The 487,587-nt window shown below is 46.1% G+C and overlaps 1 protein-coding gene across 1 annotated transcript; it reads left to right on the top strand.

The window, feature by feature from the left end:
- The first annotated feature begins 4,434 nt into the window (after positions 1 to 4,434).
- Positions 4,435 to 257,366, top strand: LOC146855197 (NADH-cytochrome b5 reductase 3-like). Its single transcript, XM_085652847.1, has 9 exons — positions 4,435 to 4,777; positions 68,791 to 68,922; positions 80,142 to 80,214; positions 142,743 to 142,849; positions 180,810 to 180,939; positions 185,838 to 185,921; positions 186,019 to 186,104; positions 244,593 to 244,692; positions 254,043 to 257,366. The coding sequence occupies exons 1-9, from the start codon at positions 4,757 to 4,759 to the stop codon at positions 254,213 to 254,215; spliced, it is 906 nt and encodes a 301-aa protein (XP_085508973.1). The 5' UTR covers positions 4,435 to 4,756; the 3' UTR covers positions 254,216 to 257,366.
- The last annotated feature ends 230,221 nt before the right edge of the window (positions 257,367 to 487,587 follow it).

Below are 487,587 nucleotides of genomic sequence, written 5' to 3'. Positions count from 1 at the left end.
CTGTTCGCATGGAGATGTCCCTGCCTCTCTTGGATGGGTAGGATAGCGGTGGTTAAAATGACCATTCTACCGCGTATACTTTATCTGTTCCAGATACTACCGCTGACCCTCCACATAAAGCCCTTCGTAACCTCCAATTGGACATCAACACGTTCCTGTGGGATGGCAAAAAGCCCTGCCTTCATCAATATGTGCTTTATTACTGGAAGCGCAGCGGTGGGCTGTCGGTTCCTCTCCTACTACCAAGCTTTACAACCCAGATTTCTGGTGGAATGGAACTGCTCGCTTTCTGAAAAACATTGGCCCTTTATGGATCAAACAGTCGCTGGTTCCAACATATGGAAAGGAGTCTGGTTACCACGTAAATATAGGGCTTGGGGCCTCTACTTCTCGCCAGTGACGAACTCCACACTCAAAGTGTGGGACTCTGTGCCGCTCAGAGCAGGTCTCACGATGTTCCCCTCCCTGATGACCCTGATTTTAGATAAGCCAGATTTCACCCCGGAGTTGGAGCGGGAAATGTTCCGGCGATGGCATGAAAGGGGTTGTAAACGAATGGGATGCCTCGTTGATCTGCAAGGGCTTATTCCCTTTGACCAGCTCAAAGCTGATTATTCTTTGGCAGATTCTGACCCTATACAATATTTACAATTGCAGCATTGGGTGTTGAGTCCATAGAACAGGCAGGGACAGTGCGACCCATGACTCCTTTTGTGAAATGGATACTCCTTAAAACTGATGACAAACGCCTCATATCTGAATCATATGCCATGCTGAGCAAGGACTCTTCTCCTGTTAAATCCAAAGGGCATTCAGAACTGGGAAGAGCCCTTATTTCCAAGGAGTAAGAGGATATTTTCTACAGAGTACATCCCACGGCACATAACATGGCAAGCACTAAGACTGCTTATAAAATTGTATCTTACTGGTATCTGACCTCAGAGTGACTCCACAAATGGAATGCAGGGCGCTCGAAAGAATGCTGGTGGGAGTGCGGGGACACTGGGAATCTGTTGCACCTCCTATAGCATTATCCGAAACTCACCTGTTACTGCGATCAAGTGCTGACTGATATCAACTCTGCCTTTAACACTTCCATCCCAAGCTGCCCAGCATACACTATTCTTGGACTACCAAACCCCCTAAATTATCCCCTACGCTCCAAACGAGGGAGGCAAATGGCCCTAACTCTAGGGGCGGCTCAGCATGTGATTCTATCACTCTGGGGTACTGATAAGACTCCCAACCACACCTCCTGGCTACATAAACTTTGGTTTATCCTGGGGATGGAGAAACTGTCCTTGTCAGTGGATCCAGGCTGCTTCTCTCATCCTGACAGGTAGGCCCCCTTTATTCAGATAATTTCCTCAGAGTTTTAAGAACTGACATGTTTGACCTATCTACGGCTGCTCCGCTTAATTCCCTATGAGACCCCACCCCCCTAGAGGGTTAGGTGCTATTTGGAATCCTGCTATCTCTCCTTCCTACACCACAACAAACTGTGAGACCAACATTATTGACCATATAATTGCTGTATTACAGAGAATTGGGGGCTGAAGGGCTTGTTTGATGGGTTTTTTTGTTTTCTTAAAATCGCTTGGCTCATGCCGCCTACCAAAGGGTTGTAGGCGGAAAAGGTGTGATACAAGCGCTATATGTTTTATTGACCGCTGCTAGCCTTCGGTTGTAGACGAACAGCTGTGTATTGTCCTGATTGGGCTTTAATAAACAAAATTGTTCCATAAAAACGGCGAGTCTACCACATGAATCAGGTCTGTTGGCATGTTATGGTATCTATGAGAGTTAAGACAAGCTAGGACTGATTCAGTCGTGCGCTGAGCAACAGAATATATGTATAAATGGTGCACCCTCAATTGCATATGGTTGGAGTTGTTCTGGTACAAAAATAGCCCCTCCGCTTGAAGTACTGTTACTCCATTAGTAAATCATTTATGAGGTCTATCCAGTTGGGGTAGAAGCCGAACCTTTGGCGGCACTGTTATACCAACAGTAAATTGCTATTAGGAGCCCGACCAGTGAAGGTGCTTTTACATCAGCACTAGATCACTTTCTGCCGCCACCTAGGAGCAGTAGAAGGCCCAACACCATGAAGGCACATTTAAATCAGGGTAGGATAATTACTACATATCGTGGTGAAATACAGCTTAGCTGCATGTATTTCACTATTGCATCAGACAGATCACACAACAATTAAAACAAGCCAACCTATTAGCTTTGCCAAAACTTATTAGCAGCATGAGATAAATGACTAGCAACAATGATAATGTGAATAAGTGAGATTGAAAAGGTTTCAATTCTGAGAATAAGATCCTGCAAAGTAAAGAATACTTTAGAATGGGTTGTCGCTTTTGGAATGTCTTAATCACTCCTGCTCTCCCCTTCACTCCACTTTCCTCTGTACTCTTACTCTGTTAGACACCTATGCCTTTTCTCCACACATCTTTCTAAAATCCTCTATCTGCATACCTCACACAACTCCTTTCTCTTTATCACCACCTTTTCACTGTGTCCTTCTGCATATACTTCCTTGTGTCACCACCCATTCGTTATGCAGTCTCTCTTGGTGTACTCACCTTTCAATACAGCATTTTCTTTTCCTAGGCACTGTCAGTATTTCAACAGCTATGCCTCTCCTTCACAAACTTTCACATAACATTTTCATTACAATTGGCACATATGCTATCATGCTGTCTTCACTTTGCAGAGAGGCAAAGGATTGGATGAGCATTTAGTCTGAACACCTTTAAGACCCACTGACAAGCACTGTTAAAAACTTGTACTGCCTTCAGCCTCAACCCCAGAGCTCTCAATCATGCTCAGTCATGAACATCCATGTACATCCTGATCTCGCCCAAACATCGACAGGTGACTTGGTTCCCTGTTTGCCATATGCATGACTCATATGTTGCATGAAAAAAACACTGTACAGAAACACAGCATCTGGAAATACCAGATACACTTATGCAAGGCTAGCATGTGAAATGTAAACAGTGACTCCATCGCTGAACTCAAATGCTGTAACGGTTTTCACAGTGATTATTTAAAAAAACTGATTCGTATTTTTGCTTGCAAAATTAGGGATATGAATATAGGATCCATTCCAAAGTATGTTTTTAGTCACTACTGGGTCTGAGGGCTTGCAGGATCAGTTCCACATAAAGGCCTAACTGTAGTTTGTAAGGTTTACAGCAGCTGCTGTTAACTGTTCACGCAGCAGAAAAGGCCTATTATTCGCGGGGGTCACAAAAGTGACACAATTTGGTGCTAAGTGGACGTCATTAGTTTTGTGCTGGGTAGTAGCTCTAAAGGAATGCATAGTAGCACTATGTCCTACTTTGTTTCAAGGGAGCATTCCATAGGTGGTACCTGGGTGTTCCCATGCAACCAGCCACAGGTTTTGATGCAAATCCCAATCTACTAACATTAGTAGACAGGAATTTGCATCAGAAAAATATTCCTCCTCTCGGTAGGCATAACTTTGGATAACATTTTTATATTCTCCAAACTTTTCCAACTTTGCATGGATGCTGTACTTTACAGCAGCTATTAAACCTTGAAAAAGTTGTATACTATGTAATAGTATAGTACTTTGTACTGGAAGGTTACCCTTACCAATACAAAACCTATATGTTACACAGCCATATGGGCCAACATTTTGCAACGGGAAAGTGGGAGATTTTGCACACAAAAAACAACCGACTTTTTATTAACAGCTGAAATAAAGTCATTTTTAGCGTTAAAAAAATCGGGTATTTTGACATGTATGTAGACATTACACACACAAACACCCTTAAACTCTGTGCAAAGAGTGCGTGGTCCAAGGCAGCCAAAAGTGCGCAGGAACCTGTGGAGAGTCTGAGAAACAGCGCCGTATCTTATTAGAAGTGGTGCTGTTCTGTTTTTACCCTTTGATACAATGTGGTGAAGTGACTTTGGTGCAGTGCTACATCATTGTTTATTTAGCACAGTTTGTCCCTCCCTACCTATATCCAGTCATTGCTAGTTTCCGTGCAATTGAGTGAGGCAGAAAGCCCGGCCTGCAGGCACACAGGAAATGATCTCAGCGTCGGCTCAACATCCTGTGATTCGGGGCAATTAACTTAATCTTCCCGTAGGAATTAACTTAATCTTCCCGTACCAAAAAAAACAATTGCGTCCTTGTGTAATGTAATTGCTGCTCATGTCAGAGTATGTAAGAAGCGGATACAAAGAAGTTTAGAGCAGGGGTGGTATTGGCGCTTCTACAGTGTCTATGCATTCTGGCATCTTCTTCGCTCATGATGTCCTCATACCCTTAGTAACACATTTCTAGACCCTGACGTGCATGGCAGAAAATGGGCTATGTATCATTCACAAAATATGTCTAATCCGTGTTCTTTGGCCATTTGCTGTATATATCATTAAACAAATACTGTTCCAAAATGGCCGCTAGGTTACGCTGGTTTTTGGGGATTAGACCTGTAGGCGAGCTGAGCACCTTCCTTGATTCTGCAGAGAAGTACGCCACCTGTAAACTACAATTAGTTCCAAGGTTTCAGTTCAAGACAAAGAGCTAGAAACAACCACTTATACAGACCAACGCGGACCTACCCGAGCTCTGGCTTCGGGATAGGGTCACAGCTTAGTCCTTCCTTTGTGTCACCAGCCTTGGGAGTGGCCGCTGAGCTCACCGCAGACTTTTCTGCAAGCCAGAGGATCTCCTTCAGAGACATTGTGACCCCTGCTTGTTACCGCGATGGGCGCTCAAATTAGCACGGTAGGTGTCTCGTAAGGGAGAAAGCATCATATCATTTGTATGCTGAGCTGTAGAAGGAGCAGCGGACGTCTAAATGTGGTTTACGCAGGCGTAGTTTCTAGAGTGCATCCTGGCACGGGCTTTCTTCACCCACTTTCCTACCACTAGTGCACAAGTCTGTGTACAAGAGGCAGAGGAAGTGCGGGCACGACTTGCAACTCCAGGAGTTAGACACGTAGTTTCAGCAGTTCTTTAATTGGCATAAAAAGGAGGTGGCAACCCGAAAGCGAGCCCTAAGAAGCATAAACTAGAAATCCTTCCCAAGAGGCGTGGGCAATATAATTAAGGGTGTGTCTTAAAACATAATAAGTAAAACCCTTCAATTGGTATAGCGTGTCATCTGACCAGTATTTTCGTGCCTGTTAGTTTTCTACTTTGACATCGCACAGAAATGGAGGTGCACAAAACACGCCAGACCTATTCTTTGTCAATAGGTCTAGCTTGTTTGTAGTACGAGCTGCCAGTTAAGAAATAATAGTGCTTTGGTTATGAATAATTAGAGTTGGAGATTTTCACATTTAAGCACTGCATTTTATTTTACTATCTCTCAGTCAATATTTCGACAGCAGTGTATTTTCTTCAAACACTTAAGTATAGAATCTCTGTAGGCATATTGCTCTGTATGATCTGCAAAAGGGCTATGGATTGGATGAACATATATTCTGAACAAACACCTGTATGATCCACTGAGAAACTGGCTTTTGCCATTTCAATGCCTACCACAACCTGAACTCACGAAGACACCTAAATGTTATTTCGTCCGTAGTACAATGATACAACAGTAACATGCTGCCTGAAAAGCCGTTTAGAAAAAGCAAACGCTCTTAAAGAATGCAAGATTAGGTAAAACATGTGAAATGTAAACGGAAACTACATCTCTGACAAAGATTACCTTAATGGTTTGTAATGTCATTGTTCAACAATTGATCACTGGTTTTGTCTGTCAAGTTAAAGTAATGAATACAGGGCCTAATGGGGATCTATTTCAATATCAGTTTTTAATTACTGGCAGTTTTGCAACCTAGAGGGACGTGGCCCACCTAAAGCCCTGCTTTTCAGAGAAAATAATTTCCACGAGACAGCACCCAGTTGTGTGTGCATGGGCTGGGTGGATCAGAAACCCCTCCTGCTGTGGTCACCGACTGTGAATGTGTCATTGACCGGAAGCTATTAAATGATGCTAAGTCTGCTTCTTATTTATCAAGCATAACTTCAGCTTCATGGCTCAATAAGCTGTCTAGGTAAACAACCTTTGCATGCTCAGGAACATAAACTTAATGCAAAATAACTGAATGGACAACCCCGTTCAGTAACCAGCTAAGTGGAGTATGAATATAAGAAATCCCATAAAGGGACTTGCAGATTTACTCAAAGCTGTCAGCTTCTAAACAAAAAGAACAAACTGTGTGCCTATCTCTTTCACCTCTTGATCTATCATACTGCTTAGCGCTGGGTCCAATATTACGATAACCACACCTTTGTGGTCATCATGTTCAACCTGGAAATGTTTTCCACATAAGATTAAAAAACACAAAGGCAACTCCCTTCCAACCAGTCACCCTACATGGTGTAACAAGCTCTCAATATATGTAAGCACCTCTTTGCCCCACATAGTGGTAGTTAAGTGCCATGTTTCAATATCATAACATCTCATCCAGTGGTGTGACTAGATCCAACTTTGGGTGTGGGGCGCCCAGGTGTTGCTAACAATTTGGACAGTAGGACATGTCCTATTTAGAATTCATACGAAATTACGTTGTCCTAGAACCAAACAACGTCCCAACTTTGCACTCCAATAATATCTGTCAAGATTATCTTCTTTTGAATGTAAAAAAAATCGGTAATCAATTTTTTTGATGTGAATCTTCTTCTTTTATTCGACTTTGAAATCATTCATTTTTATGTTAAATCATCACGCAATGATTGAAAAATTTCCAATGCATATATCAGGAATCCCAATGCATTTCGAGACTAGCCCTTCATCAGGGGAAATTGTCCGAAAACATAATGAATTAAGATCAACTATTCTAATATCCGTACATTTTCACAGTCACATAATAATTAGAGGTCAACGTGAAATAGCAAATCTGTGCGTTCGTTCAGCAAGTAAGAAATTCCTGTGTCCGTGACTATAGAAGAGAAATGAAGGGTGAAGAGAAAGTAAGCTCTTGTTGGTAAAGTTTGTTTATACAACTTTAAAAAAAATGACGATGTTGACAAGGTTCCAAGTTAATATAAATAAATCGGAATCATGCTGTAGAAAATGAAGCATTCCATGAATAAAAGTCAAACGAAAGAATTCAAACCCAGTAACCGATTCATCTGAGGTGCCAAAACTTACAACCGAGTTCGCAATGTGAAGGCGAGATTTTTAAATTCTTCAGCTCTTGTCTATAGGTCGATGAGCTCACTCGTGTTAATACAATACTGCTTTTAACTGTTTGTTAGATAACAGGATGTGGGAGCACACCGCTGACCTCTCAGGCAAGGTTCGCCCCTGGCATTCTGGTAAATGCAGTCTCTTGTAGCTCGCTCCGATATTTCAGAGTATTTCGCCATGGTTGGCGCAGATAGTGCTGATCTCTAGACATGTGTTTCTTGTTTATTAACCCTCATCAGTAGAGAATACAGTCTTGTATTTTGGGGTTTGCTGAGTAGGCTGCCAAACATTATATCAGGTCCAGTACCTCTCACTGGCGCGCAGGTGCTTCATCCACAAACTCGTCAGCTCTATGACTCACAGGAGTACTTTTGAATAGACAACAGGATGTGGGAGCACACCGCTGACCTGTCAGGCAAGGTTCGCCCCTGGCTTTCTGGTAAATGCAGTCTCTTGTAGCTCGCTCCGATATTTTAGAGTATTTCGCCAAGGTTGGCGCAGATAGTGCTGATCTCTAGACACATGTTTCTGGTTTATTAACCTCATCTGTAGAGAATACAGTCTTGTATTTTGGGGTTTGCTGAGTAGGCTGCCAAACATTATATCAGGTCCAGTACCTCTCACTGGCGCGCAGGTGCTTCATCCACGAGCTCGTCAGCTCTATGACTTACAGGAGTACTTTTGAATACTTTTGAATAGACAACAGGATGTGGGAGCACACCACTGACCTCTCAGGCAAGGTTGGCCCCTGGCATTCTGGAAAATGCAGTCTCTTGTAGCACACTCCGATATTTTAGAGTATTTCGCCAAGGTCATCGGAAGAAACTGCATTTCCCAGAATGCCAGGGGCGAATCTTGCCCGAGAGGTCAGCGTTGTGCTCCCACATCATAATGTCTATTTAAAGTACTCCCGAGAGTCATTGAGCTGACGAGCTCGTGGATGAAGCACCTGTGCGCCAGTGAGAGGTACTGGACCTGATAGAATGAGTGGCAGCCTACTCAGCAAACCCCAAATATTGGCTGTATTCTCTACTGATGACGGTTAAATGGGATTTCTGGTTGGCTAAGGCTTGCGCCAAAGCCAGGCAGAAACCACCACTCCAGTCAGGGCAAGGGAGTTACACGCCAAAGATAACCCCTGCTCACCCCCTTTGGTAGCTTGGCACGAGCAGTCCGGCTTATCCCGGTGGCAATGTGTAAAACATTTGCGCACGAACACAGCAACAACATCCCAGGCACACCACAAAAGGAACTCCACACAAGTTTCAATCAAAAATAGCCTTTGTGTTCTCATAACACATTAGAATAGTAAACACATAATATACATGGTGCCACCTGGCACTGGGTCATATCTACAAGGGATTATTTACACCTGACAGGGCCAACTGGACCACTCTCAGTACCATCACAAAGTGAACTTAGTAAATGTAGAATTTATCATAAACATAGATCAAAACCAGTAACTACTGGTAATCGCTGTACTTAGCATCGGCCTTTAACATAAATTACATTATGCACAGCTTCACATCAGGCGCGAATTAAATTCTGTGCCAACCTCACCAGCATAAACACATTATGCAATTCTCTCAGAAGTCTAAACGCATTAGACCCTAACCTCCTAAGTATAACTACATTAGGGGCATAAATCACACAGTGGAACATAATCTCACTAGCATAAACCATGATATGCAAAACAACCTCATAATCATAAAACACATTTAGAGGTATAACTCAGGGTGCGTAAATCATACTAAATGAATAACATTTCCTAGCACCACACTCGCATTAGGGCCTGGCACCCTATAATTCTAACAGCCCCCCTGGCCAACTGGCCATCTCAGAAAGGGGGGCTCAAATGCCCTATGTCCCAACAGTCAGGGTGCGCTGCCAGAGCAGCGAAAGTCAAGGTTGCGAACGCGGCGCAGACCTAAACGTTGCAGCTGCCCACTACTTGCTGGGCAGCTGGGAAAGTATGGGGCAAAGGAGTGCATCTCACTCCTTACTCAAAACATGCCCCCCAAGAACTGTGCGCCTAAACGGTGCAGCTGCCCACTACTTGCTGGGCAGCTGTGATTCAGATAAGGCCTGGCACCACTGTGCCTTTAGAACAAATATGCAAAGCGTTGGAGCCACACGGGGCTCTGTAAATAAATCATGTGCAAACCAGAACATGCCCCTAAGAACGGTACACCTGCTCACTGTCAGGTGGGGCAGCTTTGGAGGGGAAAACAAAGGTGCGCTGGTCAGCTGGGGCTCTCTCAACAACCATGCCCTCGTTGGAGCCACCAAGGCTCTGTAAGATGTGCCCCAGTTGGAGCCACACTGGGCTCTTGAAACAAACATGCGCCCGCCTCGTTGGAGCGCACTGGCTCTTTAACAAATGTGTCCACTGTTGGAGACACACAGGCTCAGGAAACAACATGGCCCCCAAAAGGAAATTAGCGCGGGCACTTCAGGCCCCAGGGGGGCCCCAAGTCGGCTCTTCTTGGGCCCCCTCCGACAGGTATACAAAATGCCAAGTCCCACTTTGGGACTTCGAACCCTTGCTGGCCCCAACACTAACACTGCTCACAGGGAGCACAAGATATCCGCTCCAACCCCAGCCTCCACTCACCGGGATGCGCTGGGCCTCCGCTGGACTCCCTGCTCTCTTCGCCGGCGGGGCTCTGGAGGCTCGTCTCTCTTCTGGGGCCGCCTCTCCGTTCGCGTTGTGGCTACCTGCGGGACTCCCATTTCACTACGGGAGTCCCGCCTGGGGTCGTGGCATCACAGCTTTTCACCCGGACCCCCTCCTGGGACCCGGGACTCGTCCTCAGTACTCGGGGAGGCGGGGTAGGCTCCCCTCCTTCCCCTTGGCACACCGGGACTCCCATAGACTCACGGGAGACCCGCCTCGACCCGGGCACGACTTCCAGACCTGTCGCCGGCCCCGCCCAGAAGCAGGCGAACTTTGCCTGGCTTCCGGGTCGGCAGCCATTACTCACTCGGGCTGCGGCGGTGAAACGCGGGGTGGGCTCCCGCCCTGTAACCAAAAAGTAGAAGCGGGGTGGGCAACCGCAGTTACCACAAAGACATAAGCGGGGTGGGCTCCCGCTCGATACATAAAGAACGCGGGGTGGGCTCCCGCCTCAGCCCCATCACGGGGCAATCCCTCATGCCGGGATTCCCTCTATCTCCATGTGCAGCACCGCGCTGCAACAGCCCATGCTCTCCTCCCTTCAAAATAAAGCGCTCACAAGGCGCTAGAAGCAGGCAAAGGTCCTGCAGCACAAAGAATCAGCCCTTGGAGATGAAAAGGGCAATGCAGGGCCCAGGGAGGCAAGCCCCCATGGTAGCCCCCCTGGGCCTCTGCAGCAGCCCGCCCTGGCAGGAGCAGAACTGCAGAACTGAACCATTTTATGGGGACACAGCCCCTATATTTATACAACATTTTCCCATTGTGACACAGCACAGGGCTGGGGGAAAAACCAGATGCAACTGGTTTGGGGGAGCTTTGGAGCACTTTGTTGTGCTCAGCTCCTCTCTCCTTTGTCAGGTGGGGGCTGGGTACTCATACGCACCACAGGGGGCGGACCCGGCATTTTGGAGGGAAGTTACAGCCCTATCCAGGTCCCATGTTCAAGTCCTCTTTCCCATCTACATGCAGCTCTCTCCATTCACCACCGGGCAGACTCACCCTGGCTCCTGGAATTCCCCAGCCTTCTCAGCTCCTGTCAATCACAAGCCAGACATGCACTCCACATCAGGCAGGCAGACACACAGTACACAGAAATGCCAACTTCTAGAAGTGGCACTTCTCCACCAGTCACCATAAATCTGCGCACACCATTGCGCAGCATTTATTCTCACGAGTTCGCACATACCAAACTCGACCCTGCACTCCTCTCACACCAGGAACTACCAGGGACACACACATCCCCCATGCATTCCTATGGGAAGGCAGGCCCATCTCACCACACACACACACAGAGCGCACACACTTTACACTGGACCCCAGTGCTAAAGTGCTCAGAGGCCTAAAATCACCAACACCAGGTTACAGAAAAAGGCTAGGAGAACGCAAAAAGTTTTGGGGTGAACCTGCCAAAAGGGCCAAGTCCAACAAGCACTATCTGCGGCAACCTTGGCGAAACACTCAAACATCAGAAGAAACTGCATTTCCCAGAATGCCAGGGGCGAACCTTGCCTGAGAGGTCAGCGGTGTGCTCCCACATCATATTGTCCGTTTACTTTGTTAGCCCACTTATTTTATTAACACGAGTGAGTTTGTCAAGCTCGAGTATTTAAAATCTCGCCTTCACATCGCAAACTCGGTTGTAAGTTTCGGCACCTCAGATGAGTGGGTCACTGGGTTTGAATTCTTTCATTTCACTTTTATTCATGGAATGTTTTATTTTCTACAGCACGATTCTGATTTATTAATATTAACTTGGAAGCTTGTCAACATTGTTATTTTGTTAAAGTTGTGTGTGTGTGTGTGTGTATATACAAACTTTGACTTCACCAACAAGAGCTTACCTTCTCTTCACCCTTCATTTCTCTTCTATAGTCACGGATTCAGGAATTTCTTACTTGCTGAATGAATGCACAGATTTGCTGTTTCACGTTGACCTCTTATTATGTGACTGTGGAAATTTATGGATATTAGAATAGTTGATCTTAATTCATTATGTTCTAGGACAATTTACCCTGATAAAGGGCTAGTCCCGAAATGCATTGGGATTCCTAATATATGCCTTGTAAATTTTTCAATTATTGTGTGATGATTTAACATTCTAAATCTGAATGATTTCAAAGTCGAATAAAAGAAGATTCACATCAAAAGAATTGATTACCGATTTTAATATTTTTTGACCTTCAGAATTAAAAAAGAGAATATTCTTTACAGATATTATTGGAGTGCAAAGTGGGGACGTTGTTTGGTTCTAGGACAATGCAACTTTGAGTGCATTCATAGTTTACGCCTTTGATTGGTGGTCGATACCCACCTGCACCCTACACAGTTTTCCTCACCTGGAAGATACAAAGTGGAATTTTGTTAACACCTAGAGGATTGCGACTATTTTTCTTGTTGTACTCCTATTTAGAATTCACATGGAGGAGTTCACTGTTTTTGTAGTCTGCATGATACAGGGAGTCATTTTTCTGTACAGTATGTGCTTTATTTCTAAAACATATTGCGGCAATGTAGGACTTGGCCTTTTGGCTAATGTTCCCTAAACGTTTTGCTTCCCTCCCTTGACCGTTTTCCTGACATAGAGTTGCCAATTTAGATGCTTTGGGTACTTTGCCACTGCTGATGAGTATCAAAGTACAAGGGTTACCTATGTAAAGTACAATGGTAATTGGTTGGCCATGACTGGTATGTTTGCCTTACTAGTAAAAGTCCCTAGTGATGTGCACTGTGTGTGCAGGGGCTAGTAATGCAAAAGCGCGCAGAGAAGGGAACTCAGGCCTTTAGTGTAGGGCCTGCGCGCAGAGTGCTAAGTTAGCATGTTGTCCTGACAAGTACAACCACTTGTCAGGCCTTACTTTCCCTTTTGCATACACAGTGGGCACCCCTGTGGTAGGTCCTGGGTAACCCCTGGGTAGGGCGCAGTGTAGGTAAAAGGCAGGACATATACTGAGGTGTGTGTCATGTCCTGACATTGAAAAACACTCCATTTCGTTTTTCACTGGTGAAAGGCCATTCTGCCCATAGGACAGAATGGGGAGGCTGGGTGTTGTGTTTGTTAGCCCAGTTTCCTATAGGTTTAAAATGGAGAGGTGACGTTTAGTATGTATGAACTCAGTGTCATAACACATCTTTCTATGAAAGTGGTTTTGTCACTGTGTTCAGAAACCACTCTTTTAGAAAGTGGCTGAGTTTTGTGCTTTAAGCATTTATGTGTGTCTCTGCTAAATGTGGATTGACTGTCTGGCTCTGAGAGGTGAGAGGAGCTGGGAGAGGTCTTGACCCAGGGAGGGGTTGAGATAGCACCAGGCTGCCCGGCATCTGGAGAGTAGGGGGAGGAGAAGCCCGGGAGGTGAAAAGGCCTGGGCTGGTGCTATAAACTAATTGACCCCTCTCCTGCTGAGTGATTAAGGATCCAGACCCCCAGTATCAAAGGGAAAAAGGTAACACTGGGAGGGAGACACCCAGAACTGATTTAGGTGGGGTCAGTGACCCCTGAGCGCAACGAACTTCAAAGACATGAAGGGGTATAACTAAGAGAACTGAAACCCCTAGAATTTGGTGTAGTTTTGAATGGCGAAATGGACAGGTAGAGTCTGCAATGGCTTTGACCTGTTTCATGGTCAAGAAGAAACTCTGCCAAGGAAGAAGTTGCTGAAGAGACTTCTGGATAGGACTGACCCTTGCTTCGTGATCTGGGGTTGGCCTGCAGTTTGTAGCTTTTAGTAAGGAAGAGACTGAAGGGACGTTGCAGTGGGTGGTGTCACCCCCCCCCCCTCTTCTTGAACAGGACTGTGCTTTGTGCTGTGTCCTGAACCCCAAGGTCCTGAGGTGAGCTTGCTCCTTGTTTGGAAACACAGGAACATAAAAGTTTCTGGAGAAGTCCTGAGCAACGCGGAGTGTGCATGCTTTTGCAGCTTGAGACCCTCGGAAGTTGTGCCTTGTGATCGTGGGCACACAGGAGTAAACTGAACCTCAGACGCGCTTGGTGCGTGTCATGGTGCAAGCCGAAGCGCCGGTGAGGAGCGCCTGGTCATTGTGTGTACCGGGAGAAGAAGTGAGTCTCGGACGTACAGGGTCCGTGTCGTGGTGCAAGCCGAGGTGTTGGTGAAGAGCGCCTGGTCGTTGTGTGCACCGGGAGAAGAGGTGAGACTCGGATGCGCAGGGTGCGTGTCGTGGTGCAAGCCGAGGCGTTGGTGAAGAGAGCCTGGTCATCGTGTGCACCGGGAGAAGAGGTGAGACTCGGATGCGCAGGGTGCGTGTCGAGGTGCAAGCCGAGGCGCTGGTGAGGAGTGCCTGGGTAGTGTGTGCACTGAAATTGACGTAAGTCTCCAAAGTGCTGAGTGCGGGTCTCAGTATCCACTGAGACCGCGGAGTGAAACAGTAGCGGCCCGGACCGGCAGCGCTGGAGGAGCGGAGCCTCCGGCCCGAGCTCACCGTGCCCATTAACAGAGTTCTGGATCAAGGCCCAAGTCACTGAAGGAGAAGAGTGGGGTCGTGCCACCCCCTTTCCCCCCCCCCCCCCCCCCCCCAAGGGGTAACGTGGATCACCACCTGGGGTGGGGTGCGGGCTCGGAGGAACACTCTCTCGGCCTTTCGCTTCTGTCAGCTGCGCAAGCCTGTTGCTTCGGCTCGGATCGAGGCCCGTGCTGGCCCAAGGAGAGGCAGTACTGGGGCCGAAGTGAGAAGCAGTACTTTTGTGTCATCATTGATCATGTTGGGGGCAATTGTTAATGGAGCACCTAAACTGTCATATTACACTTTGCATTATTGCTGTTAACAAACTGTCGTATGACGCCTGACCTTATTTCTGCCTGATGAACTACATGCTTGGTGCGCTACGCACTGCGTTAGTTTTCCCTTGCAGAGTACATGATTGTATTGTGGCGCATTGCATTATTTCTTCATCGCACAGTACATGATTATAACATGGCGCATTGCATTATTTCTTCCTTGCACAGTTCATGATTGTAGTGTGACGCAATGCTTTGTTTCTTCCTTGCACAGGGCATGCTGGTAGTGATACGCATTGCATTATTCCTTCTATTACACAGTACATGACTGTGGCGCTACGTATGGCATTGTTTCTCTATTGCCATGTACAGGAGTATATTGTTACGCATTGCAGAATTTCATTTCTTTTGCAATGTGTGTGATTCTAGCAATACGACTTGCCTGACCTTTTGGAAACGGTTAGAAGTAAGCTTAACTGTTGGTTAGAAGCGGTGGTTGAGATTAGAACCTACCAATCCAGAGGGAGGAATACTACCCATTATTTTATGTTGTTTTTTATCGTTTGGTCATATCGTATATCTTATATAAAGATTATACTGGTTTTATAAAAACTCGTGTGGAGTCTATTTGTGGTGAAATTATTGGGTTGCTGTGAGTGTGGTTGCACATGCTGTACACTCGTGCCTTGGAGATGAGCCGGCGGCTCGTGCCAAGCTACTAAGGGGGTGAGCAGGGCTATCTCAGACGGTGTCCTTACTTAGCCTAACGTTGAAACGAGGGGGCCGGTTCTCGCACCTGGCAACAGCGGTGTGGGACAGGGACTCCTGCCTCCAGCATTTGGTGGCGGCGGTGAGGGATAAGGACCCCCACTTCCAACAGGCAATAACATTGCATTTCCACGTAGTATTCTTTACAGAGATTCAGGGCTGTAGTCCAGGGAAATGTTACAGTTTCAGTGGCAAATGCTGCATTTTAATACACATTGACCACTCACCCAAGTAGCATTTAAAATCTTGAGTTTTGGTTTAGGAGATAATTAGTGGCAAGTAGTGCACCGAGGGTGGGGGCATTTGCATTGATCCTAATCTAACAGGGCTTACACAATTGTTACAAGACATTTAGACATGATTTTTAAAACGAAATTGAAAAATTCTAGCTCATTTAAGTTACTGCTCTATCCTTGCTGATGTCACTACTTATTTCCCCAACATTTTAGCGACTTCTCTTCCATGACAGTAAAGGATACTCAAACATTAAAAATAGCAATGGATGCTAGTGGCAGCAACAACTAAAGTCTATGGAATTTATATATATTTTACAGATGGCATAATGAGTACATTTGAGTGGAATTCTTGTATGGGGCAAAAAGATCATGAAATAAGACTTCAAGAAGGTGTGCTCAGTCACAGCTTCAGAAATTACTTCCAAAAAGAATACTAAATAGTTAGAACTAGCTTCCACCAAGAGTGAAGAGGCAAAAAAAGTATAAATAGAAAAAGGTTTTAGATAAACTGGAGTATAAGGATGAGAAAAGTTGAGTTGTCTGGCGTTTTGCAGCAGGCATGAAAGAGGGTACAAGAGATAGCTGTATAATCCTAGACACAACCTTATTTGATTTTTAAGAGGTAGAATACTGTTTCTTCCGAATAGAAAGCAGTGCTCTCAAAACAGTAAATTAACTGAATTTTAGAGTTTTTTTTACATTTGAAGAGCTAGCCTCTTTTAACCGGACCCCTTCTTCCCACTCCCTAAAACCACTGTTAAGACTGGACATCTCTTAATACTGATGCCCACTGGTGTTCTAGAAGCCCAGCTCACCTTACCTGTTCAGTAGAGGGCACGGAGCTAAAAGTAACTATTAGTGGGAAATTCATGAACGGTCTGCTTTGACGTTGCTAAGCAGGCTTTATCTTCTCTGGCCTATGATAGTATTTCTTGAATAATATACCTGGACGTCTACTTTGTCAACATATGATTATTCTCACTGTCTATATGTTGGTGCAATGATTAAACCTCTAAATTAACATATTCCTTACTTTAAAGATTAAATGGGGTTCTCCCTCTGTCGAGTCTCTTCTTTAAATTGCCCCATATTCACTTTGTGCACAGCAGCAGGCAATAAAACAAAGTCGTTCATAGATAAACCTCAGCAGAAATATGCTCTTTATTGACCTACTCCTCTTCATCATCTGTAAAATACAACCATTCATTATTCATGCTTTCCTTCATCCCTAACTCTACTGATTAAGTTTTATTTTCTTGCCCTACAGCATCCATCATTAACTCTCCCTCTTATCCTTAGTCATTCCACTGTATATCATAATATAACCTAATAGCACTTCCACTTGCTTCATCAACTCCTCTTAGCCCTTCACCTGTCCTTCTCCCTTTAGGTCTTTCTCCCTCAAGGGACCATCTAACATCCTTTCGGCCCCTTTTGTCATGCAGTCCCAGCCTTCTGCCTTCAGCAGTGTTCCATCCTCCACCACAATCCTTCAACTACATTACCTCCTCGTCCAGTCTTCCTCGCCACAGTAATACATATGAGCCTCCGGCTCCACACAGAACTCCAAGTAAAATAAAAGAGCAGCGCTCTAGTCTCCCCTCCCTCCTCCAATATGGCCCCCAGTGGCTTCAGCCAATCCCATAAAAGGATACAAACCAACCAGCTCGATCTGTTCTTTTTTTCTGCACTTCTCCGAGTGCTGTGTTACCTGATGGTCAGGTGAGTGGGGCTGGGGTCCTGCTTGAGCGGACCTGTTTTGCCCTAGGGTATCTAGTTTGGGGGAAGTAGTGTGTTTATGTTGTTTTTCATTTATATGTTTTTTTCCCCCTTCTTCTGCCTTCGCGCTTCTGGTCCTGCTTCAGCGGACTTTCATGGCGTTTGTCTATACTATGGTCAGCATGTCGTCTCAGTTTTTGGAGAGGCAGTCCTGCTATGTCTCTGGATTCCGCTTCCTGCCTGTTGACGGTGGTTTGTTTACTTTCCCGACCGCGCATCCTGCTAAGCAGACGTAGCGCGGCCGGGTGCGTTTGCTCTGGGGGTCGGAGGCTCCCGGTCGCATTCTTACCTGCTGACGGGGCCGCGTGAGCTTGCTGTGGGGGCGGGAGACTCCCGTGCGCTTTCCTTTTCGGACTGCGGTGGGGTGGTGTTCGGTCTGACTCCGACCTCACGCGCCGATCTCTGTAGTGCGGTGATTCCTGTTCCACTGTCTATGGGCATGCGCGCGGCTGTTTCTTCCGTCATTTATGTTGGTTTTTTTCAACGTGCATGGCCTGGCTTGTATGGTTACCTAGCAACCCCGGGGCCTTTTATGCCAGGCGTGTTGTCTTCTTCCTTGCCTGTGTTTATTCATTCGTCCACTTGTGTTTGGCTATGATGGAGAGTGGTTCTGTGGCTGATTCTGCTCCTGATCCCTTGGTTGTGGCTTCTGGTTCTGGTATACAGATACCATCTATGGAATTATTGCAGCAGATGATCAATTCTGCTGTGGCTGCTGCAATGCAGGGTCAGGTGCCTATTCCTCCTGCGAAGCGGGCTAAGGTTGATGGCGCTGCGGCTGCTGATTCTGAGAATGAGGAGGAGGTTGATGTCAGGGGTCGTTTTGTGCAGGGTGCCGACCTGAAGGAGGTGCTGGGTCACATTCGAGAGAACTTGGTATTTCCTGCTTCTGTTGTTCCTCTGGAGAACGATCTATTTGCGCAATATCAACGTCCTGAACCTGCTTCTTTGCCTCTACACTCTTCAGTATTGAGGTTCTTGGCGAATGAATGGAAGGATGTGGACAAGGGTTCCTTTTCACGATTTTTGAATAAAAGGTACCCGCTGCAGGATTTTGCTGTGAAATTCCCTTCCTCGGTAAAGGTTGATTCCTTGTTGGCCAGCATGTCGTCTCATGGGACTGTGGTTTCAGAAGATTCTTCTCCTGCTGACCCGGTTGACCGTAAAGTGGATGGTGCGGTGAAGCGCACTTTTGCGGCTGAAAATTTTTCTATCAGGGCTGCTGCCTATGCTTCTTACACTATACAATCCTTGTTTAAGGATTTTCAGTCTCTGTCAGAATTGTTGGACCAGGGGGAGGATGTTTCTTCTACCCTGGCTTTGATGGAACAACAGGTTCGGATGCTTTCGGATGTGTCCTTTGACTCTTTGGGAGCGGCGGCTTCTGCGGCTGGGTCTTCGGTGGCTGCGAGACGCCAGTTGTGGCTTCGTTCCTGGAAGGCTGATGCTGCGCAGAAAAATCTCCTGATGAAGATTCCTTTTTCTGGGGTTAGACTTTTTGGGTCACCTCTGGATGACATGGTAAAGAAAACGGCGGAGGACCGTAAGCTCCTGAGAGGGCGAGTCACTTCCGTTCATTTGGTTCTCAGCGGGCTTTTGGCCCTTCTAGGAGGGGTCGGGCTGGTCAGCCCTTTCGTGGAAGGGGGCGTGGCCGGGGTGCTCCTTCCTTTAGTAAAACCCGGTTCTCCGGCTCATCTTCCTCCTCCAATCCTGCACCAAAGTCATGACTGGATCGCTCCTGGTTTGGGTCTGGTTGGGGGTCGCCTCAGTTTCTTCCTGGATTCTTGGAGAATGATTGTGTCGGACCGATGGGTGCTACAGGTGGTTTCAGAGGGCTTGCGTCTTGGATTTATCCGGACTCCCCCAGACTGTTTCAGGGCCACTCCTTGTCCCAGAGACCCTGTAAGGAGATTGGCGCTTTTGAACGGCATCGAATCCCTGTTGGTCAAATGTGCGGTGATTCCTGTTCCCGTCGATCAATTGGGGTTGGGTGTGTATTCCATACTATTCCTGGTGTCGAAGCGCACTGGGGATCTTCGGCCAGTGATGGACCTAAAGTGGTTGAATGCTTACATCCCTCACCAGAAGTTCAAAATGGTTTCCCTTCAGTTGATCCTTCCTCTGATATCTCAGGGCGACTTCCTTGCATCTATAGACTTGAGAGATGCTTATCTGCATATCCCTGTTCATCCAGACTCTCAGCGATTTCTCCGGTTTTGCGTGCTGGGTCGTCATTACCAATTCCAGGTACTGCCCTTTGGACTCTGCTCTGCTCCCAGGGTCTTTACTAAGGTTCTGGCTCCTCTTATTGGACATTTGCATGGGGAGGGCATTAGTGTTTTTCCTTATCTGGACGACATTTTAATTTCTGCTTCTTCTCTTCCTAAGGCGGAGTTGCATGTCCAGTGAGTGTGCCATGTCCTGGAGCATCATGGGTTCCTAGTGAATGTACCGAAGTCCTCCCTGGTTCGTGCACAGGAATTGACTTTCATTGGGGCTCTGTTCAGGACTCAGTTGGGGATGGTGTTCCTACCCCCTCCCAGGATTCTGTCCCTGGTGTCTGCAGTTCGTGCCCTGTTGGGGCATTCTCATCCTGTGAGCCTATGGTTGAGGGTTCGGGGTCTGATGTCGGCGTCGTTGTTGACGGTGCCGTGGGCTCGCCTCCACATGTACCCGGTGGTGTCCCACGTTTTGTCGCATTGGGACCCCTGTTCCCTAGATATGAGTGTTTTGGTTCCTATGTCGGAAGACGTTCGGGTGGTCCTGAGTTGGTGGTTGGACGAAGGTCATCTCTCCAGGGGCCGCCCCTTTCTGATTGTTCCCACCCGCGTGGTCACTACCGATGCCAGCCTGCTGGGGTGGGGTGCTACTCTGGGGGATTCGACGACTCAGGGAGTTTGGCCTCAGTCGGTGTTGTCATGCTCCTCCAACTACAAGGAGATGAAGGCCGTCCTTCTGGGTCTGTTGGATTTCTCGGATCTTGTTCGGGGTCACCATGTACAGATCTGTACGGACAATCAGGTTGTGATGTCTTATGTAAACCATCAAGGGGGGTGCAAGGTTCGATCCCTCAGTTGCCTCAGCCGTCTGATATGTTGTTGGGCGGAGGTTCATCTGGAGTCCCTATCTGCCATTTACCTTCCTGGCGCGGAGAACACTGTGGCGGATTGTCTGAGCCGGGTGTTTCCTTCCATGGGGTCTTTGTCCCTGACGCATGTGATGTTCAGGAGGTTGCGGAGGATGTTTGGCTATCCGATTGTCGACCTATTTGCTTCCCAGGACAATTACAAGATCCGTTGCTTTTGCACGATTATGCCTTGCCGGGAGGCCTGGAGGGTGGATGCCCTGTCGTTCACTTGGCCGAAGGGTCTGTTGTATGCCTTTCCCCCTGTTCCCCTGATTCCGGCGGTCTTGCAGAAGATCAAGAGGGAGGGGTCGTTTGTGCTACTAATTGCTCCGGGTTGGATGCGTCGACCTTGGTATCCCCTGCTATTGGAATTGGCTGTGTCTCCGGGGTGGGCCTTGCCGTTCATTCCTTATCCTCTAATGGTTCCTCTTCTTCCTCTGCCTGTATTCCGTTCCTTGGGTCTGCGGGCCTGGCTCTTGAGAGGGATTCGTTGATGCGGAATGGTTGTTCGATGGCTGTGGCTGGGGTCATTCAGCAATCCAGGAGACCTTCTACTCTTAAATCCTATGCGAAGCACTGGGATAATTTTGTTTCTTGGTGTCTGAGTCACGATCTGTCGGTGGCTTCTTTGGACCCAGCTCGCATTTTGGATTTTTTGAATGATGGATTTGTGTTGGGCTTGGTTATTTCGACTCTTCGGGCTCAGTGGGCTGCGATTCGGGCATTCCATGTCCTCCCTTTGGTTTCTGTTTCGCCATTGGTTGCTAGACTTTTTAGGTCTCTCTCTTTCCAACGCCCCCGTCCTCTTTCCAACGCCCCCGTCCTATCATGTGTCCTCCACCTTGGGACCTGCCTTTGGTTTTGCGTTCCTTGCAGTTGGCTCCCTTCGAGCCTTTGGAGTCGGTGGGGTTGAAGTTTTTAACACTCAAGGTGGTGTTTCTTGTGGCGATTGCTTCTGCCAGACGTATGGGTGAGAGGGAACAACCTTTACAACGCAACTTTTACAACGCACTACACTTACAACGCATTTTTTACAACGCAACATCCATTACAACGCATTCCATTACATAGCATGACACTACAACGCATTTTTAAAAACTACCTTTACAACGCATTCCATTACATCGCATACTACCTTTACAACGCATAATATTACACTACACTATCCAACACTTACCCTACTGTTGCACCCCCTGGAGTTAGAATAGTAATTTTTACCCCTATACTATCCAACACTTACCCTACTGTTGCACCCCCTGGAGTTAGAATAGTAATTTTTACCCCTATACTATCCAACACTTACCCTACTGTTGCACCCCCGGGAGTTAGAATAGTAATTTTTACCCCTATACTATCCAACACTTACCCTACTGTTGCACCCCCTGGAGTTAGAATAGTAATTTTTACCCCTATACTATCCAACACTTACCCTACTGTTGCACCCCCTGGAGTTAGAATAGTAATTTTGACCCCTATACTATCCAACACTTACCCTACTGTTGCACCCCCTGGAGTTAGAATAGTAATTTTTACCCCTATACTATCCAACACTTACCCTACTGTTGCACCCCCTGGAGTTAGAATAGCAATTTTTACCCCTATACTATCCAACACTTACCCTACTGTTGCACCCCCTGGAGTTAGAATAGCAATTTTTACCACTATACTATCCAACACTTTCCCTACTGTTGCACCCCCTGGAGTTAGAATAGTAATTTTTACCCCTATACTATCCAATACTTACCTTAAATGCAATTTAATATTATGCGTTGTAATGGTATGCGTTGTAAAGGTAGTATGCATTGTAATGGAATGCGTTGTAAAGGTAGTTTTTAAAAATGCGTTGTAGTGTCATGCTATGTAATGGAATGCGTTGTAATGGATTTTGCGTTGTAAAAAATGCGTTGTAAGTGCATGCGTTGTAAAAGTGTGCGTTGTAACGACATACATCCATGGGTGAGTTGGGTGCCTTCCTTCGTTCTGCCCCATTTTTGTTGGTTTTGTCGGACCGTGTGGTATTGCGACCTCATCCTACGTTTATTCCAAAGGTGGATTCTTATTTTCATAGGTCTACTGAGGTGGTTCTTCCGAGTCTTTGTCCTGACCCTTCCTCGGATGAGGAATCCCTGTTGCACCTCTTGGATGTTCGTCGTGCCTTATTGATCTATTTGTCACGCACGTCTTCCTTTTGCAAAGTGGACAACTTATTTGTCAATTATGGTTTATCACGTCAGGGCCTGAAACCCTCCCTCTCGACGATCTGTCGCTGGATTAAGGAGGCCATTTTGTTGGCGTATGATTCGGTTTCTGAGATTCCCTCCCTTCCTGTTCAGGGGCGTTCCACCCGATCTGTTGCTGTGTCTTGGGCCTCCTTCAAAGGGGTGTCCATGCAGGATGTTTGCAGGGCTGCTACTTGGTTTCCCCTCATACATTCATGTCCCATTACCGCCTCCAGATTGGGGGTGGGGGTTCTGTTTCATTTGCATCTTCTGTTCAGACTGCGGGCGTGACTTGAGAGGTTCTCTTTTGATTGCTGTACCTCTGTGTATTAAATTGTTTTTCACCGCACTATTGGTGTGGTCTATTTCCTTACATGAAGCTGATTGCTTTGGTATCGGCTCATATGTATTACTGTGGCGAGGAAGACTGGACGAGGAGGTAATGCCCCGGTTACTTACCGGTAATCTTCATTACTCCGAGTCCTAGTCTTCCTCGCCACAGTATAGTTTCCCTTCCCTCCCGGCCCTGGTGGTGGCTTCATGTCTGCGGCTTTGATTATCAGATCGAGCTGGTTGGTTTGTATCCTTTTATGGGATTGGCTGAAGCCACTGGGGGCCATATTGGAGGAGGGAGGGGAGACTAGAGCGCTGCTCTTTTATTTTACTTGGAGTTCTGTGTGGAGCCGGAGGCTCATATGTATTACTGTGGCGAGGAAGACTAGAACTCGGACTAATGGAGATTACCGGTAAGTAACCGGGGCATTCTCCCTTCTGACTTTCCTGCCACCTCCTCCTCCACACCGCAGCCCTTTTTATTTGCTTCATTGTTCTCACACCAAGCCTTTTCCTCCCCCACACAGCACTTCTTGGCCTCTTAAAAGAAAAATCTGTGAACAATCACTTTTTTTTAATACGTTTTCTAAAAAGCTAGAGATTTGGTCAGGCTAACAGCAGTGGTAGCAAGTTGCCAGCTCGGCGGCATGCTCCCTACCACCAGTCTGCTCTGCGACACATGGACTCAAAGCGTGCGGTGACTGCCAGTGAGCTGACTGCCTCTATGGTAATACTGTTTCAAAAGCGTACAACCGTCTTTCTCGCCCTTGCTGTTTTCTCTATGTATTGTTGTCTTTCTTTTCTTCATCCTTTCCCTGGTTATCCTTGCCACATTCTCATTTTTACTTTCACCTCCTTTCCCTTGTTTCTCAATCTCATTTGTTTTCATCTCCACCGTTTTCTGGCAGCACTGAGGCTTTTCGATACTCTTAGCGCTTAGGACCTAGGGGACCTCCAAGCCATCTTCAACACACAAAGAAGTTAGTGGAAAGTGATAGAGATCAGGGTGTGTACAATATTCCCACTACCACGGATAGAGTAATCTCAAAGTTACACGCACATGCATACATCATACGCTGGGGCCCATTTCACTAACATACGCTCAAATACTCTACCACCAATAAACCTGTGGAAGGAAACACTCCTAAACACCCTGCATCTATACCGAGGTCGATAAGACCTGGTTTTTGTGACTGTCCCTAAGCATAATCTATACAAAATATACAACAATAATCAATAACGTAAACCCAATAATTGACAAAGAATATCCAACACCATGTTAAAATTATTTTGCTTTATCTAAAATTAGTCAAAGGAAATCAATCAGAGTAAATCATTTCTCATAGTTACCTATTCTAGCTAAATGTCAGAACGGGTCAGGACAAGTCTCTCGGTAAATGTCTCTCAAGACGAAGTCCCTTCAGCATCAATCCTCAGCAACGCAGATTCGATACGCGGCAAAGGCAAATTGGCAAGTGACCCTCTCTAGACTAACATCTTATAGTTTCTAAACAATAGAAAGATACATTGGGAACACAGAAAAAAAACTATAATGTCCGCCGGACTTGCTGAGCAGAGCGAGAAGGAAAGGATGTAACATTGCTACATTTGAGAATCTCCGCTCAGGAAAAGTACACATAACGAAAACTACGGAACAGGAACCAAGAAAATAAAACATGTATCACAATAATCCTGCTTCTCCTCGGCCATCGAGCCACAGTTCAGAGCTTCTCTCTAAGGCTCCTTTGTTTCCCAAGGCTGCCAAGGACACTTTCACTTCTCTTGGAGACTTCCCAAAAACTGCTGCTGTCCTCATGGAAAGTTTTTCAACAAGGACCATGGTCAGTTAGCTTCAGGACCATTTCCAGCAGGGGTCTCCCTCGTCACAGTTTTCATATTATAAATCACAGCCAGGCTCACTATTCGGCCATCTTTTCTTAGGCCAACATAGGCCTTAATAGACCATCTTAATTAAAAGAGACAAAAACAACATTACTACAGCATAGTGATTAAACCGTGTTAACCCCACTAATACCCTTATGTGTATGCATTTATCTAGCACTTGCAACATGGAAAAGCATTAATTCGGAAAGTGTTTTGTGCTCAAAAATAAACAGCACATAGCAACGTTTAAACATGAAAACAAGCACGTTATTTTTTAAAAACAGCACATTTATGCACACTCACGTGTAACTCTCTCTTGTTAGAACAAACGGATTGATTATTATAAACGCACTTGCACAAGACAAATAATTAATTATTAATCATTAATAAATTAATACAACGAATAGACATGCCAGAGCTTCAAAAGCCCCAGAATTTTCAAACTGAAAACTCTGCTCCAGCAATCCCCCCTTTGGTGATTTTATCACCAAATAAACCCAAAAAAAAAAAATTAGTGTAAATTTAGTCCCATTTTAGGAGAAATCGGAAATGTCTTTTCCCCTTTACACAACATTAAACACCAGTCACTCTTTCATCATCCCTTTTTGTCTCTAAGTAAACACTCTCCCTCAATTCTTCTAGTTCAATTTCTTGAGGTTCTCTCTTCAACCTCTTGTTTTTCTTTTCTTTATTCAATTTCTTCCTCCCTCCCCTGTTTTTACAACACACACACACCAATCTTATTATTAATAAAGCAACAATTATACAAGTTAAGGGAAACAGTATTCTACCTATAATAGTACTACCTATTTTTGCAATAAAATCCTTAACAGCTATCATTTTATTAGCTATTTTAGTCCATAAACTCTCAGCTTCAAGTGGTACTAATTCTTCATGCAAATCAGTAATATTTTTGATATAGACCTTTAGGTCTTTGCTTTCGTCTGGAATGTAAGTGCAACAATGTTGAACTTTCAGCACTCCACAGACTCCACCCTCCTTGGCCAATAGAATATCAAGGGCAAGTCGATTTTGCATAGACCTGGCACGTACGGCACTTAATTCCGTATTCACCAAAAGAAACCCTCCAGCGGTATTTGTCGATAAGCGGTCAACCACTGTGGACAGTTTCCGAATTCCATAAGCATTCAAAGAAATTCCCACTGCTGGAATCAAAACCCCAAAAATATCACCCACTATTTCAGACCAAGTTTCTCTCTTAAAACGCATTAGTAAGTTCATATGTTCTACATCTGTTATTTTATCTATATGAAAAATCTTTGGAAAAACTAGGCCCACATAACACGTGCCATACCAATGGTCAGGCAACTTGTAATAAGCCTTATTCCCACAAACATAATATACTCCTGGAAAAATTGTATCTTCTCCACCTCTGAAACCCCAACCTGTTGCAACGAAGTATGTATCATGGCACTCACTAGTCCCGACAAAATATGTATCATTTTGGGATTTCCTTCTTGTAATACAAAGTTTACCCTTCTGTGGTGCATCTAGAGCTAAAGTTGGACTAGCCCCATTCTTCAACTATTTTCCCATCTCAATGTCCCAAATTGTCTCACTCACTTTATATTTCCCTGCTTTTTCATGCATGTTCAATCTCCTTTCTTCTACCATATCCAGGAAAGCTTTCTCCTCTCCTTTCAAACTGCAAGTTAAATTATTCTTAAAAATGTAATCTAATGTTAATCCTTTTTCTTCAATAAAAATCTCACCAAAAGTGTTAGCTTCTTTAGCTGGATTCAGCTCTTTGTTCATTGGCAAATGCCCAAAAATACTATCTCTGTTAGACATCTTATAATCTACTTTCCCTAACAAATAAAAAACACTACTTAAGATACTACAGGAAATACCATATGTAGCTGGTAAATGATGATAAGTAACACCCTCTGAAACAGATGCAGGTAATTGCATACAGACGTAGCAATCGCTTACTTCCATTGTCTTCACATATTCATATAACAGTTTCGAAAAAACATTACTAGAAAAGTTATTAATTGACCTATCTTTGTGTATGTAAGTATTACTAATTCTAATTGGAACTACTTTTTGTGAATTCTTCTCTACATTCGTCACATTCTCTGTATGCATCTCAAATTCTACTTTAAAAGTTACTAATAAAACTAAAACACCCCATAGAAGCATTAATAATCCAGTACAGCAGCAGCACATCCTACACCACCTCTTAAAGAAGGCACATCTATTTCTATTATCCTCTATGTTAGCCATTTTAGTTTAGCCTCTACTACTCCACTACTGTTTGAACTTTTCAATCACAATTCTCCAGCAATTCTTCAGCTTTCAGTTTATCCAAATGATCTCTTTGTTCACTTAATCCAAGTGAATCCTTCTTTTACTCAGTTTGGATACTTGTCATTCTTCACTTCAATTTCTTCAACATCAAATTGTATTAGATCTCCAACATCAAAATCTTCAGTACTCGACTCTTCTCCAATGTCAGTCAAGAGTACTTTCAGAATTTCACCAGTATCTTCCTCAACCACTTCTCTCAAGATCTCTTCCGGATTATCTCGAGTCACTGCTTCTTCTTTTCCTCCTTCAGTCAGTGCCACATAAGACCATTCCGGCGATCTGTACTTTTGGTTGGGTCTTCTTACTCTTTTTATTTCTACTGGTTCGTTTGACTCCTTTGATTCTTCTCCTTCAGCTTTTGAACTTTGACTCGAAACTTCATTCACTTGTTCAGCTTTCGATGTATTTGCTCTTATTATTTTGTATCTCAGCCTCTTAACTCTGTTGTTAGGCCAACGATCTCCTCTTAACACCTTTTTCGGCTTTATTTCTTTATTATTTCTTTCTCCAATCCAAGTTCTCTTTCTCAGAACTCGACCCTCTGTTTGTTCATCCTCATCATCTGTTTCAAGTGCCTCTTGTTTCCGTTTTCCAGCAGCTCTCTTCTTTTCCACAGATTTTTTCACCACTGTTTGAGACTTCCCTACTCCTGTCCCTCCTCGGGTCTCCGACACGCAATCTTCTTGCTGTCTACTTGTCCCTTCACCTGGCTCATCAAGAATGTTCCCTACACCTCCTCGGGGGTCTTCCGCAATCTGTCCCTCTCTATCTTCTTCTGACCCTACTTCTTCAAGTATAATCTCAAGTGGTTCTTCAATCTCCTCCTCTTCTGATTCAGGAGTAGTCTCTGTATGATTTCTCTTTTCTTTTCTTTTTCCTTCGCTGCTGTTTGAAACTTCAGGCTCTTTTACAGAATTTGATCTCCTCTCTGATACTCGCAGTGGTTCATTCGAAGCTCTTCCTACTTCTTTCCCCACTGATTCTGTATCTTCATCATCACTGGAATCTGACTCTTCAAAATACTCTTTACCAGTCCCTTCTTTCGGGTTTGGAACTCTGAGTATGACTTGCATGTACCCAGTGCTTCACTCCAGCACACTTTACTGCAGTCGTCGTAGTCAGAATAACTTGTCTTGGCCTTCCCCACCTTGGAATCAAGCAATTTCTTCTTCTGTGAACTTTTATTCTCACCCAGTCTCCTGGACTCAGATCATGGGCTTGCTTCTTCTCAAGTGTGGTAGCTTCTTCTCCAACCTGGTGAAACACAGAATGAACTGCGTCAGCCAGGCCTTTACAGTAATCCAAAATCATGTCATCAGTTATTGTCACCAATTTATTGACAGGCACGAATGCATGGCGCATAGCACGTCCCATGATTATCTCGTGCGGACTCAAACCAGTAGTCCTATCTGGAGTAGATCTCATAGTCATCAGAACTAGAGGCAAAACATCTGGCCATTTCATGCCAGTGGCTAAGCACATTTTTCCAATTCTATTCTTGATTGTGCCATTAATCTGCTCAACCACACCAGAAGCCTCTGGTCGGTATGCACAATGTAGCTTCTGCTGTATTTTCAATGCTTCACAAATCAAAGCCATGAGCTCATTTTGAAAATGTCCACCTCTATCAGACTCAACTGTTACTGGAAACCCGTACCTAGGAATCAACTCCCTTAACAGTAACTTTGCCACTGTTAATCCATCATTTCTTCTAGTCGGGTAAGCTTCCACCCACCTTGAAAACAAACAGACTACCACTAGAACATACCTCAGTCTGTTTACTTGGGGCATTTCAATGAAATCAATCTGCATTCTTGTAAAAGGACCTCCTTCTCTGCCTATTGTTCCCAGACTCACCACTGTCTTTTTCCCAGTGTTAAATTGCTGACAAACTAAACACCTCTGACAGATGCTTTCTGCAATTGTCCTGAACTTTGCATTGTACCAGGTCTGCTTGAACGACCTAACCATCGCGTCCCTCCCCAAATGTCCCTGGCCATGATACATCCTTGCCATTGACGACAAGATGGAGTTGGGCATCACTGGTCTGCCATCTCTGTAGACCCAAACATGGTCTGTTTCTCTTGGAGCACATCCTGCCTTAATCCAATCTTTTTTCTCTTCCTCTCCTGCCTCATCTTTCAACTGTTTCACTTCATCCCAGGTCTCTAGGACATTAGTAAACACCACAGAGAGAAAAGACATTTCCCCTTCTCTGTCCCTGTTGATGGACTGATTTGTTTTGGCACAATATTGTGCAACATCGTTCGCATAACGGTTTCCGACCGTTATAAAATCCTCCCCTAGTCCATGGGCAGCACATTTTACGACTGCTAACTCCTTAGGCAGCTGTATCGCCTCAAGCAATTTACCAATCATTTCAGCATTCTTTATTGGAGTTCCACTCGATGTCAAGAAACCTCTTTGTAGCCAAAGTTGGCCAAAATCATGCACCACTCCAAATCCATACTGACTATCAGTCAACACAGTCGTCCTCAAATCTTTCCCAATTTCGCAAGCTTTTGTCAATGCTATCAATTCAGCAACTTGCGCAGATTTCACCCCTTTCAATGGTGATGCTTCCATGACCTCCGAAACTTTGCATACCGCATATGCTGCACATAGCACACCATCATTTCTCAGGCATGATCCATCCACAAACAACACATGATCACTCTCATTCAAGGGTAGATCTCTTATGTCTGGTCTTGGTTTTGTACAGTACTCAAGCACATCCAAACAGTCATGATCATCTTCCATTTTCACACCCACATTTTCAGTGTCTGGCAAAAGCGTCGCTGGATTCACATTCACACATCTCTCGAGAGTCACATTTGATGCTCCCAGTATCACTTTTTCATATTTAGTCAATCGACTATGTGACATGTACTGAGTTCTGCTTCTTGTTAAAAGGATTGCCACATTGTGAGGTACGAATACCCTTACAGGATATCCCATTATTATTCCCTCACTCTGTTCCAGGCTCCTGCATGTTGCAGACACAGATTTCAGACAACCTGGTAAACCCACAGCTACAGGGTCAAGTGTCGATGAGAAGTACGCAATAGGCCTTCTCAGTAATCCATGTTTCTGAATTAACACTGAAAGTGCACACCCATTTCTTTCACTGCAGTACAGTTCAAATTCTTTCTCATAGTCAGGCATACCCAAAGCTGGAGCTTCACACATTTTACTTTTGAGCTCTTCAAATGCTGCCATTTGTTCTGCATCTAGATCCAATGGATCTGTCATTTCACTTTTTGTCAGTTTAATCAGTGGCTTTGCTATCAAGGAAAAATTAATTATCCACTGACGACAATAACCCACCATACCCAGGAACATTCTCACTTCTCTCTGGGTCTTTGGAGCTTTCATTTCTCTGATTATTCTGATCCTGTCAGTAGTCACTTTTCTCAGACCCTTTTCAATATTGTGTCCAAGATAATGCACCTCTTTCTTGCAAAATTGTAATTTGGCTGGAGATACCTTTAACCCTCCATCTGCCAGATGATTCAGTAAAGCTATGGTATCTACTTCACAAGCTTCACGTGTCTTTGATGCCACCAGTAGGTCATCAATATACTGCACTAGCACTGAACTCTCAGGCATGATCAAACTTTCCAACGATTTCTTCAATAACTGATTGAATATCGAAGGACTCTCCGTATACCCCTGTGGGATTCGACACCATGCTAAGATACGCTGGCCAAACCTAAATGCAAAAATCGGCTGACTATCATGATGCAATGGAATTGAAAAGAACGCATGACACAAATCAATCACTGTATACCACTCAGCATCATGTGGAATTTGATACAGGATCACTGATGGATTTGGCACAATAGGACAACATGCCACCACAATTTGATTAACTTTTCTCAAATCCTGTACGATCCTAAATTTCCCATTGGGCTTTTTTAGTCCCATTATCGGTGAATTACACGGACTACTCAGTAGTTCTCTCAGGACGCCTTGCTGAATCATTTTCTCAATTATAGGAGTTATCCCTTCAATTATTTCTGGTGTCATTTTGTATTGAGGAATGTTTTACTGCAATTTTCACTGGATCTACATTATTCATCAATCCCACATCCTCTCCAGTAAAATCCCAAACTGTCCTTTTCACTGTGTCTCTCAGCTCTTGAGGCAAATCCTCCGGATTAAACACAGCAAATGCACCAATTAACTCACTTTCTCTATTTTCTAGAGTCACTCGGTACAAAGCATCTTCATCTGGTGTCTCAAAGGCTATTCCATCCGGTGTACAAAAAATTGTGCAGTTCATCTTGCACAACAAGTCCCTACCCAATAGGTTCACTGGACTCGTGTCACAGACAACGAATCTGTGCATGTCTGAAAATTTCCCTATCTGTACTCTTACAGGTTCAGTAAGACGTGTTTTGATTTGTGTATTGGCCACACCAACTACTTGGATTGCTTCATCCGAGAGAGGAAGATTTCTAACATCTGTTGACCTGACAGTTGATCTTGTCGCACCTGTGTCTACCAAAAAAGTAACACTCTCCTCATTTATTTTCCCATCCACAAATGGTCCTGCCTGGTCTATTTCTAGAGTTGCACCAAGTATGCACTCTTCTTCCTCTCCTCGGCACCGTCAATAATCACCCTCAGACTCACTCCCTTCACTCTTTAACAAGTACTGCTGTACTTTGTTAGAACGTCTTGGTTTGTTTACCTGCTCATCATTGTAGAATCCTGAATCCTGATTATACTTTTGTAACCCTCTATTCTGCGGCAAGGGCGGTTTTGGCTCTTGACTCTGCTGTCTCACAACTTTCTGTTGTTGCTGCTGTTGATTATTTTCTTCGTTCTGCACCTGTTGATTTAAATTTTTATTTTCATTACTCACTAATGGTGGATTAGGACACTCCGATCTCCAATGCCCCAATTGACCACAGTTGTGACAAGGGAACTTTTTCTTCGCTTCCTCAAGACTTCCTTTTCCTGCATATCTGGGTCTATTTCCTGCATTGTTTCCTGGATTATTTGCTTGTTCCACTAACTGTGCTTCCTGTCTCTCTGCAACTTTCACTTGTGCCCACATTGCTTTTTCTTTCAGCTTTCTTTGTTTTGCTTCAATTTCATCACTGAAGTATTTTGCATGTCTCAGGATCTCATCTACTTTCTTACTCTGCCAATCCACTGTGTGCTCACAAATTCTCTCACCAATTTCAGGTCTAAGGCCATATACAAATCTGTATACAAAATGACTCAAATCTTTGTCACCCAGGTGTTCATCTCCACTGAATTGTTTAAATGCCAGTATCAGCCTCTCATAAAAAGCATGAACTGATTCTTTCGCTTCCTGTTGTGTTCGATCTATCTTTACCCAGTCTGTCTCTTTTGCAGGTACTTTACTCTTCAGGTATACCATCACCTGATCATACTTCCTCATTACCTCTGGATCTGGTGCCCCTGTTCTTGGGTCTCTTGGATATTCCTCAGTAGGCCAACTCACAACTATTTTACACTCAGTCCACAAGTCTGCTGGAACAATTATATCAAACAGACTATTCAGGTCAACCCACAGCACTTTTGACAATTTCACAAACCTATCTACCTGCCTATACCACTCGACGGGCTTTTCTCTCAATCGAGGGAAATCATTCGTAAATGATAAAATATCCTGTCTGGTCCATGGAACATGTACATATCCTCCTCCAGGTATTTCTCTCATAGGATAATTATCCACTGGTTTCTCCTTTTCTCTCACTGGAAATGCTGAATAAGTTGTTCTATCTTCAGTCTCATCTCTTTTCTTGTACCACCTATCCTTCCACTTTTCAACATCACCCCATCTTCGCAATAATGCTATCATTTCCTTAATCTGTCCTGTTCTACCAGTAGCATTCAAATTTTCAATATCCTTCTCTGTAAAATCCATCCTATAAGTTCTTTGTAAAGCTTTCACTTTATCAATGTCGACTCCCTGTTCATTTGCTATTGCTCTTAGCCTGTCATGTGTATTCCTTGCTCTCCAGGTAACACTTTTGCACATAAACATTAGTTCACCATCATGATGACTCTTCAGAATCTCTGTTGGAACTGTTCCTGTGACAAGCTCTTCTAGTTCTACACGTAACCTAGCTACATCAATTACTTGTGAATCTTTATCCTTTTTCTGTAGAACCTTCATCCAATCATTCAAATCATCAACTGTTATTTCAGCAGTTTTTCTCACTGGAACCACTCTCTTTTGCGGTTCTAAAATTGGCATCCCTGAACAACTAGCTTCACTAGCATCCAATATTTCACTACATGTGTCATGTCTTGATTGTCTCAGGTCTCTTCTTTCTGCTCTTTTGCCTGAATCTCCTGAAGGACCAACTGAATTTGTCAGATTATTCCCAACATATGGAATCACCAGTCCATTCTCACCTGTCCTCTGTTTGTCAAACACAGGCATAACTGGACCTATTGTTACAGGCACCGTAACAGCTTCTAGATTCTTCGTTAACTCCCTAATCTTCTCTGTCAACTCTGTTGTAGTTCTGGCTAATTGTCTGGCATTCTCATCAAGGTAATGATCACTCCTTACCTCAGTCGTCTCATTTTCTGTCTCACTAACACACACTGTATCTCTTATCGGAGAAACAACTGGTGTACTTTTGTCCGGTTCTGGTCTATATGGAGGTGGTCTTTTGTAAATCATGTCATTTAAGACCTCATCCTCCTACTCATTAACTCCATATTTTCTTATTTCTGACTCAGGAACCCTTTCTGCTCCTCCTTCAACTGTTCTCATCGGATATAATCCCTCTGACATACTAACATCTCGCCACCTTTTCATTCTCATCATGATGAGTCTCACGATCATGTCTCCTCCCAAACATATACCTATAATACCCTCCAGATCTTTGTTTCTCTCTCTCATGTACTTCCTCTTCCCATTCCACTAAAGCCTCGAACTGTGTAGGTCTCGGTTTCGGGTCAAGACATAACATCTTTTCCCGTAAATTTCTCAACACGGCCAGATTAAATGAACCATGTTCTGGAAATGCTAGAACACCATCTTCTTTAGTATACCTAACCCAATTCTCCAACCATATACAGGTATGAAACCCATGTCTTGCAGCCATGAAGGATGCAGGTGTTTTCGGTGGAGGTAACAATTCGCCCTCTCTTGTTTTAACATCTTTATCCTTGCTAAACCACTTTTTAACTTTATCAAAAAATGTTTTCTTCTTTTTCTCTTCTTGGTAATACATTTTAGCGTTTACAAAGAACTCTCTACTCTTTCCGTATTATAAATATACAATACGAATTTTCAACCAATTGCAACGCGACTCACACTAACGCACCAATCCTGGAACGTCTACGTCACTAATTAGCTCTTCCAATCCTTGCGCGGCTCACACTAACGCACCAATCCTAGCGCGAGCACTATTCTGATCTACCATCTAATCAGAGCGCGGTCTTTCTGACGTCAACAGTCGCTGCAGTTTGTCTCTTGTCTTCTGTCACTCGTCTACCCCTCCTTTACAAAATCTTTTCAGTAGACTTCGTGTCAAAATTTCTACAAAATCTATTAGTTACAACATAAAAACATCTCCATTGTCTGCTTCGCTAACCACAGAATAGTAAAAGAGAGTCTATTTCATAAGAAACCTTTCATTGACACAGTAGCACTTCTTCTACTCTGCCCTACTAACATACATTCATTAACTGTTTCCTCTAGGACTTGTCCAAAGAGTCTTACAATCAACTAAATGTACAAACATTCAAACACATTCATACAAAGGAAATATAGTACATACGCACAGAATCCTGCTTCCCGAGAACAGACAATCTGCTCCACTACAGAATTATAACATACACCAACTAAGCAAGCTTTCTTTGCCCAGTTCTTCAAATAAGCTCAGAGAATACCTATTACTCCTCCCGCGATAAGCTTTAACGGAAATCCTTACGGATCCCTGGGACTTAAGACCAGAGTTTCACAGATAACTTTCACTATCATACACACTCCTTATATACCAGAAATATCTAATAGTAACATACGACGATGTCACTGATTCCGAACCCAGACAATGTGACGCGCAACTTCAATTGTCACACGTTATTCCTTACAATTCCGTCTTTCCCGAGAGCAGCATTTACTTCCCTCTGCCCTACTACGGAACTGCTACAGCTTCCAAGTTCCAGAAGCACTACATATAACTCAACATTACGACTCCAACATATAGTATTAGTACATATACCAACATGAACCAATAATCAATAAAAACAATCTTATCTAATCAAGACAATCATCAAAAACCATCAATCTCTGCTACCAGGAAATTGATAGAGATCAGGGTGTGTACAATATTCCCACTACCACGGATAGAGTAATCTCAAAGTTACACGCACATGCATACATCATACGCTAGGGCCCATTTCACTAACATACGCTCAAATACTCTACCACCAATAAACCTGTGGAAGGAAACACTCCTAAACACCCTGCATCTATACCGAGGTCGATAAGACCTGGTTTTTGTGACTGTCCCTAAGCATAATCTATACAAAATATACAACAATAATCAATAACGTAAACCCAATAATTGACAAGAAAGAATATCCAACACCATGTTAAAATTATATTGCTTTATCTAAAATTAGTCAAAGGAAATCAATCAGAGTAAATAATTTCTCATAGTTACCTATTCTAGCTAAATGTCAGAACGGGTCAGGACAAGTCTCTCGGTAAATGTCTCTCAAGACGAAGTCCCTTCAGCATCAATCCTCAGCAACGCAGATTCGATACGCGGCAAAGGCAAATTGGCAAGTGGCAAGTGACCCTCTCTAGACTAACATCTTATAGTTTCTAAACAATAGAAAGATACATTGGGAACACAGAAAAAAAACTATAATGTCCGCCGGACTTGCTGAGCAGAGCGAGAAGGAAAGGATGTAACATTGCTACATTTGAGAATCTCCGCTCAGGAAAAGTACACATAACGAAAACTACGGAACAGGAACCAAGAAAATAAAACATGTATCACAATAATCCTGCTTCTCCTCGGCCATCGAGCCACAGTTCAGAGCTTCTCTCTAAGGCTCCTTTGTTTCCCAAGGCTGCCAAGGACACTTTCACTTCTCTTGGAGACTTCCCAAAAACTGCTGCTGTCCTCATGGAAAGTTTTTCAACAAGGACCATGGTCAGTTAGCTTCAGGACCATTTCCAGCAGGGGTCTCCCTCGTCACAGTTTTCATATTATAAATCACAGCCAGGCTCACTATTCGGCCATCTTTTCTTAGGCCAACATAGGCCTTAATAGACCATCTTAATTAAAAGAGACAAAAACAACATTACTACAGCATAGTGATTAAACCGTGTTAACCCCACTAATACCCTTATGTGTATGCATTTATCTAGCACTTGCAACATGGAAAAGCATTAATTCGGAAAGCGTTTTGTGCTCAAAAATAAACAGCACATAGCAACATTTAAACATGAAAACACGCACGTTATTTTTTAAAAACAGCACATTTATGCACACTCACGTGTAACTCTCTCTTGTTAGAACAAACGGATTGATTATTATAAACGCACTTGCACAAGACAAATAATTAATTATTAATCATTAATAAATTAATACAACGAATAGACATGCCAGAGCTTCAAAAGCCCCAGAATTTTCAAACTGAAAACTCTGCTCCAGCAAAAGCACAGGCTACCAAATAAACACAGCAAATCGGGGGCATCAGGTTTTGTAAATTCTGGTGATCAACACTGCAATAATTATTGCAGGAGATGTCCAGCTGTTATTACGGTTAGAGGTGTTTCGTACAGAGCATTTCCCTAATGCCGGATGGGGCGTAAAACGTACCATAGCTAACCATAACAGGCCGAAATAATGGCTAGGTTTTAAAACTTAGTGACAATATCCTTTCAGCTCCTGGCTCTGCCACACAATTTTTACAAGCTTTACCTAAGGTATTGATAGGTCCGGTGCTGAACAGAGCTAATTTTGCACACCTGGGAGACTTGAATATTCGTTTGGAGGACTTTCATTGTAAAGCATACAAAAATGAATGTGTGAAATGCCTTAATTAATTTCACCCATTGGTAATTATCGGACTGCATCCCAATCCATCGTTATTTTGCACACCATCATGCACCTCAGTTTGGACCCAGCCATATGCAAATCAGTCTTGCCCTTGTCTTGCAGAGGTAGGAAAATGGATGGCTTCATGCTGTTTGAAACTTGATGGTGGAAACAGAAGTCCTCGTGGTTGATAATTATCTAAATTGTTGGTTCTTGGATTGTTGACCAGAGTCTCTTGGTATCCAGCCTCATCCTAAAGCGTTGGTAAAAAAAGAAATCTGGGCATGTGGGTGGATAACAAGCTCTCTTTTGAGATATAGGTACAGAAATTAGCAGCTGGCTGCTTTCGCATTTTGAAAATGCTTTAGAAAGATTTTAGAAATTCTGCCAAATTCCACTCTGAGGTGACCATTGTCCAAGCTTTTGTTACCTATTGTCTGGACTATGGGAATACACTTTATCTGCATTGTCCACAATTTGTATTAAATAAATTGCAGGTAGTACAAAATGCAGCTGTTCATCTTCTATTGAGGATGCCTAGACACCAATCTGTTTCAGAATTCCTGGTAACGCTTCACTGGTTACCCATAATACCGAGGATTCCATTTAAAGCTCTTTGCATTGCTTATAGAGCTTACTATAAAAAGGCCATATTATTTGGCAGCACCTGATATGAGCATTCTATGCAATAAGAACCTAGATCCCCCACGTCTTAACTAGCTGTAATTCCTGTAGTGTTGAAAACCAGGAGTGGAGGGCAATCTTATTTTTACTTTGTTTATAAGCTCCGAAACTCTGCCTATGAGTCTGTGGATGGCAGGAGAGGAGCTCACATTCTTTCAGGAAGCATCTGAAGACTTTGTTATTTGTATAACATGGTTGAGTTTACTGTGCCTGGACTATTACAGCGCTGGAAGGCCTGATCGGGGAGCCATGCACTTTACAAGTTCCACAGAATAGAATGTTCTTCCAGCAGTGATTGTCAAACATATATTTCAGTGGAATGCTATAATGACTTTAAAGATAGATATTTCCTTGTTTGGGGATCATTATTATCCTCATAATTTTACAGATTTAAACAGCGAAATTGTAGCATACTACTTCTACAACAGTAGAGCTTTCATATCGCATTTCATATGAAAAAAACATGGGAACAACAGAACAAGTCAAGATTGGTTTATTTCAGTATCTTTGCCCATCATGTGCTCATGGTTTGCCGTTGTCGCCCCTTTTATATAATGATACACAGGCTTTTGCTTAAGCTTATTAGATCAGAAAGTTTTTTAAATTCCTTCATGTAAGTTTATTTCACAAAAATGTCCCAGAGGTTGAACTTTAATAGTATCACATCCATGGTAGGTTGCTGATTGGGTAGGAAATAGTAAGCTAAAATGAAAGGGAACAAAGTGTAGCAGGGGTGTGGAATTCCTGTAGCCTGATGTATGGCACATAATATTTGGGGTGAAGGAAAATCAATTTTCATATTAAATTTGTCCCCTGTACAAGTAGGCACACATCCCTTGTCTTCTAGTTTATAGTACCGCTGAATGGAAGACATTACTGACTGTTTTCAGTATAAAAAATGGGTATATGTTTGCAGTACATAAATAACCTACTGGCAGTCGCCAGTACGTAGTTATAGTGAAGACCTAGTTACCATAGATGAAGCGTATTTTTTGTTTTGCTACTAACTTTGGCGCGGTTTGACGAATCTTAACTAAATTTTCAAAACTAGTTCACTTCAGTTGCTTTTTGGAAAGTTTCAAGATGATTTGTCAAGCGGGGGCTGGGAAAAAGGTGTGGCCCAGGGCTCGAAAAATCCACTCGACCACTCGCATATGCGAGCTAAATTTAACGAGGGCGGGTTGTTTTTAGGTCCTACTCCCCCTTTCTGGCAAGTAGGAAGACAAACTACCTTTTGTCCTCCATCTGTGAAAACGGAGCAAATGTGACAAGATAACAAGATTTAAAGGCATCATTATTGCTCACAAAGTTAATGAGCAATAAAGATGCCTTTAAATCTTATCTTTTTGGGAAAAAGGGGGTGGTGATGGACAGAGTTTCTGAATGATGCAGAATACTCTTACCAAGTCAAGAGATCATGGTTTTAATCCATCACCGTTTTTTAGCTCACTGCACCATCCCAGCTCAGAACCTGGCTACATGCAAATTAGTCTGTACCTGTCCCAGTGCATGATGGGAACAGGGCAAACCAAACTACCAAGCCAATTCTTATACTGGGAAGGAAACAAGCTTCCGGGGACCGGTTTCTGGCATCACAGCCTTCGTCGGCCCGGCTTGCCTGAATCCTGATGGTGCAATGAGCAAGGGACTCACGTCTGAGCATACCCTCCCACACTGAGTGTGGATAAAATCGATTTGGGAAAAAGGGGGTGGTGATGGACAGAGTTTCTGAATGATGCAGAATACTCTTACCAAGTCAAGAGATCATGGTTTTAATCCATCACCGTTTTTTAGCTCACTGCACCATCCCAGCTCAGAACCTGGCTACATGCAAATTAGTCTGTACCTGTCCCAGTGCATGATGGGAACAGGGCAAACCAAACTACCAAGCCAATTCTTATACTGGAAAGGAAACAAGCTTCCGGGGACCGGTTTCTGGCATCACAGCCTACGTCAGGATTCAGGCAAGCCGGGCCGACGAAGGCTGTGATGCCAGAAACCGGTCCCCGGAAGCTTGTTTCCTTCCCAGTATAAGAATTGGCTTGGTAGTTTGGTTTGCCTTGTTCCCATCATGCACTGGGACAGGTACAGACTAATTTGCATGTAGCCAGGTTCTGAGCTGGGATGGTGCAGTGAGCTAAAAAACGGTGATGGATTAAAACCATGATCTCTTGACTTGGTAAGAGTATTCTGCATCATTCAGAAACTCTGTCCATCACCACCCCCTTTTTTCCCAAATCGTTTTTATCCACACTCAGTGTGGGAGGGTATGCTCAGACGTGAGTCCCTTGCTCATTGCACCATCAGGATTCAGGCAAGCCGGGCCGACGAAGGCTGTGATGCCAGAAACCGGTCCCCGGAAGCTTGTTTCCTTCCCAGTATAAGAATTGGCTTGGTAGTTTGGTTTGCCTTGTTCCCATCATGCACTGGGACAGGTACAGACTAATTTGCATGTAGCCAGGTTCTGAGCTGGGATGGTGCAGTGAGCTAAAAAACGGTGATGGATTAAAACCATGATCTCTTGACTTGGTAAGAGTATTCTGCATCATTCAGAAACTCTGTCCATCACCACCCCCTTTTTTCCCAAATCGTTTTTATCCACACTCAGTGTGGGAGGGTATGCTCAGACGTGAGTCCCTTGCTCATTGCACCATCAGGATTCAGGCAAGCCGGGCCGACGAAGGCTGTGATGCCAGAAACCGGTCCCCGGAAGCTTGTTTCCTTCCCAGTATAAGAATTGGCTTGGTAGTTTGGTTTGCCTTGTTCCCATCATGCACTGGGACAGGTACAGACTCATTTGCATGTAGCCAGGTTCTGAGCTGGGATGGTGCAGTGAGCTAAAAAACGGTGATGGATTAAAACCATGATCTCTTGACTTGGTAAGAGTATTCTGCATCATTCAGAAACTCTGTCCATCACCACCCCCTTTTTTCCCAAATCGTTTAAATCTTATCTTGTCACATTTTCTCCGCTTTCAGAGACGGAGGTCAAGTAGGTTGCAGTTAGGTCGAGGAGATTTTTCAAGGTACTAGTCCTGCAGGACTAGTACAATTTTTCGGATTTTCCCAGACGCAATATCCCATGGGGATTATATACATGGCATCAGCACGAACCGCTGGACGGAATTAAACCAAATTTGGCAGCAAACTAGCTTTTTGTCCAGAAATAGCCCCTTTTGCAATTTGGTGTAAATCCGTTCATTAGTTTTGGGGTTAATATAGAAAAAAGATTTATGTATATCTGAGGGCGTGAATCCTCCACGTATCTGACAGATGTCATGGTGCAATCTGGCTGCCAACACTTCAACCAGGACACGTTAGCTGCCATCTTGGGACTCTAAATTGGCTGAGTCCCAATTAGAACCAGAAAAAATACATAAGAGCTGGGTAGGAATACCCTGACCCCATAGGCCTAGTGGAACCCCGCCTGGGGCCAATTTTTTTTTTTTTTTAAATGTTACCACTAATTTGCGGAGGATCCACAAATTCATGGTAAAATAAATTAAAACCTAAGCGGCCCTCCTCCTGGACTGATTTTGGCCTTGGAGACCCCATCCCCCCAGGGCCCGGTGTCATAAATATTTGAGAGGGGGCATGTGGCCCCCTCATAAATTTTGGTCCGGGGGACCCCCTTCCCCGGGAGCTGGCTGTAGGTTAGAAGGGGAAGGGGTCACGCAACCCCTCTCCCAGGGCTGATTTTGGCCCCGGGGGATCCATTCACTATCCCACTTTACAGTAATGGTGGAGGGGAGCTGCACGCCCCCTTCCTTGGGCTCATTTGGGTCCGAGGACCCCATCTCCTGGGGCCTGGCAACCATTAGAAAGGGGAGGGTGGGCAGCGCGGCCCACTGCCGGAGCCATTATTGGCCTTGGGGACCCCGTCCCCCAGTGCCGGTTCCAGCTATGTTCCGTGTTGCCCACCCCGGGGCATAGCGGATTCTCTGTCCGCACTGCCACAGGTAGGGAAACCTGTTTTTGCTCTTGCTTGGCAGAAGCAATTTTAAACCTTCCGCCAAGTGAGAGCAAACGCGAAGTCTGCACCTAGCTGGCTAGCGGTTCAAAAAAGCGGACTTCAGATCTGTTTCCCTGTCTGCAGTGATGTGGGCAGGGAAACAGATCTAAAAATTGCTTCCGCCTGCAGGGAGCAGCATTTTTAGTGGCTGGAGGCTGGTAGCTGTCAGGGGCCTTGGGGATGGGGTCTCCTTTGCCAATATCGGCCTGGGGATGAGGACTGCATTACCTCCTCGCCCTTGAATGATTGTCCAGGTCTCGGGGATGGAGTTCCCGGGGCCAAAAAACACCCTGGAGAGGAGGGCCATGTACACCCAACCCCTAAAAAAAAAAAAAAATGTGCTGTTCGGTTGGCTGCCCGTGGGAGATTGGTCACTGGGCCTGTCCACAGGCCAGGCCCTGTGGCCAACTCCCGCAGCTCATGGCCGTGCATGTGGCTGGCTGGATTAAAATATGGTAATTAAATATTACTTTACACAAAAAAAAACTACAAATTCACTGTAAAAAACTGATGTTACATGAACGTTATATTTAGGAAATGCCATTCAAAAAGGTAGAAATTCACTGAAGAAACCAACGGTTACCGGTATGTTATAGTTGGGAAATAGAATTTAAAAAACCTTAGAAATTCACTAAAAACCAAAAGTTAGAGGGACATTCTAGTTGGGTTCAAACTTTACACACACGCAACCATCGAAATGCAGCAGTTATAGTTTCTTGAGATAAGTATAACAATAACTTGTGTCCTCACATAACTATACCTTGTGCCCTCGCCATGCACTGCTAATTACCCCAGACGTTACACCAATCCTGACATCTTCTATGACATCATTGTTAATGTCACTGCAACATTTTCAATAAAATTATTGATGCGCACTGTGCATGACTGGGGCGCGAGTTACAGTTACCTTAGGGCATGAGTTTATAGTTTCTTGAGATAAGTAGAGCTATAACTAGTGAATTTGTGTTTTAGTAAAAAGTGTGTGTATATATATATTGTGCATATTTAAATACCATTTTTCTGAGGCTTCATGTACTAAAATGTGTTTGATGCATGTCAATAAAAGAATATATATAACTCCACACTCATTGTAATACCATTATGGGCAACATTGACAACGTGAAAATAAATTAGGGCCCTGGTTTTTAAAGAAAGTTTCAAAAGTGCACCTGCAGCTATATGTCCTTGCATTGGTGCAGATTTACGACTTTCAGGAATTCAAAAGAGTTTACAGAAGTATGCCTGGAAAGCATACTCCTTCTAGACATTTTGTGAATTCTGTTTTTATGTGAGCAACTATACATGCGTATATATACTCATGCAAAAATATGCTGATGGATTGCTATTTTTTACTTCTACACCACCTTTTTCCCACCTTCCTTTTTCAGGAGACAATTTCCAGTCTTTTCCAATGTGGGAACAGTATAGAGAATAGTTAGTGAATGCTAGTTTGTGGGCGTGCATATACATTTACAAGGTATTCTTTCTTTGTAACTACCGCTTCCCGCCCTCTTCTTGTAGATTTGCCGAAAAGGGCATAATGCGAGTTTTGCTTTAATCCTAACCTAGCAACAACATAATCCCTAACATTATCAGAAAGCCGCTCTGAGATAATGAGAACGACGCCTTAATTTGTCACCTCACAGCATGGCACCAAAAGGGACAAGTGGATTTCTGATGTCTTATCCATGGAACATGTAGATGTTTTCTAAAATTTCACAACCCCTACGGAGATTATCTTTAAGGTCTTAAATACATGGTTACAACTGCACCCTCTTCCACAGCTGCCACTATTTGAACCAACAAATTGCATTTAAACCGATCAGTGTCCCAATTGTGTTAATCCCAAAGCTACATCAGTTGTCAGTGTATATACTTACAAAAGAAATGTACATTTATGTAGTACCTGCACACACTTAAATTTACAGGAGGCAACTAAACATATGAAGTGAAGGAACCATAAAAGAAACCTTGAAGGTTTGTGTGTGATATAAAAATATTCCAGAGTGGGTTGCTATGATAAAGTACAGCAGCTGTTTAACGCTTTTGCGGTGCAAGAGTTAATACTGAGATCTCATAACTGGCGCACTTAAGAGAGCTCGACTCGACGATGGTGCCCTGTGTGTTCTGTATTACTGTTTAAGCCTAGTGTTTACCCGGGCAGCTGCCACTCACAAAGGACCCTGCAGTGCTGCTGAACGACGCTCGGCACCACACTGATGCCAAAGGTCTGTTAGCTGCTCAGCATTAATCCACATCGCGTAGACTATCGCGGGGTCACGGAGTCAGAGCAGAAAGAAATGGAGGATGCCGAAGAGGCGCGCTCACAGGTTGCTCGGCGACTCTCTGGATTCAGCTAGTGATATAGCAAGAGTGCCATATGGACAAGAGGGCTGCTGGCAGGGATCGAGGAAGCCTGCAGGGGGCAGCAACATCCCCCTCCACAGCCCAGACCAGGCTGGGAGGAGCAGACAGGAGCTGGCAAGGCTGTCTCATGATCTCCTCTGCCCCTGACAAACACTGAGCAGAGGAGGCTGGAAAAGTTGAGAAGACCAGAAAACAGCACTGTGCACCCCGGTTTTTACAAAGCAGCCCCAGTGGGGGCGGGATTTAGCAGAGAGGACCACCAGGGGTTCAAGGTGGAGTGAGGAGCCAGCTGGTGGGGTGTCAGACTGGAGGCACTGGGCAACCCTCTCATACAGCGTTGGTGGAGAGGAGGCGAGCCGTACTACTGCAGCTGAACAGGGCTGGCAACCTCTGGAGCTGCGGCGTGAGTGGACTGGCCTGCAACTGTCTGAACCCCTACCCCTGTGCACTGGACCCAACCACGACAGCCACTCTGGGACAGAGAAGGTAAAGGCACGGCTCGTGTACCTGCATGACTTGGCAAGCAGGAGAGCACGGTGTTGGCAAAACTCCGCAAACTCTGCTGGCAGATTGGAGTTCACCAGCTGCCCTTGAATTACATTTTCACCAAAAGTGCTTCATCTACACCAGACCAGTGCATCTGCAGCCAAGAACCTATTTTAGAAACCTCCAAAATGTAATGAAAGCAACACTGCAGCCGTCAGCAAAAATTCTGGAATGCGTTCCTTGACCAATTGATGCTTAGCTAAAAATAATTTGAACAACAAGGTGATGGATGGAATGCTTGAATTAATCTCCGCCATAAGCAAATGCTCAGAGGCGTTCCAGTCCATTGCTTTTCTCCCACCATGCCATTCTAGATCAAAATTATGAGAAACTTAATACATTACTGACTCCTCCACGCTCAAAATAGAATCCATCTGACCCAGAATTCCTTTTTTCTCTGAGCAACTCAACCAAGAATGGAGACCTCCAGGTGGACTGGCCCAGGTGCACAAGCAGATCCCTGCAGTACCTGAATGAATTATGCACTAAAATAGCATTATGTTATCCAAGTCATTCCTTCTCCGAAACTACATGTGAAATGTTACAGACTGCCCTAGGTAACTCCTTCGGATTATGCAAAATCACTGGAAACCATCAAGCACCTACCCTTTTCGCGTATTCTAAGTGAAATTCTTAATTTTGTTTAGTTTCTGCACCAACAGTCTTCATCTCAGAAAACCTAGAAGTACAGTACTAACCTTTAAGAAAATTCTTAAACTTTTTGGCACAATTCTCACCAGTCACATACCTGAATAAGCATTCTCGGAGACCAACAAACTCTTTGTTCTCCCAGACCGTTGATCTTGGTAATGATGGTAGGTCTACAGGAAATAGATGGTGGAGGTCATTAAGGTGAACAGACAGAGCTTTGAGTGTGTTCTCTAATTTCTTTCTTGATTGATTTGGTAAACTCTATTGATTCAATGAATGAGAGGCAAACTAGCGAGTACATATGTGTATGGTAAAACTTAGCAAGTCATCCAAAATTTTTAAGTGAGATGGCACAGAAAATGGTCAACTTATCCAAAAGTAATGTTATGACTTGCATTTTGTATTCCAATAAATCCCATGGGTGAATTGGAAGAAAAGATGTAAGGCACTGCTGAGGGTGTCAAAAACGTTTTGGAAAAAAGACAATATTCTTTCTTCATACCTAGCTTGCAATTGGCTTTGTGTTATGTGGTACCTTTTTTTAGTCAAAAGCACTTTGCATGTTTCAATATTTTGAGCTCATCCATATAGTGTTAATTGAGAAACTACATCACAAAATTTGATGTGCTGTTTGCTAAATTACGAGTGATTGAAGGTGTTTAACAAGAATTGGGTTTACTTGGCAGCTCTTAAAATATTTGCCAATTCAAATACAGAAATTGTTTTTGGTTATCCCATTTGAAACTTGTTTTTGGTGAACCAGCAAACCTAAAATGTTTCCACAGTGTGATCCTTTAATAGAAAGGAGGAGGTGAAATATTGTGTATTACTTGGAAACCACCCTTTGACACCTACTTTTAACCAGAGCATGACTGAGAAAAGGCATTACAGATGCCACTCTGTGTTCTTTCACTACAGTCACAGTGCTATCTTCCAGCATGATGTTCCTCTGTGTTCCACAAGGAACATAGTAAATGCTCCTCTCGATCAGAACCAGTGGCTCCTCACAATAGCACTTAGCATACCCCCGATGCCTTCACCACAAAAGTAAAGATTGTAGTCAGTCTACACGGAGTGTGTATCCAAGCAACTTAGGCACAAGTTCAGACTATGTATTAATATTCCCACAGATCGTAAAACCATTTGTATCAGTGTACTGTATTCTGATTCTAGCTTTATTTTGTATTGGTATCATTCCTTGTGAAACAGCGGTAATTACCTGGTAATTTCCCTATTCAAAACCTCATTACCTATGGTTTACCGCTGTAAAGGGTGAAAATGATGGACCTTTTGATGACCGTGTTTCACCAAACAGGAGACTTTACATAAATATGAAAATTAAATGCAAACAATATTAAAGGCAATAATGAGAGTTATTTTAAAGGGTTTTATTTTAAGTCCAAAGTTAAGGTTCTCTGACTCTTTATTCATTAGTCAAATATCAATCAGGTTTCAGAATTGAAAAATAGCATTAATACAGAACAAATTACAGTCTGCATATAAGCATCATATATAGAAAGGGAAATGTGGCGCAAATTGTCAGTCAAAACTCTTAGAGTTTCTAAGAAAAAGAGTAAGTCTTACAAGGTTAAGCAATAATTAATAATGGCAAAAGTCTCCCATAAAGAGAAATAAATGCAGTTTAGCACCTAAAATCGAAATCTGTTTTGATCCTTTCAGCTCTTTCTCTGCCTCTGCCTCGCTGTGTTAGTCAGTGTCTCTGTTTCAAACCGCACAATAGCCCCCCACAGAATGCAGCCCCTCCTCTCTCTTCCCCGTCTCCGTGTCAGCACAGAAACTGGGCCTGGCCCTCAGAAAAAATGAAAAAAGAGGCACTCCTCCCAGTTTTAAGCCATATTTCAAAAAAAGTTCACGTGCTCAGTCCTCGTAGCTGGTCCAATCAGAACTTCAAGACACATCATCTCCCCATGGGCTGACTGGATACATCATTAATCAGGCTTGTTCCTGTTTTAAATTGTAGTCTTGTGATTATAAAAAATAAAATGTGTTCTTCTCTCCACGTTTAAACAGGTTACAAAAATATGCAACATAGTGAAGGTCGATTGGAAACCGGAGGCAGGATTTATTAACAAAGCCCTTTCATTGAAAGTTGGTGGGGAAGAGGAGCACATTCCAATCTAATGTTCAAGGCCAAAACTACAGAAAGCTGAGTCCACTAAAGCAAAGTAAAATCACGTGGTTTTCTACACTGAAACACAATTCAGCACATTTCTACTCTTGCAAAAATACATGATGCCATTTTGAAAGTACAAATACATTTTCTAAATTAATGTGCATTCTATAGTGAGATTACATATGGATTAATCACATTTAAACATGGCTGTTCAACTAATTGAGCATGTTTTCACATGAAAGCACCTCCAAACTGAAGCATTCTAATCAGGCCTTATGTTTTCATTGTGCGTTTTTTTTTTTTTTTTTTTAATTCTCTTTGTTTTCAATCAAATAGTAACAGACAATCATCCCGAGTAACATTACACGCGGTAATCAGTACACCAATCATCCTTATGAGGCTACAAACATGACAGTAGCAGATCATTTGACATAACAGTGCGGAGCAGGACATTATATTAGCAATACAGTTGGATTGAGTAACAGCTTTGCCGACACCATTTGCCCGTCCCCCTCGCATGTCAGTTGTGCATTGTTTTATAACCATGTATGTGGGTAGCTGCCCATCTTAGTTGAACGAAGTCCGGATAGGGCCACTAGAGATCTTTCTGTTGTTGATGGCCTATACTCAATTTTAGATAGTATGGGTTTCCCCCTCTCCTCCCGGGTACAGCCGACACATCCCTACAACGCGTCCAGTATACCCTCACCACTCCAAGAAGAAATCTATGCCACCAACCACCCTTATGCACCAATAGATCTTCCGAGTGTGAAATAAGTATCTCTTAGGGGGTTTTCCTGGTCAGCTCCAATTCAGGAATAATCTTCATTGTGTAGCCACAGGGACGTCCGAGGAGGCAGGTCCATGTGGATGTGACAATAAATAGCATGTCAGGGGGGCCCAGATATCCTTGGGTCTAGAGGTGACAGGGTGCATTTCAGCATACGTGGTGAGTCTTTCTTGGCAAAGCACTAAATCCGCAATCCAGTCCTTAAACTTGAGCGGCCGCCCCCTACCCCAGCGACAATCCACCCGCCTCTTAGCCATAAGGAGGGCAAGAGCAACGTATTTACGATTTACCGCCGGGACTGGGTTAACATACCCCAGCAGCGCCATCAATGGTGTGGACTCGATCTGTGCATTTGTCATAAGTTGCTAAGGCTTCAAAGACTTGCCCCCAAAAATCGTGCGCCCTCGGGCAGTCCCAAGCCAGATGTAAAAAATCCGCCCTAGGAGCCCGACACCTATTACAACTGTCCGAGTCCCGCAAATTAAATCTGCGCATCTTGGCTGGAGTATAATATAATCTGTGTAAAAACTTATAATGGAGTATACGGAGCCTACTACTGGCTGAGACCCTCTCAGTTTGCACACTACAGTATTCCCATTGGTCATCCGTCATGACGAAGCCCAACTCTTCGCTCCAGCGCCCTCGGGAAGGCGTGACCAGTGACGAACTCTGTGTATGTACCGTCCGATATATTAGGGAGACCAGTCGTTTGCTTGTCGTGTTTTTAAGTATAATCTAAAGCAGAGCTAGAGCCTGCGGCTCCGCAGGAAAGTCTGGCGTTAAAGACCGAATTCCATGTCTAAGGCGGATATAAATAAAGACATCCATCGGAGTCTGTCATAGGCCCTGGAAGATATGTTCAATAGTGCGAAAGCTACCGTTATGGTATAAGTCCCCCCAAGTGCTGATGCGAGTGCCCTCTTTGAAGTGGTGAAATAGTTTCTCCTGGAGCAGGAGTATGCTCGGGTGATAACTAAGAGGCAGCAATGGGGAATAGAGCAGAGGGACATTCAACATGCGCCCAATACCCTGCCAGGCTGTTGCAGTGCATGTGAGCGTGGTCGGCTGACGGTCTCTGGGCGTGCTCAGGTCGTTTAGCGCCCCCTCTAACGGGGTGGGGTGCGCTAGCCAGTGCTCAGCCGCCACTTGCGGCATATACCTTGGCTGCTTCACCCAAAACCACGCGTGTAGAGTTCAAAGTTCGGTATTCCGAACCCTCCCTGTGCATACCCCAGTCTTCCCCATGCCAGGCAGTAGCGGCCCTGCGGATCAAAGATGGTTCCTGCAAGCTGAAATGGTATCTGTTTCTTAATAAGGATTACTGTACCTCTTGCGAGGAGTAGGAAGAGAAGATTCTATAGCCCGCCCATTTGTGTACAAAGGTAATCGGTCTGTGGGAGTGAGGTGCGTTTCCTGCAACATGGCTATATGTATTCTGTGTCTGTCCAGATATGCTAATATATGCCGTTTCTTCCGCGGGTCCCCCATGCCTCTGATATTCCAGGTAATAATATTCAACGTTCCAGCTTTGCTAACCGCTATCTATCGCAACATTAGCCATCAACTGACATGATACCCTCTCGAGTGGGCCCCCCCGCACCCCTTACTCAATACGAGATCAATTCCTGACTTTGCGTAATATATGCGCACATTGATGCACTTGATAACGCCTCCAAATCATCAAAGGAAATCGCTTGTGGGACGATTGTCATACAAAAAACACAACAGCCCCCCTCCTCCCTCCCCCACCCACTGAAGCAACCCCAACCTGCCAGAAATGTTCACCCTCCCGAAATTCCAACATAAACAACAACCCCATTACTGCCCCTGCAACAATTATGCAGAGAGCATTCCTGGGGGGATGACCATTGGGGGACATTGTTAGGTGGCAGCACAGATACCTCTCACCCGACGAGCCCACCACTGATGACTGCCCTAGGCTTGTGCGGGCAGAGAGTGCCTGATGTTCGTTCAGTATTGCTCATATTGGGTCCTCCGCTGAAACCATTATACTATTCGCGCCGTGAGTCTTATCTCTGAGCGATCGGCTCAGCACACACTATACTGTGCACAACGATGCAAAGGAGTTTAAAACACTACGAATCGCCCTCTGCTGCCAGCGATGCAGACCTCTGCTATGCCTCCATGTTGCCATCCGTGCGATTCGCACGCTTGATCCGCTTTAGGAATTCCTCCACCTGTTGCGGCTTTGTGAAAAACTGCTGTTTACCCTTTTGGGTCACCCTGAGCCTCGCAGGGTATAGTAACGCATAATCAATTTGAGCTTTTCGCAACTTGTTCTTAACATCAATGAATTTGCGCCGCTCTTCCTGGACCATCGGTGTAAAGTCCGGGTAGATGGAGAACGTGTTCCTGTCAAAAGTCAGAGTCTGTTTGCCTCTCGCCACCCGCAACGCTACATCGCGGTCTCGATAATTCAAAAGCCTCGCTATGATGGGTCTCGGGGCGCTGCCGGGTGGAGGGTGCGGTCTAAGAGATCGGTGGACCCGTTCTACAATAAACTGACTGGAGAAGGACTCTGCTCCAATCGCAGACAGCAGCATCTTCTCGACATACTCTTCCATTTTCCCTGTATTGATCGACTCAGGAATGCCAATTACGCGAATAATAAGTTTGAGTAGCTTTTCTATGCGGGCTATCTGCGTCATATGTCTGGAGGTCGCGTCTTCTGTATCCGATACGCGCATCTCTGCTTCCTTCAGCCTGTCATCATGCCCCTCCAGCTTATGGGCAATGGCGTCCATTCGCGTTGATATTCTGTCTACCTTATCCACAATGGTGGCGAAGCCTAGCCTGATCTCCTGCAGGATACTTTGCACATCAGTATCTTGTGACATTGCCCCTCCCGATGCTTCCGCTACACTGTCTTCCGCCGATCTGCTGGCAAGCTGCGGGGTCCTTTTTTCATGGATTCAAAATTCAGCTTTGGCTGCCTGGCTTCTGATTTGCCCATGGCTGCTTCTGACAGTGAATCTGGAGGGTACCTCCAAGTTGCTTATATCCTCTAATCCCCCTGCTAAGTGGTGTATCAGTGCTACTTCCGGTATCCCCTTCTCGAGCTGACCGATGCCGGGACGTGCGCCCAAGCACCGCGAGGGAGCCGCCCCCACCGCCAGCACTCAGCGACAGTCCCACCTGCGCAACAGTCCGCTCTTGTCACCTGCTCTGTTTGGTGCTGGAGCTACAACTGCTCTACCGGAGGCAAAGTCACGACGGGGACCGCAGACTTAGCCCACACTCTCCTTCCTGAAAGGATAGTCCCAGTTCCAGCGATGTTACGTGCCAGGCCGTCCTTCAGGAGCCTGCCGCCACCAGCCTGGTCTCTGCTGACAATAGTCAATGTGCTGCAGGGAGGGAAACGCCAGCTATGACCACCAATGAGGCTCTAACTCCCTAAGCCACACCGTGCAGCACCTCACGACCCCCCCCCCCCCCCCGAAGACGAGGTTTCCACCAGCCTCAGTATCCCGTTCTCCCGGGTGGCAAGCAAGTCCGAGTTCAAGTTCTAGCAAGTAGTCTAAAGGGTAGGTTATTTTACTCACAACTGCAATACTGAGCAGAGGCTGATCTACCAGTGTCTTTCCTGAAGGGACACCTTTGGTGAGGGAACCGAAGGCCGGTGGGACTGCTGGGATAAGGGCCTATGTCTTGTAGGGTAGTGGCATGTGGTAGACGGTGAAGTGCCTGGTGAGTTTGTTAGATTACAGGGAGTAGTTTGCGAGGACTCAGAGTGCAGGGTTCAGCGCGGAGAGTATCCCATCCGCAGTCAGTCGATGCAGGCAGCACTTCGCCCACGTTCACCAGGACAGGCAAAGCGCTCCCTCCACACGCTCCTGCTTTGCTCCCCACAAGTGCGCAATTCCACCTCCCTCAGTGTTCCGCCTGCGACGATCCGCTCTCTCCTCCCAGCGGGGCGGGGACGGTCGCAGGCTTATGCTGTATACCACGGAATGTCCGGCTGTTCAACCACTAGAGCCGCAGATACCTCCGTTGCTCCTCCAGGCCGCCTCGCTGCACGCCGTGTGGCCACAGGGATTACGCTCACCCCCTCCCTCCCGCACCGGATCAGCCGCTCTTCCGCCACTCCCTCACAGCGCGGGTCAAAGCCTCCCCTGCCGATGCTACGCCAAGCAGGGTCCGCCACCATCACATAAACAAATGTACTGGGCGTTGCTAGTATTCGTAGTGCCCCATGCGCCCCTGCTGCCACCCGACTCATACCTCCAGGCCTTGCCACCTCGTGGGCAGCCACGGGCTGTCGTAGCGGCCAATGCCGCTCTAGATCACCACTCTGCTCCGCAGGCCCTCTCGGCCGAAACTTCAGGAGGCCATAACAGACAGCAGGTCTGACCAATGCTGCCACGAAGCTCATTGAGTCTGCAGCCAGGGTTCATGCAGCAGGGACCACCATTTCCAGGTAGTGAGGAGGCCAAAAAGCAGGATAATTAAGAGGATAAATGCATCGGGCTGCCGGAGCCTCACTCTAGTGCGGCCATCTTGCGTGTGCGCCACCTAGCGCCCCATGTTTTCATCTTGCTTGCGCCACAATCTGCGTGCCATTTTAGAACTCATGTCTGCAGCTTTTTGTCATATAATAATGCATACATTTTATTGGTAAAATCTAAGCTCCATCAATTCACCCTTTTGATAAATATCAAATCATTGTACCTCAAATGATTTAGAAATTTATCACACTTATTTATTTTCGCATGTTAGATTTGTTTAAATAAAACACATCATTAGCTGAGTCAAATATGTTTTTCTCTACCTAAAATATTACTACTCATCTTTAGTACACAGGTGTCTAAAAGAAAACCCTACTAAATTAGTATGTTCTTTATCACTGGTTATTACAAAAGCTGAGCATATAACAATGCTATCTCTGTTTCTAAGGCCACACAAATTTGGTCTGTAAGCAGATCATATATGGCCAAGCTCAAAGGTTGTAGTGCAGATTTCTGTTAGTAGCTTCTTGGAACAGTTTGACAGTTCTCATTTATTGTTTCAGCAAATTTTGGCTCCTTCAGGGTGGCTCATACAGTGTGGCATCCTGTACTTTTTCCATGCCTTTTAACCACTCAGGTGCTGAAAAACTCTGACAGAGCACCATCAATATCTTGCACTTTTCCAATCCAAGCTTTTCACTTTGATCAGATTCAGATGTATCAGCTATGGGTGCAAATGATTTTTCAAGGGGTCACTGCAAACATTTTGGATTCCCTTTCAGCCAGCTTTTTCCTACCTCCACTCGTAGGCCCACAGTACTAATTTCTTCTTCAGAGGCTGCATCTGACTCTTTCACCCTTTGGACACCGCTTTCATCTGAGTCAGTTTCCACTTTTTGCTTTTCCAGTGCCAGCTCAGTTTTCTCTAGTGCTGCTTTAAACTCTGTGTGTTCCCTTACAGCTTGACTGACCCTCTTCTGTGGAATTTTGACCACTGCTGGCATCTTTTCTTGAAGAGGAGCTGTTTTATCAGGGGGACACAGTACCATACGTGTGTGAGAGGCATGCACCCAATTAGGAAGGCCACCACATTTCACAACAGTCTTTGCCAGGATCATTTGGAACAGGCCTTTCCATTTCACAGCGTCTCTCAGATCAAAGTTTTGGCACCATTCATTATGTAGATCTTGTGTAGCAGCTGCAATCTGGTGAGAAACTGCACACTCCACATCAGTCAGACCTTCACAGCAATGGCTAGTCTTTTCATCTGTGTTTTTCACAAGTGCATTTGCATGTAAATACTCAAGCAACTTTGGTGATGCTGAAACACAGTCTTTTGCAAAGTGTAACTCTGTGCTGCCTTTGTGTTGCTTTATCATGCTTGAAACTTCAGGCAGATAGCTACAATCCACTCCTTGTCCAGTATGTGGTTTTGCACTCATCATCTTTGAGACCTCATTATGATCTGATTTCAGAGAAATTGGCAATCTATGCCTGGGCATCAGCTTATGCAATAACACGTTTGAGACTAACAGGATACAATATTGTGCAACTGAATTAGCATTTCTCTTTCCCAGGACAACAGTGACTCCCAAATGAGAAATTATATTGCATGTTATGATAAGGGCCATAAATCTCGAATTTTGGGGGAGGGGTTAACTGCTGACAGACATGAAACTTTGACAACATAATGTATAGGAAGCACAGCATGTGCTGCTCTTAATGTGTCATTGTTACCTTTCAAATATGGGCCATCTACAAAATGGTTGGGCTGAATCAGACGTTCATCATTAAAGTCTAACTTTGGTTTCAGGCAGAAATTCATGACATTTAAACATTTAGGTTCAGTTTGATCATAAACAATTTCATTTGCTGGCAGTAAGCTAAATACATTCGAATTTAGACATTCCTTGCTCACAGTATTTTCCCAAAACAACTCCACAAAGGATAATAATAATTGGAAATGCCATTATTATAAACTCACTCTTTTCATGACTGACATCTACCACAGCTACTAAATTAAGGCAGCTGGTCATTTCTGTGATGTTGGGGCCAAGGGTCATTGGGAACTACGTCACAGACCTTTGAACTCATTCATGTTTTTGAACAGGCGCTGAGTGAGCGCAGCCCTCCCTCTCACTGCACATCGGTGTAATTTCTTTTAAATAAACTTGCATTCCTAGTGCCGGGGCGCGATGCCTTTTCACTTTCAACTCTAGGAATGTTTTTGTGCAATTGTTGTCCAATGGAAGCGGATCAGACACATCCTTGTGTGTCAGCCACAGTAAAGGCTTAAGCACTAGGGAAAGATTTAGCAACCATTCTCTACAGCAGCTAACCATTCCCAAAAACTTCCAGACTTCTTTCTGAATTTGAGGTGGATTCATCTGGTAAATTATTTCCATTCTCTCTGGTGACACCTTTCTACCTCCCTTTCCAATTATGTGTCCCAGACATTCATTTTCTTTCTGACAGTACTCCTCGCTAGCTTCAGGCAATGGCACAGTGACATGAACTTGGCAAAAATCAATAACAGTAAGCCATTCTTCAGCACATGGAATGTGAAAAAACATATTAGCTGGATTCGGTATCACAGGACAGCATGGAAAATGTTTGCTATTAATCTCCTGCTCTAATCTGTTCTTTTCATTTAGTTTCTGCGAACCTGTGATCAGAAAGTTACATAAACTTCCAATCAATTCCATAAAAAATCCTTTTATTGTTAAAATTCTTGCAACTGATGCTGTTCTTTAATACATGTCATCTAATTCTAATTTGAATAAGACATGCCCTGCACATTTTATTAATCTGACATCCTTCTCTGTGGACTCTCTTATTTCTGTTTTTATTATTGCTTTCAGATCAGAAGGTAATTTTTCAACTGTCTTTTCTGAAAACAATGCTACAGCTGTCTCTTGTTGGCCCATTTTAAAATATACATCCTCATCAGGAATCTGAAAATTAACATTCTCTGGTGTACAGTAATCTGTGCTGTTTAATTTGCAAAACAATTGTTTTCCTGTCAGGCCTATAATGGGCCTATTTGTGGTGTAAATTCTTCTAAAATTGGGTTTGTAATTTCTTTGTTTAAAACTCCAACTAAGTCTCGACCTTCCACTGCTTTCACAATGGACTTGGTAAATTCAGAATGGTTAGGGTTAAAAAACTCATTTTCAAATACAGTAACCTGTTGAACTGGGTTCTGATTTTGTTTCTGGAAATAATTCACATTTGCCCTGGACAACTTATTTAAATTAACTTTAGCATTTTCCATATTTTGTGGGACCATTTGGGCTTGAAATATTCCTGCCATTGGTACCTGTTTCTGAACTGACATTTGCTTAGCTGGCACCTCTTGCACCTGCATTTCTCTCTGTTTTTGCACATTTCCTACTGCTGCATCATGTTTACATTTCTTCTTCCAGTGCTCAAATCTGTCACAAAGATGGCAAAAGGACACTTTTTCCAGAAGTACACCATCCATACCTGAATTTGCACAAACCAAAACACCTTTATTTCCATCCTGTGGAACATCAAATCTTCCTTGAGCACTTTTTATCTCTGCTTGTGAAACATCACCCTGTACCACAATTTTATTTTCTGCAAACAGCTTATTATGAAAACGTTTCTGTGCAAACCTTCTCTGTACCATCATAGGTTTTTCTTCAAACTCTTTTGGCTTCATTCCCCATCCAGCACAATAGTAACCTTCATACTTCAGATGCCATTCTATCAGCTTTTGCTGTATGTGCACACTGATCTGATCCGAAAATATTAAACCAATAACCAACGGAGTCACAAAGAATCTTATGCTAGTGGCATCTGGACATTCTCTACCACTGTGTTGCTGAAACATTAAGCACACACTTTCACAAAACTCATGAACCAATTTTAGCTCCTGTTTTGTTCTTTTAATCTGTACCCAATTAACATATTTTCCTGGCACTCCGCCCTTCAGAAAAGTAATCACTGCTTCATCTTTCTCAACAACAAGAGAAAATTATGGTGCATTTATGCAAAAAAATTTCACTGTCTCCTCACCTGGCCTTTGCACCGCAACTTTAGATTCAAGCCATAATTCAATTTGCATGGCAGTGTCAAAAATCATTTCCAAATTAATACACAACTCCTTTAAAATTTCGATAAATCCATCAACTTGTGGGTACCACAGCATAAGTTTGTCTCTCAATTTCGGGAATGTGTTCAGAAATTCTGCAAGTTCACTTTTGTTCCGTGGCACATGAACATGCACTTCTCCCACCATTTCTCTCAATGAGCAAGCAAAAGCTTCTCCCTCCATTCTGCTTATTGTTTTCCTCAACTAAATCTGGTGGTTTCTTTTTCTTATCCAGTTTCCTTGCTAGGTCTGGTGGTTTCTTTTTCTTCTCATGTTTTCTTGTGCACTTGTCTCCTAATTGCTCAAACCCATTGCATTTAAAAATATATTTCGTTTCTGCAATGTGCAATTGCATTTCTGAAGAACACATTGTCTCATTTCTCTCTTCATTCATGTGTACCCTGAAGCTTTTCTGAAATGGAAAACTTCCTGAAACATTAATTTCTTATTTTTAAGCCAAATCGGTCAGTCTACCATGTGTAGTTACTAGTAAGCACATGTAGTTGTTTTCTTACTCTGGAAAATTAATTATTTTTCTTGACACTGGTTCACATTCTCCAGATTTAAATAGTAAGAACTGTTAATTTCTTCATGCTCAAATTTTGAATTTAAAACACTAAGCTGTTTCTCTTTTTCGGTGTCTGGGTTAATTTGTTCCCCCATGCTTTCTTTCTTTTTCATTACTGCTGCTTCTTCAAAGCATGTTTGAAAAATCCCATCTCCAAATATATTTATTTTATCCTGAGCTGTGGGTGCTGTAAACACCATTTTCCCCATCTTTCAATGCTTGGACTGTCTTTGGGGGGGAAGGGGGGGGTGTTCTGTACAATCTGTGAATTCTGAGTTTCTGAAATAAACCCTGACATATTTACTCCTTTTACAACTCTTTGAACCTTTTGAGTAGGGCCCATATTCATTTGGGCAGTCACAATTTGTCCAGGCACTGTCTGTGCATCTGCAGCTTGTAGTTTTTTTCACTGAATCAGTAACATTTAAAGCAGTAACACCTGGAGGTATCACTGTCGGTGCTGACTCACTGTCAGTGCTGAATCAACAGGTAGTGGGTCAATCTGAAATGTCTGCACGTTTCTCTCATTCTGTATTTCTCTCTGTTCAACAGAAGCAGTAGCCACTGTAGTACTTACTGGTACACTATTTTCAGTATTTTTAATGGGAACCACATAAAGTGGCGGACACTCAGTTAACAATGCTTCCATTATTTCATCCCCTGAATCATTATTTATTTAAAGCTTTTTATCATCATTAATTCCCTTATCCTGCATCTGGTGCTTTACCTTTTTATCCTCACTTGCTTTGTCTCTTGCTGCTTTTTCCCACATGCTTAAGGCCTCAAATTGTGCAGCTCTAGTTGGTGTATTTCTTTCACATAACACTTCCCTTAATTTGTCAATAACTTGCAATTCAAAAGTACCATCTTTTGGAAACCTCAAAGGACCCTCTTTTTCAGTAATCTTGCACCATTGGTGAACCCACATACATTAATTTTGTCCCGAATTGGTAGACATAAAATGCACAGGTGTTCCTTCAGGAGCATCACCAATAAACGAATTTTTCACTTTACCTCCAAACAGCTTCTTTAAACCTTTAAACAATTCCATTTCTGCAATATTTTAATGCAATTTATTTTCTCCAATCCTGCCACAATTGACAGTTTCAGTCCGTTTAACTCTTGCTACTGACCCCTTCTTTACAAACAGGGCTCACTACACACCACTGTCTCGTCCAGTGCCAGCACGGCCCTTTGGGACGTCAGTTTTCCTCCTGCTACTAGCCCTCCTCTTACAAAATCTTACGGCAATCTTTTTCTTACGTTCTCTTTTTACTCAAAATCTGTTAGTAACGACATAAAAACGCCACCATTGTCTGTTTCACTAACAAAAGAATAGTTATTGACCTTTTTCACAAGAATTCCGTCTTTCCCGAGAACAGCGCTTACCTCTGCCCTAGTACGGAATTATTACATTCGCCGATAAAGTAGCACTTCCCTCTACCTTACCCTTCTAGCAAGCATTAGCTAACCGTTTCTCTAGAAATAAAACACTTGTTGGAGACCCAATGCTCCTGAGAATTAAGACCAGCGTTTCACAATTAACCTGAATGCTATTTCATTTACACACATTCACACGGAAAATGTTGTTCATTCACACAGAATTCTGTCTTTCCCGAGAGCAGCGCTTACCTCTGCCCTACTACAGAATTATTTAATTCGTTAATAAAGTAGCATCTACCCTTCTATCAAGCTTAGGCAACACCTATTACCTTTCCAGTGATAAGTGTAATCCGAGTTCACGTGGACTCCTGTTACTTAAGCCCAAAATTTCACAGGTGGCCTTCGCTATCCATACACCACTTTCACGCAGAAATGTCCCTAACGATAACACACGGCGATGTTACCAATTCGAACCCAGACAATGAGTCGTGCAACTTCAATCGTTATACGTTTTTCCCGTGTACCTACAGGGCAACAAACAATTCACCATGTGACTTCACTTGCCTCAAGGCATCCGACTTCCTACATCCCAGAAGTCTTCAAAAACAACCTAAAACGCGACGCGACTCAACATAGAATGTTAGTACATTAATCAATAAATCTGTCCTATGAAATTACCAATTCAATCAATAAAAAAAAAAAAAAAAACATCAAGTCAAAATGAGCAAACTTTCATCCACAGTCAAAACCCTTACTATTTAACACCACAAAAACATACCTGCAAGCACATTAACAGCATTTCAGAACCCTATTAATACTCACACCACTCCAGCAATCTCCTTCTTGTATCACCATTCCAGTACTGCTTTGCCAGTCTTCAGGTTCTGAGCACAGGAATCAGGAATCGGGACTTTATCTAACTTGGGCAATTATTTTCTAGCTCTAGGCATTAAACTAACTATGCTCCTTTTGGTGATGGCACTAACCTTTACCCTGCTACCAAAAACGGATCTAGCGGTAATTACCTGCTAATTTCCCTATTCAAAACCTTATTTTTTTATTAAATCTGTTTTATTGAAATTTTAAAGGTTACAGGCACTTGTAAGGCATCATAAACAATTCACACTCCATGCATGGTGTCACCAAATCGCTATAGGTACCAGTTCCCATCGTACATATGTTTAGTCTCATACCTATCCCTGGCACAACCGCCGTACCGGGTTGGATACAGGAATAGCCTTCAGTTCTTGCTCTGCGTGGGATGCATCCCTACTCAACGACTGCATAGTTTCAAGAGCCCCATGTACAAGTCCTTCTGTTATTTTCTCATGAACTGGCTAACCGACGCAGCAGTGTAAAAACAGTTAACACCCAACAATCCCAACTCAGACCGGCGCTAGTGACCATGTCCCCATTCCACCCCCCATCCTGTCTTCTCCAGCAGCCTTGCCCAGCATTACAACTAAGCTATTATCCCCCCACAATGGCACTTATCATCTTCTCCCCTGATGATGCTGCGAATGACGTGTATATGGAGGATGAAACCTGAAACGTGGAACAACGCATTCACACCCAATGTTTGACTCTGGCGTCTACCCTGGACCTACGTCTCTCCCCTCAGGTTTTCCCCTCATATGTTCCTCTTCACCCCTCTGGAATGCCTGGAGTAACCCTTCCCATTGAGCCGCTATTGGCTCCTTCCTTAATCCTCCCTCCTGATGGCAGTCCCCTCTGCCCTAGCACATGCATAAAACGAGTGTCCCCATGCCTGCACGTGGGGCGGGTCCCGTGCCTTCCATCGTCTGGTAAGTAATCGTTTGGCAACCGCTATTCCCAGATGCAGAGACCCAGATGTCACCTTCATGGCTGGGGTTCTGCGAAACTGGTGCAGCAGATACACCTCCCATTCAAAGGGAAAGTTACGACCAGTACTAATATGTAGCAGTTCACTGATCGCGCTCCAGTAAGTGCGCATCCTGTGGCAGCTCCATAGCATGTGGACAAGACCCACCCCAGGCTCCATGCACCTGGGGCACACCGCATCCGCACGGTGGAAATACCTATTGATAGCCTTCGGCGTGAGGTACGCTCTATGTACTATGAACAGCTGAATCTGTCGGAGCCTCATATTCCTGGGGATGCAGACTTGCCCCTTCAATACCCAGCAGACCAGGTGTCTACCGCCCCTCATAACTTGGAGGTATTGTATGGTAAGGTGCTGTTTTGGTTCTGTGGGCATGTCCCCCCATTTAGCAGTCAGAGTTGCAACTAGGGAGCGGTGCATGAGGAATTACCCTGGCGGAAGTCCCTCTTCCTCCACTAACGAATCATACGTTGCCAACGAGCTATCTCGATACAGGTCCCCTAAAGTCTGAATATCGGCCATCCTCCAACGCGCCAGAGCTAGAGGGGTGACTGTCTGTATCCCGCTGGGAGAGCCCTCTAATGGTAACGCAGGCGCATAGGGGATCAGATTTCTTGTGAGGAATAGGCTTCTGCGATAACATTTATACGCCACCTTCAGGAGGATCGGTGTTGGCGTCGCGCATTTGACAGCTGGATGGAAAAGCGTAAGAAGCCGTTCCAGCGAGTACGGGGGCAGCACAGTCGCCGTGTCATCTCGACCCCTATCTGCAAACCTGCGAGCGATCCATTGCAACTGCGCTGCTAAGTAGTAGTGCTCTAAGCAGGGCGCCGCCAGCCTGCCCTGATCTGTGGGCAGATATAATTTCGCTAGTGAAAGCCTGTGTCGGCTACTCCCCCAGATGAAATCCCGGAGCAGCTTAGAGAACGTGGCAAAAAAGACCGCCGGTATGTATAATGGTGGGTTGGCAAAGTAATACAGTAGTCTGGGAAGGATCACCATTTTGGGCAATGCCACCCTGCCCGTGACTGTCAGCGGCAATGTGCCCCAGAAACGCATCTGCGACTTAATAGCCGTAACAGCTCTACCCACATTTCCATCAAAAAGGTCCAGCGGTTGACGGTATATTTGTATTCCCAAGTATCGGAAGGTGTCCTCCTTCCACGCCACTCTCGTTCCGTTAAGCGTGTACCCAGGATCCTGCCTACCCCCTCCGAACGCGTATATACAGGACTTGCTGGCGCTTACCTGAAGTCCCGAGACGGCTGCAAAATCCCGCAGAATGAGGGCCAGCTGAGCCAGGATATGCTGGATATCTCTCATGTAAACCAGCAGATCATCTGCATACAGAGACACCTGATGTGTTGCGTCTCCCAGCGGTATACCCCCCCCCATTACATGAAGGGCCGCCGCTAGAGGTTCAATCGCCAACGCAAACAGGAGTGGCGACAGTGGGCACCCCTGCCTAGTGCCCCTGCACACCGGCACTGCTTCATATATGTACGGACCTAACCTTACCCGCACTGTGGGGTTTCTATATAAGAGCCCTACCATTTGTAAAAATTCTGCCCCTAGATCATAGTGCTGCAATAGTGCTGACAAATACCTCCATTCCAGACAATCAAAGGCCTTCTCTAAGTCCAGCATTAGACAACCCGCTCTGGGCCATTCTTTGACGCTTTCAGCCGCAACTCTAAAGAATCTCCGCAGGTTCAGGGACGTACTCCGCTTAGGCACAAACCCGTTTTGGTCGCTATGGATTTGGTCTGAGACCACTGGCGCCAAACGCTCAGCCAGAACTTTGGCGAGTATTTTATAGTCTGCATTCAGAAGCGCTAGCGGTCTATAAGATCCCAAGGCCGTCGAGTCTCGGTCAGGCTTCAGCAGGGACACCAAGTACGCCTCGCACATCAAAGGGGGAAGCGCGCCTTCCTCCAGTGCCTTGGAATAGAGCACGTTTAGTTGCGACACCAAGGACTCTCGATAGGCTTTATAAAATTCGGCCGGTATGCCGTCCGGCCCTGGTGTTTTCCCAGATGCCAGGGATGCAACAGCCTCTCCTATCTCTTCCAGGGTTAAGGGCCAGTTAAGCATCTCCTGATGCACGGCCGAAGCTATAGGCATCTGGATCCTTTCCGGAATGCCCTTAGTTCGAGGTCCGAACAGTGAATGTGTGACCGGTACAGCTGTGCATAGTGGTCCACCATGACCTTGTGGATCTCCCTTTGGGTGTACACCAGGTCTCCAGCCCTTGTGCGTATCGCCACAATCGGAGCTCGCGTATTTTCCTGCTTCAACAGCCAAGCGAGTAAGCGGCCCGCTCTGTCCGCTGTAGCATGTGTGTGGGCTGTATGGGCTGCATAGTTATGGCACCGCAGCCGTTCTAGGAGCTCCGCTAGTTGCATCCGAAGGTCCTCCAGGCAGCATGACTGTCTACCTCCCCCTCGCACTCGTAGTGCAGTAATTGGGATTCAATACGAGCAATAGCCACCGACAGCTGTTTCCTTACGTTCCAGGTGGCACCTAAGCAGTGACCTCTGATTGTTGTTTTGAGGGCATCCCACTCCACCAGCGCGCTGCTGGCCGTGCCTTCATTCTGTTCAAAGTATGTCTGAATAGCCGTCCCCAATGACGAGCGGAACTCAGGGTCTTCCAACGCTCTAGGTTGGAGTCGCCATGTGGGGATAGGGGGTCGATCAGCCGCCCAACTGATGTGAATCCGCAAGGGGTTATGATCGGAGTGTGTCCGGCCGAGATATTCCGAGGCCTCGATTAACGGTAGTAGAGACTGGGACCCCACCACCCTATCCAGCCGTACATTCAGGTCGTGCGTCGCGGAATAGTAGGAGTAAATACATTCTGCTGGATGGAGGACCCGCCACACATCCAGTAATGCCCAGTGCGAAAGCCAGTCCGTGAGCGCCTGTGCGTTAGATCTCACAGTCGTGACCCGAAGAGGGGGGAAGGATCTGTTCATATGTATGTCGAGTACCGAGTTGAAATCGCCGCCCAGCAGCCAGGGGAGCCCAGTGTATGGTGTGAGCACCTGCGACAGCCGTGTCAGGAATGGCTCTTAATGAGCATTTGGAGCATATATCGATGCCAGCAATATGTGCTGACCATTAAGCATTCCATGCACCAGGGTGTATCTGCCTTCCGGGTCTACTACCGTGTCTGTGCTAACAAATGGGACACCTGCCCTGACTCAAAACGAGTGTGCCCCTAGCATGTGCGGAATACACGGTGCCGTATACTTGGCCCCTCCTGCGCCTACGCAGTCGATCGAGCTCCAGCTGTGTTAGGTGTGTCTCCTGTAATAGGGCGATGCCGACTGAGTGTCTGTGAAGATATGCAAATATGGAATATCTGCGTGAGGGTGTATGCATACCGCGTATGTTCCGTGTGATCATATTAACTCTTGCCATTGCTAGGGTGTGTTACCTGCTGGGGGACAAGAGGTTAGGTGCGGTATTGTAAGCTCCGAGCACTCCCAGATGCATGCGAACCAGTCTGCGATAACCATAACAACTTAGGAACTAGCAAGAACATAACATCTTGATGCTGTCCGTCCAAACTATGTGGTCATGCATGGGGAAAAAGGACTTCGGTCAGTGTGTGGCCCGATGGGGGGTGTGTGCGCGGTAAGCAACCTGCCATGACCGTCCCCCCTCATGTCCCACGCATGTGGTGCACCATATGGAAACCCATTATCCCAGCTCGCTTAGACAGCATCCCTCAAGTGTTGGCGCGAGGTAGCTATGTGTATGCAAGGGCCACCCCCTCAAGGACCCACCAGGTGGTTTGACGTAAATGAGGCAGAGCCCTAGTAGCAGCCCACCAGGAGGCGCACCCATTGTCCCGCCAGTCCCCCCCGACCCCTTCCACAGCACTTGCAAACCAGCACAGCCCTCAATACAGTACTTGCGTGTGCGGCCCCTATTCAAAACCTCATTACCTATGGTTTACCACTGTAAAGGGTGAAAATGATGGACCCTTTGATGACCGTGTTTCACCAAACAGTAGACTTTACATAAATATGAAAATTAAATGCAAACAATATTAGAGGCAATAATGAGTGGTGAGTTATTTTAAAGGGTTTTATTTTAAGTCAAAAGTTAAGGTTCTCTGACTCTTTATTCATTAGTCAAATATCAATCCGGTTACAGAATTGAAAAATAGCATTAATACAGAACATATTACAGTCTGCAAATAAGCATCACATATAGGAAGGGAAATGTGGCGCAAATTGTCAGTCAAAACTCTTAAAGAGTTTCTAAGAAAAAGCGTAAGTCTTACAAGGTTAATTAATAATGGCAAAAATCTCCCATAAAGAGAAATAAATGCAGTTTAGCACCTAAAATCTAAATCTGTTCTGATCATTTCAGCTCTTTCTCTGCCTCGCTGTGCTAGTCTGTGTCTCTGTCTGAAGCTGCACAATAGCCCCCCACAGAATGCAGCCCCTCCTCTCTCTTCCCCGTCTCTGTGTCCAGCACAGAAACTGGGCCTGGCCCTCAGAAAAAATGAAAAATGAGGCACTCCTCCCACTTGTAAGCCATATTTCAATCAAAAGTTCACGTGCTCGGTCCTCATAGCTGGTCCAATCAGAACTTCGACACATCATCTCCCCATGGGCTGACTGGATACGTCATTAATCAGGCTTGTTCCTGTTCAAATTGTAGTCTTGTGATTATAAAATAAAAATGTGTTCTCTCCACGTTTAAACAGGCTACAAAAATATGCAACATAATGAAGGTCGAACCGAAACCGGAGGCAGGATTTATTAACAAAGCCCTTTCATTGAAAGTTGGTGGGGAAGAGGAGCACATTCCAATCTAATGTTCAAGGGCAAAACTACAGAAAGCGGAGTCCACTAAAGCAAACTAAAATCACATGGTTTTCTACACTGTGAAACACAATTCAGCACATTTCTACTCTTGCAAAAATACATGATGCCATTTTGAAAGGATAAATACATTTTCTAAATTAATGTGCATTCTATAGTGAGATTACATATGGATTAATCACATATAAAACATTGCTGTTCAACTAATTGAGCAGGTTTTCACATGAAAGCACCTCCAAACTGAAGCATTCTGATCAGGCCTTATGTTTTCATCTTGCTTGCGCCACAATCTGCGTGCCATTTTAGAACTCCTGTCTGCAGCTTTTTGTCATATAATAATGCATACATTTTATAAGTGAAATCTAAGCTCCATCACTTGCAATATTACATGTATGTTTTCTTTCTTATTCATGACATGTCACAATGCAAGATATATTCTGTGTTGAACTGCAGTGAGTGCCTTTTCTTTCCTTGAAAATTAATAAAATACGTTTGAGGGGAAAAAAGAGCCCCAAAACTAAATCCAGGAATTAACAGGCCTCTGTTAGTTTGGTAAATGTTAGTGTTCCTGATTCTTCTACAGTGGCGGCCCCTCCGTGGTAATAAAATTCATTTGTTGCCATCTTATTTTTCACTGCTTCCACCCTGTGCCATGTTTGAGGGCGGGGTGGGACGATGCCACTGCTTCTGACTGGCATCACTCCAGTTTAGAATGATTCTGTCACCATGGCCCGCTGTCTTGTGACAGCCAGCCTGATGTTTACTTTAAACTTCGCCACTCAGCTGTCTTAAACAGCTGGGTTGAGAGCAGGCCCCCAGTGCCTGAGGGAGCATCGAGCCAGCCCGCTCCAACCAATCCTGGCGCTGCTTTCATGCTGCTTAACATTATCAGCAGTGTAAGAGCAGTGCCTGAATGTTTAGGGGAATTGGTTCAGACCAGCGCTGACAGACTGGAAGCAAGAGGACCAAGGTACGCGAGCCAGTGCCTTGCAGTGGATAAGTGCATATTTTATTTTCATTAAGACCCAATAACAACCACTATAAGAAACTCCATTGCCTTCAGCCTCCACGCCAGAGCTTTGTCGTGGTTGGTTATAAACACGGTTTATAATGAGACATGACTCCGAGCTTTGTCGTTGACCTTAAAGGCATTGCTGGTCAGTGGGTCAAATAACTGACGTGCTTACCTCACCATTTATTCATGGTACCAGCCGCCACTGTTCTTCTAGTAGGAAGAGACTGAAAAACAGCACCAATACGTTACGTCTGGAACAATGCCCTATGAACAGATTAAACCAAAGTGGAGTTGTGTATAATCCAAAACAAAGTTTGTTGAAAACCAAACGCTGTGTGTTACCACAAGAACCTCATACCAACCGTCAAGCATGGTGGTCAAGGAGTGATGATTTGGGTCTGCTCTGCAACTTCAGGACATAAACGACACACAATCTTTGAGTTCACTGTGAATTCCTTACTGTAGCCCATTTTAGAGGGAAATGTGTGGCCATCTGTAGAACAGCTAAAGCTTAACTAAAAATGAAGCATGTAACAGGACATTGATTCAAAACAAATCTACGGCTGAATAGCTGAAAAGAATCCGAAATTTCAAATGACCAAGTTCAGACTTCAAGTCGTTGATTGGGGACCTAAAAATATCTGTACATAAATAATTGCCTTCTACGTCTGGGACAATACCTGGTGGCGCCGGGCGCTAGGAGCCACCACAGAACCCAAGCGAGTTGCAAAAAACTTGAACATACTCCTCGATAATGCACTAACAATGCAAGACCAAGTTCGAGCGCTGTGTCGCAAAAGCTTTGCTATGCTGAAACTATTACGAAGACTCTGCTCATGGATCCCCTTAAACTGTAGAAAATCCATTACCCAGGCACTACTTTCTAGCAGACTGGATTATGGGAATGCTCTCTATGTGGGCATGCCCAAGTATCTTTTTTCCTGATTACAGGTGGTCCAGAATGCTGCTGCTAAACTGGTCTGCAATAAAAGCAAATACAGCTCTGCATCTGAAAGTCTGAGGGAACTGCATTGGCTGCCTGTATGCCACATGGCTAAATTCAAGCTCTTGTGTTATGCACACTGAGCGTTACATAAGAGTGGCCCCCGAATCTTGCAAGATAAAATCGAATTCTATACTCTCACACGAAATCTGAGATCTCGCTATAATGCCCTGGCCAAGATCGAATGTATCAAGAAAATTAGAGCAGGTGGCCGGTCCTTCTCTACTCTGGCGGCCGTTCACTGCAACAAACTACCCTTAGACCTTCGCTTAACGGACCAGTATTTGTCCTTTTGGAAGAAACTGAAAACTTGGCTATTCCCTAGTACATAGCCAAAGATACTTACTGGCATCCTGGCTGAGGCCCCACTCCTTTAAGCTGTCTGGACAATTGCCATTTCCTTATTTGGGTAAGCTGTCCTAGCGCTGTGATGTCCCTCTGGATGAATATTGCGCTAAATAAATACAAATAAGATCACCAATCCTAAACATTTTCTCAAGTTATGTGAGAAACCGAAATTCTTTTTGGAAATGCTTGCTTGAAGTTATTGCTGAAATACCCGATTCCACACTTTATCAAATTGCAGGGTGCACTTAACGTTTGACACAAGGCTAGTGAATAGTGACTGTTGGATCTCAAAGTTTCGCTCTGAAAACTAGTTTTCAGCTTGATTGTGTATGCTTTCTAGCTCTGTTTTACCGTGTTTCATAGCTAAATACCCTCAGTTGTTGGGATCATCATGTTTTATATTTTGCTCATCGGATTGCTAAACTACAGTTCTAACGTCTTTGTTGTTTGACCTCATCCACCAACCTTCATGCTCATATATGTTGCTTATCTGTCCATCTTGCTGGTCTGAGAGAAGATGGATTTTGATCAGAGGCCTTTCAAGAACACAATTGTTTTTCTTAATTACAAGCTTCCCTTTATACTTACTTTAGTGTTGTGATGATTTGAGAATGAAAATTATAGAAAAGGTGTGGTTGCTAAACTTTTCTCCTTTCATTTTTCAGCTGGCCAATGTGGCCATGTCCCCAGTGTGGTTCATTTTCAGTATCTTCATGAGACTGTTCCGGAAACCTGCTCCTGCCATCACGCTTGAGAACCCAGAAATAAAATATCCCTTGAAACTGATTGACAACGAGGTAAGTGGCCTCTGAACTTTTTAAGTGCCTGCCCTCTTCAGTGCTTCACCAAAGCTTTGGCTTAGTTAAAAAGTTATAAAGAATTATAGAATAATATTTCATAGAATTCAGACTTTTGAAATGAAAAGCTGAGTAATTATTGCTTGGATACTTAACTATTAGATTATTTATGTACACAGTGGCTTCAAAACCTTTTATAACCACAACCCAATTTTCAGAACAACAAACTCTCGCTACCCACCCAGCTTTAATATACATGCAGCAGACACATTTCTTTTAAGTAACTAAAGTATTGTGTGGCAGCGCACTATTTTACAGACTGCACGTTTTATACAGACTGCACGTTTTCCATTGACATGGCCACTAAATTTGCACAGACATACAGATTTACTGATAATACTATATTGTACACATAATAATTTGTGGAAACCAGGTTTCAGTGAATATCTATAATTTGTGAATTACCAAGTAAAGTGTCTTGAGCTGTTTTGGACCTATTAAAATCTTCGTTTCCATCACACTTCAAAATTTAAAAAAAGTGCTTAATTTCCGCGTTCCTAACTGCTGTAAATGTACAGTTAATTTACCGGTATTTACATTTTGTTGTGTTGCATCCTACAGCCTTTTCTTTCACACAAATAAAGTTAATTATGTGGCAGATTGTCAAATAATTCACTTTGTTTCTTGCTGCGAGTGCAAAGTGAGAGTTTGTAAAGACCTATCCCCTTGTTTAACAAATAACCAACAGTCAGTAGACCTAGCCTGACATTTAACTTCTTTCTTTGAAGTGCTGCAAATGTGACCAGATAAATACAGAATTTGAAGGCATCTTTATTTTCTGTCTTGACTTGCGCGACTCCCCAAAAATCACCTCATGACCCACAAGTGTGTCGCGACCCACAATTTGAGAAACACCAATGTAGACAGTTGCTATGCACTTTTTGCATAAGTTTCCCTTTTCCCTTTTCACATATAATGGAGCTTGCATATATTTTGTATTCTATTCTTACAGTGCCCTTGTTATTTGCAATAGATACCGCTGAAGCCCCTAAAAGTTTAGAGGAAGCGTGTTTTTTTTTTTTTCCCTTCCATTCCCCCTACATCCTAAATTACCACAGGAGACCATCGAAGGCTTGTATGCACCATTCTTTTCGGTCTACCTCTTTTGGTGCACAGTATGCCTTAAATGCCTTTGCCAAATACTGCAAATAATGTTGTTTAAAGTTCAACAAAGCGGAAAAAAAAGTAATGAGATTTAGAATGAAGGAAAAAAAGTAAATATTACTTGGAGTCTTGATAGTTTCCAGTTGGAAACCATGCAGAGATATTGCTATCTGGAAGTGACCTTTTCTAACAAAATGTCTTTTGCCTGCCATGCCAACAATATTACTGGGTGAGCAAGAATGCCATAACATAAGGCAAGTTGGGTATAAATATGGCCTAAATCAGTTGAAGTATTAAGAGAAATCTATGAATTAAAGGTAGTGAGTTTGTTATTTTACATGTGTGAAATACAGACCTAAGCAAAATCTAGTTATTGGAAATTCTAGTTTTGAAAGGATGCATGAGATTAGTCCAAGGCTCTCTGGGTTCGCCCTGAGGTTCGAGCTTAGATTGACAAGCATAGTGTATAAATATTATACAAGAGCCCTATCCTGCTAGTGTTGTATTAGAAAGGAAGGGACGGCACCATTTGTTTCAATGTCAAAAACATCTAGAAAGGCTGATTATGTCTCAATCAACAAAAGTGTGATGGGTACCTGTAAACTTTGAGTAAAAAAGTTGAGAGCATAATAAAAGATGTGGACAGTGAATTTGATTTTCATTGTAATTGCATTTATATTGCTTACTACCCATGAATAGGCATTAATTGTTTACGCTCGGCAGTACCCTACTCTGGAACCCAAAATTAGTGGTAAGTTCAGTATTATTGGTTATTGTTGGCGACTGGAATTAGTTTTCTGTACCCAAGCAAACCATTCCATGCATTCACTCCAGTTTCTTTTTAGTGGATTAAATTAATAGGAGTTGGTTGTGGTTATTAGTGGGGGTTTGCAGAAATACAATAATAGTGATTAAAGTGAACACACTTGTAACAGAGTAAGTTGTGCGAAGAGCGAGGAGGCATGCAGAGGATGAAAGGGAAGGCGCGGGCCATTTGAAAGGTCAGTTTTTCATGCTGTATTTTAGGGATTGAAAGGATATTTTTGAAATAGAATCTAGCTGCAGATGCAAGACTGTGAAAAGTAACATTTGCATGTGTACATTGTGTTATATTAGGAATTTTTGATATGCACTAGAATAATCCGCTACTACCGTTTGACCGTCGCTCCATTCAGGTCACTTGATCAGCTCAAGAGCTGGAAGCGAAAAGTAATGGCTTGACAAGTCTGTTGAGAAATGTCAAGACCTTTAGGCTGCACTCAAAGGAAGCAATAACCTCAAGATCATAGCAATGTGAGAAAATACATGGGCATGTAGTTTACACATTAAGTAGGAGATTCTGCAAATGCTGAAGCAGCTGCATTGTGATAGTCATCCTCAAGTTTGGCTCACAGTGTTGATTACAAAGCAGAGTGGGATCCATTCGAAGGCCTCTGGTTTGTATTGGCACAAAAGGGAGTTGAGGACTACTTCCCAGACAGTGGAAATGTATTGCCTTCATTTCAGTGGCTGGATGGTAGAGATGCAGACACTGGTGTGAAGAGGATGGCGACAGGGCTCCCTTTACCAGTTCAATGAAGACATTGTTAGCAAAGGGCTGCTAACTAGACTTCCAGAAGTATTGCTCTTTGGCAGATGGTAAGAGTGAGGGATGGAACTGCAGATTCTGTTGTGCAGGTTGAGAGGGGCCTTCGAGGTAAGGCCAAGTCGTTTGTCTTTCTTTGATCACATTTTCAGTGCAGAAACCTCACAACGGTTTGTGCCTCTGTTGTGTGTTCTCCAGACTGGAGACTACCCTGCTGTGAGGGGCATCTCAACTCAAAGGCTGTGTCTAGAGACCACCCAAACTGGTACAGAAGCATGGAGAAGTGGATGCATTTGAGTTAAGTATAAAGTAAAGCAAAAAAAATGACTACCAACAAAACGGAAAGCAATGATTTCTTTATCAACGAGCAGAGTTAAGAGCCCTAATAACAGGGTGGGCCATTACAGCACAACTCAACACTCCTAGTCCCCTTGTAGTCCTGGTTCATGACAATAATAATGCATTTATTCCAGAGAGGAACTTAGTTGAGAGGGTGGGGTTGGGCTTGTTTGCATGGCAGACACCATGTGCTTTGTGCTGCCAGCACAAGGTGTGTTAAGGGCAGAGACTGGGCAATGAGCTAGTTCCAGCTCCCAAGCCGATAAACCTGTGCATTCAGCAAGACCTATTCATAAATATATATTCGTTGTTCTCATGTATTTTATCACAGTAACGTGCAGCATTTTCAGAGACTGTAGTCAACAGATTTCAATTTTTAAAGCAAATTTTTTTAAAGTTCATTGACAAACAACACAGTTTTTCAGAGATACATGTGGTAGCTAAAGTCTTGTACCCTCTAGAATTTGGATCCCGCTGCTGTACGCTTAGGTACTCGCCCGTGCTCTATGATGGATACATACCAAATCAGAACCCGGCTGCTCCTGTATGCCAGCGAGGCAGACAGCCCCCCAACATCCTGGCAGCAATATACCATTATAACACACCAAGAACTTTGAAGGGGGGTCCGAGGGTATAAATATTTAAAGACCTGCAAGAAGTTGTACCCCTATGAGCACCATACACTATAAACACAATAAACTTCTCTGGTCTGAAACAACTTGAAGCAGTAAAACAAAGAAAGAGATGAAAAGTGAATCTGTGTCTCATTAACAAAAACCTAATGGGGGAAGCAATCCCTTTTTAGGATGAATGCCCTCACTCACCAGAGGTGACATGCTTCATCATTTGGGCTTTCTCCTCCCAGTGGGAAAACCTAGTCCCACTGAGGGCTACAACCACCTCACTGAGAGGTGGGAGCTCAGGGATGTTTTTAGTTGTACCTAAAGTGTGGATACTAGAATCCCAAAGACGAGCAGTATAGTCATGTAAGGGTGCAGCGCAATAAGTGAGTGAAAAAAGTGTGAAACTAAAACTGCCTAGTGCAGATGAAAAGAAACTTTATTAACTCATCTATACTGGCAGGATTAAAAAGTAGTGCAAAGCAGGATCTATTGAAAACTGCTTGATTGAGAAAAAGGTCGACATGTTTCAGCCATTAACCATCTAACAAGTATGTCTGGCTTTCTTCAGGACCGATAAACAAAGCTGCTGCTGTGAAGTGCAAAAAATAAATATATATAAAGATCCTTAATACAAAACCAGTAATCCAAGTGCGGATTCAGTATCACTGGAACTTGTCTAAAGAAACAAAGACACAGAAAAACACAATCATTCTGGTTTCTAGGATTTTGCCAAATAATTTCTGTACTGTATGAGGATGTTTCTCTATTCATTGCCTCAAACTAATTTTTGAGTCCATTCGGGTACTCCAAAGTGTATTTACTCACCCAATTTAAAGGACAAGTGAGCCCACCTCAACCTGGTTACAACTCAGGGAAGGAAACCCCGCTCTGAAAAAACAAGCAAACGTCCAACAATTAATGAGTCAGTTTTGCTGTGCTGTATATAAAGATGTGAAAGTGGTGTCAAGGACCACCAACAAACATGGACACAAAAATAAAAATGATGAAAAGTGGTACTGTAAATAAGCAGATACTCTGATCGATCTTGAGAAAAGTATGTACAGGCTATAGCCATATTGAAATAATGCAGGTCTCTAGAGTATGTAGGCCTTTGTCAAAGATGCCTCACCAGCAACAATGCAATAATACAAACAGGAAATGCACTGACATTCACATACGTCTTCATAGACAGATGGTCGGTTATGTCATTAAATCACACCCACCAAGCTCTAACAATAGTCGCCCCCAGTTGTGGTGGGGATACCAAAAGTTACTTAAAAGTAAGGTATATATTGTCCCAGGCACTGTTAATACATCTTGTGCCATGAACTGTTAATGTGCCGATTCAACGTCCAGATTATGTCAACCAATCTTTCTAAAGCAACGCGCACAAGCTGCTCAACATTTAAGTACAATGCTATAAAAATCGCGCTCATTACGGAACACCTATGGTAATAGATCTAATCTTAAACATACAAAGATATGTTACCACGGTGACAAGTGTTGAAACGAGGGCTAAGTGAATCATGCCCCTTCCCAGATGCTTATATACGACTGAAAACAAAACTCTCGTAAAGGTAACCTATGCTATAATGACACCATAGGTGTTTAAGAGAATTTAAATATAACGAAATAAAAGAGCGTTAACTCGCTCTACCTGCCCTCAAACATCAAGGCAAACGTATCAGTGCAACCTGATTGTAGTCATAGCAAGCAAGGCAAAGTATCTATTACCATAGGTGTTCCGTAATGAGCGCGATTTATATAGCATTGTACTCAAATGTTGAGCAGCTTGTGCGCGTTGCTTTACAAAGATTGGTTGACATAATCTTGACGTTGAATCAGCACATTAATAGTTCATGGCACAAGATGTATTAACAGTGCCTGGGACAATATATACCTTACTTTTAAGTAACTTTTGGTATCCCCATCACAACTAGGGGCGAATATTGTTAGAGCTTGGTGGTTGTGATTTAATGACCTATCCGACCATCTGTCTATGAAGACGTATGTGAATGTCAGTGCATTTCCTGTTTGTATTATTGCATTGCTGCTGGTGAGGCATCTTTGACAAAGGCCTACATACTCTAGAGACCTGCATTATTTCAATATGGCTATAGCCTGTACATACTTTTCTCAAGATCGATCAGAGTATATGCTAGTTTACAGTACCACTTTTCATCATTTTTATTTTTATTTTTGTGTCCATGTTTGTTGGAGGTCCTTGACACCACTTTCACATCTTTATATACAGCACAGCAAAACAGACTCATTAATTGTTGGACGTTTGCTTGTTTTTTCAGAGCGGGGCTTCCTTCCCTGAGTTGTAACCAGGTTGAGGTGGGCTCACTTGTCCTTTAAATTGGGTGAGTAAATACACTTTGGAGTACCCAAATGGACTCAAAAATTTGTTTGAGGCAATGAATAGAGAATCCTCCTGTTGGACCTGACATCCTTGGGGTAGCCTGCAGACAGCAAGGCCTTCTCTCCAGCATTACATGGCGTGCTTGCATCACACCCAACTCGCACTTCAGCGCTACACCACTTCCAAAAATGACGCTACACCGAAACAGTGTTCAGGTTTAGTAAAGAAGTTTTATCTTTCCTTTTTAGGTGCACTCCATTATTAACATTATCCATTACAACTCAGGATTAACATTACAAGGTATTCAGAACAACAGTGTAATTCCTTTCTTTGCCCCAGTATAGCACATTCCCAACCACTATCCTATATGTCGAACCAGCGCCTTGATTCTAGTATTTCAAATTGCATCCCCACATATACCACTTCATGTAATATTTTCTTAACACAATTCCCCAGATGGTCAGCAGGCCCACAGGTGGCCCTTCAGACAGTTGGGTACACTAGACACCTCACTTCTTGAACTCTGGTCTATCATATACGATCATTCTTATACAATAGGCGCTATACTGGTGACTTATCTGGTTGCTAGGAATCACGGTTACATTTGAGCTTACACCTGCAGTTTCTTAGTGACTGGTAGTCACACTAATTCGGTTGAACATCTACGCATAAACCATCCCAGTTACTGGGAACCAGATTAACACATTTGAACCCCACTTCTCCCTCTCCTCTGAGAGTCCCCAATATATAGATCACAGTCTCGCAAGTGTACCTCTCCTGGCACTGGTAGTTTCTTATCTCCCAGTATCTGGCTTTAAGTTCACCAACCCCCGTGCATTTCCTCCCCTCTGCTCATGCCCCGCTTACTGTCAACCTCTTGGTCCTCCTCCCATGACGATCGGCGAAGTATGAGCCAAGTTCTCACTTCTTCCGGGGTTGACGGCTCACTGTGCAGACACGGGGGGGGGACCTTTTCAACTCGGGGGGGGGGGGGGGGCCTTTTCAACTCGGGGGGGGGGGGGGGTGCGGTAATGGAGCACACCCGCCTATCACCTCCCCCGAGGACTTTCCTGCTCGCAAGTCTCGCTGTGGGGGGGCCACCTTGTTCTCTCACCCCCAATTCCGCTGGCTTAGGGTATTTCCTGGTCGGCTATTCGGTTCGATCTTGGTCCCCCCTCCGCAGCTACTGAGACGCGCCGCCTCAAGCAACACGGTGAAGAGGCGCGGCCTCCTCTGACTTCCAGCGGCAGGGGGCGGCGCTTTGACATCGGCCCCTGTCACAAGTTACTGGGGAGACGGCCTCAAGGCCTACTGGCGGCGTCTCTCCTCAGCTGTTCCGACGCGTCATCCACACGCCGGCTCTCACCAGGAAGTCCCGACTCTCTCTCCGGACCTCCCGGCTCACCTCAGGCCACACCCCCGCAGCACCCGGCGATCCCTCAACTCGGGTTAGCGGCAGTGATCTCCAGTCACAGCGCCTCTCAGGGACATCGTACAGGCCCACGGAGTCCCGGCCAGTGGCAGTGAGTCTCGCACACGTGGTGCTTCCTGAGTACAGGATACTTTCTGCCTCAGTGCCGAACGACACATTTAGTCCCTGGGCATCAGGGGATAGGGTTACGCCGCGCTCCGCTGGCACAGCGCTGGGGGGCAGTTGCAACTCGGGCACTAGAGCGCTCAGCTGTGCCTCACCGTTCCTCAGAGGGGAGCTGAAATTAAGGGTGCAAGGGATGCACCGCAACGGTCAGGTAGTCAGCCACTCATTTGCTACGGGGGCTCAGTCACTTGTTTCCAGAGTCTCAGGCAACAACAGGGATTCTGACTAACAGGAGCCCCTAAATCCGAGATGAGTCCCCAAATCTGTGGCTGGAGTCAGGGACAGGTCAAGAGGTCGAGGGTGGTATCAGCTGATGGGGGAAGTCATGCAGATCCTAAGACCTGTCAATTCCCTCTCCAGTGCAGCCACCTCCCCACTCAGGTGCCTTACTCCTGTCTACCTCACAGCCCACCAACCTCCTAAAATGGCCGACCGACTTCACCTCTATTTATAACCTGGGCCCTGACTGGCCAGAGTGGTCCAGAAGGTTCCGGAACCCCTCATGACAGTCTATGGCCCAGGTTCCAGGGTGACAGTTCAGTCCACCATTTTGTAAAAACTCACTCTTCCTCCATTATAGTGCAGCACCTTGCGCCTTTTTCTCAGATAGTGAGAACGGGGCGCCCAGAGCCTCTACATCAACACCCAAAAAGAGTTAGTGGACAGGGAAACAAAAAGATGAGAGGGTAAAGGGAAGAAAAAAAATATATATATATATATATATATATCATAACAGCCAAAGGTAACACCTCCTCATACAGTACAGAAAATATTTGGCAAAATCCTAGAAACCATAATGATTGTTTTTCTGTGTCTTTTTTTCTTTAGACAAGTTCCAGTGACACTGAATCCACACTTGGATTACTGGTTTTGTATTAAGGATCTTTATATATATTTATTTTTTGCACTTCACAGCAGCAGCTTTGTTTATCGGTCCTGAAGAAAGCCAGACATACTTGTTAGATGGTTAATGGCTGAAACATGTCGACCTTTTTCTCAATCAAGCAGTTTTCAATAGATCCTGCTTTGCACTACTTTTTAATCCTGCCAGTATAGATGAGTTAATAAAGTTTCTTTTCATCTGCACTAGGCAGTTTTAGTTTCACACTTTTTTCACTCACTTATTGTGCTGCACCCTTACATCACTATACTGCTCGTCTTTGGGATTCTAGTATCCACACTTTAGGTACAAGTAAAAACATCCCTGAGCTCCCACCTCTCAGTGAGGTGGTTGTAACCCTCAGTGGGACTAGGTTTTCCCACTGGGAGGAGAAAGCCCAAATGATGAAGCATGTCACCTCTGGTGAGTGAGGGCATTCGTCCTAAAAAGGGATTGCTTCCCCCATTACGTTTTTGTTAATGAGACACAGATTCACTTTTCATCTCTTTCTTTGTTTTACTGCTTCATGTTGTTTCAGACCCGAGAAGTTTATTGTGTTTATAGCAACATACCATTCACATACGATTAGGAGACCCAAATCTGTCGATTAGAACATGGAACCAAGACTCACACATACTGGCTCTACAACAGACACCCACCACCTCTGGACAGACACATATTTTGCACACAGCACCATAAACCCCCTGTCTCTGTAACTCACTCTATGCTCCGTCTTCACTCTGAAGACGTTAAGGGTGAGAGAAAGACGGCGACGAACCAACTGCAACATGCATGGCCAAGGACCACCGCCATCGCAGCGATACCGGGGCCTCTCCAGTTGAGAGCAAGATAACGTCGCCGAAGGGCCAGAAGGCAACAAGGACAGATGTTTCTGTCGTGGAGGTCGAGAAGAAGACTTCAAAGGAGGAAAGAGAGTCGTCGACCTCAAAAAAACTAGAGAGTCTCGAAAATCAGACTCTAGACTTTCAAAGGGAGCCTTGGTGTTGAAGCACTCAGCGACTGCAGCTGCATCGAAGTAAAAACACATCGTAGGATCCTTGGATAAGGACTTTGTAACGGCAAAGACCCTCGAAAAGACAGACGTCGAAAGACAGTCTGGAAAGGGAAGCCTCGGCATTTACCCACCCCTAAACCCTATAAATACCCTTCGCACCAAGTACCCTTTCCCACCCTAAAATACCCTTACCACTCAATACTCTTACTGACCAATACACGTACCCACCTCTAAACCCTAAAAAACACTTACAATGCAATATGCGTACCCACCTCTAAGCCCTAATCCCCTTACCCACCCATAAACCCTAATACCCTTACCCACCCATAAACCCTAAAAACACCCTTGCCACCCAATACACTTACCCACCCCTAAACACAAAAAATACCCTTACCACCCTATTCCCTTGAAACGCCCTTACCCTAATTCCAAATAAATAAATATATATAAAATTGGGGTTTCACTTACCTTATGTATACTTAATTTTTGTTGGAAAGGCATTAATGGTAAAGGCATATGCGCAGTAAAGGCAATGCGAGGTAAAGGCTACATGGTAATGGTAATACGTGGTAAACGTTGTTTCCCATAACAGACGCCTAGTGGGATTTTTGTTCTGTTTACAGGGATTCGTATCTGGTTCGTGGTTCCAATCCAAAGTCTGACGTATTTCGATCACTTTAATATAGGTCTGTCAGGAAAGCCGAGGCCTCCCTCTGCTGTAGGTTTGAGTTAGAAATGAGGTCTCTATTTGGCAGAGGTATGTACAGCCCCAGTCATGGTAAGTCAGTTACACACCATAGATTAACCTTTGCTCACCCTCGGGTAGCTTGGCACAGAGTAGGCAGGCTTAACTAATGAGGCAATGTGTAAAGTATTTGTGCAACATAACACACAGTACCACAATGAAAACACCACAGAACAACTCCCCACCAAGTTAGAAAAATAAATATGATTTTTTATAAATCAAACAAGACCAAAACCCAATGAATAGAAGTTGAGATATTCATTTTTAAAGATTGGAAGTTAAAATATTGCTTAGACGCTTATCTGATCGTCCTGGTTGTTTGATTCTAAAATATTTCTCCCAATGCAATACATTTCTGCTTTGTCTGTGATCTGTTTCATTATAACAAACCGCAGTGGTGCGAGTTGCATCGAAGATGTTTGTTCTTGATGCGCTCCATTGTGTTTCATCGTACTTTCATTTCATCAGTAGTGACAATGGTGATGTTGAATAGCCGTCAAATACTCTGCCCTTTGATTTTACATTAAACAGATAATTAACATGGGTTTCTGATTATATGTAGTACAACAGATTCTTAAATTCTGTGAAGTAGTGAAATAATAGATGTTGGTGCAGGTTTTATATTGCTTTTATGTAGAATACGTACTTCATGTCAGATATTTGTTCCTTTGCGTATAAAACACACATTTCCTGTAATACAAATGAAAGCCACGTCTTTAGCTGTTATATAATTTCTCAGTTAATTCTTTTAACGACTGCCTAAAAGCTTTAAGTACATGAAATGCGCTTTCCGTATGCTGTTTTAAAACAAGTTATGATTGTGTTTAAAATGTTTGTACCTTTTTTTTTTTTTTGTGGTTTTTTTTTTTGTGTTTCATATCACTAAAATCCTTTTGTCTATTGCAGCATGTGAGCCATGACACCAGAAAGTTTCGATTTGCCCTTCCTTCTAAAGAACATGTGTTGGGTCTCCCAGTTGGTATGTTTATACATAGGAATATTTACATTTTCAGCATTTTTATGTCTTGCTTGACAATATATTTTGCTCTAGATTTTAACTTTGTTATGCTTATTCAGCTAAATAACCTGTTAAGTAGTGAATGTCCACCAAATGTTAGTACCTGTATGTAAGCTTAACTCCTTTTTAGTGCAACCCATCAGGAGCTGTCTTGCTAGCAGCTCAGCCCTTTCTTATTATGGCCTCCATGTCGATCTCTGGTGGAATTCCTAGTACGAATATACACCACACTCATCACAAGAGAATGACACTGTTGTGTGACACAGACAAAAGACTAAGGAAGACAGAACACAACAGTAATTAAATAAACCAGTCTTGTATTTTGTAATCATTGTAGTGAACAGAGCATTTCTTGCCTTCCCTCACTTGGATTAATGCAGGGCACCAGCACACTTACAGAACATGTGTCCCCTCTGCCTGGTGGTTCCAGAGAGACCCTGATCTCATCACCTGTTTAATAGTTGTTTCAGTGACAAAACTTAGAAAGGAAGAATTGCGCCCATCATGATTATCCAGTGGGGTCTGTGCCAAAAAACTACTGTAGGAAGCTAGCTCTGTATATACTATACCAAAGTAAGGTATAGTGTGCACAGAGTCCAGGGAATCCCCACAGGTATAGCAGAGGCTAAAGTAGATAATACCTTACTCTTTTCTGGTAGTGTGGTTGAGCAGTCAGGGTATCAGAGGGTAGTGTTAAGCATTTGTTGTTCACACTCAGGCAAGAAATGATGGCACACACTCAGACTGACTCCACACCCGTTGTTTGTATGAAACAAAATTGTTATTTTGTTATTTTATTTCTAGAACAAAGAGGAAACTCAGTTGCAGGTAAGTAATAATGTCAAAAGCAGGGATACTTTTCAAATGCAGTACATTGGTTTTGCAATATTAGTTACCTACTTTACAGTAAGTTAAAAATACTTTACAGTCTTTGTTTTTAAAATACTTTATTAAATTCATTATATACTGCAAAACAACAATACAGTAAGATCAACAGAAATATTCAGAAATGCATAAGCAGTATTAAACTTTATCAAGAAAACCATAATTTTAAGTGGGAGGGGAAGGAAGGGGAGGGTGAAATTGAGATCTTAAAACAAATCATAAGTGTTTAATAGAAATGACAACAGCTTGCCTCTAGGTTAACCTCATAAACATTATAACAATAAACCTATCATAACATTACTTCAATATAAAAGGAGGCAGAGAGAAATTCATGGAGGGTGGAAATGTTCAGAAAATACAGAAACAATACTTGATACATCACTATTAACTTAGTTAAGATATGAACTAAGAGGTAACCGTAACAATTACGGATTATGCGAAGATGTACTTTGTATAGCATACATAGTATCTAACGTATGATGAGAACACACATAATCCCACCATACTTCATAAGATAACTTATCTGATGATTTCCAATTTAAAGTAATCTTGTGAAAAGTTATCGCTAACAGTGTTCCCAAAGAAAGATGATTAATATTGAAATGACTATCAAAATTAAAAATCCTCTTAATCTGAGTCCAATAATTTTGTGCCAAAAATTACAGGTATTGGGACCTTTGAATAAGCTATGCATTAAATCTGCATTGGAAAAATCACAAGACCAACATTTAGCAGGGATATCGGAGGCGAATTTGGAGCACTGCAAGGGAGTATAATATAGGCAATGGTATACAAAAATTGAGATTGTGTAATACCAGCAGACCGTGAGATTTTTTTTTTTTTGATAAACAAATTTATTGTGTTTTGCAGCATAAAGGACAATATCAAGAAAGATATACAACAGAGCATTGAACATGGCATCAGTACCTGCAATCAGGAAGGTATCGACAAACGAATGTAAACACCCCCCCTTCCCCCCCCCAGCCCCCGTCCCCACCCTCTGCGCCCCCACCCCTCAAAGCAGTCCCCCCAGCCATTTCCCCCATATTTTGCGGAATTTTTTGGGGCAGCCCCGGGCAGCGTACAACGACCGCTCTTGGGCCGCACACCAATCTACCCCTCTACTCCAGGTAGCCCTTCTGGGCGGGTCTGGCTGCGACCATGCGGCTGCTATGTCCCTCTTGGCCACCATTAGGGCAGTAGTGAGGAAGTACTTGTCGTTACGGGACCCATCCATCCCGTCCGTGATGCCCAGCAGGGCCATTCTAGGCTCATGGGGGACCTCCCATCCCAGAACCTCCGCCAGGTCGGCTTCAATCGCTGCCCAGTAGTCTGCCAGGCGGGGACAAGACCACACCATATGGAAAAAATCCGCCGGAGCCATCCCACAGCGGGCACAGGAGGCATCCACGCGGAGGCCCGCACGGTATAGGCGGTCCGGGGTCAGATAAGCGGTGTGGAGGTAGTAGAGTTGGCTGAGCCGCAACCTAGCGGAGGTGGTAAGCGACCGAGGGGACATAAGGGCGTCCCTCCAGTCCGCGTCATCTAGGGGTCCCACCCAGGCCTCCCATCGCTGTTTTAGTCCGCTCCAGTCTACCGGGGTATTGTTAATCAGGGATTTGTAAATGCGGGATATGCCCCCCTTCCCCAGACACCCTAACATCACCTGGGCTTCAGGCGGGCTATGGGAAGGCAATCTAGAGTCAAGAGGGACGTGGGTCCGGACCGCATGGCGCAATTGAAGGTAGCGATAAAATTGAGAAGGCTGCAGCGAGAAGCGGGCCTGAAGCTCCTGGAAGGAACACATGTGGCTCCCACGCCATATATCGCCCAGAGTGGAGATCCCGAGAAGATCCCACTGCCGAAAGCCCACCAGTCCCACCACCTCCCGCAACCATGTCCCGTGCCAAAGCGGTGTGAGTTGCGTGTTCGTCCCCGACCACCGGGTGTGCCTCAAAGCCGCGCGCCACGCGAGGAAAGGGGCCCGCACGACGCCGGGGAGCGACAGGGGAACCGCTGCTCCATAGAGCATGTTTTGGATAGAGGAGAACCCGAGGCAATGCACCTCGAGTCGATAAGCCGGATCGCCCCATCCACCCGAGAACCAGTCGTGGATCACCAGTAGCTGGGTGGCCAGATAGTAGAGATATAGGTTTGTCATGCTCAGGCCGCCGTCGTAGGAGGGGACTCTGCAGCGATCTAAGGCCAGCCGGGGCCTGCCGCCGCCCCAGAGAAATTTAGTCACCATCTTATCCAGTTCCCGGAACCACGGGCGCGGAAAGGAGCACGGAGTGTTTTGTAGCATGTATAGAAATTTGGGGAGGACCATCATTTTATAGAGGGCAACTCTCCCCAGCGGATTCAATGGGAGCGATTGCCACCGGAGCATGTCTGATCTGGTCTTGTTGACTACAGGAGCCACATTGAGGGCCCAACAGAGTTCCGGAAGGAGGGTGACCCAGATCCCCAAGTATTTAAAGGAGAGTCTCCGGAGGGGAATATCCGATTGCCAGTCGAAGCAGTCCCGGGACGGGTGCAGCGGGACTAGAACGGACTTTTTAGGGTTCAGATGGAGACCCGATGCTTGGCCAAACCGGCGGAGAATCCGGCGGACCTGGGGTCCCGAGGTCGCTGGATCAGAGAGATAGAGGAGGACGTCGTCCGCGTAGAGGGCGATCTTATCAGGGGCCAGGCCTGGCCAATCCCATCCGCGAAGAGCGGGATCCGAGCGAATCAGTACCGCCAGGGGTTCCATGGCCAGAGCGAACAGGAGGGGCGAGAGCGGACATCCCTGACGCGTACCTCGACCGATGGGAAACGGGCGAGACAGAGCCCCATTGACCAAAACACGGGCCCGCGGGCTCGCGTACAGGACCGCAACCATGGCACGGAACCGGGGGCCGAAACCCATGTGCTCAAGGACCTTACCCAAGTATGCCCACCCCACGGAGTCGAAGGCCTTTTCAAAGTCGACCAGCAGGAGGGCCAGATAGGGGGAAAGGCGGCCGCGGTGCGCCATCGCGAGGTGCAGGCGCCGCAGGCAGTGCCTGGTCCCCCGGTCCGGCATAAATCCGCATTGATCCGGGTGGACCAGAGAAGCAAGAGATGGGCGCAACCGCTGTGCGAGGACCGTGGCATAGATTTTGATTTCGGTGTTGATGAGGGATATTGGCCGATAGTCCGAGCAGGACCGCGAGGGGTCTGCGTCTTGGGGAGGACAACTATGGTCGCTGTGTCCGTTTCAGGCCGGAACGAGCCCGTCTCCACCACGTCCGCGAACAGGTCCCGAAGCCTCGGGGCCAGAGTCTCACGATAGTGAGCGTAGTACTCCTGAGGGAACCCGTCGGGTCCCGGGGTCTTCCCGGGCGCCAGGCAGCCGATCGCCTCCTCAATCTCCTGCAGCTCTATAGGTGAGTCGAGGCTCTCAGAGACCGCAGGTTGCAGCCGCTCGAGCATCGCCCCATTCGACCCTAGCAACTCCTCTAGGGAGAGCGTGGACTTCCGGAGTCGGTACAGCCGGGAATAGTAGTCGGCGAACGCCTGGGCCATCGCCACCGAGGCTGTGTGGAGGCCCCCCGTCGAGTCCGCGATGGCCGGAATGATCCTACCTGCCCGGGGGTAAGTAGCCAGCCGGTGGAGAAGCGTGCCATTTTTGTCTCCCAAGCCGTATACACGGGCCACCGAGGAGCGCCACAGAGTCTTTGCTGCCTCCAAGGAGTGTAAGCGAATCTCTTCCCGCAGGAAAGCCAGGCGACGAGACCGTGTGTTGTCGTCCAACCCCCCCAGGTTGCGCTCCAGGTCCAAGGCCTGAGCCTCGCAGTCCGCGAGCTTCTGAGATTGGGCCCGCCGTTGCCGTTGCAGATGCCCCTTAGCGGCGCCCCGAATAGTCGCCTTGCCAGCCTCCCACAGGACGGCAGGGGAGGGGACAGAGCCCTCGTTGTGAGAGTAGTAATCGGCTATCTCGCCCCCGACCACCTTCCGGAAAGCCTTGTCGTGGAGGAACCAGGCGTTCAAACGCCACATCGGACGGGCGGAGAGGGGGGGGGGGCCAAGAGCAAGGAGTACTGGTGAGTGGTCCGAGAGGCCCCTCGGGAGAATGCGCGCATCCTGCACCCCTGCGCAGTCGGCGGACGGTACAAAGATGAGGTCGATCCGGGCATGGGAGTGATGGGCCGCCGATGTGTGGGTGTATTGGCGAGCCTGCGGGTGCCAGATCCTCCATACATCGCAGAGGCCCTGAGATTCAGCCCAAGACGAGAGCTGCTTCGCGCGGGCGGCGCGGGCCGGGGATATCGGACCCGTCGAGTCCAGATGGGGCGTGTAGACAGCGTTAAAATCCCCGCCGAGAATGAGGGAACCCGCCGGAAGCGTCGGGAGGAGGCCCGCGGTATAGGAGAGGGCCGACGGCAGGAGGGACGGCGCCGCGTAAAGGGACGTCAGGGTGAGGGGTCGCCCCTCAAGAGTACCACACACCACCACCACCATGCCCTGGGGGTCCAAGTGCACCTGGGTCAGGACAAAGGGAAAGGACTTGCGGAGCAGAATAGCTACCCCCCGGGATCCCCTTGTAAAACCTGAGTGCCACACCCTGTCATAACCATAGCGGCCAAGAAAGGGACAGTTATTGCCCAAGAGGTGAGTCTCCTGGAGGAGGAGTACATCAATCCCCGCACGTTGCGCGTATTTGAGGACCGCCATGCGTTTGAAACGGTCCAGAAGACCATTGACGTTCCAGGATAATATGCGCATGGCGGCCCTAGGGACAGGAGGGTCAGCCATAGCCCAGGACAGAAAAGGGGGCCAGTGGAGGCGCGGCTAAGCAGGCCCCCAAAGAGGAGGGACAACGGGACATCGGGCCAGGGAGCAGGTCAAAGAGTACAAGATGCCGTGGTACAACAATTAAAGGGGAGTCACCCCCAACCAACAAAGCCTCCCCAACGAGGAAGAAACAACCCCAAACCAACCCCAATCCCCCACCCCCCCACCCTATACTTCGAAAACAGAAGCATCTGTCGCCCGAACCAAATGGAAGAACCACCAAGCTAAAACGCTCGGGCTTGAGTGCTAGTGGACCCCTGGTACAATTGAATTCACGCCTGAATCATCTGCCCTGGCCAAGAGCGACACTGACAGCGGGGCATTCCAACCCCCAGCCCGGGCGTCCCCCACCCCCCCCTCAAAGAAACATAGAGAGTCAAATGTTAGGGCTGCGAGAGAGGTCCGAAGTGTCCACCAATTCGGCCGGCTGGATTGCAGGGCCTGTGAGCCGGGGGGACATGGCCCGCCGCCCGTCAGCCGCGGGACTGGCGTGTGCGGCCGAGGAGGCCGAAGAAGCTCTCGATCCCCGGCGCGGCCGTCCCCCAGAGCGCGTGGTGACCGCCTCCTCTGCCGTGCACTCCCGGGGTAACGTGCGATGCCGCCGGCGGGTCCTCGATGTCCGGGGCCTCCCCCGTCCCCCCGTGCCCCCGTGGGCGAACCGCGCCCAGAGCGGCGCAGGGGGTGCTCCTCTGTCAACCAGGACCAGGCCGCACGTGGCGTATCGAAAAACAGTATCTTATGCTGGAAGATGACCCGGAGGCGGGCCGGGAACTGGAGCTGGTATTGGAGGCCCAGGGAACGTAGCTTTTGTTTCACTTCAGTGTAGGAGCGGCGTAGCTCCTGGACCTCGCGAGTGTAGTCCGGGAAAACCATGATTTTGTGGTTCTGGTAGTGGAGGGTTTCCGTGCGCCGGGCCTCGCGGAGAATAGCGTCCCTGTCTCTGAAATTCAAGAGCTTGAGGATGAACGGCCGGGGGGGCGCACCGGGGGGCCTGGGGGCCAGGGAGCGATGGGCTCTCTCCACCACGAACGAGGCAGATAAGCTGTCCGCCGGCATCCAGGATCGGAACCAGCGCTCCATAAAGTCGTCCGCCCGGCCCGATTCGACTCCCTCCGGGAATCCCACGAGGCGCAGGTTGCTGCGTCGAGCGCGGTTTTCTGCATCTTCGACCCGGCGGTGTAGCTCCTTAGAGTGGGTGGTCAGCTCCCGAACCTGGTCCTGTAACTGGCGGATGTCGTCCTCAGCAGTGGATATCCGGGATTCGGCTTCCGAGATGCGGGCGGTGGCATTCCGCAGATCCTGCCGGAGAAGCGCCACATCCACCTTGACCTCTCACACCATGCCCTCGAGGGAGGCGCGGGATGAGTTGATGGCCTGCAGGATGGCGGCAAGGTCCGTAGCGGGGGTCGGGGCCAGTTCGCCCGTGGGGCCGGACCCCTTCTCAGAGGTCGTGAATTTGTCCATCCTGGTTTGGGTGGCCCCGGACGCCGGCTTCGTGGCTCTGTCCTTACCCATGTCTGGAGTGGCAGTCAGCTAAGCAGGGCAACAGGGTGCGAGACACTCCTGCGGGATGTCAACGGGTGTTCGGGCTGACAGGGACTCCGCGGGAGGTATGGCCAGGGGGTCCCACGGCTGGAAATGGTCGGGCGCCACCAGCCCCCGCGGGCAAGCTCCGGCGGGCCACTCAGCAGGAACTCCAGTCCAGCCCTCGGCCACAGTCGCACCCACAGCCTCCCACCGACACTGCGAGGTCCAGCAGCGTGGAGCACGGTCCCAGGTCCCTGGAGAAACTTCCAAGAGTGCCTCAATCGATAGTCGCTAAGGCCGCAACTCCTGCGTGCAGCCCGCCTCTCCGAGGGTACTGTCGGCGCACTGCCCGATGCGGCAGCCGGTAATCTCAGGGGGCCGTCACCAACCCCCAGCCTCGGTCCTGCAGGGAGGTGCGTCCCCATCCGCCGCACACCGCAGCCAAGGCTAGGTCTCTCCGCTCCAGCCAAAATCACGGGGCACTCAGCCAAGCTTCAGGCCTCCTCCCGGTGGGACCGCCGCCACCACGGCTCGTATGCAGCCCGAGACCGCGGGCTCCTAGGGCAACTCAGGTCAATCCTCCCCTGGGGGTTCGGGCAGCCGCCCGCTCAGCACCCGGAGCGCCCTAGGCAAAAGGGGGAAGGAGGGGGGGGGGGAAGGGAGGCCGCACACCCCCCGACCGCCGGCCTGCGGCCCGATCCCCACAGGTGGCTCCGCACCCACCAAGGCGTCCCCGCAGGCCGAAGAGACCAGGCCCGGGGTCCGCGATGCGGGCGAGGGGGGGGGGGGGAGGGGGGGAGCCGGCCCCCGACCGTCGACACCCGGCCCGATGGGGGGGCGTCCCCACCACCTCCAGTCCCCCAACAAATCAAGGAGCCCTGCTGGTTCGCTTCCCCGCTGCCGCACTCACCGCTTGTCATGCGGCGCAAATCGGATCCTCTGGACCAGCCCCGCACCTCCACGGACTCCACAGGATGGCCTCAGCAAGGGGCCTCCGTTTCTCTCTCGGGGGGGGGGCCGCAACCGCAGCAAAGACGCCTCGTGTAGGTCGCCGGCAGATCAGGGCCCAGACACCTCGTGGGCGCCGCGGGCTGGAGTGGCAGCTCGCCCGCGCCCCAGGACCGGGACCACAGCCTCCTCCCAGCGGTCAGCCACCGAGACGCCGGGACGAGCGCCGAGGGGGCAGATTCGCTCCGGATCCACGCCAGGGAGAGCAGGAGGGTTCCGGGCTTCAGCGCGCCCGGGAAAGCATCGGCCAGGGCAGCTGAGGACGGAGCAGGAAGGATTGGCGGGGTCCGGCGCCCGGAGCTTCACCGCGGAGCGGCCATGCTGGTCAGGCGCCACCTAGCGCAGACCGTGAGATTTTATATATACGTGCCCATACCCTATTCCAAAATGGGATTTACCGAGAAACTCCCAATGTCTCTCCCATATAAGCTAAGATTTGGATTTGAATTTGGTTTTGGAAGAGTCAGGCAGTACCAAATATGTATAAATAGCCAAAGCCCTAGGGCCCGTTTTCAGAAATTCAGTAATGCCAGAAGAGAGGGGAACCATCTTCGAAGAGTTCTGTAAAGAGAAATAAACACCAAGAACCACGTTCATCAATGATAAAAAGTGAGTATAAAAAGACTTAGGGCAGTGATAAATACAACTAAATTGAGGAAGAGAGATGGGGGAATCATTATAAAAAAAAAAAGTTGAAATATCCACATTAAGCCTTTATCCTTACAGGTACGCAAAAAAAGGGCCTATTATTTAACTTGAGTAAGGAGTTGTACCATATCTGCATTTTCTAAAACAAGGCCGTATCTAGAGTAAGTGTAAGAAAAGTGGATTTGAGCAGCAATACAGTGATGCCTAATATAGGAAAATGAAGAAGCGACGTCCTAGCAGTAAGCGATTGGACCGCTTTAAAACTAAAGGGAAGAAGAGAAATACGCTCAATATCTAGCCATAAAGGAGAAAGACGAGGATAAACCATGAGTCCAAAGAGCCTCTTGGCGTAAAGCAAAAGCTCTATGGTAACCATAAAAGTGAGGGAAAATAACCCCCACCCCGCAGATTTTTATTTTTTGTAAAGTGACTACTGCTACCCTTGGCTTTTGATGTTTCCAAAGAAATGTAAGGAGCAGTGTTTTCTTTTTTAAAACTGGGAATGTGAACTGACAGATATAATAGTAAGAGAGAAATCATCATTTTAATAGAATCTAACCAACCCCTCTTTACTAAAAATAGAAGATTTCAAGAGGAGACAATTTTATCAATTTTGACCAAATTCCGTAAAATTAATTTTAACTGTCAGGAATGGTTTTTGCAGAAGTGGACCACTGATAGCCAGTAAGAGAATAAGAATTACTGAATGTGTATTTTGTAAGCGGAAGAATTTCTGTTTTATCGTTATTAATTTTATATCTAGAAACAGTAGAAAATGGAGACATTTTTGTGCAATAGAGAAGGCAGCGAATACTCAGGAGGAGAAATAAAGAAAGGAATATCGTCTGTGTACTCCGAAAATGTTAAATGTGAGTCTCCATAAGGAGAACCAAAGATAGAAGGGTTAAGATGTATCTGAGAAAGAAAGGGCTCAAACGTTAAAACAAATAATAAAGAAGAAAGTGGGCAACCTTGTCTAACCCCTCTATAAGAGGAAAATATGAGGAAATCATGCCATTAACCATTACTGATGCCCGAGGTGCATGATATCAGAGGGAGATGAGAACTATAATTTTAGACCCAAACCCATGCCATTTTAAAGAATGAAATAAAAAAAATCCCAGTTTACTCTATCAGATGCCTTCTTAGCATCAATTGGTATGGTTGCAAGAGAAGATTTAAAAGAATGAGCTTTACTGAGAACATTCTGAAGCAATATTGCATTATCCAATCTAAGCCTTCCCTTAATAAACCCTGATTGTTATTTACCTATAAGATGGGGAAGAAAGGATTCTAATGGAAGAGGTAAGAGCTTGGCAAAGATTTTATAATCCATGTTTATTAAGGAGTAGGCCTATCATTTTTACATTCACGAGGGCCTTTACCATCCTTATAAATCAGACATATTGCTTTTTGGAAAGTGCCAGAAGTAGAAGAAAATGCAGTAAATGACTAAATAAGCGATATATATATATAAGAAAGAAGGATGTTAGAGAAGTGAAGAATGAGAAGTGAGACCATCTAAACCAGGCGTTTTCCCTAATTGAAGTACTGGTAAGGCTGCAGCAATTTCTTCAGTAGAGAGGTAATTCTCTAAAAAAATCAAAGTCCACATCAGGAGCAACAGAATGAGAGGTATGCCCTAAATAATCCACAATTGCAGAGGAAGGAGAAGTAAATTCAGATGTATAAATATATTTGTAAAACATAACAAATTCATCTAACATAGCCTGATGACTAGGAGTAGACTTACTGGTCGATGTGGAAATAGAATCAATAATGTGCCACTCTTTCCTTCCCTTGAGATAATTTGGTAATAACTTGCCAGCTTTATTTCTCCCTCTGTAATAACGTGCATTTTTCCAAAGAAGCACAGAATAGGCTTCTTCAGTAGAAATAGAATTAAATTGCAATTTGGCTTTAAGCAGCGCATTAAGGTCAGAGGGCAGTTTAGAGGAGAAATACTTCCTTTCTAAAGATTTAATCAATGAGAGAAGACTAGTATGTTCTCTTAACCGCATCTTTTTCTGCCTAGAGACATCGTTTAAAATGAAATCTCTTGCCAAGGACTAGAATGTATGCCAGAGAAAGGAAGGTGAAATTTCTGTATTGTCATTGATAGAAAAAAAGCAGAAGCGATAAATGAACTAGAGATTTGAGCATCTTGTAATAAATAATTGTTGAATTTCCGTTGATGCAAAGGGGAATGGGTAGGAACTTAATCCAATTCTGAAATAACCATAGCATGGTCAGAAAGCACAATTGGAGAAATCTGTGACTGTATGATAAACTGTGCAAGAGACTTAGAAAGAAATATATGATCCAGTTGTGAAAGTGAGCCATGAGAAGCAAAGTAAAAAGTAAACTCTGGGGCAGTTGCGTCAGATAATCTCCAAGAGTCCATCAAGGCTCCCTTGTGAATAACAGAGTGAAATTGTTTATGCATTTTATGGGACGAAAAATTAACTAAGGATTGTCTATCTAAACATGGGTCCATTATTTGATTGCAGTCATGAAATTGTGTACACTTTTGTGCAATGGAGGGCCATAAGGCATTATCAGGTTGCGTTGGGGCATAATCATTCATAATAGTAAGGGGGACATTAGTTATAATAAGGCTTACTATAATCCACCTACCCATATCATCTATTTGTTGACAAACCAAATTAACATTAAGGGATTTTTTTACCCAGTATCACAACCCCATTCTCCTTATTTACCGATGGGGAAACAAACACATAACCAATCCAGGTTCGCTTAAGTTTCAGAGCTTCATATTGTGTAAGGTGAGTTTCCTGGAGAAGAACCAGATCCGGATTAGTTTTACTTAGATGGGATAACACTCTGTCGTTTGATCGGATTAAGCGATCCTTTAATATTCCATGAGATTACTCCGAATTATATAAAAATTCCATCATATAATACAGGGAAGAGAACGAGTAATACAGAAATGAGACAAGACGGAGAGGAGGAAGGGAAAGGATGAAAGGAAGTAAAGAACAGAAAAAGGAAAGGTAAAAAGGGAAAGAAAAAAAGCCAAAGAAGAGACCGTACATATCCACCAAGGACAACTGAAAGAACATACCTGTGAAAAACAAGAACGAAATAGAACAGGGTTGGTGACGACACATAAGACGATGACACGCCCAAGGGTAGGGGAAACCAATCCACAGCAGGACCAAAAACATTTAAGAAAGTGGCTAGAAGGTACTGAATTACAGTAAACTAATTTGCAAGGAGATAGAAAAGAACAACATAAGACATATCGTATACAATAAAACATATGAAGAATTACAGTCTGAGATATATTAAAACATTCGAACAATAACAAACCGTTATATTAAGGAGTCGTAAAAAAACCTATAATTCACTATCTTTGGAGAACCCAACCATGACAACAAAAACAAGCAAGATAAATAGATCAACCATTAGATGGGCCAGCAATGTCCCTATTACTTAAAGTATGGGAATGTATAAACTTTTTAAGTTCCGCTGGATCTTCAAACGTCACAGTGTTATTTTAGAAAGTTACTTTAAAAATGCAAGGATGAAAAAGACCATATCTAGCTCCAATAGTACGAAGAGGAGCTCAGAGATTTAATAATTCCTTTCTTCTAATTGCAGTGACATCAGAGACATCTTGAGAGAGGGACACACTCTGACCCAACCAAGAAACTTGACGCTTAGCCCTAGCTGCAGAAAAAACCGACAGCAAGTCAGTAAACTTCAAAAAGAGGATGATAACGCCTCTAAGTTTGACAGGAGGATTAGATAGCGAGGGACAAGGTCCAAGTCTGTGGGCTGTCTGAATATTGAGCGAAGTTGAGGAGGGCATGTCTAGCAATTTTAGCAAAAAGGAGATCAAAAAAGGTGACTGGGTCATCTTCTAAAGCTTCAGGCAGGCCATAAATAGTTAGGTTGTTCCTCCTATTCCGGTTTTCTGAATCCTCTGTCTGCTGTTGGAGCTTGCTTACCTCCTTTTCCAATGAGCTAATTCTATGAACCTCGCCCTGAACATCCAAAAGTTGCTGCTCCATCACAGATACTTGACTTTCCATTTATCGTCCAGAAGCTGCATTCTGCTATTAGTTTCCTCCACAAAAGGTTGTAAAGCTTGAATCTCCTCCAGCAACAGCTCTAAGGAGTTAGGGGACGGGAGGATCATGTTTCAACCACTTGAATGCAGTAGAGGGCGGTGAGGCCTTATTGACAACAGATTGTAGCGAGGAACTACCAGTAGGGGCAACGTTAGCCATTTCTCCAACAACAGGTGACTGGACTTCTGTTGATGAGTGAGACACAGGCCCCGCCGAAGAATGCCCTTTAGGGGTAAAGAGAAATTATGGTTTCTTTAATTTATCCATAAAAAGGAACCATACAACCATAGAGCTCCCAAACACACACTCCTCAACAGTGATGCGCCAAAAGATAGCACTGAGCTTAGCCCTGATAAAAACTGTTGCAGGGGCTATTATCTTGCAAAAACCTGGGTACGCCCACACACTTTGTTCTGAACATGCTGCATTCAAAAAAGAAAATTCTTACTTGTGAAATTGCGCAAAACTCAAAATGGCGGCCGCATAAAGAACCATAGAACAAGTTGGTGATAGCATAAGTGTTCCTCTGACATCACCTGCACCGATGAAGTACCGCCTCAGAGTGCCATAGAGCTTCAGATGCACACATTCCCCAGCCGTGAAGCGCAAAAAAACAGCCTTTAATTGATTCACGATAAAAATGTTGCAGTGGCTCTCATTATCCTTGTAAAGTCATAGATAAGGCACCAACTTAATTTTGAAAGCGCTGCATTCACAAACGTCTTACTTGTGTCGGAGCGCTGATATTCCATGGCGGCCGCTCAATGAAGCAGCCGCGACGTCTAGGAAATGAAGAGCAGCACACCGCCCTTAACTCCGGAAAGCCGTTCCTTTTCATGCCCATGTTTTCCTCTATAAATGCTGCTGTTGTGGTCCGTCGGGATGATGCCAACCAGCGCCGAAACACCGCAACTCGTCTGAAGTGCGACGGACCTCTCCTGTCAGCGGCCATCTTAAGTGGTGCTGAAGCCACGCCCCCAACAATTTACAGTCTTAAGAATGATTGGTAATACTTTGAATAATCAATACTTGGAGCAGTGTCAGAAAAGTTCCATACAGTCCTACGGAAGGAAGACAGGACAACCCTTCTAACAGGTATTCAATTCAGAAGGGCTTTGCAGGCTTTAGATAGGCGTGATAACACTTTTACAAGGCAATTCATTTTTTTAGATAGTTACCCAAGGGTGCGCAATGGCACACCATGCATTTCCTAAGGAGAAATTTGGCACAGTAAGTAGACATCCACTGCACAGCATTCGTGGGTTCACCTTCAAAGAGCATGCAAAGAGATGGAAAGGGACTCTCAAGGAAGGCGGGGGTCTCCCCAAAGGGGTAGAAGGTTGCAAGTGTCATGGGATCTCAGGGCCACAGCAGGTTTCTGGAGATTCTGGCCGGACTGGCAGGAAGCAGAAAAAACAGGACAGCTTGGCACTGTGCACAAAGGTGCGCCTTGCCGTCGGGGCTGGCACGATTCTTGTCGGGTTTCCGGATTTTCTGGGCCACTTAGGTAGTGGATCTCTGGCGGCTGGATGTCCTTGGAGGTGTGCTGGCAAGTGGGAGCCCGCTAGGACTCGTTTCACCCAGTTTTTGGGTTTGGTGGCCTGGTACCCCGGGTATTGGTGCCGGGTTGGCTAGGAAGGTCCTGGGACTACCAAATTTGGGGTGGTAGTTGATCTGACCCTCCCGAGGGTTGGAACCAAAGCTCTGCCCTCGGCGGTCTAGGATGGCCGGGGCAGGGCAGAGCAAAAACGCAGTAACGGGCACTTCTGGTGCCTGCAACTACAGGGGGGACAGTACCTCTGTCCCGAGGGAGATCTTGGGATATCTTCTAAGGCGGGGCTAACGGCACTCTGGGTTTTGCAGAGACAACACAGCTGCAAGAGTGGCTGAGGGAGGCGATTCTCAAGTTCCAGGCTGGTAGGCAGGGGTTTGGCCCCACCATTTCTCCCAGGATCTTCTGTTCTCACTCTAGCAGCAGTTCCTCCTCCTCTTCAGTGTCTTGTTCGTGGAATCTGGTTTCCTGGTTTGGAGAGGCCGCTAAATACTACCTTTTAGGTGTGTTTCAGGGGAATAGTGTACAAAGTCCAATGGGCACTTGACTTTGGGGTGGCTACACTCCCTAAATGCCAGCCTCCAGCGGGAGGAGGCATTTCCCTTAACCCTATTGGCTGTCTTTCCCCCATCTTCAAGATGGTGAAAAGTGAATTTTGTGCTTTACCTCGCTTCCCCCACCAGAGGGGTGTGGGTTGGCAGAGATGGGAGCACCTTCTGGCTATTGTGGGTTTCCCGCCTTTCTTCCCATCAAAGGGTCTGGGATAGAAAGGGGGACCCTCTCCTGCTAAAGGAGAGGCTGGAGGAGGTGACTAAAGGGCGCTGAGCCCTTTGAACCTCACTGCCTCGGATTACCCATCCTGTCTGTGAGGGGGTGTGAAGCCCTCCGCCCAGTACAGACTTTGTTCTGGGCACTGAGAGTGCAGGCTCTCCACCCCAGGCATCCAGGACAGTGTCTCAGGGCAGCAGGCTGGCTCAGACCAGTCAAGTAACAAATGAAAACTGTTGGTCTTTTAGGGGACCTCTCTAAGGGTACCCTGGAGAGCATTTTTTACTAAATCCAATCCTACCATCAGGGTGGGTTTATTATTAGGAGTAGTTTGATATGAAACACTCCTTGGTTCAGTGAAACCATCATGGTGCTGTGAAACTCGACTTTGGGGAGTTTACAGTCCATGACTGTATATGGCTTCACTGTCACTTGCAATATTTAAGAATGGACTTAATAGTGCAGAGCCATATCTTTTCATGCAGATATGTCCTCACTACAGATATACTGCACCCTGCCTTAGGACTGAGAAGCCTTCCAGAGGGGTGACATATATATCTGTCCAGTGCTGCTTTGGCTTGGCACATAGGGCTGTGTGCCATGCCGACTTGTTTTTCTCTGCATCTAGGCCCGCAGGCTGTAGTGGCAGTTTGAGAGGCCTAGGTGAGGGGTTCCTAGGGTGGTACAACTAGTGTTGCAGCCCTTCTGTACCCTCTTCAGTACCAATGCCCTAGGTTCCAGGGGTACCATTTACTAAGGTCTTACAGGGGTATCTGAAGTTGGTCCAATTGTGGGTTGATATTGGGGGAAAGAACTTAGGCACTGGGAACCCGATTGGCAGGGACGTAGTGCACATTCAGTCAAAGCGCATCGTAAATCTGGCAAAAAGTGTGGAGGGGGGTTTTGCACTAGAACCCAAGCTTCCTACAACTACCCATGGTTCTCACCTTCACTGGTTCCTGTACTGGTAAGTTCTAGAGTACGCTGCTCCAGTGGGAAAATCTTTTGATCTGAATAGCAGAGATGGAAGCATAATATGGCTAATTAAAAAACATAAATGGGCATTGGCAAAGCCTGTAGGTCTTGCTCATGAAACCTGTTGGCCTTGCCAGTGTTTTTCTCCCTCTTAGATGGCTTTTATGTGTGCGCACACAAAGGTATGGGCATCAAGGCATGGCAGAAGGGGGTCGACGGCGTTTCGATCTCAACTACTCGAGATCATCTTCAGGACATACAATAGGTGAGCAAGCTGAATTTAATCATCCGATCCCTGGACAATAAATGCAAGCCTGGATGTGAAGAGCAAAGCTTGTCCTGCTGGTTCAATGGGTCCACTGAGGGCGCCCATCGTATGTCCTATTCTATGTCCTAAAGATGATCTCAAGTAGTTGAGATCGAAACGCTGTCGACCCCCTACAACAGGAACTCCTTGCACTCTGCAAACTCTTGGGGAGTTGCCTTTATTGTTGTGAATGCAATGTTTTTGTTTTTATAATCACCATCACTTTTCACGTCACACTTGTTGTCACTTACCTGTGTGAGCACCTAAATACTATTGTTTTGAAAATAAACAACAGTCATAAATTGACCTACATGTCCCTCCATATATTACTTATCATTCCCTAAAATATTAACTATCGTTCTTAAATCCTAACGGTGTCCCTCGCGGGGTCACTTTGTATTGGACCTTTTGGCCACACCAGAACCATTGTTTTCCCTAAAACTTCACTAGGCATCCCATATAATCCTGCAGCCTTACTAGTGGGTAGAGACAGTATAGCCTCCTTAACATCCTCCTCATCAAAGGGTTGTGTCAAATATTCACGCTGCCAATTGGACAGCCACCCCAACACAGTGTCTTCCAAATACTCCTTAATTACCTCATTTGGAACTGACTGCTTATCCCCTTATAAGTTGGAGTAGAACTCAATAAAGACTTTACCAATCTCAGGAGTGGAGTACGGGGTAACTGCACTTTCATCTGAAAACTCTGAGATGTGCTCTTGCCCCTTCAGGAGTGATATCTTATGTGCCAGTGAGCGACTAGATCTGCCACCCTCCCCATAGTATCTTGCCCTGTATCTTCGGGATCTATGCAATATCTCTTGGTCTGCCATTTGGTTGGTTTCAGGAACTAACTCCCGAATGCTAGCCAAAGCATCCGAGGTGGGATTAATTTCATATTTGCGTTCTAATTTATAATTTTCCCCGCCAATAACTCTATACGGTTCTGAAGGTCTTTTAATACCCCGACTGGGCTCCCATACATTCCTCACTTATGGTAACCGCAAAAGCTTCCCAACGTGTGCATACACTATCCACTGAACACTTATTCTCTGAGCAGTAATTGCTAATCGCCGCTATGATTTTGGCACGAAATATGGGATCTAGTAAGGAGGAGGGCTGCAGACTCCATTGGAATGGGGGCCTGAGAACAAATGGTACCCTCCAGTCCAGGAGAACCAGGGAGTGATCCGAAAGTGTCTTAGCTAGATTTTTTTTTTTTTAAAGAATGTATTTATTGTTTATTAGCATCAATGTCCATTTATAACACAGTATACATGTACGGCAATTTCAAATTGTATTGCTACATGGATCTACTAACATATGATGAGATGCCTAACATCGACATTTCCCGCTTTTCTTTTTTCATTGTTGTTTCCTACCTTTTTTCTCACCCCCTGTTCTCTCATTAATTTTGAGTGATTTCCATTCTGAGTCAAAATACAGTGTTTAATGAACTTAAGAACTTCTATGAAATAAAATCCCCCACCCCCTGAACTAACCGGCGTCACTAAATGATAACCTATCTCCAACTCGGTTGCAATTGGTTATGTGGTTGTTACCTCCCTGTTCTGATTATGTTCAGCTGTTTCATCTTCAGCCCCCGGGGTAATTGGGGCCTGTGACATTACCTCTCCCACTTCATGTATCTCTTGAATCATTGCCCCTCATGCCAGCAGGGCCTCCAGAAGCCTATCGTCCCGTCTCGTTCAGTGTCTTACCTAGATATTTAATGGAAATGGCCCACCTGACCGCCGTCCTGGAAACCAGCCAGTAATCCAGTCTGGACCATGAGCCATGCACAGTAGCCACAAATGTGCCCTCTCTCCCCCCTGGATTGCGATACCTCCTTACATCTAGGAGCCCTTCAGCATCCATTAGCTCACCTAATACTGTCGCCGCTAGCTTGCCTCGCCCCTCCACATCAGCGGAGCGATCTATCCTGGAGTCCAAACAAACCTTCAGGTCACCACCCCATATAACCACTGCTGATGGATAATGAGATATGCGCCTCCAGACATCATTGAAGAAGGCCGGGTCGTCGACATTCGGTCCATATGTATTTACAAACACCAACAACTTGCCCCCCAATCTACCCAGTACAAGCAATCTCCTCCCCTGTTCATCTGCATCAGATTTAATGTGGGTGTACGGAGTGCCCCTTTTTACCAGTATCATCACCCCCCTAGAATGAGGAGATCGAGGATTCAGCCCTCACCACAGCACAGCGAGAGCCAACCTTTAAATCCATTTGTTTAGAGAGATTTGTTTCTTGAAGAAACGCAACCTAAACCTTTTGCCGATCTAAGTAGGCTAGTACACTGCGAATTTTTGGGGGATTGTTTAGCCCACGCATGTTCCATGTTAGTAACCTAATACTTTCACCCAGGCCTGCTACTTCACTTATTGTTGAACCATGCCCTCATACAATTCACCACTATGCAAGTAATATGTTGTAATCTACCATGATTCTCCCCCCTCAACCCCCCCCTACTTTAGCTTCCCCAAATTGCTAAAGACAACTCTGAAAAAGAGAACTAAGCTTCTCAACACAAAACTATCCCAAAGGGAAAGGTGGGGAACTCCCATTAGGGGACACAAGAGTGCAACAACCTCCCGATTGGGGTGGAAGGTAGCCACGCAGCTTAATAATTCGAAAATACAGCAATTTACTATCATTAGATGACCTTAAGCAGTACCAAATTACAATTTACCAATATATAATCAGAGTGCACCTTGATTTAAGCGCACTGCCGCGTGAATTGCATGAGACACATACATCGATCCTTGTTACAATCCTTTTAAGGAGAATACACCATTGTAGTAGGTGCCACTATTCGAACTACTCTCACCTCTGTACTGTACATCCCTCCTAGTTATCAAACACTTTAGGGATTCAAAGTTATGTTAATTGTTCCTCCTTATCTGGGTCAGTATTGGCTTCCCTCCATCGTTTCTTTAATTGTTTTGCATGTTCCATAGCAGCTTGGACTCGTAAATATCTTGGATGCACCCTCTGTGCCAATCCTCAAGCGGGCCGGGTACAACATAGCGTATGGGATATCCTCAGATTGCAATACCTTTTTTGTGGGAATGAACTCTCTCCGGGGGGCCTGAACCGCGGTTGTAAAGTCTGGGAAGAATGCCAGTGTGCTCCCTTGATATGTGATCCTCGCCTTTTCCTAGGCGAGGCAAAGGATCATAGCCTGGTCCTGGTAATTTAATAACCTTGCAATAATGCGATACTGTGGACACATCATCATCTTCCACCGGGGACACACTCTGTTCAACTTCGACCAGTCTAGTACCTTGTTTGTCGAGTTTTGCCGCCATGTGGTCCATACGCAAATTTAGAGCATCCATCTTCCCATCGATAGATTGCAGGCTTTGTTGCATTGAAAAAGCGTGGATTCCAATGTTGAAGCTGCGTCTGAAGAGGCCTTGGTTTTCGAATCTGATGCCTGCTTTTGCTGTGTTCTGCTTGTTTTGTGCATCTCAAACGTGAGACGTGGCTGAGTTTTATCTGGTTTGCCCATCGTTATTGGTCACCAGTCCTCAGCGCCAGTCGGTTCGTACAATCGGTGTTGGCTTTGCAGGCCACTATTCACACTCTTAGATATAGCGCCCAGAGAAGGTAGACTATTGCGGAGTCTATTGCCCTGTGCTGTAGTGGCGTTTAATGTGCAGTCATTCACGTCTCGCTGTGGTGGATGAAGGATACTGGGTTTAATACACCATGCTTATACCAAGCAACAGGGAGCTAGCTGCACGCACCCGCTCCTAATTGTCTTTGGCCGCGCCTCCTTCACAGTCCTTACAGCTTAATATCCCCACCGGGTACACACCTTGTATCCGGTTTACCACTGACCTTTCTTACGGGTCTCGCACTTGCATTCAGTTTCTCTTTGCCCCAATTATTACTCACAGTCTCATGTCGGCATTTCCTCCTGTTTCATAGAAGTAATATTAATCCTCCATTTGCAATAGTCACCTTTGTAGGCCTCAGACTTGCAGTCGCCCGTGGTACGCCACGTCCTTCCCAGCACACCATCAGTGCGCGGAATAGCTTATTCGGCCCCTCGATGCTGTAAACACCTTCCGCGGGGTGTGATCTTGGCTAATTTGTTCTCCCCACGACCGCCAAATCTGTTCAGTCCTGCGAGCACAGCAGCAGTGCTTTAGACCGCCTAGGCCCTCACGTCATCGCAGGCCCGCTCCACCCGCTGGAAAGCCGCTCACAGTTTGAGCCACGGAGCTCAGCGGCGCCTACCCTAGATTGTCCACCTCACCTTAGCGGGAGCTGTGTGATCGGCTGTCCACTCCAATTCCCGCTATGAGGTCTGTCGATCGCTTCTTTACTTTTTTCCCCTCTCACCACCTCAGGAGATTCCGGGGCCCCAGGCAGGCCACCCGACCGTTAGGGATGCAGGTACAGCGCGTCCCTCCACCAGATCCTCAGTGCTGATTTGTCCCCAAAGTTTCAACCGACCCTCCACACCTCGCCCTCAGAGCACGCACAATTAGGCAGATGAAGGGATCCCCAGCGCCTTAGGCCAGTCTTCACTCGTTCGCCACCGCTGCCATCTTGCGCACTTCCCCTTATGGACTTCTTACTGCTTTTTAGGTCTCGGCTAGCGAAGGCTGCGCTTGCGCAGTCTCGCTCGCGAGAGATAATGACTTGGAGTAGAGGGGCTTGAACCCGCCCCTCTTCTCCCCTGTTCTCCATTGGCTGGCCTCTTGAATGCTGGCCAGCCATTGGAGAAGAGGTCCGTCACTCCGAACAGGCCCCGTCCTTTTCGGATATGGGGGCGTGTTTTTTTCAACTTTTCTCATTATCTCCTCCAGCCAATGGCAAGAGGAGAGAAAAGCAAAACACGCCCCCGAATCCGGAAACGCCGCTGCCTTTCTCCGAGGCAGTTCTGGCTGACCTCAGAGAAAGGCGGTGGTGTCCAGCATCATGTTCGTGCAGCTCGCAGCTTGCAGCTTCCTCCTTGTTACAAGGAGCTTCACACGCCCGCTCTCCCCCGCTGGTGCTCACCGTGGAGAAAAGCGTGCCCCCGCAGTGCCGATCACTTCCGGGCAAGGTTCCCCTGCAGCGCGCTCGGCAGAAGTCCCGGGATCCTTCATCGGCGAAGTCATTGGCCTGCATGAAGCTCCTCAGCCGGGGCGCCGTGTGTCGGCAGAACCGTCCCAGCCTTCCAGCGGAGCAGTCTCCGCCCCTCGAGGCCTCGTCGGGGAGTACCGCTCCTAATGCCCGGGACCAGCAACCTCTCCGATCTGCTCTGTGTCTCCCTACTGCTCCTCTAGGCGTGAGGCAGCAGCAGGGCGCTTCAGTTAATGCTACAAAGGTAATTATTTTGGTACATAATAGTGTTAGGGCCAATATGATTCATGTACGGGGTGATGTTGCAAAAGATCGCTACTTACATTGACATGGGAGATCTTGGAGGAGAAAGTTTGATTCAAGCAGAGGCTTTCCAGGAAGGTCCTAAGTGCCAGGTGTGTGTGAAGGGGGAGTTAAATTGAATCCTATCGGCGTGAGCAATAACCTTAAGGATTGTGCCCCTAAGCCGTTTTCCTTGTACCTAAAGCACACTGGAACTATTGTGACTTACTTTAGTGGGTGAGATGAACTACCGTGTTAGCCAGAAAGGGACTTTTTCCGGGTGGATTTTCATGTAGACATGTCACAGGCATTTCAAGTTAATTTGCGAATTGTGAGCCAGTACAGTTGAAATTGTGCTGGACCAGTGCGATTCCATAATTTAATGCCGATATAAAGTGTATCTGCCATGTACAAACTGTAGAGCTTGGAATTGGCTCTTACTGATATTGTACAGAAGAGTGTGAGTGTGTCACTATCTGCCAGAGAAGACGTGGTGCAATGGTGACTTGAAGTGAAGTACATGTGGGCCAATTAGAATTTTGTATTTTATATTTGTTCATTCTCTTTGTTTAGTGTTAGACAAACTCTGTTTAGAAATGTAGATTTGTCTGGACAGAACTATAGAAGGCATGCATATGATGAGAGCTGCAGGAATCTATATAAGTATTATGAAATCATCGCAAATGTTCCCACAGTAATTGATTTTAATTGAGTTTTAAGTTGAATCTGTTACTTCACAAAAATCCTTACTAACAAACTACCAATCTTGGTTCATCTTTGAAGCAGTTAGAAAACATTGAGATGCATTAAAACTTAAGCCTAAACTAAATATGTGATGAAACGACAAGACGGTTGTAGGTATGTCCGTATCTTCTCAGCGCTCGCACATATTCTGTCCTCTTTGTATCTTCTTTCACCATGTATTTTTATCCTGGCACTATTTTTCTTGCTTTCCCCTTCTTCCTCTCCTTACCCTTGAGCTCACCAACTATTTTATCATTTATTTTCGTCTTTTTATCCTCTTCCTCCAGGTTCTTCCTTTCTCACAAATGGAATGTTTTTCACTCTCTCTCAGTCCTCGTGTTTTGAGTTTCTCTATAGCTCTGTTGGCCCTCTCAGTTTTGCTGTAGTTTTCTCTTTCTGCCAGTTACACGGCGGCGAAAGGACATTGTATTTGAGAATAACATTTTTAAGAATTCGAAAAGTACATGTTGTTTAACTTACCTGATTGTCAGGGCGTTGAGATTAAGTCTACCTCCTCAAGCATTCCTGCTCCCCTTCACCCCTCCCATCCCCACCACTACTGGCACTTCCATGCAGTCCGTGTATCCTTTCCTCATCTTGGCACCTTGGCTCTTCTTTTAACTAAATTTACTTCACTAACCACTGATACAAGTGCTGTCCTTGCCACTAGTGCTGCCAAAGGGTGGTAACAGACATTACCACTGTAAACGTAATGTCTTGTGCCCTTTACAGATTTTCAGAAGTATCCTTTTGATGCCTGCTTATTTTTTCTTTTGCTCGTATCCAGCCTAACCGTTTCAGGAAGACGTAGTTTACATCTAACGGGACTAAATTTAATGAAATACCACAAGCAACAACGAATAGTACGATATGTTGTATAATATACTGCTAATACTGAACATTGCTCGCAGACAGATTGAAGTATTGCTGACCAAAGCTTATATGTTCGGATCGAGACAGATACTACCTACAGGCCAGCTCATCAGGCAGGGTTTCACAAAGGGAGGGGAGCAAGAGGGTGCTGAAGGGGTGAGTGTTGTGGAGAAAGAGACAAGAGATCACACATGGTGTTTGACAACCATACAGCTCAAGATGAAACTCCTATGGTGTATTTGTCAAACAAAAAAGAACTACCCCATAGTAGTTGGAATTGGAAGTAGACTATGTTGGACGTGAAATTCACTTTTGTCACGAAAGTAATGTTCTTTATTGCAGCTTGTGCTTTTTAATACCATAAATTTGGAATGGGGCGTGCACCCATGCTAGGAAATTGTAAAAGTACATAGGTTTCATTTTGTTAGAAACAGCTTATGGACATCGACTATAAGATAAATAGATAATTTTTCATTGCACAATTAATTAAAACCATTGCAATGAAATCACAAATAAATATACAATATACATTTTTTTCCCTTATTGTCCAAGATAAAGACAGGTTGTTTCAATCAATTAAGCAAAAGTTAAGAAAATGGAAACATCGTTTTGGTTACTATAGACATAAAAAACCTTAAAAGGAGTACATAACGTGGCCCAGCTTTACAAGTTAAAGTTCTATACGATGGGGGAGTTCAGAGAAGCCCTTATTGCCATCAAATATTTCAGAAACCGGGCTGCCTGCTGCGCTGATTCACCTTTTATGCACTCAACTAAGGTGGCGTGACATGTTCGTATATTTAAAATACACCATGATGCCAGCTTTAATTGTAACAAGCATTTACAATGCAACGGTCTCGGCATTGTTAAAGTTAGAGCTATTGGCATTGCTCATGACAATGCCGTTTCTTTAAATGTTTTGCAAACAAAAACATAAACAAAAATAATGTCATGAGCAATGCCAATAGCTCTAACTTTACCAATGCCGAGACCATTGCATTGTAAATGCTTGTTCTTTATGTTTCTTGGTGCAGCAGAGCCTCAAGACCGCTCAATTTGGTACCGGAAAGCACACTAGCACTGTGCCTCCATTTACATGTCCAGCTGCCTCAAATGTCAGGATTCGTGTCGGATTGGAAGCACAGCCGGCAGCCATGTTGCCGAACGCCCCAGTGCAGCAACTATATTGTAAGGATTTTTCTTAAAGGAAAATGTAAATGATTCAAAGATGACTGCCACATATGGGTGCTCACAAACGATGACCATGTTTAAATGATTTTTCTTAGGCTTTAAGGACAATTGTTGCAAGATTGGCTTGATGAATGCATAGACAAGTGTGGTGGCCATCCTCGAATGCTTCCTCTCAAAGCAATATATGAGCCATTTAAGCATGACGACCGCTGCATAGTCATGAGCACAAGTGGTAATCTCTATACATTTTTTGTAACTATTCCAAGAATGCGAGCAGCAATTTTAGAACAGTAAATTAAAAAATTAAAGTCTGCTGGGGGTGACTTGCACAATGAGGCAGGCAAGCTGCCCAGTAGCAGTGTGCAGCTGCTGGGTGTAGAAAGCTGGCTCTGTATATACTATACCAAAGTGAGGTATAGTGTGCACAGAGTCCAGTGGAACCCCAAAGGTAGGCAGAGGTCAAGTTAGATAGCACCTCTCTCTCTATTTGTGGTAGTGTGGTCGAGCAGTAAGGCAGTATCAGAGGACAGTGTTAAGCATTTGTTGTAGACACTCAAGTCAGCAAATGAATTCACACACTCAAAGGCTGAAATCCAGACTAATTGTTTTGTATATAAATATTCTTTTAGTTATTTTATTGTCTAGAACCAAGCAAGCCTGGCACAGGTAAGCAATAAATACTTTACAGTAGTAATGCAGTTTGTAAACAGTTTGAATTGTAATTGCATATGCACTTTGTTTTGACACTACATAGACTTGAACGGGCTTTTCAGTAAAATACCAGGTAAGTACATTTTTGGATTACTTTTCTTACACAGAGTAGTATACCTAGATACTACTCAAGGACATTTCCTGTAAAGTAAAATCGTTTTTGTTAAACAGTCCAATTTTAAAGAATTTCTTTAGGTTTTCAAACTCCACACTGAAATTTTCCAAGACAAAAAGTCAGGGTTATCCTATAGAGGAAAATAGTGTTATCCGTTTTAAGGTAAGTATTGGGTAGTGGGAGTTGAGGTTCTGGGAATAGACTCAGGGGTCCCCCAGGGTCAAGGATGCACTCTTTTTGAAAACATTTTTTTATAATTTTTTTATTAGAATTAAGCAGATTCATCAATACAATATCACATTTAAGTGCAATTTACGTATACCATAGCGCCACATTATGCATAACTCACAATTATTCAAAGAGTTGGAGGTTTTACTGTCACAATGTCCATTCATTACCATATCCTTTGAGAAAGAGTGTAGATCTCTCAACAGGTGCTATTCCATAATCATGAATGACAAACAGTCAAAAATTCGGCAAATCCCTATTTTGAGTGTCCCTCCTCTTCATAAAGGATGCACTCTTATTACACCCTCAGCGGCACTCGGGCTGCTGGGTGCAGAGTGCTAAGACCCAATGTTATCTAATGGGGGATAAGGGGCCTGCGGTTGGTGGCTGCTGATGAGCAGGCCACTTGGTTGGTGGAGCAAAGCTCCTGGACTTTAGGTCAGGGCAGATAGGGAAACAAAGTAGACCAAAGGTTCACCCTCAGCGGCACTAGGGAGGCCGGGTGCAGGGTGCTGTTTCGACGTCGGATGCCCTGTTGTTTGCAATGGGGAACCTCCGGATTGCAGAGGCCCTGCAGGCTTGGGCACGAAGGTCTTCTGGGTGTGACCACCACTTCAAGAGTTACGTTGGGGGTTGGTTAGGCACCGTCAGTTTAGCCACCAAAGGCCGTGAGGCGTCGGGTGCAGTGGTGCCTTTTGGGGTTGGATCTTCTTACCAGCTCCTAGTCGCGGTTGGGGGAACCTTCCGTATTTAGGCTGCAGGAGTCGGCTGGAGGCTTGAGGCAGGTCAGGCGTTGCCGGATCTCGGGTCAGGATCGCCCGGGGGACCTCCTTGTGGTGTTTGCCCACTCGATCTCGGGCCGTGGATGGCGGGTGCAGAGTGGTGCGGATTCACGGTGTCTGGCCAGAGGTTGCAGATGAACAAATCCGGTGTTCACGGGAGACAAAGTCTTTGTGGTTGAAGGCAGGCAGGTCCTCCAGGGTTTTCGAGGTTGCTGGCTGCAGGTCACACCGGGATTTCGCAGGAGCAGATTCAAGGTGGACAGAGGCTGGTAGGGCTGGGGCCAAGTCAGTGGGCGTCTTCTTGTTAGCTTTGGCACGGCTGGTAGGTCCTTCTTCTTTTCTAGTTGCAGGTTCTCGTCTGAGGAAGCAAGGTTCAGGGCTGCCCTTAAATACTAGATTTAGGGGCGTTACAGGTAGGTAAAAGGTAGGGACCAATGGGTCCCTTCCCTGGGGTGGGTACACCCCTTATTATGTCACCCTCCAGTGGGAGAGGTGCAGGCGTCTGTCCCTGGTTGGCTGAGTCCCCCATCTGCAAGATGGCGGGGACTGAGAGTTGTGCTTCACCTTGCCTCCCCCACCTGAGGGGTGGAGTTGGCAGAGGTGGGCACACCTCTCTTCCTCACTTGCTTTTCCTGCCGGTTCTCCCGCCCAAAGTGGGGGTGGGAACCAGTTGCTGAAAGCAGCAAGTGGCCTGGAGAAGCTCACAAAGGCGGCAAGCCTTAGAAGCTTCTCCTTTGAGAAACCTGCCCATCCTGGGGGAGGCTTGGCACCTCGTCCCAGGATGTGCATTGTTTCAGGCCCCAGAGAGCAGCAGACTTTCGACCCAGGGGTCCAGAAACATGTCTGTTGGTGGCAGCTGAAAGCAGCCACTCAGACTGGACACTAGTGGTAGGTTTAGTTTTAAGGGGGCATCTCTAAGCTGCCCTCTGTGCGCTTGTTTCTTTTAAATCGCACACTGGCATCAGTGTGGGTTTAATGTGCTGAGAAGTTTGATGCCAAACTTCTCAGTTGTCAGTGTAGCCATTATGGTGCTGTGGAGTTCGTAATGACAAGCTCCCAGCACCATATACTCTTAATGGCAGCACTTCACTTACAATGTCTAAGAATGGACTTAGACACTATAGGGGTACAGGGCTCATTCACCTGTACCCTCACCACTGGTATAGGGCACCCAGCTAGAGGGGTGACTGATCTATGCCAGGGCAGTGGGTTGTAGGCATGGCACACAGAGCTGTGTGCCATGTCAACTCTTCACTTTGTTCTGCTCCAAAACATACATACATATATATATATATATATATATATATATATATATATATATATATATATAAAAAACAATGAAATTCCCCCGTTATAGTTAGTTCAGCTAACTATAACTCGCGCGCCCGCAATGCACTGCTGATGACGTCACATATTACATCACTCATGACATGGTCAGTGACATCACTCATGACATCACTGACATCTCAGATGACATCACTGATGACATCATCCAGTGAATGTGTGTTTTTCTGAAAATTAAATATGTTTTATATATGTATATCTAAAGGTCGATGGAAGAATAAATGGGTATATAAGTATCTAAATGGATGATTTGTTTTTGAAAAATTGATTGTGTAACTGACTAAGTGTATCATAGTGAATACATGGCTTAGTAAGTAATGTTAAATATGTAAATATCTGTATCAGTCTCTCACTTTGTGTATAAGTGGCTGCATGGGTTGGTGAGTAGCTACATGGGTGTCCATAAAGGTTATTAGTTGGTTTTTTGAGTATCAGTCTGAGTGTCTGCATGGTTCGGTGGGGGGTATTACGTAGTGCATAGTTGCATGAATGAGTGACTCACTGTTTGTATGTGTTGAAGACAGCATGTGTGCAGGACTGTATGGGTGGATGAGTGTGTGTATGGGTGTGTTAGTGAGTGAATGACTGTCTCAATAGTGTCTTTATGAGTAACTACATATGTTTTAAACTAGTATATGTGACTATTGGTGTATATAAGTGAGTATATGTGAGAGTGAAAGATTGAAAGAGTTCCTATATGAATAAATATGTGTTTCTATAAGTGATTGTTAAAAAGACTAAGTATGTGTACGTTTCCGTAGAAGTAAGTGTGGTGGTGTGTGTATAACTGTATATGCAAGTAAATGTATGTTTTGATTCTTTATTAGCATGAGTGACTATGTGTGTGAGTAACTCTATGGATGAGTGGCATTGTGTAACAGGATGTATAGGTGTATGAGTACATATGATGAGTGAGTACATGTATGAGGGACTGTATAGGACTGTTGGTGAATGAGTGGATGTGTATGTGGATCTTAGAATTACTGAAGAGGTTGTTGTAACTGGTATTGGTATGTCCATTGTTTTGAAAATTGTAGTCTCTATTTTTGAATGTGTGTATCAAAGGTTATATTAGGGTGAGAGGAGGTCTGCCACTCTATCACAAGGATGATGTCATCAGTGATGTCATGAGTGATGTCACTGACCATGTCATGAGTGATGTAATATGTGACGTCATCAGCAGTGCATTGCAGGCGCGCGAGTTATAGTTAGCTGAACTAACTATAACGGGGGAATTTCATTGGTTTTTTACGAGTGAAATGTCCAGCTAACTATAACGTGTGAAACCTTTGGTTTTTTCATTGAATTTCCTAACTATAACATGTGTGAAACCCATGGTTTTTTCAGTGAATTTGCAAGGTTTTTTACATGCTAATTCTTATGTTGACCTTTTTTTTTTTTTTTTTTTTTTTTTTTTTTTTTTGCAATGTTTTTTACATATTTTTATTTTAATTTTATATCCTTTTTTAAAGACTATGGTTAAATTTTAAAAATTCTAAAATATATTTTTTATTTTTACCTTTTTTTTAAACTAAACAGGTAAAATTTAGTAGTATAACATAGTGAATCTTTTTTTCCCTTTTCTTTTTTTTTTTTTTTAGTATTTTTTTAACGTGCGCGTACGGTAAGCGCACGTCATGCTTTTAGTACGTTAGATTTCTACGCTGTTTGCGTTCAGTTACGCAATTTGCGTAGACGTGCGTCACGCGGCGCGTAACGCGTACGCTGCACGCGCATGTTACGCGGAAGTGAAGGGGCATGCCTGTTTTGCGCATGTGCGCGTGTCTTTTTTACGCGCATGCGTACTTTTACCGTAAGCGCTCCGTAAGCGCACCGTAAGCGTAACGTACGCGCACGTTGGGTCATGTGATCAAGAAACAACACTTTTGATTGGTTTTTACTACTTTCAGTTCTAGAACTCTCCTACACCACACCCATTCCCCTCATTTCTGCTTGTGATCCCTTAGGAGAAGGAGCTGAGTTGTCTTTGTGATACGATGGCAGAACAGCAGACCTCTTCTGAGAGTGAGGCTAGCAGCACTACCATGAGGCAGAGAAGGAGGAAACAAAAGAGCTCTTTCATATGGGAGTATTTTTCTTTTCCAGAGGGCCAGAAAAAGGTAAATGCACCTTTAGTGACTTGTAAGCTTTGTGACCGTGTACTTTCAAGAGGGAATCCTAACAAGAAGTATTCCTTCGGGAATCACACTATGTTGAGACACCTTCATGATGTACACGGTAGGACATATGCTCGACATACTGGAGGAAACCCTTCAGTAAGTCAACCAAGCACATCCACAGCAGCTCAGCCTGGTCCATCATCTGCAGGGCCGAGTCCATCTTCGGCAGGTCAGCTGAGCCCTTCATCTGTGGGGGGAGCATCTCCTTTTTCTGGTCCTCTGGAAACTACGTTACGCGTAATTTTTTTAAATTTTTTTTTAAAAACACTAAAAATCAATTATCACATTACAAGGTCCTTGAGAGACTACAATGAAAAACTGAAAATGTCATTGTGGAGAAGTGGAAAAAAGGGACCATGACATTTCTGACTTACCATACCCACTCATAAAAAATTATTTATTAATTAAAATATAATTTTAATTGCTATAAAAATGGTTCAAGTTTTCGAAAATTTTCTTTCTCAATCTGAAAAAAAAGAAAAAAGTATTAATATTTAATAAAACATTTTATAATACAGTACACATATTTACATATTTTCCAAAAACAATTTTTTGCCTTTTTTTTTTGCTGTTTTCAGATTATATTGCATTTCACTATAAATCGTGAAAGCAATTGCATTCATCACTTAACAGCGGGCAAAAAAAAAAATAACAATCTCAAAGATTGTTTAAAAAAAGCCCAGAATCTCTTCTCAGTTAAACATAACATTATCGAAATGCAAAATATTATTCATTAAAAATATCATCTAATAACAAAAACTATTTCTAAAAAATACCGTCTTACAATTTTCTTACAGAAGCATAATCTCAAAAATAATTTATCTCAAATAAATCCACAATACATCTAGTTTCCTTTCTTTTAGGCCAAATGTTAATTTTTGAAATTATTTTTTGATTAAATTTCCAACGATAATCCAATAAAATTCCAAAATTTAAATTGTACAGATGTTACCGATTCTCTCTAAAATTTTGGTTTGCGAAAGATTAATTAGGATTTAATTAAGTCCACAATATAATTGGATACCTTTCCTTTAGGCCAAATGGTAATTTTAAAAATCTTTTTTGATTAAATTTCCAACGGTAATCCAATCAAATACAAAAATTTAAATTGTACAGATGTTACCGATTCTCTCTAAAATGTTGTTTTCCGAAACATTAATTAAGAATTATATAAGTCCACAATACAATTGGTTACCTTTCCTTTAGGCCAAATGATAATTTTAAAAATCTTTAAATTTGAAAATTCCAATGGTAATCCAATAAAATGGTAAAATTGTTTTGTACAGATGTTGCCAATTCTCTCTAAAATTTAGGTTTCAGGAAGATTAGATAGGAATTTGCTAAATCAAAAGGCAAACGTTGCTTAAAAACCAATTGACAATCATTACACATTGTCCAGCCTTTTTTACATTTTAGGTAAACTGTGTAATGACCAGAAGTTACAGTAGGTCCATCATGGAAAATTATTGCAACTGTTACAAAAGTTTTTCCTGAAATTGATAATTGCTGTCCTGTAAACTTCTTTATTAAAGTATCCAATTTTGAACCATCAGCTCTACATCGTTGCATCATTAAAATTACATACTGTCCGTATTCCTTTAAAATTAACGTTGAAAACATGCCAGATTTACACTCACCGCATTCCATGCTATGATTAGCATCTTTAACTAATTTAGCAAAAGTGACTGTTTTACTCTCTGGCAATGTTAAATAAATAAACCTTTCAGAATCAACATTAGAGCCACATGTATTGAAACAGTTTTCACAACTATGTTCCCATTTATAAGAGAGACCAAACAAATTTTCAATGTGTACACCTTCTTCTTCCAGTACCTGAAGAAAATACAACCAGAATTCCTGTGCGTCTTGCTGTACATTTTGAGAAAACTGTGTACATCCTGAACATACATCTAAAAGTTTTCTAATTTCAGTAGCACTTTCTATTTGAGTTTTATCATTACTCAGCTTTTGAAAAAGGAGACTCAACTCAGAACAGAATCTTTTTCTCTGATTTACTATTATCTGCTCTTGCAAACTTTCCAGATAAAATGCAACATTCAGCACTACATTAGCGTAGCAGTTGACACCAGAGCTATTTTCAAAATGACATCCTACAACCTCTTCTTCATTTTCCTTTTTCTTTTTGCTTGCAATTACATCACTCTTCTTTTTTTTCCTCCTCTCTACATCCTCATTACAGATATTCTCATTTCTCCTTTTACGAGAAACTACACGTTTCTCTAACACAGGATACTGACCTAAATGAGGAGCATAGGTTCTTCTTAATCTATTGTACTCCTTTACACAATTTGCATCAGCACTAACTTTTGAATCATCAAAGTCTATCATGAATAAACCAGATAATGTTTTCACTCGTGACAAAGCTACATAAGCCATACCTTCTTTGAACACAGTTGAACCAATGTTTACAAATGCACAATCTACAGTCAATCCTTGAGACTTGTGAATAGTTACAGCATATGCTAGAGAAAACGGAAACTGTTTCCTTTGTACATATAAGTCTTTTACAAGCATGAAACGAACTGAACAACGACAAATGTCTATAACTTCTTCTATCTGATCAAATTGTATTTTTAAACATTCAATTCCATCTTTTTTCTGATAATTAATAAAACCCACAACTCTTCCCATAGCTCCATTAACTAAACCTTTTTCAACATCCAAATTTCTCCTTAAAAATACTCTACAGTTCATGCAAACATATAGATTTTTTTCTAATCCAGCAGTTTTGGAAATGTTCTTCTCTAGTGAATCCAATTTATTTTTCAGTTTGCCTGTTAATGTGATAGTAATTCTTCCATCCTGAATTTTGTCCACTGCTTCCAATTTCCTGATATCTTCCTTTTCCAATTTCAAAAGCTCCTCATTGAATATTGAGCATTCACGTAGAGTTGGCATTAAGCAGATGACACTTTTCTTTTCTGCAATGTTCTTGTATATCTTCTCTGCAACTATTTCTTCCTTTGGAAATAAATTATGTAGCAACCGACTCTGTAATGCTTTTGTGCCAGCTTCAGTGAGTAGTCCAATTCTGATATCTTTCAGAATACTTCCATATTCTTCATCGTTTGCTTGTCTCATATTAGTAGTAAGTTCCTTGTACTCAAAGAAGGACCAAATATTTGCATTACCGATGCTTCCCAATGACTTCTTTGTGTCTTCATGTGTCACAGTATTAAACACTGGTTGTCCTTTAACTGGAGTAAGCTGTAGAAGATCCCCAAAAACTATGACATGTTTTCCACCAAATAACACGTCATAGTCTGTCCTTAGAGTTTGCTGCATTCTTAAATGCACAAAGGCAAGCATTAAGTTTGATACCATGCTCACCTCATCAATAATGAGAACTTGCATCTTCTTCAATACTCTTGAAACTTCCAAGCATGCTTCTCCAGTTAGCTTGTGGTATTGTATTGTGTTCTCATGCTCCACTGGTAACATTAGCAAACGATGTAAGGTGATTCCTTTTATGTTATATGCTGCTAACCCAGTTGGAGCAGTAACCACACAAGACAAAGTAGAATCCGTTTTTTGCTGTAGGTAGCTTCTGATGACTTTTATTAGGAAACTTTTTCCAGTTCCAGCTTGTCCGCTTACATACATCCTGATTGGATGAAATGATGTGCATGAGCACTCTTTTTTTTCATGTAGTAATCCGTGATCAATTTTGTTTCTGATTTCTTCATAAATTTGTTGCTGCTCTTCATTCAGTTGTCTTTCCAAATTTGGTAAGTCTATAAATTCTTCTTGAGCTTGATTCATAGCCGTTTCCACTTCATTCATGGCTATTGATGCTTCATTTTCAACGATTGGTTGTCCTAGGGGATCTTGACTGAGTGTTCCTGAACTTTGGCTGTCTTGAGAACTGTCTCTAGCTACTTCAGCTGCAATTGTAGATTCCTGTTCAATTTCTTCATTTAACATTTCCACATAAGTTGTGAATGTACTGCATTGTATGCTGTCTTTGCAAGCATTAAATGAATCTTCATAGCTTTGAAATTCTCCCAGTAGTTCGTCCTCTGTACGCCATGGTTTAAACAGCTGTAAAAGAGCCAAGTAGTAAAATTACTTTTTGTCAGTAGTGTTGCAACTCAGCTTCCTGTGATTTATCAAACTTCCTTTTGTTTGCTTCACCAAACACCCTTCCTCACCAATGACTTTATATTTTCCATTGTTGATGTCTTCTGCGGCTTTCCGTGAATAAATGTAGTTCTGCAACACTTCATAGAGACACATGTTCTCCAGATGATGACTTCTCTTGGGATACTATGTGTCCAACATGTTTGATTTCAAAATATCTGTACTTTCTGGGTCATTCTCGGCCAAATATTCAATTTCTCCAACAGATTTCAGTACCCGATTTCTCATTGCTGCAAGGCCTAAACTTGCCCAAATTATTCTTCTTGATTTCGAGTAGAGACTTGCAGAAGATAACCTATCTGAACATTCGTAGGATCCAATTTCTCGATGCGATAACATCTTTAAACTGAAACTGTACAGCTTCTTACTGACAGTCTTCTCGTGAGAAATCTCTTCCCACATTTCCTTCAATTCACTTTTTTCTGATTTAGTAATGTAAGACGTTACATATCGAGCAACAGCAATGGAATTGTCAGCTACATACTGTATATCCATGTTAGCATTCCACATGGATAAAATGACTGGGTTGTAGTCATTTATATTTTTTGATTCTTCTTTTCTTTTAAGGTTGTAGGTATTCTTAGGTGATTTTCTTGTAATAGTATGTCTCACAGATGACATAAAACTGTTTACTCTTCCATTTGAAAGAACAGGTCTAGGAAATCCAAATCGACATTTAGTGTAGTATTTATCTTTGCTCTTGTATTTCCGTCGACAGTATTTTCCACACCGATGACTTTGGAAACGTAAAACTTGCTCCTTTAACTTTTTCTCTTCTGTGCTTTTTGGTATAGCACATGTTGCATATTCTTCAATGAAAGATAACACTGCTTCATCAGTATCTGTTCCAAACTTTGGGGCATCCTTGATCCACAACAGCATATGAATATGAGGAGCAACTCTTGCATGGTACTCTTTTCTCCAAAAGAAATCTTCTACTTCTCCAAGAGGTGGATTTATTTTATTGCAGATGAAGGACATCATAGCCTCAAATCTATGATTGAAATATCTGCAAACATTAACCGGATCTAATGAGCACAGTTCTCCAGCTGTCTTGTATTCGATGTTTTTATTGTTTGAATTTGCCTCTCGTAGAAAATCCAGTAAATCATCCCAAGCGTACTCAGCACAGCTTAGAGTAAGGAACCATGTTGGTGTTCCTAAATTTCGTAACATGCATTTTAATTCACCATGGCGTCGGTACCAATATTCATTTGTCCCACGCTGACAAGCCATCAGATTGATCAGTTGTGTTTCCAAATGATCATCTCGGTGCTGCACTTTCTCCATAAAATCCTTAGACACATTTTGTAAATGTACTCCACTTTTTAAAATGTGATTTACTGCATATGATAATGCAGACAAGTCGCTTTCAAATAAAAGATGGAATAAATAAGGAATACTTTGTCGAAATCTTGGATCTTCTGCATATAGTCTTGTAGTCCGATACTCAGAAGCTGGAATCTGTTCTGGACGTTCATCGTATCGTCCTCCTTTTCCTGTAGGAAACAGCTGGGGAAAACATCGAGCTTCCAAGCTCTCCTCCCATACACTCACAGGAGTTCCTTTTGCTTTCTTCATCTGAAACAGATCAATATTGTCTCCCATAACTTCTTTTGAATGAAGAGGATGTATGCTAAAATGTTCATAAACTTCTTCCTTTGACTTGTCCACTTTTTCAATTTGTCCAGTTGGTGTTTCTGTGTCTTCTTGTAAATCTTCTTCTTCTTCTATATAAATTGATTCATACCATTTGTTATTCCTTTTCAAATACAAATTTGCTCTTTGTACTTTCCGTACGTCTACCAGCTCCTGCCAAATCTTCTTATTCTTTGTAGGTACACCATTAACCAGAATAACTAATGGTTCAGTTTCCAAAGTATCTGCATTAATAGTTTCCATATTTTTTTTTCAAATCCAAGGGCAAATACACCACTCTTCCTTTTAAACCTCTTACTAAATCTGAAGGAGGTAATTTACCAGTTTTTGGCTCCATACGCACTATGGTCTGGAACGGATTAACACATTGAATAAGTATAGACTCATATGTATTTAATTCAGAAAGTTCGGCAGGAATAGCATCTAATTCTAAATTATTATGTACAGCTCTGGTCGGCATTCTATTTTCTTCTAATTTGTTGTAACAGTATTTACAAATACGCTGATCTTCACCCAATTCAAAACAATTTTCAAGAAATATATATGTGGCAAAATCCTTCCACTTATAATTATCTTCATTTTCACTTTTTCTGTAGAGATCAACATACCTGGTTTGTTTTCTATAATGAGTTCTGCGGCAACAAATACAAGTAATATTTGGTCTTTCATTAGAGATTATTGCAAATTTTGTTATGTGATCATTAAATGTCTTACTTACAGAGGGTTCTACATTCTCTTCCACTTCTTCCTCATTTACTGTGTCCTTTTCTGCACTGTCTTGTTCAGGACCAAAGTAACAAAACTGAATTTCATCAATAACCTTCTCTACATCTGATACCGATCCACGGAACAGAGCCCTATTCAATTCATCTAACTTTATTGCTGGACTTTTAGCAAAATACAACCGTCTCACAAACTTTCTCATTTCAGTATGATGAACAGCCAGCATCCTAAAATGATGAACACTTTTACACACTTTTCTAGATAGACAAGCCAGAGAATGACCCTGCAAACCAGTATTCTCTCTCACTCTGCATGGATCTAGACTTTGAAGCACCTTAATCTTCTGTTTTACACTTTTTTTACTATATTCTCTTAGAAACTCACGAAATGTATCAATAGATTCCTGACGCACAGTGCAAATACTACTACAATTCCAAGTGTACACTGGGGCTTTAGGACGTCTCCCCATAGCCTCATCCGCCATCACTTGTACCTCATCTCTTGGAACCATTTTCTCCTTCACCATTATACAACCATTTTTCACTTCGTAAGCACGACCTCTGGTGTCAACTGCATGCAGCAAACTATTACTTTGAAAATAACTCTCTTCATTAAAAAAAGGTTCACTACTTGAACTATGCATCCATTCTCCTAAAAACACTTTACAAAAGTTTGTTCTTTTCACTTCTCTTTTCCTTTTGGTTTGTGATTTCAGTACATTAACCATTTTATCTAATGTACGCATCCTATTCAAAATTAAAATGAATAGTTTCCTTTTTAATTCTAATGCCTTAGCTGCAATGGCTTCAATTTCTTTTTTTCTCTTATAAAATTTAGCCTTTTGCTTATATTTCTTCACATCCTTTATCAAATTGGACATAACTCTTCTCTGAAACATTTTTCTACGTATCTCTTTAAACGCTGTTTTTCTGTTTAAATTAATCTTTATTGTTTCTGAAGGTATATTTGCATTAACTAAATGCTCAATTTTTTCCTGTTCTTTTCTATTTAAAACATTCTTTCCAGTACAGACATTTTGTACATTTTTCCTTTTTTTGAAGATGTTCTTTAAAAAATCTTTTGTCTGCTTACCAGAAGACTTTCTCTTTTTCCCAACATGAGCATCTCCAGCTAACTTAGGTCCTCCAGTTGTCTTCAAATATAGTTTTTTTTTGTAGTTTTTCCTTAGTACGGATTTTGTAGGCATCTTAAATTTTGTTCACTGCTCTTCAGCAATACCTGAAAAAAACTAAAAAAAATGTCTTTATTTTATTTAAATATATTACTACATTTCTTATGATCTTTTCAAATCTTAAAATACTAAGTACCCCTTTCCTACAAGTGAAAATCACAATAACACCTTCACAAATTAAATATCTAAAAACAATTCCTGTGTGCACACAGAGTCATGGTTTGAAATTAGGCAAAAAACGAAATTTCTTTGCCAATTGGAAAGCACACTTCCTACTGCTTTTTTGGCAAGTGATAAGTACTTTTACAATCTGACACATTTCTAATCCACTTTTCAGATTCTCAAAAAAGCACATGTCCAAACAGCTTTTTCAGACCAGAAACATCTATAACCTGGGTGACTGCCTACACTCCAGCAAGGGCAACCAGCCTTAGTGATGCTGAATGTATTTGCATTACTAACTGCAACCTCAAACCCCACTCGGTTGTGAATACTGTGCATGATTCCACAGGATAAGCAGCTGGCTGTGTGCTAAGAGTCTGCTTCTGCATAAAAAAAATAGTTCCCCCTTTCCTACTAATGCAACTGTAAAATTACCAGAGTAATACGCAATAAATCTCTGCCTGTAATTCCTCTTTGCACACAGTCATGTTTTCATATTAGTCAGAAAACGAAATTTCTTTGCCAATTTGAAAGCACACTTACTACTCTTTTTTTTTTTTGGCAAGTGATAAGTACTTTTACAGTCTGACACATTTCTAATCCACTTTTCAGATTCTCAAAAAAGCACATGTCCAAACAGCTTTTTGAGACCAGCAACATGTGTAACCTGGGTGACTGACTACACTCCAGCAAGGGCAACCAGCCTTAGTGATGCTGAATGTATTTGCATTACTGACTGCAACCTAAAACCCCACTCGGTTGTGAATACTGTGCATGATTCCACAGGATAAGCAGCTGGCTGTGTGCTAAGAGTCTGCTTCTGCATAAAAAAATAGCTCCCCCTTTCCATCTAATGCAAATGTAAAATCACCGGAGCAATACCAAACAGCTTTCTGAGACCAGCAACATGTGTAACCTGGGTGACTGACTACACTCCAGCAAGGGCAACCAGCCTTAGTGATGCTGAATGTATTTGCATTACTGACTGGAACCTCAAACCCTAAAAGTATTCCTTATTTATACCAGTACACCTTAATTTATGGTGAAAACATAGTCCATATTATTTTACATGTTCCTCACATTTAAATTTCTCCCAAAACACAAAACGATAAACACAACTTCAACAAAAGGAATTCCAATGCTATTATTCATTTCTTAATTTACCATATACATCCCCTCTCAAACTCTTAACTCACCTTTAAAATTAGTTAGTTGTGAAAGAAATGTGGCACTCAAACAGCAGATTATCAGAGCCAGGATCTCTGTTCTGTACACCGCTCTCCTCTCAGCAGAACCAGATAATGGCAAAGTTTTCCTCTCTTTTTCCACACATATACATGTTAGGTTCAAATCTCAGTGCTTCCCCCTTTTTTTCAAATGTAATCACACATTTCTATTGGTTGAAAACCAACCCTTTTCAAAAAGTACCCTTCCCCCAACTTGACTTCAGCCTAGTACCCTTCCCCCAACTTGACTTCTGCCTGCTACCATAGCAACAGCTCATGGAACACTGCTGTCTACAGTCAGGTCAGAAGTTCACCACACAATGTTTCATTTTCAATGAGCAAGAGTGCTTGACTTTTCTAACCGAACAGCAAATCCATACTAATGTTCTTTGGTAACACATTTTTCTGTACCAATACAAATCATGCTTCTATAAATTGACACACACAGCCTAGTTTTTAGTGTAGAATGGTATGAAACAGCCAATGAGTTCACTTTATTTTAAAAAAATATGTATGCCTCCATTTCCAAACTGTCTTTCATTTCATTTTCCCATTCTACTGAAATACACCTCCTGAGTGCATCCAGATCTCCTTGGAAGATGTTCACAGTGTGGATTGTAGGGCACAGCTATGTCTTCTGGAGTGAAAAGTTTGCAGAAAAAAGAGGTATGGTGAGAGACCTTGCTTTGCCAAATGTAGATATTAAATGGATTGGTCAGAGAGGGTTAAAGTGGCACCAATTAATGCCATTGGTGAAATCCTTCATGCAAATCCAACACCCTGACCTCATAATAGTGCACTGTGGTGGCAATGACCTAGGCACTTTGACTGGGGTAGGTCTGGAAATGCTTATGAAGGAGACCTTTGCACAACTGTTTTCACTTTTCCCTAAAACTGCCTTTGTGTTTTCTAACATATGCCAAAGGCAAAAATGGAACTGGTCCAATCATTTTTGTCCACAGATTGACAAAGCAAGAAAGCACGTCAACAAATCTGTTTCTGCTTTCCTCCGTGACTATGGTATGGGTTCCATTTACCACAACAACTTGCGTTACGACATGCAAGACATTTATAGAGGAGATGGTGTACACTTCACTGATGAAGGGAACAGAGTCTTCCTCTTGAACCTTAGACTCTGCATCGGTACTTACTTGTAGGTACCACTAAAAAATCACTTAATAAACACAACGGCTCTTTTTAGAGCCCCCTAATATCTAAACACTTAAATCTGCATTTCATTTCATTTTTTTTTTTTTTTTTACCGTACGCGTACGGTGAGCTTACCGTACGCGTACCCCGCGATTTTTTTTAAAATTAATAAATGTTTTTTTGGTACTTTTCTGTCCTTCTTTGACCCCCTTTCAAATGTTAGGGGGGTCTGTAACTCTCTTCCTTGCCCCCTTTTCAAGTTATCACCCTTTTTTTTCTGAGTGAAACACACAAAATGGCGGCCGCCGCTTCCTGGTTTCGACCGATTCGAATGTTTACTAAGATCTAACAGCCAATCAGAATTGCGCACGTCACCGTACGCGTACGGTAAGCGCACCGTAAGCGCACCGTAAGCTGGCTCAGATATATATATTGATTTAAAGGCTATTTTCTCAGAATCTACTGAACAGATTTACACCAAACCTACAAAAGACACTTCCTTGACCTGTAGACTACCTCTCTGCCAAATTTCAAGGAACTCTGTTCAGCCGTTCGGGCTGTAGCTGTGTCTAAAGGTCCTATGGAAAAATGCATGGGAAAAACGCGTTTTGGGACCCCCCTTTTATCTCAGCCCCCGCTTGACGAAATCCTCGAGACTTTCAGGGTAGGAGCGGAGCGTAGCGCCCCATTAGTTTTGAAAATTTCGCGAGGATTCGTCGACCGGCGCCAAAGTTATTCCAAATAGAATGTTGCGGTTTTCCTATGGAAACAGGGTCCTAACTATAACTACCTACTGGCGACCGCCAGTAGGTAATATATATATATATATATATATATATATAGCCTATAAGGGTGGCACAGTAAGTATTGCAGCCCTTGGAGGTCTTCCCTGGTCACAGTGCCCTTGATACCTGTGGTACCATTTACCAGGGGATGACCTGTGGCTAGAGATGCCAATTGGGTTAGCTTAGGTAAAGAACACAGGCCCTGGGAACCTGATTGGCAGGGACCCAGGGCACATCAAGTCAAAGTGCATCAGTAATCTGGCAAAAAGTGGGGGGTTACTGCAACAGAAACCCACTTTCCTACACCGGGCCCTTGAAAAAAGAAAAAAAATGGAGGAATCCATATATAATCAAACATGGGGGATGGAGGAAGAGTTCTAGGAAAGTGATTCACTCCCATGTAGTGCTGAATGTAAAATAAAAATATAGAGCCAGTTATACTAAATCTAAAAACTCGATTTCCAAATTGAGATTTTTCCAAAATAACAGTTTGGAAATTGCAGTCCCTAATGTACTCATTAATTATACTTAAAATAGTGATTCCTAGAGTGTTAATGAGAGGTCGCAATTTATTGCCCACTAGGAATCGCAACATTCACAGGGATGGTGGCCTGCTGACCACCAAGTGTCGTCAGAGCAGCATGTTTGGGATTGCTTTTTAATAAAGAAAACGTAAAGAAAAACTGATTGCGTTTAAAAAAAAAAAAGTAATGAAACTTTGAAGTTTCATGTTTGTGGAACATATGCCTGCACCTAAAAATATTTTTTTACATTCTCAAAGGGGAAGGGGTCCTTTGGGATCCCCTTGCCATTTGCGCATTGGTGGTAATAATTAATGTTCTGCAACCGGAATTTGGTTACATTACATTAATACATGCCAAAGCGAATCGGTATTTGGAAGGAACTCCCTAAACACGCCCCTTCCAAATACTGAATCACAAACCCAAATTGCGGTTGTGTAACTTGTTACTGATTGACTATTTGACTTTTGTACATCAAAAAAAGCATTTTTGCACTCACATGCCCAGATTCTGTGAATCAGGATGTTTGCGACCTCAGGAAGTCTTCGTATATGTACATGAGCAACCAAAGAATACAACTAATGAAGTCAAAACATTTGTGAAACCAAAATGCTCCAGGGGTTGGTTAAGCACAAGAACAGGAGGGCCAGACATTAAATCAGGAGCAGGGAGTGGACCCAAAGCTTGCTCTCTTTGTATTGGAAACGTTAGGTCTCTTTGCCAATTCCTTAGGCGAGACCTGCAATTAATAACAAACTGTCTTCATCTCCATATCTCTTTTTCAGGGCTTTTTTATCCTGGCTTTACTGTCATTCCCAGTTCTCCTACAAGAATGTGGATTTATTGTTCACTGAGAACACCCCTGCAATGCTGTATTGGAAGAAGTACAGGGACTCTTTGATTATGCTTGTAGACAGCATGCATTTCCCTTGGGTTTCTTGTGAACTGAGAAAGCTATGTACTAAGCCAGAACATCTTAGCTTTCTCTCTCTGACCCAGTCATGCATATGGAAGCTTATGGGGTCTTGAAACTTAGTCACACCCACATGTGTTGGAACTGAACCAAAGCGTGTAAGAGGGGATCTCTATTAAATATGATTTCACCTAAAACTGTTTAGAGTCGCCTATAGAGGACAGCAGTATGCAAGTTATCATTTTCTGGAACATTTTGAGGATAAAAAAACATTGCTTTAAATGTTGATAGAAAATTACCCCCTTTGTTTTGCGTGGGGTGCAATTGAACCATGGTAACCCAGGTGTACAGTTTGTGGGAGATTGAAGCTTAAGATACTTTAGCTGGAAAAGCAAATACATTGGGCTATCTGTGCCGTGTAGTCATATAGACAATCTGTCTCAGGCAGTGCTCAAACCTAAAACTTATATTGATTAGAGTTAAGTCAGTACCAATGACAAAGCTGTCTGACCAGATGGTTGTTTCGAGTGAAAATACTCTGAAAGTAATTGTCTGTATCGACAGTAAAGAAAGCCATCCCTAAGCATAGTAGCACTTTGACGTCTCCAAGAATGTGCTACCTTCATAGAACTCACTGAAGTGATAACTGAAATCCTTAAAGGAACAGTGATTTGACTCAGGAACATGTGAGATAGAAGACTAGTCTACAACTTTGGAACATTTCATATACAACATTCTGAAATTTGTGCAAGGAATGAGTAGGTAATAGCACAGATTTTGACCATGAATCAATCTTGCATTATATATGTTAAAATTTGTATAGGTTTCAAAAAGACAGTAGCATTCAACTCTGAAATGAAAGGAATAGAGTCAGTCATTTTCTCAATTGTGGTTAAACTTTACTTCAGATAAATGAGTGTTGGACACATGAATCGGGGCTGCTACATGCAGTGAGTCAGCAACACAACAAAAGCACTATTGAAGGTTTTAACTCTGCTCAGTCTTTCAAGCTCATGTCTAAGCTGCTCTCTATTCTAAACAAAAGTGAGAGAGGGGAAGGAACCGCATGACTCGACCGTCTCCCCTAAGCACTTATAACAAACAAAAAAAAAACAACTCAATACAATCTCAAAAGACCAGCATCCAGTTGAGGAAAACCCATTAGTTTTTTAAAAAAATGCTTACTCATCAACCTAGCTGGTGTCATGCTTCACCATCGGGTTCGCATTGCCGGGATCTCGCTCAGGGCCAAAGTAGGTAACCGATCAGGTGGAAGGCCTTGACAAAAGTGTGACTACAGGCACCGCTTCCCGCCGAGATCCATGTTATGCTAAATAATTGTAACTCAAATAGTCTCATTGTAGATGTAAATCATAAGTTACAAAGTCACCCTCACTCACTCGCATCTTAGGGTGTGTGTGTACACAACACCTGCTTAGGGTCGTGTACGCACGCCTCGGAGTGTGTGTTTACACAAGAGTGTGTGTGTACACAACACCTGCATAGGGTCGCATTCAGCCTTGGCAGCACTGGTCCCGAAGAAAACCTCCTGATACAGAATTGATTGGCCTAAACATGTAGACCATTTCACCTTCTTGGGATGTGTGAGATCATTTTTTCTCTTTCACATCCACCCTTGATTTTAATCGTGCCCCATGAACTCTATTAAAATTATCGTGATTTGACTCAATATCCTGGAGGTAGTTGTAAGGTTCAAACTCTTCTAAATTCACCTGTTCACCTCCCAGAAAATCCTGCTCCGCTGTAATCAGGCATCTGAGCACACCTAGGAGACCCTCTGCCCCCTAGGTGGGAACCCGATGATCAAGCATGCCACCTACTAGGTTGGTGGTTGAGGGTTCTTTAAAAAACTTAATGGGCTTCCTCAAGGGAGACATCTCTATAGTCCAACAGGATGCTGGTCTTTTGAGATTGCATTGAGCTCGTTCTATTTGTTTGTTGCTGCTCTCTACATGTTTTGGCATCACCATATATCTTCAGATTGGAGAGCCCACAACAAGATGTTGCGTGAGAGAGGTAGTTTCCCACTGTTTGCGCAAGTGGATATAGCCATTGCATTTTTGTTACAAACGAGTAATGTTTTCAAAGGTATTGAACTTAAGAGCCAGTCTGGGAGCTGATTGAGGCACTGGCCACAGGAAAGCCATGGTGGATTTAGATAATTACTCAGAAACTGAGTATGCATAACTGATATGGTGAATAGCCCATTCGTGTGCGTCTATTGAAAGGAATTGATGTTAATGAGCTGAATGAAGAGTACACTTTAGAGGCATAACAAGTATCTGAACATAGTGTGCATTACCCGTTGGAAATTGACTCCAGATATTTTATAGCCACTGCAATGTGAGCTTTAATATCGTTGATAGCCAGTTCGCACATGAGCCAATTGAAATTGAGTAATAATTGAAAGGCAAACTAAGCATTATTAGTGCATCTGAGTCCCTTCTGTGTACTGATGTACATGAATGCCAAAATCCATCCATTTGTTCTCGGATTGACTCCACATGAAGGTTAAAAAGCAACTGAGTGTGGATAATGCCTTAGCGCACTGATGTTCCACACAGAAGCGCATAAAAACCTGGACAGACTCTGACATTGCCACCCTGCATATATTAAGTTAGAAAGGAAGAGCACCAAAGCAACATCATTGAATAAATGAGTTTTCAAGTGACTGCCAGATTTTCAAAGAATTATGTTGGACTTTCCTGGGAATGGAAGGCCACATAAGACGCCAGAGAAATAGAATTGGCAAGAGGTATTGCCACATTTTAAATGTTTCCTTATCATGGGAAGCTGGTTGGTTAAAGATGAAAATGAGCTAATTAATTAGCAGAATCCTCATGCAAAGCCTTACATGAAGCATTTCCCAGTTTAATTCAAATAGTCTAAAAATTATTCCACAGACATATAAATAATTGTTTGCAACAAAACTACATTACTGATCTATAATACTTTTGCGCTGAGGGAATAAAGTGGGCAGCAGCTGTGGTCCGTGCAGGTAATAGCGGTGGGACCAGGTAAGGGGGGATTTCAAGGGACGATACAGAGAGAAAATTATTTAATTTTCCCTCCGCATCGTCCCTCGAAAGCTCTCCTTTCCTGGTGGGCAGCTAATAAAATGTATTTTGTTAGAGATAGTGGGTGATTGAGGTTTTAAGGCTTTCCAGGCGACTTTCTGCCTCATATCTAGATGAAATATAAGTCATGCATAGCAGGGGAGAAGTCGTTTCTATAGAGTACAGCCCTTTCCACTCTCCATCTCTGCCTACCATTGACAGTACATGTGGACATTTTCCCTTCATACAAGTGTCAGTCCAAATCAAGTTAAGGCTTACCCATGTCCAGTCCCACACTCCTCTTGTTACGTTCATATGGTTTCAGGAAGGTCTTGTTAGGTCGAGCCTAAGGGAAGCGCGCATGCGCTGCTCGCTCTGCGAGACATGCTGTACTGGAGTATGCTATTGAAGGTCCTCCTACTCTCCGCCCATATTTGTCATTGGTTTATGTCATTGCCCTTCGTAAAATATGGCTTCTGATTTGTAGGTAGGCTTGTTAGTCCCTCCTTAGTATTGCCTTGTCTTATTTTGTAAACTCCCATGAGGAATGTGTCATGCCCCGGGACACGAACTCTGATCCACAGACAAACCAGTATTTAAGGAGGCTAGGCGCGCACAATTGCGCTTAGCGTTCTAGCTTAGTTGCCTGATTTGGTCCGAGTGTTGAATGCCTGGCTTCCGGAAAGATTGCTTCCTGTTTCCGGAGTAGCGTGAATCCTTGCGGGTTCTTTTCGAGCGGTTTTGGCGTGCTTGCAAGACGCCAAAGTATTACCGTTGCGAGCTCTCCTGTTCCACCTTAGAGCTCGCTTGTGTGTGCCATTGTTTGTCGTCCATTCGTACGCCCTTTTTTCCGTTTCCCATTGCTGCTTCTCAGACGCAGTGCGAGCACCTTGGTGGCGGTAAGATAGTGTGTATAGTGTGCTTGTCGTTTCTTTATCGGTGTCCTTCCCCACTCCGTTCCTCCACCCTGTTTTGTTATTATTTGAGGGTTCAGCTATCCCTTGCATCGTTCAGTCCCACTCAACCATCTAGTTCCTTGTCTTCCCTTTTAATGGGAATTCACTAATTCCTCCGACATCCGGAAGATCCACAACGTCCCACAACAGTCACCCTCATATCTTACAACCCTGGTTCATTTCTCCTCCTTAAGACTGGTGGGATAGTTCTCCTCTGAGAAATCAGTTTCACTAATACGAGGGGGGGCTGCTAGCGTGAACCACGAAGTAAGAGCCGATGCACGACTGAAACACGGTAACAGCGCAACGCGCTCCATTTTTCCTATGTGTTTACAAGTATCTTAAGTATGAGTGAATCTAATCGTCATTGCCTGCTGCTTACCTGTTAGGTCGTAGCCCACATCCACAGAAGTTCCATTGTACATGCCATTTGTAAATACCAGGAAGAAGAGTTGGAGTGGTTTCCATGAGTGAGTGAAAGACCTATAGTAGCTCGGATGTGATGTATGTTACCATTACATAAGTTCCTCTGACTTGTTGCCTATGTGATTTAGGAAAAACTGGTCATTCTATGCCTATCCTCTCCTGTGTACCTGGTATTCCCCATATTGGTGATTCCCAATCCTGCCAAGAGATTCAGACCCCAGTGGTAGGTGAGCGTGCTGACATTCATTGTTTACTATTTATGTGACAGAGGGAAGAGTGATTAGTTTTCTATTACAGGGTGCATACAGAGAAGACCCACCTTCTTGGACCCTCCGCAACACTACCTCTGAAGTCATACCCTCCTTCCCTTGTTTTGTCACCCTGTTTTCCCTTGGCGTGCCATCCGGTTCTCTAGGGTCTGATAGAGACGGAGGGCCGCAGGGGAAGACAGGGACATATCTTCAGGTTCCTGACGCTCCTGCAGAAGATTCTGAGCACCCTTACAGAATGGCCCTTTTACTTCAGTTGTTACACAGTACACTTTATAAGTTGGTGAGCACTATTTTCTTGAATGCTTTTCCCCTATTCCACCCGTTGCATCGGAGCACCCGCCTGATTTGTTTTAAATTATAATTTATTCTATACAATTTCCATCGCGCTACAAAGTTTTTGAATATACTTTTATTTTTTTATAAACTTTAGGTGATGGCACCATACGTACTTTCACTATAATTGTGGCCACGCCCCTTTGTTTAGATGCTGCAACACGGTAACCTGAACATGCGAGCAGCGTCTAAAAAAGGGGCGTTGATGGATTTCTAATGAATGACATAAGCTCTGTAATGTCTGATGTAGAGTGGGTTAGGTAACCTTCCTGAGCCCTATGTCCGTTCAATGTGTGTCAGTTGACTAAATTAATTTCTACTTTTTTTGCTCTACTTCATTTTCACTGGTCACACCCAGATGTTCCTCCTGGTTATTTTCTTCATTCCGTTTACTGTAATAACCCTGCTAATGGGCTCGTGAATAGATTTTTTGGGTCTATCAAGTTAAAAGGTAGGAAGACAAGCAAATAGAGTAAAAGGTCCTTTTGGACCACCGATATCGAGCCAGAGGTGCTAAGAACTTGTTGCTTACCTCGGCCACAGTAATAACAAGCATTGGCATAGCCAATAGGTCTCGCCTTTGGGACCTTATAAGTGTTGAGCCATGCAACACTTGATGTTGTTGCACCAAGGATATTGTGCTGGATAACTAAACACTTGTAAGGTCCCTAAGGCGAGACCTATTGGCTATGCCAATGCTTGTGTTAACATACGCCGGCGCGCGGGTAGAATTTCTTTCTGCAAGAGAAGTGCATGATGCGCTCTCAGTACAAAGCAAAAGGGCAACATATGAATGCTTACGTCTGATGACATAAGCCAGAGCAAAAACTCTACTTTATTACATAAGCCTCGAAACTTCCAACTCTGTCCATGGACAGCAGGTCGTACAATGACTTAGCAGTGGCACTAAAGGAAATTAAATGCACATTTTGTACACAAGCTCATCCTTGTCAACTAAATTGTTTTGTTCTACAAACTGCTAACTAATTATTCATTGGAACACACGGAAACGTGTATTCCTGTCAGCTCAGGCGACCCTCTCTGAAAGTCAGGACATAAGGTAAATGTAATTAAATTTGCCTGGACAGGTGAAAGAACTGCTGTGCCCCAGCAGATCCTAGACGCCTGCTCACCCTGTCCTCACCTGTAACCCTTGAAGCAGCTGGGGTAGTTGAACCTTTCCAGCAGGTCTTCTCTGACGCGGTAGCAGTCGCTTGTTTTCTGCAGGTCTGGCTTGGCCCTGGGGGTTGTGCACTTGCCCAGCTCCTTGGCGTCACACATTGTGCCCGGTATGGAGAGAGAGGAACGTGCAAAATGTTAAACTACTTTTAAGAGGGTCAGGGAGTGCCCATGTGCAGCTAGCAGGAGCCCTGTGTGTTGGGCCCGCGGAAGCCTGGCAACGGTTACTAAGCAACCACATCCTGCAGGCTGCAACAAAGTCACTTCCGCCTAGGGAATCTTCACCGCAGAGCATTCTTTGTTTTTCACAGTCACATGCTGAGATCCATCTATTAGACTCCCAACAGCGTGGTGACACCAGCAGCCACAGAAAAAAACTTGCATCATTGACATCTTCGGGCTTCTAAGACCACGACTGGTTTTAAATGAGATATATGGATATATTTCGACAGACAGCTCAAGTTTGGAAATGCTACTTAGTTCAAGAAGGGCATGTCAGGCACTCAAACTAGAATGAATTACTTCTGGTATTAAATATTTTAGTCGGTACTGGGAAAATATCTACCCTGGGAACTCGAAGTTTTAGGATGCTGGGTGGCGGCAAACAAAGGTGAAAGGTGAGTTATGATGAGTTTTTCAATGAAATATGCATTATTTGTATTACCTTAACACCGAAAAACACGGGCAGCACGAAAAAGTGGTAACAGAGCTGCGTTCTTTTTTTATCAAATTGACCACAAATAGACTACATTTTAGCTCAGATCCTGGATCTATGTTGCACGTTACAACAAACATCTAATTTTGTCTATTGGGCACCTGTGAAGTCGCACCTCAGCGTACCTTTGTTTTTTGTTGAATCTGGAGAAATGTTTCAGCTGTGCTGGATCTAAATCCCAACTCCAGTAGGAAACATAACGGATACAAAAAGAGTCAGTGATTGTCCACAAAGAGGGGCACTTACTGCCGGGTTGGTGCTGTACTGGATGGTAAGGACAACCAATTGAGCGAGACCTCAAAAAATGTGTCCTCATTCCTGAAGTCTCCACACTGTCGGGAACATTTACAAGGGCCAGCCAGTATCCTGGTTCCGGCTCAAGAATAGCTGCCAGAATCTGAATCCAACTGGTTCTCACTTTATTCGAGCAACTTTTAACTGAATAATATGAAATGTTGAAAGTTGTTTTGTATTTACTTTAAAAAGTACTGTTTCAAAAGCATGTGTAGGTACCGTTGTAATTGGCGCTGCCATTTTTCTTCCCCTGAGTAATTTTCCGCAGGTTACATCTGCCAAACTGTATATGGGAAAAAGCCCCAGAAAGGAGAACAAATCCATGGGAATCTGTGAGGGTTCACTGTTTCCCACTTTAGCAGGATTACTTGTTATGTGAAGCGCGGGTGCCGCGATTATAGCAAAAGTAAAGAAATAGAAAAAAAAATCTATTTATTTACTTTTGCTATAATCGCGGCACCCGCGCTTTACTTTTAATGTTAAAAGTAAAGCACTGGTGCCGCGATAATAGCAAAAGCAAAGAAATAGAAAAAAAATCTATTTCTTTGCTTTTGCTTTTGCTACAATCGCGGCACCTGCGCTTTACTTAAAGACGTGGGACCCGTGCTCACTACGCCACTGGAGTCAAGCTATCCTGGCTGATGACGGCTGATAGACAGAAACCGGTCCTAGGATGCTTGATTCCGGTCCAGGGAAGACATGGCTTGGCAGTTCGGGCTGGACTGTTCCCATGAGGCACAGGGTCAAGACTGATTTGCATATGGCCATGTCTAAACTGGGGTGGTGTAGTGGGCAAAAGAACGATGGATTTAACCCAGATCTCTTGACTGGGGGAGAATGTATGCATTGTCAGCATTCCGTCCATCATTTGTTTGTTGTAACGCTTTTCGCCCTAAGTGGGATGGGTATTCCCAGACGTGGGACCCGTGCTCACTACGCCACTGGAGTCAAGCTATCCTGGCTGATGACGGCTGATAGCCAGAAACCGGTCCTAGGATGCTTGATTCCGGTCCAGGGAAGACATGGCTTGGCAGTTCGGGCTGGACTGTTCCCATGAGGCACAGGGTCAAGACTGATTTGCATATGGCCATGTCTAAACTGGGGTGGTGTAGTGGGCAAAAGAACGATGGATTTAACCCAGATCTCTTGACTGGGGGAGAATGTATGCATTGTCAGCATTCCGTCCATCATTTGTTTGTTGTAACGCTTTTCGCCCTAAGTGGGATGGGTATTCCCAGACGTGGGACCCGTGCTCACTACGCCACTGGAGTCAAGCTATCCTGGCTGATGACGGCTGATAGCCAGAAACCGGTCCTAGGATGCTTGATTCCGGTCCAGGGAAGACATGGCTTGGCAGTTCGGGCTGGACTGTTCCCATGAGGCACAGGGTCAAGACTGATTTGCATATGGCCATGTCTAAACTGGGGTGGTGTAGTGGGCAAAAGAACGATGGATTTAACCCAGATCTCTTGACTGGGGGAGAATGTATGCATTGTCAGCATTCCGTCCATCATTTGTTTGTTGTATTACTTAAAGATAAAGCGCCGGTGCCGCGATTTAGCAAGGCGGCCTTGATTAACCGGGTTTACGGCAGGGGAAGAAAGCTTAAAATTAAAACGCAAAAGAGAGAGAGGTGAAAACGAAGGGACAAGAGTAGGTGGAAAACTTGGGGATAGAGGCACAAAACAGTTAAGGTGACAGTAACAAAGACAGTATGAAGAACAGAGATGGAAAAGTGGGAGAAAGGATGTGAAGCGAGAGTTGGGAAGGAGAAGCGCGGCAGAGACAGGACTGAGGATGATGATACTGGCTCACTGAGATCAAAGCTGCCGCGAAAGTGAAAGTGATCGTGATAGCAATCAAAATGCTCCCATGGCCGGCCTACAGCTTACATGCATGTGCGTGGCACTTAATGAGCATGGCGAGGAAAGCCATATGGCACGATTCTGCTCGTAAGCACGCGCCCGTGCACATGCACGCAAGCTGTAGGCCGGCCATGGTAGCATTTTTTTAAGCCCTTACTAAAAGTCTCGCCAGACCAGCGCATGCGCTGGGTCAGGCGAGATCTAAAAATGGGTGCCCTACATGAAGATAACTTGAATATTCCTTCCCAAATGGATGCAATCTCTAAAGCACACCGTTTCAAACTTTGCATACAGCTAGGGCATTTCTCTCTTCTGAATTCTTTTTTAGGGGTCATTGCTTTGCCCAGGTTAGCCTATTGTAATGGTTTCTCTCTTGGTTTGCTTTTGTGTATTAGAAAACGTGGAGTGAAATGTCGCCTCGCCGGATGCTCAGCTATTTGCAATGTATATACAAATACCACATAGTTCAGGTTTCATCAATCCACAATTTCACCGCCCACCCACAAAGTATAAACATATTGAGTGCGATATTTTTGTTAAAACTTTGATATTACATTTCATGTTTGGAATATCACTGTACTATCAATGTGATGACATTTGTGGGTGGGCGGTGAAATTGTGGATACTCGGGAGGATGTTGCTGGCGTAGGGATGGGATAGATTCTGGGAACGGAGTATTTCATTACATTTGGGCTGTGATTCGCAGTGCACTATGGTTTCTGTAGGTGGAGGGTAAATTGAAGGAGCGTAGGATGGGAAAAGAACCTTGATTAAGAACAGGTGGAGTAAAGGGGAGGAGACAGAGAATGTTGAAAATCACGCGCGAATATAGATGGGGAAAGTTAGTTTGGTGGCAAATAAGCTGGGAGGACGCTGATGGTTACGGCTTTACAGGTACGAAACAACGGTTATGATGAGTACCAAAGTAAAATAAGTCTGAATTATGACAAGGTTAATGGTTGGTTGACGGGAGTGTATATCTCACTAGCAGCATGGGTATTCCATGAGGGATAGTCTTTTGACTATGTTTGTAGCGGGAATACGTTGATTTGTTAAGGAAACATGAATTGTTATGACCGCATGTATAAGAACATTTGAAGATTTATTGTGGGGCATATTCTAAGTCTTTTTTATGCATTTTAAATTTTCAGAAATTCCCCTGACGAAGGGCCAAGATATAGGCCCGAAATGCATTGGGTTAAAGAAACCACGATTGTGGATAAAGTTTACATGCATTGGCATGTTGCAGGATAAGGCCTGGATTGGCATTCTTGCAACATTAAGCATACAGTAATAATGTAAGCGTCTCCTTTGTGACGTGAGGAATAAGATGATGACTTGATAAAATTTGGATTACCGTGAAGAAGAAAAACAAGAAAAAGAATTAAAAAGATTGATGAAACCTGAACTATGTGGTATTTGTATATACATTGCAAATAGCTGTGCATCCGGCGGGGCGACATTTCACTCCACGTTTTCTAGTATCATTATATCAGCGTGGCTGGGCTTACCACGCTTCCGGGTAGCACGCGATCAACGAGCTGGAAGATAGAAATAAGTAAAATATGGACAAACGCAATGATAATAGGTGTGCACTTTGCCGTTTTTCAAAGATATTGCTTTTGTGTATGCCAACTGTGCAATGCCTGCAGAGTCCAACAGCCAAATGGCCCATAATACAGACTGCAGGCAGCACACTACACTGGTACTAGCCCAGTGTGCTGTGATGTACACCACTGTATCAAATGCAAAGCCCTGTATGTGATTATTTGTGCACAGGTAGTATTGTGACATCCATAGTAAACACAGTGTGTATGATGTCCCGAATCCCCCCATAAATGGCAGAACTGAATTTTACAGCCAAAGGTTTCAGGTAAAAATGAGATCAAGCTATTCAACTACTTCAGGTTACAAACACTTGGTGCAGAACTGTTATATCATGACATGGCTCTTTTGGAGAGGATGTTTAATGGAGCAAACAATTGGCGATATAAGGGCATAGAAAGCTGGCATGGCTTTCATCACAAAGCATTTAAATGATACATGGGTATAGTGATTACATGGAATCCTTCCTTTGAAGAATCTGCAATATGAAACCAAAAATTACTCCACTGGAACACATAAACTTTACCCTATGACTGCTGTCTTAATGCTTTAAAGGAAGCAGGTGGAATGTTGCTCCCACACCATTGCAGTTCTTGTTCTCATTTTTCGAAATTTACATTTCCTTTAAGAACTGAAACGTGCTAAACATAGGCGATTGGAGAGTGATGTGCTAGCACAGCTCCTAACTTTCTTGAGTAAGAATAATGTGGGGCTGCTATGAGGGCAACAATATCTCTTTGACCTATGCTAGACAAACTCCTTCCTTTCAGGGACTGGGACGTCATCCACGGGTCGGCTTACCGAGCGGGTCCACTCAGAGTGGAGAACAAGCTGATAATGCTCTTCCCGGATTATAGTAGAGTGGTCCAACAACAAGGATAATCCTTCCTTGGGGTCAGGTGCTGTTTGCGCCTACAAGGGATCCAGTACACTATCCTTTTTCCAGCCCACCGAAAGGTCATTGCAAATGATACTACCCTTTTTTTTTTTTTCACCAATCCGAAGGAGGCTTGGGACTGGGCAGACCAACAATATGGTCCCACAGCGCCAGTCCACAATGGACCTCCCCTATCCTTGCCCAAACCGAGATGAAAGAGGCGTAATCGGTCCCGCACTCGAGGTACCCAGTGATCATCCGCAGCGGCACCCACAAATCTTGAACAGATCATCGACGGATTGGTGGCAGGCCCTCCAGGCAGTTGCGGACATTGGGACAACATGACGATGAAAAACCCCCCACCTCCTTGCAACTGATGACGACCTGCTCCTCTCCGATGAATCGAAATGGAGTTTAGCACAGCGATCTGAAGGGCCGCCGCAGTCATTGAATACTTTTATATGAATCGGTTGCGTAGTTGTATGCTGCTATGTCTTGTTATGTTGTTGCGACGCAGCACTTTCCCTGAGCTCCCCTTCCCCTCCAGTGGCTGGTGCGGGTCCCACAGCCACATACTTTTTCCACTAGGGCACTCCCATCTTGGCCACCATACTTCCGTATTTGCTTACCCCCCCCGCTTGTTCCGATTTGTTTTTTTTTTTGGGGTGGGGGGATGACTCTGTTTGGTACCGTAGTTACAATAAACCCTACCTGTTTCACTCACCCAGTTTCTTGTGATCCCATATCCTGCACTATTCCTGCACCCCACACACAACACAGCAGATTCTCAGCACCCACCCCATTCGCACAAAGTAGGCAGGGTTTCGATATTAACGAACGGAGCGACGACCACCCCTTCCCCGCCGTGACCCCTATATCTCCCCATTATGCAGACTTCGCATGTCACGCTTTGTCTTCCAACACGGAATGTGCAGGGCATGCACACTGCCTGCCAGAGATATAGGGTATGTTCTTATATTAAGAGGCAGCATGCACACATAGTCATATTACAAGAGACTCGCACCACAAAGGACGAGATCAAACCTTTGCGAAAACGCTGGAGGGGACACATGTATGCAACTACCTATTCAGCACATGCCCATGGCGCTCTGATCTGGGTCAGACCCGGTGTTCACCACCAGGACCTATGCACTACCATTGATGCTGAAGGCCGCTATGTTCTCTTTGAAGGTCTCCTCAATGGCCGCCCGGCTCGTTGGTAGCATTTATGCTTCCTGATCTGGGCATGGAGACTCCTCGCCCATTAAAGGGCATTTCCCTGGTTACTTGGTGGAGATTTCAACTGCTTTTTAGATCTCCACCTTGACAGATCTCTCTCCCCTTCCTAGGATCCCCGCCCCCCCCCCCCCCCCCCCCCCCCCGCTCAAACAGCGCATCTACGCAGTTGGACACAGCAGTGGTTCTTGGTGGACGTTTGACAGGTACATAACCTCACTCACAAACTTTACTCATTTTATTCCGTACCCCATGGTCTTCATGTACTCCTTGATTGCTTTCTAAGCTTGACTTTACTATATCCCCTTCTGCACTGCTCAGGCTATTTAGGTTGTGTGAACTCGAATCACGATGCTCACTATATAGATCTTGGTTGGGCGTCCCTTAGACTACCGATACCTACCTGGCGACTCCAACATGACTGCCTTGATGATCCAGTCGTCCGAGAGGAACAAGGCTCCCATATCCACCATTACTTTGCAGAGCACCATGACGCCGCCTCCTCGAGGGTGTTAGAATGGAATGCTTTTAAAGTAGTGATGCAGGCACCTGTATACGACAGGTGGTGGGTGTGCGTAGGACACTAGACGGTGAAATTAGGGATGCCGAGAACCGCCTTGCACAATTGAGTAAGGCAGCAGACCAGTATCCTGGGAAGACCCTGCAACTGGGTGTGCGTATGACCCTAGACTGTGAAATTAGGGACGCAGAGAACTGCCTTTCACAATTGAGTAAGGCAGCAGACCAGGATCCTGGGAAGACCGTGCAACTGGCTGCCGCGACAACCTCATATACACAACCCTTAGAATGCCTTCGCCACTTTAATGTCACAGCTCATGCAGCTAAAGTTCACCGAGAAGGGGACAAATCTGGCCTGCATTTAGCCTGGCTAGCGTGATAAGACCTCAACCCAGCCCCCATAACTGAATTGATCACACCCACTGGCACTCCCATCAATGCCCAAGAAGACCTACTGCAACTCTTTTACACCTTTTACTCTTCACTGTATCAGGCACTGTCTGATCAATCTGAGGACCATTAATGTGAATTCTAGCAGACATCACCTTGTCCCGCATTCCTACTATGCCTAAACTCGCTCTTGATGCCAAAATAACCATAGAAGACATAGTGCAGGCGATCAGGGACTTGGCCCGCAACAAAACCCCGGGACTTGATGGCCTACCACTTGAATATTACACAACTTTCTCTTCGCAACTTGCATCTAAACGGACTTGTATGAAGTGGCGCTGACTGCAGGTGAACTGCCTCCATCCCTTTGGGAATCACTCCTGGTTTGCATCCTGATGCCTGGAAGAAACCCAACCCAACCATTATCATATTGATCTATTGCCATTCTGGGGGCCGATTATAAAATATTGGGCAAAATATTGGCAGATCACTATGCCCGGGTGCTCCCTGATCTCATTCATGTAGAACAGAATGGGTTCAACCCAGGACGGAGCATCTTTCAGAATATTCGCCGGTTGTTTCATATACAGGATCGAGTTTAGGGGTGTTATCCACGGTCTGCTTGCTCGATGTTGGACCTGGAGAAGGCATTCGATTCACTGACGTGACACAATTTGGAGTCCGGCCATGACTCCTTGCATACACTCCACTGCTTTACTCTAATCCGACCTCCCGAGTCGGTGGGGCCACCTTATTTCCGCCCTGTTCCAAGTGAGCAGAGGCTCCAGGCAGGGGTGTCCCCTTTCACCATTGGTCTTTGCCCTTGCGATGGATCCCTTTGTTATACGCCTGTGGTGCGAAGGCAGTAGCTGAGGAATACCCCTGGAAGGCAGGATATACACGGAGTCCCTGTATGCCGACAATCTCCTCATTTATTTGAAGGACATCACTTCTGATCTTTCCCCGCTTCAATATACACTATGCGAGTTCGCTACAGCTGCTGGTCTCAGGGTAAATGGGGACAAATCAACAATACATCCACTACACCCTGATCAACCACCATGATGCATACATTTAGGCACCACACCCCTTCGCTGGCGAGGGGCAGCTACTCGCTACTTGGGTATCCGTCTCTACCACACACCGCTGGATATCTTTGATGGGATATCGAGCAGATGCACGCTGCCCGCGCTGACAGACTCCAGGTGCAGACTTTGCAACACATGATATGGTCCTGCCCAGCTCTGCACCATTTCTGGGAGAGGGTACATGAAACATTACGCCAGGTCACGGGGCTCACCTATATTCACATGTGGGAGGCGTACTCGCTTGGCATGTTAAGACCGTGCAAACCCCACAAAGTGCGCTCCCGCTTCGCCTCCCTGGCGCACCTCCTTGTCAATAGTACCCTCACCTTGCACTGGCACTCCCCGCCGACACCTTCTCTGGCTGCCTGATATGAACCGATCTGTAAATGGGGTGCGATGGAGGAGGATGCCTCCGATAAGAGGTGGTCTGGGGTCTTCAAGCAACCCATCTCCCCTCAATGAGCCACCCTTCTTTCGCAGTTTCTGCAACACACTGGAAATGACGATCTCCCTCTGTAACGGCCACTGCACTTATTCCATATCTGCCACTATCTGCTTTAGCCCGCTTCATCTTCATTTATTTATAACATGCTGCATCATTCCTTCCTCACTGACAGAACCTGCCCGCACAACCACTGTATTTGTCTTAGATTGCTTCACCGATACAGACCCCGCCATACCCTTTCATCACCCCTCTACCCCAGTTTGTATACCTCACCTTTTGTTACACAGATTCGACAAACACCCATGCATATGCTCAAGTGCATGTTGTATATAACATGTTGTATTGCCCCTAATGTACTCGCTTGCTGGACTTGCATACTATGTTTCTATTTGCATATATTACTTTGATCCGGTATGGCAAACTATGCTTCCATCATATTATACTGTCAACTGTACCTTTCTTCTCCATGTTTTAAAACCCAATTAAAAAAAAAATGACTGCAACGATATTGGATTTAGAGGTATGGGCCCGGGATTGTCCAATGCAAAACTAGTTGGCCTTTGTTCCAGTGGCCTTAACACCAGTTTGTAGCCCCACTTTCCTATTTTTCCAGTGCATCCTAACAAGGGGAGGTGAGCACTTTACTGAGTATGGATAGTGCAAACAAATTTAGTATGCAACGATGAAACACAATTTAAAAAAGCTTACAAAAGAAAAAGGGCAGTAGGAGTTGGTAGAGCCAGAGTTAAACCAGAGTCAAATAAGTCTGCAGTTTGTACAGTTGGCAAGGAAATGGGCAGATGTAATGTATATGGAGGTCTATTCCTGCTGGTTCTCTCTATGCATATACATTTTTGGAGCTATTTTTTTCCCTTCAGACTACGAGAGTGAACAACTCTCATGTCGTTTTTGTTTTTTTAAATGATTTTATTGTTTTGCAAGATGACATAAGAAAGAAACCTACACAGAATAATCCGTCCGCCCACCCACAGTTGTTTCAGTGTATATTTAGTGGACCAGTCACAGCTCGCTTGGCACATAGGATCATAACCAACATTCTAGGCCAATGTCCGGGCGCCGATCACCCAGTCCCTCCCTGCTACCATCGCTCGGTACGATGAGGGCCCCATCCCCCAGGGCACCCTCAAAGCCATCTGTCAGGACATGGTATGCCCTCCACTGTCCCCATACCGTCTCAAATTTCTTCGGGCATCCCCGACTTTCATACACCACTCTCTCCGCTTACATACATTTGTTCATCCCCTCCCGCCATCTGGTCCTAGTGGGTGTGGCAGTCTCCCCCCACCGCCACCCCAAACACCTGGCTACAACAAAAGCCAACCTGCAAAACAGTAATTGCTTTCTAGGGTGGTCCACGTCATTGGGTATGCCTATAATAATCCGTTGTGGTGATCTAGGAATGGGAGTCCCCTTAACCTATTCCAGCTCGCCAAATACCTCTGCCCAGTATTCCGATATCTTACGGCACTCCCAGAGGATGTGAAGGAATGTCCACTCAACCGTACAGCAGCTAAGGCACATTGGAGTGTTTCCTCTGCCCATTTTATAAAGCTGCATCTGTTCTAGTATACCCTGTGGAGGATTTTGAACTTCGTTAAACAGGTTTTGTCAGAGTGGGGATCAACCCCAAAATTCTTGCCTACTATGGAAATCTGTGAGATTCCGTGTAATAAAGTACTTATCTATAGGATAATACTACTCTTCTCTTAAATGCCCTTTTCCTTTAACATATTCTCTTCACAATACAGTTGTCAGGCCTATTGCATTTATCATTACCTTTCATCCACACCAAATCTCATCTGGGGCCTGAAGAAATATGATCACCTCAACCCCACCCTAATGTAATTCCATTAGATCCCTTTGCCAGCCCGCACTATCATCAAAACCAGCCTCATCATTTACAAAGCAATTTTAAGTACCCCTGCTTATCTTACAGACAAGCTAACTATCTCTGGTGGTGCTCGGCACACCCACAGCCAGGACCCCATCAGACAGCGGATTAAGAAGTGCAAAAATGAAAAAACAAAACACCTTTCCATTAGTGCACAAAGGATCTCGAACAACATTCTTGTATTCATCAGGACCACCCCAACACTGCTCCAATTTAGGAAAGAGCTGAGGACTCCCCTCTTTAAAGAACATGACATCACAGTGCACTGTCTATAATCCCATTCCTCTCCTGTTATTTGCTGACGTAAACTTGCCTTTGATCATGTACAGTGCTCGGCTGCCTTTTGGCTAGGTTTGCACTAGAGAGATACCATATGCATCCATATGAAATCATTCTGGCATGTAGCTTTGGTCATTGGTTTGCCACCATAAACTACACAGGCTGCTGTATTGAGTATTTGTTTTCCCACAAGGCAAAAAGTGCAGTACTCACACACTTATTCAGTGGAAGCACATAACCTTTTCCCAATTAAGAGTTGCACCCAAGAGAATCAACACATGGGCGGAGCCTAACCCCTCTCCATAGTACATCTAAAACCTATTTTTTTTGCTAATCACATATAGTTAGAAGACCGCTGTGCAGTCAAGCAAAACCTAAAAACGGCTACCCTCCCCAGGCTCCTCTTATATGGATTTTCAGTTAAACTCCGACATTATAAAAACCAACAAAAAAACCCAGACTGGATTTGAAAAGGTTGTGAGGAAGTGGAGTGAGGATGTAACACCAGGTAACTCCAATAAAGGGAGATAATTGCTATGAAAGGGATAATTTCTCAAGTGGAAAAGCCCATCTTAGGTTAAATTCAAGGGATCGCTAAAAGGGCACCCTAAGCAATCGTACACAAAACACCCCCCAGCATCCATAGAGTACTTAAACAAAAACGAGGCAGCCCAGTTCGGTGTGATTGGATGGATTTACCACATGGCGCTGGTAAGTTTCTTGCACCAGTGCTACAGGAAGGCCCGCTATACTGTAATCGACTGCCACTGCCGCCATCTTCCGGTCTCCTCATCTCGCAGTACCCTGATGCGTCACCTGGGTTGAAAGAAAGGCCAGCTAGGTCAGAATGCTGTAGGCGGGCCCAGTTCTCGAGGCATGGGTGTGGGATAGTTGAAGAATTTTCTACATGGGAAAGATATTTGATTGCCTACAAGTATACTTGTTGTAAGATTTGTATTGGAGATACGTTTTAGAATAATAGTGCTGTATGTATTCATGCTGTGCTAAAGCTGTTGTTTTAGACCGTTGGAAGCTTTAAGAAAGGTAGGTCTATTGATTGTTGTGATCTATCAGTTTAGAGAACGAAAGTTATCCCATGGCTGAAAAGAAAATGATTGATTTTGTGGTCATATAAAGGGGGACACAACAATCCCCTGCACACGCCTGCAGTTTGAAGACAAATTGATGACAGTATAGTGATAACAACAATCCACTGCTTGGTTTTATGTTTTAGTTTAATGTTCTTCTTGTATACGGTTTTCGTAGCCTTGGCCAACACGTGTTTTGTCGCGTCTCATTGCAGTGAACCGTGACTTCTTCAGGATTAAACTCCGGTATATCGGGTCCTCTGCTTCGGGTGTAATTCAGTCCCGAAAGATGTTAAAGTACTACTGTCTCTAAGTGCAGAGATCAGTTTATCGTTCGTACCGCCTTGTAAGCGACAGTCCCTGCCCAGGTGTGAAATAATCCTAAATCGTTGCCATGTAATGGTTCTCGTGTTAGGCATCTGGTGTGATCGAACTTTACAGTTATAGTAGTCCGTTTATATTGAATCCGCATGTGTGCTGTCCAGAGCACACGCGTGTTCAATAGCAGAGTGGTTGCCGGAGCTGTCAACCGGCCGCAACAATACAGGTGCTGATTTCTGGAATTGTACGCAAAACAAGAAAGGAAACATTTGATAAACGGACTACTACAACTGTAACTTTCAATCACATCAGACGCCTATAACGAGAACCATTACATGATAACGATTTAGGATTATTTCTCACCTGGACAGGGACTGTTGCTTACAAGGCGGTACGAACGATTAACTGCACTTAGAGACAGTAGTACTTCGTCCTACGGGACGGAATTACAACCGAAGCAGAGGACCCGATATACAGTTTAGCCCTGAAGAAGTAATGGTTTACTGCAATGAGACGCGATGTAACGTGTTGGCTAAGGCTATGAAAAACCGTATAGAAGAAGAACATTAAACTGAAACATAAAACCAAGCAGTGTATTGTTATCACTATACTGCAGGCGTGTGCAGATTGTTTTGTTTTCTGTCTGTGGCTTCACCACTATTTAAGGAGAGGGGTGGTTCTCTCTACCCCTTCGCACCGCACTCATACTACATTGCACCCAATAGTACCTGCGTGCTGCCTAGGAGCGCCATTACCCTATTAGACCAACCATCAACAGTGCATTCATATAAAGGGGGCACTGGGAGAATTTTAAATATTTTGAAGACTGATTGAAATATCTATTTTGACAGTTGCCTGATTGTTCTGGAGATCTCAAAAATATGGACAGATAATCATGGTTGGCTCACAACCACCCCTTTATGCTCCATCTAAATGACAAAAAAGTATGATTGATCCACCTTCTTTTACTTGTTTTTCAGGTCAGCACATATACCTTTCGGCAAGGATTGATGGCAATCTGGTGGTCAGACCTTACACTCCAGTTTCCAGTGATGATGATAAAGGTTATGTGGATCTTGTAGTCAAGGTAATTTAATTCAACCATTTCAGTTAAAATGGTGTGCAATTAAGTGAATGAATGTAGACATTTTCAAGGCACTGTACCTCAGAAAGGTCTTTTTGTTCTGGTCATCCGTGCTTCTAGATCAGGTATGATTTTAAGGCTATCTCAAAGCTAAAAATAATGGCTAACAACCTGTGCTGCAATAGTAATGAGGTCACCAAATAGGACATACTATAGAAAGCTCTGTCATTTCTGGATTTGAGTCTGCAGCATGATACGGATAACTGTGCCTGGTTGGGCTGCTAAGAGTACTTCCGAGTTTGTAATATGAAACTCTTCAGTTAAGAAAGTGTGGTCATAACCAGTGGCAGCATCTGAACATTCTATAACCCATCTTGTACTGGAGGTTATCTTGCCCGGAAGCTAGTGCAGTGCTTTTTTTTTTATCCGGAGAGATGTGGTCTCTCTAACACAAACTCAGTTTTAGTGTTTTGTACTGTTTGTTGCTATGAGATATTATTAGTTGATGGCACCGAATGAAGGCCAGTGGAACAGTCTAATCTAATAGACTAATAATTTAGCCTAATACTCTAATTGGGTCATTACTTCAACCACCAATGCGTCGTGTTGAGCAGATAGCATCGGGAAGAATAGGTCTCCGCTTAGAAAGTTTAAAAAGCTGTTACTAATCACCTTTCCAGTCTGAGCCTTCAAGGAAATGTTGTGATCAAAGGTTACACCCAGGTTTCTTTAACGTAGCAGCCAGTGTTGGATTTGTTTTCCAACAGTGGTGGTAAACGCACAGATCTCACATTAGTAAGGGTATTCCCTACGAAAATGATAAGCTCAGTTTAAGAGCTGTTCAGTTTAAGTTGGCTCTGATGCATCTAGCTTTTTATTTTAGAAATTCTTCTAGAATGTGTATTGTTCTAAAGCCAATAGATATCCTAATGTGCCCTTGGGTGGTGTTCTCATAAGATTGGAGCCCAAATTCATAAAGAGGTAGTAGAACAAGTAGGCCATATAGACATTAAACATGACCGGTGACAGTGGGGAGCACTGGGGAACCCCACACTAGGAGTAACCGGCACAGATGTAGAAGGACCCACTCAAATTCTTTGAGACCTTTGAACAAGGAAGGAACTGAACCAGCGAATGGCCAAAGGGCAATTGTGGGCCACAGCTTGATCTCTTCTGAAGTAGTATTTGATGTTTCACTGTATCAAACATGGCAGATATGTCCAGCATGACCAAGATGGTGCCCTGTCCCTCACCTGCCCATCTTAGTGTGTTATCCCAAAAGCGCAAGCAGACACTTTCCATCTCAGCCTGTCTAAACACTAAATGGAAGATGGACAGGCAGTTATTGAAATGTAGGTGTTTCTGGAGCTGCCTGACCACCAGTTTTACCATAATATTGGACAGTACAGGTGAGTCTATGATAAGCCTAAAGGTAGACTAATCCCATAACTCCACAGTAGAGGCCACTGTTGTATTCTTCGGGTTTTAGTATTATAAAATCCATATTGAACCAAGGTACTTAAAGAGATTAGAATTTAAATTTATGGACTTGTAGTTTGGTGGATAATAGATTAGTACATGCAGCAATAAAGGTCTCAAAGAGCTCGTTATAGGAGCCTTTTAGTCTGGCAAGCTGTACCCCTTACTTGAATAGTTCTGTCTTTAAAATCAAAAGGTCAATGGAGTGGGGCCTCTTGAAAAGTTGTACTCTTGGTGTAGATTAATGCAAAATGTGCAAAATGATGTAGCTTAAGATTTATTAGTAAATTTCCTGGTCCTTTTAGTAATAATTAAAAGGGAAGCAGAATCATTTCTTACCAATACTGCATCTGGCCTCTGCCATCTACAACGATTTGGGTTATTTTAAAAGATCCAAGAAGGAGCAGGATTGGATGACTAATTATTAATTGTCTGTTCTGGTCACTTATCCGAAATCCGGACCCTTATCTTCTGCTGTCCAAGGTAAGGGAGACAGTTTCTTGAAGCCAAGATGTTACCACACACTGAAATATGTGGTAGGCAGATGTCCTCCAGAAACTGCCACCTTCTTAGGAGAAAAAAGCCAAACGTCTTGCAGGATGAAGACTTCTAAGAAACTAAGTAAACCAGTAATAAGTAGTCTAACAATAGAATTCTGCAGAGAAGAATCAGGATCAACAAGTGGAGGGACATAGAAAATAATTAAAGGACCAAAACTTTGCTGCAATCGAGCCTCCAACCAGACTGAAGCCATCCTCATTTCTGTTGAGGACTGGCCCGTCGTGCCTCTCTGGTGCCCCTGGTGTGGCGGATTAACGCGTTTGTGACTTGGTGGCCTGTGGCACTCCTCCCGGAATTTCTCGCCAGTGGCCACGCTGTTGGTTAGGATGGGGAAAGACAAACCTGCTGCCGCAAGTCAGAAGCAGACTGCCTTGGACCAGTATGCCACATCTGCGAATGGCGGCTCCCCGCCTGGCCCTATGCCGGACAATGCAGCCCTGCTGGCGGCCATAACAGATGCGAAAGACTCGCTGGAGGCCAAAATTGGCGCCTTGGGCTCGGAAGTTTCCTTTCTCCGTCAGGGCTTAAAGAAAGCGGTGGAGCGTATCACTGAAGCTGAGACACGCGTGTCCATGGTTGAAGATAATGTCACGACTCTCCAGCAGCGCGTCAATAAACTGACGGCCATCTCCCGGGAACTAGCCACCCGGGTGGAGGATACGGAAGGCCACGCACGGCGCAACATTTTTTTACGCTTCATTGGTTTTCCAGAGGTGTGCGAGGGTAACTCCATGAACCGCTTTCTCACCTCGTGGCTTAAGGATCTGCTGCCAAGATGCTCTTCACGTGCTTTGTAGCCGAGAGGGCCCATCGGGCGCTCATGAGGCGGCCCCGCCCAGAGAGGCCCCACGGCCTGTCACTGCTAAGCTTCTTAATTATGCCGATAGAGACGCTGTGCTGCAGTACGCACAGTCGCACAGGGACACACTTCTCTATGACTCTAAGCCTATTATGATTTTTCTGGGCTATACTTGCCTTGTACAGTAGCAGCGACAATCCTTCATGGCAGCGAAGAAACGCTTACGGGACCTCAATATCTCTTACATGCTGTTGTACCCGGCCAGACTCCGGGTGGTGTATTACTCCAAGACACATTTCTTCGACTCTCCCGAAGCTGTCTTTGCTTGGGCTGACGAACAAGTGCATTTGAAACCTCGCTCCCTGCCGCCGCCGCCGGAATTTGATTCATCCATAAGCTCTCAATCTACTAGGCCGCGCAGGGCGAAATCCAAGCAACGACGCCGATCCGGTTCCTCTCGTCAAACACCTAGCCCAGGACAAGTGTCTTGACTTTCCTTTGCCTACGTAGCTTCTACATGTTTGTAGTGGATCTGGCACAGTTCTGAACTAATCCGTCTATCCAGTACCGAGCTGAGGTGGACGTGCTCCACTATGGTTGAACTGATCAAATCACGAGTACCCCACTGTTAAAGGGTTTTGGGCTGTAGAGATCCATTGGAGGGAGGGTGCTGGGATCTACGTTTAGGGTCTTTCGCTTTTCTCTACCGTGACAGATGCTCTGAGTTCTTGGGGGGTATAGGGGGCCAAAGGGGGGGGGGGGAAGGGTGTTCTCACATGTTCTGGTGTTGTTGTTCCTTTTTCTGTTATGCACACACACATGTCCCACGTTCCACTAGGCAAACTATTATATTTGGTCCCACCATTTTATCTATGGCCACATCAGTAACCTCCCGCATGACCGAGCTAACTGTAGTCACATGGAACGTCCGTGGGATGCTCAATAGAGTAAAGCAACGGGCTATCCTGAGACAGGCCAAGCGTTACGGAGCCGACATTCTCCTACTGCAGGAGACCCACTTACTGGGTAATAGGGCGCCATGCCATGAGGACTCTGCAGGATGGCAGCTGGGTCACTCGAGTCTCCTTTCCCCAGACAAAACAACATCGACATTGCTGCGACGCAGTTGCCCTGTACCGGCGAGCTTGCTCCCCCCTTTTTTTGCTCCGAGTTGGTGCGCCCACCTGACCCCGCAACTGCCCTCCTCCTCCGGGGCTGCTGAATGGACTAGGCTGCACAGACTTCCCATGACTACGACGACCCGTCAGAAGTTTCGGCGCCCTCTAGCCTTCCTCCCGCCTGATCTGATGGCTGCCTTCTACTTTTCAGTCCTGCTCCGGAGGTATGTTTCCGCGGTGACTTTTTGGTCTCGCATTTCTGTTCTCCCACAATCCCGCCATTTTGTTTTGCGAATTCATTTGGGGTCCACGACTTGGATCCTCCATCTTGCGGCTACTGCAGAGGCCCCTGATCGATTCTTGCTACTGGTCTCCGCCTGTGCCACCAGTTGGACGGCGGCCCTTGTTGTCCACTTTTGGAGACTCTTGCACCCTTTACTTCTTGTTCTGGTCATGGTGAGGCACCCCTGTGACCCGTTCGGACCCATGCCATTTATTGTTTCGACCCGACGCAGTGTTGATGTCCGGCACTAGTTGTTGCTTTGTCACTGGTCCCCTGCCGGTTTATAGGCTCGCTTACTCTGACTTCTTTTGGTATCCCCTGTACTAATGATCTTCGTTGTAACACCTTTACTGTAGTACTGATCTTCATTGTTACACCTTTACTGTTCCCCCACTCCCCTCCAGGATCCTTGGGACTTGCTCTCTATTGTTGTTTGTAATCCTAGCAATGGATGTAATTCTGTGGCGCGGTGTTCCCATGCGCTATGTTTTTATTCTCTGGCAACTTATGTGGCTTTTTGGCACTGCTGATCGGCAGAATTTCTTTTGCTTGAACTCCTAGGCGCAATGTGAATTGCAAAATGAAAGACAGAATGAGGGCCTGATCGTGGCAAAATAATCTATAAATTTGATTGTACAGACACTTTTCCATGTGTGTTTTGGACAGAGTAACATGGCCGATGCCCGGTGGAGCTGCCCAGTCGGCTATAGAGGAGATAGGCTCTGGTTCCCCCCCTCGGTCCTCACCCACCCAGACATTGGACACTGTTTCTTCTCATCTTCCCACTGTTATCTCAGTCCCCCCCCCCACCCCGTCTTCCGATGAATTACCGATGGTCTGCCAAACTACGGAGTATATGTTGATGTTATTCCACGCTCTTGTAACACTCGTTTTACTGTGTAACACTGTTTCTCCTTTTCCTATATTTAGGTCGCGCCTGACCCAGCGCATGCGCTGGTCTGGCGAGACTTATTGAGAGGGCTCCAAAAAGTGCTAACAGGCCAGCCTAGAGCTACAGTGCATGTGCACGGGCGCGTGCCGCGCTTTAATGTGATTACTTTCACTTTTGCGGCCGCACTGCCGCTTTGATGTGATTGCGATCACTTTCACGTTCGCGGCCGCACGGCCGCTTTGCATAGCCAATAGGTCTCGCTTTTGGGACCTTATAAGTATTTAGTTATGCAACTGTTGCATGGCTAAACACTTATAAGGTCCCAAAGGCGAGACCTATTGGCTATGCCAATGCTTGTTTTAATATGCTTCTGTAACTGATGTAACTCAGTGATCCTCATGTAAAGTGCTCTGATACCACCGGGTCTAGCCAGCGCTATATAAAACTCAAATAAATAAAAAATAAAAAAATATAGCCAAAGAAGAGGAAAAGGAAGTGACATCAAACGTCACATGGCAGAAACCATACTGTATTGAGAAAATAAGGAAGAGTAAATTCAGCACGCAGGTTAAAGTTCCACTGTGGAACAAACAAGGCCACGGATGGAAAGAAATACAATAGACCTTTTAAGAGAGGCACCGTTAAAAGAATTCTTAATAAGGCAGGCTGGCCAGAAGTACATAAAAATGCAAATAGGATGGCCAAATCTCCTTCACTGTAGAGTATCGGGTTCAACCAACCTTGTACGCCGTATACAAGGGAAACGATGTTTTTTTTTCTTGCGTTCATCACCCGCGACCACATATATGAAAATATGAGAGTCAGTATACAAAGAGCAATGGGATAAGCGAGAAAAGGGAAACAAAGGATTCCACAATGCCTATTCAACGAGGTCTGCGGAATGCAGTAATCCTACAGTGCAAAGAGTTATTGTAAGTGCCTTGGTACATTTCCTCTCATTCTCTATTCCTAAACAACTTAGTTAAGTACTACGGTACAGGTGAAGTCACAGATGGGTAACTTAACTGCCTCATTACAAAAGGAATGCCGCCCTGAAGCTCCGCTAATGGATATATGGTTGTTGGCAAACTTGAGTTTGGTACAGTATAAATATTTATATTGTCTCTATCACATCTCAAAAAGCTGACAAATGGCAGGTCTATGAAAAAATGCGATGTGTGAAAGATGTCATACACCCGGGGCAGATTTTATCAATTTAGCACGGGAAGTGTCTGAATGTGAGTGCATTCTGTCCTCCAATCCTTAAAATATTGTCAAAACTGATGTGAGATTGTGCCTTATGCAGTGCTGTTAGTGAAAAGATGACTAGTACTATGTTGGGGCAGAGGTTCTGCTCAGAGAGACAAAGATTGGATTAAAGACCTTTCCTATTATATTAAAATGTCGGATTTATATAATACAAACCGCTCATAGCATACAAGTGAAAATTTAGAAGAATTTGTAATTGGATGCATCATTTTCTGTGGTTTGGAAGTATGCGAGATAGCACTAAATTGTGTCAATATGAACAAGAGGATCACTGCTCCACTGAATTATATATGCAATATACATGACCTTCTTGACATTATGACTCTTTTACATAATGGGCTGCAAGTTTTTTCTGTTTGTTTAATGTTTAAGCACTAATAAAATCAATAATTGGAATTGAAAAAAAGAAAATCTACATGTGATCTTGCAGGCTAATCACAGCCAGCTATTCCATTTCCCTTAAGGTATTGATGTACTGTCCGTGGATGCATGTGCTGTTCCCAGTGCGTAGGGCCATCTGCCTGAGTCAAAAACTTGTTGGCCTATGCACTCAAGCCTTTTAAGCTCACTGTTGAGTGGTGCAGTGAAGAAAGCATTGGAGTCAAGCTTTGCAGCTTTGCTTTGCAGTTTGCTTGAACCAGCAAACTCTCTGAAGAAGGATGCATCGATAAGAACAGTTTTCCTGTGAGCTTCTGTGCTGAAAAGGGTTTCTCTCGGGCATTAAGCACTTTTCAACTTTAATGCCTTGTTAAACAGCAAAAGAAATTCTGGGGTCTCAAACACGCCTGCAGTATTTCTGTAAGGATGTTGAATTTAGGCTCTTCAGATGGCATTGTTAATACCAGCATGTACCCTGCTTTTTGCAAACAGAAGCACATGAACAGACAGCTTGAGAAGGAGAGTCCAAAGATTATGGAGTATCACTGTAGGGAAGTGCCCTTTTTTTGTGGCCAACCCCTCCACTTCTTGCTCCAAATGCTGATGGTTTTGACTCTGATAGCGCAATGGAGTCTGCTGCCCAGACCAAGGTGCCTGTGCTCTCTCCCACAACTGTTTTGTTTGAGTTATGTTCGACTTGGTAATCTCAAATTGGCGAAGACTGTACACCCTTATAAGTCCCTAGTATATGGTACCAAGGGTACCCAGGGCATAGGTGGTAAACGGGTCCCTAAGGCTGCAGCACCGTTTTGTGCCCCCTTGAGTGACCCAAGCAAACTACTGGCAGCAGACCTGCCATTACAGACTGCAGGAGTAGTGTAAACTGGTTAAACCATGTGAGGCACAGTCAAATGCACTAACTTTTAATGTATGTCAGGCACCACCAAGGTAGGCCTCCTCATCCCAGGAGGCTGGGCGCAGTACATTAAAGGCGAGGACATACAAGTGCAAGCATGTATGTCCCTATAGTGGCGTTCCTCTTTGGAAAGTACTGTGTTAGTAGTCCATAGGATAACGTGGGCTGCCACTCAGGCATTCTTGAGGTTGGCAGTTCCATTATGGTACAGCCGAAATATGTCATGTTTGGTATCAAACAACACACCTTCTCACCCCTAACACAAACCTTGTGCCCTGGGTGACGTGGCATGCACCCAGGTGGCGACCTTACAGATAGCCCACCTACTATGCAGTGTGAGCCCTCGCAGAAGTCAGGAACAAAAGCTTGGGCACGAAGGTCACACCTCCCTCTTCCCAAGCAGGCTAGTGAAGTGGTGCATAAAGACTGTGAGCTTCAAAGGCTGCATCACCTCTGATATGCATCGGGGCTGACTCCCAGGGGAGGAAATAGCCCTTGCCCTGCCCCAGACACCTTTGCACCCTGGCAGGCGGGAAACTAGCTATGTAAGGGAGGTGTACATCCCCAGAAAGCTAGCCATACCTCCAGGGTGAGCAGCCTGGCCTGTACCCAACAATTTGATTTCTGCTATCTTTAGGAACGGCAGAATAGAGGGTTCTGGGTGGAAACGGTGACCTCAGGGGCAGACTAGCTGCAGGGACCAGCTGCCTATTGGCTACTAGCTCCCACATCCTTAACTCCCCTAAATCTACAATTTAAGGGACCACCCCTGACACCAGAACCTCAGATCTGTGACCTGTGTCACCAACAACAGGACTTTATCTACATCACCAAAGCAAAAGAGGGATACTTGGTTCCAAATCTGTTGCCACAGGGACAGAGAGAACAAGCCTTGCCCTTGGCTAAAACTCAGCAATCCCTGAGAGAGGACCCCTGTGGATGCCAGAAACACCCTCAGACTCTCCTGGGCTAGTGGCACTAGATGTAGGAAAGTGAGTTTCTGTTGCAGTAACCCCCCACTTTTTGCCAGATTTCGGATGTACTTTAACTTGATGTGCCCCGCGTCCCTGCCAATCCGGTTCCCAGTGTCTGTGTATTTTCCCCAAACTGTACCTTTGTACCCCCAGTTTGCAGCTCTCTGGCCATATGCAAGTCCATTGTTAAAGGTACCATGGATACCAAGGGGACTGTGACCAGGCAAGGCCTCTAAGGGTTGAGGAACCTATTTTGCCACCCTTAGAGGTCCTGTACTTTAACACACACACTGCCATTGCACGGTGCATTTTTTGGTGCAGAGAAAAGTGAAGAGTCGACATGGCACACATACCTGTGTGCAATGCCTCCAACCCACTGCCTATGGTATAGGTAAGTCACCCCTCTAGCTGGGTGCACTATACCACTAATGGGGGTGCAGTTGCAATGAGTACTGTACCCCTACAGTGTATTAAGTCCATTCTTAGACATTGTAAGGGCAGTATAGCAATAAAGAGTATATGGTCTAGGAGTTTGTCATTACAAACTCAACAGCACCATAATGGCTTTACTGAGTTCTGGAAAGTTTGGTAGCAAACTTCTCAGCATAATAAACCCACACTGATGCAATTGTAGGATTTATTATACAATGCACTAAGAGGGCATCTTAGAGATGTCTCCTGAAAAACAAACAGCATCTGGTGGGTTCCCCGACTGGTAAACACCAACCTGTCACCACAAGACAAGTTTCTGGACCCCTGGGGTGGGAGTCTTCGATTCCTGAGCCCATAAACGAAGCCTTTCCTGGGTGGAGGTGTTCACACCTCCCCCAGGTCAGGTAGACCCATCTGTGGCAGGGGAGCTTCAAAGGCTTTGCCGCCTGTGCAACGCAACTCCCAGCATCTCCTTCTATCAGGAGCAGGCCCCTTCCTGTCTCGCCCCCTATTCGGTGGGAAGACGGGCGGGAAAAATTAGAACAGCCCAGAAGGTGTGCCCACCTCTGCCAATCCCACCCTTCAGGTGGGGAAGGCGAGGTGAATCCCACTCATCAGGGCCCGCTATCTTGCAGATGGCAGGCACTCTCCAATCTGGATTAGGGATTGTGCCCATTCCCCCACGTGGGGTGAGCACACCAAGGGTGTAGTCAACCTAAGGTCAGAAGCCCATTGGCTACTAACCCGAGTTCCCTAAAACGCCCCCTAAATACAGTATATTTAGGGGACAGCCCTGAACCCAGAAGGCATATTACCGCAGCCTATGTTGAAGGACGAAAGAAGAGACGTAGCAGAGGAGACTGCAGAGAAGAACTAACTTGGCCCCAGCACTACCAGCCCATCTGCAGTTTCCAGAGATCCTGTACCAAGAGTCGCCCTGTCCTGCAGCCATCGACCTCCAGAACCCCCGAGAGGACTGACTGCCTTCAACAAAAACTGGATCTCCTGTGACCAGCAGCTCTGTTCAAAAGAATCTTCCAAGAAACTCGACACCTGGAACCACCACGGCACCCGTCACCTGCAGCCTGAGTCAGAGTGGCTCACCGGTCCCAGCGATGTCCCCCAGAGACCGCATCCACCATGGGTTGATCCATCCAGGACTCCCTGACATCGCCTGCTGCCTCTACATGGAGACCCCCCAATGACGTGCGACCCTGTAAAGTGAAATGTGACCTCAAAAGGTACCCCTGCATCCAGCTGCTCTGCACCCTGGAGAAGAGGACCTGAGGTGCACCTACGTCCCGAGCCCTCCAACTTTCCTGCCCAGCTGTTGGTTCCTCCTGGAAAACTTCCTGGACCGCGCCTGCAGCAAAAATCCAAAACCAGCAACTCCCATTGAAAACAACAGGGCACCCGACACGGATCCAGCACCCTGCATCCATCCGCCACTGTGCCGCTGTGGGTGCACGTTGGGTGCTAATTTTGATCCCCTTTGCCCTGAGCTCAACCCTAGGAGCTTTGCTCCCTCAATCCCGTGGCTTGCCCTTGTGCAGCCACTAACTGACAGCCACCTAGCCCCATTGGCTAACATTGGGCCTCAGCACTCGGCACCTGCCTGCCCTAGTGCTGCTGAGCGTGCTTTTTGAGTGCATCCTTGACTCTGGGGGAATGTAGGAAGCTGGCTCTGTATATACTATACCAAAGTGAGGTATAGTGTTCACAGAGTCCAGTGGAACCTCAAAGGTAGGCAGAGGTAAAGTTAGATAGAATCTTACTCTCTATTTGTGGTAATGTGGTCTAGCAGTAAGGCAGTATCAGAGGACAGTGTTGCGCACTTAGCCAGCAAATGAATTCAAACACTCAAGAACTTCAGACCAATTGTTTTTGTATAAAAATATTCCCTTTAGTTATTTTATGTTCGAGGCATATGAGCTGCAGATTGTACACTTAGCATAGATCGCCATCTGGTGTTGGGCCCGGATGTTTGCAGTTTGTTTTTGTTCTTTGGACAGTCTTTGGAAGTCACGAGTTCGGTGACTCCTCCTTCGGTCCGTACTGCGCATGGGCTTCGGCTCCATCCTCAGATTGTTTTTTTCCGCCATCGGGCTCAGATGTGATACTTCGTGCTCCGGCTTCGAACTTCTACGGTTCCAGCCTCGACGGAAAATCCTCGTTCTTCGAGTTTCTTCATCAATCTTCATCTCTCGAAGCGGCACTTTTCTCCATTCCGTACATCGGCACCGGCCTTCGGGCCCTCCTCGACTCCGGTCCCGGCCGATGGAAAGGACTCCGTTCAAAAAGTGCCCAAAATGTGGGTCTAAATTTCCCCACACCGACCTCCATCAGGTGTGTAACCTTTGCCTCTCTCCAGAACACGAGGCCAGAGACTGCCCCGCCTGTAAGTCTTTTCGATCAAAAAAGACCATCCGGGATCGAAGAGCTCGACGCACCATGGCGCACTCATCGACCGCAGCTCCACCGGACATCTTCGGAGACGACGCCGAAGCTTCGGGGCAACTACACACCGAGCAGGAGGACGACGTCGTCAGCGCTTCCGAGGCCGACGACTCCGACGTGGAGGACATCACACCGGCGCAGCTGGTCGTGAGTACTGTACCCCCTCCCACCCCCGCGCCCAAAACCAAAGAGACTCAGGTTACACCCTCGCCTGCAGGCCTGGGTAAAACCAAGCACACAGCTTCTATCACCCCACCTTCGGGCCCGGTGTCGAAGCCTCAAAAGTCTCACGGCAGCTCGGGCTCGAGCCAGCCGACGCCTGGTGCCGAAAAACACCATCCGGCACTGAAGAAAGTGATACCCAGCTCGACTCCGAAGCCACCGGTGCCGAAGCCTGGACTCTCGGTGCCGACCAAACACAAACACAAATCTGTCGGCACCGACGCTCCGGCGCCGAAAACTCCTTCGACGCCGAAAAAACCGGAGGCTCCAAAAAAGCATGGCGCACAGAAACCATCGAAGCCCTCGGCTCCGAAACCATCGGCGCCAGCGGACGATTCGGCGCCACTGGATCTGTTTACACCAGACCCTTTGCAAAAGACTCTATTTAAAGATCCAAAGACTGGGCTATTGACTTTAATTATCAAGAAAAGACGCCTTGACACTCCGGCTCCTCCTCCACCACCCAAGCGGAAGGACTCCGCTACTTCTCCCCTCAGAGTGCCCTCCCCACTACCGCCTCCTCTGCCTCCTCCGCCTCCTCCACCTCCTCCACCCCCTCCCCCTCCCAGGTCTCCGCCACCCTTACCTCATCGCTCCCCGACCCCGTCCCCAGATCCGGATTACGGGGATCCAGATTATGACACAGCGGACGCCCCAATGGACCCCACTCCACCGGGGACCCCTGACCCATGGGAAGACTACCAAAACCCTGACATACCAGATATGCCTCAGGACGACCTATACCCATCCAGGCCGTCTCCCCCTGAGGACTCCTTAGGGTTTCATCACTTAGTGCAGAGAGCAGCACACTACCATGGGGTGGAAATGCATAGTGAACCAGCGGAAGACGACTTCCTACTGGACACATTTGACATTCAAGACAAGTCCACGTCTATCTTGCCCATGCTTAAAGGTGTCACCAAGCATGCTGCAGAGGTGTTCAAAGATCCTGTCAGGGCCAGGGTGTTGAACCCTAGAATAGAAAAGAAGTACAAGGCGGCACCCACAGACCCTGCATACATTAAGGGCCCTGCTCCCTTAGATTCCCTAGTTGTGTCCACAGCTAGAAAGCGGGCTAACTCCCAGTCCTCAGGAGAAGCCCCACCGCCAGATAAGGAATCCAAACTTTTAGACGCGTCTGGCAAACGCACCGCCTCCCAAGCTGCAAACATGTGGCGCATTGCAAATAAACACCTCCCCGAAAAACACAAACGCAAGGCTCATGACCTGATACAGGAGGGTAAACTAATTACGAACACCTCCATTAAGTGTGCCCTCGATGCAGCCGACACTGCTTCTAGAGCCATAAATACCAGTGTCCTGCTTCGTCGCCATGCCTGGCTCAGGATCTCAGGGTTCAAGCCTGAAGTCCAGGCGTCCATACTAAATCACCCCTTTGACCAACAAACTCTCTTTGGGCCAAAGGTGGACGAAGCATTAGAAAAGATGAAAAAGGACACAGACACAGCAAAGTCTATGGGGGCACTCCAATCACAGGCCCCTAAACGCTCCTTTCGACGCTCATCCTTTCGTAGCACAGGCAGAGGCTACTCCACCGATAGCGCCTCTACCTCCTACAAGTCCCCTCCTCAAAATACCTTTTCAAAGGGCTACCAAAGGGGTGGTTACAGAGGCAACAACAATAAGGGCAGGGGCAAAACTAACACCACCCGTTCTGCCACCCCGCCCGCACAATGACTTCCCTTCACTACCCCCAGACCATCCCACTCCGGTCGGGGGCAGGCTACAAAACTTTATCCACGCATGGGAATCCATAACATCGGACAAATGGGTAAACCAAATTATTCGGGCAGGGTACTGTCTCGAGCTAACATCTACCCCACCCAATATCCCACCAAGACACCGTCCAATGTCTCAAGAACATTCTACACTGCTCAAACAGGAGGTGCTCTCCCTCCTCCAAAAACACGCTATAGAGCAGGTCCCCCTCAATCAGCAAAATCTAGGAGTCTACTCCCTGTATTTCCTTATACCAAAGAAAGACGGGACCCTGAGGCCCATTCTGGACCTCCGGCCTCTAAATGCGTACATACATTCAGACCATTTCCACATGGTCACCCTACAACAAGTCCTCCCACTCCTCTGTCTGGGAGACTTTCTCACTACCTTGGATCTGAAGGACGCATACTTTCATATTCCAATACACCCTTCTCACAGGAAGTACCTCAGGTTCGTGGTGGACGGTCAGCATTACCAATTCACGGTTCTCCCCTTCGGGGTCACCACCGCACCACGGGTGTTTACCAAATGCCTAGCAGTTGTAGCAGCACACCTCAGGCTTCAACATATCCACGTCTTCCCCTACCTAGACGACTGGCTCATAAAAGCCACGTCCTACAACCAATGTGTGCGACACACCAACAGCACCATTCAACTACTCCACCGGCTAGGCTTCACGGTGAACTACCAAAAGTCCCACCTCCTACCATCCCACACAAAGCAATATCTCGGGGCAACTATAGACACCTCCAAAGGTATTGCCTATCCAAACTCAGCCAGGATCGCAAGCATACAAGCCTTGCGCAAAACATTCCTTCCTCGACACTCTCTTCCAGCAAGAGTGTTTATTCATAGGAATGATGGCGTCTTGCATTTTCATAGTGCCCCATGCAAGACTCCACATGCGTCCACTTCAAGAGTGCCTAGCACGACAGTGGAACCAGGCCCAGGGTCAGCTGACGGATCTGGTGTTGGTGGACGGCCGCACCCATCACTCTCTGCAGTGGTGGAACACCACAAACCTTTCCAAAGGGCGGCCGTTCCTGGACCCGGTTCCTCAGGTGATTCTAACAGCGGACGCATCGCTCTCCGGCTGGGGAGCGCACCTCTTACACCTCACAATGCAAGGTCTATGGACGCCACAGCAAAAATCGCTCCACATCAACCATCTGGAGCTCTTGGCGATCTTTCTAGCCCTAAAATCTTTCCAAAAACCGATTTCGGGCAAAGCAGTCCTCATTCGCACAGACAACATGACTGCAATGTATTATATCCAAAAACAGGGGGGGACACACTCTCCCCAGCTCTCCCGCTTAGCCCAGAGCATATGGAGATGGGCAATTCCCCAAAACATCTTTCTCCTGGCACAGCACGTTCCAGGCGTACAAAACACCATGGCAGATCTGCTCAGCAGACAAACGCAACAACTACACGAATGGGAACTGCATCCACAAGTTCTTCACCCATTCTTCCAACAGTGGGGGCATCCTCAGATAGACCTCTTCGCCACCCACGAAAACAAAAAATGTCCAAGCTTCGCCGCCAGATACCCACACCCATTGTCCAAGGGCAATGCGATATGGATGAACTGGTCAAGCAGATTTGCATACGCCTTTCCACCTCTCCCACTAATTCCATTAGTGGTAAGGAAGCTACAACAGCACTCCCTCACACTCATTCTAGTAGCTCCAACATGGGCCAGGCAGCCGTGGTACACCACACTACTACAACTATCAGTGGTACCACATCAAAAACTGCACCTGTCCCCATGCCTCCTAACCCAGAACCATGGAGAAATCAGGCACCCGGACCCAGCTCAGCTCAACCTTGCGATCTGGCTCCTGAAATCTTAGAATTTGGATACCTTAACCTTCCCCCTGATTGCATGAACATCATCATGGAAGCCAGACGTCCTACCACTAGAGCATGCTATGCCGCAAAGTGGAAAAGATTTGTAATTTACTGCTGTAACAATACAATCAACCCTTTAGATGCATCCATACAGCACATCATATGCTATCTGCTCCATCTTCACAGGTGTAACCTGGCATATTCATCCATACGCCTACACCTAGCAGCGATTGCTGCTTATCTACAAAACAGACAGCATTTATCACTGTTCAGAGTGCCCGCTATTAAAGCCTTTATGGAAGGCCTTAAACGAGTAATTCCTCCCAGGGCACCACCTTCCCCTGTGTGGAATCTAAATGTAGTTCTTACACGGCTAATGGGTCCACCCTTCGAACCAATGCATAAATGTGAGCTACAGTTCCTAACCTGGAAAACAGCTTTCCTCGTAGCTATCACTTCCCTTAGAAGGGTTGGTGAAATACAAGCGTTCACTATACAGGAACCCTTCCTACAAATACATCACAGCAAGGTCATACTTCGTACAAATCCGAAGTTTCTGCCCAAGGTCATTTTCCCCCTTCCATCTCAATCAATCGGTGGAATTACCTGTCTTTTTCTCGCAACCTCAATCTGTTGCAGAAAGGGCCTTACACACACTTGATGTTAAGAGGGCTTTGCTGTACTACATACAAAGAACGCAACCTTTCAGGAAGACTAAACAATTGTTCGTCTCCTTCTCTCCACCACATAAAGGCAACCCCATCTCTAAATCAGGGATAGCTAGGTGGATTGTAAAGTGCATACAAATTTGCTATCAAAAGGCAAAAAGAACATTATCTGTTCCACCTAAAGCCCACTCTACTAGAAAGTTAGGGGCTTCTATGGCTTTTCTAGGGAACATACCCTTAGATGACATCTGCAAAGCAGCCACATGGTCACATGCTAAGTGTACAATCTGCAGCTCATATGCCTCGAACGGAATATGCTACTTACCAGTATGCATCTGTTCTTGGCATGTAGAGCTGCAGAGTTGTACACGCCCACCCGCCTCCCCGGCTACCTGTATCCGTTCCAGTCCATCTTATTTAGATACAACACACATGGGTTTCTCACTGTTATTACTACGCTCCATCATTTCCCTGTTGGCGAAAAACAATCTGAGGATGGAGCCGAAGCCCATGCGCAGTACGGACCGAAGGAGGAGTCACCGAACTCGTGACTTCCAAAGACTGTCCAAAGAACAAAAACAAACTGCAAACATCCGGGCCCAACACCAGATGGCGATCTATGCTAAGTGTACAACTCTGCAGCTCTACATGCCAAGAACAGATGCATACTGGTAAGTAGCATATTCCTTTCTAGAACCAAGCAAGCCTGGCACAGGTAAGCAATAAGTACTGTACAGTAGTAATGCAGTTGAAATACAGTTTGAATGATAATTGTATATGCCTCTTTGTTTTGATTTACAGTATGGATGCAGAGAAATGCAATACTTAGTAAATGCAATGCATAGACTTGAATAGGCTTTTCAATAAAAAAGCAGGTAAGTAACTTTTAAGATTACTAGGCTTACACAGAGCAGTATACCTAGATACTACTCTGGGACATTTCCTGAAAACAGGTAAGTAAAATCGTTTTTGTTAGATTATGCAATTTTAAAGAATTTTAGTTTTTCAAACCCCACACTTAAAAACTTTTTTTTTAAACAATTTGTATTGCGTCAATCGACAAATATCATGCAGGGCTCTGTAACCCACAAGCCAACTGCGACATTGTAAAATACAAAAATTGTGTTGACTTTTAATAGATATAATTTGCAAAAGAACATAACAATATGCAACAAGGACCCCCCCCCTGCACTGTTATTGCACCATTTTTTATGCATCACCTTCACTCCCACCACATCAGTAACACTTTTAAACTTTTCACAGAAAAACAGTCAATGTTATCCTATGGAGGAAAATCGTGTTATCGGTTTTGAGGTAAGTATTTGGTAGTGAGAGTTGAAGTTATGGGGAAAGACTCAGGGGTCCCCCAGGGTCAAGGATGCACTCTAGTTACACCCTCAGCGGCACTAGGGCGACCGGGTGCAGAGTGCTGAGGCCCTATGTTATCCAATGGGGGATATGGGGCCTCCGGTTGGTAGCTGCTGGCAAGCAGACCACTGGGTTATGGGAGCAAAGCTCCTGGACTTTAGCTCAGGGTAAATGGGGAAACAAATTAGCACCAAAGGTGAACCCTCAGCGGCACTAGGACGGCTGGGTGCAGGATGCTGTTTCAACGTCGGATATCCTGTTGTTTTCAATGGAGAATTTCCGGTTGATAAAGACACTGCAGGCTTGGGGACGAAGGTCCTCTGGGTGCGACCACCACTTAGAGAGCAAAGTTGGGAAGCTAGGGCTTGGTTAGGCACCGTCAGTTTGGGCACACAAGGCTGTGGGGCGTCGGGTGCAGGGGTGCCTTTTGGGGTCAGATCTTCTTACAAGCGCCTGGTCGCGGTTGGGGGCCCTTCTGGATTTAGACTGCAGGCGTCGTCTGGAGGCTTGAGGCAGGGGTCGCCTGATCTCAAATTAGGATCGCCAGGGTGACTTCCTCATGGTGTCTGACCACTCGAGCTCGGGCTGTGGACGGGGGGTGCCGAGTTGTGCGGATTCGCGGTTTCCGGCCAAGGCCAGAGGTTGCTGATGAACGAATCCGGTGTTCACGGGAGACTGAAGGCAGGCAGGTCCTCCGGGGTTTACGAAGTTGCTGGCTGCAGGATACACTGGGATTTCGCAGAAGAAGCTTCGAGGTGGAGGCAGGTGGGTAGGGCTGGGGCCAAGTCAGTGGGCGTCTATCCTCTTGTTAGCTGCTGCACGGATGTTCGTTCCTTCTTATTCTTCTTGTAGTTTCTTTTTGTTTGAGGAAGCAAGGTTCAGGGGTGCCCCTAAATACTAGATTTAGGGGCATTACAGGTAGGTAAAAGGCTGGGACCAATGGGTCCCTTCCCTGGGATGGGTACACCCCCTATTATGCCACCCTCCAGTGGGAGGGGGGCATGAGCCTGTCCCTGGTTGGCTGAGTCCCCCCATCTTCAAGATGGAGTGGACGGAGAGTTGTGCTTCACCTCGCCTCCCCCACCTGAGGGGTGGAGTTGGCAGAGGTGGGCACACCTCTCATCCTCACTTGTTTTTCCCGTGGGTTCTCCCGCCCAAAGTAGGGGTCAGAACCAATGGGGACCAGTTCCTGAGAGCAGCAAGTGGCCTGCGGAAGCTCACAAAGACGGCAAGCCTTTGAAGCTTCTCCTTTGTGGACCCTGCCCATCCTGGGGGAGGAGGCTTGGCATCTCGTCCCAGGATGTGCATTGTTTCAGGCCCCAGAGAGCAGCAGGCTCTCGACCCAGGGGTCCAGGAACATGCTTGGTGGTGGCAGCTGAAAGCAGGCACTCAGCCTGGACACTATTGGTATGTTAGTTTTCAGGGGGCATCTCTGAGATGCCCTCTGTGTGCATTTTTCATTAAATCCCACACTGGCATCAGTGTGGGTTTAATGTGCTGAGAAGTTTGATACCAAACTTCTCAGTTTTCAGTGTAGCCATTATGGTGCTGTGGAGTTCGTAATCACAGACTTCCAGCACCATATACTCCTAATGGCAGCACTGCACTTACAAAATCTAAGAATGGACTTAGACACTATAGGGGTACAGGGCCCATGCACCCTCACCATTGGTATAGTGCACCCAGATAGAGGGGTGACTGATCTATGCCAGGGCAGTGGGTTGTAGGCATGGCACTCAGGGATGTGTGACATGTCGACTCTTCACTTTGTTCTGCACCAAGACCCGCAGCCTGCAAAGTCAGTATGTGAGTGTCAAGGTACAGGACCTCTAAGGGTGGCACAATAGGAGCTGCAGCCCTTAGAGGCCTTCTCTGGTCACAGTGCCCTGGGTACCGGTGGTACCATTTACCAGGGGCTGACCTGTGGCCAGAGAGGCCAATTGGGTTTAGGCTTCAATGCAGTTTAGGGAAAGAACATAGGCCCTGGTCACCTGATTAGCAGGAGCCCAGGGCACACTCAGTCAAAGTACATCAGCAATACAGCAAAAAGTGGGTGCAACCATGCAGAAAGAGGGCACTTTCTCTCACTCTTGTTCTAACCCCAGAAGCTCAACCCTCAAGACTGTTTACTTACCTGCAAACCGATAACCTGCTGTTCGAGGCATATGAGCTGCAGATTGCACACTTTTGCATAGATCGCCATCTGGTGTTGGGCCCGGATGTTTGCAGCTTGTTTTTCCTCTTGGAAAGTCTTTGGAAGTCACGAGATCGGTGACTCCTCCCTTGGTCCGTATTGCGCATGGGCTTCGGCTCCATCCTCAGATAGTTTTTTTCCGCCATCGGGCTCGGATGTAATACTTCGCGCTCCGGTTCCGAACATTTCCAGTTCGACGATCGAAGCGGAATCCTCGCTCATCGCGGTATTGTTCAGATCCTGATCTCCTCAATGCCCTTCTCTTCGGCACACCTTCGATTCCAGTCGTCGACGGCGGCCTTCGGGCCTATCCAAGCACCAATCCCGTCTGATGGAAAGAACTCCATTCAAGAAGTGCCCTCGATGTGGGTCCAAATTCCCCCACACCGATCTTCATGAGGTGTGCAACCTCTGCCTCTCCCCTGAACACGAGGCTCGAGACTGTCCCGCCTGCAAGTCTTTCAGATCCAAAAAGACTATTCGAGATTAAAGGGCCAGACGAAACATGGCGCACTCCTCGACCTCCGTTCCAGTCGACATCTTCGGGGACGACGTCAAAGCTCCGGGACAGTAGCACCGATGAGGACCTCGTCAGTGCTTCCGAAGCTGACGACTCGGATGTGGAGGACATCACCCCGGCGCAGAGGGTCGTGAGTAAAATACCCCCTCCCACACCCGTGCCGACACCCAAAAAGGCTTCGGTCACGCCTTCGCCTCCGGGCCTAGGCAAGACCAAAGACACTGCTTCTAACACCCCACCTTCGGGCCCGGTGAAGAAGCCTAATAAGCCTTCCGGCGGCTCGGTCTCGAGCCAGCCTGCCAGCGGTGCCGATAAACACACTTCGGCACCGAAAAAGAGACCGGCCTCTACCTCGACACCAAGCTCCGCACCAAAGCCCTCGGTGTCGAAACCCAGCCTCTCGGTACCGACCAAACATCATAAGGCCCTCGGCACCGACACTCCCGCGCCGAAGCCTGCCTTGGCGCCGACCAAAAAACCGGAGGTTCTAAAAAAGCACGGCACGGACAAGCCTAAAAAGCCATCGGCCCCGAAACCTTCGGCGCCGACCGAACAACCATTGTCTCAAGAACTGTTTACACCGGATCCTTTGCAAAAGACACTTACCAAGGATCCAAAAACTGGCATTTGGCACTTTCTTCTAAAAAGAGACATTTGGACAAACCAGCTCCGCCTCCACCTCCAAAGAGGAAAGACTGTGCTACCTCCCCTTTCAGAGTGCCTTCCCCACCTCCTCCACCCTCTCCCCTTCCGCCTTCTCCACCCCTGCCTCATCGCTCTCCGACCCCGTCTCCAGACCATGATGATCAGGGGGACCCATATTACGATCCAGGGGATGTGCCACAAGACCCCACCCCTACAGGATCCCCAGACCCATGGGACAATTATAATAATCCAGACATTCCAGATGTCCCACAAGATGACCTTTATCCATCCAGGCCATCTCCACCAGAAGACTCATTAGGTTTTCACCACCTACTTCAGAGGGCGGCACATTATCACGGGGTAGAGCTACACACTGACCCGGAAGAGGAAGGTTTCCTCCTCAACACCTTTGATACACATAGGTCTACTTCTATACTACCTATGCTCAAAGGGGTAATAAAACATGCGCCAGAGGTTTTTAAAGACCCAGTCAGGGCTAGGGTCATTAACGCACTCATACAGAAAAAATATAAAGCTGCCCCTACAGATCCTGCCTACATCAAAGGGCCAGCGCCACTGGATTCCCTAGTGGTATCCACTGCACGAAAGAGGTCAAACTCCCAGGCGTCAGGCGAAGCACCACCACCTGACAAAGAGTCAAAGCTACTGGACGCGTCAGGAAAGCGTACTGCGTCACAGGCAGCCAATATATAGCGTATCGCCAACACTCAAGCGCTATTGGCCAGATACGACAGAGCGCATTATGATGAACTAGAAACCATCATGCACCATCTCCCAGAAAAATACAGAAATAGGGCCAATGAATTAATTCAAGAGGGTAAGACCATAACTAACACCTCTATACGCTGTGCCTTAGACGCAGCAGACACAGCCTCCAGGGCCATTAACACTAGCGTCCTCCTCCGTCGCCATGCTTGGCTGAGAGTTTTAGGCTTTAAACCTGAGGTACAAGCCTCCATATTAAATCATCCCTTTGATAAAGAACATCTATTCGGTCCAAAGGTAGATGAGGCCCTCGAGAAGATGAAGAAGGACACAGATACGGCGAAATCTATGGGAGCCCTGCAGTCACACCCTCCTAGGCGCTCCTTTTGCTGCTCTTCCTTTCGGGGCACGGGTAGAGGCTACTCCTCAGATAGCGCTCCCACTTCCTACAAATCCCCTGCTCAATCCACCTTCACAAGGGGTTATCAAAGAGGCGGCTATAGAGGCAATAACAATAAAGGCAGAGGCAAAACAAATACCGCCCGCTCTGCCACACCGCCTACCCAATGACTTCCCCCTGCTCCCTCCAGACCATCCCACTCCGGTCGGGGGCAGACTACAAAATTTCCTTCACGTCTGGGAGTCCATCACATCAGACAGATGGGTGACCCAAATTATTCGTTCAGGGTACTGCCTAGAATTGACATCTACCCCCCCCCCCCAACCCCCCCCCAACATTCCACCCAGGCAACGCTCAATGTCACAAGAACATTCCACGTTACTAAAACAGGAGGTAATCTCCCTCCTACAAAAGAGGCGATAGAACAAGTCCCCGTCAATCAGCAAAATTTAGGGGTATACTCCCTATATTTTCTGATGCCAAAAAGAGACGAGACTCTACGACCTATCCTAGATCTCCGGCCTCTAAACACATACATACATTCGGACCATTTTCACATGGTAACACTTCAGCAGGTACTTCCGCTCCTCTCTCAGAACGACTTTCTCACCACACTGGACTTGAAAGATGCATACTTTCACATTCCGGTACACCATGCTCACAGAAAGTACCTCAGATTTGTAGTGGACGGGCAACACTACCAGTTCAAGGTGCTCCCATTCGGGGTCACAACAGCACCAAGGGTATTCACCAAGTGCCTAGCGGTAGTGACGGCACACCTAAGAAGACCGCACATTCACGTCTTCCCATATTTGGACGACTGGCTAATAAAAGCCACGTCCTACAACCAATGTGTACATCACACCGCCACTACAATCCAACTACTTCACCAGCTAGGTTTCACGGTGAACCACCAAAAGTCCCAGCTAATACCATCCCACACAAAGCAATACCTCGGTGCCACCATAGACACCTCAAAACCCATAGCCTACCCCAATCCTGCCAGGATTGCAAGCATTCAGGCTTTGCGTCAAAGATTCATACCTCAACACTCTCTCCCAGCAAGAGTGTTTATGCAACTGATAGGGATGATGGCCTCTTGCATTTTCATAGTGCCTCATGCAAGACTCCAGATGCGTCCACTCCAAGAGTGCTTAGCGCGCCAATGGAACCAGGCCCAGGGGCAACTGACAGATCTGGTGTTGGTAGACGGTCGCACCCATCGCTCTCTGCAGTGGTGGAACACCACGAATCTTTCCAGAGGTCGACCATTCCTGGACCCGGTTCCACAAATAATCCTAACAGACGCATCGCTCTCCGGCTGGGGAGCTCATCTATTACACCTCACAGTGCAGGGCACATGGACGCCGCAACAAAAGTTACTCCACATCAACCATCTGGAGTTACTGGCAATCTTTCTTGCCCTAAAATCCTTTCACACTCACATTTTAGGCAAGGCAGTCCTTATTCGCACAGACAACATGACGGTCATGTACTACATTAAAAAACAAGGCGGCACACACTCTCCACAGCTCTCTCAACTAGCACAGAGCATATGGAGATGGGCAATTCACACAAAATCTTTCTCCTAGCCCAACATGTCCCAGGAGTCCAAAACACCATGGCAGATCTGCTAAGCAGACAAACGCAGCAGATCCACGAGTGGGAACTTCACCCGCAGGTTCTTCACCCGTTCTTTCAGATGTGGGGGCATCCACACATAGACCTCCTCGCCACCCACGAAAATAAAAAATACCCAAGCTTCGCCGCCAGATACCCACACCCATTGTCCAAAGGCAATGCGATATGGATGAACTGGTCAGGCAAATTTGCGTACGCCTTTCCACCTCTCCCACTAATTCCATTAGTGGTGCGAAAGCTACAACAGCACTCCCTCACACTGATTCTAGTAGCTCCAACATGGGCCAGACAACCGTGGTACACCACGCTGCTGGATCTCTCGGTTGTGCCACACCAAAAGTTACACCTCTCACCATGCCTCCTAACCCAGAACCATGGAGAGATCAGACACCCGGACCCAGCTCAGCTCAACCTTGCGATCTGGCTCCTGAGATCCTAGAATTCGGATACCTTAACCTTCCCCCTGACTGTATGAACGTCATCAGAGAAGCTAGACGCCCTACTACTAGAGCCTGCTACGCGGCAAAGTGGAAAAGATTTGTTGTTTATTGCCATAACAACACAATCCACCCTCTAGACGTATCTATACAGCACATCATATGCTACTTACTCCATCTACAAAGGTGTAACCTAGCATATACATCCATCCGGCTACACCTCGCAGCGATTGCCGCCTACCTACAAAACAGACAGCACCTATCACTTTTCAGAGTACCTGCCATTAAAGGCCTCAAACGAATAATTCCCCCCAGAGTACCACCCTCACCTGTGTGGAACTTAAATATAGTTCTCACAAGGCTAATGGGACCGCCTTTCGAACCTTTGCATAAATGTGAACTGCAATTTCTCACATGGAAAACAGCTTTCCTTGTAGCCGTCACTTCCCTTAGAAGGGTCAGTGAGATACACGCACTTACTATACAAGAACCTTTTCTCCAAATGCACCCAAACAAGGTTGTCCTCCGTACCAACCCAAAATTCCTACCCAAAGTCATTTCCCCCTTTCATCTAAACCAATCGGTAGAATTACCGTTTTTTTTCTCGCAACCTCAGACTGTTGCGGAAAGGGCTCTACACACACTGGATGTTAAAAGGGCCTTACTTTACTATATCCAGAGAACACAACCTTTCAGAAAGACAAAACAACTGTTTGTCTCTTTCTCTCCAGCCCCATCTCTAAATCAGGGATAGCTAGGTGGATTGTAAAATGCATACAGATTTGCTACCACAAGGCAAAACGCATGCTATCTGTTCCCCCTAAAGCCCACTCTACACGAAAGATAGGGTCTTCTATGGCTTTTCTAGGGAACATCCCTTTAGATGATATCTGCAAAGCAGCTACATGGTCAACACCGCACACTTTCACTAAACATTACTGTGTAGATGTGCAAACCAAGCAACAAGCTAGTGTGGGCCAGGCTGTACTAAAAACAATTTTTCAAACCACTGCAACAGATACCGGTGGTCGCCGCAAGGGTTGGGAACTGCTATATAGTCTATGCAAAAGTGTGTAATCTGCAGCTCATATGCCTCGAACCAGTATGCATCTGTTCTTGGCATGTAGAGCTGCAGATCTACACACGCCCACCCGCCTCCCCGGCTACCTGTATCTGTTCCAGTCTATCTTATTTAGATACAACACACATGGGTTTCTTCACTGTTGTTACTACGCTCCATCTTTCCCTGCTGGCGAAAAACAATCTGAGGATGGAGCCAAAGCCCATGCGCAATACGACCCAAAGGAGGAGTCACCGACCTCGTGACTTCCAAAGACTTTCCAAGAGGAAAAACAAACTGCAAACATCAGGGCCCATCACCAGATGGCGATCTATGCAAAAGTGTGTAGATCTGCAGCTCTACATGCCAAGAACAGATGCATACTGGTAAGTAGCATATTCCTTTTCTCCATTGCATTGACTGTTTTCCTCTAAAATGTTTTACTTACCTTTTATCTAGGAAATGTCCCAGTGTGGACATCTAGGTATATCACAATGAGTAGAAAACGTTATCCAAAAATTACTCTAAAAAGTAATCAAAAATAATTTGAACTGAATTTGAATATTTTACGAAGCTGTAACAAAAGTAATTATTCATCCAGCTTGCTTGTTGTTCAATCTGTCTTCGAAAAGTACAATTCTACTTACCTGTACCAGGTCCCGCTTAGTTCTAAAAACAAAATACAACAAAGAAATATTTTTGATACAAACAATTGATCTGAGTTCAGTCTTTGAGTGTGTGACATCATTTCTTGCCTTAGTGTGTACAATAAATGCTTAACACTCCCCTCTGATAAAGCCTTACTGCTCACCCACACTACCACAAATAGAAAGTAAAAAGATATCTACTTTTACCTCTCTATAACTTTGGGGATCCACTGGACTCTATGCACACAAGGCCTTACTTTGGTATAGTATATACAGAGCCAGCTTCCTCCACGAGTCCCCTGCAAACTGCAGGTAAAAACACTCACCGGATCTGAAGAATCGTTGGGTTATTAGGCCCTCTGGGATCACCTAAATCCAGGTGGTCCAGTTCATTGTGGGAGTTGTAGTCTCGCCTGCCACAACGTTTCAGGCCACTACCTCACTCCCCAGGATCCAGTGAAGTTACAGTACCTTTTTGATGTGCTTAGCGCTGCCAAGGGTTGTTGTTCGCCAATTCACTTCACACTCAACGCTGCATCTACAGGGAACACCGTGCAACCTTCATCCTTAGTCAGCAGCTGTGCATCTGTCGTGTTTTTGTATTCTGTCCTTGCAGCACCGTGTAAATGGTAAAACTAGCATCCCCTCGGCCTCTGTTCAGCACCACGGACAGCCAGGACAGCTCTGCACTTAGTCAGATCAATTTTACCTAGCCCATGGAGTCTGTCGTGGCCTCGTGCAGGGGCCCGCGTGACCATAACCTGTTAAGGGTTCCACAGAACTCGACCTGTAAGTGACCGATTGTCCCTAGTGGTTTTTCCCACTGACCCCAATGTTATATTTTTCATGTATTATTTTGCATTGATTTAATATTGCTTCAGAAATCTATAACTACGGTTATAAGTATGCTATTCCGTTCATTTTGGTGTTTAAATTAAAAATACACTCTATATTTATAAATTGGTGTCTCATTTCTCTAGAGTCGTGTCAATTACTTTTTGTCCATGTTTGTACTCTGAAATGCTTAACACATGTTCTTCTAGTAAAGCCTGACTGCTCCTTGCCACACTACCAGGACTGAGCAAAGGATTTATCAGTGTGAATCCAAGGGCCATCTTTTGGGTATTGTGATAGTGTTACATTTTGAGGTCTATCCCCCACACCACATAATACTCCTCTTTCCTACAATCGCCCTCCCAAGATATAGCAAGACCACTGCTATTTTAGAGGTTTAAGTAGAGCCCAACATCTGAGTGATAAGGAGAGAGAATGTTGCCAGCCTCCTAATCCTCAACCACCATGCACATAAAATCAGAGTTCGGTATCAGAAACTGAACTTTTGGGTTCTGGGGAGGGTTGAGCCTTGAAGGAAGCTTTGACCTTGCTCCAGCCTCCTGAATTATTTCTGCAGTCTTCAAGGCTGAGGGAGCATGGAAAACAGTTCAGCGAGCAGAGCCAAGGATTCCAATAGACTGCTTAGATGTCAGTTGCACCAGGCATCTTTGTAGAAAGTGGTTTCCTTGCAGAGTTTTGTGGTGTCTGCATGAGCCACTACTGTAGGATACAGCTTACCCTTGGGAACTATCCCAGAAGGTGTTGGGGAGCTATGAGAATCTCCAGCACGACCTGTTGAAAGGTTTCAACCAGCTGTGAGTCAGAAGATAGCACTGGGAACTTTTGCCTGAGTTTCTTAAGAAGTGGGATCACCACTGAAGAGGACTGGGAAGAGACCTGCATAGGAGAACTGTGCTGTTGGGTATCAGAAATGTGTCAGGAACATTTCCTCCAGGAAGAAGACAACTTCTTCGCCCTGTGGCATTTATGTTTTTGATGGCGGACCCTTTATTGAGAGAATTGAATGAGTGGAGAGGACCATTTTTGGGTGTCCATCTAGGCTGTAGCCCAAAACAGTTTGGTTTCCAACTCCCTGATGACCATCAGATGCATAGAGGTGAAGGAGTCAATTGGTGAAGGGGTCGGGGTCCAGCTCATACATCATTGACACAGTCAGCCAGCCATCTGTTTTTTGAGATAGTGAAAAAGGAGACACCAGGAACTTATTTTGACATGCGGGAGCTGCCCCTTGAGCAAGAGTCCGTGCTCTCCGCAGGGATGTGGAATTCTTATAGCCCGACGCCCTGGACATATTGTTTGGGGTCAAGGGCAACAAGTTTTCATGTGTATTTTGTCCTTGGGACAAGTAGGCCCAACCCCCTACAGCACAACCATTTGGCTGCCAGTTTACTGTACCACATTATGGATCAGGGAAAGGTATTGCCTATAGTTAAGGTTATATTTGTACATGTATGCTAAGGCTGTTCAAACTTGTATTTATAGTTCACTAATGCAAAGCCTTTAGGGTGAGCACTCTAAGTAAATGTTGTAAGCTCAGACTTCACTACTGACAGTGGTTCCAGTATAAAAATGTGTACATACGTTTTTCAATGTTTAGCAATATGAGGCTATGTATAATGCTCCCAGAATGCTCTCTGATTAGATGCAAATATTTGCAGACACTTGAAAGTAAGATTGAGGATTCTTTGCTTTCAAAATTAAATGTTCACAAAAAAATGCAAAATCATTTCGCTAAACTAATGTAAAATTTTAGGTATTGTTACTTTGCAGCAACATTTAGTAAAATGTGTTGATGTATGACAGAATTTCCCAAATATATTCAAAATGAAAAATCAATGTAACCAGTTTTTATGAGATTATGGGAAACCTAAAAAATAAACAAGCATTGGTAAAGACAGTAGGTCTGAAATTGTTGCTTAGCCTTTTGGTTTTGTCAATGCGTGACTTGTTTTGGCATGGATTTTGTAAAACCTTATTGGTGTGGGAGCTGTTGGGCCCTCTTCATTATAACAAACATTGGCAAAAGCAAAAATTGTTTTTGTTCTCAAAAAGCACACATTGCCACAGTAGATCCTCGCACTGATTAAAACAACTGTCTGTCGATATACTCCTTGTGAAAGAGCAGAATGTTGTCACTCACAGTAAAACTAGCCGATAGACAGAATTTTAATAAATACAAAATGTCATAATTAACGCCAGGACTAATTAGGAGCCCAATTATTAAATAAAGTCTCAAGAGTCCACACATGTTCTTGCATTAAGTGCAGATACACGGCTTTCGTGAATTCACAAGACTTTACAGAAGTAGGCCAAGAAATAGTACTTCTAGAAAATATTTGGGAAATGCATTTAGCATGAACAAATAACCAGGTGTACATTTGCTCATGTGAAAATCTCAGAAGTTCATTTTCCCTCCAACCATTTTTTCCCCAACCCTGGAAGAAGTTATATGTCTGCCATTGTCGGGAGTAAATTTCCAACCTTTCTCAGTATGGGAAAAGAGTGAAGAGTTAGTGAAAATCCTTAAAACATGCAAGTTAGTAAGTTTGCACAGACTCAAAAGGGCATTCCAACCCTGGAACTATTGCTTACCATTACCATCAGCCCCAGTATGTAGATCTGTGGAAATGTGGCAACATAAGGTAATTGCTAGTATTCAAACCCTACTATGGAAGGAGCCCTGGCAAAATCAGAGAGGCTATTTCAGAGCTCTTATATAATGAGATTGCTGCCATAATTTCTCTCTGCATTACATGGCACAAAAGGGACAAGTGTATTTTGTTGCAGGATAAATAGATTTATAAACGGCCTGCCCCATGGACAAGTAGATTTTTTTTTTCTTTTTTTTTTTTTCTTCTCTAAAGACCTTTATTGAACCAAAAAAACACAGTTTGACACAGCTGTCTTCCGCCTACAACCCCGTCGGGCCGGCAGCAGCATAGGAACATCATGAAGTTACACATTGTGCAAATTTAACACAGCATGCCGCCTACAACCCATCAGGGCCGGCCGCGTACAATAAAAATATAATTCAGTTAACTCCAGGCAACCCGAGAGGCAGTCCAAAACAATTATGGCATCTCAGTATTAAAGGACAAAATAAATAGTAGGGAAGCAATAAGAAGGTGGTAGGCTAGCATATGTTTCACACCGCACAACCCTCACCAGCACGCATTCAAAGAGGACCCCCCCGATAGGCCAGGCGTCACGACTCCAAACGCAGCATACCCACAGGGACGCCCCACGGCCTCCCCACATCCCCGCCCGCCACCCTCTGCATAATACGGCAATAAGAGGCCCCCGGGACCAGACAGCCCACGCCCATAGGAGAGATCTGGCACCAGAGTCTCCGAACTCACCCAGCGCACCCCATCCACCCCCAGTGTGCGGCCAGCTCAGGAAGTGATAGCATCCGTACCAACATGTGCCTGAGGGTACTGAAGCAGGTACCCCCTCAAGGGGTCCCATATGTCCCTGGGCTTGGAAGCAGTCGGCAGGAGGTCCACATACAGAATCAATTGATCCTGCCATCTAATCAGGTCCTCCAGCCAGTTCTTGAACTTGGGGGCCCGTCCTCTCCCCATCTGCAGGCCACCTTACGCTTGGCAAGGAGAAGGCAAAATGAGCCGAACTTCCTGTGAGGAGCCGGTATGCCCTCCGTATAACCTAAAACACCCATTAGTGGGGTCGGTGGCAAGGGGGCCGCAATCATCTTCCCCACCGCATCCAACACAAGCAGCCAGAACGCATGCACTGAGGGGCAGGCCCACGCCAGGTGGAGCATGTCCGCCCCCGCACCGATCACACCTGGTATCCTCCCTCAGCCCAAACATATGCAACTTCATGGGGGTGTAATAGTATCGCTGAACGAATTTGTAGTGCGTGACCCGAAGCCTGCTATTAGCCGCAATCTGCTCTGTCTGCCTGCAACTAAATAGCCAGTCCCGGTCAGTCAATGGCTGTCCTAACTCTTCCTCCCCCTTGCCCCGTGCGGCACATTGCGCATATTCCGACCCAGAGTATATGGATCGGTAAAGTATCGATACCAGATGAGAGGCAGTAGTAGCCCGTAGCAACACATGTAGCTGGGGCGAAGTCTCCGGTTCTGCCGGATAGTCCGATGTGACAGCCTGAACCCCGGCTCGGAGCCGAATGTACAGGAAGGTTTCCATGACGGTGGGGGCAGGGTCAGCACACAGCGGCTGTAAAGTAATGAACCTGCCGTCCCTGTATAAATCACCCCAGCTCCGGAGCCCCCTGTGCTGCCTCAGTTTAGTGAAAATTCCCTTCTGCAACAGTGGTATGCGAGGATGGTACACGAGCGGGAGCAGCGGGGAATACAACAAAGGCAGCCCCGTCTGCTGCATGATCCACTCCCAAGCGCGATTCGTACACTCCACAGTATCGGGACTGCGTTCTCGGCGGGAGGTGGGCCTCCACAATGCCCCACCCAACGGCACGGGATCAGCAAGCCAATGCTCCGTGGCAACATGCGCCGTGTACCACGGGCCGCTCGTCCAGTAGTGCGCATAATGGGCCTGGGCGCAATGATAATACAGTTCAAAATTTGGCAGATCCAAGCCCCCCGCCGCGTACGGTCGAGCAAGCACATCCCACCGAATGCGGGCCTGTTTCCCTCCCCACACCAGCCGCAAGAGCTCAGTGCGCAGGGCGGCGAAGAACACTCTGCCCGGATTATAGGGAATATTCATGAAATAGTAAAGCATTTTCGGGAGAACAACCATTTTTATCAGAGACGCTCTGTCTGCAAGAGACAGCGGCAGGGCTATCCATCGTGTGATAGTCTTTCATTGCATCAAGCGCTCGCCCATAGTTGTCTCTCATTAGTTCCTCACGGTCCGCCGATACATGCACCCCCAGATTTCGCACCGTAGTGGCGCACCACTCCAATGGAAAGTCAGCCTGAAAACGCGACACTGCCGCAGTAAGGGGGAATATCTGGGATTTAGCCCAGTTAATGTGGATACCCGAGAGACCCCCGAAACGCACAAACTCCCTCAATAATGGATTCAAATTCGTCTCCGGATCCTTGACATAAAGGGTGATGTCGTCCGCGTAAAGCGAAATAAGGATGGGGCGTAGAGGGCAGATAAGCGCCTTGTCCCGGTGATATTGCCGCACCCGAGCCGCCAAGGGTTCCACTGCCAACACGAACAATAGAGGCGTTAACGGGCACCCCTGTCTGGTAACCCGGGAGAGCGCCACGGCAGCAGAGGTGTGGCCATTTACCATCACCCTAGCCACTGGTGCAGTGTATAGCAGCCGTATCATAGCCGAGAAACCTACCGGGAACCCCATGTTGCACAAGACCGCATGAAGATATTCCCACTCGATAGAATCAAACGCCTTAGTGGCGTCCAAGAAGACAGCGGCCAACGGGAGGTGCGGGGCCACCTGATGCATGATGGAGAAGCGAGTGCGCAAATTATGAGACGTCGCTCTCCCAGGGATAAATCCCGCCTGGTCCGGTAACACCAGCTTATCCATGAGGAGATTTAGTCTGTTAGCTATCATTTTAGTAAAAATTTTAATATCCACGTTGATTAGCGAGAGAGGCCTATAGGAATCACACTTATCGGAGGGTTTCCCAGGTTTCAACAGGGAGATAATAAGGGCTTCCTTCATCGTGGCAGGCAATACCTGCGCTTCCAGCGCCTCTGAGTAGACCTCCAGCAGCACTGGTGTGAGGTGTTCAGCATATAACTTATAGAAGTCAGCCGGCAGGCCGTCGGATCCGGGCGCCTTCCCCGCTGGCAGCTGGGCAATAGCGTCCCGAATCTCCTCAAGCGTAAACGGGGTAGCAAGGAACTCCCTTTGCCGCCCACTTAGATATCCCAATGTGATGTCGCCAAAGAAGGCAGCAAAGTCATTAGAGTGTACCCCTTTGGAGGACTATAGTGACTCGTAGAAGTCGGTGAAGTTATTCAGAATCTCTAAGCCATCCCTGTGCCTATCCCCATTGGCATCCTCGATTTCAAGCACGTAGTTCGTATACCGTGGTTTACTAATGTCGCGAGCCAAAGCGCGCCCCGGCCTGCCTCCCTCGCCATAGCGTCGGGCAGTAATATATTTCCCCCAAAACCGGGCTTCCCGCTCTGCCGTGACCTTCAAGGCCTCCCATACCGTACCCACCTGCGCCACAGACCCCCTATTGCGGGCAAGGAAATCAACAATCTCTTCCTTTAGTTCCTTTTTAAACACTTCATCCAGAAGTGCCCCCGGGACTAGCCTCCAGCTGCGAGGAGTGGCAATAAGGTTCGGTATCTCAAGCGTGAGGCACACAGGCGAATGGTCAGAGAAAGTGCGGGCAAGGTGCTCCACCGCGCAGGCCCAGTGGCACAACCCCCGAGACCCCAGCCAATAATCCAGCCGCGGCCAGGTCGCCTGTCCCGTCGAATAGTATGTACCCTCTCTGTCATCTGGGTGCGTATATCGCCAAAGGTCAGTAAGCCCCTCATGCGCGAGGAGCCCGGCCATCGCCGCCTGACTACGGGTGTAATGATGCGGGAGTGCCTCAGATCTATCCACACGGGGGTCACTGACTGTGTTAAAGTCCCCAGCCCATAAGACGTGTGTGGCTCCTACCCCCGCTATCTGTCCCCAGAGGGAGTGCAGGAAATCTGGGTCATCAACATTCGGCCCGTAGCAATTTACAAGCACAACAGCCTGCGTGCCCCACAGCATACAACTCCTCCCATCCCTACTCCTCTTCTGTCCAGCACATACAAACGGAGTACCCCGCTTCACAAGGATAACGGTGCCTCTGGCATACGTAAAATAGGACGAAAACACTCGCACAGAAGCCCACTTACACCCAAACGTCGGGTCCTCACCCGGGGCCATGTGTGTTTCCTGGAGGAGCGCTACACTGATATGATGCCTATCAAGGTATGTGAGGATCTGCCGCCGCTTACGGGGGTCCCCTAGCCCTCGAACATTCCAGGACAGGAGTTTCAATTTGGTTAGAGCAGGTTGCGCATGCGTGCCGAACAAGCCATACCTAGCGAATGACCATGTGTTATCCACCCTTCCAGTGCCTCCCTCCCTCTGCGTGAAAATGTGCCCGTAGGGTAATGCCCTCCCACGTTCGTAGCTGCCAAATCGATTGCCGATGCCTCCCGTCCCCTCCACCCACCCCCGAAAAACCCCAACCAACCCACTGCTGCACCCAGTCCCTCCCACAACAGCACCCCAAACGTGCCGGTATCCCTACAACCCTTCCCCACCCATCCCCCTAGCGACCTCAACAGGTGGGTCAACAGAAAGAATAACATTTCTACCCCGTGAGGGCCTTCCCATGATGGGGGCGCCTGTGGACCCAGAGAACCCTCCCATGCCCCTCTCTCCCTTGGTGGTCGACTACCTCCCAGTAGGCAGGAGCCTAGAGAGGGAGCATTGGGAGGGAGCCTGGCTATACATCAAAATTCGCATGTAACCCCTTGCTCAGCAAATGCACAAGCAGGTGTGCGCTACGGGTTCAACCATTGCCAGGATCAAGTGTAATCATGCCTTATACATCCCCACAGGCCGCTTATCCGCAAGAGACATTTCCATGCAGCACACGTTTAATAGTTCACATCGCCACCCCAGAATACATCTCTCACCTCCAGCCGCCATGGTACAGTCAGTCCAACTGCAGAGTCCATGCCAATGTCCGGGTCCGGAGACGCTCATTCCCCCCCCCCCCCCTGCTCCGCAAGGGCAGGCGAGGAGGAACGCAGCCCCCCGTCTCCAATCGACAGGTCGGGCGAGCGACGTCGCAGCGTCTTAAGAAACTCTTCCGCTTGCTGTGGGGTCACACACAGGATCGTGCGACCCTGATGCCGGAGGCGTAATTTCGCCGGATACAGAAGGGCGTATTCCACGCCGGCCGCGCGCAGTTTTTGCTTAACAGCCACAAATTTGCGTCTCGCCTCCTGCACAGTCACCGTGAAATCCGGGAATATGGAGAACGCTGCGCCTTCAAACTGTAAATTTTGCTGTTCTCTTGCCCGCCGCAAGGCCACATCACAGTCTCTATAGTTAAGGAGTCGTGCCACGATAGGTCGAGGCGGACCCCCCGGCGGCAGCCGAGGCCTCAGCGATCTGTGGGCCCGCTCCACTATCAGATGAGACGAGAATGCTTCAGCCCCAAAGGTCGTCAGGAGAAGTCTCTCAACGTAGTCCACCATCCGTCCGATATTGGTGCTCTCCGGAATCCCCGTGAGGCGGATGTTATTCCTGCGGCTGCGGGCCTCCAAATCTTCGTTCTTCGCCGCTATTACCGTCAGGAGGTGATCCATCTGCGTCAGCTGCTTATCCATAGAGCCCGTGCGATCCTCATTGTCTGAAATACGCTGCTCCATCTCCTTCAGCTGTTCCTCATGCTTATCCACCTTCAGAACGAGAAAGTCGAGCCTGGTGTCCATGGTGTCCATCTTCCCCGACAGCCCGTTGACACTCTGCTGGAGCAGCTGCAACATTTCCTTGACCTCATTTTGTGGGCTCGCCACCGGAACGGGTGGCGATTCCCGCTCCTGCCCGAGGGGCTCCTCCGTCCCCGAGCGAGTGCCCGTCTTCTTGGACTCAAAGTGGAGCTTCTGCTGGCGCCCATCCGATTTCCCCATCTCGGCAGGCCCAGCGTTATCCGCAGTGGCACTTTATGCAGCGGGGACGTCCACGCACTACCACTGGGTCCGTTCGCCCCTAGACTACAGCCGGCAGCTGCGATCCCAGTGCCCCCGCCCGCACGGCCTTGAGGGAACCAGCACGGCAATATCCAAGCGGGGGGGGAAACGGGGCAGCTCTCCGCCACCAGTTGGCAAGCCCCGGGCAAGCTCCTCACACACCGCCGATCCAGCCCCACGGGCCTCCTCCCGTACGGCGAAGGGACAGCTGTCCCCACTTCGTACCGCAATCTCCCCCACAAGTTCACACAGGGCTAGGGGGCAGCCGAGGAGCTCAAGCAGTCCGTAGGATAGTCTCCGATAGGCCTGCAGCGTAGCCAGCAGCGCCCCAATGGACCCCCACGGCCAGATCCATGCAGCGGCCGTACAGGTGAGGGGTCCCACAGCGCGCCCCCGGTCCAACTTCGGCCTTAGCACGGGCAGCAGCGACCGCGGGCAGGGAGGCGCCCTATCCAGCCAGCCAGGGTCACAGGATGGGTGGTCCGTCCTCCGCAGCTCCGAGATGCGCAAGGTGAGCCCCACAGAGGCAAGCAGCCCCCACAGCCTGAAGTGAGGACGCCAGCACCCGCCGCCGCTCCGGCGATCGGCCCGTCAGCGCAGGAGGTACGGTCAGATCCGGGCGCCCGCCAAAGTAGGGTAGCAGAGGTCAGTGGCGCTCTCCGCGGCTCAAACGGCGCCCCACAGCAATGGTGCAGCTTGTTCAGGCGCGACTCGGCCGCAGAATCAAGCCGAGCTCCAAGCGGCCCCGCGCTCCACTCTCAGCAGCTCCGCTAGCGGTCCGCGGCCTCCTTCCTCGTGGCCGCGCCGAGCTCGCTTACCAGCAGTGTCCGCCCCAGAGCTCCAGCGCCGTCCGCAGGTAACCTCCCGGACAGCTTGTCGAGGTCGCTGCGCCTCCGTCTCGCCTTGTAGCGGGCTGTAAATTTCACCGATGTCAGTCACCGCTCTCCGCCCAACAATCCAGGCAGCATGCCACATGGGGAACGCGCGAAAGTGCAGATTAATGTAGGATTACTGGGCCAGGCAGCCAGAGCCTCACAGCGGTGCGGCCATCTTGGTCTGGCGCCACCTAGCGCCCCGGACAAGTAGATATTTCATTAAATTCCCCATCCCTGTCTCTGCAATCCATGAAGAAGACCGACATTCTGCTATTATTCCCCTCCCCACCACCCCCTGATGGCAGATTGGGGAAGATTGCCCCGAATATGCTACCCTCTGGGGGTAGGAACCCCATAGACACCAGGGATTTCTTTCTTTCTTGGGTAATCAGTGTCCTCCCAAATCAGAGGCTAGACAGTCTTTCTGCCTAGATAGGGCCACCAATCCACCACACAGAGGGAGAATGGGGGGTAGAAGACCCACTAGATGCCAGGGAAATAATTTTTTCTAGAAACAAAAAAAGGGGGTGCGGGTGGCCAATCCTGGTATAGGGCCATGCCCCCATTCCATAGAGGTCAGTACGTTTGCAAAGGGTAGAGAGCCCACTAGGGGATGTGCGGCCTATTCTGGGATAGGGCCATGACACCACCCCATAAGGGTCAATTCTGTCTTTCTGCCCTCCCAGGGAGATAGATTGAGGGGTGTATTAAACCTATTGGGCACCAGGGAGATTCTATTTTGGCACAGAAAGGTGCGGATGTGGCCCATCCAGGAATAAGGTCATGACCACACCCAAAGGGGAGTAATACAGGTTTCCTTCCCTTGGAGGCAGGTTGATAGGTGTAGAAAGCCCATTAGAGACCAGAAAAGGGGTGGGGTGGGGTGGCCCCAAAGGGGATTTCAGTCTTTCTGCCACCCCACCCCACAGGTGGCAGATTAGGAGATATGCCCCCAATCCACCCCCTCAAGGGGATAAAAAGCAGACACCAGTAATTTTTAGGCCAATAGTTTTTGGAAGAAGTGGGGAAGATCCACCCTGGCATAGCGCCATGCACCCACTCCAATAGGTGCAACACAGACTACCAAGTTTTTCTGCCCGACTGAGGAGTGGTGCATCTCCATAGCAAGCTAAATGTAATGTGGATTATTTTGGGTGTAGTTTTGACAAATGAACCAGCAAAATCGGTGTAAGTCCAAATTTTCTCATACTTGCCTTGCTTAGCGCACTCAGTGAGGAAGAATGGGCGCCTCAAAGTTGAAGGATTAAACGTGGAAGCAGCACATGAAGGTTAGCGAGTTACTAGATAATTGTTCTGGAAACCGTTTCAAGGATTGAGACCACAGTTGGCTGTTGCTTAATAGTAAGCAAAGTTTCATAGCTTTCAGCATATACGTGAAGCACTTGCAACAGAAGGAAATGCTATTTAGGAAGAGACATGGAGTCTGTTTCAACATTATGAAGAGAAATGCATACATTGGTTAACCTGGCAGATCTAACTTTCTTAGTTTGCGTTTCTGCATAACGGCCCCATGTATGTGAAGAGAGAGATCTTGTATTTGCTGCTTGGTTACATTATGAAATGTCATTTTAATCTGCCTATATGAAGAAATATCATAGTAGACTTTCTATGGTAATGCATTCACAGTTCAGTTGCTATTTTGTGGTTTTATGGAATTCAAAAAAGTAGGCAGAGTTTAGTATATTGTGGCTTGTAAAGGACGAATTTCATACTTTACAAGCTCACTACTTTTTGATTTTAGTTCAGTATTTTTACATTTAATGTATTGTAAATTAACACAAAACAGTAAACGTTTTCTTGCATGTTACGTTACACATGTTTTTAACATATAGTTGTATGATTTTTCAGATTTATTTCAAAGGCACTCATCCAAAATTCCCAGAAGGTGGCAAGATGTCTCAGTATCTGGAGAGTTTGAAAGTTGGGGACACTATTGATTTCAGAGGGCCTAGTGGTTTACTTGTCTATCAGAAGAAAGGTAAGTGGACGGTTGGAAAGCTAGGTATGTGAATCAGACAGTGTCGTGGATGTTTGAGGGCATGAACCGTTAGTCCTGCAAACTATATGAGGCACACAAGAACTGTTTATCTTTACTTGTTTCAGGTTTAAGCGGTGCAATTTGCCAAATAAAATAAAATGCATGCTTTTCCCTGTATATTGCAGATGCATGTTTTAATATAGAGAGAATGTTTGCCACTCAGAAGGTAAAGCAGCCGCGTCTTTCAGTGACCACTTCATGGACCCTTGACTGACTGTTATGCCTACTGTATTATTGGGGTTCGAGAGTCCCTGGTACTTTCCAGAATGTAAGGTTACAATGTTTGTTGTATTGGTTACCCACCTGAATAGGAAGCTGGTGTGTCCGGTATTAATTGGCGACTGTTTCTTGACTACAAAGTAGCGAGTGCCAGCCTTTATTAGAAAACTCAATTTCCCCTCTTGCCAGGTCACAGGGAGGGCGCATGGACGAATCCAGGAGTCTATATGAGACTCCAGCTGTGTGGTGTGATGCAATATCTGAATGTGGAGTGGGAAGAGTATTTTTGTTTTTCTACTACACCAGGAGGCAATATAACAAAGAGCAGAAAGCTGCATGGGTAGTTTATCTGCTAGATGGGATTTATGTACATTTTCAGGCTGGGAGTGATGGTCGCAGTGGGATAAACAGAACAGTCTTGGGTGATTTGGATTCTTGAGCTATAACCACATTCTGCACAGGAACAAGCTTAGTTTTGTAGAACGTATTTCCTAATGCAGCTCCCTAGGTATTTGGAACTAAACAATAATGCGTTATATGTATGCTCCTTTGTGTATATGTATATTTTTTTAATTATACATACTTTGCTCTGTTTGATATCCTTAATTGCGAAGGCATCACCTCTTTCTTGTACACAAATGCCATGCTACTTATGCTCCTCGGTTAGCAGACTCTGGGCGGGCCTGAAATAGAGTTTGGTTACTCCATCACAAACGTGACGTATATCCTGTCCGCTATGTTACAACTACATTATATTCGTTGGCACTTGTAATACGGCAGATGGGAAATATGTCCACTTCCTGATGGAGTAACCCATCTGCCGAATTCTAATTCAGACCCTCTGTTTCCTCTCACTAGTATGTGCTTATAAGCGGCATTAATGCACGTTTGTTTGTGACTTATTGTCCCAAGAGGAGGATTGTCTGAGCAGCAAATTTCCTTCCACCTGACCTACCTAGATCTTGGAATTCTCCCCCAATTCACAAAAACAAATAAAAAGATTTGGTCCGCTGGGTTACGTCTACATTTGGAGTACATTTTTTCAGAATTCACTAAGGTTTTCAGGAGTACTTTTGGGATACGAGTGACGGCTGCTGTTTTCCTTAGAGTACAAGTGTAGTTCTTTTGTGCAATCCATTTTGCATTAGTGAATTTACATGTGTAAGGTTGACCAATGCGAAAATCCCGACCAAGGCCACTGCACTTTGTAAGATTTTTATTTTTTGATTCTCCAGGGAATCATTTTTCTCAATTCCCCATTGCCCTTGTCAATGTGGGGGTGTCCTCAGCTCATAACACTGTATTCATAGTCACCTCTGTCACTGCCAGGCGCAAATATGCAACAGTATCCAGGGTGCAAATGTGCAATGTGAATGGTTGCGGGTGTCCACCAGCTTTGCAGGTGAACCTTGCTCTGGAAGTGCCACTCCATGCCTTTGGGCGTTTCACATCAGTGGTGTAATATTAAGTGTTAGTGAATAAATTTGAGAGTAAATTTGTGTTTTGTGAATTGCAAGCATGAGTTTGTGCTTGTAAATCATGTAGCGCGCAGCAGTTTAAAATACAGATGCAGTTAACCTTGTGAAGCAAATTTGGATGATGCTAAATATAGGGTGCGATATGAATCTGAGAGAGCACACCATAGAAATAAACACTTTTAGGTAACTATGAAGAAATATAGTGAACAGTAATATAAATAAAAAAGAAAAGGAGAATGTATGACTATCTTTACATGTTTCATTGGCATGATGAAAGCTACAAAGCTCTATGCTGTATACAAATGTAATCAATATGCAAACAGAAAGGGAGCGAATCGTGACTAAAAGGCTGTTTCTGCAACTTTAAGAGACAGTTCATGTAAACTTTCGTTTTTTCCTACCATGTTGGAAGTAAACATCCACTTCAATCCTCTCCTCTTGAGCTAACTAGTAAGTGTTGCAGCAAGGCATAATATTACAATTACAACCCACCCAAACTTTAGACAGAGTTTGGGTTTGAGAAATCTTTGTCATACAGAATAATATATTATGTAAAGAAGCAGTTGTAGGGGTTGGGATTTAAAGGGGCCTGCGTCAGGCAGATAGAATTTAGATATCCAGGACAATGGATGGATCACAGCGAATTGTCACAGCAGAGATGCCATATTCCCAAACAGTCTCACACACCACTACAACGACATTCACAACAATCATTTTGTAGGAGTAGAGTGGCCTACAGTGAAGTAGAATGGAGTAGGACCGCGTTGAAAATAGTGGCGAAGAGTGGAGGGGCGTGGAGTATGCATGGTGTGGGAGTGCACTGCATTGCAGGCGGCACATTTTCAATTGAAATGACCATAACATTTGCACAGACATACACTGTTACTGATAAAACTATACAGCTCTCAAACAATGTGTAGAAATTGCTTTACCTACTGTATTGATTGCATTAAAATATTTGTTTCCACCAGAATTACAAAAAAAAGTGCTTGATTTGTGATTCTTATATCGTCTGAAATATTTGCACAGTTCCTTTACAGACATTTAAATGTTATTGTGTGCTAGAAAAAAGCCTTTCCTTTTACACCCACAGATAATACCTCTCACTTTGAAGTTAGAGAAAGAAAAGTAAACACCAAGCTCCCTTGGAAGACAGCCTGACATTTGACCTCTGTCTTTGAATGTACAGCAAATATGACGAGATAAGATCAGAATTTACAGGCCTATTTACAGCAAGTGAGCACTCATGGAAGCATACAGTAAAAAGGCAGCCCTCCACAAGAGGGATAAAGACATGCTGAACAGCCTAAAACAAATAAAGCCAGCAAATAGAAAGCAAGCAAATGTGAGTTACAAAGTCAATGGCAAGCATTCTTAGGTCAGCTTTCAGAATGTCCGCAAGAAGTCTTTAGCAACCAGAAAGCTGAACCGTCTGGTAGGCTTCGCCTAAAACTAAAATCTTGGCAAATGCCTGGAAAAAGGTAAATCTCATTTAATTGATGGCCAAAAACGAATCTTCCCAATCAGCCATTGCGTCTACAAAGAACTGAAGAGAGGACTTGGAACATTCAGGAGGGTATATTCAGGCCCTTGTAGGTCCGGCTGGGATTCTGTATCCCACTATAGCCTTAGAGCCTGCCATAGCGGGTTCTACCGGCCACTATAGGCCCACTGTTTAACAAGGGAGTGGGCCTTTAATAGCCAGTAGAGCCCGCTACAGAGGGTTCTAAGGATACGAGAACATTCTGCCTCTAGGGGGCAGAATGTTCTAATTTGTAAAAACCAAGGCCTCCCGAAGCCCGAGGGGGGGTTGAAATCCTCTCGGGCTCCGTGAGGCCTTTGTTCACAGCTGTTGCTATCAATAAACATTGGAATATTGATGCTTCTGGCTTCTAATGGCCATTAGAAGCCCAGAGCACTCTATTGTTTTAAATGGAGTGCTCAACATTCCTATGTTCTAATGAACAGGAAGCGATCGATGAGAAAACAATGTCTTTTGGGACATTAAATCCGCCTTTAGTGTTTTGCAAAAATGGTCGGAAGCCCATCATGGACATGCTTAGTAATAGGCGATGGGCTTGGTATCTGGCCATTAAGAGGGGTGATTGAAAGGAGAGGGGTGACACATAAGAAGAGTAAGGCAGATTTTTTTTGTATTTTCTTGGCATGATTAATTATTGTTTGGCGGATGTATTTAATATAGTTACAAGCGGATCTTGTGGGTTCATCTGTAATAGCGTGATAGAAGGCTTATTGTGAGCTGTCTGATGATAGACTGTATAGGTTCGGACAAAAACAAAATGGAGAACACCATCCTGACTACCCTTATGCTGGTAAGACACAATTTTGGTGAATTTCGAAAACAATTAAGAACCTATTCTTCTCTGTAAAATGTGATAATTAAAATAAAAAAATACTAGAAGAAGGGGACATGTTAGAGGGACAAAAACCGCACAAGATGAGAATAGAAAAATCAGGTTAATGGGGAAGGAGTGCTACGTTGTAGGTAGTGCTGGAGTCACTTGGTTAGTCTTTGGAGCCGAGGTGTGTAGGCAAAGATGGGTGTGCTAGAGAGTGGATGTGCAACAGTATATCCTGGGGAAGAAATGTTAGGGTGTAGACGGGAAATGAAAAAATCTTACTGAGCGAAGGAGGGAAGAACTGGTCACGGTATAAAATATAGTTTAGATAGTAGGGAGGATGAACCAAATATGGTATAGCAAGTGGGATGATGCACCAGTGACTTAATTGGCTTCCTTGTTTGCGTGGTGGGAGTTTTGAGTAAGGTATTTTTTTTAAACATTTTATTTTGGTGCAGTCCTAAAGACCAACATTGGCAGTAGCACCAGTGTTCATGAAAATCTAATGCCTCACACGTAACACGACAAAATTTACTTTCGTGTCAAGACCCAAGAAGTGCTAGTAGCATCTGATTAGCACCTGATTTTAACAGCTTTTTGTAACTACCTATGCTTTACACCACTTTGCAGTCAAAACTTTGAGATTTCCTTCCTTCACAATGGACTAAACTACCCATGAACTGGCATCTGCTGTGGGCTTTGTTCCAAGGACTGGGTAATTCGAATGGGGTTTCTTCATATGGCACAGAAAATCAGCAATCCTATTTCGTTCTCTTTTTAGGTAATTTTGCTATTCGGCCTGACAAGAAGTCTGATGCAGTTATTAAAAGAGCAAAGCATCTTGGAATGATAGCCGGTGGAACTGGTATGGCTGTAAAATATTTTCTATCCTTTTTTTTTTTTTTTTTTTTTTTTTTTTGCTACTTGTTGCTGCTTCTTTTTAACAATTCCTTTATTTCCAGGGATAACTCCGATGCTGCAACTTATCCGGGCCATCTTAAAGGACAGAGAGGATCCTACAATCTGTTATTTGCTATTTGCTAACCAGGTATGTTATGTTGTTCCCTGTAGTTGTATACAGAATTGAGTAAAGCACTGTTTTCAAATTTAGGTGATTATTTAAGGAGATCATATTCAGACAGTTGATTTCAGGATGTGTTCCCTGAGTGGGCCCAGTGACTTGTTACTTCTTCTCTCTGCTTCAGACTGTAGATCATGATGGAGGGCATTGAAGAAAACACAACAATCTGAAAGACGCGTTGGTGATAGATTCCTTACCTTAGAATATCCCCAGGTGTCAGACTAGATCCGGAAAGTTTTGCTAGCAGTACCCCTGCGTGTCAGTTTGTGGTGTCGTGCAGCTCCGCGTCCGTCGCTGGCATCATAAGTGCCGAGATGATGTCACGAAGACTACTTGGGCACCACCCATGCGCGCTGACGTCAGTTCTTTCTTTTTCCGCGCCAGAAAGCGCAGATCCGGTTGGAGCACGTACCTTAGTCTCTTTTTGACTACCCTTTTTGAGACTTTTCTCTCCTGTACTCCTTGGTGCACGTAGGGATGCCTGGATTTAAGTCTTGTGGGGCATGCTGTTGCAATATGTCGGTGGCGGACCCCCACGTTGTCTGTCTCTACTGCCTGAAGACCAACCACGACTCCTGGGACTGTCGGGCCATGGCCCGAAGGCCTTGAGGGAGCTGCGCCGGAAGCTGCTGGAGGTCCGGCACTCGTCCCAGCGCCATTCCAGGTCCAGGGACCTTTTGCGGGAACGCTTTCGGGGCTGCACTCGTCGCTCCTCAGGCTCCAAGTCTTCACCCTTGGATTCGGGTAAGAGACGACACAAAAAGAAGTCGAGGAAGTGAGTTCGCTCTCGGACGTGCCCCCGTCGGTCCTCGGATGCGGACGAGGGGGACAGGGGTTCTGCCCCTGCGGCTCCTTTGGAGCCCGGGAGTCCCGCGGCCTACCCACCTTACCCGGGGTCTGTCGGCGACTCCCGAACAGGTGCAAGAATTTCTTGTTACCATGGACCGCCTCTTTGGGCCTCGGGCTCCTGCTGGCGTGCCTTCGGGCCCCGCGATCCCGTGTCCGGATCCTGTTGGGCCGCCGGCACCTCCAGCTACGGCGCCACAGGATCCTGCGCCGTTGGCTCCGGCCCCAGCGCCACAAGGTCCAGCGCTGCCGGCTCCGGCGCCACCCTCTCCTCCGGCGCCGCAGTGGGTGCCATTTGTCCCGCCCTTGCCCAGCTTCCAGGACCATTTTGTTCCTACCTGGGATCCGCATTGGGACCGGCGCCAGCTCGGCCAGGGCCATTCCCGGTGCCGTTTCCGACGCTGTTTGTTCCTTCTCTGGCTCTGGCTCTGCCGCCGCGGTCTGGTCCCCATGCGGCAGAGGTGGAGGACGACTGGGAGGGGTCCGAGGACCCTCTTGCCCGTCAGTGTGACTCCGAGCAGGACTGGGTGGACGACTTGGAGGATGCTGGCAACCTCGACATCTCCTCTGACCCGGGGATTGCCTCTCCCCCGCCTACCATGGAGGGGGGCGCCTCCTACACGATGGTGCTCCGTCGGGCAGCTGAGGTCCTCAACCTTGAGCTCCCTACGGTGGCCCTCAAAACTAATCTCCTCACTAAGGTGCTCCAGACGGCGTCCACTTTGTCAGAGCCCCTGCTCCCATTTAACAACGCCCTCACTGACGTCTTGCTGGGCACTTGGTCGCGGCCAGCCACAGGGGCCCCTGTGGATAAGAATGTCACCAGGCGCCTGGTGACCCTGCTTTTCTGACCACTCAGCCTACGCCTGAGAGCCTGGTTATCCAATCCTCGACGAGTCGAGTGCTTTTCCCACGGTTCCGCCGGATAAGGATTCTAAGAAGCTGGAACAATTCGATAAGTAGTTGTTCTCTTAGCCAGCTTGTGGCTCCGGTCGGTGAACACCGCCTGCCTATTGGGCCACTATTCCCATGCAGCGTGGGATACAGTTGCACAGGTGTTGCCTCAGTGTCCTGAAGAGACCCGCGGTGTGCTGTCCCAAGCTTTTGCCGAGGGTAAGGATGTGGCTAAGTTCGTCATTCGGTGTGGTTTGGACACAGCGGACTCACTGGATAGGGCGATTTCTACGACACTGGCTTTTTGTCGCCACGCCTGGTTGCGATCTACCAGGTTCTTGCCAGATGTCCAAAGCTCACTCATGGACATGCCCTTTGATGGCACTCGCCTGTTTGGCAATAAGGCCGACAGTGCACTGGAGCGTTTTAAGGACTCGCAGGCCACGGCCAAGTCCTTGGGTCTTTCCGCAAAAAGCCCGGCCACTCCTGGTTTTCGTTCCTTTCGTGGCCACGGCAGAGGCGCCCGGGCATGTTCTTTCAGCAAGCCTGTGCAGAACCAGCCTCAGCGCGGCCGCGGCTTCCGCAGGGGCGGGTCTGGGAATCAGCGTGGGGGTCAGTACACCTCCGCCCACGCTGCTTCTACCTCCAATTCTTCCGAATTCCAGCTTTGTGGAGCACCCCAGGCTGGTGGGTGGCAGGATCCGCCACCACCTTCCCCACTGGCACGATATCACATCGGACAAGTGGATGTTGCAGATCATCTGCAAGGGTTACTCCCTTCCCTGTCAGTCCTCCCCTCCAGCCATACCACCTCGGTGCCACCGCATGTCGGGGGAACACTTGGTACTTCTCCAGCAGGAAGTCACGTCCCTCTTGGCCAAGGGGGCCATCGAGTGCGTTCCTGGGCCGGAAGTAGGGAGTGGTTGCTATTCCCACTACTTTCTGGTCCCCAAGAAGGACAAAGGGGGCCTGCACCCCATCTTGGTCCTCCGGAACATCAATCGCTTCCTCCGGAAGGAGAAGTTCAAAATGCTGACTCTGGCTCAGGTATTGGCTGCCCTCGACCCTGGAGACTGGATGGTAGCGTTGGACTTGCAGGACGCATATTTTCACATCCCCGCCCTGCAGGCCCACCGGCGTTACCTGTGGTTCATGGTAGGCCTGGGGCATTTTCAGTTTGCCGTGCTCCCCTTCGGCCTTACCATCACCCTTCGGGTGTTCACAAAAGTGATGGCGGTGGTCGCAGCTCATCTGTGCAGGTCAGGGGTGTCAGTCTTCCCCCTACCTCGACGAATGGTTGTTGAAGGCGGCTTGCCCCAGGCAATCGTCTCCCACCTTCAGACTACTGCTAACCTCCTACATTTGCTGGGGTTCTCCATCAAAGTGCCGAAGTCGCACCTGAGTCCCTCTCAGAAGCTCCCCTTCATCGGAGCGGTTCTGAATTCAACGCGGTTTCGGGTTTATCCTCCCGAGCAGCGAGTCCGGGATATTCAGGCTATGATTCCGATCTTTCAGCCTCTATCCTGGGTTTCAGTCAGGATGACGCTCCGGCTCCTGGGCCTGATGGCCTCCTGCTCGTGCAACATACCAGATGGCATATGCGGGCTCTGCAGTGGGACCTGAAGTTTCAGTGGGCACAGCATCAGGGCAACCTGTCAGATCATGTCCAGATCTCGGAGGACACTGCACGACAATTGCAGTGGTGGCTCACAAATCGTGATTGGGTCAATTGCAGAGCCCTCTCCCTTCCCCAACCGGAGCACACAGTGGTGACTGATGCGTCCCTCCTGGGATGGGGTGGCCAGATGGGAGAGGCGGAGATCAGATGTCTCTGTTCTCTGGCGGAATCCCGGCTCCATATCAATCTTTTGGAGCTTCGGGCGATCCGACTTGCACTGATGGCATTCCTTCCCTCTGTCCGGGGAAGTGTGGTGCAGGTGTTCACGCACAACACCACTGCCATGTGGTATTGCAACAAGCAGGGCGGGGTGGGGTCTTGGACCCTATGTCAGGAGGTTCTGCGCCTCTGGATGTGGCTGGAACATCAAGGCATCACCTTGGTGGTTCAACACCTGGCTGTTATCTGAACGCCAGGGCGGACAAACTCAGCCACCGGTGCTTGATGGATCACGAATGGCATCTGCACTCGGACGTGGCGCAAGGTCTCTTTCTGCAGTGGGGAGAGCCGTGGTTAGATCTATTCGCCACCGAAGAGAACGCGCAATGTCATCAGTTCTGCGCTTTGGAATTTCCAAGGCGGCACTCGCTCGGCGACTGTGAGAAAGTGGCTCGGTATATACTGTTCCCAAATAGGTACAGTGGGTACAGAGTCCACAGTCCCCAGAGGTTTGGCAGAGGTTAAAGTTAGATATAACCTTACTCTCTAAAGTGGTAGCTTGGTCAAGTAGTAAGGCAGTATCGGAGGACAGTGTAAAGCATTTGTTGTACACATTCAGTCAGCAAATGGTCTCACACACTCAAGAACTGAACTCTATATAAAAAAAATATAAAAAAGATATGATTGTTTTATTTTAGAACCAACAATAGGTATTAAAATATACTTTCTCAGAATGAGATGCTTTAGTTAAATACTTTTGCAATATGCAATTGACTTTTGTAGGTAATAGTTAGTTTGTTGCAATAGGCAACACAATTTCAAACACAATAATACATTGAGCTCAATGTGAATTTTAAGTTCTATGCAATTGATTACTTTCAAGATTACTTTTCTAACTCCAGGACTGGATCCTAGATTCAGTCCTGGGACAGTTCTTGGAAATAAATGAGTAAATTCGTTTTAGTTACTGTTGTGATTTTTAAACAATATTCTGCTATTTTATAAGTTGACACTTAGAAACTTTATCTGATCAAATTGCCAATGTTATCCTATGGAAGGAAATTCACTTAGCAGGTAAGTGGGGTTATGGTTACTTTTTCTAGGTCAGTGTTGTATCCTAGATCCAGCACTAGTGTACCACCTGTAAGCAGTTGAGAAACTGCGTTTAAGTTATACAGGCGATTTTTAAGGAATATTTATAAGTTTGCAAAATCGACACTTAGAAATTTCATAGAAAAACAGACACTGGTTCCCTATGGAAGAAAATTCAAGTTACAGGTAAAGAAAGTATGTTCTTTTGTAAACCAGTGCTGGGCTCCTAGGCTCAGTACTGGAACATCTATCTAAAACAGGTAAGTAATTACGTTTTCACAGTTGGTACTTTTTTAAAAGAAATATTTGTAGTTTGCAAAAATCGACACTTAGAAGAAATTTCACAGAAAAACAGTCAATGATTTCCTTTGGGAGAAAATTGAGTTAGAGGTAAGTATGGTTGTGAGTACTTTTCAGGGTCAGTGCTGGGCACCAAGATCACTGGTACAGCAGGTGAGTATTTCCGTTTTCGTTACTCGGTTGATTTTAGGTGAATATTTTAAAGTTTAGAAACTCCACACTTAAAAGAAATTTCAGAGAAAACCTGTCAATGTTACCCTATGGAAGAAAAGTGAGTTATCGGCCTTTGGGTAAGTACTCTACTGGCAGAGTTAAGGTTCTGGGCACAGACTCAGGGGTTTCCCAGGGTCAGGTAAGTACAGTTGGTACACCCTCAGCGGCACAGGGGCAGCTGGGTGCAGAGGTAGTTGGTCCCAATGTTATCCAATGAGAGGCAGGGGGCCTTCGGTTGGTGGCTGCTGGCATGCAAGCCATGCAGCTGTGGGAGCTGGGCTCCTGGTCACTTGCTCAGGGCAAATGGGGAAGTTGGTAGGCGCAGAAGTTACACTGCCAGGGCCACTCGGGCGGCTGGGTGCAGGGTGTAGGGTGCTTTTGAGCCTCCGGGCGCTCAATGGATTTCAGTGGGAAAGCTCCAGGACGAACAAAGGCTGCAAGCTTGGAGACGAAGATTCTTCAGGTGCCACCACCACTTCGAGAGGTAAGTTGGGTAGTAGGAGGATAGGTGGGTACCCAGGAGTCGGGCACAGGGGGCCGCAGGGCGCCGGGTGCAGGGGTGCCTTTTGGTGTCGGGAAATCTTAGCCTCTGTTGATCACGGTTGGGGGGGGGGGGGGTCCCTGGTTCTGAGGCTGCAGGCGTTGTCAGGAGCGTCGAGGTGAGTCCTTGGGTGCCGGATTCGAGGTCACAGTCGCCGGGGGGACGTCCTCGGGGTCTTTGTCCACTCTGGCACAGGCCAGGCTTGGCGGGTGCAGAGTGTGCAGGGTTCACGGTTCCGGGCTGATGCCAGGGGTTAGAAACTTGCTTTGAGCAGAGCCACTGCTCATGGGAGTCCCAGATGCTCAGAGTCACAAGGTAGCCAGGTCCTCCGGGGTTTGTGAGGTTGCTGGCCACAAGAGGTGCAGGGATTTAGCAGGAGCAGGTTCGAGGGTCGACAGGCCGGTAGGGCTGGGGCCAAAGCACTTGGTGTCTTCCTCTTTTTAGCAGCTGCGTGGCAGGTCTTCCTTCATTCTTGCTCTACTTTGCTTTTTCGGAATTTGGAATCTGAGGAAGGAAGGTTCAGGGCGCCCCTTAATACTAAATTTAGGGGCATTACAGGTAGGTAAAGGGCAGGGACCACTGGGTCCCTGCCCTGGGGTGGGTACACCCCCTATCCTGCCACTCTCCTGTGGGAGGGGCGGCAGTGGCCTAGTCCTGATTGGGCAGGGCTCCCCATCTTCAAGATGGCGAGAGCCCGGGGACGTGCTTCACCTCGCCTCCCCCACCTGAGGGATGGGGTTGGCAGAGGCTGGCACACCCCCTGTCCTTCCTTGGGGATTCCAGACAGTCTTCCCGCCAGAGAGGGGGTTGAGAGCCGGTAGGGGCCAGTTGCTGGGTACAGCAAGTGGCCTGGAGAAGCTCACAAAGGCGGAATGCCTTTGAAGCTTCCCCTGCCGATCCTGGGGAGGAGACTTCGCACCTCACCCAGGATGTGCATTGTTGCAGGCCCAGGAGAGCAGATGACTCTCTACCCAGGGGTCCAGCAACCTGTCTGCTGTGTGGCAGCCTAGGCAGCACCTCAGACAAGACGTGGATTGTAGGTTAGGTTCAGGGGGCATTTTTAAGATGCCCTCTGTCGTGCATCTTACAGTAAATCCCACAATGACATCAGTGTGGGTTTACTGTGCTGAGAAGTTTGATACCAAACTTCTCAGTCTTCAGTGTAGCCATCATGGTGCTGTGGAGTTCGTGTTGACGACCTCCCAGCACCATATACTCTTAATGGCAGCACTGCACTTACAGTTCCCAGGAATGGACCTGGGTACTGTAGGGGCACAGGGCTCATGCACCTGTGCCCACATCTCTGGCATAGGGTACCCAGCTAGAGGGGTGACTGAGGTATGCCAGGGCAGTGTGTTGTGGGCATGGCACACAGAGATGTGTGCCATGTCGACTGTTTTGTTCTGCACCCAGACACTCAGCCTGCAAAGTCAGTGTGTGTGTGTGTGTGTGTGTCAGGGTACAGGGCCTCTAAGGGTGGCGCAATAAGTGCTGCTGTCCTTAGGGGCCTTCTCTGGTCACAAGGCCCTGGGCACCTAGGGTACCATTTACCAGGGGCTGACAGGTGGCCAGAGATGCCAATTGGGTTTTGGCTGTTAGGCAGTTTTTAGGGAATGAACACAGGCCCTGGGCACCTGATTGGCAGGAGCCCAGGGCACAACAAGGAAAAGGGAATCCGTTATCAGGCAAAAAAGGGGGGGGGTTCCTCCAACAGAAACCCACTTTCTTACAGCAACGCTTTTCGTCGAGAGTGGAATTGCGATCTGTTGTATGCCTTTCCGCCTATTCCAGAAGATACTGGTAACCCGAGCTACTCAGCATGGCGCTCGATCCCCCGATCTGACTGCCTCTTTGGGAGGATCTTCTGTCGCAGCAGCAGGGGACGGTTCTCCACCCAAACCTGTCCAGCCTCCACCTCCATGTGTGGAGATTGAGCGGCGACAGTTGACAGCTTTCGATCTTCCTCCCGACGTCTGTGATGTCAGCCAGGCGTCCCTCCACTAAAACGGTATACTCCTGCAGGTGGAACAAGTTTGTGGCATGGTGCACAGCTAAGGCTGTGGATCCCCTTTCTGCCCCTCTTTCCGAAGTCCTTCTGTTCCTGGTTTCGTTGACCCAGCAGGGCTCTGCTCTGGGCACTATCAAAGGTTATCTTTAGGCCATCTCCGCCTTTCTAAGGATTCCAGATCAGCCTTCTCTGTTTAAGTCCCCGGTTGTTAACCGTTTCCTGAAAGGCATTACGCACACGGTTTCCTCCCGTGCCGTTCATAATGCTTCAATGGGACTTGAATCTTGTCTTGACCTATCTGGTGTGCGCTCCTTTTGAGCCCCTTCATAACTGTCCTTTACGTCTTCTCACTCTAAAGACGGCTTTCCTGGTAGCTATCACCTCTGCCAGAAGAGTGAGTGAGCTCCAGGCTCCTTCTTCCAAACCTCCTTTCCTTTCTGTTCATCCGGACAAAGTGGTTTTAAGGACCCGTCCTTATTTCTTGCCATAGGTTGTCACGCCCTCCCACATTGAGCAGACCATCACTTTGCCCACCTTCTTTCTGCCTCCCCATCCTTCGAAAGAGGAGGAGAGGCTCCACCGTCTGGATCCAAAATTTGCACTGTCATTCTACCTGCAGCACACACGACAGTTACGGGTGGATGACCAGCTCTTTGTTGGCTACGTGGTCTTTCTGTGCATCAAAGCATGTTATTCGCTGGCTAAGAAGGAGCCTCCTGTGGGGCTGCGTGCCCATTCTACCAGGGCGACAGCAGCCACTACTGCCTTGGGGCGCGGCGTCCCCTTGCAGGACATTTGTCAGGCAGCTACGTGGGCCTCGCTGCACACGTTTACCAAGCATTACTGCCTTGACAGTCCGGTCCGGAGAGAGAGCTTCTTTGGCCGTTCTGTTCTCCGTGACTTTCTGGTGTAATCTATTCACAGACCCACCACCGGGGTTGGTATTGCTGGGGTATCTATTCTAAGGTAAGGAATCTATCATTAACGTGTCTCTTTCAAATGCACAAGTTACTACTTGTGTAACGATCTATCTGTAAGAGACATTAGCTAGTGATAGATTCCTTACCGCCCCACCCATCCTCCCCGTTCTGCAAAATGATTTCTAGGGTTAAGGTCATCCCTTTCAGGGCCCTAGTTTCTTGGCTCCAGTGGTCAGTTTCTTGCATGGCTCTGCGTTCCTGGCGTGGAAAGTCATCTACAGAACTGACGTCCGCGCGCATGGGTGGCGCCTAAGTAGTCTCTGTGACGTCATCTTGGTGCTTACGACGCCAGCGACTGACGCGGAGCCGCACAACGCCACCTACTGACGTGCAGGGGTACTGCTAGCAAAACTTTCCGGATCCAGTCTGACGCAGGGGCGGCTGGTGACATTTGAAATTGGTGAGGCGTAAAAGTTGAGGATAAGTGTTATGTCGATAGCGAGCGAGCCGACTATCATAGGGGGGACTCGAGGGGAGAGGGACTTGAGAAGTGTGTGCAAATGGAGCATTTTACAGCAAATTTGAGAGGGCAAGAATGTTTATAAAGCAATTCTGAAGGTGTAGACTTGAAATATGCAAATACATTACAAAATACCCCATATCTTACAGCACTAAACGAGCCTCCTCTGCTCTACGTGCCTCTTCTACCCTCTGTGCCTCCTCTGCCTTACGTGTCTCCCCTGCGCTTTCTGTGCCCTCCGCGCCTCCTCTGCCTTACGTGCCTCTTCTACCCTCTGTGCCTCCTCTGCCTTATGTGTCTCCTCTGCCCTCCGCGCCTCCTCTGCTTTCTGTGCCTCTTCTACCCTCCATGCCTCCTCTGCCTTACGTACCTCCTCAGCTTTATGTACCTCCTCAGCCCTCTGATCCTCCGCGCCTTATGCTCCTCTTCTACACTCTGATGCACCCCATCTACGCTCTGCCCCCCTTCTGCCCTGTGATCTTCTGCCCTGTGATCTTCTTCTGCCCTCTTCACCTCTTCTACCCCTTTCCCATCCTCCTCTCCCTGCACCTCTCCCTCTGTCTTCTTCTCCTCTTAAATCCCTCACACGTGAGGCCCTGCCGGACGGTGCGGGGAGATGGCTATCAGTCAGCGCGCAACTGCGGGCCTGGAGCTTGTTGAGATAACCACCGGCACCTGGAAACGATTAACATTCAGCAAGTTGTGGATCTTGCTGCTGGTGGAAAGTTTTTCAGCATTTACCTGTCAATCATCATTTGTTTAGCAATAAATTCAGAGTCCCTAAGCTGAGCAATTAATATGTGAATGAGAGGCCCGGGTGCAGCCGCATAACGAGTGAACACATTCATTGAGAATTTTACACCTGGGATTGGGAAGAAAGAAGCAGAATTAAATACTCCAGATTATCTGACCCGGAAGCGCAGTAAACTCTGCTGTTTTCTTTTACAACATAAATTTAGTTCCTGTCGAGAGAAGTCATGTTACCGTCCGGAATTGCACACGGCGCCAAATAGAAAGCACAAAATGCCTACGTCTACTATCTGTTGGTTTCATAAAATGGCATAACATCGGGCATCACAGGGTGGACACTGACTGCAGCTGAGCCTCGCCGCCTCCACTTTTATTACTTGGGCCCTGGCTGGTGTCCAAGAACGCCAGCCGCCCCCAGGGGGCACAGCTGCACTCAGGCACACAGTCACCCCGCCTGTGGACGACGCCCAGGGCTCGAGTGGGGATCAGCGCCCGGTCTCGGGGTGTCGGACCCCACTCCAAAAATACAAGCGTGCGTGAACTCGGTACACCAGTGGGTTGTTATACCACTGCATTCCGTGCAATAAAACGACACTAGCCTGTAATATGCACATCCTCGCCTTATTACGAAAGAATACCGTCACATCACACTCTGCAGCAGTATCGGTTTATTATATTATTTTTATTATTACCACCAAGGAAATCAGTGAAAATGAAAAGGCACCGCTTCATTCGATAGAGCGGCTTCGGGAGCCCCCGGGCCCTCGCTCGCAGCCTTGATTTTCCTAAACGCATATTATTATTTTAAGTATTCTGCCAGGCTCCTGTTAATTTAATGATTTCCCCACGTTAGCCTCCATGACAAATGAAGGACAAAAGGCAGCATTTTCGCTCCAATACTCCTAACCCCACTGGAAGCGTGACGAAAACACCCCCAGTACTCACTGTTTTCAGCTTGACCAAGGGGTTTCTCTCGGACCGGGTTGAAGCTGGTTCAAGAAAGGAGGGAAATGGGAAGTTCGAACTCAGCGCAGGAAGCAGTACTTGAAATCCCGCCTCTGAGTCTTGTCATAGGGTGACTGTATCAATGTCATCCAGTCAGAGGAGGAGGCGGGATCCAGGCTAGAAGAATGTTCTGAGCTACGTCAGAGATCCGGGTGAGCCGAAAATTCGACCGAAGTCCTGGAAAACCAGCTGCTTCAGGTAATGCCTGCTTGCCCTCACCACTGCCTCACAGACACACTCTGCACATGCGTGACTTGGGCGTTATTGAAGTCGAACGTCCACCACACATCATGTGCAGGGTGTGTGCACTGCTACCAGAGTGACGCAGCCTCAGACCACCAGTCTCCTTTCAAGGTGTCTCTCTTGTCTTCCTCCGACCCGATCCCCGGAGGCTGGTGGGGCAACGCCCCATTCGCCCCTATGCACCAGCCACCCCTGGTCTGACGCCTGGGGATATTCTAAGGTAAGGAATCTATCACTAACTAATGTCTCTTACAGATATATAGTTACACAAGTAGTAACTTGTGCGCTGTGCCAATGTGAAACTGCCTAGGGCAGTGATTAAAAGGACTGCATGGTAATATGAGTTTGCTGTGAAAACTGCTTGCAAAAGTACCCTCAATAGAGAGGCTGGTGGTATTGGACTTTAGTCTTTTTAGGCTGGCAAAAATATTTCTTCAACCTTGAATGAATCCAAACTTCTTTGCAGCTGGTTGTGTGATTCCGGCAAGATTCATATTCTACAGGAATTACACTGGTGTGCGTGCACTAACTTGTTGGAATGCTTAATACATCAACCTAGACTTTCTGTTCACATCGCTTCCAATAATGCCAAAATTTAATCCAGCATTTGAGTAAGCTGTTTCAGACGTTAGAGTATCTGACGGCACACTACCCTAGTTTACCCTTGTTTTACCCTGATGACCAACACTCATCAATACTACAAAAAACAAAAAATTCTGTCATCACCAGTCTAAGCTCCATTCTGCATTCCGAAGCAGACCCTCTCTTTAAACTTTGTATCGCCATTAACTGAGCATATTGCCCTGATGATGAAATGAGATATTCGCACTGTCTAGATGGGATATTAATTTGGCCCTTAATCACCAGAGGTACTATGGGTTGTTACCAGAAAATATATGACCATTGTGCCCTTTTGCGTAGAAATCTTATTTTCTACTGGAGAGGCATTCCTACTTCGTATTTAGAAGTAAGCACAGAAAAATTAATTGAAAATACAACTACTTATTAAGAGCTTTCCACGTTCTTTATAGTCTTTGTGCTGGATGCACTGCCCTTTTGAAGAGTAAGTGCCCTGGTCTGAGTATGTGAGGCAGAGGCGCAACTAGAGCCACATTTCCTGGGGCTGATTCTTCCAGCAATATGCAGAGTGGAGATGCAGGGGCTCTAAGAAGGGGTGAAAACACAGCAAAGCCTCGTTAGTAAGTAAATGGTCTTTTAAAGACCTGTGAAGTACTCGGGTGCGGCTGTGTGGGTGCCCGGGAAGCTGTCTCAGCCCGGATTGACACACACGGCTGGCGGAGTGGGAGGGGGGGGGGGGTGCTGCAGCCCTTTGAGCCCAATGGGCGTTGAGCGCCTGATATGAGGTACTTCCTTCCTGAGCGTCCTGTGTCACCCAGGAGACTAGGGATCTTTCCATTTGAAACTTTATTGGTGTAGTAACAGCTGATATGCTCTGAGGTATGAGATGCTGTCACTTCCAAGGTGAAGTAAAGCACTACAGCCCCATCAAAAGTGATTTATTTTGTTCAGCCAAGAGCTCGGGAGGGGGGCTTTGATTGCTGTTTACTCCTGTCCCAGTGCCTGACTGCTATCCCATAATTGCGTCAAATCTTAGAATTCATAATATAAAAGGATGCTTAATACACATGCTTTTCATTCTCCTGCCATCTAGTGTTGGATCTGGATGTTTGCAAGTTGTTTTTCTTCGATGAAGTATTTCGAGTCATGAGATCGAGTGACTCCCCATCTTGGTGATAATGTGCATAGGCATCACCTCCATTGTTGCATTGTTTTCTTTCTGCCATCTGGTTCGAACGTGTGCGTTTGCGCTCAGAGTCAAGACCATATGGATCTCTTTTCGTTTCCCAACCCATGTAAGGAGATCTGTCGTTTTGCAATGAGCAGAGCTATTGCTGTGAACCTTCTAATGTTCTTTTTTTAAAGGTTAGACATATCCAAGCAAAGCTGTCAGTGAGGCAGGTTGTATAGTTTGTTCCACCATAAGAGGCAAATGGTGAAAAATCTCTCTCCAAACTTTTATTTTGTACTGCTGCAAATAAAATAAAAATCTTTCCAAAAAAAGAAAAATCTCTCTCCAGTATGTCTGCAATAGTGCGCAGTGCCATGCTAGATGTGAAAAATCAGGATCTGGAACAGAGCATCGAGCACACGTATGAGAGGTGCTAGGATCGATTTTGGCCAGTAATTTCGGGGTTATATAAGCACAGTGTAAATATTTAAAATGCAGTGATTTGTGGCAATGATTATTTGAAATATAACATGTTTGCGCACAGCAGTAATGCCATATATCGTCTGTTATAGACCTTTCTAGTTCTCGCTCCCAGGCAGTCCGTGCCTTGGCGCCAACTACAGGGCGGAGAGATAATGAAAGATGGTACAGGTGGGAAACCAAGTGGGTTCCATCTGGAGATGCTATAACGAGAGTGAGGTGGGGGGGAATCTGCTGGTTCCGATGCAGCATCCGGGATTGCCCCAATCAGAGATCCACGCACCCTATGCAGAAGAAATCTATCCATATATGGAGCATCTCCAGTTGTAATTGTTCTGCAGTAGTGCATGGACGAGACTCTTTGAACAGATCCCGACCGTCTGAAGTCCATGCTTAAGTAACTTACGTTTTGTAAGGGCTTCCATAGTAGGGGGTAAACATGGGTTATCTGCCAGCGCAATCTTTGCCGAATACAAAAATCTGCTTGAAAATTTTGTGATAGTTTTGTCCATGTCCAGCACGTCTTGGGTACAGTCTGGATCTCCGAAGGGCAGCGAGGCAAGCCCTGTGGTACTACTGCTGATAGCAGATTAGGATGTATCTGGGAACGATGAGGCTTAAGATACTGAAGTCGGGCATCTGGGTGATACCAAAAATATGTAAAATGGATCTGAGCCACGAGATAATCCAAATAAAAATCCGGGACACCAAATCCCCCCACGTTCGTACAGCATAATCATAGTATACCAGCCTATCCGCGGTTGTTTACCAGCCCAAACAAGTCGAATAAGTGAGGACCGGAGAGTATAAAAAAACTTTGTGGTAAGGGCAATGGGGATATTCAAAAACAGATATAAAAAACGAGGGAGGACCATCATTTTCAATATAGCGATCCTGCCAGCCATGGATAGGGGAAGGTTGATTCATCTTTCATCTTGAGACGAGAGATGTTCTATTGCCGGGCCATAGTTAAGACGGATCACATCAGATTCATTGCAATGCAGGAAAATACTGAGATATTTTGGGGGCTCAATACACCATTTCAGGGGGTATTCGAAATCTTCTGGAGTAGTAGCTGGCGTCAAAGGGAAGATTTTCGATTTTGTCCAGTTAATGACCAACCCAGAATATACTCCAAATCGAACAACCTCTCGTAATAAAGTAGGGAAGTTGGTAGTGGGTTCACGTACAAACATCATGACGTCTGCATAAAATGGGGAGGCAAAAGGGCCTGAATTAAACTGCACCCCCCGCTGGTGATTTCTCTCTTGTATTTGACGTGCCAAGGGATCCATAGCCACTATAAATAATAATGGTGATAGGGGACAACCCTGCTGGGTACCCTGCGTTAAAGAAAATTTGGTTATCACCCCGTTTAATTTTAGACAAGCAACCGACCCAGAATATAAAAGGCGTATCAGATTTAAAAAACCGATTGGAATACTGAGCTTCTGTAACAATGCATTAAAAAATGGCCACTCAAGTGAATCGAAGGCCTTTTCAGCGTCGTTAAGAACAGCTGCTGCTGGTAGTGTAGGCTCTATTTGATTTATTACTGAAAGAATAGCCAGCAAATTGTGTAGTGGATCTGCCAGAGATAAAACCCGCTTTGAAAGGGCATAATGTGGTGTTTACCAGCAATGATAAACGGGTAGCCAGAATTTTGGCCAATATTATAGTCCTGTTTAAGTAATGCTAACGGCCAGTAGGATGTACAATGGCAAGGTGATTTGCCGGGTTTGAGCAGAAGTGTGATTATAGCCTCCCGCACAGTGCAGGAGAGAAATCCATTTGTAAGGTCCTCCTCATATACTTCCAACAGTCGGGGAGCTAGCTCGTGCTGGTAAGCTTTGTAAAACTCTCCCGTTAGGTCATCGCAGCCCATAGCGCAGATACTGGCCAGGTCTTTTATCGCTTGTTTGATTTCAACCATGTCTATCGGAGAGGCCAGAAAATCGCGCTGGCCCTCTTCCAACCAGACCGTGTCTATTTCTTGTAAATAATCTGTCAGAGCTTGTCCTGAAGGGGTATTACGCGTTGTGTATAAATGCGTATAATAATCCAAAAAAGCGGCAGTGATATTGGACTCCCTTTTCAATGTAGTGCCCGTGTCAGTGTATACCTGGTCCATCGCGTATTTACCTAGATATTTTACCTTCCGGGCGGCCAATTCAGTGAATTCGGACAGCAGTATTGCATGGTCATGCAGCGACACTGGTGAAGAAGAGGCCTGTGCAGCTGTGTCTATATCCTTGAGTCTCCCTTCTATTCCCTCCAAGTCTCTACGAAGCACGCCGGCATGTTTTGAGAGACAAACCCCATATATATATGCCTTGAAGGCATCCCATAATATGTCTTGTGAGGATACGGATCCTTCACTTAGCTGGAAGTATTCCCTGATGGCGTCCCCCACCTCTATATGGAAAACTGAGTTGAGCAGAGCTGATGCGGTAAACCTCCATAACGGCCCATGTTTGGGGATCGTAGCGAAATCGAGCACGAGAAGCGCAGGAGCATGATCAGACAATGTGCGGGGCATATAATCGATCGTCTGGACCTAAAAACATTTTTTTTTTTTAAACGCGGCGAAAGTTACCATGATCGATCCAGGACCAAGAGCCGTGGTGGGCTGAATAAAATTAATAGTTATGGGCTGTTGGGTGCTGTGTGCGCCAAGGGTCTACCAACAGGTTAGTTTGCAAAAGCGTATTGAGGCCCAATGTCGCATGCGGTTTCGTGTTACGGCCTGAACCGGTGGTGTCTGTGGTGGGGTCTAATGTAAGATAGAAGTCGCCCCCCCAGAAGAATGTTACCAACATCAAAGTGATCAATCTGTGTCGCAAGTTTGGGGGAAAAAGTCTGTGCGGTCTACATTCGGTGAATACACATTGATTAGTAGAAGGGGTTCTCCTCCTAGTGTACCTAATACTAATATGTATCTACCCTCATCATCAGTCACAACCTCCGCGACCTGGAAGTGGAGAGATCGGTGGATCAGTATGAGCTATAACTGGAGAAGAAGTGGTGATTGCCCCAGGATGTCGCAAACCCATGTGACGGGAGTGGAGTATGTGTCTCCTGAAGGAAAGCAATTTGAATTTGAATAGTATGTCTGGTCATGTAAGCTAGGACCTGACAACTTTTCTTAGGATTCAACAGTCCTCTAACATTCCAAGATATGCAACGAAGACGCTGACAGAAGCTGCGTTCCCCTTGAGGAATCATCTAATCAGCACATAACATAGCACTACATCATGCAAATAAGTACGAGTTACATCAAAAGTATTGTGAAAGATTATCGTTCCGTACCTACAAATTAAAAAAAACAATCAACAATGAACAACCCTACCCTTATCCCCCACCCACATCCGATACGAAAAAGGAAGCACCCGGTGAATCCCAAAGGAAGTGAGACAGAAAGAGGGAGAGAAAAAAAAGAAAAGGAAGGATTTGAAAAGAACCAAAAAACATCCTGTGGGGGATAGGCAACACTCCATTGGTGCCGTTACATGCATAATAACCATAGTCTATTAATTAATTACTGCACTTTTTGTAGTTATGCTGCAATTAACAGTGATCAACGTGTGGAAGTACTGCGAAGAGTTCCCACGGTTCACAGACCATGCATGATGTTCCTTATCAGCCACGAATTAGGATTGACAGTCAATTGTACGTGGATTCGGGCACCAAAAAGCAATGAACGCGTCTCAGGTGGCAAGACTTCATCCTGTCGCTCAGGAGCCAGGATTTTGGTTACCATCACGTCCATGAAGTCTGTCAGTATTTTGGTGTCGTTTTCAGAACTTTGCTGCGTCCTCCGGGGTATCAAAGACGTGCCTTTTCATCAATCTGGATGCGAAGTCAGGCTGGATATAACATGGCGTATTTAACATTCGCTTTTTGAAGGGCACGCTTGACGTCCATATATTTGCGGCGTACTTCCTGCACAACCAGTGTGAAATCTGGAAACAGCGCAGTACCGGACCCCTGATAAGCGATTGAGCCACGCTTCCGGGACAATCTGAGTGCATCATCCCGGTCTTGGTGGTTGAGAATTCTGGCAATAATCAGTCGCGGAGTTGCACCCAGTGCTAGACGAGGCCCCAATGTACGATGTGCTTGCTCAACTGCAAATGTGTCGGAAAAGGCATCTTTCCCAAAAATCTGAGGACAGACTCAATATATTTGGCCATAGGACAATGGGCTTTCAAGGGCCACGTCAGGCCTGGGAGCGCAACTGTCGAGATTCAATGTTGCGGGCATCGTTTGGGTCTGCAATCAGGTCTTTCAGATGCCCGATCCACACAGCATGCGAATCGGGTACACCATGCGGAACTCCAGCTGCTACTTGCGGGATGGCGGCGCAAACGTTTGGAGGCGGCTCCGGAGCTGCGAAGTCAAGTGGTCATCTTGGTTGCTGGCTCAGCCACGCCCACCTTCCTGAACAATTTAAGTGCACATGTGGGATGCTGTTCCCACTAAACCCTGGAAGACTGATTAAACATGTGGAATCCCTTCACTCCCACCCTAGAGAATTGCTCAGCCCTAAAATGTCCTCCGCTCACAGGGAAAAGCCAGAGCGACCTACCTGAAATGTCCGCCACGTTACGTATACGAACTGTGATGTCCACCAGCAGCTAGATTGTATAATAATGCATCCATAATGTAGTGGGAAGGCTAGCCATAGATAACATTAATGGGCACTGAGCAAACTTTACGCTCCAAGATGGTAGTGGGGAGAGGCGTGTCAGCCATTACTAGCCCTACGAGAGCCTGTTATTCTTTTTTTTTTTTTTTTTTTTTTTTTTTTTTTTTTTAAAACCTTTATTGACATTTCAAGCAATTACACATATGGGCCGGCCGCTAAACAATCAGAATAACAGAAAGCAGGTCTATCACAGTCAGTACCTCGGGGAGCAAAATCTCGACACTAGCATACTCCCAGTCTCTGAACAGCCCAGATAGGAGACCAGGATAATAAAGGTTTACATTTTATAATAGAAAAGGATGGAAGGATCAGGTGCCAAACAGTTTCCCAGCAGCGAAAAATGGCAGGCAGAACGATGAACGTAAACAATACACAGCAGTCTATCTAAGCAATGGCGCTGAAGCAGTAAGTTCAGGATGTGGAGGAATGACACAGCCATTTGCGCCTGCAACCCCCTGCCCCAAGACCCAGGAAACTCCACGGAAATTATGGCACTCCGGAAACAGCAGTGATTAACAACAAAGGAGTACTACCATACTGATCCCAGAAAAAGACAAAGAAGAGTAAGAGAAGAAAAGGAGGCCATAGAAAAAGGAGGTGAAAGACTAAAGGATCCCCCCCCCCCAACCCCCCACCCTGCACCTCTGCAGATGAGTACGGCCCCCCCCCCCCCCAGCAGTGTGCCTGTCGCCCCGGAACCAGACCCGAAATATAGAAGAACAGAGAAAAGAAGTGGGAAAGAAGCCCCCACCAGACGGGGGGGTAGAGAGAGTATTAATAAACTGGAGGAGGGCCTGCAAAACACGCCCCCGGCTTCTCCCTCCCGCACCACACGGTTTCCCATAAAGCATACAATAAAGAACACAAAATCGACCCTGTCAAAAGAGGAGTAAGGAGCATTACGCACTTGGTACACTAACAATTATGCCATGGGGGCACACAACTCCCGAGCCCGCCCGCCTAGTAGGTGACCACCTCGGAAGGGTCAGCATCATCCTTGGCCACTCTTTGCAAACCCACCCATGCATTCCCCTCGTCCCAGTGCCATGTCCAATGTTACCAGGAAGAGAAGTGTCCAATAAAACTCAGGAAGCGACACACACAGGTAGGGTAAAGGGATCTGAAGATCGACACAGTCAGCTCTAGGGAGGATCATCTTTCCCGATGCCGAGCCAGGATTTACACTGCACACCAGGCCCAGGAAGGCGGAATCAGCCAGGGCGGGCGACCGTTGCTTGGACGCTGCCTGGGTCGTCGGAGACCGCGCACGGGACAAGGCCACCCCCCCCCCGCTCAGGTCCGAAACCTCCGGAACAGACCAAATCCACAGCCAGCTGATCGCACGTTAATATACTGTCCGGAGAGTCCAGGTGTGCACTATTCACAGGGGCGGCCACGACACGGTCCCCCCGTGTGCGGCGTGAGAAGTCCCAGTGTACCTGGGGATAGGCAGGCGGCAACTGTTCCGACGCTGATGTCACTCCATCGAGCTTGCTCCCCAACACCCAGGCTCCGTGAATCAGGGTGGAGTGAAGGGCACCGAGAGCCTCGAGAAGGTCACCGTACCCCAGTACAGCTCCCGGCGCTCGCTCCGCTACGCTCCTCAGAGTCACACCCTCCCAATCCTGCTGCAACCCAGTGTACAGGATGGTGGACTCTGGCATACCAAAATGGCCGCTGGGTAGGTCCATCCCAGATCGGGACCGGGGCTCAGACACAAGCGCCTCGGGTTCCATGGCACTGGTAACCGGGTTCCGAGGGCAGGCAAGCAATGTGTCCGGTGTGTGGTCACGGGCCACAGTCGTCCCCACCACGGACCAGCGCCCACGAAAATCCGGGAGCAGCCCGCAAGAATCGGGACAAGTTACGGGCGGCGTCCGGGCAGCTCACCGGCGAAGGCTGAAGCAATCACCGGAGAGTCCTGTAGTTGCCACCTCAGGCACGCACTCGTTCAGCTACGCTTAGTGGTAGGAGCGACCACGGCGAAGCGCAGTCCGACATTCGCACCACTCCGGCAGTCCGACCCCACCCAGTCACCAAAAGCCGTTGTTGTTGCACTGCCGCCCGGCCACGGCGTTCACTCGAGATCCTGGCTCCGGGGCTGCACAGGCCGCAAACTTCAGACGGACATTTCTCCGGCGGTACCGCTGCCAGAAATTTCGGGGTCACACGGCCGGTTGCCGCTCGCGTTCACCAACACGGGTAGGTAGCGCAGGCTAAGGATCTCGTGCAGGATATCTGTGCGGGGTGCGGAGGTTCACGGAGCCGGGAGCCTACGCTGCCGTCCCGGTCGCCATCTTGGCTCCTCCCGGAGCCTGTTATTCTTAATACATACAATCACCCTGGCCTCCACTCCAGCAGGGCAGAAGGAACAAAAACTATCACCTCATTTGTCTACGGGTCACCATTTTCATTCATCGTTTAAAAAATCGAAATAATTTAGCCAGCACAATACCTAGTGACCACACCGTCATCCGCTTCAGTCAACACGCATACACAGACATCACCCAAAGATTACACTGACACTTTATTTGTGGGTGAAGAACTGCTGCAGGTTTATTTCATACAACACAGTATGATAATAAAATTGGGTTATCTTACGGGCGATCCAGGGCAGGCAGCCCCTTGCTGCCCGCCCGCCTGGTGAGCCAGCACACACGGTGGGTCGATGCCCGGCAGTGTGGCACATAAATATTTGCAGATCATCCACTGGGTCACGTGATCTGCCTCCTACTCCCGCCCCTTCCGACAGGGGCGGAGCGTGTTGTGGCCACCCCCGGTTGGTCAGGCCCCCCAACCGCCCGAAGGACTAACGGGGCACCGTCGCGGTCTTCCCAGAACCCCCTTCGGCTCCTGGACCTTGGCTCGGGCACCCTTACTGTGCCGGACAGGGGTACCCTTACTGTACCGCCTGTCGCAGAGGTACCCTTACTGTACCAGTCTGCATCCAGATCGCCCTGTAACTCCGCCTGCAACGCAAAAGAAAAAATTAAACATTCCAATAACGCGCTGTGCCTGACACGTGGGGTAAGAGGAAAGGGTGGGTGAACGCGTGTCCAGGCTGGTGCGGCGCGCAGGAGACAGAGGAGGAACTGGGCGAGAGAGCCAACTAAGTAGGGGGGTAAGCCGCGCCCCCCCGGCCCGCCTCCAGCTCCACACGATAGGGGGGGGTCTTACCCAAGTGGGCGTAGGCCTCGCGCGCGAGGCAGCAAGGGGGGGGGGGGGGGGGGGGGGAAAGGCTCCGACGGGCGGCCACTAGAATGCTGCCCTGCTGATGTCCCACTGCTTGGGACGCGGGCAGCGGCATAGTGACCACACCGTCATCCGCTTCAGTCAACACGCATACACAGACATCACCCAAAGATTACACTGACACTTTATTTGTGGGTGAAGAACTGCTGCAGGTTTATTTCATACAACACAGTATGATAATAAAATTGGGTTATCTTACGGGCGATCCAGGGCAGGCAGCCCCTTGCTGCCCGCCCGCCTGGTGAGCCAGCACACACGGTGGGTCGATGCCCGGCAGTGTGGCACATAAATATTTGCAGATCATCCACTGGGTCACGTGATCTGCCTCCTACTCCCGCCCCTTCCGACAGGGGCGGAGCGTGTTGTGGCCACCCCCGGTTGGTCAGGCCCCCCAACCGCCCGAAGGACTAACGGGGCGCCGTCGCGGTCTTCCCAGAACCCCCTTCGGCTCCTGGACCTTGGCTCGGGCACCCTTACTGTGCCGGACAGGGGTACCCTTACTGTACCGCCTGTCGCAGAGGTACCCTTACTGTACCAGTCTGCATCCAGATCGCCCTGTAACTCCGCCACAGCTCTGGGGAGGCTACCGTCGCTGCCAGAGCCCCCCTTCTCCTAACAAGTGCTACTGATGTCCCTTGCCAGCCAATGCCTCTTGTACATCCAGCAGGAACATGTCCATGCCTACCCTGGACAGGTGCACCCCGTCAGCCTCATAATACCCTTCAACCTTCTCCTGGATCAAAGCATGTCTGATGAAGCCCATGCCCCTGCGCTCCAAGAATTTCTGCATGGACCTATTAAGCCTCCTACGGGACCGCTCTACCGCCGCCGGGGACCTAGCCCCTCTCCAAACCCTGCGGGGGACGATTTCAGACCACCAAACCTCGCATGACCCCACGGCTTGGCTGATGGCCTGTAAGTCAGATTGCATTGACAGTAGCAGAGCCCTCCTCCCCCTGGCAACCAGGTCATTACCCCCCAAGTGCAAGATGATAACAGTGGGCTGGACCCCTGCAACTGCCAGGCGCTGCTCAATCATGCCGCGAGCTTCACTCCATTTCATGCCCGGGGAACCCAACCACACAAGCTGTGTAGTGGCAAAGTTCTGCGACCAGTTCCTGTGGGCTGCCCAGCGTTCCATCCTCGAGATGTAGGAATGGCCTACCAACCATACCCGGGGACCTGCCAATAAAGCGATGAAACGGCTTTTAGGTAAGCGTATCTTTATTGCACACACAAAACGATGCGTTCATGACAATGGACAAAAACAAAACTTGGAGCGGGAACAACGCTCCGGGTTGTGCCACAGCATTACAGACGGACATACTTCTTGAAACAGTCCGATTCCCAGCGGCCTACCCCTTTTACTCCCTCTGGGCCCAAGCCGGCCTTGGCCGCGGAAGTAGCAGCACCAATCCTAAAGGAGTGCGAGGAAAACCTGCGCCCGCACCCCGCTAGACCGGCTCTTGCCAGTGAAGCTCCTAGTAGACCCTCAAACTGAAATTTAGTGAGGGGGGACCCGTCCGCGTGAATCAGAAAGGGACCAGGAGATTCTGGACGCAAAGCAAGGTATTCCCTGACCCAGTGAACCGGGCAGTACCTGTTATCCCCCAGGGTCTGTAACACCACTGTCTTCCCCTTCCCCAACTGGTCTGTTTTGGATCTGCGGATACGTAGCTCCAGTGCTGTGTTGAGGGTCACATCCGCAATCCCCAGCGCGCAATTAGACAGGTCTTCCTTAGATTTGGCCACCAGCTCGCTGACCCTGAAAGCGCCAAAGAATGCCAAGCAGAAGGCTGTGGAAAACAAGCTGGCCTCAAACGGTGAGAAAGTCACCAGGGGCAACACATCTAAGAGGAGTTGGAGGTCTCTGTATTCAATGGGTGCCCTAGTGTCCGGTTGTCTGACCTCCTCCCTGGCCCAGCCCTTCAGGGCCGCCCTGATCTTGGATGATCCCGCGGGGTCGCCCCTACCATCTAGCTTAGCATCGTGGCGCACCGCTGCCAAGTGACCGCTGACCCAAGAGTGCGATCTGCCGGTCTCCTTGGCCCATACCACAAAGGCCTCCACTTGATCTTCCGCCCCTAAGGCTGAGGCACCCAGCGCCTCTCTCACAGCTCTGAAAGTCGCTAGCTGCGAGTCGTATTTCCGCCGTGTCGCCGGCGCCAGGGACCTCTCCCCCATCTTCCTCAGTCTTTCTCCCACTGAAGCAAGCGCCAGAGGTGGGCCGGGAATGGTGTCATCTCCGCCCTCGCCCGCGGCCAGGCCTCCCGGAACCGGAGCCACTGAAAGCGAGAAAGAGCATCAGCTGCCACATTCCGCACCCCCGCGATGTGCCGTGCCCTACACTCGACATTGCTGCGCAGGCCCTCCCTGACTAATTCCCTCAGTAGGCTCAGGACCAGCGGGCAAGAGGCAGTCAGGCCGTTGATGGCGTGGACAACCGCCATGTTGTCCGACCAGAAGACAACCTTCCTATTGCTCAGAGCCGCCCGCCAGAGGTGCAGTGCTACCACAATTGGGAAGAGCTCCAACACTGCCACATTCTGCGTCACCTTCTTCTTCCGCCAAGCATTGGGCCATCGCATCGCGCACCATTCGTCCCCCAGAATCACACCAAAACCTTCCCTTCCAGACGCATCCGAAAACAAGCAGAGCTCCTGACTGGCTATCCAAGGGGCCCTCCAGATCACCGTCCCGTTAAAGTCCCTAAGAAATTCCGCCCACATGGCGAGATCAGCCTTCAAACCTGCGGTCAATCTTACAAAGTGGTGCTTCAGGGTCACCTTGGCCGTGGCCCCTGCCAGTCTCCTTGAAAACACTCTGCCAGCTGGAATCACTCTCGCTGCAAAATTCAACTTGCCAATCAAGCTCTGAACAGCCCCGAGGGTCGCTTTGTCCTTGCCCAGCAGCGCCTGGATGTCCTGTAACAAGCCCAGTACCTTCTCGGCGGGGAGCCTCGATTCGCCCTTTACCGTGTCCAGCTCCACTCCGAGGAAGGTCAGTACCTGCGCAGGGCCCTCGGTCTTACCTGGGGCAAGGGGAACACCCAGGAACTCTGCCAGCTCTTCAAACCGACTCAGACCCACTGCACACTCATCCGACCCACTCGCGCCAAAAAATAGGAAGTCATCCAGATAGTGGGTCACCTGCGTGATCCCGTGTAGTTCCCCCAAGGCCCACTGAAGGAACGAACTGAAGGCTTCGAAGTAGGCGCAGGATACGGCACAGCCCATCGGCATGCAGCGATCGTAAAAGAACTGCCCTGCCCACTTGAAGCCTAGCAGATGTTGACTAGCTGGATGAACCGGCAGCAGGCGGAATGCGGATTCAATGTCCGCCTTCGCAAGCCACGCCCCCTGCCCCACTCTCCTGACCATGTCAATGGCCATGTCCAGGGAGCAGTACACTACAGAACAAAGACCCTCGTCCAGCCAGTGGTTCACCGAATTTCCTTCAGGGTAGGACAAGTGGTGGATCAAACGGTAGGTGCCCGGTTGTTTTTTCGGCACCACCCCCAGAGGAGACACTAAAAAGTTGTCCAGGGGCGGGCCGCTGAAAGGACCCGCTATCCTACCCGCTAACAACTCTTTCCCCACCTTTTGGTCCACCACTCCGGGCAAATCCCTAGCCGATTTAAGGTTCCTAGCATCTCTAGACTCCATCGGCCCATTGTAGGGAATCCTGAACCCATCGATAAACCCCCCCGCCAGGAGCGGTCTGTCCCTGAGCAGTGGATACCTCCTAATGAGTGGAAGGATATTTCCCAGGATGATGGGTGAAGGACCTTTGACAGGGGCCATGGCGCTCTGTGGTGAGCCTTGGAAAGCGGGGTGCATGACTGGTGTGGGAGGGAGGGGTGCTGACAGGGAGGGAGGGGGCCCGGGTGTGGTCTCAGATACGGGCGTCATTCCTGGTTGCTGCTGTGGGCTGAGGGGCGCTCTGGCTGGAGGAGCAGGAAGAAACGGGGTGCTGCGCGCCGCACTTGCTGCAGCTGTGTGTGAACTTACATGACCTGCCCCAGGTGCAATTGCCCCCATTGTAAAGGCTTGTCCAGGCTGGTGCGGCGCGCAGGAGACAGAGGAGGAACTGGGCGAGAGAGCCAACTAAGTAGGGGGGTAAGCCGCGCCCCCCGCCCGCCTCCAGCTCCACACGATAGGGGGTCTTACCCAAGTGGGCGTAGGCCTCGCGCGCGCGAGGCAGCAAGGGGGGGAAGGCTCCGACGGGCGGCCACTAGAATGCTGCCCTGCTGATGTCCCATTGCTTGGGACGCGGGCAGCGGCATTCTCCATTAAGCTGTGTGCTTGCTAGTGTTGTTGGACGATTTTTTTTCCCCATTAGCCACAGGCAGAGGGAACATCAATGGGATGTCCATGGAGGTCTCTTGAGTCCGCAATCCAGCGAATTAATGGAGCTTCACTCGTCAGGTGGCTGTTGGCTTGCCGAGAGTGCACAAACGCGACCAGTGGCTTCTGTTCCTCTCAGCTCCTCGGTCTGCCGGATTCTCTGCTCCCACCCTCCCGTACAGCCTCCACTTGCCGGAGGAGGCCAAGGGGGCTGGCACCTCACCACACATGCTCCCGTGTAACTTTCTACCCTGGCTCCAACATCGCAAAGTACAGCCTGGTTGCTCTGCGGTCTTCGGCATAAAGAACTGCGGCGCGGTGTAAGATGGTCTAGCCGAGGCCTGCAGTGTGAAACCTGCAGAGCGACCCACCAGAGATCACAGCCATGCTCCCGTGGCTGCCTCACACAGTGTGTGATGGCTCCATTCCCATCCCTCGAGTCCTCCTCGCGCAGCACTGTAGGCTGTGGCACGTGATAGACGGGGACTGAGCCCCCCCAACTATCTTCTCTCCTGGTGTGCAGCGTTTAATGCGCTGTTGCCAAATCTGGATTCACAGAGCTATTTTTACATATCAACACCTTTCACGAAACACCAGTGTGAAAGTATGCTATCAAACCTTACAAAGCACCCAGAGTGTTTTATTATTTAATTATTAAGGAGTTTTACACAGCGCTGGACTACATTTAATCTGCAAATGACTTTCATACGCCCACCACAGAAGTATTTGTTGTTAGGTTTAGCATGTGTTTACTTGCCCAAGTGTACACACATTCTAAATGTAGGTGAAACAATTGTAGGAAGAAAAAGTGCAAACATTCCAGATGCCACTTGCTCAGATTAAGAGTCCGTGATGTGCAACAGTGCAGTCACAGAAACAAATGTCAACTTAATATGAGATAAGCACTTAAGTACGGTGTTGTTATGGAAAATGCTCAACTGCCTCTCCAGGGCATTTTTTCAGTATACCCTCGTGCTGTCATTTTTATTTGTGAAGGTTGTCCAATTAAAACTATCCACCAAAAATAACATTGTAATCAAGAATTAATTTGTGTGCGTTTACAAAACTGTCTGCTTCCATGTTGCAATACTCCAGACCATGCAGGCTTCCACGCAATTTTTAAAAAAAATATCAGCTATTTCTCCATCTCTGATGCACTTTTGTCCATGCTGCCACCTGTGTGCAGGTGCTTCCCTGAGTATGTATGCATTTTCCCCCTAGAGAGCAGAGGCATATTTAAAACTGCAGACGCCAATACCAGGGTGTCCCTTGGAGATATTCCTGGAGCACCATCGGGGAGAAGGCGAGTGCCAGCCCCATAATGACATTGGCCTTGAGGAGATCTACTGCTAATGACAACAGCCTGTATCTGGAATGCTACAATGTAAAACACCTGATCACGGATGGGGCAAGTCAATTAGAAGTATTAGGGGAGAATATAGTGCAAAATATGTGTTCGATGGCATGTGTGACTGTAGATACACATTGTTAGAAATGGAGGTCTCTAGTTGGTAGTGGTTTGCACCTTTGTCCAAGTAGAGGCCCTATTTTCTAGTCGGGGTGAGGGAGTTACGCCCTTAGACAACCCCTGCTCACCCCCTTGGTAGCTTGGCATGAGCATTCAGAGTTATCCCAGAGGCAGTGTGTAAAGCACCAGTTTAGAAAAATAGGAAATCTTCATCTTAATCAAACAAGACCAAAATGACAAAAATTCACAGTACATAAGTCAAGATATCATCATAAATAGGTTATTCACAGAAATTAAGTTTGTAGCAACAAATGGCTCCACCTCGGGCTACTACGACGTCGGTACTGATGAAAATCCAAAAGTACGACGCCGACCGCAAGCCGGCCATGGAGTTGCACGGACCCCGAAGAACAGTACCTTGGCAAACGATGAAAACAAAGACGGTGCACAGCGTCGGGGAGGTGATGCGTTGTTGGTGCTGGGCGTCGTCGGTTCCTTACGACCACAGGGTAGGTGAGGCGTTGGTTCATTACGACCACAGGGGAGGCAAGGTGTCGGTTCATTGCTGTTGTTGGGGAGGTGAGGCGTCGATTCCTTACTGTTGCTGGGGAGGTGATGTCATGGTGACGGCGTGATGTCTGTTCCTTACGACTGTGCCATGTTGATGTATTCAGGAGGTAACCTTCTGAGGGGTCAGGGGTCCATTTTCACACCCGAGGCCTTCAAACTGCAGGGAGCCAAAGAAAACACATGAAACTCCAAAGTTCACATTTTAGCTTACCGGGCGATGATGAAGCACCGGCGCCGGTGAGGTCGGGGCTACGGTGTGAGTCGGGGTGGTGCGTTGTGAGCATTATACGCAGTGCCCTCGGCTCCAGTGCATGCGTCAGAGTCGATACGGTGCAGTGTCGAGGCTGCGTTGCAAGTCGGGTGGTGCGTTGTGCACTTCACAAGCGGTACCCCCAGCTTCGTTGCAGGTCGCCGCGTCGCTCACCGGTGTCAGGGTTGCTTTTTCCCTCTGTAGCAGCAGAAACAGCAATTCCAGGTGCAGGAGTGCAGTGGGAGGGAGTGAAGTCCTTGTTTCCCTGAGACTTCAGAACAGGCGGCAGGCTCTTCACCAAGCCCTTGGAGATTTTCTTCAAGCAGGATACACAGCACAGTTCAGTGTTTCCTCTCCTTGGCAGAAGCAGCCACTCCAGGCCAACCCAGCAAGGCATCCACACAGTAATTGGGCAGTACTCCTCCTTGTAGCTTCTCCAGCTCTTTTCCTTGGCAGAGGTTCCTCTTGAGTCCAGAAGTTTTCTAAACTCTTTCTTATGCTGCATTTTCCTTTGTTCTCTGATGGCAAAAAGTCTCTCAGCTCAGTCCAAACCAGTTCTGTCTTCTCTGGTCCAGCTTCTTGGCAGGAGGAAGAGACAGTATTGTGCACATTAGACAGGGCCTACTCCGGTGCAAGGAAAACTCCTCCCACTACTTTAAATACAGCCCAAGACTGTTCAGCCCAGCTCTGAGTCACCCAGGAAAGGCAGGACCCCCCCGCGTGGCTGTCAATCTATCAATCAAGACGTTTGTAAAGCGCGCTACTCACCCGTGAGGGTCTCAAGGCGCTGGGGGGATTCGGGGGGGGGGGGTTGCTGCTACTGCTCAAACAGCCAGGTCTTGAGTAGCCTCCTGAAGGTTAGTAGTTCTTCGGTCTGCTGTAGGAGGATGGGGGAGGGTGTTCCAGGACTTGGCAGTGAGGTAGGAGAACGATCTGCCGCGGTGGTCATTCTCCTGATGCGGGGGACGGTGGCGAGGTCAGCCGAGCGGTTCGCGGTGTAGAAGGTGAGCCGTTTGTTGAGGTATGCTGGTCCGGTGTTGTGGAGGGCTTTGTGTGCGATGGTGAGGAGCTTGAAGGTGATCCTCTTGTTGACGGGAAGCCAGTGCAGGTCTCTCAGGTGGGGTGTGATGTGGCTGTGGCGAGGGATGTTGAGGATCAGGCGGGCAGATGCGTTCTGTATGCGTTGCAGTCGTTTCAGCAGTTTGGCCGGGGCTCCCGCGTAGAGGGCGTTTCCATAGTCCAGTCTGCTGCTGACGAGGGCCTGGGTGACCGTTCTTCTAGTGTTGGTGGGTATCCACTTGTAGATCTTTCGAAGCATGCGGAGGGTGTTGAAACCGGAGGATGAGATGGCGTTGACTTGCTTGGTCATGGAGAGTGTAGAGTCGAGGATGAATCCCAGGTTGCATGCGTGGTCGGTGGGTGTTGGAGCTGCTCCCAGGACGGTCGGCCACCAGGAGTAGTCCCAGGCCGAAGGCGTGGGGCCAAGGATGAGGACCTTAGTCTTGTCCGAATACAGCTTCAGACAGCTGTTCTTCATCCATTCGGTGATGGCTTTCATACCTTCATGGAGGTTGGTTTTGGTGGTGGTAGGGTCCTTGGTGAGTGAGAGGATCATTTGTGTGTCGTCCGCTTAGGAGATGATGTTGAGGTCGTGCAGTTCGGCGACGTGGGCGAGTGGGGCCATGTATATGTTGAACAGTGTCGGACTGAGGAAGGATCCTTGGGATACTCCGCAGATGATCTTGGTGGCTTCGGATCGGAAGGGAGGGATGCAGACGCTCTGTGTTCTGCCAGAGAGGAAGGAGGTGGTCCAGTCCAGGGCTTTGCCTCGGATTCCTGCGTCGTGGAGGTGGGTGCGTAGGGTGCAGTGGCAGACGGTGTCGAAGGCGGCTGACAGGTCCAGGAGGATGAGGGCCGCGGTCTCGCTGTTGTCCAGCAGGGCCCTGATGTCATCGGTGCCGGCGATGAGGGCAGATTCGGTGCTGTAGTTGCTGCGGAACCCCGGCTGGGACGGGTCTAGGATGTTGTTCTACTCTCCGCGAGGTAGCGGGTCAGCTGTTTGTTGACTGTTTTCTCGATGACCTTCGTCGAGAACGGGAGCAGGGAGATGGGCCTGGAAGTTCTTGAGGTCCTTGGGGTCTGCTTTGGGCTTCTTGAGCAGGGCGTTGATCTCGGCATGCTTCCTGCTCTCCAGGAAGGTTCGCGGTCTCGAAGGAGATGTTGATGGCTTTGCGGAGGTGGGGTGCGATGGTGGTGCAGGCATTGTTGAAGATGTGGTGGGGGCATGGGTCTGACGAGGACCCGGAGAGGATGAAGCTCATGATTTTGATGGTGTCGTCGTCATTGATGTTGGTCCAGGTGAGGAGGGGGTCGCAGTGGGCGGTGGCCGTGGGGTCTGAGGTGTCGCAGGCTGTTGTGGCGGCCTGGTTGTCAAACTGTCTGCGATTTTGCTGTGGAAGGAGGACTGGGAGTCCCACAGGTCTCGCGAAGGTGGGATATCGTTGGTGCTGGGGTTGGGGAGTTCCTTCACAATGTTGAAGAGCTCTTTGCTGTTGTGTGTGTTGTTGTCAAGGCGGTCCTTGAAGGAGGTCTTTTTAGCGGATCTGATGAGGTGATGATGTTGGCGTATGGCGTTCTTGTGGGCGGCTTGGTTCTCTGGTGTTTGTTCGTGGCACCATTTTTTTCTCCAGCTTTCGGCAGTTTTGCTTAGAGGTCTGGAGGTCTGCAGTGAACCAGCCGGCAGTCTTGTTGGTGCGACTGTTGGAGGGATTCTTGATCGGGGCGAGGGTGTTGGCGCAGTGTTCGATCCAGCGTCTGAGGTTGCTGGCGACGTTGTCAGGGCCGGTGGGTGGGCTGCGGGTGAGGGCGGTGTGTAGCTGGTCTTCGGTGATTTTGCTCCAGCAGCGGTGGAGGGGATCTGTTGGGTGCGGTGGTGCGTGGTGGGCTTCTCGAAGGTGAAGTGGACGCATCGATGATCGGTCCAGTAGAGTTCGGTGGTGTGGCTGAAGGAGACGTGAGGGCTTGCGGAGAAGATGGGATCAAGTATGTGTCCGGCGGAGTGGGTGGGAGTCGTGACGAGCTGTTTGAGTCCTAGGTTAGCGAGGTTGTCGAGCAGGGTGGTGGAGTTGGTGGTGGTGTTTTTCTCGAGGTGGAAGTTCCAAGTCCCCGAGGAGGATGTAGTCCGTGGATGCAAGAGCGTTCGTGCTGATGAAGTCGGCGATGGAGTAGCTGAACTGTGACCAGGGGGCCTGTAGATCAGAGTTCCTCTGAGGGTGGTGTTGGGATCAGTGTGGATCTGGAAGTGCAGGTGTTCGGCGGTGTTGAGGGTGTCGTCTGAGTTAGTTGAGACCTTGAGGACATGTGGATGATGGCGATTCCACCTACTACTCCGTTGGTGCGGTCTCTGTGGGTGATCTTGTAGCCGTCCGGGATGGCTATGGTGATGTCTGGTGCCGAGGAGTTGTTCATCCAGGTCTCAGTCAAGAAAGCGATGTCGGGGGAGGATGTGTCTAGCAGGTCCCAGAGTTCGATGGCGTGTTTGCGTGCGGAGCGGATGTTCAGGAGTATGCATCTGAGGTGGTTGCGTCCTGTCCTGGTGGGTGGATTGGCGGGTCTGTTGCTGGTGAAGCTGCAGTTCCGGCAGGAGAAGGGTCTTTGGGTGCGCTTCAGGGCGGCCTGGAAGCAGGAGTGTGTACGACGTGTTGAGCGCGTGGAGGGTGCTGGCATCGTAGCGGAGCCGGGCGACGTGGTGTTCGTAGGGGCTAGGGGTTGTGGCGCAGGGCGCGGTCCAGGCGCAGACAGGCTTGTCTTAGGGGGATGGGGACGCAGCGGCAGGAAAGCGGGACCGGCGAGGAACAGAAGGCAAAAACGGGCACAACAATCAGTGGAAGTGCAAGGAGGAGGAAAAACAGACACTAAAATAATCAGTACAGAGTAGGCAACAACCGTAAAAACAACAGTGAAAACAGTCAGAAAGCAAACCTAAGGCCTACCACTGGCCACCAGGGATGAGGCGCTGGTGGTAGCCTGTGGGTGCAGGTGGGTCTCGAACTTGCAGCTGGGCTCAAGGCACGGGCGCAGTCAGGTGGAGCTGCGCGGCATGGGGAGCGACCTGCCTGGAAGCAGGGTTAAGGTTCGCACTGCTGTCTGCAGTGAATGCACATCCGCAGCCCCTTTCACTCCAAAACCAGACCGTCGGTACACAACTCAGAAGAGGGACATAGGATGGCTAAGCCAGGATATGCCTACTTTCTAAAAGCAGCATTTTCAAACCCACAATTTAAAAATCATCTTTACTAAAAGATGTGTTATTAAATTCTGAGTTCAGAGAACCTAAACTCCATCTTTGCATCTTGTACCCATGGGAAGTTATACTTCTAAGGTGTTACAAACTATCTCCCATGCTATTCTATGCGACAGATAGCCTTTCAATAGTGAAAAACTAAATAAAGAGTATTTCACTATCAGGACATGTCACAAACCCAGTGCATTTCCTACCTCTCACATACACTACACCCTGCCCACCGGGGTACCTTGGGCCTACCTCAGGGGTGACTCGTATGTCAGCAAAGGAAAGATTAGGGCCTGGCAAGTGGTTGCACTTGCCAGGTCGACATGGCAGTTTAAACTGTGCACGACACTGCAGTGGCAGGTCTGAGAACCCTTTGAAAGGCTGCTGGTGTGGGTGGCACAATCAGTGCTGCAGGCCCACTAGCAGCATTTAATTTACAGACCCTGGGCACACAGTGCACTGTACTAGGGTCTTAGCAGTAAATTAAATAAGCCAATCATGGAAACACTAATCCATATCATAATTTATACAGGGAGCACTTGCACTTTGGCACTGATCAGCAGTGGCAAAGTGCCCAAAGAATCTAGGCCAGCAAAAACAAAATTCAGCGCACAGCAAAAACACAGGAGGTAGAGGCAAAAAAACAGGGGAAACCACGCCAAGGATGCCAGGTCTAACACACATGCTCTGCATACTTCTACCATCTAGTGTTGGGCCCGGAGTTGTGCAACTTGTTTTTCTTCGAAGAAGTCTTCAGAGTCACGAAGTAGAGTGACTCCTCCTCTCGGTGATACTGCGCATGTACATCGACTCCTTTGTTAGATTGTATTCTCTCCTTTGTCAGGTTCGGAAGTGTGTGCCTCTGCTCCGTGTTCAACTCAGTTCGGTACGAGTCTTTAGTCCTCTCCTGTCTTCGATGGTATAGTGTACCTCGATCGCGCTTTTCCAAGCCTCTGCCGCTCGATAATCTTCGTAAGGTCAGACCGATTGATCACTCCTTGGGGCGCCGCCCGTTTGGGGCCTACCTTTCCACATGCACCGTCAGTACGGAAGATGTGTTCCTGATGGAGCGAACACCTTTTTGAATTTGCCCGCAGTATCCACACACTGACCTCCACCAGGTGTGTAATCTCTGGCTTTCGCTAGACCACCATGAAGCCGACTGCAGTCTTTCCGATCCAAAAAGACACTTTATGATCAAAAAGTGCGTGAACGAGAAATGTCTTGCTGCAGCAAGGATGATACTCCTGACATCTTCGGTGAGGAGCACACTCTGTAGGAGCCAGAAAGTGAGGAGGTGATGCTGCATTCTCCATCAAGGAGCTCTGCAGTGGAGGAAGAACTCAAATACACCCTACCTCTTGGACAGCGCATGAGTACTGTTGCCCAAAACCCTGCTCCACTGAAAAAAATGTCCAATATTCGCCCCTTCCACTGCTAGAGATCGCCCGATGGCCACTGCCTTCGGGCCATGGTCAGATCCGAAAAGACACGGATGCCCCGCCTTTCGGGCATGGCACTGAAAACTGCTGTTAAAGCTAAGCCTTCTGCTTCGGCACTGACCTTTTCGGGTCGAGCACATTCTTCGGTCCCCCCCAAGCCTTCATAACCGACGCAGCAGCTGGCTCCATCTCTTTTGGTCCTGGAAAAAAAATTGTTTAAAGCCTCGATTCCGAAATCGGCACAGACCTCTTCGGATCGAGCACATTCTTGGGTCCTCCGCCAAGCCTTCATACCCGACGTAGCAGCCGGCTCCATCTCGTTCGGTCCTAGAAAGTAAATGATTTAAAGCCTCGATTCCAATAAGGAGTATTTATTTTTCCCTCAAGTGGACTCCACTTCAGATCAAATGAAAAAAAGACACAGACACTCTGAAAGCAATGGGAGCCCTACAAACTCCTACACTTCCCTTGTTCCTTTTGCCGCTCAGACTACAAGGGGGTATACTAATCATTTGCCACAGATGCCTCCACTTCCCAGCAAAAGCAGGCCCAATCTACGTACACTAAAGGATTTTACCAAGGCTCCTTTAGAGGCAATAATAATGGAGGGAAAGGTAAGGGGTGTTTCAACACGTGGTGCAGCCTCCACCCCCAAACAGTGATTGCCCTATCCTTCCCCTGATCACATAACACTTATCTGGGAAAGACTAATGTCCTTTCACCCGGTCTGGGATACCATCACAACAGACCAAAGGGTACTGGCCATTATCCAACATGGCTACTGTCTGAAGCTCATTACCGCACCACCCAATATCCCACCTTGCAATCACAGACTATCCCAAGATACCCAACGCTTCTGGAACAAGTGGCCCAAGCCCTTCTTCTCAAAGCGGCTATAGAACCAGTTCCCCTTCATCAGCAAGGCACAGGGAGTATTCCCTGTACTTGCTAATTTTAAAGAAGGACAGACCACTGGGACCAATCCTAGATCTCAGACCTCTCAGCTACTACATTCTATCAGAACACTTTCACATGGTCATTCAAGTTGTTAATCCACTTCTACAGATGGAGGACTTTATGGCCACTTTGGACCTAAAGGACGCCAAACCCTTCTGTCTGCAACACACACAGTTGACAATAGACCTTCTCCACAAATTGGGCTTGACCAACAATGTCCACAAGTCTCCCCTTGAACCTCTTCAACTTCAGCCATACTTGGGAGCAATCCTCAACACACAGTTAGGACCAGCTTACCCCAATCCTGCTTGGATACTAAACTTTCAGACACTTATACCTCAATTTCAGCCAAACAGAACGCTCACTGTTCGGACTGTCATGCGTCTACCAGGTATGATGGCATCTTGCATTGCCGTAGTTCCCAACGCAAGACTAAACATGTGCCCATTACAACATTATCTCTCTTGTCAGTGGTCTCAGTCACAGGGTCACCTCAACGATCTAGTGTTGATAGCCCGCCAAACTCCCCGTTCTCTGCAAAGGTGGATCCCCAACAATCTGTTAAAGGGGCAGCCTTTTCTGGACCCTGTGCCTCAAATCACTCAAACCATAGACACTTCAGAACAAGGTTGAGGTGCACATCTCAAAAACCACACAAGACAAGGTCTCTAGGATGCCAGTCATCAATCTCTACACATCAACTACTTGGCACTTCAGGCAGTATTCCTTGCACTGAAAGCGTTCCTTCCTCATCTATGTCACAAGTGTCGTCCTAGTTCGCACGGACAATATAACAGCCATGTACTATCTTCAAAAACACTGGTGCACGGTCTTCCCAGCTGTCACACCTCTCTCAGACCATATGGAACTGGACTCTTCACAATTACATTCATTTGTTGGCTGAAATCTGCTGGGGACGAACAACAATTTTGTGGACCTGCTAAGAAGGGCACACCTACAGACACACAAATGGTAAATCAATGCATAAGTCCTCCATTCCTACTTTCAAAAGTAAGGGGCTTCTCACATAGACCTGTTCGCCACAAACGAAAAAGCAAAATGCCCAGACTTTGCATCCAGGTTTCTACACCCATTATCCAAGGGCGACGCACTATGGATGAGTTGGTCAGGGAGGTTTGCCTATGCTTTTTCACCTCTCCCTCTCATTTTCTTTCAGGTCCAGAGGCTCAGGCAAACACCTCTCACCGTGATCCTTGTAGCTCCCACCTGGGCACGTCAGCTCTGGTTCACAACACTCCTGGATCTCTCCATAGTCCCACACGAGAAGTTCCCCAACAGGCCGGACCATCTCACTCAGGATAAAGGACAAATCAGACACACAGACCCCGAGATGCTCAACCTAATGATTTGACTCCTGAGGTCTTAGAGCTTGGTTATTTAAACTTACCATCAGAATGTAAGGATATTATTAAACAGGCACATAGACCCACAACTAGAGACTGTTATGCTGCAAAAGGGAAGCGTTTCACTTGTTATTGGCAACCTAAACACATTAACCCTATCAAAGCCACTGTGCAGGACATAATTTGCTACTTGCTTTAATTGCAAAAGTCTAATTTGGCATACTTCCATTTGATTCCATCTTGCTGCAATAGCTGCCTGTCTCCAAAATAGACAGCATCTATCACTCTTTTAAATTTCTGTTATTAAAGCATTCATGGAAGGACTCAAACAAGTCCTTCCACCTCGTGTGCCTCCAGCACCCTCCTGAAACCTAATCATTTTGCTTACGAGGCTCATGGATCCTCCTTTCGAGCCTGTACAGCCAGTGTTTTGTTTGATCTGTTTATTGAAAGTTTTGAATAGAAAAACAATATACATACATAAGAATTATCGTGTGAGGCCAGTAGTCAGATTACTAAGTCCAACATATAAATCAGTATTTCAATGACTCAATTACATCCTCATTATTATTTACGACTAATAAGTTATTAGTATAGTCCGCTGAGCCTCCTCCCACCTACTTCGAGCGTTTACAGTCATGCCTACTTTAATTTCTATCATGGAAAGTGGCATTTCTAGTTGCCATTACCTCACTCAGGCATGTTAGTGAGCTCCAGGCACTGACCTTAGAGGAACTATTTTTTAAATACATAAAGAAAAACTAGTATCTTGCACTAATCCAAATCCATTCCAAAGGTAGTGTTTCAATTTCATCTCACTCAATCTATTGAGCTACCTGTTTGTTTCCCCTAACCCTGATTCTGTGGCAGAAAGAGCTCTTCATACCTTAAATGTAAAAAGAGCACTCATGTTCTACATAGATAGGACTAAAACTTTCAGAAAAACAAAGCAATTATTAGTAGCTTTTTTGCCACTGCATTAAGATAACCCTATACACAAATCGGGCATTACCAGATGGATAGAAAAATGTATTTAAACTTGCTACATTAAAGTCAAAAGATCTTTACCTGTAACCCCCAGAGCACACTCTTCCCGTAAAAAGGGAGCAGCTATGTCTTTTTTTAGGTAGTATCAACATAGCTGACATTTGTAAACAAGCTACATGGTCTAGACCACATACATTTACTTAACACTACTGTGTAGACATGTTAGTACGCCAACAAGCCAATGTAGGTCAGGCAGTGCTATGTGCCCTGTTTCAAACTACTGCAACTCCTACACGTTAGCCGCCGCTTCTTAAGAGGGACTGCTTTACAGTCTATGCAGAGCATGTGTATCTATAGCCACACATCCAATCGATCAGGTTATATTATTTACCTTGTAAGCATCTGTTCGTGGCATGTAGTGCTGTAGATTCACATGGGCCCTCCCCGTATGCTTGTGGCCATTGCAGTTACCTTTTACACACACCTCTTAGCATGGGCATCTTTATTCTGAGACTTTACTCACACTCAGTTCTCACCCTCCTGCGAGAAAAAGAATCTAACGAAGGAGTTGATGCCATGCGCACTATCACCAAGAGGAGCAGTCACTCTACTTCTTGGCTCGAAAGACTGCTTCAGTGAGAAATAAGTTGCACAACTGCGAACCCAATACTAGATCGCATAAGTATGCAGAGCATGTGAATCTGCAGCACTACTTGCCACAAACAGATGCTTACAGGGTAAGAAACAATCCTTTTAATACTTTTTTTCGATGAAACTCGATAAAATTCAGCTTGCAAGCACACCTGGATGAATAATGTTGCTTGCTGAGGGTCCTGTCGGGAAACTGATACGAACCCTGAACGACTGTCTTCCTGCTCTGTTACTTAACTAATGACCCCAAACGCTGATACTATGTAACCTCTACATGTCGTTCCCCAGTGTGTCAGGTATATTTATATTGCATCATGTAACCATACAAATGCCTCAAATACATAGGTAAACACACCTCATTTGATATATTTCCGTGAGCTTTGTGCAGCGCTCGGTTGCCGTCACTGCTACACAAATGCACTAGATAAAACACGCTGAGCCAAAGCCAATATCTCTGGCCAGCTTACAATTTTTTCACCTATTTTTCTTTTCTAAACATAAGCAATAAGCGAATAAACATCAAAGCATATAAAAGGTATGAAAATAAAGAAGTGCCGCAGCATCTCAATCACAACAGCCTGGACACTGAAGAGCACTTCTTTTCAGGTGGCTGTGCACATGTGAGCACAGAAAATGTCCTCCAAGACATACAGTGGATGGATTGGCCTGCCTGTTGTCGTCATGCTGTATGATGTAGTGGGCAGAATCAACAGTCTAATGGATGAAGAGGGCTGACCCAAAACATTCTGGATGTATATATTTTTATGTAAACAAGATTTGCTAAAGCGGTCTCAAGGCTAGACCTATAATGAAATATGTACATTATGCTGCTAAGTGGCACATCATGATTTTGGAAGTTGTAACATAAGAAGAAAAGCCAATTGGTGTTTACTTAAAAGGAAGTCTAAGGCAGACGTCCTCCGCTCTAGATAATGCTGGAGACCCTGTAATGCAATAGGGGATGATCCCCTTAGATTTTAATTTAGGCAGACAAGAGCGCTTTCAAGATAGGAGCAAAGACCACTCCCCAGAAAACGATGACAAGCTGAGCTTCCGCTCACGTCCAAGAAGCCACCCTCTGCAGATTTATCGACACGGGAAATGCCAGGTGCTGTAAAATGACTCCATGACCGCTAAAACAACTACAGATAGATATGTTTGGGTGGCATCGCGGTAAATGTTGTTTTTAGGGTCTGCAGTATTAGTATGGTATGCAAATGCAGCAAGTGTAGCCTCTTAGCACTTGTGGGCAGCAGGCTACTGGATACAAATACATCTACGCGCGTGCCTACCAATATTAGAAAAAGACTGATAAGAACTACCGAAGAAACGGGGAAAGGGATCCATTTTATTTAACGTACACATCTGCTGACTTTTGAAGTGGGTTTGAGTCCCTGCATTTGCTCTCCCCATGAGTCTGTGTTGCATAGCTTCAGTGTTGGGGTGAGGCGTAAAGCCCTTTGTCTGCAGCTCCATCTTTGGTGACTCGTGGCAATGCGCCATCTCCCTGACAGGCCATGCACAGAAAAGATAATGGATAGCCACCAAGAAACCAAACTCAAGTACGGGCATTCACTAGCTACCGCCAATGCAGGGCTTCCTCCAGGGCAAACTGCACCGCCAGTGCATGGAAACACACACAGGAACGTGCTTTGCTTCAACCTCCATGCTGAAGCGAAAGCCATCAAAATAATTCACGAAATGTTTAATTCATTACTAAAAAATTTCAAATTAAATAACATTCTTTCTCCACCCTTGTTTTACCGCTGTTTAGATGCTGAAACCAGAAATGCGGCAGCGGCGAAGCGGGCGCCGTGCTGACGGCCATCCCGCTGATCCAAGGCACCCGGCACATTGATTTTCTTTAAGTGGGAAGGGGGAAACAGTTTTACTGTTGCCTCAAAAACGATAGTATTTTCAACAATATTATATGGATTCTGCCTCCCTCGAATCCCTGGTAATTCAGTCGTGAGCATGTTTCCTGGGGATCGGGCGCTGCCAGGGATGGTTCAAGCTATGGGGGCGAGGAGGGGAAGCAGTTTGGTGAGACCAGATTGGAGTTGCCTCACATGGGAAACATTATCTAAGAGGTCATGTTAGGGGTGGTAATGGATTAGTTCACCCTGTGACTTCCCACGCCTTCCCCCTGACTACATAACACCTGTTGTGGAGTGTCTACAACAGTTGCTACCCACATGGCAGTCAATGACATCAGACCAGTCGATGTTGGATATTATGCAACAATGCTATTGTCTGGAGTTCATTACCACACCTCCGAACATACCACCTCTCACCCACAGGTAATCACTGGAACATCAAACACTGCTCAAACAGGAAGTTCATGCTCTTCTTCTTATAGGAACTATAGAACTCATCCCTCTACACCTTCAAGGAGCAGGAGTATTCTCCTATACTTCCTAATCCCCAAAAAGGATGAATCTCTACGGCCTATTCTAGATCCAAGGCACCTAAACCCCTACATCCACTACATATGGTCACACTACAAGATGTGCTCCCACTCCATCAACAAAGTGACTTTTTAGCACTCCTCAATCTAAATGACTCCTATTTCCAAATTCAAATACACCCAGCTCATCACAAATACCTCAGGTTTCTGATAGCAGGAAAATACTGCCAAATCCTACCCTTCAGGGACACTACTGCACCACGGGTATTCACAAAGTGTTTAGCAGTAGTAGTAGCAGCACATCTATGCAGACAAAACATCCATGTTTTCCTTTATCTCGACATCTGGCTCCTCAAAGATGGTACTCCTCATCTATGCCAGCAGCAAATACAACCTACCATAGATCTCCTTCACCAACTGGGATTCACTGTCAATCCCACAAAATCTCACCTTCAACCTCAGCAACCATATCTGGGGCAATCCTAAACACAAACCTAAGATTAGCATATCCCAATACAACAAGAATTCAAAATATCCAAACATTGACATCCCGATTTTAAATCAATCAGCAACTCACAGTATCAACTGTCATGAGGCTCATAGGCATGATGGCATCCTGTATTGCCATAGTACCCAATGCTCGACTTCACATGCATCCTTTACAGGAATGCCTAGTACAAAAGTTGTCTCAGTAACAGGGTAACTTAGAAGACCTAGTGTTGATAAACAGCCGCACACATCACTCTCTGCAACGACCTCTGAAAAGGGCGGCCTTTTCTAGACTCTGTTCCTCACATCACCCTGACAATGGATGCTTTTCTCATAGGATGGGTGGGTGTACACTTACAAGACCTCACAGTCCAGGGCCACTGGGATTCCAACCACCAGACCCCCCACAACAATTACCTACAGCTTCAAGCTTTTCACCTAGCATTGAAAGCTTTCCTGCCTCACCTCATCAGCAAGGTTGTTCTAGTCTGGACGGACAATACAACTATGTATAAAAAAGAGGGGGGACACTCTCTACAGCTCTCACACCTAGCTCAGACCATTTGGCATTAAGCTCTACATCACAACATTCATCTGTTAGTAGAACACCCCCCAGGGAGGGACAGACAAAATCTTTGCAGACCTCCACAGCAGGAAGCAGCAACAAGTCCACAAGTGGGAACTCCACCCGCCCTCCCCCGCATCGTCCTCCCTTACTTCCACAAATGGCAATTTTTCAAATAGATCTCTATCAGGCCTCCCAAAACTCTAAACCTAGTGATATAGTTCGTGAGGTCATAGAATTCGGATAGCTCAGTCTTCCACCGAATGTATGACCATTCTCAAAGAAGCACGTAGACCCATCTCAAGGGCCTGCTATACAGCCAAATGAAAATATTTGTCTGTTACTGCCACAATAAACAAATACATCCATTCCATGCCACTTTATAAAACATCTGCTACTTGCTGAATTTAAAGCTCTGTGGCCTCGCTTTAACATCCATAGGATTACACCTTGCAGTATTAGCTCCCTATCTCCATAAGATAACATCTCTCATTATTCAGAGTACCTGTTATTAATGCCTTCATGATGGGGCTTAAAAGGGTGATTCCACCTCGTGTTCCACCTGCTCCCTCATGGATCTTAACATTGTTCTCTCAAGACTCCTGGAGTCCTCCATTAGAACCCTTACATAACTGCCCTCTCCAATTTCTATCATGCAAGATAGTGTTTCTTATTGCCATCACATCACTTAGACATATTAGTGAGCTCCAGGCGTTAACCTTAGAAGAACCATTCTTCCAACTCAACAGAGCCCGGGTGCAGGGGTGTAACACAGGCCCCCGCGGTGCTGGGGGGCCCCCAAGACCCAGGGAGCCCCTTCGGGAGAACAGACACCACACCGCCACACATGGTGTTTGTGATGATATTATGTAGTTCTCAATTTCCTATTAAGTGAGAAAATCATCCCGCAGTAGACCTGCACTTAATGAATCAGAAGGCGGGGCTGTGCCTTGTGTTGGTTATAAACTCCGCCACTGGCGCCACCTGGCACTATCATCAGTTTGTGCTGGTATCATTATAGCCAATAAATGAGTGGAGGCAAATTCAACTTCGCTTTCTTATTCCGCCGCAGATTGAGAGCGCGTGCGAGGCTCAGGTTCACGTGACAGGAAATTGTCAAAGCACTCTGTGTGCACTTGAGCCTTTAGAGGGTCGTTGGCGTACCTGACTAGCGCCCCCTAATTTGCTATCCTTCTGCTTCAATGCTGCTTGGCCCGCCGGAAAATAACATTCGAGTGGTCCCCTAATCCCTGAAAACTACTGCCAACCAGAGTGAGATACTGTTGAGAGCTGCCTCTGTGTGAGACCGCTTTAAACTGCACCCGACTGTGGAATTGCAGCACTCAGTGAGTCATGCATTTCTGTTTAGTGTTTACATCTTTCCGAGAAAAAATTACCAACCATCAGTTGTATTTTCAAGTCTGCAAAGGCCTGGATATCCACCCTGTGGTTATTTGATCTATGCAGCAGGTACTTAACTGTATTATTATGACGCAATGAAGTGCAATGACATTGGGGGGGGGAGGGGGGGGGTGATGTGAGATATTTTATGATGATTGGTTTACTTTTATATTTTCTTAGTATACAAAGCTTTGTATCAGTATTTTGCCCTTCCATTTTAGGGGTTTTGCTGCAGTTGAAATATAGTTTAGGGCTTCTCATTGATCAAAAAAATGTAATTTGTAATATTTATCTCTTACCAACCACTTTATTGCTTGGTTTTGCTCGCAGGAAAACGTTACACTTAGTGACACACATTTGGCAGTTGAGTGTCACTCATGCACTGAAACCATGGAAATGTCATACAGTCTGAAAACTTGGCAGCAATGTGTATGAAGCTTTCTCGCACCCCTCTGCTTCCCTCAAAACCCCTGAAACTGGGGCCTTGCTGCTGCAGCAAAAACAGTCTCCAGGCAGCACCCCCATGTATGGAGCCTTCTCCCACTTCTTCCTTACCTCAGACCCCTGAAACTGGGGACTGACTGCAGCGACACACAATCTCCAGGCAGCAAACCCATGTATCCTTCTCACACCTCTTCCTTCCCTCGAAACACCTAAATCTGGAGCCTGGCTGCAGCGATGAATACCCTCCATGCAGCACACTTATGTAAGGGCACTAGGTTAGTGCCCTTCTATTTCTGGTGCTATGTAGCAGTTTTAAGCTCTTCTTAGAGTTTCTCATTGCTTCAATGTGTTTAATTTCTGACATTTATTTGTTTCTCTCGTCTTCCTTGTTGTCACTTATAGTCACTGAATGTCACTCATAATTACACTGAAATTATGAAAATGTCACACATAAGCAGTCCGAAACCTTGGCAGCTATGATTTAAACCTTAGTCACCAGAGTCGTAGTTCTCGATAGTGCAGCAGGTGCACTGGTGCCAGAGCCCAAGAGTGTAACGGGGCAGTTGCACCCCAGTACCTTTTGTCTTTTATTACCCAATAGGGTTTTAAAGGCACACATCCTTCGCTGGCATTGTGGCCTGTTGTGCCCTGGGCACGCCACAGTTTGTAGCCATTGAGTTTGTGCAGGCGGCGCAGTGACGTCGTGTTTGCTTGAAGCAAAACTGGCACGTGGCGTTTGCCCTGTGTGCATCCCCCACCTGCTTCCACACACAAACTGCCTCAACAACAAAAGAGGCAGGTACATTGGAAAGCCAGCACCCCCTGCAGCGCATTAGCAACACACGTTGTCTGTTTTACATTAATTCAGGGAAGTGCGTCTGTTTTTGTTGTCCGTTTGAGTTTTATCGGCTGCCTCCTGTTGCACTGTGCTTCCTCCCCCCTCTAACGTCCTAAGGGCACCATTAGGGGCCTGGCGACAGCCGAATGTGTCTCCTGTGCAGAGAGCCGGCAGTCCGTTGCTCGAGAGGCCCCTCTGCGGACCCCTCACTCCTCTTATTCAGTTCTCTATGTGCCCAGGTCCCAGGACGCACTCTTGAAATGGAGGTGGAGGCAACCTCAAGCAAAGAGGGCACTGAGCTGAGAGTGGGGTGGAGGTGAGCATATGAAGAAGGGGTGCGGAGATGAAACTTCATTGAGGTTTGCAATAAGGGTATACAGTATGTCTGGGGCATGATGCCTAGCCAACCTCATAATAAACAAGAGGCCATGTGCCCGTGGGTTCGCGCGCATTGCCTTTAAACAAATGTGCTTTCGTGCAAAATGTGTTTAATGGAGGACTCTGAAATGTGCTGTTGACGTTAACCTCTTCTCTGCCCAGGCTAATGAATATTGAGCCTGGCCACCTTTCAGTGAGCATGTTACTAAGGGCTGAAAAACAAGCCAGCATGAGCTATGGATCGAAAAAACAAATACTATTTAAAGGAGCAGTGTTATGCTTCCACATTCAACAAAATGTTGGGTTTTGGCTTACTATGTATTTTCTGGCCAGTGTAGCTTTCCAGGGCTTCAAGATAATTAAAATCATACTATTGACATAGATGGATGTACATACATATATGCAGTGCTTTAAATGGAAAAAAATAAGTGCAGGTACTCACCATATTAAGATGTGATTAAGGGGTGGGGCTTGGACGGAGCGGGGCTTTGGGGCGAGGCTACGCGGAGTGCTAAGGGACCCAGCCAGGGGCAAACACCTGATTTGATTGAGATTTAATTGGTGTGCAAAACTACTAACCTACATGCCTATGTACATAAAATACAAATCTGGGATCAGCATGTTGTTTTGCAGCAAGCACATGAACCCTCTGTGCTAACTTATGATAAGTCAAAACTTTTATCAGATAAAGCACAGATCTTTTTGGAAAGTACTTTTGTTGGCGTTTGAAAAACGGAACATGTGCAGGTAACCTAATTATTGAAATTGGGGTCGAGCTTAAAATGTTCCAATGGCGCCAACACCACACCTGGCCTCCCAGCGAGGCCTCAGAACCTTTGCACCAGTGCTTTAAATGGGCCGGTACTCGCCGTTACATTTTCTGCTCTTGAGTACCGGAACTTCTCCATGTACAAAGAGAGTACCGGTACTCATGGGGTAGCATGCCAAGCTCAGTGCAATGTGGCATGTACGAAAAGAAGCGTGACAGACCTGACTAGTCAGTCCGTTTTTGTGAAGCACTCTGACAATTGAGTGCTAATCTGCCCTCAGTGTGCTAACTGCGGGGTGGCCCGTATGCATTTATTTAGAGCTGGCAGGTAGTTTGGGAAGGGCCCGCGTCACATGTGATATTTGACACTCAGGCTTTGTGGCGTCAATAGCACTGTAGGTGTGCGAGCAGGCCCTGCTAAGAGGCATATTTTCACTGTGGGAAATCTAAGAAAGGATTCCTGCTGGCATAGCAGAGTACAGATGCACTTGTTTGAAGTCAGATTGAGGAGGAAGGTGTTCTTAGAAGAGAACTAAATCAAATAAACTTAAACTTCAGGAGGAAGGTGCTGATAGTGAAATTGCAGCACAGCCGATGGGAATCAAGGTTAGTAACGTGGCAGCAGCCAGGGATGGATTGGCAAAGCGCATGGGTCCTGCCTTAGTGTCACCTATGGGCTGGTTTCATGGAGGACAACCAACCACAATATCCTACTGGCCACCCAGCCCCCACTATGGCCACCTGACTAGGCCACTATGCAGGGCCGGCTTTAGCGCTGGTGGCGCCCTGTGCGAAAATGTCTGTTGCCCCCCGCAATGACCACCTCTGCCACGGATTCCCTCACTAGCACCCTTTAACAGTGCCATTTAGTTTTATAGCACCATTCATACCATTGTAAGGTGTCAGAGCACTTTACACCACACACACAATGCACAGAGACAATCATATGTATGTAAATCAGTGTATAGGAAATGTTACATCCGATAGGACTACAAGGTGTAGTGTAGGAGTGACATATCATCGATATTGGTATGCAGTATAGTTTGAGTCCTTATTCTGGAAAAGCACACATTCAGAATTTAAAACGCAACATCATTGTTGGGGGTTCTCTTTCATAATAAGAAACCCAATTGAACCCTTTTCGCAAGATTAGGATGATGAAAGACTGGGCAAAAAACCTATAGCTCTAACATATAACTTGCAGTTTGCATGCGGCTCTAGGATGACAGTTAAAAGCTCAATGTTCTATATTAGGATTTTGCCTTAGAAACGACAAGTAACACAAGGAGCTCTCTTACAGAAGCAGCAACCCACTGACCTATTTATATTATATGCACTTCATTATCTGCATGGTACACGTTCTTAGCAGCAGGCATCTTAACCCTCTGCACTACCTTAGGATGAGTCAAAACTTCCACTGGACTAACCTCCCGTCTCTTTCCAGGAAGATGATAAATCACCGGAGTTATATTGACGTTTAAATTGATGTCTGAAAATTGCTGGAGGCCAGGTACACGGCAACAGGTGCTTTTAAAACGATAGTATAAATTTTTTTTTAAATGACGCCCCCACCCCAAGTCAACATCGGGTGCAGTCGCATCAATCGCACCGCGCTAGAGCCAGCCCTGCCACTATGGAATGTGTAGGCGGGTCGCAGCACAAAAGGCTGTGCTTAGAGGTGGGGAGCCGAGACGAGTGAGAGGCCAGTTTTGTGGCTGTAGTTTTGGGCCGTCTTCATCCTTAGCCCAGACCCCACAAGCAGTGCTATTCCACATTCCTTCCTGCCATTCCGTCACACTGTGCCTTAATAGATGTGGTTGGACGGGGCAGGTGTTCCTCTGGTCATTAGGCCATTCACAACTCGGCCACTGCGGGACAAGGGGCTCGGTAGGTGGAGCAGCTAAACACAAAAGCAATGTCTTTGCAGTACTCCTCTGCCAAGCACTCCTTGCACTGAGGCAATGGCAGGCGGGGGAGAAGAGTGTGAGGAGGCTGAGAAGCCACACAGGGAGGCCAGGCCAGGCCAGGTGTTGCGGCTCTAGGGTCATTCGGCAGCCTGAAGGTTGTGTTTTTCCCATGCTCCCTCCGAGGCAGGCACTTCACACTCATCCCGTGCCAGGCAGGGAGTGCAGGTACTATTCAGAGCCTTCCTGAAAGGCAAGGTTTAACGCTACCTTTTGGGCCGTTCCCACGTCAGCCCTAAGGGGCTAGCCTAGTGCAGAAGTAATTTGTTTCAGCTGACCTCTCTGCCAGGCCATCGCATTCAGGCAATGGTGGGTGTGGGAGTGTGCAAAGCAGTGCTTTAAATGGAAAATGAGAAGTGCCGGTACTCACTAATTAGACTGGGTGAGCCGTTAGTGGCGTGGCTATGAGCCAGGAATTTAACAATAGCCACATAAGTAAGGTTTAATGCAAATGTTCTGATTGTCATGTTAAGCACTTGAACACCCATGGGCCAAATTTGCACAATATCAAACTGCCTCCTTACATAGGAGACATGGCAAGCAACAGCTCCAATGTCATAGGTGCAGGGCCTAATTTTTGGCAGTTTGATGTTGCGCAAATTTGGGCCATGGACATTTAAGCGCTTTACATGACAGTCAGAACATTTGCATTAAAGCTTACTTTTTTTTAAGCACCAGTGGTTAAGGGAGTTGTCCAAATCACAGGATGATGAGCCAAAGTCGGGATTCGAACCTGGTTCTCCAGTTCCACTGTTGGCAGCTCTGGCCACATCCTCATTCTTGTTGCGATGCCAATTAGAACCTAACACTGCAGGAGCACCCCAGCGCAGGAATACACTACCTGTTGCCTGCCAGAGCGGCACATAAACACGCTCCATCTGAAAGGGTTATTTTCAGTAGTTTTTGCTTTGCACGTACCCGTACTTCAGGGCATGAGCCCTGCTGCTTCTGGGAGTACCGGTACATTCCTTTCCCAAAAACAAGTTTCGGTACTCATGGGGAGAAAACTGAGAAGTGCCGGTACTCCGTACTGGTGAGTACCGGCCCATTTAAAGCAATGGACCCTAATGCTGATTTTTTTTTTTTCCTCATAGGTGAGCAAATATCATACGGGTGCGCCATGACACAGGTCTGTCTCACGGTATGCGGTCTTGTTGGCCCAGGAGGGGCACCCAAAGTGCTATCCTTCTAGTGGTAGAAGGCTACAGCCTTGGTAGGTGTTAAGCTGCACAAGGGCTGTGGTGGCAGCGTAGCGTAGTGATCAGTAGTAGTGAACAGGTCCTTTTTACCCTCTCACTGGAGTGAGGCCTATAGGCTCATTCACTTTTTTTTAAAGTTTAGCTGCTGTGTGCTTGACTAACCCTTGGCCTACTTCAGATAGATGTGAAGTGCTGTGCAGGAGCAGTGACTCTGCGCTAGATGTGTGTGTGCGTGGGAAAGGTACAGTACAGGGATTTTTAAATGCTGCTGCCTGCTGTACTTATTATTGTTTTAACAGTGACTTTGAAATATCTGCACATTCATGCACAAACCAAAGGGGCATTGGTTGACTAAACTGGTTTGATTTTTGTATGCTGCCGCCTGCTGTACTTGTTAATGTTTAAAAAGTAATTGTGAAATATTTGCGCCTTTATTCACAAACCAAAGGGCCATAGTCTGATTAAACTGGTTCGATTTGATTTTGTATGCTGTTGTGCATGTTATTGTTTGACAAGTGACTTGTTTTTATCACACACTTTGAAAGTGTTTTCACCTTGATGCAAGAAGAAAGGGGGATTGCTTTACACAACACGCTTGAATTTTGTATATTGCTGGATTGCTGATTCTTCTATTATGCACTTCGAAAGTATTTGCACTTTTTCCTTTGCTTCACCGGCCACAGTTAGTATAGATTCTGTCATTAGGTACTTGCTAATATGGTCTGTTTTTATCCTTCATGATGCGGTATCGATTGTGGTGTTTGCACTTGTCTATAATAGGTGCACCTGAAATTGTGTAACTAGCTTTGTTTACAATACAGAAATAATAACTATAGACACACATCTGCATCAATGTTATGAAGCATCCAAGCAGTTTTCATCCTCAACCTTGTGTGCCTGCCTGTTTATGCCCTGCTTACTAATAAAGCCCAGATGGTAGATATTGAAATTGCATCCTCAGTTCATTTTAAATACTATAGAGTGGTTAATATCGTACAAAATCCGTGACAGACGCAAGTGTGTGGCATGCATTGCTCCGATTCCTGTCTCAGTTAAATAATCTGCTCTTGACAAAAATGTTACAAATGGTGTAGCTTATATGGTAAAAGTGTTTCTTACTTTCTTATTCGAATTTTAAGTATGCAAATATAGAGGGATTTCATTAAATGTTGGAGGCAAAGTGGTGGGCCCTCTCCATGTACTTTGCAGGGGGCCCCTCAGGTTTCGTTATGCCACTGCCCGGGTGTTCCTTCTCATCAACCCGAAATTCCTCCCAAAGGTCTTCTTACACTTTCAGCTCAACCGATCATTTGATTTGCTTGTTTTTTTCCCCCACAACCAGAATTGGTTGCAGAAAGGGCTCTATATGCATTAGATGACAAGAGTTCGCATGTACTATATTGACAGAACAAAAACTTTCAGGAAAGCAAAACAACTTTTTTGACCTTCTCAATACCACAACAAGGAAAGCCTAAATCCAAATCAGGACTAGCTAAATGGATAGTTAAATGCATTCAAACTTAATACATGAAAAGCAAAAGAACGTTACCAACATCCCCCTAGAGCACTCTGAACTTCTTAAACTAGAAGCTTCTATTGCCTTCCTGGGAAATTTTCCATTAGCTGACAACTGCAAAGCAGTTACATGGTCCATACCACACACCTTCACAAAGCATTATTGTGTGGAGGTTCTTGCACGCCAACAAGATAATGTATGACAGGCAGTGATACGTGCACTCTTTCAAACAACTCCAAAACCCACTGATTAGCCACCGCTTTGGGGAGCATTGCCTTACACTCTCTGCAAAGCATGTGTATCTACAGCTGCCTCAAACAGTTTGTTACTTACCCTGAAAGCATCTATTCGTGTCATGTAGTGCTGTAGATTCACATGCACCCACCCTCCTCCCCATACACCTGTAGCCATTGCAGTTTCCTTTACCTCTATTGCTACGCATGGACATTTCTTTACTACACATTTAAAAAAATGTTTTATTGAGATTTTTTGCAAGCAATTTATGATGTTGAACAATGCATTAAAAAACTAAAATACATAGGAGTGGAAACACATTCAGCCAGATAATCAGTAGCTCAATAAATTGTTACTACAATCAGGAACTGTAGGAATCTGGCTCTGTATATACTACTCAAAAGTAAGGTAGAGTGTGCACACAGTCCGAAGAGTCCCCAGAGGTATAGTAGAGGCTAAATTAGGTAAGTGCTAACAGCTCTCTTTGTGATAGTGTGGGTGAGCAGTTAGGCTTATCCAGAGGGTGTGCTTAGCATTTATTGTATTCACTCACTCAAGGACTGATTACACACACTCAGACAGAATCCAGACCAGTTGGGTATGTATAGAAAATGTATACTTATATTTTATTTCTAGAACCAAGCAGGTAGGTAAAATGTACTTTCACTTGTAAACCTTTACACAGAAATGTATTTGGGAATGGATTTGCAATTGTTACAGGTTGGTATTGTTTCAAAAAGCAGTTTACATTACTCAGTAATTACTTTTGGAATACTTCTTGATTACTTTCAGATAACATCAACTACTCTGGGTGGTATACCTAGATACCACACTGGGGAATCTCACAATACAAGGTTTGTAAGACTTTTTAGGGCTTAAGGTATAGTTACTGTTCTTCCATATAAAACAGCATTTCAACACTTTAAACATTCTTGGACCAAAAACTTATAACATTGGTTTCTATGGGAGAATTTATTTTTCTCGGTTTCACTCTTACGAGTGGTGGATTTGGGGCTTCGCACCAAGCGCTAGGTAGGCACCTGAGTTGCACCACCAGCAGTACAGGGGCGGCTGGGTACATTGTGCCAAGAAGATGTCGGGGACCCAGTGGTTTCCAATGAGGACCTTCTGTTCAGCAGAGTTGCTGCAGGCTCGGACATGGAGACCTCCTGAAGGCAGCCACCAGTTGGAGAGGTAAGTTGGGTTCTTGAGGGATGCCTGGACACCGTCGGTTTGGCCACCCAAGGCTGTGGGGCGTCAGGTGCAGGGGTGTCTTTTGGCGTCCGCTCATCTTACCAGCCCTGGTGGCGGAGACCCTTCAGATTGAGGCTGCAGGCGTCGGCTTGAGGGACCTCGGGGATCACCAGATCCCAGGTCAGGATCGCTGGGGAGACCACCTCTTGGTGTTGGACCGCTCTGACGCGGGCCTTGAGCATTGGGTGCAGAGTGGTGCAAAATCGCAGAGCCGCCTGGATCCGGATCCTGTGGGTGAGTCTTGGCTTGAGCAAATACGGTGCTCACAGGAGACAGTCTGGTAGTGCAGGGCAGGGCCTCCGGGCGCTGGGGGTTGCTGGCCCGGGCTTCTCGCTGTAGGCAGGTTAAAGGTGGGACAGACCGGTAGGGCTGGGATCCAAAGCACTAGGCTTTCTCTTCTACCTGGGTCAGCACGGCTCTTCGGATCTTCTTCTTTCTTCCTCTAATCTGAGGAGGCAAGGTTCAGGGTTGCCCCAAAGTACTAAATTTAAGGGCACTAAAGGGGTGTGCAGGTCGGGACAAATGGGTCCCTTCCTTGGCATACCCCTTATAATGCCACCCTCCAGTGGGGGGGCATGACCCTCTCCCTAATTGCCTGGGTCCCCTCTTCTGTAATTTAGAGGGGACTGAGATGTGGGCTTCACCTTGCCTCCCTCACCTGAGGGGTGAAGGACCCCTCTCCTCCTAGCTTGGTTTTCCCGTTGTTCTCCTGCCCAAAGTGGGGGGCAGAACCAGTGGGGGTTAGTGGCTGGGGGCAGAAAAAGGCAGGGACAGCTTTCAAAGGCAGCAGGCCTTTGAAGCTCCCCATTCGTGGACCCAACCTATCTTGGGGGCGGAGGCATGACCCCTCTTGCCAGGATGTGCTTTGTTTCTGGTCCCAGAGAATGAAGGCTGTCTACCCAGGGGTCCAGAAACCTGTCTAGTGGTGGCAAATGGTGGGCAGCCATTCAGGAACCACACCAGGGCTGATCGTCGTTCAGGGGGCATTTCTAAGATGTGCATTTTACATTTGTTCCCACTCTGGCATCAGTGTGGGTTTAATGTGCTGAGAAGTGTGCTACCAAACTTCCCCGATTTTAGTAAAGCTATTATATAGCTGTGGAGTTCGTAATGACCAACTTCCAGACCATATAATCTTTATGGCTTTACTATACTTAGAATGTCTAAGAATGGACTTTGGCACTGTAGGGGTACAGTGTGCCTGCCATTGTACCCTCATCTGAGGGCTACTGCAACCTGCTAGAAGGGTAACTTACCTAGGCCTCAGGCAGTGGGTTGCAGGCATGGCACACAGGGATGTGTGCCATGTCCACTCTTCACTTTTCTCCACACCAAAACACGCAGCCTGCAATGGCAGGGTGTGAGTGCTAAGGTACAGTCTTGGGAAAGAACACAGGCCCTGGGAACCTAATTGACAGGGACTCGGGGCACATCAAGTCAGGTTGCATCAGATGTCAGGCAAACAGTGGAGGGGTAACCATGCAAAAAGGGGCACTTTCCTACAGGGACGTCACATAATAATGATGACCATATATTTCACCAATCTCTCTCAATCTACACAAGGGTAGTGGTTCTAGTGGCTATTCAACCACTTCTGTGACTATACCCATATAAAGATCCATCCTAGTTTTCCGTTCCTTTAGAGTAGGTTCTTCTGGAGCGCCCTAGTACTTCGCTACATCCCTCTTAGTGACTGTGTGGCCCTGGTTGCACAAAAGGAGTTTAGCTCGGGTGATATCCACGTCTGTGGGTATTCCTAACAGACCAAACTTGGGGTTCATGACCAGTATCTTGTTAGGTTCTTTTAATATGGTGGACTAATAGGGGTGTATATTATAGCATTCCCGTAGTGTGCATATGTACAAACCCCTGTCCATTCTACAACGCAGGCAATTAGGTGACTGCCCTGCCAAATTTGTGTAAGCAGGCCCTATCATAGTGTATCCTATGTAGGATCTTGAGTTGGATCAGTCATAGTCTCGATTTAATGGCTACCTCTCTTAGGTGCATTAGAGCCGCCTCCCAGTCAGTGTCATCCTTGTCACCCACAGAGTCTGGCATGTTGTTAATTAGTGTCTTGTATGTCCATGAGAAGGCTTTCTCTGTATCCCCCCTTGGAGCAGCCTTCCGTCTAGGGGCACATACTCAGGAATGTCTACTGTATCGAGATTCTTTACCGTCAATGCATGTTTAAGTTTTATGTATTTGAACTGTTGAGTGGTACTCAGTTGGAGGGAGCTGAAGGGGATCAGGTCTCCAACTTAGTAAATCCCTATCGTATCTCATGTCTAAAATCCCTTTAGCATCCCAATCTCGAGCAGGCGTGTTCCGTCCCATAGTGGAGTTTATCGGGTGATCCGTTTATCCCACTATATTTGTCTTTCCGTCCCTTTCCATACTTCTATAGTCCTCTGGTTCACCGGCACCAATTGTGTTATCCCCTTGCCAAAAATGTGAAAGTGTTGTCCCCCACGTGACACTATGGATTCTTGGAAAAAGCACAAGGAGATGATGGACGGAGCGCTGAAACTTTTCAGACACTCACCCCCAGTCACAGATCTGGGTTGAATCCATCATCGTTCTTTAGCTCACTTTGCCACCCAGTTCAGACACAGCTAAATGCAAATCAGTCTTGACCCTGTGCCTCATGGAAACAGTCCAGCCCGAACTGCGAAGCCATGTCTTCCCTGGACCAGAAACAAGCATCCTAGGACCAGTTTCGGGCTAACAGCCCTCATCAGCCAGGCTAGCTTAAATCCAGTGGCAAAGTGAGCCAGGGACCCACGTCAGGGCATACCCTGCCAACTTAGGGTGATCAAAAAAAGCACAAGGAGATGATGGACGGGGCGCTGGAACTCAGACACTCACCCCCAGTCACAGATCTGGGTTGAATCGATCATCGTTCTTTAGCTCACTTTGCCACCCCAGTTCAGACACAGCTATATGCAAATCAGTCTTGACCCTGCGCCTCATGGGAACAGTTCAGCCCGAACTGCCAAGCCATGTCTTCCCTGGACTGGAATCAAGCAGGGGACCGGGTCCCGGGCTCTCTAAAGTTTGGGCGTCTTTCTCTTATTTAGCTAAATAGGAGAAAGATGCACGATCGTAGAGACGGGACTTGGGTTCAAGTAAAAGAATCCTTTTACGCCAACTCCAAAAGGGTAACTGAAGAGAGCCCGGTGAGAAGATTGTATTAGTAGCTAAAAAGTAGGATATACCTCCATAGAAAGAAAAAGTTACAGTTGGAGTGTACGAGTGAAACTGAGTGTCTAATCAGAATTATGGAAGTGGCAGTTTGACGTCTGGAACTATGGAAATCTCAGACCTCAGAACATACTTAGCCTATTTTCCCCTCTAATACATCTCTAGGAAATTGTTTGGCGCCGTGTTGTCATGGTTGATGTCTCTGCCTCCGGTTCGGCCTGGGAGCCCATGACTAACCCTGGGCGTAGTTCGCGAAGTAGCACTGCGCGAAGCTACGCAAAGTGCACTTCGCACTACGCGAGCTAAGCGTAGCACTTCGCGAACTGCGTAGTACCTTGTTCGCACTGTGCCAGATGTCGTTTTCAATGATTGCACAGTGCGGACAAGCAACTGGCACTGTGCAATCATTGAAAATGGCATCTTGCACAGTGCGAGCTGTAGTTTTCTGCTGCTCGAGTAGATTTTTACTCGAGCGGCAGCTTTCTCAACGCGAACTGATAGTTTCTCATCGCGAGCGGTCGCGAGCATACGCAACCACTCGCAATGAGAAACCTGACCTCCTCGCGTTGGGAATCTCTCCGGGAGGTTTATTTTCCATGCTCGCGATCGCCAACTTGATGTTGCTGATTGCGAACAAGGAAAAAGTCTCGTCGGGATGTCATTTTGCTTGCTCTTGCCAACTTGACGTTGAGGACCGCGAGCAAGCAAAAAAATTACTGCAGCACTATGCAACACTACGCTACGCATGTTTGCACTGTGCTACGTGCAATTCGCGTAGTGCGAAGTAGCGCGAACTTCGCAAACTACGCGAGCGTAGCGTAGTGCTTTGCCCAGGCTTATCCATGACCCTCTTATACATGTCAATTTTCTCTTGTTTTGGTGGCCGCAAGTCTTTGTCCATGGCCATTGTGATTCCGTGAGGGATGACGTCTGAACGTTGGTTCACATAGGAACTTCGCCACGTGGGGCCCTCCACTGTCTATGCCCTTCGGGCCTCCTTTAGTGCAAGGATGTCCGGGGGTCCCAAGCATCACCTCGGATCATGTGTCCAGGTCCCCAAGCTGCCACCGTCCCGCTGCAGTTCCGGAGGCGTCACCACCCCCCAATGAGTGTGCTGATGCACCTCTCCGACAGCCCATACATAGCAGTCAGGGTTTGTGACATGCTGGTCCCAGGCGGCCTAACGTCTATGCCGAGGGTCATTTGCCTTCTTTGTATGGCCTGTAGCCGGCAGGGGGGTGAGACTGCTCCTAACCCCAATTATTGTACTGGGGGGCAGAGGGGAGAAGGGTGGCGGTCAGCATCTATTCCCTGAGACTGCTGCAGGATTGCCTACAGCACTTCGTAGGGAGTGAGGACTGCCCACCGTGGATGGTGGGGGCTCGTAGCCTCTCTTCCCCACCAGGCAATTTTCCAAATACAACCAGTAAGTAGTTATGCTGGGGGGTGGGGGGTCAAGGTAGACTCACCCTCGTCTCGATTGGCCCCAGTGCCCTTCTGCTGTGCCTCTTGTAGCACTACTGCGGGAGACCGGACAGCGGTTGTCTCCTCCCACGTCGTCAGCGCCACGGCAATCAGGACCACAGCCTGGTCTCGGGCCATCGGGAGAAGGAGTACGGCTCACCCCACGCTTTCACCTCCGCCTCTCGTTGCCACCATGTTGGGGGGGTGAATTCGTTTTACAGTGGGAGATTGCAGCTTTGGAGAGGCCCCGCTTTCGCTGCAGTCAGCAGCATTCATCTCCCGGGCAATCTGGCTATCTTTTAAGGGTCGGGTGACTCTGTAACATCAAGCTAAGAGGTAGATAAGAGAACGAGCCGGCGGAGAGAGCTGCTAGTTGAACTTCTTGTCGGCCACGTAACCTGCTCTCTCTCTACTACACTTACGTTACTATCCATTCTCACCCGCGTGCGGGTAAACAATCTAACAACTTAGTCGATGCTCATGCTCATTATCGCCAAGAAGAGGAGCTGCTCAATTCGTGACTCGAATGACTTATTAGAAAAAAAACAACTTGCACACATCCGGATCCAACACTGGATGGCAGCAGTATGCAAAGCATGTGAATCTACTGCACTGCATTCCATGAACAGATTCTTAGAGGGTAAGTAACATAATTCTTTTGCATCATATGGTGCCCCATTATACCTATGGTTCTGTATGGAATAAACCATGTCTGAGTTGGCCTGCAAGTTCATAGGAAGGATTTGGTCAGTCGAAGGATATGACAATCCCTTATTCTATTTTTGCAAGAGATATGATGTCTCTAGAATATAAAAAATAAAATGGCAACTCTTACACAAAGCTTCGATGGAATACGGGGCAAATTCCGCAGCAGAAAGAAAAGGCGTATAGTGCAAAGCATTATTGTAAAGATGGTACATCGTGGGAGAAGAGTGAAAACAACATTGTTACAACAGAACATAGGATTTATTCAGGCACTTTTATAGGTTTAAAAAATACCTTTGGTTTTGTGAGTACCTTTCACCAGAAAATCATCAAGACTCTATTTTTGAAAAACCATAGTCTTCTCTTTATTTGAAAGATTACAAATACCTTCATAAAGCCAGTCATACAAAATTCAGCCATGCTCATCAAACGAATTATTTTACTTTACTGTACAGTTCAGGATGTAAATAATTGCTAAGTGCATTTTACATTTAAACGTGTATCGTTTGATTTCATGCCTCAGATTGTTTTCTCAACTTTGACTAGATTTATTTTTGTGCAGAAAAGCCCTTTTTCAGAGTTGTTATATTTTTGTATTGTCACGTCAAGTAAAGAGTGCAGCATCAGATGTAAAAATACTCATGAGCACTGTTTATGTCCTCGCATAGCTTTTCTTTTCTCTGTATAGTAAGTATTTTATTGTGAATTATTTTGGGAACTAAAGGAAAATCAAAAAATGAGAAATCACTTTGGAGGAAACCAAATCATGGAAAGACAATATTAGGCAAAGGCAATTTTAAGGAAATACGAATTAATCAAAAATTAGAGGAAACATTTTAAAGGAAAGATAGTTTTAAGGAAAAATCCAAAATTACATTAAACTTAGTTGGAGTTTAGGGGTAGTGAGGGTTTTTTGGGTTCACGGATGGGTGATGTTTAGAGGAGATGAGGGGTGATTAGATGTCGGGATGGGTGAAGTTCAGGCATAGAAAGGTATTTTTATGGTTTAGGAATGGGTTTAGTTTAGGGGAGGTGAGGCTTTATTAGGTTTCAGGGATGGGTGGAGTCTGCAGGTGTTGAGGAGCTTTAAAGGTTCACAGATGAGAGGCTGTTAAGGTTTTTGAGGTTCAGTGAGAGGTTGAGTTTAGGGGTTTTGAGGATTAAGGGTCTGGTATGGGTGCAGTTTATAGCCAGGAGTTTTAGGGTTAAGGAATAGGAGGAGTTTAGGGGCGAGGGATGTATGTATTTCAGGTGTAGTGAAGGTCTTTAGGGTTCAGCATTGAGTGGAGTTTAGGGGTAGAAAGGGCTTTTAGGGCTCAGAGATAGATTGAGTTTGTATGGTGAGGGTTTTTTAGGGGTGGCTGGTGTTTATGGGTTGTGTGGGGTTCAGGGATGGATGGTGTTTTAAGGATGGTGGGGGATCAGTGAATTAAAAGCTTTCGAAGTAATTGTTTGACAGTGTAAAACATATAAATCTGAAATAATGCCCCCTGAAATACAGCAATAAAAAATATACCTGAGGCAATAATGTTTCTGAAAATAAGACCAGCAGTCATTTCAGTTGCACCTTAAAAAATAAGCATGCAAAAGCCAATTTCGAATAAAAGACTTTATATGAAATGGCTTCTGAACTGATAAATGCCATTCATCCTGCAATTTTCCATCAAACCGTTTTGGTGGATTGGTTTCTCATGAATGGTAGTCCATGAAATTGTTTTTCTTTGAGATCACATACAACCATATTTTCAAGTGGTTTTATACTTGGAATGCACTTGAAAATTTGAGAAGCATGGAGAGTCTGTTCACTGATAATTAAAAAATAAAGATACACATGAATAACCTAGTAGACACATGCTGGCACACCAGCAGGAATAAAAATGTCAGCAGTTAGTCTCTGTCTGCATTGCTACAGTCAATCTTTTTTCCTTAAATTCTACAGACTGAAAAAGATATTCTCCTGCGGGATGAGCTGGAGGAAATTCAGGCCCAGCACTCCCAGCGCTTCAAACTCTGGTACACTTTGGATAAAGCTCCAGAGAGTAAGTTGAATGGTGAATTTGTTCCTGTGGTTTGTTTTTGAAGTTCTGTTACTAGTAAGCTAAAAGTTGAACTGCATTAGAATTTCTCTGCCCTTTTCTTGTTGGAAATTGATATGAGCAGTGTAACAATGTAAAAGGCTATTATAGATGTAAAGTATGTTTCAAGAATGTCCTAGATTCTTTAGATCCCTGATGTTAGAGAGATTCCCTTCCTTACTTGTACAAAAGTGATATTAGTACAAATCATTGTCTCTCTGGCACGGCTCAGGGGCATGCCCTTTCCTGCATGGCCTTCGACGCCCATGTCACTGGGCGTCGAAGGCCATGCAGGAAAGGGCATGCCCCTGAGCCGTGCCAGAGAGACAATACTGGGTAAAGTATAATAACAAAACAACAATGTCTCAACCAGTGATCATTAGGAGGACTATTATAATAAGTGCATAAGTCACTGAAGGAGGGAAACAGGAGACCAAGATTGGGGATAAAGGTTGTTATTTTGCAAGTAGTTATAACAGCACTACATTACAATTGGATTAGAGTAACCAAAAACAACCAATTGTGCACTGACCGTGCTAGGTGTGAGTGATAAGTGCAGTGACAGAAGTGGGGCCGGTGTTGGAGTTAAATCCAACACCTTCTACCCACTGCTGCACACCTTTTGCGTTGCAACAACATGCGATGTAATGGCATGCGTTGTAATAGTTTTGTTGTAAAGGCTGTCTCCCATTCATAGTCTCATGCAGTGAACCCCGACTGCCAACAATCCAGACAGGACCGGCTTCTGCATTCCAGTTCCCGGCGACATCAATTGATGCTGTCATGTTTCAGGTGCCGGTGGATTGAGGGGTCTCCTCCACTATGTCCCCGGTGTGAGCCTCTGCATCCAACGCAGTGACTACCTCCACCAGCGCTCGAGCCTCTTTGCGTTCCGCCAATAGTAGCTCCTGACTGTCGTGGATCAACTGATGTCCCTCGCCGTCCCAACTGGTGCACTCCAGGTCTAAAGACCCGTCCTGCTGCACAAGCACCCTTGGGGTCGACCGGGTGAGTTGTTTGTTCCGCTGACCACGTCTCTGTGTCCTGCACCGCGACCAGAGTTCCGCAGAAACTCTGCCAGTGCCCCCCGGAGCTGGTATACGGTCATCCGCTATAACCTCCAACCAATCCCAGGCTGCGTTAGGAATGGAGAAGTAGTGAGCTTTGTCCTGTTGTATTACTCTGAGCTTAGCCGGGTATAATAACATGTATTTCAGGTTTATGGCCCGGGTCTTCTGTTTCATCCTGCCAAAAGACATTCACAGCTGCTGGACAGTTCGTGTGTATTCGGGGAAGATGCGAAAGACGTTGTTGTCGTATGCTGGATCGTCACTGCAGCAGGCCTCCCGGAGTATGCAGTCCCGATCCCTGTAATTGAGGATCGTGGCTATGATGGTGCGGGGGGCAGCCCCCACCGGCGGAGGGGGCACCAGCGCACTGTGCGCCCGCTCGATCACAAAACAGGAGGAGAGGTTGATCGCAGGGAAAGCCGTCTTGATCCAGTTTTCCAGAAATAGCTTGGGGTCACGTCCCTCTGCTCTTTCCGGGAAGCCCACAAAGCGGAGGTTGCATCTACAGGAGCACCCTTCCACATCCTCCGCTCATTGCTCCAATATGGCTGTCTTCTCAGCCAGTTCCGTTAAGGCGGCCTTCAGGGAGGAGATCTGCGTCTCCATCGTCGACACCTTTTGGGCCATCGCCAGGGACGTCTCCGCCACTGTTCGTAGGTCAACCAGTAGCAGGCCCACATCCAGCGAGACTGCATCAAACTTGGCTTGCACCATCTGGATTGCGGCTTCTATGGCTGCGAGGATCTGTGCAAGTGTGGGCTCAGGGCCCACCGGGGCCTGTGCAACGGTCCCCGGCGGCTCCGACCATGTTGCCATGTCCCGGGCCGAGAATTGGTCCACCCTGGTTTGTTGGGCCCCCCTTTGGGGCCTGTCCTTGCCCATGTTTGCAGTCCCTTGTCAGAGATGTATTTGCTCTCGGCTCGCGAGTCTGGTTCAGTTCCACGTACTCTGCTCCGGGCTTCCAGGGTCTCGCAAGGGGTCCTACTGGAGGGGGATCAACTCGTAAAAATGAGGCCTAGTGCAGTCAGCCACGCCAGGCAGAACCTGTAGCCCAGGTGCCCCCAGACCCCAATATCATTTGTGCCCCGCTGGGTGGCGGCGTAATCACTCTGGCGCCGCGATGCGCAGGTCTCCCAATGGGCTGCACACTATAATCCAGCGAGGAGCCTCAGTCTGTCGAGCCCAGCTGCACCTCTCCTCCGAGCCTTCGTGTTTAGGCCCCTATCGACCTCCGCTGAGTTTAATGCCCAGCCGTATGATCCAACGCAGGGGAGGGGGTCGGGTCGGGCGAGTCACTCTACTCCACTGTATGTTCCCCCTTAGCGTGCCCGTCGTTAGGGTGTGTGCGGGGGCCCCGCCGTCCACCACAAGCCGCTGTACAGGCTGTTCTAGGGGGGGGGGGTCGAGCCACTGCTCCCAAACCCCCCACCGGCTCCCGTCTTAGGCTTACAGGCCTGCTGCCACTGCCGCTCTCACTCCAGAGCCTGCCGCGACCAGGCTCTCTGTCTGGTGCAGGCTTTACTCGAGGGCCCCATGCCTACTACTAACAGTTATTTAGGTGTTCTCGGGGGGGGCCGGGGGGGGGGGGGTGGTCAAGCCACGCCACCGCCTCCAGAACCCCACTAGCTTCTGTCCTGGGTCTTCAGGCCCGCTGGCCCTGCCTCTCCCAAGCCACCTCCAGCAGTGCTCAGGCCCACTCCGTCACGTGGCGAGGACTCCTCCTGGGAGCGGAGGGGGCAAGCCACAGCCCGCAGCGCTCGCCAGGGCCTGGCTCCAAACCCCCCGGCTCCCAGGCTCCCCACCAGTTTACGCCGCTCCGGCGCCGAGTGCTCCACCGGTCTCGCAGTCTGCACGGCTCCGCACCCGGGGGCTCGTCTCCGACCTTCTACACGTGGGATGTCCACCATAGGCCGCAACACCGGGTCGGGTCCCCTCCGGTCTTTCGGCAAACCTCCGGACTCAGGGCTCCACACACAGCTGTTAGGCCCAGCTCCTGGCACTCCGGCACGCCCCTTGGTCACCAGCTCGCCGTAATCCTCCGCTTTGTCCGCTCCAGTAGGCACAGGGCCTCCACCGCTCTGCCAGCGTGTCCCCGGCAATCTCCCACGCAGTAGCCGTTCCCGCAAAAGTATCTTCAGTCGAGCCCGCCCTGGCAATTATCAAGCCTGGGGTGGGTTTGGGACGTCCGCTGCACAATATGAGGCCGTATGTAGCCCGATGGCAAGGATATTTCAGGATCGTTGGCGGGCCCGCCTCGGAGCTCCCTTAAATGCGGTCGCTGCGGCCACCATCTTGGACACGCCCCCTTGGTGTTAATTTATTAACATTTATTCTATTATTCTAAATTGGTGTGGGATTTTTCTTGCGTTGTGTTTTCACCTTATTAGTGATTGTGTGCTGTATAAATAATTTAAAAATTGCCTCGAAGTTAAGCCTGACTGCTTTTTGTGCCAAGCTACCCGGGGTTAAGCACAGGTTAATTTAGTGACTTTTTGTAGTTCACCCAGCAGGGATTGTGGCTGTTTCTTGGCCAGAGCTTACACCAAAAACCCAGTTTCTCACATTTCCCTTCCTAGTTATAGTGCTGTAAATGTATGCTCTCCATCACTAACCCTAATCCTTGTATGGAAACAGTTTCTTCTGCAAATGGAATATATTCCAATTTAAGTGTTAAACTGTACAAAAAACTCACTGAAGACATTTAAAAAAAAAAAAAATTTGGTTTATTTATAGCAAATTGCTGTCCATTTAAAGATTTAAAAGCGAGACTGAATGAGTACATTCTTGCTTATATTAGTTATCTATAACCACTAGTTGACCTCTTGCCCATCCTCTATCCCCTTGCCTACCTCTTCCAACACTAGAGTATTTGAGTGCACAACAGTAGTTCTTGAATTTAAGTAACTATATGGAGCTCTGCATTTTGATTTTCTCCTTGTGCCGGTGAAATAACAGGTTCTGATTAAAGTAAGGCACACTTCTTTTTACTAACTGGGTTGCAGTAGCAAACAATTTTCCTAGACTCCATGCTGTGAGAACCGTCCTAAAAATGATGATATATTAACCAGCAGATTATTCATCTAATGTAAGCAAAAAGTGAAATCTGGCATTTGGGGTATTTCTGTACTCCTTGGTTGATTCATTCTGTTTTTCCAAATTGCTAAATTGAACCATAATTTTACTCCGCTCAACCTCTAGACTGTCTGACTGATCATAGTGTATTATGAACCATTGGGTGGATGATAGATCAGTTTGCCAATGTAGAACCTAGGGTAATGTGTTGTCTCCTCGACTTCCAATCCCAATAGAAAGATACATAGATTGTCCATTGGCGTAATTCCTATGTTCTAAGCCATATGTGGCTTAGATACACATGCTTTGCTTACTCCTGCCATCTAGTGTTGGGGCCGGATGTGTGCAAGTTATTCTTTGAAGAAGTTTTTCGAGTCACGAGGTAAGGGGACTCCTCCTCTTGGTAATAGTGTGCATGGGCATCGACTCCATTGTTAGATTGTTTTCTTTCCGCCATCAGGTTCGGACATGTATCACAGTGCAGATCTCTAGGCCTCTGCTGCTGAAGAAGGGGCCTTTTCGGCGGAGATTCCGACTCCGACTTGGAGTTGCACAATCTGCTTGGTCAAGGTGCCATGAGTACTCCAACCCCTCACCTGCCCACACTGAAACTTTGTTTCCACAAAACAAAAGTTTTCCGGGCCGCACTGCTATTTGGCCATGGTCTGCACCTAGATTCAGCTTCAGCTGCCCTGCCCTTGGCATCAAAAGCAGTTGCTGAGCCTTCCGGTTCCGTACCAAGCCGAGACTCTTCTGCTCCGTCCCCTCCGGCTCCAAAAATTAAAACTGGTTCTATTCTGAAAACTTCAGCACTGAAACCGAAATCGGCTCCCGCTATACCCTTAGAGCCTATTTTGGATATAATTCAGGAGAGACTCGATCCGAAACAAAAACTGATCCATATCCATACAGAGACTGGCCGCATTATTACCAAGACTATGTCAGTGCCTTCTACCAAGCAACAATCCACTGTCCAAGAAGTAATTTATTTGCCAATACCTATGAAGAAGAAGAAACAAGCATTGGCATAGCCAATAGGTCTCGCCTTTGGGACCTTATAAGTGTTTAGCTATGCAACTGTTGCATAGCTAAATACTTATAAGGTCCCAAAAGCGAGACCTATTGGCTATGCAAAGCGGCCGCGAAAGTGAAAATGATCGCAATCGCGATCAAACATCAAAGCGGCCGTGAAAGTAAAAGTAATCGCGGTAAAGCGCGGCGCGCGCGTCCGCGCACATGCACTGTAGCTCTAGGCTGGCCTGGTAGCACTTTTTGGAGCCCTCTCCAAAAGTCTTGCCAGACCAGCGCATGCGCTGGGTCAGGCGAGACCTAAAAAGGACACAGCTACCAGTCCTTTGCACCCTGTTCCTCCTTCTCCATCTCACGTACCACCACCCTTACCTTCTGTTCCTCACTTTCCACAGATTCCCTTAAATATTACACCTCCATGATCTGCACGTACAGACCCAGATGGGGGAAATGATGACACTTATGATGCACCACCACCACCCCAAGCCCCTGGCAGGATTATGACATTGATCCCTCCCACCCCCAGAGGAGCCTGATCCAGACCTATAGCCTGCCAAACCCTCACCTCTCGAGGATACTACAGCATATCAGGAGCTCATTGCTAGGGCAGCAGCATACCATGGGGTTACACTACATAAGGAATCCATGGAAGATTTTATATTTTAGAGCTTGTGCACATAGGGCATCTCAATCAACTTCAAAGGTCGGCGCAAAGGTACACCATCCAGTAATGCCCCATGCGGTAACAACCAGTGGCTCATTTATACTTCCTCCCACCATTCTACACCTGTCTGGGGTCGATTACAGCAGTTTCTTCTCACCTTGCAGTCTATAACATCGGTCCAGTGGGTGTTGGACATTATCCAACATGGTTATTGCCTGGAGCTCATCAACACAACCCCCCCCCCCCCAATATTCCACCTCACACCCACAGACTCTCTGGACCATCAACACCTGCTCAAACAGGAAGTGCAAGCTCTCTTAATCAAAGGAGCTACAGAGCCAGTTCCTCTAGAACATCAAGGGTCAGGGGTTTATTCCCTATACTTCCTTATTTCCAAAAAAGACAGCTCTATACAGCCCATTTTAGTTCTCTGAATCACTACATACTATCAGCACTTCATATGGTCACACTTCAACAGGTGCTTCCACTTCTACAGCAAGGTGACATTGCGCTAGCACTAGACTTAAAGGACGCATACTTTCACCTTCCCATGTACCCAGCACATCGCAAGTCACCACTGCACTCAGAGTGTTCACCAAATGCTTAGCAGTGGTAATAGCTCATTTACGCAGACAAAACATTCATGTCTTCTCGTATCTAGATGATTGGCTTATCAAAGCCTGTACACACCTTCTGTGCGGTCAACACACTTAGATTACCATAAACCTCTTTCATCAACTGGGGTGCGCCATCATTGTTCAAAAGTCCCATCTTTAACCTTCACAGCTACAACCTTATCTAGGGGCCATGCTCAACACTAAATTAGGTTTAGCCTATCCAAATGCAGCCAGAATTCAAAATGTTCAAACACTGCCACCGCAATTTCAAGCCTATCAATTCCTGACAGTCAAAACTTTCATGCGTCTTTTGGAAATGATGGCCTCATGCATCACTATAGCGCCTCATATAAGACTAAACTTGCATCCTCTACAAGAATGTTTGGCGCGACAGTTAACTCAGTCACAAGGTCGACAGGAAGATCTAGGGTTGGTAGTCAGCGGCACTCATCACTGTCTACAGTTGTGGAACATACAAAACTTGATAAAAGGGCAGCCGTTTATCGACCCGGTTCCTCAAATCGTGCTAACAAAAGACTCATCCCTCACAGGTTGAGGTGCTCGCCTACAAGATCTAAGAGTTCAGGTTCTCTGGGACACCAAACACCAGAATCTCCACATCAACTACCTAGAGCTTCAAGCTGTTCACCTAGCGTTCAAAGCATCTCTACCTCACCTCATAGGCAAAGTTGTCTTTGTTTGGACAGCATCTTCCGGGCAATGACAACGATTTTGCCGACCTCCTGAGCAGGACGCTGCAAAAAGTCCATGAGTGGACACTCTGCTCCAAGTCCTCCTTCCCTACTTCCACAAGTGGGGGTTTCCACATATAAACCTCTTTGCGACAGCACAGAACACAAAATGCTCAAACTTCACCTCCAGGTTTCCACACCCCCTATCCAAAGACAATACACTATGGATGAGCTGGTCAGGGTTATTTGCCTATGCTTTTCCGCCTCTTCTTCCATTTATAGTTTGGAAGCCCAGACAACTGTCTCTGACCCTAGCTCTGATAGCTCCCACATGGGCTCGTCAATCGTGGTTCACCACACTACTCAGACTATCAGTAGTTCCACACGAGAAGCTTCGCCTAAACCTAGACCTTCTCACTCACAGCCATGGGGAAATCTGACATCCAAACCCAAGTGAGCGAAATCTTGCGATTTGGCTCCTCAAATCATAGAATTCAGGTACCTACATTTGCCACCAGAATGTATGACCATTCTTAAGGAAGCACATAAGCCTACCACTAGAACTTGAAATGCAGCCAAGTGGAAAAGGTTTGTTTTTTACTGTTCTAACCAAAAGATTGATCCACTCAATGCATCTGTACAAAACATTTGTTACCTTTTGCATTTACAGCGCTCTGGCCGTGCTTCTACTTCCATACGTCTACATCATGCGGCAGTGACTGCCTATCTACAAAACAGGCAGCACTTCTCCTTATTCAAAGTGGCAGTTACTAAAGCTTTCATGGAAGACCTTAAAAGAGTAATACCACGCAGATTCTCACCTGCGTGGAATCTCAATATTGTTCTCACAAGGCTTATGGGTCCACCCTTTGAACCCTTGCACAATGCCCCCTCAAATTTCTATCTGGGAAGGTTGCTTTCATAATTGCCATCACTTCACTAAGGTGTGTCAGTGAACTCTAGGCACTAACTTTAGAAGAACCGTTTTTCCAACTACATAGATTGGGTGGTTCTGCATACTAACCCAAAATTTCTTCAGAAGGTTGTGCCCCTTTCCACATTAACCAATCGTTTTTCCCCTTAACCAGATTCTGTTGCAGAAAGAGCTCTGTATACACTCGATGTCAAAAGAGCATTAATGTATTATATTGACCGGACAAGAGACTTTTGCAAAACAAAACAGATCTTTGTTGTGTTTGCACCCCCTCATAAAGGAAAGCCCATTTCAACATCCGGTATTCCCAGATGGATCGTTAAATTTATTCAAACATGCTATATCAAAGCCAAACAAACTTTGTATATAGCCCCTAAAGCCTACTCCATTAGTAAAATAGGGGCATCCGTGGCTTTCTTGGGCAACATCCCTATAGCTGACATTTGTAAAGCAGCTACATGGTTTACACCATACACTTTCACTAAGCACTATTGTGTTCTAGCATCCCAACAAGCTAATGTAGGACAGGTGAAGCTGTGTACACTTTTTCAAACAACTACAGTGTTCACTGGTTAGCTACCGCTTTTGGAGGACATTGCTGTACAGTCTATGCAAAGCATGTGTGTCTACAGCCACACATGCTTAGAACGGATTATGTTACTTACCCTGTAAGAATCTGTTCATGGCATGCACCCACCCTTCTCCCCAGACACCTGTGGTTGTTGCAGTTCTGATCTATACTTTCATATACGTAGACATCTCTTTACTGATACTTTCTTATATTCCATTCTCGCCCTCTTGCGGGAAAGCAATCTAACAATGGAGTTGATGCCCATGCGCACTATTACCAAGAAGGGGGGGGGGGGGGGAGTCAATTTACCTGGTGACTCGACAGACTTTCACACATCCGGACCCAACACTAGAAGCAGGAGTATGCAAAGCATGTGAATTTACAGCACTATATGTAAAGAACAGATTCTTACAGGGTAAGTAACGCAATCCTTCCTTATTCATGGGAAGTATTGTATTCTAAAAATTAAAATATTTCTGACATTACCAAAGATTATGTATCCGTTTCTCTCTAGCCACATTATTTTTGAAAACACATCAAGTTTATGGGAACAGTGCCCTTTTATCACTGCTTTAGTTGGGTACCACCTACAAAAAATATATTAAATAAAACACACAAAAAAAGAATGAGAAACGACATCTAATAATGGATCATGTGTTTTTCAGACTGGGATTACAGCCAGGGATTTGTGAATGAAGAAATGATCAAGGACCACATGCCGCCACCAAGTGAGGACACCCTAATCCTAATGTGTGGCCCTCCACCAATGGTCCAGTACGCCATTAACCCCAGCCTGGATAAACTGGGATATCCGCAGGACCGGAGATTCGCATATTAAATACAGCTTTGTTTCCAGTTTCTTGTGGCTATGCTTGAGTGGAGTGGGTTTACAATGTACATGATTACAGTAGATACAAGGGTGGCTAACTGGGACCCAGGAACATGCGATAATTTTGCACAATGCCCTGAAGGTGATCATTGAAACGTAATCGAAACCATGAAATAAGTTTGCAATCAAATACATATAATTTGGGGTTTTCTGTAAAGTACTGCAAATCACCTTGTGGTGGCTTTGGAACGACATATTGAATTTGTGGTGGGTTTGTTTTTACTTTACACCTCTCCAACCAAATTCTTTCTGTTTGTAATAGTCCCTCACAGAGACACATTCATTCACCTTTCCTCTTAACTTCCCGTTTGACTACTCTTTATTTTTCAATATTCTGTTTGCTGCAGAAAAGCAATTTATTTTTTTCCATTTGCCTTTAATGTCACCCCTTGAACCTTGCTAAGTACCTGCAAAGAATAACCGCCAGTTTTTAGCAATTGACGTTACCCACTCCCCTAAATCATTTATCGCAGTACACTACTGACACGTTCTGTAATTCCTATAAATGAAGTGCACTATTTGAAATATCTCGTCCCACCGAATGTTTTAGACGAGACCCCCCCCCCCGACACTCCCCCCACCCCAATCTTGATCATGTTTGAATTTGTTTTCATGTGTTCGAGCTATAAGGTGAGCACTTTAGCCACTTTCCTGGACTTGGGTCTGTTCATTGTAGCTGTTGTTCGTTGTGCTTAGCCATAGCCCTTCTAAGCCCTTTGTATTGACTGCTGGGGTTCCTCTGCAGGGTATGCGCTCTAGTGATGCATTTCGGCTGTATTTTGGAAGGCCCACTGGCCGTTGTTAATAAGGAGAGTGGCTTTGCTTGTGCAATACCTAATCTAGCCCTCGTATTTTATATAAAACACAACTTTCTTTTCTTTGGTAAATATGGTGTATGTGCCACTGTCTTTATAAGCATACGTGGCCTTCAGACGCAGTGGACAATTGTCCGTGGGGGCTTTAGAGCGTTTTTTTGAGAACCAAACTATGCCCTTACTAACTCCACGGCTTTAGCTCGAGCGTAAGAGAATAAACCTCTTAGGTGGGTCTAAATCCTACGTCCCACTCATTGACTCCTTCTGGCCCATCATGTCCCCGCCAGCCTGGGTTGATTTGATGCTGACCTCTAGATTCCCTAAAGTAAATCACTGTAACTTTTTTAAACTTTTGAGGTGAGTGATGAAGGCTGATCAAATGGATTCTCGTTTCTGTGCTGCAGCTCCAGCTGCATCAGTGAAAGACATGCTTTCTTAGACCCACCGTGTCTTCAGTTTAGGAAGCATGCAGACTTATTCGACAGCCATATCATCTAATAAAAGACATTTTCGGTACCAAAGAAGAATCCTTAAAAGGGAGTCCTTCCCATTTCTTTCGGTTGAGGTTTTATTCCACAGCGCTTTGTATGGATGCTGGGCTGTGGCGCTAGATTTCATGCAGCGTGTGCTCGCCCCTGCTTAACCGTCTGCGGCAACAGCCAGCAGCACATGGTGACGTGCAGGCACGCATGGGGCTGCAGTGATTTTGCCAAACAAGGGCAGTTTTCAGGAATGGAATATGTGAGCGAGACACAGAGGGGTCTGAACGGAAGCTTGTGGCGTTCTATAGAATTAGTAGAAATTGAAAAGGAGATGTTGGCCACAAAAACACATTAGCAATACGAATATTCGTTTTTAGCTGCAGTGATTTATTTTTTTCTTCTTTCCCCAACATAAAGCCTTGCTTGTGCTGTGTTAAAGTGATGACTGCTGGCAAGTGCTCTTATTTGTGGCCTAAACATTTTTGTGGAAATGCTATCACATGTATCTTCTGAACGTTGCTGCCTCAGTATTTATAAGAGCCTTGCATGGCTTGCCCTTTACTTGTCAAAGAGCATCGTTTCCAGCAGTATTGGGTAACCACGTTTATTTAGCTGCATTTTTATGTTTGCGTTTAATGTGTAAACATGGTGATTGTAGTGGCTGGAGGACCAACACCTAGCTCCGTGAGGCATCAGACTGTATGTGCTTAGCGCTACTCTCTCTGGTGACTTGACCCATTCGGATCTTATGTCCTTTATTTGTTCTACTAAGCAATTAGGCATCCTGTCCGGTGATGTAGTTGATCCTTTAGGCCTGATTATTGGCTATTGTACAAGCCATACAGTTCATTGCCTCTTCTTCGCTTGGAGTTGTGAGCGAGGGGAATGCAGATTCCACCCACAGACTGCATTCCTATTTTTAACTGGGCACTTTACATTACAGTATGGTAAATAATCTTGTATTTGTGCAATTTCTCTCCTTGTTAAACTGTTGTAGCAGTGGACTATTACTGCTGACAAGTATGGTTGGGTCTAGTCTCGACATGCCCACATTCTCAGTTCCGCTGTCTGGTATAGGTTGAACTTCTGATAATATCAAAGCACAAATAATTCTCATTAAAAATCATAGCATATTAAGGGGAATCTTTTGAGGTGACAATTGGGAAGGGACAAAGCATGTGTTATACGGTCATAAACTGTGTTCTCTGTATGAACCTGGAAAAGTGTGGTAATATGTATCAGTGTGGAGATTGTGAACGATAAATGAAGGCAGCGTATAAAGAAGTATTCCAATAAAAATGTAATCAGTGCTTTAGTTTACTCAAATAGATTGTTATCAATTCCGCCAGAATTACTTGTATTCAGTGATCAAGAGTATTGATGATGTCTGTTTCTAGTTTTTGCAGAAACTTAATTTATCCTGTGGAAGCTATAAGATGTGGCCTTTCTATTGTTACTTTACCATGTTTATTTTGTTATTTCTTACACGTGCTCTAGCCACTGAGCATACAATGTGCTTTTGCTTTATTTGTATTGGCTTCTGTTTTTTTATAGTTGAAATTTCGATACTTCAGTTTGGCAGTATGTCAAATAGCAAAGATGTAATCGCTGTCTTTTCCTGTCACTCCTACTCTTCCCGTTGCTATCTTGCTGGGAGAAAAGACTGGGTTTCACCATTGAATTGAAGTGTCATGTGACTTTTATATTACTTACTCCTGCATTGCTAAATATTTGCTTTGTTTTGCCAAAGTATAAATGCCCTTTTTTGATATGTCTAACCAAATAAAATATTTTCGAAAGTGATGTTCAAATAATTTTTTAATAAGTCATAAACATCCAAATAGAAGATTTCTCCACTAATGTTTGGGGTCTTAGACAAAATTAATAGAAGCGTCTTGATATATTTTTTTGATTTATGAAAATAATCTTGATGCATAAAACAAAGCGATGGGAGGTAACAGCATTGTTTTTGTTTTTTCTTTTTATAAACAGGCTTCGCTTGACAACTTACACACAGGCTAATTGACTCACTCTTGTTTTCTCAAATTGTTTTTCTAGATTTCTACCAAAGGGAGTCTCCCTACTGATGCATCATAGTAGAATAATATACAGATAATGACAGTCCATATGACTAAGCTAACTGTAAGTCTCACCTTCTGAAACACAAGTTTGTAATTGGATAAAAATTTAACAGTTAACCATATTCATTATGTCTCCCTTACATTTATTTTTTGAAGAATTATAGAGATATAATAAATATGGTTGAATGCTATATTTTTATCCACTTACCAACTTATGTTTCAGAAGGTGAGACTTACAGTTGGATTAGTCATATGGACTGTCATCTGTATATTATTCTACTATGATGCATCAGTAGGGAAGCACTCAAAGAAGGCACTGACAAACAGACTATGGCGATTACTAGACAGTCATTGGAGGGGTACAACAAGTAGTGATGCAACAAGAAAATCAATGAGAAAGAGTTCCTAACAAAGAGCATATAGCTCCTCGATGGGTGTAGCTTATAAAGATTGAATTGGATAAAACCGACATGGATTTGAAAGGTCTTTAATTTTTGTTAAATAACCAATAACCACTGCCAAAAGTAGATGGATTGATTCCCTCATAAACAAGTCAGGAAGATATTTATACACTAACACACTAATACGTATTAGTAATATTAATTAGAGAGCCATGCAGATCTTCTCTTTTCTTGAAGACGTTTTCTCCATTCTTATAAATAGTCCTTATAAAAATTCAATCTTTAAAACCTATCAAAAACAAAAATTCTTCAAAGAAACAGTCTTTCCAAGATTCAGGACAACCTGTCATTTGTTCATGAGGGAACATATTCAACACTAATCATTTCTCAATCCATCTACTTTTGGCAGTGGTTCTTGGGAATCTTAACAAAAATCGAATCAATGTCTGTTTTGTCCAATTCAATCTTTATTAGCTACACCCATCTCCTCGATATTTGCTCTTTGTTAGGATCTCTTTCTCATTCTTTTTCTTGTTTCATCACTACCTGTTGTACTCCTACAATTATTGTCTAGTATTCACCACAGTCTGTTTGTCAGTGCCTCCTTTGAGTGCTTCAGCTGCTTTCACACCACTTTATTTAGGATTTTCTTGTACTGCTCTTTTTTTCTGTCTCACATTTTCAGATGGATCAGCTTGAGGCATGAGCTTGATTCAAGCTTTCATCGTCTTAGTTTGCTTCTTCCCTATATTTTGCTTTTGTGATTCAACGGCTTGTTTCACAGTCTCCATCAGTAGCATGCACTCTCCTTCTGTGAGATGCTTGGATCCAGTACATCAAACACAGCCGTGTTCGTCATCCAGATCAATTAGCAGAGGGACATCCGTTACAATTCAAGACAGTTTCTCCTTACATGTTTCTTTATCAGTACCCAATGTCCCGGTTCCAGGTTACTCTGTAAGCGTAGAAGGTGTAGCAAGTTGCATCTGGTGAGTGATAAAGTTTACTGTATCAGCTAGTCACCTGCAGTAAACCAACATCAGATCATCTCTAAAATTAATCAGAGCGGCAGATTAAAGTTCTGACTGTCTGTCTCAAAGGCATTCCCATGTGCACGTCATGGGAACTCAATCCTGTTTTCTTATTAAGAGTGTATATCATGCTTAACAACTCCAAAGGAAATGCATCTGGCCATTTCAGAGAAGTTGAAGCACACACTTTCGCAAGTTTGTAATGACTCTGTTAGATCTTTCTAATACTCATGCTTCTGGATGATGGCTACAATGGAATGTCTGATTAATACCCATCCTGCACACACAACTCTCATGATTTCATTTTGAAGTATGTCCCCTTGTCTGACTCAATTTAAGTTGGTAATCCAAATCTAGGGATCAACCCAGAAATAATAGTTTTACAACTATTAGTGCATCACACCTCCTTGCTTCAACCCACTTTGAAAACAGGCAAATGATAACCAATTTGTACCTCAAACCATTATATGGTGGCATTTTTACTTAATCTATTTGTAGCCTTGTGTAAGGACCAGCTGTTTTCCCTACAGTACTGAGAGAAGGTGGTTCTGACCATCTGAGTCACCCGGATTTGTTGCTTTTTGATCATCTAATTCTTGACCTTTCACTGTGGAAGGGCCTCATAGCCTAGGACTCACCCAGGGTAAACTCATGGTAAAGTGGACTGCACGTGTTTTCCGCCAGTGTCCGCCTCGTGAGGTAAGACCGCTACAACGCAGCCAAGGAAAGGGACACTGGGCTGGTTACATGCGGACACGTGGACACGTGTGTGCACCTGTGTGAGGGAGATTCCTGTTGTGTGCAGTCCAGGAGCTGTGCACAGATGGACTGGTGCAGAAGGGACTATGCAGAGTTGGGTGGTGACCTAAAGTAGACCTTATAATGTGTGCGCACAAATGTAAGGGATAGTCAGTGTGCTTTACAGTTTCACTGTAGGAACACTCCATTATACTCCTGTGGGAAAGGAGGCTTCATGGCATAGCTTCAGTTCCATTTGAGCCTACAAACGGCAGCCACGCACAAAAGTACACTGTAAATTGTAAGGAAAGAACCATTCTGTTATGTCCAGAAGCATCTCTGTACCGCTTATGGGTCATCCAGAAATGTCATATTTCTCTGACTGTGCTCCGAAACAGAGTCCATGCCTTGTGTGACCCTGCCGGGCTGGATTAATTACTTTACTCCCCACGCTGTAGCATCAGAGGCCTAGCCCTTTACGGCAAGCCTTCCGCAGGGCTGGGGTCTTCTCTCCAGGAGAGAGACATGGGGTGAAGCTGCTCAGCATCAATCAGCCAGCTGTCACCCAGTGCCAGGCACCAGTCCTGTTCAAGGCCCAGGCCATGATGTCAGCGAGTGGGGGAAGTGGGCATTTCAGAGACCATGTGGCATGGTACCCCTGGACGACTCCATATTTAATTATCCCAGAGGCCTGTGCAGGAAGGTTGAAACGGAGGCGGAGGGGTGATGTGGCACTGTAGGATAAGCCAGAGGTGAATTCCTGCCAGCATCCTCTTCCCTTAAAAGTTCTTGCGCAGGAAGGAAAGCTCTCTCTGGGATATGTTTTCTGAGGAACACTGGGACTGGAGGCGGACACCATGGGGAGTTGGAAGGAGGAGCACTCTGAATGTCCCCAGTACTCTGGACTGTGCCTCTGAGGAAGTCCAGGAACAGTGAGGGGCATCCTGAGTTTCTGAGCAAGGAAAGAAGCCCAGAAGAGGAAACCCGGTGAAAGACTGGCGCAGGGAGCCAGTGAAACAGGCTTCCTGCTGAGTACATCCCCTTGGGGGCCAGAAGGCAGAAGGAGAATGCTTGAGGTGGCTAGGGCTGGCCACCAGGAGTTAGAAGTCCAAGATCGACTAAATCGCCCCGCGGACCTGAGATATTCCCCGCCGGAAGGTAGGCGACCTCTGGTGTGACCAACAAAGTGTGTGAAGCTCCTCCACCGGTCTCCAATGTCCCATCTCCCCCGAGTGGGTCAGGGCCCGGGTGCTGCGATCAGTTGAAGCAAAGTCTGCAAGCGCTGTTGTGCTCCCTGTGAAGTGGCCCTGAAGCAAAGGCTGGTAACACCGTCCCGCTCCCCATGAAGTGGACAGGGGACCCAGGATACCATCCCATGGCCCCCAAGAAGCAGAGGAAGTCGAGGAGTGCCGTCCCGCTCCCCATGAAGCTGCCCAGGATGGGAGGGGGGAGCACCACCATGCTCTCCCCGGCAGCCGCTGGCCCGGTTGCCCAGTGCGTGTCTGTCTGCAGGAGCGCGGGTTACCAGAAGAGAAGGGTCTGGCTCCTGCTGCAACACGCGAGTGTGCTGACCGCATGTGGAGCCTGGGAGAGCAGCCAGGGGCGGACTCTCCTAGCTGCTCTCCGACGTCCTACCTGCATGCCAACCACCCATGTAGAACCGGGCACCCCTGAGAAAAAGTGAAACTTGGTGCAAGGCCACCCAGAAATACACCGCGGCTCTCCCCAGAGCAGCAGGGAAGCCACTGCTCAACTATGCACACTCCCGAAGGGGCGCCCCATAATGCCCTGCAGGGCCTGCCCCATTCTTGGGAGAAAAAACTGCTTGTTAGCAGCGTGTGGGGACCCCAGGAGGATGGTTTACCGCCAAAGTGAAGCAACGGTGCGGGGGGAGCTGCAGTAGCAGCGCTGACCCCCCCAAAAGAGTTGGAAAGTCCCCACCTAAGTCTCTGGTGGCTTTGAGACGAGAACCCCTCAATGGGTTTTGGAACATTTTCAAGCCTTCCTCATGCTGTAACTTTTGTTTTACTGCTGGGAGTAGGTTAGGGCTACACCCAGGTGTGAGATGATTAATATGAGTTGTCATATTGGAGATATTCTCTAGGCGTGTAAGATGGTAATTGAACAGGTTTGCATTTACATAAATGTTGTCCCTTGGGGATTAGGATTCACATGCAGTATGTTTTGCAAAATGTGATTTTGAGTATGTTGCTAGCATTCTTTATGGGTGCCTGATGTCATGTCATTATAAAGGTGAGGCCCTTAAAGTTCTGTTATTGAATTGCGCTATTCATGCCAATAATCATGATAAGTACACCACTCTCAGTCATTCTTAGACATTTCGGGGCATATGCATCAACATTAGCATTTGCGATTCCTTATTAGCGAAAAATAAGGAATCGCTAATAAGGAATAGCAAAAGGCTATGCATGTAGGAATCGCTATTCAAATAGCGATTCCTTAACATTCCTTATTACCGAATCGGTAATACCGAATCGGTAATAAGGAATACCTACCCATTCATTCCTATGGGCTTGGAGGCCCATAGGAATGAATGTAAAGCCATTCTGTATTAGCGATTCGGTATTACCGAATCGCTAATAGCTGGAGCACTTTCAAGGGTGTCAAAAGGACACCCTGTTGCACCCCTGAAAATGATATGTGCACATATGTTGCACACACACATGCTCTAAGGGCATGTGTGTGCGCAACATGACACTTTGAAAAATGCACAAAAGTGCATTTTTCAAAGTTTTTGCAAATTACCATGCAGTTCATCTTCATGGTAATTTGCTCCCCTTATTAGCGAAATCGCTAATTTTTTAACTTTGATGCATTGCATTTAAGGAATCTCACTTTGGGATTCCTTAAATGCAATCGCTATTTAAGGAATCGGTATTTAAGGAATCCCTATTTAAAGAATCGCTATTTAAGGATTCCTTAAATACCGATCTCTGCTTTTGGGTTGATGCATTGGGATTGGGTATTTTTTACTTAATACCGGGAGCTAATAAGGAATCGGTATTTTACCGACTGGATTTTGGCTTGATGCATAAGGGTGTTTTTTAGTTGAATAAAGAGACTGTCAGCCACTGTGATTAAAGTTTGTATACTTTATTGTCAGTATTAGGTGCTCTCGGTCAGGGTTATATGTAACTTTCATGCATTCCCATAATTAAATGCTTGTTGAAATAATCGGGCAGGCAACCACTCGCTCGGTGTCAGTGATAAGGGCCCTCACTCCAAGTTATGGCATTAGGGACAGTATAATGTTGATACATGTGAGTGGTGGTACTAAACCCCCTTCCTGTGGAAGGGGTGGGAATGTTTAAGCAATATCATCAAGAAGTATTTCCATCAGCTTATGTATATTTGTAAATAGTTGCATAGTATTGAGGAGTGCTAGTGTATATGTATATATATATATATATATATATATATATATTTTCTCTACCTACTGCGACGCCTCATTCGACCAGGAACACAGCCATACTATAACCGCAGACTCTTTTCAGACACCCACCACTGTTTCCTTCAGTTTGGAGGAAGTCAATGATGCAATATTGGCATGTAAAGATGGCAACGCCCCAGGTCCAGACGCAAACCCTGTAGATTTCAACTTCGCTTTATGGGGGCCCCTACTAACCTGAGTACTTTGGGCATGCCACGCAGCTGGTATCTGAACAACATGGGCCAAATCAATTTTCGTTCCTATCTATAAAAAAGGGAGATCGTTACAATCCAGCTTGTTTTAGGCCAATTTCTCTGCTCGATTTCCTGGTGAAGTTTGCAGGTCGTATAATTCTGAACAGACTGCAAGATTGGGTGGACACGAGTCAAATTCCACGCACCCCAAAGGACCCTACGATCAGCCCTGCTCTCCTACGCCGTGGTCCCCCGCACCAGAAAGACCAGATCGGGAGGCTGCTCCTTCTCCTTCCACCCGGCCAGAGCATGGAACGACCTTCCGCTCCACCTCAGGCAGACAACATCACTCCCCATCTTCACAAGAAACCTCAAAACCTGGCTTCAACAGACCCCCTCCTTGATGGACTGGAACCTGCGACCCCCCCCCCCCCCCCCACCACCCGAGCACCTTGAGACCCTTACAGGTGAGAAGTTGCGCTTAACAAACACACGATTGATTGATTGATTTGACACACATAACATCCTGTCAGACCTACAATACGGTTTTCGTCCAGATCAAAGCCTTAACTTAAGCTTGCTCTTTGGGAAATACGTTAAAATCATTTGGAGGTGATGTCAGACGTACCACGCACAGCGGAGCAGTGCCGGAGCAGAGCCTGGGGGAACCCGGTAGATTGGAGGAGCTAAGCCAAAAATCGAAGCCAAAGGTGTCGCTATTCGGTCCCCCGGAGCCACGGATTACGGAATATTGAGTAGCGGGAGCTAAGTTGGCGGAGTCAGCTGAGGGCATGCTGTGTGGTGGCGTACAAACGTGGCCCCCTCGCCCCCGCTACTCTTCTGCATGGCAAAAAAAAAAAACCTTCGCAAGTCTAGCAGCCGCAGCGAGCTGCTGTGAAAGAGCAGGCCCGGGAGTCCACGGAGACGGCTTGGTTAGACCGAGTGCGGTTTGCGGTCCCCCTTTAAGCCCCCAGTTGCCTTCTCAGCACCACCGGTTCCTCCGTCGTCCCAGTTGCGCAGAGGCCGGATTGGCGGAAAATGGTGGTCGCCGGCATTTTTCTGCAGTCTACAGCGCCGCAGCTCAGTCGAGCCATAGGGACCCTCAGGGCACTTCGAGGCACCTTAAGGCATCCGGTGATTGTGTGCGAGGAGCGGCTTGGGAGCGTGGTGTGGAGGAGGGGCACTCCGTCAGTGAATACCACAGAGGCACTATAGGTGCATTGCCACCTCTCATTGTAGAGACCCGCTCCCCACGCCCTCCCATCCCACAATCGCCTCCTAGTCCCCTTGTAGTGGGGGGAAGGGTTGGGAAGCTGCTGGGGTGGACAGCACCTAATCTCCAGGCACGCAAAAAGCGAAGCAGCCCTGAGTCACAGTCCAGCCCACAACGTGCAAGGACCAACAGCGAGCTTAGGGGGCAAACAAACCAACAGGTCAACAGACCCATAGAGTCTGGGCCATTGGAATGATAGGGAGCGCTGGAGGAAATTTGCGATCCCAGTCGCCAGGGAATTTCATGAACACTGTCCCAAGTGCCGAATTGTAAACCAAGCAGCAAAGGAAGTGTAAAGGGAGAGTGAGAGTGAAGGAAGCAGGAGCCCTCACAGCAGTTTCGATATGAGATCGGGGAGAACCAGAACTGAGGTAAAGCCAAAGAGAAAAGCTCGCCAGAACAGCGGGAAGATCAGTAAAGGAGTCCTTCCACTCATAGAAGCGACAAAATTGGAAATAAACCCGGAATTTCCAGCAATCGCATCGCCAACAGTTTTATCAACTCCAATAAAAACAAGCATTGGCATAGCCAATAGGTCTCGCCTTTGGGACCTTATAAGTGTTTAGCCAAGCAACAGTTGCATAACTAAATACTTAGAAGGTCCCAAAAGCGAGACCTACTGGCTATACCTCACGGCGAAAGTGATCGCGATCAAACATCAAAGCGGCGCTGGGTCAGGCGAGACCTAAAAACCAGCAGTCAGGAACTCAAAAATGACTGACTTCCTAATTTCACCAGTTTTCCAAGCCTAGGATCCAACAGCTGGTCTTCAGGATCCAATAATAAGAATGTCCTCCTCAGTCGGATCCACACCCAGCATGGTGCACGTACAGATTGGCATCCCATTGGAGGATAGCTGTAGCACCCCAAAGATCTTGAAAACAACTGGTAACAGAGTAATTGTGAAATGTAAGTGGAGTATTACAAATATCACAAACAAACGCAACAAAAGTGGCGTTTGAGGTAACAACAAAGCGACGATCTGCAAGTCTTGGGTAGTCTTCTCGCACCCTCGGGCCCAAACCTGGTGAAGGTCAAGCATTTGTTTCTTCTAGGGCTAGAATGGCCAGAACAGACATCGAAACAAAAGATGAAAACATCTTGGGGGTGGGGGAGTTTCAGTCAGCGGCCTCGCCCAAAATTGTTTAATACGTTCTTTCGGGCCAATACAGGAAACCCACAAGGCCGAAACTCCTCTTTTTACCTTAAATGAACAACCACTAACAGGGCTCCTTTACGACCACAACACCATACTCTCTCCAATAAAAACTCTATCATGGACCGGGCTCATCTTTCATTCAAAAAGTGACCAATCAATAAAATCTCAACCAGGATCTGGTCCTATTATCCAACCAAGCACATGTCCGGAAGGAGAATTCGTGGACAATATCACGAGCAAACCAGGAGAGCATACTCTTTCAAGCCAGCGAATGGATGCCAATCAGAAAGACCATTTTTCACTCCTACAGGCCCCACTATGGTCCCCATTCATCAATATTATGGAAACTATTTCCTCAGCATTATTTCAACATTCAGAAAAACTAGAGTTGCAAGTCGACCTTTTGCAAGTCCTGGCATCACATGTCTCTGGCATATAAAGAAAAATTCTAGAACTAAATTCCATAATTTAGCGTATGCAGAAAGACCCTCCCACAACGTCCCACGAATGCCAATGTTCCAGCACAATGAATCAACTGCAGTCCATCTGGCTATCCTAACAGACATCCTGGTAGAAGTTGAAAAAACAACGGATATTGTCAAAACTGCTGTTTGTGCTTACACCAAAAAAGCTCTAAATCAACAGAACCTCACTATTCCTCCGGGCAATTCAGAAAGTACAGAGGAAATGGAGGGCTCCCTAAGATATTTAAACTTAGACATGCAGATAGAAATATCAAATACGTCAATGCAAAACAACCATCAAAGCATACACAAACGTGACGACCAGTTGCTTGATGTAGTCGCTTTGAAACAACAGCAACATAAACGTTGTAATCCACTAACAAAACGGGAACGTAAGAGACTGAAAAAAGTCAAGGCTAAACAAGCAAAAGAGAAGCCAAGATTCAGCACATACGTCCCAAAAACATGCCCAAGAGTCATCTTTCGCAAGCGGCCACCATGTAAATCTGCATTAAACAGTTCCTGGAATTGGGCTCGAGGGAAATGAGGCAAACGCGTGCCATTCCGAAAAGCAAACAGAACCTAGACATCAACCCGATAATTGTGGAACGAATATTCCCTCAATAGATTCAACAATACTGCAGATAAGCAGTCATAAGGACTTTCGGCAATCATCTCCCTCTACTAAAGATCAAAATAAAGATGGTCCATTATCGCACATTCCCTGGTTGGAACAACGAAGTATATCTCAATACTTCCCCAAACTATCAAAGGTTCAAAATAGAAAAACCTTGCCTGAACAGCAGCAATCGCCAAAAACTAGGCATCGGTTGGTAATTCAGACATCATCTTTCATTATCAGGAGATCAAGTAAAATTTCAGAAAATAGAAGCAGATCTGACTTAACCAGTCATAATAAAAACAACTTTCTCTCAAAACACAAACGAAGGGAAAAAGTCCACAGGAGAAGCCAACTTTAGCGGAACTTCTAACTTACAAAGCAATGATGGACAAAATTTCCCAGAAGGTTTATTAACGTTAGAACTGATCCCACATTATAACTGAAGAGGACACCATGATATTCTTAACCGTAGTGCACTATTAAAGCTCGCAAATTTCATTAAAACATTTAAATACAAACCACATTGAACGTATTCAATTCAAAATACTCCCAAGTGTTAAAGGGAGAGAAATGACGGTTGTAACTTGGAGTAATCCAAAAATCGCAATGGAATTTAGGCACCATAGAGATTGTTTTACCAAATGGGGAATTGAAATAAGAACAACTGATAGAACGATATCCCGGTCTGCTATGTCCAATAGCAGAGATAAGATCGGCAACGGACAGTGGACTACTTCGGGGGCAGTAGGACCCACCGCAGATGCCCAGGAGGGTTGGTCTAATTTACACATTATCCATCGAGTAGTACCAGAAGCAGCCAGTTAAGTTCGAAAAGTTCTTCTTTCGACCACTCGAGGTATGGAGATTAAGAAAAATGAGGCATGAAAAAGTAATTTAAAATTGTGCTTTTGGAACATCAACGGCTTTGGCAGGAAGACAGAGGAGGCGGATTTCCTAATCTTCCCCCAAAAAATTAGACATTCTACTATTTCAAGAAACCTGCTCTATGGCATCTACGCCGGTTAACGGTTTTAAAGAATTCCATCAACACGCGACTAAAGGCAAAGCATCTGGTGGTCTATCAATGTACCTTAGCACAAGCATACCATGGTCCTGCAAATTGATTGGGCTAGGACAAACTTGGATAAAATATATACAAATCTTATCAAAAGATGTTATCAACGGCCAGCCACGCAACTATGAGGAAAAGTTACTACTAATATGTAACGTTTGCATTCATCCAGCATCGAAGGCAAAACAGGAGAAAATTGTGACCCTTAAAGCCCTGCTCAAATCAGTGCAATCCACCTTTCCACAAGCGGGTATTGTATTGTCAGGTGATTTCAATATGTTCTTACTCCAAGTAGACCAAGCACAAAATAAACAACAAAATAAATTCAATGGGAAAATAATGCCCCCTGTATTTACAAATTACCGCAAAAAATATTGCCATGGCCAAGTATGTGCTTTAACATTAGCTGAAATGGGGATAATAACTCTAAATGGACGCCTTCCACAAGATCAACCAGCGGCATCAACCAGAATAGCCAAGCAGGCATACTCTGTTCTAGACTACTCAAGAGTGGACATCGAGCTACTACAAATGATCTCTAGTTATCAAATAATTCACAGACTAGAGAGCTATCACAGCCCGCAGTCAATTGACTTTTGTATCCAAATCTCAAGCGCGTCTGTAAGCAATGATTTGTTGCAAGTCCCTTGTCCGTACAACCTAAAAAGACTTGCGTGGAATGGCAAAAATGCTAGTGAACTAATGAATTACCTAAAAAAAAAAAAAAAAATCTACTGGCAATTAGAGAAGAACAAAATTTGAAACAGCCCTGGGCAAATTGGGAAAATTTGATCATTATGCTTATTTCAAAATTTCCATCACAGAACAAGCACAGCGGAAGCAAACCCAGGACAACAAGAGAGTTCCCCAGCTCATTAGTGGGTAAGAAAAGGGCATTAAATTGGGAAATAAGAAAACTGCGTGCCAATGCCCTGAGAATGAGCGAAGGCGCAAAGCAGCAAATCCATCAATTGAGGCAAACATACAAAAAAGAGGTGTGGATGGCAAAGATTACACAATAAACCGAAATTTGGCTAAAATTACTGGAAATAAGTAAATCAAATAACAATAAGAAATTCTGGGTGGAAATAAACAAAATTGCAAACGGATCCTTCCGCCAACATAACGCAAACATTCTAGAGGCAGACTGGATAGTCCATCTAGCTCAAAACAAAATGGATGAAAATACTAAACATCAAGTTATGAATACAGACCACATCGCTCTGCATCAACCAAAAAATGATCATTCAGAAAACGTGCTTGAGGTAAACTGGATTCGAATCAACCAGGTCCAAACGGTCATAAAAAAACTTGGATCTAGTGGAGCCCCAGGCCCAAATGTATTGCCAAATTGGCTTTTCAAACAAGACAAATCGTTTGGGGCCTAATTTCTTACTCCACTGTTCAACCATGCTTTTCAATCACACAGCATACCAGCATCATGGAGAGGCAGCGTTCTACATCCGATATTTAAAGCTGGCACTAGATCGGATCCGGCGAATTACAGCTTAATTGCTTTAATCGATGTAGAAGCCAAAATATACACGTCAACTCTCCTGATAGCTCTGGAAGAATGGGTCACTTCTGGCATGATTCTCCCAGTTACACAGACAGGCTTTAGACCAGGCACAAGTATGATGTGTAACCTTCTGGCCTTGAACCTTCTTGTCGAAAAAGCGAAAATCCACCAAATTGTACACCTGCTTTGTCGACCTAAAAGCAGCGTTCGACATGGTACCCAGAGAACTCTTGTGGCAAAATATGGCAAATTGAGGCATTCCACCACTGCTACTGCGAGCCATCGTCCATTTGTATACATCCACCTGGGTCCAGATAAAACTAGGGAACGGGGAAAGAACCACAGCAAGGATTCCAACACACATCGGTTTAAAGCAGGGATGTATGCTGGCTCCTAGTCTTTTTACATCTTCACAGCAGACCTAGACAAGAGGCTATCAGAAATCCAAAGTGACCCTCCAAAGATAGCACACTGCAAAGTAAGGAGTATGCAGTATGCAGATGATATTATTCTATGCAGCCAGACTCCAGTGGGATTATAGCGCTTGATCACAAAGCTGCTGGAATACATTAAGGAGCTCGTTTTGTCTCTCAACTACAATAAAATTAAGGTCATATTTTTTTCAGCAAACACCAGGCCAAGCAGAAAAAAATATAAGTGGTATGCAGCAGGAAACCGCATAGTGTAGAGTGCCTCCTATAAATATCTGGGAGTAGTGGTTGATTCAAGGTTCATACTCAAAGATCACTTAATAAATAGAAAAAGCTCAAGCAAATAAATTATGTTTGCTTTAAACATGTTAAAATTCAAGTCTCCATCAAATTACCATCTACTAAAAGTTATTGGTGCTAATTTCTCCCAACACTCACCTATGGCTTCGAATTATTTAAAGGTCAAGATGCAAACTTCCTGAATCTCCAACAATCAGGCCAATTGCCCCACACCTTGCCAAATAGTTCGGGACATCCCCGGGCCTCAAAGAGGGGCTCCTCCTGGGCCCCACACCAGTCCAATCCCCGCCTACATTTCTTCACAGTAGGTGACTTGACCTAGGACCAAAGCGCCGCTATATCCCGCTTCGCCAACGCTGTCCCCAAGAATCGCTTTTCGGCCCCGGAACCAACGAGGCCATCAAACACCCCCAAGAGCAGACGTAATGGGTCGTGGGACACCTTCCACCAAAGGGCCCGTGTGAGCTCAAGGTCCACCCCTCTCCAGAACGGCACCAGAGCAGGACACTGACAAACCATGTGGTAAAAATCTGAGGGGGCGTGAGTGCAATGCGCGCAGGCCGGGGAGGGTAACATGTGGGAGCTGTGCAGGTGCGCAGGAATAAGGTATGCCATATGAAGGTAGTAGAGTTGGACGAGGCGCAGCTTGGAGGAGGTTGTCAAGGTCTTGGGGGGCCCATAAGGTCGTCTCTCCAATCCGCCTCCTCCAATGGGCCCAGCCACACCTCCCAGCGGGCTCGAAGCCGATCAAGTGACGCGGGGCCATTGTTCACCAGGGATCGGTAGATCCGTGACACCCCCGTCTACCTAGGTTCCCCATCATCACCTGGGCCTCCAAGGGGCTAAATTCCGGGAGAGGGGTGGGGGACGGAATGTGTATGCGGAGTGCATGCCTGAGCTGTAAGTACTTGTAAAATTGGGAGGGAAGGAGGGAATGGCGTTGCTGCAGGTCCGCGAAGATCTGATATGGCCACCCGTCCAGACGTCTCCGAGTAACGAGATCCCGATGAGATCCCAATGGTGGAAGTCCTGGTGGGATGAAACCTCCCGCAGACAGGTTCCACTCCACAGGGGCGTCTGTTTAGTGAGTTTCCGGTCTCATCGTACATGTCGGAGGGCTGTATGCCAGGCCATAAGCACCGTCCTAGTGATTGGGGGCAGAGCCTGTGGCACGGGGCTTCCGTATAGGTATGCTTGGATCTGCACCAAGTCCATTGCCCTGAGTTTCACCCGGTACGCCGGGTCAGACCAGCCGCCTGCGAACCAGCCGTGTACTACGATGAGCCTCGTGGCCAGGTAGTAGAGGTGGAGATTAGTCACCCCCATGCCCCTGTCAAAGGTGGGAATGCGGCAATGTGCTAGAGATATTCGCAGCCTCCCGTTACCCTATAAAAACTGGCTGAAGACTCCGTCCAATTCCCGAAACCAGTGGCCTGGAAGGTGGATGGCGATATTTTGTAATATATAAAGGAAGCGGGGGAGGACCATCATTTTGAAGAGGGCGCTTCTGCCCAAAGGGTTGAGAGGGAGGAAGTGCCATTCACATTAGTGCTTTTTAAGTATACAAGACCAACACATCATATCTGCACACTTAGCACTTTTGGTATTCTGGTGGTGTCTACAGAAGGCTCAGCAGAGACCCACAGTGTTCACTTGATTTTAACAACTATGAAACATATTACACCACACGTTCTAAGGATTGAAGACAACACCACAGATATAGTGATTGTACATTGTTTAGGCATCAAATCATGTTATACATCATGCTACATGTTTGAATGCCATTAGTGCTAAGTCCATTTTAGATACCATCATTGTTATAGTGATATGCATACTTGTATCTTTGCACATGATTTTCGTTATGAAATTGAGGATCATTAACATCAATCAATCAACTTGGTTATAGTTCATATTGCATTTTTGCACGTAGTTCCGAACACATGTTCCGTTACATCAAGTTTACCTTTGCATTTTGCATGCGATTTCAGCTTATAGTTCATATTGCAGTTTTGTACATGGTTTTGGACAGGAAATCGTGGATCCTCAACATCCAGTTTACATTAGCATTTTGCACGCAATTTCAGCAACGCAGTGAGGATGTATGCATATTTGCATATTGCAGAGTAATGAAATCTGATGCTATCTAAAAACTAGTGTTATTTTGTATAGTTCACGTTGCATTTTGCTCTTGATCTTAGCCATAAAGCAGAGGATCAGTAATACTTAGTAGACATTTGTATTTTGCACATGATTTTAGTTACGAGATTAAGGATGGCTTAGATTGAGGATCAATTTATTTATAGCTGATTTATACATAATTGGTAGTTGGTTAATGCTGAACTTGTAAATATGAAGGCTTCCTTTTGGTATTTGTTTTTCTCTTTTCTTTTTTCTCTGATAATTTGATTAATTTAATACAAAATTGTAATGGTTTTAATTAACTATATGCAATAAAATATTTACTTGCGTTAAAATCAAAGAGAGGAATATCTATCTAGCCTTTGTCGACCTTTCTTCGGCTTTCGACTGTTCTTGCCAAATTATGGTTAATTTTGAAAGACATGAGGGTAGAGATGCCGATTATTAACTCTCTGAGGGACTTTTACTCGGGATACAAAGCCAGGGTCAGATGCGGTCCAACGGGGAATGTACTGAAGCCTTCAGGGTGGAGAGGGGGGTGAGACAGGGCTGTGTCCTGGCCCCTGTTCTGTTCTCCCTATATATAAACGGTGTGGGTGCAGTACTTGCTGTATCTTCTATGGACCCTCCGCAAGTAGGAACTCTCCCTGTACCGGCCCGCATCTATGCTAGCGATGCTGTCCTCATGGCACGTACTTCACTAGCCCTTCAGACCCTGCTCACAAATGTTGTTGAATATATGCAGGACTTTGGTCTCTTAGTGAATCAATCAAAAACTTTCGTTATGAAATGTGGGAGGAACACTGCCAACTGTTGAGATTTAAAAATAAACAGTACAACTGTTGGTTTTTTAATACTTTCTCCTACTTGGGGATTTCATTTGACAAAGAGGGCTTATAGAACAAAGCTATTTCCAATAGGAAACTACAATTTAGTAAAGCCTAGACGGCCCTTAGAGGGTTTGCCAGTCGTTTAGTTCTAACCCACCAGAGTTGATGATGTCCATTTACGAAGCTAAATGTCTCAGTGTAGCACTTTACGGGGGCGGATGAGTGGAGACACAAGAAATGTTGTGACATGCAACTGGTACATGTAGAGAATGAGTTTTTTTAGGTATCTATTTGCCACTCCTAAAAGTGCTGTAGTATATGTGCGTCATGCCGAACTTGGAGCCCCATTCCTCATAGACCTAATAAAATGATGTAGCCCATCCTACTCTGGTATCAAGTATGGACCTCTGAATATACTGATTTAAATCGTGCTATAATCTGTGGCTGTCTCAATTCAAGTTTATACCAGCACATGCCGTGGCTTGTTTATATCCAACATTTTTGCAATGACCTGGGTCACCCTGAGTATTTTGAGAAGCTTGAAACATTAGATTTCATTAGTAGGAAATCTTCAAAAAACAAAGCCATGACACACTTGGGAAATCTTAGACTGATAATCGAAATATCTAAGCCCAGTGTCCTGAAAAATCAAATGATCTTAACCACTTTTGATATGCAACCCTATCTTAATGCAGTTTTAAATGCAAGGCATGGCTTTGTTTTGACTTGTTTAAGACTGGACACTTTCCATCATTTGATTAGTTTCCCAAATATGAATGACTGGTCCACAATTCTAAACAATAGTCCCTGTGATGATGCGAAGGTCACAGAATACTATGCATGTGGTGTTCTTTTGTAAGTTTTATAATTATCAGAGGAAGCGCTACATTATACTGATTATAAGACCTTTACACTTTACTCAATATCTTTCTACATAATTATACCTACAATCTTTGCCTTCCTTGGAGATCTGCTGCAGTATGGCATCCTTTTTATAGGCTGTCTTCTACGTCAAAGAATATTTCCCTAGCTCTCCTACAGTAATGGGACATAGCGTGCAAACCTTTATGGTCCTAGGATACGCGACCAATGTGTTTTTAAATGAATTGAGTGCTGTACATACAATTTACTGTATCTCTACACCCCTATAATTGAAAAAGATGTACATACGTCTGATGGGCTTGGTGGAGAGTGCATGGCGGACCCAGTATGAGGTTTTAGTCCTCCCTCTACTTTGGTTTAGTCTAATCTTAGCTAGTTATGTTATAGGAATTTGGTGTGGATTCTTTTTTCCAACTGGATGTATGGTGAATTTGGTGAAATAATTCACCCAGATGTGAACGTGCTCTCTTTCTACTTTTAACTCCTAATTGTTGCACACCTGACCTTTAATCACTGATATATTATGGCATTGTTTCTGATTTTTTTTTTTTAATTCCTTTTATCTGAAAGACAATTAGTTGTAGATTCCTTACCTTAGAATTTCCCCAGGCGTCAGTCTTGATCTGGAGATTTTTCTCAGCAGTATCCCTGCGTGTCGGTAGGTGTCACAAGATGCTGTCTGACGGATCTGCACCTTGTGTACTTGTGGTGTCTGGAGCGCGACCACGACTCGAAGTCGTGATCCGACTGCCGGGCCATGAACCTGAAGACGTTGTGGGAGCGGTCCCGAAAGTTGCTGTAGGCCCGGCGGCGGCTCTGCTTTATTCCCGGTCTCCTTCGTGAGGAAGGTCTCGAGGCCGTTCCCAGAGCCCTCACTCCTCATCGTACTCAAGTCGTCCAGGTCATCGGGTACGTCCAAACACAAGAAGAAGGTGAAGAAGCACAAGCGCTCTTCACCTTCTCCCCATCGGTCGGCTGACGCGACGTGGGATTCAGAGCATCGTTACTCAAAGGTTCCGTCTCCGGTGCCTGATTCAGGGACGACTCCACACCTCTCCCCATTTCCGGGAGCCGGAGCATCCCCTGCCAAATTTAGACAGTTTTACGAGGCCTTACACCTTGTTTTTGAGCAGCCCAACTCCCCCGGCGTGCCTATGGGTCCCACAGGGTGGGGCGAGGCACCTGGGCCTTCGATGCCAGTGGCTCCGGCGCCGGCACTGGAGGGCCCCTCAGATCCAGTCCTGGATCTGTATCGATGCCGGTCAATCTTAATCTACCTTCCCCCAGCTGCGATCCCAACAACGACGCTCCCGGCATTGGCTGTGCCCCCAACCAACACTGTCCCCATCCTCATCCCCGAGTTGGAGCTGGGCTGACGCCGAAGGGTACTTTTGTTCCCCTGTTCATCCCTGGTGTTCCTTATCGACCAGAGGGTGGTGATGAAGGCTTGGAGCGGTCGCTGGACCCTTTTACTGACCAGCTAGAAGAACCAGACTGGCGAGAACATCTGGGTGATGCCAGTCGTCTGAACACTTCTCCAGACACTGGTCTGCTTTCTCCCACTACTGTGGCTATGGACGAGGGAGCGTCCTATGCTGTGGTGGTGAGAAGTGCGGCTGAGGTTTTGGGCCTTGAGCTCCCTTCAGTGGCAGTCAGGACTAACCTCCTGACAGGTGCTTCAGCCTGCGGCTTCCTCTTCTGAACCCCTATTGCCATTCAATGAGGCCCTCACTGACGTCCTCTGGGGCACCTAGTCTAAGCCCAGCACAGGGGCTTCTGTGGAGACGACAATTGCCTGCCGCCACTGGCCGGTCCCGGGTGACCCTGTGTTCCTGACCCAGTACCCTTCCCTGAAGCTTGGTGATCCAAGCCTCTTCTTCAAAAGGTGCGTTCCCTGCTGCCCCTCCAGATAGGGAATCCAAGAAACTGGACCATCTTGGGAAGGGTATGTTCTCTTCCTCCAGCTTGGCACTGCAGTCGGTGAATACCGCGTGCCTCTTGGGTCGCTACTCCCTTACCATCTGGGATACGGTAGCGCAGATGCTGCCTCAGGGCCCCGAGGAGACCCGGGCTGTTCTCTTCCAGGCAGTGGCGGGTGGGAGAGATGCAGCCAAATTTGCCATTAGATGTGGACTGGATACCACCGATTCGCAGGGCAGAATGATTGCCAGGTCGGTAGCCCTTAGGCGCTACGCCTGGTTTAGGACATCTGGCTTTTTTGGAGGATGTCCAGTCAACGTTGATGGACATGCCCTTTGATAGCTGTCATCTTTTTGGCGACAAAGACTCTGCGCTGGAGTGCTTTAAAGATTCTATGGCTACGGCCAGATCTTTGGGCCTCACTGTGCCTTCTCGCCCACTCCAGTCTGCTTTTTGTCCCTGTCGTGGCTACGGAAGGGGCACCCAACCACGTCCGGCCCAGTCTAGCCACTGGTTCACGCAAGCTACCCAGCTTCTGCGTGCCCGTGGGCGTGGGAAGTGGGAACCAGCGTCCTCGCGGGTCTGGGACCCAGCGGGCTGGCCAGTCCACCCGCAGCCTCCAAACCTTCCTAGTCCAACATTTCAGGGCCATCAACGGCTAGTTGGAGGCAGTATTCGCCATCACCTCCTCCACGAGCAATCCATCATGTCGGACACGTGGGTTTTGCAAATTGTCAAAGGGGCTACTCCCTCACCTTCGAGACTACCCCTCCCTCCATGCCACCATCTTTCGATCGAATGTCGGAGGATCATTTGGCATTTCTCCGCCAGGAAGTCTCTGGTCTCTTGGCCAAGGGAGGTATAGAGAGGGTCACTGTTCAGGAAGTAGGTCGTGGTTGCTATTCCCGCTACTTTCTGGTGCCCAAAAAGGACAAAGACCTGCGTCCTACTCTAGACCTCCGACCCTCAACCGCTTCCTCTGGAAGGAGAAGATCAAAATGCTCACGTCGGCTCAGGTCCTGTCTGCCCTCAACCCCGGAGACTCGATGGTGGCGTTGTACTTGCAGAACACCTATTTCCATATTACCGTCTTGCCAGCTCAAAGACGCTATCTACAGTTCACGATGGTCCACGAGCACTTTCAGTTCACCCTGCTTCCCTTTGGCCTTACCAGTGCCCCTCGGGTGTTCACAAAGGTGATGGCGGTGGTCACAGCTCATCTGCGCAGATCAGGGGTTTTCAGTCTTCCCCGATTTTGATGACTGGCTGTTGAAGACGAGCTCGCCCCTGGCTGTTGTCTCCCACCTCCAGACTACAGCGGACCTCCTGCACTAGCTGGGGTTCACTATAAACATGCCGAAGTCACACCTGACTCCCTCTATGACGCTCCCTTTTATCTGAGCTGTTCAGGACACATTGAAGTTTCGGGCCTATCCTTTCGAGTAGCGAGTCTGGGATATTCAGGCTGTGATACAGATTTTTCAGCCTCTATCCTGGATTTTGGTGAGAATGACTCTGAGGCTGCTGGGCCTCATGGCCTTCTGCATCCTGCTGGTGGATAATGCCAGATGGCATATGCGGGCTGTGCAGTGGGACCTGAAATTCCAGTGGGCGCAGCATCAGGAGAATCTTTCTGACTAAGTTCAGATCTCAGAGGGAACTGCACAACAACTGCAGTGGTGGCTAACAAACCAAGCTTGGTCATAAGCAGATCCCTCTCCATTCCCCAACTAGATCCAACAGTGGTGAGAAATGCATCACTCCTGGGATGGGATGCCATCTGGGAGTGGCAGAGATCAGACCACACCACTGCCATGTGGTACTGCAAGAAACAGGGCGGGGTCGTGGACCCTCTGTCAGGAGGCTCTTCGCCTCTGGACATGGCTGGAACGTCAGGGCATAACCCTGATGGTTCAACACCTGGCGGGTTCTCTGACTGCCATGGCAGACGAACTCAGCCGCCGATGCTTGATCGATCACGAATGGCATCTTCATTCGGAGGTGGTGCTAGGTCTCTTTCAGTGGTGAGGAGAGCCTTGGTAAGATGGGTTCATCACCGAAGAGAACACGCAATGTCAGCAGTATTGCGCTTTGGAGTTTCTAAGGTGACACTCGCTAGGCAACGCTTTTCATCGTGAGTGTAACTGCGGCCTCCTGTACGCCTTTCTGCCTGTACCACTTCTGCCAAGAGTGCTCAAGAAGATCGATCTCGACCGGGCCCCAGTTACTCTTGTGGCTCTGGACTGGGCACAAAGGGTCTGGTGCCCCGAGCTCCTGAGTATGGCCATGGATCCTCCGATCAGACTGCTCCGCGGGACGATCTTCTGTTCCAACAGCAGGGGGTGGTTCTTCACCCAAACCTGTCCAGTCTCCACCTCATTGCGTGTAGATTGAGCAGCGACAGTTGACAGCTTTCGACCTTCCGCCCGAAGTCTGTAATGTCATCTTGGCAGCCAGGCGTCCCTCTACGAAATTTGGTATACGCCTGTAGATGGAAAAAGTTTGTGGCATGTGCACAGTAAAGGCTGCGGATTTCCTTTCTGCCTCTCTTTCAGAGGTCCTTTTGTATATACTTTTTTTGGCCCAGCAGGGCTCTACTCTGGGCACTCTCAAAGGTTATCTTGCTGCTATCTCTGCTTTTCTTTGGCTGCCAGATCAGCAATCCTTGTTCAAGTCTCCATTTCATGTAGGATAATCTATCACTCTACCCACTTTTTCCCCACCTTCGCACCCTTCCAAGGAAGATGAGACTCTACTGTCTGGACCCTAAACGTGTGCTGTCCTTCGACCTTGACCGCACCAAAGATTTTCGCGTGGATGATCAACTCTTTATTGGATATATGGGTGCCAAGAAAGGTAGGGCTGTTAAAAAATATTCCATATCTGCATGGGTTGTCCTTTACATAAAGATCTGCTATGCTTTAGCGAAGAAGGACCCTCCAGTGGGGTTGCGTGCTCATTCTACAAGGGCTACGGCAGCAACCACTGCATTGGCACGTGGAGTCCCACTCCTTGATATCTGTCGGTCGGCAACGTGGGCATCTCTGCACACGTTTACCAGACATTACTGCTTTGACAGCCAAGTCCAGAGGGACGCCTCTTTTGCCCGTTTGGTCCTCCGGGACTTTCTAAACTGAACTTGGTTTGCAGACCTTCCTACGTGGATGTTATTGCTGGGGTAGCTATTCTAAGGTAAGGAATCCACAACTAACTGTCTCTTTCAGATGAACAAGTTACTTACCTTCTGTAACCATGTTTCTTTAAGAGACGTATGTTGTAGATTCCTCACCGCCTCACCCATCCTCCCTGCTCTGCGAATTGATATCTAGGGATGGGGACTCCTTTGCAGGGCCCTAGTTGTGGCACACGAGGGGTCAGGGTCTTTCATGACTCTGCGCTTCTGGCGTGGAAAGTTGTGTCAGAACTGACATCAGCGTGCAGGGGCGGTGTCAAAGTAGGCACCGCGATGTCATCCCAGCGACCACGACGCCGTTGGCAGACGCTGAGTCGACTGACACCACCTACCGACGCGCAGGAGTACTACTAAGAAAAATCTCTGGATCCAGACTGACGCTTGAGGGAAATTCTAAGGTAAGGAATCTACAACTAACATATGTCTCTTACAGATATATCGCTACCAAAGGAAAGTAACTTGTTCATTTATTATTATTATTGTTTTTTATTGTATATCTATTCACATACTTTGATCTGATGCTATGAATTGTAGTTTGTTAATGCTTTTTTATGTCTGTTTTGTATCATAAACTGCTTTTATGGATGGCTAATTGCCTCTGAATACAGTTTATTGATTGATTGAGTAGTGTGTGTGGGTAATGAACTTTTCCTTTTTCTAAAGAAAAGCACAGACTGGACAGTCATTTGTTGAGTGTTATTCTTTTGCATCTCTGAATGGTGATTACTAGGCCACACCACCTTCCTTGAGTAGGCCGTGGACTGCTTTGCCACGCTACCCTGTGAAAGTCCTTTGTTACAATGGGGTGTTTGGTTCCCAGTGGAGGACAAATATAAACCCATCACTTGCGCAGGCCACACAACTAATGCCTTATTTCCAAGATTGTTTGGCTGACACACTATACATGTCTGACAAAAAACCTACCGCAGCTGTTCTGCAATGAGGATTAAACCAATAAGTATTAAACAGCCTCGCCATTCCATCACGTCACGCTTAGATCAGCAAAACAGTCGTACCGTCTGTGGTAGCAGTGAATCCGGCAAGACAAGCCTCTCATCACTGTTTTTCCATAAGTCTTCCAATTTCTGTTTACATCCTATTTTTTCTTCTCTTGATCCGACATCTCATTTTGCATATCTTTCGATTCATTAATATTTTTGTACTGATACTGAAGCAAAAGTATTCTCAACTTGTTCTGATTTTTCATCTGTCTTCATGTACAATGATGTATTCATTGTGGCATAATAGTTTGCAACTATATCCTCATAACTATTTCCTTTAGTGATCGTTACACTTCTATAACTTTGAGATGCACATATCACAACTGCTGTCTTTGATGGTAATTTCAAACCATACAACAAATTGGTGGTCTATTGCGAATTGGTGTCGTAGCGAAACTCATCAAACCACAATTGCCAAAATCATGGACTACCCCAAAACAGTATTGACTATCAGTGTAGATTGTAACACTCAATGTACTGGCTATGCAGCAAGCTCTAGTAATGGCAACCCATTCAGCCACTCTTGCAGAAGTTACATTACACAAATGCGATGCCTCAATAATGCATGTCAATGTGCATGCTGCATATACTGTTCCATAATTCCATTCGATATCTCTCAAACATAAGATGTCTGCAAATTAAATCAGCCAAATTGAGTGGTACAACAGTTCTGTTAAAACAAGGCAATCATATTTAATTTCAGACACATCCTCGTCTGTAATTTTTGGAAGTGATAAGAGTTTCATGATTTAAAATATCACATCTTTTTATTGGCACCTTTTGGTGCTGCTACAAATGTCAATTCCTATTTGTAGGAGTCTGGCTTAGTATATAGTGCTCACTTATGTAAGTGTGCACCTTGCACTAATCCAGACAACCCTTATGGTGACTTTAGTGGTCTTAGACAACCTTAGAAAGCTCTCTAAGTGATAGCTGTGGAGAGCAGCCTTCAAGCTTAGTCCAGAAGGAGTGTAAAGCAGCTTGTTTTATCAGAACGTAATCTTATTGGTCTAGATTAAGTGTAAAAGAACCACACAGTATATTTATAAAAATATGTATTTATTATATAACACAGCCACATACAAAGCTCTCCTACCCGGAGATATACACAATACTTTGCAATAAAAACAGGTAAGTAGCACAAATATACAGTTGTCGCCAGGGGGAGACCATTTCATATACTAAATTGGAGGGATGCAAATTGTGACCCAAGACTGTACCCAGAGGAGGTAGAAGTGCGGGGGGCCCAAGAAACCACCCAAGGTAAGTAACCAGGAACCCTACGGAGGCTGTGTGCAGAGTGGGAACACAACCGTGTGCTCATTTCAAGTCAATGGTTAAGTCGCGGTTGCAGTTTTAAAGAAGGACCCTTCCCAGTGGACCCTGAGGAAACCCTGTGGAAGACAAAAGGTTCGAGAGCCACTCCACCTGTAGATACCCTAGGAACCAGGATACATACACCAGGGAAGCCAGGTACATAGGTGTGAAGTGGCCTTGGAAACCGCGGTCGAACCCAATAGTGGACTTCAGGTAGGCGCCGCTGTTAGTGTCCGGTGGAACCCAAAGGTGGATTCAAGATGAGAAGTTCCTGCAAGCAGAGGGGACAGAGTCTATGCTACTCAGGAGTGGCCAGGAGGCACGGAAGACAAATGCCTACCGATGTTGGGTGTTACAGTAGAGTTGATGGTGACCTAAGAGCTGCAGCTGCTCACAGGCGATGCTGTGGAAGACCAGGAGCCGTTCACAAGCTGTCCCACGTCTGATGTGCAGACCTCGATGAACAGCCGCCTGTGTTACCGACCCAGTTGGAGACCACGATAAGCAATCGGTCAGCTTGTGTTACGGTGTCTGCAGATGCAGGGGAATGACTCCTTCACTCCAAGGGATATTCCTGAGGATGTCTTTGGATGTCCACAGGACCTAGAAGGGACCTGTATGACGCACGGACACTGACTGGGCAGTGGGCCTGGAGAACAAAGAAATCCGGAGCAGACAAAGTCTTCCCGGTTACAGTCTTGGTTCCACAGGTGAAGTCCTATGTGGTCAGTCTGATGCGGTCTGCATGACTCGGTCAGAATATCCAGATGGTTGAAGAGGATGCAGAGTTTGATCTGAATCGAATCCCATGACGAATATAAGTACCATAAGGAAAGGGTTGGGATGACTTAGGGGTCCCTCCCAGGGAAGAGGTCGGACAATGGGGAGGATACACCAGAGTGGGAGCCAACGGCTCCCTGAACTGGTTTGAGCTGGAGTATGCAAGGTGGGCACCAAATGTGCCCCTCAAGCAGTCTGAGTGGCACTGGCAAGAGCCACCACCCTGTCCCAATAGACTAAACCCTGTCTGGGAGGTGGTCACATCTCCCTGTGACAGGATACCAATTGTTCTTCCTTCCCTTATTCAAGCTTGGCTCAGAAGCAGGAGGGCAGAATCATGTCTCAGGTCGGCAGCAGCCCTAGCTTGATGTCTGGTTCTGGAAGACTGGTACCGGGAGCACTAAGGGCCTCCCAAAGGAGATTTACAGTGCATGGAATCTTACTCCGGTGTGGGGGTATGATTCCAACATGTTTGATATCAAACATGACAGGGTTCGTTCCAGCCAGTTTAGTGTTGGTCATCGCGTAGTGACGCATGGCCACTCAATATATCGTAATGGCTGATGCACTTACAACCCAGGAGAATGGACTCCGAAGGTTGTAGCTGTGTCCTGCTTATGCAGGGACACCCTCACACTTGGAACCGAGCACCCTGCCTTCAGGATTGAAAGGCCTGTCTTAGGGATGACTTATAGGTTTTAAGTGCAGTGACCGCCGATATAAGCAAGCATATCTGTAATGAGGTGCTAGCACCAGCTTACACAGGCTGCAATGGCAGGCCTGTAGTCACAGTTTGAGTGTTCTCCCAGGGGTGGTATAATACATGCTTCAGCCCATGGGGACCCCTGGTGTACCTATGCCCTGGGTACCTCAGTAACATATACTAGGAACTTACAATGGTAAACCAGTAGTCAAACTGTGATGTACCAAAGTACTCACCATGTCCAATTTAGGGGAGAAAGCACAGTGACTGGTGTCCTGATTAGCAGGTTCCCCAGTCAGATTATTCAGAAACGGCTTAACACCAGGCAATAAGTGGGGATAACCATGAAAGAAGATCCTACTTTCCCACACAACCCCCTTCCCCCAAACGAAAGGAGATGAGACCAACTTTGCCCAGTAAAGTCTTCATTTTCTAAGTGGAAATATCTGACGAGTCCATCTGCATTGGCATGGTTACTCCCAGGTCTATGTTCCACTGTAAAGTCCTTCCCCTGTAGGGAAATGGACCACCTCAAAAGTTTGGTGTTTTCACCCTTCATCTGTTTAAGCCATACGCGGGGCTTGTGGTCTGTCTGAACAATGAAGTGAGTGCCAAACAGGTATGGCCTCAGCTTCTTCAAAGCCCAGACCACAACAAAGGCCTCCCTATCAATGGCCGTCCAATGTTTCTCCCTGGGGGTCAACCTTCTGCTGATAAAAGCTACTGGTTGATCCTGGCCCTCTGCATTAAGTTGTAACAACACATCTCCTACCCCTATCTCGGATGCATCTGTCTGGACAGTGAAAGTTTTAGTGGACTCAGGACTTTGCAGAATAGGAGCAGTGCACATGGCCTGCTTCAGGTCATCAAATGCCTTTTGACAGCTACTGGCCACTGACCTTACTTTGGCATTTTCTTGGATATGAGATCATTCAGGGGAGTCACAATGGATCCATAACCCTTGACACTCTTCTGTAGTACCCTGTCAGGCCCAAGAAAGTGCTGACCTCAATCTGGGTAATGGGAGCAATCCATTCTATATTGGTTTGGATGTTGCTCTCCAATGGTTGAACCTGGCCTCTACCTACCAGGTGGCCCAAGTAGTCAACCTTGCTCGGCCCTATATGCACTCGGTGGCCTTGATGCAGGGCCTCCAGAACATTCCTGAGGTGGACCTGATAATCCTCCCAGGTGGAGCTAAAGACAGCAATATCATCTAGATATGCTGCACTGTAAGCTTCCAGACCTGTTTGGAATTTGTTCACCAACATTTGAAATATGGCAGGTGCATTTTTCATACCAAAAGGCATAACCATAAATTGATAGTGTCCACTAAGGGTTGAAAATGCTGTCTTAGGCTTGCCCTCCTCAGCTAGTCTGATTTGCCAGTAGCCTGCTTTCAGGTCAAATGTGCTCAGATAATAGGCTGAGGCCAAAGTATCTATAAGCTCATCACCCCTTGGAATAGCATGGGCATCAGTCCTAGTGACTGCATTGAGACCTATGTAGTACACACAAAATCTCATCTTTTTCCACCCTTGGTGTGAGGTTTTGCGACAAGAACTACTGGACTAGCCCAGGGGCTATCTGAAGGCTCAATGACCCTCAATTCCAGCATCTTTTGGACCTCTGTTCTGATGCAATCTCTGACACAGTAAGGCTGCCTGTAGATTTTACTCTTCACAGGCAGGCTGTCACCTGTGTCCACTTCATGGGTACACCAGGTGGTCTGACTGGGTGTCGGGGAAAATATATGCTTGTACTGATTGAGGACTTTCCTGCAATCGGCTTGCTGTTGGTCAGTGAGGCTGCCTGGCAAGGCTACTCCTTCTACTGACCCATCAACATGGTTCTGAGAGAGGAGATCAGGGATAGGGTCACGTTCTTCCTCCTGTCCCTCATCAGTGGCCATGAGCAAACTCATATCAGCCCTGTCCACAAAAGATTTTATGCGGTTCACATGAAGCACCTTGTGGGGACTTCTGGGAGTGCCTGGATCCACCAGGTAGGTGACCTCACCTTTTTGTTAAAGGATGGTGTGGAGCCCCTCCTTGTGTTTTGGAGGGCTGCTGGGGCCACAGGCTCCAATACCCACCCTTTCTGGCCTGGCTGGTAAACAGTCAGGACAGCCTTTTGGCAGTGCCAGGCTTTCTGAAGCTCTTGGCTGGCCCCAGGTTTTTTGTTGCCTTCTTCATGTATTCAGTCATACATGAACGCAGGCCAAGAATATAGTCCACTATATCATGTTTAGGAGGTTTGAGAGGTTGCTCCCATCCCTCCTTAACTAGACACAAGGGACTCCTAACTGGATGTCCAAACAGAATTTCAAATGGCTGTAGTCAACCCCCTCTGAGGAACGTCTCTGTGGGCAAAGAGAAGGAATGGCAGTAAGAAATCCCGTTTTCGCCTAAGCTTTTCTGGGAGTCCCATGATTATACCCTTCAGGGTCTTGTTGAACCTTTCAACTAGCCCATTGCACAGTGGATGGTAGGGTGTGGTAAACTTGTAGTTTTCTCCACACTCTTTCCACGTGTCAGTGATATACCTAGACATGAAGTTTGTACCTCTGTCTGTTAGGACCTCCTCGGGGAGACCACCCTGGAAAAGATTCACAGGAGAGCCCTGGCCACAACAGGAGCTGTAGTGGCTATAAGGGGAATGGCTTCTGGGTACCTAGTGGCATGGTCCACCATCACTAGAAAGTAACTGGGCCCAGATGCAGTTGAAGAGTTCAAGGGGCCAACAATGTCAATCCCTACCCTTTCAAAGGGGACCCCAACCACTGGAAGTAGAATTAAGGAGGCCTTTGTAGTGCCACCTAACTTACCACTGGCTTGGCAAGTGACACAGGAGCGACAAAACTAATTGGTGTCTTCAGACATATGGGGCCAGTGAAAATGAGGGACAAGTCTGTCCCAAGTCTTGATTTGCCTTAAGTGTCCTGCCAGAGGAATATCATATTCTAGAGAGAGAAGGAAACCTCTGAACTTCTAGGGTATAACCAACCTCCTGGTGTCACCAGGCTTGGGGTCTCTACCTTCAAAATACAGCAGCCCATCTTCCCGATAGATCCTGTTGGATCCACTGATATTCCCTGCTTCCTCAGCAGCAGCTTGCTGTCTGAGGGGTTCAAGAGAGGGGCAAGTTTGCTGCTCCAAAATCATGTCTGGCCTGGAAGGACCCCTGCCCCCAAGAACTCTGCCTGGTCAGGCCCAAGTTCCTCTGGGACAGTTCCTTCACAGGGGCTAAGATCATCTCCCTCAGGAGGCTGATCTTCACTGCGTTTGAGAGAAGAGTAAGTCTGTACCCTTCCTGCGCCTTCTCTTTGGAGGCATTTTTCCAGGATCCAGTGCTCCTTCAGTGCTGAGTTGTTTGGCCTGAGTGCCGGTAACAGCAAATACACTGGCAGAGATGCCCATCATATCTGCATAAGTCATGAACTCTAACTAAGCCCAGGCTGAATTTCTAGGTCATTGCCCATCAGACATTCTACAGGTAGGTCTGGAGATACCACAACTCTTTAAGGTATAGTTACCCCTCCCCAGCTGAGATTCACAACTGCCAAGGAATGATCAGTCCTGACATTGCTAGCATTGGCGTCTTGGTACACTTGTCCAAGTATGACCTGTTCAGGGGACACAAGTTTCCCTGTCACCATAGTGACACCGGCCCCTGTGTCCCTGTAAGCCATTGCTACCTTACCATTGATCAAAATGCTGTTGTCTGTACTTGCCCAAGTTAGGTGGCAAGGTCTATGCCACCATCACAGACTACAACAGCCTGAGCTGGAGTTCTGATTAAGTCAGAACCCATCTCAGAACCCAAGGTTAACCCCACTAATCCATAGTTCCTGTACTACCACTTGCCCCTAAGGCACTTACAGGTGCCTTAAGGGCAGTGGTACTAGACGTTTCCTTGGCCTTTGGACAATCAGCATCACTTTTCCAATGGGTCTTTAATTTAAGTAAATAACACCAAGGTTTCTTTTTGCCTTTCTTGGAATTTTGTGAGTCCTCCCCACCACACTCCAGATGAAGATTTTTGTGGTCTTTGAGAAGATTTGTTTGTCTTTTCCCTCCCCCCCCCCCCCCCACCCCCTTTTTATCCTGGGTTTTAGAAGAATCTTGCTGCTTCTGGTCATCTCCTTTACCTTGGTTTTTCTGCTTAACCCATTTGTTTGCCTTCTTTCTCAATTCTTGGGGAGAGGTTAGATCAGAGTCCACAAGGTACGGATTCTGACAGTTAAGGATGTGCTTCCTCATTATCAAATTGTACAATCCTTCATAGTCCTGTACATTGTCTTCATAAAGCCAGCCTTCCAGAGCCTTAATAGCACCATCAATAAAATCCACCCAGTCCTGGGTGTGTGCCTTCTGGGTGTCTCTGAACTTAATCCCATACTGTTCCGTGGTTAAACCAAACCCATCTATGAGTGCACTCTTCCGAATTGAATAATAGAGAAGAGGATGCTGACAAACAGTGAGGAGCTTATCTCTACCTTTGTTAACAAAGGAGAGCCACAGGATAGCCGCCCACTGCCCCTGGGGGTCCTTCTGAACATTACAGGCTCTCTCTAAAGCAGTGGTCTGTTTCTGGATGACATCCCCCTCCTGGTAAGGAGGAACTATCCTGCTCAGGTTCCTAGTATCAAAAGAGTTTTCCCTGACTCTAGGGCTGCCACCATGAGACTCTAGCCCCAGCTTTTTCATAGCTCTTTGGACTTCCAGGGCTTCCCTGTCAAAGGCCAACTGGTCTCGCCTGAGTTAGTCTATCCTTATCAAGTTTGATTAGGTGGTAATCCCTCTCCAAGGAGTCCTATCTCTGGCTAGAGATTGGGGTCCCGATGCAATGTCCTCAAGTATTGGACTCAGCAGAGGGAGACCTAGATCTCCTCTATCTGCTTTGAACCCTCCCAGGAGGAATAAAGGGGGACCTTCTTCTAGGGACACCCTCTGTGCCATCTGCACTATTCCCTGGATCAGAGTTAATCAAGGTGGAGTCTTCAGACTCCTCTTGATCATGCTCAGAATTAGGAGCACTGGGGGTTACCCCTCCTGTCCCAACTTCTGGAGCATCCCCACCCACTTTGCCCTGATCCCCGAACCTGTCAGGGTCCTGGAGATTATCTAGGATAATCCACTCTAAGAGATGCTTAGTGGTTGGATTGCTACCTGCCTTTAACTTCCTAGCAGTACACAGGGTCCTTGGTTCCTGGAACGTAAGAACACTGTATCTAGAAGACTGGGGTGCACTAGCAAACTAAAGACCAGGTTACTAGGTGTAGTGTGGTGTTGCACCTACCGAACCAAGTGTAAACTAAACTCTCTAAGGTTGGAGAAAGGGTTGTGCTAGACCCTTAACTACCCAACCCCAAGTTCAGTAGAACTTACTTATTTAAACTGTATTATATGTGCCTAATGTTAGTGATGGTTTTTCAATTAATTGATATCAAGATTAGCTGGTAAAAACACACAGGCTTGAATCCCAACTGCTGCACACCGATGTAGGATGCTGGTTTAGTATATGGTGCTCACTTACCTAAGTGTGCACCTTGCACTAATCCAGACAATCCTTATGGTGATTTTAGTGGTCTTAGACAACCTTAGAAAGCTCTCTAAGTGATCGCTGTGGAGAGCAGCCTTCAGGCTTGGTCCAGAAGGAGTGTGCTCCAGCGCAAGACTGGGAAATGGGGAACAACATATACCGATATCCTCCCTGCATCGCAGACCCGTCGTCTCGCACACTCATTCATACACGCAGTCATTGGTGGGGCCCATAACACCAACTCACACTCATCACCATTCACGAGTCTACACACCCAGGAGGGATGAGTAATTCAAGCACTGGACATGTGGGGGAATACCTTTTAATCTATAGGGAGAGAAGAGTTATTTCTACAAAATATACATTAGCATTCGCTGCCTATAGAGCCCTAATTCTAAACATCAAGACACTCCACCCACTTGGTCGACGGACCAATTAGTTGGATTGGTTGATGGTGATTTTGAACCAGCTAAAACACTTTTTAAGAATCAGAATCCTTATTTCTCTTGATAGAAAAACTACAAACTCATAATTTCTTGTTAATCAATATTTGTTTATCTAAATTTCATAATGAATTGTATTCCCATTTGTCTCGTCAAAATTTTTAATTTTAGATCAATTCACATAAATCGCAGAACATCATATATACCTAATCTGGCTATCTGGGGTCCTCTAATTTATTGGCTCTGCATAACCAAGTTTTGTCGTAAATTGTCCGAATAAAGCAGGCCAAGGCTCAAAGTCCAAAGTTCTCTGCTCAGCACGTTACAGTCCCAAATTGTATCAAAGGACCAGAAATCGTGCAAGCATCTCTCATAGCCTGTGGAGTTGAACAAAGTTTTCAGTCATCAAGCAGTCAGGCAGTATCTGGACCATCAAGAAAAGGCGTCTCGCCCCTCTCCCTATTCCACTATCCTTTTATAATAAAAACCCAGGTTAACCTGATACATTTTTAGGCCAAGAACAGTGGTGATTGGATGGTTGGGATCGTCCGATTTTTATTCCGATTCTCAATACAGTCCGAGGGGTGAGGTCATTAGTCCGCTCTAATATCGGCTTGTTCTGGTCTACTGTAAACTTGATTGTTCCCTTATCTTGGCAGACCACCAAATTCTTATCCTTGACTGGGAACATGATGAGTAAAGGTCGCAAAGAAGTTCACGATACTGTCCAAACATGCGCAGTTGACTCCGCGCTTCACGAGACGGTGGCCACTTCTGTATGCGGTGTCAGCCACCATTTTGACTGAGGCCCAGATGTCAACTCAAGGGAAACAAACACAAAAGAATAATGAATACATAGAAATTATGATTCTAATGTTAACCCCTTACTAATCCCTTTATGTGTTAGTATTTATCTAGCATATAGCGACATTTAAAGCCATTATACTCACCTTTTCGATCCTCCACGAAGATACAAACGTCACAAAAGCAACATATCATGTGATATACTATTACCACATATACTATTATTAATATGCGTACAGATTTTAGTTATATGAGTTATTTGGCCATGCAACTAGCAGCATCCCACGTGTAGTTTGTGTTTTTAGAATGTTGATTAAAATACATGCGGCACTCGTTTAAAAATATTATAATTAATAGATTATATAATTAGTATTTTCATGCAAGAATAGAGGAGGTATACAAAATTTTGCACTACCTGCTCCATCAATCCCCCTTTGGTGATTTTATCACCACATTACCTAAAATTTTGTAACATTTTTATAAAAAGAAATGAATTCAATAATTTTTAAGTTTTGTTAGTTCACATTCTGTTTCACCTATCTCTTCTTCTTTTGCTTTTCTATACATGCTATCTTTCATTTCTTCTAATTCTTCTTCTTCAAATTCTCTTTCTTGTCTTTTATTCTCTCTTCTTCAAAGTTTCTCTTTTTATGTTTTTCCGTATTTTCTTTCTTTTGCAACATAAACATCCTAGTCTTAAAATTAATACTAGAAATATCACACATGTTAATGGAAATAGGATCTTACCTATAAATGTACTACCCAATTTTAATAGGAAATCTTTAATATAGGAAAATTTATTTCCAATCTTTTCCCAAACACCTTCAACCTCCAGTGTTGCAATTTCTTCATGCAAGTCAGTTATATTTTTAATGTATGTCTTTAGATCTTGACTTTCGTCAGGTATGTAAGTACAGCAATGTTGAACTTTCAGCATTCCACAGACTCCACCCTCTTTTGCCAAAATTATATCAAGGTCAAGTCGATTTTGCATTACCATAGCACGCATGGCAACCATTTCGGTATTTACTAATAAGAATCCTCCAGCCGTGCTTGTTGACAAGCGATCTACTACTGTTGATAATTTTCTAATTTTGTGTGCGTTCAGAGATATTCCCACTGCTGGTATCAATGCTCCAAAAATGTCTCCTACAATTTCTGACCAAGATTCTCTTTTGCTACGTGTTAGTTGACTACCTAACTCATGTACACCATCTCTTCCTCTTCCCACATGGAATATCTTTGGGAAAACCAGGCCTATATAACGTGCCATACCAATGGTCTGGTAACCGATAATATGCTTTGTTCCCGCAGATAAAGTATAATCCAGGAAAGACTGGTCATTACCTCCTTTAAATCCCCATCCACCCATGATTCGATATGTATCATGGCAATCACGTGTACCTACAAAATAATTATCATATGCAGTTTGATTCCTTCTAATACACAACTTTCCTTTCTGAGGCCAATCTAAAGCCATTGTTGGACTAGCTTCTCCTTTCAGATGCTTTTCTCTTTCAACATCCCAAATTGTCTTTTCTTCTTTTCCTTCAGGTATTTTCCTTTGTATCTTTAATCTCCTTTCTTCAACCATATCTAAGAAAATCCTTTCCTCCTTCTTTAAGCTGCAAATTAGATTATTTTTAAATATGTTAGTTCCTTAGTTTCTAAGAAAAATTCACCTAACACCTTTGCGGGTTCACTTTATTCAATTTGTTAACTACAGGTACTTGTGAAAATAGGTTATCTACATCTGAAAAATAATATTCTAATTTCCCTATTTTGTAAAACAAACTTGCTATTACACTACATGTTATTCCATATGTTACTGGGAGGTGATGATAGGTCACTCCCTCAGACACAGATGCAGGTAACTGCATGCAGACATAGCAGTCCCTCACATCCATCGTCTTTACATATTCGTATAGTAATTTTGAAAATACATTGTTGGAGAAATCATTTATAGACCTGTCTTTATGTAAATAATTTCTATCTATTTTAGTCGGATATACTTTCTGGATCTTTTCTACATTCGTTTTATTCTCACTATGTCCTTCTATTGTTTCTAGTGTAACCTTAAATGAAATCATCAAAGCCAACGCACTCAATAGAAGCATTAGTAATGCTGTACAACAACAATTCGTTTTAAACCATCTTCTAAGAAATACACATTTAGTTTTTCTACTTTCTGTGTTTGCCATTTCGAAAAATGATCAGTGTCTTTTGACTTAGCCTCTTCTACTTCACAACTAGTTTGTCTAACCCAAGGCTCTCAGCACCTACTTGGTTCTATCGGTCATGTCTTTTCCAGTAAATTATTGTCTTTCCATTTGGATCACTTTGGTCTTTTCAGTTGGGCATTTGATCGTCTTTCACTTTCATTTCATAATCTTGATACAGAACTTCCTGAACATCCGTTTCTTCTCCAATGTCGGACAAGATAACTCTCAGGATTTCAACCACTTCTGGTACAGTCATCTCTGGATCCCCTTGGTTATCCGCCTCTTCTTTTATTTCAGGCAGTGCCACATATGACCATTCCGGCAACTTATACTTCTGGTTAGGTTTTCTCGTTCTCTTATTTTCTTCTGCTGTTGATTTTTCCCCGTCTTTCAATTTTTCTTGACTAGATACTTAATTCACTTGTTCAGCTCTAGATGAATTCACTCGTGTTACTCTGTATCCCAATCTCTTTATTTTGTTTGGCCAAATTTCATCTCTTGCTGATCTTTTCAATTTATTTCCCTTTTCGTTTTTCTCAGCTCTCCATGCTCTCTTTCTCAGGACTCGACCTTCATCACTGTCCTCTACTGTTTCAATTTGACCTTTACTTTCAGCTGTTCCTTTTTCCACCACTTCTTTTATTTTCCCTACTTCTGTCCCTCCTCGTGGTTCTTCCACACAATCTTCCTGCTGACTAACCGTCCCTTCCTCTATCTGGATGTGTGAATTCCCTACAACTCCTCTGGGTCTTCCGCAAAAATCTTTCCCTCACTCTCTGTATCTAGCACCTGACCATCTACTCTGGTTACTTCAGGTGGAATTTCTCTCAACTTTCCATCAGGAACTTCCTTATCGAAAATTTCTTTAATTGTCTCTTCACTGCTTTTCTCTTCTCCGGTATGTACTTGTGCTTGTTCAGTCTCTGATTCTGAGCTGGTGTCAGAAATCTGCAACTTCCTCCTCAAGGGAATGTTCTCTGGAGCAAAGGTCAAATTTGGTTCTGACTCCCCCCTTTCAGTATTTTGTCTTGTTCTTGTGTCCTCAGTATCAGATTCAGAACTAGTTTCTGATTCTTCAAAGTACTCTCCTTCCTTGTTATCCACTGGGTTTGGAATTCGCAGGGTATGACTAGCGTGAATCCAGTTCTATACTCCTGCACACTTCACAGCTGTTGTCGTAGTTAAAAACTTGTCGTGGTTTTCCCCAACGTGGGACCAAACCGTTCCTTCTTCTGTGCACTTTGATTCTCACCCAGTCACCTGGGCTCAGATCATGAGCTGGCTTCATTTCAAGGGTGGTGGCATCCGATCCAACCTGATGAAACACAGAATGAACGGAGTCAGCCGACCCCTTACAGTAACCCAACACCAAGTCATCAGATATAGGCAACATCTTGTTGACTGGTATGACTACATGCCTCATTGCTCTCCCCAGCACAATTTCGTGGGGACTCAAACCTGTGTTCCTATCTGGAATTGATCTAATAGTCATGAGTACCAGAGGCAAGACATCAGGCCATTTCAAACCTGTGGCTAAACACATCTTTCCTAATCTGTTTTTAATGGTGCCATTTACTTGTTCCACCACACCAGAAGCCTCTGGGCGATAGGCACAATGTAGTTTTTGTTGTACATTCAAAGCCTCACAAATTAGCTTCATGATTTCATTATGGAAATGTTTTCCTCTATCTGACTGGAAACCCAAATCTAGGGATGAATTCTCTCAATAGCAGTTTGGCTACTGTGATTCCATCACTTCTTCTTGTAGGATATGCTTCTACCCATCTAGAAAACAGACAGACATTCACTAAAACATACCTCAACCTGTTACAGGGGGGCATTTCAATGAAGTCAATCTGCATTCTTGTGAAAGGCCCTCCTTCTCGACCTATTGTTCCTAGACTTACCACTGTTTTTCTTCCAGGATTGAACTGTTGACATATAAGGCATCTTTGACAAAGGCTATCAGCTACAAGTCTGAATTTTGCATTATACCATGTTTGCTTAAATAATCTAATCATGGCGTCTCTCCCTACATGTGCTTGTCCATGATACATCGGTGCCATGGCGAACACCATGCTGTCAGGCATAACTGGTCTTCCATCCAGATAAACCCACACATGATCTGTTTCCCTTGGTGCACATCCTGCTTTTACCCACTGTCTCATTTCCTCATCTCCTGCTTCTTCCTGTAACTGCCTCACTTCTTCCCATGTATTCACAATGTTAGTATACAACAAGGGACATGAATTAACTTCCTTTTCTTTTGCCCGATTTACAGAATTCTGATTGCGTGCGCAATATTGAGCCATATCGTTTACAAACTGGTTGCCAGCTGAGATATAATCTCCAGTTTTTGAATGTGCAGCACATTTCACAACAGCTAATTGCTTTGGCAGCTGTATCACCTCAAGCAATTTTCCAACCACTTCAGCATTCTTTATAGGGGTTCCACTTGAAGTCAAAAACCCTCTTTGGGACCAAATTTGCCCAAAGTCATGCACTACACTGAAGCCGTATTGACTATCGGTTACTACAGTCACTCTCACATTCTTTCCCAACTTACATGCTCTTGTTAAGGCAAACAATTCGGCAACTTGGGCTGATTTTACTCCTTTTAGGCATGACGCTTCCAATACCGTTGCTACTGTGCATACTGCATATGCTGCACTCAGAATTCCTTCATCTGTTCTCAAGCATGACCCGTCCACAAACATCACATAGTCACTTTCTGTCAAAGGTACATCTTTTATATCAGGTTGGGGTTTGGTACAGAAGTCAAGCACTTCCAAACCGTCATGACCCACATAATCTCTGGCTTTCTCAGCATCAGGTAGCAATGTTGACGGATTTACGTTCAAACATCTCACAAGACTCACATTTGTTGTACCTAATATGACCTTCTCATATTTAGTCAGACGACTATGCGTTATGAACTGTGTACGGCTCCTTGTTAAAAGGATTGCCACATCATGGGGTACAAACACTCGCACAGGATATCCCATCACAATTCCTTCACTTTGTTCCAGGCTCTTACATGTAGCCGCGACTGCTTTTAGACAACCTGGTAATGCTACAGCTACAGGATCCAATATAGCCGAAAAATATGCAATTGGCCTTCGTAGTTTTCCATGTTTGTGTATTAGCACAGAAAGTGCACACCCATTTCTTTCACTGCAATATAGCTCAAACTTTCTCATAATCAGGCATGCCAAGTGCTGGTGCTTCACACAAACTGTCTCTCAATTGTTTAAAAGCCATCAATTCTTCTTTATTCAAATCAATAGGATCTCTTACATCACTTTTTGTCAAACGTACTAATGGTTTTGCAATCAGGGAAAAGTTACTTATCCACTGATGGCAATATCTCACCATTCCGAGGAACATTCTTACTTCTCTTTGCGTCATTGGGGCTCTCATTCCCTTAATTATCTTGATCCTATCTGCAGTCACTTTTCTCAATCCCTATTCAATTTTGTGACCTAGATATTGTACTGCTTTTTGACAGAATTGTAATTTTGACGGAGATACTTTAAGTCCTCCATCTGCCAAATGATTTAGCAATGCTATGGTATCCACCACACAAGCTTCTCGAGTTTTTGACGCCACAAGTAGGTTGTCAATATACTGCACCAGTACTGAGCTCTCGGGCATCTCTAGATCTTCTAAGGACTTTTTCAATATCGGATTAAATATTGAAGGGCTCTCTGTATACCCCTGTGGGATTCAGCACCATGCCAAAATAAGTTCGCCAAACCGGAACGCGAAAATCTGTTGACTGTCATGATGCAATGGGATGGAAAAGAAAGCATGATACAGGTCAATTACTGTGAACCATGCTGCATCATGAGGAATCTGATACAAAATCACAGATGGATTTGGTACGATAGGACAACATGACGCAACAATTTTGTTTATCTTTCTCAGGTCTTGCACTATTCTAAACGTTCCATTAGGCTTTTTCAGGCCCATAATAGGTGAATTACATGGACTACTCATTATTTCTCTCAAAATACCTTGTTTAATCATTTTCTCTATTATGGGAGTAACTCCTTCAATTATTTCGGGTGTCAATTTATATTGAGGAATATTTGGGTAACTTATACCTTCCTTTACAGTCACTTTTACAGGATCTACATTTTTCATTAATCCCACATCTTCTCCTGTGAAATCCCAGACTTCCGCTTTTACTGTCTTTTTCAGCTCGTTGGGTAGTTCTTCAGGGTTAAATACAGCAAATGCCTCAGTAATCTCGGGTTCCATATTGGCCATAGTCATTTTATACAGTACATCTTCGTCAGGGGTCTCGAATACTATACCATCGGAAGTGCAAAATATAGTGCAATTAATTCTGCACAGTAAATTTCTTCCTAACAAATTTACAGGGCTTGAATCGCACACAACAAAGCGGTGCATTTCAGAAAATTTCCCTATGTTAACCTTTACTGGTTCAGTGAGAAACGTTTTAATCTGTCTATTGGATACTCCAACTACTTGGATTGTTTCATCTGAGAGAGGAAGATTTTTAACATCAGCTGACATAACAGTTGAAAGAGTAGCACCAGTATCTACTAGGAAAGTAATATTTTCATCATTTACCTTTCCATCCAAAAAAGGACCTGTCTGGTCTACTTCTAGATTTGCGTCAAGTACGCACTCTTCTTCCTCCCCTCGCCACAGTCAATAGCTTTCTTCCGACTCACTCATCGCATTGTAGCCAATACTGCGAAACAGCACTAGCGTGCGGCAGCTTAGTTACCTGTTCTTCGTTGTAGAATCCTGTCTCATTACTGTATTTCTGATGATTTACACTCTGTGGAAAAGGCGGTTTTGGCGCCGGATTCTGTTGGGCAACAACCTGCTGCTGTCCCTGTGGTTGACAACTCACCTCTTTCTGCACCTGTGAATTCAATGATGCATTATCACCATTCGCACTCGGGGGAAATTTACACTCGGTTTTCCAATGCCCTATTCTTCCGCAATTATGACATGGCCATTTCATTTTTGGCTTCTCCTATATTAAATTGTCTTTTTCCTTTTCCAACATAAAATTTTGGTTTCATACCTGCACTATTTGCCTGTTCAATCAGTTGAGCTTCCTGTCTTTCTGCCACTTTTACCTGTGCCCACATAGCCTTTTCTTTTAATTTACGCTGTTTTGCTTCAATTTCATCACTAAAATATTTTGCATGTCTCAGTACTTCATCTATTTTTTTAGTTTTTCACTCCACTGTATGCTGTTTAATCATTTCACTTATTTCTGGACGCAGCCCATATACAAATCGATATACAAAGCGACTCAAATCCTTTTCACTCAAATTTTCATCACCACTAAACTGCTTAAAAGCGAGAATCAACCTTTCATAATAAGCATGTACCGATTCTTGGGCTTCCTGATGAGTCCGGTCAATTTTTACCCAATCCGTCTCTTTGGGAGGTACCTTGTTTTTTAGGAAGGCAATTACCTGTTCATATTTTTTCATTACTTCGGGATCAGGGGCACCTGTTTTTGGGTCTCTAGGGTACTCTTGTGTAGGCCAGCTAATCATTATTTTACATTCTGTCCATAAGTCTTCTAGTACTATTATGTCAAAAAGACTATTTAAATCAATCCATAGAACGTTTGATAACTTCACAAATCTATCTATCTGCCTGTACCACTCGACTGGCTTTTCGCGGAATCGAGGAAAATCATTCGTAATTGACAGAATATCTTGTCTAGTCCAGGGGACATGTACATATCCTCCACCTGGAATTTCTCTCAATGTGACATTCTGTTACTACCTTTTCCTTTTCTCTCACTGGGAAAGCTGCAAACGGTTTGTCTGAGACATCATCTTGTTTCCGAAACCACCTACTTTTCCATTTATCTACATCTCCCCATTTTCTTAACAAAATGATTAAATCTTTAATCTGAGTTGTTCGACCTGTAGTGTTCAGATTTTCAATGTCTTTTTCAGAGAAATCTACTCGGTATGGTTTTTGTAAAGACTTTACTCTTTCAAAATCTATACCCATTTCATTTGCCACTTCTTCTAGTCTTTCGTGTAGATTCCTTGCTCTACATGTTATACTTTTGCATAGGAATAATAATTCTTCATTCTGATAAGCTTTTAACTTCTCCGTGGGGATAGTCCCTACTATTAATTCTTCCAAAACTATCTTCAGCTTGGCCACGTCTATAGGTTGGGGTTCTGTATCTTTCCGCTCTAAGCTCCTCAACCATTCGCTTAATTCTTCTGAAGTAGGCCCTACTGGTTTTTTCTCGCTACTAGGTTGGTCTGAACCCTTTGGTGATCTGGGACTGATTCTGTTGTCATTATTATTCGGTCTACCAAACATATACTTATATCTTCCGCCACTCCTCTGTCGTTCTCTGTCATGCATCTCGTCTTCCCATTCTGTCAATGCTTCAAACTGAGTTGGTCTAGGTCTCGGCTCTAAATTCATAATTTTTTCTCTCAAATTTCTCAAAACCACTAAATTAAATGAACCATGTTCCGGGAATGCCAAAACTCCATCATCTTTTATATACTTTGCCCAATTGTCCAACCAAATACATGTATGATATCCGTATTTCGCAACCATAAAGGATGCGTGCGATTTTGGTGGAGGAAGCAACTGTCCCTAGTCACAATCGGTTTGTCCTTTTTAAATAAACTCTTGATCTTTCCAAACCAGGACTTTTTCTCTTATTCTGGTGGATCGTAATACATCATTTTGTCTTTTCAGTATCGCTAGATTTCCCTACGACTATTCTGTTGTTTTAGCCAATCGTAGCGCAACTCACACTAACGCACTAATCAGGAGTGTCTACGTCACTTCTATAATTCTCCAATCCCAGCGCGACTCACACTAACGCACCAATCAGGAGCGTCTACGTTTCTGGCTGTCTGGCCAATCCCAGCGCAGTCTTTCTGACGTCATCTTTTCTCGCTACTTCTGCTTCTGCTGACCCCTCTGTTGGACCCGGCCTCGTAGAATGGCCCTCCGTGCCCCCGCACCACCGAAACCTGGTACCTACAGCCCAAGCACACGGCCCAGCCGAACCTCCCCACCAAGACACACGCACCGACCCGGACATTCCCGTCCCTGGCCTCTCTCCTTTCGGCCACCCCGGGCCCGCGTGCCCACTGCATGCACCAAGATGGCCGCCCGGCCCCAGCGCGACCCGGGCCTAGAGGCGCCACTCCGGCTGGAGGACATCACGCTTCCAGGGGATGAGAGAGGGAGGAGCAGTTTCTATCGCACCTCTGAACTCCCCCGGGACGATGGGTTTCGATCGGCCCTCCGGCCTCCCTGAGGGCTGGCTCCATGCCTGCTGGGTGTCTGGGACTCCTCCCGACCCGGCCCTGAAAGGATCAAAAGACAATAGCAGGAAATCCCGACAAGCGACCCCCAGGTGACAAGACCCCTGCCTGCACAGACTCCGGACATCAAAGAGGGGTCGACCTATAACAAGGGGTGCTCGGGGTCTGTCCGGCAGATTCGACGCTGGAACAACGAGAGCCTGCCGACGTGGTCGCGGCTCCTGGAACTTGAACCCACCTGAGCCCTGCTGAGTGACTCGCGGCTCCCTGAAGATCGTAAGACCTCCGAACTTGTACCTGAGCCCTGCTGAGTGACTCGCGGCTCCCTGAAGATCGTAAGACCTCCGAACTTGTACCTGAGCCCTGCTGAGTGACTCGCGGCTCCCTGAAGATCGTAAGACCTCCGAACTTGTACCTGAGCCCTGCTGAGTGACTCGCGGCTCCCTGAAGATCATAAGACCTCCGAACTTGTACCTGAGCTCTGCTGAGTGACTCGCGGCTCCCTGAAGATCGTAAGACCTCCGAACTTGTACCTGAGCCCGCTGAGTGACTCGCGGCTCCAACCGACTCTCACGGTCCCGCCGGACCCCGACTACAACATCGTATCCCCCAGCTCGAGGATTGTGAGCTGTGCGCCGGATGCATCCCTGCTTGAACCTTTACCAGAGACTGTCCCGCTACCCCCTACCCCTTCCGAGACTCTTGAGCCCGTGCTCACCTTGTACATATTTGCAGTGATAACCTACTTGATAAAGATTGTTTCTCAGAATACCCGGTGTGGTCACTCTGTGTCGTGTGGTGCCAGAAGTACGATCCTAGATACGAGATTCCTCCCCCTGGGGAGTCTCCCGCCAGTGCCCGGCTACGATACCTTGAGGGTGGGACTCAGGGTAGTCAGGACCCCTTCCGGCTCCTCTGAGGTCGCCGTCTAACACCCTCCTTTACAAATTTTATCGGCAAAACTTTCTTACGTTCTTTCTGACTTACAAATCTGTTAGTAACGACATAATAACGCCCCCATTATCTGTTTCGCTAACAAAGAATAGTTATTGACCTTTCTTACAAGAATTCCGTCTTTCCCAAGAGCAGTGAACAATCTGCCGTACTACGGAATCGTTACATCTGTTGATAAAGTAGCACTTCCCTCTACCTTGCCCTTCTAACAAGCATTAACAAACCGTTTTTCTAGAAATAAAACACCTGTTGGTGACCCAATGCTCCTGAGAATTAAGACCAGAGTTTGACAATTAGCCTGAATGCTATCTCATTTACACACATTCATATGGAAAATGCAGTTCATTCACACAGAATCCTGTCTTTCCCGAGAGCCGCGAACAATCTGCCCTACTACAGAATTATGACACTCGTTAATAAAGTAGCTCTTCCCTCTACTTTATCCTTCTAAAAAGCTTAGGAACACCTATTACCTTTCCAGTGATAAGCGTAATCGGAGTGCCTTTTGGACTCCTGGTACTTAAGACCAAATTTTCATAGCTGACCTTCGCTACCATACATTTCTCTCATACAAAAAATGTCCCTAGCGGCAACACACGACGATGTTACCAAATCGAACCCAGACAATGCGCGTGCAACTTCAATCGTTACACGTTTTCCCCGTGTATCTACAGGGCAACAATAATTCAGTCGTTCCCGAGAGCAGCCCTTACCTCTGCCCTACTACGGAATCATTACAGAACATCCAGCTTCCTACATCCCAGAAGCCTTCAAAAACAACATAGAACTCAACACGACTCAACATATAGTGTTAACACATAAACCAATATTCATCCAAACATCCGCAACCTATAACCAATAAGCAAAATGCGAAAATCAATAAGCAATAATCAAATCAATAAGCAATAATCACCAAACCAATACAATAAAACCATCATACTGCTACCAGAAAAAACTGTTCCAGCGCAAGACTGGGAAATGGGGAACAACATATATCGATATCCTCCCTGCGTCGCAGACCCGTCTTCATGCACACTCATTCATACACGCAGTCATTGGTGGGGCCCATAACACCAACTCACACACATCACCATTCACGAGTATACACACCCAGGAGGGATGAGTAATTCAAGCGCTGGACATGTGGGGGAATACCTTTTAATCTATAGGGAGAGAAGAGTTATTCCTAAAAAATATACATTAGCATTCGCTGCCTATAGATCCCGAATTCGAAACATCAAGACACTCCACCCACTTGGTCGACGGACCAATTAGTTGGATTGGTTGATGGTAATTTAGAACCAGCTAAAACACTTTTTAAGAATCAGAATCCTTATTTCTCTTGATGGAAAAACCACAAACTCATAATTTCTTGTTAATCAATATTTGTTTATCTAAATTTCATAATGAATTGTATTTGCATTTGTCTCGTCAAAATTTTGAATTTTAGATCAATTCACATAAATCGCAGAACATCATATTTACCTAATCTGGCTATCTGGGGTCCTCTAATTCATTGGCTCTGCATAACCAAGTTTTGTCGTAAATTGTCCGAATAAAGCAGGCCAAGGCTCAAAGTCCAAAGTTCTCTGTTCAGCACGTTACAGTCCCAAATTTTATCAAAGGACCAGAAATCGTGCAAGCATCTCTCATAGCCTGTGGAGTTGGACAAAGTTTACAGTCATCAAGCAGTCAGGCAGCATCTGGACCATCAAGAAAAGGCGTTGCGCCCCCCTCCCTATTCCACTATCCTTTTATAATATAAACCCAGGTTAACATGATAAATTTTTAGGCCAAGAACAGTGGTGATTGGATGGTTGGGATCGTCCCAGATTCTCAGTACAGTCCAAGGGGTGAGGTCACTAGTCCGCTCTAATATCGTCTACTGTATGCTTGATTGTTCCCTTATCTTGGCAGACCACCAAATTCTTATCCTTGACTGGGAACATGATGAGTGAAGGTCGCAAAGAAGTTCACGATACCGTCCGAACATGTGCAGTTGACTCCACGCTTCACAAGTCGGTGGCCACTTCTGTATGCGGTGTCAGCCACCATTTTGACTTGGGCCCAGATGTCAACTTAAGGGAAACAAACACAAAAGAATAATTAATACATAGAAATGATGATTCTAATGTTAACCCCTTACTAATCCCTTTATGTGTTAGTATTTATCTAGCATATAGCGACATTTAAAGCCATTATACACACCTTTTCGATCCTCCACGAAGATACAAACGTCACAAAAGCAACATATCATGCGATACACTATTACCACATATACTATTATTAATAGGCGTACAGGTTTTAATTATATGAGTTATTTGGCCATGCAAATAGCAACATCCCACGTGTAGTTTGTGTTTTTATAATGTTGATCAATATACATGTGGCACTCGTTTAATAATATTATAATTAATAGATTATATAATTAGTATTTTCATGCAAGAATAGAGGAGGTATACAAAATTTTGCACTACCTTCTCCATCAAGTGTAAAGCAGCTTGTTTTACCGGAACGTAATCTTATTGTTCTAGATTAAGTGTAAAAGAACCACACAGTGTATTTATAAAAATATGTATTTATTATAAGACACTCACAACCACATACAAATATGTCCTACCCGGAGATATTCACAATACTTTGCAATAAAAACAGGTAAGTAGCACAAATATACAGTGGTCGCCAGGGGGAGACCATTCCATATACTAAATTGGAGGGATGTGAATCGCGACTTGAGTCAAGACTGTACCCAGAGGACGTAGAAGTGCGGAGGACCCAAGGAACCACCCAAGGTAAGTAACAAGGAACAATGAAGGAAGACTGGTATGGTATTACTAAGTGAAAAAAGAGGGAGGGGGGGGGGAATCTATTTGATGAAACCAGGCGTTCGTAAGGAGAAGAAAGGGTGAAAGTGGAATAGCGCTAATCAGGAGCAAGGGCCCTCACACACCTTGGAGGGTCTCATGCTTCATCATTGGGCAGCTCCTCATGGACCAGAGCTGCAATGCCCAAGAGACAACGCAGGGGGGCTCGATGCCGGAGGTCTTCTCTGGGTGCTGACGTGAAACTTAAAGATAATAGTGGGGCGTATATGTAGTGAGTAGAGATGTGAGAATGTGAGTGTGGTTTAAAAATAGCTTCTGGAATCTCCAAAAATATTTTATTCCCTGGGTTCCTGTGCTATGAGTTAAAAGCGACTAAAGAGTCATGGCTGAAGAGGGAAATTATACCCGCTTGAGCTCAGGGTGATGTATAAGGTGTGCAGGAGGTCGACATGTTTCATGCCCTATTTCGTTCCAGGTGGAGCAGCTAGAAGAATACACACACAAGGAGCTAAAGCAATTTTGCAAAGAACTTAAAATCGCTACCACTGGTCTCAACACTAAAGAGGATTTGCAGAAAGCACTGAAAACTTGGGTGGAGACCGGGGCCTCCCGCCCGGAAGGCACGGGGGAGCGCCCCGACGAAGCCGAACCCCCCCAAAGTGAAAGCAGTAGCAATCAGGTGCGAGGCATCGTACCAGACGGGGGCCTATCCCCGGAAGAGCTCGCGGACAGAGAGAGAAGCCGCAATCATGAACTCGAGTTGGCCAAACTCAAAATCGAGGGTGAATTGAAGTTAGCGGAAAAAAAAGCTAGCAGTGGAGCAAATGCGTGTACAAGGCGAACTAGAAGAAAAGAAGCTCCAACGGGAGCACGAAGGAAGGAAGCTCCAACTAGAGCACGAGCGCAGCTTGAAAGAAATCGAGCTCAAGGCCAGAAGCGAGGAAGGAAGGCCCCCGGGAAACCGAGAGACGGCCTCCCCAGCGGAACAGAAGGTCCACATCCCCAAGGATGTGGTCAAGGAATATTATAAAAACGATGACATTCAGCAATGGCTCAGGGCCTACGAGGTCGCCATGACCTCCCATCGGATCCCGGAGAAGGATTGGGGGGCGGGGTTGTGGGGGCGGTTTCTGAGCGAAGGAAGGGACACCCTGCTCGACCTACCCCTCTCCCTGCAGACCTCCTACAGCCACATGAAAGAGGCTCTACTCACAAGGTACGGCCTCACCCCAGAAATGTACCGTCAGCGATTCCGGGACTGCAGGAAGATCCCGGGCACCACCTGGGTGGAGTATGTAAACTTTTTCAGTCGGGCCTTCGATGGGTGGATCAAGGGCAGCAAAGTCACCACCCTTGCCGAACTCACTGACCTCATGTTGTGGGAACATCTGGCTGCGTACTGCTTCATAGAACTACGTCAGCATCTGCTTGACAGCAAGCTCACAGATCCCCGGAAGCTGGCTGTGGAGGCCGACTGTTGGACCAACACCCGGGTCTCCCGGGGCATGGTAGGAGAATACCCCCGAGCCGGTCAGGGACCACCCCGCCAGAGAGGGGGAGGGAACCAGGGAGGGCCGAGAGAGTCCCAGCCTAGCCCCCCGAAGACACAACCTCCACCTTTCCCGGCGCCCCACCCACCGGTGACAGGGCCCCCTGGGAGACGGGGACACCGGGTGACCGTCACATGTTTCCGTTGCCAGAAACCCGGGCACTACGCCAATGACCCAGAGTGCCCCATGGCCACCCAAGTCTCCCCTACCACCCCTGCAAGGCAGATAGCCAACGTAGCTCTAGGGGAGGAGGTTGAGGAAGCCGAGGAGTGGGAACCAGCAGCAATGGCCCTAGTATCCCTGGGAGATAGAGAGATGATCCCTGGTAGCCTCCTACCCTCCAACACACAGAAATACGGGCAGCTCGTCAAGATCAATGGCCACCAGGTAGAGGCCCTGCGGGACACCGGGGCCAGTATCACCGGTGTCCTCAGGCACCTAGTCCCCGAGGAGCAGATCCTCCCCAACGTCGTTTGCCCCGTAATATCCGCAGACAATAGAGAAAGTATGTGTCAGGTAGCCCTGGTGCCGTTTGAGTGGGGAGGGGTGACAGGTAAACTCAAGGTGGCCGTAAGAACCTCCCAGCCGGTCGACTGCCTCTTAGGGAACGACCTAGAGAGTTCTCCCTGGAAGCATGTCGAGCGCAAGGCCCACCTAGGAATGATGGGACTCCCCGAGTGGGTGTGCGCCACCACCCGATCTATGTCAGCCCGGCTCACTCCCCGGGGAGAAGTCGAGAACACCCCGATCGAAGAGACCAGTACAGTCCCCGCCAAGGGTCCTCCCGTCCCCCCATCAGAAGGGTCCGTCGCCCGCGACGAACCCACACCATCCGACCCCGACCCCGCCCCGGTCTCCGAGTTGGGAGATCTACCCGAGTTGGCCCATTGGCACCACGAGGGCGGGCCCACTCGGGAAGAGTTTTGCCGGGAGCAAGCCACTTGTCCTTCCCTGGTCGGACTGCGGCGCCAGGCCGAGGGCCAAGCCGCAGGTGACCAGACCGGGACACACCGCATCTATTGGGAAAATAGCATCTTGTACAGTGAGCAGAAGTCGGTGGAGCTGGGATCCGGACGGGTACTGGTGGTACCCCTCCGCTTCCGAGATTTCCTCCTGGGCTTAGCCCACGACGTCCCCCTCGCCGGCCACCTGGGTCAGGACAAGACCTACAGCCGACTCGTGACCCATTTTTACTGGCCTAGAATGAGAGCAGCGGTAGAAGCCCACTGCAAGTCCTGCCCCACGTGCCAGGCTAGTGGGAAGAGTGGGGGGGAAGTGCAAGGCTCCCCTCCAACCCTTCCCGGTCGTCAGTACCCCGTTTGAACGAGTCGGAATCGACATCGTGGGACCACTGGACCCCCCCACCTCCCAAGGCCACCGTTTCATCTTGGTCCTCGTGGACCATGCCACCCGCTATCCTGAGGCTATTCCCCTACGCACCATTACGGCCCCCGTGGTGGGCCGGGCCCTGATGGGGATCTTTTCCAGGGTGGGTTTTCCCCGCGAGGTCGTGAGCGATCGCGGCACTAATTTTATCTCAAAGTATATGACGTCCCTGTGGCAACAATGTGGGGTGTCCTATAAGTTCACCACCCCGTACCATCCCCAAGGGAACGGCCTAGTAGAAAGGTTTAATAGGACTTTGAAAGGGATGATCGCTGGCCTAGAAGAGCCCCTCCGGCGTAAGTGGGACGTCCTGCTCCCCTGCCTCTTGTTCGCTTACCGGGAGGTCCCCCAGAAGTCCCTAGGGTTCAGCCCGTTTGAATTACTCTATGGACACCCCGTCCGAGGTCCCCTCAGTTTGGTTAAGGAAGGGTGGGAGGCAGCGCCCCAGACCACCCCCCGAGATGTGTTCCAATATGTCCTGGCCCTCCGAAACCAGACCAGGAAGTTCCGAGAACTGGCCGAGGCCAACCTGGAGGCAAGTCAAGAGGAGATGAAGCACTGGTACGACCAGAATGCCACTCTGGTCGAGTTCCAGCCGGGTCAGCAGGTGTGGGTCATGGCCCCCGTGAAGCCTGGCGCCCTCCAGGACCGATGGACTGGGCCCTACAAAGTGGTTGAGCGGAAGAGTGAAGTCACATACTTGGTGGACGTCCAGTCACCTCGGGATCCCCTCCGGGTCCTTCACGTGAACCGCCTCAAGCCCCACTTCCAGCGGACAGAACTGAGCCTCCTGCTGGCCACCGATGACGGGGCCGAAGATGAGTCGGATCCCCTCCCGGACCTCCTGTGTGTCAAGGAACAGGATGGCTCCGTGGAAGGAGTGAACCTCTCCCCAGCCCTCACTGCCCAGCAACAAACGGACTGCCGCCAGCTCCTAAGACAATTTTCCGACCTCTTCTCCCTGACCCCCCGGGTCACCAACTGGTGTGTTCATGACGTGGACACCGGGGACAGCCCGCCGGTGAGACACCGAGCCTACCGGGTTCCTGACCGGGTCCGGTCCTGCATTCAAGCGGAAGTCTCGAAGATGTTGACCCTGGGGGTGATCGAGCCCTCTGACAGTCCCTGGGCCAGCCCCGTGGTCCTGGTCCCGAAGGCAGCGGCTCCCGGTGTCGCCCCCGAGCTCCGATTCTGCGTGGACTACCGGGGGCTCAATGACGTTACCCGAGCCGATGCCCACCCCATTCCACGAGCCGACGAACTCATTGACCGGCTAGGGGCAGCCCGGTTCCTCAGCACATTCGACCTCACCTGCGGATACTGGCAGATTGCGCTCACCGAAGGGGCCAAGGAGCGATCCGCTTTCTCCACCCCCGATGGGCACTACCGCTTCCGCGTAATGCCCTTCGGGATGAAAAATGCCCCGGCCACTTTCCAGCGACTGGTAAATAGGGTCCTGGCCGGGCTAGAACAGTTCAGCGCGGCATATCTGGACGACATCGCTGTCTTCAGTTCAGAGTGGAGTGAGCACCTCCAGCACCTCCGGAGGGTGCTAACCGCCCTGCGCCAGGCAGGCCTCACAGTAAAAGCCAGCAAGTGCCAGATCGGGCAAGGATCCGTGGTCTACTTGGGGCACCAGGTCGGGAGTGGCCAGGTCGCCCCTCTACAGCCCAAGATCGACGCCATTCTGGCCTGGGAACCACCAATCACCCAGACGGAGGTCCGAGCCTTTCTGGGACTCATGGGCTACTACCGAAGATTCATTCGGGGGTATGGCAGCCTTGTCGGCCCTCTCACAGAACTCACGTCTAAAAAACAGCCAAAGAAAGTGCAGTGGACGGCGGCCTGCCAGGAAGCTTTCAATGCCCTAAAAAAGGCCATGTGTACTGCCCCCGTCCTCCAGGCTCCCGACTACGCCAAGGAGTTCATCGTCCAGACCGATGCCTCCGAGCATGGCATTGGGGCCGTCCTGTCCCAAGTAAATGACCAAGGCCTAGACCAGCCCGTCGCCTTCCTCAGTCGGCGGCTGTTGCCCCGAGAACAGAGATGGAGCACCATAGAGCGCGAAGCCTTTGCCGTGGTCTGGGCACTCAAAAAGCTACGACCCTACCTGTTCGGCACCCATTTCAGGGTCCAAACGGACCATCGGCCCTTGCGATGGCTCATGCAGATGCGAGGAGAAAACCCCAAGCTACTGCGGTGGTCAATCTCCCTCCAGGGGATGGATTTCACCGTGGAACACCGCCCTGGTACGGACCACGCCAATGCTGACGGCCTCTCCCGGTTCTTCCGCCTCAGCGAAGAGAACCCCCCAAGCTGATGGGCAGTTCTCTCCGGCTTTCAGCTGGGGGGGACGCGTGTTGGACCCGGCCTCGTAGAATGGCCCTCCGTGCCCCCGCACCACCGAAACCTGGTACCTACAGCCCAAGCACACGGCCCAGCCGAACCTCCCCACCAAGACACACGCACCGACCCGGACATTCCCGTCCCTGGCCTCTCTCCTTTCGGCCACCCCGGGCCCGCGTGCCCACTGCATGCACCAAGATGGCCGCCCGGCCCCAGCGCGACCCGGGCCTAGAGGCGCCACTCCGGCTGGAGGACATCACGCTTCCAGGGGATGAGAGAGGGAGGAGCAGTTTCTATCGCACCTCTGAACTCCCCCGGGACGATGGGTTTCGATCGGCCCTCCGGCCTCCCTGAGGGCTGGCTCCATGCCTGCTGGGTGTCTGGGACTCCTCCCGACCCGGCCCTGAAAGGATCAAAAGACAATAGCAGGAAATCCCGACAAGCGACCCCCAGGTGACAAGACCCCTGCCTGCACAGACTCCGGACATCAAAGAGGGGTCGACCTATAACAAGGGGTGCTCGGGGTCTGTCCGGCAGATTCGACGCTGGAACAACGAGAGCCTGCCGACGTGGTCGCGGCTCCTGGAACTTGAACCCACCTGAGCCCTGCTGAGTGACTCGCGGCTCCCTGAAGATCGTAAGACCTCCGAACTTGTACCTGAGCCCTGCTGAGTGACTCGCGGCTCCCTGAAGATCGTAAGACCTCCGAACTTGTACCTGAGCCCTGCTGAGTGACTCGCGGCTCCCTGAAGATCGTAAGACCTCCGAACTTGTACCTGAGCCCTGCTGAGTGACTCGCGGCTCCCTGAAGATCGTAAGACCTCCGAACTTGTACCTGAGCTCTGCTGAGTGACTCGCGGCTCCCTGAAGATCGTAAGACCTCCGAACTTGTACCTGAGCCCGCTGAGTGACTCGCGGCTCCAACCGACTCTCACGGTCCCGCCGGACCCCGACTACAACATCGTATCCCCCAGCTCGAGGATTGTGAGCTGTGCGCCGGATACATCCCTGCTTGAACCTTTACCAGAGACTGTCCCGCTACCCCCTACCCCTTCCGAGACTCTTGAGCCCGTGCTCACCTTGTACATATTTGCAGTGATAACCTACTTGATAAAGATTGTTTCTCAGAATACCCGGTGTGGTCACTCTGTGTCGTGTGGTGCCAGAAGTACGATCCTAGATACGAGATTCCTCCCCCTGGGGAGTCTCCCGCCAGTGCCCGGCTACGATACCTTGAGGGTGGGACTCAGGGTAGTCAGGACCCCTTCCGGCTCCTCTGAGGTCGCCGTCTAACACCCTACTTTACAAATTTTATCGGCAAAACTTTCTTACGTTCTTTCTGACTTACAAATCTGTTAGTAACGACATAATAACGCCCCCATTATCTGTTTCGCTAACAAAGAATAGTTATTGACCTTTCTTAAAAGAATTCCGTCTTTCCCAAGAGCAGTGAACAATCTGCCGTACTACGGAATCGTTACATCTGTTGATAAAGTAGCACTTCCCTCTACCTTGCCCTTCTAACAAGCATTAACAAACCGTTTTTCTAGAAATAAAACACCTGTTGGTGACCCAATGCTCCTGAGAATTAAGACCAGAGTTTCACAATTAGCCTGAATGCTATCTCATTTACACACATTCATATGGAAAATGCAGTTCATTCACACAGAATCCTGTCTTTCCCGAGAGCCACGAACAATCTGCCCTACTACAGAATTATGACACTCGTTAATAAAGTAGCTCTTCCCTCTACTTTATCCTTCTAAAAAGCTTAGGAACACCTATTACCTTTCCAGTGATAAGCGTAATCAGAGTGCCTTTTGGACTCCTGGTACTTAAGACCAAATTTTCATAGCTGACCTTCGCTACCATACATTTCTCTCATACAAAAAATGTCCCTAGCGGCAACACACGACGATGTTACCAAATCGAACCCAGACAATGCGCGTGCAACTTCAATCGTTACACGTTTTCCCCGTGTATCTACAGGGCAACAATAATTCAGTCGTTCCCGAGAGCAGCCCTTACCTCTGCCCTACTACGGAATCATTACAGAACATCCAGCTTCCTACATCCCAGAAGCCTTCAAAAACAACATAGAACTCAACACGACTCAACATATAGTGTTAACACATAAACCAATATTCATCCAAACATCCGCAACCTATAACCAATAAGCAAAATGTGAAAATCAATAAGCAATAATCAAATCAATAAGCAATAATCACCAAACCAATACAATAAAACCATCACACTGCTACCAGAAAAAACTGTTCCAGCGCAAGACTGGGAAATGGGGAACAACATATATCGATATCCTCCCTGCGTCGCAGACCCGTCTTCATGCACACTCATTCATACACGCAGTCATTGGTGGGGCCCATAACACCAACTCACACACATCACCATTCACGAGTATACACACCCAGGAGGGATGAGTAATTCAAGCGCTGGACATGTGGGGGAATACCTTTTAATCTATAGGGAGAGAAGAGTTATTCCTAAAAAATATACATTAGCATTCGCTGCCTATAGATCCCTAATTCGAAACATCAAGACACTCCACCCACTTGGTCGACGGACCAATTAGTTGGATTGGTTGATGGTAATTTAGAACCAGCTAAAACACTTTTTAAGAATCAGAATCCTTATTTCTCTTGATGGAAAAACCACAAACTCATAATTTCTTGTTAATCAATATTTGTTTATCTAAATTTCATAATGAATTGTATTTGCATTTGTCTCGTCAAAATTTTGAATTTTAGATCAATTCACATAAATCGCAGAACATCATATTTACCTAATCTGGCTATCTGGGGTCCACTAATTCATTGGCTCTGCATAACCAAGTTTTGTCGTAAATTGTCCGAATAAAGCAGGCCAAGGCTCAAAGTCCAAAGTTCTCTGTTCAGCACGTTACAGTCCCAAATTTTATCAAAGGACCAGAAATCGTGCAAGCATCTCTCATAGCCTGTGGAGTTGGACAAAGTTTACAGTCATCAAGCAGTCAGGCAGCATCTGGACCATCAAGAAAAGGCGTTGCGCCCCCCTCCCTATTCCACTATCCTTTTATAATATAAACCCAGGTTAACATGATAAATTTTTAGGCCATAACAGTGGTGATTGGATGGTTGGGATCGTCCCAGATTCTCAGTACAGTCCAAGGGGTGAGGTCACTAGTCCGCTCTAATATCGTCTACTGTATGCTTGATTGTTCCCTTATCTTGGCAGACCACCAAATTCTTATCCTTGACTGGGAACATGATGAGTGAAGGTCGCAAAGAAGTTCACGATACCGTCCGAACATGTGCAGTTGACTCCACGCTTCACAAGTCGGTGGCCACTTCTGTATGCGGTGTCAGCCACCATTTTGACTTGGGCCCAGATGTCAACTTAAGGGAAACAAACACAAAAGAATAATTAATACATAGAAATGATGATTCTAATGTTAACCCCTTACTAATCCCTTTATGTGTTAGTATTTATCTAGCATATAGCGACATTTAAAGCCATTATACACACCTTTTCGATCCTCCACGAAGATACAAACGTCACAAAAGCAACATATCATGCGATACACTATTACCACATATACTATTATTAATAGGCGTACAGATTTTAATTATATGAGTTATTTGGCCATGCAAATAGCAACATCCCACGTGTAGTTTGTGTTTTTATAATGTTGATCAATATACATGTGGCACTCGTTTAATAATATTATAATTAATAGATTATATAATTAGTATTTTCATGCAAGAATAGAGGAGGTATACAAAATTTTGCACTACCTGCTCCATCAAGTGTAAAGCAGCTTGTTTTACCGGAACGTAATCTTATTGTTCTAGATTAAGTGTAAAAGAACCACACAGTGTATTTATAAAAATATGTATTTATTATAAGACACTCACAACCACATACAAATATGTCCTACCCGGAGATATTCACAATACTTTGCAATAAAAACAGGTAAGTAGCACAAATATACAGTGGTCGCCAGGGGGAGACCATTCCATATACTAAATTGGAGGGATGTGAATCGCGACTTGAGTCAAGACTGTACCCAGAGGACGTAGAAGTGCGGAGGACCCAAGGAACCACCCAAGGTAAGTAACAAGGAACAATGAAGGAAGACTGGTATGGTATTACTAAGTGAAAAAAGAGGGAGGGGGGGGAATCTATTTGATGAAACCAGGCGTTCGTAAGGAGAAGAAAGGGTGAAAGCGGAATAGCGCTAATCAGGAGCAAGGGCCCTCACACACCTTGGAGGGTCTCATGCTTCATCATTGGGCAGCTCCTCATGGACCAGAGCTGCAATGCCCAAGAGACAACGCAGGGGGGCTCGATGCCGGAGGTCTTCTCTGGGTGCTGACGTGAAACTTAAAGATAATAGTGGGGCGTATATGTAGTGAGTAGAGATGTGAGAATGTGAGTGTGGTTTAAAAATAGCTTCTGGAATCTCCAAAAATATTTTATTCCCTGGGTTCCTGTGCTATGAGTTAAAAGCGACTAAAGAGTCATGGCTGAAGAGGGAAATTATACCCGCTTGAGCTCAGGGTGATGTATAAGGTGTGCAGGAGGTCGACATGTTTCATGCCCTATTTCGTCCAGAAGGATCTTGGCATTTCATTAGGACCGGGGGATCCTCATCTACTCCAATGGCATGGAATGGGTATGTATGAGAGAGGTCACGTCCCCTACAGTCTGGACTCGTTTAGTAGTCCTGTAGTGAAAGTGAAAAGGAAAAGATTAAGTAAAACGAGGTAAAGTGATGTATACCTTCTGGAAAAACACCTACAAGGGGGGGGTCTATTAGCCCCAACCGTGACATCCAGAGTACTCACTGAATGGCGAGGGGAGAGGTACTCTATTCGAGGTTCTCCGAGGCATGGGACCTACTCGCGTCTGGCCATCACCGAGGGGTAATGGCCACAAGCGGGTAGGTCCTGTGTCTTGGAGAACATCGAATCGAGTCGGGTCCGGGAGACTCACCACAACAAGGGGAGGCTGGGCAGGCCTGGAGAAACCAGGGGAGCCCAAGAAAAGCAAAGCTGATCCTCAAGTGGACCCACAGGCCGGAGGCACAGGAGTCGCGAGAGGACATCAACCGATTTTTACCAAACAGCAGCCCACGGAGCACTCGGTGCGAGGAGACCCGAGTCCTTGGTAGGAAATGGTGCCAGAGGTTGGGGCTACTTGGAGCCCAATGCACATGTTCAGGAACCGCCAATAAGCATATGCACTTGCAAATGTATGCGGTGAACAGGGGTTCCGGTATTGCAGCCCCCACAAGGGATTCTGACCTCAAACTTGGTGAGAAGGCAGCTCAGACCTGGAGGGACATTGAAACCCACCTCCTGTGTAGCTAAAGCTGACCATGAGTACATAGAAGCTCAGGGTCAGCAGACCGGACAGTAGTGTTTCTGTGCCTGCAAATGCGGAGGAGTGACTCCTTCATTCCAAGGGATATATCTTCAGTTGTCCTTGATGCTCAACAGGTCCTGCACGGATCCTGTATGGTGCACGGGCACAGACGATGCTTCAGAGAGGGAGACAAAGTCGGGCCCAAACGAAGTACAGCAAAGTCCAGAGTGTCCAGACGGTCGAAGTAAAGTGGTTTCTGGTTTAGAATCTTGTCCATGTCGAATCTAGGGTCCTACAGCCAGGTATACCCTTAAATACCCGCAGGAGAGGGTTGGACAGATTTAGGGGACGCTCCCAGGGGAGGGTCTGGACAATGGGAAGGTTACTCCCCTGTCCTTTGTCCAATTTCGTGCCAGAGCAGGAGCCAATGGCTCCCGGGACTGGTTTGAACTGGACTATGCACAGGGACACCAAATGTGCCCCTCATGCAGATTTTTGGTTGCTGGCAAGCGCACCCACCCAGCCCTAATACACTAAATCCTGTCTGGGAGGTGGTCTCACCTCCCTGTGACAGGATGCCTATTGTTCTCTCTTCCCCTGCTCAAGGTTGGCTCAGCAGCAGTGGTGCCCGGGACTAGAAGGCTGGTACTGGGAACACAAGGACCCAACAAAGCTCACTTCTGAGGGGTGGAATCATACCTCTCACACTGGTATCCAGTGTGGGGGTATGAACCCAGCTGTTTTAGGGTTGGTCATCACGTGAACGCATAATGCCACTCTATATGTTGTAAATGGCTGCCTCACTGACAACCCGGGAGAATGGACTCCGTAGGCTGCATGGGTGTTCTGCTCATGCAGTGGCACCCTCTCACTTAGAACCAAGCACCCTGCCTTCAGGATTGTTAAGACCTGCTATAGGGGTGACTTATAGGTTTTAAGTGCAGTGACCATTAGCTATAGTAAACCTATATCTTAAGGAAGTGGTGCATGCACCAACTTACACAGGCTGCAATGGCAGGCCTTTAGTTTCCATTTTGCATGGCCTCTCATGGGTGGCATAATACATGCTTCAGCCCATTGGAGGTCTCTGGGGTACCTATGCCCTGGGTACATGGGTACCATATACTAGGGACTGACAAGGGTACCCCAGTATCCAATCTGGAGTGTACCAAAGTACATAACATAATAGTTTAGGAAGAAAGCAGATAGACTGGGGTCCTGATTAGCAGGATCCCAGTCAGACTAGTCAAAAACAGTATCACATATAGCACAAAGTGGGGGTAACCATAAGAAGGAGATCCTACTTTCCTACACTTAGGAATGGCATACCCTCCTTCCTTCTGGGGCCCGTATGCTGGACCTACCAAGCCCCCATCCCTCCTTGTGAGATTAAGTAACCAGGAACCCCATGGAGGCCGTGTGCAGAGTGGGAACACGACCATGTGCTTAATTCAAGTCAATGGGTAAGTCATGGTTGCAATTTTAAAGAAGGACCCTTCCCAGCGGACCCTGAAGAAACCCAGTGGAAGACAGAAGCTTGGAGAGCCACCTCACCTGTGGATACCCTAGGAACCAGGATACCTACACCAGGGAAGCCGGGTACATAAGTGTGAAGTGGTGTTGGAAACCGCCGTCAAACCCAATGGAGGACTTCAAGAAGATGCTCCTGTTGAAGGTGAAAGTGTCCTGTGGAACCCAAAGGTGGATTCAAGATGAGAAGTACCTGCAAGCAGAGGGGACATAGTCTATGCCACTCAGGAGTGACCAGGAGGCACAGAAGACAAATGCCCACTGATGTCGGGTATTTCAGGAGAGTTGACAGTGACTTTAGAGCTGCAGCTGTATGGACCAGGAGACGCTGTGGACGACCAGGAGCCGTTCACAAGCTGTTGGATGTTGAGAATTTAGGGATCGGTGTCAGACGGGAGCACCAACCAGCCTTGGCAACTGCAAACAACGTGACAAGCGAAAAAGGTGCAGCAAGGTCCACGGGACTCACCACGTTCTAGTGAGTCAGAGTAGGCCCGAGCAATCAGGGGAGCCCAATGGAATTGAAGGAGACCCTTGACAGGGCCCAAAGATCTTTGGAGACTAGAGTCACCCAGCCTCAGCAATGGCCAGCCGACGCGGTGCACAGGGACTCTGTTCCGGTGGTGGCCTCAGACTCGGTCTGAAGACAGTGCAGGCCTCATATAAGTTGTAGAACCGTCACCTGTGTTACCGACTCTGTTGGTGACCAGGATCAGCAATCGGTCCGCTTGTGTTGGAGTGCCTGCGTATGCAGGGGAGTGAGTTCTTCACTCCAAGGGAGATTCCTTTGGGTGTCTTTAGATGTCCACAGGACCTGCAATGTAGCACAGACACGGACAGTGCAGCAGGATTGCAAATTGAAGAGATCAGGACCAGACCGAGTCTTCCCGGTTACAGTCTCGGTTCCAAAGGCGAAGTCCGATGCGATCAGTCCGACGTGGTGTGCACGACTCGGTCAGAATGTCCAGATGATTGAAGAGGACGCTCAGTTTGATCTGAATCGAATCCCATGATGAATCTAGTGACCTACCCACAGGTAAGCCCTTAAGTACCCAAAGGAAAGGGTTGGGACGATTCAGGGGTCCCTCCCAGGGGAGGGGTCGGACATTGGGGAGGATACTCCCATGTCATTTGTTCAGTTTTACGCCAGAGCAGGAGCTAATGGCTCCCTGAACTGGTTTGAGCTGGAGTATGCAAGGGGGGCACCAAATGTGCCCCTCAAGTAGTCTGAGTGGTCCTGGCAAGTGCCCCCACCCTGGCCCAATATACTAAACCCTGTCTGGGAGGTGGTCACACCTCCCTGTGACAGGATACCTATTGTTCTTCCTTCCCTTGCTAGAGCTCGGCTCAGCAGCAGTAGGGCAGAATCACGTCTCAGGTCAGCAGCAGCCCTAACTTGCTGTCTGGTTCTGGAAGACTGGTAGCGAGAGCAATGAGGGCCTCCCAAAGGAGATTTACAATGCATGGAATCTTACTTCCCACACCATTTGATAAGTCTGTGTTTCTTTTTCAGTCCAAAAAATAGTTTTGATCAATTTTTAAATTAATAAGAAACAGGAATGGTCTAATAAAAATTCCATTCGGAAAGATAAGAGTTGTGACTGTTTGTTACTCCATGAGTAGTAGGAGTGTACGGTAGTTCATTGTTTTGTGTTCTTAAATTTTATTAGCCCTACCTGGCCCCGGTCCGTTGGGCTTAACCCCTATAGGTTTTTGCACTTTCTAAAAGTGGTATTTCTTAAAATAGTAATGTTAAATCCAAATTTACTAGCAAAGAGGATTTATCATTGCCATTCCAATGATATAAAACATGACACGCTATTCCTTTCTAATCAGGAATAACAGCTTAAGAGTGCATTAAGAATTCCCAATGTTCTCTTATGAGAGGAGCAGGCCTCACAGTAGTGAAAAATGAATTTGGGTGTTTGTCACAACCAGGACATGCAAAACTTAAAAGTACATGTCCTACCTTTTACTTACACAGCATCCTGCCCTATGGGCTACCTAGGGCCTAGTAACAAGGAAAGGAGTATGCAGTTCCTAACTAAGAAGGTTAAGATTGGCTGTGAAGTAAGTTGGCTACCAAGAGGGAGGATGGGGAATCCTTCCTTTCGTAATTAGGGCCCTCACACACCCAGCCCGCTGGGTGTCAGGCTTCATCATTGGGCATGCTCCTCGTCGGGTCGGCGCTGCAATACCCGACGGGCACCCTCAGTGGGGGCTCTTTGGTGGAGATCTTCTATTCCTTCCTGTATAGGGGTGTGTGTGTGAGGGGCCTTAAAAGTGTAGAAATGTAGTGTTGTGGTTTCTAAAAACGCCACGTGAGTTAAAACGGGGAACGGGAGGACCAGGGCACCCAATTTAATATTCCTGTCTCCCACCCTGATTAAACATATAAAGGCGACTGTCTAAAGTAATGCTATAGGCAGTTGCCCCCTGTGTCATGCGGTCAACATGTATCTTGCCCTAGTTGTCCCAGAAAGGATCAGGCGGCAATTCTTCAGGACCTAATGTGAAAGTTAAAATCTACACTAGAAGACTGATAATGGGGTATAGTAACCTAGATATTACCAGTTGCTTTGCATCAGTGGGGGGGTGTTGTCCTTTGGTGCGGTAGCCAATCTATAACAAAAGGAACATAAATAAGGGAATCACTTACAACATGATTAAACCTGTGCAGATTCTCACATAACCCAAGCAGGTCAGCCATATTTATAATGTACCACGTAGTGTGTACTATGAGCATCAGGTTGCATTACTGGCATTCCATGTGCTAAAGAAGCAAGTGTGTGCAATGTGCGTGGTGCACTCACTAAAGTTAAAAGTAATAAAAGGCAGCTATGCAACAAGGCAAATTCAGGTAAGTGCTAATCATAGTTGGTACTTGAGTGCCACCACTCACCTATGAATTATTCAAAGTTGGCCCCATCGGTTAGCGGCATCTCGTGGACACGTTCACTCAACGAGTGTCCTATATGGGGTGGGGAGACAAGGTAGAAGGGGAGGAAAAGGTGAGGGAAAGGAACGGGGGGTTTTGGGATCAGGTACAAGGTTAATAAAGGATCCTTGTGGGTTGAAGGTCGAACCAGCGTTAGGTAGTAGCAGGTGCGGAGCGTCACGCTTGAGAGCAGCGAAAATAGCATGGCACCGCCCATGGGAAAACGTACCCAGGTCCCAGTGCTCGAAGGACCGGTCTGGGACGTTGTACGGGCGGTGCACGGTCATCAAGGAACCGGGCACCCTCCTCGGACCCCAAGTCCCAATCGTGAGTCCATTAGAGAACCGTAAGCCTAGGGCACATTACCATGAGCCGGTGTGCTGCCGGGTTCCTAGAACGTAGGAAACTCGGCCGTCGTCGGTGAGATGTATGCAGCTAACCAACCATCAACGTTGGTGGGTCTTACCTTAATAGAAGCATCAAGGGTATTCCTAGGGTCAATACTCACAACAACTCGCGCCCACTCAGAGGTGGACCTAACCTTCGGTGCCGGTTCCGGGAAGGTGATTGCAAGCCCGGTTCCGGCTGCTTATGTCCCCGTAGCACTGGCGCGCAATTAGGAACGTCCGCGTCCGAGCTTGAGAGCTAGAGTGCTACCCCGTGCATATCCTATGCGGTTAGCGTGGCAGCCATGTTAGGGAGGGGGGGGATTTGGATCAAAGAGAGCAAAAGGGTTTGCAGTCGTAGGCGTCATCTAAGCGTGTTTAAGGTTGCATGACTAGGTTAGAGCGGGAACTGAAATGATGACCTGCCGTATGCTGGCAGTAACGTATCTTTCCCTCAATTGATGTGTGATCAGCTCCCAGTGACTGGAAACTAATGATGCGGGTAGGTGGCGCATGTAGATGTCAGCGCCATCTGTGAATGTCAGTCAATATGGCTGTGTCAGAACACGTAATGTCCACCCGACCTGCATTGTGAAGGCGATGACATATCTTGCCCTAGGGTGATGTGTGGTGGGCTTGTAGTGACAGGAGTCACGCGCTGGCGGTGTATAGCACATGTGGATATCAGCGCCCTCTTTGACTATGACAGAGTGAGTATTACAGATACGACCTACAGTCAGACGGAGGTAGCATATCTATGCCCTTAAGCCATGTGCAGTTGGTTCGTGGTATTTAACGCAAATGGATATCAGCGCCATCCTTGACTGTTAGTTGAACAAGAAAATGTCTGAGCGGGAGCTGTAAAAACGGCCTGTAATGTGAAGGTGGTGCCCTCAAGTGGTGTGCAATAAGCTCATAGTGACGGGCGTCTGGTATTGGGGTGTGTAGTGCCTGCAGACATTGTGTAGTTGAGGTTAGTTACAGTCTAGGTTTGGAGCTACCATTTTACCTTGTTGCGGGAGACCCTAGTCGTGTGACTGGATAGAATACTGGATGAAGGGTATCTATCCTCAGCGGTTGCTCAGGGTGCTCCAGGGTATATCCTCGTTCAGGCCATTCCTGTCTATGCCCAGACGATGTACCCATCACTGTTCGATTCTGAATAATGCCTCAGGGGAGATGGAAGTGCGTGCTTCCAAGATGACCCACCTAAGTGTTTCGCAGGTGTGTCGGTTTGCTAGGAAATGGGTATATAGTCGTGTAGTGGTCTTGTGACACCTGATGTTGCTTTTATGTTCTGTTATTCGGGTCTTGACTGGTCTGGTGGTCATCCCCACATACAGGAGGTCATATGGCAGTGTTGCAGTTAGTGTGTTTCTTTATCTTCCACGTGAACTTGTTGGCAAATGACATTTCCTTAGTGGGTTTCGTTTGGGTGCATGCTGCGCAGGAACCGTGTGGGTAGTGGCCAGCCACTGGAGGTAGGTCCCAGAGGCATCTTTGGCTAGATGCAGTCTTGGATCTGGGTCTGGTGTGTATCAGTAGATCCTTCAGATTGTTTGTTCTTTTGAATGCAAATCTGGGGGCTGGCAGTGTCAAGTCACCTGTGTTCAGAATGTTCCAGTGTTTACGTATAATGTTCCTAATCTGGCTAGAGGCAGGAGTGTAAGAAGTTACACATGTAATCGCCTCAGTGCGATTTTTGTCAATTTCTCCAACAGTGCCTCCCTATTGTTGTTTCTGGCTCTCTTCATAGCCATTGAGACTGTCTGCTGTGGGTATTCTCGCTTATGCAAATCTGATGCTAGTTTGGTAGCTTCCATCTTGTAGTCTTCCACAGAGGTACAATTCCTCCTGATGCGGAGAAATTGTCCGAACGGTAAATTGGTCTTAAGGGCACTGAGGTGATGACTGCTGAAAAGCAAAAGACTATTGCAGTCGGTAGGTTTCTTGTATAATGTTTTATTCAAGGTGCCTGAGGACCGATTGATGTTAAGGTCTGTTAGACTTGGGGGTCTCTAGTTAGCACAGGTATGCACTTGTGAAAAATAGGGACCCTCGCCTCTAGTCAGGGTAAGGGGGTGCACTCCTAAAATAACCCCTGCTCACCCCCTTGGTAGCTTGGCACGAGCAGACCGGCTTATCTCAGAGGCAGTGTTTAAAGCATTTGTGAACACATACAGTAATCAAGTGACAACACTACAGATGGACACCACACAGGTTTTATATCAAAAATAAGTATTCTTTATATAGATTTACCACAAGACCATTAAACGACAAAAATACACAATACTGTTACTTTAGATGGTAGAATTTTGCTTAGTTCTCTTTAGTTCTTAAATGCGACACTTTAAGTCAATGTACCTTTTAGATGCGACACGCAGGGCAACGAAAATGTTGCAACGATGTTGATGCGTTGAAGATTTTGGTGCAAAGAAATATAGATGTGAAGATCTTCCCGATGCGGCACGCTTCTCCGAAGTTGCGAGAAGACTCGACTCGATGCGTCAGCTGCAGCGGCGACACCCTTTACGCAATGCGACAACAGCGGCCTTGGCAGCGGCACTCTTCTCCGACGTTGCGAGACACCTCCGCTCGATGCGGTGCAGCAGCGGCGACACCCCTTTACGCAATGCGACAACAACAGCTCCGACGGCGGCACACTTCTCCGTGGATGCGAGGCGCTTTTTTTGATGCGGTGCAATGCGACAACTGCGATGGCGACACGCTTCTTCCTCGATGCAAGACTCTTCTCTTGATGCGGTGCAATGCATCAGCTATGATGGCTGCGATGGTGACATGCTTCTTCGGCGTTGTGAGACACTCCCTGGATGATGCGAGACGCTTCCGCCCGATGTGACAGCTGCAGCAGCGACACCCTTTACGTGATGCTCCAACGGCAGCACACTTCTCCTTCTTGAGTCGCGCTTCCAGGTCCTTGCGACACGCAGTCCCTCAGAAGGCCCAACAACAGCAGCAGGCACTTCCAAAGACTCTGGGGAGCTGGGGGTGAAGTCTGTTGTTCCTGAGACTTCAGCAGGAGGCAAGCTCTATTCGAAGCCCTTTGTGATCCTTCAAAAGTTGAGCAAAAGTACACACAAAGTTCCTTTCTCCTCTCTTTGGCAGTAGGCAACCCCTGCAGGCCAATCCCCCAGTTTCAGGGATAGTCTCTCCTCAGCTTCTTCTGGGTTCCTCTCCTCAGCAGAGTTTCTTCTTGTTTTCCAAAGTGATGTAAAATCTTGGGATCAGGGTCCCAATATTTATGCTCAAAAATCCTTTGTCCTCTGAGGGCAGAGGGGCCTTTGCCTTGTTCAAACCGGTTCTGGTCAGTCCTGGAGCACTTTGTTTACCTGACTCCTTTGTTCCTTTCAGAGTGCAGGGCAGAGTCATCAGACGCACCACAGGAGGTGGAGCCAGCATTGTGGAGGGAAGGCACAGCCCTATTCAGGTCCCAGCTGCAACTCCTCCCACCCATCTAGATGCAGATCTCTATATTCACCACTGGGACACCTCACCCTGTCTCCTGGAATTCCCCAGCCCTGTCACTCAAACTCCAGACAGGGAATACACAGCCTAGCAGAGGCAGGTTTGAATGGTTAGACAAGAAAATACCTACTTTCTAAAAGTGGTATTTTCAAACACAGAATGTTAAAACCAACTTAACTAAAAGATGTATTTTATCATTCTGAGTTCAGGCATACTAAATTCGAATTTCTACCATGTTCCCTGAGTCAGTTAAGATTATAAAATGTAATAACCAAACTGCCCATTCTGGCCTATGGAGAACAGGTAGCCTTGCAGTAGTGAAAAACGAAAATGGCTGTAATTCACTATTAGAACATGCCACACACACCAGGGCATGTCCTACCTTATCCTTGCAATGCACCCTGCCCGTGGCCTACCATAGGGGTGTCTGATATGAAGAAAAGGGAAGGTTTAGGGACTGGCAAGTGGGTGCACTTGCCCAGTCAGCATGACAGTACCAGACTGCACGCAGGCTCTGCAATGGCAGGCCTTAGACACATTTTTACAGGCTGCTTCTGTGGGTGACACAACCAGTGCTGCAAACCCACCAGCAGTATTTGGATTTACAAGCCCTTGGCACTCCTGGTGCACTGGACTAGGGTCTGACAAGTAAACCAAACCAACCAATCTTGGAATCACAAATTCATACAGCAATTTACAATAGGGAGCACTTGCACTGTGGATAGCAGTGGCACAGTGCCCTGAGCAGCTAACACCAGCAAAAACATATGAGGCCACAGCAAAAAAATGGAAGGGAGACCCACGCCAAGGTGCCAGGTCTGACAAGGTCCAAAAAGGGTAAGGTGGAATTGGAAATGGTATGAGTAAACTTGAGATAGGGATTCAGAGTGTTAATCCACAGACAAAAGTCTTCACACCTACTTCTGTCTCCCTTCCAGAAGATAAAAATGTTGTCAATGTACCTCTTCCACATAATCAGGTTGTCTCAGTAGGGATTAGATGGATTCAAGATGGATCTGGAGCGAATGTGCTTCCCATGGAAGTGCCCTGTGTCTGGTGGAAGAGTTTTTTGTCAAATTCGAAAAAGTTCTCATTTAGGGCCAGGGAAGCACACTCCATCACAAACAGTATTGGTGTCAGTGATGTCCAGTTGGAAGTGCTCAAGGCACCTTCAATTACCTCCAAGGTGGCACGCTGGGGTATATTAGTATAAAGTGCTTCCACGTCTAAGGTGACTAGCAGATCAATCTCACTCTGATGTGGGAAGTCATTGATAAGCTGTAGTACTGACGTGTTGTCGAGGAGGAAGGCCGGTGTTTGTTTCACTAGTGACTGGAGGAAGTGGTCACAGAATTTCGAGAGCGGTTCCAATAATGAACCTGTCCCGGAGACAATAGGTCTACCTGGGACTGGAGTTGTGTACTTTAGGGAGAATATAAAAGTATGGTGTTTTCGGGTCTTTTGTCACCAGGAACTCAGATTCTTTTTTGGTGATCCACCCCTCTGTTTCTGCTGTAAATGCCATGGTTGATATTATAGTGGAGAGCCTTTTGGTAGGGTTCTCGCTGATGGGGGTGTAATACCTGTCATTGTTCAGTTGGTGGAGACATTCAGTGTCATTGTCACAAGTTGGCATGATGACAGTAGCTCCCCCTTTGTCTGCTTGCTTAATGGTTATTGAGGGGTCATCAGCCGGTGATTTTACGGCTGCCCATTCTGCATTCGAGAGGTTATTGTAGGGGGACTTTGGTGTGATGTCTTACAGGTCTTTGAGCATGGCTTGCTCAAAGGTAAGGACCTCGTTAGGTACCATGCTACTGTTGGGTGTAAAGTTAGATGGGTTGCGTAGCCCCGTATCGTTGATGTCGGGTAAGGGTCTGTCTTTGAAGAATGCATTGAGTCTAGCTTTACTGGAAAAAGTTGTGGATCTCACATTGGTCTCTGAACCCATCCAATTTTGGTGTGGGAACGTAGCCGAGGCCTTTCTGGAGAACGCACTGTTCTGTCTCAGTCAGGTTTCTGTGGGAAAGATTAATTACTAGTTTCTTTTCCCCCTCGTCATGCTCCGTGTTTCTACGGCATTCTGAGATTGTTCCTGCCAGTGCATTTGCTTGGCGTTGCCTCTTCGACGCCCTCTTCCTCTGCCCCAGCCTCTTCCTAAAAAAGGTTGGTTGTTATCATGGAAGGTCCTGGTGGTAGTCCTGGATATTGCCACATGGGTGGACCCTGGTAAGGTGGCATGGGATAATTCTGGTAGGTAGAGCGTGCTTCACGTCTGGAGAAGTTACTGCCCCAGCTTCCTGTGCTTGAGTCACTATTGGAAGATGAGCCTCTCCTAGTGTCAGTCGCGCTTTCATCGGAGGATTAACTGGTTTTGTTAGAGGTAAAGTCAGCCTTGAGGTATGGGCAGACTTTCTCTTTGTTAAACCTGTTGATGTCCTTCTGGAGTTTACTAAAAAAAAATTTCATCAGAAACTCCCTACTCTCGCTGATTTCGTGGTTGATCTCGGTTAGTTTACACTTAAATATAGTGTTTTGAATGGCGGCTTACAAGTTGCCTTCAGCTAGTTGTAGCCGTGCAAGGAGAGCATCCGCTATCCTTTTTGCAGTATTGATGATAAGGATCAACAGGTCCCTAGTGCACGTCCATGACACCAGGGACCATTCTTTTTTTAAGACAGGGGGGTCGTCTAAAAAGAGCCGGAGAAAGTTGTTCACAATCAAGCCGTTAGGGGCGATGTTAGCCCGTAAATATTCAGTCATTAGGGCTCCATGTAGGGTGGTTTTGAGCCATTCTTTTTTAAGTGAGCTGAGGAGTACCCAATCTTAAGTTTGGCTCCCTGTTGCTGAACTACCCTCAGTACCTAAGATCGATGGTGTCCTTAAAATTTCTGCTGCCATATCCTCACCCAAACTCAGGCCCTGAGTTTCATCCATCTCGATGGATTATCAGGGAGGATGTAATGTGTGAATAAGAGTAGTGTAATGTGTGAATAAAAGAGTAGTGAATGGTCCATGTGGTGGAGTGTTCGCTCCTGGTAACCTCAGTCGAAGTGGCAGTAATGTGCTCACACCGGCCCTATAGTGGCAGACCTGAGATGGGGTTGAAAGGCTACTTGTGTGGGCGAACAGCAAAACACACAAGATGATGGACGGAATGTTGCACATTGGCAAAACATTCACCCCCAGTCACAGATCTGGGTTTAATCCATCGTTATTTTGCTCACCACACCACCCCAGTTCAGACATGGCCATATGCAAATCAGTCTTGACCCTGTGCCTCATGGGAACAGTCCAGCCCGAAGTGCCAAGCCATGTCCTCCCTGGACCGGAATCAAGCATCCTAGGACCGGTTTCGGGGTTTCACCCCTCTTCAGCCAGGATATCTTGACTCCAGTGGCGTAGTGAGCACGGGACCCACGTCTGGGCATACCCTTCCCACATAGGGTGAAAAACAAAACACACAAGATGATGGACGGAATGTTGCACATTGGCAAAACATTCACCCCCAGTCACAGATCTCGGTTTAATACATCGTAATTTTGCTCACCACGCCACCCCAGTTCAGACATGGCCATATACAAATCAGTCTTGACCCTGTTCCTCATGGGAACAGTCCAGCCCGAACTGCCAAGCCATGTCTTCCCTGGACCGGAATCAAGCATCCTAGGTCCGGTTTCGGGGTTTCACCCCTCTTCAGCCAGGATAGCTTGACTCCAGTGGCGTAGTGAGCATGGGACCCACATACGGGCATACCCTTCCCACTTAGGGCGAACAGCAAAACACACAAGATGATGGACGGAATGTTGCACATTGGCAAAACATTCACCCCCAGTCACAGATCTGGGTTTAATCCATCGTCATTTTGCTCACCACGCCACCTCAGTTCAGACATGGCCATATGCAAATCAGTCTTGAACCTGTGCCTCATGGGAACAGTCCAGCCCAAACTGCCAAGCCATGTCTTCCCTGGACCGGAATCAAGCATTCTAGGACCGGTTTCGGGGTTTCACCCCTCTTCAGCCAGGATAGCTTGGCTCTAGTGGCGTAGTGAGCACGGGACCCACTTCTGGGCATACCCTTCCCACATAGGGCGAACAGCAAAACACACAAGATGATGGACGGAATGTTGCACATTGGCAAATCATTAACCCCCAGTCACAGATCTGGGTTTAATCCATCGTTATTTTGCTCACCACGCCACCCCAGTTCAGACATGGCCATATGCAAATCAGTCTTGACCCTGTGCCTCATGGGAACAGTCCAGTCCGAACTGCCAAGCCATGTCTTCTCTGGACCGGAATCAAGCATCCTAGGACCGGTTTCGGGGTTTCACCCCTCTTGAGCCAGGATAGCTTGACTCCAGTGGTGTAGTGAGCACAGGACCCACGTCTGGGCATACCCTTCCCACATAGGGCGAACAGCAAAACACACAAGATGATGGACGGAATGTTGCACATTGGCAAAACATTCACCCCCAGTCACAGATCTGGGTTTAATCCATCGTTATTTTGCTCACCATGCCACCCCAGTTCAGACATGGCCATATGCAAATCAGTCTTGACCCTGTTCCTCATGGGAACAGTCCAGCCCGAACTGCCAAGCCATGTCTTCCCTGGTCCGGAATCAAGCATCCTAGGACCGGTTTCGGGGTTTCACCCCTCTTCAGCTAGGATAGCTTGACTTCAGTGGCGTAGTGAGCACGGAACCCACGTCTGGGCATACCCTTCCCACATAGGGCGAACAGCAAAACACACAAGATGATGGACGGAATGTTGCACATTGGCAAAAACATTCACCCCCAGTCACAGATCTGGGTTTAATCCATCGTTATTTTGCTCACCAAGCCACCCCAGTGTGTGGGTGGAACAATCATTGCTGCAGGCCCTCTAGCAGCATTTAATTTACAGGCCCTGTGTATATGGTATACCAGTTTACAAGGGTCTTACAAGTAAATTAAATATGTCAGTTGTGTATACACCAATGTTGCCATGTTTAGGGAAGAAGCACATGCACTTTAGCAGTGGTTAGCAGTGGTAACGTGCTCAGAGTCCTAAGGCCTGTAAAAAGAGGAGGTAAGCAGGGAAAGGGTTTGGAGGAAGACCGCCCGAAGGATGACCAGTCTAACAGTTTTGCAGTTAGGAAACAGTTGGGAATCCACTGATGACAGCATCTAACCAGTCCAAGAGATACTCTCACTTCTGTCTATGTAGTGGGTGAATTAATTCTCAGAATTGCATAAGTGCGATCTTCTGACACTTTTTTAGCTCCTTTTTTAATTTGATGTCTTAAATAAGTAAACAAAGTCTTATCCTGAGCAAATGTCCAATTCAAGAGTAAATCCACCAATTTATTGTTGTAGAGACTTCTTCAATTTAATTCCATTGTTGAGTTTCAAGATCAGCAATATTACAGCCATGCTGAACCACAAATGTAACGAATGCGTGTTTCATCTTGCGGACAGTATCCCTCCTACTTCATCAGGGCTACAAAAGGACAAATAACACCCATAACGATCTTGGTTGCTTTCCCTCACTAGAGTTAGTATAGTGTAAGTTAATCAAAGTATACTTAATGAAAGGAAGTTCAAAGAAAATTGTGATGTATTAATAATGTGCATAAAGAAAAATCCCCTTCTACAAAAGGAGTCAAAAGATTTATAATTGTGTAGAGAGGGTCTAAGGCAAATTGAGATTATATCCCTTGTGCACAACGTAAATAGTGGCTAGAGTACAAACTGCCAAGATAATCATGCAAGTGATAGTGGGAACTACAATAATTCCAAGTTACCACTAAACCCTAGTTTAGGTAGAAATACCAAATCACCAAATACCAACTCATCTAATGAGTCAAGGTAATGATAATCTCTAGTATCACTTTTTATGAGTGTAAGTTCTCATGGCACATGGTATTGACATATATCATTAGAATCATTTTCTAAAAAGATTTTTTAACCACAAGTCAAGTACTAATATACATTATTAACTGATACCTATATTTCCATAGACATATGATATAGTCAGTACTGTCAGCCAAGTCACTGCTTGATTTTCTGTAAAGAGCAATCAACACGGTATATTAAAAGAAGTCAAAATAAAGACCAATCCAGACCATGACACATATTATAATATTATACATTAAATAAAATATATCTATGGCACCGAGCCATCAATGATCGTTAACATTTCCAAGTAAAGGCAACAAACTCTCACCTGTTGATAAGATTCACAGACCTATAAGTAGTATTCAGTCATAATTCATATTCAAGTCATCAGGGAGTTAAATGAGGATAACGAAAGGACACAACCACACACGACATAATAATTCTGCCATTTGACCACGTGTATAACTCATAACAGCCAGTAATCCAATTCACAAGTCAGTTTCCTACCTTCTGCTGCTCAGGAGAGTGCTGCTCGTTGCACAGTGACATTTTGCATAGGCACCCTTTTGAGCTGCCCGTATTTGCAGGAGTTACGTAGTTACCAGTATTCGTAAACAGACTACGAGCATTGAAGTCTGAAGTATACATTCATGTGTGCCATTTTGAAATGGAGACTTAGATCAAGAAATTCTTTCATCAAAATCCATATAAAAACAGATTAAATGTACAAAAATAATTATAATCAGTCATGATTCACACTATTTGAATAGTTCGATAGGTTGCCTATAATGCACCAATGGCATACCGTGTACGTTCCTTGTATAGATCACCTTATTCCCATATGGTTATCTAATAGGTTACGAGTGTTAAATTGGAGATCAAACATAACCATCTTATTTAAAATATAAGTAGTGTATATCAAGATATAGTCGAGTATCATTTATCCACCACAGTTGTGAATAGTATAAGTGCGTCAAGAATACATCTATTTTGACTTGACTAGCCAACTCCATTGGAGGATCCGCCCAATTTTAGGCTAACTTGAAGTAAAGTCATGTCAAGGCTACATTAGCATCTCAGCCAGGAAAAATACCCAAACTCACAGTACCACGGTCAAAACGCACCTCTACATAGTTTTAAATATGAACGTTCGGCTGTGCACAATCAGACTGCCATTCAGTTCCCAGAAAGAGAAAAGGAGGTAAAGAGATGTGAAATTCAAGAAATTAAGTTAGTAGTATAGTGCACACAGCATCTTCCTCATGTGCCCGAATGGATTGTAGCTCATTATCAATGTTAAGGCCCCTATCCACAGCATGTAATTTCATGATCCAACGGGCCTCATTTTGTCTTAACCTAAGTCCCCGATTTCCACCCCTCACATCAGGCATCACATATTCAATACCACGAAACTTGAAGCATAATTGCATACTTTGCGCTGCACATTACTTTGCATGAGCCCCAATAGGGTATCTATCATCCAATTCTTGACAGCTTTGAACTGTTCTGCGATACGATCCTTCAATGATCGCATGGTGCTCCCCACATAGATCTTTTCACATTTACAGATAATTACATAAACAACATATTTTGTCATACAATCAATATATGTGTTAATCCAATACCTGCTCGAGTCATATTTAAATTCCTTAATTCCGTTAACAGACATTCTGCACATACTGCAATTTCCACAAGGAGAGGAACCTTGATTCAATTTGTGTAGCCATTTGATTCCTAGACACATGTCCCCTAGGATATCTGGCACTAATTATGTTCTGTATAGTCTTACCCTTACGATAAGTTATACTCGGATGTTCCATTACATAAGGTTGTAATACTCTGTCCCATGTCTGCAAATGCCAGTGTCGTCTTAGTATGTTATATGTTTTGTGTGACTCTGGGTGGTAGCCTGTCACAAGTCTAATACGTCTTTTGGTATCTCTGTCTTTTCTTTTCTTATCCACAAGGGTATCAGTCCATTTAAATTTCAGTGATCTCTTCCTAGCCCTTAGGATAATATTCCTGTTGTAACCTCTGGTTAGAAATCTTTGTCCCATGTCTTCAATATTAAGTAAAGATGTCATTACTACAGTTTCTTCGTGCTCTGAACATTTCCCCAAAGGGAATGAAATTAATCTGGCTCCTAGGGTGCAAGCTATTCACATGCAACAAGGAATTGCAGGAGGTAGCTTTTCTATACATCCTGCTATTGATCTTCCCTTGGTCAACAATCCGGTTTGGAAAATCGGTATTATCTTTAGGGAGTCAACCCACTCTTCCAGGCCCTTCAGTAAATATGTCGCAGAGATTTCCCCCTCCACATCAATTATAGAAATGAGGCGATAAGTAGCAGGATTGTCTGGGGGACCACTCTTTTTTTATAAACCCATTTTATTTCCTTTTCAGGTTAAGTATGCATTTTCATGGGTGGGGGTTGGATAATGGGGTATCTAGATTCCCTATTTTGGTTATCGTTGTTACTTTATTGTTTCTTCAGGATGCAGATCCTATTTTAACAAAAAATGTACTGCTGCTCAAAACGAAGGTAACTCGACTCACAGGTATTGAGTTTGAACGAAAAAGTTGGATGTCATGTTAAAAGCTTTGGATGTGAAACGATTATAGATGTTGAAGATGTGCATGAATGTCCTTGTTATTGATAAGCTGGAAGCAGTGATTAATAAAAACAAGTTAAAAAAAAGTATGCATTTTCATGTACAACATTTCTTTTGGCTGATGTCAAATGGTTAACATTTACATACTCAAATTGACGTTCATCACATCGGTGTATTATTTATCTGTTTCATTAATAAATCCCCCTCCCCCCAATCTGGGGGACCACTCTTGTAGATGGGTTGGATAATACTCCCCTGTCTGGAGTCCGGAATTACTTTGAGCATGCCAGTTTCTTGAAACAGTGGTCTAAGAATTCTTGCCCACAGATCTGATTTGTTCGTAAACACAACGTTGGGAATTCCATTAGGGTCAGGATCACCGTTTGATTTTATCCTAGATATCGTCTTTATGGGCTCCTCCTCTTGTATGGACTCCAATAGAAGTTGGTATTCATCATGGGGTTTTTCCTGGGGTTTTTCATTCTAAGTATACCTTCGTGAGACTGTCATTTTTTGTTGAACAATATTTTCTGTATTCATTGCCGATGGGTCCCCATACACTTTGGAGAGGTAAGGATCCCAACTTTATTCTATGATATTCCCGCTATTTGCTCAACTACTACCATGGTCTAGCTCATTAATTATTCCCCAAAAAGCTTTTGAGCTGTTAGGTTTACCGGCATAGTGCAACTTTATCCATATTTCTTCATGGTAGGCCCCTTTTGCCTTCCAGATCTTGTCCTTATATGATCTTGTCAAGTTTGCCAATAGTTGTATTTTGAGATCTTTATGAACACAATTCGGTTGTTTATATATTGCCCTTGTTATGGGCCTTTTTGTGAAGGTACAATTTGTGCAAGTACCACCTGTTGTTTTTTGACCTAATTCGGTGACACCCGGCAGTTGGTTTGCGGGGGAAGGTCTGTTAGTGAAGAACATAGACAGGGCCAGATTCCCACCATCGGTTTTCCTGATTGAAAATCTCTGAGTGCCAGTTCTATTTTAGTTTCCGCAATGGCCAAGATCTCAGATTGGTTATCTTCATACCTTGTCATTCTTCTTAGGTTAAAGGCGGTTCTAAATTGGTTGAGATTTCTTATTTTTGGTTGGTATTCAGCTGTTAAGGCTAATGATATGATTTGAGGATTATGGCCGCTCTCTACTCCAGTGGCAACATGATACCCATCAATTATAGATGTTAATCGCCTAGAGACAATAGTGTAGTCAATTATAGAATTTTGCCTGGAATTTAGAGGTTGGCACACCTACTTTATTAAGTTGATAATTTTGTTGTAACAGCATAAGCTCATATTTTTGAAGATGATTACAGCAACTCTGAGATACATCTTTATTTAGTTTATTCGAGGAGGACCTATTGACCATGTGCATGTTGAAATTGCCTGAAATGATCAGGCCTGTAGTAGAGTATTGGTGAGTCAAAGTATCAACTACTTCCCAGACGGTACTGAGCTGAGTTATTTTGATCAACTTTTTAGTACGTAGGTACACATTTAAAATGATTATTGGTAATTGAAGGTGTATTTTAATACATTGTAACCACGTAATTTGAAAGTAAATTTCCTCGTGCTTAGTGCCTAGTTCCAATAAAATATAGGTAGAAAAAACGTCTTTCGCTAGGCCAAAAATGGATGTACGGGTTGCGATAGAGGAATATTTTTGGTAACCAATAATCACTTGATCATCCATTTTCCATGTTTCTTGGAACGCAAGAATTTAAAAATTCTGGAGGAAGGTTGTTTCTTGGTCTTGTAGTAGTCTTGAGAGGCCATGTACTTTCCAAGAACAAAAGATGATGGACTTTTGCGCTTTATCTGGGCTTTTTAACCTTCACTTACTCTCTATGGATGTTCTGATAGTCATAATAGTCGGTAGCCAAGCCCAATACCCATCTGTACCTGGCTTCTTCTGTATGGATTTGCAGGTACGAGACCCTGAAACTCCGCTTGTAATAATAATACATGATGTTGATGCTAGATTGAATAATATTCCAATAGCCCCTTTTAGGATATTTACTTGCCCTCCATAATTTCCGGGTGGTATATCATTTATCTGAGCGTTCTTTTTTGTCTCTGGCATTGGGATCAATAGGGTCGAATAGTTGCTATCTGTGCATTTCCTAATCTCAATCCCTCGTTCTTCGAAAAGGAACATATTGTCCATGATTTTATTAACTGTCTCCTTGTTATGCCAAATGGTACATGTTATTTCTCGAGTGGAGATAGTGAGATCATTTTTAAATTGAACAGAGTCTAAGGCATCAGTTGTTATTTTTTTTATTTCTTTTTATTAAATTGAAGACATAAAGACAATCAGTAAAATACTTTGCTTGCATTCTATGATACAAGATAATGGCAGTGAGCATATCAAACAGTAATCATCAGTCTCATACATTGTGATTTGACGAATGTCTAACTATTAATTGACCTCTGCTCAATCTGCTGTAGCATCTCGTAACCTGTGAGTTGCAAGGCGGCTTCAGGCTTAATAGAAAAGAGAAGGAAAGATAACGGATATTGAAACAGGAGGGGGAATTCAGGGGGGGAAAGGAGGCGAGGAGCGCTCTCTGAACCTCCCTACGTTATTTATGCCATTTATAACAGCTAGTGTAGCGCTTTCGCAGAAGGGTTCCCGCAGTCCTTTTAGAATGAATGCCTATGTTCCTACCAAGGTGGTCTCTCTGCTCTCGATAGGGTGGTAGTCAATGTGCGCCGCATTCCGGCGTACAAATGATTGATACGTTTCCAAGGCGAGGGATTCACCAGGAAATCCTCCAGCACCTGGAATGTTGAAGGCGACACTAGAAAGGACTCAAAAAGTGCCTGCATGGCTGCCCTCAGCTGATAATTGCGATTCTCATATTACCATGACTAGAGAATCTGGATTTCATTAAAGACACGGAGGCAGCCGCTTACATCACAATATTAAAAGGTTCCAAAATAGAACAATAGCAACACATGAAAGGCATGAGCCATCAACAATCTGCCTCTTTTAAATGTGGAGGTAAATAAGTTCATGAAACTTGAAACATCAAAACGATCTTCTGATGAGCAGGATGAAGGAGAAGGAAGAACGAAGGTAAAACCAAAAGCCAGACGACACACAGTTAAGGAGCGTTACCTGAAAAGAGAAAGCAGTAAATATCTCTTGAATGTAAAAAATCGTGTCAAGCTTATCAAGCTAAAAGGAACAAGAGATGAAACAAGTACTGTTAATAAAAAGTACAGTTATAAACTGTACCAAAAACAGCATTAAATCATTGTAAGACCACCAAGGGGTGGGATGGGAGGGATAATGTCAGCCTCCGTGTCTTTATTGAAATCTAGATTCTCTAGTCATGGTAATATGAGAATCGCAATTTCATTACAAGAACGGAGGCCACATTATGCATGTTGGTAGCTTTGTAAAACAACATCAGACATATGTTCAATAGGCTTGCAATAATGGTGTGCAAATGTGCTAGCATTTGACCAGTCAGCAGCTTTGAGAATGTCATCCAACTTACCTCCAGACCACAGAAATTTACTGGCCATAGCACCTCTAAGGGAGTGAGCTTGAAATTTCTTTAAGTCAATACCTGCTAAACTCATAACAGTCTTAACCCATCTAGCAATAGAGGTTGAGGATATGCCTTTTTGAGGTTTAACAAAGGATACAAGTAATTGTTTAAAATCCTGAGGGCGAAGAGCAAACATTCTGCGATCATACTCTCTCATGCAGTCCACAATGCAAAGTTTTGGACATAAATCAAAACGTGGGTAAAAGATTGAATCAGACATAGTCTTTGTTCTTCTATAAATCTCAAATTTAACTCCGAACATGTTATGAGATCTATACGTAATCTGAATTAACAACAAGAGAGGGAGGGAGTTTTTTGGAGCCACTCTTAGTCCCCCAGGGCTGGTATAAATCAACAATGGAAGAGTGTGTCCATCAGATATGAACAAGTGCTGAAAGATGTAAAAAACGTGAATCACTATGTTTTAAAAGAACCCTCACTCGCCAACCTAGTTGGTGACATGCTTCATCATTGGGTTCCCACCGGAGAGACCGAATGTCTCCCCGGTGTGCTGCGACGCCTGAAGTACAGCGGAGCTGGTTTTTTGTGTGTGGATGCAGTGCAAATGGTGATAGTGTAGGTTAAAATATGTCACAGTTTGAACCAATAAGTAATTTTAATAGTGGTAAACCGGACACAATTAAAAACAATGTGGTGGACGTTAGAAAACTGGTGATAATTGGGCCAGCTACGTCCTAAATCTGGTGCAAAGTGATCAAAATGGTCGACATGTTTCTGCTTCTGGCGTTATTACATGAAGCATTCTTCAGAACCTAGTGTGAGGCCACCACGGTGGTATACGCGCGCTAAGGCGTACCCTAACCTGTGGGGTCTAGAACCGCTTGAGACTTACGGTCAAAATAAGGTAACCCCCTAGGAATTTCTGAGAGCTTTAGTTCTGTTGAGGCAAAAGTGAAAAACAAAACAGAACAAACAAACAGTGATTCACACAATACATATATAATTTCACAGAGAACAGGCTTAGGCTAATCACACCAATTTTGTGAATGGATTTCATGCACACGTCCTAAATCTGGTGCAAAGTGATCAAAATGGTCGACATGTTTCTGCTTCTGGCGTTATTACATGAAGCATTCTTCAGAACCTAGTGTGAGGCCACCACGGCGGTATACGCGCGCTAAGGCGTACCCTAACCTGTGGGGTCTAGAACCGCTTGAGACTTACGGTCAAAATAAGGTAACCCCCTAGGAATTTCTGAGAGCTTTAGTTCTGTTGAGGCAAAAGTGAAAAACAAAACAGAACAAACAAACAGTGATTCACACAATACATATATAATTTCACAGAGAACAGGCTTAGGCTAATCACACCAATTTTGTGAATGGATTTCATGCACACACATGGTGAAACTTTCCAATTTATCTGAACCTTCGGGAAACTCACTCGTATCAGCCCGTGTCGATAAAGGAAATATCATGTGGTGCTCATTAGCGCTATAACTAATAGTACCGGAAAGTGCTACACCCTGGTAGGAGGTGATTACGGCAAAACAGCCTGAATAAATCGCCATCACACTCATGGTCAGCACTGCAATCTGGCTGACTTCTGGGAGGCGGAAAACAATCAAGTAATGTTTGGTTTAAAATGGAGATGCGAGGAATTATCGTATTGGTCGGTGAACATCAAGAAAACCATAAACGGTGTTCGAATCAATTTCACTACATGAGTCCGGGTGGGAGGAGGGACCTATAGTCACACTCTGGACAAGGAGTGAAATGAGTAAAAAGAGATCAAAAACTTACATAGTTGAAGTAAAGGTATGGAACTCAGCACAACAGAACCTTTACTTACTACTCCAAGGTCACCAGCCCTCTGTAAACCTACTCGGCCCTCCTACGGACTCGGATGTTAACGTCCGGATCGAGGGAGATGTAAAAGTAGTATGCGTCTCCCAATTGGGAGGCGTAACGTCATCACGCCTGTCACGTGAGACGGTGAAACGGAAGGGGATGACTAGACTGCTGACTTTCAGAAGACTGCGAAATTCCTTCCACGGCTTCCGGGGGAATCGCCCAGCTCCAAGAGGTTTAGATCGGCAAAGTACCAATGGATTATCAATGTTACGGTGGGGTAAAAAGCCGATCATGATTCAGGAGAAAAGGCTTTACACATAATAATAGTTATGCGCATTGGAATCAAGCATAAAATTATATGCCAGGGGCGCGAGATTGTTTTAGCGGTAAATGCCCCTTCCTAATGGGTTTTCAGAACGGACCAGAGGGAAAAGTACCTATTCCTAAAGTGAAAAGGCATCTGCTACATACTCATTCGTATAGCAACGTGGTCATGTCTTGAATAGTAGGTGGTATTTAACAATGCGACTAATTTAGTGTAAAAAGAGTCTCAAAGAGATTGGACTGACACATAATCATAATTATGCGCATTTTTCAAGACAGATTGTTAGAATCAGGTGTAGATGTTTATGCCCGAGGCGTGTAATTGATTAAAAGTGAATGCCACTGCCTAATGGGTGTTCAGGACAGATCAAAGGGAGAAGAAAAACCTGTTGTTGAAATGGAAAGGCATCTGCAACATACTCATTTTAAACAACAACGTGGTCATGTCTTGAAAAGTAGGTAGTATATAGCAGAGTGACTAATTAAATGTTTATCTTTTTAACATTTATCTTTTTAACACTGTGCCCCATGGGATATTATCGTTGAAACCCGTAGTGTGACTAGACAGGCGATAGATCCAACGCTGCTCTTTTTCTAACAGAATGTTAGTTGCCCTAATCCCTGGTCTGATTTGTTCAATTATAGTCCAGGTCAAATCGTCAGGGGTGTGTTTAAGAGCTACATAGTGTTCTGTCATTTTTGTGATACTTCTCCCACAGCGGATTGTGCTTCTATGTTCAACAATACGTTGTTTGATTTTGCCTGTGGTCATACCAACGTATCTGATCCCACACGGGCATGTCAGTAGATAGATGACGTTGGATGAGTTACAGTTCGTGTGTGCACGTTGACTCCACACTTTATCTTGTTCGAGATTCAGAGTCTTGCTTGCTTTCGTGAGGTGACACACACTGCACTGCCCACATGGGAAATTCCCTGTCACTTTGGGGAGTCCCCAGGATTGTAAAACAGACGGAATATTGTCTGATGGTTCTGCTCGTGGTCTCGTGTGTACAAGGGCATCTTTTATGCTTCTAGCCTTCCTGAAAGAAAACAGGGGTTTCTCCCATTTTAAGTTGTTACTTACAAGTATGCCCCAATGTTTCCGAATAGATTTAGTAACAGCATTAGAAGCCGTGCTGTAAGTCGTCACACATGTCAAAGGGATTTCTTCCACTGCTTTAACTGAATCCTCCAGTAAGGCTTCTCTGTGTTGATTTTTAGCCCTCTTATAGCTGCGGTTTCGAATTTTCTCTGGATAACCCCTTCTTTTCTGTTTAGTGGATAGATTATCGGATTGAATGCGATAGTCTTCCATGCGACTACAGTTGCGTCTGATGCGCAAAAATTGACCAAACGGGAGGTTTTCTCTTAGGGGTCGTGGATTGAAGCTAGAGAAGGCTAAGAGATTGTTTTTCGAGGTCGGTTTATAGTAGGTTTTGGTAAATAGCTTGCCTTCCCGTTTGGTGATAGTCAGATCCAGAAATATTATTTCGTTCTGATCATACGTGTTGGTAAATTTCAGGCTGGGGTCGCAAGTATTAATCCATTCAAAAAACTTTACAAGTTGGATTTCAGGTCCTTTCCAGATCACCAAGATGTCGTCTATATATCTTTTCCAAAAAGATATATAGGGCGAGAACGGATTATTGGTGGTCAGTATATGCTTCCGCTCAAAATCATGCACGTAAAGGCCTGCCACACTGGGAGCAAAGGTACTCCCCATGGAAGTACCGGTGGATTGGAGAAACAGGGTCTCTTTGTATTCGAAGAAATTCTTTTCTAGGGCTAGGGTGGCGCAATCAACGACGAACTGTTTCGATGTCTGGAAATCCCAGGGGTTTTCCTCCAAAGTCTCACTGATGACCCTGATGATATCTTCCTGAGGTATGCTGGTATATAGACTTTCTATGTCTAGAGATACCAGGAAAGTCGGATCATCTGTCAAGGTTACATCTTGTAAAAGAACCAGCAGGCTCTTGGTATCTTTCAAGTAGGTCGATGTGCTCTGAATCAAAGGTTTTAAGAAAAAATCGCAGTATATGGAAAGAGGCTCCAGGAGAGAACCAATGCCTGAGACAATTGGACGGCCAGGCGGTGGAAACTTATTCTTATGAGTTTTAGGTAACGTATAAAAGTAGGGAATAGTCCCCTCACTTTTAGTTAAGAAATCAGCCTCATGTCTGCTTATATGTCCATTGGACTCTGCCTCTTCCACTAGGTTGACAATCATTGTTTTTAGCTCAAGGGAAGGGTCATTGGTTAGTGGGGTGTAACTGACCCTATCCGCGAGAAGGCGTCTGCATTCTGTGTCATAGGCTGTGGAGTCTTGGATTACAAGACCCCCACCTTTGTCAGCTGGTTTTATGACAATGGAAGAATTTGACTGGAGGGTTTTCAGTGCTAGGAATTCGGCGGCATTCATGTTCTTGAAGGTGCCGGTGTCTTCATATGCCTCAATGTCATTGAATACTGCCTGCTCAAAAGCAATAAGTTCTGCCGGGACAGTATGAGGCGGTGGTGTAAAGGTGGATTTTAAACCAAACATTACTTGATTGTTTTCCGCCTCCCAGAAGTCAGCCAGATTGCAGTGCTGACCATGAGTGTGATGGCGATTTATTCAGGCTGTTTTGCCGTAATCACCTCCTACCAGGGTGTAGCACTTTCCGGCACTATTAGTTATAGCGCTAATGAGCACCACATGATATTTCCTTTATCGACACGGGCTGATACGAGTGAGTTTCCCGAAGGTTCAGATAAATTGGAAAGTTTCACCATGTGTGTGCATGAAATCCATTCACAAAATTGGTGTGATTAGCCTAAGCCTGTTCTCTGTGAAATTATATATGTATTGTGTGAATCACTGTTTGTTTGTTCTGTTTTGTTTTTCACTTTTGCCTCAACAGAACTAAAGCTCTCAGAAATTCCTGAAGGGTTACCTTATTTTGACCGTAAGTCTCAAGCGGTTCTAGACCCCACAGGTTAGGGTACGCCTTAGCGCGCGTATACCGCCGTGGTGGCCTCACACTAGGTCCTGAAGAATGCTTCATGTAATAACGCCAGAAGCAGAAACATGTCGACCATTTTGATCACTTTGCACCAGATTTAGGACGTAGCTGGCCCAATTATCACCAGTTTTCTAACGTCCACCACATTGTTTACCACTATTAAAATTACTTATTGGTTCAAACTGTGACATATTTTAACCTACACTATCACCATTTGCACTGCATCCACACACAAAAAACCAGCTCCACTGTACTTCAGGCGTCGCAGCACACCGGGGAGACATTCGGTCTCTCCGGTGGGAACCCAATGATGAAGCATGTCACCAACTAGGTTGGTGAGTGAGGGTTCTTTTAAAACATAGTGATTCACGTTTTTTACATCTTTCAGCACTTGTTCATATCTGATGGACACACTCTTCCATTGTTGATTTATATCTATACGTAATCGCCAGGGCTTTGACACTAGAGACCCTTCTGCATGAGATTTGGCATAGTAGAGTAGCCAGTTTAATGGAAAGGTTTTTTTCCTATTGCGGAGAGTATTAACAGGCCAGTTATTGAAAAGATCAAGGATTAGTTCAACATCCCACAGACTTTCATATTTAGGTTTAGGAGATCTTAAACTAATGCTTTTCATCACTCTACAAACAATGACATTTTTACCTACCGTTTTACCATTGACAAGGACATGACAAGCAGAAATAGCCGATCTATAGCAATTGATAGTTCTATAGCTGAGGTCTTTATCAAAACAAGGAAGTTAACTATGTCAACAATAGGTGCTTCCAAGAAATCCAGGTTCCTTTCCAGGCACCAACGTGCCCAGATTCTCCACATGTTGTTATATCTGTAGTGAGTGCCTGGGGCCCAAGACTCTCTGAGGAGAGTTGCAGTCGTCGCTGAAAGTCCTGAGATTTCATTGGATCTCCTGACACTCTGCAGGCAAGAAGGGGTGAACTCCTCCGCCTATGTCTGCAAGAAGATTCTCTAGGGTGGGAATTTAGAAGGGCGGGTTGCAAGCTAGTTCTAGAGTGGTGGGAAACCATGCTTGGGATGGCCAAAAGGGAGTTATTAGGACAAGGAAGCACTGATCCTGTCTCACTATATGAAGAACTCTCTGAATCATGGCAAAGGGAGGGAATGCGTACACCTTGGCTCCTTTCCAAGATTGTAGTAAAGTGTTGACTGCTAGAGCACCCGGGTCGGGCATCCACCTGAAGTTGTTCTCCAGTTGAAAGGTTAGTCTGCTCACAAATAAGTCTATCTTTAGAGGGCCCCAGATCTTGTTTAGGGTCCTCAACACGGAAACATTCAGTTTCCAATTGCTGTGATCTAACAGGAATCTTGCTTTCCAGTCTGCAGAGATGTTCGATTTCCCCGGAAGGTATTCCGCTTTGAGAGCGATCTTGTGTTCCAGACAGAACATCCAAAGTTTCTTTGCTAGTTCGAGAGGTCCGCAGATTTGGTGCCTCCCACAGAATTTATATAGGCTACCGCTGAGATGTTGTCCATCTTTAGAATGACTGACCTCCCCTGGAGAGAGTGTTTGAAGCTCATGAGGGCGTAAAGCCCAGCTGTTAGTTCTAAATAATTTATGTGGTGAGATGATTTATCTTGTGATCAGATACCACCAGTGTTCTGATTGAGAAGGCAAGCTCCCCAGCCATGAAGGTTTGCATCTGATTCTAAAACAAACTCTGCTTTTGAACCAAAGTTTGCTTTTCTGTTCCACGCGTCTAGGTTCTCGAGCCACCAGGCTAGTTCCGATTTGGCTTCTTGATCCAGACAGATCCGCAGGCCAGATCTTAGGGCTCTAGTCTTTACCCTTTGAAGGGCCTGATAGTTGAGGGGACTGGGAAAGATGGCTTGGATGGAGGAGAGGAGATCCAGAAGTCTGGCTAGCTCTCTCGGAGATAAGTCTTACTGTTTCAGGACGTGTCTTATTTCCTTTCTGATTTTGGTAATCTTTTTGAAAGGTAGTAAAAGGAGACATTTCAATGTGTCTACTGTGAAACCTAGGATCTCCAGAGATCTGGAAGGGGACAGAATTGATTTTTCTTTGTTTATGATGAATCCTAAACTTTCTAGGAGATCCATCACAGTCTTCAGGTCTTTGGCTAGTTGTGAAGGATCTTGAGACATTATAAGAATGTCGTCTAAGTAAATGATTAAACAAATGCCCCTTATTCTTAGAGATGAGGCAACAGCTCTCATGACCTTGGTGAAGCACCAAGGGGCAGAGGAGAGTCCGAAGGGGAGAGCATGAAATTGGTAAAGGTGATTTTTCCAGACAAATTGAAGCAAGGGTTGGTGGGATTCGGCCATAGGAATGGTGAAGTAAGCATCCTTTAGATCCAGTTTGACTAGCCAGTCTCCCTCTAGAAGTAAATCCCTCAAGAAATGGATGCCCTCCATCTTGAAGTGTCTGTAAATCAAATATTTCTTTAGTTCTCTTAAGTTTATGACAGGTCTCTAACCTTTGTCTTTCTTTTTACAATAAAGAGTGTGCTTATAAATCTTAAAGTTTCTAATGGGACCTCTATTATGGCTCCTTTCTGAAGCATAGAGGAGATCTCCTCCTCTATTATTTTTTGTTGCTCTGGAGAGAGAGGCATGTCTCTCGGGAAAGAAGTTTGCAAAGGTATGTGTGTCAAATCTATCATAAACCCATTGACAGTGTTTAAGAACCATGGATCTTGAGTGATCAATCTCCAATTGTGAAGGAGGAATTTGAGTCTGCCACCCACTTTTTGGGGGAAAGAGGGAAAGGGGAGAGAGTTCTCACTTGCAGGGTTGTTTGAGATGAAGGTTCCACGGGATCTAAATCCTCTGATGCGTTGGCCTCGAATTCTCATGGGGTAGAATTGAGACACGTTGTACTGCTGATACCCTCTTCCGAAACCACAGAATCTTGGAAATGGCCTTTGATTGAAGCGGTCGGAAGAGAGGCCCTGTCTTCTGACCCACCCAAAAAGGTTAGGCTTGAAAACTCTGCGCATATTTTGCTGTGCCTTGTCCAGGGCGGTGAAAGTGGAGACGTATTTCCCTAAGGATTTTATGAGGTCTTCTCCAAAGAGTAAACCTTTTGGGTTTTGCAAGGGTTCTTTATTCGCAATGTCAGTTAGTTTTGGATTTATTTTAGTCAAAACGACTCTTTGTCTTTCTGCATTAATGCTAGCCTTGGCATTACCCAGTAGAATTAATGCTCTCTGGCTCCATCCCCTGATGAGATTGGTGTTGAGAGGGGTGCCATTGATGTGGTTGTCTTCTGCGGAATCTAGAATTCTGGCTAATGGTCCCAGTACGTTGAGAAGACGGTCTTGGCACCCTTTCAGGGATTTTTCCATCCCTTTTCTTGGATCACGTCCAAGTTTGAATAGGAATTTAATGAGTTCAGGGTCCAAATTGGGGGTATAGCAGCTTTTATCCTCAATAGAAGGTCTAGAGCATTCAGCTCTAAGGATGTTACGAGTGTCCCTTTCTAAGAGGTTTCTTATCCATTTTTTAATGAATTTTGTGACGTGGTCCTGAGGGAACCACTCGGAACTTCTTCGGTGTTTCAGATTTTTTTTTTTTTTTAACAATTTGTTTATTGGCTTTAATTACAGCCATACATACATGATTGGACGACATATTCAAGACGTTCGACACAGTGAGGAACAGCCATTAATTCTCGATGCATATTATTCCCTCCCCTCACATTCTACTTGCTTATTCATCTCCATTTCGACAGTAGGCGATACACAGAAATTCCCTCGATATGCATTCCAATGCGACCACTTTTTATCCCATTTCTTGGGGCACGAGCCTTAAAAACTGTGGTCTCTGCTAGCATGCATCTATCCATTTCGTTAGCCCACAAGGTGGCGCGTGGTGGGTTTACTCCCCCCCCAGCTTCTGGCCAGTTCTCGCTTCACCAACGTAAATCCCAGTGTTGTGAAGTGCTGTACAGTTTCCGTGAGGCCAGTTGCCTCCCATATGTTCAACAGTCCCAGTTGTGGTTTCAGTACTATGTCTTTCCCCAGGGAGGTTTGCATGTGCTCTGAGGCCCCTTCCCAAAGTGCACGTATCCTTGGGCAACTCCACAACATATGATAAAATGTGGCCTGTTGTCCACACCCCTTCATACATAAGTCGTCAGGTCTAGCTCCTATTCTCGCCAGAACTTTCCCTGTGATGTATGATCGTGCAATATGCGAAGCTGAATCAGCCTGAATCTTTGTGTGATGGCCGCTTCTCGAGGGGACATGAGAGCCGTTTGCAGTCTTCATCATCTATAGGGCCTAAGTCGTCCTGCCACCGCTCTCTGAGCTTTGGAAATGCGTTTGGTAAGTTATTACTCAGCATTTTTTTTATAAGTTAGGGATATTGCCTTTGAATTATGGGGCCCATCTAATAGACGGTCTTCTAGTGGCGACGTTTCTGGTATATCTTTAAAAGACGGGAACGCCGCCGTCAGCGCATGTCTTATCTGCAAATATCTATACACTTCTCCTTGCGCCATATGGTAGCGCCTCCGGAGGTCCTCAAAAGTAAGTAGTGCTCCCTTCTGTACCATGTCTTTCACTGCGGAAATCCCAATAAGGTCCCATTTGTCGAACCCGGGCTGATAGCACAACATGCCGAGCTTCTGGGAGAACCACAGCGGTGTGGCCGGTGAGAGGACTCCAGCCCACCCCAGCTGTGAATTGACTAGGTGCCAAATCTCTAGTGTATGTTGTGTAGGTCCGAAGAACCTCCCCCTCTTTTTCTTATCGGCAGTGTATAGAGCCCCCAGATATCCGGACCGGTCAGTTTGGTATCGGTCAAGCACGTAAGCTGGATCGTCAGGGGGATGATACATCCAGTGGTTGACAGCTACCAGTTGCGCAGCCCAGTAGTAACGCTGTAGGTCAGGGAGTGCAATGCCTCCATCGTACCAACCTTTCGTCAGTTTTTTCAGTGCAATCCTGGTGGCCTTTCCATCCCACAGCAGCGTACGAATCTCACCTTCAACTGCTCTAAAGTACGAATCCGGGACTCTATGCGGGCAGGTATGTAGTATATAGAGGAAACGAGGAAGGGCCAGCATCTTGAAGAGTGCAGCCCTCCCCAACAGTGTTAAAGGCAACGACCTCCAGTGCTTTACGTTGGCTCGCAGTCTAGCCAGAGGGGGAGCCAGGTTGGAGCTATAGAAACAATCTGGGTCTGGTGTAACAAAGATTCCCAGATAGCGAAACCCCTCCGTCGCCACTGCTATATTGCAATTCGACGGGAGTCGGGGGGCTGGGCCTCTCAACATATATAATGTGGATTTGTGCCAGTTAATGGCATATCCTAAATATTTACCGAAACTCGTGAATATGTCCAATACCGCTATGATCGATTTGTGCGGGGATGCTAGGTATAACAGTATATCATCCGCGTATAAGGATATGCGGTCTTCCACGTCTGCCGCCCACCGCGACCCTCGCACCATCACGTTCCTTCGAACCCAGGCCGCAAGAGGCTCCAGGATAAGAGAGAATATCAGCGGAGAGAGCGGGCATCCCTGCCTAGTACCCCTTCGCAGCTCGAACTTCCGGGAGGCATAGTTGTTGACCCTCACCTGTCCCAACACACCGGTATAAAGGAGCCTTACCCAGGCTACGAATTTAGGGCCCAGTCCCACCTTGTTAAGTACCGTGAACATATACGGCCATTCGATAGAATCAAATGCCATTGAGGCATCAAGAGATAGCACTGCCACATCCTCCTCAACATATTTCCGACGTGCCATCACATTGTGTAGGCGCCGAATATTAAGGGCTGTGTTCCTTCCTGGCATAAAGCCAGATTGGTCCGGGTGGACCAGCGATGTGATAACTGTCACCAATCTATTCACCAAGACTTTAGCTAATACCTTTGTCTCCACGTTAATCAGCGAGATTGGCCTGTAGGAACCACATTGGTCTGCCGGTTTACCTTGCTTGTGGATGACCACTATGGTGGCTAGTCGCTGATCCTCTGGTAGACTACCTACTTCCAGGCTCTCTTCATACATGGCTTTCAGGTGTGGTACAGTCAGGGAGGCAGTGGCTTTCAGAAACTCTACTGGAATGCTGTTTGGACCCATAGCCTTTCCAGACTTGATCTGTCCCAGGGCTTTACGTATTTCTTCGTTCGAGAGGTCCGCCTCTAGGGTCTCCCTTTCCTTGTCCAAGAGACTTGGCACATCACTGTTCCGAAGGAGCAGATGAGAATCTTCAGCAGTACAGTGCGTAGAGGGGGTGTATACCCTTTCAAAATGATCAGCAAATCGCTCCGCTATTTCTCGTGGATGCAGCACCGTGTCACCTCCCGGTGTCGTCAGTTTATGTACCCATCTAGATCCCTGCTCTCTTCTTTCCAACCATGCCAATGTCTTGCCAGCCCTCTCACCAAGTTCATAAAGTCTGTGTTGGGTGGCACGGTGTTTAGTCACCATATGTTCCCTGGCTTTTATCCTATATTCCTCTTGTTTCAGTAAAAGTCTGTGGCTCGCATCTGGGGAGGGCTTTTGTAAGTGTTACCGCTCCAGTACTAGGAGGTCGGACTCCGCCTGACCCAGGAGTTCACGCTTTTTTGCGACATACCCAGTCTTCAGGGACAAAGCTTGCCCCTTGAGTACTGGCTTGTATGCTTCCCAGAGCATTTGCGCGGAGTCTACCGAACCCACGTTTTCAGTAAAGTAGTTCTCGGATTGTCTGCGGAGTTCATCCCTTATATCCGGTACGTGTAGAAGCCATGGGTTAAGAGCAATGGTAGTGCGTGGTTGTCATTCCCAGTGTGTGTATTCCAGCCAGACTGGAGAGTGGTCTGATATGCCTCTTGGTGAAACTTTATACTGGGCGAAATCACCTATTGAGGACATACGTGTGAGAAAATAGTCTATACGTGATAAGCTACTGTGGACATTAGAGAAGTATGTAAATAATTTGCCAAGTGGGTGAAGCACACGACCCACATCCGTCAGCCCCATTGCCATCGCAAAGTCAGCCATTAGGGCGTTAGCTTTCTCTTTAGACTTAGGTGGTTGGCGATCGATCGTATCGTCTAATGTAATGTTATAGTCTCCCCCCATGATTCGTGCCGGGAAACCCACTGTGGGTAGCTGTTGCGCGTTATAAGTTCAAATAAATAAATAAATGATTAGTGTGCCCTCTTGGAGTCCTATTAGCTTACCTCCTAGGTCCTCTAGCGCTGCCTTGCCCAGAGCGGGCGGTAAATACACTGAGAGGATGTTTTTTTTATTTTTTAAAACTCTGTTTATTTAACATATGAGAACCGTGGTCATGATCTACAATTCTTTACATCATATGTGTCACTTGCATCATTTTCACACGTAGTAGTACATATATTCCAATGCAGCGGGTATGGTTACAGTACATACAGTCAAATTCACACTGTTCTGGGGATGAGACAATCGGTGGTTCACACAGCCCCCCCTGTACACATTCCATTTCGACCAAATTGCTAACCATTTTTTGGGGCATCCCCGTGCAACGTAGACAGTTTTCTCGCGAACCATACACCAGTCCATATCTTCTTTCCATTTTTTCAACTTAGGTGACGCAGCTGCACCCCACAGCTGCGCTACGTTGCGCTTGGCAATCGTCTGCCCGAGTGTGACCCATAACCTCCCTTTCACACTTAATTCTGTTGGCTCCCAAACGTTCAAAAGGCATCTCTTGGCCTCAGGCGGCAAGGGTACCTCCCACACTGTACTCTTAACTTTAAGGATATTCCTCCAGAAGACTTGAATTACTGGGCATTCCCAGAGCACGTGTAGGAATCCGCCCTGCATTCCACATCCCCTCCTGCATACCCCATCCACGCTACTCCCCATGTGGATAAGCTGGGACCCTGAGAGGTAGACTCTATGAAAAATCTTCAGCTGTATTAATTTCAATTAGGCGGATATAGCCACCTCCTTGGGTGAGGAGAGCGCCTCCTGCCATTCCTCATCATCTAATTCCAGTCCGTCTCTTACCCATTTCTCCCTAAGTGTGGCGAGGGGATCAGGGGTGTGGTGGATGAGTTTTTTGTATGTGAGGGAAATACATTTGTCTGGAAGATGTCCATCTAGCAGTCTGTCCTCTAGCGGGGATGCTTCAGGTAGCTCCGTGTCAGGTCGGATGTTAGCCTGCAGCGCATGCCGAATCTGTGTATAGCGGAAGTGTTCCGAAGTTGCCAGTTCGTATGTCTGTTGCAGTGTGTCAAACGTCACCACTCCAGCCCGCCCCCATAGGTCCCTAATATGCGAGATACCGATAAGGTCCCATTTGTCAAACCCTTTGGTTCGTCCCAGAGTGCCCAGCCGTTCCGAGTCCCAGAGGGGCGTGGCTAACGTGAGTTTCTCAGCCCAACCCAGCGCTTTGGTGGTCATATGCCATATCTGGACAGAATGTTTAGTGGGCCCTGAGAGCCTATACCTGGTAGGCCTGGAATACAGTGCTCTCGTGTAGTCCCCACCTGGCAGCAACCACCTATCCATGCCGTATGCTGGGTCATCTCCACTGCCGTACTAGCATTGGTTAATTGCAGCCAGTTGCGCCACCCAATAGTACTTCCTGATGTCCGGCAGGGCTATACCTCCATCGTACCACCCCAGTGTGAGCTTACCTAACGCTATTCGAGGTCTGCCATCCCACAGCAAATCCCTCTGCAAGGACTCCACCTCCTTAAAGAAGGCTTGCGGTACCATGTCTGGGTAGTTTTGGAGGGCGTATAAGAATCTCGGCAGTGCCATCATTTTGAACAGCACCGCCCTCCCTAGCATGGACAGGGGCAGCTTCCTCCAGACATCAACATCCCTTCGGAGCCTTTGCAGTGGCGGCACCAAGTTGCGTTCGTATCGCTTCCTGGCATCAGTGGTTATGAATATACCCAGATAGCGGAAGCCGTCCTCCGCCACCTGGATTGTGCACTCTCTAGGGAGATGGGGAGCAGATCCATGAAGCATGTAGAGCATTGACTTGCCCCAATTGATACGAAACCCTGAGTTTTTCCAGAAACTAGCAAAAATATCTAATACCACTCGTAAGGAACGAGCAGGGGATGAAAGATATAGTAGGATGTCATCCGTGTACAACGATATCCTGTCCTCCCAGCCCGCGGTCCAACGGAGTCCGCGGATGTCCACATCCCTGCGTACCCAGGCCGCTAGCGGTTCGAGGGAAAGAGTGAATAATAGTGGTGATAGAGGGCAGCCCTGCCTGGTTCCTCTACCGAGCGTGAACACTTCCGACATCTTGTTGTTGACTGACACTTTAGCGAGCAGTTCGGTGTATACGGTGTACCCATCCTATAAATTTGGGCCCAAAACCCAGTTTCTTGAGTACTGCAAAAAGGTACGCCCACTCCAGAGTATCAAATGCCATGGTTGCGTCCAAAGACACCACCATGGCGTCTTCCTGGATTCCAGTGCAACGCCCCAGAACTCCGTGCAGGCGTCTCAGGTTAAGGGCCGTATTGCGATGGGGCATGAAGCCCGATTGGTCAGGGTGCACTAGTTTAGTGATGACGGTACGGAGTCTGTTGGCTAAGGCCTTGGCCAGTATTTTGGGTTCCGCATTAAGGAGCGATATTGGTCTATACGATGTGCACTCCGCTTTCGGTTTCCCTGGTTTGGGAATTAGCACAAGTGTGGCTATGCGTTGATCTCTAGGCAATATACCTCTCTTCTGACTATCGTAGTACATGGCTTTCAGATATGTCGCTATCTTATCTGGCTTTAGCTTGTATAGTTCGATAGGGAGACCGTTGGGGCCCAGTGCCTTACCCACCTTGAGATCACCCATTGCTTTAATTAGTTCCTCAGATGTGAGATCTTCTTCCATCTGGTCGTGTTCCCGGTCTGTAAGGGTTTGCAGCCTGATGTCGGTTAAGAGGTCAGCAGAGTCAGCCTCCGAGAGGTCGGACTGTCTCTGGTATACCCTCTCAAAATGTGATGCCAGTTCTCTCGCTATGTCATGTGGTTCAGTGAGGATGCTCCCCGAGGCACTTCTCAGTTCAGGCACCACTCTTTGCTCACTTTCTTTCCTATCCAGCCATGCGATAAGTTTGCCCGCCTTGTCTCCCTGGTCATATATACGCCCGTCCCTGTCGCGGGCAAGGGTTTTAGCTGCATCTGTGGCAATGGCTTTGTACTCCGCTGCTCTAAGTTGCAATTGGTGGGAGCACTCATCATCAGGGCCTCGCCCGAGTCTATCCTCTAGGCGCGTGATTGTGCACTCGATGGTGGCAAGCTGCTTTTCTTTTTCCTTGCGCCTACCCGCTATGATTGAGAGCGCTTGTCCCCTTAGAACTGTCTTGAATGCCTCCCACAGTATGGACGGTGAATCCACTGAACCCTCATTATCAACAAAGTACTGGTTGATCACTTTTCCCAGTGACGCTCTGGTCTCCGGGTCTTTCAGGTGCCACGGATTTATTGGCTTTACGCCTCCGACTCTCTTGTTCCCTATCGTCAAATGAACCCATATTGGCGAGTGATCCGAGATGCCTCTAGGCAGGTGTTTAATTTCCGTCGTGGTCAAGTCAGTCTGCACCGGGGAGAGAACGTAGTCGAGTCTAGACAAGGTATGGTGTGCCCCCGATAGGAAGGTACATTCTCTACTATTTGGGTGATGTTTCCGCCAGAGGTCAACAAGGCCAAGGGCGTCAAGAAACTGGGGGATCTCCCTAGACGGCCCCCCTCCCTCGGCCGCGGGCGCGCGGTCCCCCAGTCCCTGGCCTACTCCCATTCCCCTCCTCAGAGTTCTGCTGCTGGTTTGGATCCCCCACTTATGGAGCACGTGCTGTCACTTTGGATCTCGGGTTGCCTTGCGGGTGTGGTTTTTTGGTGTTGTTTTGTTTCAAGAAAAGGGAACCGTACTGTGGGCTTGGAGCTATGTGGCCTGCACCATTGATTACTCCTGTTTCACTGCTCTGCACTGCCGAGAGACTTTTACTGTATGTATGCAATATGCTTTTGTCATTCTAGCGGCCGGCCGGGTGGTTGTAGGCCCATACCTGTAACTTTTACAACCTGCAATAAACGGTTTCCAAAAAAAAAAAAAAAAAAAAAAAAAAAGAAACTGGGGGAGTCACTGTTGGCCCACTCCTATAATACGTGAAGGGTATCTATCCCATTCCCCGGATACCACAGAGTTAAATTCTCCGCCAAGCACAAGGTGCCCGCAGGCAGGCCTAATAAAAGGGCACCCAGGTCTTTGTAGGACTGCGCTTGCAATCCTGGCGGAATGTACACAGTCCCGCGACTGCAACGTAGCACCCCAACTGGTCAGTCCATGTGTGTTGAACAGCAAAGGGGAAAGAGTGGCGCGCCAGGATCCCGACCCCCCTAGACCCCGCCGTGAACCCCGAATGTGTCACCATTTTGTAACCCCACCTGTTAAGCGCTTTACGTGTGTTTCCCATTAAGTGTGTTTCCTGTAGCAATATGACGTCGGGGGAGTGTCGTTTGAGGTACTGCAGCACAATACTTCTTTTTATTTTATCTCCCAACCCGTTGACATTCCAGCTGATAATTTTAAGACTTTTATCCCACTTCATGTGTGGCCTGGAAACTGAACATATGGTGCTTTGCAAGCCTTAAGTAGCCCGACCGTGTGACTGATGCTGTGTATTTATTTGACCAACAATAATCCCCATCACCTCCCACCCCTGCCACCATCAACAATCCCACAAACATGAACCCCAACAGTATCAATTCCAGTGTCCCCGCCCCCCTCCCTGCTACCCTGCCACGTAGGTTCCAAACTACCCACATCCCCCAACCAGCAGAGTGCCTATCGCCCCAACTTGTGATCAACTGTGCCTTGGGGACTTGGACAGTAGCCGATCCCGGCCGCTCGAGCCCCTCCCCCGTGGTGAATTAATTGGTTGCCATATAGGGGATCAAGAGCTGCCGCTATATACCCCTATAGTGTCCGCTCCCTCGAGGCCAGGGTGCATCCGACGTCTGTTTGTGGGCTCCGATCCCGTAAGGCCGGGTTTATAAACGGATTGTACGGGTTTTGGGCCCCAGCTCCGGCGGAGCTCTGCGATTAGGTGGCCATGTTCTTCGGCGCCAAGCCACGCCCCCACTGAGAGGATGTTGATGTGTCTTCCATCCCATTGGGCCTCTGCCCCTGCGAACCGGCCTCCCGCATCTGCCCATGTCTTGTGAACAATAAGGGGCGTATTTTTTTTAACCAATATGGCCGTCCCCCTTGAGCCCGTGGTGTAGTCCGAATGTACTAGAAGTTTGTATCCCCACCTAGTGAGGGCCTTGGACTTGTGGCCCACCAGATGCGTTTCTTGCAGCAGGACTACGTCCGGTGAGTGTCTTTTTAAGTACTGTTGCACAATCCCCCTCTTAATCTTATCGCCAACCCCATTAACATTCCAGGTCATTATGGAAAGCGTTCGGGCCCTATCCCCCCCACCCATAGCTGTGCATCACACAATTTCCCAAACCCCGGATTAACACAAACAAAGAGAAAAAGCTTGAGACCGCCTACCAAGCAGTTGTCGCTCCGTGTGCAGCATGGCTACTTTACGCTTCCGAATCACAGCGTGGCAGTGTTTACCAATAAAACCAACAAATAAGAAACATACCCAGTGTCCAGACCTACTGGTGTCCTCCCCCATCCCCATTACTTCGCCCGCAAAACAATGTAACTTCAAACATCCCTCTTCCCCCCATCCCTCCCCCTCCTCCCCCCTCCCTGCCCCCCTGCCCGTGGATTTAGAACTACCCACCCCCAAACATGGCAGAGTGCCTCTCCCCCTCCCCAAAATGCTAGATGTGCACGGGGTGATCAGCTCACCTCCCCGCCTGTTCATATCACAATTAACTAATATTTTGCCATCCACAGTTCGTTTTATATGGTCCCAGTCAGCTCACAACACTTAAAACCCATCGGCCTGTCATCGCTCACTAGGTCCTTATTGGTGAGTCCCGCTTTACTGGGTTTAGCAAATCCTCCCCCCATCCCCCCCTGCTTGCGCTTTCCAGTCGGACACCGGCTCCCCACCAGTGAGGCCAAGGGTCAGCACTCTAAGGAAGTCTCGTGGTGGTGAAATTCCCCCCCCATCTCCTCTACTTGCGCTTGCAGTTGGGCTTACGTACACTCTCCTAACCGCCCAGGTCCATCAGTCCCGTTCCTTCATTTGACTTCCTTCCTCCGCCGAGCCTTTATCACCCGTCTCTTTACTGAGATCCCTCTGCCGACCGGGTCTACCCGGTCTGTCTCTTCTTTGGCTTCCCTCCGTGCTCCAGCCTTCCATCCATTCCCATACCGCCTCTGGAGAGTAAAAAAACCACGACTTGCCCTCTGATTCTACTCTCAACCGTGCAGGAAAGAGCATTGCATACTTTACTTCTCGATCTCGTAGTTCCCTCTTTACTGCCTGGAAGCTTCGACGTTGGGCTTGAACCTTCGCCGTGAAGTCCGGTAAGAAAGCCACTTCGTAATTGTCTATATGCAGGGGGGGATAAGAACGTGCGGTCTGCAGGATAGTGACCCTATCTCGATAGTTGAACACTCGAGCAATAAGGGGCCTTGGGGGGGCTCCCGGGTTTGGCCTTCCTCCTGGTACCCTATGGGCTCGTTCAATAGAAAAATAGCTGGACAACTTCTTAGGCTTCAGGTGCTTCGTGAAAAGATCTTCCACATATAGGTCTGCTGCCGGTCCCTCCGTTTTCTCCGGAACCCCTAAGATTCGGATGTTATTGCGTCGTACCCGCCCTTCATTGTCATCAAGCTGTTGAGACATCCTCTCTTGCCTCTGCTGCATCTCGAGCATTTGCGTTTGGAGTTCTGACGTATCTGACTGCAAGGTACTAGTGACCAACTTTAGCTCTTTGACCTTCTCGTCCATCTTCCGGAGATCGGCTCGCACTAGAGAGACTTCCACTGTAACAGAGTCCACCGAGGCGCGCACCCCACTGATAGCCGCCATGACATCATGTAGAGTTGGCTCCGGGCCTTGTCCAGGCGCAGCTGCTCCCGCCGCTGCCCCTCCACCAGTCTCCAATTGCGGTGAGTCCCCCGTGCCCACCGTTTTAGACCAAGCAAATTTTGCCCGCTGCTTTTGGGCACTGTTCTTGGAGCCCTTCCCTCCCGTCGCCATGATTACGCAGCAGCAGGCGGACCACTAGGTGAGGACCGTCAACGGCAGGAGTGAGTGAGTTTGTTTCCTACTTCCAGGGCCGCAGCCCCGTTGTCCCTACCTTCAAGTGCTGGGTATAACCGGTTGGGTAGCTCAGCTCGCCGCGATGTTCGTCGAGGTGGCGTGGTTAGCCTCCCCAACTTCCTGTGCGGAGTGTCTCTGTCCTCTATTTGCGCCGTTAAACAGCAGTAATCTCAGGGGTACCAGATCACCTGCCTCACTCCTCGACAATAGGGTCCCGGCCTCGAAATCTCCTATGACTCAGACTCCAGCTGTCACCGACTTATCCTGTCTGCACTTGCTTACAAAGGATCAGGAGTCAAGGCCTCGCCCCTCCAGTCCAGGCCATCCGCCATACCCCTGAGCGCAGTCAGATTGCGGTCCTCAGGGCTTCTCTCTGCAAACCCATCCAGCCCGTCCCACCTGCAGGTCTCTTCTCCACGGCCTCCTCTATGCACCTCAGGCGTTGGTCACTGCTGCACAGACTATCCCAGGCGCCTCCACCATCCACTCACTCTTCCTACCTCCTGTGCATGTAGTCCATTGAGCTCCACTTTACGAAGGCCTGCAGTCCAGCCCTCTCCGCCAGGCAGCAGCCCTTTAGTTTAAGCTCCGGGCACCTCTTGCCGATTAATGCAGAAGCGGTCGCAGGCAGCCCCCCACGGCAGCCCCCGCTCCGCGTCACTGTCCCGTATCCCCTTCAGCCGCTCGGCCGTCAGTCCCGGCCCTGAAGCCGGGGCCCCCAGTAGACTCGTCGCTCACCGGGTGCACTTCAGATAAGTTCAAGCATCTTCTCCTGGTCACAGCCCTTTACAGTGGGCTCTTAGCATCTCTCCTCCAGTAGCATAAAAGCGGCAGCAGGCAGCATCCCCTTAGCCGCATCCGCTCCTTGTCACCCTCCCGTACAGGCCACACGCCGGGGCCTCAATTTACCCTCCACGGCTAGGTCTCCTAGTCCTGCCTCGGGGGAAGGGATCGCGCAGGTTACCTCGACCGGGCACCCACCACAGTCCGACTCTTCTGACCCCTTCGTTGGGTCTCCACGCCACTGTACGCACTGCTCAAGGCCTGCAGCAGCGCGTCTCGCCACCCAGGCCTCGAAGCCGGGGCCTCCAGTAGTTCCGGTGCTCCCCAGGTGCTCCTTGCCGCTGAACGTAGTGCCGGGCTGTGTTCCCGCCTCCTCGGGCGCCCCACTTTCGGATGTCGTTTTGAAGGCCGCCCGCACCCTGTTTCCGCCGCTGTGCTGAGGAATAGCTTACAGGCAGCTACCAATCCGGGTCCGATCTCCGTCACGCCTCGGGACCATCTCTCACGTCGGGTGTCTCCTGGGCGCCGCCATTGGTGTTTGGAGCCCCGTCGCAGGAAACAGACGACACAGGGCAGCCTTTCCTCTGTCCACCGATCCAAAGTCCCCAGGGGGGTTGCAGAGTTTTCACACTTGCATCAGGGCATGTGTTTCGTCATGGATGGCACAGAATATATCAGGATAGGCATCGGGAAGGTAGGAGCTCGATTAGGCAGCGGCCATTCTCGACGGCTGCTAGCCACGCCCCTCCCGGTGTTTCAGATTTAATGGGGAAAATGTTTCTTCCCCTAAGGGGTCAAGGATAATGTCCTTAGAGGATGATGGGAGTTCATCTTATGGAATGTAAAATTCTTGATCATCTTCATCAAGGACATACTCATCAGGTGTGTCTGAGGATTCTATATCATTAGATTCGTTATCTCCCATATTGTAAAGAGCATTATGATATTTTGTGCCGCTAGGGACACCCAGATGTTTTGTGCCGCTAAGGACACCCACATAAGTCGTGCCGCTAGGGAGTTCAAGGTGCGAGGACCTCCATTAGAAGTTGAGGTGCTAAGACCTCCCTAAATTGATGAGGTGCTTGGACCTCCTATATTGCTCTTATCAATGTTTTTACTTTTCTTAAGTCTTTTACCCCTTAATTTAGTGATCTTGTCAGAGTAGGTGTTTGAAATTTCTGAGAATTCGTCCTCATCAGGGAGTGAACTTTTAGAAGACATGATCTGACTTAAGGTCTCAAACATGCAGGACCTCAATTCCTTATGAAGGATATTTTGCAGGGCTTCGTTGTCTATATTAGGAGTAGGGGCAGAAGTCTTGTCTGAGTCAGAGTCAGACATGGTATAAAGAAAATGTAAAAAGTGGTAAAGCCCTTTAATGAAAGATAATTAGGGAGGATTTCCCTTAATAGTGACAATGTTTATAGATGAAGGAATGTCAAGAGAATAATTCCTCTCTTATTATAATTAATTTTGTTTTAGAATTTTGAAAAGGCCAGTTAAATGACAATTTCCTGCTAAAACCCCTTCTTTTTTTAATGAATAAGTGTAAAATAATAACTACTTGCGGATGAAATCCGAAATAATAAAAGGTAGCGATGCAGAGCCGCGTTGGAGTGCGCGGCCTGCATCGGTGCAAAGAGGCGAAAAACAGGAGTTAAACAAAGACATTAGGTAAGCTAATTATGGCATGAGGAAGTAGAACAAGGATGAAATTGAAGAATAATAGTTTACACAAAAACCAAAATATTAAGGTTCGATTAAACATTTAAAAATCTTTAAATATATTCAAACATTAGAAATAGTACATAGGCTGAAAGAAAAGGCAGGTTAATCTGGTCAGTCACGCAAGGATGGAACTAGGGTAGGGGGTGTAGAAAGATCTCCGTAAATTGGAGATCGGTATAGAGGCAGTGGGGGGGGGGGGGGAAGGGGGCGTAGGGTTAAGCCACACACAAGGGAACTTCAAAATAGAGATAAAAATGAATAATGGTAATGAAGGAAAATGAACTTATCTTCTTGGAGCCGTATTTAAAAGAGGCAGTTTGTTGATGGCTCATGCCTTTCATGTGTTGTTATTGTTCTATTTTGGAACCTTTTAATATTGTGATGTAAGAGGCTGCTTGGACTGCATTAAAGGAATAATGCATAATGTAGCCTCCGTTCTTGTAATGAAATATGTCAGTCTGTCCAGCATTCCGGTACTCTCATCCCCGAGCGCGTCATCTAGGGTGATGAATACCCCATCAGGGAACGCTCGCCCCATAGTGTGGAGATGCAACTTCCTCAGCCTTTGGAACATCCCCGTCTCCGCGGTAAAAGGTAGCTCAGGGTTCTTGGTAAGTGGTATTGAGGGGGCAAAAAGTGCCTCCAAACGAGCCCTACGTTTAAGTCCCTGTCACGCCCACACTGTACATCCCACTGTGTCAATCTCAGCTCTGGTGTGTGTTGGGGTCCAAACATCACCTTGTGCAGTGGAGTTGCGCCGCCCGATCGCTCTCCGGGGCAGCATGCGCCATGAATAATGTCAGATAGACCCAGTGGTACCCAAACTGCGCCTGGGTAATACAACTCCATGTCTGGGGCTCCCATTCCTCCCTGCTCAAACGGTAATGTAAGAGTCCCCCATGCAATACGAGGCTGCTTTCCCACCCATGCTAAGGCAATGAGATTCGAGCATAACCGCTGTTTGAATTCAGCAGTTAGTGGGAGTGGCATGTTAACAAATACATATAAAAACTTGGGGAGAACTACTATCTTTGCGATGGCCAAACGCCCTGCCAATGAGAGTGGGAGAGTCTTCCTCCTTTTTAACCTTCTCTCCAACCAATCCATAAGCCTGCCGTAATTGTAGCTCCATAAAACCGCAATGTTCTGACTGAGCCAGATCCCCAGGTATTTAACCGTAGAGTCTGCCTACTGTAGCGGAAATTCCGACTGGAACAGTGGCAGGGGTAAGCGGAAATGTGATTGATTTCCCCCAATTTATGTTGACCCCCGGTACACCCCCAAATTGGATCACCTCCCGAATGAGGGGGTCCATATTCTCTGCTGGATTTTGAATTTATAGTGTCACGTCGTCCGCGTACATGGATGCCAGTATCACTTGTGGAGTGAAGTCTAAGCCACGCCGGGCATGATGCTGACTGAGTCTGGCTGCAAGCGGCTCAGTTGCCACAGAAAATAGCAGGGGGGAAAGCAAGCATCCCTGCCGTGTGCCCCGAGCCACCTGGATGGGCGGGAAGGAAACCCATTAATCCTCAACCTGGCCATTGGGCCGAGTACAGCAGTGCAATTTTCTTGAGAAAGGGGGAGCTGATGCCGATTTGAGAAAGAAGAGAAAATAGGTAGGGCCACTCTAGAGTGTCAAAAGCCTTTGCTGCATCTAAAAAGACAGCTGCCACGGGTTGGGAGTGGTCCACCATCTGCTTGGACGCAAAAAAGCTTCGAAGATTGTGGGGGGTGCTCCGCCCAGGTACAAAGCCACACTGGTCCAGCCTCAACACCTCAGGCAGTAGTGGAAACAATCGGGTTGCCAGCAGTTTTGCCAGTATCTTGTTGTCGAGGTTAATTATTGACATACATTTTGAGGAGATGGGGCGCTAATAATGCAGAATATTCTTTATGAAACAAAGCCATCTAGCCCAGGGGCCTTGTCTCCAGGCATGGCCCGAATCACTCCGACTACCTCCTCTTTGGAAAAGGGTTCATAGAGGAACCTGCGCTTCCCATCACTAAGCGAAGCTAGTTCAATCGATTCGAGCAGGGGGAATAGATCCTGGTGCACCTCCGACTGTCTAGCCGAGTATTGCGAGGTATAAAATGCTAGCATTTCCGCTTGTACCGTTTCTTGTCCGATGATTACCTTGTTGTCACTATTGCGTAATTTGCTTATGTATCCACTAGCCTATGACTTTTTCAGGAGGCCCGCTAGCTACTTCACCGCCCTGTCTCCCCGTATTGCCGAGCGCGCGTCTCCTTGCTAAGATAGTGCGTCTCTCTGTGTGCGACCTCTTCAAATTTCATTATATTCTCTTTTATTTGCCCCAGCGTTTCCGGACAGTTGGTCTAAAAAAAACTCCACTTTGAGCACCCGTATCTTACCCTCTAATCTCTTAAAATCTCCCCATAGCGAGCGCAGTACCCCTGCATGCTTGGCAATGCACTTACCACGGATCATGGCTTTGAATGCCTCCCATAGTACTGATGGAGATTCAACCGACCTACTTTTGAGCTCAAAATACTCAATTATGTCAGTAGGGATTTTCTCCTGAAAAAGACCTGATCTCAGAGAGCACCGGATGGGAGCCTCCAGCTGAAGGGTCTATGCACCGCATCAGGCAATGAGAATTCCAAGAACACCAGAGCATGGTCCGAGAGAGAGCGGGCCATATGTTCTACCCTGATCACCCATTTGTCTACATCACGCAACGTAATCCAGTAACGGATCCTGGACCATGTGGGGTCAGCTGCAGAGACACAAATACCCTCACGGTTATTCGTATCTCGATGCCGGCAGGCATCCACCAACTCATGGTCTTCCATTATGGTAAGCAGTTGTTCCGCTGCCTGTGGGAGGGGTCTATGTGAGTCACCCGACCTATCCATATCCGGTTCCTAAATAACATTGAAGTCCCCTTCACATAGGACAGCCCCAGGGCCAGTTGACTCCGTGAGCCTCCACACCTCGCTAAAGAAATGCGGATCATCCGTATTCGGTCCATAAACCGATATCAGTCTGACCCTTTGTTTCCCAAGCTCTTCCGCTACAATGACATACCTCCCCTGTGGGTCGCATTTTGCAGCATGAGTGCGCCATGGAAGTCCCTTACGTATAATGATAGCCACGCCTCTGGCATAATTGGAGTAGCTTGCAACAAACTTCTCCCCCATCCAACCCCCCCTTAATCGCGTGCAGTTGGTACCTGTTAATTGTAGTTCTTGTAAAAAAAACAAAGATCCGCTGCATGCCTATTAAGAAACGCCGCCACCAGTTGCACCTTCCGTCAATCGTTCAGCCCACGTACATTCCACTGTATTGTTTTGGAGGCCAAGCGCTTTGTCAGTTTCACCCATATCCAAAGTTGCACATTGCCAGGCATTTCTCGCGCCTTATCTCATCTCGCAGTTGTTGAATGGAGGTCAGAGAGACAGGGGGAAGAGAAAGAGAAGGAAGAAAGGAGCCACCTTGCAGCTGGTTAATTCTGTCCCACAAGCAACAAGCCCACCCTCCACCCACTACAGCCTCCCAACATGGCTGATAGACAGTAACCCTATCCCGAACAGGCCAATGTGGCCCATCAAATGAAGCACAATTGGGACTCATCCCTGGCGGTGGCACCAGGAGCTCAGCATATCCCAGCAGCTGTGTGCTGGGTGGCTGGACGCAATCTCTCCAATGAAGATTCATTCAGCCAGCAATGCAATATAATGTAGGGAGGAATACTCAGCCTCAAGAAAAAAAATGATCGGGGAATCATCTCCACCCCCACGCCCCCCGGGCAGGCAACGGCACCGCTCTATAACCTACTGCTGGTCATCCAAAGTCTGTCATTTTCATCGAGAGCATCACCTATCACCGGGCTTCCGCTCGCATGTGCGGCCGGTGCAGTGCGCTTAAGGGAGCAGACTAATTTGGTAAAAAGTTTGGGGTCAGTGAAGAACATAGTCTTTCCCGAGTGGAAGATACGAAGCTTAGCTGGGTAGAGGAGAGAATACTTAATGTCCTGTTGTTGCAGCATTCTCTTAACTGGTACAAATTAGCTCCTTGCGGGCTTGCACTGTAAGAGTAAAATAAGGGAAGAAGGAGATTGTGTTACCCTGATATCTTGTTTCTTGCAGATCTCGGGCTCTAAGCAAGCAACACAGTATCACGATCTCTGTAATTCAGCAGGCGCGCCATGATGGGCCTGGTCAGGGGCCCCGGTGGTGGCCGCGGGCCCAGTGATCTATGGGCGCGCTCCACAATGCAGACAGGCAAAAGGGAGTCTCCAAATAGTGTCTTCAGCATTTCCTCCACATAATCCTCCACTCGGGTCATGGCCGTGGTTTCTGGGACTCCCACGATGCGCAGGTTGTTGCGGTGCGACCTCGCTTTGAGGTCCTTGTTCCTATTTCTAATCACCTCCAGCACTTTTTCCATACAGGGGGGTTTCTCCAGGGTAGCAGGGCCCTCGTCCTCCAGAGCAGAGGTGCGCTGTTCAACCTCTGTAATGGGTTCGTCGTGGCCCGAGACCTTATCCCTGAGCCAGTCCAGTCGATTTGACATTGAATCTATTTTCAGATCTAAGGCGGAGAGGGACTGCTTCAGGTCTGCGAGCATCTTGTGGATATTTGGCTTCCGATGATGCTGAGGGATTCATGGCGGTCGCCGACAGCTCTTCTTCTGGGGCGGTTGCCCCCGTGGGGTATTGCGTTGTTCAATGGTGAGCTTAGGCTGTATGGAATCCGGCTTACTCATGGTGTCTAGCCCCTGCTTCCCAACCGGTGGTACGTTTACACCGCTTCTTCTCTCCCACGTGGTCCTTAGAGTCCTGTGGTCACTGAGCACTTAAAATGCCCGTTACACCAAGCGGGGCCCCCTCCACCCCAGTCGTTTCTCGAGTGAAAGCGGTGTGCCTGGGTCTCTTGTCGTTCTCCTCTTGAGATGGACGCCCACCACCACTGTGCGCGTAGCTATTATCCGCCATGTAGACCCACCACGACACTCTGTTTCCGTCTGTGCCCCTTAGCCAAGTGGGGACCTTGGCATTCTCTTGTCGCCGCTGACTGGGTGTGGGGTCCCACAGGTTTTCCCACCGATTTGGATCCAAGACGCTTCTCTGTCGCCCGGGGTGGAGGGGAGAGTGTCTATGCCAGCCTCAAGTTTATGGTGTTGGTATGGTAGTGCAAAGCTGCAGAGCTGCCAAAACTTGACTTATTATGGCAGTGTGGAGTTGCTATCAGCTGTCCTGAGGGTTTTCTTGCAATGCTGTTAACTGAAAACCATAAGTACGCTTTTCCTATAGTTCCCTAGTCAAGACACAATGCCTGCCAGCCGCCCTCACCGTATGGGTGCTATGGCCAGTGTCCAGCAGTTCCCAGTTTCGCAGTCTCCTCAGCGGCAGGCGGCAATCGGGCAGAACAAGGTAGGGGGGTCAGCTCCTCCGCTGTGGTCCGCCCCGATCCCCGGTGCAGGCCACCTTGCAAATGAACTCTCCGCAGGGATGGTCTTAGAGGGGGAGGCAGTCACCACCTCCACCTCAGTCCCGGCCGGTTTGGCTCTCCGTTCTCCACCTCTGGGGTTCCAGCGGTCACGCAACCAGGGCCTCAGGCTTCCACCGCACTACAGGCCAACCTAGGCCTCGTCCCAGTTCCACAATCGCGGAAGGCGGCGCCGATCCAGCAGCGTGTCTGCTTCTAAGCTCCCCACGATCGCAAAACCAGAGGGGGCTGCCAGGCTCCTTCTTTCAACTGGGGCCGCCCTATTCAAATCCTGGGCGGTGGAGCCGCCATCTTGTCTTTTCTTGCGGCTCCCGCAGCTGGGCCACATCCAGGCTGTTTCTGTATGTAGACAGGGCCTTGTCTCACCGAAATGCTGCCGCTCACCGCCGAGGGCTCACAGAGACTGCTCCCTCAACCTGTAGCGCCAAAATCCGCTCACATCACAGAGTAACTGACGGATCTTGCGTTCAGCCTGCAGAGCCTCACTAAGTGGCAGCCATTTCGCAGCTGGCACTCTAGCACCCCCCCCAGTTGATAGATAGTTAAGAGCTAGGGAAGCTGTTAGTAGTTTTAATGTTACTGCGGTTTATAATATCATTTGTACCCCTTGTATCGTGGGATAAACCAGAGTTTTGTGGAAGTGCATGGGCACTTATCCTGAGTTTTGGTTGAAATTTTCGTATTGAGAGTATTATGATTTGTTATTGAGCATTGTGTTTCAGATGGTCTGGGACAGCCTCCTTCTTGCTATGGTATGACCTGGCAGTTCCTGGTTTGCTCTGTGATAAACTTGCAGTTGTTGGAGTCTTTTTGCTGATGAAGTGGAAGGAGACAGCATTGGGCATAGTGATTTATGGTGCTGAATATTCAAAGTTTGCCAAGCCTCATCCCATCCAATCCCGGAGACTTGCATGTCTCTACTGTCTTGGCATTGCCTTGTGTGTTCTTTACTTCTTGGGGATAACAATTTGCATTCATTTCGCAGTGATTATTTCTTTTGATTGTCTGTTCCAGATTGTCCTCCAAGATAATAGACGAGTCTTGGTCGATTCGTTCCCCAGTCGACTCTTTATCTACTGCTTTTTTCCAGTCAGAAGATTTTATGGTAGGTTTAAAAATTGAGTAACTTTCTTTTAGTCTATCAATCAAACTTGACCTGACCAAGCTTTTTATTTTGTTTATTGTAGTATGTGCTTTCGATTACCTCTTCCTCGCTTTTTTCGTTAGAGATGTTGTTTTTGAGGCAGAAAATATGTTTGACGGATTTATTGCTTGGTTGACTCCACCGTCTTGGACTGGTAATATTTGAGTAACTTCAAACTCCAGCAAAGAGAAAGCTCTATGTTTTCCTGTAGGAATTTTGTCATTTCCAGCATGCAAAGTGGTGTATGATGTTATTTCCTCCTCGCCCTTTTTATCTTGAGTCATATTAAGATGTGCGGTTTCTTTACATGTGATAGAGCAGGTAATGCAAAATTTTGTATACCTCCTCTATTTTGCATGAAAATACTAAGTATATAACTTACTTATAATAATCTACTAATGGTTTGATGTGTTGTATTAATCAACCTTTGCATACACAAATTACACGTGGGACTTATTGCTATTTGCATGGCAAAATAACCCTAATAACTGTGACGTTTGCGTTCCTGATTGGATGCAAAAGGTGAGAATTATCGCTTTAAATGTCGCTAAAATGCTAGGAAAATACTAATATGATAAGGGATTAGCGAGGGTTTAACATTAGAATTTCCATTTCCTTGCATTAATTATTCTTTTGTGTTTGTTTTGCTTAAGTTGTCATTTGGACCTACCTAAATTTGGCTTTAAAATGGAGTTCTGAAGTGTCCACCGTCTCGTGAGCGCGATGCCTACTGCGCAGACTCGGATGGCTCCGTGAACTTCCTGATGAACTCTGTGTGCACCATGTTCCGGATCAAGGATAGGAACTTGGTGGACAGCCAAGTGCCCTCCAGAGAAAGTCAGTCTAAAAGAACAGTTGGGATATACAAGCAAACTTTATACAATGTTTCATATGGATAAGAATACTTGCGGAAATGGACTGGCAAAATCCATGAGAACATCTTGAGTTAAGAATCGGACGTTCCTAACCAGCCAATCATCTTCGTTCTTGGCCTAAAATTGTATCAAGTTAACCTGAAATTTTATTATAAAAGAGTAGTAGAATAGACAGGAAGAGTAAGTCCATGGTCGACGCTTTTCATATGGTCCAGATGCTGCCTGATTGCCCGATGACTGCAAACTCTTACCAACTTCACAGGCAATGATAGATGCTTGCACGGTTTCTGGTCCTTTGGAGATCTTTGGGACTGTAACGTGCTGAGCAAAGAACTTTCGAACTTTGAGCTTTGTCCTGCTTTATTTGGACAATTAACAGCTAAAGTTTGATTATGCAGAGCCAAATGCAAGATAGCAAGAATAGGTAAATTTAAATGTCATGTGATTTATGCTGATTTAATTGAAAATTCGAAATTCTAATTAATCAAATGTCGATATTAATTTTCAAACAAAATTTAGATAAACAAATATAATTAACAGAAATTAAGAGTTTGTGATTATTCAATGAAAGAAGTAAAGGATTCTGAGTCTTAAATGTGTTTTAGCTGGTTCTAAATCACCATCAACCAATCCAACTAATTGGTCCATCAACCAAGTGGTGGAGTGCCTCGATGTTTAGGATTAGGAATCTATAGGTGAAGAGCGTTGAATGTATATTCTGTAAATAACCTTTCTTCCCTATAGATAATAAGGTAACCCCACCCCACATGTCCAGCGGATACATTGTCCTCCTGTGTGCAGACTCGTGAGAGAAACGTATGAGTGTTGGTGTTATGGGCCCCACCAATAAATGAATGGGTGAATTAAGTTAGCATGACGATGGGTCTGCGACGCTAGGAGGTTATGTAAATGTGCCCCCCCACCCCTTCCCCCCACGTTTCCGCTGGATCAGTTTTTCTGGTAGCAGAATGATGGTTTTATTGTTTTGGTTTGGTGATTATTGCTTATAGAGTATTGATTATTGCTTATTGATTATTGATTGCGGATGTTTGGATGAGTATTGATTTATGTATTAACACTATGCGTTGAGTTCTATGTTGTTTTGAAGACTTCTGGAATGTGGGAAGTCGGATGTTTTGAATGATTCCGTAGTAGGGTAGAGGTAAGCACTGCTCTCGGGAAAGACGGAATTATTGTTGCCCTATAGGTACATGGGGAAAACGTGTGATGATTGAACTTACACGAAGCATTGTCTGGGTTCGATTTGGTAACATCGTCGTATGTTGCAGTAAGGGACATTTTTGTATGAAAGGGGTGTATGAATAGTGAATGCCACCTGTGAAATTTTGGTCTTAGGTACCAGGAGTCCACGTGAACTCTGATTACGCTTATCACTGGAAAGGTAATAGGTGTTCCCTAAGCTTGAAAGAAGGATAAAGTAGATGCTACTTTGTTAACCAATGTAATAATTCTGTAGTAGGGCAGATTGTGCTCTGCTCTCGGGAAAGACAGGATTCTGTGTGCATGAACTACATTTTTCCGTATGCATGTGCGTAAATGAAATAGCATTCAGGTTAATTGTGAAACTCTGGTCTTAATTCTCATGAGCATCGGGTCTCCAACAGGTGTTTTATTTCTAGAGAAATGGAAGTGCTACTTTATCAACGGAAGTAACGATTCCGTAGTAGGGCAGATTGTGCTCTGCTCTTGGGAAAGACGGAATTCTTGTGAGAAAGGTCAATAACTATTCTTTTGTTAGCGAAACAGATAATGGTGGCGTTTTTATGTTGTTACTAACAGAATTTAAGTAAAAGAAGTGTAAAAGAAAGTTTGCCGATAAATTTTGTAAAGGAGTGGTCAGCAGAAGCAGGAGTAGCGAGAGAAGATGACGTCAGAGAGACCGCGCTAGGATTGGTCAGCTGCAGAGTGACGTAGACGCACAGGATTGGTGCGTTAGTGTACGCCGCGCTAGGAGTGGAGAAGTAACAGGGTGACAAAGACGCTCTGGTTTGGTGCGTTAGTGAGAGTCGCGCTGGGATTGGAGAATTGAAAAAGTGACATAGACGCTCCGGATTGGTGCGTTAGTGTGAGTCGCGCTACGATTGGATAAGACAACAGAATAGTCGTAGAGGGAAATCTAGCGATACACGGAATAGAAAAATGATGTATTACGATCAACAAGAAAAGGAGAAAAAGTCCTGGTTCGGAAAAATTAAGAGCTTGTTTAAAAAGTACAAATCGATTGTGAGGGACAATTGCTTCCTCCACCGAAATCGCCTGCATCTTTTATGATTTGGAAATATGGATATCACGCATGTATTTGGATAGACAATTGGGCGAAATATACAAAAGATGATGGAGTTTCAGCATTTCCTGAACATGGTTCATTCAATTTAGCGGTATTGAGGAATTTGAGAGAAAGAATGATGAAACTAGAACCGAGACCTAGACCTACTCAATTTGAAGCATTGACAGAATGGGAAGATGAGATGTATGACAGAGAACGACAGCAGAGTGGCGGAAGGTACAAATATATGTTTGGTAGATCGTACGGACAGGAAAATCATGATGACAGAATGAGGAGATGGCGAAGTGCAAATATGACAGATGGTATGTTTCCTATGAGAAGTGCTGATGAGACTGGTAATAGAAAATGTACTGAGAAGAGAAATAATACAGGATCAGCAAGTTATAAGTATGGTGTGCATGAGACGGAGGATGATGTTCTTGAGGACACGCTTTATAAAAATCTACCCCCGTACCAACAGAATTACACACTGTTGACACCAAGTGCCCCAGTAAAAGAATCGCCACAGAATATAAAATTCGAAACAATACCTCATGAGGTAGGAATAAATAATCCTTTCAGAGAGACAGAAAATATACGACCTGGTAAAATGGCTAATGAAAATTCAGCTGAATTAGCTAGGACTACTTTAGAATTAACTGAAAAGATTAGGGAATTGATTAAAAACATGGAAGCTGTAACTGTTCCTGTAACGATAGGACCTGTAATGCCTATTTTTGATAAGCAAAAGGATAGTGAGCATTGTCTGACGATTCCTTACAACAGTAATAAGGAAAATGAAATAAAAGGAAGAGGTTCAAGACAAAATTCATGGGGACAAACGGTAGGTATTTCTGGACAAAGTACTCCTAAAAATTTGACAGTAAATCAGAGTTTAGTGAATAGAGCAAGAATCACGACAAAATTAGGATCACCAAAAAGTTTAGAACAAACACGAAATGAAATGATTCCTGTAGGTCCTACTTCTGATGAATTGAGTGAATGGTTAAGGAGTTTACAGCAAAAAGATGCTGCACCTCGACCATTAGATGTGTCCAAATTAAAAATAGCTCTAGAAGAATTAATAGTAGGAACAATTCCCACAGAAAAGCTAAAAGCTTATCAGGATGAAGAATTAATGTTTCTATGTAAAAGTATAACATGGAGAGCGAAAAATTAAAATGAAAGACTAGAAGAAGTAGCGAATGAAATGGGTATCGATTTTGAAAATGTAAAGTCATTACAAAAACCGTACAGAGTAGATTTTTCTGAAAAGGACATTGAAAATTTGAATAGTACAGGACGAACGTCTCAGATTAAGGATTTAATCATTTTACTGAGAAAATGGGACGATGTAGACAAATGGAAAAGTAGATGGTTTCGAAAACGAGACGATGCAACGGATAAAACGTTTGCAGCTTTCCAGTAAGAGAAAAATAAAAAGTAGTGGCTGAGTATCCATTGAGGGAGATTCCAGGTGGAGGCTATGTGCATGTCCCCTGGACTAGACAAGAAATGTTATCATTCACCAATGACTTTCCTCGACTGCGCGAAAAGCCAGTCGAGTGGTGTAGGCAGGTAGACAGGTTTGTAAAATTGTCAAAAGTACTATGGATTGATTTAAATAGTTTGTTTGACATAATTGTACCAGCAGATTTATGGACAGAATGTAAGATCACTATAGCTTGGCCTACTCAAGAATACCCTAGAGATCCAAAAACAGGTGCCCCTGATCCAGAAGTAATGAGGAAATATGAGCAAGTAGTTACTCTTCTGAAAAATAAAGTGCCTCCTAAAGAAATTGATTGGGTGAAAATTGATAGAACTCATCAAGAAGTGAAAGAGTCTGAAAGAGTGGAAATTGCTTGGTCGCCCTTTTGTCACTTTTATCTCTGGATTTTTTCTGTGTACTGCCTTCGCTTTCTGCTTGTAGATTTATCGATGAGGCTACAGTATTTGTAGTATCTGAATTTTTAATAGCACTGTGGTCTGACAAGACTAGCTGTGGCCTATCAACTGCTGAGCTCTCTTCCTCTATTTCTCCCTCCGAGGTCTCAGCCGTAGAGTCTGTAAAATGAGAAGGTGGAGAGGGCGAGGCACCTTCTACCCCGATTAAGCGGGCTGCCTTTTTAGCCTCTCTTGCTTCTCTAGCAAGAAGTCGATTAGTCTTAGCTTTCGCCAGGCGGGTATTCAATAACTTCCCCATCTCTGAAAGCTCAGGCCCACAGATTTTATGATGACTTTATGATGACCTTAAAGTCCGTCTTAAAGAGCAGGGCTTCTTTTCTGACTGGATTTCTCTATTCCCAGCACATTCTTTTTCACTCTTTTTCACTGAGAGGTCTGCACCGGTATCGAATCTTGAACCCAGAAGCGCCCATAGTAAGTGAACAGTTTTTCTCTCGGAAGCAGAGGCAGATAAAAAACTCCTGCAGATGACTCAGTTTTTAGATATTGAAAAATCCAGAGTTTTTATAGTCGAGATAAAGCCGTCGCCTACCAGGCCAAATCCTCTTAGTCCTCTTAGTCCCCCTCAACTACAGCCCCCTCACCTCACCTCTACTCTTCGAATCATTCTGTAGAAGATCTGCTTATCGTCCAGTAGACTATCCGTTGCTCACAGATTTTCCAGGGAGAAAAAAGTTCAGTTCCCAGTCGACTCAGCGCCGTAGGACTCAGCTTTATTCAGCTTATTTAGCCTGTCATCGCCACCAAACGATCCCCCTTTTTCCAAAAAGCAACTGTGTCATACAGCAGCAGCCTCTTTGACGTGCTTTAACCCTCTCCAGACCTTTATTTCCCTTCTGGTGAAACCTCATAGGGAAGATTACTGGGTCAAAACAGGGGGAGTTCAGAGGAGAGCAGCCCCTCCCCCTACCCGGCGCTGCTGGGTCACTCAGCTCTCTCAGCATAAATGCCGGCGGCCAGGTAAGTAAAGCAATACAGAAGCGGCAGCCAAAATACAAACGGGTTCCAAGCAGCGCACTCGCCTCCTCCTTGCAACCCTCGGTTATACTAGTAAAAGCGAGTCCGTTGCATTCACTCCATCGCCGAGTTTTCACTGACCGACACGCTTTTCCTTCAAGCTGCTATCAGCAGCTGAGTCTGCTTTCTCCTTTCGCCTTTCGGCTCGCTTTCCGTCTTTCCATCTTCCGGTCAGCCACAGCCACCAGAAAAAGAAGCAGCTCAACGGGGACCGGTAAAGTAGAAGTTAGCAGCAACCACCGATAACTCTGCCTCTCCGTTTCTCTCAAGCGCCGCAGAACCGAGAACTTCGCATCTCGGACAGCGGTCGGAGTTTCCAGGTACGGGGCGGGGCCGAGCAGTAATCGCCTGAGGCTACGTGCAGGCGGGGTCTGCCATAGCCCTCCAATCGCCTCATGAGCACATGACTTCTCTAGATCCTGCTCTCGCTATATTATCAACCGAGCTAACTAACTCTGCTCTATCTAGCGTTCTAGACGGGGGTCCGGACTTTACAGCTATTACTCTGAGTCAAGATCTTAGCGGTGATCCCCAGGAGTTAAGGAAGGGATTAAGCTTGGAGCAGGGACCCGATAAGCAGCTTGGCGCTACCAAGGAAGCAGGGTCAGCTATATCAACTGTGGCCCAACTACATCAGGAGGAAGGAGTTCAGGAAGAGGGGTCAAGATCTCCCCCACCACCCCCAGGCGCCACAACTGTAATACCATCCACTCCCAACATTAATAATGGTCCGGACCCTAATCGATCCATAGATTTGACTGGAGATTTTCAGATCAATGTTAAGGACATGCTAAATTTGATTCTAGAAGAAATCCGAGATATAAAAAAAACTCAGAAGGCGGAACTGGACTCCTTGAATCAACGTCTGGAGAAAATGGAAAATATTATGGGTAGCCTCCCTGTTAAGCTTCAGGAGGCAGAGGAGAGAATCTCCGTATTGGAGGACCAGCTATTTAAAATGACAAAAGAGGTTAAAGTAGGAGTCAAAAGTAAACAGGCGCTGGAATCCAAACTGGAGGAGTTGGAAAACCATTCACGTAAATCTAACCTTCGCCTAGTTGGTGTACCTGAAGGAATAGAAGGGTCGCAGACTTTAAGCTGGGTTAACACCTTTATTAAAGAAAAAGTTATTCCGGACTTCCAGGGTGACCTTACAATTATGAGAGCCCATCGCGTCCCAGCTCATCCTTTCTGTAACTCAACCCTTCCACGCACGATCCTGATCAACTTTGCAGATTTCCGAATAAAGGAAGCAGTCCTTACAAAAGCTATTCAGTAGAGACAGTTCCCAATTAACGAGACTATTAAATGTAGAATTTTTTCAGACATGTCCGCCGCTGCTGCCCGCCGCAGGAAGGAATTTGTAAAAATGTTGCAGTTATTTAAGGCAAAGCTGGCAAAAGCATCAATTGCACAACAATGCAAATTGCGAGTATTAGTGAAGGGAAAGTTTTTTTTGTTTACGGATGTTGATGAGGCACAGGGTTTTCTGGAGAAGATAACGAGGGATTAGAATAGTGTTAGGTAGGTATAGCTAATGTTTTATATTCGCCCCTTTTTCCAGAACTCATGGAAACAGGAGTAAATACGATATAAAGCTCTCCATGTTGGGAGAAAATTAAAAACTTCTTTTTTCCCCTCTTTTCTTTTTTTCCCCTCCCTGTTTCTCTCTTTATTCTTTACTCTCTTGGTTTAGGGAGATTAGCTTAGAGAGCTTCATGATAATTGTAAAGCTCGTTAGAAAAATTGAATTCTGGAGGGCAAAAAAAAAAAAAGGAAAAGCAACACGTATTATAGAATTGAGGGGTGGGTAAGGGGTAGAGCCACCGTGTGTAATAACATAACACCCAAATTGAGTAGGGGCTGGGGAAAGTGGAAGGAGCGGTGGAGGGGGGATAGTCTACTTTTCTGGGGGTGGGATAGGGTACTTAAAAATAGGAAAAATGCAACCGGTAGTATCAATAATTGGTTGGTTATTTTGTACGCTTCATTTGTTTTTTTCTTGGAATGTTACATTGATTGGTTCTTTAGATCTCTCCTTTTTTTTTTTAAATGGCTAATAGGCTAAACATAATTTCGTTTAATGTTAATGGCCTAAATAATCCAAAAAAAATGCGGGCTATTAAAGCATGGCTAAAAACAGAAAATCCTGAAATTATTCTGTTACAAGAAACTCATATCTCGACTATAAATATTTTGGGATTTTTAATGTTTAAAACCTGGGCCAGCTACAGGGGTTTTTCATCTGCCTCTGCATACCATAGAGGGACTGCTATATTTATAAAAAAAGGCTTACAAGTAGTGTGTATTAATTCAGGTAAGGATCCATTTGGGAGGTGGTGTTGGGTGACATGCTCTTTTAGATCCAAACCATGCCCTCTGACTTTTGTAAGCTACTATGCACCTGTTGAAGATGACGCTAAAGCATATGACGATCTTTTTCTCTCTCTAAATCATGTTGTAGGAGATTTGATCGTGGGTGGGGATTTTAATATTTTGATGAGTCCACATCTGGATTCCACGGTCCAAGGGAAAAAGCAGACAATGCCTAGATCTCTTAAAACATTGAAAGATCATTCGGATATGCTAAATCTACAAGACCCTTGGCGAACAGCATATCCGACTTTAAAGAAATTTACATGTGGATCAGGACGGTTTGGATCTTCCTCACGCACTGATTTTTTTTTAATCTCTCAGAATTTAGATTTTTTTCAACAAAATTTCTTTTTCAATGGATTTTCGGATCATGCAATGCTATCTTTGGAAATTCATGTGGGCTCTGGTTTAAAAACACCTAAACGCTGGTTATTTAATAAATTGCATCTGAATGATGCTGACTGGGTAAAGTTTATGGATATTGAGATTAGACAATTTTTAATCCAGAACATTCATTCCGCAGAACCCAATATAGTTTGGGACACACTTAAAGCCTTCATTCGGGGGTTAGTAGTAAGTAAAGAGGCAGTTGCCGTCAGAAATGCTAAGGTGAAGAAATAAAAAATTGAAGAAAAGATCCATATTTGTAATGCGGCCTTTTTAGAGAATCCCTCTTCCACCACCAAAGTTCAGCTTGAACAAGCCAAGCATGAGCTTTGTACTGTATATAGCACTCAAAGCGAGATCTTTTTCCAACAGTCTCAGCAGAAAATCTATGAGGAAAGTAACTTTACAGGTAGGCTCTTGGCGTGGCAGGCCAAGGAACAAGCAGCCACGAATCAAATCAAAGCTTTGATTCCCCATGTCTAGCAGGCTTTACGGAGGATCCAGGTGAGATTAATCGTATTATGCTTGCTCATTATCAGACCATCTATGGCCAACTTCAGTCAGTCGATGATTTGTTGTTGAAAAAGTTCCTGCTTGAAAATCCACCGCCCATGTTGATGGAAACAGATAAAAATCTTATGGCCCGCTCGTTTTCATTAATAGAATTGGAAGAGGTGATAAAGAGCTTACCTAATGCTAAAGCATGTGGCCCAGATGGCTTACCCGCCGAATTTTATAAAAAAAAATGTAAGGCGTTTGGTGAATTCTTTCTCTCCTTGATAAATTCTATGCTAGATGGGGGGGGGGGGGTATTCCAGAATCTTTAAACAGGGAAATATTGTTAGCTTTCCGAAGAAGGGCAAAAATAAAAGGGATCCCAACTCTTATCGCCCAATTACATTGTTGAACTCGGACTATAAGATTGTTACAAAACTTTTATCTCTCCGGTTCAATAAATATGCGGCAAAATTGATACATGTCGACCAAAATGGATTTTTACCGGGCAGACAGTTAGCTACCAACACTCATTTTCTTGCAGAAGCCTTGGATTATTTTGAAATTCAGAACATCCCCGCATTAGTTTTATTGCTCGATGCGGAAAAAGCTTTTGATTTGGTTGTTTGGAAGATGTTGTTTTGTATTTTGAATTCTTTTAATATTCCAACGTTTTTTATACTCTTAGTTCAGAATTTGTATAAGAATGCAGTGGCAAATGTAATTATTAATTCGACCGTGGCAGGGTCCATTAATATTAAACGTGGCACAAGGCAAGGATGCCCTTTATCGCCAGTACTATTCGCCTTTTTCATCGAACCCTTGGCAATCGCAATACGAAACTCCCCAGAGATTCTTCCTCCAATCCCGACTATGCCGTCGTTAAAACTTTATGCAGACGATATTATGTTGTTAATTAAACCTACAATAGAAGTACAAATCAAAGTCTTCAAACTATTTGAGGACTTTGAAGCATTAGGAGGGTATTGAATAAATAGAGCCAAAACGGAAGTTATACAATGTGGGAGAGCTACTTTTGATTTACCTCTAGACATCCAAGGCTCAGTAAATCTCAATCCAAAACGATATCTGGGGATTTTCTATTCTGCGTCGTTTGAAGATTTATCTAAAATTAATTATACGCCACTTTTAAGAAAAGTTCAAGGGTTATTGATCCGTTGGAATATGCTTCCTTTATCCATCTTAGGTCGTGTGGCTCTTATCAAAATGTCTATTTTACCATTGTTTAATTTTCTGTTTTCTTCAATACCATGCACTTTATCAAGCTCGTTTTTCTCTCAGGTTGAGTCCATGTTTACAACTTTTGTATGGACAAAAAAAAAAACCCTCGTTTAGCACTTGGCACTTTATATGAAGATTTAGATCAGAGAGGGCTCGCACTTCCGAATCTGAAATATTACTATGATGCTTATTTTGCACAGTATTTATCTAGGTTCAAGCCTTTACCACAAAAACATTTTTATTGCAATTTCTTTGTTAATTTAATTTGTACTGAAACTCAGATTAATTCTCCCATGTTATTGTTCAGGTACCCAAAGTTGGTACGATATAAATGTCTCCAATGTATTTTTAAAAGACGTCAGGCCTTTTTAAAAAAATATTCTATTCCTCCAATTATTTCAGCCACCTTAATAGAAGAAATCCTTCCCTTAATAGGAATTAAACAACCCACCCACTTGACATCAAAATGGGCGGAAGTCGGGTACCTTAAAATATCAGACTTCTTAAGGGATGGTAACTGGATGACGGTAGCAGAAATATCTCCAGGGATTGCTATAGATTTTATTTTGGTTAACTCTTATGGCTCTCTATATAAATATCTAGTAGAAGTAAACCCCACCTCTTTTATGATCCAAAATCAACTTGTAGAGGATTTGTTAGTTAAAGCAGTCAATAAGAATCCAGGTGCTTGAAAAACTTTCCTGGCTTCTTTTAAACAATTGGATCTTGAGTCAAAAGCAATTAAGAAATGGGCTGATCGGGGGAGGAGCCAAGATGGCGACCGGGACGGCAGCGTAGGCTCCCGGCTCCGTGAACCTCCACATCCCGCACAGATATCCTGCATGTGATCCTCAGCCTGCGCTACATGCCCGTGTTGGTGATCGAGAGCGGCAACCGATCGTGTGATCCTGAAGCTTCCAGCGGCGGTACCGCCCGAGAAATGCTCATTTGAAGTTTGCGGCCTGTGCAGCCCTGGAGCCGGGACCTCGGGTGGACAACATGGCCGGGCCGGCAGTTCAACAACAGCGGCCATTGGTGACCGGGTGGAGTCGGACTGCCGAAGCGGCGCGAATATTGGCCTGAATCTCGCAGTGGTCGCTCCTATCACCGAGAGTAGCGTGACGGGTGCATACCCGGGGTGACGATTCCAGGGGTTTATCGGCGATCGCCTGGACCCTCGCCAGTGAACTGATCGGACGCGGCCTGTGGCTCGTCCCGATTTGCGCGGGCTGCTCCCGGTTTTCGCGGACACTGGCCCAGGGGGAGAACGACTGTTGCCTGTGGCCGCACACTGTATACACATTTTGCCTGCCTCCGGACCTTTGTTTGCAGGGATATGGAACTTGCTGCGCCCGTGCCTGAGACCCGGTCCCCATCTGGGATGGCCCTGCCCTGCGGCCATCTTGATGGGATTGACTCTGTCATCCTGTACACTGGGTCACAGCAAGATTGGGAGTGTGTGGCGCAAAGGAGCGTGGCGGAGCGAGCGCGGGGGACCGTGCTGGGGTACGGTGACCTTCTAGATGCTCTCGGAGCCCCTCATTCCACCCTGGTCCACGGCGCCCTGGTATTGGGGAGGAAGCTGGATGGTATTGCGTCAGCGTCGGAAAAGTTGCGGTCTGCCTGTCCCCAGGTACATAAGGCTCTGTCTCACCTTCCACAGGAGGAAAGTACCGTGACCGCCTCTGTGGATAAGGGACGGATGGAAACTTTGGACACTGTGGCAGCGTGTGGTCGGCTGGCTGTGGGGTCGGTCTGTTCCGGAGGTTTTGGACTTGAGCAGACGGTGGTGACTTTGTCCCATGCGCGGCCTCCGGCGACCCAGGCAATCTTCACGCAACGATCGCCTGCTCTGGCCGATTTCTCCTTCCTGGACCTTGTGTGCGGCGCGGGCCCTGGGGCAGTACTGGGAAAGGTGATCTTCCATGACGATGACTGTGCTGATGGTTCGAAACGTCCTCCCCACATGTGTGTGTCCCTTCCTAGTCTTCTCTGGACGCTCCTCTTCCTTGTAACTTTGGACATGATGGTGGGTCGATGGGTATGCACTGGTGGATTCGCAAAGAGTGGCCAAGGATAAGGTTGATCCTTCCGAGGTGGTCAATTAATAGGCGGGCGGGCTGGGGGGTTGGGTGCTTTCACGACGTAACTAATAGTGTAGCCAGTGCATAATGCTCCCCATTTCTCTTAGATGTGGCCGAATTTTTGCTGTTTACTGTTTGCGCTGGGGAGGAATATATTGTGCGGGAGGGAGAAGCCGGGGGCATGGTTGAAGGCCCTCCTCCAGTTTATTATTTCTCTCTCCCCTTTTCTGTTGGGGGGGGTTTCCTCTCTTTCCCCTTTTTCTCTGTTTCTTCTATATTTCGGGTCTGGTTCTGGGGCGACAGGCACGCTGCGGGGGGGGGGGCCGTAGTCATCTGCAGAGGTGCAGGGTGGGGGGGTGGGGGAGGGGCTTCTTTAGTCCTTTACTTTGTTTCTATGGCCTCCTTTTTCTTTTCTTATTCTTCTTTGTCTTTTTCTGGGGTCAGTGCGGTAGGTGTCCTTCATGGCCAATCATTGTTTTTTCATTTGTGCCTCATTTCAGTGGGGTTTTTTGGGTCCTAGGGCAGGAGACTGCAGGCGCAAACGGCTCGTGATATTCCTCCACATCCTGAACCTTCTGTTTCTGCGCCATTGACTTGATAGCTTGCCATTTATTGTTGACGTTCATTATTCTGCCTGCCTTTTTCGCTGCTGAGAACTTGATTGGCACCTGATCCTTCTATCCCTTATTGTAAAATGAAAACCTTTTATATCCTGGTTCCCCTCTTGGGCTATTCGGTGGACAAGAGAATACTAGCATGGAAAATCTGCTTCCCGAGGTGCTACATGTGATTAAAATCTGTTTGCTGTTATTTTCACTGCTTAGCGGCCGGCCCCGAGGGTTGTAGGCCCATACTTGTCTTTATTTGCAATGTCAATAAAGGTTTTCCAAAAAAAAATTAAAAAAAAAAAAAAGAAATGGGCTGATCATGAGAATTGTGTAGTATCTCCTCAGATTTGGTCTACAATTAATAAGTTAAATGTTTGCACTCTCAGAGAGGCTAATTGGCGTAGGATGCTGTTTTTTAGTAAATGGTTATTATATCGAACCCCCGCTGTTTTAGCTAGGATGTTCACTAACCAGTCCTCTCAATGTTTTCGCTGCATGAATTATGCATACGCTAATTGGTCACATATTATGTTGAGTTGCCCAAATATCAATATTTATTGGACTGAGATATTCTTTTCATTAGAACAAGAGTGCAATATAAAGCTTGAGGTCAACAGTAGGCTAATATTACTTGGTTATGACCCAGATCTTCTCTTCTCGGAATCCATGATTAGATTGCTCTACATAGCAATTGCGATCGCAAGGTCGCTTCTGCTACAAAATTGGTGTTTGGATTCTATACCCTCAGCTATAAAATGGGTTCAGAAGATGAGGAGGGTCAAGAAGAGCGAATATACCTATGCCGCACGCATTGGAGGCCTTAAGAAGTTTGAGAAAATATGGGGTAATAAGTTTGATTTTTGATTATTAGTCTTGGGAGATATTTGAAATTGCTATTAAAGACGTGATTGAGTCAGGGGAGGCTTGAGCTTTTTATGAATTTTACTAAAGTTGCCTTTAAGATAATTCTTTGTCTTAGATTGTTAAACAGGCTGAGAATTTGTAATATTCTGTGATCTATTAATTAATCAATTTTTTGTGTTGTAATATAATATCATGTTTTTAATCTGGTTGCAATAATTAAAAAAATAAAAGTTAAAAAAAAAAGAAGTGAAAGAGTCTGTACATGCATACTACGAGAGGTTGATTTTGGCTTTTAAACAATACAGTGGTGATGAAAATTTAAGTGAAAAGGATTTGAGTCATTTTGTATATCGATTTCTGTATGGGTTGCGTCCTGAAATAAGTGAAATGATTAAACAGCATATGGTAGATTGGCAAAATAAAAAGATAGATGAAGTACTGAGACATGCAAAATATTTTAGTGATGAAATTGAAGCAAAACAGCGTAAATTAAAAGAAAAAGCCATGTGGGCTCAAGTAAAAGTGGCAGAGAGACAGGAAGCTCAATTGATTGAACAAGCAAATGGTACGAATATGAAACAAAAACCCAACATGGGGAAAGGGAAAGGACAGGTTAATATAGAAGAAGCAAAGAAGAAATTGCCATGTCATAATTGCGGTAGGATAGGGCATTGGAGAAAAGAGTGTAAATTTCCCCCAAGTGCTAATGGTGATAATGCATCATTGAATCCACAGGTGAAGAATGAGGTGAGTTGTAAACTGCAGCGACAGCAGCAGGTTGTTGCCCAACAGTGTCAGGTGCCAAAACCGCTTTTTCCACAGAGCGTAAATCCTCAGAAATACAGTAATGAGACCGGATTCTACAACAAAGAACAGGTAACAAAATTACCGCGCCCTAGTGCTGTTTCGCAGTATTGGCTACAACGCGATGAGAGTGAGTCAGAGCAAAGCTATTGACGGTGCCGAAGGGAGGAAGAGGAGTGCATACTTGGCGCAACTGGAAAGGTAAATGATGAAAACATTTCTTTCGTGGTAGATACTGGTGCTAGTCGTTCAACTGTTAGGACAGCTGATGTTAAAAATCTTCCTCTCTCGGATGAAACGATCCAAGTAGTTGGAGTATCCAACAGACAGATAAAGACGTATCTTACCGAACCAGTCAAAGTTAACATAGGGAAGTTTTCTGAAATGCATCGCTTTGTCGTGTGTGATTCAAGCCCTGTAAATTTGTTAGGGGGAGATTTGTTGTGCAAGATGAACTGCACAATATTCTGTACTCCTGATGGTATAACTTTTGAGACTCCTGATGAAGATGTACTGTATAAAATGACTATAGCTAATATGGAACCTGAAATCACCGAGGCATTTGCTGTATTTGACCCCGAGGAACTGCCTCAAGAATTGAAGAAAACAGTAAAGGCAGAAGTATGGGATTTCACAGGAGAAGATGTGGGATTAATGAAAAATGTAGATCCCGTAAACATTACTGTAAAGGAAGGGGTAAATTACCCAAATATTCCACAGTACAAATTGACACCCGAAATAATTGCAGGAGTCACACCTATAATAGACAGAATGATTAAGCAAGGCATTTTGAGAGAAATAATGAGCAGTCCATGTAATTCACCAATTATGGGTCTGAAAAAGCCTAAATTCCTCTTGATATGTAAGCCATAGGATACAGGCTTGTGTCCCACCATTGCTTTGCTTACATCTTGTTACATCACTGTAAAACATTTTGCTTATTAAAGCTGCCTTGTCCGGCTGGACATAGGCTATAATATAGTACCTATTGTGGCTATATTGATTACTGCTTGTTACATTTCCTTGTTTTCAGGGACCACTGTCTCTAATAATACGTAACTTCCCAAGGTCCCTGACCAATTGCTTTGGGTGCCCTTGTCCCTTTGTTACCACTTATTTTGTTTGAGAGCACACATTATAAAATATTGCCTCTGTTTCGGATGTGAAAACAAGTGGTGTCATTTTCGTGTCTTTTATCTTTCAGTTCCTATTTGAAAGAGTAAGTTACGAGAAAGACTCCAGACTTACAGGTGGAGTATAACCCATGAGAGTGGGTAGTAAGAGGGGTTTGGAAAAAGGGCATAGGGATCTAACTTGTCCTGAGGAATGCCGGAGATTTGATTTTGAACCGGCAGAAACATGTCGACTGCTATGCAGAATGGAGGGGTGGTGGGCACTTAATTAACTCATTCCACCACTATCCATTTGGTATATATTTTTCTACATATATATACCTTTTTAATCTGACTGGGGAATCCAGGAATAAAACTATTATAGAGATATCCCTGGGTCAGTTTTAAAACTCATTATTTCTGCACCAAAGGATCCAGCCTTTTTGTTTGTTTGTATCACTGTTGTATTGTTTACCCCTCCCTATTGCTCCGCCTCTAGCGTTGGTCTGCGCAGAGGCGTTAGTAGCAGCCCGATGATGAAGCATGCCACAACTTGTTGTGGGTGAGGGCAGTTTTTACAGAGTGTGTGTGCTCTCTTGAAATATTTTGCAATTGCTATTGGATGTAGGCCGCTTTTCACTCTACCTCTTTTTGTGTGGTTTACTTAATTCTTGAGGAGGATGAGGTAGGGTTTGTACCTTCTCCCCCTTTTCTTTATTGTGAGTATTATTGCTTGAAGGCTGTAGCAGCTACTTGTAAGAGTTTAGAACAGAGTGAAGGAATTGTGATGGGATACCCTGTGAGAGTGTATGTACCCCATGACGTGGCAATCCTTTTAACAAGGAGCCGTACACAGTTCATGACACACAGCCGTCTGACTAAATATGAGAAAGTCATCTTAGGTGCAACGAATGTGAGCCTTATGAGATGTCTGAATGTCAAAACCCTTCATCATTGTTACCTGACGCAGAGAATGTGGAAGTCAGAGATGATGTGGATCATGATAGTTTGGAAGTACTTGATTTTTGTACCTAACCAAGTCCTGATATAAAAGATGTACCTTTGATTGAAAGTGACTATGTGATGTTTGTGAATGGATCATGCTTGAGAACAGATGAGGGAATTCTAAGTGCAGCATTTGCAGTATGTACAGTAGCAGCTGTACTGGAAGCATCTTGTCTGAAGGGAGTAAAATCAGCCCAGGTTGCTGAACTTTTTGCATTAACAAGAGCATGCAAGTTGGGAAGAAATATGAGAGTGACTTTGATAACCGATAGTCAGTATGGCTTCGGTGTAGTGCATGACGTTGGGCAAATTTGGTCCCAAAGAGGGTTTTTGACATCAAGTGGAACTCCTATAAAGAATGCAGAAGTGGTTGGAAAATTGCTTGAGGTGATACAGCTGCCTAAGCAGTTAGCTGTGGTGAAATGTGCTGCACATTCAAAGTCTAATGACTATGTGTCAGCAGGCAACAAGTTTGCCAACGATATGGCTCAGTATTGTGCACGTAATCAGAATTCAATCAATCGAGGGAGAGAAAAAGAAATCAATTCATGTCCCTTGTTGTTTACTAACACTGTGAATACATGGGAAGAAGTGAGGCAGTTGCAGGAAGAAGCAGGAGATGAGGAAATGAGACAGTGGGTCAAAGCAGGATGTCCACCAAGGGAAACAGATTATGTATGGGTTTATCGGAATGGAAGACAAGTCGTGCCTGATAGATTTGGTTTCTACCATGGCACGGATGTATCATGGACAAGCACATGTAGGAAGAGATGCTATGATTAGACTCTTTAAACAGACATGGTATAATGCAAAATTTGGACTTGTAGCTGAAAGCCTTTGTCAGAGATGTCTTGTATGTCAGCAATTCAATCCTGGCAGAAAAACAGTGGTGAGTCTGGAAACAATAGGGCGAGAAGGAGGGCCTTTCACAAGAATGCAGAGTAGCTTTATTGAAATGCCCCCCTGCAACAGGTTGAGGTATGTTCTAGTGATGGTTTGTCTGTTTTCACAATGGGTGGAAGCATACCCAACTAGAAGAAGTGATGGAATCACAGTAGCCAAGCTCTTATTGAGATAATTCATTCCTAGATTTGGGTTCCCAGTCACGATTGATTTAGACAGAGGAAAATATTTCCATAATGAAATTGTAAGATTAATTTGTAAAGCATTGAATGTACAACAAAAACTACATTGTGCATATCGCCCAGAGGCTTCTGGTGTGGTGGAACAAGTAAATGGCACCATTAAAAACAGAATAGGGAAAATGTGTTTAGCCACAGGATTGAAATGGCCTGATGTCTTGCCTCCGGTACTCATGACTATAAGATCCATTCCAGATAGGACTACAGGCTTGAGTCCCCATGAAATTATAATGGGGAGAGCAATGATTGATTTGATTTGATTTGATTTGATTTGATTTATCCATTTGTAGAGCGCGCAAATGCCCAAAGGCGTCTTGGCGCTGAGATATACCATTGGCTCTTGGAGATGTTGATTAGAGCTGAGCGGAGAAAAGCCATGTTTTAACTTCCTTTCTAAAGGATTTCAAGGATGGGCTGATTTTTATGGCCAGTGGTAGTTGATTCCAGGTTCTTGCTGTGTGTACCAGGAAACTTCTTCCGCCCCAGTTGGCTCTTTTGAATCTCGGGACCCTGATGAGTTTCTTTTGGCCGGATCTGAGAAGTCTATTTGGCTCATAATGTTTTAGGTGTGACTTCAGAAATTGGGATCCAGTTCCGTTGATTGCCTTATAAGCCAGGCATAATGATTTGAATTCTATCCTTTTTGCAATTGGTAGCCAGTGTAGGTGTTTTAATTTGTGGCTGATTGGTTCAAATTTAGGTATGCCAAGTACCAGCCTGGCTGCTGCATTCTGCAGGCGTTGAAGTTTGGCTAGGATTTTCTTCCTGGCTCCGGCATAGAGGCCATTCCCGTAGTCCAGTCTTGACAAGACTAATGCTGTCACCACAGTCTTGCGCGAATCATGCGGTAGATAAGGTAGTATTTTCTTAATCATTTTTAGGATGTACCAAAGTGTTGATGCCAACTTGCTGGCTTGGGCGTCGAATGAGAGGTTGGTGTCTAAGGTGACTCCCAGGTTTTTCACCTTTTCTGATGATTCGGGGCATCTTCCCAAATTTCTTGGCCACCATGAGGGGGACCATATATTTGTGTCACCTCCTAGTATCATGACCTCACTCTTGTCCCCGTTAAGTTTTAGGCAGTTCCTTCTCATCCATTGACTGATCTGTACCATGCAATGTTGAAATTTTTCTGCAGTGTCCTCCACATCCCTACTGATTGACACCACGATTTGAGTATCGTCGGCGTAGGATATTGGAGTGAATCCACTGTTCCTTATTATTTCAGCAAGGGGAGCCACATATAGATTAAAAAGAGTGGGGCTCATCGAGGAGCCCTGCGGGACCCCGCATGGCAGGTTGAATAAATTGGATTTCTCTTCTCCTGATTCTACTGAGAAAGTTCTGTTCTCCAAGTAGGAGGCAATGAGGGTACAAGCTGAGTCATGTATTTGTGCTGCTTTCAGTCGTGTTATGAGGATCTCATGGCTGACTGTATCGAAGGCCGCCGATAGGTCGAGTAGCACCAAGGCGGCCTTCGATCCATTGTCCAGTACTTGCCTAAGTTCCTCCACTGCTGTAATTAAAGCAGTCTCCGTTCCATGTCCCTCGCGAAAACCAAACTGAGAATGGTCTAGCCAGTCGCCATCCATCAGATATCGGGATAACTGTTTGTTTAACAGTTTCTCGAGAATGTTCGCGGCAAAAGGGATCCTGGCTATTGGTCTGTAATTGTTTGGAGTTTCGCAATCTAGGTTTGGTTTTTTTAGTAGCGGCCTGATTGATATAATTTTCCAATCATCTGGAAAGATGTTGGTTTTGATGATTTGGGAGAATAGTTTTTCTAACACCAGGCTCAGCTGTTCTGAGCAGATTTGCATAATTTTGGGTGGACAGCGGTCTATTGGGCTACCTGAGTTGGTGGTAAGAACCTCTTTCTGTATCTGTTCTGCTGTAGGAGGAGTGAAGTGGAACGATGTGGTTTGAACTGATTGTTCCACTGGGTTTATTAGGTGTGAGGTATCCTTTTCTGCCGTCTCCGTGCTGTGATTTTTGAAGGAGTCGTAGACTGATGATACTTTGCCAACAAAGAATTCGCCTAATACATTACAGAAGTCTGAAGACAGTTCTTCTGAGTTATTATTTTCAAATTTTGATAATTTTTTGACAGTATCAAAGAGGGTTTTACTAGAGTTTTTTGACTCATTAATTTTCTGGACGAAGTATTTACTTTTTTCTGTTATTATTAATTTTTTGTAATTGGCTAAGGTAGCTTTATATTCTTGTCTGAAGTTGGTATCATAGTTGGTTCTCCACTTTTTCTCTGCTCTTCTGCACTTCTGTTTTTGTGCTTTCAGTGCTTCCGAGAACCATGGTTGTGAGGGGGTTTTTCTTTTCAGAGTAACTTTTTTTTGTGGGACTGTCAGTTTAACTGCGGTATCCAACCACTCGTTGAATTGTTTGCAGGCTATATTGCAGTTTTCATCAAATGTAGGATGGAATGGTCGGAGTGTTTCAACAAATGCCTGATGGTCAATTTTAGACCAGTCGGGATAAGTTGCTTGTTTAATAAGTTCCACAGGTCTCCCCGTATCCTCTTTAATTTCTAATGTAAATCGGACTAACTTGTGGTCCGACCATGGGATCTGGAAAGTATCAATTTTATTTAGGCTCAGACATGAGGTGAAAATACCGTCCAGTGTGTGGCCAGCATTATGGGTGTCTAGGTGTACCTTTTGTTCCAGATCGAAGTTTGACATTGCATCCATAAATGAAGCTATCTTTGGATGAGGTTTTTTCAAGATGTAGATTAAAATCTCCTAAAATTGTATAATCTGGGCTTGTCACGCTAGATTCCAAAAATGGACTTAGCAGCTCAATTAAGGATGTTTTTGCGCTAGGTGGTCTGTAAATTAGCAGTCCATTAAACGTATGTTTATCTATGATTTTTATTTGGAAGATCAAGGTTTCGCAGTCTGAGTTGCTTCCTCTGTCTGAACTCTTAATCCTGAGTTCTTCTTTTGCTATTATTGCTAGTCCTCCCCCACGTTTCATTTTTCTGTCAGCTCTAAAAATAGGGTAACCCTCCGGAATGGCCAGGGTCAGGTTGGCATCTGACGCTTCGTCTGCCCATGTTTCGGTGACGAACAGTATATCGATATTTTGGCTTTCGATTAATTCAGCTGTATGTATGTTATGCTTGACTAAAGACCTGACATTAATTAGGCCAGCCTTCAGGCTGCTGTTTCTACATTTTGGTATCATGGGTTTGTCCAGGATCTTAATAAGGGAGAAATCAAAAGTGCATGTGCAGGACGGACATTTTTTACCTTCCTTGAGTAGCTCTATCCGGGCGCATGTGACGCTGGGTCTTAGAGTTCGGAGCTCCTGATTGGAGTACTTCCGTTGTCCTTTATCGGGATCGCTTTGGACAGGGGGTATTGCCCTGGGCCCGGTCTCGGCGCGGACGGGCGAAGACGGGCTTGCCTTTGGCGCGCCCTCGGCGCGCAGGCGGTGCGCCCGCTGCGCGCGTCTGCTGCGCGCGTCCGCTGCGCGTTTGAGGGGGACACATTTTTGAGTGAAATGGGAGGGGGCGTGGCCTTTGCTCGTGAGAATGATGGTGGCAAGAACTCCGACCCGCGGCAGCCCTGAAATTGGCAGCGCGGGGAGTTCTAATCAGGTGAGGTGGGGGGAGTATTCAGGGTAAAGTGCAACAATTTAAAGTACAATTCTGTTTCTAAAAAGCAGTTTTAAAATCAAGTATTTTAAAAATAGCGAAAGAGCTCCCGGCTAACTCGCCTCAGGAGGGGTGAATCTCTGTCTGCGGCTTGTATTCAGCTCGCTTTTAAATGGGTCTGTGGAGGGGGCGTGGCCTACGCCCGTGGGCGTGGCCTGTGCTCGTGAGAAAAATGGCGGCAAGAACTCCGACCCGCGGCAGCCCTGAAATCGGCAGCGCGGGGAGTTCTAATCAGGTGAGGTGGGGGGAGTATTCAGGGTAAAGTGCAACAATTTAAAGTTCAATTCTGTTTCTAAAAAGCAGTTTTAAAATCCAGTATTTTAAAAATAGCGAAAGAGCTCCCGGCTAACTCGCCTCAGGAGTGGTGAATCTCTGTCTGCGGCTTGTATTCAGCTCGCTTTTAAATGGGTCTGCGGAGGGGGCGTGGCCTACGTCCGTGGGCGTGGCCTGTGCTCGTGAGAATAATGGCAGCAAGAACTCCGACCCGCGGCAGCCCTGAAATCGGCAGCGCGGGGAGTTCTAATCAGGTGAGGTGGGGGAGTATTCAGGGTAAAGTGCAACAATTTAAAGTACAATTCTGTTTCTAAAAAGCAGTTTTAAAATCAAGTATTTTAAAAATAGTGAAAGAGCTCCCGGCTAACTCGCCTCAGGAGTGGTGAATCTCTGTCTGCGGCTTGTATTCAGCTCGCTTTTAAATGGGTCTGCGGAGGGGGCATGGCCTACGTCCATGGGCATGGCCTGTGCTCGTGAGAATAATGGCGGCAAGAACTCCGACCCGCGGCAGCCCTGAAATCGGCAGCGCGGGGAGTTCTAATCAGGTGAGGTGGGGGGAGTATTCAGGGTAAAGTGCAACAATTTAAAGTACAATTCTGTTTCTAAAAAGCAGTTTTAAAATCAAGTATTTTAAAAATAGCGAAAGAGCTCCCGGCTAACTCGCCTCAGGAGTGGTGAATCTTTGTCTGCGGCTTGTATTCAGCTCGCTTTTAAATGGGTCTGCGGAGGGGGCGTGGCCTACGTCCGTGGGCATGGCCTGTGCTCGTGAGAATAATGGCGGCAAGAACTCCGACCCGTGGCAGCCCTGAAATCGGCAGCGCGGGGAGTTCTAATCAGGTGAGGTGGGGGGAGTATTCAGGGTATAGTGCAACAATTTAAAGTACAATTCTGTTTCTAAAAAGCAGTTTTAAAATCAAGTATTTTAAAAATAGCGAAAGAGCTCCCGGCTAACTCGCCTCAGGAGTGGTGAATCTCTGTCTGCGGGTTGTATTCAGCTCGCTTTTAAATGGGTCTGTGGAGGGGGCGTGGCCTATGTCCGTGGGCGTGGCCTGTGCTCGTGAGAATAATGGCGGCAAGAACTCCGACCCGCGGCAGCCCTGAAATCGGCAGCGCGGGGAGTTCTAATCAGGTGAGGTGGGGGGAGTATTCAGGGTAAAGTGCAACAATTTAAAGTACAATTCTGTTTCTAAAAAGCAGTTTTAAAATCAAGTATTTTAAAAATAGCGAAAGAGCTCCCGGCTAACTCGCCTCAGGAGTGGTGAATCTTTGCGACATGTTTTCATACCAGTCAACAAGTTATTGCCTATATATGATGACTTGTTGTTGGATTATTGCAAAAGGTTGGCTGACTCCGTTCATTCTGTGTTTCATCAGGTTGGATCGGATGCCACCACCCTTGAAAAGAAGCACGCTCATGATCTGAGCCCAGGTGACTGGGTGAGAATCAAAGTGCATAGAAGAAGAAATTGTTTGGTCCCAAGGTGGGGTAAAACACGTCAGGTGATTCTGACTACGACAATGAATGTGCAGGAGTGAAGAACTGGATTCATGCAAGTCACACCTTGCGAATTCCAAATCCAGTGGATAACAAAGAAGGAGAGTACTTTGGAGAATCTGATACAAGTTCTGAATCAGATACCGAAGGAATAAGAACAAGACAAACTCCTAAAGGGGGTGAATTAGAACCAAGTCCAGCAATAGTACCAGAAAATCTTTCATTAAAAAGAAAACTGCAGATTTCTGACACCAGCTCAGAATCAGACACTGAACCAGTACAAGCACAGCAGCGTAAAAATAAAAACAGAGAAGAGACTGTCAAAGAGATCTTGGATAAAGAAGTCCCGTGTGAAAAATCAAGAGAAATTAATTCCACCTGAAATAACAAAAGTAGATGGTGAGGTGCAAGATACAGAGAGTGAGGGAAAGATTGTTGAGGAAGACCCCCGAGGAGGAGTAGGGAAACCACACATCCAGTTAGAAGAAGGGTCAGTTAGTCAGCAGGAAGATTGTGTGGAAGAACCACGAGGAGGGACAGAAGTAGATAAGAAAAAGAAAGTGGTGGAAAGAAAGACTACTGAGAGTAAGAATCAAGTTGAAACAGAAACTGAGGACAGTGACGAAGAAGTACCAGAAGGACGAGTCCTGAGAAAAAAAGCATGGAGAACTGAAAGAAATGAAAAAGGAAATAAGCAGAAAAGGCCAGCAAAGGATGAGATTTGGCATAACAAGATTAAGAGATTAAGATACAGATTGATACAAGTAAATTCATCTAGAGCTGAACAAGTGAACGAGGTGTCAAGTCATGGAAAACCAAAAGACATTGAACAAACACTATCAGAAGAAGACAAGCGAACAAGAAGGCCCAACCAGAAGTACAAGTTATCAGAATGGACATATGTGGCACTTCCTGAAGTACAAGAAGAAGCCGATAGCCAAGGAGGTCTAAGGGTGACTGTACCAGAAGTGGTTGAGGACAAGGACGAATCGGAAATCCTGAGAGTTATCTTGTCCGACATCGGGGAAGAGATGGATGTTCAGGAAATTCTGAATCAAGATTGCGAAAGAAAAGTGAAAGACGATCAAATGCCGAATTGAAGAGAACAAAAGTACTCTAGAAGGGAAAAATTTGGAAGATTACTAAGTAGAAAAATAGCAGAAAAGAACCAAGTAGGTGCTTAGAGCCTTGGGTTAGACAAAACTAGTTATGAAGTAGAAGAGGCTAAGTCAAAAGACACTGATCATTTTCGAAATGGCAAACACAGAAAGTAGAAAAACAACATGTGTGTTCCTTAGAAGATGGTGCAAAATGTGTTGTTGTTGGACCTTGCTTATTTTTACCCCGAAAGACATTCTAAACTCCCACCCGGCCCCCCACCTAAGAGATTACTAGACAGGAGGCGTCCAATTGTTAGATCACCTTACCGTCCCCAATACCCTCTACTTTTCAATCGTTACGGCCCCCTTTCCGACCTTGAGGCTGTCGATTGACTACACCTACCAAGTAAGGTGAACAGCACTGTTGAGTGTTGTAGGGATGTAGTAACCAGGCCCGAAAGGGTGGAATCTTCTATGGGGTTCGTCGAAGAGGGGGGCCCAATGCCAAATCTTATGGGGGGGACGGTCGAAGCGACTGCTGAGGATATTTTAGAGGAAATTGTGGGGGTGGATAGTGTATGTATGACTTCCAGTTTCGAGATACGGGCAGAACCTGTGAAGGCAGTGGAGAACCAAGCCTCCACTGTGCCAATGGCTCAATTATCTAAAAGTAATGTAACAACTCCACACGATATATTAAAGGTAGCTTCCTGGAATGTGGCTGGGATTAAGGGTCGGCTACTCTCAGAGGAGTGGTTGGAATTTATAGATACTTTTGATATCATATTACTTCAGGAAACTTGGGCAACGGTCCCAATCCACAGGGTTGGGTTTATTAATTTCTCCAAACCCGCAATCAGTGGTAGCAAAGGGCGCGCTTCAGGGGGCCTATTGATTTGGGTGAAGCAGGCTTTGGGAGTCCACCTGTCTGAAATATTTGTAGAACATCAGGACCTCCTGGGTATTAAAATGAGTAAAGCTGTCCATCGGGATTTGATTATTATTAACATCTATGCACGAGGCCTACCTGGAGGCCGCTGCCCTGGTATTGTTGATGTAGTGGACAGGTATCTCGATGGGCTAGGAAGTGACAATTTTTCTGTCCTAGCGGGTGATTTGAACTGCACCTTTGAGCCGCTTCAGGCAGCTGGGGACAGTTGGGGGTCCACTGAGGATGCAGTCTGGAATATTCCGGACTTATCTATTGATAAAATTGCCAAAGGGACTGAGGCTGCTTTGAACTGGATGGCTTTATGCTTGAATAGGGGCTTAAGGGCAGCTAATGGCCGCTCCTTATCAGACCAATGTGCCTGTGATACCTATGATAATGGCTTAAGGAAAAGCCGTATAGATTATATTTTGCTAAAGTTGGAATTCTGGCAATATATGATCGACATGGAACTGGTATCCCGCCCAGAAAGCGACCACAATCCTTTGTCGCTTAGTTTAAGGTTCCTGGGCTCAAATAGATTGAGGAATCCAGATACTTTTAGGATTGGAGATGTCACCTTGTCCAATGACAGAAGAAGGCTGAAATGGTCTAGGTTGGGGGGTGACGCCTCCCTCCTTGAAAGTATTAATAATTTGGTCACCAACACGGTGAACGAACTCATGCCCAATGTGTTTGAGGGGGTTGGCATCGATTATGTTACCGAGACTCACGAATGCTGTTTTGAGCAGCTTAAATCTCTTTTATCCTGTCCATGCTTAGAAGGCCCGCCTAAAAAACTTGGTTCCCGTCAGAAATGGTACAACGGGAAATGTAGGGAGGCCTATAGCCAATTAGTTAAAGCGGTTAAGTCTCGGGTTATGAGTGATGTCAAGTTAGCTAGGGTACAGTATAAAAAAAACCAGTGGGATGCTAAAAGAGAGTGGGAAGATAGGCACTGGTCCGATCTCCTGGATGCATCTACATCCAATAACCATACTAAATTCTGGGAACTTGTAAAGTGGGACAGAGACCCAGATTCGAAAACGCCTACAAATCATGTCTCCCCCGAAACTTGGGTGGATTTTTATGCTGCCCAATTTAGGTCTGAGATCTCGGAATCCTCCACCATGTTGAGTAATGAGTATACACTGTTTGATCACGGTGGGGTCCTGATCTACTCAGAACAAGAAACTGAATTGGCCCTGGGTTTGACTCAGCGGAGGAAAGCACCGGGGATGGACCTAATCCCCGCTGACTTGTTTAAAGCCAATCAAGAACTTTGGGTACCGTACATTACCAGGCTAGCCAACGCAATTGCTAAAGGAGCTAGAATCCCAAAGAGCTGGAAGGGGGCTGAGATCCTTCCAATCTACAAAAAAGGAGATCGGTCTAATCCGGGCAACTATCGTCCGATCAGCCTTATTGATTCTCTTAGGTAGAGTCCAGGGCTGGATGGTCTCTGAGGGCATTTTGTCTCCCATGCAAGCAGGCTTCAGATCTGGTATCAGCACCATCGACCAGGTGTTTAGACTTTGTCTGATTTACTGGAAGGTGGTGCTGTTGGGCGGGGGAAAAAATTTCGCCGCTTTTATTGATCTAAAGGCGGCTTTTGACATGGTCCCGAGGGCTAAACTGTGGCGTGTCTTGAGAGACTTGGGTTTGCCCTTGGAACTATTGGATTTAATTGTTAAACTGCATGAGGACAATTCTGCAAGGGTCCGGTGGGGAGGTCAAGGACAAGTGACGAACAGTTTCCCAGTAACACGTGGGGTTCGTCAGGGGTGTGTCCTGGCACCCACACTCTTCCTGTTATTTATTGACCAGGTAGTAAATTTTTTCAAGGCCTTCCCCACTGATGCTCCCTCCCTGGCTGGGAAGAAGTTCCCCATGCTTATCTTCGCTGATGACACTCTGCTCCTCTCTAAGACTAGAAGCGGTTTACAGCGGGCTCTGAACCGCTTTGAGGAGTTCTGTGTCATCAATGATTTGAAGGTAAACGTGGGCAAAACTAAGTTCATGGTTTTCACTAAGAACACTTCGGTTCGGAGCTCGGTAAGGATGGGTGGGGCTAACTTGGAACAAGTAGATCATATGACCTACCTAGGGGTTACCCTAGACTTTCGCCTGCGATGGAAGGAGCAGGTTGTCGAACAGCAGCTTAAACTGGCCCGCCTAACTGGCTGTCTCCTTAGGGAACAAAGGAGATCGATCACTAAACGTGTGCTCCCAGCGCTAAAAATTTATGACGCAAGGATTAACGCTGCTATTTTATATGGAGCAGATCTCTGGGCGTATATGGACCTTTCTAGTCTGTTCAAAGCACAGTGCAAGTTCTTGCGGAGTTTAGTGGGGCTACCGCAATCAACTCCATCTATACCCCTTTGTTTGGACTTAGGATGTAATCCAATAAATGAGATGGCGAGGTTTAGATTGGTAGCCCTTTGGAGACGGATTTGGTCTTCTCCCGACCTAGCCATATTTGCTAATGAACTTGTAGAAGTTAGGTCCATTGAGGGCTCCAGGAGAATTCCATGGCTACGCATGGTAAAAACCATTCTGGTGGAAATGGGATTGGAACAGCTGTGGGTGTCTCCAGGAACCAATGTGTTTCCCACCAAACAAGAATTTAAAGCATTGTACTGGGCCTCAGTTCGGCAAACCCTAGTGTCCGCTTCTAGTTCTACAAGTTTAACAGGAAGGTTCCTGGCTAATAAGTTGGATCCCTCCGGTGAGGACTACTGGGATATCATTACCAGACCCCTTGACAAGAAACTCTACCATCAGTTTCGGGTGGGATCTCTGCCCTTGAATTAATTTACTAAAAATTGGGGTACTGGAGCAACCAAATTTTGCAAATGGTGTCCTGGCCATAAGGAGACTGAGGGCCACCTTTTATTTGCCTGTCCCATGTATAAAGACCCACGTAGAAAATGGATAAAACCTCTGTTCCAACGCCTTACTTGCAGTAGTTCTGTGGAGGCCATTCAGGCATTGAAGACGAATACCTCAGAGTTGTTTGTGGTGAGCACAGCGAAATTCCTTGGCTGGGTTTGGATTATTAGAGCTAACAAACAGATAGAAATGATTGCTCATCCGAATTGTATTTAAAACTTTTCATTCCAAAGATGGACATTGTATAGTATTTTAAGATGGTTTTTATCGACTGATTTTATGCTTTTAAAAATTTATATAGATGGATTGTCTAAATACAAATGGGATGTTTAACAAGGGTTTTTTTAAATGTATAGCTTTTATTGTGTGCAAAAAATATTTGTAAACTGGACAGTATATGGTGATTGAAATGCATGGTTCAAACTGTATGCATTAATTTTGCTGTCTTTTATGATTTTATTATCGAAATAAAGACATTAAACCTGGAACCTGGTGTTGTTGTTGTACAGGATTACTAATGCTTTTGTGGAGTGTGTTAGCTTTAATGATCTCATTTAAGGTTACATTAGATCCAATAGAAGGTCATAGTGAGAATAAAACTAATATAGAAGAGATTCAGAAAATGTATCCAACTAGAATAGATACAAATTATTTACATAAGGATAGGTCCATCAAAGATTTTTCTAACAATGTTTTTTCAAAATTATTGTATGAATATGTTAAAACAATGGATGTGAGAGACTGCTACGTTTGTATGCAGTTGCCTGCATCTGTGTCTGAGCGAGTGACTTACCATCACCTTCCAGTGACATATGGAATAACATGTAGTGTATTAGCAAGCTTGTTTTACAAAATAGGGAAACTAGAATATTATTTTTCAGATGTAGATAAAATATTTTCACAAGTACCTGTAGTCAATAAGCTGAATAAAGTGAAACCTGCAAAAGTATTAGGTGACTTTTTCTTAGAAACTAAAGAATTAACATAAGAATCAATATTTAGTAACAATCTAACTTGTAGTTTGAAAAGAGAGGAGAACACTTTTTTGGATATGGTAGAAGAAAGGAGATTAAAAATGCAAAAGAAGGTACATGAGGGAAAAGAAGAAAAAGACAATCTGGGACGTTGAAAGAGAAAAACATTTGAGAGGAGAAGCTAGTTCAGCAATGGCTTTAGAATGGCCTCAGAAAGGGAAGTTGTGTATTAGAAGTAATCAAACAGCATATGATAACTATTTTGTAGGCACAAGTGATTGCCATGATACTTCTAGAATCATGGGTGGATGGGGATTTAAAGGAGGAAATGATCCAGTATTTCCTGGATTATATTTTATCTGCGGTAATAAAGCTTCTTATCGCCTACCTGATCACTGGTATGGCACATATTATCTAGGCCTGGTTTTCCCAAAGATATTTCATGTGGGAAGAAGAAAAGATGGTACACATGAGATAGGTAGAGAACTAACACGTAGAAGAAGAGAATCTTGGTCAGAAATTGTAGGAGACGTTTTTGGAGCATTGATACCTGCAGTTGGAATATCTCTGAATGCACAGACAATTAGAAAATAGTCAACAGTAATTAATTGTTTGTCAACAAGCACTGCTGGAGGATTTTTATTGGTAAATACCGAACTGGTTGCCATGCGTGCTATGGTTATGCAAAATCGACTTGCCCTTGACATAATTTTGGCAAAAGAGGCTGGAGTCTGTGGAATGCTGAAAGTTCAACATTGTTGTACTTACATTCCTGACAAAAGTCAAGATCTAAAGTGATACATTAAGAATATAACTGATTTACATGAAGAGATTGTTCCATTGGAGGTTGAAGGTGTTTGGAAAAATATTAGAAATAAGTTTTCTACTATTAAGGACTTTCTACTACCTTTATTGGTAAAATCTTATTTCCACTAACTTGTGATATTTTTAGTATTAATTTTGAGATTAGGATGTTTATGTAGTAAGAGAAGAAAATTACAAAATCATATAAAAGGAGAAGCTGCTAAGAAAAGAGTGAAAGAAAGAAAAGAAATAGAATTTGAAGAGGTAGAATTAGAAGAGTGGAAAGAAAATATGTATAACAAGACAAAAGAAGAAGAAATTGGAGAAACAAGGTTGTGATCTAACCAATATTAAGAGAACTGAATTCATTTCTATTTACAACATTTTATCAAAATGTTATGGTAGTGTGGTGATGTTAAAATCACCAAAGGGGGGATTGATGGAGCAGGTAATGCAAAATCGTGTATACCTCCTCTATTTGGCATGAAAATACTAATTATATAAGTTGCTTATTATAATCTACTAATGGTTTGATGTGTTGTATTAATCAACCTTTGCATACACAAATTACACGTGGGACTTATTGCTATTTGCATTGCAAAATAACTCTAATAACTAATTATGCACGCATATTAATAATAGTACATGTGGTAATAGAATATCGCATGATTTATATTGCTTTTGTGACGTTTGCGTTCCTGATTGGATCCAAAAGGTGAGAATTATCGCTTTAAATGTCGCTAGAATACTAGGAAAATACTAATACGATAAGGGATTAGCGAGGGTTTAACATTAGAATATCCATTTCCTTGTATTAATTATTCATTCGATTGGACTTGTATGACAATTGTTCTTTATTTTTGATGTGCGGTTCTCTCCCAATTTGGGAACACTACTACCTTTCTCTGTTATTACATATTTTTAGTGGTTACCGGCACTCATTTCTTGTGTAGGCGTAGTCTGATCAATATTTTTGACCAGATCTTACTTAGCTACCTAATAGTTCTGAAAATGGCAGGATTCAATGATGAAAGAGATAAGTTGTTCAATTATATTTTCTCGGGACAGGGTGTTCAGTCTGTCAAAACTTCCACAATAGAAGCCAAACCACAAGGTTTAAAACGATTGTTTATCAAACTGGAGAGATTAAGGAAATCTGAACTCTCCAGATGGTGGGATCTCACACTTTGAAGAAATACATTGAGATCAGACAAGTCCAGAGAGGGCTGAGAGTAATCATCTTCCCAACCTTCGAAGATATGGACCCTGATCTCCTACAAGTGTGGGAAAATCTTATCTCATCTTCATCCTTCGGCATGATGGACCTTTTGATTCGACAAGCAGAAAGAAAGAGAGCCAAACTCTTGGAAGAGATTGAACAAGTTGAGGAGGAAGATTAAAAAACTGAATTTGAGTGAGGCAACTGAGAAAAATTTCAGAATACTAAGAGAAATACTGAGTCCACATCAAACATATATTCGAGACAAAAAAATCCGTAAATTAAAGAGGGATGAAAATGACTACAGGAATGGTCGCATTTTCACATTTGCAAAAAAATTTGATGAGTTTAAACCCAGAGCTGGGGTTAAAGGACTATTGACCAAGAGATTGGATACTGAGGTAACAGTTAGTGAGTCAGATCTTTCGAGTATAGCTAGTGACATCAGTGATACCAGAAGTGAAGGTGTATCGCTATCTTTATCCCATGGTCCCACGGTTGATGCACTGTTCATAGCGCCGGGATGCCCCAGGGTAGCTGTGCGCTTTATAAGTTTTAATAATAATAATAATAATAATCTACTTCAGAACAAAATAACATTACTTCAGGTACCTCTTCTTCTTTTTTATCAGAACTAGAAAGGTACAGGAAGGGCACCAGACTGGGATTCAACAACCTGAAATCTGTAGAAAGACCAGGACTAGGCGGGGGGGGGCGCAAAAACAGATATAGAAGAAAGCAAAAGAGTCACGAGATCAGTGTTGCGAGCACAGAAGAAATGAGTGCCAATATGGGGTTTCAGGGTGAGGTTTTACCATCTTGTGCCAAAAATGTTGATATTAACAAGAGTGATGATGTATCTATTATCAATCTGTTCAAACAATCTTTGAGTAATGTTGAGATCAATGTACTTAAAAAGGGACTCAATTTTTGCCCAATGTCTACACCTGATTTTACTCAAATCCATATAGATTTGTTTAAGTTTATACGTAGACTTAAATTTTTTTTTAAATTTGACAATCAAAATAAACTGTGTCCCATACCCATTTATGCTACTGGTGTGAGTGGACAAACTATCCAGGACATACAGAACATACATATGTTATTATCACTTGATGACAGTCTCGATGCAGTTCCTAATATGGAAGAAATCCTACAGGAGTTATACATTAATACCAATCTACAAACCGACAGTGGGTTGAAGACTAAATCCTCATTTATTCCTATTTTACCTACTGACAACATGATTGATTGCTTTTTTAAAGCAGTCACTACCGATCTCTATAAATTGGAAGACAAAATACATCGTGCTCCGGGTAGATTGAGGGACAATCTTACTAAAAATTAAAGAGATGCTCTTCTCCAACTGACAGGTTACTCCCATTTAACAATTAAGGATGCTGATAAAGGTGGCAACATTGTCCTTATGGACGATGAATACTATCTCAGTGAGATTGAGAGTCAATTATCAGATAACAAAGCTTACATCAAAATCACTCAGAATCCCATGAAAGAGATCAATACCTTGATTGAGAGGACCTTACGATACTGGCTTAATGCTGGGCTCCTCTCGGACATCGAATTCAGATATATGCTCAATTTGACTCCTATAACATCATATTTGTATATTTTGCCTAAAATTCATAAAAGTATTACAGCACCACCTGGCAGGCCTATTCTATCCGGAATAGGTGGGCCCACTGAGCGCATATCTGAATATATAGATATTTTTCTACAACCTATTGTACGCCAGCTGCCAGCATTTATCGAGGATACCAAAGATCTTTTAAATACATTGGAACATTTCTCATGGACAGATGACCTCACTCTTGTTACATTGGATGTTAATGCATTATACACCAGCATTCCATTGGACAAGGGTATGGAAGCTTTGATGTATTTTCTGTCGAAACGGGACGTTACCCTATATGATCATACAAGAATGGTCATTGAATTGACTAAATTAACTTTGGAAAACAACTATTTCAAACATCTAGATACATGGTATAGACAACACTCAGGAGTTGCAATGGGGGCGAAGTTTTCTCCCTCGCTTGCGAACATTTATATGGGTTTTTATGAACAGCAACATATTTGGAGAGCATGTTCGTCTTATTTGACCGACCACATTATGTATTGGGGTCGTTTTATTGACGGCATTTTACTCATATGGGGTGGTGACACAAAAGCCTTGGAGGAGTTTATCATACATTTAAATACCAATGACTACAATCTCAGTTTCACCTACAATTGCAGCAAGAAACAAATTGATTTTTTGGATGTCACACTCTTTGCTGAGAATGGGATATTGGAGACAAAACTCTTTCATAAAAGTACTGCTTGTAATTCGGTACTGCACGCAAGCAGTGAACACCCTTTGTCCCAGATTCGGGCCATCCCATTTGGGGAGATGACCCGTTTGAGGAGAAACTGTAGTACTGAACAGAATTTTCAAAAGGAGCTCACTAGTCTGAAGGAACGATTTGCTACCAGAGGTTACGATAGAGTAACTCTTGAAAAAGCACATACTTAAATCAATAGAACTAAGCGCACTGAGCTCCGCAAATCTAATAAAAAGAACAAGAGAAATTCATCAACACAACAAGTGGCTATGATCACACAATTCCACTCACATAGTAATGTAATATATCATACTCTCCTTAAACATTGGTATCTCTTGAAACTCAATCATGATCTGGATCCATACCTCAGAAAAAAACCTCATATTACATTTGTCAAAGGGAGGACACTTAATAACATTCTTAATTCCAAACAATCAGTACGAACAGCGAATCAATCAACAGGTACCTGGTTACCCGCGAAACCTAAAGGTTTCGATAAATGTTTGATGTGTAATGTGTGCCAATTTGCCCATAATAAGATCACAAGTTTTAGTTATAACACTGGTTGAGTATACAACATCAATCACTTTACCAATTGCAACACCAAATATGTTGTTTATTGTATTGTTTGTCAGTGTAATCTGATCTATGTTGGGAGCACAATAAGATCGCTCAAGGATCGCATTCAGGAACACATTAGAGCTATTAGAAACAACAATGCAAATTATCCACTGGCAGTACATTACAACACTGAACACAAACTGTCAGAGAAGTTAGATATCAAATGTCATTCTATAGATATAATTCTTGATGACACTCGAGGTGGTAACAAAACTTTAGCTCTAAGGAAATTAGAATCCAAATGGCTCATTAAACTAAGATCTGTCGATTAGGGACTCAATACTGATAGGGAAATGCATGTCTTCCTAAGAGACTGATCAGACCGTGGGCTAATGTTAATTGACCTTTATGACAAACCAGTATTTTTGTTTCTTAACATATACTTTAGTATCTGGGGTTTCTTGTTGATTTGGTTCAACTTCTATGTCTTGGTATAGATGTGAACTGTTGATCTGTATAATCCACATTTACATTGTCACCACCATCTATATTTATGTTAAACATAAATTTTGTACATGCGTGGTGTTTGCATGACCAGTTCTATATGATCTCTTTTTTAAATTTTTCTGAGATCTATGATGTTGTATGCATTGCTTTCTTTCAGTATCTTAGAATATGTATATGTATATACATATTCTTTGTGTACACTTTTTAACAACCATCTGTTGAAATTCTCTAGACATATCTTATTTCCGTTGGAGATTTTTAACCTGTTTCATTTACTGACGATAACATCTCTTTTTCTGTTTCAAAGAGTGTTTATTACACTTGACTGGATTGTTTATCTATCCTGTTCTCACTTGTCCTCTTTCTCTCTGTTGCTTTCTTCTATTTCTAATGGGGAGTAATGGCTCTTTACAAGCTGTGCTACACAACCGTATTCCTTATATTTTTTACAGCTAGTGCAATGGACATTGTTTTTCCAATCTTTGTTGTTTACTCTTGGGTGGGTCTGTTTTTCAGACAAGATTCGTTATTGCCCTTTGGGTTGCATGTATTGTTAAACTTTGGTACTTTGACATGCTTATTACTTCTCTTTTCAATCGGCTTAACTGGTATATACAGTTTTACACTCTAAGATGGCGCATGTTGGTTTTACTTGGTAGTCCCTTGTCTATTACATGCATCTCGACCACGTGGTATTCGTGACGCTCACGCCTCGCGATCACGTTCGCTTATTTCAGTCATGGCGGGCGTTTGTTGCTTTCAGGACTCTTCTACTTGGTGTTATCAAGCACGTTACTATATATGGATAATGACAGATACGTAAGAGATGGTAGCTTCTTTACTACGGAGGTTATTTGTTTACATTTTTGCTCTGTTATCTTTATATTGGCCCGAGAGACGTTTTGTCTTACATTTCTCGAATTTGGAAGGATTACGGGTGATATTATTTACCGCTATGTCTTGGTATTTCTGTCATCCATTAAACACATTACCCTATGGGGTTAGCTATACAATATATTTTATATATCATTGTATCATTGGGCATAGTTGAACTTCCGTAATAATGCGTAGATCCTCCTTTTTTCTTTCTAATTAGTTTGCTTCACTAATTTGCCACAGTCTATTCCAGTGGGAATTCATATTTTGAGATTTACCACTATTGATGATTACAGAGATTATTAATGCACTAATCGCTATGGTGACATCTTCCAACTACAACTACTCTTTGTTGAATGGTAGATATGCTATAGTGAACTCTTTCCTTAATAATATTAAGTAGGGTTATGCATCCGAATGCTTTTGTTGAATAGCATTATATGTCAATACATGTGCTTAAAATTAGAACTTAAAATTTGGGATGCAAAATTAACAGGTAACTGTCTGGCAAATTGTTTGGCAGTTCTTGCTTAAATGTAAGACTGCCATCATCACTTTCTGTCTGATCTGTAGATGGTATAGTGTCAAGATGCTGCAGTCTCTCCGTGATTAAATATTATAGCACTGCAGATAAAATGACACCTTGAAATACAAATTTGTGAAGCAGTAAAGTTAGAAATACAGATATTGATTTCTCGAGTGGTTGAGATAAGTTTTGATTTAGTACCATTATTATACGAAGGGTTGATTTACAGTTTGGACAAAGGTTTGGTTGTACAACGTTCTGGTTCACAGCGCTCGTTGAAAATGTATACTGGATTAGATATTATGGTGCGCAGATGCTTATTTTGGGGTGTGCAGGTAAGTAGTGTAACTGTTTTATAACTTATAAATCATTTAAAAGTTGTGAGCTATGGTCCAACAGCACACACGGTCCGCATCTGGTTCACAGCGCAACAAGCAATAGGATGGGATGAGGTTTTAACACAGGCCACGCCACTTTGGGACACCCGACGATTAGGCAAACTGCGCAACACTAAGGGGTTCAGACAATGGGATTTAATCGGAATCTCCAAGATAGGGGATTTGTGGAACAGGGGTGAGGTTATTCCATTTTCTCAACTTCAAGCAACATATGGGCTTACACAAACAGAAACGTTTCGCTACACGCAGATCAGACACGCACTCATGGAGGCCATCCCACCAGGAACACAAGTGCCAGAGGCATCACCATTAAAGGACAGACTTTTAACGGACTATCTGCATCAATCAATCAATCATAGCATTTATAAAGCGCACTACATGCCCGTAAGGGTCTCAAGGCGCTGGGGGGGGGGGGGGGGGGAGCTGCTACTGTTCGAAGAGCCAGGTCTTGAGAAGTCTCCTGAAGGTAAGGAGGTCCTCGGTCTGCCGCAGGCGGATGGAGAGGGTGTTCCATGTCTCGGTGGCGAGGTGGGAGAATGATCTGCCACCGGCAGTCACTCTTCGGATGCGGGGGACGGTGGCGAGGGCGCGGTCTGCGGAGTGGAGCTGGCGGGTGGGGGTGTAGAGGCTGAGTCGGCTGTTGAGGTACGCTGGTCCTGTGTTGTGGAGTGCCTTGTGTGTGGGGGTGAGGAGTTTGAAGGTTACCCTCGTGTTGATGGGGAGCCAGTGCAGGTCTCTCAAGTGGGGTGTGATGTGGCTGCGGCGAGGGATGTCGGGCATCAGGCGTGTGGAGGCGGTCTGGATGTGTTAGAGCAGTTTCAGGAGGTTGGCCGGTGCTCCTGCGTAGAGTGCGTTTCCATAGTCCAGTCTACTGCTGACAAGGGCCTGGGTAACCATCTTTCTACTCTCTGTGGGATCCACTTGAAGATCCTGTGATGCATGCGGAGGGTGTTGAAGCAGCAGGAGGAGGAGACGGCGTTGACCTGCTTCGTCATGGACAGGGTGGAGTCGAGGATGACCCCTAGGTTGCGTGCGTGGTCGGTGGGTGTAGGGGGTGCTCCTAGTGCAGTCGGCCACCAAGAGTTGTCCCAGGGTGAGGGGGTGGATCCGAGGATGCGGACCTCCATCTTGTCCGAGTTCAGCTTCAGTCAGCTGTTTCTCATCCAGTTGGCGACGGCTTTCATTCCTTCGTGGAGGTTGGTTTTGGCGGTGTGGGGGTCTTTGGTGAGGGAGACGATCAGCTGGGTGTCGTCGGCGTAGGAGATGATGTTGAGGTCGTGCCGACGTGCGATGTGGGTGAGCGGTGCCATGTAGACGTTGAACAACGTTGGGCTGAGGGATGAGCCTTGGGGTACGCCGCAGATGGTCTCGGTGGCTTTGGAGCAGAAGGGGGGGAGGTAGACACTCTGTGTTCTGCCGGAGAGGAAGGAGTTGGTCCAGTCCAGGGCCTTCTCTTGGATTCCGGCGTCGTGGAGGCATGTTCAAAGTGTGCGGTGGCAGACCATGTCGAAGGCGGCTGATGGGTCCAGGAGGATGAGGGCCACGGTTTCTCCATTGTCAAGCAGGGTCCTGATGTCAGCGATGAGGGCAGTTTCGGTGCTGTGGTTGCTGCGGAACCCGGACTGGGACGGGTCCAGGATGCTGTTCTCCTCGAGGAAGCTGGTCAGTTGTTTGTTGACTGCCTTTTCGATGACCTTCGCTGGGAACGGGAGCAGGGAGATGGGTCGGAAGTTCCTGAGGTCCTTGGGGTCCGTGTTAGGTTTCTTGAGTAAGGCGTTGATCTCTGCGTGCTTCCAGCTCTCTGGGAAGGTCGCTGTCTCGAAGGAGATGTTGATGGTTTTCCGGAGATGGGGTGCGATGGTGCTGCTGGCTTTGTTGAAGATGTGGTGTGGGCAGGGGTCTTCCGGGGATCTGGAGTGGATGGTGTTCATGAGCTTGATGGTGTCGTCGTCGTTGATGTTGGTCCAGGCGAGCAGGTGGTTGGTGCGGGTGGTGGTCGTGGGAGCGGGGTCTCATCTGTTGCCGGGGTGGTGACGGGAAGGTCTCCAACCTTTTCTGTAGTGAGAGCTACTTCTGCTCAAGGAAAGTCTTCCCGAGGTACTAGCAAATGTTATACCGGTAAAATAGTGACTACACTATGACCACCCAAAGCAAGATTTTCAGAAGTTACCACCCAAGTATACCAAGTGCGGTTACCAGCAGAAATGCTGGGAAAAGGTTCTTCAATATTAAATGCCTCCCCTTGACTTATGAAGTAACATTCAAATCTTGACATGCCCAGTGGCACAAAGGACATAACCACAGCAGTACGTCTCTCCAGGTCAGCTTGAATTATTATTTACCTGTTACTGAAAATGCACATTTTTCTATCTAATACCACTTTCCACTGTGGGAAAACAAACTCAATTTTCCAGAAGAAACCCAATTTTTGAAAACTAAAACTGCCTTTAAAATATCCCTTTTCAGTTTGCGAGAAATGCACAGTCTCAAAACATCAGCTTGTCATTATCATCATGTACTCCCATGTACAAATGACTCATATGGAAAGACTACTTTGAATCCCCAGATATGGCAGTCTTCCTCAGAACGGGGGATGGGGAGGCAACCTAGGATGAGGTACAGTCAGGATACAGCCCCTGAGGAAGACCCGCCTGCAGAGGATATAAATTACCCTCACTGCACCAGGGTCAAAACGTCGACACTCTCCCCCAGTGAGCCTGTACCGGATATCATCCCAGCCATCCTTTTCACAGATGAATGTTCCCTGTGCATTATCAGAAAATCATGAAATGAATATTTGTAAATCCATAAGGGATAGGCCTATCTGTAAAACTGGTGCCACTATGAACCACGACCAGTTTTACTAAGGATACCAGAATGTGTAATTGATTGGTTATTGAATTTGCCTTTTGGATTCCCCTCCTTTATATCTGTCCTACCTCACGAGCACTTTCCCTTTTCACACTCCCCTTGAAGCAACCTCTTTCTCAATTTGGAGCATTGAATATGGTGATCTGCTATAAAAGTAACTAAATAATAAACAGTCACTATTGGAGCGATATTTTGTGCCTTTGTGTCTTTTGAGGATATACTTGTTTGCATTGTAAAGTAAATGGTGGTACATTAATGATACAATGCCAATTCTATATGTACCAGATGCCCTTTGACTAATGAATGTTTTTCATAAGTGAATTGTAGCTTTAAAGAAGTCTAGGACCGTTGTTTCCTATACCAATCTATACCCAGGTCCGTGGACAATTGTGGGTTACCCCATTATATCATAATGGATGCTAACCATAGCACCACGGATGCCTGGATTATGCCAGTAATGCCCACCATTATACTAGGGTCACAGTTGTGCCAAGGCTGGAAACCAGAAGGATCAGGGATAAGACCACATATCAGCCATGACCATTAATATGCAGGAATAGGTACATATAGGCCAATCATGCTCAGAGTAGGTCTATGATGGCTGCCAGCATACCACACCTAGACCAAAAATACTAAAATAGCCAAGGATGACCATTATTATGCCACTGCCACTATTATGCCAAATATAACACTCTTATCATGGGGCTAGCATATATATTTGGCGGTTCTTGGCACCTGGCATCGTTTCAGGAAGCAATAGTGTTTATTATGGGCACACACATAAATGTTGATAATCTCTTAATTTTCTCTGGTCTGGATCATACCCTGTTCTCCTCAGGTCTTGGGCTGATCATGCATCTAACGGACACATTTTCACTCTGACTCCTGCAGTCCCGCACTGCACTTTGGTGGGTCAGGACTGATTACAGCTCAGGCTACTGCTGCCATATGTTTTTTGATGGTGTACTGTTCACACACATGTTGTGACTGATCAAGGAGCGACTACAACATGGTCAATCTCCTTGTGGGTGAATTATTTTGAGATTGGATACAGACTGTCATGTAGCAGGTCATATAAGCTGGCACAGTGTGTGTTTGAGTGTTAGTATGAGTTACTGTGATGAGTTTGGCTGGCCGTCACTCTTAGGGTCTTGAGATGATCACTGCTGCCTTCTTTAATAGGCACCTACTCTCTGAAATTGATACTGGGCTTGACTTCACCTCAGAGAGCTACTTTGAAGGTACTGGCGAGCTACCAGTAGCTCCCGAGCTACTCGTTGGAGACCCCTGATGTAGTCCATGGAGGCGAGGGCGTGTGTGCTGATGAAGTCAGCGATGGAGCCGCTGAACTGCGGTCAGGGTCCGGGGGGTCTGTCGACGTGGGTACCTCTGAGGGTGGTGTTGGGGTCGATGTGGATCTGGAAATGCAGGTGTTCGGCGGTGCTGAGGGTGTCGTTGGTGTCTGTCGAGATTTTGAGAGTGTTTCTGTGGACGATGGCAATTCCTCCTCCTACTCCATTGGTGCGGTCCTTGCGGGTGATTTTGTAGCCTTCCGGGATGGCTATGGCGATGTTGGGTGCTGAGGAGGGGTTCAGCCAGGTCTCCGTCAGGAAGGCGACGTCTGGGGCGTTGGTGTCGAGTAGGTACCAGAGTTCGGCTGCGTGTTTGCGGGCGGAGCGGGTGTTGAGCAAGATGCATCTGAGGGAGTTGGGTTCTTCGGTAGGTGGGTTGGCGGGCCGGATGCTGGTGAAGCTGCAGTTCCGGCAGGTGAAGGGTCCTTGGGTGCGCTTCGGGGCAGCCCGACAGCAGGTGCGTGATCGTCCGGCGTTGAGTGCGAGGAGGGTGCTGGAGTCGTAGCAGACGCAGGCATCGTGGAGTTCGCAGGGGCCAGGGGTCCTGGTGCTGGGCGCGGTCCAGGCGCGGACGGGCGCAGATGGGCTTGCCTTCGGCGCACCAGCAGCGTGCCCCCTGCGCGGCCTCCATATAAGGGTAGGTGGGAGGGAGGAGCAGCTGGGAGGTGGGAGCGGTGCGGCGAATGGGAGTGCGAGCAGGTGGGGGGCAGAGCCGCAGGGGCGGGAAAAAGGGCGAGGGTCACAAAAAAAAGGCAAAAGTACAATTAGCAGCAAGATGGCACAGAGGATAAAGATGGGTGCAACAGGCAGTCACAGGGAGGCACAGAAGAATACAAATACCCCCCAAAAAATACCAGCAGAGATGGCACAGAGGAGAAAGATGGGCACAACAATCAGTCACAGGGAGGCACAAGGCAGAACAATGCGGGTGGCGAGGCGAGGCAGGCACAGGTGGAGCCGTGCAGCAGCATGGGGAGCGACCTGCGTGGGCAGGGTCAGAGGTCCTAAAAAAGCCATGTCTCTAACCACCACCACCACCACCTGGTCCTGGTCCTTAATTACTTTGCACCCATTTGACGAATATTAATAAAACTTTGCAGACTTCCTGCCCCCGTTTCCTTGCCAGGGTTCTGAAAGTTTTGTGGGTTTTTGTAAAGGAGGGGTCCCAAAACGGGCTTAAAACCCAATAAATATTTCCATAGACTTCTGTATTTTGCACAGGATTTTGACGAAATGTGGAATGAGTATATATTATGGTGCACAAATGATTCTTTGGTGTACAGCAGGTAAGTAGCGTAAGAAATTTATGTTTTTACGTGTTTATTTTAGCTATATTTGTCACCACTGTAGTACCACCGTACTACTCCCGAAGCCACATAGCAATGACTAGTCATTAGCCGATTGGCTGACTGCCTTAACAAAAGTTAAAGGCAGCCATGTTGTTTTCACCTTGAGTTTCCCTGTGTTCTGCGTTATGCCTTGTAATGTAAATGTAAATGTGCAGGAATTTATATAGCGCAAAATCACCAAGCGGTCTCTAAGCGCTTGCTTAGGGAACCCGTCCTGGTATTTCCCTGTGAGATAACCCAGCAGGGCATCCGCAAGGTGAAAGCCAGGCATCCCGCCGCGAGGGGCCCATGTGGAGATTAAGCAAGCTATTGCTCAGAGTCGCAGAGTGTGAACCCATGATTCGAGTATGCACTGGAGCGAGAATTATCGAGTCCATGGACATTTATGGACTCAAGACCCAGCCGAGCCGGGAATTGAACCCTGGTCCCGGGCTGACCTCTGCTTCCAGGTCTGCCTCCTCTAACCAGTGAGCCACACTTCTTGTAATGTAGGTAAATATTAGGTTTGGTAATTTTCCAATACCTCTTACCACTTTACAGTATTAATAGGTCGGGGGGAAATATTTATACGTTTATATATAAGTTCATAGTATATTTTAAATTGCACATTTTGAAAAACATTATAAGACACTATATTTTGTAAATATAGTGCGCTAAAGTGTATTTTCCAATTTTAACATATTTAAATATGCTGAAAACAGGATACTGAGTAGTGAGTTCATTACTAAAATGTACCGCGCTACTTAAAATAAAATGCCTTGTACAGTTCTACAAAAATATGGAGAAATTTAGAAAAAACAATGATAACCTTAAAAAATAATTTTATGCTACCTTGGTAGTGATGAATACAGGCCCCAGCTAGGCCCGCAGAATACAAGGGTTCGCTCTCCTGTAACAAAAGCTAGAAGGAAGTTGGCACGGAAACTGCAAAATACAAAGACAAAGTTTATTAACCCTTAAGGGTGGTCCTACAACCTATACAACACTCTTCAGTATTGCATAGAGTAGCACAAAGAACTTGCATACACGGTCCCCTTTTATACACAACAGAGGGGCTCATAAGTGGGTGGATACAACATGAGGCAAAGAGTATTACCTTTTATGGACATTTTCGATACAGAATCAATATGTGGGCGGAGTTAACACACTCCTAAGCCCGCGAAAACATGGTCAAGCAAGGACTAACTGGTAACAGATGTGGTCAAGTGTGGGCATGCGCCAGACGGACAAAGGAGCTATTTATAGACTGTTACTGGGCAGATTACAAGAGCAACTGACACAAAGATAGGACTTTTCTCGTGCTGAGCACGTGGAGACACGACAATACAAAATGGAGTCCAGACATTGGTCAACATAGGGAGAGAAACTTGGTCCAAGGAAGGGGAATTCATGTCTTCAGTGAATGCTTAATCATATCGCTGTTTTAATTTTCAACAGACGACCCTTTCAGCATTTACTGAAGACATCCAGCTTATTTAGGATAATCATCATATATGTCAATTTTCATCATCTCTTCCACCTCTTTAGTTAAATGTTTCTGATAGGTGACATTGGCAATAGCTTTCTTATCAGGAATACAGAATGACACACATAGAGAACAGAGTAAAGGACCACATTGGACACAGATGCAACAAGAAAACAGAATTGCTACAATAATGCAGAGACCAGTCAAAACCTTCCACCCCCATGTAGTGATCAATGCCCAAAACCATCCAGAAAAGGTCCAAGTGCCATTTTCTGTATGGATTTCGGCTGCGATTTTATGCAATTTATTAATAGCATTATAAACTGATGGCGTATGGTCAGGAATAAACACACAACAACTACTTCCGATAATTTTACATGCTCCACCTCTATCAGCTAACATAACATCTAATACCATACGATTCTGTAATGCAACAATTCTAGTAATTTGTAATTCTTCCGTAAGATTCCCAAGAGCAGCAGCGGTTTGATTTGTCACAGCCTCTACAACTCTTGTTAATCTTCGAACCTTCCTACTATTTAGGGCAGCTCCAACAAAGAAAAACAATCCTAAGTTGAAATCAATATACTGCTGCAAGCTAGTATCAGTTTGATCAACATCATCAATAGATAGAGTACGTTTATACCTATTTACAGTCACATTATTCAACAACTTCAAATCTTTATGATAAGATGCAGGTGCCAAAAATACAGGAGGTAATAGGAATGCTACATAGCATACTCCGGACCAGCCGGCTGGCAAACGATAATAACCCTTATTCCCACATACAAAGTATGTGTTATGGGAGGCTAAGAAAGTACTATTATTTAATCCATCAATATTCAGAAAAATAATACAATCGCTAACACCAACAGGAATATAACCCACACTCTGGACACACAGGTCCGCTTGAGCTTGTGCCACTTGAATCACAAATTGTTCATTCCTTGTAGTGTCTCTGGTGTTCGTGAAAATGTAGGGGATCGATTCATTGTCTGGTCGATATTCTTCCCATTCCCATATTGTCCCATTCGCTTGTGGATAGCCATCTTTATCTTGATGACATTCCCTATTAAGTCTGAAGAGTAATCGTCCCACTGTAGGTTTCCGTGTGGCAAAAAGCAAAGTGTACCATGCTCTACAAGAGCCATTATGAGAAAAAGGAAGAGGTATGAACGGCGTTCCTCCTTTCTTCTGGTGAGCTGGCATCATACCACATATCCAACAGTTCGTAGCATTTGTAGCAACATGGGTATGATGCAACATCTGGATGAAAGTGTTATTCAAATAAGACTGACGATGCTTCAATTCTTGATACGGAAGGGTATAAAAGTAGTGCTCCTCAGGCACTGGAGTGGTCAAAACAAGCAACTCACGGGCAGGAGTCACATCTTCAACAAACCATGTGGTTATACCAACAATAGCCACAATGATAATAAAGCTTGTCGCACAAAGAATCTTCTTCTTCTCCATCTTGTAGTAAGAAATCACTATCTTCCTGAAACTAAAAGGTTGTCAGAACTCTTCCCCTTAGGCAGCCGTTGATTTCTTCACCAGCGGGCCAAGACGGGTGTCACTACACTAATGCAGGGCTGATCCCCCCCCCCTTGCCACATTGGCTCTCCGTTTCACTAACCTAAGGGCCGTTCTGACAACTTTGGATACAGCAATCACTTCCTTGGTCTAAGGTGATATCTTCTTCCTCCAGGAATCGCTTGGTCCGGGAAGAGTTCCTCAGCGTCGTTCGGTTCCACAGCACGGCCTTTCTCCGCAGTCAGGATTTCTCGATGGTCGGTCAACACAGCAGGCTCCACCAATCCAGGCGGCACTTTACGACAGTGCAAAGAATGGATCCAGTTCTTCCGATTGGAAACTCGTACAGCTGTCCTCGTTGCGAGCAGGACTTGCTCAGGACCAACCCATCTCGGCTCCAGACTGTTCGTCCTTTCGAACACCTTTATCATGACCTGATCTCCAGGTCGGAGATTATGGCCTTCACCGGTGGACCGATCAGGGAGCGCCTCTCGAACCTGTTGATGAATAGAAACCAAATTATCCGTTAACTGTGCCAGATAATCATTCATCATTACACAAGGTACATCATACAGTGATTTCGGTTTTGGTGGACCCCAAATATTCATTGGGCGTCCAAACACGATCTCGTAGGGTGTGAGACCGGTCCGAGAATGCGGTATCGATCTAATTGACAATAATGCCAGCGGCAAAGCGTCTGGCCAAGTCAAAGAAGTCGAAGCTTGGATCTTAGCGATCTTAAGCTTCGAGCACTGTTATATTTCTCAACCAATCCCGCAGACTGAGGGTGAAATACTGCATGGAACTTCTGAGTAATGCCTAGGCCTTTCAGGACATACTTGATAACGTCGGCTATAAAATGAGGTCCGTTATCACTCCACAACAATCTGCAAACACCATATCGAGGGAAAAACTCCTTCAATAGCATCTTGGCTGTAGTCATTGCAGTATTGTCTTTCGTAGGGTATGCCTCAACCCATTTGCTGAAGGCACAAACCACTACTAGAACATACTTCAGATTGTTACAGCGCTCAAGCTGAATGTAATCCATCTGCAAAACCTCAAAGGGTGCAGTAGGTGTCGCAAATCCTCCTGCTGGAGCTCGGGTACCCTTTCCCAGGTTATACCTCAGGCAAATCATGCAGGTCTGCACTACCCTCTTTGCCGTACTAGCGATCTCCGGATGCTCCCAAACTCGTCTGAGTTATTTAACAATTGCGGAAGCTCCGACATGCGCTAGTCCATGTGCCATCTGAACCATAGGTTGTACGAAGGCTGTGGGTAACTTCCATTTATCCATCTGCTTACTTCTCCAACACCCTTCATCATCTAATTCTCCATTGTTAGACCATTGCTCCCGTTCCTTATCGGAAGCGGTCCTCTGTATTTCCAGCACTTCTCTCCTTGCATCGTGCCATCTTTCTGCCTGCGACTTCACAACATACATGGCAGTAGCACCAGGCTGCATCGCAGTCTCTCGTGCCACCCGGTCTGCCAAAGCATTCCCTTCTCCAACTTTATCAACCACTTTCTTATGGGCACTACATTTAATTATAGCAATCTTCTTTGGATATGTTAATGCAGTCAAAAGGTTGTGAACTAACTCCCCGTACATTATCTGTGCTCCATGTGACGTTAGAAACCCTCTCTCCTTCCAGAGTAGGCCAAAATCGTGCGCTACTCCGAAGGCATAGCGGCTATCTGTATAAACATTCACACACAATCCTGCACTGAGCTCACATGCTCGTGTTAATGCTATCAGTTCCGCTGCTTGAGCTGATTTCTGCGGTATGCGTGCAGTCTCCACTATTGTTTGTAATGTGGTAATTGCATACGCTGCTGAAGTTGTACCATCTGGTAGCTTCAGGCATGATCCGTCCACCCACAGTTCTCCATCTACATCTGTAAAGGGCGTATCCTGGAGATCAATACGACCCTTTGTCTGTTCCTCAGTCACAAGAATTCAGTCATGTGCTTTTCGTGCTTCAGACTGAGTTTCCGGGAACGGCAACAATGTGGCTGGATTTAACGTTGCACACCTCTTTAACGTAATATGAGGAGCCAAAAGCGTCAACTCATATCCCGTTAAACGGGCACTGGTTAAATGTTGCGTCTTTGTCTGATTAAGCAGGGCATCAACAGCATGGGGGACTAATACCAACAACTTATGAGATAACACAATTCCCTCGCTTTGGCGTATTGACACAGCTGTCGCCGCAACCGAGCGAAAACAACCAGGCAATGCTCGGGCAACAGGATCAAGTACGGACGAAAAATATGCACAAGGGCGCTGCTTGTCGCCGTGCATCTGTACTAAAACTGATAATGGGCATCCATCTTTCTCATGCACATACAGTGAAAAGGGCTTCGTATAATCAGGGGTACCCAACACTGGTGCTGAACAAAGGGCTTGTCGTAATTGCTGAAAGGCAATCTCACACTCATTTGACCAGGGAAGAGGGAATGGTGTGTCTTTTGTCAAAAGTGCTAACAATGGCTTAGCTATGTGTGAAAACCCCAATATCCATTGCCTACAGAAAGAAGCAAGACCCAAAAATGCACGCACATCCTTCTGTGTGGAAGGTACTGGCGTGTCCAAAATTGCTTGAATACGATCTGGTGTGAGTGCACGCCCCTCCTTAGACAAAAGGTGACCCAAATAAGTCACCTTTGGTCTACAGAATTGCAATTTCTTCTTTGACACTTTGTGATTGTGAGATGCCAAAAAGGAAAGCAAGGATAACGTACACTGCTCACACAACTCCGGGGTGTCGGCCGCCAACAAGATGTCATCGACATATTGTATAAGGGCGACACCCTTGGGCAGAACAAAGGAATCCAATTGTCTTTTCAATGCTTGACTGTAAATGCTAGGGCTTTCTGTGTAGCCCTGAGGGACTCTACAAAATCTATAAGACCTATTATCCAAAGTGAAGCCGAAGAGGTATCGGCTATCAGGGTGAATAGGAATTGAAAAGAAAGCATTTTTCAAATCAATAACGGAAAACGTGGTCGCCGTTGGCGGGACCAAGGTGAGTAATGTCGTGATATCAGAAACCACTGGGTACTGAGGTGTCACTATCTTATTCACTTCCCTTAGGTCAGTGATAAAACGATAAACCCTGGCATCGGTATCTTTCTTCAAGATGGGTAAAATAGGACTGTTGCAGACATTATAGGGAACTTCCTCCACTACTCCCACCTTAATCAAATCCTGCACAATCTGTATAAGTGCCTCCTCCCCCTCCTGGGAAATGCGATACTGAGGCAGGCGCGGTAACACCGCACCCTCCTGGACACTAATGTGGACGAGCGAAATCACCATCTGTCCCACATCAGTATCCGAAGTAGCCCACATAGAATGAGGGAGGGAAGCTAACACAGTATCCTCTGCAACCACACAGACCCGTTCTGTCATGGGGTGATTATCATTCAAGATCACACGTACTCCAGTAGGGGAACAGCGGATCGTTGCTCTGAAATACTTGAGCATATCAAGACCCATAATGTTGTCGGGCGTGTTTGGGGCAAGCAAAAACGGACAGGACGCAGAAAGGTTGTCAACATGGAACGCAAGGGGTCGGGAAAGAGGGCTTCGAGAGAGTGTACCATCAAACCCTACCGATGTAACCATTAAGCCAGATGGGGGAGCCCTCGGAACCAATTGTTTGGACAGTGCACTGCGAGTAGCTCCTGTATCAACTAGGAACCGATCAGTAGAACCCAAAACATTTGCTGAAACATAAGGACCCTTCTGATCAACCGGTACTTCAACTGATTCCAACCCCCATCCAACGCAATCCTATGCATGCTGCGAATCATGGTACCCAGAGCGGTCAGTCCCAGACATCTGATACTGATTTTGCCGATCAAATACATTGGGTCTATCTCGTTGCTGCACGTTTGTTTCAAAGCGAGCACGAGCATTAGAATTCCCTCTGAAATTCGAAAAACCCCCTCTACCTCTCGGTGGTCCCTGACCACGTCCCTGATGAGATGCATATAATACCGGACAATCTCTAGCCCAATGACCCGACTGTTTACAATACACGCATTGATTTCTATTTACATCTAACCGACCCGAAGGGGGACCATAGAATCCTCCCCTACCTCTGTCGACACCCCGACGAGGCGGACCATACACTTGTGCTAACATCACCTTTGTTCTCAAATCTTTCGATTTCTTCTCCTCATGCCCCTTCGCTTCTTGTTCCTGACGCTCATAATACTGAGCCATAGTCAGGAGGGATGCCGGAGACGAGGTGGACCAAGAACTTTCACTCGCTTTCAATCGAGCTGCTATTCCCGGTAATAAATTCGCCACATATTTATCAACAAAAAGATGTCGACCCGTATCATCCGTAAGTGACTGACCACTGAAATCATGAAATGTCTCCTCAAAGCGTGTAAAGAAATCTGAGACTGATTCATCAACCTTCTGTTTACACGAGGCTAACATATTCCAGTCAATCTTTTTAGGGGGAATAATCGTTTTCAACTTGGTCAAGATAGCAGCAGGAAGATCTAAAATAATCCGCGGTGGTTTTTGCGCGGGTTTTCTCTCCCTATCCTCATCCTCAATCTCGGACCACCTAGCCTTAAAAGCGGCAACATCGTCCACCTTCCGCACAGATCTCCACATATCCGGTGGTAATATAAGCCCAAAGAACAAATCTATATCTGCTAAAGTCATAGTACAAGAATTCAAGGCCCCTTCGACCTCTTCATAAAAGGCCGCTGGATTCTTGCGGGGGTCAGGCAATGCATTCTTTAATGCCATAACATCAGCCCTATGCCAGGGAGTATAAACCCAATTATACACAAAATATCCCTTAGCATCGGCGGAAGTAATATCTGAACTATTTCCCGCTCCTTTAGGAGGAACATACAAAGGTGCCGCCTCTCGCATCGGTTTAGCATGCACTAGTTCGCTCTTATCTGAGTGGGAGGTAGATGATTGGTCATCGCCGATACGTGAATCCGACTGCTCCTCCTCCCCTGTCTTTAGGCGCGCTCTCTCTTTAAGGTCACTCGCCGCGTCCCGCAATGCAAACAGCCGCCGGACCGCATCAGGTGCCTTAGAGGGAGAAAAAAACACTGTTACGTAATGCTTTAGCATCTGATACTACATCATCAGGCTCAAAAACTTCTGAATATTTCCGAAAGGCAGTAATCACTTCATCAGAAAAGGTTCCCAGAAAATACAACTTCTCTCTATCCCGCCACTTTTCCAAAGAGTCCAACAATTCAGCAAGGGATAACTTGCCCTTAAGTGCACGAAGAGAAATTTTCCGAAGCTCACCCATACGCTCAACTGATAACATAGACCGCCAACATAAGGGGGCGGAGAGCGATCTAATAAATGAAAATCATCGTCAAGATTAGTAAGGACAGGATAAAGTGGCTGGCGGACAGCATATTGACCCGAGACTTGTAACCTACGCTCTTTCTCTTGTCTCTCCGCCAGTTCTCTTTCTTCCCGACGCTTCGCTTCCTGTGCCCTCACATGATAATTTTTCCGTTGCTCTTTATCAAACAGCGCTTTCTCACGTTTCTCTCGCTCACGCACTTCCTTCACCCATAACCGTACACATTCAAACATGTCTTGGCGAGCACGCCGTTTACACATACACTGTTCCACATACTCAATCTTACGCATATCAAACGATCCATACAAAGGCCAGCGCAACTCAGGATCCTTTTTGGTGTATTTCCTCCATACTGTGCTGTACATTATAGAAGAAAGACCATGCTTCACATACATATCCCTATTAGGAGTCCCCTCTGGGGGGGCTGGAGCAGATTCCACGAGGTTTAACCGGTTTCCAAAGCAGCAGCACCACTTACGGAGTACGCTAAAAGCAGGCATGCTCAAAAATAATGCAAAATATGCAGTATTATCAAAAATGGCGCTTAAACTTTGCGCCGTTCAAATTTACACAGCTCCGGAGAAATATCTCCACATTACCTGCATATATGTGTTGCAACGCATATATTCTCACATTAATCAATACAAAATATGACCGGTCATCACAAATCAAACTCAAAGAGCCAACCCAGGCTTCAAAACTCGGAGCAAGTACCGTACAACGGTTCTTACCAATCAAGAGTGTCCAGAATCCAACTGCCAAGTTCCAAAATTCGCCCAAACAGCTGTCACGGCAAACCGACAGAAGAGGTCTCAGTCGAGGACCGGCGCCACCCAGAAGGTCAGTTCGGAAGGGAAGGAAGAAAACCTCGGGATGCCAGGACTAAAACGCCTTTGGCAGTGATCACATCCCCGGCTAAATTCCTCACCTTCGTCACGACCAGTCCTTCGAGCATCCGAGTCGCCGATGAGCCCCACGTGACGGGCGCCAATTGATGAATACTGGCCCCAGCTAGGCCCGCAGAATACAAGGGTTCGCTCTCCTGTAACAAAAGCTAGAAGGAAGTTGGCACGGAAACTGCAAAATACAAAGACAAAGTTTATTAACCCTTAAGGGTGGTCCTACAACCTATACAACACTCTTCAGTATTGCATAGAGTAGCACAAAGAACTTGCGTACACGGTCCCCTTTTATACACAACAGAGGGGCTCATAAGTGGGTGGATACAACATGAGGCAAAGAGGATTACCTTTTATGGACATTTTCGAAACAGAATCAATATGTGGGCGGAGTTAACACACTCCTAAGCCCGCGAAAACATGGTCAAGCAAGGACTAACTGGTAACAGATGTGGTCAAGTGTGGGCATGCGCCAGACGGACAAAGGAGCTATTTATAGACTGTTACTGGGCAGATTACAAGAGCAACTGACACAAAGATAGGACTCTTCTCGTGCTGAGCACGTGGAGACACGACAATACAAAATGGAGTCCAGACATTGCTCAACATAGGGAGAGAAACTTGGTCCAAGGAAGGGGAATTCATGTCTTCAGTGAATGCTTAATCATATCGCTGTTTTAATTTTCAACAGTAATACCGTGCAACTTCCTATTTATACAAAAAAGAAAAGAAACGTAAAAATGTCAGCAAAATCTATTACCTCTTTAGTAAACTGTTAATAGGTAGGGCAAACATGCCAAACCAATTACTTACCTATAGCCAAAGCGTAACGCAGAAAACTGGAAAAATTTACCTAAAAACAGCATGCCTGACTTCTACTTTTTTTAAAGACAGTCATTAACCAATCAACTAATGATTTGGCATCACTATGTACTGTGGTACAACAGCAAAATACACCCATATTTCACAAACATACTGCGCAAACTTGCTCACAACTTTTTTTTCTTTTGAAACATTTTTATTAACATTTTATATCTGGTTCCAAACATTACATAGTATTCAACTTTAATGGTACATACATGGTGCATTGAGGAATCATAAACATTGGTCTAGACTTTTTTGACTCTTTATCATTTACAAGTCTTCTATGCATTGACAACATGGCTACCACGTGTTATCACAGTCATCATTGTAGCTTGTGGTCCTTCTTCAGGGGCATCTATAATGTACAAAAATAGAATAATTTAGCTAATTTCATCCTCTTTCATAAAGCACTTCATTAGAATTAAAAAGACAAGGTATTTCAATCATAAATCAGCAACATAATATCCACTCGATTTACGCAGTGCATTTAGCCATGTTCAGGCCCTAATGGCATTTTCATATCATTCATATGCCCTGGTTTCTTCACAATGTTTCCCACAAGGTTCACCCGCTATTTACACTGCACCGTAATTGTTATTGCTAAGATATCTACAAATGTGCGCTGCTTTGCTCTTACCCGAGCTTGTAATTCACCCCATTTTATGTAAAACGATTCCACCCGTCTTTCCTTTCAGCACGTTGGAGCGCTCCTAATGTCGGTTAAACCAGTGCTACAACAACATCCTCATTTAAATTGCCGCCCGTATTCTACGTCAGCCTGAAATTCGTTGCACGTGTGTACCTCACATCTATGCACTAACATTAACAAAGGACTACTTAAAAACATGAATTACTACAAATCCCTGAGACCATCCCACGAGTCTTTATTTTTTTTTAACCAGTCCTCGTTAAATGTTATTTGTGTTCCCATTGTGTTCAGTAAATCCGTTCATGACTGATTTATATTAAATAATCCATTTCTTTATAAGAGTTACTAAATATCTTGAAAGAAGTGCTTGCTTTGTTCAAATGTTCGACGTGAATGCAAGCCCAACTCCTGTGTTTTTAACCTTCTGTAACATTCCTGTAATCATATTCTTTCATCACATTTCCTATACTTTATCCTCTCAAAATAAACTATGGGTGCAATCTCGCATTGAGACGAAAAAAATCATACTGATGCAGTTCAAGGAAAAGAGATGCACTCCGTGTACTCCATTTCGTAATCCTTTCTTTGTCATTGTGCTTGTGATGGCCTGCTCTGTAGGTTCCCAGATATTGAGAAGACATCTCTTTGGTTCCGGTAGAACATTAGCCCCTCTATCCCGCGAGATCGTGCGCATGACCGCCTCCCAATATGGTGTGATTCCTGGGCAGTCCCAGAGCGTATGGTAGAATGTGCCCGGTAACCCACATGGTCTTAGGCATAGTGGTGTGTCCGCCTGACCTAGTCGGTGAAGAGTTATTCGTGTAAAATATATTCGGGGCAGGATTTTTAATTGTACTAATTATAATTTGTAGGGTATCGCAACCTCTCGCAGGGACGCCACCGCCTCCTGCCAGTCTGTCTCGTCCAGCTCTCCTACATCAGTCTGCCAACGCTCCTTAAGGGTTATCGTGGGGTCTGGTTTATTGTTTGTAATTTTCCAATAGGTTAGAGAGATGGCTTTTTTTTTGCAGATAGTCCATTAAAATTATGTCCTCTAATGGTGAAACCTCTGGCACTTGCGTTTCTGGTGGGATGGCCCCCATGAGTGCGTGTCTGATCTGCGTGTAGCAAAATGTTTCCATTCATGCCAGCCCGTATGTTGCTTGAAGTTGAGTGAATGGAATAACCTCGCCCTTGTTCCACAGATCACCTACCTTGGAGATGCCGATTAAATCCCATTGTCTGAACCCCTTAGTGTTGCGCAGTTTGCCTAATCGTCGGGTGTCCCAAAGTGGCGTGGCCTGTGTTAAAACCCCATCCCATCCTAGTGCTCATTGCACTGTGAACCAGATGCGGACCGTGTGTGCTGTTGGACCATAGCTCACAACTTTTAAATAATTTATAAGTTATAAAACAGTTACTCTACTTACCTGCACACCCCAAAATAAGCATCTGCGCACCATAATATCTAATCCAGTATACATTTTCACCAAATCCAAGTCACAGATTTTGCAATACAATCATTGAAATAAACTAAGGAAAATGCATTAAAATTTGCTACTTTTCCTTATTATAGTATATATTTTGATGAAAAATCATTTTCTTCTTTGCTCTTTAATACTACATTTCTTGTAATTTACACACTCCACTTTACTCCAATCCACTGTCTAACTGTTTACGGCATTGTACGTAATTTACAGTATATACAAATGATGGAAGTGGTTTTTAGAAAATAGCCAGCACCTCTGTTAAGTTTGCAGGCGTAAGTTCACTTAGTCTTAGGGCGTGGTCAATGTAAACACTGTGCCACCAACAGTGTAAACCAGTACATGGAGAAAACGTTCTCCAAAACCTCAATTGAAAATTTAAACAAGAGAGCACAGCACAACAAACAGTTCCAACTGACTATATTGTCAGTAAAAAATTAAATTTCAAAATTTGCAGTTAAAGAACAAACAGTATAACAAAGTCTTGTTCATAAGTGGATTAGTTCTTGAAATGTTGACACGTAGATGAAGCGTACATACGGCAGACGCGTGTTTCGTTGTAAGACGACTTTCTCAAGGCTGTTGATAAAAATATATAGTGTACAGCTGAAATTTAGCACAAAAGGGGAAATACTATTTAGATTTCCCAGTGTCAACCACTCCATAGCACTCCTAACATCTTAAAAAGAGTGTATACTGACCCGTGTGAAATAAATGTGCACGATAGAGACCTGGCCGCATTTAAAGCCATAAGGAACATACAAAAATATGTGAACGCCAAAATCTATATGAAAGAATAAGTAAATGTATCACAAAACCTTATAACCCGTTTTTCGTGTAAAAAAAAAAGAAGAAACAAAATAATGCGAGAAAAGAGGAAGCAGTCAGTCCTTGAATCTCTGAAATTCGGAAAGAAGTAGTAATAAAAAAAGAAAAGAAGAAGGAGAAATATATATTCAACATTTACCTCAAAATAGTGTCCAAATAAAAAGAACGTAATCGATTTGAACACCCTTTTCTAATATTTTAAAGGTGTTCGGGAATATTGCTTCATTCCATCAGTATCCTTGAAATGCAAAGTTTCTTGCCGAAGTACAAAAGATAGTCACTATGGAACAATGTAAATATAAACTCTTTAGACAATGAAAATACTGTTCAGTTCTAAAGATAAGTTATTTAAAAAATATCCCAAATGGATTCTAAAATGGGAACAAATAGGACCCTTGAGTAGGAAATTCACAACATGGAGTATGCCTACATGCTAGCTCACTGTGGTTTATGCTACTCCACTATACAATATTGCTCTGGTCTGCATAACACACTCTACCCCACAGTAGTCTACAGTATACTGCTCCACACCACTGCACTACATGGCACTCTAATATACGCGCTTCCATTGTACGCAATTTTACTTTACAACACTGCGCTTTACCACATTCCACTTAACGTAAGCCCACAGTACACCACTAAACTTTACCCCATTCCACTTATTAGCTGCCCAATATACCCCACTCCAATGTCTGCTATTTCAGTTTATGCCACTCCACTGTACGCTTTTTAATTACAAGTTATTCCAGTTATAGGTCTCTTGTAGGAAGCTGACTTTTTATGCAGTATACCAAAATGAGGTATACTATGTAGAAAGTGCAGGCGGCCCTTATTGGCTTACAGGGCTTAAATTAATAATCCCAAATGCTCTCTTTTATGGTAGTGTGAGCACACATTCAAGAAGAAACTCAAGACCCATTTAGAAAAATAACAAGTATTTTTATATTTATTTTAACACCAAGAACTTCGTAATTGGGTAAGTACTTTCCGTAATATCAATTTTGACAGGTAAATAAAATATTCACCCAAATGCATTTTTATGCAGTAATGCTTTCCTGTGGAGAAAAAGGATGCACTGCATGCGAGTATTTGCAAATGATTCTCAGGGCTCCCCATAAGGACTTAAGGTGCTAGGAGACCACGGTCCAAAGCACCACCAGCAGTTTGAGTTTACCTGCTCCAGAGTGTCAGGGTGCTAGCCTTGCATGCCACACCGTAGGCAAAGAGGGGGGCCCATCTAGAAATAGACTAAAAAGGGAGACTTGGGGACAAATCCCAGAGCACCATATGGGAGGCTCCATTCATGGGGATGTTGGGAGCAGAGTAGCACCTTTCGTTGTCATGGACCCGGGCCTGGGAGCTTGGGTGCAGAGGGCAAATGAGGTCAATTCAGGACCGCTGGGCCACTCTTGGTGCTGGCCTCTGCAATCCTGACGACCCTCGTCGCCTGCTCGGTATGCGTGTTGTTGAATTCCAAATTGGGCTCAAACAAGCTTTGGATGCTGCAAGGGGACCGGTACCCCGTATATTGGTGCAGGGCAGCTCCGGTTGATCCTGCCATCTACTCACGTGGTTTGGAGAAGACAGATCTGATCTGTTGGAGTATTATGATCTCTTTCTGGGAGACTGCTGTGTCGGTGGACCCAGTGAACTGCAGATTGGTGAACTGGACGTTGCCTGCTGCAGGGAGTGGCTCCTGCACTCCAAGGGAGATGCTGATGGCTGGGCCAAGTGCTTGGGGCCCTCAGAGGCTTTTGGAGGCTGCATAGCTGCTGGACGAGTCACGTTGTTGCAATTGTTGGGACAGTGGCAGGTAGGCAGGCAGGGTTTGGCGTCCTTTGGCTCTTTTTTGTTCTCTTCTTTCTTCACTCAGGCAAATCTAAGTTCCTGGTGTCAGGGGGCCACCTAAATACTCAATTTAGGGGTGTTAAGGGGAGGGAAGGGTAGGAGCCAATGAGCTACCCCCCTTGGGGTCAGTACACACCTTATATGACCACTTCCTGTGGGGAGTGGGCATTAACCTGTTCCACAATTCATATTTCCACCAAAATCAAAATGGTGATAACTTTTTTTTTGTGGAGGACATAGGTCAGCCCACCTTAGGTGTTTGTATGACCTGGTAGTGGCCTACGCCTCCTAGCATACTTAATTTTCCACCTGCCCTGGTGCCAATTCGACCTCAGGGCAGGTGTAGCATCTCCCAAGTCTGGGGGGAATCCGGGATTGCATATCAAAGGCGGCAGGTATGCAGATCCACTAGCCATCGTGCTGGAGGAGGTGTGAGCACATTCCTCCAGAGCAGGCATTGTTTCTGGCCTCAGAGAGCATGGGTTCCCACCTTCAGGGTGTCAGAAACATGTCTGTGGTGGCAGGCTGGACAATACCAGTTGGCCAGCACACTAAGAGGCTGGTAGGTTTTCAGGGGGGACCCTCTAAGGTGCCTTCTTGGTGCATATTGCAATATATCCACTACTGGCATCAGTAGGGATTTATAAAGACAAAGTGTTTGATAACAAACACCAGGGGTTTCAATGGAGCCATTATGTAGCTGGGAACTCATAATGACCAGTGCCCAGTACATACACTTAAGATGGCTTCTCTGTTCACTTGTTTTAGCAATTGAACTAGACAGCCTATTAAATTTGGATTATAAAATATGCTGTACATGTGCCGTACTTAAAACATCTCTCCACGTAATATAATACATGGTAAACTATAGACCACACCTATATTTACAGTAGATTTATGAAAATGTCACCAACCATGCGATTCCACATAAGGACATATCTGCTGATTTTTATAAGTCCAACTCTAAAATGGACTTCTATTTTTATTACTATGGTAAAATTAGAACTTAAAATTTGGGATGCAAAATTAACAGGTAACTGTCTGGCAAATTGTTTGGCAGTTCTTACTTAAATGTAAGACTGCCATCATCACTTTCTGTCCGATCTGTAGATGGTATAGTGTCAAGATGCTGCAGTCTCTCCGCGATTAAGTATTATAGCGCTGCAGGTAAAATTACACCTTGAAATACAAATTTGTGAAGCAGTAAAGTTAGAAATACAGATATTGATTTCTCGAGTGGTTGAGATTAGTTTTGATTTAGTACCATTATTATACAAAGGGTTGATTTACAGTTTAAACAAAGGTTTGGCTGTACAGCGTTCTGGTTCACAGCGCTCTTTGAAAATGTATACTGGATTAGATATTATGGTGCGCAGATGCTTATTTTGGGGTGGGCAGGTAAGTAATGTAACTGTTTTATAACTTATAAATTATTTAAAAGTTGTGAGCTATGGTCCAACAGCACCCACGGTCCGCATCAGGTTTACAGCGCAACAAGCACTAGGATGGGATGGGGTTTTAACACAGGCCACGCCACTTTGGGACACCCGACGATTAGGCAAACTGCGCAACACTAAGGGGTTGAGACAATGGGATTTAATCGGAATCTCCAAGATAGGGGATTTGTGGAACAAGGGGAGGTTATTCCATTCTGTCAACTTCAAGCAACAGACGGGCTGACACGAACGGAAACGTTTCGCTACACGCAGACCAGACACGCACTCATGGGGGCCATCCCACCAGGAACGCAAGTGCCAGAGGCCTCACCATTAGAGGACAGACTTTTAACGGACTATCTGCATCAATCAATCAATCATAGCATTTATAAAGCGCACTACATACCTGTGAGGGTCTCAAGGCGCTAGGGGGGGGAAGCTGCTATTGTTCAAAGAGCCAGGTCTTGAGAAGTCTCCTGAAGGTAAGGAGGTCCTCGATCTGCCGCAGGCGGATGGAGAGGGTGTTCCATGTCTTGGCGGCGAGGTCAGAGAATGATCTGCCACCGGCAGTCACTCTTCGGATGCGGGGGATGGTGGCGAGGGCGCGGTCTGCGGAGTGGAGCTGGCGGGTGGGGGTGTTGAGGCTGAGTCAGCTGTTGAGGTACGCTGGTCCTGTGTTGTGGAGTGCCTTGTGTGCATGGTTGAGGAGTTTGAAGGCTATCCTCTTGTTGATGAGGAGCCACTGCAGGTCTCTCAAGTGGGGTGTGATGTGGCTGCGGCGAGGGATGTCGAGGATCAGGCGTGCGGAGGCGTTCTGGATGAGTTGGAGCCATTTCAGGAGTTTGGCCGGTTCTCCTGCGTAGAGTGCGTTTCCATAGTTCAGTCTACTGCTGACGAGGGCCTGGGTAACCATCTTTCTAGTCTCGGTGGGGATCCACTTGAAGATCCTGGGATGCATGCGGAGGGTGCTGAAGCAGCAGGAGGAGGAGACGGCGTTGACCTGCTTCGTCATGGACAGGGTGGAGTCGAGGATGACCCCTAGGTTGCGTGCGTGGTCGGTGGGTGTAGGGGGTGCTCCTAGTGTAGTCGGCCACCAGGAGTTGTCCCAGGCCGAGGGGGTGGATCCGAGGATGAGGACCTCCATCTTCTCCGAGTTCAGCTTCAGTCAGCTGTTTCTCATCCAGTTGGCGACCGCCTTCATTCCTTCGTGGAGGTTGGTTTTGGCGGTGTGGGGGTCTTTGGTGAGGGAGAGAATCAGCTGGATGTTGGGCTGAGGGATGAGCCATGGGGTACGCCGCAGATGATCTCGGTGGCTTTGGAGCAGAAGGGGGGGTGGCGGACGCTCTGTGTTCTGCCGGAGAGGAAGGAGGTGGTCCAGTCCAGGGCCTTCTCTTGGATTCCGGCGTCGTGGAGGCATGTTCGAAGTGTGCGGTGGCAGACCATGTCGAAGGAGGCTGACAGGTCCAGGAGGATGAGGGCCGCGGTTTTTTCCATTGTCAAGCAGGGTCCTGATGTCGGCGATGAGGGTGGTTTTGGTGCTGTGGTTGCTGCGGAACCCGGACTGGGACGGGTCCAGGCCTTTTCGATGACCTTTGCCGGGAACGGGAGCAGGGAGATTGGTCGGAAGTTCTTGGTGTCCTTGGGGTCCGCCTTAGGTTTCTTGAGTAAGGTGTTGGTCTTTGCGTGCTTCCAGCTCTCTGGGAAGGTCGCTGTCTCGAAGGAGATGTTGATGGTTTTCTGGAGATGGGGTGCGATGGTGCTGCTGGCTTTGTTGAAGATGTGGTGTGGGCAGGGGTCTTCCGGGGATCCGGAGTGGATAGTGTTCATGATCTTGATGGTGTCGTTGTCGTTGAAGTTGGTCCAGGCGAGCAGGCGGTTGGTGCGGGTGGTGGTCGTGGGAGCGGGGGTCTCATCGGTTGCCGGGGTGGTGACGGCGATGAAGCTGTCATGGATGTCTGTGATCTTGCAATGGAAGAAGGTGGCCAGCGAGTCGCACAGGTCTTGTGACTGTGGGATGTCGTTGGTGTTGAAAAATACAAGTTCTCTCATATCTAAAGAGGGGCTGCTATAATGCACCAGTTATACCTGCAGTGGCAGCGCAGTCCTCCTGACAGGCTTGGGGGCTCTGGCTCAGCTGCTAGAGCTCGGCCTGCAAAGTGGTACAAAGTAATTAATACACGTCACAGTCAGAGTTGTTTCAGAAACAATAGGCAGGTCGCCGTGGCAGTTCTTCAGAAGTTTTGGGGTGCTCAGGGGTAGATCTCACTCAGGCCTCTCAAACGGAGAGTGCCAGCTAGAGCCTGTCCCACACTACGATCGGAACACAGGCCGCAAGACCGTAGAGGCTCCCTCCCAGCCACCGCCGTCACGCCCCAGAACTGATACCCAGAGGGGGTGCTGATGATATTGCTGCCTGTGGCCTCCAGCGCGCATCCCTGTGCTGCATAGGAGGTTGGACGGCCGGGAGAAGCCCCAGGTGGTGCCGACTAAGGGCCGCTGGGCTGATTATATTGCATCGACTCCTGCCTCGGGGCGTTTGGACTGGAGCAGGTGCTGCTGCCCCGACTCTGTGAGGGGGCTAAGGGGCAAAGCAACTGGTCCGCACGGCAGCGGGGATAAGGTGGAGCGTGGAGGCCACACACTGCTTGGTCTCGGGACCGATAACCTGCGTGCCTGGATTGCAAAGCCGAGAGAGTGAGCAATGCAACGTACCTTGCCCCTCCGCAGTATCAGGGTCCAAAACTGGCGATTCCTGTGATGGACTCGACCCACCTCAAACCACCTGGCTCAATGCTACTGGCGGCGCACACTGGCCTGCTGCCTGGCCATGAATATGGCATTGGCAGCACCGCATGTCAACATCCGATATAGTGACCACACCGTCATCCGCTCCACACAACACGCATGCACAGACGTCACCCAAAGATTACACTGACACTTTCATTGTGGGTGAAGAACTGTTGCAGGTTTATTTCATACAACATAAGTATGACGATAAGTGGGTTATCTTACGGGCGATCCAGGGCAAGCAGCCCCTCGCTGCTCCGCCCGCCTTGCGAGCCAGCACGCACGGTGGGTCGATGCCCTGCAGTGCGGCACATTTTTTCAGATCCTCCTTTGGATCACGTGATCTGTCTAATACTCCCGCCCCTTTTAACGGGGGCGGAGCGTGTCGTGGCACACCCCCGGTTGGTCAGGCCCCCCAACCGCCCAAAGGACTATCGGGGCGTCGTCGCGGTCTTCCCAGAACCTCCTTCGGCTCCCGGACCTTGGCTCGGACACCCTTACTGTGCCGGACAGGGGTACCGTTACTGTACCGCCTGTCGTAGAGGTACCCTTACTGTACCCTTCTGCCTCCAGATCGCCCTGTAACTCCGCCTGCAACGCAAGAAAAAACATTACAACATTCCGATAGCGCGCTGCCTCTGCCACGCAGGGTAAGCGGAAAGGGTGGGAATTCACGTGGCCAGGAGCGCAGGAAGCAGAGGAAGATCTGAGGGGGTGAGGCGCTTAAGAGGGGGGTCTAGCCTCGCGGCACGCCTCCCCAAGACAAACCCATTTAGGCCTCCCCTCCCCGAGGCGTGGCCTCGCTAGAGAGGCGGAGCGGGGGGGGGGGGGCTCCGACGGGCGGCCACTAGAGGGCTGCCCTGCTGATGTCCCCCTGCGTGGGACGCGGGCAGCGGCATTCTGCCACCTAAGAACCTAGCTGAAACAGTGTGTCTAGTGTGATGTTCAGTGTCCAGCCGAGAGCTCAGTGCCGAGCCAGAATTGCCACACTGTGACTTGGGCATGCAATGCCCATTGAGCTCACAGGGCTTCAGTCCCCCCTGTTGTGTGTGGCTGCCCGGGCTGAGACAGCTTCCCGGGCACACACACAGCCACACCCGAGTACTTCACAGGTCTTTAAAAGGCCATTTACTTACTAACGAGACTTTGTTGTTTATTCACCCCTTCTTAGAGCCCCTGCATCTCCACTCTGTCTATTGCTGGAAGAATTAGCCCCCCCCCCCGAATTTTTTCTTGCCCCCCCACCTCAAAAAATTAGGCTCTAGTTGCACCTCCATTTGGCGATGCAGCAGCGCAACGAAATTCGTTTTATTTATTTTTTTCCTAACGTCATCGTAACGTACCTGAAATCGGCCCGTATGCCGCATTTTACAACCCCCCACCCTGCTCCTCCCCCGCCTCACGTCACCGCCCCACTAACACGCCCTATCGGGGCCGTGGCTGACACTTGTACATCATTGAGTAAAGTCAAAGCATCAATTTAAGCGCTGTGGAATATGCACAGTCAAGAATTTCTATGGAACCAAACTGCATTCTTCGTATTTCGAGTGGCAGAAAATGCATTTCACGATTTATGACGTTTAACATACTAATAAACATCTGTAACGTTTCATGGTTAAAAAGTTCTTAAGGGAGAAGCTGTTAAACTTTCATTTCTGATTTGATTTGCTTTCAACGTTTTACAAAAGTAAAATTCGAAAACAATCAAATACTCTTGTGAGGTTTTTCATAGATGTGGGAATATTAGCATATAGTTAGCAGGCATCAGTCACTCATGACGTTACGTTCTTTTCTGGGTACTGAAATTAAAATAGGACATTAAAATCGCTACGGGAGCAGTTCGGGTCACCGAGTCAGACTAAAGAAAGCAGACGTTGACTGACGTCACTCCCATATGAGGATGGGTGATAACATTATACATGGCGAGGTAGGGCTTTGTGCATGTAATTTTAGCCTTCAAGCCCAATGCAACGCTCAGTTGAAGTATCGTTAAAATATTTGAACTATGGGTAAGGGGGACATGATCCTTGTCCAAAGCGTCCAAAGCGTCTTTATTTATACTCCTTTAGAGGTCAGACATTAGATGCACTACCGTTTATTACTCCAAGATCTTTTGGGAAACGCACAGCAATGGAATATGGAAAGATAATTTTAGCAGCATGTCTCACTAATGTAGAAGTGGAAGAGAGAGCAGGTAAGCAAATGGATTAGGAGTTTGCTCGTGATTAGCACGTTTATGCCATGGTGTCAGACAATCGGAAGGAAAATAATCAATATTACATTCTTTTTAAAGATGGGTATGCAGTTGATCATAATCTTGAAAATGGGTGTATGTTAAACAAATGGCACAAATATAGGCCATGATTAATGAGATGTTAATGAGCATTACCCATACCAAAGCCATGACACCCTCCGCGCCAGGATACCCTGGTGGGTGATGGTGCGCTTAACAAATACACAACAACCGCTTCTTTTTTAGATATGTTAAACATTGTAGACGTTCAACAAACTCAGAAGCACCAGGGAATACTTAAATGAGAACTGTCTTTTACTTCAGTCAGTGATACTTTGGGCAGGACAGCGGCAGCAACAAGCAAGAACACACAATGGTTTTTGTCAAGTTCAGAATGTCTTTTCCATGGCCCTCTTATCAAACTGCCCTGGGTAACTCTGGCCGGCACACAGAGTCCATTGCGCCGCCATCCACCAGCGCATGTTCGAGCACCAAGATTCAATCCATAGTACACTCTTTCACGCCGCTAGCAATCCCACAATCCACAGCAGTTTCACATCATTCATATTGGGCGTGGTGCTTTTAAACTGCAAATGCAGCTCAAGAAGAGTGTCAGCAAGACACGAGCAAGCATTTGCAATGCAATAGGTCTCACATTTACGCAAGTTTTAGCTATTGGCATTGTAAATGTCATTTCCTTTTATCCACATAGATAAAAGGCATTGTCATTTACAATGCTAATAGCTTAAACTCTTGCAAATGCGAGACCTATTGCATTGCAAATGCTTGTTTTGTTATGGGTGTAATTTACTAAAAAAAAAAAAAAAAAAACTCTGGCAAGGCAGCGTTCAAGCATTTACCGTCATTGCTTAAGGGCCAGAGAGTCTTACTTTGAAGCTGGGGAACGGGTTCGAGTCTCTTGGGAGGGTCAAACATCCTGTGATTCTGAGCAAATCAATTAATCTCCTCGGGTCTAGGATAAAAAAAAGATTGTGTCCATCTGTAATTTACTGGTGCTCATGTAAAGCGGTCTAATAATGACGTTTTAATACTACCACTCCCTAAAAGTTCATAGAAGCCCTCACAGGGGTCTTCCTTGGGTGTTCGGCGCCCTCCATATCAAGGTGAATCAGACATTCCCGCGTCTTACTTATCTGGCTCAGATAAGACTCTGGAGATGCCGCCCATTAGAGTGTGTACGTCTGTGTGTTTACCATTCTTCCAGGGCAGAGGCGCCGTAAACAAGACGCTGGCCTTTTCCAATTCAAAATAGCTTAATGTTTAATAATTAGGGGGTTAAAAAGCTGTTTACGTAGGCCGAGTCAGTCACCCACATAATAATGACAATTTAATCTTTCGGAGTTTTTAAACTCACTGCTGCAGGGCCCCTTTCGAGGTTACAATATGACCAAGAAAGACCCCCTAGGACCTAGGAGGGAATTGTTTACTTGTGTGCTGTAAAGCACTCCAGGAAACCCAGGAAATGCGACGAGATAAAAGCACAGCGCGTAACCTGATCCACGACGAGGAATGCAGCTGCCACCCTGCCCTGAGCGCCGCAGCTCGCTCCCGAGAGCAAAACGCTATGGGAGTGGACATTTGAAGAAGAGATGGGACATGCATCCGCCTTTGGCCAGTTGCGTGCTTTCCTTATTGAAAGACACACGCAAAGGCCAATCCAATGTGTGGGAAGAGTTAGACCCACACGGAGAAGTTTTGAGTGCTGACAAGAAGCCGCTCATAAATCAGCGTATGCGCGCTGTGCTAGGCTCGACCAATAAAGGGGCCCTTTCCTACACAACCCCCACCCCCAAACAAAAGAGAATGAGACTATACTTTCCCAAGTGAGTCTTTATCTTCTAAGTGGAGAAACCTGGAAAGGCTATCTTAATTGGCCTGGTCAGTCCCTGGCCTGTGCTTCACTGTAAAGTCCATACCTTATAGGGAGATGAATCACCTCAACAGTGTGCGCTCTCACCTTTTTCACTTGCATCATCCCTCTGAGAGGCCTGTGGTCAGTTTGTACAATGATGTGAGTACCAAACAGGTATTCTTTAGCTTCTTTAGGGACCAAACCATAGCATAGCAAAGGCTTCCCTCACAATGGCACTAAAATGCTGTTCTCTGGGGAGCAAACTCCTGCTAATTAAAGCCACAGGATAGTCATGGCCATCACTGTTGGTCTGAAATAGGACCGCTCCTATCCCATGTGCAGAGGCACCAGTCTGCACTATGAACTGCTTAGAATACTCCGGTGCTTTTAGAATGGGTGCTGAGCACTCTGCTTCCTTCAGAGTATTAAAAAGCATTTTGACTGCTCATTTTCCAGTTTCTTGCTTTGGTTGTTTCTTGGAAGTCAATTCTGTGAGGGGTGCCACAATGGTACCATACCTCTTCACAAGCCTCCTGGAGTACCCAGTCAAACCAAAGAATGCCATGGCTTGAGTCTTGGTTGTTGGAGCTACCCAGTCCACAATTGTTTGGATCTTGGGATGTAAGGGTTGAACTTGGCCTCCACCTACAAGGTGCCCTATCTGGCACTTGCTTGCCTTGATAGTGAGACCTGCGCTCTGCAGAGCCTCAAGGACCATGCCAAAGTGGATCAGATGATCTTGCCAGGTGGAGCAATAGACAATATCATCAAGCTCTGCTGCACTAAATGTCTCCAACCCAGCAAGGATTTTGTTCTCCATACTATGGAATGTGGCAGGGGCATTCTTTTTTTTAAAATCTGTTTGTTGGCAGTTTAGTAAAAGACAGACACATAGCATATTGGTGCACCGATATTTCAATAGTGTGAATATGCATCACACCTCCCAGTATGTCCCATAAATCTCCCCCCCATCAACCAACTCAGTCGATTTTTGTAAAGGACCCAGATGGGCCTGACTGCGGACCCACCAACCCAGAAGAAACAGAATCATTGCAAATATTGCCCTTGTGAGCATTCCATGGCCACCAGATTTTCGTCTATTTTTCGGGGGCAACCCCATCCTTCATACACTGCCCTCTCAGTCAACATACACCAATCCATATTGCACTTCCACTCCCTGAACCGGATGGATGCTCTGCCCCCCATAATTTTGCAGTATTACATTTAGCAACCATTAGTCCCAATAACCACCATATTTGTGCTAAGCGATTCAGTTCCGTCGCACTCCAATCGTCGAGGAGACACCATTTTACAGAGGTGGTCATTGAGCCACCGGTCACACATACATGCCACCAGCCCTGCCCAAAAACTTTGTAGCACAGTGCAAGCACACATGATATGGTAGAACGTGTCTGGTTGCCCACACCCACATCGATAACTCTCCGTCCTCACTCTACCCTTCTTAAACAGTGTAGTTTGGGCATAATAGAATTGATGTAGTTTTTTTCATTGCACCAATCGGAAACCCACCCATATGGCCACCTCCCTCTTGGATGCCAAATCATCTGCCCAGTCATCATCCCCCAGCTTCTCAAGGTCTTGGGCCTCAAGTGATACAGTGCATCAAGTGTGTTGTTGAGCTTCATACATTTCAGGGAGGTTGCTTTCCAGGGAATGTATTCATCTAAGAGGCGATCTTCAAGGGGCAAAGACTCGGAAACACCATTTCCCTTGGCAATACTGCCCTGAGTGCATGGCAGACCTGAATATAACGGTAGATCTCAGTGGGTACTAGTTGATAATTGCATTGGAAGTCCGTCCAAAGTCCCATTTATCGAATCCTGGCTGTGTTTCCAGAGTCTCTAATGCCATACTATCCTATTGGGGAGTAGCTTGTGTGATTTTTACCCAGCCTCTGTAGCTCTGTATGCCAGAGAGTAACCACAGTGGCCGCGGGGCCAAGAAGGAAGTGTTCCTAGGAGTGCCATAGATGGCCTTAAGGTAACCTGACCATTGTATAATGAATCTATCCATACGAAATGCAGGTTTGTCTGGGTGAGATAGACCCGACTGTTAATGGTGGTAAGTTGCGTTGCCCAATAGTACTTCTGTATGTTAGGCAGGGCTGTCCCCCGATCATACCATGCCCTGGTGAGTTTATGTAATGCAATCCTGGCTGGGCTCCCATCCCAGAGCAGCATTCTAAGTTCCCTTTCGATGCCTTTAAAATAGGAATTATGCACAGGGAAGGGCGTGTTCTGTAGAATGTAAAGTAAATGGGGAAGGGACATCATTTTAAAAAGGGCAGCTCTGCCAAGAAGAACCAATGGCAGGGACCTCAAGTGCGTAACATCTTGCCTTAGTCTATCAAATGGCAGTGAGAAGTTTTTGGTGTAAAACAGCTCGGGATCCATGGCTCCCAGGTATCGTAACACTTCTGTGACTTTTGTCGCCTGGCAGTCCCGAGGTTTTCTTGGCTCTCGGCCTTGCAGGAGATAGATTAGGGATTTTTTTCAAATGTATATTGTAGCCTGAATAGCGGCCAAAGTTGGTAATGATGAGCGTACTAAGTGTATTGACAGGATCTGTAATGTATAACAGGAGGTCGTCCGCATACAACGATGTTCTATCTTCCCAGTATAGACTCCAGACGAGTGGGTAGGGGCGGCTCCTCCGCTAAGGCGGAGGAGTGTTGCCCCACTAAACAAAAGGAAAATTAAATTATAATAACTAATGTTACTATAATTTTATTTTTCCTATATAATTCAGTGGCTCTCGGGTGGGGCAGGACAGGTGGAGTAGGGAGAGGAGTGGTTTTCACTTCTGAAGTGCGCTTGGTCGGCCCTCTCGGGTTACCTCAAGCATTCCTGCACACTTTGCATGTCCCCCACCAGGCTGCATTACACAGCCTGGTGAGGAACATACAGACCCTCCCAGTCCCAGTCTGAGCGCTGATCCACGGCATTGCATTGTTGTGATTGGCTATGGGGAGGCTTGGAGCGTGGGTGCTTCCTGCTGCTGGCCGGGACTGCAGGAAGGAAGAGGACAGAAAACGGAGGAGAGGTGGCCGCCGTTTCACCAGGAAAGTGTGGTTTTTTTTCTGGTTTCTTTTTTTGACCCGTTGCCCCCCGCCCAACCATCTGTGTCAGGTAGCAGCCGCTACTGCCAGTGGGTCCTATCTGATGCAGGCCACCAAGGGAAAAAATCAGCAGAGACAGGGTGTAACCCTGACGGATGCCACGCTGAATGCTTAAAACCTGGGACAGCCCTCAATTTACCCTCAACTGTGCAAATTGGCCAGTGTAAAACAGTCTCATCCAGCTGGTGAAGTGCGTGCCAAAATCCCAGTCTGGACTAGACCTCGGATGTGTAGGGTCATTCAACTGTGTCCAAAGCCACTCTGCCATCGTGAGACAGTACTAGGGCACTTTCCTGAAAATTGTTAGACTAGCTAAGCACACCATGGAGGCATCACAAGTTAAGAGTGGTATTATGGCATGAAGCCCGACCGGTCCGGGTGGACAACAGTTGTGACAACCTTTAGCAAACCAGATATCCAACACCTTTGCTAGGATCTTGACCTCAGCATTGAGGAGAGATAGAGGCTAGTATGAGGCACAGTCATCAGGTGACTTCCACTCTTTAGGATTGACCTAGATAGTGGCTAATCGTTAGTCTCGAGGCAGCGATCCGAGATGGCGACACTCTTTGAACATATGCAGCAAGTAAGGGCCAGTCTTGAGGCCATTAATTTTTAAGAGCTTGATTGGCCCACCGTTTGGGCCAAAAATCTTTCCCGGATTAAGATCACATATTGCTTGTATTATCTCTGCTTCAGTTAACTCGTCTTCTAAGAGAGCTCTGTCAGACAGCTCAAGGGTTGGGAGGCGGATGTCAGTGAGGAGCTCCCTGGATTCGTCCGCCGTGGCGTTAGCTGCCAGGGAGTATATCTGAGTGTAATAATTGGTGAAGGCATCAGTTACACCTTATGGGTCTCTCACTAGTTTTCCAGGGCCTGTCTGTATCTCTATCATCCAGCAGCCTGCCTGTTCCCTTTTATCCAACTAGGCCAGGAGTTGGTCACTGACCACATAGAGATGGTGCTGTGCAGCTCTATGACTCTTTTTGACTGTGTCATTTGCCTCGTCTTTATATTCTTTTTGCTGTTGTTGTAGCGCATGCCGGGTCCCAATTGAGCATTGAGACAGAAGATCCCTCTGGGATCCTGCAACTCTTTTTCAAGGGTCTCGAGTATAGCTCGTTTGTCTCTTTTGTGGCCCACTATCATAGAGAGGTCCTGCCCCTTAATGACTGTCTTATATGCCTCCCATAGGGTCTGTGGTGAGTCAACTGAGGCCTCGTTATTGGTGAAAGTTTTCCGTTGTCTCTATAATGCCCTCTTTAATATTTGGCACTCTGAAGTACCAGGGCCTGAGGAAGATTTCACAATGTTCAGGACCCCTGTGAAGACCAAAAGCTGACCAAATCAGGGACTGATCCAAGATGCCCCTGGCTAGATGTTGGATGGCTGAGAAATGATGGAGTTGATGTGTGAGGGTGAAGAAATGATCAATCCAGGAGAGGCTACAGTTCGCCCCTGAGTGAAAGGGGAAATGTTGCAGTCTAGTGCTATAGGCATGCCAAAGCTCAGTTAAGCCGAGGGCTGTGAGGAAATCAGGGGCAAGCGGTCTTGCTATTCACACAATCGTCCCCCAACAGCAATTTACCATCTGGCATTTGAAGCAATAGAAAACTTAAGTCAGGCAATAGTAAGTTGTGGAGGCCGGGCGGGGCGGGACATAAACTGAGCACACATTTATCATCACACCCTCCCAGCTCCCTGTGAGGGCCGCATAGCACCCCTGGGTGTCTGACGACGTCTGATGGATGATTAACATGAGTGACTTTCGTATGAGAATCCCCACTCCCCTGAAACCAGTGGTGTATTCCACATGTATGGCCATTCTGTATCTCCATCTATCCATTGCACGATATTTGTTGCCCATCATGTGGGTCTCCTGGAGGAGAACAATATCGGGCGTACAACGTTGAATTTACTGCATCGCAACTCGTCATTTAATTTTATTTCCTAGTTTACATTCCAGGACAGAAGCTTAATTTTAGACTTAGTGAGGAGTCACCAATGCGTGTATGAGATAAGAAGGCCTCAACTGTCCGGCTGGTCTACCTCTTTGTCCTAGTGATCAGGGGGACATGAAGGAACGTGGTTGTGTATCTGCTGTCAGTGCTAGTGTTCCACATAATAGCTTCACGGTCAAAAACAAAACAAAGATGCAAACAAAACCCCTGAACTGTACCCCCAACCCAGCCTCGCTACATAGCTGATTTAGAACTGCCTGCACCCCCAACATTGCAGAGGGCCTGTGCCCGAAGTTGTACTAAACCAACAACTGGTGACAGTGGCAACCCCAAAAAACAATTCCCCTACCTACCCCCCATTCAGAGTGCTCACCTGTTACCAAGAGTCATCTGTCAGCATGGATAGCTTGATCGACCATGGCGACAGCCGCAATCTGGCCAGCGCCCTAAACATAGAGAAAAGGGGAAAAAGAAAAAAGGATGAGCAAGGAGGGATTCCGCTTGCTCCAAGTCATCTCTGGACACAGGTCCCGGTAGCACTTCGCTTTATCCTGTGCTATCAGTCTAGCCATTGTGCAGTTCCTGATGAGGTTCCACCCTCATGGCTTGATGTTGCGGCGATCTCTGCCCATGTTGCATGTCAGTTGAGTCATCTATTATATCTGAGGCATTGGGATTGTGTCACTGTCGGGTTTTGAAGTGCCAAGTCTTCCCCTCTGCCACCACTGGTAAGTGCGCCAGGAACAGCATAGAGTACTTTAAGCCCTGGTCCTGTAGGGCAAGTATCACTTCCAGAAAACGACAGCACAGCAATTGGACTGCGTGTGTCTGGAAAGAAACTGATGGTCGCATTCTCATATTTGACTGGAGGGGCACTATGTGGTGTTTGCAGAATTAAGTCTCGATCCCTAAAGTTGAAGATGTGGGCGATTATCGTGCAGGGTGGCGCACCTGGTTTGGAATGGTGCGCGGAATTCTGAGGGCCTGCTCAACAGAGAAGTAATTAGGACTTTAAGAATGAGATCTTCAACTAAGAGATCAACTGCTGGAACCTCTGCCTTCTCCGGGACTGACTATGCATACATTGTTCCTCCTTGAGCGACTCTCGAAATCCTCAAGCTTCACTCCCAGGATTTCCATTGTGGAGCACAGCTCCATTACTTGTTTCCACGGAGTGGCAGTTTTCGTCTTGAGGCTCGTAAGGGAGACTTCCACCTCATTCAACCGGGCACCCATGTTGCAGAGACCCACCTGCACCAGCGTGACCTCTATGGACAGAGTGTCTATGTTGGTTTCCCGGGATCTACAAATTCCCTGAATCGCTGCCATAATGTTATTGAGCGTGAGGGTCTCACTCTTGAATGGGGCCTTTTCCACAGAACTAGGAGTGCTCTCGATTCGTGTGCTGCCAGTGCCGTTGTGGGAAAGTGCACATTTATCAAGTTTAGTCTGATTGGCAGCTCAGGCACCTCAACCCCTTGTCATCGCTGTTGAGGAACAGTGTTGCCCTTGTCCATGAGGAAAGGGGGTTATCTCCACAGGGGTACTCACTGCTGCCTGCCAGGGAGTATTGGTCAGTGGGATACCTCCCTGTGGCCTATTGGGTTTTACAACGCAGTTCCTCCCCAGTCTCTTATATTGATCGTAGGGCTCAATGAGACACACTGTGTAGTAGGGCAGAGAGCGTGCCAACAAACAGCCAGAAAGGCTCAGCAGTCTGCCACTCCCCCTTTAGGTTCAGGCCACTCCAGGAATCATGGGGAGGAAGAACTGATGGAGGAAGAGGAGGGCTGTATTCCCCAGAGGGCTTGTCAGCACAGTATGCCCAAAGCGTCTTGCAGTGAGACTGGTAGTCTGTCTGTAGGTGTACCAGTTAATAAAGTAGGACCCTAATGTAACCCTAGATTGCCAGTGCCTTGTGCACCAGGTCATTATGTGGCAGTTCTGAGCAGGTACTATCAGCCAGATCAGGTGCAAGCATTCTTCAACCCAGCGTAAAGGTCAGCCATCCGTCTCTTCCTTAAGGCCCCCACGAGTATAGGGCACCCCCGCCCACATGCAAATTGTGAGGCAGGCTGCGCAAGTACTGCGAACAACAAGCTGTGATGGGCACTCCCACCATTACGCTTGCGATCCTGATGCTCCCTTTGACTCAACAGGGGCCAGTTGACCTGACAGTCCAACTGCTGGTGCCCAGGGGGTGCTCCAGTGCTTCTTGAAGGGCCAGGGGCTTGGTACCCCAGAAGGATGTCAAGTGATGCGCGCAGAGAAAACAGACCATCGCCTCTGCAGTAGCATTCGGGTTCCCCACTGCTCCAAGAAGTGCGCACTCGGGGAGCCTAAACAGTCGTCGACCCCTCCCTCCCCCCCCCCCCCCCCCGGCTTCGCACTGCTCAGTAGGCTGACTATGCGAGAAGCGCTTGGGCTGCAGAGGTGTTGAAGAGCGTGCCTGCCCAGCACTATTCCTGGGCCCACATTCACTCACCAGGGTCCTCATATGACATTGTGGTCTTTCTGCTCCACCCAGTGTAACCCGGGCTGCTCACAGGAGTCTCCGATTGTTGGGAGAGGCATCGGGAGCACTTCTCGTCAGGCCTGGAGAGCAATCAGGTGCACAAGTCCGTGTAGGGCACCAAGTCAGCTGACGGCATGATTCCTAGCCATTTTTAATCCCCTCGGGCCTGCCAATATTTCCCAATTGCCGATGTGGGCCCCAGCTGTGTACAGGGTCAGGGCACCGGTGCTGCTGAGGCCTCCCAACTACACTCCACGGCAGCTGCGCACTCTGCACAGTGGCCCCTCCAGAAGGTGTTGGTGAATTTTTGTCTTTGGAGCCCACAGACTGCTTAACAGTAGCACCGCAGTTTCACACCACTGACATCTGGAGCTCTTGGCTGGCCTTAAGGTTTTTGGTTGCATTACGCTTGCACTCAGCCATCCTTTTTTTAAATATTCTTTTCAGTCATTTTTTGTAGAACATTTACATTGGTTATCCCCTATAAGCTTGCATAAACAGCAAATCAACATTTTTGCTTCACTGTGCAATGTTCATTGTTCAGGTGTGACCTATTGAGTGGTGTATGCTCCGAATGCTGCTCATGCGGATTAGTTCTGAGGCACATTGTGCTGTTTATATGCAAACTCGAGAGTCTGACTAACATCTGTTAGTCGTGTCAATTCCGCTCCGGAGGTACTCTGCCATCCTTGAGCGTAGGCCAAGCACATAGTCCACAATATCTTGTTTAGGCTCTTTGAGGGTCTCCCCCAGCCTTCCTTCACTAGACATAGTGGTCCCCTTACAGGATGATCAAACAGAAATTTAAAGGGTCAAAAGTCCCTTCTGTGGTACTTCTCTGTAGGCAAAAGCAGGCATGCCAAAAGGATATTCCATCTTCTGAGTTTTTCAGTGAGTCCCATGATCATGCCTTTCATAGACTTGTTAAATCTCTCAACTGGACTATTGGTTTGTGGGAGATATGGGGTGGTAACCTTTGCTATCACCCCAACCTCAGCCCACATGACTTTTAGGTACCAAGACATGAAGTTTGTACTGCTGCCTGACACCACCTCCTTAGGAAAGCCCACACAAGTAAGGATACTGATGAAGGCTCTGGCAACTGCAGGAGCAGTGACAGTCCTTAGGGAATCGCCTCAGGATACCTGCTGGCATGATCCACTTCCACTAATATAAATCTGATACCTGATGTTTTTGAAGTGTCAAGGGGTCTGACTGTGTCAATCCCTACCCTTTCAAAGGGAACTTCAACCACTAGGTTGGAATTAAGGGGGCCATGGGGGGTTACTTGTCTTGCCACTAGTTTGAAAGTAGCACAGGAGTTACAGAAGTTCCCTGACATGTTTGGCCAGTAGAAGTGGGTGACTAGCCTACTCCAAGACTTAGTCTGGCTAAGATGCCCGACTAGGGGATGTCATGGGCCAATGAGAGTAAGAGCTCTCTGTATTGCTGAGGCACTATCACCCTCCTAGTGGATTGAATCTCTGGCCTCAGTTTGCAGATGCCCCTCCTCCCAATAGGTCCTGTGGGAGCCACTAACATCTCCTTTCCTGTGCAGCAGCGTGCTGTCTCAGGCTTTCAAAAGTGGGATACATTTTCTGTCCTTGGCATTGCTCTTCCCTGCAGGGTGCACTGGGGTGTAGGAGCTCTGTCTGGTAAGGCGCAAGTTCCTGAGGGTCAGTTCCCTTTGGTGCTGACATGTCTTCTCCCTGAGGATAGGGGACCTGAGCAGGTGGCTGTTCAGAAATTGGTTTCCTAGACTTCTTACCTGTTCTCCAACTCCTCTTTTTCACCCTGTGCTGTGCTCTGGGTTTTACATACACCTATTCAGGTATTCCAAGCGGAGCATGAGAAGTTTGTGGAAGCAGAAGGAGGCGACTGCGTTGACTTGTCGTTTCATGGTCAGTTGACTGTTGAGGATGATGCGGAGGTTGGGTGCATGGTGAGTCGGTGTGGGTGTAGGTCGGAGTTTTGTAGGCCACCAGCTGTGGTGCCATGTGGAGGTGTTCTTCCCGAAGATCAGTACTTCAGTTTTGTCGGAGTTGAGTTGGAGGCAGTTGTCACTCAGCCATTTGACTACGTTGGTCATGGCGTTGCAGAAGTTTGTTTTGGCGTTGGAGGGGTCCTTGGTGAGTGAGAGGATCATTTGAGTGTCGTCTGTGTAGGAGATTATGTTGAGTCCGTGGGGTTTGATGACGTCTGCAAGGGGGGACTGCGGGATGATCCTTATGGATTGCCGCATACAATGTTTTGGGGGACCGTGGTGAAGCGAGGCAGTGAGATGCTCTATGTGCGTCCTGTAAGGAAGGAGGTGATCCACCTGAGGGTGTCTTGCTGTATGTTAATGTTGTAGAGCAGAGAAACTCAAAGTACAGTCTATGCTGTAGAGCAGGGATACTCAAAGTACTGCCCTCCTGACCTTTAATTGGGGCCCCCTGTTGAACAGCAGCACTGGGTTGCTGCTCACCTGACAGAGTAGGAACATTCAGAAAGCTGAGAAACAAACATGCATACTTTATTTACATGTTCACTAAAGCAATGGTAAAGAAGAAAAGAAGGTGCTCTAGAAAACTTATCTTTAGGAACAACTTTAATTTTAAAGACGTCTTGCACTAAACATGTAAAAACATGATACACTTTTTTGAAGTTTGAAGAGAGTTTATATATAACATGCATGAGAATTTTACCTTAGTAGATCAGATTGTATCACTGCACTGGGAGTCATTTATTAGCAGTAATAGTTTTCAAACATGATCTTGAGAACATTCATACCGCCCCATTCTTAAAACAATCCCATTAGTGAACCAAGAGGCAAGTCATTTATAAGGGTGCACCTTTGGTGTAGCCTTGATTGTTACATAATTGGAACAACATTATAGTTTATTAAATTAAACACAACTGAAGGTTTTGTGCAGCACACATCCTGAACTCGTATATTTTAAGGGGCTCTCATATGTGGTAATGAAGAAATAGGAGGCAACGTGAAATTAGCCAATTGCCAGAATCACAAAATATTGTCATGTGGGGAAGCCAGGATTGATACCAGGTTTTCTGGTTTCACATTTTGCAATTCAGCCACCAGTTGAGAATCCTTTTCCCTCTCATGTTTTACATTAGACGTTAATGGTTTGACTTTAAATCTTGGTGCATGAGAATAGAGGGTTGGTGGCAGACAGATGTCACATGAAGGCTCGGTTTGATGTCCACATCATGCATCTGCTTCATGTTACCCTATTCCCACCTTTCATCACCCTGACCCTCGCATTTCTGGCATTGATGCGGCCCTCGGACATGCCACAGATCGAACTTTGCGGCCTCCGGGCAAATGTTTGCGAGTACCCACGTTGTAGAGTCTGTTGATGAGGGTGTTGTGAGAGACAGTGTCGAACACTACAGAGAGGTCGAGGATGATCAGGGCCACAGTTTCTCTGCGGTCAAGTAGTGTTCTGATGTAGTCTCTGGCGGTAATCATTGAGGTCTCAGTGCTGTGGTTAGCAGAAATCCTGATTGTGAGGTGTCCAGTAGGTTTTGTTCCAGGAATTGATGAGCTGCTGGTTGATGGCTTTGTCAAGTACTTTGGCTGGGTAGGAAAGCAGGGAGATTGGACAATACATTTTTAAGAAAGTGAGAGTCACTGGAGGCTTTCTTTAGCAGGGGTCTGATGTCTGCGTGTTTCCATCTGTCCAGGAATGTTGCTGTGGAGATGGAGGTGTTGAGGATGCTGGTGAGCCGCATGCTGATTGGGTTTGCTGCAAAGGTTGTAGAGGCGGTGGGGACAGGTGTTGGTGGGCACCCTGGAGTGGATGATGGCAAACAGAGACCAGGTGGTAATGGTTTGGCTGATATTTTTTGGATTTTTTTAAACATCTGTTTGTTGAAGTTTGTTAATATACATCTGCTTGTACATTACATTTCTAGCATTTTCATTCATGTACAGGGTTTTAAGCAGTTCTGCTGGTCAATTGTTGTTCACAGCTTTGCATTACAATTCATGATTATCCGCTATACACATTGTGCATTACTACAATGAGCTTGCCAGTAGGTAGTACTGGGTGTTGTCCGCCAGTATTCGATAGAGCTGTTGGTTAGAGATGGTGCAACAGATTCAAACATGTGTAACAAAAACTGCTCAGCATTCTATTTTGTTCGTACTATAACTCTTGTGTCCCATTAAATGTGCACAATGCTGCAGGGCATTATAGATGTGACTTAAGATGTTTCCTATTCAGTGCTTTTCTGACAGGCTTTGGTTCTCTTATTGTAGAATATGGGGGGGTCTACAGGTGACTCTTCCTTCTCAAATATTGCCACTGTGTTGATGGAGATGTGAGGTGGGTGTTGTATGTGTATGCATTCGTATAGTTGAAACTCAGGCCATTCCATGCTTACCTCCGCCCAGTAATTCCACAGGCACAGGAGCTCAAAGGGGCAATTACAGATGTGTAGAGGAAAGAAGGCCCTTCTAATCTTTCAACTACCAGTAGGAGTGACTATTTGTGCATTCATATCTAACGTGACAGTTCTGGGGGAAGCTAAAATTGGATCCACATCACCGTCCTCCAGTGATCCATGTAATTCCTGTGCCATATTCTCCCATTGCATCACAATAGGCACTTTGCGGAGATGGTTTGGCTGATGTTCACTGGTTGGTAGAGGTCGTTGGAGTTGAGGGTGGCGGGTTGGAGGTTGAAATTATTGTAGATGTTGTTGGTCTTGCTGTGGAAATAGTCTGAGAGGGTGTTGCAGAGTTCTTAGGAGGGGTGTTCTCTGTGGCTGTTGGGTTGGAGAATTCTTTGACTATTTTGAAGAGTTCTTTTGTGTGGTTGGCTCTGAAGTTGATGCAGGGTGATGATGGCTGCTTTCTTGGCTTCCTTGATGTGCCAGTGATATTTGCTGAAGGTTTTTTGTGAGCTGCTCTGTCGGCAGTGTTCCTAGTGGCACGCCATTGTTTCTCCAGCTGGTGACAGTTGCGCTTGGTGGTCCTGAATTCTGGGGTGTACCAGCTGGCATGTTTGGAGGTTTTGTTGGATTTTGTAGGTTTCAGTGGAGTGACTCTGCCAGTGATCCAGGCATAAAAGTTCTGGATGGCCTGGTCGAGGTCTTTTGAGGCCTTGGGTTGGGAGGTGGTGAGAGCCTGTAACCACTGAGTTTTGGTGACCTTGCTGCAGCTGCAGTGGTGGGGGGGAGCTAATGCCTGGTGATGGTGTGCTGGGTGTTGGTGAGGGTGAAGTGTACAATGGTGTGGTCTGTCCAGGTGAGTTCTGTGGTGTGGCTGAATTTGATTCTGTTGCTGGAGGTGAAGATGGAGTCGAGTGTGTGTCCAGCTTTGTGTGTGGGTTCGGTGATCAGTCGGGTGGGACTTATGTTGTTCAGGCTCTCCAGGAGGACGATGGAGTTGGCATCGTTGAGGTCGTTGATGTGGGAGTTAAGGTCGCCGAGTCGGACGTAGTGATGAGAGTCGATTGCTAGGGGGGCGATGAGGTGGGGGATGGCATAGCAGAATATTGCTCAGGGTCCTGGGGGTCTGTAGGTGAGGGTACCTCTTATCGTGGTCTTCCCATCAGTTTGTAGTAGGAAGCCTAGGTGTTCCATGAGAGGCATGGGGTAGTCGTTGGAGATGGTGCAGCTGATTATTTTTTTTAAGATGATGGGGATACCTCCGCCTTGTTTGTTGGCGCGGTCTCGGTGTATCATGTTGTGGCCTTCGGGAGTGGCGGTGGTGATGTCGAGGTTCAGGGAGGGGTTGAGTGATGTTTCAATGATGAAGGCAACATCCATGATGGTGTCCCAGATTTCCATGGTGGGTTTGCAGAGGGAGCGGGGGTGAGCAGGATACAGTGGAACAGTTGCAGGTGTGCAGTAGTGGTGCTGGATATTTTGTAGATTGTGTCACAGAGGAAGTGGCAGCACCGGCAGTTGAAAGGTCCTTCAGAGGATAGTGGGGAGGAGGAGATGCAGCTGTTGTTTCGAAATTCAGAGTCCAGGTCCAAGAGTTCCTTGGTGGTGTACCGTCGGGTGGCAGGAGAGCCAGGGTTCCCGGCGCTGGGTGTTGTCCAACTGGCGGTACGTTGGCGGTGCTATTCTTGCATGGCCATTCATTATCAGGCAGTGCAGAGCGGTTGCATAGGGGCAGGGACAAAGCAGGGGGAGCGGCAGCGAAGGGACAGCTGGCAGAACAGGGGGAGCGGCAGCGTGAAGTACTGGGTTTTTCAGAGGGAACAGTAGGAGGAGGTATGGGCTGTATAGTGGGTGCAAACGGCACTTGAAAAGACAATAATACATAACCTACAGAAAACATCATCAAGCTAAATAGGACAAACAGACATAATATTACAAAACGTTTGCTATTCATTACTTTACATATTCTGCTCTTAAAATTTATTTCCTCAGCGGGTCTCTTCATCTCGAAAAACTCCATCCTCTAATCGTGCTGTTCGCGGCGGATGAGTGTCTTCTGCTATGGAGTACACCTGTCAGTCCAGGGAACGCCCTAGACCAACCAGACCGTTGACCTAACGTATCCGGCTTGTACCCCAAAGTCTTGGCACCGCGACCCTGCAGCTGAACCCGGATGGCGGTTCGAAAAAGCAAAAATAAGAAAGTTTCTCAGATGGAAGAGAGAGCTGCACTTCTCAAAAAATATAAAAGAAAAATAATTTTTATTTGTCCATAGTTCTCGGCCTCAAAGTGTAACGACTTCTTGTAGGTACTGTTTGGTCTTGAAACAAGAGTTCAGGCTCTGTAGTGTCCAATTGAATTGATGGTGGCACAGTTTCTTGCAAGATGTCCATCGCTTTCCTTCTGAGAAAGCGTTCCTTTTACTCGTGCATCGCTAAACGGCAGAAAACGAGGCACAGTCTCAGTCTCTGAGTCAGCGATCCCTTTCTGGACCCACTGGTCGTAAGGCAAAGGTAAAGGGACCCTCTTGCAGTGAACGCCGTGTATCCAGTTCTTTTTCCCTTTTACTCGAACAGCCGATCTCGTTAAAAGAAGGACGAGATGGGGGCCGGTCCAACGGGGCTCATCATTCTTTGCCCTCTTGAAGTTTTTGACCAGCACCCATGATCCAGGATTGATAGGATGTCCTGGAGCTTCAGAGACCTGGGGCAGAGTATCATGCACCTGTTGGTGTAAAACACGCAATTTAGCCGTCAATTGTACTCCGGATTGTACTCAGGATTGTACTCCTGAGGCACAGCCGGGAGCATTGTTTTTAAAAAGTTAGCGCTGTAATTTTATCTTGTGTGTAAAAACTTTCACTGGGAAACCTACCTTTTTCACCCAATTGCACGTAGACTGGGGGCTTCATTTCACACCCTCACCGCCTAGCAGCAGAGCTAATCGCTGCAGCGGGAAACGCCCAAGTAATTGTCGCCAGCAGCGAGTGAGCCGGCCCTGTGGCCACGCCCACTCGCTCGAGGCCACGCCCACTCCGCCTACAAAACCGAGCCGATTGAGAGCTCTGGTTGGATTGTACTCCTGAGGCACAGCCGGGAGCATTGTTTTAAAAAAGTTAGCGCTGTAATTTTATCTTGTGTGTAAAAACTTTCACTGGGAAACCTACCTTTTTCACCCAATTGCACGTAGACTGGGGGCTTCATTTCACACCCTCACCGCCTAGCAGCAGAGCTAATCGCTGCAGCGGGAAACGCCCAAGTAATTGTCGCCAGCAGCGAGTGAGCCGGTCCTGTGGCCACGCCCACTCGCTCGAGGCCACGCCCACTCCGCCTACAAAACCGAGCCGATTGAGAGCTCTGGTTGGATTGTACTCCTGAGGCACAGCCGGGAGCATTGTTTTTAAAAAGTTAGCGCTGTAATTTTATCTTGTGTGTAAAAACTTTCACTGGGAAACCTACCTTTTTCACCCAATTGCACGTAGACTGGGGGCTTCATTTCACCCCCTCACCGCCTAGCAGCAGAGCTAATCGCTGCAGCGGGAAACGCCCAAGTAATTGTCGCCAGCAGCGAGTGAGCTGGTCCTGTGGCCACGCCCACTCGCTCGAGGCCACGCCAACTCCGCCTACAAAAACATGTGCACCTCACGTACGTGCAGCGGACGGGCGCAGCGGGCGCGCCGTCAGCGCGCCAAAGGCGCGCCTAAGGCAAGCCCGTCTGGGCCTGTCCGGGCCCAGCCGGACCCAGGCCCAGGAACTCTGCCGGATTTGGCGCCTGGGCGTCTGGTGTACACAAGTGACATGCTTCGGGCTCTCCACCTGGAAAAAAATCAGGAATGTCGCTACATCCATGATGAAGGCAAACCGTATATCAACTGTGCACGCTGTAACCCAGTCGCCCAGACTCCGGTAAAGCCTGGACTACAGATGGGCCTTCTTAACTGCCGTTCCCTCCCCAAGCATGCGCACGAAACCAACTTGCTGATACAAGATCATGGACTTGACGTATTGTTTCTCACAGAAACCTGGCTTTCTGCCAGCTCAGATTTTGATATTGTCAATACCCTTCCCCCAGGTTATCTTATCCAAACCCTGCATAGACCTAAAGGGAGAGGAGGGGGACTGGCAATAATCCACAAAGAACACCTAGTTTGCAGAACCAGCAATGCTAACATTGAAGACTGCGAAGGTTGCCATTTCGCTTTCCAAACCTCCCCGGCACACTCCATAACAGGACTGTTGATCTATCGACCTCCAGGTACACCAGGGAAATTCATTAACGCTTTCACCGAAACGGTGGCACAACTAGCTTCTTCCGCCTCTAACTTCCTCTTAGTGGGAGACCTCAATCTCCACCTCACAGACCCCACAGATTCCATAGCACTTGACCTCTTGCATGACCTGAGGTCATTTAACATTCGGCTGGTCAATAATGGACCCACCCACGACAAGGGACATCTCCTGGACCCCGTCCTGACTAATATCGCGGACATTACTACTGGTTCCCCCCTTCCTCTTCCATGGACAGATCATTTCCTAATCCCTATCTCCTGTCATCTATTCATAGCCCCCTCCCAACCCTCCAAAACTCGGGTCACCGATCGTCGCTGGAACAAGCTTGTTCCAGCGGAATGGGCCACTACCCTTTCAAATTCCAGACCCACTCTCTCCGCCGATCCTGTCATTGCCGATGAACAGTTTAATTTCTGGGTCACATCTTCATTGGATCAACTTCTCCCCAAAACTACTACTCTCAAACATACCAAACGGGTGACCCCCGCTCCCTGGTATACTACGGAGCTTAAGTCCCTACGACAGGAATGTAAGAAAACGGAACGTTCCTGGAGGAAGGATAAGTCTAAGGAAAAAAAGGACGCGTACCACACCGCACTACAAACTTATAAAATTACCCTTCGAAAGACCAAAAGTCTATTCTTCCAAGAAAGAATAGAAAATTCCGCGTGCTCAAGCAAGGAATCTTTTACTATTCTAAAAGAACTCCTTAAAGTCCCTGACCCCGGACCCAGAAATCCACCAGACCCCAAGGCAGACGAGGAAAAATGCCATAAACTAGCTAACTTCTTCAAGGATAAGATCCAGAAAATCCTCGACTCAATTCCAACCACTAACTCGAGCGAGGAAAAAGAGATCAATAACACTCCTATTTCACCCTGTCTCACCTCTTGGGGACAAGTGACTGCCAAGGAGGTCGAAAGCACGCTTAATAACATCAAAAGCGGTTCCCCCATGGACCCCGCACCGTTACGTATCCTCAAGAGAGTAGCACCCACGATTATCCCCCCCTTACCTAGCTTATCAACGCTTCGCTGCAACAGGGAGTCGTCCCCTCTAGCTGGAAGGCGGCAGTTGTCAAGGCGTTATTGAAAAAACCTTCCCTTGACCCTGCGGATTTGGCCAATTTCCCTCCTCCCAGGAACTAGTAAGGTCGCCGAAAAGCTGGTGAACAGAAAACTTTCACAATTTCTGGAAACTAATGATCGGCTGAAAAGCTCGCAGACGGGATTCCGCCCAGGGCAGGGCACCGACATCGCCCTCCTTGCGGCGGTGGAGGAGGCCAGAGCACTTCTTGACGCTGGAGGATCAGTGGCAGTGATCCTCCTCGACCTCAGTGCGGCCTTCGACACCGTCAATCACCAACTCCTTATCCACCGACTCAGGAGTGTCGGTGTAGAAGGAAAAGCACTACACTGGCTATCGTCCTTTCTGGGTCATCGGTCCTTTCAGATCTGGGATCAACACCCGCTCCTCCGAAATTCCCCTCCAATGTGGTGTACCTCAGGGCTCCTCCCTGAGTCCCACATTGTTTAATATCTACATGCCCCCATTGGAGGAGGTTGTCATCCCGTTCGGAGTGAGTATCGTCAGCTACGCTGACGACACTCAACTAGTGGTATCCCTATCTCACCCAAGCCAACAACCTGCGGACCTTTACAACTGTCTTACGCAGATACAAGGATGGATGAACCGGTCCTATCTGAAACTCAACGGTTCAAAGACTGACATTCTCCTCCTGGGTCAGAAGGGACTCTCCCTGTCACAGAACATCTGGCCAACCTGTTTAGGCCCGCCTCCTGACCCGAAACCCGAGGTTAAGAGCCTGGGCGTTTGGCTCTAAAAAGATCTATCGTTTGCAACACAGGCAAAAAAAGTAGCCGGGACTTGCTTCGGGCTCCTCAAATCAATCCGAAAGATCTTGCCCTTACTTCCTCCTACCGCAAAAAAACTGCTGCTCCAAGGCCTAATATTATCCAGGATCGACTACAGTAATTCCATCTATCTGGGCGCTCCTGAGGCAACCCTGAACAGGCTACAGAGGATCCAAAATGCGGCTGCCCGGATCCTCACCAACACTCCTGCCAGAGCCTCGGCCAAACCAGCTCTGAAGCTCCTCCATTGGCTCCCGGTTAGAGAACGAGTGAAGTTCAAAGCCCTCTGCCTGGCTCACAGACTGTTGCAAAACAAAGGTACCCCAATCCTAGGAAAATTTATCAATCCTTATAAAGCCCCAAGATCCCTTCGATCCGATCAGGAACACCTCATCATCACTCCCAGAGTCAAGAAGGCACGCACTGGTGGAAGACGCTTCTCGGTTCATACCGCATGCCTCTGGAACGCCTTACCCCGCGACCTGAGAACAGAACCTAACTATCTGCGTTTCAGAAAGCGACTGAAAACCCACCTCTTCCCTTAACTCCTAACCTCCCTCCCTTGCCCCCACTACCCCAGGTGTACTGATCTTAGCGCTGGGATACTCACGGGTGACTACGCGCTCTATAAAATTTAATAATAATAATAATAATAATAATAATTCATACAAATAATCAAGCAGTACTGGATGTTCGATCTCACTGAATTTTGTAGGCCTTGGCACTCCCCATATATTGGCCGGGCGGCCAAACACGATTTCGTAGGGACTAAGTCCCACTCGTGAATGCACAGTCATTCTTGTTGATAGGAGTGCTAAGGGCAGAGCATCAGGCCATTTAAGACCAGAACTTGCTTGAATCTTAGCCAACTTAAGTTTCAAAGTGCCATTGTAACACTCTACTAGTCCAGCTGATTGGGGGTGATTTGCAGCGTGGAATTTCTGCTTTATACCTAGTCCCTCACATACATTCTTCATCACTCGTCCCACAAATTCACTCCCATTATCACTCCATACCATTCTTGGCATTCCAAACCTAGGGAAAAATTCCTTGACAAGGGCTTTAGCTGTGGATAAGGCAGTATAGTTTTTTAGGGGATATGCTTCTATCCACCTTGAAAAAGCGCAGACAACAACGAGTACATATTTCAAATTGTTGCACCTTTCCATGTGGATGAAATCTAGCTGCAAAACCTCAAACGGATACGTTGGAGGCGCAAAATGACCAGCTGGAGTTGGGGTTCCCCAACCAGGATTGTATTTCAAACATACCATGCAATTTTTGACCACATTCTCTGCACACTTGGGAATTCCAGCATTCTGCCATACTGGAGCTAACAACTTACAAATCCCTTTCACACTGATATGCGCCATTCCATGTGCCATCGTGACCACTGGAAGCACATATGCATCAGGTAACAACCATTGCCGGTGTTCTGACAAATCAACCCAACAACCATTTTCATCCAATTTACCCTTACTTTCTTTCCACATACTCAATTCTTTCTCTGTGGCTTCAGCTTGAAGGGACTTCACACTCTCTATCGTGTCTTCACACATTCCAACATCACCAACCCATCTTGCAGGGCCTGCAACATACATTCGATTTGTAACATCTTTTGCTGTTTCTTTCGCAACTTCGTCAGCAAATGCATTACCACGACCAACATCATCGGTAACTTTCTTGTGTGCACTGCATTTCACAATCGCAACTTGTAATGGCAAGGTCAACGACTCAAGGAGATCATTCACCAACTGACCATTCTGAATCTTAGTTCCATGCGAAGTCAGGAACCCACGTTCTTTCCACAAGCGCCCAAAACTATGGGCCACGCCAAAGGCATACTGACTGTCAGTATATATGTTCACTTTCATTCCTTTCGACAACACGCATGCTCTTGTAAGGGCAATTAATTCTGCTGCTTGAGCCGAATTATGTGGTATACATGCAGTTTCAACAATCGTGTGCAAAGTCGTGATAGCATATGCAGCAGTCGTATCACCATTCGGACGCTTGAAGCACGAGCCATCCACCCATATGGTACCATCACACTCAGCCAGGGGAGTATCTTTAAGATCCACTCTCCCTTTTGTTTCTTCTTCTGTTCTGAACAGACAATCATGTTGTTCAATCTCATCTGTGTCTGCTGAAATCGGCAAGAAAGTAGCTGGATTCAACGTGTTGCACCTCTTTATGTGTACATGACTCGCTACTAGTGTCAACTCATAACCTAACAATCGAGCACTAGTTAAGTGCTGTGTCTTGGTCCTGCACAAATCTGTAAACAGGTGGCTGAGAAGGGTCAGTACGTTTTAAAACAGGCAGAACCGGACTATTGCAAACGTTGCCTCTTGTCTCTTCAATTACATCCTTTTCAATCAAGTCATAGATGATCGCTAACAACGCTTTTTCACCTTCATTAGAGATCTTGTACTGGAGAATGCGTGGCAATTTAACATTGGCTTTCAAAGTGACCACGTATGGCGGTATTTCTTAGGACCAGAAGCCCAAAGGACATCCGGGAGAGACGATAATTCAGCTGGCAGCTTATTCTTCGACAAATACATTGGAGAAATCACTTCCCTACCCAGTGTAAGTTGTACTCCCGAGGGGGAACAATATAATGTTGCATGTAATCTCTTTAACAAATCCAATCCTAACAGGTTTTCACCACATCCTGTCGTTAGGATAAGGGGTGCTTTCAGCTCACAGGGTCCAACAGAAAGGGGCATAGGACTAGAGATCGGGTTCCTAACCGGGGCGCCAGAAAAACCTACTGAAACATTCATTTTTCCAGACAAAGGCGCGCCAGGGAGTTTTGAGTGCATAATAGAACTCTTTGCAGCACCAGTATCCAATAGAAAAGGCTCTGATACACCCGCTGTAGTCACCTTGACATACGGTCCACTCTGGTCCACTGGCACTGAAACAACTCCCACTCTCTGTCTATGGCTGTCCTAGTAATCATTACCTTCAGCATTTTCATCTTCCGCATAATAGTCATCGTTATAGTACTGAGCTGTCCTACCAGTTGCATTGGCTTGCTGATCAAAACTATTCATCGTATTTTGAGGCGGAAGAGGACGCGCGTTCTGGGGAACATTCCCACGCCCTCTACCTCTAGGAGCTTGCTGACCACCTCTACCTCTCGTGCCATAAGCATTATTCGTACGCTGCAACAATATAGGGCAACTATACTTAAAATGACCTTCTTCTTTACAATACGAACATTGATTGGGACCTACAGGAACACGCGGTTAGGAATATTCGAGCCTTTGCATGTTTCTTTGAAACTGCTGAGGTTGCTGATAATTACTCTGATTACCACGTGGTGGGTAGGCCTGCTGTAACAGAACCTTCGGTTTTAATTCTTTTGTTTTCTTGTCTGCTTTATCCTTCTCATCTTTATCCCTATTTTCGTAATACTGTGCAGTAGCCAGTATTTGTGCTGAAGAGGAAACAGCCCAAGAACTCTCAGAATCTTTCAATTTCTTACACAACTCGGGAAGCAAATTATGCACAAATTTATCAACAAATAGTCGTTGACCACCTTCCGTACTCATATCTTGTCCACTATGGTCGATAAAAGTTTCTTCGAACCTGGTGAAGAAATCGGACACTGACTCATCTTTCTTCTGCTTGCATGCCGATAATTTATCCCAATTCACCCGCATCGCGGGCATTAAAGTTTTCATATAATTAATTATTCTACCAGGGAGTTCTGCTATCGCGGGCTCAGGCTTGGCACCACCAACTTATCTGGTGTCTGCAGCAATGATATTAGCCCATGTGTCACCTAGTTCTGCAGCATGATCTGCATTACGAATCAATCCCCACAAAGGCTGCGGAACAACATTCCCGAACATATCAATGTCAGCTAAATTCATGACACACCAATCTGCGGTCTGTGATAACTCCTTATAATATCCTGCAGGGTTTTTACGGGGGTCAGGCAATGTCTGCTTAAGCGCCATTACTTCAGCTCGCTTCCATGGCACGTGTACCCAAACACGCTGAAAATGTGGCTGAACAGGTGGGTTAGCATTTAAATCACCAGGTCTCCAAACTGGAGGAACCTCACGCATCGGATATTGGCGCGCTTTTCCCTTTTTCCCTACAGGGAACTCCTGTTCGAACAACGACTGATTACAATCCCCATTCCTGAAGGACAACAATGTCGTAACTGCTCTGTCAACATCGCGTCCCACAATCGTGCCTTTCTCAAAATCGAACCGTACATGACACAACTCCTGCGGGCTTGAATCTAGACCATGATCTTCCAATTCCTCACAGAGGAATTCACACATTTTCTCGAAAACGTATCTCTGTTTTGGTGCTTCCCATTGATGAAAAACATTTACAACAGATTCCACATCATATCTTGAAGGAAAAACAATCCATTTATGTGCCATGCGGTCTAATACTCCTTTCTCTTCAGAACCTGGCAGCTGACTACGCAACTGCGTACGTTGTGAACCAGGGGTCGTACTAGATGACCCGAAGAGAGGCGATATAAAACTAGTGACCGCACTAGCTATTCGTTGTCGTGTATAAGGTGAAGTTGAGGCAAGAACAGGGGGAAAGACAGAGGGAAGAAAAACGGGTGCGGAGACAGGTACAGGGAAGGGATCGTTTCAGGAATAGCGCCGAGAGAGGCAGCTGATGTACTAGGTAGAGTCGCAGGAAGCGCAGAAGAGATAGGTAGCGAAACCGGCGGCCCTTGAGAGGGCTGCGCCGTAGGGATAGGAGCCGGCTAAGGAGGAGCTGGCGGCTGCGGGAAGGCTTGCGGCAAATTAACTAGAGGCTGTACATTTAAGGGTTGCGGAGGTGCTGTAGCACTCTGCGCATACGGGGGTGGTGAACTCAGCAAATGTGACATTAAGGGATCTTTCACCTTTTCTTTTGACGCATCTTGCTGAAGGGGCGGCAAAACTGGGTAGCATTTATCAATCACTAGTTTACGTTGCCTGTGCAGCTGCTCATTCATTTGTTCTTCTTCATTATCTTTAAACTGTAAGGCTGCTTGCATTATCGACCTACCTTTCTCTCTTTTATTTTTCTTCGCTAATTTGATTTCTTTCTGTTTGGCTTCCTTTCGCAATAGGCGGAAAGAATCAAACATCGCCGGCCGGGCTTTCTTTTTAAATAATTTAACCTCTAGATTATCCAAAATCTCTGTGTCAAAACTACCATATTGGGGCCATTTTAAATCACCATCTTTCCTGGTGTATCGGATCCATACTTCATTGTACGTAATGGGGCCCACGACCATGTTTTACATAAAGCTCATAAGTTGGAGTTCCAATTGGAGGAACCGGACACAAATCCTCTAATCGGGAGTCCTTATTGTAACCCAAACAAAACAAATTTCCAAATATACTAGAACCAGGCATCTTCGCTCACTAGTCTAGTTTCAAACGTCAAAGGATTATCGAATACGATAATCTCGTGAATACACGAGTCCTTCGGCTTTGGCACTTGCAAGTTCCAAATCAAAGCGATCCCAAAGGGATACCAAACCAAACTAAGGACTGGGAGACGCTCCACTTATACTTAACTGAGGTATCGATGACGTCACCAGAAGACTCGTTAAATCGTTTCGCTCTACCAAATCATCAAGGGTCCAAAACAGGGCGATAGTCAGGGCAGCAGTCCTTCGTAGCCGTCGGGACGCGGAGAACCTCGCAGTAAAGACTTTCGGACCACGTCGACATGCAGGGGTCGATGAAGTGGCGGCCTTCCTCCAGAATTTTCACACGAAGCTCCTCACGAACCTCTGGCTTGGACCGGTACCGCTGAAATCGCCCAACGTTGGGCGCCAACTGAAGTACTGGGTTTTTCAGAACCAACCCAGCGGTGCCAGGGGACGCACCCGAAGACTTCGAGTTCTTCCTGTTTCAGACCACAGAAACACAGAGTCTTCTAGATGAAGTCAAAGATCGTATTTATTGGCTGCAGACCAATCACAGGTATCCGAGAAGTACAGCACGGTGCATGTTCTCAGGAGACTGCTCCCAACCAAAAACCAGTCTTTTCTTATATACAGAATATTACGCTCTGGGCAACACCGCCCCTATTTTACAAGTGGTCGTTCACATATTTTCGCTTCAAAGAAAGAGCACAGTCATGATGATAATCCCACATTTCAGCTCGGTCAGCACATAATTATTTACCCAGCGAGGCTCAGAACCCTCATCAGATATCAGCAGACCCCAATAAAACGGACACCTCCTCCTCGTAAAACAAGATATAAAGTAGGAAACAGAGTCAGGTGTGAAAGAGATTAGTCAGGGTTCGTGTGGGATGCACGACTTTATGATGTGTTGGGCCCTGATGCTAATCCCATAAGGCCACAGTAAAAGGAACCGTCCGGGCAGGACTGACCTTGGGCAGTGGAGTCAGTTTGCACAGGTCACAAAGAAGTCAGAGAAAGATTGCGTGTCCTTTAGGCCTAGGCATGGCCTCAATGCGCAGCCTATGTGAGGGCAACCACAAAATGGTTACCGTTTTAAAATGGAACCCGAGGGTTTGATATGTAGTATTGCATACACGGTGAGTTCATCGGGGATACGTGACGAAAACACTCATACATACCGCATTAGTCATTTGCAGTCCGCTGATACCAAAATCGGCAGGGTAGGACCATGCTATCAACATGGTTCTGAAATTTACAGTACCACAAGCGAAGGAACAGCAAGCACAGCAGGGGGCGGCATCGCAGGGACAGCAGGCAGCACAGGGACAGCAGACAGCACAAGGACAGCAGGCAGCCCAGGGACAGCGCAGAGGGAGTGGCAGTGCAGGGATGAGGGCAGGCACAGTACCTTCGGCTGGGGTCAGGCTTAGAGGGGCAGCCCAGCCTCCTCCGGGCTCGGCCCGGGAGCCGTAGGGGAGCTGTAAAGGTACCAGGAGGCGCAAAAATCAGGAACCCAGCTGGTCCGGCCTCCACCGGGGCCGCTGGAAAATGTTGTGCGGTAATGGTGGGAGGGAGGGGGTCTGAGGCGCTCCCTAATGTGGACGAGCAGCCAGCAGCAGGAGGGGAGACACCTCCTGTAGGGAAGGGCGGCCAGCGGCTTCCCGTGATGCAGGAGCTGCCAGGGAGTTATAAAGGTGCCTAGAGGCATGTAAATCCATAACCCATTTGTCCCCGCCTTCGGGGCCACTGAGAAATGTAGTGCTGGGAGGGAGGGGGTCTGAGGCGCTCCCTAGCACAGTCCAACAATCAGCAGCAGAAGGAGAGACGCCTCCTGTTGGGAAGGGCAACAGGCAGTTTCCCCACAGTAACTACACAAGATAAATTTGAATTTGTAGCTTTATGAACATACGTAGTAGTTTTTTTTAAACATGTATTTATTATGATCATTGTATTAGAAAAGGCAAATAATACATTACAAATGTATCCTGTATTACACTATAACCAAAAACGTTGTTCCTGTCCATTCACCGGGTACATAAGTAAAAACCACTTTAATAAGAAAGCTTTTCCCAGTTCCAGCTTGACCACTGACCTATTTTAATGTAGGTTCAAAATTATTACATAAATAATTATTTTTATGTAATCATATTTGTACAGCGCTTACCACCCCTGATGAGGCATTGAAGCACACTTCTGTGAGTAGCATTCTGCTACAGAACCCAAAAAGGATTAGTGATGGATTAGTAAAGGGATAGATGAGTTAATTTGAGTGGTGGACATGTGAGTACGTTTGTTGCGTTGAATAGGTTAATGGAGGGATAGAAGAGGGAAGCATCTACAAAGTTTTATTTGGGAGATCATAGTAGTATAATGCGGTTTGGGATGAGTAAAAGGAGAGATGGAGGAGGGAAGAGTCTCTAGAAAGGGATTAGGGAGATCATAGTACTAAAATGAGGTTTGGGATGAGTCAAAGGAGGGATACATGAGGGAAGAATTTAGGAAGGGGTGTTTGAGAATTTATAGTAGTAAAGTGAGGTTTGGGGTGAGCCAAGGAGGGATAGAGGAGGGAAGAGTCTAGAAAGGGTTATTTTGGAAATCATTCATAATAGTAGAATGAGGTTTAGGATGAGTCAGAGTGTGGAGGTATGGGATATACTGAGAGAGGTATAGGGCGAGACAGTAGTGCATCTGAGAGAGTGAAAGGTTTTTTTCTTCTACAGCAGGAGTAAAACAATAAATATATAGATCCATAACTACATAGAAAGCGTATACATGTATAATGAAGATAATATATCAAGATTTAAAGTTTTATTATATGAACTCAGACTTTCAAGTGTTGATTTACTTGAAGCTAATTTATTTGTGTATTGTAATAAATAGTTCTTATTTTATTTTAATATGATGTTTTCCTCCATTTTAGTAGTGTAACACTTGAAGATAAAATAGTTATGCTAATATTTTCATATTGTGATAAATAAAACAGAGACCCATGAGCATCTAATCAAATAACTTATATGAAAACTATGCAGTGACCTTTATACATGTTAAGCATAGAGTAATAAATATTTATATAAACCATAAGTAATACATACATTTGTTAAGCAGACCTAAAGAATATCTCTATATATTTATTATACAAATATGTACAAAGAAATATACAGATCTTGATACATACATATAGTCAATTTATAAATGATTAGATCCACAGGGGTATGCTGTACATTAGTATTTGAGTATGGTGGTTATGTAAGAAACAGCCAACTCTTGAGTAGTTTTCTGAAGATAAGATAATTATCCTTGGATCCCTATGTTTGAGGGTAATGAATTCCATGCATAGTGTGGCTGCTTGGACAGAGAAAGATGTGCCACTTATGTTTATTTCTTGCATGGTGGAGTTTTGAGAAGAGGTGCCAATATGGAGCGAATGTTCCTTTGTTGAATGTATTTGGCGATTTTATTTCTGATGAAAAGCGGTCCTGTTCCATGTATTGCTTTGTGGGTGACACAAAGCAGCTAGAAGGTGGATTTTCTTGCAATCTGTAACCAATGTAGGGCCTTCAAGGCAGGTGAAATGTGGGCTTGTGGCTTTTCATGTGGGAGTAGTCTGGCAGCAGAGTTCTGTATCCATTGCAGTCTTTTCATAGTTGATAAAGATAATCTGTGGTAGAGGCCATTGGTGTAATTAAGTTTAGACAGTAAAAAAGAGATAGTAGCCTGAACCTTGTGTGGAAATCCCAGGTGGGGGACAAGTCGCAGGGTTTTCATAGTAACGAAGCTTAATCCTCCTAATTTGTCCACTTGGGCATTTATTGATAACTTGGAGTCCATGGTAATTCCAAGATTTCTTACTTATTTAGATACTTTAGGAGGTGGTCCCAGATCGTCAGGCCAGGCGCAGAGTGGGTCATATTTTTTCCAATCGCCACGGGAGTATTTCATTTTTGGAAGCATGCAATTTGAGATGGCTCCAGGTTATCCAATGATCAACGGCTCTGGTGCAACTGATGATTTCTGAGCTTCCAATGTCTTTGGGGCTTTCCACTTAAAGGAGCATTTGTGTGTCATCTGTATTGTTATAGCATGTGAGCTGAATTTCATTGATGGTTTCCAGTAATGACTTCATGTAGAAGTTGAAAAGCATGGGTGAGATAAAAAAAAAAGCCCTGAGGGACCCCTGATTTTGTGAAGTACGGTTTGGATGAGAAAGGGGCAGTATTAATGACATTTGAAGTTAAAATGTGATCCAGTCGAGAGCAGTCCCCTATATGCTGGCTGCTTACAGTGTTTCTATTAGAGTGTCATGGTCAACTGTGTGGAAGACAATTGAGAGGTCCAAGAGAAATATTGCAGCAACCCCGTTACAGTCTACTATATTTTTACGATCATCCCAGATGGCAATGAGGGCAGATTCTGTGCATTTCCTGGGCGGAATCCTGATTGGTAGTCTGAAAGTATGGAGTTATCTTCACTGAACTGTGACATCTGGGCAAATGCTGCTCTGTATATCAGTTGGCTAGAAAAGGTCCAATTATAATTGGTCTGTAATTGTTGGGGTCATGCAAGTCCAAGTTTGTTTTCTTTAATAATGGGCATATATATGTCTTTCTTAGGTCTTCTGGAGAGATGTTTACAGTTAAAGAATTATTGATGAGTACTGGTGTGGCAGCAGGGGTAGTGAAAAGAATGTACTTGAAGATTTGTAGTGGACAAGGGTCACAAGGGCAGCTTGCTTTGAATGGATCCATAAATTCATGTTGTGATATTTGTTTGAAGGAGTGCAGAGGCTGGGTTAATGTACTCTTGGAGGGGATTTTTGGAAATGGGTTTGTGCTGGTGGATTTCTTTTGTTTTAAATAGGAGTACAACATGTCTGCTTTGGTTATTTAATGATTTGCCAGTTTGTCAGTGAATTCTTGAGTAGTCAGCCATGAGTCCTTTTATTGTATGATTAATTAAACTCTGTACAATGTTTATAAAGAAAAAAGGATTTACAATGAACAATCTGAGCAAAAACAATGCATTCAATGTGAATAGAAGATTGTCTTGAATTATAACTACTATCATAAGGATGCATGTGACAGAATAAAATACATAAAAAGTGCCTTTAATATTAAGGTCTTCAGGGTTACATTTAATGCTCTAGATAAAATCCTGGGGTTAGCAGGAGGCATATAAAGTGCTCTGCAGTGACTAGGCTAACCATAACGTGGAAACTTTCTAAAAGGAGCCTGAGGCCATAGCAGAAGGCATAGCCATCACACAAAAATTTAAAGTGCCTAGTGTTGGCTAAAAAAAGCATATAAAATAGGGCTGTATGGTCGAGTGCTAGAGATAAAAAGATTCACTGTAAAAAGAGACCTAAAAGTCCATAGATAAGAAACAAAGATGACGGCGATAGTGTAAGATACATAGTAATGCCCAAGTTAAAAAAAGGGGCACTGCTTGTTGTCAAAGGCTTACTGTGGTAGGGTTTGTCTTTCCGGTCTGAATTTAGACAGTCTTTTAGAGTTATTTAAAGAATTCTGTATTAGGCTGATATATTTGCCAAATTTTGCCAGGTTGTGTGGCTCCAGCAAGACAAAATTCCTGGCCTCATTGCAAGTTCTTATTCTGTGGGTTAAAAAAAGTGGTTTTAACAGGGTACGCCTGGCCTGCAACAGTGCTGGGCAACAACATAATAAATGGTTCAACAACTCCGTTTTATAACCACTAAGCCTGCAATTCACAATCCTGGAAAGTGAGGGACATTTTGGGTTCATTTCTTTGATCTGGAGGCCCATCAACCTTGCAACCGTGATTTTATTTAAGAAAGGTTTTCTCAATCAAGCACTGAAGGTATGGTTGTGGTCTCAGACAGGATGGGTGTTTATTGACATATGATGTTGCAACTGCTTCTAGTATCGGTGTGCTCTTCAGTTTGACCATATCGCTTAGCATTGACAGTGACTTTGTCTGTTTTTTCAAAATAGTTTTAAATGCTGTATGCAAAAGCGTGATTTTATTGAGTTCGGACAGACCTATTTGTAGGGCTATGCTTTGATCCAAAGATGTGCCAGAGAATAGATTTCAGAGATTTGGGCATGGCCTTAATGATCCTGTAGTAATCTTTTAGGAAGGCACCCCCACTAGCCCACATTTCGCTCTCATCTAATTCAAGTTTGATCGTACATCCTTTTATATATTGGGGCATTCAAAAGACTCTCTTATATGCTTTGAGGTGTATTTTTCTTGTACTATTTTAGTAAATTGCCCCCGGAAAGCTGTGTGACCATAGTTGATCGTATGTAGGAGGGTTGCCACCGAGTACCGAATGTATTGGTCCTGAAGAAGGGCTTTCTAGTACATTGTTGAGCTGGCAGTCCGATGGTAATTAGTTCAGCCTTTGTTTTGAGGAATACTTGAGAAATGGGTTGAGTGTTCCTTCTGTGCAATTAGGTTTACAAAATCCGGTGAGAATTTGATCAAATTCTTCATTTGCAAATTTCACATTTTGAATTCAGTCGGTATAGTAGCTTTTTTGATTGTTGACTTGTATATTCTGTTAAGTTTGTGTAGGTGAAGTTTGTCTTGATTTCTGTTTGTTTTGAACCAGGTGCGTTGCAGCTTTCTAATTTGTTGTTTTATCTTTTTTAGCTCTATAGTTCTTCAACGTGCTTGTTTACTTTTGTCCTGTTTTTTGTTCATAGTAGTATTAGGATATCAAAAGCTTCCTGTAGGCACTCATAACGTTTTTTTCAGAATTTATTGTGTCTGCATCTGTGTTGGATGTTAGTTGTGTTTCTAAGTATTCAAAATTGAATCTGTTCCATGGTCGATAGGTGGATGTATGTAAGGTGGTCTTAGGTATGTTGATTTATGGTGTTTTATGTTCGAAAGCTACCAAATGGTGGTCTGACCATGTGACTAGAGTATTCATTTGAAAGGGAATTAGTTCTGGACTTGCAAAAATGACATCTAGGATGTGTCCAGTGATGTGTGTGGGTTTGTGCATGATCTGATGTAGGTTCAGTGTGACTAGGCCAGTGATGTTTAGGTCACCAAGAATGCATAGGTTTGAGTGTAGTGTTATAAGGTTTCAAACTGTGTCTAGAAATGTGTCTGAAAATGTTGTATTGCTAGGTGGTGATCTGTAAAGGGGGATGAAGTTATAGGAGCAAGTTAGTGTAGGGTTTCATCTGGTGATGAGGGCCTTACAACCTTATATGGAAACATTGTCAGCTTTGGTGAGATTTATTGTTTGCCTGAATATAACACCTAGTTCACCTCCTTTTTTGCCTATACGATTTTGTGTGATAGTTTGGGGGAATGGCTTTGTGCAACACTGGAGCCATGTCATTTCCCAACCATGATTCAGTTATGACCACGCATTTCTTAGTAGGCAGTTTAGAGATTGTGTTTTGGTGGTTGTGTGGCTTTATGAACGTGTAGGAGGTGTGTCATAAATGCTGATATTAACTGTATTTGCAATTGCAATACGTGACAAAAATAACACAGCTCACCAACTCACTCTCAACCACCATCTACATAGGCAGACCCAACAAAATGTCTTCTAAGTCTGCTGGACAAGGAAGTATTTCTATCTATCTATATATTCACTGAAAAAACCATAGGTTTCAGGGGCGTTATAGTTAGTTGGACATTTCACTCATACAAAACAAGTGAAATTCCCCCGTTATAGTTAGTTCAGCTAACTATAACTCGCGTCCCCGCAATGCACTGCTGATGACGTCACATATAACATCACTCATGACATGGTCAGTGACATCACTGATGACATCTCAAATGACATCACTGATGACATCACTGATGACATCATCCATGTGAAAATGTCATGCATCTTCTCACACCCTAATATAACCTTTGATACACCCACTCTAAATTACAGACTGCCATTCTCAAAACCATAGACACTCCAACAGCAATAACTACATACACACTCACTGATTCTTAGGTTTACACACACATCCACTCACTCACCCGTACAGTCACTCACACTTATGGTCACTCAGTACAGGACTATCATATGCACTCATACACCTATATTAACACTCACACACCACCCCTCATCCATAGAGGTACTCACACACCTAGTCAGTCATGCAAATAATTAATTACACTGCCATTTACTCACCTATACAGTTATACACACAACAGCTCAATCACTCATACAAATACTAGCACATTCTTACGCTCTTATACAATCACTGATACAAGCACACACTCATCCATACAGCCACTCTCACAATCACACACTCTCACTTATAGCCATTTATATACTCCAACACACATATATACTGCCTTTCACATATGTAGTTACTCACACATGTACCACTGAGATATACATTCACTCACTCACCCACCCACCCATACACACACTCACCCACCCACTCAAACAGTCCATCACAGATGCACTCTTGAAACCATGCACCCAGTGAATCACCCACTCACACATCTATGCACAGAGTCACACACACCCCACCCACACAAACACTCAGGCACCCATACAGATACTCAGACAACCAATCAATAACCCATATAGACACTCATGTAGCTATTCACAAACCCATGCAGCTGCTTACATACGAACAGACAGATACAGACATTCACACAGTTTAGTCACTAACCCATGCATTCAGTAAGATACGTTTAATCACTCACTTATAGAGTCAGTCATGCACCTACTAAATCATCCATTTACACACTTATACACCCACTCATTCTTCAATATGCCTTTCCCTATATATATATTAAACATATTTAAACTTGATAGAAACACACAGCCACTGGATGATGTCATCAGTGATGTCATGAGTGATGTCATCAGTGATGTCACTGACCCTGTCATGAGTGATGTAATATGTGACATCATCAGCAGTGCATTGCGGGGGCACGAGTTATAGTTAGCTGAACTAACTATAATGGGGGAATTTCACTGGTTTTGTACGAGTGAAATGCAATAACTACATACACACTCACTGATTCTTAGGTTTACACACACATCCACTCACTCACCCGTACAGTCACTCACACTTATGGTCACTCAGTGCAGGACTATCATATGCACTCATACACCTATATTAACACTCACACACCACCACTCATTCATAGAGGTACTCACACACCTAGTCAGTCATGCAAATAATTAATTACACTGCCATTTACTCACCTATACAGTTATACACACAACAGCTCAATCACTCATACAAATACTAGCACATTCTTACGCTCTTATACAATCACTGATACAAGCACACATTCATCCATACAGCCACTCTCACAATCACACACTCTCACTTATAGCCATTTATATACTCCAACACACATATATACTGCCTTTCACATATGTAGTTACTCACACATGTACCACTGAGATATACATTCACTCACTCACCCACCCACCCATACACACACTCACCCACCCACTCAAACAGTCCATCACAGATGCACTCTTGAAACCATGCACCCAGTGAATCACCCACTCACACATCTATGCACAGAGTCACACACACCCCACCCACACAAACACTCAGGCACCCATACAGATACTCAGACAACCAATCAATAACCCATATAGACACTCATGTAGCTATTCACAAACCCATGCAGCTGCTTACATACGAACAGACAGATACAGACATTCACACAGTTTAGTCACTAACCCATGCATTCAGTAAGATACGTTTAATCACTCACTTATAGAGTCAGTCATGCACCTACTAAATCATCCATTTACACACTTATACACCCACTCATTCTTCAATATGCCTTTCCCTATATATATATTAAACATATTTAAACTTGATAGAAACACACAGCCACTGGATGATGTCATCAGTGATGTCATCAGTGATGTCATCAGTGATGTCACTGACCATGTCATGAGTGATGTAATATGTGACATCATCAGCAGTGCATTGCGGGGGCACGAGTTCTAGTTAGCTGAACTAACTATAATGGGGGAATTTCACTGGTTTTGTACGAGTGAAATGTCCAACTAACTATAACGCCCCTGAAACCTATGGTTTTTTCAGTGAATTTCTAAGGTTTTTAAAATGCTAATTTCCAACTATAACGCCCCTGAAACCTATGGTTTTTTCAGTGAATTTCTAAGGTTTTTTAAATGCTAATTTCTAACTATAACATGCCTGAAACCTATGTTTTTTTCAGTGGATTTCAAAGGTTTTTCAAATGCTAGTTTCTAACTATGCCTACAGAGGTAGGACATGTGAACAAAGAAGAAAAAACATACATAAAGAAGCAAAAGAAAAGCAGAAAGAAGCAACAGAAGTCCAGAAAGACGAAGAAAAGTGCAGGAAGAAGCAAGACATGTGCAGAAAGAACGAACAGAGGAACAGAAAGAGGCCTTGTTCCAAAATCATCCTGTGCCCAAAACTTTTTCAGACGGGTACTGGTGGTAACTAACTCTGACTAACCAGGCCTGGAGCCAGTGCTATGCTAAAAGACACTTAGAATACAGTGAAAACACCTACATGCACTAGGGAACACTAGGGCGTTGGGATACCCCTGTGATTAGCATGACCTCCTCTGTAAGTCCCTAGTACATAATAGGGCAGGGGGATGAAAACTACCGCTACGGGGCGCGTTTGCACAGTAGTGAAGGGAGGGGGGGGGGCCTGAGGTGACATGTGTGCAAACACGCCCTGTGGCTGTTTTAAGTTGGGAGATTAACTCCCCTTGAATCCTGACGGTCCCTGGGGTACAACTAGCCAACCAGATACCTCCAGTAAGCGTCACAGAGCTGCGTTGCAGAGAGGTGTAAAAAGGGGCATGGCCTGGACCACCTCTCTGCAACACAGCGCAGTGGCGCTTACTGGAAGCACCTGGTGGGCTAGTTGGCCCCCAGGGGCCCTCAGGATTGAAGGGGAATTAATTCCTCAACTGAAAACGTGCTACAAAATGCAACTTGAACAAAATGAACAAAAGCTGCATTGCAGAGGGGTGTAAAAAGGGGCATGGCCTGGACCACCTCTCTGCAACGCAGCCCTGTGGCACTTGCTGGCGGTATCTAGTGGGCTAGTTGGCCCCCAGGGACCCTCAGGATTGAAAGGGAATTAATCCTCCAACTTAAAACGCACCACGGGACGTGTTTGCACAGTGTTGAAGGGAGGGGCAGGGCCTGAGGTGATGTGTGCGAACAGGACCTGTGGCGTGTTTTCAGTTGGGGAATTAATTCCCCACCTTAAAACGCGCCACAGGGCCTGTGTGCACACATGTCACATCAGGCCCCGCCCACTCCAGCAACACTCTGCAAACGCGCCCTGTCGCGCGTTTTAAGTTGGGGAATTAATTCCCCTTCAATACTGGGGGTCCCTGGGGTCCAACTAGCCCACCAAGTACCTCCAGTAAGCGCCACAGAGCTGCGTTGCAGAGAGGTGTAAAAAGGGGCGTGCTCTGCATACTCAAGTCTGTCCGCAACATCCCCTCAACACTTTCCATTGTATACTTTTATAATTGAAAATCACTTGCCACCTTCGCACATACTTTCCTCCCATCTCTCCCTGCATTCTGCATTGTGTAACAGAGGTGCTATGCCATGTTTGCTTTGTGTACATGGCTAGCCACGGTTCCCACAGTACGTCTTTGACTTCGCCTCGTCCGACGAGATGAGGGAGCATCAACAATCGAGGACTGGCTCCGCGGTTGAGCCAGCTCTTAAGTCTTACGTTTCTGGGACCTGGAGTGGCCAGGTCACAAGAACTTGTGAAAATTATTCTCCAGTCAAAGCCTCTTAAAAGCACATTTCCTGCGAACAATAGCCTCTAAACTGATCAACCTGAAGGCTGCCATCGCCCCACAGAGACAGCCCACCTCCATTCATACATGTATGTCACAATTCTTCAGTGCTACTGCTCTCTGGAGTGAGAAACTTCTTGGCCGTAATCACTCTATCTTTATCCTGCCAATAACCAGCAAATACTGAAACTGCAGACAGTTCTGCCACTTTGGCTAATGCTCAGACTCATCCATAACTTGCTTGACCGTCATTCCTCAAATGATGTGTTACCTGCTCAGTTACGTCACCGACTACTGACAATGATGAGTGCTGTATGAGGGTAATTTGTAACGCACACCACCTAGCACCACTGCTCTAATATTAGTCTCATACCAGTTCGCAATCATGACCTAGCTAAATGCAGCGATGGCTCCCACCACTTAGCTCTCTCAAAGTCACTGTCACTGGACAACATCTCGGTGGGCTCATCGTCACAGGTTCTTCAGTGAATGTCAGGGTTTGAACAATTACTTGATACGCTCACATCACCATATGCATTATACGTTACCTGACCACTTCAAATAAGGCACTGCTCCATGGACAGATTTGCCAGAACAGTGTAAACGGACATCACCACACTTTACAACATGTTGGTTTGCTTATCATCTATGGCACAGCAAAATGCTAACTCATGCACAACAATAACCCTGTGTATTGTGGCTCTAACCTCTTACAGACCTCTTATAACGTCGCACAGGAAGTAAAAAGAACTCAGTCATTCTTCACATGAAGAGCGCCATTTTCATCAGGCATATTGAGTTCTTTTAGATCTGTAGGTAAACAGGAGTTTGAAAAGCTTGGCCAACTGGACCTAATTGAAAGGTCTACAGGCATCATGCCCTGTGATTCGCCTATAGCGGTCATAGCAACACCCAAAATCCCCTTGGAAGGGCCAGCTTTTATTGACATTTGCCTATTCAATAAGGAAATTAAGAGAGAAAGTGCATTCCCTCACTAGAGATGACATTGTGATGGACCTCTTTGATACAAAACTATTTACCGAAACTGATTGTTACTGCTTGATATCACAGATTTGAACACATTCTGCCATTACCTAAATTGTAATGTTTTATTTAATCCAAGTATTTGTTTTCACAAAATCCTCCAGAGTCCAAGCAATGACAGAAATGGTCTAAAACATAATTTCCGAATGGTTTGAAGGTCTGCAGATGGTCTCAATTGAAGCAACATCGTTTTCGGCTACAAAACTATTAAACAGGAGACTCCGATCCATTTGTAGTCTACATTCTAGCACCCTTAGAAAATGCTGCCCAAGCACTTTGACTTGCCCTGTGTGTCAAAGATACACAGGTCACAAAATGGTGGTATGAGGAGCCATTTTATGTGCTTGTTAAACACAGCATTATTAATACACACAAATAATCGAAGGGAGAGGCCCTAATGGGAGACCGTACTACTCCCTACCTGAATGTAAACTCACTAGATGTATGTTCTCAGAAAATCATAAATGGGGAAACAAGAGAAGAGCGATCCCCAAGATGGTATAATAACAAAATTGTATGCCCTATTGGTAGGATGAGAACCCTCACTCACTCAAGGGTGACATGCTTCATCATAGGGTTCCCTTCTCACACCAGGGCTGCAAGGTCCCTGGTGTGGGCTACAACTCTTCTGGATTAGAAGAGGAGCTGAGGTGGTTTGTGGAAGGAACCAAAGATAAGTATGGGGAGGGGCAGTGTGCAGAAAGAACTGAAAATAAAATAAAACTGTATCTAGAAGACCAAATGTTTTTATTTTGCAGTCTGTTAGAACCGGATTAAAAAGAAGAGGACTAGGGGTTATCTGCAAATACACGCCAAATTTAGGTCATGTTTCTGCCAATCGGCAACCCCAGCTGGGTTAAAGGGGCATTCTTCAGGACAAAAAGGTAAGTCACTCTGCATTCAGATTCATGAAATAACATTTAAAATGTTTAAATGTGTACTGGCCACGACGTAACAGTAGCCTGTAAATGTGAACGATGGAACAGAGATAGTAGATGGGAGGGTACACTGTTCTTCTGATATGTGGTGTTCAAATACCTCTATTCAGCCTTATGGATACCCCACTACGTACATGGCCATGGAGCAGTCCATGTCCTTTCGACTCCAGGGTCCAGGCGAGAGGAATGATGAAGGATGTCATCCTTGGCCGAGTGAGGGGTTTCGTTCAAAGAGAGGTCTCTCCCCATACAAATAGGGCACGCAACTTGTTAAGCACAGCCCAATCGTATTTTCAGAAATTATGAACATCCACACCTCTGATGAGAAACAACCCACAAGTAGGACAACCTGACTACATATGCCATCACAAGTGAAGGTGTCAAGAAAGAGGGAACCCAGCAATGGCCTGCAACGAAATGAGACAAAAAAGCGTCTCCTCTGTTCCCTCAAAAGATAACATATAAGCTCTTCCTGGGACAAACCCTAGGATCACCTGTTTGCCGCTTGAATGACTGTGACCTTGCTGGAAAACTCTAAGGGGCATATTCACAAGGACTTATCTCCGATTTATCTCCACCTTAACGCAACAAAAGTGGAGATACATTTAACACCTCTCAACACAGAAGTCCAGAGGTAGAAAACTACAAAAACACAAAACAAAATGAGCTCAAACTGCCTGAATGCCATTAAACTAAAGCCAAGCTAACAAAGTCCTCAAAAGGAGGACATAATCCCATCACCCACCGTGGTGGCATGCTTCATCATATGGGATCTCCTCTCAACCAAACCTAGTTTGGCTGAGGAGCTACTACTCCCAGTGTGAAGCTACGGGAGGAGCTCGCGGATGTTTTATTCTGCGCTAATGGAAAATGATCTCCTAAAGATCGATGAAGCTGACCTAAGTAAGGTGAAAACTAGAAGTGCAGTGTAAAACAAGTGATTTAAAATTGACTACAGGAACACAAAAATCTTTAATGAAGAATATCCCTGTGACAACGTTAAGTGCAAGGTAGTAGCGCGGACTGGCCTAATAGCCGAACGCACTATCAAAAAACCAAAAGACGGTCTACATGTTTCAGCCTGTAATGATCGGAATTTTTTTTTAGGATCTAGGCTTTCATCAGGACCATTATAACAAAAACTACTGCACCTGCAAAGAAGTGCAAAAAGCAATGACTTAAACTAGTGTCTAAGTGAGAAGAGGCCGATACACCAACCTTGTACCGCAGGATCAAATTGAATAGTTTAACATATCCTGCCAGTCAAAAGCGGTAAGTACCCGTAATTAAATCGGGACTGCGCCTGCCGCTCCTGGTAACAACTCAGGGCGTGAGACAACGCACTTTCCGGCACTGCCCCGGGCCTCCTTCCTGAATGCTAGTAGCGGCCATTCACAAGCAGGTGCAAACCGCAGACATCGCCAGTATTCCCGCGATAACTGCCCCAAAATCTAACAGCATGGCGGACCAACTAACTCTAATGAGATGCAGAGTAGGTGTACCCATATAAAAACACAAAAAAACAACACCACCAATTTCACAACGAGCTGCCAGAACTGCGAAGCGAACCAAAAACTGGCGATAAGCCACGGTGGCCGCAGGTATTTAACACCTGCCTCAAGCAGGTGCAAAGACGGACGCCCCCACCATGCAGTAGGCAACGGAGCCCCGCACACAGCCATACCCAAAGAACAAACGACGCCATGGAGCTACTCATCATACAGCTCGGAGCCCCAACAGGGCCACAATACCCACCCCCTGGACCGCCACCACCCCCAGGACCGCCACCACCCCCAGGACCCGGATGCCACCCCCCTCCCGGACCACTACAGAGGCAGCGTACAGTAAAACAGCGCACCTACCGAAAACGCACCACTCTCACAGACCTAACGCCCGCGGAAGTCATTGCCCACTACAGGCTCAAAAGGACAAACATTCTCTGCATCATGACCCACATCGCCCACAGGCTGACGGTCCCAACACAGCGGAGGACCAACATCCCACCTCAGAAAAAGCTGCTGGCTGTGCTGCACCTGTTGGCCTCTGGTACCTTCCAACCAACAACTGCCAGAGTCGGAGCAGTCTCACAGCCAGCCCTATCAAAGTTCATCACACCTGTCCTGGATGCCATCCTCAGCTTCATACCTCAGTACCTTCACTTCCCCAACACTGCGCAGGAACAGCTGGAGACAAAGCAAGGCTTCTACCCCATAGCCGGATTCCCGGCCGTGTTGTGGGCAATTGATTGCACACATGTTCCACTTGTGCCCCCTGTTGATATTGCACACCACTACCGCAACAGAAAGCACACGCATTCCATCAATGTGCAGGCAATAGTGGACCACCGGGGACTCTTCACCAATGTCGTTGCCAACTACCTAGGCAGTGTGCACGATTCCTCCATCTTCCGACAGTCCACCATCAACCAGCGCTTCCAGGATGGCACATATGGAACTGGACTGCTCGTTGGCAAGTACCAAATCAACACACCACACATCCCACAGCCAACCACGCACAAAGCACATCAGTGGGGATGCACACGTGACCAAGCCATATTTGACATGTCAGACTACAGCACCACCTACCAGACATGACTACACCACTCCATGGTCATCCAGGCCTACTCCCTGAGGGCTGGCTGGCTTACACTCACCCCACACACAGCCAGCACAGGCATCAGTGAGTTGGTGAGCCTGCCATCACATCCTGCCGAACCAAGTATTGACTCTTTTCTCCCTGCACTGTCACAGGTGATCAAGGATATGCACTCAGCCCTTGGATGATGACACCCCTCCGAGACCCGAACACACCCGCCCAGAGGCAGTACAATGTGGCCCACGTACGCACCTGGGGCATCGTTGAACACACATTTGGCGTGTTGAAGTCACGTTTCAGGTGCCTGGACTGCACAGGTGGGAAGCTCCTGTACAGCCCGGACGTCGTGTGCAAGATGATCGTTGCATGTTGTGTGTTGCACAACATCTGTGTTCGCACCAAGGCCCCATAGATCCCAGTACCAGAGGTACCGAACGATGATGATGGTGATGGGGCAGGTGGGCCTCATCCCACTGCAGCTGCGGCAGAAATGGCCTGTAGGAACTACATCATTGACACCTACTACTCATGAACACGTCACATTATGTCGGTCCGTGGCAATCATGAGACTGTAGTAGATGTCCAATTGCACTACATGTGTGAATTAAACATTTTTGCAGGTTAACGTTTGGAATTGTGCATTGTCATGTTACATATACCTAGGGTTACAGATGTGATTTGCCTGGTTGTGCACATTTGCCGGTCCAGGTGTGTCCTGTGTTCAGTTGTGGAGGGGTGGGTGTTTGTACCGGGAACTACTAGAAAAATGTGTACACTCGCAGCTTAGCAACCATATAGATCAATTCAACCTGTTCGACCAATTTTCGAACAGGTCACAGTACCGAATCAGCCATCACACACATAATAGATGACGCACTAAAAATATTAGACCAAAGCAAAGCCTGTTTACTAATCCTACTTGACCTATCCTCAGCCTTTGACACAGTCAAACACAACACTTTACTAGACCTCTTGAAACACAGAATGGGACTATCGGGAACGGTTCTAAACTGGTTCACTACCTTCCTTCAAAATAGAACTCAAAGATTCAAGATCAATCAATCTCTATCTATGTCCACTCCAGTCTCTTTAGGAGTACCCCAGGGATCTTCCCTCTCCCCGTCACTCTTCAATCCGTTTATGGAACCACTCACAGAGATTCTTAACTCCCTAAACGTCCACTACCACATGTACGCGGACGACACTCAACTCTACATTAAGGTCCACTCACTGGAGGACATCAAATCCCTCAACTCAATGCTACAAAAAACGCAGACCTGGCTGGCCAAAAACCACTTAAAACTCAATACATTCAAAACCGAATTTCTCCTAATCGCTCCCCCCCAACTACCATCATACGCGAGTGTATGAAGCATCTAACAGCACTCGACGGTCAACCTCTTATTATTGAAATCGCTAGGAATTACTCTGGACAGTAAGCTAAATATGCAGAAGCACATCAGCGCTGCAACTAAAGGAGCAAATTTCCAGATGAACACCCTAGACGAATGAAACCCTTCATACCTGCAAATGACTTCAAACAGGCAGTTCAAGCTCTAGTAACCCCCAGAGTGGAGTATGGGAGTGTTGCTCTCTGCGGCCTTCCCAGATTGACGACGGCCCCTCTCAGAGCTTCAATAAATGCAGCCGCCAGACTCATCACAGGCTCTAAAAGGATCGTGCCCTCAACTGGCTACCTTTTGAGGCCAGAATCCATCTGAAAATCGCCTGTATGTCACACAAAGCATTGCATCACAATACCCCAAGATACCTAGCGGAGAAATTGGAACTATCGGGTGGTAACAGAACCACTAGGAGTTCCTCCAATCTTCTACTGAAACCTCAACGATTTACTAAGAAGAAAACTTACAACTGTACCTTCTAAGGAATGGCTCCCAGGATTTGGAATGCCTTACCCATAGAAACGAGACAAAACCCATCCACGGCATTTTTCAAAAAAGAAGTGAAAGCGATTCCCATGGCCAAATTCACTTGAACTCTTCACAGAGACACTTATATATTTGCAAGCCTGTAAATTATATTATTCTTATGTATATGTTTTATCAACTAACGCTCACTCGAATTTTATTTTGTTTGTTACACAGTCGCATATATATCTGCCATTCTGTAACTGCATCAAAAAAGTTTCCACTTATGTATTAGTACACCTTATATGATTTATTTGTTTATGTCCATCACCTCCAATTACCTTGTAAAGCGCTCTGATACCCGCAAGGGTCTTGTTCGCGCTATACAAAACCTTCAAAATAAAAAATAAATAAATGTTGCCAATGTCGAAGTGCACTTCTGCTTATGTGCATATGCTGCACGGTGGGTGTGTCGCTCCAGCGGCTCAGATTTGTCTGCCACTGGTCTCTTTCATGCAGTGTGCCTGTCGGTTCTGTCTTTCCACGGTGCTTGGATGTTGTTGTGTGCATGTTGTCCTCTGCAGTTGGCCAGGGTGCATCCGTGGTACTCCGCTGTTGCTGTATTTTATTCAGTGGCATTTTCCGTATGCTGTTCTTGTGCTTGTTCCCGCATTGCGCGTGAGTATTGCTGTCCTCGCGCTGCTTGTCCCAGCTTTCCTCATCGCGGAAGGGCTCATCGCAGGTTTTCTGGTGTTGTTCTTTGTGTTTTTATATCCGTTGGGCTGGTTGTATCACGGACATTGTCTGCGTTATCCAGCGGCTATCACATACTACCGCCTTGTTGTGAATTCCACGTTGACACAGGGTTATTTTCCCACGATGGGCTGCGATATTGAAAGTTGCATTTCGCTACTCTTGCTGTAGTTCTCACATGTTCTTGTGAATATACCCCTAAATTGAGCTTCAACATCGAGGCAAGATGATGTCAATGGCAATCAAGTTGGAACATCACTGAAGTATGAGCTTCAAAATTAATGAAAACAAAATTGACTATCTCTGGAGCGCCGATGTAGACATCAATACAGTACAATTGCAAAACTGAATGCATGATGAAAGGCAGGACATCAAGGAAAAGGTCATAATGCTGTTCTTCTTTTCGTACCCTTTTATATTTGATGGAGACTGACACCTCAATCACAGCAGCATATTATCTGAAGATAATTCTGCCACCATCTAACGATTGCTTTTTGGACATTCTAGCTCAACTCCAGGTAAACACCATCTTGGATGCTCCGCAATACACAAGGTAAAAGTGTTTCTGTTAAAAGCAGAGTGGCAAAAACAACAGTGGTCTGGCCACCAGGCATGTTTCCAGAGAAGTGAGAGGCTTCCTATACTAAATCTACTACTCTTTCTTTTCCCATCTGCATGACCTCCATGTGAGGCTGGATGCATTCTTGTGTAGTGTGCGTGAGATTGTTTGATTGGTGAGAGTGATTACTTGATGGTTCTCAGTGGGGTTATTGCTGATTTGCTTACACATGTAACTTATTGACCTTTGCATGTTAAGTCTGTTTTGTGTTATAAGAAACTATGTTCACAAAGAAATTGGTGATATTGTATTTGTGCAATGTTATTTGTTGTGTATCATATGTACAAATTTGTTAATAATGAACTGATATGAACAAGTATTATAGAAAACCATTTTATATTAAAAAAAGGAAAAAAATATTTATGTATATAAAAAATATAAACAAAATGTATTTTTTAATAATTTGCTGTGTATGACATATGTGCTGGGGATCTGTCATACATTTGAGCCCTTAGGAGGCCGCTCATAAGGAGATCTAGGTCTGACAAGAGTTCTTCTTTATAGTAAGTGCATTCTTGTGCAAGCCTGATGTTTTTGGCCTGGTCCGAACCCCTGAATACCTTTCCAGAACCACAACCCTCTGATGCTTGGGTTGGGAGGGGGATTAGACCTGAATCCCGTTGTGGCAGTTGATGCCGGAGGCAATGGAGGACCCAGTCTTCCGTGATACAATCCAGATGGCCATTAAGCAGTATTTTGCCAAAAATGCCAGCTCCGCCTCGCCCCCCCAAGTGGAGTGGGATGCATTTAAAACAGTGATCAGGAGCCAGTGCATTTCGGAGTCAGTAGCACTCCGGAGGTCCTTGCTGACAGAAGTAATGGCATCTGAGGAAGAGCTGAGAATACTAGTGTGGCGCAGACCAGGGCGCCCAGAGGCGCAGGCCGAACTCTTGGAGGCTAAAGAGAGAATTGCTACGCATGTAGAACGGCTGCAATATTTTGACTACAAGAACTATATGATACGAGCAAATGTAGAGAGGAACGGTACTGGCTCGCTGCTAGCATGGCTTGCAAACCCAGCGAAACAGGGCTCGGTTATTGTGGAGTTAGACATGGACCGGGGGCCCAAACCTTACAGACAGGAAAGCATTAATTGTGAATTTTATGACTATTACTCTACCCTCTATCGTAGTGCTGCTCCTTGCTCAGTAAATGACATTGAGGCATTTTTGGCACTGGTGGCTTTCTTGACCATTATGCCAGAGGAGGCGGACATGTTGGGGGAAGACATTACACTCCCAGAGATTTGAACATCCATAAAATCAGGAACAAAACACCTGGCACAGATGGACTGCTGGTGGAATTGTACTCTCTGTGGAGAATTTAGCTGGTGGACTTATATAAAGTGGCCAGGGACATTGTACTGCGCCAGCATCTACGCAAGAGGCTTTGATTGTACCGCTGCTGATGCGTGATGATGCACTTTGGCTTTGGCCAGAGGTTCATTGCTTTGACCCAACTGTTGTATGAGGGCCCCTCAGCTCGGGTTTGGACGGGTCGCATCATACTGGATGGCTACAGGGTGGAGCGTGGTGATAGACAGGGCTGCCATCTGTTGCCCTTACTTTTTGCGCTGGCAATGGAGCCACTGGCTTGTTATGCCAGGACCAGAGTTGAGTATCGGGGTATAACAGTGGGCGAGCAGACCCACCATATTGCTGTTAAACTCAGATGATCTCTTGCTGTTTCTGCATGATGTAGGGGCAGCTCTGGTGGGTGCTCTGAGGCTCCTGGAGCGGTTTGGCTCACTCTCTAGCCTTTTGGTTGATTGGCAGTAATCTTGCCTTTTCCCCATGCTGACATCCAATGCCATGCCCAAGGGATTGAGGGAGTGTGAGAAGTTGGCCTGGTATATGATGTTCACTAGTTAAAGTGACCACCTTGTACCATGCCAAGCAACCCTTATGGTGTGGTTGTAAGTCAACCTTTTCGGACTAGCTGCCCTAGTGGTAGCGTAGGCTAAGCAGTCTTTGAGGCTAAACTCGTTAAAGCGTGTTAAGCAAGCTGTTTTACCATATGTAACCCTCCTTTATACCAATGAAGGACACCACACAGATATATATTCAAACTATATATGTATTTATTACTCAAAGTATCCCCTAGACTCTTTATGAGCACAGGAGCACAAATCGTTAAACAAGAAAGTATTACAATATACAGAAGTTGCACTTTATATGCATAGGCCCTGGTGGCCGATCAAACCATATACTAAAATAGTGGTATAAGTACCACGACTAGGAAAGGGAAAAGGCCTAGGGCCTCTAGAATCGCTGGGCCTACAAGGAGCTAACGTTAGTTAGTGACCAGGAGGTCCACGGGTCGCGTGTGCAGTGAGAAAAGTTACACGCGTGCTCCCATAGGTTTTCAATGGGTGCGTAAAAGTTCAAAAGTTACTGCTAGAAGGGTCTTCTGGATGGAATACGAACTTAAGACTTAAAACACAGACACTAGAGATGTTTCTCTACACTTGGGCACCGGAGTGCCAGCTTTACCTCACCCACAGGAAGCGGGTGCATAGGTCTCGAAGTGCGTCGGGTTTCGTCTATCTGTTCAATGGAGCCTGATGACAAAGATGCTGCAGGCGGTCGGTCCAGAAGAGATGCGGTGGATCCAAGGGTGGATCGGAGTTGTAGAAGACCTGAAAGCAGAGGGGACAGTGTTCACAGTCACTAGCCAGTGACCGGCGTGGCACCAGGTAGGTACCAGGCGATGTCGGGCGCAAACAGGTGATGAGGTGTAGCTTGTCTCCGCAGCCACGTGGTCCCTGAAGGTCGACGATGTCCAGGAGTCGGTTCACGAGCTATCCCACGCAGGCTCTCGCTGTCGGCAGTGTCGGCGACTCGAAGGAAGCAAACAAGCCTTGGCAAAAGCAGAAGTTGTGAAGAATGAAGAAAGCTGATTGTTCTGACCAGCAAGGTCAGAGGGGCTGCTCCTTTGGAGAGCAGCTGGGGCCAGTCTGGAGCAACCAGACCCGTGTCGTAGATTTCAAGGTTCATTGCCAAAATGGCCACTAGCCAACGGGCCAGGGACCGGGCAGGTGCGTCGAGATGCAAAGTGCAGAGGGGCCCCACGCAGATCATGGAGATGCTGGAGGGCTCACCTTTGGTGCAGATGCTGCTCGGATGTTGGGCTTCTAAGGACCCAAAGCACAACTTGGAAGGAGCCTCTGTTGTTGCGCTTGCAGCTTGTCATGGGTCTTTCAAGATGGCTGGCTCCACGTGTCTCGGTGCCTCCACAGGTTCCTTCTTTTCAGGGACTGTGGATCGGGCGGTGAGAGGTCTGGAGGTCCAGGTCTTGTCGTGCTCTGGGCTCGGGCTCCGGCAGGAGGCGGCGGCAAAGCAGACGTCGAGTAGCTGGTTGGTGCTTGCGTTAGCAAGATGGTCACTCCCTGACCATAGGGGAGATTTCCTTCTGTCCTCTGTGCAGCAGAGTGTCGAAGTTCCCGTCTTCTTCTTGTAGTTAAGTTGATTCCAGGATGTCTGAAGTCTTAGGACACAGCTCCTACCTTTAAGCGGATTCTAGGGGCCGGACTACCTGCTAGGTCCCTCCCTAAGGGTGGGACCAGGAAGGGGGGTGGTTACACCCCCAATCCTTTGTCCGGCTCGCCCCAGGTCCGGGGCTGGTGTGCCCCAGGACCGGTTTGAACTGGCATATGCACCGAGGCTCCTTGTGAGCCTTAGGCATGTCTGATTCCATTCAAGCCCTACCTGACCAATACACAAAATCCTGTCTGGGGTGGTGCACGCACCTCCCCTGGCAGGAAACCCTTTGTCCACATCTCCCAAGCTGGAAGGACTCCCAGCAGCAGGAGGGCAGACTTGTGTCTGTGGTGGCAGCATCCATTTTGTGGAGCTGAGGCTATGTCTGATTTTACCCGGGTTTCAGGTACTGTACATGTCGTGTCCCTCTAGAAGGGTGGAATGCTAACCCCGTCGCCAGAATTGGCGAGGGGTTAGTATTCCAATTCGTATGACACCTTACTCGACATGTTTTGATAAAGCCAAAACAAAGATAGCATTTAACCGCGAGGTTCATAATGCACTTAAGAGTATATGGTATGACGATATCTGGAAACGGTAGAAGGAAGTTGTTCCGACCATGGAAGACAGGCTCAGCTCATGCCAGAGCACCATCTCACATGGAACCAAGCACTCTGCCTTCAGGATTGTCAAGGCCTGCCATAGGAGTGAGTTATAGGTTACCAGGTGTCCCATTTAAGGTTAGGTATAGGTATACTACACCTAAGTAAGAGGTGGTTACACCAACTTACCCCAGCTGAGTGATCAGCCAGTAGTGTCAAATTGCTAGGCCAGGCCAGGGGTGGCATAATACATGCTTCAGCCCCTGGTAGGCCTTAGATACACCAATGCCCTGGGTACCTAGTGTACACTGGTACAGGGGCTCACAGGGTGATCCAATTCCAATTGGTTATGCACCTAGGGTGCATAGTGTCAATTTAGTAGAGAGAACAGCAGGCTGGGGGTCTGATTAGCAGGCCCACAGCCTCAATATGTCAAAAACCAGTGAAGCAAAAAGCAAAAATTTGGGGTAACCATAGGATAGCAGACCCTACTCTCCTACACAACCCCCCCCCCAAACGCAGGGACATTAAACTAGCCTTGACCAGTCTCGTCTTCATGTCCCAAGTGGAAGTACCTGGAGAGACCATCTGCATTCCCATGGTCTGTACCTGGCCGGTGCTCCACTGTAAAGTCCATCCCCTGTAGGGAAATGGACCACCTAAGCAGTTTGGGGTTTTCACCCTTCATCTGATTTAGCCACAAGAGGGGCTTATGGTCGGTCTGAATCTTGAAGTGAGTGCCAAACAAGTATGGCCTCAGCTTCTTCAGGGCCCACACCACAGCAAAGGCCTCCCTCTCAATAGCTAACCAATTCTTCTCTCTGGGGTCAACCTTCTGCTAATAAAAGCAATGGGTTGGTCTTGACCATCTACATTAAGTTGTGACAGCACAGCTCCCACACCCAACTCAGAAGCATCTGTTTGGACAATAAACTCTTTGGAGTAGTAAGACTTTTCAGGATAGGTGCAGAGCACATGGCCTTCTTCAGGTCATCAAATGCCTTTTGACAGCTTACTGTCCACTGAACCTTTTTGGGCATCTTCTTGGATGTCAGATCATTAAGAGGAGTCACAATGGACCCATAGTTCTTAACAAACTTCCTGTAGTACCCAGTCAAGCCCAAGAAAGCTCGAACTTGAGTCTGGGTGGTTGGAGGAGACCAGTCCTTGATGGATTGTATCTTACTCTCCAGTGGTTGAACTTGGCCTCCACCTACAAGGTGGCCCAAATACACAACCTTACTCTGCCCTATCTGGCACTTAGTAGCCTTGATAGTGAGGCCTGCCTTTTGCAGAGCCTCAAGTACCTTATTCAGGTGGATAAGGTGATCCTCCCAGGTGGAGCTAAAGACAGCAATGTCATCAAGATATGCTGCACAAAAGTCATCCAACCCAGTAAGGACTTGATTCACCAACCTTTGGTAGGTGGCAGGTGCATTCTTCAGACCAAAGGGCATCACCAAAAATTGATAATGCCCACCTGGGGTTGAAAATGCTGTTTTGGCCTTAGACTCCTCAGCTAATCTGATTGGCCAATAGCCAGCTGTCAAATCAAATGTGCTCAAAACCTTAGCAGAAGCCAGTTTATCTATGAGCTCATCTGCCCTTGGAATAGGATGTGCATCTGTCCTAGTGACAGCATTGAGTCCTCTGTAATCCACACAGAACCTCATCTCTCTCTTGCCATCTTTGGTGTGAGGTTTGGGGACCAGAACCACTGGGCTAGCCCAGGGGCTCTCTGAGGGCTCAATGACACCCAGTTCCAGCATTTTGTGTACCTCAGCCTTTATACAGTCCCTGACGTGGTCAGGTTGTCTGTAAAGTTTGTTCTTCACAGGCAGACTGTCACTAGTGTCCACCACATGGGTACACCAGTCAGTTTGACTAGGTATCAATGAAAACATATGCTGAAATAATTGTAGAACCTGTCTACATTCAATCTGCTGATGATCAGTGAGGTTGCCTCCAAGGGTCACTCCTTCAACTGAACCATCTTCAGGGTTCTGAGACAACAAGTCTGGGAGAGGGTTACTCTCTTCCTCCTGTCCCTCATCTGTAGCCATGAGCAAGCCCATGTCTGCCCTGTCAACATATGCTTTTAACCTGTTAACATGGAGTACCCTGTGGGGACTCCTGGGAGTTCCTAGGTCCACCAAGTAGGTAACCTCTCCCTTCTTTTCCATGATTGTATGGGGTCCAGACCATTTGTCTTGGAGTGCTGCTGGGGCCACTGGCTCCAACACCCATACCTTCTGTCCTGGCTGATACTCAACCAAGACAGCCTTTTGGTCATGCCAAGCTTTCTGTAAGGCCTGGCTTGCCTCAAGGCTTTTGGATGCCTTCTCCATATACTCAGCCACCCTGGAGCGGAGACCAAGTACATAGTCCACTATGTCTTGTTTAGGCTTTTTGAGAGGTAACTCCCATCCTTCCTTCACTAAACACAGTGGGCCTCTTACAGGGTGCCCAAACAACAATTCAAAGGGGCTGTAGCCAACTCCTTTTTGTGGGACCTCTCTGTAAGCAAACAGAAGGCAGGGTAGAAGGATGTCCCATCTTCGCCTGAGCTTTTCAGGTAATCCTTTGATCATATCATACACCGCTCCGGGAAGGAGACAAAAGGGTCTGAGGGAAAGTTTATCGACCTAATCTAGTTCCAATCCCCAATACTTATAATCAACAAACAAATAGGAACTGATGGTCTAAAGGAGAAAGGCTTGTAAGAGACAACACCACCCCAAGTATGTCAAGAGAAGAAGAACTATACAACTACATATTGAACCTACAGTGGAACATTAGGCAGGAAACACAGAGAGTTGTCAGGATTTCCATCAACTGCCAAGAGAGGCCAGTGTCATCATCTGGTCATCCTTCAATCTTAGCCACTATTCCTCAAAGCCTTGAGGAGAATTATGTGGCAGAAAGATTGCAACTGATCCAACAAAGTGTAGTCCCAGAAGGAGAAAAACCAGAGGTAACTGGTAAGTGTAGTCTTGAAAGATAGTATGTTTTCTCTTGCTTGGTGGAAATGGTATTAGTGCAGTGCAGGATAGTGAGAATAAAAAGGAGTTGGAAGAGAGAGAAACAGCCTTTAATCACTATCTCTGTACCAATCCTCTTAAAAACGTGCTAAAGCCACATCAAACAAATAAGTTGCTTCACAGTGGGTCAACTAGTTTCAGCCTAGATGGAACAGTGTCCGGCTTTCTTCAGGACCTATATGACAAAGTGTGCTACTGCATCAGTGATCTTGTGATTTAAAATTCAAAAAATTGTCAAATGTACAACCTTAGATGATGAGATCTCAAAAAGGTCAGGGTGATCTTCACTCCTGGAACAGATGGATACATAGAGAAATCAGGATTATATACATTTGGGGGAATAGGTAAGTTACTTACAAGTCTCAGCAACGCATCATGTGGTGCGGTACTTATATAACCAAGCCAATAATCATTGGCGCACTTTAATAGTGAACTATTAATCACGTGCACTCACCTGTACCTTTCTAGATACAGACCTCACCTCACCCGGTCACTAACTCAGGGATGGGAGACCCCGCACTATAATTATAAGAGAGTGGATCAGTGTTAGTGCGGAAGATACTCATTATTCCTTCTAACATATATTAAAAACCTAATTTTGTTCATTTCTCAACATACTGTCTACCAAACAGTGAAACAAGTAAAACAAGGGGGGTGGGGGGGAGGGAAAATAAACTGTTTAACCTCGCCATTGAGATTACAACACGGTTGTATAGAAAGTAAATGGTAAAGAGTGAATGGCCACCTCAATGTCGTGTTCGCTAGATACTGAGCTGGAGCCCCAGCAGATGCAGCAGTATCTGTCGATAAATTTGTAAAACGGGTGACAAACAAAAGTGTATGCAAAAGCCCGGTCTAATGTGGGCAATGGTGCTTGTAGTGGTTTTGACAGTCATTACAGGGGGAAAATAACGCTATCAAGTTAAGTATATTTAGCGTCATGCGGCAAATGTTGTGGCTGCTCACGTACTGGGTGAAAAACTTAAGACCTCGTATGCTCAGGACAGAAAACGAGTGTCGAGTATTGTGCTGCCCTGGAGGTGAACAGCGCTGATGTTAAAGCAGGCTATCTAATACAAATTAGACACAAAGAAACAAAGAAAAGCGGTAAAGTTCGGAGAAACTCACCTGTCCGTCGGTGCCTCGGGCTCCCCTGTGTTTGTGGGAGGTACCGAGGTGCCGATCAGGTGGTATATTTACGTGTGCGCGTGACGAGAAACGCGTTGCCAATCAAAGCCAAATGTAAGAACTACAGAATGACCTCATCTTCTCAGGAAGTGGTAGTTTAAGCGAAGTTAGTGCTAGCATCACTATGAACAATAAAGTTCATTAAAGTTCACCAGTACGTTTGTGATTCCTCAACCAAATAAATGTCAGTGTATGTCTTGTGGCCCTTATAGCCACATATCAGAAATATTCGTGATAAAAGTTTGCACTGATAATTGACACACAGTACACCAGCAGGATGTAGACATACCATCTAAACGGTTCTGACCAGCTTGCCATTTGTCATTATATATAGGATACGATGTATTCACAAAAAGACATACAATTGCAAGATGTCAGAGGATACATATAATCCTGTAATATTCCTCCCTATATACTTCACAGTACAGGTGCTAGAGAGAAGTTTGAAGTACTAGGAAGAAATTCTAATACTAGGCATTATTGTACTAACTGTTCCCCAATGGACTATGATAAAGTGGTCCATGGTATCGAGTCGTTGAGTCCGGTCTGGTCACTACGTAGTTTAAATACCCAACGCTGTTCTTTGTTGAACAAAAAGTGGGTTTTGGCCGCAATGTGTGATGGTATGAAAGGTTTTTCTAAAACCGTCCAAATAAAATCTTCTGCTTTGTGTTTTTTTTCAACAAAATGTCGGGTCAACTTGGTGTTGGTCTTACTACATCTAAATGTGCTTTTGTGTTCCTGCATTCTTATTTTGACTTTGCGGGTTGTCATGCCTACATACTGGTATTGACATGGGCACTTCAGAAGATAAATGAGGTTCTCACTGTTGCAGTTAGTAAATGATTTCTGTAACCAAGGTCTAGTCGTACCTATCTCGATTGATCTAGAATGTCTAGTTTGTGGACAAACAGCACACCCCCCACAGGGATAGTGACCTTGGATGGCTGGTAGGTTCCACAGAGTACCTTGTGTAGATACTTCTCGTTCTTTTGGGCGGGTGTTGACCAATTTGTCACGGAGATTCTGACCCCGTTTGAATGCAAAAAGAGGCATGGGGATTTTTTGGTTACATGTGTTCAAGATCCTCCAATTTTTTCGAATGCTCTTCTGGATGCCATTAGAGAGTGTGCTAAAGGTGTGAACAAAAGTGAGGCGCTCCAGGGGTGGTTATGTAGGCTGAGGTTCGAGTAGTGCATCTCTATGGTTATTCAATGCACGCTTACATGCATTTTTTATCAGTTTTTTAGGGTATAATTTCACTGATAACTGGTTTGAAAGGTCACTAGCATGTTGTTTGTATAGATCAACAGACGAACAATTCCGTCGGAGACGTAAGAATTGTCCGAACGGTAAATTATCTCTTAAAGATTTAGGGTGTTGGGAATCATATCTTAAAAGAGAATTGCAGGCCATGGATTTACGATAAAGTTCGCTGGCTAGGCCATTAGGTGTCACAAAAATAGACAGATCCAAGAAGAAAATTCTGGTCTTGTGTGCTTCTAGAGTGAACCTCAAGAAAGCATTGCGGGTGTTCAGCCATTCTTGAAAAGATATAGCCGATTCTAAACTCCCTCTCCACACTACCAAGATGTCGTCAATATACCTCTTCCATAGTCGAATAGACTGATGGAAGGGGTTAGTCTCATTGAGAACGTGTTCTTGTTCGAACCTATGTACGTACAGGTTCGCCAGACTCGGCGCGAAAACACTTCCCATGCTCGTACCCGAGACTTGGAGATAGATCCTGTCTTCATACATGAAGAAATTCTCTTTCATTGCAAGCTGTGCTAATGCCATGATAAAATGGACTGGCGTGATGGAATCTAAGTTCGCAGCATTAAGGATGGAAGTAATGGTATCCAATGTTTCGTCTTGTGGAATAGATGTATAAAGAGATTCTACATCAAAAGAAACAAGAAAATCTTGTTCTGAATCGAAATCTACTGTGGGAAGGAGGCGAAGCACATCTTTGGTGTCTTGAAGATAGGTCGGCATATCCTTCACCAGTGTTCTCAAAAAGAAATCTACAAACGTAGACAGAGGTTCTAACATAGAGCCAATACCTGATATAATTGGTCTTCCAGGGGGAGGTCTTTGGGTCTTGTGAATTTTTGGTAATGTATAAAAATATGGCATTACCGGATGAGTAGTCTGCAGGTAGGCGCTTTCTTGTGAGGTTATCCAACCTTCGGTAAGTCCTTCTTCTACCAGCCTACTGATGGTTTTGCCAATCCTTCCAGATGGATCCTCTTTTAAGCGACAATAGAATCTGTTGTTGTCAAGTTGCCTGAGGCATTCTTCTCGGTAGCTCTGGGTATCCATTATGACTGTTGCTCCCCCTTTGTCAGCAGGCTTGATGGTTATTGCTCTATCTTCAATGAGAGAGCGGAGAGCGATTGATTCACGCCTAGGGAGATTACTATAACTCTGCACTTTGTTTGCGCAGAGATTCGAAATGTCTTCTTGTACTTTCATTTCAAAGGTCAATACTTGTGGTGGAATTTGATGCACTGGAGGATTGAATGTGGATCGTGTCCTCAGGCCTGTGTTAATAGTATCTGTAGTGGGTGTTGACATGTCTTTGAAAAAATGGTGTAGGCGAATCTTGCGAAAGAATTTCGCAAGTTCGCATTGTATTTGGAAATCGTTACCACAAGATGTAGCAACGAAACCTAGACCCTTATTGAGAACTGACTGTTCATCTGGAGTGAGAACCCTCTGGCTGAGGTTGACTATCAAATTTCTTCCGGGTTCTGCCCCGGTTGGGGTTGGTTCTGTTTGGATCTGCTGCGGGTGTTCACCTGTGGGGCAACCGGAGTTGTTAAGTTCCAATGAACTTGTGTTCGTTGGTTTCTTCTTCTGCCTCTGGTTCGGCCTCTGCCTAACCCTAAAAAAGGCTGGTTGGTAAAGTCCTGCATTTGCATTGGATATGCACTTGGTTGTGGAAAGTGTTGTGGAGGGAAACCCCACGGAGAGGGGGGCCACCATTGTTGAAACTGTGGTGCTATATATCCTCTCCAATGACGTCTTGAACCACGGCCTCTTGGTTGTTGTTTAGTTGTTTCTAGGAATTCAGAGTCACTTGAGTTATCTTCTGAACTGCTGCCTGAATAATTCGAACCATATCTTTTCCCTTTCCTGTTGAATTCTACGGGTGTGTAGTTGTCACTAGTGTAAGGGTACACTACTTCGTGTTTAAATTTAGCCAGGTCTTTTTTAAATTTCTCAATCTTGGATATTAGAATCGTGTCCTTAAACTCTTTGTTAGATTTGTTGGAATCATCTTGTTGTTTCTTAAAGAGGGTGCTAGTGATGGTAGTCTTAATCTGTGCCTCTATCACCTGTATTTCTATCAGGATAGCATCAGCTATACGTTTGGCCGTGGTGATAATCAAAATAAGCCAGTCACGTGTGCAGCGCCAGGCTATTAGGGACCAATCTTTTACAAAGCCTTTATCTTGTAAGAATAGCCGAGGGGTGTTGGTAACAATTAATCCCTGAGGTGCACAGTTTCCTCTGAGATATTCTGCCATAATGGCACCGTGTATTATTGTACGTGAATGGGATTTCTTTAGAGTTGTTACTTTATCCCAATCATCTATACTGGCAGTAGTGGCATTTGAGACACTGGTCAGTATACTAGGTGTGGTATCTAGTATCGACTGATAAAGAGAGTCGTCATATGTAAGACCGCTAAATTCAGCCATACCTGTGGTCAAAGGGGAAGGGGCTGCAAAGAGATGCAGTGGGAACAAATACACAAAACACACGAGACAACGAACAAACGTTTGGTGATCACAATGAGATTGCGCCTAGCTTGCGCATTACCTAGAGGTTAATGCTCTTCAAGGACCCCTTTAGGGTCTTGTTGAATCTCTCAACAAGCCCATTGCATTGTGGGTGATAAGGAGTGGTGAACTTGTAGTTGACTTGTAGTTGACACCACATTCCTTCCACATAGCTGTCAAGTATCCTGACATGAAGTTGGTACCTCTGTCAGAAACCACCTCCTTAGGAAACCCCACTCTGGAGAATACTCCAAGCAGGGCCCTGGCCACAACAGGAGCTGTAGTGGTCCTAAGGGGAATTGCCTCTGGATACCTGGTGGCATGACCCACTACCACCAGTATAAATCTGTGCCCAGATGCAGTGGGAGGATCCATGGGACCCACTATATCTATTCCCACTCTTTCAAAGGGGACCCCCACCACAGGTAGTGGTATTAGGGGGGCCTTGGTTGTGCCACTGGATTGGCAGGTTACACAGGAGCGACAAAACTCCTTGGTATCTTCATTCATGTGAGGCCAGTGAAAGTGAGGGACAAGCCTGTCCCAAGTCTTGTTCTGGCCTAAGTGTCCTGCTAGAGGAATATCATGGGCCAAGGTAAGAAGGAAGCCCCTAAATTGCAGAGGTATAACCAACCTCCTGGTTGCACCAGGTTTTGGGTCTCTAGCCTCTGAATAAAGGAGCCCATCATCCCAATACACTTTATGGGTACCTTGAGCATTCCCAGCAGCCTCAGCAGCAGCCAGCTGTCTGAGGGGTTCAAGAGATGGACAGGATAACTGAGCCTGCCCCAAGTCAGCCCTAGAAGGTCCCCCTGTCCCCAGAAACTCAACCTGGTCAGGTTCAAGCTCTTCAGGGACAGTTCCTTCAAGGTTCTCGAGATCATCCTCCTGGGAAGACTGATCATCACTTGGAGGCAGGGGGGAAGGCACAGCCTTAACCCTCCTGTTCTTCTTCTTGGAAGGTGCTTGGTCCATTGTTCCAGGATCCAAGACCTGAGGTTCAGTAAGGCACTTTTTGGCCTGTGACCTGGTCACAGCAAGGACATGTGGTGATATACCTAACATCTCTGCATGTGTCCTGTACTCCACTTCTGACCATAGAGAACTCTCTAGGTCATTGCCCAACAAACATTCTACTGGGAGGTCTGCACTAACCACAACCCTTTTGAGGCCAGTTACCCCTCCCCATGAGAAGTTAACAACTGCCACACTATGTGAAGTAGTGGCATTGCTGGCATTGGTCACCAGGTAATTCTCACCTGGTATGTACTGTCCAGGGTCCACAAAGCCTGGTGTCACCATAGTGACACTGGCACATGTGTCCCTGTAGGCTTGAGCCGCTTTTTCATTTATTAAAGGAGTCGGTTTGTACTTGCCCAGGTTACTGGGGCTCACAGTCAGGGACAAATCCATGTCCCCATCACAGATCAAGACTGCCTGTGTCAGGGTTCTGTCTAAGTCAGATTCTCCTTCAGTTCCCATAGTGATTCCCACTACACCCTTTGTCTGGGGACCAACACTGCTAACAGTAGTACTGGGAGCAGGTGCCTTAGGGGCAACAGTGTTGGAGGCTCCACCCTTCTTACAATCACTAGTCCAGTGAGTTGTATTCTTGCAAGATTTGCGCCAGGGTTTCTTTGGACCTTCTTTCTTCTTCCCTTTAGGTTGTTGGGACCCACCCTCGTTAGTACTAGTTTGGGGCCCTGTTGAAGACTTCTGGTCTTTAGATTTCTGATCTCCACCCTTTTGGTCAGTTTTCTTCTGATCACCCCCTTGGCCCTGGTTCTGGTTCTTTTGCTTAACCCTGGTTCTGACCCATTTGTCTGCCTTCTTTCCCAATTTTTGGGGAGAGGTCAGATCTGAGTCAACCAAGTGTTGATGCAGTTGCTGGTTCTGACAGTTATTTAAAATCTGTTCTCTCATCATCAAATTGTACAATCCTGTATAATCAGATACCTTACTTCCCAGCAACCAACCCTCCAAAGCCTTAGTGGCACATTCAATGTATTCAGACCAGTCCTGAGTCTGTGTCTTCTGGGTGTCTCTGAACATTAACCTGTACTGTTCAGTGGTTAAGCCTAACCCATCAACTAGGACACTCTTCAGGGCTCTGTAGTTTCTGACATCCTCCTCTCTAACAGTGAGGAGTCTATCTCTGCCTCTACCTTCAAAGGAGAGCCATAAGATTGCTGCCTACTGGTCTTCAGGAACCTGCTGCACTTTGCAGGCTCTCTCAAGAGCAGTCATCCACTTGTGGATATCATCCCCACTTTTGTAGGGGGGCACAACCTTGGACAGGTTCCTATTGTCAAAGACCCTATCTTTGTCCTTAGGGACAATGCTGCCACCAGTGGGTATAGACCCACTCTATCTAGGTTGCCTAGCCTTACTCAGTTTCTCTTCCATCAGGGCTACTTCTAGCTCCTGTCTCCTGATTCTCAGCTGAGCTTCCTTCATTCATGCTCCCTCCTCTGAGGGCTGGTCATCCCCCTTCTGGAGCGACCTTGAGAGCCTCTAGAGGCATGAGAAGCATTAGAGTCACCTAAGTGATTCCTCTGCCTCCCAAACCCCTGGTTAAGTCCACTAGGGAGATCCAATGGGGTGAACCCATTATCAGTCCCCAGCAGCCTTAAGTTAGCTGAGCCAGGTCTGGCACCTGGCACTGGGCTATCTCTCCCATCTGAACTGCTACTACTGTCAGATTCACCCCCTTTGTCATCCCTGTCCCTATGCTGATTCTCATCATCTGTAGTCAGATTCTCAACTAAGGGGCGACTGTGGGAAAGGGGTACTTCAGTGGCATCTTCAGAAGGAGGGCCTCCTGTTCCTGTCCCTAAGGGGTCTAACTGGGAGGTTTTCTTGAGAGCTCTCTGATCTTCATCAGCCTGTAAGAGTTCTCTGAGTTCAGCAGAGGTAGGGTTCCTGGGCTGTTTAAAGCCCCTGATATTTGCCAACTGCCTGAGCTCATTTGGTTTAGGGTAGCAAAGATGGTTGGTGCCCTCTGGGGGTCACTCTCGACAGAGATGGGTACATTGGACCCCTCTGCCCCAGCCATTGCTCTTAAGTGTGGGTGGATGTGTTGCAACTACCTACACTTGGGTTTTCCTACTAAACCTATCTAGTAGTTGTAGTCAGGGTGTGCTACTCCCTTTCTCTACACCAACTAAGTTCAGTAGAACTTAAGTATATCTAATCTTGTTTTATATGTACCTAAAGGTACCTGTATGATCTTTCAATTGGTAACAAAGAGATTACAGAGGTAAAACACAGCAAGCTCAAATCCCACCGCTGCCACCAATGTGAGAAGTTGGCCTGGTATATGATGTTCACTAGTTAAAGTGACCACCTTGTACCATGCCAAGCAACCCTTATGGTGTGGTTGTAAGTCAACCTTTTCGGACTAGCTGCCCTAGTGGTAGCGTAGGCTAAGCAGTCTTTGAGGCTAAACTCGTTAAAGCGTGTTAAGCAAGCTGTTTTACCATATGTAACCCCCCTTTATACCAATGAAAGGACACCACACAGATATATATTAAAATATATATGCATTTATTACTCAAAGTATCCCCTAGACCCTTTATAAGCACAGGAGCACAAATTGTTAAACAAGAAAGTATTACAATTTACAGAAGTTGCACTTTATATGGATAGGCCCTGGTGGCCAATCAAACCATATATAATAGTGGTATAAGTACCACGACTAGGAAAGGGAAAAGGCCTAGGGCCTCTAGAATCGCTGGGCCTACAAGGAGCTAACTTTAGTTAGTGACCAGGAGGTCCACGGGTCGCGTGTGCAGTGAGGAAAGTTACACGCGTGCTCTCATAGGTTTTCAATGGGTGCGTAAAAGTTCAAAAGTTACTGCTACTAGGGTCTTCTGGATGGACTACGAACTTAAGACTTAAAACACAGACACTAGAGATGTTTCTCTACACTTGGGCACCGGAGTGCCAGCTTTAC

The sequence above is a fragment of the Triturus cristatus genome, chromosome 4_1, assembly GCF_964204655.1.
Source record: "Triturus cristatus chromosome 4_1, aTriCri1.1, whole genome shotgun sequence".
NCBI classification, from domain to species: domain Eukaryota; kingdom Metazoa; phylum Chordata; class Amphibia; order Caudata; family Salamandridae; genus Triturus; species Triturus cristatus.
The sequence above is the reverse complement of the archived record's forward strand: the minus strand, read 5'-3'. Positions and strand labels throughout refer to the sequence as shown.

Bases quoted from the DNA above. Each gene is read 5' to 3' on its own strand.
- LOC146855197 (XM_085652847.1), top strand. From the start codon at position 4,757: ATGGGCGCTCAAATTAGCACG. The intron at 180,940-185,837 runs GTAAGTGGACGG...TTCTCTTTTTAG, and splicing joins ACTTGTCTATCAGAAGAAAG to GTAATTTTGCTATTCGGCCT. The intron at 186,105-244,592 runs GTATGTTATGTT...TAAATTCTACAG, and splicing joins ATTTGCTATTTGCTAACCAG to ACTGAAAAAGATATTCTCCT.